General features: G+C 39.0%; 4 protein-coding genes, 3 long non-coding RNA genes and 5 pseudogenes across 64 annotated transcripts, besides 21 other annotated features; 9 read left to right on the top strand and 3 right to left on the bottom strand.

Annotated features, from left to right (window-relative positions):
• TUBB4BP1 (TUBB4B pseudogene 1) lies at positions 24,207–24,384 on the top strand (annotated as a pseudogene).
• Positions 28,962–29,671, top strand: FAM133GP (family with sequence similarity 133 member G, pseudogene; annotated as a pseudogene).
• On the top strand, positions 55,765–56,149 carry RPL39P27 (ribosomal protein L39 pseudogene 27; annotated as a pseudogene).
• On the top strand, positions 60,831–60,974 carry RNU4-67P (RNA, U4 small nuclear 67, pseudogene; annotated as a pseudogene).
• Positions 78,898–79,767: an enhancer, noted in NCBI's record as "NANOG-H3K27ac-H3K4me1 hESC enhancer chr12:25538426-25539295 (GRCh37/hg19 assembly coordinates)". NCBI's record gives its function as "activates a minimal SCP1, AML or CMV promoter by ChIP-STARR-seq in primed H9 embryonic stem cells {active_cell/tissue: H9 hESC(primed)}" and the evidence as "EXISTENCE:reporter gene assay evidence [ECO:0000049][PMID:30033119]".
• Positions 79,369–79,518: an enhancer, noted in NCBI's record as "active region_6117". NCBI's record gives its function as "activates an Ori minimal core promoter by ATAC-STARR-seq in GM12878 lymphoblastoid cells {active_cell/tissue: GM12878}" and the evidence as "EXISTENCE:reporter gene assay evidence [ECO:0000049][PMID:35858748]".
• Positions 95,146–95,646: an enhancer, noted in NCBI's record as "H3K4me1 hESC enhancer chr12:25522547-25523047 (GRCh37/hg19 assembly coordinates)". NCBI's record gives its function as "activates a minimal SCP1, AML or CMV promoter by ChIP-STARR-seq in naive and primed H9 embryonic stem cells {active_cell/tissue: H9 hESC(naive and primed)}" and the evidence as "EXISTENCE:reporter gene assay evidence [ECO:0000049][PMID:30033119]".
• Positions 95,647–96,147: an enhancer, noted in NCBI's record as "H3K4me1 hESC enhancer chr12:25522046-25522546 (GRCh37/hg19 assembly coordinates)". NCBI's record gives its function as "activates a minimal SCP1, AML or CMV promoter by ChIP-STARR-seq in naive and primed H9 embryonic stem cells {active_cell/tissue: H9 hESC(naive and primed)}" and the evidence as "EXISTENCE:reporter gene assay evidence [ECO:0000049][PMID:30033119]".
• Positions 99,647–100,242: an enhancer, noted in NCBI's record as "NANOG-H3K27ac hESC enhancer chr12:25517951-25518546 (GRCh37/hg19 assembly coordinates)". NCBI's record gives its function as "activates a minimal SCP1, AML or CMV promoter by ChIP-STARR-seq in primed H9 embryonic stem cells {active_cell/tissue: H9 hESC(primed)}" and the evidence as "EXISTENCE:reporter gene assay evidence [ECO:0000049][PMID:30033119]".
• Positions 107,317–122,655, top strand: LOC105369701 (uncharacterized). Of its 2 annotated transcripts, none has more exons than XR_931444.2 (4): positions 107,317–107,359; positions 107,929–108,076; positions 122,327–122,475; positions 122,565–122,655. It is a non-coding gene; the product is annotated as an uncharacterized LOC105369701 (long non-coding RNA). The 2 variants fall into 2 exon arrangements; XR_931445.2 differs by having other exon boundaries at positions 107,330–107,359; positions 108,001–108,076.
• Positions 188,818–188,962: an enhancer, noted in NCBI's record as "145 bp enhancer 301/302 fragment used in the MPRA reporter construct; PK_construct_3400". NCBI's record gives its function as "activates an SV40 promoter by MPRA in HepG2 cells {active_cell/tissue: HepG2}" and the evidence as "EXISTENCE:reporter gene assay evidence [ECO:0000049][PMID:23512712]".
• Positions 188,885–188,895: a transcriptional cis regulatory region, noted in NCBI's record as "NFE2L2 motif; enhancer activity is reduced when this motif is scrambled". NCBI's record gives its function as "necessary for full MPRA enhancer 301/302 activity {active_cell/tissue: HepG2}" and the evidence as "EXISTENCE:site-directed mutagenesis evidence [ECO:0005528][PMID:23512712]".
• Positions 201,290–201,369: an enhancer, noted in NCBI's record as "active region_6116". NCBI's record gives its function as "activates an Ori minimal core promoter by ATAC-STARR-seq in GM12878 lymphoblastoid cells {active_cell/tissue: GM12878}" and the evidence as "EXISTENCE:reporter gene assay evidence [ECO:0000049][PMID:35858748]".
• Positions 213,770–214,619: a silencer, noted in NCBI's record as "silent region_4294". NCBI's record gives its function as "represses an Ori minimal core promoter by ATAC-STARR-seq in GM12878 lymphoblastoid cells {active_cell/tissue: GM12878}" and the evidence as "EXISTENCE:reporter gene assay evidence [ECO:0000049][PMID:35858748]".
• Positions 214,330–260,013, top strand: KRAS (KRAS proto-oncogene, GTPase). 5 transcript variants are annotated; one of them, XM_047428826.1, is made up of 7 exons: positions 214,330–214,495; positions 219,864–219,985; positions 237,847–238,025; positions 239,486–239,645; positions 249,699–249,814; position 253,081; positions 255,348–260,013. In XM_047428826.1, the coding sequence occupies exons 2-7, from the start codon at positions 219,875–219,877 to the stop codon at positions 255,462–255,464; spliced, it is 684 nt and encodes a 227-aa protein (XP_047284782.1). In that variant the 5' UTR covers positions 214,330–214,495; positions 219,864–219,874; the 3' UTR covers positions 255,465–260,013. The 5 variants fall into 5 exon arrangements, with proteins under 5 accessions (XP_047284782.1, NP_001356715.1, NP_203524.1 ...); NM_001369786.1 differs by lacking the exon at position 253,081 and having other exon boundaries at positions 249,699–249,822; NM_033360.4 differs by lacking the exon at position 253,081 and having other exon boundaries at positions 214,330–214,508; positions 249,699–249,822.
• Positions 214,680–214,729: a silencer, noted in NCBI's record as "silent region_4293". NCBI's record gives its function as "represses an Ori minimal core promoter by ATAC-STARR-seq in GM12878 lymphoblastoid cells {active_cell/tissue: GM12878}" and the evidence as "EXISTENCE:reporter gene assay evidence [ECO:0000049][PMID:35858748]".
• Positions 221,077–221,246: an enhancer, noted in NCBI's record as "experimental_26705 CRE fragment used in MPRA reporter constructs". NCBI's record gives its function as "activates a minimal promoter by MPRAs in K562 erythroleukemia cells, with activity observed for the introgressed 12:25397032 variant allele {active_cell/tissue: K562}" and the evidence as "EXISTENCE:reporter gene assay evidence [ECO:0000049][PMID:34662402]".
• On the bottom strand, positions 245,385–249,708 carry LOC124902899 (uncharacterized). The gene is made up of 2 exons (XR_007063246.1): positions 249,199–249,708; positions 245,385–246,833 (listed from the first exon to the last, which is right to left on the bottom strand). It is a non-coding gene; the product is annotated as an uncharacterized LOC124902899 (long non-coding RNA).
• On the bottom strand, positions 260,116–270,022 carry ETFRF1 (electron transfer flavoprotein regulatory factor 1). 4 transcript variants are annotated; one of them, XM_005253320.5, is made up of 4 exons: positions 269,922–270,022; positions 261,427–261,534; positions 261,252–261,339; positions 260,116–261,168 (listed from the first exon to the last, which is right to left on the bottom strand). In XM_005253320.5, the coding sequence occupies exons 3-4, from the start codon at positions 261,300–261,302 to the stop codon at positions 260,947–260,949; spliced, it is 273 nt and encodes a 90-aa protein (XP_005253377.1). In that variant the 5' UTR covers positions 261,303–261,339; positions 261,427–261,534; positions 269,922–270,022; the 3' UTR covers positions 260,116–260,946. The 4 variants fall into 4 exon arrangements, with proteins under 4 accessions (XP_005253377.1, XP_005253376.1, NP_001001660.2 ...); XM_005253319.5 differs by lacking the exon at positions 261,427–261,534 and having other exon boundaries at positions 269,918–270,022; NM_001001660.3 differs by lacking the exon at positions 261,427–261,534.
• Positions 269,662–269,781: an enhancer, noted in NCBI's record as "active region_6115". NCBI's record gives its function as "activates an Ori minimal core promoter by ATAC-STARR-seq in GM12878 lymphoblastoid cells {active_cell/tissue: GM12878}" and the evidence as "EXISTENCE:reporter gene assay evidence [ECO:0000049][PMID:35858748]".
• A 76-nt stretch (positions 270,023–270,098) lies between the features above and the next one.
• Positions 270,099–358,212, top strand: DNAI7 (dynein axonemal intermediate chain 7). Of its 30 annotated transcripts, none has more exons than XM_011520723.2 (17): positions 270,099–270,373; positions 274,628–274,645; positions 304,062–304,146; positions 306,696–306,787; positions 309,847–309,948; positions 310,803–310,940; positions 315,485–315,631; positions 318,155–318,258; positions 320,582–320,894; positions 341,973–342,048; positions 343,346–343,506; positions 345,958–346,114; positions 350,389–350,603; positions 353,320–353,487; positions 355,019–355,132; positions 356,436–356,732; positions 357,627–358,212. In XM_011520723.2, exons 1-16 carry the CDS (start codon positions 270,197–270,199, stop codon positions 356,709–356,711), a joined length of 2,343 nt encoding a protein of 780 aa, XP_011519025.1. In that variant the 5' UTR covers positions 270,099–270,196; the 3' UTR covers positions 356,712–356,732; positions 357,627–358,212. The 30 variants fall into 30 exon arrangements, 27 of the variants coding, with proteins under 27 accessions (XP_011519025.1, XP_047285030.1, NP_001191031.2 ...); XM_047429074.1 differs by lacking the exon at positions 357,627–358,212 and adding an exon at positions 281,533–281,642 and having other exon boundaries at positions 270,099–270,183; positions 356,436–356,970; NM_001204102.3 differs by lacking the exon at positions 357,627–358,212 and adding an exon at positions 279,473–279,510 and having other exon boundaries at positions 270,099–270,183; positions 356,436–356,970.
• Positions 294,852–294,998: a silencer, noted in NCBI's record as "fragment chr12:25323195-25323341 (GRCh37/hg19 assembly coordinates)". NCBI's record gives its function as "represses an EF-1alpha promoter that drives an FKBP-Casp9 reporter gene in an ReSE screen in HepG2 liver carcinoma cells {active_cell/tissue: HepG2}" and the evidence as "EXISTENCE:reporter gene assay evidence [ECO:0000049][PMID:32094911]".
• Positions 295,677–296,310: an enhancer, noted in NCBI's record as "OCT4-NANOG hESC enhancer chr12:25321883-25322516 (GRCh37/hg19 assembly coordinates)". NCBI's record gives its function as "activates a minimal SCP1, AML or CMV promoter by ChIP-STARR-seq in naive H9 embryonic stem cells {active_cell/tissue: H9 hESC(naive)}" and the evidence as "EXISTENCE:reporter gene assay evidence [ECO:0000049][PMID:30033119]".
• Positions 329,045–329,544: an enhancer, noted in NCBI's record as "H3K4me1 hESC enhancer chr12:25288649-25289148 (GRCh37/hg19 assembly coordinates)". NCBI's record gives its function as "activates a minimal SCP1, AML or CMV promoter by ChIP-STARR-seq in naive H9 embryonic stem cells {active_cell/tissue: H9 hESC(naive)}" and the evidence as "EXISTENCE:reporter gene assay evidence [ECO:0000049][PMID:30033119]".
• Positions 345,812–345,981: an enhancer, noted in NCBI's record as "experimental_26664 CRE fragment used in MPRA reporter constructs". NCBI's record gives its function as "activates a minimal promoter by MPRAs in K562 erythroleukemia cells, with activity observed for both the introgressed and non-introgressed 12:25272297 variant alleles {active_cell/tissue: K562}" and the evidence as "EXISTENCE:reporter gene assay evidence [ECO:0000049][PMID:34662402]".
• On the bottom strand, positions 356,924–467,684 carry IRAG2 (inositol 1,4,5-triphosphate receptor associated 2). 21 transcript variants are annotated; one of them, NM_001394803.1, is made up of 40 exons: positions 467,641–467,684; positions 460,344–460,951; positions 459,905–460,018; positions 453,708–453,888; positions 449,998–450,077; positions 449,831–449,909; positions 447,967–448,125; positions 444,352–444,469; positions 441,338–441,388; positions 438,393–438,470; positions 434,925–434,981; positions 433,058–433,117; positions 432,890–432,954; positions 431,312–431,411; positions 429,472–429,606; positions 428,573–428,674; positions 427,122–427,285; positions 412,910–413,024; positions 412,303–412,465; positions 403,606–403,667; positions 402,359–402,439; positions 401,443–401,539; positions 398,747–398,894; positions 395,828–395,909; positions 385,969–386,015; positions 385,797–385,861; positions 385,496–385,603; positions 381,766–381,836; positions 377,102–377,159; positions 375,582–375,645; positions 375,469–375,496; positions 375,062–375,202; positions 368,215–368,349; positions 363,934–364,081; positions 363,018–363,061; positions 361,360–361,422; positions 361,201–361,250; positions 360,797–360,898; positions 358,209–358,316; positions 356,924–357,442 (listed from the first exon to the last, which is right to left on the bottom strand). In NM_001394803.1, exons 2-40 carry the CDS (start codon positions 460,915–460,917, stop codon positions 357,199–357,201), a joined length of 4,341 nt encoding a protein of 1,446 aa, NP_001381732.1. In that variant the 5' UTR covers positions 460,918–460,951; positions 467,641–467,684; the 3' UTR covers positions 356,924–357,198. The 21 variants fall into 21 exon arrangements, 17 of the variants coding, with proteins under 17 accessions (NP_001381732.1, NP_001353476.1, NP_001353478.1 ...); NM_001366547.2 differs by lacking the exons at positions 412,910–413,024; positions 427,122–427,285; positions 428,573–428,674; ... (13 more) ...; positions 460,344–460,951; positions 467,641–467,684 and adding an exon at positions 397,011–397,103 and having other exon boundaries at positions 412,303–412,553; NM_001366549.2 differs by lacking the exons at positions 412,910–413,024; positions 427,122–427,285; positions 428,573–428,674; ... (13 more) ...; positions 460,344–460,951; positions 467,641–467,684 and adding an exon at positions 388,619–388,736 and having other exon boundaries at positions 412,303–412,553.
• CENPUP2 (centromere protein U pseudogene 2) lies at positions 371,382–372,677 on the top strand (annotated as a pseudogene).
• Positions 372,081–372,250: an enhancer, noted in NCBI's record as "experimental_26648 CRE fragment used in MPRA reporter constructs". NCBI's record gives its function as "activates a minimal promoter by MPRAs in K562 erythroleukemia cells, with activity observed for both the introgressed and non-introgressed 12:25246028 variant alleles {active_cell/tissue: K562}" and the evidence as "EXISTENCE:reporter gene assay evidence [ECO:0000049][PMID:34662402]".
• Positions 412,679–413,048: an enhancer, noted in NCBI's record as "active region_6114". NCBI's record gives its function as "activates an Ori minimal core promoter by ATAC-STARR-seq in GM12878 lymphoblastoid cells {active_cell/tissue: GM12878}" and the evidence as "EXISTENCE:reporter gene assay evidence [ECO:0000049][PMID:35858748]".
• Positions 413,089–413,198: an enhancer, noted in NCBI's record as "active region_6113". NCBI's record gives its function as "activates an Ori minimal core promoter by ATAC-STARR-seq in GM12878 lymphoblastoid cells {active_cell/tissue: GM12878}" and the evidence as "EXISTENCE:reporter gene assay evidence [ECO:0000049][PMID:35858748]".
• Positions 466,746–466,855: an enhancer, noted in NCBI's record as "active region_6112". NCBI's record gives its function as "activates an Ori minimal core promoter by ATAC-STARR-seq in GM12878 lymphoblastoid cells {active_cell/tissue: GM12878}" and the evidence as "EXISTENCE:reporter gene assay evidence [ECO:0000049][PMID:35858748]".
• Positions 467,106–467,235: an enhancer, noted in NCBI's record as "active region_6111". NCBI's record gives its function as "activates an Ori minimal core promoter by ATAC-STARR-seq in GM12878 lymphoblastoid cells {active_cell/tissue: GM12878}" and the evidence as "EXISTENCE:reporter gene assay evidence [ECO:0000049][PMID:35858748]".
• Positions 467,685–467,793: 109 nt separating the features above from the next.
• LINC02909 (long intergenic non-protein coding RNA 2909) lies at positions 467,794–471,835 on the top strand. The gene is made up of 4 exons (NR_171024.1): positions 467,794–468,027; positions 468,920–469,062; positions 469,192–469,452; positions 470,932–471,835. It is a non-coding gene; the product is annotated as a long intergenic non-protein coding RNA 2909 (long non-coding RNA).
• The last annotated feature ends 7,591 nt before the right edge of the window (positions 471,836–479,426 follow it).

Raw genomic sequence — 479,426 nt, 5'->3', positions numbered from 1 at the left:
CAACAGCAAAGACTTGGAACCAACCCAAATGTCCAACAATGATACACTGGATTAAGAAAATGTGGCACATATACACCATGGAATACTATGCAGCCATAAAAAATGATGAGTTCATGTCCTTTGTTGGGACATGGGTGAAGCTGGAAACCATCATTCTCAGCAAACTATCGCAAGGACAAAAAACCAAACACCGCATGTTCTCACTCATAGGTGGGAATTGAACAATGAGAACACATGGACACAGGAAGGGGAACATCACACACCGGGCCTGTTGTGGGGTGGGGGAAGGGGGGAGGGATAGCATTAGGAGATATACCTAATGTTAAATGACAAGTTAATGGGTGCAGCACACCAACATGGCACATGTATACATATGTAACTAACCTGCACATTGCTCACGTGTACCCTAAAACTTAAAGTATAATAAAAAAAAAGAAAAAAATCGCATCACAAGCCATACTATTTTTAAAATTAAAAAAAAAAAAGAAGAAAGAAAGAAAGTATAGACATTCACTTCTGACCATGACAGAGAAACACGACTGGGTTTACCCTCCCAGCTTAAATAACAAAAAAGAAATGAACGAAATGCATGTTCATTAACATGTTCATAAAACAATGAGTTCTAGACATTGGACAACAGGTAGTAGAGAACAGTGATCCCTTAGAGAAGAGAAACAGACAAGGTGAGCCCTGGGGGTGCCTTACTCACTGTCTGGTTTCCAGTCCTCAGCATAGGGAAGGAGAACACACACAAAGCCCAGCAGTCTCCCTGATTTGAGGAGCTAGAGTTGAGCATCAGGGGAGGTCAATCCATCTAGAGGTTGGAGAAGGAGAGTACCAGACAAGAGAGAAAGAAGCTGCACAGAGAGAAATTTCTGGAGATTTCCTGAGTTCCCCTTGAGTCTTGATACCTGAGACTAAGGAAAGAACCACCTGAAACAGGTAGGACAATCCCTTGGACTTACAAAGGGCTGGGAGCAGGTTGTGTTCCCACCAGTCAAAATGGGAAAACCTCATAATACACAGGGCATAAGATGGAGAACACAGAAGAGGATTGCCTCAGTGCTGGAACCACAGTCTGCTCTAGCTGTGTCTGACAAGGCTTAAAAGCAAGACTCAAGAGGGTCAGACTATTTCCAAGTAATTTAATTGCCAACCAAAAAAAAAAAAAAAAAAAAGGCCTAAGAATATTTAAAGGAATATTCTTCCAATATGTAACAAAGTAAAATTCATCATGTCTGGCATCCAATCAAAAATTACTAGGTATGCCAAAAGGCAGGAAAATACAGCCTCTTATGAGGAGTAAAATAAATCATTCAAGAGAAACAATCACAGAAATGACACACAGTGTAGAATTGGTAGACACGGACATTAAAACAATTCTGATAAATATATTCCATATGCCCAAGAAAGTGGAGAAAATATTGAGCTTGTTAAAAAAAGACATGGATAATATTTGGTTTTTTGTTTGTTTTTGAGACAGTCTCGCTCTGTCAACCAAGCTGGAGTGCACTTGTGTGACCTTGCCTCACTGCAACCTCCACCTCTCGGGCTCAAGCAATTCTCTTGCCTCAGCCTTCCGCGTAGCTAGGATTACAGGCCCGCACCATCACGCCAGCTAATTTTTTTATTTTTAGTACAGATGGGGTTTCAGCATGTTGGCCAGGCTGGTCTCGAACTCCTGATCTCAAGTGATCTGCCTGCCTCAGCCTCCCAAAGTGCTGGGATTACAGGCCTGAGCCATCACGCCCAGCTGGATGATATTTTAAAACACTCAAATTAAACTTCTAGGCATTAAAAATTCAATGGATGGTGCTTTGGATGTCTCATAACTACCACCCACACATTTAGGACTCACTAGAAGGGCTCATAGGGCTCAGAGGCAAGATGATCCCAGCTATGGTTTATCAAGCATAAGATATACAGCCAGCCTCGCAAGGGAAAAAGACAAACCAGGTGAAGCCTGGAGGAATTTAGGCACTGGCTTCCAAAGTTCTCCCTCTGGGGCTGAAGAGAGACGGGGTGGCCACATAGAACACACTCTTTTAGCCAACAAAATGCAGTGTTTCTGATTAAGTCTCAAAGTTCAGAGTTTTCACTGGGGGCTGATTATTTTGGCAGTCTCTGCCTCCGATAAGCCACAGCTACCAAATTTAGACATCTGGTAGAAAGGCTGGCATTCACCATTAATTACATTGTTTGCACAAATAATCTAGGCAAGCTGGTATATAAGAGTTCGGTGTCTCAGGTCAGCAAATCATCCTTATCAGTGTAGGGAACATTCCAAAGCCAAGTTCCCAGATGATAGTCTAGGGCAAGCCCCCCAAGCAGATCATTCTAAAGGTAGCAACATCAAGCCTGCTATATTATGTCTTTTCTACACAGATGGAATTAACAGCAAATTAGATATTGCCAAAGAAAAGATTAGTGAACATGAAGAAATAGGAATAGAAGTAATCTAAAATGAAAGAAAACTGATATAAAGACTCAAGTTTCTGCCTTGGATAGTGGTGCTATTATGAACATAAAAAGAACAGACATTCTATTAAAACTTTTTAAAACATAATTATTGAGCAAGCAAGCACTAAATTGACCCATTGTACAGTTTTGTATGGTTACCAAAGACTAGCAAGGACTTCATTTGTATGTTAATTTCTGAAATATCTATAACTAAAACTTGATAATATTTCCATATAAACAAGAAACAAAAAACTTTTAAGCTATTAAAGATTTTAGTAAATGGATTCTATGAGAAGTAATCAAAGGAAAAACAATATGCAAGGATACAATCTGTTGGTGCATATGAGACAGTAAAGGAGAGAACATTTGTCTTTTGTATGCAAAGGACTTCATACACAATTACCTAACTTAATTTCACAACAATTTAAGAAGTAAGAATTATTTTCTCATTTTACAGATGAGAACATTGAGGGTAAGAAAGGTCAAGTAACTATCCTAGAAGAACACACAGTTAATTTGATGGAACCAGAAAAAGGAAGCCCATATGTCTATGTCTCCAAACTCTTTGTGTTTTCATTGTTCTTTGCTTTTGTATCTACCAAGGACAGACAGAATGCAACAGGCTCCTTTTAAAAACAATTGTAAAAATGGAGGTCCTGAAATGCATATGGAGTCATTTGCACTGACAGAGGTAGCACAGGCTAAAATAGCACAAACCTCTGCCCCCTCATCTCCCTCCTGCAAAAATAATAAATACATAAACCCTATTCCACCTACACTTTTTTTAATCTCTAGAGTTTTATCTTTTTGAACTTAAATAATTCTAGGGTAACTAAAATTATAGGGCAAAAATGGCAAATATACAATCACTCTCCTCTTTCAAACAAGGGAATATTATTCATATATCATGGCCCTTTTCCCCTCTAAGCTCAGATACAGCATCAGAATCATTCTGAACGTATTGTTCCAGGCAGCCATTTCCAGTGATTGAAATTAGAATTCAGAATGAAACCTCTTTGCATCTTTCTTTTAGGAGTCATCCATTAGAGCATAGTAATTAGAATTCAGATTCTGGAACTTGATTGTCTAGGCTCACATTCTAGTTCTACCACTTACTAACTGTATGAATTTAAATAAGTAAGTTAATCTCTCTGTGTTTTCAGCTCTAATTTGGGGATAGTTATGGGTATCTACTTCAGAAGGCTTTGCAAGAATTAAATGCGTTGAAATACATGTAATACTTAGACTAGAACCCGGAACATGGTAAGCATTATATGCCTAGCTGTTATTACTGTTATTACTATACAGATGAAGTTTTGACAATCATTTTTTGCAAGAAACAAAGCGATAGGAGGCTGAAGGTATTGGGCACCTAAACAGAAAGAACAAAAGAAAATGGAATTTAATGTCCTGCTTATAGACATGATTAAAGGATAGTACTGGAGGAGTAAACTAGACCATCTTTAGAAGATTTCTTTTGTCCCTCTGAATTCTACATTTCTGAAAAGAAAAAAGTAAAGGTATATAGGGACTCTTAACCAAGCATCTCAAATATCCAACAACAGTATTTGGTTAAGTATAAACTCTGACCTACCCATACCGTGAAATACTGAATATCCCCATTAAAATGCATGTCTTAGAACACCTGGTAACTTAGGAAATATCTCATAATATATTAAGTTAAACAATAAAACTTTAAATCATATATATAATATATTCAGGTTTTATAAATTACATACAAATATTAACATAGCACATGTGAAAAATATTCTACATATATGCATGGTACATATATTACCCTATTATATCCATTAATGTAAAATATATAAGTAAATCTGTAGATATGTAAAATATATCCATTCTATTCATAGAAAACATGGGCAAACATCTACCAAAATGTTAACGTGGCTGTATTTGGATGATAAGATTATAGGTGGTTGTTAATTTTCATACATTCATTTATTTATTTCATACATTCATTTATTTATCAAACTTCTAAATAAGCATATGTTACTTTTATTTGGATTTATTTTATTTTAACTATATAGTGGTCAAAATACAAAATATTTGTTCGATAAAGCTACCATTTTTTACTTGGACATAACAGATTGTTAATTCAAAAGATATAACACTATTAGTGAAGACACACAATACAATTTTTAAAAACAAGGTATTTAAACATTCACAACATCCTGCTCTGCAAAAAATCCTAAGTTAATTCTTTTCTATGTAATTTAAATAAAATTTATTTTCCAGAATAATTATGTCTAGCCTACATTTTCTTGTATCAAACAAAGAAAAATTTTTAAATTTCAACTTTTATTTTAGATACAGGGGTACATGTGCAGGTTTGTTACATGGGCATACTGCATGATGCTGAGGTTTGGGGTACAGATCCCATCACCCAGATAGGGAGCATAGTATCCTTCCCAAAGCCTATCAGTCATGTGCTTGAACTTCAAACAGTGCTTCCCAATTTTCAACCTAAAGTCTATTTATAACATCAGATATTAACGTTTCTAAAACCTGGATATCTCACTATGCCTTAACCCTGGGCCCCTAGAAGACGAAGCCTAATGAAAGTTAACCTGCTACTGCTGACTCTTGGCTCCCAGGACAGCAAGACTGAGAGCAAAATGGGAAGGGAGCAGCGAAGGAGAGAAAGCAAAGACAAGGCAGTGCATTACAGAGCAGCTGTAGCTTCACGAGAAGACCTAGTCTGCTGCCTGGTCAACGGACATCTCTGCAAAGGCTATGTGGAAGCAGTGGGCCTCAGAAGACGTGTTCGAGGGAGGATGAGAGAGAGGTTGATGCTCTGGCTCTTTTCCATTTCCTGTCAAGCCTGCGGCACAGAGCATGACCTCCCTGGTGCTTCCAGATTGTGTCCCCAGTCCCTTGGGGCCGCTGCAGGGGAAGCCAGATCGCCTGTCCCGCGGCAAGTCCTTCCTCTGAACCCAGACATGGCGGCAGGAGCCAAAGCCTTTGTGAGATGCTCCATCAGATGCGGATGACTGAGGAGGTCTTCACCCAGGACAGGCTGAGATGGCAGGTGGGGGCAGCGAGCAAGTCGCCCAGGCCTGAGGGGCAATGGGGCGAAGCGAGCCTGGGGAGAAGAATCCGTGACTATGTAATACACCACTAGGCCTAGTCCTCTGGTTTCACTGCAACTTCCTCGTTTCCTACAGTGCTTCCTGTTAAGAATGAAACTACTGCTTCTTGTATGAGGGTGTCAAGGAAACTGCTTTGAACGAAGCTGACTTTGCCTGCTTGCTCCAGGCGTGACTTGGAGAGTCATCTTCTCTGGGATTTCTCCCTGGAATTTCAGTTTATTAGTCGCCAATAAATTTTTCTTTATTAAATTCCTCTTCAAATATTCAGAGTGATGTTGCCACTGAAACCAATGAAATAATGCAAGAAAAAATAATAATAATAACACCTCCCACTGTAGTGAACTTCCATACCATAACTGATATTTACAGCCTGATCAACAGGTATATGTTTTGTAAGCAAGGAGAAAGATGTGAAAGGAAGAAGTGTAAGCTGTATAAGCCTTCTACTATTTTCTTCTTATTCACAAGGAATCACTACAAAATTACTTTACAATTTGGTTTTCTTAACTATACATCATAGACTTCTCTTCAGGCAAAAAGGTATAGCTCTGCCTCATTCAAAAATAGCTTTCAGGTTAATCCTGAGACACTGTCTTTTGGTGATGGCAATTTTTATTTTTCTATGTAAAATTATTTATCCTGTCCATTAAAATTGTCTTTAGATTCTTTTCTTAAGGAAAAAAATAGATGCCATATAGCACATTGCTTAAGTATGTAGCTTCAGATGTCAGACTGCTTGAGTACAATTCCTAACTCCACCACCAAGTAGCTGTGTGACTTAGGACAAGTTACTTTAACTCTCTGTGCTTCAGTTTTCTTATCTCTGAAGAGGATTGTAGTACTTACCTCCTGTATAATGTTGGGAGAGTTAAATGAGTTAATACACTGAAGGCACTCCAGACAGTGCCTAGTATGTAAGAAGCACTCAGTAAATGTTAACTATTACTGTTCTTATAATTGTTAGTATTTCATAATGCCCACATAAATAGAAACACATCCACTTAACAAAGAAACAAAAATGAATTGAGCCCTGTTATATGTCATTTACTAAGTACATAGGGACAACTAAGACAGGGTTTTTATTCCAGAGAATGGGAGAAAAGATCAACACAGGAACAGGTAAATTGCAATATCACTTGATAGATGGTTTAATAACATGAGAAACCAGCAGCTATGGGCTCAGTGATGGGAGTGAGTAATTGTGCCTCAGGAAATGCTTCCGGTCTGAGATGGGTCCTGAGTAACAGGAATTTGCCAATCAGAGGTGGTGGCATTAGAGTGGGTGTTCCAAGTCTAGGGAGCAGTATGTGCAAGAATGAAAATATTCCTCTAGGCAACTGACAAACATCTTCCATGAAGAGATACTAAGATATGACGATTTTCTTCCCATTTTCTAAAATGTCACATCTCGGTAGCTCAAGCTAGAGCATTTGGTCGTCTGCCAAACGCTTTGCAAAATGTTTTGATTCCTGTGACTCATCATCACCAAAAGCTAATTGACTACTATGACTCATTTTCATCCCTATTGGAATTGTATCTCTGCATCAACTCATGTTTCTGTACAAAGCATGCCATCGAGTGGATTGACTAAATACTCTTGTTAAGGACAATACCAGACAGTCACTAAGGATAATTGTCACATTTTAGATACTGTGCTCCAACATCGATTTCTGTACTGCCAGGGAAATCGTCAGGGAGTAATAAACTGGGATTGAGCATAAGCAAAAAGTATAGATAAACAAAGTCCAAATGAGGCAAAGAGCTTCATGCAGCTACTTTTTTATATAAACCCAAGAAGGTACTATAAGAGCAAATACACAATGATGCACTTTAAAAGCTGAGGGTCCACAATTAATTAGTAACACTGATAATTCCTTTCTGTCTTCATGACTTCATAGAATCAAAAGGAATGGAGTTTGAAAAAAAAAAAGCCTTTTTATCTAAACTGTCTCTTTTGTTTGATCATTTAAAAAACTATTTTCAGTTTTTAGGTAAAAGACCATGTCACTGTTAAGCAAAAGTCTTATAAGAAAAAAACAAGGGGTGAGAAGATACTTTTTAAAATATATGTATTATCTTAGCTTCCCTAAAACGTAAGTCTCAAACAGCATTGAAAACAACAGAAGCTCATTATACTGTTGTTTTAATGACAGCATAAAAATTGTAAACTACCTAAATGCCATCAATAGGGGATCACATTAATGAAATGTGGAATAGTCATCAGGAAACGCAATGAAGCAGTTGAAACAAAGCTAAATCCACTTATATTAACATGGATCCAAAATTTGATGTTGAAGGGAAAATGCAAGATAGAAAATACGTGCACATGATATTACTTTTAAAAATATAAAATATTACTACCTATTACTTATACATAAAAATGGATTGGAAGAATATAAACGAACTCATCTTAGTGATTACTCTGGGGAAGGGAGAAGGGAATGAGAGATGACAGTGTAGGGGGTGTGGTGAAGATTAAAGTAGACTTAGCTTATATTTATGGTTAGAAAAAGACAAAGCAAAATATTGAGTTATGACTTTGCTGTTCTTTTTGTATTTAAAGTAAAAATGGGATTCTTTTTTTCTGCTTCATAACTTGCTTTGTGTCTTCCCATTTTCTTTATCATCAGAGATTTAAACTGGTCTTCCCATTTCAACTTAAGACAGAGACACTCTATTAACAATTTTTTTCTTTTGTTTTGTTTAATTTCAACTTTTATTTTAGATTCAGAGCATGTGCAGGTTTATTACATGTTGCATGATGCTGAGGTTTGAGGTATGACTGATCCTATCACCCAGGTAGTGAGCATAGTACCTAACAGGTAGTTTTTCAGTCCTTGTTCTCCTCCCTTCCTCCCCACTTTTGTAGTCCCCAGTGTCTATTATTCCCATCTTTGTGTCCACGTGTACACAAGGTTTAGTTCCCACTTATAGATGAGAATATGCAGTATTTGGTTGTCTGTTCCCACGTTAGTTCACTTAGGAGAATGGCTTCCAGCTACATACATGTTGCTGCAAAGAACATGATTTCATTTTTTAGGGCTGCATAGTATTCCATGATGTATATGCACCACATTTTCTTTGTCCAATCCACCATGGATGGGCACCGAGGTTGATTTCATGTCTTTGATATTGTGAATAGTCCTGCGATGAACATATGTGTACATGTGTGTATTTGGTAGAATGATTTATTTTCCTTTGGGTTTAAACCCAGTAATGGGATTGCTGGATTGAATGATTAGTTCTGTATTAAGTTATCTGAGATATTTCCAAACGGTTCTCCACAGTGACTGAACTAATTACCTTTCCAACAGAGTATAAGCATTCCTTTTCTCCACAGCCTCACCGGCATCTACTCTTTTTTGATTTTTTAATAATAGACATTCTGAGAGGTGTAAGATGGTATTTCACTGAAGTTTCAATTTGCATTTATCTGATGATTAGTGACATTGAGCATTATTTCATGTTTGTTGGCTGCTTGTGTGTCTTCTTTTGAGAAGTGTCTGCTCATGTCATTTGCCCACTTTTTAATGGGATGGTTTTTATTTGTTGATTTGTTTAAGTTCCTTATAGATTCTGGATGTTAGCCCTTTGTTGGATGAATAGTTTGTGAATATTTTCTCCTATTCTGTAGGGTGTCTTTTTATTCTGTGATAGTTTCTTTTGCTGTGCAGAAGCTTTTTAGTTTAATTAGGTCTGACTTGTCAATTTTTGTTTTCAGCGTGATTGCTTTTAAGGTCTTAGTCATAAATTCTTTGCCAAAGCAGATGTCCAGAATGGCATTTCTTATGTTTTCTTCCAGGATTTTTATAGTTTGAGGTCTTAACATTTAAAACGTTGATTCATCATCCTGAATTAATTTTTGTGTATGGTGAAAGGTAGGGGTCTACTTTCATTCTTCTGCATATGACTAAGCCAGTTATCCCAGCATCATTTATTGAACCAGGAGTCCTTTCCTCATTGTTTAGTTTTGTCAATATTGTCAAAGATTAAATGGTTGTAGGTGTGTGGTTTTATTTCTGGGTTCTCTATTCTGTTCCATTGATCTATGTGTCTGTTTTTGTACAAGTACCATGCTGTTTTTGTTACTGTAGCCTTATGGTATAGTTTGAAATCCAGTAATCTGATACCTCCAGCTTTCTTCCATTTGCTTAAGATTGCTTTCACTATTTAGGCTCTTTTTTAGTTTCATATGAATTTTAAAATTGTTTTTCTAATTCTGTGAAAAATGTCATTTGTAGTCTGATAGGAATAGCATTGAATCTGTAGATTGCTTTGGGCAATATGACCATTTTAACAATATTGATTCTTCTAATCCACGAGCATGGAATGTTTTTCCATTTGTTTGTGTCATCTATGATTTCTTTCAGCAGTGTTTTGTAATTTCCCTTGTAGAAATCTTTCATCTCCTTGGTTCAATGTATTCCCAAGTAGTTTATTTTATTTTTGTGGCTACTGTAAATGAGATTGTGTTCTTGATTTGGCACTCAGCTTGAACATTATTGCTGTATAGAAATGCTATTGATTTTGCACATTGATTTTGTATCCTGAACTTTACTGATGGCATTTATCAGTTTTAGGCTTTTGGTGAAGTCTTTAGGGTTTTCTAGGTATAGAATCATATCATCAGTGAAAAGAGATAATTTGACCTCTTCTTTTCTAATTTTGGATGCCTTTTCTTTCTTTCTCTTGCCTGATTGCCCTGGCTAGAACTTCTAGAACAATGTTGAATAGGAGTGGTGAAAGTGGGCGTCCTTGTCTTGTTTCAGGTCTTAAGGGGAATGATTCCAGCTTTTTCCTATTCAGAATGATGTTGGCTGTGGGTTTGTCATAGATGGCTTTTATTATTTTCAGGTATGTTCCTTATATGCTGAGTTTGTTGAGGGTTTTTATTATGAAGGGATGTTGGATTTTATTGAAAACTTCTTCTGTTATCTATTGAGATAATCATATGGTTTTTGTTTTTAGTTCTGTTTATGTGGTGAATCACATTTATTGACTTAGGTATGTTGAACCAACCTTGCATCCCAGGAATAAAGCCTACTTGATCATAGTGAATTAACTTTTTGATATGCTGCTGAATTCAATTTGCTAGTATTTTTCGAGGATTTTTGCATCTATGTTCATCAAAAATATTGGCCTGGCTTGGCGTGGTGGCACATGCCTGTAATTCCAGCACTTTGGGAGGCTGCAGATCACCTGAGGTCAGGAGTTCGAGACCAGCCTGACCAATATGGTGAAACCCTGTCTCTACTAAAAACATAAAAATTAGCTGGGGCTAGTGGTAGGCACCTGTAGTCCCAGCTACTCGGGAAGCTGAGACAGGAGAATTGCTTGAAACTGGGAGGCGGAGGTTGCAGTGAGCCGAGATCGTGCCTGGGCAACAAAGTGAGACTCCATCTCAAAAAAATAAATAAATAAAATTGGCCTATAGTTTTCTTTTTTGTTGTATCTTTGCCAGATTTTAGTATCAGGGTGATAAATGGCTTTGTAGAATAAGTTAGAGAGAAGTTCCTCTTCCTCAGCTTTTTGGAAGAGTTTCAGTAGAATTGGTACCAACTCTTTGCTGTGCACACAAACTACAAAATCTAGAGGAAATGGATAAATTTCTTGACACTTGCAACCTCCCAAGATTGAACTAGGAAGAAATTGAAACCCTTAACAGACCAAAATTGAGTTCTAAAATTGAATCAGTAATAAAAAACCTACCAAAAAAAAAAAAAAAAAAAAAAAAAAGCCTGGGACCAGACAGATTCACTGATGAATTCTACCTACCAGACATACAAGGTACACCACCACCTCATCCTAGATAGACAGGAATTTGAACTGCTGCCCTATCACATCTCTGTTCCAGAGCTCATGACTCCTAGATCAGATGTACACTGTAGCCTTTTTCTGAACCACAATGTAGTTGAGAGCCTCAGGGGTTGCTTCATTTGTGACTCTCCGTGGCAGTGGTTTTGGGGCAGAACTTCATCACTCAGCCTAATTAATACAGATGGCATTGTGGCTCACCATTCTCCAATGTGATAGCACTGCATCTTCATGTAAAAGGGGTTAGGGGGCCTCCGCCTTTGGGCCTGTGCAGGTTGTGGTGATATTGGCTGGGTGGGTGGGTCCAATCTCAGGCCCTGGGAGAAATGGTCAGGTGTCAGCAGAATTGGAATGGGGTTCTCCAACTCCCCAGCCCCTAAATGGCCAGCTGGACAGCGTGTATGAGTCTTGATGGGGCTGGATCGGGTGGAGCCTGAGTTGCTGGTTGTGATAGGGAGGGCCAGGCTGGTCCCTGAGTTACCAGCTGAACTCTCACATAGGGTCAGGTGGTGGGATCTCGAGGGAAGATCACAGGCCTGTGAAGATAAGGTTTTCACGGCTGCAATGTTCATACATGGGCGATGTTGGTGCATTGGAAGTCAGAAAGCAGCAAGCCCTGTTGGGAAGGTGCAGTGGGGTCATGGCCTCTCTGCAGGGCAGCTGCTGGCTTGCTGGAGACTCCCCAAAGCACTCAGGCTTTTTGTTCCCTCCCCAGCCTGGGGGCAGCAGCAGGAGGGCACTGCAATGGCAGCCAGTGGCAGAGGGCCTGTTAGTTGTCTCTGGGAGCTCCACCACAGAGAAATGCAGAGCCCTGGCCATAGGACTGACTGCACTTCCAAGCCCAGGGGCCTTGCCTGGAAATGCGCAGAGTGGGCAGGAGCTTGCAGGAAAGACAGTCTGACCTCCTCTCTGTTGGGTGGCTGCGGTGTGCTGGAGGTGCCTGTGAAAGCAATCAGGCTCCATGTTCCTCCTCCCTAGTCTGGGGGCAACAGAAGGTACCACAGAGTGGCAGAGGGGCTGTTGGTTACCTCTGGGAGCTACACTGCAAAGAAATGCAGAGCCCTAATGGGGGACCAGAGTGCTCAGGTGGGGTGAGGTGGCTGCGTTGGGAGCCTAGGCCAGGGGGCCTTTGCTGGGGAGGAGCAGTGGAGACAGGGCCTGCAGTCTCACTCCTTATCAACACTTATCCTGGGAGCATGTGAAGGAGCCTGCCCTTCTTTTTTGGTGGAGGTAGGGCAGCTGGCTACAGGGTGCTCAAGGATCCAAGGTCTGTGGGGCTCCATGTGGGCTTCAGCAGTGGCTCTGCCCAGAATCCAGGCAGCTCTCTGTGTCAGTCTGGAGGCCCAGGGTGGGAGGTTAACAGGGGCGGGGCGAGCGCTTAGGGGGAATCTCTCATGCCCAGGATTGCAAAGGAGCATGGGGGAAGTGTGGGTCCCGGGGGAATCTTGCTCACTCACCCTTTCCCCTTGGTGGGGAGTCTCCCCAGCTCCACACCCATCCCAGGCGGTCAGCGACCCTGCTTTACTCTTCTCTGTTCTCCGTGGGTCCTGTTGCTTCCTTGATGAATCTCAGCGTGGCCTCCTGGATAATCCACTTGAAGAGCTAGGATTTACTCTCCACTCTCCTCTCTGTGAGAGCCGTGTGCATCAGCTGCTTCCAGTCAGCCATCTTGAATTCTCCCCTACAACGTTTTTAATCAGTCAGAGTTCAACCAGAAGAGTAGAAACTGCTTTCAAAACTGTATTTCAAACAGAAAACCATTAGCACCGTAAACCCCATCTCTACTAAAAATACAAAAAATTAGCCGGGCGTGGTGGCGGGTGCCTATAGTCCCAGCTACTCGGGAGGCTGAGGCAGGAGAATGGCATGAACCCGGGAGCTTGCAGTGAGCCGAGATCGCACCACTGCCCTCCAGCCTGGGCGACAGAGCAAGACTCCGTCTCAAAAAAAAAAGAAAAAAAGAAAAAAAGAAAGAAATTACTGAAAAACTAATTGGCCGCCTTTAAGGAATGTTAGAGTGTCAATTTATTATGCTGAAAACTAAAATATAAAGAGAAAAATCAAGTCTTCCTGTACAAATTGTTTTTCATGGAAACCAAATAGTTGAATAGGTAAAGTTCTTTATGAAAGAATTGCAAGTCATAAATGCCTAAAAATAACAAAATTAAAATATCACCATTTTTTAAATTTAACTTTTATTTTAAGTTCAAGGGCATATGTGCAAGTTCGTTATATAGATAAGCTTTTGTCATGGGGATTTGTCGTACAGATTATTTCATCACCCAGGTATTAAGCTTGGTACTCATTATTTATTTTTCCTGATCTTCTCCCTCCTGCAATCTCCACCCTCTGATAGGCCCCAGTGTGTGTTGTTCCCTCTATGTGTTCATATGTTCTCATCATTTAGCTCCCATATAAGTGAGAACTGCGGTATTTGGTTTCCCCTTCCCGCGTTAGTTTGCTAAGGATAACAGCCTGCAGCTCTATCCATGTCATTCTTTTTATGATGGCTGCATAGTATTCTATGGTGTATATGTACCACATTTTCTTTATCCAGTCTACCATTGGTGAGCATTTAGGTTGATTCCATGTTTTACTATTGTGAATAGTGCTGCAATGAACATATGTGAGTTTGTGTCTTTATAATAGAATGATTTATATTCCTCTGGGTATATACCCAGTAACACAATTGCTGAGTTAAATGGTATTTCTGTTTTTTAGGTCTTTGTGGAATTGCCACACTGTCTTCCACAATGGTTGAACTAATTTACACTCCCAGCAGCAGTGTATAAGTGTTTCTTTTTCTCTGCAACCTCGCCAGCATCTATTATTTTTTGACCTTTTAATAGTAGCCATTCTGACTGGTGTGAGATGATGCCTCATTATGGTTTTGATTTGCATTTCTTTAATGATCAGTCATGTTGAGCTTTTTCCATATGCTGGTTGGCCACATGTATGTCTTCTTTTGAAAAGTGTCTGATTATGTCCTTTTCCCATATGCTGGTTGGCCACATGTATGTCTTCTTTTGAAAAGTGTCTGATTATGTCCTTTTCCCACTTTTTAATGGGGGTGTTTGTTTTTTGTTTTTGTTTTTGTTTTTTTTCTTGTAAATTTAAGTTACTCATAGATGCTGGATATATTAGACCTTTTTCAGATGTGTAATGTATTAGTCCGTTTACATGCTGCTGATAAAGACATACCTGAGACTGAGAAGAAAAAGAAGTTTAATTGGACTTAAAGTTTCACATGGCTGGGGAGGCCTCAGAATCATGACGGGAGGTGAAAGGCACTTCTTACATGGCAGCAACAAGAGAAAAATGAGGAAAATGCAAAAGCAGAAACTCCTGATAAAACCATCCTATCTCATGAGACTTATTCACTACAGTGAGACCAGTATGGGGGAAACCGCCCCATGATTCAAATTATCTCCCACCAGGTCCCTCACACAATATGTGGGAATTGTGGGAGTACAATTTAAGATGAGATTTGGGTGGGGACATACAGCCAAACCATATCATTCCACCCCTGGCCCCTCCAAGTCTTATGTCTTCACATTTCAAAACAAATCATACCTTCCCAACAGTCCTCCAAAGTCTTAACTCACTTCAGCATTAACCCAAAAGTCCACAGTCCAAAGTTTCATCTGAGACAAGGCAAGTCCCTTCCACCTGTGAGTCCGTAAAAACAAAAGCAAGCTAGTTAGTTTCTAGATACAATCGGGGTGCAGGTATTAGGTAAATATAGCCATTCCAAATGGGAGAAATTGGCCAAAACAAAGGGGTTACAGGGCCCGTGCAAGTCCAAAATCCAGCAGGGCGGAAATCCTTACAGATATGTGGACATAAGCATATGTTTCCCTGCTCTGTCAGCTGAGAAGTCCTTGAAGCAGTGATATCCCAGCAGCAATGAGCATACCTAGAGGAGCCCAGATCATAGTTTCTAGTATCATTTTCCAATAAAGGACCCAGAAATGACTGATTCCAGAACTGGGTGAGAAGTAATATATAAGATGAGCCTGAATCACAGTTAAGGAAATGCTCAAAAGATGAACAAATAAACAAAAACTCCCAATGATGGCAGTATGTCAAAAGGACACAGGAATCAACTGCAGGTGCTCCTAATGGCCAAAGAAGGAACAATTTAAGCAACAGAATAAATAAGTATTTATAATCCAAGATATAAGATAACTATCCATGAGTACATACTGATATAAATAAATGATTGAATAAATAAGCAGATAAATGCAGGAGAATAGACAAATTTCTTGGCAGAAGAATTCTAAATAATTTATCTTGAGAGTTCACCTTAAAGAAGGTGGGGCTTTATTTCTCACTCTTTTAGTGTGGACTGCACATAATGATTTCCTTCCAAAGAGTACTGTATGGAAATAGGGTGGAAAGGACAGCTTTGCAGTGAAGAAACTGACAAGCGATCAAGGTTAACATCAACAGTGACAAGTCATGCTGATAGTTATGTACCATTGATATGATGTGAGGGGAATGGCACTTTACCTCTGTAATCTTCCTTTCCAAACCCCCAAGCCTCAATCTGAACATGGGAAAATATCAGAAAAGTTCCAATTAAGGGATATTTTACAAAAATACCTGACCACTGTTCCTCAAAACTGTCAAGATTATAAAAAACAGAGAAAGTCTGAAAAAACCCACAGCCAAGATGAGTTTAAGGATACATGACAACTAGATAGAATGTGGTATCCTGGATCTGTTCCCAGGACAAAACATGGATATTAGATTTTTTTAAAACTAAGGAAATCTGTATAAATCATAGACTCTAATTATAATAATGTATTAACATTAACATTCATCAATTGTGGCAAATATACCACACTAATATAAAGTGTTAATCATAGGGGAAACTGGCTGTGGGGTATATGGGAAGTCTCTATGCGCTTTTTGTAATTTTTCTGTAAACCTAAAGTGCTTCCAAAATAAAAGGTTTATTAAACAAGAAAGCGATGTATAGGTAACAAAAAGGTGGTTTTTTTTTTTTTTTTGAGACGTAGTCTGGCTCTGTCGCCCAGACTGGAGTGCAGTGCCACAATCTTGGCTCACTGCAAGCTCTGCCCTCCCAGGTTCACACCATTCTCCTGCCTCAGCCTCCCGAGTAGCTGGGACTACAGGCGCCCACCCCTACACCAGGCTAATTTTTTGTATTTTTAGTAGAGATGGGGTTTCACCATGTTAGCCAGGACGGTCTCCATCTCCTGACCTCGTGAACCGCCCACCTCAGCCTTCCAAAGTGCTGGGATTACAGGCATGAGCCACCGCTCCTGGCCAACAAAAAGTTTTTAGGGAATCATTCTGAATCCATTTCGGGTGGAAGGGCTAGGGCTGATGGAAAGTGGAAAGAGGTATGGATGAAACAAGATTGATAAAGACTTGACGAGTGATTAAACTGAGATTATGGGTATGTGAGAGATGACTATATTTTTCTAAGGTAGAAGTTGTGTTTTTATATTCCCTATAATGGGCACCATTTAACAGCATTTACAGATTTAACACAGGGGAGATAAATGTAATGAGTCTTCTTAGTCAAGGACAGTCACACGTTCCTCAGCAAACATCTGGTATTTGGGATCAGGGAGTATGTCACCATGTTATGGGACATAGCAATTGCTTGGTACATCTGTGTTCAATACACTGAACTTTACCACTAAGCAGATTATAGCCATGATGACTTCAAATCACACAAAAGACTCCTTCTGCCTCAAAGAAGATCATGGATCTTCATTTACTTTAAAATTTAGTCGAAATTCCAGTGGAGTCCAGCTTAATTGTTAGTTCATAAGAAACTTCACTCCATGAGTCTTAACCAAATGAACATATTCTAACACATTTCCTGCAAAATAAATATTTTACAGGTTTTACTTTAACCTTGATAGTCAAATCCAGGTAAAAACTTCAGGGCAAGCTAGTGATATCTAATGCATCTACCCTATGGTGAAAATATTTCTGTTTTTATGACTTCTGTATGAACAGTTATAAATTTCTCCATTCCTGACCTTCCTTGCCATTTTGATATGAAAATACTTTTAAAATAGCATTTTTACATGCAACAAAATGATTCATTACTGATATGGGTAGAGCAACTCATTTCATAATTTAGGTAAGAGAATATGTTTGAAATAAGGATGAACCTTATTATGCTAACTGTTTATTCTCTCTTACATTTACTATTTTCTTTTTTTTTTAAAGTCATGGCTTAACATATATTTATTTTAAATATTCAGTTAAATTGTGTGTTTCTTCCATAGGGAATGGTAAAATTAATAAAATTTAGCACTGAAGTTTTTGTCAAATGCCTTGGTGAATTATTATTATTAAATAATGCAGACATGACCTTTTAGAATATTATAACCAGTAGTATCTGGGAGGCAGAATAATGTAGTGTAGTGCTGCATTTTTACAAAATGTACTCCACGTAACTCTAGTTCTGTGGACTGTTAATAGGTTTTATTTGCTGAGGTTGGGGGAAGTCCTGAGGTCAAATAAGTTTAGAAAGTATTCTATTAAAGTTGTTTACCGTAGGACTTTTAACATGCTGATGGATATTGTGAATCTTAAGGAGGGGAAATAGCCTACAACATTTCTTAGATTGATTTGACCACAAAGTACCTCATATTTTCTGAATCACCTTGCAGCACCACACTTAACAATAGAAAGAGTAAAGGGGGCAGGGTGGGGAAAAGAGGTGTGTATACATTCTAGAGGCATAGAGAGTTCAACCTGCACTGAAATTCTCACTCTGTTGCTAACAAGTAGGATGTTGTTAGGCAAGTGGCCCTCGGTAAGATTAATTTTAATCTGTAAGTAAAGATGATAACCTCTAATTTGCATTGTTTTCATAAGGATTACAAATAATTTAGATGAGTTCTGTTATAGATTATGATATAAAAGAGTGTGGTAGACCATAGCTCTCACTGTAACAAGTAGTGGGGGTGAGGGGAGATGGATAAACTAAAAAAAAAAAAAAAAGAAAAAGGAAAAAGTTTAAGGATGTGAAGAAGTCTGAAAGTCTGGAAGACTTAAATTCCAGATACGGAAGAGCCTTTTCCTCTCTGGTGACATTTGCCGAGTTTGGGATGGGTAAACGAGAGGGTTTCTTCTTCCAAGACAAAGGAAAATCCAGCAGAGTTTCTAATAGCCAAATTAGCATGACTGATATATTGGAATCCAGAGGATCCCCCAAAAGCATATCCAGTCCTCCACACCAGTCAGCCTTTACCCAGAAGACTTTTGATGAATGCCGGGCTGTAGGTAAAGTTGGAGTACTCTTAGAAAGGTAGATAGAGATCTCCATAGTCTCTTAAGAATTATATCCCAAAGTCAAATAGAACAGCTGTAATGAAAAGCAAACCTATTTTATTATCAATATATTGGAAAATAGGTGAGAACTGAAACCACCTAAAACTGTAACCCACCCTCATCCCAACTCAATTTCTGATGAGACTGAAGCAGTTGGCCGTCAAACATACTGCCTGGTAGAGGGAAAAGTGTGTCCTTCCTAGAGGGAAATACATGTATTTCAGTATCTACACATCTTTTTACATAATGCGCAGCATAAAGTTAAAAAATAAAAAATAATCTATGCAAAGAAGCCAGTAAATGTGACTTGTAATCAAGAAAATTATAGAAGCAGACCTATAGATGACCCAGAGGTTGGAATTCACAGACATACTAAGATTGCTATTATAAATATGTTAAATAAAATAGAGGAAAAGATGAACAAAATGGATAAAGCTATGAAGAATTTAAGCAGATAAATGGAATTTCCCAAAAGAAGCAAATTAGCTTTCTAAAACTCTACAGTATATGAAATTAAGATATCATGGAATGAGCCAATGAATTTAAAGACAGCTCAAAGTAAACAATTTAAACTAAAGCACATAGAGAATTTTTTTAAAAAAGAAGAGAACAAGAGATGGAAGATACTGCCAAATGATCTAATATTAATATATGTGTAATTAGAGTTCTAGAAAAAGAGAAGAAAAAGAATGGGATAAAAGAAAGTCCTGGCAGAGCAATCAGGCAAATATAAATAAATAAATAAAGGGCATTCAAATTGGAAAAGAGGAAGTCAAACTATCTCTGTTTGCCAACAATATGGCCTTATATGTAAAAAACCCTAACGACTCCTTCAAAAGATTCTGAGATTTGATAAACGAATTCAGTAAAGTCTCAGGTTACAAAATCAATGAACAAAAATCAGTGTCAGTGCTATACACCAACGATGTCCAAGCTGAGAATCAAATCAAGAACTCAATCCCTTTGACAATAGCTACAAAAAAAAAATCAAGAATATATTATGCTGGTGCAAAAGTAATTGCAGTTTTTGCTATTGAATGTAATGGTGACACTTAACCTAAGGAGGTGAAAGATCTCTACAAACAGAACTATAAAACACTGCTGAAAGAAATCATAGATGACACAAACAAATGAAAATACATTCCATGTTCACAGATTAGAATAATCAATACCATGAGAACGACTATACTGACCAAAGAAATCTACAGACTCAGTGCAATTTTTTGTCAAAATACCAATGTCATTCTTCACAGAATGAGAAAAAGACAACCCTAAAATTCAGATAGAACCCAAGAAAGAGCCCAAATAGCCAAAGCAATCCTAAGAAAAAGAAACAAACCTGGAGGCATCACATTACCCAACTTTGAATATTACTACAAGGCTATAGGAACCAAAACAGTATGATACTGATATAGAAGTAGACACATAGACTAATGATACAGAATAGAGAACCCAGAAATAAAGCCAAATACTTATAACCAGCTGATCTTCAATAAAGCACACAAAAACATAAACAGGGGAAAGGACACCCTATTCAATAAATGGTGCTGGGAAAATTGGACAGCCACATGTAGAAGAATGAAACAGGATTCCTGTTTTACCATATACAGAAACTAACTTAAGATGTATTAAAGATTTCAATCTAAGAACTGAAGCCATAAAAATTCTGGAAGAAAATCTAGGAAAAACTGTTCTGGACATTGATGTACACAAAGAATTTATGATGAAGAACCCAAAAGCAAATGCAACAAAAACAAAAATAAATAAATGAGACCTAATTGAACTAAAAAGCTTCTGCACTCCAAAAGGAATAATCATCGGAGTAAACAGATAACCTACAGAATGGGAGAAAATATTTGTAAACCATGCAACCAGCAAGGAACTAATATCCAGAATCTACAAGGAACTCAAACAAATCAGCAAGAAAAAAACAAATCATCCCATTTTGAAAGTGGGCAAATGACATGAATAGACATTTCTCAAGAAAAGATATACAAAAGGCCAAAAAAAAAAGATAAAAATGCCAACATCACTAATCATCAGAAAGATGCAAATTAAAACCACAAGGAGATACCACCTTTACCCAGCCAGGATGGCCATTATTAAAAAGTCAAAAAACAATATATTTGGCATGGATGTGGTGAAAAGTGAACACTTACACACTGCTGGTGGAAATGTAAATGAGTACAACCTCTTTGGAAAACAGTACGGAGATTTCTGAAAGAACTAAAAGTAGATCTACCATTTGATCTAGTAATCCCACAACTGGATATCTACCCAAAGGAAAAAAAAATCGTTATATCAAATCATTATATCAAAAAGACATCTGCACATGTATGTTTATCACAGCACAATTCACAGTTGCAAAGATATGGAATCAACCTAAGTGCCCATCAACCAATGAATGGATAAAGAAAATGAGATATATATACCATGGAATACTTACTCAGCCATATGAAAGAATAAAATAATGTCTTTTGCAGCAACTTTTATGGAAATGGAGGCCATTATTCTAAGTGAAGTAACTCAGAAATGGAAAAGCACATACCACGTGTTCCCACATATAAGTGGGAGCTAAGCTATGGGTACACAAAGGCATGCAAAGTGATATAATGGACATTGGAGACTCAGAAGGGGGAAGGATGGGAGGGAGGTGACGGATGAAAAACTACTTATTGGGATACAATGTACCCTACCTCAGGTGACTAAAATCCCAGACTTTATCACTCTACAATTCATTCATGTAGCCAAAAACCACTTGTACCCCTAAAGCTACTGAAATTTAAAAAATTCAAAATAATAAAAAATAAAGTTCATCTTCCTTTAGTAAGGCATTGTTTCAATAAATCTTTTTTTGATAATAAAAAGGAGGAAAAAGCAATATTTGAAAAGATAATGTCTGTGAATTTTCCAAAACTGATGAAAGACATCACTCACATATTTAAGAAGCTCGGTGAACCCCAAATAGGACAATACAAGAAAAAATTCCTAAGAACATCATAGTTATCTACTTCAAACTAAAAATAAAATAAAATCTTTAAGGTGACGGGGGAAAAAAGATATACTCACAGAAATTATTATAAGAATGGTGGAAGTCAAAAGACAATTAAATGACATCTTTAAAGTGTGGAAAAAAAGATAAAACTGCCAACCTAGGACTTTTGAGCTAATGAAAATTTTTTTCATCAGAAGTGAAATAAAGACATTTTCAAACATACTGAAATTGAAGAAATTTATCACCAGCAGATATCCTCTATAAAAATTCTAAAAGAAGTTTTTTGGGCTAAAGGGAGATGTGGAATTTTAAAAAAATGAAAAGCTCCAGGAACAATAAATACATGGGCAAATTTAAAAGACTAATTCTTTTTAAACATTCCTTTTAAAACTAAAGTAATAAAAAATTTTGATTCATCCCAAAGACAGCAGGAAAGAAGAAGCAAAAATAGAAATAGATCAAAAAAAGTTTAATAAGTTTGTAGATTTATACCCAACCATATCAGTAATTGCTTTAAATGTAAACATACTAAATGCTTCAATTAGGAAGTCAGATATTATAAGACTGGATTTTTTTTTAAAAAGGCCCAATATAGACAGTCCCTCACTTACATTCCTTTGACTTACAGTTTTTTGACTTTACAATGGTGCAAAAGCAACATGCATTCTTTAGACTTACAATGGGCTTCCACTCAGATAAGCCCACTGTAAATTGACAATATTGTAAATCAAACATGTACTTTCAACTTACGATATTTTTAACTTACGTGGGTTTATCATGGTGTAACCCCATCAAGGAGATTTGTAAGTGCCATTTATAAGAGACCAAACTTTAAATATAAGGTCACAGAAATGTTGAAAGTAAAAGGATGGAATAAGTTCTGGAGATCTATTGTAACAGCATGGTGACTATAGTCAATAATAATATACTGTGTATTTGAAAATTGCCAACAGAGTAGGTCTTAAACATTCTCACTACACACAGAAAATGATAATTATGTGAGCTAATGGGTAAGTTAACTAGCTTGGTTGTGATAATCATTTCACAATTTATACATATATCAAGACATCATGTTGAACCTGTAAACACATACAATTTTTATTTATAATGTATATCAATAAAACTGATAAAAAATAAAGTATGGAGAAAATTGTAACGTGCACTATATTAGCTATAGGAGTGTGGTTCATTAATATCCAGGGAGACGATGAAGCCCTGAAGTAATAGAGGCCAGGTGGCTATACTTAACCCCCAGAAGCCAGGAGGCCACAACTAATATAAGAACTAGCAAGACCATGGGAACAGTCAAGGAGACTTTATGCTCAAGGAGTTGTGAAGATGGTTAATAGTACACACTGTCTCTGAGGGAAAACAGACGGGCGGTCAACAAGGATGTTGCTCAATATATATAATTTTTTTAAAAAAGCAAGAATGAAGGAGCAGGAATATGAGGGCAATCACCCCAATATAAGTCACAATTGTTTGCTCAGTTCCCAGAGCTGAGTCAAACTTGCATATTTAGGCCCATTGATTAAAGATGTATCCAGGTTCCTAGGAGAAAGGACCCTACAATACCATGAAAAATATATACCATAATGATTCCTCTGGCCCTTCTTCAAAGGGATATACAACCGCTTACTCAATCTCAATGGACTGTGCACTGTGGAAAGGATTATTAGACACAGGACCTGAGATGATGATGTTAATGCCTGGAGATGTCATCACAACTCCTCCCTGTTAGAATGAGGGCCTATAGGGGACAGGTAGCAAATGGAGTCCTATCTAAAATCAGATTCTCAATGGAGCCACTGAGTCTGCCCACTCACACTGCGGTCATTTCCCCACTCTACAAGTGCATAATTGGAATCGATAGATTTTCCACTTGGAAAAAGCCTCATATTGAAGAGTCATTGCTCTGTGGAGCAAGAGCTATCATAGTGGGGAAGGTAATATGGAAACCTCTGAAAATTCCCTCCATACCCCTGGCCAAGATAATGAATCAAAAATAATATTGTGTCCCAGGAGGAATGAGAGAGATTAGGATACTATTAAAGACCTAATGAATGCAAGGATAATGACCCCTTATTTCTCCACATAAGCAAGCAATCTCATTCCTTCAGAAGCCAGATAGATCCTTGAGACTGACTATAGCCTACTGTAGATTTAACCAAGAAGTACTTGAATTGTAGCTGTGGTGCTGGAAGAGGTAACATGACTGGATTAATTAAACCTCAGGTACGTGGTATGTGCTCACTGACTTGGCACATGTGCTTTTTTCCATCCCTAATAGAAAACAGGATAATAAATCTTTCACATTCACATGGGATAGAGGGTAATATTCTCCTATATTTTTGCCTTTATGTTACGTGAATTCTTCTGCCCTTGTTCACAATACAGTAGTCCCACCTTATCTGTGGTTTTGCTTTCCACAGTTTCGGTTATCCATGGTCAACCATGGTATGAACGTATTACGTGGAAAATTCAGGAAATAAACAATCCAAGCTGAGAGCTGTGACTGCCTACAGGGTTTCCAGATGGCTCACTCTTTGGATCGGGGGACTGGGTCTGGGATGGGTACTTTCCTCATCAGCAAGATGCAGGAAGAGTACCCAGACAGGATCAAGAACACGTTTAGTGTGGTGCCCTCGCCCAAAGTTTTAAACTGCATGCCATTCTGAGTAGCAGAATGAAATCTCAAGCTGTCCTGCTCTAGCCCACCCTGGACGTGAATCCTCCCTTTGTCCAGCATCTCTCCACTGTGTACACTACCCACCCATTAGTCACTTAGCAGCCATCTCTGTTATCAGATCGACTGTCACAGTATTACAGTGCTTCCTCAAATACCCCTTATTTCACTTAATAATGGCCTCAAAATGCAAGAGTAGTGATGCTGGCAATTCGATATGCCAAAGAAAAGCTGTAAATTGCTTCCTTTAAGTTGAAACTAAAAGTTCTCATATGCTGAGGTTGTTAAGACCTATGGTTAGAATGAATCTTCTATCTGTTAAATTGAGAAGGAAAAAGAAACTCATGCATAGTATGTATGGGGTTCACTACAATCCACAGTTTCACGCACACACTGAGAATCTTGGAACATATTTCCTACGGATAATAAGGAACTACTATATGGTCCTAAAAGGTCTGGACCACCTGGACATCACATAGAATATCACACTCATCTACTACATCATGACATCATATGCTTTGGACAGGTCAAGCAGGAGGTAGCTAGTATACTGGTGGCCTTGGTAAGACATTCTGTGCTGTTTTTACTTACAACACTTATGATATCAATGTGTAGGGTCTTTTCCTTAACCAAAAAAGTCTGCAACTCTCCAATCCTCTGACACCAATTGAGTGTCCTATGATTCAATCCAATTCTGGCACTAACTATGTGGGATTCGAGTTGGGCCCCACAGATTTAAGGACTCAGTCCCACAAGGATGCTCTTACTTTAGACTCCAGTTGTAAGTATTGGGTCTCCAGTGAACACATACTTCTGTCTGACGTGGCTACAAAATGGGGCTCCCACAATCCCCACCTCAGGTTTGTTAATTTGCTACAAGGCCTCACAGAACTTCGGAAAACAGTTTACTTACTGCTTTACTATAAAGGATACAATTTAGCAACAGCCAAATGGAAAAGATGCAAAGGGCAAGGTATGGGAGAAGGAATGTAGAGCTTCCATGCCCTCTCTGGGAGGACCACTATCCCAGCGCCTGGATGTGTTCGTCAATCCAGAAGCTCTCTGAATCCTATCATTTAGGGTTTATGATGGAGGTTCAACTATGTAGGCATGATTGATTAAACCATTGGTCATGATTAAACTCAATCTCTAGTTTCTTTCTCCTCCCTGGAGGTTCAGAGGTGAAGTTGAAAGTTTCAACCCACTAATTACAATGGTCGACTCCTCTGGCAAATAGCTCCCCTCCTGAAGCTATTTAGGGGCCCATCAAGAGTCACTCTGCTAGCATAAACTCAGGTATGGTTGAAAGATATTTGTTATGAATACCAAAAGATGATTCTATTACCCCTATCACTAAGGAAATTCCAAGAATTTTAGAAGACCTGTGTCAGAAACCAGGGACAAGGGGCAAATCTATATTTTTTATTATCACTGACATGTATTTCAAGAGATGAGAGATAAAACCTGTGAAGATTCATGACTAGCTACTTCAGTGAAGTTTTGGGGAGTCCAGTAGGTGAGTGGTGTGTAGGGTTAGCTCTTCCAAACTAAAGACAAATTGCTGCATCTTGCGTCTCCATCTCCTACCACAAAGAAAGGCCACCACTTGTCAGCTTCCTTGAGCTCTGGAGGTAATACATTTCATGCCTGGTAATATTTCTACAGCCCATGTATCAGGTGATATGGGAAGCTTCCAGCTTTGAGTGGGGCCTTGAGCAGGAAAAGGTGTCAAAGCAGGACCAGGCCACAGTGCAATCAGCCCTGTCACTTGGTCCATATGATTCAACAGGCCCCATGGTAAGAGGTGTCATGTGGTGGGAAAATATGTAGTAAAGAGTGTTTGGCAAGCTCAAGTGAAAGAATCACAACTCAGACCCCTGAGATTATGGAGCAAAACCATGCCATCAACATCAAATTATGTGCACTTTGAAAAACAGCTCTTATTTTTGGTGTGTTTGGGTCCTAGAAGTGATGGAACAATTGACCACGAGAGACCAAATGACCATCTGGAAATGCTTATTATGCACTGAATTCTGTAGGATCCACTAAACCATAAAGCCACATGATGCTTACTCATGCCTTCCAGTCCTGCTAGTAGCAGTCCATTGCAAGAGAGTGCTGATATATGTGGGATTAGACCTGAACAGGGCTGGAAGGCTTGAGTAAGTTTCATGAGTAGGAAACCAAGACCCCATATCACCAAGCACAGCTATACCAGTCAATGCCCCCAACTCTTGCACTTATGAACATATTTGGGTGGGAATGAGGGAGGGTGGGCCAGAGGGGTCCTGTATGACCAGATAAAAGAAAGAAAGAAGCCAAAGCTTGGTTTATGGATGGATTGGCTCAGTATATGGATGAAAACCAAAAAATAGACAGTGGCTTCATTACAACCACATTCAGGGAAAGAGAGTAAAGAGGAAATCTTCCCAATGGCAGATCTATGAGCAGTATAACTGGTCATCCACTTTGGATAGAAGGAGAAATGACCCAAGGTGAAAATATATATAAATTCCTAGGAAATGGCCAATGGCCTAGTTGTGCAGGCGGGGAACTGGAAGGAAAAGGACTGGAAGATCAGAGACAAGGAGTCTGAGGAAAAGCCATGTGGGTAGACAAATGGGTGAATGTATAAAGTGTCAAGACTTGTGTCTTACATGTGGATACCCACCAGAAAGCATCTACCATGGAAAAAGCACTGAACAACCAAGTAAAATGAGATGACTCAGCCTCTTGACATTAACTAGTCTTTGTCATTGGTCACCCAGAGCAGGCATGATGAACACATGAACAGGCTGGACATGGTGGCAGAAATGGAGGCTATGTGTGAGCCTGACAGCATGAACCTCACTTACCAATGCCTGTCTACCTACTGTTACCTCTGAACATCCGAAGAAATAAACATTGAATCTTCAATATGGCATATTCCTTGAGGGAATCAACCAGCCACTTAGTAGCAAGTTGACCACATGGAACCCTTCCATCCTGGAAAGACCAGTCAGCCGTTCATCCTCACAGGGACAGATACCTGTCCTAAGCGTGTGTTTTCCTTTCCTGCCTGCACAGCCTTAGCCAGCACCATTACCAAGGGCTTATGGAGTGCCTCATCCACAGACCTGGAAACCCACACAACAAAGCATCCAACCAAGAGACCTACTTCACCATGAAGGCAGTGTGAGAGTGGGCCTGTGACCCTGGGAACGACAGATCAAATCACATACTGCACCATCCCGAGGTGGCCAGCTTCATAGAATGCTGAAACAGCCTACTCCAGCTAGGTAACAAAAGTTATTTGTCATTTTTATCATTCAAATGGCATATTTCACCATGGGGATGCGAGAAGCAGAAAATCCTGATGTGCAGAGAGAAATGAATGAAGTAATTACATAGAAGGAAGCAGATGCAGCAGACTGAGAGAGATTGAGTACCGACAGATCTCAGGTGTCCAGTTACCCACAGCCCACAAGACACCTCTGTTTTCTTTTTCTTCTTCAAGTTCTGGGATACATGTGCAGAATGTGCAGGTTTTTTATGTAGGCATAATGTGCCATGGTGGTTTGCTGTACCCATCAACCCGTCATCTAGGTTTTAAGCCCCACATGCATTATTTGTCCTAATGCTCTCCCTCCCCTTGCCCCCCACCCCCCAAAAGGCCCCGGACACCTCTATTTTCTAATAATTAATCTACCCCCCTTTTTCATAAGCAAGCTTGATTTGGTTCCTGTTATCTGCAACTAAAAGATCTTATCTGATACAATACATTTCAAAGAGGCAAACTTCTGCCTTCACCTGATGAACTTTCCAATAAATAATACAGTTGTTCCAAAATGGAAAACGCTTCTCTTATCATTTTGAGGTTTAGACAGCCCTTCATCACTGTGTAGAAGAAATTCTGTCTATTATAAATAGTTGAACTAGATAAACTGAAGGTCCCTTGCTAGTTTGAGATCCTCTGACAAATATCAGGAAAGCCATGATATGGAAAATAGAATAGTTTCACTCTTTTGGGAAATAAAAAATAATGAGTCTCCAAGTGCTCGATAACATTCCAAGAAAGGATGTGTGAGAGTGTATTACATTGCAGGGGGAAAACTGACAGATTCTAGATTTAGCGTTTGTTGGAAAACTGGAACCAAAGTTTACAATGATTTCTCTTTTATTAAATTAATACACACAAAAAGCCTAGAAGCTCAGTATTTGGGATGCATAAAATATAAAAATAAAATATTAAATGAAGTAGCTTTTAAATGTATGTTTTTATTTACTGGCTGAAATGAAAATTGAAAAAGATTGCACAAAATTTTTTGGCAAAATGCTGTAGTATGCTTTCTCTTGATATCACTGCCAACAATGCCCTCTAGTGGTAAACCAAGTAGGCACTGACTAATGGGGGGAAAATGAAACAAGCAAGCCTGCTAAACACATTGGTAAGATTTTCATGAAAATACGAACTTTTAGTGCAGAAGGACCTGCGGCAGGCCTACTTCAGCTGCCTCCCGAGCCAGGTTTCCCTTGGTGGGTGACCGTGTCCCTTGATGAGTGACTGTGCGCTCACTCGGGCACCAAGGAGAAGCAGGACCATCGGGTAGCCTATGTGAATCCAACAGCAATGGCCAGATCAAGGGGTCCAATCCAGTCTTAAGGGCCAACAATCCAGGATTCTCTCCGTCAACCAAGGCCTATCTGGGAAGAAGTGCAAGAGCAACTAGAAAAGAAAAAGAAAAAGGCGCCAAGGCTTTGTATGAATTTGAAGAAAAAACTAGAAAAACACAGGAAGAAATTGTTAAGTGAAAGTAAGAGCTTATCCAAAAAAAGAGAAAAAAAAAGAAAAAGAATAAATCTGGTAGGTATTCATCGTCTTCATCATGCTCTGATTCTTCCAGCAGTTCTTCTGATTCTGAGGATGAGGATAAGAAACATGGAAAAGGGAGAAAGAAAAAGAACCATTCACATAAATCTTCTGAAAGCTCCATGTCAGAAACTGAATCAGACAGTAAGGATAGAAAGACAATAAGGAAGAAAGACTTCTTTTTAAAGAAAAAGAAGGACCCAACTGAGAAAGAAAAAGGCTATTAAACGACTCAGCAAAAAGAAACCCATATTCTGAAGATAAATCTTTATCACCTGAGTCCTTGTCAGAATCAGAGTATATTGAGGAGATAAGAGCAAAAAAGAAGAAAAGCAGTGAAGAATGAGAAAAAACAACACAAAAAAAGGAAAAAGGAGCATGAGAAAAACAGTAAGAAGAGAAAGAAGGCTGCTAGTTCAAGTCCTGACTCATCATAATATTAAGAAAAATCAGGATTCCCTTATAGAGAAAGTACAATGTCTAAGGAAATTTCAACTGTGAAAATTACAACATATTTACTATAATGCATGAATTTTCTTGTTTTTAGAATTATCCTTGGACTGGCCAGACGCAGTGGCTCACGCCTGTAATCCCAGCACTTTGGGAGGCCAAGGCGTGTGAATCACCTGAAGTCAAGAGTTTGAGACCAGCCTGACCAACAGGGTGAAACCCCGTCTCTACTAAAAATACAAAAATTAGCTGGGCCTGGTGGCTGGTGCCTGTAATCCCAGCTAGTTGGAAGGCTGAGGCAGGAGAATCACTTGAACCCGGGAGGCAGAGGTTGCAGTGAACTGAGATGGTGCCACTGCACTCCAGACTGGGCAAAAGAGCAAGACTCCATCTCAAAAAAAAAAAAAGAATTATCCCCAGACTACCCAGTAGCTATTCAAATGCCGCTGTGTGCAAGGGCCGTAAATGTTGCCTGCTGCTTATCTATTCTTTTCTCTTCCAGTGCTTGATAACTCTGGGAGATAATACATTGCAGTAGCACTAGTGGTTACAATATTTGGGAATAAAATTAATATTTTTGACTAGAAGTGTACAATGATAAATCAACAGAAATCCAACTTGAATACATCTTTAAGGTGGAATCAGAAACGGCCAGATGTTAAAAATTTTAAAGTAGTTAAAATTTTTGAAGTAAGGATTACATTGACATTTCAAAATCCGTACTCTGTAGATCAGTGTATTTTAATTTTTTCCCCGTGTAGACTTTTATTTACCTGGGAAAGGTGCTTTTTAGGATGCAGGGAGGAGGTGCTTTGCTGTCTCTTTAAGCTAGGAGAACAACATGCCTTTGATCCTCACACTTCCTGTATTTGAGGAAAGAGTAGCCAGGCTTTATGGAGAGGTCAGAGCTGGGTGCCAGGAGTCTTGCCTTTTACTGAGCTTAGGGACATCCTTGGATTTTGTCATACGCTTCTTTGAATGAACCAGAGAAACAGCCCTTTTGCAGCATGAGAAAGCCCCAAAACCCCTGGGATTTACCTCCACTTCAATAATACTGAATATTTTTTAGCATTAGAATATGCTGGGTCATTTGAATTAATTTTGATGACACTTTGGCTTTGGAGAGAAATGGTTTCAAATAGACACTGGTACACTGGTACTTTTTGAACTTGAAAACTAAATATTCTAAAGTGCATGTTTCATACCATAAAGTTTTAATTAGTCAGGAAAATTCCATGTAACCAGTGATAGTTCCTTTATTTTTTGTATGAAGTTTGTTTAGGCTGCAATGTTTAGCTTTTGTTAACTCCTTTCTCTTGCTGTCTTAAGTTCACTGCTGTGTTTAATGGCACACTTGCCAAGATATTGAGCATATAAAAAGCAGGGTTTTGATTTTTAAAAAAAATACAGCTTCATATTGAGGCTGAGACTTACCATAAACAAGTTGAGTAGCAAGCCTGGTATGCTGTGTCTTGTTACATAAAGCTATCGCCAGAATCTTAGTAAATATAATGTCTTAAAAGTTAAAAAAAAAAAAACAGAAAAAAGAAAATATGAACTTTTACACTTCCAGTTGGTAACTGAATGTTATATTTGGCAATAAAATGAACCTTTACAAGGTACTGCAGCATATACCTTAAAGCACAAGCATGTCAAAGCCAATTTTCCCCTGTGGTTTTCATGAACATATGCCAAACAGCACAGGAAAATAGCCATCTGTAAGGTCTCATTGGGGCATTTCTGGGTCACAACTTCCACTGGTATCTTAAAAGAAATTAAAATCTGCTTTTATGGAGGATGACATCATTCACCAAAAAAACTGCTTTTAAACCCGATTACCTTCGAGAATTATAGCCATCAGGCACCAACAATGACTCATTCCCACTTTCAAGGCTTTATCTGAATTCTGAACTCATCAACCAGGTAAAGTCTCTTTGCTTGAGAATTCTTCAAACTATAGCTCTCAACTGGTGGGGCAAGCTGGTCAAAACAAGTTACAGTTATAGGAATAAAATTTCTCTAATCCTGGCTCAGCAAAGAGCTTCCCAAAGGAACTGCAGGTGAAGTAAAAGAAAGAAGGCAACTTACACAGCTTATTCCCCTCTAATTCAAACCAGCTCTAGTACTCTTATCTAAATCTGGCTTAAAATTTCTTTGTCTTTGCAAATTGTTCTCCTTTCTCTCCACTCCAAGCCTCCTTCCTTCATACTTTCTAATCATTCTCTCTTCCCTTCAGTAGCTGACTGAATATGTGTATGGTATTAAGAGGCACTTGGAGCCTCTTATGACAACTATATTTGTATGAGAATATTTGCTCTGGATGACTTTGTGTAAAGTATTAACCTACTGGCCTGTTTCAGGAATTCTTTTATTTAAACAGAAAGAAACACATCCTCAGAGAACTATGCTGTGAGTTGACAAGGACTGTTAATATTAATTCCTTTAGGAAGACTGAATGGCCACATTCTGTGAATGCTAAATGTTTCCTAGTTTTGCATTGGTAAAAAGGAATTCACAGACTAAATAATAACTCTAGCCTGTATCAACCTTAAACAAAGGCTCATGAGGTAAACTAAGCTTCAATATCATTTTCTCCATTGCCATTTCTGCTGTACCAGAAACAGTCTTTGGAGTCACGTGGCTGGCCTAGGTGTAAATCCCACCATTGCCAGACTTGGCTGTGCTGTTGAGCAAGTCATTTACACAAGCTAATTAAGGAGCTGTTTGGAGACTCACAGAGCAATTGTCTGACAATTTTACCTGCACCTAGCACTAGGCCAAGTGAAAACACAAAGATGTGTAGATGCCAAGATGGCAGGAAATAGTACTGTGTTTCCCAAGTATGGTATATAGAATGATCCCTAACTTATTTGACCCTGGAGACCTTTTTTCTCAGAGCAGGGTAAAAAAACAACAACAGCAATAACAACAACAACAAAAACTCTTTAGGAAATGCTAATACATGATGTTCTCTGGAAGTTTTCAAATTCAAATTATATCCCTTACATTTCTTCAGTCCCACTAGCCTCATTTATTTTATCTTTTATTTCATTTTATTTTATTTTGAGACAGGATCTCATTGTGTTGCCCAGGCTGAAGTGCAGTGGCACAGTCACAGCTCACTGTAACCTCGACCTCCCAGGCTGAAGTGATCCTCCCACCTCAGCCTCCTGAGCAGCTGGGACTACAGACGCATGACACCATGCTTGGTTCATTTTTTATTATTTTTTGTAAAGACAGGGTCTTGCTATGTTGCCCAGACTGGTCTTGAACTCCTGGCCTCAAGCGATCCTCCTACCTTGGCTTCCCAAAGTGCTGAACCACCGCACTCAGATACACTAGCCTCATTTCAAATGCTCAGTAGCCACATGTGGCAATGGCTACCATATTGAACAGTGCCAAAATGAACGTCCCATCATGGCAAAGAGTTCTACTGGACAGCACTAGTCTAAAGTTTTCCTCATAACAAAGTAATTATATTCAAACTCTAGTCCTTAAGAAACTCACAAAAATAGTAACTTTAGAGTAGAAAAAACTGCAAAGCAGCAGCTTAGCCAAGTATCAAAGATAACATTTCTAGTAATGGGACAAACAGACATCATGTACCTCCTGTTATGCTATCCTAGGAAGAATACAACATCTCATGTGTGATATTTCTGCCAAAAACACATAACCTGAACCTAATCATTAGAAAACATCAAACACAGGTGGAAAGGTATTCTACAAAATAACTGACCTGTACTCTTTAAAATGTCAAGATCGCCAGGCACTGTGGCTCATGCCTGTAATCCCAGCACTTTGGGAGGCCAAGGCGGGCAGATCACCTGAGCTCAGGAGTTCGAGACCAGCCTGGCCAACATGGTGAAATCCCGTCTCTACTAAAAATACAAAAATCAGGCGGACCTGGTGGTGTGTGCCTGTAATCCCAGCTACTTTGGAGGGTGAGACAGGAGAATCGCTTGAACCCAGGAGACGGAGGTTGCAGTGAGCTGAGATGGTGCCACTGCACTCCAGCCTGGGCAACAGAGCAAGAATCCCTCTCAAAATAAATAAATAAATAAATAAATAAAAAATAAAATGTCAAGATGATAAAAGACAAAGAAAGGCTAAGAAACTGTACCAGATTAAAGGAGACTAACGAGACATGGTAACTCAATGTAATTCACGATCCTTAATTAGATCTTGACCAGGGAAAGAATAACCATAAAGGAAATCACTGGAATGATTGATCAAATGGACTGTGGGTTATATAATAGTATTATTAAAATGTTAAGTTTCTTGATTTTGATCATTGTGGTGTGGTCATGTAAGAGAAAGTCCTTCATCTTAGGAAATATACATTGAAGTATTTAAAAGTAAAGGAGCACTCATTTCTGTCTGTCCTCTCACCACTTGGTCCCTGAGGCAGACACAGTTGTGGAAAGTGTATAACAGACCAAGGAAACTAAGGCAGTGGCCATCTAGTCAGAATACCGAATACCAGGAAGATGTTACCTGGAAGCAAGAAGGATCTCCCTGGGGGAAATTATGGAAAGAAAGAAGCTCTAGAAAGTGATATGGGATCCAAGATGTATGAATCACTGGGCCCATCTTTGAGCTGTGCATTTAGGTCTGACCCTAAACAGCATGCAAAAGATATTGAGAACTGATCTACAGGGTGGACCACTGCACAAGTCCCAGAATAGCCACTGAGCGTCACGCACACACACAGGATGGATATAAGTAGCACTGCAAAGCCTTTGAAAATTGAACTGAAGTTGGAACCAGAGCCAACAGAAGGTGGGATAGGAATTTACAACCTAAACTTAAATGTGTCAATTTCCTGCTAAAACAAGCAAAATGCCCTATAGGATTTAACAAAACCCAGAGTCCCATAATATCATATTCAAAATGTCCAGAATCAAATCCATAATTATTCAACATATGAAGAACCAGGAAAATCTTCACATCTCTTAAGGAAAAAGATAATCAACAGCCATGAACACAGATGTTAAAATTAGACAAAGGCTTCCCAGCTATTAAAATCATTCTCGAATAAGTGTGAACACTCTTGAAACAAATGGAAAGACAGAAATTCTCAGAAGAGAAATAGAAAATATAAAAAAGAAGCAGAAGAAAATTTTAGAACTGAAAAAAATATAATAGCTGAAATTGAAAATTTACTGGATTGGGTGACTAAATGAACTTGAAGATAGATCAATAAAATTACCCAGTCTGCACAATAGAGATTTAAAAAAGATTTTTAAAACATGAGCAGAGCCTAATACATCTGTGTGACAATACCAAAAGGTTTAACATTTGTTTTATGGGAATTTCAAAAGATAAAGAGATTCATGCAGAAAGATACTTGAAGAAATAAAGGACTAAAATATTCCCCAATTTGGTAAAAGACATAAACTTGCAGATTAAAAAGGTTTAGTAAACCCCAAACGGAACAAATTTGAAGAAATACACACCCAAATAATATAATCAAACTACTGAAAACTAAAGACAAAAGAAAATACCTTGAAAACAGCCAGAGAAAAATGATATGGTGTTTTTGGTTTTGGTTTTGATTTCGGTTTTGTTTTTTTGAGACGGAGTCTCACTCTGTGGCCAGGCTGGAGTGCAGTGGCACAATCTTGGCTCACTGCAACCTCCGCCTCCCGGGTTCAAGCGATTCTCCTGCCTCAGCCTCCCTAGTAGCTGGGACTACAGGCATGTGCCACCACACCCAGCTAATTTTTTGTATTTTTAGTAGAGATGGGGTTTCAGCATGTTGGCCAGGATGGCCTCAATCTCTTGACCTTGTGATCTGCCCTCCTCGGCCTCTCACAGTGCTGAGATTACAGGTGTGAGCCAACGCGCCTGGGTGGCAATGATGATTTTTACATGACTTTATATTTCTCATCAGAAACCATGAAAACAAGTAAGCAGTGAAGCATTTTTTAAATGCTGAAATAAAATAGCTTTTAACCCAGAATTCTATATCCAGTTAAAATATCCTTCAGGAAAGTAGGCAAAATGAAGACATTCTCAGAAAAAGGAAGACTGAGAGAATACATCATTAGCAGATCTGCTCTTTAAAAAAATGCCAAATAAAGTTTTTCAGACAGAAAAGAAATAATAAGAGTGGAAACGCTTATGAATAAATCAAAGAAGACCTAAATAAATGGAGTGGCAAACTATGTTCATGGACTGGAAGATTCTGTATAATTACCTTGTCATTTCTCTTCAAATTTATCTGTAGATTTAATGCAATTCCAGTTAAATCCTGGAATAATTTTTTTGTAGATATAAACAAGCTGATTCTAAAATTTACATAGAAAAGCAAAGGAGCTAGAATAGTCAGAAAAATTTTTTAAGCAAGAATAAAGTTAGAGGATTCACAGTAGACAATTTTAACACTTATTATAAAGCTACAATAGTAAATGCAGTCTAGTATTGCCAAAGTGATAGACACACAGATCAATGGAAAAGCATTTTAAAATCCAAAAATAGATTCAAACAAATATGGCCAATTGATTTTGAACAAAAGTAGAACAGCAATTCAATGGAGAAAGGGTAGCTTTTTTGGCAAGTGGTTTTAAAACAATTGAACGTTCAGATGCAAAAAAAAAAAAAGTATCTCAACCTAAACCTTGCACTTTATGTAAAAATTACTCAAAACAGCTCATAGGCCCAAAGTTGAAACATAAAATTATCAAACTTTTAGAAGACAAATAAAACCTTCATGAACTTGCATAAAGCAAAGCATTCTTAAATATGACACCATAAGAACAATATATAAAAGAAAAAATCAATAAATTGGACTTCATTAATAACTTAAACTATGATACAATATTTGTAAATCACACAGCTAACAAAGGACCTCAATATTGAAAAAAAAAACCTCTTGATAATCAACAATGAGAAAATGAACAGCCCAATTTAAAAATAAGTAAAAGATTTGAATGAATGCTTTATTACATATGATAGACAGATGGTAAACAAACACATGAAAAGATGCTTAACATCACTAACCATTGAGAAAATATTAATTAAATCCACAATGTGATACCACTACACATTTATTAGAATGGCTAAAAAAAATTTTAAACTGAAAATATCAAAAAAGATAAAACCTGAAATGAAAAAGAAGACATTACAATTGATACCACAGAAATTCAAAGGAGCATTAGAGACTATTATGAGTAACTATATGCCAATAAATTGGAAAACTTACAAGGAATGGATAATTCCTAGACATATACAACCTACTAACATTGAACTATGAAGAAATCCAAATAGATCAATAACAAGCAACAAAATATAAGCCATATATCAATAACAAGCAACAAAATATAATCTAAATAGATCAATAACAAGCAACAAAATATAAGCCATAATAAAATTCTCCAATTAAAGAAAACTCCAAGACCTGATTACTTCACTGTTGAATTCAAACAATCATTTAAAGAACTAATACCGATCCTACTCAAAGCATTCCAAACAAATGAGGTGGGAATACTTGCAAAAACCAGCAATATCAAGTGCTGACAAGAATGCAGAGCACCTGGAGCTTCCATACATTGCTGGTGGTAGTGCAAAAGAGTAAAGCTGCTTTGCAAAATAGTTTGGTAGTTTCTTATAAATTTAAATACACACTTAGCATATGACCCAGCAACCCCATTCATAGGTATTTACACTAGAAAAATGCAAATTTATGTTCACATAAAAACCTGTACATGAATGTTTATAGCAACTCTATTCATAATTCCTTGAAAATTGAAATGGTAATTTGAATGTTTACCAGTGAGTGAATAAGCAAACCTATGACACATCCATATAATGCAATATTGCTCAGCAGCAATATAAACAATGAATGATTTATACACAGAACATGAATAAATCTCAAAAGCATGATACTGAGTGAAAGAAGACAATCTTAAAAGTTTACATTCTGCATGATTGTATTTCTATGATATTCTGGAAAAGACAAAACTATGGAGAAGGATAAGAGATCAGTGATGACCAGGGTTTAAGAGCAGGGGTAGGGTTTGACTATAGAAGGGCAGCATGAGGAAGGGTTTTATGGTAATGGAACTGTTTGGTATCCTGGCTGTGGTGATGGTTACATGGCTCTATCTGTGTGCTAAAAATACACCAAAAACAGACGGTCAATTTTACACTAGGTAAATTTTTTAAAATTTAATAACAATAATGCTTTAAGTAAAAGAGTAAAGGAGTGTGATGACTACAGTTTTCTCTTGAATGGTTTAGAAAAACATGTATGTAGGTAGGTAGATAGGTAGATGTAGGTAGGTAGGTAGGTAGATAGATGGATATAGTGGATAGCTAGAATGAAATAGCAAATGGAGAAAATGTATACAATTGGTGAACCTAGGTAAAGGGTGTAAAGGAATTCCTTGTACCATTGTTATAACTTTTCTGAAAGTTTGAAAGTATATCAAAACAAAAAGTTACCACAGAAGTGCATTTGTTTGTTTGTTTGACAGAGTCTCACTCTGTTGCCCAGGCTAGAGTGCCCCAGGCTAGAGTGCAATAGCGCGATCTTGGCTCACTGCAACCTCTGCCTCCTGGGTTCAAGCCATTCTCCTGTCTCAGCCTTCGGAGTAGCTAGGATTACAGGCACGTGCCACCACGCCCAGCTAATTTTTGTATTTTTAGTAGAAATGGGGTTTCACCATGTTGGTCAGGCTGGTCTCCAACTCCTAACCTCAAATGATCCACCCTCCTCAGCCTCCCAAAGTGCTGGGATTACAAGCGTGGGCCACCGGGCCCAGCCAGAAGTGCTTTTTTTTTTTTTTTTAGACGGAGTTTCGTTCTTGTTGCCCAAGCTGGAGTGCAATGGCGTGATCTCGGCTCACTGCAACCTCCGCCTCCTGGGTTCAAGTGATTCTCCTGCCTCAGCCTCCCGAGCAGCTGGGATTACAGGCATGCGCCACCATGCCCGGCTAATTTTGTATTTTTAGTAGAGACGGGGTTTCTCCATGTTGGTCATGCTGGTCTTGAACTCCCGACCTCAGGCAATCCGCCCGCCTCGGCCTCCCAAAGTGCTGGCATTACAGGCTTGAGCCACAGCGCCCATCTGGAAATGCACGTCGCCGTGGCTCAAGCCTGTAATCCCAGCACTTTGAGAGGATCTCTTGATCCTGGAAGTTCCAAACCAGCCTGGGCAACATGATAAGACCTCGTCTCTACAAAAAAATACAAAAATTAGCCGAGCGTGATGAAGCTCACCTGTAATCCCAGCTATTCAGGAGACTGAGGTGGGTGGATCACTCGGGCCCAGGAGTCGAGGCTGCAGCGAACCGTGATCGTGCCACTGCACTGCAGCCTGGGCAACAGAACAAGACCCAGTCTCTAAAAATAAAAATAAAAAAGTGGCTGGGTGCAGTGGCTCACGCCTGTAATCCCAGCACTTTGGGAGGCCGAGGTGGGCGGTTCACGAGGTCAGGAGATCGAGACCATCCTGGCTAACATGGTGAATCCCCGTCTCTACTAAAAATACAAAAAATTAGCTGGGCGTGGTGGCAGGCGCCTGTAGTCCCAGCTACTCGGGAGGCTGAGGCAGGAGAATGGCATGAACCCGGGAGGCGGAGCTTGCAGTGAGCCGAGATCGCGCCACTGCACTCCAGCCTGGGCAACAGAGCGAGACTCCGTCTCAAAGAAGTAAAAAATAAACAAGTGCATCTCCAATAAAATATGTTTAAAAAATATCTTCAAGAATATCATAACACATATGCTGTGTCAGCCTTTTTCTTATTCTTCACATCTAGTGTGATCTCTCTCCTGTGTCTGAGCTTGAGAAGTCCCACACAATAACCCTAGAATAGTAGTAGTCCTCAATGTATCCTTTGTGGGAACCAGGAGTACTGAGTTGAGGAGGACTCCCAGGCCAAGTCCAGGCTTACTGGGGAAGAGTTCTATTATTGATTAGTGATGCTTCTCATAGGTGCAGGCTAGGTTTCTGGCAGGATGTATGCCAAGAATATCCTAATGCAGCTTATATCATCCTGTTACTGTTTACCAGGTTTCTTCTTCAAATCGCTACTTAAAGCTCTAACACCCAATGAAATTTGTATTTATTGGGGACTTCTCAGTAAAGAAGTGTGGGACTTCTCAAGCTCAGAAGTAGGACAGAAATCAAACTGAGAGTGAAGAATAACAAAAAATTAACACAACATACATCTTATGATATTCTAGAAGATATTTTTAAAATAAAATATACATGTTCTTTATCTCATCAACATAGTTCTAAATATTAATAGCCTTATTAGAGATGGCTTACCTTGTTGCTTTTAGTTAAAATCTCGTATCACTAATTATTTATCTTTTCATGTTCTCCTTTCTTACTTTTTTATCCAAATATAAATGTATATTTTATTTTGCCTAAACAATTGAAATAGTCTCAGCTCTTTCCTCGCCTCATCTTTCCATACTTTCATCCTATGCATGGTGATTTTCTAAAGTACAGATTAGATCAGATTTATTGATCTGGTGCTGCTACGAACCAGAGTCTATGCTAAGCATGGGAGACAGATGCTATGATGATTCAATCCCTACTTTCACCAGTTCAGATCCAGAGGAAAAGACCAATATGCAAATATATTGTTACAATACACTGAAAAACTCCTACTACAATTTTCTTTTTGTTTTTGTTTTTGAGATGGAGTCTCACTCTGTCGCTTAGGTTGGAGTGCAGTGGCACAATCTTGGCTCACTGCAACCTCCTCCTTCCGGGTTCAAACAATTCTCCTGTCTCAGCCTCCCTAGAAGCTGGGATTACAGGTGCACACCCCACGCCCAGCTAATTTTTATATTTTTAGTAGAGATGGGGTTTCACCATGTTGGCGAGGATGGTCTTGAACTCCTGACCTCATGTGATCCGCCGCCTGCCTTGGCCTCCCAAAGTGCTGGAATTAATTACTGACGTGAGCCACTGCGCCCGGCCCTACAATTTTCTTACATGTGAAATAAGAGCAAGAATGGTACATGCTTCCCAGAGGATGCAGAGTTACAGCTTGTAAAGTGCTTGGCATATGATTTGACACATAGTAATCATACATACTCACTAGCCATTAATATAATTACACCCAAGTGCCAAGTACAGTGTTATAAATTATCATTATTCTATCTTGCAGGATAGTGGATTTAAATCATTTTTTCAAGCCACCCAATGAGTCAGGGAATTTTGAACAGAGCCAAAATTTTGAAGTCTGTTATCCCAAATCTCCCACAAGGGAATACTATTTTCCAAATAAAATAAACTGTGTCCTTTTAATGTTGTCATCTGTTTCTAATATGCTTTTGAGAATCTTTCCACGATGAATTTCAGCAGAAGATGATCCCCATCTTTTTCTCAATCATGAGGTTTACAGTCAATGACATTATCCCCACATTCTATTTAACTGTACTGTCCTCTATAATTCTCGCCAGCCCTCACAGCTCAGGTATGTTCCTCCCAACACTCATACATATTTATTGACATTAAATAAAATCTCCTCTTCAACAAAATGAATTATGAATATTATATATCAAAAAATAATAGCTACAATGAAAGGTCAGACTAGGAAATAAGACCCAAAACTTCTAGCACTCTGAGGATTTGAAAAATAAAATGACATGGTGCTTTCCTAAATCCCAAAGATAATCTCTTAAGTGTCCCAAAGAAAGCCTGGAGCACAAGGATAAGAATCAAAAACTATCGTACATTTCCAAACATGTCCAAAAAATATGTTTTCTCCCAGCTTCCAGGATAAATCCAAAACAGAGCTTTTATTTTTTTCTTATATTATGGCTTTTTAGATGTGTCCCAGAATATTTTTTAATAGGCTGCTCTTATAAACAGGAGTGTATAAGATTCTTGCAGTGCAGTGGTGCAGAAATAAGAGAATGGAAAGATCTGTGCTCTGAACTGAGCCCCACCACGTAACTGCTGGCATGATTCTGTGCCAGAAACTTAATCATTTTGGACTTTGGTTCTGAAGCTATAAACCTTAGAGATAAGAATATCTGGCTGGGCGCAGTGGCTCACGCCTATAATCTCAGCACTTTGGGAGGCCGAGGTGGGTGGATCGCCTGAGGTCAGGAGTTCAAGACCAGCCTGGCCTAAGTGGTGAAACCCTATCTCTACTGAAACTACAAACATAAGCCGGGCACAGTGGTGGACGCCTGTGATCCCAGCTACTCGGAAGGCTGAGACAGCAAAATCGCTTGAACCCGGGAGGCTGAGGTTGCAGTGAGCCGAGATCACACCACTGCACTCCAGCCTGGGCGACATATCTATTCTTATCTATCTCAATAAGTTGTTATTGAGAACAACAACTAGCATTTGTGTGGCAATGTAAAAACTAACTTTTTCCTCATAAGCAGTATTTTATTTAGTTACTATTACTGTTGAACTGAGTATTATTATTATTACAGTCATTATATTCTTCCAACAAATAAGGAAGCTGAGGCTCAAAGGATTTTAAACTAACCTGCCTAAGATCAGAGAAAGTGGTAAATTACATCTCCTAACTACAGCTTTGCTTGCCCCGCTGGGTGGCAAATGCTTTGACTACAGGGATTTCCTTTTAACGTCATAGTCTTTAGGCTGAGTATCAGCCCTGTGCATAGTAGGCACTCGGTAAATATCTGATGAGCTGGGGAGAACCAAAGTGGCAGAGTGGGAGTCTGGTTCACCAAGAGTCAACAAGAAGAGACATTAAATTTTATAGGATATGAGGAAAAGCTCTCAACAGAAAATATATATACTACTTAAATTTAAAATAAAAACCGTACTGCAGGGTTATTTATCCTTTGAACACATTTAGGCCTTATATTTTAGGGCACATTTAATTGGGTGCAAGCGATAAAAACCTACTTGGTGAGGGAAAGAGACAAATCTTCCTTACAGAAGAATTCCACATAATATCTAGAGATACTTCCTTCTTCAAGAGGTAGAGCTTAATCCTCCAGCCCCTACTTTGGCAGTGAGTGTGATGATTAATTTTATGTGTCGACTGGGCCACAGGTTGCCCAGATATTTGCTAAAACATTATTTTGGGTGTTTCTGTGAAATGTTTTTGGAGGATATTAACATTAAATCAGTTGACTGAGCAAAGCAGATTGTTTTCCCTAATGTGGGTGGGCCTCATTCAATCAGTTGAGGGCCTGAATAGAACAAAAAGGCTGACCCTCCCTTGAATAAGAGGGAACTCCTCCTGTCTGACTGCCTTTGAGCTGGGACTTTGGTGTTTTCCTGCCTTCAGACTCAAAATAAAATGTTGGCTCTTCCTGGGTCTTGAGCCTACCAGCCTTCAGATTGGAACTACACCATGGGTTCTCCAGCATCTCCTGCTTGATGACTCACTCTGCAGATATTGGGACTTGTCAGCCACCATAATTATGTGAGCCAATTACGTAAAATAAATCTCTTTTACACAGATATATATGGGTGTACTATATATATAGTACACACACACAAGTACATATACATATATGTGTATATATACACATATTTATATGTGTGCGTATATATGTATGGTTATATACAGATATACATACACCATATATATGTACACACCATATATATACACACACACACACACACACATATATATAGGGTTTGTGTATATTTACAAACCTATTGGTTTGGCTTCTCTGGAGAACTATGAATAATACATTGAACTGATGACTCACAAAGAATAGAGCAGGAAAAGAGAAAAATAGTAACACTGAATTAGAAAAATCTGGCAAACACCATTTAATCCAAGTGATGAAGGTTAACCTCACCAGTGATGTCATGTGGATATCAGGTACCCCTGACGTGCTGTAATGTAATGAGGAGGGTACTTTGCTTCTGTGGCATTCTTTTCCAAAACCCATAACCCACATCTAATCATGAGAGAACAGACAAACCTAGATTGGGGATATTCTACAAAATACTGTCAAGGTCATGAAAAACAAGAAAAGTCTGAGAGACTGTCACTGACTAAAAGAGATTAAGGAGACATAGCAACTAGACATGGTGTCTGGAGTGGTCCTGAAGCAGAAGGAAGACATTAATGGAAAAACTGGTGAAACCCAAATAAAGGCTGGAATTGTATCAATAGTAATGGCATGATGTTGGTTTCCTAGTTTTGACAAACATCCAGTGGAAATGTAATATGTTAACCATGGAAAAATTGGATGAGAAATATACAGGAATTATCTGTACTATTTTCGCCACTTTTCTGCAAAGTTAAAATTATTTCAAAATTAAAAGTTTATTTTTTTAAACCAAATCAAATGTAAGTCTCAAGTGTACTGAATAATGCATACATCCATAGGAAGGAATTACTTTCGGCTTTCACATGAGGCTTGGAGCTGGATAAACAAGCTCTGAAGCTCCTCCTCTGTTTCCCTCTCTGGACTCTCATTGATGCTCATCTCAGTTTTTTTTCTTTACCACTGCCACATTTTTCTCTCTGAAGACTGACTTCCTTTGCCAAATTATTTAGTTACATTTGCCCACAAAAGAAACCTGCAAGTGGCTCTGTCTTGTCTTGTGTCAACCCTAATCCTAGCTCTACATGACCTTGAATTTGCAGTTCCCTACACCATCTAACCATACTTCTCTGCCTTTGGGTGTAAATTATTGAGGAAGGGAACTAAGTTTGTTCAACCCAGTCAATGGCCTGGTTACCCTTGAGTTTGATGACCATTCCTGTTTTAATCAAGCGGAGTCTCTTGGTAGAAATATGACTCAATAGTCCCACCATAGTATCTGATTTTCGAAGGCTGAGAATAAGGAATAATTCTAAAAATACGGTCACCCCAGGGTATGTCTGATATATTATCTCTGCTCAACAGCATCTAAATCAGCACTGTAAATCCAAATTATTTTTAAAGACTTTCATGATTATGATAATAAATACTTGGACCTGAATGAAGGAGAGAAAAAAAATCTTTTTTTTATTATCTCTGTCAAAAGGATTGGGGAAAAAAATCCTCTTTGGGATAAATAGGTTGTTTGGAAGAAAAAAGTTTATATTATTTGAATTACAAATGACAGATGCCCTCTAAGATGAAAGAATAGAATCATAAAGGATTTTTTATTAACTTACTGAAGAATTAATATATTTTGGCCCCTGACTCTGAGTTGCTCTTATTGTCAAGAGAACATATTTTGCAAGAATATAATGAGATACTATGATTCTGTAAAATTCTAAAGATCATAAATTCTTGGGCCTACCTTCCTATCAGTGCAAGAGTACTTTCCACAGCATTCTTTACAAAGGAATCACCCCACCCGCCGCTGAAGCATTCTTAGTGAGAGAAAGCTCACTGCCTCATCTAGGAGTCTACTCTCGTCCTAATCAGTTTGCATTGTTACAATTTTCTTCATATATTCAGCCGTGATCTGTTTTCCTGATATAGAGGACTGGTGCTAGTTATACCCTCTAGATGTATTAAAAGAAAGTGTACATGATCATCCCACCTTCTCAGATACCTAAAACATGTGTACAAGAATGTATATTGTGACATTATTTGCAATAAGAAAAGATTGAAAACAGCCTAGATATTCATCAACTGTTTAAATAAAGTTTGTTTTGTCTAAAATAAAAGTTTGTATTAGAGACTGTTAGAGAGCCCCAAATAGCCCATGCCTACTCCCACTTCCAAAATCCAAATCCTTTCATGGTAAAAACATACGAAAAAAAGCAAGGAAAGAAGGAAGGAAGGAGGAAGGGAGGTAGGGAGGGAGAGAGAGAGGGAGGGAATGGAGGGAGAGAAGAAAGAAAGAAAGAACGAAAGAAAGAGAGAAAGAAAGAAGGAAAGAAAGGAAGGAAGGAAAGAAGGAAGGAAGGAAAGCACTCAACAAATCAGGACTAGTTTGGGGAAATTTTGTTAACATGATAAAGGGAATCAATGGAAAACCCACAGCTAATATCATACTTAATGTTGAAAGGTTGGAAACTTTAGCTCTAAAATGATGAACAATTAAGAAGAAAAGTATTTCTGCTCTTTCTACTTTTATTCAACATTACACTGAGGTTTTAACAAGGACAATTAGTTAGGAAAAGTAAATAAAGCACGTCCAGATTGGTAGGAAGTAAAACAATCTCTATTTGCAGATGACATAATCTTGTATACAGAAAATCCTAAGTAATGCACTAAAATGCTATGCAACCTAATAAGCAAATCCAAAAAATTTGCAGGATACAAAATTAATATACAAAAAACAATGAATTTCTGTACAATATGAATAAGCAGTCGTAATAAAATTAAAAAACCAATTCCATTTACAATCGTGTCAAAATACTTAGGAATAAATTTAACAGCGAGGCATGGTGGCTTGTGCCTGTAATCCCAGCATTTTGAGAGGCCGAGGCGGTTGGATTGCTTGAGCCCAGGAATTTGAGACCTGAGCCCAAGAGTTTGAGATAAGCCTGGCCAACATGGCAAAACCCCAAAATACAAACATTAGCCAGGTGTGGTGGTGCATGCCTGTAATCCCAGCTACTCAGGAGGCTGAGGCACAAGAATCACTTGAACCTGAGAGGCAGGGGTTGCAGTGAGCTAACACTGGGCCACTGTACTCCAGCCTGGGTGACAGAGTGAGACTGTCTCAAAATAAAATAAAATAAAATAATTAAAAGAAATACAAGACTTGTACACTGCATAGTTGACAGACATTGAAGAAGACCTAAGTAAATGCAGACATTTCATGGTCATGCATTTGAAGACTTAATATTGTTAGGATGAAAATACATCCCAAATTGATCTACAAATTCAATAGAATTATTATCAAAATTCCAGTGGGCTTTTTTGAAGCATTTAAGCAGCTGATCCTAAAATTCATATGGAAATGCAAACGACTCTGATTAACCTAACAACCTTGAAAAATAAGAGCAAAATTTAAGAATTCATACTTCCTGTTCTCAAAACTTGCTACAAAGCTACAGTAATCAAGCAAGACTGTGCGGTACTAGTATAAGAGTAGACATGTAGATCAATGAAACAGACGTTTACCGGAAGTAAACCCATACATTTATGGACAATTAATTTTTGAAACAGGTGCCAAGTCAATTCAATAGGGAAATTATAGTCTTCTCAACAAATGATCTGGGACTAGATATTCACAGTTAGAAGAATGAAGTTAGACTCCTCTTTTGCATTATATCAAAAATTCACTGAAAATGGATCAAAGACCTAAGCAATTAGTTTAGCACTTTACAAGTCCTAAAACTAAAACTCCTAGAAGAAAACATAAGTGTAAATCATGTTTGTGACCTTGGATTAGGCAATGGTTTCTTAGGTATGATACCCAAAGCACAAACAACCAAAGAAAAAATAGATAATTTGAACCTCATGAAAACTAAACACTTTTGTCCTGCAAATGATACCATCAAGAAAGTTGTTAAAACCTGCAGAATTAAAGAAAACACTTTCAAATTACATATTTCATCAGGGAGTTTATTCAGAATATATTCTTTAAACCCTTATAACTCAATAATGAAAAAATAAATAACCCAATATTGTTGGGCATTTATGCAAAAGAAATAAAAACGTATGTTCACACAACAACCTGTATATGAATGTTCATAGCAGCTTTATAAATAGTCAAAAACTAGGAACAACTCAAATATCTTTTAATGGGTGAATGTGAAAACTGTGATACATCTATCATGCTATAGAATACTACACAGAAATAAAAAGGAATAGATTATTTGTAGACACAACTTGAGTAAATCTCGAAGGAATGATGCTGAGTGAAAAAGCCAGTCTCAAAATGTTACATACTATATGATTCTACTTATTAATATATAAAATTCTCAAAATGACAAAACTCTAGAGATAGAGATTAGAGTTTGCTAGAGGACAGGAAAAAGGATAGCGTGAGGTATATGAATATAAAGTAATGAAGGAGTTCTTTTGTGATGATAGAACAGCTCTGTATCTTGATGTGGTTATACAAATTTGTACATGAGATAAAATTGCATAGAACTATACAACACACACACAAATGAATGCAGATTTTATCAAAGGTGAAACTGAATAAACTTTATTATAGTAATACTGATATAAATTTGCTGGTTTTGATACTCTACTACAACTATTTAACATGTCACCATTGGGAAGCAAGGTGACGGATTCGTAGCACTCTGTACTATTTTTGTAATTTACCGTGAACCTATAATTATTTCAAAATGAAAAGGTGTTATAAAAAATTAACAAAATAAGTGAAATAAGTCAGCCACAGAAAGATAAATACCACATGTTCTCAGTCACATGTAACAGCTAAAAAAAAATTGAGCTCATAGAAGTGGACATTAGCAGCTGGGAAGGATAGTGGGGAGGGAAAGACAGGAAGTGGTTGATTAATGGATGCAAAGTTACAGCTAGATGGGAGAAGTAAGTCCTAATGTTCTACAGCACTGTAGGGTAAATATAGTTTAAAAGGATTTCATGTATATTTTCAAAAAGCTAGAATAGAGTATTCTGAATGTTCACAACACAAAGAAATGATAAATGCCCAAGGTGATAGGTATGCTAATTATCCTGATTTGATTCTTATATATTGTATACATGTATGGAAATATCACTCTGCATCTCATAAATATGTACAATTATTATGTGTCAACTAAAAAGGAAAAAATTAACAAAGGATTTGAACAGACACTTCTCCAAATACTACATACAAATAGCAAATAAGCACCTCTCAAAATGCTCAGCATCATTAGTTATCAGGAAAATGCAAATTAAGCCACAATGCGGTATCACTATACTTGCACTAGGATGGCTAAAATTTAAAAAAATAACAATACCAGGCGTTGACAAGAATGTGGAAGCAACTTGGCTCTCTCACACGTTGCTGGAGGTACAGCCACTTTGGAAAATAATTTGGCAATTTCCCATAAAATTAAGCAAATCCACTCTTACCATGTGACTCAGCAATCCAACTCCTAAGATTTACTCAAGAAAAATAAAAACATACGTCCAATCAAAGACTTACTTGCAGGTGAGAAGTTCATTGCAGCTTTGTTCCCAAAAGCCAAAAACTAGAAATAGTTTAAAACTCCATTGGGCCAGGCAAGGTGGCTCACGCCTATAATCCCAGCACTTTGGGAGGCCCAGGCAGGTAGATCATGAAGTCAGGAGATGGAGGCCATCCTGGCTCATATGCTGAAACCCCGTCTCTACTAAAAATACAAAAAATTAGCCGGGTGTGGTGGCGGGCGCCTATTAGTCCCAGCTACTGGGGAGGCTGAGTCAGGAGAACGGTGTGAACCTGGGAGGCGGAGCTTGCAGTGAGCCAAGATCTCGCCACTGCACTCCAGCCTGGGTGACAGAGCGAGACTCCATCTCCAAAAAAAAAAAAAAAACCTCCATTAACAGTAGACTGAATTAACAAATTATGGTATATCCATACAATGGAGTAACTGCAATAAAATGGGTCAATCTCAAAAACATTATACTGAACTAAAGAATCCAGACACACAAAAAAATGCATACTCTATAGTTCCATCTATACAAGACTAAGCAAAAGCAAAATCAATCTACAGTGATAAAAGGAAGATTGGTGTTTGCCTCGAACCAGGGGTTGTGAGAGCAGCAGATAGATTGGGAAGAAGCACAGAGGAACTTCTTGGGTGATGGATATGTTCTACATCTGGATTGTGTGGATGGTTACCGGGTATGTGCATATTCACAACTCATTGTACTGTACATATGAAATGTATGCACTTTAGTTTTCTAAATTATGCTTCAATGAAGTTGAATTTTTAAAAATATAAACCTTAAGATTTTTCTGGGTTTGCAGGGATGACAGTGAGAGGTTAAGTTAAAGAATATAATGGTTTTAAGTCTACGTGGTTAGTAGAATGATACTGCCATTAACGGACATGTGTCTCTCACCAATCCCAAACTCATTACGGTCACAACTCAACTAAAGATCTCCTTTCAGCCGGGCATGTTGGCTCACCCCTGTAATCCGAGCACTTTGGGAGGCCGAGGCAGGCAGATCACCTGAGGTCAGGAGTTCAAGACCAGCCTGGCCAACATGGTGAAACCCCGTCTCTACTAAAAATACAAAAATTAGCTGGGTGTGGTAGTGGGCATCTGTAATCCCAGCTACTCAGGAGGCTGAGGCAGGGAGAATGGCTTGAACCCAGGAGGCGGAGGTTGCAGTGAGCTAAGATCATGCCATTGTACTCCAGCCTGGGCGACAAAGCAAGACTCCGTCTCAAAAAAAAGAAAAAAAAAATCTCCTTTCATCACCACCCCGAAAACTACTCTTTCTTGGGTGTTTTCTGTCTCAGTGAATGGCATCCTTAGATATGCAACCCAGAAAACTAGCAGATGTTTTTGACACCATTACTGTCATTCCTCTTCACTCGCAAATCTAATCAGGCCTGCCGATTTGTATCTCCTAAATAGATTTCAAATGTGTTGGCTTCTCTCCATTTCCATCATAACCACACTAGTTCAAGCCATCATCTCTCACCTATGCCTCTCTAATAACCTACCAAATTGTTCCCCCTGCATCTATTCTTACCCCCAGCACTGATCTGGACTTTTGGTTGCAAATGACAGAAATTCTTTTCAAACAGATTAATGTTTTTAAAATAAGGAAATATATTTATATAACCAAGAAGAAGTGAACTAGTCATGACTAGATCTATGGATTTGCCTAATTAATTCAGAGCTCAATTTTTCTGTTTATTTCATTTTAGAGACAGGGTCTCTAGGCTGGAGTGCAGTGATGTAATGTCAGCTCACTGCAACCTCCGCCTCCTGGGCTCAAACAATCCTCCCACCTCAGACTCCCGAGTAGCTGAGACTACAGGCATGCACCACTACACCTGGCTAATTTTTTTTTTATTTTTGTGTAGAGATGGGGTTTTGCCATGTCGCCCACGCTGGTCTCAAACCCCTGGACTCAAGTGATCCGCCTGCCTCAGCTTCCCAAAGTGCTGGGATTACAGAGTGAGCCACCCAGCCTTGCCTATTTTTCTCTTAACTCTTAATTATACTTCCCCCTGTGTTGGTTTTATTCTCAGATGGCTCTCTGCAAATGATGTAAAAAATTGTTGATCTTTTCCTTACTGATCTGACCCGGTCCTTACAGGTAGCAATCCAGAGGAACAAGGATTACCTCTTCCCTGAGAGTTTGAGCAAAAATTAGAGAGGGCATTGGTTAGTCTAACCCAGGTCATGTGCCCAATCCTGAACCAAACACTAAGGCCAGGAGAATAGGGAACTGTGATTGGTTAGAACTGGATTATATCCTCATTCCTGTGCTGGGCAATGAGGGAGAGTCAATTCCACCCAAGTCCTATGGAAAGGGCTCCCCACAGCAGAGGGGTTCTGTCCACCAGTACTGGGGGGAAAGGGAAACTACATGAACAAAAATTGTAACTACTAGAGTCTGTTTCCATTCTGCTCATAGAAACCAGAATTATTTTATTTCATCCTTTTGAAGTTAAATCTGATGGTATATCATTCTCCTGCTTCAAATCATTTAATGGCTTTCTATTGCTTTTAGGATAATATTCAAACTCTCTCAGATGGCTCAAAGTCCTTTATGCTCCAAGCCTTGCCTACATCCCCAAATAAATTTTGTTGCTCTCTCCTCATTCTCTATTCCAGCCACCCAGCCTTTTCCAATTTCTTTCACATGTCATGTTTCTTCACAGTTCAGGTCCTTTTCACAAGCTGTTTCCCTGAACACACTCCACAGTCCCCCGTCAGAAAATATCTAGTCGTTTTAGGGTACAGCTCAGACACTACTTCCTCAATGCAATTTTCATGTATCTCCAGGTTAGGTCACACCCCCTCACGTAAACACATTCATTGTCCATGTACATCTCTTCTATCACATTTCTCTCAATTGTAAGTATACGATCATTAAGGTAATGAAGGTTTAATATCTGATCCTACCAGTTAGAATGTAAGCTCCATAAGGGCTGGGATGATATCTGCTCCATTCACCTCTGTCCTGACGTAGCCCTGTCCCTGGTACAAATAACACATGCAGTTTTTCCCCCAATAAATTAATAAATTTGGTGAGTGACCAGGAAAAGAGGAATGATAAATTTGATTTTAGATAGGTTGAATCTAAAATAATGACAAGGCAGCATGTTAGAATATTTAAAATAGACATTTGGAAATATGGGACCATCAAGGTGAATACAGTCTAATATTCCATGGGACTATCGTCTTTCAAAACGAAGACCAAATATCAAAAATATTTTACTTCCCCAAATGACAAGTGATTTCCACTTAGGGGTTGAGAGTTGATGAAATTAGGGGCCCATTCAGGAAGTCTTTCCTGTCTGGACACCTGGTGTTTTACTAACAAACTTGACCCAAACTGGAGTGCCAACCGTGGGCCAAAAAAAAGGGGGGGGGGAGGGGAATGTTGCATACAGAAACCTGAAGTAATTTTAGTTTTATTTACACAGGTTGTTCCGCTTAGAAAGCTGAAGTCAAATTTAGAGATTCAAACAACTCGTATAATGGGTACATTTTCTACCATCCTTTTCCTTGGTAAACAGCATTTAGAGACAGTGAAAACAGCATGTCTTTCTAAGAAGAGCCCAATGTTCCATGTCTTTTGCAACATTCTCTCTACTCCACACCCACTCTCTGCTCAACATAAAGGTTTTGCTTGTTTGGGGTTATTCTGAGCTTAAGGAGCACTTCTCAAGAGAGTAGTCTAAAGGGCGTTTTTGTATTTTCCTTCCTGAGGTGTGTGCAGGAGGCAAGAAAAAAATAACGACCACAGCTATCCTATTCAAAACAGTCCATGAATCATTTTTCTTCTTAGTATTTTTCTTCTTAATATTTAACAGAACCATGAGTGGCTAAAGTCCTAGAAACTTCAGGTACTTCAGTTCTTTAATAAAAATAAATGAGACTCTTGTTTTCAAAACACAATGTTCATTGTAAAATATAGATATTTGGCTAATGTTTAAAAATATCATAGGTTCCAACTTAAAGGAAGAAATGATGGAGAGGAGGAAAAGGTTGTGCTTGAGCTTTATTCCAAAGTTCAATCAAACCCTTACTAAATCAGTAGTTTACGTTGTCAGCAGCAAAAGAAGAAACCTCAGGACAAGCAGAGAAAAGCAAGTGAGAAACACCCAGAAGAGAATAGTTGAGCTGAGAGGACAAGAAAGGGACGATGTGAGGCCTTCCTTGAAGATGAGTTTGGACTTCAACATTGTTTCATAGCTTATTCTTCAAGAATTTTTTCCATTCACAGGATACATGTGTTGCCTACTGCATTTCAAGGGTCATCAGGAGAATAAAGACTTAACCGAGTCGAGAAATAGGCGAGTTGCTCCGTCACTTGTCTACTTGCTGAAACTCCTTCTTTCTTCCCCTTTCCTGACATTTTTGCTGGGCAAGGAAAAGGAAGAGTTCCCAGGTAGCTGAAGATTGGACTATCACCCTAAATACATCATGGATATGCACAGCCTAAAGGTTTAGAAATAGAAGGAAGGTAGGAAATACCATGCTAACCAGGCCCATATAGGACAAGGGATCCTCTGCAGTCGGATGATTTTTTTTTTTTTTTTGAGACGGAATCTCGCTCTGTTGCCCACGCTGGAGTGCAATGGCGCGATCTCGGCTCACTGCAACCTCCACCTCCTGGGTTCAAGCCAGTCTCCTGCCTCAGCCTCCCAAGTAGCTGGGATTACAGGTGCCCACCACCACACTGGGCTAATTTTTTGTATTTTTAGTAGAGACAGGGTTTCACTATTTTGGCCATGCTAGTCTCGAACCCCTGACCTCGTGATCCGCCTCCCAAAGTGCTGGGATTACAGGCAGGAGCCACAGCGCCCAGCCAGTCTGATGATTTCTTTTTTCTTCTTTTTTTTTTCTTGAGACAGAGTCTCACTCTGTCACCCAGGTTGGAGTGCAGTGGAGTGATCTTGGCTCACTGCAACCTCTGCCTCCTGGATTCATGCGATTCTCTGCGTCTCAGCCACACAAGTAGCTGGGATTACAAGCGTGTGCCACAATGCCCGACTAATTTTTGTATTTTTGGTAGAGATAGGGTTTTGCCATGTTGTCCATGCTGGTCTTGAACTCCTGGCCTCAAGTGATCTGCCTGCCTTGGCCTCCCAAAGCGCTGGGATTACAAGCTGAGCCACCGCGCCAGCCTGCAGTCTGATTTTTTAGTGCATTAGGATTGGTGCTTCATTTTTCTATACACTCCCCTAGTCTGCTCATTAATGTGTAAAATTTCAGGCTTATAAAGCAAATTTTGTAAAAGAAAATGCATATTTGGCTAAATATGTAAAGTTCTATAAATGATTGTTCCTATAGTTTTTTTTTTGTTTTGTTGTTTTTTTTTTGTTTTTTTTTTTTTTTTTTTTCAGAAAATAAATTTAGCAAATTTATGAGGACGGAGGAAAAAGGAGTGAAGGGAGATTTATGAAGGGCCTAGAGAAAGAGCCTAGAAAAGTCAGTCTAGGAGCACAGAAGACCAACCCAAACTTTGACTGAAATTAGACTTAAGGCTGGCTCTGAAGTATTTGTTAAATCCTCTGTTTTTTGTCTCTGCTATTGAATCCAAAGATGGGTAGTACAAAAATGTGACTATTCTCTAAGAATAAGTCAGTGTTAACTGGTAAGCAATAATACCTTATTTACACATAACTGAGATTACAATGTCTAGCTAGGCAGTACGGTAACTACCATACGGGGAAGTGGCCTTCAATGGAACCTGCAACTCCAGCCCTAGTCCCCATAACAGATAAAATTTCTCCAGGTCTCACACATTAAAATAATGCTCAAGGGTAATTTGGGAGTATATCGTGTATCATATGCATACTCACATGTATCATATACATACAGTATGATTCGTAAATTGCACACATCCTACAGAAATTATATGAGCATGTAAAGCTATGTATATAAGAATTTTTCATTGCAGTAGTTCATAAGAGTAAAAATTCGGAACATCATTGTATTCATTTCCTGGAGCTGCTTCTGTAACAAAGTACCACAAACTGGGTGACTTTAAGCCACAGAAATGTATGGTCTCAGAGTTCTGGAAGCTAGATGTCCAAAATCAAGGTGTCTGCAGGGCCATGCTTCCTCTGAAAGCTGAAGGAGAAGCCTTCCTTGCCTCTTCCTAGTTTCTGTGGTTGCCAGCAATCAATCTTTGTGTTCCTTGGCTTGTAGATGCATCACTCCAATCTTCATAGTCTTCCCTGTGTGCATGTCTGTCTCTGTGTCTTTACAGGTCATTAGTCATATTGGATTAGGTCCCACCCTAACGATCTTATTTTAACTTGATCACTTTATAAAGTTCCTATTTCCAAACAAGATCACATTCCTTGGTAGAGGGGATTATGACTTCAACATAGCTTTTTGTGAAGGACACAATTCAACTCATAACAAACGTGGAAGCCTATCAATAGGGAAAACAAATTCTATATTTCTGCAACAGACCACTCTGTAGTCATTAAAAAAAGAGAGAGAGAGAGAGAGAAGTACTAGGTGCACTGACCTACAAAGCTGTCTTGGACATATTATTACTGCATATTATCTAATGCATAAAATATGTGCGGATATAGTCTATTTATGTGTTAATTGACTGTTCATGTTATTGGTAAGGCTTCCTGTCAATAGTAGGTGATTAGTGTTAAGTTTCGTGGTAGTCAGAAGTTATATGCAGGTTTTCAACTGTCTCCTAACCCTTGCATTATTCATGGGTCATCCACATAGAAACAGAACAGATTAGTAATTGTTAGGAGATGGTGAGAAGTGGATGTGGCTGTAAAGGGGCAGTATGAGGAATTTTTGTGGTCTTGGAAATGTTCTTGACTATATCAGTGTCAACACCCTGGTTGTGATTTTGTGCTATAATTTTGTAAGATGCTACTAGTGGAGAAACCTGGTTAAGGGTACATGGGATCTCTATGTATTATTTTTTACAACTGGATGTGAATCGACGTTTAACTCCAAATAAAATGTAATTTTTTAAAAAGTGTGTGCACCAAAATCTCAGAAATCACCACTAAAGAACTTATCTGTGTAACCAAAAACCACTTGTACCCAAAAAACTATTGCAATAAAAATAAAAATTAAAAAAAAATTAGCTCTCTTTTTTTCTCTGACATGATGGTTTGTGCTTGACTCCACTTATCACCATGTCTTCTCACAAGACTTTCAGGATTAAGCATTTCCTGGCCAAGAAACAAAAGCAAAATCGTCCCATTCCCCAGTGGATTCGGATGAAAACTGGTAATACAATCAGGTACAACTCCAAAAGGAGACAATGGAGAAGAACCAAGCTGGGGCTGTAAGGAATTGCACGTGAGATAGCGTCAAGGTCACAACCATCTTACCATATCAAGCTGAAAATGTCACCACTATCTGGACAGTTGTACATGTTTTATTGGGACTATTTTTTTTCTCTGTGTATTTGCTGCATCTGTAGTGGTAGGTTAGATTCAGTAATGAATATGTGAGACCTTTCCTTTCAAAAACAAAAAAAAAAATTTAAGTGAAATTAAAACATAAGCGGACCCGTGTGGTTCAAATCCGTGTTGTTCAAGTGTCAACTGTAATTTGTCATTTCAAGAATGTTATATAAATGGAACCATATGGTATTTAACCTTTTGAAATTTCCTTTTTTCACTCACATAATTCTCTGGAGATTCACCCACGGTGTTGCATGTGTCAGTAGTTCATTGCTTTTGATTGCTGAGTAGTATTCCATGGTATGGATATATCACAGTATATTTAACTAATCACCTGTGAAAGGGCCACCTAAGAGTTGCTTCCAGTTTTTGCTATTACAAATAAAACTACCATAAACATTCATGTGTAGGTTTTTGTGTGAACATAAGCCTTGTTCATAAGAAATGGCTAAACATAAGCAATGACTGGGTTGTATGACAGTTATTTAATTTTTAAGAAACTCCCATACAGGTTTCCAGAGTAACCATACTATTTTACATTCAAAATAGAAATATGTGAATAATCCAGTTACTCTGCATTTTCTCCAGCATTTGGTGTTGTCTATTTTAATTCTAGCCATTCTGATAATTATGTAATGGTATCACATTGTCGTTTTAATTTGCATTTAATTTGCAAATATTTCTCACACTCTGAAACTTTCCATCTTATCCTCTTATTAGGAACTTTTGCAAAACAAAAATGTTTAATTTTGATGTGATCTAATTTATCAATTTTCTTTTTATGGATCATGCTTTTGGTGTCAAGTCTAAGAACTATTTGCCTAGCTCTAGATCCCAAATATTTTCTCCTATAATTTTTTTTCTAAAAGTGTTATAGCTTTACATTTTACATTTAATTCCATGATCCATTTTGTGTTAATTTTTGCATAAGGTAGGACTTAGGCCGGCCAGGCACGGTGGCTCATGCCTGTAATCCCAGCACTTTGAGAGGCCGAGGCCGGTGGATCACAAGGTCAGGAGATCAGGACCATCCTGGCTAACACGGTGAAACCCCATCTCTACTAAAAATAAAAAATAAATAAAAAAAATAAAAAATTAGCCGGGCGTAGTGGCGGGAGCCCGTAGTCCCAGCTACTCAGGAGGCTGAGGCAGGAGAATGGCGTGAACCCGGGAGGCAGAGTTTGCAGTGAGTGGAGATCGTGCCACTGCGCTCCGGCCTGGGCGACAGAGCGAGACTCCCTCCATCTCAAAAAAAAAAAAAAAAGACTTAGGCCAAAGGTATTTTTTCTTTTTTTTTTTTATCCTTTCTTTTCGTGGTTTTTTTTTTTTTTTTCCATAGATGTCCAATTGCTCCAGCACCACTTGTTGAAAAGACTATTTTTTCTTTATTGAATTGATTTTGCACCTTTATCAAGTCAGTTGGGTGTATTTGTAAGGGGCAATTTCTGGGTTCTCTATTCTGTTCCTGAGGTCTGTCTGTTTCTCCCTTCGACAACACCATGCATTCTTGATTACTATAGCTATAAAATCAGTCTTGAAATTAAGCAGACTGATTTCTCTTTTTCGAATTCATTTTAATCCATTCTTATGTATTTGCCTCTTCATAAAAATTTTGAAATAATCTTATACATATCTGCAAAAATCCTTCTAGGAATTCTTACAGAGACTGACCTGCAGCTGGGCATGGTGGCTTGCACCTGTAATCCCAGAACTTTGGGAGGCCAAGGGGGTGGATCACTTGAGGCCAGGAGTTCGAGACCAGCCTGACCAACATGGAGAAACCCCTTCTCTACTAAAAATACAAAAATTAACCAGGTATGGTGGCACATGCCTCTAATCCCAGCTACTCAGGAGGCTGAGGCAGGAGAAGCACTTGAAGCCAGGGGGCAGAGGTTGCAGTAAACTGAGATTGTGCCATTGCACTCCAGCCTGGGTGACAAAGCAAGACTCTGTCTCAAAAAAAAAAAAAATGTTTTTTAAAAAAAGAGATTGACCTGTATATCAATTGGAGAGAACTGGCTGGGCACAGTGGCTCACACCTGTAATCCCAACACTTGGGGAGGCTGAGATGGGACAATCGCTTAAGGTCAAGAGATCAAGACCAGCCTGGTCAACACAGCAAGGCCCCATCTCTATTTAAAATGTTTATATAAAATTTAAACAAATAAAAAAGAAAGAAAAGAAAAATATTGGAAAGAATTGGTATATCCTCTATATTGAATCTTCCAATCCATGATCATGGTATGTCTCTCCATTTATGTATATCTTCTTCAGTTGCTCTCATCAGCACTGTGCAGTCTTCAGCATACAAGGCCTGTACATGTTTTCTTAGATTTACACCTAAGTATTTCATTTTTTTTAGTCATTGAAAATGGTATTGTATTTTGAATTTCAATGTCCAGGAATTCACTGCTGGTATAGAAATACAATTGATTTTTTTATGTTTATTTCACATCCTGTGACCTTGCTGAACTCACTTATTAGTTTTAGGAGATTGTTTTTGTAGATTCCCTAAGACTTTATATGTGGACAATCATATCATTTGCAAATAGGGACAATTTTATTTCTTTCTTTCCAGTTTATGTACTTACTTCCTTTTCATACCTTATTGTACTATGTTGAATAAGAGTGATAAGGTTGGACATACTTGCCTTTTTCCCCATCATAAAAGCAAAGCATTTAGTTTTTTACCCATTAAGTATAATGTTAGCTATAGGTTTCATATACATATTCCTTATAAAGTTGAGGAAGTTTCTCTCTATACCTATTTTTCTGAGAGTTTTTATCATGAATGTGTCAAATTTTGATAAATGCTTCTTCTACAATAATTGATATAATAATGTAACTTTTCTTTTTTAGTCTGTTAACATGATAGATTACACTGATTGATTTTTAAATATTGAACCAGCCTAGCATCCCTGGAATAAATATTAGCTAAATTCTATTAGCTAATATTTTGTTAAGGATGTTTGCAGCTATATTCATGAGGGATATTGGTCCACAGTTTTCGTTTTTGTGTTGTGTATTGTTATTGTCTGGTTTTGGTATTAGGATAATAGTAGTTTTATAAAATGAATTTGTAAACATCCCCTCTTCTTCTATTTTTTGGCAAAGATTATGTAGAATTGGTGTTAATTCTTCTTCAAATATTTCATAAAATTTCCCACTGAAATCATCAGGGCCTGGACATTTCTTTTTTGGGAGTTTTTAAATTATGAGTCTGATTTTCTTGAAAATGTCAGAGATATTCAAATTATCTATTTTATTTGGAGTGAGTTACAGTAGTTTGTGTTTTTTGAGGAATTGTTCTAGTTTTCCTAAGTTTTCAAACTTATGTGTGAAAACTGTTTATAGTATTTCCTCATCCTTTTGACAGGTGCAGAATCTGTAGTGATATCCCCCATTTTATTCCTGATATTGGTAATTTGTGTCTTCTCTTTTTCTTCGTTAGTCTTGCTAGAAGTTTGTCAAATTTACTGACCTTTACAAAAAACAAACAAACAAAAAAACCAGCTCTTTGTTTCATTGATTTTCTCTATTGCTTTCTGTTTTCAATTTCACAGATTTCTGCTCTTTATTATTTCCTTCCTTCTGCTTGCTTTGGGTTTATTTTGCTCTTTTTTTTTCCCCAGGCTCTTGAGGTGGGAACATAGGTTACTAATTTGAAACTTTTTCTCTTTTCTAATGTAAGCATTTCATGCTAAAATTTCTCCCCCAGCACTTCTTTAGCCGTGTCCTACAAATTTTGATAAATTGTATTTTCAAGAGTGGGGCAGCAGTGGGAGTTCCAGCTCTCCATGGTGGGGTGGTCTCATTACTACTGGGTAATGGTGAAAATCCTGACTCCAATAGGCCTGCTTTGACACCAACCCAGTGGGAAGGGGTATGTAGCCCCTTTGCTGCCTGGTGGAGGTTGATGTCCAGACTCTCCATGTGGTCTTCAGCGACACAGCAGGGGGCGTGCCTTGTTACCTACCACAGGAATAAATGTGACAGCCTCTTGAGGCAGGAAGGCTAGGCTCTGTCACGTGGCCTCCGCTGGCACAAGTGAGGGTGGGGACACAGTTTTTTCTGTGGTGTTTGGCTATAGTAGGGTAAATATTGTCTTAAAGATTTCTGTTTTGGTAGGTTGCCTCTTTCCTACTTCTTTGGCTAGAGAGAGCAGGCTTTTATTGGGATTGTTTGTTTGTTTGTTTGCTTTGTCGATGCCAGTTAATGTTTCTGGGTAGCCAGGTTTTGAAGCTCCAGGGCTGGGATATATAAGCCAAAAACAAAACCCCGGGAAACTCACCAGTATGTTGATCCTCAGGTTCCTAGGTCCCTGGCCAGTCTGCTTTCCTCTCTCCCAGCGTCAGTCTTCTCTTATGTTTGTTTTGTATATAATATTCAGGGTTTTCAGTTGTTCTTAGTGAGAAGAACAGGGAAAAGAATATCTACTCCATCTTCCTGGAAGTGGGAATTGTACTTTTACTTTTTACTTTGTATAATAAATTATTCTTTTTAAACGGTGGGAGTATGAATGGTAACTTTTAACATTTTTCTTTTGTGTTTTTTACTGCCAAATATGCTAAACAATGAATCTAAGTGGTAAAGCTATGTGGTCTTCCAGCTATAAAATGCATATTTACATGAAAAATCTCAGATAACAGGAGGCAAAGATTCTTGTTCAGATTATTTATTTCATGCAACTGAAAATGTTTCTTCTTATAGTCTCTCATAATCCACATTTAAAGTATTACATATAAGCTTTGCACAGTGGCAGTATCATAGCCAATGAGGTTTATCCGAGGCACAATTATTGCTAATTGAAAACATTTCCCAATATCCTGCCATGAAGACTTGTAATATAGTTGGCATTAGCAATTTTTGACAGTCTCTACGGAGACTGAATATAATATTGTGTATATATATATTACATATAGCCTTGTAATAATTAAAGACATAGTAAATACAGCTTCTTTAAACTTCTATTCTCTCTTCTCTCTTAATCATACTCAAATAAGAGTAAAGAGTTCAAAAAGTAAAATATTACAAGGAAAAAATGGTAGTGGAGACAGATGCATAGAAATTTTTTAATGAAAGAAAGCAATTGCATATATGGTAACTGACTTAAGAAACCTGAGGAAGAGGAAATCTAAACCAGGCAGTGAGGGAATGCCAACAAAAAGCAAACCCTAGGACCCTGGAAAAGTTCAGAACTTGGAAGTACATGGTAACTTTCATGGAGGTGAGGGTGTGACCAAGAATAGTAGAATTGGTTGAAAGTCTATAGGAAGCCACGTGACCTCCATGTCTCCTCCTGTACCCTAGACAGCCAAATGATTTCTTTGCCCTCTAAGCTGTATGATGAGAAACTTATTCTCTGGTGAAGTTGAACCAGAGAGACAGTCTCTGAATTTGAGCCTTCCACTTTCAGTTGATGCATGGTTGAGTGTTCACATATTGAATGGTGAAATTTCACAGCCATTTTCTTTTATTGGGCCCTCAAAACACTAGCAGCCTGGCATTTCACTCCCAGAGAATTCCTATTTTGGGAAACTGATCACCCCAAGGAAAATGACCTACAAGTACTGACAGGCATATGACTAAGAGTAGTCCCAGAAAGAGAAAACTAAATTTAAAAGATTATTTTTCAGAAATTGAAGACAATTTCCTACATCTAAAGAATATCTTTCCACATTAAGAGGACCTGTCAAATACCCATTTAATAGATGGGAAAATGCATAATTTCTGAAATTTCATATCACTAGGACAAAGAGAATACCCTAAAGCTTTCAGTACAGAAAACAATACAAGTCAAATATACAGCATCAGAAATTAGAATGTCACTGGTCTCTCAACAGCAGCTTTAAGGCTCAAACATAGTAAGCAGCGGCCAGGTGTGGTGGCTCACGCCTGTAATCCCAGCACTTTGGGAGGCTGAGGCAGGCAGATCACAAGGTCAGGAGATCAAGACCATCCTGGCTAACATGGTGAAACCCGTCTCTACTAAAAAATATACAAAAAAAATTAGCCGAGCGTGGTGGCGGGCACCTGTAGTCACAGCTACTTGAGAGGCTGAGGCAGGAGAATGATGTGAACCCAGGAGGCAGAGCTTGCAGTGAGCCAAGATTGCGCCACTGCACTCCAGCCTAGGCAACAGAGCCATACTCCATCTCAAAAAAAAAAAAAAAAATTGTAAGCAGCTTTCACAGTACTGAGGAAAAATTATTTCAAACCCAGCATTCTATACCTCGCCAAATTATCAAGTAAATGCAATGATAGAATAAGAAATTCTCAAACTTGTGAGGTCTCAAAAGATTTAATTATCATTTACTTTTTCCAAGAAGATACTACAGGAAGTGGTCCCGCCAATACCAGCAAGCCAATAAACTGTAAGGAAAAGCAAACAGAATACTCAGTATGAAAGTGAAGGAAGATCCCAGGATAAGAACTGTACAACAGGAAGACTGGGCGCAGTGGCTCATGCCTGTAATATCAACACTTTGGGGGGCTGAGGAGAGCAGATCACAAGGTCAGGAGTTTGAGACCAGCCTGGGCAACATGATGAAACCCCATCTCTACTAAAAATACAAAACTTACCGGATGTGGTGGCAGGCGCCTGTAATGCCAGCTACTTGGGAGGCTGAGGCAGGAGATTTGCTTGAACCCAGGAGGCAGAGGTTGTAGTGAGCCGAGATTGTGCCACTGCACTCCAGCCTGGGTGACAGAGTAAGACTCTGTCTTGAAAAAAGAAAACTATACAGCAGGCTGGTTGAGAGAGCAACCAGTCCAGATTGAAGTAAGAGAGAGCACCAGGAGTGCTGACAGAGAGAGAAAGAGAAGGAAAAAAAGAAGAAAAGAGAGAAAGAGAAAGAAAGAAAGAGAGAAAGAGAGAAAAGGAAGGAGGGAAGGAGAGGAGAAAAGAGAAGGAAATATAGCAATTGTTATATCACTTTATGGTGTGACACTTCTAGCAGAGAGGTTTAGGATTAATGATATAAAACTAAGCAAAGAGAGACAGTTATGAATTCCAAGGAAAACCAAAAGTTGCTCAATGCAGGAAATGGAATCATAATCCCCTTCTATGGCTTAATTACAAGTAACTTTCACATACTCCTAGTATTATAAACACTGAATATTATCTTACCAAGAATTATGGTAAAATCACAATAATGTGTTAGGAAAGGGGAAATGGAAGGAGGGTATGTAACTATAGGTAAGCTAAATCCTCACCTCCCATAGTAAAAAGTCAATAGCTAATATTAAACACCTTTGTTTAAAAATCAAGAAATAACAGTGTATATTAGTCCATTTTCACACTGCTAATAAAGACATACTGGAAACTGAGCAATTTATAAAAGAGGTTTATTGGACTTATACAGTTCCACGTGGCTGAGGAGGCCTCACAATCATGGAGGCAGGCAAGGAGGAGCAAGTCACATCTTACAAGGATGGCAGCAGGCAAAGACAGAGAGCTTGTGTAGGAAAACTCCCATTTTTAAAACCATCAGATCTCGTGAGACCCATTCACTATTAAGAGAACAGCATGGGAAAGACCCACCTCTATAACTCAATTACCTCCCACCAGGTTCCTCCCACAACACGTGGAAATTATGGGAGTTACAATTCAAGATGAGATTTGGGTGGGGACACAGCCAAACATATCATTCTGCCCCAGGCCCCCCACAAATCTCACGTGCTTTTTACATTTCAAAACCAATCATGCCGTCCTAATAGTCCCTCAAAGTCTCAACTCATTTCAGCATTAACTCAAAAGTCCACAATCCAAAGTCTCATCTGAGACAAGGCAAGTCCTTTTTGCCTATGAGCCTGTAAAATCAAAAGCAAGTAGTTACTTCCCAGACACAATGGGGGTATGGACATTGGGTAAATACAGCCATTCCGAATGGGAGGAACTGGCCAAAACAAAGGGTCTACAGGCCCCATACAAGTCTGAAATCCAGCAAGGCAGTCAAATCTTAAAGCTCTAAAATGATCTCCTTGTCTCACATCCAGGTCATGCTGATGCAAGAGGTGGGTTCCCCTGGTCTTGGACAGCTCCACCCCTGTGACTTTGCAGGGTACAGCCTCCCTCCAAACTGCTTTCATGGGCTGGTGTTGAGTGTCTGCAGCTTTTCCAGGAGCATGGTGCAAATTGTCAGTGGATCTACCATTCTGGGATCTGAAAGATGGTGGCCATCTTCTCACAGCTCCACTAGGCAATGCCCCAGTAGTGACTCTGTGTGGGGGCTCCAACCCCACATTTCCCTTCTGCACTGCCCTAGCAGAGGTTCTCCATGAGGGCCCTGCCCCTACAGCAAGCTTCTGCCTGGACATCCAGGTGTTTCCATACATCTTCTGAAATCCAGGCATAGGTTCCCAAACCTCAGTTCTTGACTTCTGTGCACCCACAGCCTTAACACCATGTGGAAGCTGCCAAGGCTTGGGGCTTGCACCCTGTGAAGCCATGGCCCAAGCTGTACATTGGGCTTTTTTAGTCACAACTGGAGCAGCTGGGAAACAGGGCACCAACTCCCTAGACTGCACACAGCAGAAGGATCCTGGGCCCAGCCCATGAAACCACTTTTTCCTCCTCAGCCTCTGGGTCTGTAATGGGAGGGGCTACTGCAAAGTTCTCTGACATGCCCTGGACATATTTTCCCCATATTCTTGGGGATGAACATTTGGCTCCTCGTTATTTATGCAAATTTCTGCAGCCAGCTTGAATTTTTCCTCAGAAAATGGGTTTTTCTTTTCTATCCCATTGTCAGGCTGCAAATTTTCTGAACTTTTATGCTCTGTTTCCCTTTTAAAGATGAATTTTTTTTTTTTGCACCCAAGTCACCTCTTGAAAGCTTTGCTGCTTATAAATTTCTTCCACCAGATACCCTAAATCATCTCTCTGAAGTTCAAAGCTCCACAAATCGCTAGGGCAGGGGCAAAATGCCACCAGTCTCTTTGCTAAAACATAGCAAGAGTCACCTTTGCTCCAGTTCCCATCAAGTTCCTCATCTCCATCTGAAACCAACTCAGCCTGAATTTCATTTTTCATATCACTATCAGCATTGTGTTCAAAGCCATTCAACAAGACTCCAGGAAGTTCCAAACTTTCCCACATTTTCCTGTCTTCTTCTGAGCCCTCCAAACTATTCCAACCTATGCCTGTTGCCCAGTTCCAAAGTCACTTCCACATTTTCAGGTATCTTTTCAGCAGCACCCCACTCTCCGGGTACCAATTTATTGGATTAGTCCATTTTCATGCTGCTAACAAAGAGATACCTGAGATTGTGCAATTTACAAGAGGAAGAGGTTTAATTGGAATTACAGTTCCACCTGGCTGGGGAGGCCTCACAATCATGGCAGAAGACAAGGAGGTGCAAGTCATATCTTACGTGAATGGCAGCAGGCAAAGAGAGAAAGCTTGTGCATGGAAACTCGTTTTTAAAACCATCAGATCTCTTGAGACTTATTCACTATCATGAGAACAGCACAGGAAAGACCCGCCCCCATGATTCAATTACCTCCCACTGGGTTCCTCCCAGGACACATGGGAATTGTGGAAGTTACAATTCAAGATGAGATTTGGGTGGGGACACAGCCAAACCATATCACAGTGTAAGGGCATTTGGATATATAGAAGTAAATATTATAAGAGCTAAAAAGAGCTGAAGATGTTTGCCTCTGGGGAATTGGAATCAAATATGGACAGGGTACAGAATTAAAATCTCTTTTAAAAGGATTATCACTTATTAAATCTTTAGCTTTAGTTTTTTTTAATTCTTGTTTTTATTATAAAAAATCAAAATTCAAAGACAACTTATTTTAAACTCTCTTTTTATTGGAGGCAATTATTAAGTATTCACATATCTAATGCTTGGGTCTGTTTAGCCTTCTGATCCTTAGTCATTTTGGGCAACGTTACACTATTATCTATGCCAATAAAAATGTAATTCAGATAATGTGCCATTTTCCATGCTCACTCAAATTTAACGTCTATTCAGAAGGTATTCAACAACAATTTAATTGACAAATTCTTATCCTAACTAGCTTAAAATTGTTGTCATCATTATAGTTATTCATGTTATCATTATTTATCTGTAGTAAATGATCATTGGATTGGTCCCCAAAATAATGACATAATATTTTCAAAGTATATTCCACCACCATTTTTGCCTGCACCACAGCACCCTTATTAAAAAACACTCAAATAATCTGATTGAAGGTTTAATTAACCACTTGGTTTCTTAAATGAGTTTTGGAGACATGCCATGCTCTTAAGTTGGTACTTCAGAGTGAGCTATCATTTGCTTTTAAAGACTGTTCCAGCATATTTCCAGCACTTGAAGACTTACGAAAGAAACAATCAATCTAATATTCTAGTATCAAACAAATTTAAATTTTTGATTCCTTTGTCAAAAATCATATGACTGTATTTGTAAATATTCTGAAAATCCAATAGTTCTTCAAATTAAAAAAAAGGAGGAGAGGGGGAATGTAGTTTTGCTATCTTTAAAATAGGAATAACAGGCCAGGTACAGTAGCTCATGCCTATAATACCAGCACTTTGGGAGGCCAAGGCAGAAGTATTGCTTGAGTGCAGAAGTTCAAGACCAGCCCATGCAGCATAGCAAGAGCCCCTGCCTCTACCAAAATAAACAAACAAACAAACAAACAAACAAACAAACAAATAAATAAATAAATTAGCAGAGCATGGTGGTACACGCCTATAGTCCTAGCTAGTTGGAAGGCTGAGTTAGGAGGAACGCTTGAGCCCAGGAGTTCAAGGCTACAATGAGCTATGATGGTGCAACTACACTCCAATCTGGGAAACAGGAGTAAGACTCTGTTTCTAAGACACATTAACATCATGGGTCCCCTAAAATTTTATACAGAGAAAGATACATTCCTCCAGCATATTCTTGCTAAAAACGCAGTTCTGTCTAATCTTGAGAAAACATCAGACAAATCCAAATTGAGAGGCTTTCTACAAAATAACTGATTCATCAGAGGTGTCAGGGTCACTGAAGACAAGGAAAGAATGAGGAACTGTCACAGACTGGAGAAGACTAGTGAGACACAACTAAATTCAGTGTGGGATATTGGAGCCAGAAAACAAACAAAAAAACGGACTTTACGGAGAAAACTGGTGAAATGAATAAGTTTAGTTAATAGTGTTGTAACAATGATAGCTTCCTGGTTTTGATCATTGTATTATGCTTATATAAGTTATTAACATTAGGGGAAGCCAGGTAAACAGTATGCAGGAACTCTCTATTTTAGATTTGCAACTTTTCAATAAGTCTAAAATTATTTCTAAACAAAAAGTTTAAAAAGAATCATCAAAGAGACTAGGTGTGGTGGCTCACACCTGTAATCCTAGCACTTTGGGAGGCTGACACAGGAGGATCGCTTGAGGCCAGGAATTCAAGACTAGCCTGGGCAACATAGTGAGACCATATCTCTCTTGTTTTTTAAATTAAAAAACTTAAAAAAAAAAAAAGCAGCATCAAAAAGCAAATTCTTAATTTTTTTTACAATAAAGGAGAGAATGAGAATCTATAAATCAGTGATGTACATTAAAATGCCTTTCATTAGTTTTAGTTCAAAGCTAAAATAATGTACTATTTATGTCAGTTGTTTCCCAAGGTACTGCTGTTTATTAGATGTAGTTTTGTTCCTATTAAGTAATGGAGACTTATTTGGCTCTAAATTATCACCCTTACATTTGGCCTTGCTAGATATTAGGTTATTTTTCTCAGTTTGCCCCCAGATCCGTTCTCCACCCTGCTCTGCACCTTAGCGGGGATGACCCTGGGGTGGGAGTCTCCCCACTCTCATTGTCCTCGGGCTTCTGGTTGGAGCATTTTCTCCCACTGAGGCTTCATCCAGCTGACTGTTCTGACAGTAGCTAGGTCCTTTGACAGCCATGGCTCTTGTTGGAGGCCTCCTCCAAGGTCACGACTCTCACTGGTTCGGATAATACCATTTCCTCTCCTGCCCTTCGGATGTGTAAGGTAATGGCTTCCCACTGTTACTAATCCCCGGATGCCTCAACATCCCTTGTTGGGTCTCTTAATCCCTTAATCCACCTGCAACTCTGTAAATAATCCTTTTAATAAACACATCTTTTTTAAAAATCCCAGCTGGGTGTGCTATCCCTTTCCTATCAGGACCCTGACTGATACAGACATGTGACTGAGAATCACTGGGGCTCTTTAATAGGCTGTTTGCTTTTCTTTCTTTTTTTTTTGTAAAGAGTCACTAGTATTCTTTTTTTTAAAATCTCCTACAGGAAGGATTTTATATATATATACACACACACACACATTTTATTGTTTATTTATTTATTTACTTATTTTGAGACAGGGTCTCACTGCCGTTGCCCCCCAGGCTGGAGTGCAGTAGCGTGATCTCCCTTCACTGCAGCCTTGACTTCCCAGGCTCTAGTGATTCTCCCATCTCAAAAAGTAAAGCTAATGTCCTTATTTTTCTTTCTGATTGGGAGATTACATTACCCATATGGCATGAATATGGGAGTATGTGTGTTCACTTTGGGCAAAAACATGAAGTCCAAACTTGCTAAACATGGGTCTTCTTTCTATATTGACACATGACCTGAGTTTTGTGTATGTTGTCTATTGAAGAGCTCAGAAATTCTGGTTAAAATTCAAAACAACTTTTGTTTTTATAAAAATGAAATTACAACAAAATTCAGTTAGCTTTTATTTTTTACAATTACTCCTTCAAACTTATGCTTCCTCATTCAAACATACCTTCTTTTAAGTAATTCTGTTCTATAAATCCGATAGCCTGAAGAACATTATGAGTAGAATAATTACCATTTAATGATGTTAGCACACTCAGAGACCATAGCAAGGCCTCCTGCAGTCCTTACGGTAATCTTCTAAGTAAAGTACTATTGCCATCTGCAGTTTTCAAATGAGATAATTGATCCTTAGAGAGGTTGTATAACTCACTCAAAGTTAGTTTCAGAGCTAGATTTCAAATCTAAGTCCATTCGACTCCAGGTCTAGCCCTTAAAGAACAGAGAATAATATTACAAATATATACAATTGGAATAAAAGCCATAGGCCTAAAACCAGCCACTTTATATGGGTAATCTAGAGCAATGCTTCTCAAATTACCTATCAGCAAATGTTGGCTGGGCGTGGTGCCTCACACCTGTAATCCCAGAACTTTGGGAGACTGAGGCGGCCGGATCACTTGAGGTCAGGAGTTTGAGACCAGCCTGGCCAACATGGTGAAACCCCATCTCTATTAAAAAAAAAAATACAAAAATTAGCCGGGCATGGTGGTGGGTGCCTGTAGTCCCAGTTACTCAGGAGGGCGAAGCAGAAAAATTGCTTAAACTTGGGAGGCGGAGGTTGCAGTGAGCCGAGTTCATGCCACTGCACTGCAGCCTGGGTGACAGAGGGAGACTCCATCTCAATAATAATAATAATAATAATAATAATAATAATAATAATAATAATGTTAGTTCCATCTGATATGTTTAAGTAGCATACAGAAAGTTTCCATGATCAAATAAATTTTGGAAATAGTGGGTTGAACAATATTTTTAAACTGTGGAAGTGTATAACATTAATGGGAGCCATTCATACTGGTAATCATTGCAGATTTATATAGTTATTACAACAATTTTCTAGGAGATGGCAAAAAAGTGTCTTGAGTAGGGGAATTTTCTGTTTTGCACAATGGTGACATTTGGGCTATCAATGGGGCTAGAGATGAGAGTAGATGAAAATAATATGAAACTCCTAACATACCTGAATGCTGTCCTGTTCATGAAGACTGATTGCCAACATCATCAGTTTCTAGTGTTTTCGAGTTGATAGTTGTTTGTACCAAGTAGATTTAAAAAATAGCTAATTATTTTTAGGGTTTTTCAATGCCTTGCACAATTACTTATATACCTAAAAGATATGCTTGGAAAGCTGAAAGATTTTATTACTAGTAAGAGACTTTCCAAATCTAGTATAAGGACATTGGAATAATAAAATGTAAGATTATTTTTTAAACGAACTAAGAATAGGCAGTTGATTCAAGGAAAAATAGTTGAAATGTGCATGCATGTGCAAATACATATGCATAAATAGATTAAACTTCTTGAGGGTAGAGGTTTTATTTTTGTCTCTTTATTCTTGCCAAATGCTTGGCTGCAGTAGGCATTCATGAATTTTATTTATTTATTTATTTATTTATTTATTTATTTACTGAGACAGAGTCTCCCTCTGTTGCCCAGGCTGGAGTGCGATGGTGCGATCTTGGCTTACTGCAACCTCCACCTCCTGGGTTCAAGTGATTCTCCTGCCTCAGTCTCCCAAGTAGCTGGGATTACAGGCGTGCACCACCACACCCAGCTAATTTTGTATTTTTAGTAGAGATGGGGTTTCACCATGTTGGTCAGGCTGGTCTCAAACTCCTGACCTCAGGTGATCTGCCCGCCTCGGTCTTTCAAAGTGCTGTGATTACAGGCGTGAGCCACCACGCCTGGCCTCTCATGCATTTATGTAATGTTTATTGAGTTCCTTCTATGTATCAGACATGATTCCGGTCCAGGCACTAGAGTTAAGAGTGAAAAAGTAGACTTTTGTCTTCGTGGAGCTTACATTTTACTGGGTAGAGATACAGAGTAAAGTTAAAAAAAAGGCGGTGAGGGCGGGGGCAGAAATGAAGCCATTCATTAGGTAATGGATATTGAAAAAGTTGTAGAGTCAATAAGTAGGAGTTCCAAGGGTAAATGCACTGGCGGGAGAGGAAAGGCTTGAAACAATCAATGTTTTAGAAGGTAATCTAATTATTGGTAACAGGAAGGTGAAGTCATGACTGGAAGGAGGAGGATGAAATGGAGGAAGATAAAAAGATCATTAGAAAGAAGGAGATCCGGAAACTGTGAACGTGTGATGTTGAATGGGACAGCACATGGATGTCGCAGTTGCTGAAAATGGTGACCAAAGCGGAGTGAAGAAGGAGACAGTGAGCCACGTGCTGCAATCTTCAACGAAGGACATGAAGTAATTTAAGAGATCATAGATGACAGCACATAAAACGGTAGGCTCCCATAAAGCTGGATAGAATAACTTCGTAGGAGCTGGAGTTTTTGAGGGCTGAAAAAGAAGAAATGGTTTGCAAATGGCACTTTATATAAGTTCAGGTCAAAGGAAAAAGGAAGTGAGAAGACAGCCAGCGAAGTGTGTCCTCAGGAATAACTTTCTATGAGGCCAAAAATGTGATGGAAACACCTTTTTTTACTGAATGAATGAATGTTGAATCCTCACTTAGAGTCATTTAGAATAATTTCAAACTTAATTAGCCTTTTGAATTAAGTTTAAAGTAATGCATTCCAATTTCTTTTGTTCACACACTTTCATATTTATTTTAATATACTCATAAGGATAAAAGTTGGAAGTAGAGAGATTTCTGAGTTTAAAAGTATGTGTTGCAAGGGCAACCATCATCTTTTACTTTAGACGCCTCAGTATTTTTGAGTTTATTACAAGTACATACTCCTTTGATAATAAAGGGGAAAGAAAGTATGTATCTTTACCAAAAATACCTGAAAATCAAGCCACTGAAAAATTAAAATGGGCATCCTGAACAGCTTCCCTTTTATTCCTGGACTATGGTAACTTCAGAAAAGGAAAGAAAGCAATATGTTTTTTGTTTTGTTTTGAGACAGAGTCTGGCTCTGTCACCCAGGCTGGAGTGCAGTGGCATGATCTCGGCTCACTGCAACCTCTGCCACAAGGGTTGAAGCAATTCTCCTGCCTCAGCCTCCTGAGTGGCTGGGATTACAGGCACCTGCCACCACACTCGGCTAATTTTTGTATTTTTAGTAGACCACCATGTTGGTCAGGCTGGTCTCGAACTCCTGCCTTGTGATCCGCCCACCTAGGCCTCCCAAAGTGTTGGGATTACAGGCCTGAGCCACCACGCCCGGCCAGCAATACCTTTTTTTTAGATTGTTCTGCCATCTCCATCCCGTCCACACAGGAGTTGGGGTTAGATTTTATCCTAACTACTGAGCAGTGGCCTCTTTCTCTGTGGAGCAAGAGGCTGTGAGGACTTCCCAGGTCACACCCAGGCTCTAGCGGATAAATATCCACTAGATAGCCCTTCCAAGGGTTATCTTCCAAGGGTTATCCTTCCAAGGAAAACCCTTTCATAGAAGGGTTCTGAGGAAAAAACCTAGTTTTCCCTTTTTTCCATTTTCCAAGTAATTGACTCACTTATACGTAATGTCAATGGGCTCTACTAAATCTTTGGGCAAACAATTCAATAATACTTTAGGCTAAGTAGTGCTTCCTCTTGGGTCATACCTTATATAGATTAAAATAGAGCTATTTAATAAAAATAAAATCAACAAAAATGAGCACTCACTCTGTGTAAGACACTGTGTTCAGAGCTAAACTTAGAATATCTTATTTAATCCTCTTAACACCTGTTTGAGATAGACGTTATTCTAATCTAATTTACAGTTGAGGAAACCAAGACACAGAGAGAATAAATATGCTGAGATCATGCAACTATTGTGTCCAGGAACTGAGATAGGAACCCAAGTCTGCCACACCTCAGGGCATGTGCTGTTGTGTCTGGAATTGGTGGGTTCTTGGTCTCACTGACTTCAAGAATGAAGCCGCGGACCCTCGCGGTGAGTGTTACAGCTCTTAAGGTGGCGCGTCCGGAGTTTGTTCCTTCTGATGTTCGGATGTGTTCAAAGTTTCTTCCTTCTGGTGGGTTTCTGGTCTCGCTGGCTCAGGAGTGAAGCTGCACACCTTCACGGTGAGCGTTACAGCTCATAAAGGCAGTGTGGACCCAAAGAGTGAGCAGTAGCAAGATTTATTGCAAAGAGTGAAAGAACAAAGCTTCCACAGTGTGGAAGGGGACCCGAGTGGGTTCCCACTGCTGGCTCCGGCAGCCTGCTTTTATTCTCTTATCTGGCCCCACCCACGTCCTGCTGATTGGTAGAGCCCAGTGGTCTGTTTTGACAGAGGGCTGATTGGTGCGTTTACAATCCCTGAGCTAGACACAAAGGTTCTCCACGTCCCCACCAGATTAGTTAGATACAGAGTATGGACACAAAGGTTCTCCAAGGCCCCACCAGAGTAGCTAGATACAGAGTGTCCATTGGTGCATTCACAAACCCTGAGCTAGACACAGGGTGCTGATTGGTGTGTTTACAAACCTTGAGCTAGATAGAGTGCCAATTGGTGTATTTACAATCCCTGAGCTAGACATAAAGGTTCTCCACGTCCCCACCAGACTCAGGAGCCCAGCTGGAGCCCAGCTGGCTTCACCCAGTGAATCCTGCACCAGGGCTGCAGATGGAGCTGCCTACCAGTCCTGTGGCATGCGCTCGCACTCCTCAGCCCTTGGGTGGTCAATGGGACTGGGCGCTGTGGAGCAGGGGGTGGCACTCGTCACGGAGGCTCGGGCCGCATAGGAGCCCATGGAGGGGGTGGGAGGCTCAGGCATAGTGGGCTGCAGGTCCCGAGCCCTGCCCTGCGGGAAGGCAGCTAAGGCCCTGTGAGAAATCAAGCGCAGCGCCGGCGGGCTGGCACTGCTGGGGGACCCAGTACACCCTCCGCAGCCGCTGGCTCGGGTGCTAAGCCCCTCATTGCCTGGGGCCGGCAGGGCTGGCCAGCTACTCGGAGTGCGGGGCCCCCCAAGCCCACGGCCACCCGGAACTCCAGCTGGCCCGCAAGCACCGCGCGCAGCCCCGGTTCCCGCTCGTGCCTCTCCCTCCACACCTCCCTGCAAGCTGAGGGAGTGGGCTCCTGCCTTGGCCAGCCCAGAAAGGGGCTCCCACAGTGCAGCGGCGGGCTGAAGGGCTCCTCAAGTGACGCCAAAGTGGGAGCCCAAGCAGAGGAGGCGCCGAGAGTGAGCGAGGGCTGTGAGGACTGCCAGCACGCTGTCACCTCTCACTGTGAACCATAGATTATACTGCCTCTCTGTTTCGGTGATTCAGGAGATGTTTTCATTTTTGCTGTGTCTTGGGGCTGATTGCCACCCGTACTGGATATTTATTCTTTTGTGTTTTTTTGTTTGTTTGTTTGAGACTGAGTCTCGCTTTGTCGCCCAGGCTGGAGTGCAGTGGCACCATCTTGACTCACTGCAAGCTCTGCCTCCCAGGTTCAAGCAATTCTCCTACCTCAGCCTCCTGAGTTGCTGGGACTACAGGCACCTGCCACCACACCTGGCTAATTTTTTGTATTTTTAGTGGAGACGGGGTTTCACCGTGTGAGCCAAGATGGTCTTGATCTCCTGACCTCGTGATCCACCCGCCTTGGCCTCCCAAAGTGCTGGGATTACAGGCATGAGCCACCGCGCCCGGCTGGTACTGGATATTTGGATATTTATTCTATAGGGCTTTAGGGAAATGTCTTCAGGATAAGAGAAGCTTCAAAGTCCCATAAAGATCATCTCAAAATCATTATATGGTTATAAAATAAACTATATTGCTTTAGAGTAGGGCAAGCTTGTCCAACTTGCAGCCCAGGACGACTTTGAATGTGGCCCAACACAAATTCGTAAACTTTCTTAAGACATTATGAGTTTTTTTGGCCAATTTTTTTTGAAGTTCTTCGTTAGTGTCAGTGTATTTTATGTGTGGCCCAAGATAAGTCTTCTTCTTCCAGTGTGGCCCAGGGAAGCCAAAAGACTGGACACACCTGGAGTAGAGTAAGTGCAATTAATGATGTTATTTTATACCATCTGAATCCAGAAGTGTTAAGAATACTTGTGACACTTAGCTGAGTGCAATGGCTCATGCCTGTAATCCTAGCACTTTGGGAGGCTGAGGTAGGAGGATTGCTTGAGCCCAGAAGTTAGAGACCAGCCTGGGCAACATGGCAAAACCCTGTTTCTACTAAAAATACAAAAAAAAAAAATGTAGCCAAGTGTGGTGGTGTACACCTGTAGTCCCAGCTATTTGGGAGGCTGAACTTTTCTTATAGTTTCTTACAGTTCAGAGGCTATCCCTCAGCTGGTAGATCTGAGAAGCCAGCATTGCAGTCTACTACAGATTAATTAACTGTCTAATCATTCCCTGACCTCAGGTACTTGCAGCCCTAACTTCATGGAAGCTGGGCCAATTCATAAGGCTTTTGTCACACAGCCAATCTACCCCCAAGCCTTGAAATATTTTTATCTACTGTGCATGCACAATAGAAATGTGAACTTCTATAGATACGACAACTTTTTTAATTACCACTAAAAAGGCAAACATGTTGCCAGGCATATTCTGATGGCACCAACATCCAATATCCATTTTCTAACCTTAGAACTGGCTTGAGGTGTGGTGAACTCATGACTACACATATGAAAAAGATGTGGTTCCTGGACTATTAACTGGGAAAATGGGCCTGTGTTAGTTTGTTAGAGCTGCCATAACAAAGCACCACAGACTCAGTGGCTTAAACCACAGAAATTGATCTTTTCATAGTTCTGGAGGCTAGAAGTCCAAGATCAGGGTGTCAGCAGGTTTACTTTCTTTTGAGGCCTCTCTTTTTGGCTTGCAGGTGCCTTCCTTTTCTCTGTGTCTGCACATGGTCTTTCCTCTATGCAAGCACCTGTCTCTATCCCAAGCTCTTCATTTTTAAAAAATTATTTATTTATTTATTTATTTGAGACGAAGTCTTGCTCTGTTGCCCAGGCTGGAATGTGGTGGCACGATCTCGGCTCACTGCAACCTCCGCCTCCCGGGTGCAAGCGATTCTCCTGCCTCAGCTTCCTGAGTAGTTGGGATTACAGGCGCGTGCCACCACGCCTGGCTAATTTTTGTATTTTTAGTAGAGATGGGGTTTCACCATGTTGGCCAGGCTGGTCTGGAACTCCTGACCTCAGGGAATCCACCTGCCTCAGTCTCCCAAATTTCTGGGATTACAGATGTGAGCCACCGCGCCCAGCTAAGCTCTTCTTCTTCTTCTTTCTTTTTTTTTGTTTTTTTGGAGATGGAGTCTCACTCTGTCACCCAGTGGCACAATCTTAGCTCACTGCAACCTCTGCCTCCCGGGTTCAAGCAATTCTCCTTCCTCAGCCTCCCAAGTAGCTGGGATTACAGGTGCACGCCGCCATGCCTGGCTAATTTTTTGTATTTTTTAGTAGAGATGGGGTTTCACTGTGTTGCTCAGGCTGGTCTCAAACTGCTGAGCTCAGGCAATCTACCCGCCTCAGCCTCCCAAAGTTCTGGGATTACAAGCGTGAGCCACCGTGCCCTACCCAAGCTCTTCTTCTTATGAGGACACCAGCCATACTGAATTAGGGCCTACACGAATGCCCTCATTTAACCTTAATTATCTCTTTAAAGACCGTGTCTCCAAATATAGTCTCTGGGAATTAGAACTTCAACAGACAAATTTGGGGGACTGGGGAGTTAGGATTTCAACATACCAATTTGGGGGGACACAATTCAGCCCATAACAGGACCCAGTTCATAGAGCAGCAGGAGTACTTCTCACTTCTATGAGAGTGCTGGCCTGTTTACCCCTGGCTAACAAAAGAACAGAGTCTCTTCCCAGCCCTGTAGAATACCAAAGCGTTTTCTAAATACATGTTCCTGCATAAAGACCAACTCTTATTTCCATTGCTGCCTCTGCAACTGAGAGAGCACGGAGAACCACAGAATAATTGGTGATCATTATCTGAATGCTTCTATAAAGTGTGGTAAAGTGCTTATTGTGAAAAATGCAGCTGAATTGCCCACATTAGCATTTATGGTAGAGACACACCTCCTTTATCGCTTCATTCGTGGTTTACCAGTTATCCTCTTACCTCCTAGTGACTCAAAGCTGTACCAGCAGCCGACCTCTGAAGGTAGCTGTTTCCTCCTCAAGATGAACAGTTCTGAAAACCAATGGAAGCTAACAGCCAAGATGTGCAGTTTTCAACTTACACAGTTACTTGGGACTTTTTAAAAATATGTTTTCATCTTGGCATATTAATAAGGACGACAAAGAAACAAATTAGTAAAAAGGAATGTCACATTTAAAACACTTAAGGAAAAAGAAAAATAAGACTATTACCAAGAAGGCAGTGGTTATAAGCGTACTTATTCTTGGTCTGGAATACTAGAAACAGTAATGAAGGCACAGGGAAACAAGCTGAGAAGGGAAAGACTGGTGTAAGACTGGTGTAAGTAGTGTGCATTCACATCAGTTCATCTTGATGATTCAACCTGTACAGTACTAAAATTGTTGGGAAAACTATTTTGATGACTAAAACTTTTTTTGTTACATTGGTGTATATTAACGCAGAGAATAATGACTGTGAAACAAATCCATGTTTTACTTTAATATCATCAAGATTGGTTTTAAACCGGTTTCGATTGCTATGGATATGAGAAAGATATTTCAGGTAGTATTCCCTACTGAATGATCACACTTGCTTGTCAATAAATGATTAAAAGTAACTTTAAGAGATGAGTCTCAGTGAAAACTATCTTGAAGGTCAGCTTTCCAGCTTTGCAGTGGGCCCATGCCAGGTGTTCTAGACGTTCCAGGCGCGTTGCCCATAAACCATTTGACAGCAGGGGGAGCTCTTCTGTTAAAATCCGCAGTTCTTTTTAAAAAGCTGTTAGGACAGCATATTCGCTACACATCCAACCTTCAGCAGTAGTTGAAAGTATTGTCTTCAAATAACAAGAGTCCGTCTGAGCTTTAAGTTTTATTCGGGGCGGTGGGGGGGATGTCAAAGTAGAACAATTATGAAATATAATTTAATAAGGTCTTTGTTATTAGTACATGCTTAGTTAACTCTTCTGAATAAATGTTTATGTCTGATTCATTCCACTAATATTTGCTGAGGACCCACTGTGTAAGACACCAACATATATACTTAAGCAGTCATCCCCGTATCGCTACAGGAAGGCTTAGAACTTTAGAATATGACACGAGCATTTTAAGGGAAGAACATTGTAAAGCAAAGCGAAGGCATTAAAAGTCACTGTATTTAATCCCACTCAAAAGTAAAGAGTTCACTATAATATAGCGGTGTTTGGAGCAAATAGCAGAAACAGCTACTATTCTCAGTTTGCATCCTGAAGACACAGACGATTTTGTAACAACCTAATATTAATATATAATAGTATCTACGTATTTATACAGGGCAATCACTGGCACCCCCTGCAACAGAATCCTCGGTGCCTCTACACCCACAACACTGGGTTGCTTCCCTAATTCCAAAGCGTGGTCTTTTTTCCCCTCTCTCTGACCTTCGCCACCCACCCGCTCCCTGGAGAGAATCCACTCGGGTCTGGATCAAGGAGCTGAACATTTTCCATTGCTACAAGAGATTCTCTACCCCCAGAGCCGCAATGGGGGAAAGTCTCCATGTCGCTGTTTCATATTGGCTCATTGGTGCATTTTTTAAAAACTAGGTTTAAACCACAAGGCATTACACATCTTGCGTTTTCGAACCCTCCCTGTTTCGTTTTCAAGATAACGAGGTCTTATTAGAGATCATGCGAAAAGCCCTTTTTGAACACCCCAAGTCGCAAGTCATTGGACAGGACTCTCGCCGCGGCCAGGTCTCACGTGGTTTAAACTCAGCCTCTGCGAGCCACCCAGAGCGTTTGCTGGGGTGTCACTCTGAAAACTATCCTTTTCTGTAGAAATAAAAAAGACCCAGTTTAAACGGTAAGCCCTTGGCTGGCCAAAACTGAGCCTTCTGAGAGGCACTGGCGTCCCGGAGGACCGCCGCCTGACTCAGGACTTGAAAGGTTCCCGAGTTCAAGGGACTCTGGACGCCGCAATCGCCACCCCGCTGTCCCGCCCGCGGCCCCGCGTGCCCGCAGAAGTGGGGAAGGCGTGGCACGAGCACCGGGCTGAGGTCGCCGCCCGGTTGTGCAATCGGCCTATGCAAATAAGCGAGGTTACGCCGCCCAATCGGGAGCCGGATGTGTCGTGACGCACGCGCCGAGCGCCTGTAGTATTTATAGCTCGTATTTAAAGAGCCCTTGGGAGTCTCCCCGGGCTCGGCAGGGCGGCGGCGACGGCGGTGGCTGCGGAGCTGCAGTTAGCGCTGCGCGCGTGAGGTGGCGGGGCGGCAGCCGCGCATCCCGGCCCTGTGGCGTGTTGGGCGTGGGGGAGCGTCCTTACACGTTCCAGGGTGGCTTTTCCCCCACGTCCTCGCTCGGTTTCTGGAAAGGGGGAGGAAACGCTGCAGCTTCTACAGTACTTTTGCTTAAGACAAAGCCAGGGATCAGGAATCTCAAAAGAGCGGGGGGCAGAAGGTTTGAGCCGACCCCACCCCGGCTCTCCATCGGAGCCCCGAGCGGCGCCGTTTCCTGATGCTGGCTGTGCGTAGAGGCGGCCTTCCTGGGGGGAGGGGAGAACAATGCTTCCTGAAAAGCCAAAAGTCGTGGAATTTGGGGGCGGGGCTCGGGCCAATTAAAGTGTATTCGTGGAAAATAAATCGCAAGATAGTGGCAGTGATGATCTTGGCGTTCAATCGATTGATCTGACTTCCCAGCAGCGAACTGCACACTGCAGCGCGAAAGCAGGAAACTGGCATTACGTCAGAAGACAGAAGAGACCCAAATTGCAACGGTTGCATCTGCAGGGCTGGCTGGCTGGCTTCCTCTCCTAAACCTAAACCTTTCCCTCTCCCCACCCCCTTTTGTGTGTGTGTGTGTGTGTGTGTGTGTGTGTGTGTGTGTGTGTGTGTGTGTTTCCAGGGAGCAGCTTCGCTGGGCCGCAGGCTCTGGCACTGGGTGCTTTGTCAGCGAGGCATCGCAGGATTTTAGGCAAAGGCCAAAGGGGCGAGCACTGGCGTGACTCGGGAACTCTTGGCCTCAGTGCCCTGGGCCCCCGTCCCGTGTCACTCTACGCTCTCCTCGGCAAGCTAGTTAGGAGCCACAACTCATTCCTTTTAAAGATAGCGCCGAGCTTGGATAGCTTTCCAAAATTCCTGGAGGGCGTAGGGAACCGCGCTGAATGCTCGGCTGGTGTCCTTAGTTTAGCGCGAGCTCACGTCCACCCCAGGAATACAAGTGGTGAGTGGTTAGAGATCCTAGCAGCATGCAGGACTGGACGATTTCTTAACACGTTGTGAAGGGTCTCATTTCTCGGTATTTAAGGATGTGATCACAAGATTGTTCCCTATCAGGGACCCTTCTCTTGAGGTTTTGTCGCTGCTGTTAAAAATCCCTTAGGGACAAACGTGAAACAGAATGTTGTGATTTAGTACCAATGACCTCTTGGAACACGTTCAAGAGTTTGACACTAGCTTCACCTGCTCCGTCGTTCCCTCACTCCTACATTCAGGGTCATTAGAAGGTAACCTTAGTAACCAGTTCTAGGGTCCTGCCCCACTCCACCCCTAGGCAAAGCTTAACACACACGAAGGTGACGATAATAGCTAATGATTATGGACTGTTACGCTCTAGGCAGCATGCTGCCTGCTTTGTCAGTCATTATCACATTTAATTCTCATAGTAGCTGGTTGAAGCCAGTACTGTTACCCCACTTTACAGATAAGCAAACAGACTCTGAGGATCCGTGTGTCCACCAGCTGAGAGAAGGTGAGCCCAGGCAGTCTGACTCCAAAGCCTCTTAACTTCTCGCATTATCACAGTGGGGAGAGGTCTGGGTGGGGACCTTCCAGGCTCACCTCATACCAGGAAGGCAAAGACTTTCATTCAATCCTGCTATCCTGTCAACTTCGATAAACCTAGTCCCGGTTAAACACGGAAGGTGTCAGGTGACATGTTTTTTTGTGTGTCCTCATGTAAGAGATACTTTTTAGGAAAACCCAAGATACTTAAGCTCATTTTCTCATTGCCTCGTGTTTGCAACAGTATCCTATAATAAAGTCGCTTAATGATTAATCTTTGTATAAGCACTTTACTCCTAGTTCAGGCCATTGGGTAATGGCAGATTCTTTTCTCCTCATTAAACCTACAGGGAAACTAAAGAACTGAGTGATTTGGCCGGGTGTGGTGGCTCACGCCTGTAATCCCAGAGCTTTGGGAGGCCAACGCGGGTGGATCATCTTAGCCCAGGAATTCCAGACCAGCGCGGGAAACCTAACAAAACTACGTCTCTATAAAAAATACAAAAATGAGCCAGGTGTGGTGGTGCGTGCCTGTAGTCCCAGCTCCTTGGGGGGCTTAGGAGGGAGAATCACTTCAGCCCTGGAGGTTGAGGCTACAGTAAGCCAAGATGGCACCCCTGCACTCCAGTCGGGACAACAAAGTGAGACCTTGTCTCAAACTAAATAAATGAAAATAAGAACTGAGTGATTTATCATGTAAATTAGGAGTGAGGTTATGTTCAGAATTAGCTGATAACCTAAATCAAGGCCAGATAAATCTCTTTGCTTTCCCCTTTGGTTGCCTTATCCTCTGATCATTAGCATCTAGACAAGAAAGAGCCAGGGAAGGGAAACTGCCAGTGGTTTGGAAGTATTGCCTGTGAGTAATGTCCGGGAAGGGAAATTCAAATGAGGAAACGTTTAAGGGGAGGGGGCTGTACCTGTTTGTGCAACGACAATTGTCTATAATAAAAATGATTGATTTGGAAGCTAAGTACCTGATACTAGCTCTGCCCCATCCCAGCTGGATGGCCTTAGATAAGCTATGGAGTCTGAGACCCAGTTCCTCCTCTGTAAGGTGGAAGTTAACCTGCCACCCATCTGCTGTTAGCCTTACTCCTGACATTTTCCTCTGCTGCCTTGTGGCCCAGGCTGGAGTGCAGCGGTGCAATCATGGCTTACTGCAGCCTTGATCTCCCAAGCTCAGGCAATCCTCCCAACTCAGCCTCCCAAATAGCTGATGCTACAGATGCACACCCCTATGCCTGGATAATTTTTGTATTTTTTGTGAAAATGGGGACTTGCTATGTTGCCCAAGCTGGTCACTCAAGTGATCCTCCTTTCTCAGCCTCCCAAAGTGCTGGGATTACAGGAGTGAGCCACTGTGCCTGGCCTCCTCTAGTCCCTTAAATGCTAGTGTTTCTCAGTGTTCCCCCCTAAATCCAGTCTCTTATCACTCAACACACTCTCCTTGAGTGATTTTGCCCGTTCATGCCCCTGTAACCACTTGCAGCTTCTCTTTCTTGCTCACGCCTCTTTCCTGAGCTCTAGACCTCTGTATCTGACTGTATATAGAACATTCCCTCTTGGATACCTCAAACTTAAATGTTTCAAGCTGAAATGCTCATTATCTGTCTCCCAGCTATCTCTGATAAGAATCTACCCCACCTATTTATGTCCCCACCCAGCTGTTCAAGTAAAAGCCTGGCTATCACTCCTCTTTGCCTTACCCAGCCCATGAAATTAACGGCCAACTGCTAAACACGGGTTGGGCCGTCAGCTGCCTTCTGTCTACTAAAATCCCAGCAGCTGTATCTCCTCTATCTTTCCCCTTCAGTGGCTCTCATTGCCCTCAGAATGAAGCTTGGCATGGGTTACAAAGCTCCTCAAAATTGGGCCATACCTGAGTCTCCCACTGCTCATCTTGCTTGCATGCCACGCTTCAGCCTCTCTTAATGCTTTCAGTTCTCTAAAGATGCCAAATCCTGCTGTTGTTTCTCTGAGCTTTAGCATAGGCTAGTCCTACAATGAATGCTGTCATCCCATCTCATCCCGTCCTCATGCCCCTTCTTCTCTGACTAAACAGCTGCAACTACTCTTTCATTTCTTACTCTATGTCACTTCCTCCAGAAAGCTGTCCCTGACCCCACCCAGCTCCACTGGAGGTGCTCCTACAGCTTGGTCAAAACACTTCCCGTCACAGCACCTGTGCACTGTGTTCTAAGCGTCTTTTAACTTTTCTGAATCTGTGTCCTTATTCCTATGGAAGGGGGATACAGCAGAGTCATTGGGGATACTTTGTCAATCTGCACCCAAAACCTCATCCACTCCTCCCCATTCCCAGTCTGCCATGAGTGTGTACTGAGCACAGGGTGCCCCTGGTTCTCATCCTGTGCTGCACCCCTCCAGTGTGTCACGGTGGGAGAAAGGCTGAGAGCCACTGCCCTAGACTGGCAGCTCCACAGGAAAGACATTGCAGCTGTCCTGTCACCACCATTTCCCCCATGCCTGGCACAGGGCAAGGTGTATGGTTGTAGGCACTCAGGAAGAACCTGTTTGATTGATTGGGGTTGAGAGAATTAGAAAAAAATGTGCACATTGAGTTCTCAGGACGTAAAAGACATTGGGTAAATCTGGATTGTCTTTCCCACCACTTGCTAAAATGGAGCTTAGGAGTTACCATTTGATGCTTTGTGCCTGTCATCCTTGTCACCCTTCATCCTCCAAGTGAAAGGGAAAGATGTTTAGAGTGGGTTCCTAGACATGCCGCATCATTATCGCTTATTGTTTTAAGACATCTTATGAAACCTAGGCCTAAGTTTTTATTGCCACTCTGTTGTTAGTAAGCAAACTGCCTCCATTTATTTTCTCTGTTGATCTGCTTATTGGTTGTGTTTTGTTTGTTTTTGTTTTTTGTTGTTTTTTGTTTTTGAGACAGGGTCTCACTCTGTCACCCAGGCTGGAGTGCAGTGCTGCTATCTTGGCTCACTGCAACCTCCGCCTCCCGGACTCAGGTGATCCTCCCACCTCAGCCTCCCGAATAGCTGGGACCGTAGGCATACACCACCATGCCCTGCTGATTTTTTGGCGGGGCTCTTTTGTAGAGACAGGATTTCGCCACATTGCCCAGGCTGGTCACAAACACCTGGACTCAAGTGATCCATCTGCCTCAGCCTCCCAAAGTGCTGGGATTACAGCTGTGAGCCACTGCACCCAGCCTGGTTGTTTTTTAAGGAGGAACATGGCTCCCAAAATTCTTTTTTGAGGGAAGCTACCTTCAGAAAAGAAACTTTATTCATAATGTCTTTGAAGAAGTAGGACTGAAACTCGGGAGAGTCAAGGCTGGGGATATAAAGGTGTATATTGGGACCTAATGAGACCCATGGCACTTCTGAGTCTTGGCAGGGCTCCACTGGTAAGTGGGTGACTGCAAGGCAGGCATTCGTGGCCTAGGATAGTCCTGCCCAAAAGAAAACAAGATACAGCCAGATTTGGAGTCAGGGCTAGATTTGAGTTTAGCAGTGTGGCCTCGACCAATAGCACAGCCTCTCTGGGTCCTTCCTTGGCTTCATTCTTGGTAAACTGGAATTTGTTTTGTCCTACCTACCTACAATATACCCCATGGATTATCACAATAAAAACAGTTTGTAAGATATAAAGTAGTGTATAAATATTGAGTATTATTAATATGCAATGTAACTGTAAAGTGGTCAGTTATGTACTGAAAGTCAACACACATTTATTGAGCATCATATGGTTAGGTGATAGGACACAAAAGATGAATGAAGATGAAAAGAAATGTATATTTATTGATCCTGCCGACTTGTGTTCCAAGTGCTTTACAGTCTTTATCTCTTTTAATGTTGCCCAGACTGCCTTCAAGAGGCTGATGCTCAGAAGGATGACACAGGTACCTATTAAAATTCATATAAAGCCAACTATGATAAATGCCAAAATTGTCAAGGCTTAACGAGTCCTTAATAAGTCCTGATTATTTTACCTCGGAAATTTCTCTGATTTGACCCTTCTCTCTTACCCTGTAGCCACTGCCCTAATCTTCTGTGTTTTTAAGCTTTCTTCGACCATGAGGCATGGTAAGAAATACATTTTACATTGTGACACAAGAAATGCATTTTGCAGTTCAAATTTTAATAAAGTCACTTTTATATGCGATGTGAACAATTCGCAAAATGCAACTAAGAGAGGGAATCTACTCAAGATTTAAATACAACAATTAACTCTCCATTTTTTTTTGTCATTTATTTTCCAGGTAATAAACCCTACATTGCACTTTATGGTTTCAACCCTGTCGTACTTTGTGTCCAACATGATGGTACCTATGTTGAATGAGGGAGCAATTAATCTGCGAGACTCTCAGAGGTGAGGGTGAAGGTGGAGAAGGTATAAAGAAATAATGCCATTGATACTTGGCTATGGAAGAATAAAGTAGGATTAACAGACCTATCCGGAGGGGAAGGGCATGTCAAGTGGAGGGAACAGCAGTGGTGAAAAGATGGAGATAGGAGAGTTAGCAAGTGGGGGGAAAGTTCATGGAAGTGAGGTGTAGTGGAGAGTGAGGGCACTGGGTAGAGATAAGGGTGAAATATTACAGTGGGGCTGGTTGTGGAGGACCCTAGATATCATGCTATGAAATATGGATTTTGGCCAGGCGTGATGGCTCACACATGTAATCCCAGCACTTTGGGAGGCCGAGGCGGGTGGATCACTTGAGGTCAAGAGTTGAAGACCAGCCTAGCCAACATGGCGAAACCCCATCTCTACTAAAAATACAAAAAATTAGTCGGGTATGGTGGCACATGCCTGTAGTCCCAGCTACTTAGGAGGCTGTGGCAGGAGAATCACTTGAACCTGGGACGTGGAGTTTGCAGTGAGCCGAGATTGCACTACTGAACTCCAGCCTGGGCAACAGAGTGAGACTCTGTCTCAAAAAAAAAAAAAAAAAAAAAGAAAAGAAAAGAAAAAAGAAAGAAAGAAAAGAAATATGGATTTTACTTTACAGGTAATAATGAGTCAGGCTCCAAGGACATTTTTTTTTTCTAAGAAAAAAGTGACAGGGTTAGAGCTGTCTTTTTTCAGAAAGGTAGCTGCACAGAAGCCAGACTGGAGACAAAGAGACAAGATGGGAAGTAACTGTAACTTAGACAAGTGATCACGAGAGCCTAGAACAGGGGTTTTTCAAACTGTGGTTCACAACCCGTTAGTGAATCCTGAAATGATTTTAGTGGGTCACAACCAAAAAATGTTGTTTCATCCATCTCCCATTTTATGTATTCATAATTACAGGTTATGCATAAACTTTCTGGGCAGTTTAAATTTTTAATAAACTCTCCTCTATGATAGATTTAACTATTTAAAATGAAGAAAGTGAGCTTACTTAAAATTTAGCATGTTTAACTACAGAAACGTTAACTTTCAACATAGACACTGTCATTTTGGATAAAAAGTATGACAAGATTGAAACCATGAAGTATAATGTTAAAATGAGGAAAACATGGATAGTTAATTGTTGGATTTAAATCTTGAGTAGATTCCCTCTTGGCTACATTTTACAAAATTGTGTTTTATATAAAAGTGACTTTATTAAAAATCTGAACTTCAGAATTATGAACCCCGAAAATTTGAGACAGGTCTCAAATAATTTAGAAAGTTTATTTTGGCAAGGTTGAAGACGCACCCATGACACAGCCTCAGGAGGTCCTGACAACATGTACCCAAGGTGGTCAGGGCACAGCTTGGTTTGATGCATTTTAGGAAGACATGAGACATCAATCAATGTATGTAAGAAGTACATTGGGTCAGTCTGGAAAGGCAGGACAACTTGAAGCAAAGGCAGGAGGACTGGAAGTGGGGAGAGAGCTTCCAGGTCACAGATAGGTGATACACAAACAGTTACATTCTTTTGAGGTTCTGATTAGCCTTCCCAAAGGAGGCAATTAGATATGCATCTATCTCAGTGAGCAAAGGGGTGACTTTGAATAGAATGAGAGGCAGGTTTGCCCTAAGTAGTTTCCAGCTTGAGTTCTCCATAGTGATTTTGGAGGCCTAAGATATTTTGCTTTCACAGAATCCTCCCCTCCCCTCCTACCCTACCCTACACTTCCCTTCCCTTCCCTTCTCTCTTTTTTGTCTCGCTCTGTTGCCCAGGCTGGGAGTGCAGTGGCGCCATCTCGGCTTACTACTACCTCTGCCTCCCGGGTTCAAGCAATTCTCGTGCCTCAGCCTCCCAAGTACCTGGGATTACAGGTGCCAGCCACCACGCCTGTCTAATTTTTGTATTTTTAGTAGAGACTGGGTTTTGCCATGTTGGCCAGGCTGGTCTTGGACTACTGACCTCAAGTGATCCGCCCGCCTCGCCTCCCAACGTGCTGGAATTAGAGGCGTGAGCCACCACATCCAGCCCAGAATGCATTTCTTGTGTCACAATGCAAAATGTATTTCTTACCGTGGGTCATGGTTGAAGAAAGCTTAAAAACACAGACTTAGAAGATTAGGGTAGTGGCTATGGAGTGAGAGAGAAAGGGTCAAGATATCAGAGAAATTTCTGAGGTAAAATAGTGAGGACTTATTGACAATTGGATGTGGGGGTAAAGGAGAAGGAAATTAAGGATGACTCACTGGTTTCTAATTTGGGCTGCCAGGGCACATGGGGATATGGCTCAGTTCATTTCCACCAGTATCTCTTGATAGAAAGTATGGAAGCATAGACAAATGAGGAGGGCATTTTTGGAGCTCTTGAGGCACTCCACATAAGTGAAAAAGACTTGTAAACAGGGTATCTTAATAAAACATGGTAACTGCAGTCATAGAAGTATGCATGAGCCCAGAGGCAGCCCAGCGTGGGTGTTCAGAGAAGCTTTCCAGAGAAGACATTCTTTCTGAGATGCGTTTTGAAGGAGAGTTAAAGTCAGCCAGAAGTAGATAGGTAAGAAGGAAACTGACAAGACCAGCGAGAAGGAAGAGCAGGATGTTTATATGAGTCGCTGTGTGTATGCACATAATGTGAGTGGGTGTGTGAGCCAGTGTTGTAAGCAATGTGCTGTTACTAGAACCTTGAGAAGCAAGAGAGGAAGCTGGCTAGGGTAGAGATGGGTTGTAAAAAGCCTTGTCCTTCATGCTAAGGAGCTTAGCTCTTGTGTAAGATATAAAGAGTTACGGGGGTGAGGGGGTGCAGGGAAGGGGAGGGTTATTTGGGGGGGGTTTTGTGGGGTTTGCTTTTTTTGGTTTTTTTTTTTGAGACAGAGTCTTGTTCTGTCGCCCAGGCTGGAGTGCAGTGGTGTGATCTCAGCTCACTGCAACCTCTTTCTCCTAAGCTCAAGCAATCCTCCCATCTCAGCCTCCCAGCTAGCTGGGACTACATGTGCACACCACCCCGCCTGGCTAATTTTTGTATTTTTTGTAGAGACAGGTTTTTGCCATGTTGCTCAGGCTGGTCTCCAACTCCTGGGCTCAAGCAGTTTGCCCGCCTAGTCCTCCCACAGTACTGAGATTACAGGCGTGAGCAACCACACCAAGCCTGGAGGGGTTTTCAATGAGGTTAATAGTGACAAGGGCAAAATAAGGTGACTATTTTTCTTTTTTTCATGTTATAGTCCTCTTTTAAAAAATTATTATTTTAGATTCAGATGGTACATGTGCAGGTTTGTTACATGGGTATATTGTGTGATGCTGAAGTTTGGGCTTCTAATTATCCCATCACCCAAGTAGTGAACATAGTATCCGATAGGTAGTTTTTCAATCCTTGCCCCTTTCCCTCCCTTCCCTCTTTGGAATCTCCAATGTTTATTGCTCCCATCTTTGTGTCCATGTGTACCCAATGTTTAGCTCCCACTTATAAGTGAGAACATGCAGTGTTTGGTTTTCTGTTCCTGTGTCAATTCATTTAGGATAATGGTGACCAGCTGCATCCGTGTTGCTGCAAAGGACATGATTTCCTTTTTTTTTTTTTTTTTTTTTTTTTGTGGTTGCATGGAGTAAGTCTTTAAGGGGAATTAGACTGAAGGTCAAAAGATTGGAAATGGAGAAGTTAGTCTAGGTATGAGTTGCTGGACTGTACTAGGGCAGCAAAAAAAGGTGAAGAGAAATATAGAGAGCTACAGATTGACAAGGCTTGGTTACTAACTGAATATGGAGAACTCTTATCAGTCAGTGTCTGCTCAGGAAAACAGAACCCATGCCAGCAAGTTTAATAGTAAAAAGTTAATTATGGAGAACTTGTTTGAAAAGACATTAGAAAAACTGAAAAGGCGGATAGAAAACAGGAAACTTATAAGGAATAAGGCAGAGCAGGGCTACTACCCCAAAGCTGGAGGGACCAAAGGGACAGGTGGTATTACCGGAGTCCAGGAGCTATGGCTGCCTGGAGGCAGCTGGACCAGAAAAGAGAGGCAGTCACTATGGGAGAAGCACCCTGAAACAAAGAAAGGGAAGATACAGGCTGGTTTTCCTCCTCCTGCTGTCCCGTTATCTTCAGTTGCCCAAATCTAACTAGAAGCCAGTTGGGAAGGGAGCCTGGGAAATGTGACTTTTTGCAAAAAGAGCAAAGCAAGGGAAGGTGAGAAAATAGAAATGAGCATAAATAGGCAAATAAATACGGAATGAGGATAAAGAGGTAGATTAATTCCTCCCTGAAATTTGCTTAGATCAAGGTTGGAGGATAGTGTCAGAACCTGGGATTAGGAAATCAGGAAGAGGATGGGAAGACAGATAAGAAAAACATATAATCTGAATTACTGACTTTTTAAAGTCCCCCTTATTGTAGCATTGTTACGTATATACTTAAGATTATAGGTAGGCCGGGCGCAGATGCTCACGCCTGTAATCCTACCACTTTGGAAGCCTGAGCGGGTGGATTACCTGAGGTCAGGAGTTTAGACCAGCCTGGCCAACATGATGAAACCCTGTCTCTACTAAAAATACAAAAATTAGCTGGAAATCACTTGAACCCAGGACACGGAGGTTGTTGTAGTGAGTCAAGCTCGTGCCACTGCACTCCAGCCTGGGCAACAGAGCAAGACTCCATCTCAAAAAAAAAAAAATTTTTTTTTAAATTTTAAAAGAATAATTTTAATAAATATTTAGAATGGTTTTGTAGAGTCTGTTAACATGGTGGGAGAGGAAATTCAATGTTTTGAAATGCACAGTTCTTCCCCTGCAAAATTTATCCTCCCCCTAGGACTTGTTTGTAACGTTCATGTTTGCAATCTGTAGAAAAACTGGAGGAATTTGCAGGGCGTGGTGGCTCATGCCTGTAATCCCAGCTCTCAGGGAGGCAAGAGGCGGGAGGATAGCTTGAGCCCAGGAGTTCGAGACCTGCCTGGGCAATATAGCGAGACCCCGTTCTCCAGAAAAAGGAAAAAAAAAAAACAAAAACAAGAAAAACAGGAGGAATTTATTGAATCTTTACTAAGTGCCACCCACTGTATCATTAAACAGCCTTTGTAACAACAGATGACACACACTATCTCATTTAATCCATATAATAGTTTTATGAGGTAGGGACTATTTCCCGTTACTATGTTACAGATGAGGAAACTGATACCTAGTGAGGTTTAGTGTCCCTCTTCCCCTTCCCACCTAAACCTTACAGCAGTTAAATGTTGGCTAGTGCCAGAGCATTCGGCTGTCTGATTCAATGCCCAGGCCCTTCTCCCCTGTACTGTAAATGTCTTACAAACTCCAAAGTGTGTCAATCCAAATAATTAAAACGGTGATACTGTAATTGTACCTATATACATCAGTTTCCTATGAACTAGTGAATGTTTTAGTGAATGTTCTCACTTCTTGTTCACCGTAGAGTTTAATAATTGTGCTTTTGTTTCCCAATCTGCAAAATGGGAGTGCAGCAGTCAAGAACTCCTATGGTGGCAAGGGACCAGAAAGCTAAGTCAACATGGCTTATGCATCAAAAGAAGCTTATTGCTGGGCGCAGTGACTCAGGCCTGTAATCCCAACACTTTGGGAGGACGAGGTGGGAGGATTGCTTTGAGCTCAGGAGTTCCAGACCAGCTTGGGCAATATGGCCAGGTATTGTATTTTTTTCTCTACAAATAATACAAAAAAAATTACCCGGGCGTGGTGGCACACACCTGTAATCCCAGATATTCAGGTGGCTGAGGTATGAGAATTGCTTGAACCTGGGAGGCAGAGGTTGCAGTGAGCCAAGATTGCGCCACTGCACTCCAGCCAGGGTGACAGAGTGAGACACTGTCTCAAAACAAACAAACAAACAACGACAACAACAACAAAACCCAGCAGCTTATTGACTCACTTAAGCTAAAAACTCCAAGTGTTGGTTAGTCTTTCACCATTGTTAGATATGGCTCAAGTGACACTATCGGGATTATTTTTCACTCTCCGTGTATTAGCTCTGCTCTGCCTCGGCCTCATTCTCTTGCAGGCTCTCTCCTGGTGGCCAAAAAATAAAGATAAAAGGTGGCCTTCCAAGTTTACATGTCCTTGTTATCTGGTGGCCTCAGAAAGAGAGATGCCATCTATTTCCCAGCATCCCTGTCAACCTCCAAGGTCCAGTTTGGTTGCATGGCCCCCTCCAGACTAACCACTGTGTCGAGGAAATGGGACTCTCTTGATGTTCAGGCCTGTACTGGGGAAGGCAGAGCTGTTTGGTTGACAGTTCTATTAGAACCCCATGATGCTGGGGAGGGAAGCAGTTGCCCAGAGCAAGGCTTAAAGGGCAGTAACCAAGTCACAGATTTCCACACTACAGGGAATATCTGAAACTCATTCTTCTGCTTATCCAAACAGAATTCTGGAAGTGTTCAAGACCACTGCATAATTGTGCATTCTACTCTTCATTTGACTAAGAAGACATTTCCTTGCACTTCTTTTTTTAATAGCGCTTCTACTTGGAATTCTATGCCTCTTTCTTCAGGAGGCAAAGTTAAAGCATCAGAGTAACATATACTTTCGGAAAACATTCAGAGCCTCTCTAGCAACACCACATTTGTACTCCCTCCTGTCTTCCCTCCAAACTCCTCCCACACCTTCCCTCAAGAAATCTGAATTGTGATTCTGTAGAAAACCACTGGGTCTCATTTCTGATATATGTGGTCAGCAGGGTGTCCCAAGATCTAAGGTGTTGTTCTGACAATCAGTCATTCTATTTTTTTTTCTTTTGGCAACTGAAGACCCTCATTTAATTATTGAAATATTTTAGGAGGTTTTCAAAAGAATCAGTGAGTGCCATTTGAAAACTGCCTTCTGCTCTTTTGCCCTCTCTAATCCCATGCTAGCCTGGTTTATTTTAGAAGCCAGCCTGATGACCAAGATTATTCTTTAAAACACTGAGACTGGCAAGGCAGATGCTTCACAGAAAGTGGACAAGGACTCAGCCGGGGCCAGTTGTTTGTTTGTTTCCCGTTGGCATGCAGTCCAGCTTTAAAGAGTGTTACTACTGGAGTTTTAAATCTGCCAGTACATGTTAAGTATATCCTATACAATTTTTCATGAAACTTGCTTCAACTTGCCAGTACAGCTAGCTGGATGCCTATGCAAATGACCTATTCTGCTTCTGAAAATGTCTGCAATTAGTACAGCATGCTGGTCTTCCATGAATTGTTTTCTGTGTTATTAATAATAAGGGGACTATTCCTTCCTATATTGAAATATGTTAATATTTGTTCAGCAATCCACAAATACAATGTTTCTATCATTCAGCTGGAGTCCTATTTTTCTGGTGTTTTCACATTGTGGAGATTCTCTCTGCTGGTCTGGCTAGCTATTTTGGAAACAAAAGGTAGATCCAATTCTTACTTAAGTGTTGTTACAAGCCTTATGCTCCTATTTATTTAATTCTGTGCTGTTACTGTCTGGGTGGTTAGGACTTCTACGTGTAATTTTTTTTTTTTTTTTTTTTTTGAGACAGAGTCTTGCTCTGTCACCCAGGCTGGAGTGCAATGGCGCCATCTCAGCTCACTGCAACCTCCACCTCCCAGGTTCAAACTGTTGTCCTGCCTCAGCCTCCCAAGTACCTGGAACTACAGGTGTGCACCACCATGCCCAGATAATTTTTGTATTTTTAGTAGAGACGAGGTTTTGCCATGTTGGCCAGGCTGGTCTCGAACTCGTGACCTCAGTTGATCCACTTGCCTTGGCCTCCCAAAGTGCTAGGATTACAAGCCTGAGGCACCGTGCCTGGCCTTCTAAGTGTAATTTGCCTATTTTATTTTTATAGCCAAGAACACTGTTACATATTAAAACCATTTAGCTTAGCCTTCTTAGGGCTAAGTAAAACTAGTTCCCATACCCATTTCATGCCCAGTGTTCTTTCATCATTCTTTGTGCTATGTTCTGTATCCTTTCTAGTTTCTCCACATTCTTTTAAAAATATGAAACCTCAGACTGGATGTGAGTTTCTAATATGGGCTTGACCAACCTTACATATACTGGGAAAATTACTTCATGGTTTTTGTGTGTCATATTTCAGTTAATATACTGGAGCACCATGTCAGCTCTTTTTAAATAGCAGTTCTACATTGCTGACACATTCATGATGACTTAAGCTGGGCACCTAGATGATACTATAAAGCTGGCTTTCAACTATTTTAAGTTAAAGCATTATGAAAGTTGTTATGGTGGCTATAACTACCATTCCAGGAAAATCTCCTTCAAATAGATCATTGTCCTCATATTTTACATTTTGGTTATTTTTTTCCTTCTGAAAGTTCAAAGTCCTTAGCAGTAAGTTGTCTAGCCCCAATTAATTATATGGTTTCAAAATAAAATTTTACACTTATATCCTGTAATTTTAGACTGCCAAGCAAAACTTCTCAGGGAGGGCTCTCCTTTTAATCCAGTATTCTCAAACACTTTTCCCACTTCTTTTAGGGGCTCCTGCTTTTTAATTCTTGGACACCTAAGAACAAGCACCGCAGGCTTTACTTAAGACTTCTCATAACTAAATAAAATTAGTAGGTTTTCATATAATTAGCATATCTTAAAGTTTCTATTCAAAAATGCTATTTTTCATGTGTTTAATCACGTATTTCCTTCCCTCCCACTTCTATTTAATCATACCTAATATTATATAGTTTTAAAATGTTTTTGAGATGGGGTCTGGTTCTGTTGCCCAGGCTGGAGTTCAGTGGCACAGTCTTGGCTCACTGCAACCTCCGCCTCAGGGACTCAAGGGATTCTCCCACCTCAGCCTCCTGAGTAGCTGGGACTACAGGTGCCCACCACCATACCGGACTAATATTTTTTTAGTTTTCATAGAGATGGGATTTCACCATGTTTCTCAGGCTAGCCTCGAACTCCTGAGCTCAAGTGATCCGCCTGCCTCAGCCTCCCAAAGTGCTGGGATTACAGGTGTGAGCCACTGCACCCAGCCTAATATCTTTTTTTTTTTTTTTTTGAGACGGAGTCTTGCTCTGTCACCCAGGCTGAAGTGCAGTGGCATGATCTTAATTTACTGAAACCTCTGCCTCCCAGATTCAAGCAATTCTCCTGCCTCAGTCTCTTGAGTAGCCGAGATTACAGGCGCCCTCCACCACCCCTGGCTGATTCTTCTATTTTTAGTAGAGACGGGTTTTACCATATTGGCCAGGCTGGTCTTGAACTCCTGACCTCAAGTGATCCACCTGCCTTGGCCTCCCAAAGTGCTGGGATTACAGGTGTGAGCCACCATGCCCAGCCCTATCATATTTAAATAGTACTATTTAATCGGCTGGGCACAGTGGCTCACGCCTCTAATTCCAGAATTTTGGAAGGCCAAGGCGGGCGGATCACAAGGTCAGGAGTTCGAGACCAGTCTGGCCAACATAGTGGAACCCTGTTTCTACTAAAAATACAAAAATTAGCCGGGTGTGATGGTATGCGCCTGTAATCCCAGCTACTCAGGAGGCTGTGGCAGGAGAATCACGTGAACCCAGGAGGCGGAGTTTGTAGTGAGCCAAGATCATGCCATTGTACTCTAGCCTGGGTGACAACGCGAGACTCCGTCTCAAAAAAAAAAAAAAAAAAAAAAGTACTATTTAATTATACCTCCTATCACTTTTATTTATTTATTTGGTAAACACAGAGTTTCCACAGCTCACTATATTGCCCAGGCTGGTCACAAACTCCTGGTCTCAAGTGATCCTCCTGTGTCCGGAATTGGTGGGTTCTTGGTCTCACTGACTTCAAGAATGAAGCCACGGACCCTTGCGGTGAGTGTTACAGTTCTTAAAGGTGGCGTGTCCGGAGTTTGTTCCTTCTGATGTTCGGATGTGTTCGGAGTTTCTTCTGGTGGGTTCGTGGTCTTGCCGGCTCAGGAGTGAACCTGCAGACCTTTGCGGTGAGTGTTACAGCTCATAAAGGCAGTGTGGACCCATAGAGTGAACAGCAGCAAGATTTATTGCGATGAGCGAAAGAACAAAGCTTCCACAGTCTGGAAGGGGACCAGAGCGGGTTGCTACTGCTGGCTGGGGCAGCCTGCTTTTATTCTCTTATCTGGCCCCACCCACATCCTGCTGATTGGTAGAGCCCAGAGGTCTGTTTTGACAGGGTGCTGATTGGTGTGTTTACAATCCCTGAGCCAGACACAAAGGTTCTCCACGTCCCCACCAGATTAGCTAGATACAGAGTGTCAACACAAAGGTTCTCCAAGGCCCCACCAGAGTAGCTAGATACAGAGTGTCAATTGGTGCATTCACAAACCCTGAGCTAGACCACAGGGTGCTGATTGGTGTGTTTACAAACCTTGAGCTAGATACAGAGTGCCGATTGGTGTATTTACAATCCCTGAGCTAGACATAAAGGTTCTCCACCTCCCCACCAGACTCAGGAGCCCAGCTGGAGCCCAGCTGGCTTCACCCAGTGGATCCCGCACAGGGGCTGCAGGTGGAGCTGCCTGCCAGTCTTGTGCCGTGCGCCCACACTCCTCAGGCGTTGTGTGGTCGATGGGACTGGGCGCCGTGGAGCAGGGGGCGGCGCTCATCGCGTAGGCTCAGACCGCACAGTAGCCCACGGAGGGGGTGGGAGGCTCAGGCATGGTGGGCTGCAGGTCCCAAGCCCTGCCCTGCAGGAAGGCAGCTAAGGCCCAGAGAGAAATGAGTGCAGTGCCGGTAGGCTGGCACTGCTGGGGGACCCAGTACACCCCCCGCAGCCGCTGGCCCGGGTGCTAAGCCCCTCATTGCCCGGGGCCAGCAGGGCCGGCCGCCTGCTCCGAGTGCGGGGCCCGCCAAGCCCACGCCAACCCGGAACTCCAGCTGGCCCGCAAGCGCCGCGTGCAGCTCCGGTTCCTGCTCTCCGTTCACACTTCCCTGCAAGCTGAGGGAGCCGGCTCCGGCCTTGGCCAGCCCAGAAAGGGGCTCCCACAGTGCAGCGGTGGGCTGAAGGGCTCCTCAAGTGCCGCCAAAGTGGGAGCCCAGGCAGAGGAGGCACCGAGAGCGAGCGAGGGCTGTGAGGACTGCCAGCACGCTGTCACCTCTACTCCTACCTCAGCCTTCCAAAGCACTGGGATTGTAAGCATGAGCCGCTATGCCCAGCCATACCGCACATTACTATTAAATAATAGTGCTAAATTTATGAAGATATCATAAATTTATAAGTCCTGGTCAATATGGTAATATTCTATCTGCATGTAGTATTTGACCTTCTCTTTGGAGTTCATTAGATTACAAATAGACAGAGAGTGTCCATCTAAATTTACAATGTAAATCCATTTTTTTTAGCTAGGCTCATGAGTCATTTTGATTACTGTATTGATTGACAGTATTGTGCCTCCATCCATTTAATTTTTCTTTAGAGAGGCCTGTAATCCATTTCATTTCTGAAATGGTCAGGGTTCATTTGCAAAGAATAAAATCTACTGAAGCTAGTTTAAGCAGGAAAGGATTTATTATGGGGTATTAACTGGCTTAAGAACCATTGAAATACTGAGGAAACAGACTGGAGGTGGAGCTTTAAGGACAACTCACAAAGCTATGCCACAGAACTGGACCACCAAGGTAGCTATTGCCTCTTCTCCAGTCAGGAAGCTGCAGGTTCTAGAATTACATTACCACTGCCACCATACCTACTGCCATACCTACTGGCTTCAGAACTGCTTCATACTTATCATAATCCATACCAGCAAAACCCATGCCCTACCTCTTGCCGTTTTTAACCATGAAGCTAATGACTAGACAGTGAGGGTGCTCTACTAATGCTGTCACAGAAAGCCCAACACCTCCACAACTGTGCTTGACAGACAAGGTAACAGAAGCAAGGTTTGCTCTCACATGAATGTTTCACACTGGCTGAATCCAAATAAATTTTGAGACCCAGCTGCAAGGAGTCTGGGAGACCTTCCAGTTTCTGCAGAATAGGCAGGCACATTGGAAAGATGATGGAAAGGGTATTAAACACCAGTCTACAAAAATCATCACAACCACAATCAAATGTTATCTTAAATTCATTGGAATTTAAATGAGTATGCCTCCAAGCCTTGTAGTGATAAATGGAAATACTTTTACTTTTGTCATCTTTGTTTCATTTTTTTAAAAATAAAATTACTATCTCTTTCAATGGCAAGTTATAAATCAATTTTGTTATTAATTAGGGTTGAATCCCTTCCTTACAACTCTTAATGCAAATATACCTCCAATGATATTTTTATATAGGATTAAATATTACAACAGCTCTCTGTGATGAGCATTAATGAATCAATTATGTTCTCATATAATAATATATGAGCATCTGCTACACATATTACATCTAAGTAGACACAGTAGAGATTGAAAAAAATAGACACATAGCACATTGCTATTTTCCTCAAGCAACTCACATTAAAATGGGAAACAAATACACATGGAAAGATGTGCCTTCTAATTCAAAAAAATCTGGGTTCAAATCTCTCCTACTTTATCTATGAGGTGTGTAACATTGCCATATATATGTGTATATGCCAGATATGCACATATATCAGTATAGATATAGAGAAAAAACTTGGTAGCTAGAATAGCGAGAACTTAGTAGGCCTTGAATAAACTATAGCTACTATGGAGTTATAATGATAAAAGCAATACAGAAATTACAAGAGGATACAGTAAATGATTGTCATCAAGTGAGTGATGAAAGTAAGTATCTTATAAAGCATTCAATCATTTGTATTGCAGAAGCTAATTTTAGCATGAAGTGTTAACATTTTTATCTAGACTGATCCATGGAAGTTTGCTGGTCAGCGTGAGCTCTGTTAGGGTCATTGCAGTTTTTTCTTGGCTTTTGCCCTCTTGCACTCTACCAGTGGCTTATTTCCCTGCCTTGTAATCCAGGTTCTTTCTCACCAGATTCCCCCATCAAATGGACAGTCCAATGAGGGACAGATGGGGTTGTGCAAGAACAGGCTGTTGGGCCAGTATGGGGCAGGTTGGGGGTGTCTTTGGCAAGACCGAAGCCCAACAGATGTCAGAAACAACAGAAACTGATTTGCCTGCCTTTAAGGCGGGGACTACTATATGTCTTCTCTGGATAGGTGTTCAATATTTTGACAATAAAAACAAGGCCACCTTGCCCATGTGTGTTTGTTTACCATGGCATTGTCCCCACTGCATATGATTTTTAAAATGTATTTGAGTCCCGTTTCCTTGATGCAGATGCCTCTTTATTGTTTGTTGAGGTAGCAGACCACCCACATTATAATTTTCCCTAATGTAAAAACTGATAATAGCTAATATTTATCCAATGCTTACTATGTGTCAGTCACTTTTACATACTTTGTTTACTTTATCTCATTTCATTTTAATTCAATGAAGTGAATGAATCTTGATTTTTACACATGAGGAAATAGATGATGAAAAAGCCCATCTTGGAAAAATATTTATTGAAATGAGCTGTTTCACTCATGCATATATGTATGTATGTGTGTGTGTGTATCTGTTTTATGTGTGTGTGTGCAAAAAAATCTTCGCAAAAACCACATAAGAATTATACACACGGGTGACATATAAAAAAACAAAGATGCACTCAAAAACAACCCAAAAATGTTTTATCTGGGTAGTGAGATTTTTGTTTTAGAACCTTTTTCTCCTCAAGTTTTCTACAACAAAGATTTTAAAAACTTTTGGTAGCTATAAAACTTTCAATAAATGCAGACAATTTTTGCTTGATGGCACAGTATACTTTCAGCATCATATAGTTAACTCAAACAGCATACTCTTTGACTAGTTAAATCTAGTATTCATAATTATATATTTACATCAGATTTTGAAGCATAATTTATTTACATTAAAATTCATCCCCTTCTAATGTACAGTTCAATGAGCTTTGACACATGTCCAAAATCATATAGTGACAACCACAATCAAGATAAAGAACATCTCCATTCCCCAGAAAGTTCCCGCGCCTTTATAGGCAGCCCTTGGCAAGCACTGATCTGTTTTCTGTCCCTGGAGTTTTGCCTTTTCCAGAATATGATATAAACGGAATCATGCAGTCTTTTGTTTCTGGCTTCTTTCATTATAAATATAATATTTGATTACCTTTCATTACAATATGAAGCTGGGATATTTAATAATAATAGGTTTCTTTTATTCATTTGAACTGTATAAAGTTGTAATTGGGGTGCCTTTAATTATCTTTAGTCTTTTACTTAAAAACGTACCTTTTTTTCCCCAAAAAAACTTTTATATTACAGACAGCCAATACATTCTAGCTCATAGATTCAGGTTTATTTGCTAGATTGCCAGAAGTGAAAAACTGAACAAAACAAAATGAAACTTATATCAACTGTTGTACATTTAAGGTAATCTATAGGAAAACAATTTATTTGTAATCCTTTGAAAGAATTAAAATGCAAAATGTCTGATCTACTTCACTGTGGTTACAGAAATGTCTAAGAAAAGCATGTCTTTCCACTTGTAAGAATTTCAGTTTTCCATTGTAGATTTGTCTTGATAGGAACTGCAAATGACTGTTATTAGCCGTTCAGTTCTGACAGCAAGTTCAAAATCTATCAAATTTATTGTCTGAGCACATGGTGAAGCAAACCTTCAAGCTCAAAAAAAGCCTCTTAGTTGTATATCTTGTTAGAGAGTTTTTTAAACATACCGTTGGGGTGTCTTAAAATTTGATGTGAACTTTAGCTCTGCACATGTAACTGCTTCGATGTGGGAGGAAAGCATTTGAAACAGAACCATTCTTTTGGTGACTTTGCACATTGCTAATCCTTTAGCTGAATATTTTCAAGGTCATCAATTACAATTTTTAAAAACAGCTTCATTGAGATGTAATTAAATTATCACAGATTTTATCCATTTAAAATGTACAAGTCAACAGTTTTTAGCATATTTACAGAACAGTGCAGCCATTATCATAATCCAGTTTTAGAACATTTTCATCATCCCAAAAGGAAACTTTCAACCCATTAACAGTCATTCTCCTCCCTCCCACCCCCAGCCCCAGGCAACCACTAATCTACTTTCTAGATGACAATGGTTTTTAACTTGAAGTGTTTTGGTTTCTGTTGCTGTTTTTTTTTTTAAGCCCTGTAGCTAAAGGGAGGGCGTATTTCCATATTTACTTGATGTTAATTTTTTTTTTTTAATTTTAGACACTAAGGGCAATTCATCGTTACCTTTGCAAGAATGCCTAGATGAAGTTAAATTTTTCTAAAAATGGTTCTTTTTAAAAATAGATCTTTCCCTTTCTTCCCCCTTTACAATTTTTAACACTCTTTTCTTTTCAATCCTTTGAACGTGTAGCTAACGGACAGTTGGTGCTCAGGAAAGCAAATATTAGCATGAGTGGTTCCAAAAACCCCTTCCTTTAGCAATTAACAGAGAGTTTACATTGCTAAAAATATTTCAATAACACACATTTTCTCAACAAGTTACTTAGCACAAATAAACCACAAAAGTTTTTAAATATATGAACAGCAGCACTTTTGTTGCATGTGTTTTTTTTAAGGTCTTGGTCTGTTTAGCATTTAAAGGAAAACTCAGTTGGGTGCGGGTGGAGAGGTACTGCTCCTCTGCTACTTTGTATTATTTTGCTAGTGACCTCAGCTCTTGCCTGAGTTTGTACTACTGGTGAAGAAAAAGTGTTTCTAGTCCTCCCTGCAACAAAGATCTCACTGGCTGAAGGCAAATGCCTGCAATCCCAGCACTTTGGGAGGCTGAGGCGGGCGGATCACGAGATCAGGAGATGGAGACCATCCTGGCTAACACGGTGAAACCCCCTCTCTGCTAAAAAATACAAAAAATTAGCCGGGCATGGTGGCGGGCGCCTGCAGTCCCAGCTACGCGGGAGGCTGAGGCAGGAGAATGGCGTGAACCCAGGAGGCGGAGCTTGCAGCTTGCAGTGAGCCGAGATCGCGCCACTGCACTCCAGCCTGGGCGACAGAGCGAGACTCCGTCTCAAAAAAAAAAAAAAAAAAAAAAAGGAAAAAGAAATAGAGTGCCTTAGAGATGCGTACTTCTTAAAATAGCAGACTCAATAGGAAAAAGGAACCAGAAAATATATTCCATTTGTAGTAATGTGGTCTAATTTGGCTTCTTAAGGTTGACTTCGCATTTCAGAAGAAAAGGTTGCTGTTAAGTTTACTCAGAAATATTTGTTAGATTTATTTTTCTTGTTAGTTTATATGTTAGTTCTGTATTTCTGTGTAACAAATAATCCCAGAATTTAGTGACTTAAAATAATGGCATGTATTATTTCTCACTGTAACAATGGGCCAGAAGAATTAGGGAATGGCTTGGCTGGACAGTTCAGGCTTGGTCTTATCATGAGGTTTGCTCAAATGTCTACTGAGATTGACATGTAAAAGCTTTATCCAGGTACAGATGGCCCACTCACATGGTTGGAAAGTTGGTGGTGACTATAGGTAGGAACTTAGTTTCTCTCCACGTATGCCACTCTGTAGATTTATTTCAATATCCATAACATGGCATCTGACTTCATTTAGAGTAAATAATACAAGAGGACAAGGTACAGCTGCAAAGTCACCTAGCTTCAGAAACCATCTGTTTGTTTTACTGGTCCCACACAGCAGCACTGGCTTCATGTGGGAAAAGACTTTACAAGGGCACGAACACCAAGGGAGGTGAGAATCGGGGCCAGGGGGTGGGGGCGGCCCTCAGAGGCTGGCTACCATAGCTTACACTATAAAACCTTATAGATAATTCTTATTTTATTTTTTAATAAAGATGGAGTCTCACTGTGTTGCCAAAGCTGGTATCAAACTCTTGGGTGTAAACAATCCTCCTGCCTCCCCAGCAGCTAGGATTACAAGTGTGTACCACCACACCCAGCAGCTAATTTTTTTTTTTTTGACAGAGTTTCGCTCTTGTTGCCCAGGCTGGAGTGCAGTGGTGTGATTTCGGCTCACTGCAAACTCCGCCTCCTGGGTTCAAGTGATTCTCCTGCCTCAGCCACCAAGTAGCTGGGACTACAGGCATGTGCCACCATGCCCAACTAATTTTGTATTTTTAATTGAGACGGGGTTTCACCACGTTGGTCAGGCTGGTCTTGAACTCCTGACCTCAGATGATCCTCCCACCTCGGCCTCCCAAAGCACTGGGATTACAGGTGTGAGCCACTGCGACCAGCCCAAATTTTTAAACATTAGCAAAATGCAAAGGTATTAATTTCTTTTCAAATATAAAAATCTTTTTAGGTATATATTTTTATTTTTAAAATATAAAAATCCCTAGTGAACAGCAAAAACCTAATGAAAACGCGTACCTATTTCAGATTCCAAGGCAAATAATCATCTATTCATTGAGAATATGCTGTATCCTCAGAACTGCTGGGAACATATCTTATGGGATGTGACAGAGGCATCTCGGAATTTTATCTGAAGGAAATCTTTGTAACATCTTTTCAGAATCACGTTCTCTGCCAAAAGTTAGGCATGGAATTCAACCCTAATCCCCCAGGATATACCTGTACCTCCAGCTTTCTTTGGTGAATTGGTTTTCTCTTGGTCCTAAAAGAAAGTAGAATGCCACCTATTAGAGAAGGGCCAGGCATAGTGGTTCATGCCTGTAATCCTAACACTTTGGGAGGCCGAGGCGAGAGGATCGCTTGAGCCCAGGAGTTCAGGATCAACCTGGGCAACATAGGGAGACCCTGTCTCTATGAAAAAAAAATTAGCCAGGCATAGTGGTACACATTTATAGTCCAAGCTACTTGGGAGGCTGAGGTGGGAGAATCACTTGAGCCCATGAGGTTGAGGCTGCAAGTGAGCTGTAATCATACCACTGCACTCCAGCCTGGGTGACAGCGTGAGACCCTGTCTCAAAAAAAAAAAAAAAAAAAAAAAAGAGAGAAGTCTGGATTCTAGCCATGCTTTTTTTTTTTTTTTTGAGACACAGTCTCCCAAGTAACTGGGATTAGAGGTGTGCATCACCACGCCTGGCTAATTTTTTTTTTTTTTTTTTTTTTTTTTTTTTTTTTTTTAGTAGAGACAGGGTTTCACCATGTTGGCCAGGCTGGTCTCAAACTCCTGACCTCAAGTGATCTGCCTGCCTCAGCCTCCCAAAGTGCTAGGATTACATGCATGAGCCACTACGCCCGGCCCCATGCTTTGTTTTGATTATTGGTATACATCCAGCATTCACTGGGATTTTCTTACATTTCTAAGTTTGCTCACAATTGAAAAAAAAAAAGTCTGGAAGGAAATGCACCAAACTATTAACAAAGGGAATTGTGAACATTTATTGGTATTTGTTTCACACCTTTCTCTCGGACAGCAGCCCTCTGTATCTGAAAAACTGTTCCTCTTTCTACTCTTGTCAATTGGTCCAAATGGGGATGGCCATCTTTCTTTCAATTCTATTCCTCTGGCTGCAGCAGTCAGCCAATTGTGCCACCCGAGAACTCCTGGTCATAGTGATTAGTCTAGAGATTAGCGTGTGACCCAAGCCAGACTAATCAGAGTGCTTTCTGAGGGTTCTGCCAATTTACTTCCTCTAAGGAGAGCAAGATTTCTTCCCTCTATAGTCACCAAGATGATTCTTGAGCTGCTGGTGGCCCTTCTCATTCCCAGTGGAAGAGAACCAGTCTGAGATAACAAAGCTAACATGCAGAGATAAGTGGAGATGAGACAGAGCCAGTCATGAGGCCCTGCTTCCCAGGGAACCAGGTCCCACTCTTACCTCTCTGAAGTCTTGGTTATGTAAGCAAATAATTTTCCCTATTTGTTCAAGATGGATCAGACTAGGCTCTTGTTACTAGTATCCTTAAACTCTGATTAGTACATTTTGAGAAGTGGTTGGGAAAATTTCACTTTCAACTTTAGACATTAATTGTACTAATCAGAAATTTTTGGCTACAAATGAAAGGAATGCTATTTGAGCTAGCAAAAGCAAGTGGGAATTTATTAGGTCATGTACCCAAATGTAGGAAGGGCATAGGTGAAGCTGTCCTGAGGCATCTCTAAAACCAAGGATCTAAATGCCATCAAGACTCACTGCTATTTTTCTTTCTAGCTTTCAGCTTTATTCCTCCTTAACTGTGGACTTGCTTTCTTCACCCAGTGGAGACATGGCCACTGCTGGCAGGTTCTAGGCTCACATCTTAACAGCATTTGAGAAGAAAATTCTTCCTCCCCATGTTGAGTCAGTAAAAATCTCAGGAAAGGATTGTGATTGACCTGGCTTGGGCCACAGGTCCATTTCTGCCCCCAATTACCGTGACCAAGAATGTAAGTACTCTCATTGCCCAGATTGATTCGCATGCCCTCTCCTTGATCTTTCCCTGTGGCTGGGGATGTGGGGTCATGTAAAAACAGGGCGGTTCCGACCTAGAAGCAAAATTGAAAGGGAAATAAATGGTTCTTCAGAAAAGGGAGCAAGAAACTGGCTCTGACATGGTCACCGAGAAAAATCTGTATGAAGTAGAGCATCTACCCTAATTTTTGTGTTCACCACATTTTATATTGTTCATATATTTTATAACAAATAGGTAGCATTTGATAAGATATTAAAACTGGGCCGGGCATAGTGGCTCACGCCTGTAATCCCAGCACTTTGGGAGGCCAAGGAGGGCAGATCACGAGGTCAGGAGATTGAGACCATCCTGGCTAACACGGTGAAAACCCCTCTCTACTAAACCCCTGGGCAAAAAGTTAGCTGGGCATGGTGGCGGGCACCTGTAGTCCCAGCTACTCGGGAGGCTGAGGCAGGAGAATGGTGTGAACATGGGAGGCGGAGCTTGCAGTGAGCCGAGATTGTGCCACTGCACTCCAGCCTGGCAACAGAGCGAGACTCTGTCTCAAAAAAAAAAAAAGATATTAAAACTGAGTAAATCTATATTATATATTACCAAATAAATCTTTGTTATATATTTAATATATGTTATATACTACATAATATAGATATAATTACATATATATCATGTATTGTATTATATAGTACTAAACGCTTTCCCCCTGAAGTTATGTCAAGTTTATAAGAAACCTCAGAAATCATGTGGTTTGCAGCCTGGCTAACATGGTGAAATCCTGTCTCTACTAAAAACACAAAAATAAGCTGGGCGTGGTGGTGGGCGCCTGTAATCCCAGCTACCCAGGAGGCTGAGACAGGAGAATTGCTTGAACTCAGGAGGCAAATGTTGCAGCGAGTGGAGATCACGCCACTGCACTTGGGCCTGGGCAACAGAGCGAGACTCCATCTCAAAAAGAAAAAAAGAGAAAGAAATCATGTGGTTTGGCAACTACTAATGCAAAATACCCTCTCATGTCCTGGATCAGGAACGTGAATACCTTCCTATCTTCAGTGATGATGTGAAGAATGATGAACATAGATTTCTCTGGGAAACAAAGAGTTGAGAAATAACAGCAGAGCTGACTAAACCAAGAGCTGTTAATTGATCTGTAATCTTCATATCACCTTGGAAAAATTGCTCTCTCTCTGATTTCCTTTTCTTATTAAAAAATTAGAGTAGGCCAGGTGCGATGGCTCACATCTATAATCCTAGCACTTTGGGAGGCTGAGGCAGGAGGATCTCTTAGTTCAGGAGTTCAAGACCAACCTGGGCAACATAGTAAGATCTCATCTCTACATTTTTTTTTTTTTAATTAGCCAAACATGGTGGCACACACATAGTTTCAGGTACTCGGGTGGCTGAACTGGGAGGATTGCTTGAGCCCAGCAGGTCGAGGCTACAGTGAGCAGTGATCACACTACTGCACTCTAACCTGGGTGACAGAGTAAGACCTGGTCTAAAAAATAAAAAGAGAGAATAATAATAGTAATACTACTGATATTTTAAATATACCACTGGAAGTGGGGTTGGTGGGGGAGTAAGGCTGCAATATCTTACAAACACAATCTATAAGTGGCAGCTTTAATCATTTTCTTTGTATTGTTATTGAGATGAAATCCGACTGGGCACAGTGGCTAACACCTGTGTTAGGTGGGCAGATCACTTGAGGCCAGGAGTTCCAGAACAACCTAAGCAACATGGTGAAACCCCGTCTCTACAAAAAATTAGTTGGTGTGGTGGCGCACACCTGTAGTCCCAGCTCCTCAGGAGGTTGAGGTGAGAGAATTACCTGGGCCGGAGAGGTCGAGGCTGCAGTGAGCCAAGATTGTGCCACTGCACTCCAGCCCGGGTGACAGACTGAGACGCTGTCTCAGAAAAATAATAATAATTTTAAAATAAAATATAATTCATTCAGCTAAGCTATAAAATTAGCCTAAAATGCTGAATGGTAATTTAAGTTCAATTGGTGTATTATTTAGTGTTTATTAAACACCAGCTTCTTCCAGAACCTTTACAGGTTACAAAGTGTGGTCTGTGTTCTCCAGGACTTCTGAGTTTTTCAGCAAGAGTTATGTTTGGTATTCTGGGACACTGCAGTCTTTTGTCAGTGAAGCGCTTTCCCCTAAAGTAAACTGAAATGTTAAAAATGTGAGTGGTATTTTGAATTGTGAGCATTTGAAAGGATATAGATCGACTATATTTGTCATAAGTGTTTAGAATAATATGACATAAAGTATAAAAGTACTAAAAAGGTAAAAATCAATAAGAAAGTAAAACTCACAGCAATTTATGCAAAATTGTGTTTTTCCTGCTTAGTAAGGCAAATGATCATGATGATAATGATAATGATGATGCTAATAATAAATGCCCATCTCTGTGGGTAAGAACCGTTTCATTCCTGCATTTCCAGAGAGACACACCCTTAGGTGTGTCTTAGAAAATGGCCTGGGTCTGAGGTAACAGGGGCACTAGTTGGCTAGGTATTTACCTGAGTGTGCTCTTCTATCATGGTAGAGTGGTAAAGAACATTGAAAACATAAATTCCAGTCCTGGTCTTCCACCTATATGCTGTGTGACTATTGACCTGTGTTATTTCACTTTCGTAGACCTTAGTTTTCTCTTATAAATTTAAATATAGCCAGATGCGGTGGCTCACGCCTGTAATCCCAACATTTTGGAAGGCCAAGACGGGAGGATCATTTGAGCCTCAGGAGTTTGAGACCAGCCTGGGCAACAAAAAGGAGATCCTGTCTCTATTTAAAATAAATAAATAAAATGAATTTAAGTATATATTTATGATATTAAATATATATATATATTTTGTAACAACAACAACTAACCCATCTGCAGACTTGTGCAGATTACAGGAGATGATTAAGTGACATATAGTGCCTGGAATGTCGTGGATGTTCAGCAGGTATTGGTTGAATTGTATGTGTATTATTTTGTCACAAGACAGCCTCACAATTGAGTGATAGTATGGTTTAAAGAGCAAACCATGGGGTTGTGAAGATGGTGAGACAGGGAAAACTGATGGTTAGTGGAACATTCCTGGAGGAAGGCTCTCAGGCAGTGGTGGTAGATATTCCTCCCCTTGGGTGGAGAAAAGTGAGAGTTTAGACTCCCTTTGGTCTGTTTGCCTGGGGCATTCTATGTTGCCTAGTGATCTCTGACATTTCTAAAGTCTTTTGGTCTGCAATGTGGAAAACCAGTGCTTCATCTGAATGGAGTCTGTCCTCAGCGCCCCCACCCCTCACCCCAGACCTTTAGGTCTCCGTCTAGCTTTAGCCCTATCCAGCCAGCTTTGACAAGGGAGGGGGCAGAGGCATTAGGAGATACTGCTTAGCACATTGTTGATGTGATGCTTTAGTTGCTACTGGTTTGTATTTTGAAATAACATTAAAACCAATAGGATGTGAAACTTGGGTTGTAAAATTAATTATGGCTGATGAGCAGAAGGATGCATTTTATAATTATTATAATCTGAGGGTTACAAGAGAGAACTCTCATTTAGGGATGGTTTGTGGGGTACAGCTCCTTTAATCTAGCAACACCTTGTTATAAGATTTCTATGTTAAACAGAGCGATAAATTCTTCATTTAAAGTGAGAAATGTAGCTGACAAATGGAGCAGAATCTCTAATTCATTTGCTCGGTGCATCCTCTCCCTTTGAGCAGCCAGTTGCAGAAGTGAGGACAAGAAACCCAGCAAAGAAGGAAGTCAGTCTTGAGGGAAGCTTCCATCCAGGCCCAGGTGAGGCCGATGAAACACACCTGTCCCTCATAGAAGCACCAAGTCTTTCGTAACTAAGGTGCCGTGTTATTGCTCTTCAGACACCTCTTTCCAAGTCCCCACCTGCTTTTGTGAAAAAGTCTTTATTCACTGTATATACACAGTTGTCCATTTTGTCTTTCATAATTATAATCACATCCATTCATAGGCTTCTTAAATAATACTGTAAACACCCTGACGGGTAGGTTTGTGCATTTTTCCCCCAATACTCCTTTTTTTTTTTGAGATGGAGTCTTGCTCCCAGGCTGGAGTGAAGTGGCGCGATCTTGGCTCACTGCAACCCCCGCCTCCCAGGTTCAAGCAATTCTCCTGCCTCAGCCTATCCCGAGTAGCAGGGATTACAGGTGTTTCACCACCACGCCCAGCTAATTTTTGTATTTTTAGTAGAGACAGGGTTTCACCATGTTGGCCAGGCTGGTCTCGAACTCCTGACCTCAGGATCTGCCTTCCTTAGCCTCCCAAAGTTCTGGGATTACAGGCACGAGCTACCGCGCTCAGCCCCTTCCCGCAAAACTCTTTATTCAGTAATGTCAGCACTCTCTTAGCTCTCTTGGATTCCTTTTTTTTTTTTTTTTTTTTGAGACAGAGTCTTGCTCTGTCACCCAGGCTGGAGTGCAGCGGCACGATCTAGGCTCACTGCAACCTCCACCTCCTGGGTTCAAGCGATTCTCCTGCCTCAGCCTCCCAAGTAGCTGGGACTACAGGCGCGTACCACCACGCCCGACTAATTTTTTTGTATTTTTAGCAGAGATGGGTTTTCACCGTGTTAGCCAGGATGGTCTCAATCTCCTGACCTCATGATCCGCCCACCTCAGCTCCCAAAATGGGATTACAGGCATAAGCCACCGTGCCTGGCCCTTTTTTTTTTTTTTTTTTAAATACAGGGTCTCTGTTGCCCAGGCTCAAGTGTAGTGGCACAATTATAGCTCGCTGCAGTCTGGAATGCCTGAGCTCAAGCCACTCTCCCACCTCAGTCTCCCAAGTAGTTGGAACTACAGGCAGATGCCACTATGCCTGGCTAATTTTTAAAATTCTTTTTAGAAACGGGGTCTCACTATGTTGCCAAGGTTGGTGTCAAACTCCTGGTTTTAAGTGATCCTCCCATGTAGCTGGGATTTCAGGCATGAGCCACCGTGCTCTGCTCTCTCTTGGGTTACTCTTATTCATCACTAATATCATCCATTCTTTAGAGTAATAAATCTTATTTTTCTAGTTTCTAAGTTTTTAGAGGAACACCTTACTTTCCTCAATCTATCAACATTAGTAATAAGCCATGTTAATGCTTGTTCAATCTTCAAGGCTCTAAAAGCCATATTTTCCTATTTCTAGGTCTATAAATTAGTGTGAAATCAAAGTTTGCCTTACGGATTCACGTTTTACCTTATAGATTTGCCGTGTAACAGCAGGATTACCATTCAGGTGGCTAGAGTCACTGTTGTAAGCAAACTTCCAGACAATTTTAAAAATGCATTTTAATGACTTAGTACCAGAGGCTTTCACCACTTGTGACTATATAAAGAGGAAGATTTTTAAATTCTATCGATGATGATTACAATCACATAAAATTGTCTTCAAACTATAGATCCAGTGACCTCAGTATCAAAACGACCTCAATTCCAGGGGCGGTTCTTAGGTGCTCAGCTGAAATTACCCTCTTACCAAAATATCTATATTTTTAAAAATAATTTTATCAAAACTAGGAATTTTTAAACGTTAGATTAGCAACTAAGAAAGAAACTCTTGTAGTCAGGTGTGGTGACTCACACCTATAATCCCAGCACTTTGGGAGGCCAAGGCGGGTGGATCACCTGAGGTCAGGAGTTCAAAACCAGCCTGGCCAACATGGTAAAACCCCGTCTCTACTAAAACTACAAAATTAGCCGGACGTGGTGGCTGGCGCCTGTAATCCCAGTTACTCCATAGGCTGAGGCAGGAGAATCGCTGGAACCCAGGAGGCGGAGGTTGCAGTGAGCTGAGAACATGCCATTGTTACTCCAGCCTGGACAACAGAGTGAGACTCCATCTCAAAAGAAAAAAAGAAAGAAATAAACTTGCTTTACAAATTGTGATAAACTTTAGGAACTAATATAATATGTGCCCTATAGTAAAGTAAGCCAACGTCTAGAGGTAACATTGTTGTGACATAACAATGCAATAAGTATGCATTCTACTGCTGCTATTTATTATTCCTCATTTCCCAATCTTGCTTTTGTCCTTTTTTTATACGAATACATCATTTTGCCTAATTACATAAATAAATATCTTCATTTGTAAAATTGGAGATCTAATAAAATCCCACAGATCTCTTCCAGGTCTAACATCCTGTGGTTTCTTAGTCTTTTCCTCAGATCACTCAGTATCTCTTCTTCACAGCAAGATACCCAGCTTGAATTCAGAGAATCTTTAAGTGGTACAGGATACTATGCAAATGCAAAAAAGTCACTGTTTGACAGAGGAGAAATGAAATGCTAATAATAAGTGGGCATAATTCATGACAACCATTATGATTCTAATGAGCGAATCATGATGGCAAAACCAACAACTTAAACCTATATGGGAACTATGTTTGTGTTCTAGTTTTGATAGACGATAGAGCCACATTCTGTTTTTTGGAACACAGTCTGTATAAATCAGTGATACCAAGTGATAAACTCAGTAGCTCTTTGAGGCACCTTTACTTTTAAAAAAATTGTATCTAACTTTTTAATATGTAACTTTGATTTTTAAATAATTTTAAATTCACAGAAAGGTAGCAAGAATAAAACAAGGGAACTCATATATGCTTTACAGATTCACCAACTTTTAAAAATTTGCTATGTATTATTCTTTAACCATTTGAGAGTAGGTGGCGTGCATCTTCTCCATTTATCCCTTTATACTTCAATGTGTATTTTTTTTTTTTTTTTGAGACAGAGTCTCACTCTGTCGCCTAGGCTGGAGTGCAGTGGCACGATCTCGGGTTCAACCTCTGCCTTCCAGGTTCAAGCAATTCTCTGTCTCAGCCTCCCGAGTAGCTGGGATTACAGGCGCCCTTCACCACGCCCGGCTAATTTTTGTATTTTTAGTAGAGACGGGGCTTCACCATCTTGGCCAGGCTGGTCTTGAACTCCTGACCTCAGGTGATCCACCTGCCTCGGTCTCCCAAAGTGCTGGGATTACAGGCGTGAGACACTGCACCCGGACCAATGTGTATGTTTTAAGAACAAGGATATTCTTTATGTAGTCACAGTACAGTTAACAAGTTGAGAAAATTCAATAGTGCCAGAATATTTCTACTGGAGAGTGTGTGTTCCAATTTTGTCCATTTATTTAACAATGAAATTTATAGCATTTTCCTTCTTCAGTATAGAATTCATTCTAGGTTCATGTATTGCATTTAGTTGCCATTACGGCTAATTCTCCTTTAATCTGAAACAGTCCCTCAGTCTTTGTTTTTCCTGATCTTGACATTTTTCTTACAGATGGTTGCTACATGGAATATCCCTCCACGTGGGCTTGTTTGATGGTTCCTCATGATTAGATTCAGGCTACGCATCACCATATAATGATGTTATCTCCTTCTCAAGGTGTTTCTTCTATAAGCACATGATGTTAATCATCTCACTGGCAATTTCTTTTTTCTTTTTTTCTTTTCTAATTTTTATTTTTATTTATTTTTAATTTTTTAACTTTTATTGTAGGTTTGGGGGTACATATACAGGTTTGTTACATGGGTAAATTGCATGTTGCTGAGGTTTAGTGCACAAATGATTTCATCACCCACGTAGTGAGCACAGTACCCAATAGGTAGCTTATAGACGTTCATCCTCCTCCCACCCTCTACCCTCGAGTAGACCTGAGTCTATTTTTCTCCTCTTTGTGTCCATGTGTACTCAATGTTCAGCTCCCACTTGTAAGTGATAACACATGGCATTTGGTTTTCTGTTCCTACATCAATTTACTTAGAATAATGGCCTCCAGCTGCATCCATGTTGCAGCAAAGACATTATTTTGTTCTTTTTTATGGCTGTGTAGTATTCCATGGTGCATATGTACCACATTTTCTTTCTCCAGTCCACCATTGATGGGCATCTAGGTTGATTCCATGTCTTTGCTATTGTGAATAGTGCTGCAACGAACATAAGAGTGTGTGTGTCTGTGATGGTTAATATTGTCAACTTGGTTGGATTGAAGGATGCAAAGTATTGTTTCTGGGTGTCTGTGAGGGTGTTGCCAAAGGAGATTAACATTTGAGTCAGTGGACTGGAAGAGGCAGACCCACCCTCAGTCAGGGTGGGCAGCATCTAATCAGCTGCCAGCACGGTTAGAATAAAGCAGGCAGTAGGTGGAAAGAGATTTGCTGAGTCTCCCAGCCTTCATCTTTCTCCCGTGCTGGGTGCTTCCTGCCCTCGAACATTGGACTCCAAATTCTTCAGCTTTTGGACTCTTGGACCTACACTAGTGGTTTGCCAGGGGTTCTTAGACCTTTGGCCACAGACTGAAGGCTGCACTGTCAGCTTCCCTACTTTTGAAGTTTTGGGACTTGGACTGGCTTCCTTACTCCTCAGCTTGCAGATGGCCTGTTGTGGGACTTCACCTTGTGATGGTGTGAGTCAATACTAGTTAATAAACTCCCCTTCAGATATAATTCTATCCTATTAGTTCTGTCCTTCTAGAGAACCCTGACTAATACAGTGTCTTTTTGGTAGAATAATTTATATTCCTTTGGGTGCATACCCAGTAATGGGATTGCTGTGTCAAATGGTAGCTGTGTTTTTTGAGAAATCTCCAAACTGCTCTCCACAGTGGCTGAACATTCCCACCAGCACTGTATAAGCATTCCCTTTGCTTTACCACCTCACTAGAATGTTATTTTTGACTTTTTAATAATAGCCGTTCTGACTGGTATGAGATAGTATCTCCTTGTGGTTTTGATTTGCATTTCTCTAATGATAAGTGAGGTTGAGCATTTTTTTTTTATGCTTGTTGGCTGCAAGTATGTCTTTTGAGGAGTGTCTGTTCATATACTTTGCCTATTTTTTAATGGAGTTTGTTTTTGCTTGTTGATTTGTTTAGGTTCCTTATAGATTCTGGATATTAGACCTTTGTTGGATGCATAGTTTGCAAACATTTTCTCCCGTTCTGTAGGTTGTCTATTTACTCTGTTGATAGTTTCTTTTGCTATGCAGAGGCTCTTTAGTTTAATTAAGTCCCACTTTTCTTTTCTTTCTTTTTTTTTTTTTTTTTGAGATGGAGTTATGGGTCTGTCTCCCAGGCTGGAGTTCAGAGGCATGATCTCAGCTCACTGCAACCTCTGCCTCCCAAGGCCAAGCGATTCTCGTGCCTCAGCCTCCCGAGTAGCTGGGACTACAGGCGCCCGCCATCACGCCCAGCTAATTTTTATATTTTTAGTAGAGACAGGGTTTTGCCATGTTGGCCAGGCTGGTCTCGAACTCCTGACCTCAGGTGATCTGCCCACCTCAGCCTCCCAAAGTGCTGGGATTACAGGTGTGAGCCACCGGGCCCAGCCTGAGCCACTGTGCCTGGCTGAGTCCCACTTTTCTGTTTTTGGTTTTGTTGCAATTACTTTTGGAGACTTCATCATGCAATATTTGCCAAGGCCTATGTCCATAATGGTATTTTCTAGATTTTCTTCTAAGGATTTTATAGTTTTAGGTCTTACACTTAAATCTTTATTCCATCTTGGATTGATTTTTATATATGGTGCAAGGAAGGGGTCCAGTTTCAATCTTCTCCATATGGCTAGCTAGTTATTCCTGCACCATTTATTGAATAGGGAATCCTTTCCCCATTGCTTGTTTTTGTTGGCTTTGTCAAAGATCAGGTGGTTGTAGGTATGCAGCTTTATTTCTGGGTTCTCTATTCTGTTCTATTGGTCTATGTGTCTGTTTTTGTGCCAGTACCATGCTGTTTTGATTACTGTAGCCTTGTAATATGGGTTGATGTAGGGTAGGGTGATGCATCCAGCTTTGTTCTTTCTGCTTAGGATTGCTTTGGCTATTAAGTCTCTTTTTTGGTTTCATATTAGTTTGAAAACAGTTTTTTCCAGTTTGATAGGAATAGCATTGAATCTGTAGATTGCTTTGGGCAGTATGGCCATTTTAACAATATTGATTCTTCCAGTCCATAAGGATGGAATGTTTTTCTTTTTGTTTGTGTCATCTCTGATTTCTTTGAGCATTGTTTTGTAGTTCTCCTTGTAGAGATCTTTCACTTCCATGGTTAGCTGTATTCCTAGGTATTTTATTCTTTTTGTGGCTATTGTGAATGGGATTGCATTGTTAATTTGGCTCTCAGCTTGGATATTATTGGTGTATAGAAATGCTACTGATTTTTGTGCCTTGACTTTGTATCCTGAAGCTTTACTGAAGTTATTTATCACTGTGAGTCTTTCGGCAGAGCCTGTGGGATTTTCTAGATGTAGACTCATATCTGTGAAGAGAGATAGTTTGGCTTGCTCTCTTCCTGTTTGGATGCCTTTTATTTCTTTCTCTTGCCTACTTGCTCTGGCTAGAACTTCCCTCACTGGCGATTTCTTTCTGGTCACCTGGTTATGGTGTGGTCTTGTTTCTTTTACTGTTTACCCATTTATGACTAATAAGCCATTTATGGGGTCACATCTATTTCTTATACTAGCGTTTGCCCCAAATTTGTAAAATTAGAAGTCTAATAAAATGGCAGGATCATCATCATAGATTTTTTTATTTTTGAGACAGTCTCACTCTGTCGCCCAGGCTGGAGTGCAGTGGCACGATCTCAGCTCACTGCAACCTCCACTTCTTAGGTTCAAGCAATTCTCCTGCCTCAGCCTCCCGAGTGGCACCCGCCGCCACACCCAGCTAATTTTTGTATTTTAGTAGAGACCGGGTTTCACAATGTTGGCCAGGCTGATCTCAAACTCCTGACCTCGTGATCCACCTGCCTTAGCCTCCTAAAGTGCTGGGATTACAGGCGTGAGCCACCGCGCCTGGCCAATAAAAAAAAAAATTTTTTTTAAATGTCTCTGTCACCCAGGCTGGAGCGCAGTGGCACAATGTCAGCTCATTGCAACCTCCACCTCCCAGGTTCAAGCGATTCTCCTGCTTCAGCCTCCCGAGTGGCACCTGCCACCATGCCCGGCTAATTTTTGTATTTTGAGTAGAAGTGGAGTTCCACCATGTTGTCCAGGCTGGTCTCGAACTCCTGACCTCAAGTGATCTGCCTACCTCAGTCTCCCAAAGTGCTAGGATTACAGTCATGAGCCACCACACCCGGCCAGAATTCTTTTAAAAAATATTTTCTAAGTATGTGATTGAGACTATAAACTCTAAAGTCAAATGCCTTAGGTTTAAATCCAATTCCACCACTTTTTGCTGGAAAACACGATAAGTGACCTTACTTCCCTTTGCTTCAATTCCGTCATCTATAAAAATTTAGGAGATGAAAATAATGCCCCAGTTCATGGTGTTGTTACAGAATTAAATGAGTTTATAATACATATCTGGCACATAAAACACACAATAAATCTTGGATTTTATATGTAATATATTTATATTTTATACATAATATATACTTTTTAGGGCACTCTTAACAATATAGGATAGTAAATAAAAATCCAAATAATGAAGTAATTATTTTTTTTATTGTCCCCCAAATTTTATTAATATAAACAATGTGTAAGTGGACATATTTGAGCCAAATCATTCAAATATAATGATCATTTAAATATGAATCACAACCTATGATTAATTCCACAGGGTAAACACCAAGAAGTTAAAAAAATGGGTTAAAATATATGTATACATTTAAGATTCTCAAAGCGTACTACAAACCCCCAATTTTTTTGTATACTTTCCTCAGCAACAAACACAATTATCAGTCTCTTGATACTTATTTCAATTTTAGATATTATCTTTTTTACATATGTGTTTTAAATTTTTTTCCATAGGTTATTAAGGTACAGGTGGCATTTGATTACATGAGTAAGTTCTTCAGTGGTGCTTTGTGGGATTTTGGTGCACACATCACCTGAGCAGTACACACTGCACCCTATTTGTAGTCTTTTATTCCTCGCCCTCCTCCCACCCTGAAGTAATTATTTTAGACGCAGCTGTTATTCTTCTACCACTAGATCTAAAACATAAATTTAGACAGATCTATTTTTATAAATTACTTGCAAGTGTTTTGATGTTTTTTGTCATTCATTTCTTGAACAAATTTGCACCAAGCTCTTATAATGTGCCAGGCACGGATGTAGGCACTGGGTATACAGTGGTGAACTAGATGGCTCATGTGGAGATTTTATTCTACTGGAGAATATAGTTAAGAAGTAAATATATAAGTTAGATAATTCCAGGTAGTACCAATTGTTCTGAAAAAAAAAAAAAAAAAAAAAAAAAAAAAAAAAACAGGGCGATGTGATAGACAGAGCCTGGGGTGTCAATATCAGATGACTCAGTCAGGGAAAACATTTTGGTGACCTACATATTTAATGTCTCTTCACTGCTTATCTAACAAAATTTTTCATAGAATTATGATTTGAATTGAAACAACATGGAACAAATCCTTCCTAGTACATTAAGCTATATAAATAAGATATTATCACAGTTGTGTAATGTTTTTACTATTGCAGAACATGTATCAGTTAAACTGATCTTTCATAGTGCTGCTCTTAATTGAAAATCTGCCCCCCTTTATCATCATCCCTTCCTAATTAAGCTGCTGATGTCATTGATTGCATACTTCCATTTGAAAACTAGCTGCATGAATACTTCTTCCTTCCCTCTGCTGTATTTTCTATCCTAGCTGTTCTGGATGTAAGATGTCCTTTCAAATATGTTTCATTGTATAAAAACCACATTGAAACTTACCTCATAGCCTCATCATTCCTTAATTTTTCCATAGTCTCATTTGCCCAACCCAGTGCTGCATTGGCCTCAGAGATGGTGTAACACTCAAGGATTATCTTTTGTGTCTTTTGAGATCTTACTCAAGGTTTCTTGTGTAACCCTCCTTGGACTTGAGGTATTTGGGGCTTGAAAGTCAAACAGACTTTCCTTTGAAGTTTTCATTTGCCATTTAGCAGCTGTGTGACTTTGGGAGGGTTGCTTAACCTCCCTAGTCTCGTCTCTAACGTGTAGAGTAATTGTGAGGTTTAGATAAGGTGAAGTGAAATTATATACATGAAAGGCTAGCATAGCATCTTGCCTGGGGCTCAAGCTGATCATCAACTATGGTGTACTCTTCCTCCACTCTTACCCCTGGTGAACTCGGTGGAGCTAATGGAGCTAAGGAATCTCTCCAAGGAGTTCCTGAAACTGGCCAACTCCCTTCAAGGCAGAATTTCGTATCCTCAGAGGACAACAAATACCTAGATGATGAGGTAGTTTCCAAAACTACCTCAACAGGCTAGTCCAGGATTTCTTAACCTGGGAACCATAGACCCTAAAGCAGAGGAACTTGGGGTGTGCCAAGAGACAGCCAGGAGATGGAAAGGCCTTAAAAGCAAGCTTTGCGCATTCTGATTTGTGTGATTTGTGTCCCCAGTGACCAGAACAGACATACTTGCCTTTCTAGTTCTGCTCCATAGGAGTTCTGCTCTAGTTCTTGATCAAGTATTTATATAGCATTGCCATTTCATTTCTAATAAATTAGAATGTAATGGCTTCTCATAGTCCAGAACAGTATTTCTCAAAAATGTGATGTGCTTCAGAATCTGCTGGTTGCTTGTTAACTATGCAGCTTTATGAACCCTCCAAAAGTACTAAATCAAAATCCCTGAGGGTGGAACCCAGAATCTACATTTAATAAATGTCACAAGTGACTCTTAAGGCAAATGGAAGTTATATACCTGGACTTTTACCATATATTTAACATGTATCTTAACCTTCTACTACTAATTTTTTTTCATTCAAATACAGAAAAGCATATGAGATTCTGAAAATGTCTGATTTGTAAAATGATTTGTAAATTTCTGTAAAACAATTTTGCAAGTTTCTCATGAATTAATGCTTTGCCCAGATAATCTTTCTACAATAGGGTGAGTATAAAGTATAAGAAAAATACTGATCAGCCCTGTGCAATGGCTCACGCCTGTAATCCCAAAACTTTGGGTGGCCAAGGCAGGCAGACCACTTGAGCTCAGGAGTTCCAGACCAGCCTGGGCAACATAGAGAAACTCCATTGCTACAAAAAATACAAAAATTGGCCAGGTGTAGTGGTGAGCACCTGTGGCCCCAGCTACTTGGGAGGCTGAGGTGGACAATTGTTTAAGCCCAGGAGGTTGAGGCTGCAGTGAGCTGTGATTGTGCCACTGCACTCCAGCCTGGAAGCCTGGGTGACAGAGTGAGACCCTGTAAAAAAAAAAAGGTAGGGAGTGGGAGGTGAGAGGAGGGGAGGGGAACGGAGGGAGGGGAAGGGAAGGGTAAAGGGAAGGCTGATCAATTTGGAAATTAGGTATCAATTTCTGTAAATTCACGAGTGAACCCTGCCTCCATCTACTCAGGAAAACAGTGATCTGAAAGGGATGCTCAGTGAGATTGCTTGTCTTAGCTCTTTTGCTTGGCTTTAGTTTCCATATACAAGGTGTACGGCTAACGTGCACATATGCAGTCCTCATATTTGGGAAGCTGGGGCAGACTTGATGCTCTCCACCCCAGCCTGAGGTATATGATTTCTACAACCACAGACCCCCTAGTGTTGCTTTTGGGTCCTATGGCTTTAAAAGAGGGGTGGCAACCAGGTGGAGATTCTGCACATACACAGTAGCCAGGATTATACCTATAGGTATTTCTTTGTCTCTGTGGATTTTGAAGACACCATGTATTATACAAGTATGATCAGGATTCTTCTGACCAGAAATGGTTGGCTAAGTCTGAAGTTTTTATTTTTTTTTTAATCTTCTAAACAGAGTTGCATAAAGGTAAGAAATTTAAAAATGGGCTCTGGGGTCCAAAAAATCTGACTTCAATTCTGACCCTACCATCGCAAACTACGTGACCTTAGGTCTCAGTGAGGATTAAATGTCTTAATATATATAAAGTATATGGCATGTAGTAGTCTTAACAAAAGGCTGTTATCAGGAATATTCTTTCATGTAAAATGTAAACACCTATTCAAATACAAACCTGAGAAGGGAGGAAGGATGGGATGTACCTAACACTGACAAGGTGGTTTTGCTTTTGGAAGGAGACTGGGAGTCAGTGTGAAGGTGCTTGTCTTTTGGTTAGATTTGGGAGGCCACACCTAGGTCCAGGCTCTGCAGCAGCTAAGGAAAGACTTCCCCGAACTTTCTAGACTTTACCAAAGGATACTTAATGGTGGAAGAGATGGAGGGAGAGGAAATATGTGAGGATCTAGGGAAGAGCCCTAAGCAATTGTGCCAAACATAAAATTTCACTCTCTGCAACATATACACATTTACTTTTGTATAAAAATGATGCTTTGCCCCTGCCCCCCACAAATCGTTATGGTAAATTGATAGTCTAGAAAGTTGCACTCTGTGTATCCTAAAACCTAAAATGCCCATGGGTGAGTACATACGCAGCAGTTTGAGAAACAGGCATTGAAAGTCGAAAGGATAAGCCCACATCCCTTCATAGGGCCCTTCACAGTCTGAGTGCCAGTTACCTACTCTGCTCTCTGTCCCTTCCAAATGCCTCCCCACTTCCCAGACACAGAAGGCCCTTTAGCTGCCTGAGGCCTTTATTTCGGTGCTTCCAGCCTGCCTGAAGTGAAGGGCCTTCCTTCCAACTCTCCTTTAGGAATTTGGGCTGCTATAATGACATACTACAGACTTAGTGGCTTATTAACAACCACCATTTATTTCTTGCAGTTCTGGAAGCTGGGCAGTTCAAAGTCAAGGTGCCGGCAGATCCAGTGTCTGGTGAGGGCCAGTGGTCTCCCGGTCTCTGATGGTGCCTTCTTGCTGCATCCTCACCGGGAGGAAAGGCTGAGGTAGCTCCCTGGGCCTTTCACAAGGGCACGAATCCCATTCATGAGGGCTCTACCCTCGCGACCTAATCACCTCCCAAAAGCCCCGTCTCTTAATACTATCACTTTGGGGGTTAGGATTTCAACATATGAATTTGCAGGGGACACAAACATTCAGGCCACAGCATCCTTCTTCCCTACTTCCCCCCCACAATCTAATTCCCCCTCCCAGATCCAGCTGAAAAACACTTTGGTGAAGCCTCCCCAGCTTCTCTAGGCAGGCAACAAGGCTCCCTCAGCACCCTTCTGGTACATTCCAGTAATTCCTCTCCTGTTCACTATGGAGATGAACCTAGTCTTATTCACCTTCATATCCCCTAGTGCAGGGGATATTTAGCAAGCATTCAATAAATTAGTATAGACAACTAATTAATGAAAGAAAGGTAACTGGAAATAGAGCTGTTTTAAAAAGATTTTTCCTTACACCCAAGATTGTCCTTTGGGCATGGAGGATAAGATGAGTCCAGCATTTTAAAGAGAAACATCCTGAATGATGTTAGCCCATATGCATTAATGTGGATCTGGTATATGCAAAAGGGCTTTGCATTAAGTATATGACTTTATTATACTTCCTCTTCACGTTATATATTTCTACGGAAAGATGATTTTTAAGTGAAAATTTTTAAATTTTGCAGATGGATTTGTTTGGAAAGTGAGGTAAGAGATGGTTTACCAAGACTGGTTCATTTTTTATTTCATATTTTTAGTTCGTCAGAGCAGGCTAAATTCAGTCCTCCTGTGATTTTTCTCAGAAGTTTTCCCCTTTAAATAGATAAGTAATTATGTGAAAAACACACACACACAACACATACACACACACACTCACACACAGACACACAGCCGTTAAGAGGAAATCAATTATGCCATTATAGGAATCCAGTATTCTGGGAACCTTGCTATATTTGGCTTTAGATACACAATAAGCACTGAAAATTGTTAGATGCAGCAGTTCGGTTTATTGAATTGCAGATACTAGAAATAACAACAACTAAGAAAAGATCCAAAAAAAATTTACTTATGAAATATGCTGCTGCCCTGGAGGCCTGCATTAACTTCTACCTATTAGTATGTTAGTAATCCCACATACAATAGTGCTAGGGCATATCAATATCTTAAAGAAATATAGGATCAGGGTTATAAGTTTATTTTTAATCTTCATTTCTACTCTTATTTATCCATACTATAATTGCCTGTAGGGCCTGTTTGAGAGTCAGTTCAAGAATTATTTATTACGCTTCCACTATCTGTCAGGTCTACACATACTTAATGCTTTGACTGTAACAATGAATAGGACATGGTCCCTGATCGTCAGGAACTCATAATCAAAGAGAGATGTAAAGAAATACATACAATACAGCTCTTTTATTAAGCCCAGGGACCTAATGTCTCCCTTCATGAATTGACCTAATTAGCATATGCTTTACCTTATTAACAAAATTGTAAGCATACATCCTTCTCTGGAAATCTCGAATTCACTTCAAAATGTGTATCAGTTTAAGCAGTCATGAGCAGCCACACACCAGCATGTGTGCTGAAGACACTGATAACTACAAAGGCAACAAGAGCATGCAAATTTGAATGCTAAAGTTGTATTTTTTTAACTGGGAAATAAAAATGATGAATTATTACTTGCACTATAAGCTTAGCTTTAAAATAAATACTGCTTTATTTTAGGCAAATACAGTAAGAATTCTTTCCTGTTTAAATGGAAATTATATTTCTAACTTTACTTTTTAAAAAACATTAATATTGGGCCAGGCACAGTGGCTCATGCCTATATATTTCCTGCACTTTGGGAGGCCGAGGCAGGAAGATGGCTTGAGCTTAAGACCAGCCTGGGCAACATGGCAAAACTTCATCTCCATAAAAAAATACAAAAATGAGCCAGGTGCGGTGGCATGTGCCTATGTTTACAGCTACTTGGGGGCTGAGACTGGAGGATCACTTGAGCCCAGGAGGAAGAGGCTGCAGAGAGCCACTGCACACTAGCCTGGGTGACAAAGTGAGACTCTGTCTCAAAAAACAAACAAAAAGAGTATCCTTCTGCAAATTTTGCCCCTAATTCAACCTTATTAAATTAATTAATGTCTTCCAAACTGTAAACTGTCAGCCTTTTCTGGGATGTTTTCTGAGGTTACTCCTTAATGAATAACCAAGGAATTTTGAAGACAATTGCTTCCAACTAAGTATTGCTCATTTCTAAGTGGTTCCAACTGAATTTTAATTACGTGTTTTCTTTAGATGTAGCATCAGTTGGTAAACCTCCAAGAACAAAGATCACAGAGATGTCTATGGTTGAAAATGGATCAAAGAGAATTCACAATGTCCAGAAAGAGAGGAGTGAGGCAACAAGGTGATCATTATCAAGTTCCTCACCTCCGAGAACCCAGGTATGTAAACACTCAATAAATGTTGAGGGAAGCTGGTGATCTACCTGGAAACTTAAGAGAAAATTAACCACCGTGAAATGGTTTCACAGGTTATCACACACAGGAACCATTGTGTCCGGAATTGGTTCCTTCCGGTGGGTTCTTGGTCTTGCTGACTTCAAGAATGAAGCCTCAGACCCTCGTGGTGAGTTGTTACAGTTCTTAAAGATGGTGTGTCTGGAGTTTGTTCCTTCCGATGTGTCCAGAGTTTCTTCCTTCTGGTGGGTTCGTGGTCTTCCTGACTTTAGGAGTGAAGCCGCAGACCTTCACAGTGAGTGTTACAGCTTTTAAAGGCGACATGTCCAGAGTTTTTGTTCCTCCCGGTGGGTTCGTGGTCTTGCTGACTTCAGGAATAAAGCTGCAGACCTTCATGGTGAGTGTTACAGCTCCTAAAGTTAGTACACACCCAAAGAGTGAGAAGCAGCAAGATTTATCGTGAAGAGCAAAAGAACAAAGCTCCAACAGCATGGAAAAGGACCCAAGCGGGTTGCTGCTGCTGGCTCGGGTGGCCAGCTTTTATTCCCTTATTTGGCCCCACCCACATCCTGCTGATTGGTCCATTTTACAGAGAGCTGATTGGTCCATTTTACAGAGAGCTGATTGGTCCATTTTACAGGGTGCTGATTGGTGCGTTTACAATATGTTAGCTAGACACAGAGCACTGATTGGTGCATTTTTACAGAGTGTTGATTGGTGTGTTTACAATCCTTTAACTAGACACAGAGTGCTGATTGGTGTGTTTTTACAGAGTGCTGATTGGTGCGTTTACAATCCTCTAGCTAGACACAGAGCGCTGATTGGTGTGTTTTTACAGAGTGCTGATTGGTGTGTTTACAATCCTCTAGCTAGACAGAAAAGTTCTCCAAGTCCCCACTTGACCCAGGAAGTCCAGCTGGCTTCACCTCTCACTATGTCTGGTTGGAGATTTTGCTTCCAGGAGCCATTGAATATAAATACTCCAGGAAGAAAATAAAAATGCTTTTACCCCATTGATATGATTTGGCTGTGTCCCCAGCCATATCTCATCTTGAATTCCCACATGTTGTGGGAGGGACCTGGTGGGAGGTAATTGAATCATGGGGGCAGGTCTCTCCCGTGCTGTTCTCATGATAGTGAGTAGGTCTTCAGCAGCATGAAAACCGACTAATACAGTAAATTGGTACCAGTAGAGTGGGGTGTTGCTGAATAGATACCCGAAAATGTGGAAGCAACTTTGGAACTGGGTAACAGGCAGAGGTTGGAACAGTTTGGAGGGCTCAGAAGAAGACAAGAAAGTGTGAGAAAGTTTGGAACTTCCTAGAAACTTGTTGAATGGCTTTGACAGAAATGCTGATAGTGATATAAACAATAAAGTCCAGGCTGAGGTGGTCTCAGATGTAGATGAGAAACTTGTTGGGAACTGGAGCAAAGGTGACTCTTGTTCTGTTTTAGCAAAGAGACTGGTGGCATTTTCTCCCTGCCCTAGAGATTTGTGGAACTTTGAATTTGAAAGAGATGATTTGGGGTATCTGGCAGAAGAAATGTCTAAGCAGCAAAACATTCAAGAGGTGACTTGGGTGCTGTTAAAGGCATTCTGTTTTATAAGGGAAGCAGAGCATAAAAGTTCAGAAAATTTGCAGCCTGACCACGTGATAGAAAAGAAAAACCCATTTTATGAGGAGAAATTCAAGCTGGCTGCAAAAATTTGCATAAGTAACAGGGAGTCGAATGTTAATCCCCAAGATAATGGGGAAAATGTTTCCAGGGCATGTCAGAGGTCTTTACAGCAGCCTCTCCCATCACAGGCCCGGAGGTCTAGGAGAAAATGGTTTTGTGGGCTAGGCCCAGGGTCCCTCTACTGTGTGCAGTCTAGGGACTTGGTGCCCTGCATCCTAGCCACTTCAGCCATGACTAAAAGAGGACAAGGTACAGCTTGGCTGTTGCTTCAGAGGGTGGAAACCCCAAGCCTTGGCAGCTTCCATGTGGTGTTGAGCTTGCAGGTGCACAGAAGTCAAGAATTGAGGTTTGAGAACCTCCATCTAGATTTCAGAAGATGTATGGAAACACCTGGATGCCCAGGCAAAAGTTTGCTGTGGGGCGTTTGGGGGGGCCTTTGTGTGGGGGGCCCTCATGGAGAACTTCTGCTAGAGCAGTGCAGAAGGGAAATGTGGGGTCAGAGGCCCCACATAGAGTTCCTGCTGGGGCACTGCCTAGTGGAGCTGTGAGAAGAGGGCCACTGTCCTCCAGACCCCAGAATGGTAGATCCACTGATAGATTGCACCGTGTGCCTGGAAAAGCTGCAGACACTTAACTCCAGCCTGTGAAAGCAGCCTGGAAAGGGGCTATACCCTGCAAAGCCACAGGGGCAGAGCTGTCCAAGACTGTGAGAACCCACCTCTTGCATCAGTGTGTCCTGGATGTGAGATATGGAGTCAAAAGGGATCATTTTAGAGCTTTAAGATTTGACTGCCCTGCTGGATTTCAGACTTGCATGGGGCCTGTAGCCCCTTTGTTTTGGCCAATGTCTCCCATTTGGAATGACTGTATTTATCCAACGCCTGTACCCCTGTTGTATCTAGGAAGTAACTAACTTGCTTTTGATTTTACAGGCTCATAGGTGGAAGGGACTTGCCTTGTCTGGGATATGACTTTGGACTGTGGACTTTTTATTTAATGCTGAAATGAAATAAGACTTTGGGGGACTGTTGGGAAGGCATGATTGGCTTCGAAATATGAGGACATGAGATTTGGAAGGGGCCAGGGGTGAATGATATGGTTTGGCTGTGTCCCCACCCAAATCTCTTCTTGAATTCCCTTGTGTTGTGGGGGGGACCCGGTGGGAGGTAATTGAATCATGGGGACAGGTCTTTCCCATGCTATTCTCGTGATAGTGAGTAGGTCCCATGAGATCTGATGGTTATGATAAGGGGTAGTTTTTCTGCACAAGCTCTCTTTGATTGCTGCTATTCATGTAATAAGTGACTTGTTCCTCCTTGCCTTCACCATGATTGTGAGGCTTCCCTCACAATCCACATGGAACTGTAAGTCCAATTAAACCTCTTTCTTTTGTAAATTGCCCAGTCTTGGGTATCTTTACCCAAATGTCTTTATCAGCAGCCTGAAAACGGACTAATACATTCATTTGATTTCCCTGGAGGAAAATAAGGCTGGTGTTCTATTTTTTTTTTTTTTTTTTAAACGGAGTCTCACACTATTACCAGGCTTGAGTGCAGTGGCACGATCTTGGCTCACTGCAACCTGCACCTCCTGAGTTCAAGCGATTTTCCTGCCTCAGCCTCCTCAGTAGCTGGGACGATAGGCATGCGCTACCACACCCAGCTAATTTTTTGTATTATTAGTAGAGACGGGATTTCAGCATATTGGGCAGGACGGTCTCCATTTCTTGACCTCGTGATCCTCCTGCCTCGGCCTCCCAAAGTGCTGGGATTACAGACGTGAGTCACCACATCCGGCCAGTTGGCTGGTGTTCTTAAGCAGAACATGTATACTCTCACACCTTTACAAAAAGATCTATTGAGAGATAATTTACTCATTGACACTGTGATTCAGGCTTGACTGACAAAATGACTGTAATACCTGTTCTTATTGTAGCCGGCCATGCTTGGGTTAGGATCAGGCATTCATATTCACACTTCCGACTGTAGAAAGGAAAAATTCTGACTATAGAAAGGAGAAAGGAAACTGTAATGATACGAATGAAGTATTTGATTTCAAAGGTATGTTTGAAATCATCTGCCACTCACAGAGTGGAATTGTAACATCAGAATCTAGACCCCCATCCAAAATTAAATTGCCAGTAAGTTATGGCACATTTTAGGAAAACTCGTGGTGCTCTCGTTCTCACGTAGTGCTCAACTTAGTCCTCTCGACAAATTTGCCATATTTCACTCTATTCTTCAGTCTCGCTATACATTATCTTTTTGAGGGCACAGATGGTGTCTTACTCACCAGCAGATTTCCAGTAGCTAGTACACTACTGGGTACACGTTAAATCCTTTAAAAACAGTTGTTAAAGAAGTACAAGGACATCCATTAAAACGCCTAGATTTTTATTACCAATCTGCAAAATTAACATAAATGGCTAATCATATTATTGATATAACTGAGGCTATGTATAAGACCTGTTGCAATGATGCAAAGCAGCACAGGAGTTCCTTATACATTACCAAGGAGGAGATTTTGCATTTAAATCTTTTCATATGATTCCAAGATAATCTTGAAAATCTTTGAACATACTTTCTTTTATAACTGCAGGCGCCATTGGCTAATTTTCTGGAACACACCTTTATACTCTGGTCCAACGGATTTTTTAAGATGTCTTCAAGACCATATCTGGAAAAAGAAATAAGCAAATGAACATTTATGGATGTTACACTATGCCCCCACATGCTGCACTAAATGCTTTCTTTATTTCCTTTGAAATGGTCATCACAGTTATCTTGTGACGTAGCCATTAAACTCTCATTTTATGAGTAAGGAAATCAGTGTCTTTATTTGTAACCTCTGAAGGAATGGAAAATAGATGGAATAGAAGCCATCCAGAGAAAAACTGTGCTCAGTCCTAAGATATGCCAGTACTGGAAGATATCCAGAGCAGATGAAATAGACAAAACACTGCTCCTCAAGGAATAACCACATGTCACAGCATCCTCTGTAATAAACACACAGTGTTGTTGAGTATATTCCCACGGGGCCTTTTAAAGTAATTGGATGAATCTAGAATTTAGCCTTGTGCATACAGTTGCTAGTGAATGGGTAAGTCAGTTGTCTTTGAGGCCAAGTTGGCCTATGTGGGTCACAATAAAATGCTGGAGTCCTCCCTCGGGCTCTGTCCTTAGAATTATTTATGTACACCACAACCATGTCCATAATTTGGCTATATAGAGCCTAGATGTACATCTCCAACTTGGACCTCTGTTGAATTTCAGCCTCAGATAAACTGACTCCCAGACATCTCTAAAACGTGTCTTATGTTGGGCCCTTGATATTTTCTCATCAAATCAGCTTCTTCTCCATCAATGACAAATCAATTGTTAACGCTCTTCATGATCCGGCACTTCCTTACCTCCCTGACTTCATCTCCTACTGCTCTCCTCTTTGCTCACTCTACCACAGGCACGTGGCCTTCATTGCTGCTTTCTAAGCATACTTGGCAAGCACCTGCCTCAGGACCTCTGCACTTGCAGTTCTCTTCTTGGGATACCTTTCCCCTAGATATTCACATGGCTTCCTCCTTCACCACCCTCAGGTCGTGCACAAACGGCACCTTCTCAATGAGGCCTTCCCATCTAAAATTATAACTCCCTTCCCACCCGCCCCTCCAAGTCACAAGCACTTTCTATCCCCTTCCCCCTCTTGCTTTACTTTTCTTAAAATTAATTTATTCTCACTCATTTTGGCAGTGAAAGTTGCTTTATTTTTCTCTTTTGCACTTAACACTATCTAACCATCTACTTATTTTTCTTATTATCAGTAAGAAACACTTGATGAAATCTTAGATGTCTTTGATAATAAGATGCAACATTATTTTTGTATCACAAGAAAAGAAAAACAGCTGCCAATTACAAATGTAAGATGGTACTAAGTCAGATTACAATTTCAGAGATTTTGAAGTGTGAAAAATTGTCCATCTTACATTTGATGAAATAAAGTATTTTCTTTATTGTTTTTCTCTCTCACTAAAATGCAAATTTCCATATGGATGTGGATTTTTTTTTTTTTGAAATGGGGTCTCGCTGTGTTGGCCGGGGTGGTCTCAAACCCCTGGTGTCAAGCAATCCTCCCGCCTTGACCTCCCAAAATGTTGGGGTTACAGGTGTGAACCACTGCACCCAGCCTAGATATGGATTTTTATGTTTGGTTCACTGCTGTATTATCTGGCGCGTGGTAGATGTTTAATAAATATTTGTTGAATAAATGTTCAAGAACTAATAAAAAAAGAATAAATAATAGACTCCTATATGAGCAGAGTATATCTGTTCTAATTGCCTTAGAAGATTGAAATCTAAGAAGAAAAAGATCATAGAGGATGTCAAAGCTTGATCTGAATTTCCTAGAGTTTTCTGAAACCTCTAGAGAAGATGAGAGACCAATATTAATTCCATAAGTGCTACTGATGTTCTCAGGTTGAATGCATGCAAAGGCCATCCAACCTCAGTTAAAGATTTTCCTAGAATATTCTCTGCCTCCAAAGCTTAACCTAACAAGCTCCATCTTACTCAGATTCTCAGCTCAAGCATCACCTTCTCAGAAAGGAGTTCCGAGACTGCACGATCTAGAAAAAGTAGCCACCAGCACCACCTATCCCAGCTCTACCCATTCATCTCTATCTCATCACCTTGTTGTCTTTTATTCGTAGTACTTTTCACTATATGAAGTTATAGCATGTGCTTAGAACTGTGTCTGAAACAGAAAGTGCTTAATAATTAGCTGTTGAACCAATGTACATGGAGTGTTTGGATCCCTCAAAACTCTTCTCCCTCCCATCCTGACCTAAAAAAGTTCTAGAGAGTTCTATTGTTAAAGTCATTCCTTTTAGTAAAGTTATAAATATTCAAGAAATCTGATTATAAAGCAAATGTGATATTTGGACAAAGATAACATTAGCCGAGGGGTACCCATTAACACCTTGATAAATGCCACTTTTCCTGATGAGCGATTTTTATCTAATTAGAAAAAACAAAGCCCTGAGTGATGGGGAGAAGTTGGCTAGATGGCTTAGAGTAAGACTGGTGGAGTTCAGAGCAGCGACTGTGAAAGTGAGAATCCCAAGAAGCTAGTTTCCTGGACCTGAATGTGAGAAGGGGCAGGGGCATTAAATGGCTGAGTTTGACCTCTCTAACCTTTTGTCTAGGATTTGACCAAGCCCAGTGGCTACTTATCCTCCCTTCTCTTCCCTGTGCCTTCACCCTGTGATTTTCTCATCACCTTTTACATTCATCTACTAAGAAAGAATGCTTTCTATGCATTTTAGTTTCTTTTTCCTTCCAAAAAGGATCATCCAGTATATTATTTGTATAATGCAATCTTAGATCTACAAATTTTTCTAATGTCGACCTACAATTTTCTTGCTGTAGCTCATTCTGCCTTTGCACTATCTGTAAAGGAAAGAAAATGTCTGTTTAGTATATACTTCATAGAATATCTCTTCCTATATTTAAAGATCCTTAAATTCTACACTTCATAGGTCAGCTGAAGAATTTTTAAAATAAGCTTTATTTGCTTTATAAGGGGGCCAGTTATTGGAAGAACTTCAACCAGTATTTAAAAGCCAACTTTAGTCAAACCACTTTGTCTAGACACTTCACCTCAGTTTTCTGCAGTTTAAATATCCCACATCTTTAAGCCTTTCCCTATGGGGCCTCTTTCACAGAACTTTAATTAGTTTTGTGGTTCTTTCATAAAGTCATCTCAATTCTTTTTTCCCCCTCTGGTAATGAAAGCTTTTTTCCTCTAATATAAAAGCTTTCCAACCAATGGATTTCGTTTGAATCTCTGGATATCCAAAGCATGCATTTATATCCTCACTGAAGAAAATTATATAACTTTCTATTTTTCTTCTATGTACCTTTAAGTGATTTATTTTTTCGCCTATAATTTTATTATGCTAATCAGCTCATAAACATGGTCAGAGTGTGTGCCCTAGACCTAGACTATTCAAAATTCAGTAAGAAGAGAAAAGAGAGAGAGAGAGACAGAGACAGAGAGATTAGAAAGAAATATTTAAAATGTGTTGTTAGGATAACTTTGTGATTACTCAGGGATAGAGAATTTAAAATTTCAAATATAGACAGCCTAATAGGTACTAAAAGCCTAGAATTGTGCATTTATATTAATTCTAAGTGAGTATTTTTTTTGGCGTCTTTGAAAGAGAATTTTCTGTGTAAAAATGATTATTTTGAACTTTTAAATTAAAATGACAAGTTCTAAACAGTAGCTCTTCATTAAGGTGTTAAATTCAAAGAATTATTCAAAAGTCCAGTAATTAATAACAATTATATTTAGGGGCCATCAATTATGTTTAATCTCATTTAAAGATAAAGGGGCTCCTTCGAATACCTTAAACTCTATAGATTTAAACATTCATTTTCTTTTCAACACTGTAATTGTCTGTTCTAACAAACAAACTTTCCTGGTACCAAATAAACCATGACTCTAATAAGCTTATAAATACAATGAGCTTTAGGATCTTTTCACTATTTTAATACATAGATCAGCTCAATAAAATTTCAACTTAAATCAAAAGTCTAAATCCATTACGTATAACATACATGTTTAAAATAGAAACTAAGAACTGATCTGTTAACTGTAATAGGCTAAATTATAAACATTGAAAGTACACATGGTGAAACCCTGTCTCTACTAAAAAATACAAAAATTAGCTGGGCATGGTGGTGGACTCTTGTAATCCCAGCCACTCGGGAAGCTGAGGCATGAGAATCACTTGAACCTGGGAGGTGGAGACTGCAGTGAGCTGAGATTGTGCCACTGCACTCCAGCCTGGGCGACAGAGTGAGACTGTCTCAAAAAAAAAAAAAAAAAGGAAGAAAAAGAAAGAACCAAAAATACTAAGCATACATAGATTTCCTAACACAAAATATGTTAATACCATGAAAAACTTTCTAAATCTTCGTAGAGTTGGAAGAGGCTTAGTCATCAAGGAAGTGATGATGTCATCCTTCACAGTTTGGAGGATTACCTCCCTGTGTAATTTATGGATTGACTTGCTGAAGCTTTGTGGGTGCCAGGTGATACAGGCTGAGACGACACTCGATCGGTGTTTATGACACTGAAAGGGCATACTGGCGTATTGAGCCCTATTTATAGCCTGAAACAGAGATTTCATCATTTGAAACAAAAGTCCTTAGATGTGAGTCATCTTATTACCTAATTTTCAAATCATATTGGGATCTGTAACACTCACTTTTGAAGCTTTCTCATTTGAGTGGATTGGATTTTATATTTCTTTGGCTTCTGAGATGTTCAAATGGCTTTTTTTTTTTTTTTTTTTTTTTTGAGACTGAGTTTTGTTCTTGTTGCCCAGGCTGAAGTGCAATGGCATGATCTTGGCTCACTGCAGCCTCCACCTCCCAGGTTCAAGTGATCTCCTGCCTCAGCCTCCCAAGTAGCTGGGATTACAGGAATGTGCCATCATGCCTGGCTAATTTTGTATTTTTAGTAGAGATGGGGCTTCACCATGTTGGCCAGGCCAGGCTTGAACTCCTAACCTCAGGTGATCTGCCCACCTTGGCCTCCCAAAGTGTTGGGATTACAGGCGTGAGCCACAGCACCCAGCCATTTAAATGTCTTTTTAGTCAAACTCCTGAATTCTTTACATGTACTTTTAAGTTTTAGAACAACGCAACTACTATAGATAATAAATTAATAATCCATTAAATTCTGGCTATGTCTTCTGATTTGTCTGATTATTTTACAAGTTCTAAGATCATCAAGCTGACACCTTGCACATCTCCTTCTAAAAATAAATCCTAAGGAAATATTCAGAGATGTGCAAAAGAATTCAACCACAGGGATTTCATCACAGTATTATTTTTAGTAGAAAATGACCTAAATGTCAAGCAAAATCTTTTGTTATTTTAAAATTCCATAAAGCTGGGAACCACAGTTTGTTCATTTTTGTTTCTTGTTTTGTCTAGGATTTACCTTATGGCATTGCACATAGAAGGTGCTCAATAAATGCTTATTAACGGAATAGGTAACTAAATAGTCTTGTGGACACCCCTCTGTAGCAACTGAGGCACTAGGAGTGTAGCTTGGGAGGGTTTTGTCTTTCAAAATCTCTCTGTGAGCCCTTCTTCAAAACGAATAGTTGATGTTTTTCAGGTCTTATGTCACATGCTTTACAAACTCACAGCTTTAATCCTCTCTTTGTAACAAGACATGACTTCTAAGCCCCTCTATGTAGAATTCTAGATCTGACACACCTCTGTAAGATGCAGTCTTGAAAAGAGGGAAGGAAAAGAAACTTCTTGATACCCTTTGTCACATTTGTTCTCTCACAGGAGAAAATGATGTGGAAAGGAGAATGGACCCCAAGCCAGCTAAGAGATAAATGCCTCTGCTCTGTTAACAATCATGTCAAATTCTTACATTTTCCAAAGTTTGTGCAATAGACATGTATTCCTTTTGGAATAAAGAAACATAGTGCTTTAAAAACTATGCTTAACTAATTCTATAATCTGCTTTCAATTTTTACTTATTCAATTTATTTATTTTCTGCCAGTGATCTAAAAGCTTTCGTTGTGCATTGTTCAATGGACACCTTAATACAGTTGCACACCTGGGCAGAGTGCTGAAACTCACTGTCATTGCAAACTTGACTTATACCATACTAAGAGTGAAACTGCTAACTCAAGAGTAAAAGACAGAAAATAGTCCAGAAGACAGCCCAAAGCTTCAATGACAGGGCTGGTCTGATTCTTGCAGGCTCTGCTCCCGTCCTCAGAGTGGAAAAATTCACAGGTTTGCAAATTCAAGGTCTTTCCCAAGGCTTCTAGTAAACAATTACAAAGTTCTTTTTTTTTTTTTTTTTTTTTTGAGATGGAGTCTGGTTCTCTCGCCCAGGCTGGAGTGCAGTGGCATGATCTTGGCTGACTGCAACCTCTGCCTCCTGGGTTCAAGTGATTTTCCTGCCTCAGCCTCCCAAGCAGTTGGGACTACAGGTCCATGCCACCACCCCTAGCTAATTTTTTTGTATTTTTAGTAGAGATGGGGTTTCACCATGCTGGCCAGGCTGGTCTCAAACACCTGATCTCAGGTAATCTGCCCACCTCGGCTTCACAAAGTGCTGGGATTACAGGCGTGAGCCACCATACCCTGCCTAATTAGGAGGTTCTGATTTCCAAAGTGAGGCAGATAACCAGATAACACTGGACTATAAAGGGGGTGTAGAGAATGTTGTTAACATTGAATTCAAGGAAAGGGTTTACTGTGAATAAAAAGAAAGGTGAGTAGATGCACAGAGTGACAGGTGAGAGTGAATCCCAGGAGGTTACTACTGTCCACCCTTGGGGGCTGCTGGGAGTAGTGACAGACACCCTTACCTGCAGTCCTGGAAGGCTTGCTGGAGAAGATGGTTTTCAGTAGCTGCTTTCTCAGACACACGTATCAAAGACATTGGTGTCACATCAAGTTATGCTAAAAAAGAATTGGGACATCTAGCAAGTAAAAGAGAAAACAGGAAATAGGGTTTCAGCGTTTCTGGGGTCTCACTGGGAGCCCCAAGGTGGTAAATTAATAGTCCTTGGACAATTATCTTAGAGTTTGGTTGCCTGATGGTCTGTGGTCTCCTCCCTGCCCAGTCCCCATTGCAATCCCATGGTTTATGTGCCATATATACCCCCATCTCCATCGCAAGAGCACCTGTCTCACTCCACACTTCTATCCCCTCACCCTCAATGCTCTCTCTCTCAGTTACCTACGAAATTTACGAATAGCAGCAGAAAACCACTGTGATATGTGATATGCAGGAGCTGTGTAACATGGTGTAGTTACAGGCGAATAAAACCCAGGCTCTGATGCTGGCCCTACTGGGCTCTTTAAGCCTTGTTCCTCATACTTACAATGAGGATAGAATGCACACTTTCCAACTATGCTGTCAGGGTGGAATGAGATAATGTCTGTGAAAACACCAAGTCTAATGCTCAACTTTCTGTGTGCTTGGAAGATAAACCAGTGTATTTTTCAAAATATGAAAATATGGCCAATAACAGATGAGTTTTGATACAGTCTGATTATTTTCCTTCTTTAGTCTTGCAATAGGTCTCCTCTTACCTAAATAAATTTCAGTAATAATAACTATATCCAACTTAAAATTTGCATAAGAATATGCCACACTATTGAGTATGAACATGCAGGTTTTGGATTTATAATCCTGCCATGTGGCTTTAGCATCTAGGGGCTTCAGTTCCTAAGTAAGGTCAAAGAAAGGCCCTCTTCTAAGCCAAGCTTTGGCTGGTAATAGTTACTCTTCCCTTTGGCTCGCATCAATTGTCTGTAATCTACTCTCACTCAGGTCTCACCTCCGCAAGGACAAGACCCTTCCAGCTACTCTAAACAACCCAAATTTTCCCTTGTTGGGTATTACTACTAGTACTTAATGGCTGTGAAGCTCCAATGGAGATTTAGTCATGAAAATAATATTCATTACATATAGTCCCCATTTATAGAACACATTGTATTTATCTAATTTTTACAACAACCCTGCAAGGTAGCTATAATTATCCCTATTTTGCAAATGAAGGCATTAAAGCTAAAAAAGTCTAGGTAACAATCAATAGTAGCACTTAGATTCAAAGCATGAGGTTTTCACTCCACTAATCTACCTTCCAAATCTGTTTATTATTCATTCATTTTGGTTTTTTAAATTTGTAGGCTAATTAACTTGTGTCTGTTCCGTAAGCTACTAATCATGGTATCTCTGAGCAAAAGACTTACATTACACTGCTGATTACTTTTGTTTCATCTGCATTTCTAAGTTACAATCACCTGTTAGACAAAGATAATGCCCTCCAATTCTTAGGTGTTGTCATTGTATATTTTCAATACAAGGCTAAGAATGCTAAACACTCTCTATACATACTTTTTAAACTAACTGAATTAATGAAAAAGAGAGATCATAATGAGAACTCCAGATCTCCAGATCATTACTACCCATCAAAATTTGAGCCCAAGATCACCTGAGGTCACGACTTTGAGACCAGCATGGCCAACATGGTGAAAACCCATTTCTACTACAAATACAAAAATTAGCCGGGCGTGGTGGTGCACACCTCTATTCCCAGCTACTCGGGAGGCTGAGGTGGGATAATCGCTTGAACTCAGGAGGCGGAGGCTGCAGTGAACCGAGATTGCACCACTGCACTCCAGCTTGGGGGACAGAGCAAGACTCCGTCTCAAAAACCAAACCAAACAAACAAACAAAAATTGAGCCCAAAAACGAAAGTCAGTATGTATTGACTTATGTCAACACTACAGAGGCAACGGAAATACCTAGTATGCAAAGATGTCAGATCCTCAGAAAGTCTAGCTCAGTGTCACCAGTTTTCCAAATGAAGGATTTGAGTTCTTTGTTTTTCATGACGAGGGGAGCCAATGCAGAGCTAACCCAAATCCTTGCCTCTCAAATGTTTTTTAAAAAATAAATTTTAAAGCTGATATTTACTTATAGCAAAACACATTCAAAAAGTGGCAATAACAACCAATGTTTTTGTCACCCAGTTTTTTAAAATAGCTTACCTATGTGTTACTCTTTTAGACATTCAGATATTACTAAATATATTCTCTTACTGAAATGTTAACTGCCAAGATTCAACCCACAGGCATATTTTTATAGGCAAGTTACATATCCCTGAGAAATTATAGAAATACACAATAACGCCTACATCCCCAGGGCCAAAATCCACAAGCAGCTTCTACAGACCTCGTGCTACAGGAGGCAGCAGTTTTTCCCAACTAAAAAGGACTCATAAAAATCTCAAAGGAGGTGAAAATACCTTTTTAAAATATGAAGCATCAAACCATCCAGTCCCATAAAAAGGGAAAGGCACTAGCTAAAAATATATCCCATGTTCTTTTCAATCTTGTTTATTGTATTCATAAATAAAAATGTCCTACCATATATTTTATTCATGCATATACCATGAATATTTATTCAACAACAACAAGGCTAGAGGTTCCCAACAGTACTCTGGCTTTATCATTTGTGTCCATTTGCTTCAGTCTCCAAGGACGTGGTTATTATGAACAAAAATCATGCCTGTGAATTACAATTAGGGCTTGGATAAATTGCATCATCAGTCAAATATTAAACATTTGGTGAGTGTTTATGACATGTAAGACAATGCACTAGGCATTGTGCATATTCAAACTAAAAATACAATTCCTCTTTTTAAGATGAGAGTTAAATTGAATACAGATATTACTATGTGTGCTTAATATCGTACAAACAGACATCCGATTTCTGTAGACCTTTGAAGACTGAGCTGTGGAAAAAAAGAAAAACAAATTTTAGAAAATCTGAGCTGAAAGCAATTTGCCAGTCAACATTTTGAGATGATTTGTCTCTGAAGTTATGTGGTTCTCTCTAGATGTATTGATTCTAGTACCTAGTGTATTGTTGTTTACATTGGCATTCGCCAAAATACATTCTAGTTTGAACTGAGCAAAACAAAGTTAACTGGAATTTCTCAAAGCCTTTAATATGGTAATGGGTTTCCTGGACATATTCAACAATGGAAGTTTTTAAATTTTGTTTTGTTTACAGCACGTCTACTAATATCTAAGAGAACCTATGTTTGTTTCCATGTTTGTCTTCTCAGGAGTACAGAAGTCCAAAGATAATTGTTTTTTAATTTTGTGCATTTTTATTGTTGTTGTTTTTAATCTAAAACAATTAAGATAAGCATGCTGTGAATCATCAGAATAACTATCTTATAGCTGAGTAGTGTCACGTGGTTTTGGTGTCCTCGTTTGCATTTCTGCTTCTGAGCAGGTTAATAGCAAGCCAAATGACATCATGCTTTGTTGCACAAGCAAGCAAAGGTTCCCAGCGATTTGAATAGAGGAAAGTGGTAGGAAAATGGAATCATTACATTGAGCATGATTTACTGGCTTGTTGAACTCAAGAGAAAATGTGCTGTAGTGGACAACTCTATGCTAGAGCAGGAGTCTGGAGTGTACATATTATGTTTTATACAGTCCCTCTCATGGCAGTTCATTAACATTAGCATAGTTACAATTTTAAAACTTTAAAAAACTATTCTCTTTTTCTTTAATACATTTATTTATTTATTTATTTATTTATTTATTTATTTATTTATTTGGAGACAGGGTCTCACTCTGTCACCGAGGCTGGAGTGCAGTGGCACGATCTTGGCTCACTGCAACCTCTGCTTCCTGGGATCAAACGATCCTCCCACCTCAGTCTCCCGAGTAGCTGGGACTACAGGTGCGAGCCACCACACCTGGCTAATTTTTGTATTTTTTTGTAGAGATGAGGTTTCACCATGTTCCCCAGGCTGGTCTTGAACTCCTGAGCTTAAGCAATCCACCCACCTAGGCCTCTCAAAATGCTAAGATTACAGGTGTGAGGCTCTGTGCCTGGCCAAAAAACTATTCTCATGTACTCTATTTTGCAGGAAACTATTAAAATTGTTGGCAGAACAAGATAATAAATGATAAACATTAAAAAGAATTTCAAATGCCCAGACAATGGCAGTGAGTCAAGGGATTCCTCGTGTGAGAAAGCAAAGGAATCATGTAGACAAAAACACAAACACATTGTTCTACTATTTAATTCGACGTTGACAGCTTAGTTTCCGCAGAACATCAGTCATCAGATTAATGTTGTAGAGGTATATTGTAATTTGGTTCTGATTTGTTAATTTTCTTTGATTTTATTGTCATATGAAAGCCACAATAATTAAGGAGTTTTCCCTCACCTAATATTTGTATGTGATTTTAAATAATATAATAAAATAATTTAAGTCAATATTTAGAGTCTTCATGGCTCTCTCCCTCTTTACTCAATTTTGAAAAACACTTGATACAGTGAAAATAACCTTCAAATTGAAGTTAAAAAAAGGCTTGAGTTCTAAGTTAACATTTAAATCTGAGTCTCAATTTACTCATCTGTACAACTGGAATAACACCAAAACCACTTTTTCACTGTTGTTGAAGGTACCTTGATCAATGTGTGACGCCTAATAGGTGTTCAATAAATAGTAGTTAATTTTCATTAGTAACATACTGTCAAAATCTGTAACTGTACAGTTTTGTAGCCCAAATCTGAAAATTAGACGTTTTCCACTGGACTACTTAAGACAGTTGTTGGGCAGCAAGATAACCAACCTAAGAACAGAGGAATGGTTTAGCCAGTAAGTGCATCATGATTCTGTATATAAAATAAAGATAAATATATATAAATTGCCGTATATGTAGTACCAAATATACATTTTGGCCAAGTGGCCATGTGTTAAAATCAATATTCAGCAAAGCTGAATGTTATTATCACCATTAGAGAGTCAACTTCTGGGATACAAAAATAAATCAGAAGTGTTATTTTTTAAAACTGTATTATGATTACAATTATATTATTAAAAATTAGACAAATTTTCAGTTTGATATGACAGTTCAGGAACAGTCATTTCTTAGCAAAGTTGGCTAAGATGGTTTTAGCGCCTGCATTTGTGTTACTGGAGAGACGCCCCCTTTCAAGTGGCACATATAATAGCAACACTCACCTTTTCTGTGCAAAGCAGAAAATAATTTTCAGTAACATGTTTTCTGGAAGAAATGTTGTACCTAGGACTCACAGCTTGGGTAAGTCTAAAATATCCTTTATCTTTACATGGTTACAATCTGTAACAATCATTTTAACAAGCTTTTAAAATATTTTTTGAATCCATAGATTCAAAATCCTAAGAAAGTATCTTAAAGCACTCTTATAAAGGCTATTGCTTTGGAGTTTTGAGTAGTGAGTACAAGGTATGTTTTGAGTGACTTCTCTTTCTCTAAGATTCTGTTCTTTCCATCATGTGCTTTATCTTTTTTTTTCTTTTTAGTTTTTCTTTGGCTATCATATGCTTTATCTTTATCATGAGTGTTATTATACATAATTTTAGAGCTTTTCATTTTTGTGAAATTTATAGATGGTAACACTGAATTATTTTAGTTCATTCTGCAAGGTTTAAAGTAATCCCAAATAGGGTCTTTTTTTTCCTGAAAAATGGTCTATGTGGAATTAAATGACTACAGTTAAATGCAATCCTAAAAGTTTATTTTTGTTTAATGTTAAAAATTTCACATCACAAAACAACTCTTAAGATTGGCATTATGATGTAATTTTAACAGTATCTCGATATTTCTGTCTTATGTTATTATTTTTATGCTTATGAACATTTATTTATAAATAATTTGTTATTTTTCCTAACGTTGTCTAGGAATGCCTCCCTTAAAATGTCCACAATCCTTTATGTCCAATTTAAACATCCAAAGCTCTGAGAAATGGAAATATTTTCATAACTCATTTGGCCACAGAATCTGTGTGATCTGATGTGAGGCTTAGTGGGAATGGTCACACATTTTACCACATAGTAATGTGCTACATCGACTTGTTTCCTAACCCCCCGACCCCTGGAAAGGTTGATAAATATAGTACATGCAATCTACTACCTCCCTAAAATCTGAATAGTTCTTCATTTCAAAGGACATATGATCCCAAGGAATTCAGATAAGGGATTATAAATCTATTTTCATAGTAACTGTCAATCCTGTTCTACTTAACTATTTGAAAGCTGTTAATAATTGAGGAACTTTTTTGGTAGATAAAATTAGTAACTTTATAATCATTAATTATTATAGCATTTTACTCTCAGAATAGTAAAAATGCATTTATACTTCAACTGTCAAAACTGGAACAAAGCGCACAAGTGAATTTTTACTCAAAGTACTATCTGGAATACTTACATGATGAGCATTATAATAGAAATCTTATGTATTCATATTATACTATATATAATATTATAATCACTTATATTTGAAAGTGAATATTCAGATATTAATGTTAATCAGAATAACAAACCTTGTTTGTGTTCCTGACATTATATTATAGAGTAGGCATTCAACCATTCTGCCTTTCGAAAGTCAAGGTCAAGTCTGAAACTGAAACCAAACAGTAAATTTTGTCTGAATTCGGAGGCTGAAGCCAGACTTCAGTGTATCCTAAATTATGTATGTATGTGTATTTTCCAATTTTGCTCAAAGACCATTATTACATTTTTAAAAGTGGTTTAGAGTCTCATAAAAATTTAACAGAGTGAACATTGGTAACATTGGAACTTACCTTTCAGAAGTCAAATCTTAGAGCTCTCTTCTTCAGGACTTTTTAAGCCTAAAATTTAGAATTATTATTATTATTGTTTTTTGAGATGGAGTCTCACTCTGTCACCTAGGCTGGAGTGCAGTGGCACAATTTCAGCTCACTGCAACCTCCGCCTCCTGGGTTCAAGTGATTCTCCTGCCTCAGCCTCCCAAGTAGCTGGGATTATAGGTGCACACCACCATGCCCTGCTAATTTTTGTATTTTTAGTAGAAACGGGGTTTCACTATGTTGGCCAGGCTGGTCACGAACTCCTGACCTCAAGTGATCCTCCCACCTCGGCCTCCCAAAATGCTGGGATTACAGGCTTCAGCCACCCTGCCCTGGAATTATTATTATTTTTTTAATCAAGAGAAAAAATAAGACTATCTCTGGGTGGAGGGCTATAGTATATGTGTGGGTAGGGGTAGGGGAAGTCCATGGATAAGCTTCCTTTGGTGGAGCATGGGCTTTGTATCCACACAATCTGTATTCAAATTTCAGTTTCTCTGTTTTCTAGCTGAATGGTCTTGGGAAATTGGCTTATTTTCTAGACAGTTGGTGTCTCCACTTCCAAAACTGAGGCAACAAAATATACCTTTCAGGGTTGTTGATAATATTAAATGGGTTAATTTATGTAACTGTCTAACATAGAGTTACACTATGCATATTACAGAATTTACTGTCACCTAGTAAACAGTAAAACAGTGCATGGCTCTTCCTCAAGGGAAAAAGTTTTGAAGAGGGAAAATGCAAGTGTGTGATTAAACCTCTGCCTTTACTAAACAAACTAAATACATCACTGAGTGCCTCTTCCGTCTTTTCTTTAATCTTGTGCTAGTTACTATGCCCATCCACATATAGAATTATCTGGAGGCCAAAAATATCTGAGCTCCTCAAGATGAAAAGTGTTGTTCTAACCAGTTCTTTCAGCCACATCAAAAATGGGCCACACATGAAAGTTTGATCTCACCATCCCCCTCTCACTTTTTCCCCTTAGCTTTCAGCTAAGACAGCTGCTGGATTCAGCCCTTTTCTGTGTCCCTCAGAGAGCTATGAGAACTGAACCAGAGCAGCTACACACCAGCCATTTCTCCATGACCAGGAAAATCCCTGAGCATGCCCACGACACTAAGCATATCTCTGGAAAATAGATGAGTAGGGAAGCATTTTGCAGTGGGTGGGCTGGAATTCATCCCATTCTGCATGAATTTCAGAGTCTTTCCTTTGAAGTTCAGTCCCTGACCTACAATTTGGAAGAACTGGGAATGTTTCTATTACCGTTATCATCAGTAGTGGTTTTATTGTTACTCACATTATGAAAGATATTTCTTCTTATCTTGAAATAGGGCAAATGAAGTATGAGGAACAATGCTTGAAAGTAAAAATATGCTTCTCATTTTTCTGGGATAATGCTTAGAAAATGTGATGGCCATCTAAGACAAAGCTTACTTAAGTGATTTAACTATCATTTTAAGGAATTCATTTTTTAAAAATCTCATTTATGGTTCATCACTTCAGTATTTTTATGCTGAGTTGCCATATCTTATTTAATTAACTTGCTTATTGTTTTGTGACAATCGTATCCTCTTTTGGTATTCTCACTTTTTACATGAAATAGTAAATATATTTCCTAAGTTCCAGGAAAAAATGAGAACACTTTAAAGAGCTGGAAGTATACTATATCTCACGCTTGATGCCAGTAAAAACAACCCACAAGCCAATAAAGGGAAGACAAAGGAAATGCAGTGTCTGCAATGAGTCATTTAACAATATGGTAGTAAAAGGTAAAAAAGAAAGCCCTGGATTGTTTACACTCTTCTTCTGCCCCTCAAATACCCCATCGAAGCCCTTCAACTTTAGCAGATCATTATTTGCATCTACTTTTTTAAGGAAAGAGAGAGCAGGCAACATGTCCTTTACTGCCTCTACCCTGAATTTCTTCAGATGGCTAAAGAGGAAGAGACTAACCCCCTCTCCAGGGAAAACTCCTCATCTATGCCCTGTTCTCATTCTCTCCAGCCTTCTCCACGGCCTTGCCCTCCATCAGTCATCCTTCTACAAAGTGTCAATCACTCTTGATTCTTCTTGATTTCTCCTTGACCTATTAATGGAAACATGCTGGGTGTTTCCCATCCCCATTTTAATGTCCCCTCTGCTTTTCTACCTTCATTACAAAATGGTCACTTTAAATCTAGGTCTCCCACTCTACAAAAATGGTTCTCCTAAATGTCCCCAGTGGCCTCCCTAAACACAAATTCATTGGACTTTTCTCTATTCTTACCCTCTCTGATCTCGGCAGCATCTGACACTGCTGACACCTACTTCCTGTTGAATTCTCTTCCTTGAAGTCTTAGACTCCCCTCTCTGAACCTTTAACCTCACTGTACCTCACAGATTTTCCTTCACTTCTACTCATTAAATGAAATACTACAAAGAGTCTTTCTTGACCCTCTTTTTATCTTACTCTCTTTGGTGATCTTTTTTGGAAAGCTTATTTACTCAACTTTTTCAACTTTCTGCAAATGACTCCAAAATACGTGTTTCCAGTCCTGACTTCTCTCCTAATTCAGCATCTGAATTTCCAGTTGCCTGCTAAACTGCCATATCTCCAAAACAATTAAAATTTTAAATTTCAAAGCCAAATGAAGCATCTCATCTTTGAAATGTTCTCATCTAAACTAATACATTTTCAGCCTCCAAGAGCATTTGGGAGCACATTCAGCCTCTCCCTTTCTCTCATACCCTACATGAATTTAAACGGTGAAAAAAAAGATGAAACTTTGAAACCAGACTGACTTGGGTTGAATCCCTGTTGTGCCACTTTCCAGAACTGTGACCTCAGGTTAATTGCGTGATCTCCCTGAGTTTCTTCATCTGAATTAATCAGGTACCCATATTTACTCAGCCCAGGTATTGCACCAGTTAAATGAAACAATGTTCACAAAGCACCTTCTATGTGCCTGACGTATCACAGCCAGGCAAATAATTTTTATACATTTTTAGTTTTGCTTACAAATAGTCTCTTTTATTGTAACATTTTCTCTTTTGATATTACTGACATTGTCACCACCTTAGTTTTGCGTCTCATTACCACTTGCCTGATGATTGCAACTTTTCTAAAAATATTTTCTTGCTTATCTCCCAGCCTCCTGTCCATCCTCGTTACTACTGCTAGAACTCCTTCTAGAGCACTATTATCTTGCAATGCTACATGGCTTACAGAATAGATGACAAGCTCCCCATCTTAGTATTTAAGTTTCTCCACAACCTGTTCCTTGTCAACCTTTTAAAATCACGGCTGCATATGCAGTCCCCTGAGCCCAGTGCTTTAGCCAGACTGGACCCTTAATTCGACATTCTTTACTTTCCTAGCTCCTTACTTTTGATCACTCATGCTCTTTGCCAACTGGTGGTGTCTGGTTAGGCCATGTGGCCATGGGGCCAATTGTCTGCATTTATTAAAATGGTACCAAGAGGAAACCACAGGAAATAGCCTTTACTTGACATAAAAACTATGTGCCAGAAACATTTCTAAGTGCTTTGGAGATATTAACTCATTTAATCCTTATAACAACCTTATGAGTTAAGCACTATTAGGATCGTAATTCAGAAGATTAAGAAACTGAAGCATACACAAAAAGTTATGCCAGGTTTCCAAAATCATTATAAATAGCACAGCCAAGCTTCAAATACATATAGCGCAGATAGTTGAAATCGTCAAGAGTCTGTGCTTCACTTATCACTATGCTGACTTTCCTAAAAGTTTGTCCGGAGCAGCACCAACGTAAGTAGTTTTAACTGAGGTTGCCAGTCTCCGTGAAGCTAGACACCAACGATTAGGACCAAAAAGGTCAGGAATGAGATGCATTGATGTGTGAGGAAGTTCAAGGTTGACAGTTGCAAGATGAGCAGATGGGAATTTCCTGAGCCCAAGTTCAGGGGCTCATGACACCTTTAAACACAGTACCCATGACCTCTGTGATGGCCAAGTTGGGAGAGCTAAGGGATCTGACACAAGCAAGTCTGTCTGGTTAACAGTCATCTGTCTCACCCTGTCCCCATGAGGTGAGAGCTTCCTGGGAGGAGGAATTATGCATTCCTAACCTTTGTGGCCTCCTAGTATCTGACATAGCACTCTTATTTAGTCAATACACATCAGGTGCCTATGTGTGTTAGGAACGGTATGGGGTTTGGGACATTTCATGGTTTCTTCCCCCAGAGTTGCTACGGTACTTTTTCTCTGATTTGATCTGTAAATTGTATTTGTACAAGACATGTGATTGCCAAGAGCTTTCTCCACAGTCTTTGCAGAAGCAATATAAATCACCTTAAAACCACAGGGCTTTCTGGAAATGAATTAGGGCTGAGACTTAAAGAACCGACTCTGGGGAATTTTAATTAGAACTGCAAATTCATCACACAGATTCTTTGCCATTTGGTGAATCAAACCTATCCCAATAAAACTGCTGTGCTTGGCTCAATTACAAGTGCTATGCCGTCTCCTCTGTATTCCTTCTGGTATCCTGCATAGTGTCTAAATATAGTAGGTTTGCTATACATGCTAGATGAATGCATGTCTGATGATAAGAAATGCTAGTGAAACTTTCACATCTGAGCACTTCTCGTTTTTGTCTCTGAAGTTTAAAGTTGTTTTCCTCAGGGGGAAAGTTGGCTGGTACAATGGAGAAGTGTCTGGGCTATTGATCACAAGTCTCTAACTCTAGAATTTAGCAAACAACAAAAAAAGTTTGAGATAAATGTCTCTATTTTAAAAGCTTACACAAAGTAAAGTTCATTCTGTACACTATTGACCACCAACCTAGACATTCAATGTTTTCTTCCACTTGGGATAAAAAAAGAGGTTTTCACTGCATTTTCTCCTAAATCATATAATTATAGGGGTTTTGAAATTACTGGACCTAGTCTTTGCCCTTCAGGCAGAAAGTATGTTTAAAATTTTCCCTAAGTAAAAATCATTACAGTTGTGTCTTGAATTTTGTATGTAGCATTAGTTCATAAAGACATAGAGGGAATAGGTACTGGCTTGCTTTATTTGCAGTGTCATGAAGAAGTCAGATGTAGCTAAACCTTTTCTTTTGTGTAGTCCTTGAAGTGGTATAAAAAAGGAATTGATGTGGTTTCATCAGTCCTAAACCAGAATCTGTCCCCAACACTGACCTACTAAGAAAATAAGAAATAAGTCAGCTTGGTTGCTTCTTGTCCATTTATAACCTGAACACTTTTTTAACGGTTAGGGACAACTTTTGATGAAGTAAAGACAAATTTCAGTATCAGCAGAGACTATATTAACACATGCTTTATAGTAATTAAAATAAATTAATGGCAATGATACAATAAAACTCCACTGTTCTTTAAAAAAAAAATTTCCCTGAGCAGATTAGTTTGTCTTGTTTTTAAGATACGTTTAGAGATTGCACAACCACCACCAATAGCCAGTTTAGTGTTTAATAGCCCAAGTCTTCTTTCTTTCTTTCTTTCTTTTTTTTTTGAGATGGAATTTCGCTCTTGTTGCCCAAGCTGGAGTGCGATGGCGTGATCTCGGCTCACTGCAACCTCTGCCTCCTGGGTTCAAGTGATTCTCCTGCCTCAGTCTCCCGAGTACCTGGGATTACTGGCGAGCGCCACCGCGCCCAGCTAATTTTTTTGTATTCTTAGTAGAAATGGGTTTCACCATGTTAGCCAGGCTGATCTCAAACTTCTGACCTCAGGTGATCTGCCCACCTCTACCTCCCAAAGTGCTGGGATTACGGGCATGAGCCACCGCACCTGGCCTCAAGTCTTATTTCTAACCGAAACTTTCCAACCTTTCTTTCTTGTCTCTTCAGTGGAGCTGGAGAACAACTAGGTAACTTTGTGTAATTACTTTATGAAGTCATTTCTTTTTCTCAAGAAAAGACATTTAAAAATTTAGAAAGTATAGTTAGTGAATTATAAACCCCTGCATTACAGTGCCTTCCTGTACATAAAAATGCTTATATTAATATAGAGACAAATAACATGGATATATGTTGTAACTAAACAAATATTTGAGATTGAGTCTTGGTTCTAACTCTTACTAGCTGTATGGTTTTAAAGGAATGTAATATCATCTTTATGAAATTCTGTTTCTTTATGTAATATAATCTTTATGAAATTCTGTTTCTTTATCTAAATTAATGTGCAAAATGAAATCACAATAACTTAACAGAGAGGTTTTCTTATACCATGAAACAATGTTGATTTGGGGATGGGAGCATGCCAGCTTAGCAATAATCCAATACTACTCAATTATCACAGCAGAATAGGAAATTAGACTCGTATGCCTACTTTGTTCATGAGGCTGTAAATTCTTCAGGACAGGGATTCTGCCTTATTAATCTTCATAGCCTCTATTACCTGTGCAATGTACAACATAGGTATTTAGCAAATATGTATGGGATTTAAAAATTGTCTGATTGAAATATTCGTAATACTTTAAATATTAGCTGGGCTGTGCAAAGTGTCTCATACCTATAATCTCAGCACTTTGGGAGGCCAAGGCGGGAGGATCACTTGAGCCCAGGAGTTTGAGGTCAGTCTTGGCAACATAATGAGACAACGTCTCTACAAAAAACTGAAAAATAAAAAATTATCTGGGTGTGGTAGCACGTGCCTGTAGTCCTAGCAACTCAGGAGGCTGAGGTGGGATGATTGCTTGAGCCTGGGAGGTTGAAGCTGCAGTAAGCTGTAATCATACCGCTGCACTCCAGCCTGGGCCAACTAAATAAATAAATGTATGTTAGCTGGTTACCTGAAGGGAGACTTGATATACCAAAATAATTCCTTCTCATCTTCAAGGTGTAGAAAGACATTTTCCTTCTTGTACTTCATATATATCAGCATGAAGATTTTAAATTTATCAACAAACTAAACCCAAATTGAGTAATATAACATGTTCTAAATCCTGGAAACGCTTCTTTGCCCTGAAACTATATGTTCATTCTAAAAGGAGAAAAAAAATAGATCATATAGAGCAACAAGATTAAATATTAGACAAAGAAGGAAGTAAGACATTTGAAAACTGACATGACTGAAGGAAGCAACGCACATTTAAATGGCAAATATTTTACTCCAGGGACTTGGCTAAAGCATTTGAAAATCTAGGGGCCAATTATGTGAACTCTGAAGACTGTCGGGAGGGTAGTTACGACTATGTGGGTGCTGGAAAAGAATATGTCTTTTCTTTGCACAGGCTTCCAGAACTAGTTCTCATGAATGCCTAAAATATTTGTTGTGGTGTTTTATAAAGTCATGTCAGGAGCTTTTTTTTTTCCCCCCTTGCTTTTAGAGAAACTATTGTCCTCTTGAGCTTCTTTTCATAGTGTATATTTTTGGATATTTGTAGCAACTTCATAAATTCTTTTAACTTTTTAGCTTAGCCATGTGATATAAAACTTTTCCATTTAAAATGCAAGTTTACCAAAAGAGAAGGTGTTAATAAGAAAATTTCAGTTTTTCCTCTTTCTTCTGGTTGACCTTGTCAAACAAAAGAACTACTTGAGTTTACCTTCCAAGGTCTTGATTAGGGAATGAATAGACTTTAGACACACACACACATACACACACACACACACACGCACACCCTCTCGCACTCTTTAAACACACAGATATATAGAAAAAGAATTTTTTTTTTTTTTGAGATGGAGTCTCACTCTGTTGCCCAGGCTGGAGTGCAGTAGCGCAATCTCAGCTCACTGTAAGCTCCGCCTCCCGGGTTCACGCCATTCTTCTGCCTCAGCCTACCCAGTAGCTGGGACTACAGGCGCCCGCCACCACGCCAGGCTAATTTTTTTTGTATTTTTAGTAGAGATAGGGTTTCACCATGTTAGCCAGGATGGTCTCGATCTCCTCACCTCGTGATCCGCCCACCTTGGCCTCCCAAAGTGCTGGGATTACAGGCATGAGCCACTACACCCAAGCCATAAAAAATATTTTCCAAAAGGGCTTTTTCTTCTAAAACTCCCTGGGATTGGGTATCTTGCGCCTTTGTTCCAGATGGGCTAATGATCAAAGAACCTGAGGCGATACCAGAACCCACCAACTAGACAATGCTTTTAGGGTGAGCACAATCTATTCGTGACACTTGGGCTACACAAGGCCATTCAGACTCAGCTGCAGGAATTTCTGTCCAATCGTAGAGATTCTTTGTTACTCATCATGAATGCCATCTATCACTCCTCACGGTATAGCACTCCAGGCAGGAAAGCCTCTTGCCATCTCGGGTGCAGAGAATACTGACACAAAGTATGTGAACTACAGATTCAGATGACAGGTATTTTGCAGAGGAAAATACATTATGAGAGATACTTTTCACAGCAAGGGGGATCCTTTGATTGGGGCTTGTCCTCTGGAACCTTCAAACCCTTTTGCAAGTTCTAGATGCCATTTGTATACTTAGCGCAAACCAGGGAGATACAGCCAGAGTTAAATCTGTGAGTGGAAATTAACTTGGAATCACTTTTTGTTTGTTTGTTTCAATAGGTTTTGGGGGAACAGGTGGTATTTGGTTACATGAATAAGTTCTTTGGTGGTGATTTCTGAGACTTTGATACACCCATCATGCAAGCAGTATACACCATACCCAAAGTGATCTTTTATTCCTAACTCCCTTTCCACCCTTTGCCATGAGTCCCCAAAGCCCATTGTATCATTCTTTTTTGTTTTGTTTGTTTGTTTTTTTGTTTTTTATTGAGACAAGCTCTTGCTCTGTCACCCAGGCTGGAGTGCAATGGTGCAATCTCTAGTCACTGAAACTTCTGTATCATTTTTTTTTTTTTGAGACAGAGCCTCTCTCTGTCGCCCAGTCATGATCTCGGCTCACTGCAACCTCTGCCTCTGGGTTCGAGCAATTCTCTTGCCTCAGCCTCCTCAGTAGCTGGGATTACAGGCCTGCTCAACCATGCTGGGTAATTTTTGTATTTTTAATAGAGACAGGGTTTTGCCATGTTGGGCAGCCTCGTCTCGAACTCCTGACCTCAAGTGATCCTCCCACCGCGGCTTCCCAAAGTGCTGAGATTGCAGGCCTGAGCCACTGTGCCTGGCCAAAAACTTGTATCATTCTTATGCTTTTGTGCCTTCATAGCTTAGCTCCCCCTTATGAGTGAGAACATATGATGTTTGGCTTTCCATTCCTCAGTTAATTCACTCAGAATAATGGTCACCAATTCAATCCAGATTGCTGCAAATGCTATTATTTTGTTCCTTTTTATGGCTGAGAAATATTTCATGGTATATACATATATACCACATTTTGTTTATCCACTTGTTAATTGATGAGCATTTGGGCTGATTCCATATTTTTGCAATTGTGAATTGTTCTGCTATAAACATGCATGTGCAAGTATCTTTTTCATATAATGACCTCTTTTCCTCTGGGTAGGTACCCAGTAGGGGGACTGCTGGATCAAATGGTAGTTCTACTTTTAGTTCTTTAAGGAATCTCCACACTGTTTTCCATAGTGGTTGTACTAGTTTACTTTCCCACCAACAGTATAAAAGTGTTCCTTTTTCACCACATCCACGCCAACATCTATTATTATTTTTTGATTTTTTGATTATGGATATTCTTTAAGGAGTAAGGTGGTATCACATTGTGGTATTGATTTCCATTTCCCTGATAAATAGTGATGTTGAGCATTTTTTCATACGTTTGTTGGCCATTTGTATATCTTGTTTTGAGAATTGTGTATTCATGTCCTTAGCCCACTTTTTGATGGGATTGTTTGTTTTGTTCTTGCTGATTTGAGTTCCTTGTAGATTCTGGATATTAGTCCTTTGTTGGATATATAGATTGAGGAGATTTTCTCTCACTCTATGGGTAGTCTGTCTGCTCTACTGATTATTTCTTTTGCTGTGCAGAAAGCTTTTTAGTTTAATTAGGTCCCATCTATTTATCTTTGTTTTTGTTGCATTTGCTTTTTGGTTCTTACTCATTAAGTCTTTGCCTAAGCCAATATCTAGAAGGGATTTTTCCAATGCTATCTTCTAGAAATTTTATGGTTTCAGGTCTTAGATTTAAGTTTTTGATCCATCTTGAGTTGATTTTTGTATAGGATGAGAGATGAGGATCCAGTTTCATTCTTCTATATGTGGCTTGCCAATTATCTAAGCACCATTTGTTGAATAGGATGTCCTTTCCCCACTTTATGTTTTTGCTTGCTTTGACAAAGATCAGTTTACTGTAGATATTTGGCTTTATTTCTGGATTCTCTATACTATTCCATTGGTCTATGTGCCTATTTTTACACCAGCACCATCCAGTTTTGGTGACTATGGCCTTACAGTATAGTTTGAAGTTGGGTAATGTAATGCCTCCAGATTTGTTCTTTCTGCTTAGTCTTGCTTTGGCTATGTGGGCTCTTTTTTGATTTCATATGAATTTTAGGATTTTTTTCTAGTTCTGTGAAGAATGATGATGATATTTTGATGGGAATTGCATCGAATTTGTAGATTGCTTTTGACAGTGTGGTCATTTTCACCATATTGATTCTACCCATCCATGAGCATGGGATGTGTTTCCATTTGTTTACATCATCTATGATTTCTTTCAGTGGTGTTTTGTAGATTTCCTTGTAGAGGTCTTTCACCTCCTTGCCTCCTTGGTTAAGTATATTCCGAAGTTTTTTTTTTGGTTTTTTTTTTTTTTTGCAGCTATTGTAAAAGGGGTTCAGTTTCTTATTTGATTCTCAGCTTGCTCACTGTTCTAACAGAGCTATAGCAGAGCTGCTGATTTGTGTACATTAATTTTGTATCCTGAAACTTTGATGGATTCATTTACCAGCTCTAGGAGCTTTTTGGATGAGTCTTCAGGGTTTTCTAGGTATATGATCATGTCATCAGCAGACAACAACAGTTTGATTTCCTCATTACCAATTTGGATGCCCTTTATTTCTTTCTGTTGTCTAATTATTCTGGCTAGGACTTCCAGTGTTATGTTGGATAGAAGTGGTAAAAGTGGGCATCCTTGTTGTATTAGTCAGGGTTCTCTAGAGGGACAGAACAAACAGGACAAATGTACATATGAAGGGGAGTTTATTAAGGAGTACTGACTCATATGATCACAAGGTGAAGTCCCACAATAGGCCATCTGTGAACTGAGGAGCAAGAAAGCCAGTCTGAGTCCCAAAACCTCAGAAGCAGGGAAGCCAACAGGGCAGCCTTCAGTCTGTAGTCAAAGGCCTGAGAGCCCCCTGGCAAATCACTGGTGTAAGTCCGAGAGTCCAAAAGCTGAAGAACCTGGAGTCTGATGTTCGAGGGCAGGAAGCGTCCAGCACAGGAGAAAGATGAAGACTGAAAGACACAGCAAGTCTAGTCCTTCCAACTTTTTCTGCCTGCTTTATTCTAGCTGTACTGGCAGCTGATTAGATGGTGCCCACCCAGATTGAGGGTGGGTCTGTCTCTCCCAGTCTACTGACTCAAATGTTAATCTCCTTTGGAAACACCCTCACAGACACACCCAGGAACAACTCTTTGCATCCTTTGATCCAATCAAGTTGATACTCGATATTAACCATCTCAAGTCCACCCCTTGTCAACTTGAACCCATACACATCTCCTGCAATCATACATAATTTTCAAATAAAGACAATAATAAGGTCATAGTTATGCCTAACATAATAGGGCTATCCTTCATACAATCAGAATTACACTAATCCTTAATCTAAATGCTATTACATAAAGTTAACAATACTTAAATACTGATATGAAGTCAAGAAATCTTATGTCACATGATAAAGGAAAAAGAAAGAAAATAAAATGAAGATATTTTCTTAGTACAAGTGTATACATGCACAAACATGTTCCTAACAAAATAAGGAGGAAATCCGTATGACAATTACAGTCCTCTTTTCTGCAACTGGTCATGTGGTTGTAGCTAGTATTGATGACTACCTTCTTCTACCACCCATTCTGTATTCCTTTTGCCTTCAGGAAGCACCTCAGTGGGTCACAGTTTTTTACCTGATGGAGTGGCCCAAACCTTCATTCCTAAATGGTCTGGGCCATTTGTAGTCCTGCCTGATTTGGGTTGTTGTAGTTTCCCATTGACCTTAATCACAGGGCATGGTAATACTAAGAGACACCCTAAGGGATCTCTTGTATTCCACACATACTCTTCCCTACCTCCATCATGGACTCCCTTACCTCCATAGTAGACCGACTTCATAGTGGTAATCTGGGCCAATCACCACAGCCAATACTGTAACTCCCTTCTTAGCCTGTTGACTTAGGGATAGGAGGAGCCCAAAGTGTCCAGGTGGCAATCTTAACTTCCAGTTTAATGGAATCATTGTGTCTCCTGGTAGTTGCATTCCTCCTTCTGGAACTAAGACCTCTAGACTAGCAGAACACAATGTTGCAGGAACAGGAAGCAAAAATTTTGCTAGTGGGTCACTAGGGGTGATGGTAAGTGATGCCATTTCCACTTCCACCCCCTGATTCCTGGACCCATGAATCCTGGCTGGCTATGGGAGAAACAGTACCACATATTGGATGCTGATTCAGGGCATACATAGCCTTCTGGAGAACTTAAACCTAGCCCTGCAAAGTACTGTCACCTAGTTGGCGTTGTAATTGTGACTTCAAAAGGCCATTCCACCATTCTATCAATCCAGCTGCTTCAGGATGATGGGGAACATGGTAAGACCAGTGAATTCCATGAGCATGAGCCCACTTCCTTAGCTGTAAAGTGAGTGCCTTGGTCAGAGGCAATGCTGTGTGGAATACAATGATAGTGCATAAGGCATTCCATGGGTCCACAGATGGTAGTCTTGGCAGAAGCATTACATACAGGGTAGGCAAACCCATATCTGGAGTATGTATCTATTCTGGTGAAGACAAACCTCTGCCCTTTCCATGATGGAAGAAGTCCACGTAGCTGGCTGATTACCTTGAGGAATGGTACTATATTGAGGGCTCAGTGTTGGTCTCTGCTGCTGGCAAATTGGGCACTCAGCGGTGGCCATAGCAAGGTCAGCCTTGGTGAGTGGAAGTTCATGTTGCTGATCCCATGTGTAACCTCCATCCCTGCCACCATGGCCACTTTGTTCATGGGTCCATTGAGGGATGACACGGTGGCTGGGGAAAGAGGCTGAGTGGTGTCTACAGAATGAGTCACCCTATCCACTTGATTATTTAAATCCTCCTCTGCTGAGGTCACCCTTTGGTGAGCATTCACATGAGATACAAATATCTTCACAGTTTTTGCCCACTAGGGAAGTTCATCCACATACCTCTTCCCCAAATTTCTCTGTCACTAATTTTCCAATCATGCCTCTTCCAAGTCCCCGACCATCCAGCCAAACCATCAGCTACAGCTCATGCATCAGTATATAATCGCATATATGGCCATTTCTCCTTCCAAGCAAAGTGCTCAACCAGCTGCACTGCTCAAAGTTCTGCCCTCTGGGAAGATATACCTTTGCCACTGTCCATCACGGATGTCCTAAAAAGGGGCTATATGATGCAGCTGTCCACTTTCAGGTGGTGCCTGCATATCGTGCAGACCCATCTGTAAACCAGGTCCTAGTTTTCTCTTCCTCTGTCAGCTGATCATAGGGAACTCCCCATAAGGCCATCAGTGCAGGCTGGGGGTGAGAAGGCAGGGTGGCAGGAGTGGAGACCATGGGCATTTGAGCCACTTCCTCATGTAAACTTGTGCCCTCAGGACCTGCTTGAGCCCAGTCATGTATATACCACTTCCATTTGATGATGGAATGCAGCTTTGCATGGCCCACTTTATGGCTATGTGGCTCAGAAAAGACCCAGTTGATGATAGACAGTTCAGGTCGCATGGTGACTTGATGATCCATAGTCAGACGTTCAGTTTCTACCAAAGCTCAGCAACAGGCCAAGAGCTGTCTCTCAAAAGGAGGGTAGTTATCTGCAGAAGACGGCAGGGCCTTGCTCCAAAATCCTAGAGGCCTCCACTGTGATTCACCTATGGGGGCCTGTCAAAGGCTCCACACAGCACCTCTATCTGCCACTGACACCTCGAGCACCATTGGATCTGCTAGGTCATATGGCCCAAGTGAAAGAGAAGATTGCACAGCAGACTGGACCTGTTGCAGAGCCGTCTGTTCTGGGCCCCACTCAAAACTGTCAGCCTTTCAGGTCACTTGATAAATGAACCAGAGTAACACACCCAAATGAGGAATGTGTTGCCTCCAAAAACCAAATAGATCCGCTAGATGTTGTGCCTCTTTCTTGGTTGTAGGAGGGGCCAAATGCAACAATTTATCCTTCACCTTAGAAGGAATATCTTGACAGGCCCCACACCACTGAACCACTAGAAATTTTTCTGAGGTAGAAGATCCCTGAATTTTAGTCAGATTGTTTTCCCATCCTTTGGCATGCAAATGTCTCACCAATAAGTCCAGTGTGTTTGCTACTTTCTCGCTCACTGGATCCAATCAGTATAATATCATCAATGTAATGGACCAGTGTGATATGTGGAAAGGAAAAGTGATCAAGATCTCTGAGAACAAGATTATGACACAAAGCTGGAGAGTTGATACACCCCTGCGGTAGGACAGTAAAGGTATATTGCTGGCCTTGCCAGCTGAAGGCAAATTGCTTCTGGTGGGCTTTATGGATAGGAATAGAGACAAAGGCATTTGCCAAGTCAATGGCTGCATAACCCATACCAGAAGATGTATTAATTTGTTTCAAGCTATGAACACATCTGGTACAGCAGCTGCAACTGGAGTCACCACTTGGTTAAGCTTACAATAATCTGCTGTCATCCTCTGAGATCCATCTGTCTTTTGCACAGACCAAATAGGCGAGTTGAACAGGGATGTGGTGGGAATCACCATCCCTGCATCTTTCAAGTTCTTGATGGTGGCACTAATCTCCACAATCCCTCCAGGGATGAGATATTGTTTTTCATTTAGTATTTTTCTAGGTAGAGGCAGCTCTAATGGCTTCCATTTGGCTTTTCTCACCATAGTAGCCCTTCACCCTACAAGTCAGGGAGCCAATATGGGGGTTCTGCCAGCTGCTAAGTATGTCTATCCCAATTATGCATTCTGGCACTGGGGAAATGACCAAAGGATGAGTCCAGGGACCCACTGGACACACTATAAGTCAGACCCGAGCTAAAACTCTACTAATTACCTAACCTCCATAAGCCTCTACTTTAACTGGAGGACCACAATGACATTTGGGTCCCCTGGAATCAACATCAGCTCAGAGCCAGTGTCCAGTAGTCCCCAAAAGGTCTGATCATTCCTCTTTCCCCAGTGCACAGTTACTCTGGTAAAAGGCTGGAGGTTTCCTTGGGGGAGGATGGGAGAAAGATTAACAGCATAAATTGTTGGTAGTTTAGTGTGGTCGTTCCTCAAGGGGAGTCTGGCCTCCCCTTCATTCAAGGGATTCTGGGTCTGTAAATTTGTTCATGTCTGGAATTTGATTGAGGGGACATAATTCTTTATTTTTATAATTAAAATTAGTTTTTGTCCACTCGGCCTAGAAGCTTTTGCTTATACAAATTACTATAGTGAGAATGCAGTGGGCTTCTTATCAATTTCACTTCTAGGAACATCATGATTAGCCAGTGCCACAGCTCTACATGAGTCAGACTATTCTGATTGCTGCTTTGCCTCTGCTATCTCTTACGGTAACTACACCTTGCCTTTGAAGGTTGAATGCCATCACTTGGCCCCTGCCACCTTGACTTTCAGTTATTCCCATTGCATTTAAATTTTCTTACTAAGTGACTGTAGTTCCCACTGTAAGACCTGGCCTACAGAGAAGGGCAATCACAGACCTCTTTAAGGATGCAGGTGCTGCCCTCACAAATCTATTTCGCCAAGTATTGGTGAAGGGTATGTCTTCTGTACACTCCAGCTGGGATGAGTAGGTCTAAAGTGACTAATCCACTCTAGCATTCCAATCTTCCCAAGGCTTTGGATTCCTTCCTCTACATTAAACCAAGGGAGATCAGGCATTTCATTTCCAGCTTGCTCACAGTGGGCCATCTTTTGATCCATATTTCAGCTAACCAAGCAAATGAACTATTAAAACTGTTTTTAACTCCCTGAGCTGCAACATTAAATGCAGGATCCCTGCTTGGTGGACCCATGTCAATACATTCAGTCTGATGTAACTTCATGTTTCTTCCACCATTATCCCACACCCTTAATATCCATTCCCATGCATGTTCTCCAGATTTCTGCTTATATCAATTAGAAAACTCAAGCAGTTCTTTTGGAGCGTAGCACACCTCCTTGTGGGTCACACTCTAAACCTTACCTCTAAGGGGCCTGTTAGGACTTGAGTCTAGTTATAGGTCTAGAAGCAAACAGGGGTGTTGGGGGTGGGTCCTGAGGAGAATAAGTATTTTTTTGCCTGGCAACTTCACTGTTGCTTCAGGCAGTGCAGGGTTATCTCCTCAGACAGAGGTAGAAAGGCTGATGGCAGTGTGGGTGGGGGAGGGGATGTTGCCACTGCTGGGTATCGGGAAGCTATTCCTTCTGGCAAAAAAGGTTCATCAGAGTTTATGAGCTGTGTCTGTGGCTTCATCAGGGTCCTCTCACGTGACCCCATTCCAAGTTGCAGGGTCCCATTCATTTCTAATCAATGTCCTCACCTTAACAGTAGACACCTGGCAAGACTGTGCATGCACCTTTCATTGCAGGTCAGCCACTCTCATGATAAGAGCTTGTGTCTCATTTTCTGCAATTTCAGACCTTTGTCTAGAGGAGATAAGACACTCACTAAGGGAAATCTCAGAAGACTTGAGGCTCAGTCTGTGCTTCTGGAGCCAGGAGTTAGAATTCCTGAGCTCATCCTTTTCTTTCATCACTTTTCCAGCAAGCTTATGAGCAACCAACCATCTTCATTATATTCCTTGGTTCTCCACATATGGTCAAAAGTATTATGTATAGAGTCACTAAATTCCTTGCCTCTCACGAGTGGTGGATCAGGAGTATCAAATGCATTTATTTTGCATAACTCTTTAAACAGTGAATGGCAAGGACTATCAGTGTTCTTCATACTATTAGAAGTAGAGTGCTTAGCATTTTGGGTTTAATCAGATTAAACAGCCAACTCCAGAAACCTCCAAACCAACTAAAGAAATCCATTCTTAAAATTCTGTTCCTCTAGAGCCACTCCTGGTACCAAAATCTGCATTAGTCAGGGTTCTCTCTAGAAGAACAGAACTAATAGGATAAATGTATATATGAAAGGGAGTTTATTAAGGAGAATTGACTCACATGATCACAAGGTAAAGTCCCCCCATAGGCCATCTGCAAGCCGAGGAGCAAGAAAGCCAGTCTGAGTCCCAAAACCTCAAAAGTAGGGAAGCTGACCGTGCAGCCTTCAGTCTGTAGTCAAAGGCCTGAGAGCCCCCTGACAAATCACTGGTGTAAGTCCAAGGGTCCAAAAGCTTAAGAACTTGGAGTCTGATTTTCGAGGGCAGGAAGCATCCAGCACAGGAGAATGATGAAGACTGAAAGACACAGCAAGTCTAGTCCTTCCAACTTTTTCTACCTGCTTTATTCTAGCTTGCTGGCAGCTGATTAAATGGTGCCCATCCAGATTGAGGGTGGGTCTGTCTCTCTCAGTTCACTGACTCAAATGTTAATCTCCTTTGGAAACACCCTCACAGACACACCCAGGAACAACTTTGCATTCTTCAATCCGATCAAGTTGACACTCAATATTATCACACCTGTCTTGTTCCAGTTCTCAGGGGGGATGCTTTCAACTTTTCCAAGTTCAGTGTAATGTTGGCTGTGGGTTTTTCATATATAGCCTATATTACATTAAGGTATGTCTCTTCTATGCTGATTTTGCTGAGGGTTTTAATCATAAAGGGATGCTGGATTTCGTCAGATGCTTTTTCTGCATCTATGGAAATGATCATGTGATTTTTGTTTTTAATTCTGTTTATATGGTGTATCACAATTATTGATTTGAGGATGTTTAAACCATCCCTGCATCCCTGGTATGTAACCCATTTGATCATGGTGGATTATCTTTTGATATGCTGTTGGACTCAATAAGCTACTATTTTGTTGAGGATTTTTGCATCTATGTTCATCAAGGATATTGGCTGTTGTTGTTGTTGTTGTTATATTCTTTCCTGGTTTTGGTATTAGGGTGATGCTGGCTTCATAGAATGATTTAGGAAAGATTTCCTTCTTATTTTTTGGAATAGTGTCGATAGGACTGGTACCAATTCTTCTTTGAATGTTTGATAGAATTCAGCTGTGAATCCATCTGGTCCTGGATGTTTTTTTGTTTGTAACTTTTAAATTACCATTTCAATCTCACTGCTTGTTATTGGTCTGTTCAGAGTTTCTATTTCTTCCTGGTTTAGTCTAGAAGAGTTGTATATTTTGTATATTTCCAGGAATTTACCCATCTCCTCTAGGTTTTCTAGTTTATGCACATAAAGGTGTTCATAGTAGCCTTGAATAATCTTTTGTATTTCTGTGGTATCTGTTGTAATATCTCCTGTTTCATTTCTAGTTGAGCTTATTTGGATCTTCTCTCTTCTTGGTTAATCTTGCTAATAGTCTATCAATTTTATTTATCTTTTAACAAAACCAACTTTTTGTTTTATTTATCTTTTGTGTTTTGTTTGTTTCAATTTCATTTAGTTCTTCTCTGATCTTGCCATTTATTTTCTTCTACTGGATTTGGGTTTGATTTGTTCTTGCTTCTCTAGTTCCTTGAGGTGTGTCCTTAGATTGTCTATTTGCGCTCTTTCAGACTTTTTGATGTAGGCATTTAATGCTATGAACTTTCCTCTTAGCACTGCTTTTGCCATATCCCAGGGCTTATGATAGGTTGTGCCATTATTATCATTCAGTTCAAAGACTTTCCATCTTGATTTCATTGTTGACCCACTGATTATTCAGGAGCAGGTTATTTAATTTCCACATATTTGCATGGTTTTGAGGGTTCCTTTTGGAGTTGATTTCCAATTTTATTACACTGCGGTCTGAGAGAGTAACTGTATTACTTATAAGAGTGCTTATATAATTTATATAATTTTGGTTTTCTTAAATTTGTTGAGACTTGTTTTGTCACCTATCATACGGTCTTCTTGGAGAATGCTCCATGTGCTGATGAATAATAGAATGTATATTCTGCAGTTGTTGGGTAGAATGTTCTGTAAATATCTGTTAAGTCCATTTGTTCTAGTGTATAGTTTAAGTCCATTGTTTCTTTGTTGACTTTCTGTCTTGATGACCTGTCTAGTGCTGTCAGTGGAGTGTTGAAGTCTCCCACTATTATTGTGTTGCCATCTATCTCATTTCTTAGGTCTAGTAGTAATTGTTTTATAAATTTGGGAGCTCCAGTCTTAGGTGCATATATATTTAGGATTGTGATATTTTCCTCTTGGACTAGTCCTTTTATCATTATATAATGTCCCTCTGTGTTTGATTAACTGCTGTTGCTTTAAAGTTTGTTTTGTCTGATACAGGAATAGCTACTCCTGCTCGCTTTTGGTGTCCATTTGCATGGAATATCTTTTCCTACCCCTTTACCTTAAGTTTATATGAGTCCTTATGTGTCAGGTGAGTCTCTTGAAGACAGCGGAGACTTGGTTGGTGAGTTCTTATCCATTCTGCCATTATGTATCTTTTAAGTGGAGCATTTAGGCCATTTACATTCAACATTAGTGTTGAGATGTGAGGTACTATTCTCTTCATCATGTTATTTGTTGCCTGAATACCTTGTTTTTGTTCATTGTGTTATTGTTTTATAGATCCTGTGAGAATTACACTTTAAGAAGATTCTATTTTGGTGTATTTTGAGGATTTGCTTCAAGATTTATAACTCCTTTTAGCAGTTCTTGTTGTACTGGCTTGGTAGTGCCTAATTCTCTCAGCATTTGTTTGTCTGAAAAAGACGGTATTTTTCCTTCATTTATGAAGCTTAGTTTCACTGGATACAAACTTCTTGGCTGATAATTATTTTGTTTAAGGAGGCTAAAGATAGGACCCCAATCCCTTCTAGCTTGTAAGGTTTCTGCCGAGAAATCTGCTGTTAACTTGATAGGTTTTCCTTTGTAGGTTACCTGATGCTTTTGCCTCACAGCTCTTAAGATCCTTTCCTTCATCTTGACTTTAGATAAACTGATGACTATGTCCCTAGGTGATAATCTTTTTGTGATGAATTTCCCAGGTGTTCTTTGATCTTCTTGTATTTGAATGTCTAAATCCCTATCAAGGCCAGGAAAGTTTTCCTCAATTATTCCCACAAATATGTTTTCCAAACTTGTAGATTTCTCTTCTTTCTCAGGAACACCAATTATTCTTGGATTTGGTCATTTAACATAATCCCAAACTTCTTGGAGGCTTCGTTCATTTTTTAAGATGCTTTTTTCTTTGTCTTTGTTGGATTTGGTTAACTCGAAAGGCTTGTCTTCAAGCCCTGAAGTTGAAGTTCTTTCTTCTGCTTGTTTGATTCTATCGCTGAGACTTTCCAGTGCATTTTGCATTTCCCTAAGTGTGTCCTTGATTTCCAGAAGCTGTGATTGTTTTTTATTTATACTATCTATTTCATTAGATTTTTCCATTCATATCCGGGTTTTTGTTTTCTTTAAATTGGACTTCACCTTTCTCTGGTGCCTCCTTGATTGGCTTAATAATTGACCTTCTGAATTCTTTTTCTGGCAATTCAGAGATTTCTTCTTGGTTTGGATCAATTGCTGGTGAGCCACTGTGATCTTTTGGGGGTATTAAAGAACCTTGTTTTGTCGTATTACCTGAATAGTTTTTCTGGTTCCTCCTCATTTGGGCAGACTATTTCAGAGGGAAGATCTGGGACTCAAGGGCTGCTGTTTCAATTCTTTTGTCCCATGGCATGCTTCCTTGATGTGGTGCTCTCCCCGCTTCCCCTAGGGATGGGGCTTCCTGAGAGCCAAACTACAGTGATTGTTATTTCTCTTCTGTATCTAGCCACCCAGCGGAGCTACTAGGCTCTGGGCTGATAATGGGGACTGTCTGCCAAGAGTCATGTGATGTGATTCATCTTCAGGTCTCCCGGTCATGGATACCAGCACCTAATCTGGTGGAGGTAGCTGGGGAGTGATGTGGACTCCGTGAGGGGCCTCAGTTGTGTTTTTGTTAAGTGCACTGGTTTTGTGTTGGTTGGCCTCCAGCCAGGAGGTGACACTTTCAAGAGAGCATCAGCTTGTGATAGTATAGGGAGGATCATGTGGTAGGTGGGACCATAGAGGTCCCAAGAGATTACCTCCTTTGTCTTTGGCTACCAGGGCAGGTAGAGAAAGACCATCAGGTGGGAGCAGGGTTAGGCGCGTCTGAGCTAAGACTCTGGGTGGGGCTTGCTACAGCTGCAGTGGGGGATCGGGATGTGGTTCCCAGGCCAATGGAGTTATGTTCCCAGGGGAATTATGGCTGCCTGTGCTTCCTCACACAAGTCACCAGGGAAGTGGGAGAACCCCGGCAGTCACAGGCTTCACCCAGCTCCCACACAGCCAGCAGCGTGAAGGCCGGACTCACTCTCACCGTGCCCCACAACAGTACTGAGTTACATATTCAGGCAGCCGGTGAGCAGGGCTGAGAACTTGACCCAGGCTGCAAGCCTCCCGGCTGAGAAAGCAAATGGACTCACAGTTCCTTGGCTGTCCCGCAGAGCCTGCAGTGGCAAGCCACCTCCTTTAAAGGATCTGTGAATTCTCTCGGCTTTCCTGGTATGTTCCTGTGGCAGTTCTTGGAGCAAAAGTTTATGATGTGGGTCTCTACATGCTCTGTTCATCTGAGTGGGACCTGCAAGCTAGTCCGGCCTCCTGTCTGCCATTTTTCCCCATCTTTCTACCCTTCACTTTTGAAAGGATGTCATATTCAATTTAATGCCAATCCTAGCAGGAGAAACTAAATAAAATATATCTGTCGAAGTATTTGTTGTAGCTATTTTCTGATTAACTCTGGGAATTAACCTTTCGGTATAGATTGGATTGACCTGAAATCACATGAAGAAATTAAAATAATTAAACATGGTCATAGTTTAAGAAAACAACTTCCAGTTTCTGTATCACTTATGTGAATATTGGGTTACTGCACTTGTTGAGAAATGGTTATCAGGTTAAATCTGACCAGGGCAGAGCCACCATTCTTTGGGTTTGGAAGTAGTGTTTCCCCTTAAGGGCAGACAGGTCTTTCCTGGTATATTCATGAGAAGAGGCAATTCCTAAAGCAGAAAAACTGAGTGACCTCTAGGTAGATAAGAGAAAAAAGCTCTGCCTCCCTTCTTGCTAAACTGTAAAGAATGTAGGTGTCCAGGAAAGTGAGCCCTACAGCCTGGGTTTTAACAATATCCTTTTTCAGGTGGATGCAGGGAGATAGCCAGCAAGGACAGGCCAGCATTCAAAGTGCCATATAGGATGAAAGTCTCTAAACTACTTCGTTTGCTAGATTTTCTAAATTTGTTTTACTCTTTTGTTAGGTTTCTTTGTAATTGTCTAGCCTTGCAGTAAAATCTTGTTTGACTATTCCAGATTTGTCAGCCCTATTAAAGATTATAAAGAGAAGGAATAAGTGAGAGTGTTGGAGATGATGTCAGAAAGCTCTAACAGCAGAGCGGTGTTTACCCAAGTCAAGTTTTCAGAGGCTGAAGTCTTGGCTGTTTTTCTTTTTCTTTTTCTTTTTTTAAATAGAGACAGGGTTCACCATATTGCCCAGACTGGTCTTGAACTCCTGGACTCAAGTCCACCTGCGTCAGCCTCCCAAAGTGCTGGGATTCCAGGCATGAGCCACCATGCCTAGCCAATCCTGGCTGTTATTGTGACGGTGCCTCATGCAAGACCCTGAGCCATACCATCCAGCTAGATCACTTCAGATTCCTGACCCTTAGAAACTGTGAGGTAACAAATGTTTGTTGTTTCAAGCTGCTAAATGATGGAATCTTTGTTGCACAATAATAGATAATGAAGGCATAACAGTATAGAGCTAAGAAGTCCAGGAAAAATGTGAACAAGAAGAGGGAGACTCGGATCTTACCAACATCCCAGCTCCTTGCCACCACATCTTTCCTTTGGGGACTTTTGGTTGGACTCTAGTTGAGGGATGAGATGGTGGATTCACTTTTGTCCTCATCAGATTGAGGGAAGAAAATGCCCACTCTAGACCATAGAAACACAACTGGAAAGAGCCAAGTGGAGTCAGGGTCTAGGCTGAGAGAAGCTCCAGGGAATTTATTCAGGAGTAGAAGGAAGTACCTACCAATGCGAAGGGGGAATGGATTAGTGGAGAAACTTGCTTTCCGTAAATCCTCCACTTGAAAAGGGAAAGAAAAATGACCATTCGGGACAAGAAGGTCCTCAACTTGTTAAAGAGTCAGAGACCTTTTGGGGAGGCCTGAGAGCCAGGCATGCATGGTGAGCCTCACCAAACAATCTTTCTGCATTCTGGGAAAAAGAAGTGCTGAACAGCTTCTCATATGAACAGCCTCTTCATATCAGGAAGGGGTTTGAAAGCCCGATTTGAAGGGATCATTCTCTTTTTTTGATTAACCACTAATAACTTTCAAATTTCCATATGGGTGAGATGGACAAAACAGTGAATTGGTATATATGTCTTGCTCGAGGATCCCTACCCAGCTAGATAGAAGACTTCGTGGAAATACTGAAAGCAAAATTCAAATTTATGGCCGAGCACAGTGGCCCAGGCCTGAATTTGCAGCACTTTGGAAAGCCATAGTGGGAGGATTGCTTGACACCAGGAGTTTGAAACCATCCTGGGCAACATAGCAAGATCCTATCTGTACTGGAAAAAAAAAAAAAAGAAAAGAAAAATTACCTGGGTGTGGTGGTGTGGCACCTGCAGTCCTACCTACTTGGGAGGCTGAGGTGGGAGAATCATTTGAGCCCAGGAGATTGAGGCTACAGTGAGCTGTGATTGCATCACTGCACTCCAGCCTGGGTGACAGAATGAGACCCTGTCTCAAAAAATAAAATAAAATAAAATAAATTAACATTAGATTACAAAAATCAACCCAAGCAGAAGCACGTGGGATGAAACGCTTGGAAAACTAACACAACTCTGATCAAGTAGGAGCTGGTTGAGGGCAGGTTGGCTACTGATTGGATTCTGAGATATCCAACAGGTCCCAGGGAAATAGAGGTGGTGGTCATGGTAGTAAGGCTGTCTCTGAGATCGCAATTAAAAGATGATAGTTTAGGAAAGTCTCCCACAATGCTGAGAGAGGAGCAGACTCCTTCCAAAGGCTTCCCTCCTGAGGAGGGTGATAAAGCGGGAGGAGTTGAACTGGGGAGAAGAGGGTGGGGGGAAGGCATTGAAGACTGAGCTACAGGGCAGATTATTCTGCCTGCTCCATTCCCAGCCAGAAGCTACCTCAGCAGACCAGCAAGGCATTGGGGAAACTGAGGAATGAGTACTAAATAATAATCTATGGCTATTCTGAGAGGAAAAAGATGAATAACACAAAAGAGTTGAAACAAGTTTCCTTTCAGCATCAAAATGTGAATTCTAGATTTTTTTTATTAGAGAGAGTGGCATTGCATTACAGGTTTCCTTGTCTATTTTTCACATTTGTCAGTCATGCTTAGGCTTTAAACAAAGTAATTAATTAATTATATTGTAGAAAAATATGAATTACACACTGTTAAGTGGGAAATAAAAAGTAGGTTACCAATAGTATATGCAGTACAATTCTACTTTTGCTTTTAAAATGTATGTATATTACATTAAAAGATGCTCAATATCATTAGCAATCAAGGAAATGCAAACTAAAACCATAAATGAGATACCACTATATTCTTATTACATTTTTGAATTTTTTTTATGTGAAAATACCAAGTGCTGACAATAACTTAGAACTAGAACTCTCATTCATTGTTGGTGGGAATGGAATTGAAAACAGTTTGGCAGTTTTAATTAATAAAGTTTTTTTAACTTTATAAAGTTAAGAATTTTAAAAATACTTTGTAAAGCATAAAGTTTTACTTTATAAAGTTAAACACACTTACTATATGATCTAGTAAACTCACTCCTACGTATTTACTGAAGAACAATAACAACACTGGTCATATATGTTTATAGTAACTTTTTTCATAATTGACAAAACCTAAATGTTCTTCAACTGGTGAATGAGTGAACTGTAGCACATACAATAGAATATTACTCAGCAATAAAAAGGAACGAACTACCAATATATGCAATAAAATGGAGGAAGCTCAATGCATAACATTAAGAAGGTTAAACACTGTATGATCCAGTTTATTAGACATTCTGGAAAAGGCAAAACTACAGGGGCAGAAAATAGATCAGTGGTTTCCAAGGGCTAGGATGAAGGACAGGTTGGCCTTAAGGGGAAACAAGGCAATTTTTGTTGATGCTGAAAATATACCATATCTTAATTGTTTGGTGTACATATTAGTAGTTGTCTATAATTCAGTTTTAACTTTTTTCTTTTTTCCTTATTATAATGTTTACGTATTTTATTTTATATATACCATGGAGTAAAAGAAAAAAATAAATTATCTTTATTTTAGCGTACAGTTCTATAACCTGTTTTGACAAAGGCGTATGGTTGTGTAACCACTACCTTATCTAGCTTTCTAAATGCCATTCTCCACTAAATAGAACAAGAGACCTACAAAAAAAGCATTGATTCCAATGCTTGAGCAGAGAGATATAATATGAATCTGGAATATCTCACTGCACCAGAAAGTTAGGATTCACCCAAAGAATGGAGGGACTGTATTGAAAGGACACAGGAGACAGCTGGAAAGGGTTCCCCACTGACCAAATGCAGGACAATTTAAACATCAAAATACAAAAATAATTACAGCAATGGATTATAACCTACTGAGTAAAATAAAAATCTGTGAGCTCATACTGACATACATGCATACATGCAGGAAAGCTCTTCCTTACAATAGAAAGTCAACTAATAAATATAAAGAAATAAGAGTTTTTGGCCAGGCGTGGTGGCTCACACCTGTAATCCCAGCACTTTGGGAGGCCGAGGCAGGCGGATCACGAGGTCAGGAGATCGAGACCGTACTGGCTAACACGGTGAAACCCCGTCTCTACTAAAAAATACAAAAAAAATTAGCCGGGCGTGGAGGCGGGTGCCTGTAGTCCCAGCTACTCGGGAGGCTGAGGCAGGAGAATGGTGTGAACCTGGGAGGCAGAGCTTGCAGTGAGTCCGGTGGGGTGGGGGGGAACAAGAGTTTCTGAATGTTCAATGGATGCTAAACCAAGAACACCAAACTTTGATAAGGAACAGGATATTTGCATGGTTTCACAGTGGAGGAACCTAGAGAGCACCACCCTATCCAAGTGATCATAGTCGATATTACCAATACTATGTGCCACTTGCTATGATTGCTACAAAACGAAGGCCAAACCATGACATCCATGGTTTTCCTGGCAAAATGCATAATCAAAATCTAAACATGAGGAAACATCAGACAAACACAAGCTGAGGGACAGTCTCCAAAGTAATGGCTGTATTCTTCAAAAATAACAAGGTAAAAACAAAAACAAAAACAAAACAAAACAAAAAACAGAAAAGCTGAGGAACTATTCCAAATTGGAGAAGACCAAAGAGATATTACAACTAAGCACAATGCCTACCATTGGAATCCTAGGTTAGGAAAAATAATAGCAATGATGTATATTAGAGAACCATTGATCCCATTTGAATACGGACTATGGATTTGCCAGTAGTGTTACAGCTATGTTAAATATCCTGATTTTGATTACAGGAAATGCACAGTGAAGTATTTAGGAAGAAAGGAACATGAGGTCTCCAACTCATTACTACATTTCAGAAAAAAATACATGCATGAGTTGATACAATGGTAAAGCCAACAGGGCAATATGTAAAGAAAAAAAAAAAAAAGATTGGGTGAATCTGGATAAAGGATATATTGGAGACCCATCTACTATTGCAACATTTTCAAGTTTAAAAATATGTCAAAATAGTTAAGTTTAAAAAAAAAATAATATTAGAGATATGCTGGAGTTGTTTTGTACCAATCATCTGCTCCCTGTGAGCAAGCAGAGATGCAACTGGAGTTTTTAGAACTGTTTAAGGGGAAGTTACCAGAATATTTACAGAAGCTCCGAATGCTTCTCAAATCTGGTGGAATCCTTATTCAGCAAAGGTGGTATTGTATGTTGGTGGAAACTTCGGGAGGCCCATATTCAATTAGAAACATGCGGGATTACTGCTGTACTTATATATCCTTCTTCGTAACTTTCCATATCTTTTGCTATTTTTAAGACAAAGCCTTAAAATGATGATGTATTGGTTAGCATATATACTATCTACAAATTTAAGTCCTCTGCTGCTATCATATTTTGCCTGGCCTCAAGTGTTTAGGACAAAAATTAGGCCAGAGGAGGTGTGGGAATATTAATCAGCAGAGAAAAGGCTGCATGAGCAGCAAAGTTGGGAATATTTGCAAAATATCCTTCTACCTCTGGCTGAGGGCATGAGGCACGTGTGGGAGCTTTGTGAACTTTTCTTATCCCTAAGTACCATCACCTGCTTCTCCATACTCTTAAAGCTTTGTATTACATCAAGTGATGAGGAAAGGTCAGTGACCAAAATAAATAAAAATAATTTTTTATAAAAAATTGACATTAGCATGGTGTAATGGAAATAATGCAGACTTTGGTGTCAAAATACCTGGATTCAAGTTTAGCAAACCACTCCATCTCTCTCTGTCTTCATTTTTTCATCTGTAAAAAAACATGGCTTCCTGTTTTTGGGGGCAAAGAGTTCTTATACAACAAAAAATGTTAGTCATAAAGGAAAAGATTCATAAATTGGACTACATTAGAATTAAGAACTGTTCAAAGAAGACACTATGATGAAAGTAAAAAAAAAACAAGCTGTTAGCCTAGAAAAAAATATCTGTAATATAACTGAATTACAAAGGAATATATCCAAGATATACAAAGAAACTCTCTAAGTCAATAAAGATAAGGACAGATAATAGAAAAATGGGCGTGGGATTTCAACACACACATCACACACACACAAATATCCAAATGGCCAATAAGCAGATGAAAAGAGGCTGGATCCCAGTGATAGTAATCAAGGAAATGGAAATTAAAATTACAATATGATAGTACTACATACCCACCAGAAAGGATAAAATTAAAGACCAGCAACAGCAATATGCTAGTGAGTGGCCAGAATGAGAGCAACTCTCATATGCTATTGAAGGGAGTGTGAATTGGTACAACTGAATGAAAACAATATGACATTGCCTAGTAAGTGCATAATTTATGACTCAATAATTTCACCACTCCATATCCACCCTAACTTGTGCACATGTGCACCCCAAGACACATGCACAAGAAAGTTCATAAAAGCATTTTTTATATTTGCCAACTCTGAAGCAATCCAAATTTCCATCATTAGTAAATGGAATCTAGGCACAGTGGCACATGCCTGTAGTCTCAGCTACTTGGGAGCCTGAGATGGGAGGATCACTGGAGCCCAGGAGTTCAAGACCAGCCTTGGCAACACGGCAAGACTGTGGGGAAAAAAAATTAAATGGATAAATAAATTATGACATATTCCTTTAATGAAAATACTCCATAGCAATGAAAATGGATGAACTATAGCTGAAAACAATATTGATAAATATAAAAAAAAATTATCTTGGGTCAGAGAGGCCAGGTGCGAAATAATACATATAGTACAATTCTGTTTAAATCAAGTTAAAAAGACAAACAAAAACTACAGTGTTTAGGGATGTATCTATGGGTGGCAGCACTGTAAAGAAAAGCAAGGAAGTGATGGCCATAGGTGTCAGGCGATAAACATACCTACCTGTGGTGTAGAGGTTGGGATAATTGTTGAAAAGGGCACAAGAGGCACTTTTGGGACCTGACAATGGTCCTTGATCTGGAGGTGGTTACCCAGGTTATTTTCTTAAGTCCTTGAGCTGTACATGTTTTGTGTACCTTATTGCAAGTATATTATATTTTATAATGAAGGGGTTAAATTTCATTTTAAAAGACGTAATTCTATCAGCCTTATCTATGTCAAATACTTGTTATGAGTCAAATAAGAAATGTAAAGGCACTTTAAGCCTGTAACATGCCATACATTTATACTGCTGTTTTTTTCTATTAATAACAAAATAAATAACTATAAAGGACCAAAGAGACATCTCCACAATGAAAATACTAGAGCAGCGTATCCTAAATTGAAATATCACATTTCTAAGGGCAAAATGGCTACCAGCCTAAAAACTCTGCTGAAATGAATTCATCCTGTCTAGACCAACTCAGCATCAAAAGTGAAAACAGATGACTTAGCTATTTCCTTTTCTTTTTAAATTTGACTAGTAATGCTCATTGATATGACTTTGGGCCTATGTGAAGATTAAATCAGAAAACTCAAGGTAAGAGTTGAAAACCAAGAAAGAAAATTCTAACTGAAGACTTACAAGCACAACTTATATTGTCACGTTTCCTCTAGCTTCTTGTGTACAGCTGATTTTTTTTTTAATTTGCTATTTATTATCAATATCATCTATAAGAGTAATAGTAATAAATAATAATTATATATGCTGAATTTAAGAGACTGTTTTATTTAAAATTATTCACTTTGTGAGCTAGGTGGAAATCTTTTCTTCAATGTACCCTACCATGTCTAGGATTCTGTTATCTACTACTATTAATAAATTAGCAATTCATTCATGAATTAATTCCACAATACTATTCTTTCTTCAGTAATTTAGTGATATACATAAAGACAGGAGTTTTATGGAAGAAATCATTTGTAGATCTCCTTGGACTTTATACTACCTGCATAAACCTAGGAATAATCCTTAACTTCCCCTTTTCTGTCTCCATAACCAACCTGGTCCCCTAATTGTGCTTTCATTCTATTTTTAATTGTCTCCAGATTCTGTATTTTCCTCCTTCCCCCTGGAAATGGTTTTACTTCAGAAAGCCACTATTCCCTCTGAGGAGCTATTAAAATGACCTCCTAACTGACTCCTCCTCTCTCCTCTGCTTCTAATTCATTCTCCCTCCACTAATTCATTCTTCACATGATATACGATTTAATCATGCCAGTTCCTCTCTTTGAAATCCTAATGGCTCATTCCAGCTTCTAGTTTCATCTCTTTCCACCAATCCCTCCTCTCCACCCACCACCCTACCTCCCCATGGACTCCAGAGATACCTTACATTACAATTATACTGAGCCTTTGAGCATTCTCCCAACTCGGCCTTCCTCTGCCTGTATAAGCTTCCCATTTCTTCCTCGCCAGTCAGATGCCTACCATGGGCACATTAGTAGTCATTTAATAAATATTCATTGACCGCAAAGCTGTTACACCTTAATGGAAATGCACCTGGCTCTCCCAGGCAATTAATTGCTTTCTGTTTTGGGAATCCCACAGTGACTTGTTCCTGTCATGATTATTGTTTTGTAACTCTTTATTCTTCAAGAACAGCAGCCCTGGTTTATTGATTGTTGTATTCAAATAGTACCTAGCATATAGTCAGTGCTCAATAAAATGTAATTGTTTCTTATTATTATTTTTCTAATTTTTGTAAATGGCAAAAACCACAAGGGCAAATGAATAAAGAAACTCTTTTGGGGGTCGTGGGAATGGCTACTGTTAAAGGAAAATTGACCCTTTCATTTCAGCCTTTCAACTGCATGGATATCCAGTAAATAACTATTGTATACATCCTCTGTACCAGTAACTAGGGTAGGTATTGGGCACAATAATTCATAATTGCTTTCTCATGGTGCTTTATATCTGGTGGAATAATAGAGCTACCATGAGTGGATCTGAGAAAGGTGTTTTCCCATTTGCCTTCACTCATAGGAAATGCCTGGAATGTCCTATACAGAAAGGATCAGCTTTTATTTTTTTGTCTTAGCCTTTAAAATAGCTCCTTTCATCATAAGTGCTCATAAAAGCATTTCTCTGCTTCTCTGTCACTTGACCTGAGGTTTTCAAAGTATCCCCCAAAGAATATGATTTGAAAGAAGAAATCTTTAGTCATGATGATGTGAAATTGATCCTCAGTCACATGCTCTCCTTACTCAGACAGCAATATTAACCACCATCCTATTAAGTGGCGCCAATTATGATTGAAAGCCCATCATGTGATCATGGTGTTGGCTAGCCCCTATTTCAATGTAGTCCTTTAGGTTTTCAAGCCTCGTAGAAAGTAAATAATCACAGACTGTCAAACAAGCTTTACTGTTAGCAATTAGTTCTTTGTGGGGTACACAAGACACCATACTATTCATTTTGGTTAGGAAAATAATTTTCCTTCCTTTCTAATATAACTGTATTTCATATATTTTTAACCCTAATAAAAAAGACTTTAGGGAGGGGTTTTATGTTAATTATTTAACACACACACATTAAATTCTTATCTTCCAGACCAGGTTGAAAATAAAATTTAAAGATTCCAGTTAATTATATTCCTATATCTGCCATTCACACATGGTCAACTGTCCAAGATTTAGAGTTGATAAAATCCACGTAACATTATTTATATACTTTTAGCAGTGTATTAGTCCATTTTCATGCTGCTCATAAACATATACCCGAAACTGGGAAGAAAAAGAGATTTAATTGGACTTACAGCTCTACATTGTTGGGGATGCCTCAGAATCACGGCGGGAGGTTAAAGGCACTTCTTACAGGGTGGTGGGAAGAGAAAATGAGGAAGAAGGAAAAGTGGAAACCCCTGATAAACCCATCAGACCTCATGAGACTTATTCACTATGACAAGAATAGCATAGGAAAAACCGGCCCCCATGATTCAATTACCTCCCCCTGGGTCCCTCCCACAACACATGGGAATTCTGGGAGATACAATTCAAACTGAGATTTGGGTGGGAACACAGCCAAACCACATCAAGCAACAAGTAACAGAAACTTCGGTTAAAATAGGGTTACACAGAAGTAAGGCAGGTTACAAACGCATAGAGTCTAGGTCCACTTCTCTATAATCTCTTGCCTTTGCCTTCTCTGTATGCTGGCTTTATCTTCAGCTTTGCAGCAGGGAGACTGTAACAATTCCAGGTGTCAACTTCAGATGCAACACAACAATATCCAGAAGAGGATGGCATTGTCTTTCTTTGTGTCACAAAGGATGGCTAAACCCGTCCCCAAAGCCCCCAGCAAGCTTTCTTCTCATAAGAGTTATGTCACAAAGAGGCACCTAAGCCAATCTCTGGTCAGGGACTAAGAATGTCGTGATTGCCTCAAGACCCAACAAGAATTTAGCTCCTAGTGCTAAATTAGTGGAGCCAATATCCCTTGAAGCCCCTAGCCCAGTGGAGGAGAATGGATACCTAAACAAAACTAGAGTTCTGTTAGTAGAGAAGAAGCAAAAAAGTTGGTTGTTGATTAGGAATCAGCATCTGCTACAAGCCTGGAGGATACATTATTCTGTGAAGTGGAGGAGAGCTGGGAAGACACTCTAAATACAAAATTTATAAGCTTCAAATTTTTGCCTGGGGCTCAACTCTGGTTTTAAATTCATTGTTAATTAATATCTATTATTGTTGTACATCAGTCTCAGAAACACGTGTCAATAGAGATTTTCTAGTTACCAAATACATGCTAATAGAAACAGTCTATTAATAGAATTATTGAGTATACTAAGTCATCATGCTTTCCATTACGGAGTAACTAAGGCATCCATCATGCTTTCCATTTCCCACCAAAGCTAGTATAAAACAACTAATTTTTTTTTTTTTTTTTTTTTTGAGACGGAGTCTCGCTCTGTCGCCCAGGCTAGAGTGCAGTTGCGCGATCTCAGCTCACTGCAAGCTCCGCCTCCCGGGTTCACACCATTCTCCTGCCTCAGCCTCCTGAATAGCTGGGACTACAGGCGCCTGCCACCGCGCCCGGCTCATTTTTTGTGTGTTTTTAGTAGAGACGGGGTTTCACCGTGTTAGCCAGGATGGTCTCGATCTCCTGACCTCGTGATCCGCCCGCCTCGGCCTCCCAAAGTGCTGGGATTACAGGCTTGAGCCACCGCGCCCGGCTAAAACAACTAATTTTTGTGTTAATGATTTTGTAGACAAAATACAACGTGTATCCTGTAATTTACTGAAGGGTTATTTGATAACATGCATGGGTGTCTAATGCTTTGTGATTTAGTTCTAAGAGGGGAGTATATGTTAGCTTAATATTTAGATTTATAACCATTAGTTGTATCGTCTAGTACTTGGGTAGTCTGGCTGTTGTTTACTCATTAATTTATTTATTCAAATTATATTTGTTTTCTAGATATATTTCATGTCAGGCACTAGGCAAAACTCTGGGAATATAAAATTTAATAAAAATGGACTAGATTCTCTTGAACAGATAGATGTTTTACTCAGTAGATTTGGAAAAGTAAATCTCCTGAGGGATACCCATACTTTAAAAATCACCCAAATCAGAAAAGATGCTACAAGAAGAAAGAAAGAAAAATAAAAAAATAAAATAAATGGAAAGCCAAATTTTTTTTAAAGGGAGAAATGGTCTGGAACATAATTAATACTGTGTTTTAAGAATTATTTTCTTAAAAGCTTCTTGCGGAAGTCAGTTTGCAGTTTGGAGGGAACTGTTGGGAAATAGAAGGCTTGCTCAGTCCTTTTGCTTTATCTCCATAGATGGTAAACACTTAATGTGGCCAAACCTATGATATCATCTACCATTACACCTTTGCAAATAGTTATCTCATTATCAAATGGGAATAGAAAAATGAGAGGAGGGAAACCCACAGAATCTAGCAAATACATGTCTTTACAGCTAACAAAGCATAAATTTCAAAGAATTCTATTTGTGTTTCATAAAATGTAGGTATTTTGACTGTCAAAACCTTGGAGGCAAGGGTTATCATTTATAATTAGGTACTTTCTGCAACCCCCTAGTGTTTTTACAGTCTTTTGTATTCAACATTTGCTTAAATATTTTATACTGAGAAACATAAAGTGAATTCATTGCTCATTGCCTATTTGTAAAACTTACATGTGAAGTCTGCTCCTTGTTTATTTGGGGATACATTCAAAGTAAGGCCCTAAGGCCTAGAAACAAAGATGCAATTTGGAAGCTACCCTCCATTGGAAATGCATTCAAACAGTAATTTCTATTTACATGCAAAAAAATCTCAAAGTTGCCTGACATTAAAGCAGGAAAAATTATGTAAACTCACAGGAAATATAAGTGCATCCTTTGTATCTTATTCAGTTCAATCCAATTTGATAAAATAAATACATTGTAAAAGCCCAGATGAAGGTTAATGAGGGTATGACTGAAGATGGTAACAATGAGAGTAGAAAGAGTTGAGCAATATTGCTGCACAGGATAAAATATAAATTCCTAAGCATGACATGAAACGCCCTTCACAATCAGAGTTCTGATTGCCTTTCCCACTTCATCTTTTGCCAAACTACCTCATGTTCCAGCCACTGAACACCACCTGAGATTCCCCACATCCTTCACGTCTCCATGCTATTTTCCCCAACATTTTATTTTGAATATTTTCAAACAATGTTTTAAATAATGTTACAGTGAGCATCCAAGTGTCCACTACCTAGATTTTTTTATTTTACTGTATTTACTTTATCATATATCTACCCTTCTATCTATTCTTCTATCAAAGTAAATTGCAGTCACCAATGGTCTTTCCCCTAAACACTTCAGCATGCATATATTTAACTAGAGATCAATATCTATTTATGGCCTTTTATCTTCTTTTTTGTAGTAAAAATTTACATACAGTAAAATGCATAAATCCTAAGTGTACCATTCACTGAATTTTGACAAATATACACAGCTGTGTGATTAAAACTCGTGTTGAGATACAGAACTTTACCATACTTCCACGATTTTCTTCATAGCCTTTCCCAGTCAAACCCAGTCTGTCTTCCAGAGGTAACCACTGTTCAAATTTTTTTCCCAGAGATGAGATTAGTCTCACGTAAAAGGAATCACACAGCATGCACTCTTCTCTCACCTAGCATAGTGTTTTTGAGTACAGTTGAGTGTATCAGTTCATTCCTTTCTAATTGCTGAGTTGTATTCCTTTGTATGAATATATCACAGTTTGATTATCCATTCTCCTGTTGACGGATACTTAAGCTGTTCCCAGTGTTTGGCTATCACAAATAAAGCTATTGTGAACATTCTTGTACACATCTTTATTTGGACATATGTTTTCATTCTCTTGGGGTAAATACTAGTGAAATTGCTGGGTCATATGATAGGTTTATGTTTAACTTTCTAAGTAATAACCAAACCTCTTCTCAAAGTGGTTGTACTATTTTACACTTCTCTACCAATGTATGAGAGTTCCAGTTGCTCCACATACCCTTCAACATTCGATGTTGTTAGTCTTTTTAATTTTAGCCATTCTGATAGGTATGTGGGGGCCTCTCGTTTTTTAATTTGCATTTCCCTGGAAACTGACAATGTTGAGCTTTTTCTCATATACATTTATTATGTATTTGTATACTTCCTTTCATGATGTGTCTGTTCGAATATTTGCCTTTTTATTATTGAGTTGTAGGATTTCTTTATAATCCTGGTTACCAGTCCTTTGTCAAAGAATTTTAAAAACATTTTCCCCAGTCTGTGACTTGCCTACTTATTTTCCTAATGATGATTTTTTTTAATAATTGAAGGTTTTTAACTTCATAAAGTCTAGTTTATCCAATTTTTATTTTTGGGTTATTGCTTTCCATATCATGTCTAAGAAAGCTGTTTCTAAGGCACAAAGATATTCTCCTGTTTTCCTTTGAAAGCTTTATGGTTTTTGCTTTCATGTTTAGAACTATAACCCAACTTAATTTAGTTTTTGTGTACAGTGTGAGGTAGAGGTTGAGATTCATTTTTGCTATATTGATAGTTATTTCAAAAGTTGGTTGAGAAAAATGTATTCCCATAGTATTGCTTTGGTCATTTTTTAAAATGATTCTCTATACGTAGATCTATTTCTGGGCTTTCAATTTCATCCCATTGATCTATTTGTTCATATTTATGCCAGGACCATAATTTATTGATTATTGTAGCTTTATAGTAAGTCTCGAAATCATGCAGTATAAATGCTTCAATTTATTTTTCAAGTTTACTCTGCTTCAAGATCTTTTGTATTTTCATATAATTTCATATAATTTTAGAATCAGCTTGTCAATTTCTACCAAAGAAAAAAAACCCTGCTGGGATTATGATTTAGATGGCATTGATCTATAGACACCTATGTTCTTTTTTAAAAAAAATATTTTTTTCTCCATGCTTTTTTGAATGCTAGTTCAACTGCCTGAAATTCACTTTTCCTATCTCTATTAAAAGGCAGCTCTTGCTCGTTTTTCAGGACTCAGTTCATATAGCACTTCTGTTAAATCTTTCAGTCAACCTTCTCGGGGGGTACAATGAATTATTTATTCCTTCCTCTGAGATCCATAACTAGTTGCATAGTGTATATTTCAATATCATTTATCATTTTATATTATGATTGTTTTGGGTTGCAATATCTTTTTTTGTTGGAATACCTTTCTTCTCAACTAGTCTGAAAGGTCATGAGTAGGGGCTAATACCTTATTCAGTGTTATTTCCTATCATGTAGCACAGTAACTGATACGTCGTAAATTTTCTTTAGATTTTATCCATGAAACCCTTTATCATGTGTCTACATATACCAGAGATTAAATCTTACCTGGGGAACACAGAAACAAAACTATGTAGATAAATGAATAAAATAATTGCAGATAATGCTAAGTGACATAAAGATAATAAAACGAGGGAAAGGGGTAGAGGACATTGGAGGATATGTTGCAACTACTTCACCTCAGGTGGTCATAGAAGGACTCTGAGAAAGTGACATCTGAGTTGAGAAAAATAATGAAAATGGAGCATTCGTAAGAATTTGTGAGGGGTCAAGAGCCTTTCAGGCAAAAGGAACAGAAAATGAAAAAGCCCTGAGGTGAAATCAAGTTTAGACCAATGAAGAACAATTATTGAGCAACTGAGTGTGTCTAGCAAGAAGGGTTTATGAGAAAGCTTCACAGAGTTCAGACTTGAGAAAATAAGTAGATGTTATTCTGTCAGTGAAGCCAGAGGGAAAATATTCTAGGCAGAGGCAACTATATATGGAAAGGAGAAATATGCAGTCCAAGGAAAGAGTGGTAAGAAATGCAATTACAGACGTAGGCAGGAGCCTAATACTATAGGTCTCATGGACCATGGAAAGGAGCTTGGATTTTATTCTAATTGCAAAGAAAGTTAGTAAAATCACAAGATGATATAATAAGACTTATCATATATACTATAGGTGATATAGTGCATGCTTTGTAAAGACCACCATGGGTCCTAAGTGGAAAATAGACATGGGTAGGTGGGGCAAGAAAGGGAGCCCTGAGACCAGTTGGGAGACTGTTGCAGTGGTCTGAGTGGGAGAGAAGAGAGACTTGGTCCAGAGTTCCTCGGTGGAATGGATAAATGGTGGTAATCTATGGGCTATATTGGAGGTAGCATAGACAGGTCTTGTTTATGGATTGAATAAGATATATGAGGAGAACAAGATCAAAGGTGGTTACCACTTTTTCTGGACTGGGTGCATGATGGGGCCATTTACTGAGATAAGAAGGAGGAGCACATTTGGGCAGAGGGAGTGGGAAGGAAGAGAGGCCAAGGATCAGGAGTTCCATTTTGGAAATGTTAAGTTTGAGGTGTCTGTTAAATATTCAAGATGAGATGTTGACTAGATAATTGGATATATGAGTCTGGAATTCAGGACAAAGGTCAGAACTGGATGTACCTGGGAGTCATAAGCATATGGCAAGTATCCAAAACCATGGGCATGGATGAGATCACTAAAGAAGAAAAGAGGACTGAGGAACAAAGGAGACTGGAAAAAAGAAACTATTATGATAGGATAAAGCCAGGAGCCTATGATATGAAGGAAGCCTAGAGAAGAAAAAGAAAATGTTTCAACAAAGAAAGACTAGGTAAGAGATCAAATCAAATGATGGGTGGAAAGTTGACCTGCAGAAGTTTTCCAAGATGGAATTATCTAGTGACCTAATAAAAGCCATTTCAGTAGAGTGGTATTCACAAAAGTCTGATCATAGTGGATACAGGAGTGATTACAAGGTGCAAAAGGAGACAGGTAACATAAATAAGTTCAAAAATTTTGTCCTGAATCTGCAGAGAAAGATTGAATCAAAGGATTTGTTTTATTCATTAATTTTAACTTGGGATGATATTAAGGCATATTTGTATGCAGATGGAAATAAACTAGCCATGAGGGAGAAAGTGAAAGAAAAACGAAATAATTTATGAAATAAGATCCTTGTTAAAAATGACAGGTTGAAATCAAGAGCACAGAAGGCAGGCTTGGCCTCAGGAGCGGGAATCTGGTTGCAAGAGGAAGGGAAGCAGAGCACATGGGTACTAGTGTATTTCACTATTACGTGGGTAGAACTACATTAGTACCATGTCCAATGTTAACACTATAAGATGGCGGATTTGCTGGAGGGAAAACATAAATAAAATATATAAAACGATGAAAAACTTGTGAGAGACTCCTTAGGATATAAAGATTGATTGGATTTAATAAAAAAGTGAAAAGCACTCAAACATTTTCAACATTATAGGTAAATGTAGTAGGGAGGGGTGTCGCTGACAACACTTTTAATCAATTCATTCATTCATTCACTCATTCAACAAAAGGCAGCATGGACAGAACTGATGCCATCTCTGTCCTCAAGAAACTTGCAGTTGAGTTTACATAATAGTTTTTGAGGACCCCATTGTTGTATGAGACACTAGAAGAAAGTGGATGGCTAAAACATTGCTCCGTGGTCATGGATAAAAACAGGGGCTATTTGTTGTTCCTGAGATACATTCTTCAGGTAGAATATCTAGAGATACTCTTTTTTAATTATTAGATTGCTTTTTATCATGGCTGTACTACAAAATTTGAAGTCCATTGGCCCCAAATGTTTGCCCCTATACAATTATAGGGTGGGCACAGTTGCTCTGTCCTTTTGAAAGGACGACTTTACACACATAAAGTTGTGCACATATTGGTGGTTACAATCCTTCTTTAGATATGCTGATATAAGCATTCAAGTTATTGCAATGTGCTACAGTAGAGATTCATAATTGAGAGTATGGACTCTGGTACCAAATTGCCCAGATTTAAAGAATATCTTCACCATGGACAAATTCAGTGACCCTTATTTCTAAGCCTTTCTAAGCCCCAGTTTCATCTTCTGTAAAATGGAAATAATATATAGAGCTAGATATATGTACAGAAATAAGTGCATGTATAAAAGGTGAAGTCTGAATAAGCTCTGTGGGTTGCACCAATATTAATATCTTGGTTTTGGTATTATATAATAGTTGTGTAAATGTTAACATTGAATGGGGAGAAGTGTGCTTGGGACTTCACTGTATATTTCCTTGCAACTTTGCTTGAATTTATAATTATTCAAAATAAAAAGTTAGAAAAATGGTCCAGCGTGGTGGCTGACGCCTGTAATCCCAGCTGGGAGGCCAAGGCAGGTGGATGGCTTGAGGTCAGGAGTTTGAGACCAGACTGACCAACATGGTGAAACCCCGTCTCTACTAAAAATACAAAAATTAGCCAGGTGTGGTGGCGGGCACCTGTAATCCAAGCTACTCGGGAGGCTGAGGCAGGAGAATCGCTTAAACATGGGAGGCAGTGGTTGTAGTGAGCCGAGATCGTGCCACTGCACTCCAGCCTGGGCAACAAAGCAAGATTTCATCTCAAAAAAAAAAATTCAGAAAAATGTGAATGATAACAGTACCTAGCTCATAGGATTTCAGAAAAATTAAATGATTTGATATATATGTGTAAATTTTTTAGAATAGTGCCTGATATACATTAAGCATTATATAAATGTTAGCCATCATTTAAAGGTAATTTTTATTGTATCTGCTGTCATTTATTTTTATAGTTTAACTCTCTGGGGACAACCATTTTTTTTTTTATTTAATAGTCCTTGGGTGAGCTATGTGTAATATGAAGATTACATATGCCATACACATATGTATAATATATACACATTTACAATTTAGTATAATGTCAGGCACCCAATAGGCTTTCTACAAATGTTCATTTTACTTTCTCCTCATGTTAACATCTTACATAACCATAGTACATTTGTCAAAACTATTAACTACAGACATTATTCTGTTTCACCAGTTTTTCCACTAATATTCTTTCTCTGTTACAGGATCAAGTCCAGGATCCCACATGACATTTAATCATTGTGTCTTCTTAGTCTCCTCTTATCTGCCTCAGTCTTTCCACGTCTTTTTTGTTTTCTTTTTTTGAGACGGAGTCTCACTCAGTTACCCCGGCTGGAATGCAGTGGTGCGATCTTGGCTCACTGCAACCTCCGCCTCCTAGGTTCAAGGGATTCTCCTGCTTCAGCCTCCTGAGTAGCTGGGACTACAGGTGCATGCCACCACTCCCAGCTAATTTTTGTGTTTTTAGTAGAGATGAGGTTTCACCATGTTGGCCAGGCTGTTCTTGGACTCCTGACCTCAGGTAATCCACCCACTTCACCTTAGCCTCCCAAAGTGCTGGGATTATAGGTGTGAGCTGCCACGCCCAGTCTCCATGTCTTTCGAAGAGTATTAGTCAGGTAGTTTGTAGAATGTTTCTCAATTTAGGTGTGTCTGATGTCTTCTCATAATTAGTTTAAGATTGTGGATTTGGGGAAGAATTCCACAGAGGTGAAGTTCCATTTTCATTATGTCATATGACAGCATGCATAATATTAACACGACGTATCACTAATAAAACTGACCTTGATGACTTGATTAAGGTGGTGTCTTCCAGGTTTCTCCACTGTAAAGTTGCTATTTTTTTTCTTTTCATACTTATTTTCCTTTCCATACTTTGAAAGCAAGTCACTAAGCCCCTACTGAAGGGGAGAGGAACTAAGCTCTACATCCTGGAGCAGGAGTGTCTGTCTATATACTATTTGCAATTTCGTAGAAGAAAGATTTGTCTCTTACACCCGATTTACTTATTCAGTCATGTATTTATATCAGTATGGACTCGTAAATATTTATTTTTTTCTTTGAATTATAACCCAATACTATTGTTTATTTTGGAAGCTTTTTTGGGGTAACTCCTCTGTCTTTTTAACATACTCCCATCCTTTTTCATTTTTAACTATTCTTTTAAAGCATAATAAATGACAACACACACAAAAATGTATACACATTGAGCACACTGGCAATCTTCAAAACTGTGTTGGCAGGGACCTTTAATTACGGCATTCTGGCAATAGATGCCTTCTGATACCACTACATAGATTTAAACTCTTGTTTTAAAACATGAAATTCCTTGAAAATTTTCACATATTGTTCCACTACAAAAAAAGAACTTGAAAACAACTGATAAAACATTGAGTATTTCCTGTACTTTTTCACTTCCTGCTTCTCACTCTTCTGGAAAGTGAGAAATCTGTGAAAAGAATTATTTCAATTTTTTCCTATTAAAAAAAAAATACGGTAAATAGATCTGCCTGGTTGAGAAGTGTGACATAGCGAGGAAGGCCTCCTGATCCCAGTATCTAGTTGCTTTAGAAATTCTGGAATAGCACTGCCAAGTGTTCTCCTAATGCCTTTCTAAATATTTATCTGAGGTGTTCTAGCAGAGGCTTTTCTGAGCCATCAGGCATTCATGAACATGACTATACTGGCAGTCAGGCAATTTTCTGGGGAGAGATGCAAATGTGATGAAGATATTTGTATCATCTACCGGTAGTTCTGAAACAAGCCAGAAAGCTGAGCTAGAGGAGGAACAAACAAGTTTATTTAGAAACTCATGGAGTTTAGTGGATTTTAATATACTTAAAAAAATTCTAACAATATGAAGTGCTTACTTGTACAAGGCATTAGAATAGTCACTTTCACCTTTGATTCTTATAACCTTAGAGGTTAAATCTTTACTCAAGGTCATTATATTAGAGTGCTTGCTATAAGTGACAGAAGATCCAACATTACGGTGGCACAGATAGAAGTTTACTTCTCCTGTGTAAAAGTCTGTGAGCTGATATGGTGTTTTGAGGCATGCATGGCCTTGACTTTCTGGTCCAAGGTGGTAGCATCTATGTTCCAAGCAGAAAGAAGAAAGAAGTAAAACAGGACACATATGCTGCTCTTTAGGAAGGCTCCCAGAAGCTTCCCCATGACACTTCTGCTCACATCCTATTGGCCAGAACTTAGGCATGTGAACATATCTAGCTGCAAATTAGGCTGACAGTGTAGTCATTCTTTTTCTAAGTGGTTTTGTGCCAAGTTTTCTATGACTACAGAAGGGGAGGACAGATATTAGGAACAACTAGAAGTCTCTGCAGTAGTCATAAGTAATAAAGATGGGATTTGAACTCAGATATGTCTTGCCCTCATGCTCTTTCTAAGCCAGATTTGTTTATGAAGAAAGGTCTAGAAAATATGTTGAATTGGCCCCTTTAGCATTATGAAGTTGACCAAAAGGAAGGAACATGTATGTGACATGGGATGGAAAGGAGCTGAGAAATCAGAAACTGGGCTTCATAAGGAATCACAGCTTTGCCCCTTTACATGGGCAAGAACAATCTTGCTAAGTCTTCAGGTCATCCTGAAAAAGAAAAACAATATTTTGAGGACCTCTTATCTGTGACCTTAGACTCCAGCTATGCTGTCCAGTACGGTAGCCACTAGCCATTTGCGGCTACTGAGCCCTTGAAATGTTACTAGTTAGAATTGAGATGTACCAAGTTTAAAACACACACTGAATTTCGAAGACTTAGTACCAACAAAAAATAAAATGTATCTCAATAATGTTTTATATTGGTTACATTTGAGATGATAATATTTTAATATATCAGAAATAAGCAAAATTGAATTAATTGTACTTATTTCTTTTAACCTTTTAAAATTTGGCCACTAGACTTCAAATTACATATGCAGCTTGCCTTTGTGGACTGCATAATATTTCTATTGGAAACTGATTTGTCTAGGAGACAAAAGATTGTCCTATGGCTTCCCTGTCATGAAAATGGTTTTCTAAAAGGCTCATGGGATGTATAAGAAAGTTATCTCTCTAAGGGTTTCCTAAAAGAGGGGTGTGGCAAGTCTAGCTCAAATAAATGACCCCAGGTTCTGAGGTCCCTTTCCCATCTTCTGTGAAATGTGGATGATGTTGACTATCCCCTGGGCAACTTGTATGGACTGACTCCAGCACTTGGATTGTACTGAACCTCTCTCTAGGTCTCACTTCTGAGGCATACAGCCCTTGTTCTTACTAGATGGATGAGGTGATTTACTGCTTTACCTTTTGAAAGCACTCTGGTTTATTCACATCCATAGTAGGAAATATTTCTGGGTTTGACTCAGGAATAACAGTTGGGCAGCATAACCTACTTGAAAAACCTCATGATTTCTAAAAGATTACTGAAATCGAGTTTTCAAGCACATTTGCAAGGTATGTAGTAACTTTGTCTCAGCCAGAAGTATTGAATTGATTAAAGCAATTAGATGCTTTCTTATTATTCTCTTATCTGTCTTTGGCTTCAGGTTTCTTTTTTCTTTTTTTGGACAGAGTCTCGCTCTGGCACCCAGGCTGGAGCGCAGTAACGCAATCCCAACTCACTGTAACCTCCGCCTCCTGGGTTCAAGCAATTCTCATGCCTCGGCCACCCTAATAGCTAGACTTACAGGCACATGCCACCACGCCCAGCTAATTTTTGTATTTTTTAGTAGAGATGGGGTTTTGCCATTTTGGCCAGGCTAGTCTCAAACTCCTGACCTCAAGTGATCCCCCTGCCTTGGCTTTCCAAAGTATTGGGGTTACAGGCGTAAGCCACTGCGCCCAGCCAGCTTCAGGTTCTTTTTAGCAACGATTGATCTACATTTTCCAGTTGACAGTTCAGTGTTCTCTATGTAGAAGAAAGAAGGAGGATTTGAGGAGTTCTGTTTTTTTTAGACCATTAATATTTCACCATATAGTGTCAGCAGTGAGTATATCTCTTCCTTGTTTGTCTGTTCTGAATACACTGTAGGATTATATGTGTACACACACACATATATGTAAACATACATGCATGTACACCCATATGTAAACATATGTGTATACAGCACATAAATATGTATGTATTTGTAAAAACATATTTAAGTATATAGATATATGTTAGTGGGTATACATGTGATATCTTCTTACATCAAATATTATAAATATGTAGATAGAGAACCAATTTTGATGTCCTTAGCATTTTCTTCAAATCTCATCTTCTTCCAGATTTCAAATGTTCTGTTTGTTGCTTTTACCATTATAATTATCTTTTGTTAACGTCAAATTAGTCAGCACCTGCACTGTTCATTTGAAACATTTGCAAATCACACTGATATCAAATTAAACTAATGTATAATCTATAGCTTTTAAAACAAACCTTTGAAATAGAATTTAAAAGGCTTTTTTGTTTAAAAAAGATTGTACCTGATAAAGAAAAAACAGTATATTCATGGTAAAATTTAGTAACAGGAAATTGTGGCAGGGAGGAGAGGTATTTGTTGCCTGCTCACAGCAGAGTAGTGAAAAAATAAAGGTGCCAAAGTGCTCAGTTTTTATGTAACTGATGATATTTAATTTTCATAGACCACTATTATTAATTGTCTCCCAATCCTTCCCTTCTTCTGGGAATAGCACTACTTACTTTAGGAAACTTCTCTGCCTTGAAGTCTAATTAGATGATTCTGGGGGAACAGACAGCATAGTACCCAAACCAATGACCACTGGAGAGATCACATGAGCAGGTTGGGCCAATGAGAGTTTTTCTCCAGGACTTTTCTAACTGGAATTCATGGAAAAGAGTCAGTTCTTCTCTGAAGGCAAAAGTGAAAAGGATAGACCCCACCATAAGATGGCCACGTGGAAGCAGGCAGTTTGAGAGCATACCACTGACATGCAAAGAGTAGTATATGCATGGAATGGACAGAGAGTTCTCAGGGCATCTAGTTTCATTAATATCCAAGGCATACATACATGTCACCTCTAATGACAATTTAGTTATGTGAGCCAATAAGTTCTCCTTTGTCTAAGTAAGTTTGAGTTGTGCTTCTGTCATTTAAGAACCAAAAAGAGCCCTGGCTAATACATTGTCTTTTTGATAGCCAGGCTATAAGATAGCAGCCAATGGTCCTCAACTCTGGTAGTTATATCCTTGTGTAGAACCCTGATTGACTAAATGCAAATGTGGAAATGACGGTGTGTGACTACTGAAGCTAGTCTCAGAGAGTACTGAGGCTTCATCTTGGTCTCTTGGATTGCTTGCAGATGAGAAAGCTGGCTGCCATGTTGTAGAGACACTCAGGTAATCTCATGAAGTGACCCACATGGAAAGGAACTAAGGCCAAGTGCTAACAGCCAGTGTCAACAAGCCACCATGTGAGTGAGCACCTTGGAAGCAGACTTTCTAACTCTAGTGAACTCTTTGAATGATCCTAATCTCATGAGACACCAATTCAGGATCAATTGCCAAGCCACCCTCACAGTCCCTTCCCACAGAAACTGTAGGAAATAATAAATGTTTATTGTTTATTTTAAGCCACTAGATTTGGGGGTCATGTTTTGCCCCAAGAATATTTTTTACCTATATAACAATAAGTCATACAACCTTGTAGGAATATTACAAAAGAGAAAAAGTAGAGTGAGAATCCTAATACAATAAAATGGTTATTTCCCAGAGAGATGGTAGTGACTAAGTGGGCAGCCAGGGCTACCCGGTACTCCAATTTCCTATCTGCTTTAAACACTTACCTGGTTATACATATTAGCATTAACCATCATAGAAACTAATGTCTTACAATAGATGAAAAATAGCCAATTGATTCATTCAAATTGCATTTCATGACAAAGAATAATCTGACAAAGAATAATCTGTTAGTTTAATTAAGATTCTATATTGACACTTACTTAAACATATTAAATCTCAGTCACTGTTACTCATAGAAAAATAAATATTAACTTCTTGTAGAAATTTAAACACATTTTCCCACTGGTTAATATAATGAAGGCAAGACTTTCTCTAAACTAATGAGTGAGGATTTCTGCTATTATCGTCTAAAGAGGACTCTAATCATTGAATTTTTTAATTGGCTTCTCTACTAGAAGATTGGATTTTTACCTTGATGCAGAATATTACACAAATACAGTACAATTTTTTTAAAGTTTTCATGTGGTGTTTTAGGCTCGTTAAATAGCATTAATTTTTTTCTTTCTTTCTTTCTTTTTTTTTTTTTACTTTTATCCTTCAAGTTTTCTAGTTTTGATAATTGGTTCATACTTTCTTTTAGGGTCCATCCAATTTCACGTTCAAATGCTTACTCAGCAAATGATGCAGGTGGCTGTTCCACTGGTCTTGATGTGAGGCAGAGCGCTAAGAACCAGCAGATCGATGATGGGTCATGGCCCTAGCCTGAGTGGTGGTGTACCATCATGTAACTTCTTGGCACTTGATTTCCCTTATCTATCAAATAAGCGCCTTGAACAACTACATCCTAAAATTCTCCGAAATTGAGAAAGTCACTGAATTTTGAATATTCAAGTGACACATCTTCTAAACCAGTAAAACAGAAACACATACACTTGTTGTATGTGTAAAGCAATATATTTTTAGTCATGTTTGCGTTCTTGACACTTGAAGTTATACTTTGCATGGTAATTTCACTGCTGGAAAGATTTCAAAAAGGAAGCATTATCAATAAGGTAAAATTAATGTCTTAAAATGCTGTTAAGAAAAAGTGCATAGAAACCAGGAGTGAGCCAGAGTTATAAAACAGATAATACCTTATATTTGAAAAACAATCTTTTTCAAGGAATTATGATTTAAATTACAACTAAATTATATTTTAGTTAAGGAATTGAATAATCGAATAAGGTAATGTCTCTTCCTTATGTTCTTCCTAATTATTTGATCCTATAATGAAAAATTTCCAAAACACTGGATTTTTACAATAAAAGTGTATTTAAATAGCTATAACATAAATATTTCTACAGCAAACACCATATGTAAATCTCAGCCAGCATTTTATTTAATGCTGCTGAAAATTCCTCTAAATCAGCAATGAAAGATTAAGTCATGACCAGTAAAATTTTACTGTTTAGTATTTATTTATTTATTTATTTATTTATTTTTTGAGATGGAGTCTCACTCTGTTGCCCAGGCTAGAGTGCAGTGGCACGATCTCAGCTCACTGCAAGCTCCACCTCCCAGGTTCACGCCATTCTCCTGCCTCAGCCTCACGCCCGGCTAATTTTTTTGTATTTTTAGTAGAGACAGGGTTTCACTGTGTTAGCCAGGATGGTCTCGATCTCCTGATCTCGTGATCCGCCCGCCTCAGCCTCCCAAAGTGCTGGGATTACAGGCATGAGCCACTGCGCCTGGCCCTGTTTAGTATTTAGTGTAGACTGGAGCTAACATTTACCTAGGTACAATAATCCCCATGCATTGTATGCTATATTTCTTTAGATCCACACATCAAACCTATGAAGGAGTTACCATTATGTCCATTTTTTAAACAAAGAAGGACTGGCAAAAGAAAGTAATTAACTTAGGCATTTTGACATGGCAAGAAAGAGGGGCACCTGGGATTTGAACACGTATCTCTAACAAGAGTTTTCAAACTTTTTGTTAAGCTATGGAATCTTTTCCAATAGGAAAACCTTCTGTTCATATGAAAAGTATAAAACAGATAAACTCCTGGATGTTCTGCTTGTGTGGCTGGCTTTGCTGCTTCACTTCCCTCTCTGTCTCTGCCTCCCTCTGCCCTGCAATACCCCCCCATTTGAAAATGACTGCGTTTTGCCTTCATGCCGTCTTGTCCTAGTTTTTCTAAAATCAACAATCCTCATTTAGTGTACCAAACCATTCTCTATAAACAAGAATACTTGACAAACCAGAGTGACACATTTTTGTAAGATAACGTTTGTGAGGCTGTAGATATTATATAAGGTAGATATGGCTGTGGTGATGACAATGATAATGATGGTACAGTTTACTCTATGTAAACACTGCACATTTGTTTAGTTTCAAAGTTAAATAACAAACTATGTGCAGGCCTTTATGGCTCCTAGCCAGCTTCATTGCTCTCTTCTGAAACTGAAAAGCATCAGAGTGGTTTTTTGAGAGAGGTTCCCCGTTGTTGTTGTTGTTGTTGTTGTTTGCCCTGTCACCCTACTAATTAAACATGACCTGATGACCAATGGCCTATGATGAAGCCTGGCGCAAGAGGAGAGCCCTTTCTTCTGTCTTATAGGGTCTGAGTAGGAAACATCCAAGGAGGGGTCAGCATTGGGTAAATGCAGAAGTGGAGAGAGGGAAGACAGCCATGTAGCAAAGCCATGAGGCAGAGAGAAAGTGAGTGAGTACAGTCAGTAGCAATGGTTGGAAAAATAAGCAGGTACAGAGAAATGGAGACAGAAGAGCTGAGTCATGTGCATGGCAAGGAGCCAAGAGTTTGTGTGAGGTCACCAGGGGATAAGTTATACTACTAGATCAGAGCTATTACTCAGTTGTGGCTTAGTGACTATAGCGCAATTCTAGTCCTGTTAATGAGACCTTTATATATTTTTTTACTTCTCCACATTATATTCTTTATTTTATTTTATTTTATTTTTTTGAGATGGAGTTTCGCTCTTGTTGCCCAGGCTGGAGCGCAATGGTGTGATCTCGGCTCACTGCAACCTCCGCCTCCTGGGTTCAAACAATTCTCCTGCCTTAGCCTCCCAAGTAGCTGGGATTACAGGCATGCGCCAGCACGCCTAGCTAATTTTGTATTTTTAGTAGAGACGGGGTTTCTCCATGTTGGTCAGGCTGGACTCGAACTCCTGACCTCAGGTGACCTCAGGCCCGCCTTGGCCTCCCAAAGTGCTGGGATTACAGGCGTGAACTACCACGCCCGGTCATTATATCCTTCTTAATAAACCTGCATTAATTGAGCCAAGTGGTCATTTCTCTGTTCTTTGCACTCTGAAAGAATCAAATTAACACAATATTGAAAGAAGCTTGCACGGCACCTGGAACATAATGGGAGCTCCACAGAGTGTGCTTATCAGGATTTTAAAAGAGCTTCTATGAGCAAAAGCAGAAATTGCAGACTAACTCTCAAATCCAAGAGTCACAGTTGGTTTGGATTTTCAGTTTGGTAGCTTTTTCCCCTCTTGCTTTAAAGGTTTTTTAATTCTAAGAGAAAGCCCAAATTGGATAAATTTAGGTGTGGAAATAAAACACATGTTCTCATAATTTGGGAGAGATGGATGAATCTCTTGGGATATGGGGCTTCACAAAATATTTCAAATTATTTTTTAAATATTACGGGCTTGGCAAAAACAAAATGATTTTCTAAAAGAACTTGTCTTCTTAACATTCAAAAGGTCTCAAGGGAAATGTAATGTACATATTTCTGACTCATTTTACATAACTCAATATTGTTTAATAGGAATTGATTGATGTTTAAAAATTCAATAAATGTTTGAACTAAGAAGTATTGTTGGATGGTAAAACTGTCTTCTGAGAAAAAGGTTGAATTAGATGTTTTCTTAAAAGGGTCTCAGTGCTTGGCCTCAAACTTTACCAAGTATTTTTTCTTCCTTTGTATAAGAGAAAAAAGTAATTCTGAATAATCTCCCTTTTTTCCCAGTTACAAACAAAAAGACAGAAATTTGAATTCCAGAATATTAATATATTATTGAGCAACAGGGAAGAAACCAAACATATAATTAATTGGGGCATAAAAAGAGAAGAGAAAAGGAGAAACAGAGAGAGAGGGAAGAGAAAGAACTACTGAGATGTTAAAGGATTATATGTTGCTGAACTAAATGACATATAATCAACAACCCAAATTTCTCTGTGGAATGCAGTAAGTTTCAGAGCAACTTAGAGACCTCAGCTGGTATAAAATTCTACTTTCACTCTACTCTCCTAACACCCTGTTCTTCTCCCATTGTAATACTTATCAAACTTCATTGAAATTACTTCCTAATTGTCTGTCTGCCCTCTGCATTGTAAACTGTGTGAAGGTAGGGTTTGTGTCTGTCTTGTTCTCCACTATTCCCAGAGCCAGCTAACACCTAGCAGAATTGTTACCACCAATTCCTAGCTCAGAAGTATTTGTTGAATCAAACTTTATAACACAATCATGTGTAGAGGTTAAAAGCACAGGCTCTGAAATCAAACTCAGTATCAGCGTTGACATCTGTTTAGTGGATATGGTAACAGCACCTACCTCCTTGAGCTGTAGCGAGAATTATATGAGGAAATACGTGTACAGCACTAGGCATGGTGTTGGCATATTGTTGGCATACTGTTCCAAAACATGTTGCTCATAAAAATAATAATGAGGGCCAGGTACGGTAGCTCACGCCTGTAATCCCAGCACTTTGGGAGGCCGAGGCAGGTGGATCACCTGAGGTTGGGAATTCAAGACCAGCCTGACCAACGTGGAGAAACCCCGTCTCTACTAAAAATACAAAATTAGCCGGACGTGGTGGTACATGCCTGTAATCCCAGCTGCTTGGGAGGCTGAGGCAGGAGGATCACTTGAACCCAGGAGGCGGAGGTTGCAGTGAGCTGAGATGGTGCCATTGCACTCCAGCCTGGGCAACAAGAGTGAAACTCCATCGCAAAAAAAAAAAAATAAATAAAATAATAATAATAATAACAATAAGTATTTTCCCTGAACAATGAATCCAAGCATTTTTCTCTCAGCAAAATAAAGTTTTTACAAAAGTAAAATAAAAATTGATTTTTTTAACACACACATTGTGATTTAGTCATGCACATTTTATCAACATAGCCTGAAACATTACAGGTAATACTCTTAAAAATCTTTTTTAGGCCGGGCGCAGTGGCTCACACCTATAATCCTAGGACTTTGGGAGGCCAAGGTGGGCAGATCACGAGGTCAGGAGATCAAGACTATCCTGGCCAACATGGTGAAAACCCATCTCTACTAAAAACACAAAAATTAGCTGGGCATGGTGGTGCAAGTGTAGTCCCACTACTCAGGAGGCTGAGGCAGGAGAATTGCTTGAATCCGGGAGGTGGAGGTTGCAGCGAGCCGAGATTGTGCCACTGCACTCCAGCCTGGCCACAGAGCGAGACTCTGTCTCAAAAAAAAAAAAACAAAAAAAACTCTGTGTTTTCCCCCCAGCCGGCTCATTGGCCATTCTCCCCATTTGATCTTACTCATTTCTGGATGAATTCAGCTGGCTGTGGAGCAGCATGCTGGAGAATATGAAGGTTTGTGATTCTACATTCTTTCTGCCTAATAAGTACGTCAGTCATTTAAAAGAATGACTGTGATTTAACGGTTACATAGTCATTAATTCCTAGAGTAGGATTTTTCTTTTTTTAACACTGGCATGACTCTGATCCTAAACAGAGTATAATCAGGTCACTAAATGTGGCCACTGCCCAAGTGTCCCTTGGGCAGATGACACAGAGATTGAAAGTCCATAAATGACTGACCTGTACATCCAGGAATGACAACAGGCTTTAGCAGAACCCAGCAATACGGCTGGAGGGCAATAGGGAAGAGCTAACATTGACTGAACACTTACCCAATACAGATGTTTTATATATAGTATTTCTAATTCTGAAAACAAAACCTATGAAAACAAATCTATATTTCCCATTTCACAGATAAGAAAACTGAGGCTTAAATAGGTTGAGTCTTCTCTCAAAAGTTCACATAACTAAAATCACAGGACAGTATTGTTTTCACAATTTTTATGTAAATGTAAAACTGCTGTAAAATATAAAGCTTATTTTAAAAATAAAAATGTTTTCTTTGTAAATGGAAATTCTTAGAAGAAAAATTTGGTTAAAAAATGAATTTCTAAGGAGGCTGAGGCAGGAGAATCGCTTAAAACCCGGGAGGCGGAGGTTGCAGTGAGCCAAGATCACGCCATTGCACTCCAGTCTGCGCAACAGAGGGAGACTCTGTCTCAAAAAAAATAAATAAATAAAATAAAATAAATTTCTAAAACATAGAATCTGAAAAAAAAATCATTGGGCCTGAAATAAACCCAGTTCTTTTAAAAAATTTTAAAAATTTTAAATGGGGTCTTGGTCTATCACCAAGCCTGGAGTGCAGTGGCAAGATCTTGGGTCAATGCAGCCTCTAGCTCCTGGGCTCAATCAATCCTCCCACCTCAGCCTCCCAAGTAGCTCTGCGTACAGGCACATACCCATCATGCCCAGACAATTTTTGTAATTTTTTTTTTTTATAGAGATGAGGTCTCCCTATGTTAGCCCGGCTGGCCTCAAACTCTTGGGCTCAAGCAATTCTCCTGCCTAAGCCTCCAAAAATGTTGGGATTACAAGCATAAGCCACTGTGTCCAGCCCCCAGTTCTGTCTTAATCTTAATGCAAAGAGCCTATGCTTTGCTGCCTTTCTAGTGGGTGTAATGGGATTTATAAAAAGACAGAAACCATTACGCAGATGGGGTCTTTTATTTTGCTGGTAGGTTGCATACTTTTTAAGACCAGGGGTGTTGCCTATTTTGTTCACTGTTCTGTCTTTGCCACTCAACCCAATGCCTACCATAAAATAGTGCACAATAAATGTGTATTGAATGAATAAGTAAATGCCTCTTTCTCCTTGGATGCCCCTGGGAAATAGAATGGTAGGTATCATTAATTAATCAAATGTATTGTCAGGCATTGTCTTCATAAAGATCTTCAATCAGCACATAGTACAGAGGTTTACTGCTCTAGGGGCAGGACTGACCTTGTGATGGGCGAGTCATTGAGGAATGCTGCTGCGAGTGAGCCCCTGCATCTCACCCCCATGGCCCTTACACACACACACACACACACACACACACACACACATTAAAAATCTCCCATTCACTAGCCATTATCATCTAACTTGCATCACTTTAAAAATTGCTCTCAGTGAGTAGATGCTCATTTAAAGAAGGTAATAAGGAGAAACTCTCTTACTGGATAGTTAGGCTTAGAGGGAAGAAGAACTTGAATAAAAGGAGTTGTGACAGCTAAAAAAATCCCCAAAAACAACCTCCTGGTGCCCAGACAAGAAAAGCCAAGGAGTATCATGCTAGAAAGTAGGTCAGAGGAGTTTATGCACCAGTGGATGTCATGAGGCCTCAACCACAGCAACTGAGTTCTTCACTTGGTGGCTTCCTAGGCAAAACAGCTATACCCACTTCTGCCTGATTCCAAAGCTGGGCCGTGTGCAGCTCCATTATGGGATAGATGGTGGCAAACCGCTTGATGGTTCTACTCTTAGGCTCCCAATTCAGTAAGAGGAGGTACTTGTGTGCTCTGAGCATTTAACATGGTACCTGCACCAAGTAGGTGCTCAGTAAATATGTGTAGCTTGACTAAGTAAGACGTATTTTGTGTTAAGGATTTCATTCCTAATCGCTTTGAGGAAAAAAAATGGATACATGTAAGGGAACCCCCAAAATTGGCTGCTATAAAGATTACAAAGCCCTTTAAGAGTAATTCTTATTTCCCATTTCCTTTGCTTTTTCTTTCCATTTTTATAAGCCATGCGTTGTTTTATTATTTGAAAAGTAACAAACTTATTGTTAAAATTTTTTAATAATTAAAAACTTCATTTCACCACCCACCAAATTCATCATATTCATCCTTAGTAGTTTAATAAATAGCCTTCTAAACTTTTTCCATACACATGTGTAAATATTTCTCATTATAAAAATAGGATCATACAATTTTATAATCTATTATTTTCACTTAACAATATATTGAAAACACTTATAATAAATATACTTTTATATCACCATTCTCAATGGTCATATGGCATTCTTAGATGGCTATATACCATATTTTATACTAAAAATCCCTGGTGTCCTTTTTTGTTTGTTTGTTTGTTTGTTTTGCTAGTACGACTATGTTAAATATGTATCTTACTTGTTTTTAAACATTCAACAAGGCTTTACGGACAGCTGATTTTTTTTTCTTTCTTTTTCCGAGACGGAGTCTCACTCTGTCGTCCAGGCTAGAGTGCAGTGGTGTGATCTCAGCTCATGGCAACCTCTGCTTGAAGAGTTCAAGGGATTCTCCTGCCTCAGCCTCCCAAGTAGCTGGGACTGCAAGCATGTGCCACCACACCCAGCTAATTTTTGTATTTTTAGTAGAGACGGTGTTTCATCATGTTGGCCAGGCTGGTCTCGAACTTTTGACCTCAGGTCATCCACCCGCCTTGGCCTCCCAAAGTGCAGGGATTACAGCTGAATTTAACAGCAGAGAATAACGGTACAGAAAGCTTAAAACTGGATGCTGGAGCTGGTAACTCTCAGAGTCTACAGACCCAAGGCCCTATACATGGGTCCCCCAAGGGCCTAAAAGCCATTTCTCACCTTAGTCATAGCCTTCTGCCCCATTGCGGAGTTCCCTCATCCCCATCCCTGTTTTATTTATCTTTAGAATAGCCCTCTACTCTTTATTTTTTAGGAGAGCCTCACGGTCTATTGCTTAGCTCTGCCACCCTCTTCCCTTTACCTCCATTCCCAGCCAGAAGATGTAATCCTGGCAGGATAAGAGATTTTCCATTACTTTAAGACAAACATTTGCGTCTCTTAGAGTGGCCTACCTATTTACAACCAGCTCATTGACCTCTGCCTACCTCTTTTCAGCTTACACATTTAGGCAGTGCTATGGTTTGGATGTGGTTTGTCTGTTCCTGTGAAATCTCATATTAAAATATGATCCCCAGTGTGGCAATGTTGGGAGATGAAGCTTAGTGGGAGGTTTTTGAATCATGGGGGTGGACCCTCATGAACGGCTTGGTGCTGTTCTTAGGGTAGTGAGTGAGTGCTCACTCTCTTGAGATCAAACTGGTTCTCTGGGGGAATAGATTAGTTCTGCAAGAATGTGTTGCTATAAAGCCAGGACAACCCTCAGGTTTGGTCCCACTGACTCATGCCCACTTCCCCTTTTACCTTCTCTGTCATGCTTTGACCCAACACAAAAACCCTCAACAGAAGACAAGCAGATACTGGCATGCTTCTCGTATAGCCTACAGAACCATGAGCTAAACCTCTTTTCTTGATAAATTACCCAGCTTCAGGTCTTCCTTTCCAGTAACATCCAATGGACTAAGACAGGCAGTGAAAGGGAGTTTCCTGGTACTTCTCAAATTCCTCTTCTATGCCACCAGCCCCATCTCTGCTCAGTGAAGACACTGAGCCCATCTTGGACAGGCACAGGCCATGTCACCATGACCCTATGCCACTCCTTCTGCTTGCCACACCTAAGTCACCCCCAAAAGTCATTCTCTCTTTTCAGGTCCCACATTACCTATGAATGGGTCCCACAACAGTGTATTGTTATCTTTCTAACTCAAGGAATATTATAGACCACATCTCCATTGAATGCAGAGAAACAGTTATTCAATTCAACACATAGTTATTGACCACCAGGCACTAAGTAAGACTGGATTGGAACAGGGTCAGGGAGTAAAAACCTTGAGGGCACAAGAGCCATCAAAGCAAGGAAAACACCTGATCAAGAAGGTCTGAGAAAGGGAACACAACACTGAGCCTCTTACACTGCATGAAGGCAGGGACTTGTGTATGTGTGTTTGCTGTTATACTCCCAATACCTGATACAGTGACTGGTACCTAGTAGACATTCACTTAATATTTTATAAATGAATGAATGAACAAGATACAACTCTTGTCCTACAGAAGTGTATATTCTAGTAAAGTAAAGACAAAGGCAGTGCTCCCATAGGGATAAGCAAAATGGGAGCAAAGGTACCAGATCCAGCTTGAGGTGGTTTGAGAGGGCGGGGGACTGCAAAATTTGGTCTCCCCAGTTTGCCATAGGCTGCAGGAAGACTGGGAGGATGATAAATGAGAAATCAATGGTTCTACCTCCTAGCCAAATGTGTTGAGCTGAGTCAAACTTTTTATTCTCAGTCAGTTTGCTGCTAGTATATATCTAAGACCTTAGTTTTTCTTCACGACTAGCTTTTAATGTCTGTTTCCATTTTATTAGATATCATGGAGACCAAATACAAATTTCAACAAATAATTTTAGCATTAACCTCCCTTTTTATCATGGATGTAGACATTGTCCTTTCTGGTCGAATATTACAGTGAGGCAGAGAAAGAAAAGAGAAAAAAAAGCAGTGTGGGTCCTTAGGAACAACAAAACCAGAGGTAGGGAGTCTGTGGGTTCCTGAGTTACTAGGAGGACCAAATTTCTGAAAACTGCTGAGTACTAAGAGGGAAACCTTCCCTTCAGAGAACAAAATAGAAAGAAAAAGTAAGGGTGTCCAATTCTTTCACCACATCTTTCTACTCTAAATATAAGTGAGAAAGCTGAAGGCCAGGCTCAGTTACTACCTGTGCTTCTACTTTAGGCTGTTATAAAATAACTTGTGTTCTACATTTAAAGTCACTTGGCTTGGAGCCTGAAAAGAAAAAAGATTATTTTTTGGCCAGCCACGGTGGCTCATACCTGTAATCCCAGCACTTTGACTTGAGGTCAGGAGTTTGAGACTGGCCTGCGCAACGCGGTGAAACACCATTATCTACTACACATTCAAAAATTAGCTGGGAGATGTGGCACGTGCCTATAGTCCCAGCTACTCCAGAGGCTGAGGCAGAAGAATCCCTTGAACGTGGGAGGCGAGGTTGCAGCGAGCCGAGATTGTACTGCTGCACTCCATCCTGGGCGACAGAGCGAGCCACCATCTTAAACAAAAAAAAAATAGGAAAGAAAATTATTGCCTAAAATGAAAGCAAATGATGCTGTTGAACATCACAAGTCCTTGTTCCCAAATAAACACAGAAAATGATTTTTTAAAGAGAGATTTTCAACCACAAGGGTAGTTCTTACTCTAAAATATATTGTTAGCTCCTACAGAATCCTGCAGGAGCAATGCACAGATGGTGTGTGATACTGAGATTTGTTAAGGGCTCTCTGTATGTTGATGATATTAGTTGATGCACATGATCAGTGTTGCTTAAACGGCAAATAATAGACGAGAAGAACATTTAGTGATAAAATAGAATGCCATTTGGGCTATTAATGTTTTCATTATGGAAAATTCAGGGTAGTATGTAAAGCTTTGGGTAAATATGTTTATCTCTGTTAACTGTATGGATGCTTTGTGACAAAGACTTGCTGAATAGAAATCAAGACTAGTGGTGGTGATACATTATGTATAACATTGGAGAGCTATGTCACAGGAACCTGAATTTCTTGGGTAACAAAACATTTAATATGGAAACTATGTATATAATTTATCAAGTCAACAGAAGAGGTTAAAACTGATGGATCATATACTGAAATAGAACTGTCTGAAGAATTCATCCTGATTTATTTTTCCAGTAGAAAGGCAAAATATTCATTTATTTAATTTGTTAATGTTTTACACTAGAATTATTCTAATTTAAACATAAGTTAATGCTGTTTCAAAAATTCTTACTGGGCATGTAACATTCATTCTTCTCATTCTTTCAGTTCAAGCAGCAATGTTTCTAATGAAAAAATTTCAAACTAAATGTCTAACAAAATGATTTTGTGTTTCTCTTTTCACATACTGAGGTAATCATGCAGGAAAAGCAAATAAATCATTTTCTTTGGGGTGAAAGCATTCATATTTGATAAGTGTTTTGAAAGTAAAATGAGATTTTACATAAACATTTTACATTTTTTATGGACTTATCTTTATTGGTATTCTTTTCAGGAAAGAATCATTACTAAAAGAAATATGCACATATAAAAATATGTATGACAAAGTACAGTTATGAATAATTTGTGCTAGAGAAATAAAGAAATCTTGTAGAGTATAAACTCGGAACTTAATGGAAGAAGAATATGAGAAAGAACCTAATGATAAAAATATTCCAGGAGAATAGTATTAAAGACAATAAAAACAAAAATGTTTTGTTTTATATGAAGATAGGAATGCTACCTGGAAATACAATCCAGAAGACATAAAAAAAGAGGAAACAACAAATTACTGAGAGAGAAAAACATAAAACAGAAAATATGTTAGTAAATCTCTGTTTTAAAAAATGTCATCTACATCTTAATGTGGCCCCTCTGGATGGCTGCCAAGTCAGAGTTAGACTAGAAATATGCTTAGGAGACCTAAGATAGAAACTTTGCTTCACATTCTTGCTCCACCCTGAAATTTTTTTTCCTACATTTAAAACATCACTTGGTAATTACTTCAGCATTTCTTATGTATGCAGGGGCACTAGGCTCTGGTGAAATCTTATAAAACTGTTTACAACATATTTTATAGTGGATAAAAAAAGCAAATGACAAACTACCCCCACCTCCACCCTACCTTTGGTTGCAGCTTTGTACCCTTCTGGCTAGAATTATATATGAAATAGTGAAACTCTATTTTAACGTAACTGTTACTGATAACAGGGGTAATAAATAACCACCATGAAGAATAACCAATGCCAGATTATACTTCACATTATTTTGTTGGGAGGGATCGGGGTTATATTCAGGGTATAATCTGGGCACATGTTAATATATTTTTATTGAGCATATACTCTGTGCCAGATACTAAGCTACTGTCTATGGAGGATGCAAAGACAAATGGAACACGATTGTGTCTTTAAGGGGCTTACAATCAAGTAGGGGTTATAAAACAATACATACAGCTATAATAAAGGTCTGCCCTGACAAGCAATGCTCTGATTGTCTAATATATTCATAGCCACCTGCTATGGTTTGACTGTGTTAATCAGGTTTGTGTGTCAGAAACTTAAGAGAGCATATCAAAAACCCACTCCTGAGATAATGGCATTCATTATCTCAGGAGTGGGTTTTTGATAAAAGTACGCATTTGACCCCTTTCTTCTATTGCTCTCTCTTGCTCTCTTACCTTTCTGTCTTCCACAATGAATGACACAGCAAGAAGGCCCTTGAAAGATGCTGGCACTGTGATAGTGGACTTCCCAGCCTTCAGGACTGTGAGAAATTCCTTGCTTTTTATTATAAAATTTCCAATCTGTGTTATTCTATTATCACAGCATAAAATGGAGTAAGATAAAAAAAAATTGCTATCAAGAAGTGGGGCTGTTGCCATAACAAATACCTGAAAATGTGGAAACAGTTTTGGAACTGGGTAATGGGTAGAGGCAGGAATAATTTAGAGGAGCAGGCTAGAAAAAGTCTAAATTTCTGTGAGTGGAGCATTAAGGACAATTTTGGTGAGGGCTCAAAAGACAAGAGAAGTTGTAGGGAAAGTCTGGAACTTCTTAGAGATTACTTAAGTGGCCATGATCAAAATGTTAGTGGAAATATGGACAGTAAAGGCCATTCTGATAAAGTCTCAGATGGAAATCAGAGATAACTTATTGAAAACTGGAATAAAGGCCATTTTTGTTATAAACTGGCAAAGAACTTGACCAAATTGTGTCCATGCTCCGGGGCTTTATGGAAGGTGGAATTTAAATGCAATGAGCTACCACATCTGGTGGAAAAAAATTTCTAAGCAAAATATTGAAGAAGCTGTGTGACTACTTTTAACAGCATACAGTAAGATGCAAAGGAAGACATGACTTAAAGACAGAATTTATAATTAAAAGAGATGCAGAATGAAAAGATTTTGAGTTTTAAGCCTGGCCATGTAGAGAATAAAAAAGTATATTCAGGAGAGCAAGTCGAGGGTGTGGCCAAGTGACTGTTTTCTAAGGAGATTAATACAGATAGAAGGGAGCCAGGTGCTATTCATCAAAACAATAGGAGACTGTGCCCAAAGGCATTTCAGAGCTCCTAGAGGCTGCCCCTCCTATCACAGGCCCAGATTCTAGAAGGGCAAAATGCTTTGAGGGAACAGGCCTAGGTCAGTTTTCATGGACCCACTGCCCAGAGCCACATTGAGTCTCTGTGGATTCTGGTGCAATGCTCCTTGGTCACCCCAGCCATGGCTCAAGTGGGTTCAGGTGCAACTTGACCTGCCACTGTGGAAAGTACAAACCAAAAACCTTCTGGTGTCCTTGTGATGCTAATTCTGCAGGCATGTAAAATGCAAAAGCTATGGGGGCATGCCTTACTTCACCTAGATTTTTTTTAAAAAGTTAGAATTATTTTGTGTATACATTATGCATCTTAATGCTTAGAAGATTGGATCTGAGATGAACAACCTGTTTCCAGAGCTGGTCTGGGGCATGAACTCTGCCCAATACAGGAGTTCAATGCTGATAAGTCACTCACTGGCTAGCTCATTCAAAATCACCCTCCAGAAATTTGAATGAGACATGCAGAGAGAGTAAATGTGTTGATAATGTTGCTGCAGTTGAGAAGCAGAGATGGAAGGTTGCTAAGGCATGGTGATAGTGGAAAACTAGAACAAGGGGTAACTGATGTTGTGTTGCTTGAGTTGAAGGGATGAGGATGGCCAGCTGAGGCAGATAGCTAGTGCTTCTGAGCCTGGAGGGTCCCAAGCACAGCTGTGTCCTGGGAAAGGTTCTTTTCTCAATTGATGTGGCTATTGAGACACTTTCTTGTTCTTTCTTTCACTTCCCTGCAGAGCTTCACAATATATTCCTATTGATTAGGAGTAGCCTGGGTGTGCCTGTTTGTGGCACACTGAAAAGACCCTTCCAAACACGACACACACATAAGAGGGTTAAATGCTTAGCAGCAGGATGCTTCTTACTCTTGCAGTTTCAGCACCAGACACTCAGAGGCCACACAGATGTTTGAATGAATAGGAGAAACAGATAAAGTATAATGAGAGTCAAGAAGAGTGGAAATTATGTCTTTTTTTTTTTCCTGTAAACTCTGCAAAGAAGTAGAAAATCATTTCTTACTGAGAGAATCAGAGATGAGGCTTTATGATGACAGTGTCATCTGAGAAGAGCCTTGAAGTAAGAGGGTGCCAAGTTGGGTGTGAAGGGGGGGATTGCTTCCCCCAGACATATTCTCTAAAAATGAGACTTTTACGGTGTTTTGAAGGTATTATGTTGTCATGAAAGTTTTTGAGGCTATGATAAAAATACATCAGAGAGAATATTGTAAAAATAGTGGTCAAATATTTGCACTTTTGGAGAGTTTTCACTTCCCCATAAAACCAAGGAGTAGGTATAACACACAGGTCTAGAACCGTCTCCCCATTAGAATCTGCTTTGCTAACGCTTAAAAATCATGGAGGATTCTGACATGAAACAAGAATTCCAGGCAGCGGGCAAAATCACAGTGGCAGGACAAGTAGAGGAGTGAAGAAGTTTAGCTTCAGTAAGGCACCTTAAGGGAAAGGGTAGTGGCAAATATGGTTGAAACAGCAGACTCAGGTTTGAATTTTATTCCATAGGTATTAATGCTGTAGGCACTTATGATTTCTGAAGAAGGGAGGGATGTCAGCAGTGTACTTCAAGAGGATTAATCTGAAAATAGTATATGAAGTGGATTTGAAGAAAGAAAAATCATAATTGAGGGGACCAGTTAGGAACCCAGTGCAAAAGCCTAGGTGAAAGATTATGTGTATTATCATTATAAAACTACATATACTTTTCAGTGGTAGTATTGAGTATGTGTGTCAGTGTCTTGCATTTATACACATCATTATTTATTTATTACAGCTGTCTATAGTAAGCTAGTGTCACAGCGATACTACACATCTTTCTTTAATTTATAGCAATGGAATCACATACAAGATGCGGTTCCATAACAGCTTGTTTCTTTAACAGCACATAAGGAAAAATAATAACTACTCTACACATTGTTTACTTTTTTGTGTAGAGATGTTACTGGAAGCCTAATCAGCCCCAAGTTCTCTTACAAAGTAATGCTTTTTGTTTTTTTCAGATGCTCTGAGAAATCTTAGATTTGAAAGAAAACCAAAAGTGATCTACCTTTGGATGTTGAGTTTCATATATTAATGAGTCAATGCATAACACTGCACCATTTGGAAATTTTGAAACTCCCATTTCACCCTGTGAACCTACATGCATTACAGCAGCTTGCTTCTAACCATCTGAAACCATGGTCATGATGAATGGCTATCTAGTGTTTCACTCTAAAATTATTAGAAAATGATGGCCCAACAGCTTATTAATAATGATATCAAAGCTTTGCTTGCTTTCTTCTTTATTTTGTAGGGTTTCTAATTTTCCTTGGAAAATGAATCAGACCAATAATTCTCAATGTTTTCTCTCTGAGACACAAATGATTGAGGATAATCACATTCATAATATACTCCCATGGGAACTCACTGCAACTCCCACTCAAGAAAGCCATATGATAATTCAAGCCAGCTTGAGAAGCATTGTGCTAGGGGTAACCTTGAGCATGAATTAAAAATTTTAAAGCCAACTGAAGTGTGAAGTACTTTAACATTAGTTACAAATGACTTGTAGATATCCTCGCAGTTAAATACATCTCAACAGTTTGCTAGTTCAGAGCTGATAGACTTGATGCTATCACCACCAGGCATTATTGAGGGTTGATAAGGTCTACACACACAATATATTCCCCCACCATCCACACACATGTGCACATTCCCAGTATTAATTAGACTCTGTCTTAGTCCATTTTGTCTTGCTATGGAAAAATATGTGGAACTGGGCTATTTATTTATTTATTTTTTTAGATGAAGTCTTGTTCTGTCACCAGGCTGGAGTGCAGTGGCATGATCTTGGCTCACTGCAACCTCCGCCTCCCAGGTGCAAGCAATTCTCCTGCCTCAGCTCCCGAGTAGCTGGGATTATAGGTGCCTGCCACAATGCCCGGCTAATTTTTTTATATTTTTAGTAGAAATGGGGTTTCACCCATATTGGCTAGGCTGGTCTCAAACTCCTGACCTCAGGTGATCTTCTCACCTCGGCCTCCCAAAGTGCTGGGATTACAGGCGTGAGCCACTGTGCCCAGCGGAACTGGGTAGTTTATAATAAACAGAAATTTATTATCTCATGGCTCTGGAGGCTGGGAAGTCCAAGATCAGGGGGCTGGCTTCTGGCAAGGGCCTTCTTGCTGCACCATGCCATGGTGGAAGGGCAAAGAGAGAGGAAGAGAAAGAGACAAAAGGGAGCCACATTTGTTCCTTTATAAGAAACCCACCCCCTAGATAATTATATTACTACATTCATGAGGGCAGAGCCCTCATGGCTTAATCACTTTTTAAAGGTCCTACTTTTTAATATTGTTACACTGGGGATTAAGTTTCCAACACATGCTTTCTGGTGGACACATTCAAACCACAGCAGACTCAGTTTTTCATTCGTACCTCTATTTTCTGAATTTGATTCTTCAAATTCTATCAAAAATTATATACAATTGCCTAGTATGTGCTCTTTGATTTTTATAATACATAAATATCTTTACTCATAACACATTTTCACTTAGAAAATTAGATTGGTTATTGAGGGTTTATTTTGTTTGTTTTGATAAAACTGATCTTAGGCCAGTAGCTTTCTTAAACCATAAAGATAAAATAAGAAATGTATAAGAATAAGTTCAAAGGTAGTTAAGTGCCTTCTCTCATATAAAATTTTGAGGAGAATTTACACTCAGCTCACAAATTTATCTATTAACAGAATTCATTTTGGTAGTCCTGCCATTCACTTAAAAAAAAAAAAACAATATAAGCTGTATAATATTCTGAAGCCAGTAGAAAAAGTTGAATGGAATATCCGTTTATCCTTGATTGTTGATGAAATAGCGACTTCAGGATGATTTTCTGGAAATACCTATTTATTACACTTAAGCATGTTTTCTTAGTTGGCTACATTCTTATTCATTCTGACACATGTCAAAGTGCATTTTACGATTTATTTTTTTCATTTAACAAATATTTTTTGAGTGTCTATTATGTATTCTAGTGATGGGAAATCCATAGTGAATAAAACAGACACAAATCCTAGCTCTTGTATAGCCTAATTTCTAATTGGGGGAAGACAGACTATGAACAAATAAATAAGTGAAACATATTGTGTGACAGATGGTGATAAGTTATATGGGAAAATATGCAGATAAAGAAAAGAGAGTTCTGGGATGGAAGTTTCATTTTTTAAGAATAAGGTGGTCAGGAAAGACCTCAATGAGAAAGTGGCATTTCAGCACAGAGCTGAAGGAGGTGAGGGAGCAGACCATGAGTTATCTCAGGAAAGAGCCTTCCAGGCAGGGAGAACAGCAGGTGCAAAGGCCCTGAGGTAGGTGTCTGCCTGGTATGTTCAAGGAAAAAGAGGAGGTCACTGTGACAGTAAAAGATCAAACCAGGAGGAAAGGAGTAGGACATGGAATTGGAAAGGTAAGAGGCCCTTTGTAGGTCATCTGAGGGTTTTACCTTTGAATGAGATGGGAAGCTATTGGAAGTTTTGAACAGAGGAGTGACAAGATTTTATTGTGACTTGAACATCAGTGGATGAGATACAGTGAGTTTGAGGTCACTTAAGTGATGACTTCTAGATAGCTGGATGTTTCATGGAGGTGGGTTAAGATTTCATGATTAAATTAAGTTTCGAGGAATTTTATAGTTTTGGCATTTTTTTCTGAAAAATATTAAGGAAGGAAGGATGGAAGGAGACAGGAGGGTGGCAAGGAGGGAAGAAGGGAGAGAACAAGACAGGAAAGAAAAAGGCGTAAAAAACAAAATGAAAGATAAAATATTGTCAAGACATTGAGAGCAGTAACTTTCATTATAACAACATAGTCCATTCTCCTGACAAACATGGTAAATTAAAACAGTCTAGGCCGGGTGCGGTGGCTCACGCCTGTAATCACAGCACTTTGGGAGGCTGAAGCGGGTGGATCACCTGAGGTCAGGAGTTCGAGACCAGCCTGGCCAACCTGGTGAAACCCCATCTCTACTACAAATGCAAAAATTAGCTGGGCGTGGTGGCGGGTGCCTGTAATCCTAGCTATGTGGGAGGCTGAGGGAGGAGAATCACTTGGACCTGGGAGGTGGAGGTTGCAGTAAGCTGACATTGCGCCATTTCACTCTAGCTTGGGCGACAAGAGGGAAACTCTGTCTCAAAAAAAAAAAAAAGTCTGGAGACAATATAGTGTGTTTATAGTCACAATAAATACACAATAATTCTTTGGTTTTGCTCACAGCTTTCCTTCAAGCTAGGACAAGCCCTGTTACCCTGTCAAACTGTTTACAAAGTGCACAAAATTTGTATTTGGAAACATTTTATTGGCATCTTGGGAAGTTCAATTAATTAAAATTTGTAAAGTACTTCAAGATGCTGAAGAACACAAGACTGACCTAAAAACAAGAAATTTCAGTTATTGCAAAAAAGTGCATCATTTCGGGCATCTGTTTTACTTTGTATATTATCTTAACAATAATTTATCCTGGTTACCATTATCAATAGATACTGTCTAAGAGGGAATCAGATAACCTGTTCTGAGGAGTAAAACAATAGTTTTGGAAAAGCTAATTATTGCATTGGTCTTTATTCAATTTGGCCCTGTTTCATTAGCAAAAAAAAAAAAAATTGATAAAAAATTCTTTAGAACAGCAGTTCTCAGTGTTCTACAGGCACCCTTGTTCAGAGGTGGGGGGTTCCAAGACCTTTTCAGGAGGTCTGGAAGGTCAAATCTCTAATCATAATAATACTGAGATGTGAGATGTTATTTTCCTTTTTCATTTTCATTTCTCTCATGAGTGTACAGTGGAGTTTTCCAGAGGTTATATGTGATATAACAGAGAGAATACAGGAGCAGATTTGAGAATCTAGCCTCTTCTATTAAACAAGGCATTAAGGATTTGCAAATATGTTAAAACGATGCCACTCTTCTCATTACATATTTTTAAAAATATAATTATTTTCATAATGTTATTTATGTTAATATGTGATGGGTTTATTATTATTTTAAACAAATAACTTCTAAATATGTGAAATGATCCTGACATCAAAAAGTCTGAGGAGCACTGCCTTAGAATGTGACTTCCAAGATAGCAGAGATATGTGTCTGTTTGGTATACCAATGCATCCCAAATATCAAAGATGATACCGGGCATATAGTAAGGGCTCAGTAAAGAAATACCTATTGACTGACTGAATGAATAAAATGTTATTAACATATTAGATTAGCTAATATTGAATATTGGCTTCTTTTTTTTTTTTTTAGAGTCTTGCCCTGTCGCCCAGGCTGGAGTGTAGTGGCACAATCTTGGCTCATAGCAACCTTCACCTCCTGGATTCAAGCAATTCTCCTGCCTCAGCCTCCCTAGTAGCTGGGATTACAAGCGTCCACCACCACGCCCAGCTAATTTTTGTATTTTTAGTAGAGACGGGGTTTCACCATGTAGCCAGGCTGGTCTTGAACTTCTTACCTCAAGGATCCGCCGGCCTCGGCCTTTCAAAGTGCTGGGATTACAGGTGTGAGCTACCGTGCCTAGCCTGCTAATATTGGCTTCTTAAGGGCCTGTAACAAATGGTAATGTTTGAGTTTGTTGAGGTTTTCATACATTAAGATAGAATTAATTTATGCAGGCATTACAACTATTTATGAAAATAATTCAGATTAAAGTGAAATAATCATTTATACTTCCATTTACCACCTCTCTACATTTATAGACTTCTAATATAAAAAATTATTGACAAGGCAGAACAATCTTCCAAAAAGAATTTACCTCAAAGGTGACTTGCCTTATTCAACTGAGGACATGTGGATCCTAAATGAGATGTCTGGGCCCAAAGGGTTAATGCCCCTAGACTCCATAATGTTAAACTGATGTGCACAAATAAAGCTCTATTTGAATACATATCACCATGAATGAACTAGAAGCACCTGACAACATATCCAACAACTGTGATTAGAGAGAAGAGACAGAAAGTAGGAAAATCAGGCTTGTAATCAGCAGGGAGTCCAATTAGCACATGCTTGGGGAATTAGAAGGAAATGATTTTTAAAAATACTTCTGATTTCTGATATCCTTAAAAACAAAACCAAGCACTAAAGCACTTTTTTTTTTTTTTCAAACTAGGTCTCATTCATCGCCCAGGCTGGAATGCAGTAGCGTGATCTCAGCTCACTTTAGCCTTGACCTCCTGGGCTCAAGCAATCCCCCCTCCCCCAAAGCTGGGACTACAGGCGCATGCTACCATGCCTGGTTAATTTTTGTATTTTTTGTAGAGATGGCGTTTTGCCATGTTACCACATTGCCAGGTTGGTCTCAAACTCCTGGACTCCAGCGATTCTCTTGCCTTGGCCTCCCAAAGTGCTGGGATTATAGGCATGAGCCACCATGCCTGGCCTAAATGAAGTACTATTGTATTATGTAGATAGAAGCAAAGCCAAGAGATCTAAATTGACTTGCAGAGACCTCACTTAGAGTGGATTATTCGTCCTATTATTTTCTTTATGGCAACTTATCAACAAATCTTTATTAAGTGACTACTATGTGCCAGGCTCTTTCTGGACGTTGAGGATTCAGTGGTCCCTGGCTCATGAAATTTATATTTCAGGGGAGGAAACAGGCAAGCAGTCAATAAATGATCAAGATAACTTCAGATATGATAAGCGCTAAATAAAAGAATAACACAGGCCACTATGTGAAAGAGAGATTCACTGAAGGATTGAAGTTAGGGAATAAGGTGAGGATTGCTGATTTAGACCTGGTGTTGGGGAGTCTCTCACTGAAGCAATGTCTCTCAGCTGACACCTGAAAGACAGAAAACCTGGCTAGCAGGGGCATGCCTGACTGAGAAAAGAGCAGTCACAGGCCTAAGGAGGAAAAGAGCTCGCTGTGTACTGGGAAGAAAAAGGTGGCTGGTGAAGTTGAAGCCTAGTGAGGATAAGGGTCTTGCATGGTGCAATCAGAAGTAGGCAAAAACTAGATCATGAAACGGCTTGAAGGAGTGTGAATTTTATTGTGAGTGCAACAGAAGCCAGTGGAGAGCTTGATCTGGTCACATGACCCATTTTGCATTTTTAAAAGAACCAGTCTGGCTGCTCTGTGGAGAATAGATTGTAGAGGAACAAGAGCAGACGCAAGGAGGCCTGTTAGCTGCTATCTGCCTGCCTAGGGGAGGGAAAGCAATGGCTTGGACTACACTGGGAGCAGCGAAGAAGTTGAGAAGTGGACAAATGTGGGATAGATTTGTTTAAAATAATGTAAATCTGCCCTGGTATGGCAGCTCACACCTGTAATCCAGCACTTCGGGAGGCCAAGGACTGCAGATCTCCTGAGGTCTGGAGTTCGAGACCAGCCCGGCCAACATGGTGAAACCCCATCTCTACTAAAAATACAAAAATTAGCTGAGCATGGTGGCAGTTGCCTGTAATCCCAACTACTCGGGAAGCTGAGGCAGGAAAATTGCTTGAACCCGGGAGGCGGAAGTTGCAGTGAGCCAAGATTGCGCCACTGCACTCTAGCCGGGGCGACAAGAGCAAAACTCCATCTCAAATAAATAAGATAAAATAAAATAAAATAGTGTAAATCTTGTCTGGCTCATAGGAGGAGTTTTAAAAATGGTAGCAGTTATTGCATTACTCCATTCGTAAACATGAATCTTGAAGGGATTCACGGATTTGTTCTAGCTCACAGGACTAGTAAATTAAGCCAGCGCACCATTCCCACCGCTACTAGGTACTGTTATGCTATCCACAAAATACTTTACCTGAGGTCTTTTTTCCTTCCAATCTTTTCTGCATGTAGCTGCCATTCTAATCTTCCTCAAACATTGCTTTCATCATGTTTACCTTGCTGATAAGCACATTATGTGTATTCATGTGGTTATTGAGTAATTGCAATGAACTAGGCTCTACAGGTGAGTGGGGTTCACACACCTGAGATACGGCTCTTGCCTCTAGGATTTTAGAATTTACTTGGGGAGACATGATTAACCCACATAAAACAATAGAGAAGGAGATAAAAAAGAGGCAGCATAATCAACAAAGCATTCATGGAGAAAATAGGTCTTATTCTAAATCTTGAATGAGAGAGAATTGTAGCAAACAGAAAGACAAAAAGGTGCTGGGTGAGAAAAGGAGCAGAGACATAAATAAAATATCCAATTTTAAGGGTATAGAGAGGGGATTCACTCAAGGAGGGGAGACCATCTATCTGCTTTGAGAAGCTGGGAAACAAAGTCATAGGGTCAGGATGGTGCCTGACTATGGATGCTCTCAAAAGCTAGGCACCAAGGATTTGGACTGGATTCAGCTGGATATAAGAAGTTATTACAGACTTGGAAGCAAGATTAAGTCTCCGGGAAGGGGAGACTTAACTGGGACCAGAGATCATTTTCCCCTATAATTTTAAAGGTACTTATCATCTTTAGGTACTCATTAGGTACTTAGCTTGTAACTCTTTCCACTGTTCAAATATATACCCAGTATGCATGTAGCCTATATGGAGCAGGCACAGAGTAAATGTTTGATGATGATAAAAGACATGCGGAAGAAAGGTTAATTTGGCAACATCATAAAACTGAATTGAGACAAAGAAAGCCAGGAGGTAGGAAAGTCAATGAAGAAGTTATTCCAGAAATGTAGCTGAGAAGGAAGGAATACAGAAGAGGCAGATATGGGAAAATACTCAGGAAGTATAATTAAAAGGAGCTGTGACTAATTTTAATAAGGACTGGGTTAAAAATTAAGTTTTCATGTCTAAATGTTCTGGAGGACCATGATGTCACTCAGGTAAGATGGAGGAATTGAGAGAGGGAATTCGTTAGAGGGAATAACATGGGGAATTTGGCTTTGGACAGGCATTTGCCATGATAACAGAATATTCATTTAGAAATGGTCCAGGAAATTGGTTTGATGAGAATGAAGTGCCTGTGAAGAGAGAGGACTGAAGCTTGTTATAATTTCATTCACTTCAGGAATATTTACAGAGGACCCAAATGTGCTAAGAACTATGAAAACATAGAATTAAAAGAAATGGGCCTGGAATAATTTACAACCTAGTAAAGCAGTTATGGGAAAACATATTTGCAAAAAAGGTATACAAAGTATAATGAAATAAGTGTCCAGTAAGGATAAAGTGCAGAGTAAGTGAATTAAGCAGCACCCATTCATGTGTTCAAATTCCTGCCAGAGTCAAAAGGTTGTGCTGAAGTAGAGTCCATGAAAGCATCGTAGATGGCTCCTCCTGCTCAAGTTCCCCTGCTCTGCGTCCTGCTACTCTGGCCACAACCGTCTGGACCCAGGGTTGACACACAAACAAACACAATAATCTTTTAGCCAGACATAAAGAAGGCCAGCCACCAATCAGGAAAATTGTGTCCCATAAAGGCCCTTCCTATTGAACAGTGAATGACAGACATGGCCAGATCTTCTCTCTTGGAATGCTTTGAATGTTAGTCACAGAGAGTGACCACTAGAAGCACAGATAGCAGTAGAAGCTAAGACTACATGAAAAAGCAGTGGACAGATGGTGATTTATGAGAATGGCAAAATTACTAGAGTCATAGGCAATGGATACTTGTTAATGAAGGGATGAGCAGGGCCCCACAGCCTGTTGCTGGCTCACAAGTGCAGTTGATTGCTGGACTGAACAGCAGCTCTCCGCCTGATGATAGGGTTTTTTAAAGTGTCCTTATTGCCTTAAAGTAAATCCTCAGCATTTGCAGTGCTCTGAGGGTGTCCTAGCATTTTATACCTTTTTTCTAAGAGCCCAGGTAACATAAGGGTACTCCTGTTGTTCTGGCTTTAATTCTATCTGCAGAAGAGGGTTTCTTGTGAAAGAAAGGGTCAGTATGGTCTTTTATCTGTACAGCAGATAAAAAGGGTATGTACGTGCACACCTTTGTACGTGGCTGCCTTCCCAGGACAGTCTGACAGTAGAGGGTAGAAACTTCAGTTGTAGCTGAGAGCAGGCCTGGAATCCCCATGCTTATACTTTTTATTTCCTCCCCCCTTTCCCATTGTGATCACAGGCTACTTCAGTGTGCTTGTCCTTGGAGAGAGCAAGGGAAGGGAGAGCCAGGGAGACTGTTCAAGGGAGCCACCAGGCTCGAGAAAGAGGAACCCCTGAAGACAGTAGAAAGTGCAGGTGCCAAGAATTTGAATATCTACATCAGAGTTTCTCAATGTGCACACAGTGAACTACCAGTTTAGGATCATTTGATTTGCTAAAAATGAAGATTACTGGTCTACCTTAGACCAACTGAATAAAATATCTGGGTGAGGGGCCTAGGAACTTGCATTTTTGGTAGGCATGGCAGGTGATTCCTAAAGCATTTACCCTTGAGACCTCTATGTTAAGGAAAGAAAGGTAATGTTGCAAGGAGGTGGTGCCGGCTTCTAAGAAAGTACCCAGGACTGAACGGCAGAAAGACCTGACATACCATATGTATAAATTGCTGTGGAAGTGAAAAGGAAAGAGAAAGTGTCTGAGGTAAAACTGGAGTGTGGGGTGCGTGGAACAAATGGTTGGATGCAGATTTGCTTTACGAATCATGAGCCTAGATGATAACTGAGACCATGTGGATGGATTAGGTTTCTGCTAATGCCAGAATTTTTATAATCAGCATAAAAGTGCTATATAAAGCTTTCCCCTCTTCTATATTATAGTCCTTTTAAGATGTATGGAACATCAACTATAGGAAGAACATCATATTCACAGCTGTAAGAGGAAACAAGAACTTATCATGCACTTGATGTTGTACAAAATAAATCTGTGATTTATGCTTGAGTGACCACAAAGTAGCATACACATAAGCGCAAATTCATTCATTTAAGAATTCCTTGTGTCTATTATGTACGAGATAAGTATCTCTGAGCTGCACGGAATGTGGCTTATCAGAAGGTGACCTAAGTTTCAAAGCAGATTTTGTTAAGATGAAGACAGAGATTGACAGGAGGTTTAAGACACTCTGTCTAAAGTAAAGATTTAGAGTCACAGAGTTCATGGATTAGGATTTAGAATCCACAGAGGGTCCACAGATTCACTCATTCAACATTCCATAAATATTTATTGAATGCCTTTTTGTGTCAGAGACTGTCTTAGGTGCTGGAAATTTAGCAGTAAATGAAACAGACCAAAACCCATGCCCTCATGGAGCTTACATTCTGATGGTAGAGAGACAAGAAAACAAAATAGATAGTGTATTATTGAAGGTGATGAGAGCTCTGGAGAAAAAGTAGGAAAAGAGACAGATCTGGGACAAGGGCGAAATTACAGTATCAAAGATGATCTTTTTAGGGAAGATCTCCTTTTAAAAACACTTTGGAACAAAGATTTAAATGAGGTGCCAGAGGGGTAGCAAGTGCATATTCCCTGAGGAAGACGCCTGCCTGGCATTTTCAAGGAACAGCCAGTAACCAATGTTTATCTACGTAAGTAAGGAAGGGAGAACAGTAGGATGAGAGTTCAGAGAAGAGGGTAGGGGATATCAAATAATTTAAGGCCATGTAGGATTTTTGAGAAGAATTTTGCTTTTATGTCAAGTGGAATGAGGGCCACTGATGATCTGGGAGTAGAGTGACTATGATCCGACATGAAGTATACTCCATTTTTTAACTATGTGAACTTGTGCCAACGTTTTAACCTCTAAATCTGTTTCGTCATTTGTAAAACGGTAAAAAGTATTTTACCTCATAAGGTTGTCGTGATGATTAAATAAGATGATACGATAAGTGCAAAAGATTTAGCTTGTACTTAACATAGAGTAGGCACATTTTCTCCCCTTCCCTGTCTTTCACTTTTCTCTTCTGCCCCTTCCACCTGGCGCTAGGAGGGGGAGACTGGAATAAACCTTGCAGATTACAGCCCGTGTAAGAGTAGAAAGGAAAGGATGACAGTTGATGTAAAGCCTTGGTTAACAGACATAATAGCTGGGATTTAAATTCAGCTTTATTGGTGGTTTATGATGTGGACTAGAGGAATGGAACTGAAAGTCTCGGAGGAGGGGCGATCCTATCAGGTACAGGCGCTGCTTTTCCAGCCCTCAATCCTCAAGACTCTCCCAAGATACATTTCTAGGTAGTTTATCAACACAGACTCCGGGTATGCTAGCATGTTTAATTGCCCCATTGTTTAATGTCTTAACTCCACGAACTTTAACTGATTAATCTGTCTTCTAATTAATGTTTGAATGACTCTCCTCAGGTCTAAACTACCAAGGCCATCTCTACTTAAAAACAGTTGTCTTTTGTTTGTGATTTCAGGGGCCCTGGGTATAAGCGAAGTCCCTGTTTAGAGACCTTGTGATGGGTTCAAAATATCAAGAAAGATAGCAAAATATCACAAGCCTCCTGACCCGAGAAGATTAGCGTTGAAAGGGTCTGTCGTGTTTGTTTGGGCCTGGGGCTAAATTCCCAGCCCAAGTGCTGAGGCTGATAATAATCGGGGCGGCGATCAGACAGCCCCGGTGTGGGAAATCGTCCGCCCGGTCTCCCTAAGTCCCCGAAGTCGCCTCCCACTTTTGGTGACTGCTTGTTTATTTACATGCAGTCAATGATAGTAAATGGATGCGCGCCAGTATAGGCCGACCCTGAGGGTGGCGGGGTGCTCTTCGCAGCTTCTCTGTGGAGACCGGTCAGCGGGGCGGCGTGGCCGCTCGCGGCGTCTCCCTGGTGGCATCCGCACAGCCCGCCGCGGTCCGGTCCCGCTCCGGGTCAGAATTGGCGGCTGCGGGGACAGCCTTGCGGCTAGGCAGGGGGCGGGCCGCCGCGTGGGTCCGGCAGTCCCTCCTCCCGCCAAGGCGCCGCCCAGACCCGCTCTCCAGCCGGCCCGGCTCGCCACCCTAGACCGCCCCAGCCACCCCTTCCTCCGCCGGCCCGGCCCCCGCTCCTCCCCCGCCGGCCCGGCCCGGCCCCCTCCTTCTCCCCGCCGGCGCTCGCTGCCTCCCCCTCTTCCCTCTTCCCACACCGCCCTCAGCCGCTCCCTCTCGTACGCCCGTCTGAAGAAGAATCGAGCGCGGAACGCATCGATAGCTCTGCCCTCTGCGGCCGCCCGGCCCCGAACTCATCGGTGTGCTCGGAGCTCGATTTTCCTAGGCGGCGGCCGCGGCGGCGGAGGCAGCAGCGGCGGCGGCAGTGGCGGCGGCGAAGGTGGCGGCGGCTCGGCCAGTACTCCCGGCCCCCGCCATTTCGGACTGGGAGCGAGCGCGGCGCAGGCACTGAAGGCGGCGGCGGGGCCAGAGGCTCAGCGGCTCCCAGGTGCGGGAGAGAGGTACGGAGCGGACCACCCCTCCTGGGCCCCTGCCCGGGTCCCGACCCTCTTTGCCGGCGCCGGGCGGGGCCGGCGGCGAGTGAATGAATTAGGGGTCCCCGGAGGGGCGGGTGGGGGGCGCGGGCGCGGGGTCGGGGCGGGCTGGGTGAGAGGGGTCTGCAGGGGGGAGGCGCGCGGACGCGGCGGCGCGGGGAGTGAGGAATGGGCGGTGCGGGGCTGAGGAGGGTGAGGCTGGAGGCGGTCGCCGCTGGTGCTGCTTCCTGGACGGGGAACCCCTTCCTTCCTCCTCCCCGAGAGCCGCGGCTGGAGGCTTCTGGGGAGAAACTCGGGCCGGGCCGGCTGCCCCTCGGAGCGGTGGGGTGCGGTGGAGGTTACTCCCGCGGCGCCCCGGCCTCCCCTCCCCCTCTCCCCGCTCCCGCACCTCTTGCCTCCCTTTCCAGCACTCGGCTGCCTCGGTCCAGCCTTCCCTGCTGCATTTGGCATCTCTAGGACGAAGGTATAAACTTCTCCCTCGAGCGCAGGCTGGACGGATAGTGGTCCTTTTCCGTGTGTAGGGGATGTGTGAGTAAGAGGGGAGGTCACGTTTTGGAAGAGCATAGGAAAGTGCTTAGAGACCACTGTTTGAGGTTATTGTGTTTGGAAAAAAATGCATCTGCCTCCGAGTTCCTGAATGCTCCCCTCCCCCATGTATGGGCTGTGACATTGCTGTGGCCACAAAGGAGGAGGTGGAGGTAGAGATGGTGGAAGAACAGGTGGCCAACACCCTACACGTAGAGCCTGTGACCTACAGTGAAAAGGAAAAAGTTAATCCCAGATGGTCTGTTTTGCTTGGTCAAGTTAAACCCGAAGAAAACCCGCAGAGCAGAAGCAAGGCTTTTTCCTTGCTAGTTGAGTGTAGACAGCAATAGCAAAAATAGTACTTGAAGTTTAATTTACCTGTTCTTGTCCTTTCCCCTATTTCTTATGTATTACCCTCATCCCCTCGTCTCTTTTATACTACCCTCATTTTGCAGATGTGTTCTACATCTCAAGAGTTATTACAGTACTCCAAAACAGCACTTACATGATTTTTTAAACTTACAGAGGAATTGTAGCAATCCACCAGCTAACCGCCTGAAATAGACTTAAACATGTGCATCTCCTTTTTTTTTTTTTTTTTGAGACACAGTCTCGCTCTGTTGCCCAGGCTGGAGTGCAATGGCGCGGTATCGGCTCACTGAAACCTCCGCCTCCTGGGTTCAAGCAATTCTCCTGCCTCAGCCTCCCGAGTAGCTGGGACTAGTAGGTGCACGCCACCATGCCCAGCTAATTTTTGTATTTTTAGTAGAGACAGAGTTTCATCATGTTGGTCAGGATGGTCTCCATCTGCTCTGTTGCCCAGGCTGGAGTGCAGTGGCGCCGTCTCGGCTCACTGCAACCTCTGCCTCCTGCATTCAAGCAATTCTCCTGCCTCAGCCTCCCGAATAACTGGGATTACAGGTGTCTGCTGCCATGCCCGGCTAATTTTTTGTATTTTTAGTAGAGACGGGGGTTTCACCATGTTGGTCAGGCTGGTCTAGAACTCCTGACCTCGTGATCTGCCCGCCTCGGCCTCCCACAGTGGCATGTGCATCTTATAGCTGAAGTCTAAGCCTTCTTAAATCTTGAGATCCATCAAAACAGACAGGTTTTCTAATTGTTATACAATGTATATGTTATGTTTATAATAGAAATCATTTTACAAATAAGTTATAAATGGGAAAGGTCTATTTGTAATTATCAGCTCAGAATTAACCATAAAACTGGTGTCACTGAAGTGACTGAGGTCCAAAATGCTGACTCTGCATGTTATAGACTACAGATATCAAATATGGTTGCTAACAATAGTTTACTTTGAGACTGTAGCCATCCACAGTATATTTGCTTTTAAGAGATGGTAGATGGTAATTCAGTTTTATGAAAAATAAAAATGAATTTTCTTCCATTACAAAATTGTTGGATTCGAGTCCAGTCCACTCCTTACTAGCTTTTCTAACTCTCGGTGAGGGATCCCCTCCCAGCCCATGATCTTCATTTGGTAAGACTCCTTTGGAACCCAGTTCTCTCTAGTGGATTTAAATGTGATTTGGTTTTAAAAATCTCATTCAAGGAATTTTTTTTTTTTCTGGAAACAACCACCGCATAAACAAGTAAACCGGAAGATACATGTGGCTCTGAATTCATATATATACACAAACTCTAATCCAATGTCTGTCCACAGTATTTCCTAGGCTAGTAAACTTTTTGGCCTTAACGACCCCTCTACCCTCTTTGTTTTTTTGAGAGAGAGAGTCTCACTCTGTCACCCAGGCCGGAATGCAGTGGCGCGATCTCGGCCCGCTACTACCTCCGACTCTCAGGCTCAAGCGATTCTCCCGCCTCAGCTTCCCGAGTAGCCGGGATTACAGGCTCCCGCCACCGGGCTAATTGTATTTTTAGATACGGGATTTCACCATGTTGGCCAGGCTGGTCTCGACCTCCTGACCTCAGGTGATCCGCCCGCCTAAGCCTCCCAAAGTGCTGGGATTACAGGCCACCACACCCGGCCTACACTCTTAAAAATTATCGAAGGGGCCGGGCACATTGGCTCTTATCTGTAATCCCAGCACTTTGGGAGACTGAGGCGGGAGGATCGCTTGAGGCCAGGAGTTGGAGACCAGCGTACTCAACATAGTGAGACCTTGTTATAAAGAAAAAAAAAATCCAGGATTAAAAAAAATCTTTGATTTGTTTGGGATTTATTAATATTTACCGTATTGGAAATTAAAACAATTTTTTAAAATGTATTCATTTAAAAATAATAAGCCCATTACTTGGTAACATGAATAAAATATTTTATGAAAAATAACTATTTTCCAAAACAAAACCAAAACTTAGAAAAGTGGTATTGTTTCACACTTCAGTAAATCTCTTTAATGATGTGGCTTAATAGAAGATATGGATTCTTATATCTGCATCTGCATTCAATCTATTATGATCACACATCTGGAAAACTTGTGAAAGAATGGGAGTTAAAAGGGTAAAGGACATCTTAATGTTATTATGAAAACAGTTTTGACCTCTTGCACACCAGAAAAGTCTTAGTAACCTGAGGGGTTCCTAGACCACATTTTGAGAACTGTTTTAGGCTATGCAAACTGGTTGGGGGGAGGTTGGGGTAGGCAGAGAGCTAGAAGATACATTTTAGTGTAATTCTCCTCATCTATTCCTAATTGCTTTGGCCTACATTTGAAATAAAGCGTGGAGGCAAACGGGATAAGATACATGTTTGTAGTGGTTGTTAACTTCACCCTAGACAAGCAGCCAATAAGTCTAGGTAGAGCAGAGTAAGGCGGGGAACTATGCCGTGACCGTGTGTGATACAATTTTTCTAGCCTGTGGTGCTTTTTGCGGCAGGGCTTAGGAGTAAGGTTAGTATGTTATCATTTGGGAAACCAAATTATTATTTTGGGTCTTCAGTCAATTATGATGCTGTGTATATTTAGTGTTTATCTACAATATATGCACATTCATTAATTTGGAGCTACTCATCCTATAATAAATAGTTGTGCATTTACTCCCATTTTTTTCTGCATTTCTCTCCTTATTTATAATTATGTGTTACATGAGGGAAAGGAGGTGAAATTAAACATTCATATTATTTCAAAAAATTTGAAACAACTAACTAAAAAATATGTTTTATTTTCTGTATGGTGTTTGTTATACAATCTGTCAATATTCATGCACCTCTTGGGAGACAGTGTATGAAAAGCAAAGAGTAACAGTCACATGGATTACTGATTACTGAGATATATTCACTTGCATCTTTTTTTTTTTTTGAGACGGAGTGGCTCTGTCGCCCAGGCTGGAGTGCAGTGGCGTGATCTCGGCTCACTGCAAGCTCCGCCTCCTGGGTTCACGCCATTCTTCTGCCTCAGCCTCCCAAGTAGCTGGGACTACAGGCGCCCGCCACCACGCCCGGCTAATTTTTTTATATTTTTAGTAGAGACGGGGTTTCACCGGGTTAGCCAGGATGGTCTTGATCTCCTGACCTCGTGATCCACCCTCCTCGGCCTCCCAAAGTGCTAGGATTATAGGCGTGAGCCACCGTGCCCGGCTCACTTGCATCTCTTAACAGCTGTTTTCTTACTAAAAACAGTGTTTATCTCTAATCTTTTTGTTTGTTTGTTTGTTTTGAGATGGAGTCTTACTCCGTCACCCAATCTGGAGTGCAGTGGCGTGATCTGGGCTCACTGCAACCTCTGCCTCCCGGGTTCAAGTGATTCTCCTTCCTCAGCCTCCCCAGTAGCTAGGACTACAGGAGAGCGCCACCACGCCTGATTAATTTTTGTATTTTTAGTAGAGAGAGGGTTTCACCATATTGGCCAGGCTGGTCTTGAACTCCTGGCCTCAGGTGATCCACCCGCCTTGGCCTCTGAAAGTGCTGGGATTACAGGCATGAGCCGCCGCACCCGGCTTTCTAATCTTTATCTTTTTTTGTGCAGCGGTGATACAGGATTATGTATTGTACTGAACAGTTAATTCGGAGTTCTCTTGGTTTTTAGCTTTATTTTCCCCAGAGATTTTTTTTTTTTTTTTTTTTTTTGAGACGGAGTCTTGCTCTATCGCCAGGCTGGAGTGCAGTGGCGCCATCTCGGCTCATTGCAACCTCGGACTCCTATTTTCCCCAGAGATATTTCACACATTAAAATGTCGTCAAATATTGTTCTTCTTTGCCTCAGTGTTTAAATTTTTATTTCCCCATGACACAATCCAGCTTTATTTGACACTCATTCTCTCAACTCTCATCTGATTCTTACTGTTAATATTTATCCAAGAGAACTACTGCCATGATGCTTTAAAAGTTTTTCTGTAGCTGTTGCATATTGACTTCTAACACTTAGAGGTGGGGGTCCACTAGGAAAACTGTAACAATAAGAGTGGAGATAGCTGTCAGCAACTTTTGTGAGGGTGTGCTACAGGGTGTAGAGCACTGTGAAGTCTCTACATGAGTGAAGTCATGATATGATCCTTTGAGAGCCTTTAGCCGCCGCAGAACAGCAGTCTGGCTATTTAGATAGAACAACTTGATTTTAAGATAAAAGAACTGTCTATGTAGCATTTATGCATTTTTCTTAAGCGTCGATGGAGGAGTTTGTAAATGAAGTACAGTTCATTACGATACACGTCTGCAGTCAACTGGAATTTTCATGATTGAATTTTGTAAGGTATTTTGAAATAATTTTTCATATAAAGGTGAGTTTGTATTAAAAGGTACTGGTGGAGTATTTGATAGTGTATTAACCTTATGTGTGACATGTTCTAATATAGTCACATTTTCATTATTTTTATTATAAGGCCTGCTGAAAATGACTGAATATAAACTTGTGGTAGTTGGAGCTGGTGGCGTAGGCAAGAGTGCCTTGACGATACAGCTAATTCAGAATCATTTTGTGGACGAATATGATCCAACAATAGAGGTAAATCTTGTTTTAATATGCATATTACTGGTGCAGGACCATTCTTTGATACAGATAAAGGTTTCTCTGACCATTTTCATGAGTACTTATTACAAGATAATTATGCTGAAAGTTAAGTTATCTGAAATGTACCTTGGGTTTCAAGTTATATGTAACCATTAATATGGGAACTTTACTTTCCTTGGGAGTATGTCAGGGTCCATGATGTTCACTCTCTGTGCATTTTGATTGGAAGTGTATTTCAGAGTTTCGTGAGAGGGTAGAAATTTGTATCCTATCTGGACCTAAAAGACAATCTTTTTATTGTAACTTTTATTTTTATGGGTTTCTTGGTATTGTGACATCATATGTAAAGGTTAGATTTAATTGTACTAGTGAAATATAATTGTTTGATGGTTGATTTTTTTAAACTTCATCAGCAGTATTTTCCTATCTTCTTCTCAACATTAGAGAACCTACAACTACCGGATAAATTTTACAAAATGAATTATTTGCCTAAGGTGTGGTTTATATAAAGGTACTATTACCAACTTTACCTTTGCTTTGTTGTCATTTTTAAATTTACTCAAGGAAATACTAGGATTTAAAAAAAAATTCCTTGAGTAAATTTAAATTGTTATCATGTTTTTGAGGATTATTTTCAGATTTTTTTAGTTTAATGAAAATTTACCAAAGTAAAGACCAGCAGCAGAATGATAAGTAAAGACCTGTAAGACACCTTGAAGGTCATGGAGTAGAACTTCCATCCCAAGCAGATGAGGATTTATTTAATCTCAAAGACCTCCAGGAGGGGACATTCCCCAACTGTCCTTGTTAACTCATTTTCAGAACATATTTATTAGCATATTTTACATGTAATTTGGATCTTCATGTTAAATTTAACATCAGTGGAGATGGAAAATAAGCATATCGCCTTGTCTTTGAAATAGCCCTATATTGTTAGATTGTTTCTTAGGCTTCTTTACCCTGGGTTAAGCAGTCCTAATACTTTAGCATTTATTCTACATCTAGTGTACTAATTTAAAAAAATCAGTTCTGAAAAATTTCTAAGAACTTTCTTCAAGTTCCAAGCTGTGAAATCTAGAACAGGTCAAAGTGCCTTATTAACGTACTGTACTGTGTAGTGTCTTGAAGAGACACTTTGCGCTGAGGCAAGTTCTGAGGGCATTGGGTGGCCTTGGGAAGATATTTATGCAGTTTAGAACCTGGAGAATTGATTAGATAACTAATCATAAGGAAACGTCACATATTTTTGGTACTATAAAAAAGTGGAGAAATAATGCCTATTTGCAAAGATTTGATTTAAACATAGAAACAACTTTATTTGGCTTCCAATTTTAAGAATTTACAGCAGTAAAGGGGAACAGTCTAATTGAAGTAGACTGCCTATGCAATAGTCTCTGTATATTTACTTTTGACAAGTTAATTCAATGTGTACTATAGTTTTGTTTCTTTGAAGAGGTTTGAATAGTGCACCCATTTTAATCTGTATTGCAAATTCAGGGTTACTTGGCAGACTCTACTATTTAAATCAGATGTAAAAGGAAGTTTTAATATAATTCACTTTATGCCTGAAAGTTTTCCTGGGATTTTGGAAGGTGATTTTACTGGAAATGCTGTCTGTCTTCCCTGAAAATCTGAGAAATTCCATTACACTTTGTTTCCAATCAGAGGTCATGAGTGCTATATGAGTATATACAGCATGACGTCATGAATGTGATAAAGTGGGTTAGGAAACCTTTTGCTAATGATTGTTAAAATGCAATATAAATGTTGAAGAAATAAAGCTAACAGTTAAGCCTTTATTTGGGCGGAAGGCTGAAAAAGTTTATAAACTTAAACCTATAACTCTGCTTATGATTTCTGCCAAACCAGAAGACTTGACTCTGGGAAGCATTGGTTACCTGTGAACTTTGAAACTGACGGTCCCTGACGTAGTTTAGTCACCTGGGAAAAGGTATCTGAGATTATCTCTTATCTCCCAAGTTACAGTGAGTCTCTGAGGGAACTGACACATTACATTAAGTTCTTGGTGTAGTTAAACTGTAAGAAAGGCAGGAGAACTTAGTAGTTAAATAGTTGGTTAAATGGAAATGCTGACTCCATGTTATTGTAAAAAGTTAAAAATTTAGGAGGATATGGGGATTTCACTGCCATTGCAGGTTTTGATTGGTATTTACCAATCCGTGTGGGTCAGAGAGAAAATTAGAAAGGATATGACTGCACATTTTGGAATTATTAGCAGTTTTTCTACATTTAAAATGGAAATAAATTTTTTAAAAATTTAAATCAAGTAATACTGTATTTTTTGGTGATTTAGATTTTTCAAAATTTACACTAAGAGATAGTAAGGAGGGTGGCTATTGTTTCTTTCAATAATGTCTCTGAGAGGTTGTAACTCATCTAAGGATACGTAGCTAATAAGTGGTAGGATTTCAATTTAAATTCTCTGAGACCAAGTTAAGTAGAATTTGCACTGTACTCTTGTATAACTTTTTAAAACTGAAAATTAGCTATCTTTCAAATTAAGAAAATATTTACTAATGGAGACTAATTCAGATTTGTAAGTATACCAAAATTTGAACTTAGCCTGCTATCTAATGGCAACTTAGTGGCAGAGGTATGATGTAAAATCATTCAGGTATGACACATAGATGGAGTATGTTTGTATTCGAGGCTGTGCACATAATCACCTTTACTTGTATTGTGAAGTATATATTGTTATCTTTTATGAAGCCCACTAAAGAGATAATGAAATACCTCGTTATTAGGGCAAGATTATTGAAAACTCAAAATAGCCCCCAAACACAATACTTGGCTAGAAATATATACCTTTATAGTTCAGAGATCATTTATTATCAAAACCCTGAAGTTTTTTTTCTAAGGTAAAATTTGGTGGAAGAGGAAAAGTCTCGTTTTAAAAAAATGTAGGTAGTTACAGAGATCAGAATGATTAGTTGATCACTTACCAAATATATATTAAGTATCTACTGTATATAATATGCTAGTAAGAATAAATATAGCAGGAAGTATTTTTTCCCAGGCTCTAATTGTTTGACATCAGCATGCTTTTATTGTGGCACTTATAATTCAGTTCAAGTATTATGCCCCTCTTTGATGGAACAGTTTCCTATTCAGTAAGGAAGACCAGATTAATCATTGGATTGGTTTGTTTCATCTTTAGTGTTCTGAGCTGTAGAGTATTTATTTACCAAGGTTTATTTTAATTTTTATTTTATTTTTATTTTTCCATGTTCATTGTAGAATTCATTTTACCTACGAATGAAGTATGTAGATTATAGAGAGAAAATTTGTAAAATTAAACTGATACTGAAGACTGGTATAAGAAAAGCCTTATGTAATTTGTAAGCTGCTATTCTTCTGAGTTTATACATATATCTTTAGTAATCAATGAGGGATGGTTGGGTGACTGCCCTCCAGGGGACATTTGGCAACATCTGGAGATGTTTTTGGTTGCCACAACTTGGGGAGAGAGTACTGCTACTGGCATCTATTGAGTAGATGCTATTACTTTAAATGGCAAAGCTGCAGTTACCTTTGCACCAACCTAATATTAAACTTCCTGCAGTGCACGGGAAAGCCCCCACAACAGGGTTATCTGACCCCAAACCTCAATGGTGTTAAGATCCAAACCTTGATATGTTAACCTGTAGCTTTAAACATCCTTTAAATTGTCAAATTCATGTCCCTGACATAAGGTTTATGTTAGATTTTCAAGTATAACAAAGATTTAAACTTTAACTTTTGTACGTTAATGATATGTTAGCTTACTCCAGTCTTCTATTAAAACATTCTGTTTTTAAAATCAGAGACACACAGCAATTTTATAAATCATTTCTCTTCAAGGCTGTGAAGCTCTCCCCACTTTTGTGAGTGCCCTCTACTGGTCAAATTATTTGCTTTATAACAAGTAACAGTGAAATCCTAAGTTTGTGTAGTTTCGCTGTTTAAATTATGGGTGGCATCAATTTATAAATATATTCGTTTTATTTAAAAGTCTTATATGATTGATTTCGTATCATTTTTGCTCTCTGCTAATATTAATATAAAGATTACTGTCTGTATTAGTTAGGCCTAACTAAGTAGGTGAGTATAGTGAACTAAGAAAGGAAACGAGGCAGTATATAAGAAAATAGGGTGGTTCAGTTGTTAACACTTACTGAGCTTACTTTGTTGAAGGGACTAAAAGGCAGCAGTGTGGCTCTCTGAGCTTCTTTGCATGCACTCAGGAGCTGCTTAATGGAGTCCAAGGCTTGGTGGTGTGTTACAGGGGATGATAGGAGGGTCCTATTCAGAAGTGGCAAATTGTGAAAGTGCACATTTTGTAGAGTTTTATAGGACTGTAGAATAGTTGTGAGCACCTGATTTTTAGAATAAACAGAAAACTCAGGTACTGTATTTAGGTCAAATTAAGAATAAGTATTTATTAAGACCTGAATATAAAACTTTACTGGTCATGGTTTTTTTCTACCTTGGGTTTTTATAAATCCAAAGATTTAAAAACATACAAATGGAAGTTGGTAATGGAATTAAGTGAAAGGAAAAAATGATTTTATGGTTTGGAATCTCCTAAGATTCTGGTTTTAACAATACAACTAATTCCTTAATCCTAGAAATGTTCTTCACTGCCCACTTTGTACCATGCAGTCTTCCTGTGGGCTAGAGATACACTGAGGCGCAAAACAGACCAGATTCCTGCCTTCATGGAGCTTATTAGTTTTAGGTATCTCTAGATTTCTTGTAATACCTATTACAATGCCTGCACATCAGTTCATTCATGTGGGTTCAACGTAGTACTCAGTACATGGCAAATTCAAGTTTTACTTTTCGGAACTTCATGGATTTTTTTCCTCAGAATATCTTTTATCCATAATTGGTTGAATCTGTAGATGCAGTACCCATGGATATGGATGGCCCACTTTATTTTGAAGAGCAGTGTTTCTAGGCAATCATGCTAATTATATATGACTTAATTTAGAGGCTTTATACTTAAGAGCATTACATTTCTGGCGTCTCTTAACCATTATTATTTCATAATGTGTAGGTTATGGAACAGTTAAATTATTGGGATCTTAATATAGAAATTAGTAGAAATAAGCCAGATATGGTGGCTCATGCCTGTAATCTTAGCACTTTGGGAGGCTGAGGCTATTCGCTGTACTATTTTTTACTACTTTTCTATAGGTTTGAAATTTTTTCAAAATAAAACATTGAAAAAAGTAAGGTAGGTAGTGTGTCCCTCCTTAATCCTTTCAAATATTTTATTTTCACTATTTCTATTAATTTTTTTTTTTGTTTTTGAGATGGAGTCTCGCTCTGTTGCCCAGGCTGGAGTGCAGTGGCGCGATCTTGGCTCACTGCAGCCTCCACCTCCTGGGTTCCAGCCATTCTCCTGCCTCAGCCTCCTGGGTAGCTGGTATTACAGGCATGCACCACCACACCCAATTACTTTTTGTATTTTTAGTAGAGACGGGGTTTCACCATGTTGGCCAGGCTAGTCTCGAACTCCTGACCTCGTGATCTGCCCGCCTCAGCAGTGTCACTGCTTCTAGACCGTTTTCAAGGCACAGAGCTTAGAAATGCATGTTACTAAGAAATCAAGAGTTAACTATTTTTCACCTTCTTTCTCCCGCAGTGAGAACCCTGGTTCTACCCTGTTTCTCCTTGTGTAAATTTTAATGCTAAACTATACACTTGTGAAATAAAAATGATAATGTCATTCTTAAATTATGGATCTTGCAGTGTTATCTAAGTAACATAGATTGAGTGATTTAACTTTAGGTTTCCTTATTTGTGGAATTTGGATAAATATTTTTCACCCTTGAGAAAAGTGAGACTCCTTTCTCATCATCAGAGTATCCTTAAACCATTAAGGCAAACATTTGGGAAAAAACTGAGCTATCTGGCTGCATAAAAATTAAGTTTTCTTTAACAAAGATAGAAGACAAATGAAAACCTAGAAAAACCATTTGGTTCAAGTAACAGGAAGCTATCTTATATATGAATTAGAGAAAAGCAAACACACAAATAGAAAAAAAGGGATGGGGGGTACTAAAGATATAAATAGCTTGTCTACCAAAAAAGAAATAAAATAAATAACATGAACATATAAAAAGACACTTACTTCATGAATGTGATGCAAGTTCAAACAATAAATAACATTTCTGTACTTTCATATTGGCTAAGGTTAAAATGATAACTGCTAGGAAGGGTATGGAGAAGTGTGCGCCTTGCACTGTAGTGGGAGTATAGACCCTCAGACTTTATGGAGGTCAGTCTGGAAATATGTTTCAAAATGTAAACTACATGTCCTTTGACCAGGTAATTCAACTTCTTGAAATTTATCCAAGGATTTAATTGGATAAATGTTTAAGATGTATATATAAGAATGTTTACTGCAGTGTTGTTTATGATTTTAAAAAAATGGAAATCATCTTCATGTCTACCAATAGAGAATGGGTGAATAAATTATGGTATGTCCATATATACAAATTACATAGTTGTTGGAAATATTAGGTAGATTTAGATATACTGATGTTCAAAAATGTCCATTATGTAAGTGAAGCTGGGTCACAGCACCTTGTGTTGAGTATGATTTCATCTAGAAACAAAATTACTCCCTCATCCTTTGTTGTGTTTTAGTTTTTTAAAATAAGCTTATACCATTGGGCTGGGGGAAAAGTAAATACTCGTTTTGGAGAGAGAAAAGGGCACTAAAGTTTCAGATACCGTTAGATTATTTCATGCTTATTTTTCAAGCCTCAATAAATTACATAATTCACATGTAGTCTTGGATTAAGGAAATTGCTATTAAGGCTAAATAAATAATATGAGAGGTATATAATATAAAATATGAACATTATATTGGCATTAAGATTGGATCCACGGTCATTCCAGCCTCTCATTCTTACCTGGACTTCAAGTGATCACTTGTGGGCAAATGCCATCTGACTTGAACAGGTTACACATGTATGCTCATTATATCGTTATTTTCAAAATTTGTCATATAAATTTTCCTTGAGTTCATTCAGATTTTTGAACTAGTTTTTTCTCTTGGGAGTAGTACACACTTAATTCTCTCTAGTACTAAGCTAATGTTCACCATTCTTATAATTTTAAGTATCCAGCATTTAGTAAAGAAGTCTTTGTTTTCTTTATCCTTACTTTTAGTGAATGTCTTAGTTTTTAATTGAAAATTCTGCCATGAAAATAAGCTCTTTAACATCTTCACTCCCTAATCAAAACAGAAATCCTTCATAGCCTTCAGTTGTAGCTATCCTTCCCTGTGATTTGTCCAGCTCCATTATATTTATTTTGAAATATGGTGACCAGTTTTGCAAAATTATTTCAACTGTAGGTGCCCAGTGATTTTGTAAGGAGAAGATACTGTTTCTGAACAGTTCTCAGTAGCCAGTGGCCTGCCCCTACTTTTTGGCCTGCGTGTAGTATATAAAATAATGCAGTTAACTTTTTATAGCACTTTTCATTTTATAAAGAGATTTTCATGGTCTTTAATATTAATCTATGTATAAAGTCCTGTATGCAGTTTTACCTACTTTCACAGCTGAAGGAACAATAGCTTAGAGAAGATGTGAGATAAAGTAGTTTGCCCAAGCCCATAGCACAAATAAGTGAAGTTCTTCGGCTGTCCATGGATCGAAGACTCCCAAGTCTATCTCTAGCCTGGACTTCTGTCCTGAGCACCAGACATGTATGTATATCAAGATGCCTGCAGGTCATATCCACCAGGACAACCCATGAGTACAGGGAATTCAACATGCCCAATATCACTCATCTTTTCCTTCGCCCTCCCCTTTGTACTCATCCCCTGTCGGTAAGCTCTGTTATTTTAAAAAATTGAAATGTATTCACATAGCATACAATTTACACTTTTCAAGTGTACATGGTTTTTAGTATATTCACAAGGGTTGTGCAGTCATTACTACTAATTCCAGAATGTTATTATCACCCCAAAAGTCCCACATCCATTAGCAGCCACTCCCCAATCCCTTCTCCCACCAGCCTCTAAAAACTGCTAATTTTTCCATCTCTGTGGATTTGTCCACTCTGATTATTTCATATAAAGAGAATCGTACAGACGTGGCCTTTTGTGTCTGGCATCCTCCACACAGGATGATATTTTCAGAGTTCGTCTATGTTTTTGCTTGTTGATCATTCCTTCATTCCTTTTTCTGGCTGAATAATACTCTGTTATATGGATATACCTTATTTTGTTTATCTGTTCATTTGATGGGCATTTGAGTGATTTCCTCTTTTTGGCAATTTTGAATAATGCCACTATAAACATTTATGTACACGTTTTTGTGTGACCATATGTTTTCACTTCTCTCGGGTGTATATCTAAGGTACAGTTGCTGGGTTATATGGTAGCTCTGTCTTTGACTTTTTGAGGAACTGCCAAGTGGTTTTGGTAGTGATTGTACTGTTTACATTCCTACCAACAATTTTACCTAAGTATTTCTCAAATCTATTTAATCTTTTCGGTCCATACTGCTGTTGCTGCCTTAGTTCAGATTTTGTCATTTCTTGTAATAATTCGTAGCTCATCTCCCAGTCTCTGCTCCCCTCTCTCCCTCCCTCCCCCTTCTTCTCTCTCTTATTTCCACCCATTTTTAACATTTATAGAAGTCAAAAGTCTAGTTCAGAAAGCAGAAACCATACTAGATATTTCAGCACAGAGAACTAATTAGGTGTTGGAAGACTGAAAGGCAAAAAAACACTGAAGTAACACAGTAACATCAAGAATGGGCACTACTCCTAAGATTCAGGGAATGCTGGGAAGATTTGGGGTTTATCAGAACTGGAAGCTCAGAGGAGGGGCCCCTTGTCGCTGAGGCTTAATCCCTGCAGAGGTGCCTTTGGCTGCTACTGGTGAATCTGAGTGGGTATGATGAGTCAGTGTCTGGGAAGGGCCAAAACATTTTGTCCCTTTCTATAATTTGTCATGATAATGCTAGTAATGAATCTGATCTCCCTTCCTATTTTAAAAACCTTTTAGTGATTTTGTATAGGATGAAGTTTAAAACTCCTTACTTAATATACACATGACCCTCCGTAAGCTGGCCCCTGCTTGATTGTCCAGTTTCACTTCTTGGTGCTTATTCTAAGGCCTCTAAGCCTTAGAGATCCTCTAAGCCTTTGAGATCCCCAAACCCTGGACTGCGGACTGGTACCCACCTGTGTGGCCTGTGAGGAACTGGGCTGCACAGCCGGAAGGAGGTGAGCATTACTTGCCTTAGCTCCTGTCAGATCGGCAGCATTAGATTCTAATAGGAGCGTGAACCGTGTTGTGAACTGCCCATGCAAGGATCTAGGTTGCATACTCCTTAGGAGAATCTAACTAATGCTTGATGGTCTGAGGTGAAACAGTTTCATCCTGAAATCACCCCCAACTCGGTCCTTGGAAAAATTGTCTTCCACGAAACTGGTCCCTGATGCCGGAAAAGTTGGGGACCGCTGTTCTAAGCTAAAGTTATATGGAGCTCCTTGGTTCTGTGTCCTCAACATGCTGTTCTATGTTTTTTACATTCTGTTTGCTCCTTCCTGCTTGGAATGTCCTTCCCCTCCCCGTCTTTCTTAATGCATACAAAGTTGATCTCTCCTGTGTGCCACCATTGTACTTCGTCTTGCATATGGTGTTACATTCATTTTATTTTAATTATTTATTTACGTTCATGTCTCTTCCACTCACCTTAGTTGCTTGAGGTCAGAAACTATATAATGTGTGACACGGAATGTGACACCTAGATTTTCAATAAGTGTTTCTATGATACAAGGGAGACTGATGTGGGTAGATGGGAATGAACTCATCAACCTCTGTTTACATACCCTAAATTCCCTGTTTCTTCCCTATTATAATTCTGACAGTCTACAACCGTCTTTGATGGCTTATAAACGGAAAGTGCGGAACACATCATTCTACAGTGAATTTAAATAACCTTTCGGAAGAGTAACGTAAAGTACTTGAGCATTAATTGAGTAAAAGTTTCTCATCTTTTCCTACAGGTGTTATTAAGCAGTATGTAAAAAGTCCTTACAATACTTAATACATTAAGAAAACATACAATTTCAAGAGGAAATCCCCGAGTAATACATTATTGACATTTTCAGCAGTTCTAGTTATATTGAGAAGAGCATCTCATGGAATTGGCAGAATGAAGATGGAGATTAAATGAGATGATGTTTGTAATATGCTTATGACAGTATCTGGCATATAAGTAAGGGCTCAGTAAATGTTGACTGCTGTAATTACTATTAATAGTAATATGATTACCTTTAGTAAAAGTTATTAGTTTCTTTAGGTTTTTTGTTTACTACAATATAGTAAACAAAATCTATACTTGGAATGTATATATTGTTTTGTTTTGATACATGGAATATGTCTCTGTGTCAGAGTCACTGCCTGAGTTGGAAAACCCATACTCGAGTATGTTAAAAGGTGAACACACTGAATAATTTAGTTATTAATTATAATGGAAAAATGACAAACTTGATGTTCTGGTTAATGAGGTTATCTTATCTTGAATGAGTTAGCTTTTAAATTCCTCAAAATAAAGGCATTTAATAAACCAGGAAACACTTCATTAAAAAAATTATGCAAGTCAGTGTAAAAGAAGATTAAAATTCCACATGGGCAAAGGACACACGTTGGCGATAAATATGCAGATAAGAAAAAAAACCTATATAACATTATTACTCCTCAAAGAAATTGGTATGAAAACAATAAAAATGTGTAGCTTATCAAACCAACAAAAATTTAAAAATATGAAATCCATTTTAAGTAATGATAAAATGGGTGCACTCTTAGTGCTTTATAGAATAGTAGTATAATGAACCTCATGTGTGTACCAACCAGCTCTTTCATATCTTAACATTTAGCAACATTTGATTTAGCTCTTTCTTTTTTCCAAGATAGAAAAGTTAATATTGTTGAAGACTCCTGCATTCTTTTCCCTAGTCTTATTTTCTTCCCTCCCATAAATGTGTTAAAATCTCTGTGTGTATTGTTTTGGTTGTATTTTTACATAAAACTTTACATATTATATAAAATTTAATTGAAGGTAAAATTTATTAAATTATTCTTAATATATATTGTAATTTAAAAATTAACAGCTTCATTGTCTTGATAAAATTTATGGTATCTTAAACATGTGCTTGTTTTTCTAAGAGAACATTGAAACATAGATTTTAAAACAAATTGTTGAAAGATTAAAAAATCTGCCTTTGCACACTGTTACATTGAAAGTGGGGCATTTGTCGTGAACATTCATTTCAAATATGTAGTATCTTCAGAATATTTGAGAAGGATTTGTATTATATAATTGAAAAATCTGTTAAATTGTATTTATGTTAACTGCTTAATTCTAATAAAATTTCCATTCATTTTTTAGTATCTGCATATATTTACATCAAATGGATTCATTCACTTATTTAAGAGGCAGTACTAATTACCTATAGCGTTCAAGACTGTTAGGTAGAGGGTGTGTAGTGGTGAGTACAACAGGCGTGAGCCCTACCAACACGGAGTTTAAAGCCTAGTAGAGGATATAGACTTAAACAATTTCACAAGTAAATACATAATTACAAATTATAATACATGCTATGAAGGAAACATAGGAGGTACCAGAGAAGGAAGAGTGCTTTGCATTTTTATTTTTAAGACCGAAGAGTGCTATTGGAGGACTTTGAGCAAGTGAATGACATGATCTAACCTACCTTCGTTCATTCATTCATTCATTCATTTTCTTCCTTCCTGGCTCAAGCAGTCCTCCCACCTGAGCTCCCCAAATAGCTGGGACTACAGGTACACACTACCACACCTAATTTTTTTTTGTATTTTTTGTATTTTTGATGGGATTTTACCATGTTGGCCAGGCTGGTCTTGAACTCTTGACCTCAGGTGATCCACCTGTCTCGGCCTCCCAAGGTGTTGGGATTATAGGTGCCTAGCCCATGGTGCCTAGCCCTAACCTACATTTATAAACTATCACTTGCTGCTGTGTGGAGACTATATTGTGAGATTAACAGCAGGGATACCTGCTAGGAAGCAATTGCTGCAGATTGCCTGAGACAAAATAGTTATCATGGACTAGGGGGATGGTGGTGGTGGTGGTGGTAGGTGGTTGGATGTAGGATATATTTTGAAGATAGGTAAATGGTGCAAGATTATGGGTCAGTTTTAAATGCTTAAGTAAATTTTCTTTGTAAGACATTTTAGGATGCCATGTTAAGAATCTCTTTATAACTGTCATTTAAAAAAAAACCACATATTTTCTTAGCATAATTTCCCATAGTAACATTACTATGTCAAAGGCTATGAACATTTGAATGACTTTAGATAAATACTGTAATTGCTTTCCAAAAATATTGTGCTTATTATGTCACCAGAAATGTTTGAATTCTGTCTACAATTCAGTCTTGCCAGTATAGTACATTTCATTTAGAAAAATTTTTTACTATGTAGATGGAAAAAATAATATTTTAGCTGGGAGTGGGGGGACTATGGGGAATAACTTTCCTTCATTTAATATTTTATTGTGAGTTAGTTTAAGTTACTTTATTTTATCGTAGTTTCCTAAGGCTACAAATTAGTAACCTTGGTAACTTATGTACCTAATTTAAAAGTTTACTTTTTTGAAAGGCTGGAAATACTAATTAAAAACGTAACACCTTCATCCTTGTCTTTGCTCCATTATTAACTAGTTTCATTACAGAATCTCTGTGTTTTAAAATCAGATGGGTTTTCATAACCAGTACTTTCTCAGAGTGGTAAATTTAAAAAAATATATAAAGAGAATAAATAATATTTGTTGAGAATACTTCAAATAATGTGAAGAGTTATTAACTTACAGCAGGAGTTGGCAAACTTTTCTATAAAGGGCCATATGGGTCTTTGTCACAAAGTCTTGGGTTTTTGTTTTTGTTTTTTTAAACAGCTATTTAACTATTCCTAGCTAATGGGCAATACAAAAACAGTGGGCAAGATTTGGCCTGTGGGCAGTAGCTTGCTGAAACCTTATTTAGACTCTAAATTTTTTGAAAGAGTCTACATTGATGCATATTTTTTTTTCTTCCTCCAAATACAGTTGACCCTTGAACAACATGCGTTTGAGTGACCATGGGTCCACTTGTGATACACGTTTTTTTCCCAACCAAATGCAGATATGGAGGGCTGACTTTTCATATACCTGGATGTTCCTGGGCCAACTGTAGGACTAGAGGCTGGGGGGGTCTTGGAACCAATGCCGTGTGTATACCAGGGATGACTGTTTCTTATGGCCTGACCTGAAGTTGGAACAGAATCTTTATTAATATATAATTTTTGTTGCGTTTGTTTTCTCTTTATATTTATCCATTCTTTTTAGATCGTATTTCATTTAACACTTTTTCTTCTTTAGTTTTTACCAAGTTGCACTGAAAATAGCTCAGTGACTAATTGCACTTCTAAGAGTGAGGACCCTAGTTAAAATTAACTCTAAAAATACTGAATTTTTAACCTAAACCTTTTATTTCTAATCAACAGTATTATTTATGAGTAGGTTATAGATTACTTTGAAACGGAATGTGTCTCAGAACTTTGCTATCGATATTTTTAAGGTCTGGTAGGGAAAAGATAATAGGAATGAGATTTATCAGTGAATAGGGGACTGCTTTCCCAGTTTCTCGGTCGCACTGGTGTATTCACCATGGAAGCATCTTATGAAATATGTACATAAACTACTAATATCCCACATTACAGGTTGACTATTCTTTATCTGAAATGCTTAGGACCTAGAAGTATTTTTGGATTTTGGTTTTTCAGAGTAGGGATACTCAGCCTACATTGGTAAGTAAAGAATGTGAGGTGACAGGCTGGGCGCGATGGTTGACGCCTGTAATCCCAGCACTTTGGGAGGCCGAGGCGGATCACCTGAGGTCAGGAGTTGAAGACCAGCCTGGCCAATCTGTACTAAAAATACAAAAATTAGCTGGACACAGTGGCACGTGCCAGTAGTCCCAGCTACTCAGGAGGCTGAGGTAGGAGAATCGCTTGAACCTGGGAGGCGGAGGTTGCAGTGACTCGAGATCGTGTCACTGCCCTCCAGCCTAGGCAACAGAGCAAGACTCCATCTCAAAAAAAAAAAAAAAAAAAAAAAAAAAGAATGTGAGGTGGCAGCAATAGGTAGGAAGAGTCTTTGGTCAGCTTTACATGCTCTGTAGCCATGCCTGGGTAATGGGTTGACTCTAAGACTCTGTGCTTTGCTCCCACCTCCTGCTTTTTCATTACTCTTTAGAATGGTTTTTAATTTGTGATCTATAGGAGTTCTTTCAAGTATTTAATAAGAGAATAGGCTAAATTAAGTAAATGTCAACTGAATGCTCAAATCTCTACTAAAGAGCCTCTTATTTAGAAAATAAATATCCATCTTTTTTTTCTGACTGGTGAGATAATTAATTTTTATTACAGATGGTTTGGAAAATACCATATGCTTTAAAAGATAAGCACAAAATTATAGTCTAATATGTAGGTTTTCATACTTTAAAAAATTGAAAACCAAAGAAAAACATTTAACATAGCATCTAGTACAAAGAAAAGAGATAAGCAAGAGATAAATGTCTTTTTTGGGACAGAGTTTTGCTGTTGTTGCCCAGGCTGGAGTGCAATGGCACAATCTCAGCTCACCGTAACCTCCACCTCCCGGGTTCAAGTGATTCTCCTGCCTCAGCCTCCCGAGTAGCTGGGATTACAGTCATGCACCACCAGGCCCAGGTAATTTTGTATGTTTAGTAGAGATGGGGTTTCTCCGTGTTGGTCAGGCTGATCTCAAACTCCCGACCTCAGGTGATCTGCCCACCTTGGCCTCCCAAAGTGCTGGGATTACAGACATGAGCCATCGCACCCGGCCAAGATAAATGTCTTTTAAATTATCTCCATTAAAGACATAACCTTTATAACATTTTGATGTATATATTACCAGTTTTTAAACACATAGTAGATTTGTATAAATACATAAACACATATTATTGTGATCATGCTGCACTTAGACATCTTTATATTCTCCTTATACTGTAAACATTTTGAAATACTTTACTAACAACATTTGTAATGACCATTCTTTCTCTCTTTCTCCCTCTGATAGAATGGTCTACAGAGTAATTCATAAACTAAACATACTTTAGAGGCTGGGCGCAGTGGCTCATGCCTGTAATCCCAGCACTTTGAGAGGCTGAGGCGTGCAGATCACGAGGTCAGGAGTTAGAGACCAGCCTGACTAACATGGTGAAACCCCATCTCTACTAAAAAAACAGTACAAAAATTAGCCGGGCGTGGTGGCGTGCACCTAGAATCCCAGCTACTCAAGAGGCTGAGGCAGGAGAATCACTCGAGCCCAGGAGGCAGAGGTTGTAGTGAGCCGAGATTGCACCACAGCACTCCAGCCTGGGCGACAGAGCGAGACTCCATCTCAAAAAAAAAAAAAAAAGATACATTAATACTATAGCCTACATGTGGAACATTAAGAAAATAATTGCTTTTATGTTTATGCTTTATACCTGTTGTTAGCCCTGCTTCTTATTTCATGATTTCATGGCTTCACATTGTAACATCCCTTTACCATATTTTTTGAGGACTGTTTTGGCAGAATGTGTGAAATCTTGAGCAGAAGTATTACCCAAAAGTCAGAAGAAAATCAGATTTTTATTTCAAGATTCTGTTAAAGTTACCCACTCCCTTCTTTTACTTAATCTTATAGTTGCAGTTCTCTCTCTTTTTAGAAAAGAAAAAAGAGGCCCCTCAGGATTTGCAGATGAAACAATATTGCTCTTTAGAGATATCCATCTGGCTGTTAGATTATTTTTCCACAGTTTTCAGAAGTGGATGAGGCCATTAGAATCTTGAGTATTGCCCATTTCCTTATGTGTGCCTTTGACTATAGATAAAATAGATGCATGACAATTATTTATAAGTTGATTGATTTTTCTTGTCATTTAAATCATCTTGAATAATAGAGTTGGTAGAGCTATCCCATTTTTGAAATTATTTTGTTTTGTCAATAACTTTTTGTTACCAGCATGTACACTTGCATTGTTGACTCTCCATATAATACCTTTAAAAAATTTTTTTTTGTGGTAAAATATGCATAACATAAAGTTTACCATGGTAGTTTTCTTTCATTTGTTTTGTTTTTGTTTTTTTGAGACGGAGCCTTGCTCTGTTGCCAGGCTGGAGTGCAGTGGAGCGATCTTGGCTCACTGCAACCTCCGCCTCCCGGGTTCAAGCAATTCCCCTGCCTCAGCCTCCTGAGTAGCTGGGACTACAGGCGCCCGCCACCACGCCCGGCTAATATTTTGTATTTTAATAGAGATGGGGTTTCACCATGTTGGCCAGGATGTTCTTGATCTCCTGACCTCATGATCCGCCCACCTCGGCCTCCCAAAGTGTTGGGATTGCAAGTGTGAGCCACCGCGCCTAGACCATGGTAGTTAATTTTAAGTGTTCAATTCAGTGACCTTAAGTGTGTTCATAATGTTGTGCAACCATCACCATGTTGTCTAACCATTAGCACTATCTGTTTTGAGAACTTTTTTTTATCATCCCAAATTAGAATTCTGTACCTGTCAAATAGTCCCCAGTAATCCTCCCTCCCCCAGCCCCTGGTAATCTGTAGTCTACTTTTCGTCTTTTTGAATTTGCCTATTTTAGGTTCCTCATATAAGTGGAATTATGTGGTATTTGTCCTTTTGTGTTGGCTTACTTCATTTAGCATAATGTTTTCAAGGTTCATCTGTGTTGTAGCATGTATATACAGGTTGAAGCATCCGTTATCCAAAATGGTTGTGACCAGAAGTGGTTTGGATTTCAGATTTTTTTTTTGGATTTTGGAATATTCATAGATACTTAACTGGTTCAGCATCCCTCGTCCAAAAATCCAAAATCAGATGGAGCTCAGTGGCTCATGCTTGTAATCCCAACACGTTGGGTGGCCAAGGCAGGAGGATCGCTTGAGCCCAGGAGTTCAACCAGCCTGAGCAACACAAGACCCTATCTCTCCAAAAAAAAAAAAAAAAAAAAAAAGATGAAAGAAAAAAAAATCCAAAATCAAATGCTCCAGTGAGCATTTCCTTTTAGCATCATGTCAGGCTCTAAAAGTTACAGGTTTTGGAGCATTTTGGATTTCAGATTTTTGGATTAACCTGCATTAATGCTCAACCTATATGAAATTTTATTCCTTTTTATGGCTGAATAATGTTCCACTGTATGTATATACTACATTTTGTTTATCCATTCATCTGTTAACAGACACTTAAGTTATTTCCACATTTTGGGTATTATAAATAGTGCTGCTGCGAACATTGGTGTACATGTATCTGTTTGAGTCCCTGTTTTTAGTTATTTTGGTTATATACCTAGGAATGGAATTGCTGATCATATGGTAATTCTGTGTTTAACTTTTTGAGGAACTACCACTGTTTTCCACAATGGCATCACCATTTTACATTCCCACCAGCAATGCACAAAGATTTCAGTGTCTGTATCCTTGCTAACACTTATTTTCCATTTTTTGAGTTTTTTTGTTTTGTTTTTTTAATAATAGCCAATCCTAATGGGTATGTGGTAGCATCTCATGGTTTTGATTTTATTTTCCTGACTATTGATGATGTTGAGCATCTTTTCAGGTGCTTAGTGGCCATTTGTCCGTCATCTTTGGAGCAGGAACAATGTCTTTTCAAGTCCTTTGCCCATTTTTAAATTGAATTTTTTGTTGTTGAGTTGTATATAACACCTTTTTTGAAGTAAAAGGTGCACTGTAATAATCCAGACTGTGTTTCTCCCTTCTCAGGATTCCTACAGGAAGCAAGTAGTAATTGATGGAGAAACCTGTCTCTTGGATATTCTCGACACAGCAGGTCAAGAGGAGTACAGTGCAATGAGGGACCAGTACATGAGGACTGGGGAGGGCTTTCTTTGTGTATTTGCCATAAATAATACTAAATCATTTGAAGATATTCACCATTATAGGTGGGTTTAAATTGAATATAATAAGCTGACATTAAGGAGTAATTATAGTTTTTATTTTTTGAGTCTTTGCTAATGCCATGCATATAATATTTAATAAAAATTTTTAAATAATGTTTATGAGGTAGGTAATATCCCTGTTTTATAAATGAAGTTCTTGGGGGATTAGAGCAGTGGAGTAACTTGCTCCAGACTGCATCGGTAGTGGTGGTGCTGGGATTGAAACCTAGGCCTGTTTGACTCCACAGCCTTCTGTACTCTTGACTATTCTACAAAAGCAAGACTTTAAACTTTTTAGATACATCATTAAAAAAGAAAACCATAAAAAAGAATATGAAAAGATGATTTGAGATGGTGTCACTTTAACAGTCTTAAAAGCAATCGTGTGTATAGCATAGAATTGCTTGGATTGGATAAACAGTGGCATTATATATTTTAAAAAATAAAAGTTTTGAAAGATTGAAGAATTTGGGCATTACAGTTCTCTTAAATCTGACAAAGCTGCATAAAACTATTAAAATAATCATTATTATACTATTTTATATTCTATTTCTTTGAGGGTTTAGTTTTCCAAAAACTACATATTAAGCAAATGAATCACTCAGTGGCTATGTCATATAATAACGAGTTAGCCTAGTTATAAGAAGTTTAACATTTTATTTAAGAACATTGTTACAGCATGTTTACTGTATAGTCTAGTAATAGAGGAAAAGACATTTGGGTGGGTGGTAGTGGTAGTATTTTTATAGAGGAGTTACCAAATTTCAGCTCTATTATCCAAGTTTACCCAGCTAATGGTGTTCGGAACCGGGAATTTGAGCCAATTCTGACTCTGTTGTCTGCTCTGCTCCTTCTTTTGTGCTGTGTCTTTGAAAGTCACCTAAAATTGTGAGGGAATGTAATTTCACCCCAAATTTAGAGTTTATGCACTTGTTATATTGAAAATGATTAACATGTAGAAGGGCTTTTAATGGAATAAGTGGTGTAGTAACTTCAGTGTTGCCTACCTAGAAATCAAAATCTTTCTAGTTGTCCACTTTGTTTTTTGAAAAAGTAATATGAAAATTATGTTAATGCTTTAATTCAGGTTTTTGTAAAATATTTTTTATCTTTACACATTTAACATACGTTTCTAAAATTATAGTCTGTTATATAGCACTTTGGGTCTAGAATTTTTCAGTAGTTTCTGTTTTACTATTATGATCTACCTGCATATTAACCTATTAGGTTATAGTTTTACTATACTTCTAGGTATTTGATCTTTTGAGAGAGATACAAGGTTTCTGTTTAAAAAGGTAAAGAAACAAAATAACTAGTAGAAGAAGGAAGGAAAATTTGGTGTAGTGGAAACTAGGAATTACATTGTTTTCTTTCAGCCAAATTTTATGACAAAAGTTGTGGACAGGTTTTGAAAGATATTTGTGTTACTAATGACTGTGCTATAACTTTTTTTTCTTTCCCAGAGAACAAATTAAAAGAGTTAAGGACTCTGAAGATGTACCTATGGTCCTAGTAGGAAATAAATGTGATTTGCCTTCTAGAACAGTAGACACAAAACAGGCTCAGGACTTAGCAAGAAGTTATGGAATTCCTTTTATTGAAACATCAGCAAAGACAAGACAGGTAAGTAACACTGAAATAAATACAGATCTGTTTTCTGCAAAATCATAACTGTTATGTCATTTAATATATCAGTTTTTCTCTCAATTATGCTATACTAGGAAATAAAACAATATTTAGTAAATGTTTTTGTCTCTTGAGAGGGCATTGCTTCTTAATCCAGTGTCCATGGTACTGCTTTTGGCTTTGGTTTCTTTCTACATTGAAAATTTCTCTTCAATTCTGAGCACATGTTAACATTTAGAATTCAAGAGGTGGGGATTTTTTTTTCCCATGGTTACATATATATATATATATATATATATATATATATATATATATATATATATAAAGAACAGGGCAACAAATTTTTGCGTTTTCTATTTCGGTAGTACTTTTAAACCATTATGTCATGTTTCTAGGTTAAACGTTGTTGTATTTGAAGAATTTTACTTTGGCAGAATTTTTTTGAGGATGTGTTTATTTCTGGAGAAAGGTCTCATTAAAGAAAGACAATACCCAGAAAGCCAACAGAAATTCTGTTACTCATTTAATGCATTTTTCTGACAAAAATTATTGCCAGAGAGAACCTGAATTTTGTTTCAAAAATCATCTTTGTTTTAAAAATGACTTTTTCTTCAGGTAAAATAAAATAATTTCAGTTGCTATTATTTAACCTGTTTGTATGAAGAGTTTAACATATAGGAAATGAATACATAAAGATAGGAAGGAATTAATTGTTATATGTAGTCATATGTCTCTTAATGACAGGGATACTTTCTAAGAAATACATTGTTAGGTGATTTTGTCATTGTGCAAACATCATAGAATATACTTACACAAACCTTGGTAGTATAACCTACTATACACCTGGGATATGTAGTATAGTCTCTTGCCCCAGGGATACAAACCTGTACAGTATGTAACTGTACTAATGACTATAAGGCAATTGTTAACACAATGGTAAGTTTTGTGTGTCTAAACCTACACTTGGGCTACCCTAAGTTTATATATTTTTTTAAATTTCTGTTCAATAATAAATTAACCTTACTTTACTGTAACTTTTTAAACTTTTTAATTTTTCCTAACATTTTGACTTTTGTAATACAGCTTAAAACACACATTATACAGCTATACAAATTTTTCTTTCCTTATATCTTTATTCTGTAAGCTTTTTTCCATATTTAAAATTTTTTGTTTGTTTTTACTTATTAAACTTTTTTGTTAAAAACTAAGACATGCATGCACATTAACCTAGGCCTACACAGGGTCAGGACCATCAATATCATTGTCTTCCACTTCCACATCTTGTCCCACTGGAAGATCTTCAGGGGCAGTAACACACGTGGAGCTGTCATCTCCTATAATAACATTGCCTTCTTTTGGAATACCTCCTGAAGGACCTATCCAAGGCTGTTTATAGTTAACTTTTTTTTTTTTTTTTTTTTTTTTTTAGTAAATAGGAGGAGTACACTATAAAATAACAATATAGGTGCTATACCATTATACAACTGACAGTGCAGTAGGTTTGTTTACACCAGCATCACCACAAACACGTGAGCAATGTGTCGTACTACAGTGTTAGGATGGCTATAACATCACTAAGCAATAGGAACTTTTAAACTCCATTATAATCTTATGGGACCACTATCACATATGCAATCTCCTGTGGACCAAAATGTCATTATGTGGTACATGACTGTACTAAGAAATTGATCCATCTATATTCCATCAATTTGTTTAGGGCTTTTTCTGGTTACATTTACCTGTGAGCCCAGAAAACCAGTTTTGTAGAAATTAACTTCTGTAATGCTAGGAGTTAAAAAAAATTGCTGAACAACTTTTACATTGTTAAACATTTAAAAACAAGCGTTCTAGAAGTTTATCAAATTTCATAAAGGTGCAAAAATGTAAATGTAAATCATTATCCAGCTAATATATATGTTGTATTTCCCTAGTAGGAGAGCATATGTACCTCTTCCTAGTTATACAAATTTGATATATAGTAAAGAAACAGTAAATTCTACTTCAAGTCATTTTGGGAGGATTAAAAACTGAATTTCTCTAGTTTGACCATTGTACAGATTTATCTGGCAATTTTACTAAAACCTGATTTATAGGTTAAACTTGGTGTATATCATATATCACTTTACTTTAGAGGAATTAAGATTTCACATAAATCCATTTCCAGGTTCCAAAGACCAGGAAGAGGCTTGGTTTTTGTTTTTCTTTTTACTGTCTTTACAGTCTCCTTGACTTTTCTTAGGAGAGAAGGTACTGAGAAAACATGATTCTAATATTTATTATTTTTTCTTCCAACATTTTCTTATGAAACATTTTCAAATACAAAATTGAGTTTTATTTAAAACATTTGCAAATATACTACCTAGATTCTACCATTGTTGTTTTATATTTGCTTTACTTACAACTTTTAAAAGATGCTTTTTATACCACTGAACATTTTAGCTTACATTTCACAAAGAAAAGAAAAAATTTAAGAGACTTTGCATAATGTTTTAAGGGGTTGCAGTAAAGAAGTGCTTCTTATATTTTCTTATGCATACAAATCAGCTGGGCTTATTAAAATCCAGATTCTAATTCAGAAGGTTTAGGTGGGGACCGAGTCTGCATTTCTAACAAACTCCTAGGTGGTATTTTTCTTGGTACTTGGACCATACTTTGAGTAGAAAAGCAGTAGAGGACATAAAAAGAGTCTTGTTAGTCCCACTTTGTTGCTGTCCACTTCTCATTTGATAATATCCTAAAATAGCTGTGTCTCCTTTTTGGTGGTTGTATGATTACTACCTCAGAAGTACTAATTGATTCTTGCTATTTGACCTTAATACTTTAATATAACACAGCATTCATATTTGATCAGAAAACTATCTGGCTTCCTTTTATAAGAGATTTTTAGGTTTTATACAGTTTTGTGGCCTTGGGTTTTTTTGTTTGATTTGTTTTTTTGAAGGTATATAATATGTAAGTAGATAAACAAATTTGATTTGTAGACATTTTTATGTGGATCATCTAATTAAAAATGGAGGGATACAGTATGAAAGAATACTTGTACTTCTTAACAGAGCACTCAACCTTTCTTTTACATCCTGTTTCACTGATGTTATTATGTAATTTATGTTGCTAAACTATAAATTAGATATTTAATTTCTGTTCTTTGATTTCCTTTTATTATTAAATGGACTTGTTGATTTGCCTAGAAATTAATTTGCCTTTCAAAAGTCTTATTAATCTTCCTCCGTTGAAATTAATTTGATATTTGCATGCTTCTGGAAGACTTTAAAGAGCTATTCCGAGTAACTGTAGAGATTATAAAATGAAATATGGGAATTTTAATAAATTTTACATCTCCAGTTACTGGTGAAAATGTCAAGTCCTCCTTTCTGCAGAGTATTTTGTTACTCATCTGTTATTCAGCTTATTTATTTATTTATTTATTTATTTATTTTTCTTTCTTTCTTGTTTTTTTTTTTTGAGACGGAGTCTTGCTTTGTCGCCCAGGCTGGAGTACAGTGGTGGGATCTTGGCTCACTGCAGGCTCCGCCTCCCGGGTTCACACCATTCTTCTGCCTCAGCCTCCCAAGTAGCTGGGACTACAGGCACCCGCCACCATGCCTTGCTAAATTTTTGTATTTTTAGTAGAGACGGGTTTCACTGTGTTAGCCAGGATGGTCTCGATCTCTTGACCTCGTGATCCACCTGCCTCGGCCTCCCAAAGTGCTGGGATTACAGGCATGAGCCACCGCGCCTGGCCCTTATTTGTTTTTTAAACAAAATTAGTGTGCATATCCTTGTTGTATTTTATCGGCAAGTTGTTTTATGCCCTAACTTTTGGGGTCTTGATCATGAGCCTAAAACACGTAAACACCCAAAAAGAATTATATTCCGGTTAAAGGAACAAAACATTCATTTAGAAGTTCTCATCCATGTAAATCAGAGGCTGGCAAATATTTTCTGTAAAGGGCCAAGATAGTAAATGTTTTAGGCTTTGAGGGCCACAAGTGGTATCTGTTGCATTTTTTTTTAATTATGACCCTTTAAAATGCAAAAATCGTTGTTAGCTTGTGCATAGTATAAAAATAGGCTGGCCGCATGCTGTGGCTCATGCCTGTAATCCCAGAAATGAGGTGGGAAGCCGAGGTGGGCACACCACCTGAGGTCAGGAGTTCGAGGCCAGCCTGGCCAACGTGGTTGAAACCCCGTCTCTACTAAAAATACAAAACTTAGCCAGGCGTGGTGGCGGGTGCCTGTTATCCTGGCTACTCAAGGGGCTGAGGCAGTAGAATTGCTTGAACCTGAGAGGCAGAGGCTGTAGTGAGCCCAGATCAAGCCAGTGCACACCAGCCTGGACGACCGAGCGAGACTCTGTCTCAAAAAAAAAAAAAAAAGGCTGTGGCTGCATTTGGTCCATTGGCTGTAATATGCTGATTCCTAATTCTCTGGGTAACTTTAGTGTTTGATTAGCTACTAGAAGTTAGGTTAAACTTTTGTATTTTACAGGCTAACTTTAATAATCTTAAAGTAAAACTTAACATAGTTCATGGAAAGGAAATAGAAATTTTACCCTAGTACTCTTTTTTTTTTTTTTTTTTTTTTTTGAGGCAGAGTCTCCCTCTGTCACCCAGGCTGGAGTGCAGTGGTGGGATCTTGGCTGATTGCAACCTCCTCCTCCTGGGTTCAAGCAATTCTTGTGCCTCAGCCTCCCGAGCAGCTGGGACTACAGGCACGCACCACCACACCTGACTGATTTTTGTATTTTTAGTAGAGACAGGGTTTCGCCATGTTGGCCAGGCTGGTCTTGAACTCCTGGCATCAAGTGATCCTCCCATCTGAGCCTCCCAGTGTGCTGGGATTACAGACGTGAGTCACTGTGCCTGGTCTCTAGTATTTTTTTTTTTTTTGAGACGGTCTCACTGTTGCCAGGCTGGAGTGCAGTGGCGCGATCCTGGCTCACTGCAACCTCCGCTTCCCGGATTCAAGCGATTTTCCTGCCTCAGCCTCCTGAGTAGCTGGGACTATGGGTGCACACCACCACGCCCAGCTAATTTTTGTATTTTTAGTAGAGACGGGGTTTCACCATGTTGGCCAATATGGTCTCAATCTCTTGACCTCGTGATCTGCCCGTCTCGGCCTCCCAAAGTGCTGGGATTACAGGCGTGAGCCACTGTGCCCAGCTGTACTTTTTAAGATAAGAATTGCAGGGTATATATTTTTACCAACTTAATAACTTATAATTTTAAAAAGCTAATTACTTGGCTAGAATATAATGCGTTACATATTCTTTACACTCAGTTCAGTCCATATCTGAAAGGCAAATAGAATTATTTTCTGCTAGTACATTGTGTAGTCCCTATGTTCCTAGTGTATAAGGACTGTTACCTAGTTCACATTTATCTGGGTTGTTGACAGATTTTCCTGGTCCCTTTGGACAGTGCATGGCCATGTTGGCAAAAGCTGTCAAAATTGAAACATTGACACCATGAGAATTGTGTGTTTTCCAGTCTGCTAAAATCAAAAGTGGGAGGGTTCAGTAAGGTGAATAACAGAAGCAGAGTTTTCGGGGTATCTGTTACTCCTCATTCGGCTTTTCTGCTCTCTGGGGGTCTCAATTTAAATATAATGTGAAAATTAGTTTTACGAACCTAAAAATGTTGAGTGATTCATTTCCTGGTTTTGTTGTTAATTTCTAGATATTTAAATTAATTGTTAGAAGAACCCCGTTAAAGAATGCTTTGCAAAACAACCTCCTTATGTGCTATGTCTCTGTTTAATAGTAGTTGAGTTTGTGTACATGAGATCAATATTTTGAACTATAGCTTTTTATGAGTTAAAAATTGACGGAACAGTTACTGTGCACTTGCTGTGCACCATGGTAGTCTCCCAAGTAGTGGTTTTTCTGCATTTCAATAGTACATGAGATAGGCTGTGGGTGGCAAGGTTTCTTGAGAAAGTGAGGGATGCACAGTTGGGTTTTAGAATACATCTTGTTCCTCCATGCCCTTCCCCACCAAAAGGCTGGTAGTCTTGCATTTGTATATAGTTAGGGTATTTGATGTGTTGCTTCCTTGACAGAGTTTTGCAAGAATTTGCAGATTTAACAGGAACAAAAACTTACTTAAAACAAAATCTCTTAGTAAAAGCATAGTCTAGCAAGATTTAGAATGATACTTTGGCTAACAGTACTTTCTCTATATGGAGTGCTTTGTTTCCATAGCCTCACAAGTATGTTTTCAGATAATAGTTGAGTTGAAAATGTTGTCAATCTCTTGATTTTAAAAAATTTACATATTTAAAGTTGTATACTTTTGTTCCTACGTATTTTCAGTTGTTCTTAAAGTTTAATAAGTGACATTTGAAAATGAGTATATGTGTATAAAAACAAAAGTAGGCTAGGCACGGTGGCTCATGCCTATAATCCTAGCACTTTGGGAGGCTGAGGCAGGCGGATCACAAGGTCAGGAGTTTGAGACCAGCCTGGGCAATATGGTGAAACCCCCCTCTACTAAAAATACAAAAATTAGCTGGGTGTGGTGGTGCATGCCTGTAGTCCCAGCTACTCAGGAGGCTGAGGCAGGAGAATCGCTTGAACCCGGAGGTGGCGGTTGCAGTGAGCCGAGATTGCACCACTGCAGTCCAGCCTGGGCGGCAGAGCGAGACTCCATCTCAAAAAAAAAAAACAAAAAAAGAAAAAGTTAAAAAAAAACAAAAAACCCCCACAAAATGAGTATATGTGGCAACAAGTCCTATTCTCAAAAAAATTATTGTGTGCTAGTTAAGAGCTTAATGAGTAGCCAGTCGGTATTAAATATCTGTTTCAGCTATATTTTATCTTTAAAAATTATCTACAGATTTTGGAATGTGAAAAACTAGTGTTTTGTTTCATAGGTATATACTGTAGGCATTTTAAAAATAAGAGCCAGTGCCAGTGGTTTACAGTGTACACAAGGATAATGTTCTCATGTTCTCTTGATGTCAGTATGACTTTAAAGCATATTATCAAGAAATAACTAAGTCTGAAAAACTGTGGTAAATAACTGGTACTCTAAAACCTAAGTTTCTTATTACTAAAAATAAGAAATGGTAAAAGTCACCCTGTGCTGTTAATTATATGAGCCACTGAGGTCCTGACACTGAATTCTTGGTGGTGGATAATAATCTCTTCTTTTTAATTATTGGCTTCCAATTCTCTCTGCATTGCTGGAAACAAAAATCATATATTTCACTATTGGTGGTGGGGATGCTGTCACTGAAAAAGTAGACACATTCATATTGATTTTAGAAATAAGTTAAAATCAAAATTTGCTTCTGCTAAATTAGTAGAGGACCAATACTGTTTTTCTCCTTCATAGTATGTTTTGGTACTTCTACATTGACATTATAACTTTTTTTTTTTTAAACAGAAATAGAAGTTTACATTCTTAGAAAATTTATGAAAATATGAGCTTTTACCTGGTTTGTGTGTGTGCGTATATATATACACATATTTTTAAATTTCTTACATTGATTTTCAAATTGAAAGAGAACCATTTGTGAAAGTATCTTAACAGAGCTCATGCTTTACATTTTACATGCTACAAAGTTATTTTAGTGCCTTAAATTATTTATGTTGCTTATTAATGAAAATTTTGGATACATAATTTTTTCAAGACAAAGGTAAAAATAATAAACCCTTTCCTTCTGAGGATTAATGATAAATATAAACTTTAAAACGATTAAAAAAATTTTTTTAGAGACAGGGTCTTGCTCTGTTGCCCAGACTGAAGTGCAGTGGTGCAGTCATAGCTCAATGAAGCCTCAAACTCCTGGGCCCAGGCAACCCTCCTGCCTCAGCCTTTTGAGTAGCTGGGACTTCAGGCTCATGCCAACATGCCTAATTTATCTTATTTTTAGTAGAGATGAGGTCTCAAACTCCTGGCATCTCTTGCCCTCTCAAAGTGCTGGTACTACAGGCATTAGTCACCACACCTGACACTTAAAATCTTTTATATACAGGTGTAAGTGGGTATCTAACTTAAAGTGCCAACGAATGTAGTTGAAAGTTTGTAGTTGGCTTAGCTAACTAGTTAACTAAATTGATTCCATTAAAAATAAGATAAGACTGCTCTTAGAATATAATGATTTTTGTTATTCGTTAAATATAAATATATCACTGGATAGTATATGTTAATGACTTGAGATACGCATTTTAACATATAATCACGTTACTTAAATGCCTGCCTTTGAACTGAAACTTAACATTATGAATTTAAATTAAAGTTTGACTTTAGAGGTAAATTTCTGTACTTTACTAAAGCAGTTCTTAATATAATTCTGAGATTTCTAAAAATTAGTGTGCCCTAAAGAATTGAGGTGTGTTTTTCTTAACTACTGTAGGCAGTAGATGTACAGATGACTTCTGCATGCAAAAATTAAGCCCTAGCCATTGGTTTACTTCAACTAATACTTAGTTGCCAATTCTCTGTGTGTGATTGAATTTAAAACTGCAAATGGTACTGGTGATACATTAACTTTTTAGGTGCTAGGTCCACTTTGTTACATTTGGTTCAGTAGAAACATTGATGTTACCAATCTCAGAAAGCTAAAATATGTATGCCAATCCCCAAATTAGGTAATTTATTCTTAATTTTAAGATAAAAGAATAGAATTCCCTTAAAATTAAATGTGGAGTAAAATATACCAGCTTTAAAAAATATTCACCTTTCTGTTAGAAGAATGAACATAATATTACATCTTTTAATTTGCACTATATATAGATTAATATTTCTGTGTATTTCTCTGTGCCCCTACTTTGATGGTATGCTTTTCTGAACAAACTAGCAGCACAGTTAACTAAGCACTTTGCCCCGTTTGATGACTGCCTAATTTTCTAGATTGGAAAATATTAAAAACTTTTATCTCCATATGGCCAATATATGATTGTACCTGTTGTCATAGCTCTCTTATGTTTAAGCAAGAAAAACCCTATTAAGAGTATTTAAATTAGAATGGAAGGCACACAGCCAGTATGATTGAACACTGTTCTAAAAATTATTTTTAAGACTTGTAGTAAGGCCAGGTTTGGTGGCTCATGGCTGTAATCCCAGCCCTTAGGAGGCCAAGGTGGGCGGATCACTTGTGCTCAGGAGTTTGAGACCAGCCCGGGCAACATGGCAAAACCCTGTCTCTACGAAAAATACAAAAATCAGTCAGGTGTGGTGGTGCTTGCCTGTAGTCCCAGCTATTTGAGAGGCTGAGGCAGGGGGATCACCTAGCCTGGGAGGTCGAGGCTGCAGTCATGATCGTGCCATTGCACTCCATCCTGGGCAACCCAGTGAGACCCTGTCTCTAAAACAAAAAAATAAAAAAAGAACTTGTAGTAAGGATACAAAATGCTCCTATTTTGTGTGTGTCCTTTAATTCATGATGTTTTTATATTATGGTAAGCAGCTCTCATTTAAGATTTTAATAATGTAATTAAACATGTACAGAAGACCCAGTCTCAGCTTCACTTGTATACCCTGGAAATAGACTGAAAGGTGTTAAAATTTAAGATAAAACTCAAGGTTCCAGTTTCTTGACTCACCTTTGAGATTCTTTTATGTTTTTGTTGTTTTTTAACAAAGGTTTCACGTCCATATTTTACCATTTTTCTTCTCATTCTCCCCTGGAGGAGGGTGTGGGAATCGATAGTATATAAATCACTTTTTTCCTAAGTCAAAGAAGTAATTTAAAGCTAACTTCAGTTTAGGCTTTAATTCCAGGACTAGCAAACTAAAATGGTTGCATTAATTGACAAACAGATGCTAATACCTGTGTTTAGGCTTGTCATAATCTCTCCTAATTCCTAATTTAAAAATTTTAAAATTTAATTCCATTAGAAAACAAAACTGACTTTTAAGAACAAACCAGGATTCTAGCCCATATTTTAAAACTGCATCCTCAGTTTTATTCAAACAGTCTGATGTCTGTTTAAAAAAAAAAAAATCTCAAGCTCATAATCTCAAACTTCTTGCACATGGCTTTCCCAGTAAATTACTCTTACCAATGCAACAGACTTTAAAGAAGTTGTGTTTTACAATGCAGAGAGTGGAGGATGCTTTTTATACATTGGTGAGAGAGATCCGACAATACAGATTGAAAAAAATCAGCAAAGAAGAAAAGACTCCTGGCTGTGTGAAAATTAAAAAATGCATTATAATGTAATCTGGTAAGTTTAAGTTCAGCACATTAATTTTGGCAGAAAGCAGATGTCTTTTAAAGGTAACAAGGTGGCAACCACTTTAGAACTACTTAGGTGTAGTATTCTAACTTGAAGTATTAAAAGATAAGAAACTTGTTTCCATAATTAGTACATTTATTTTTAATCTAGTGGGAATTAATTATAATTGAGACAATTTTGATGGCTGTAGTAGACTAATCTATATTTGGCATAAAGTCTAATGATTTAATGAGTCTTAAGTAAACTAAATATTTGGAAACTGATATTTACCTTTATTTTTAAGGGAAAAGTTTTGAGATAATCAGCAGCTTTTTTTTTTTTTTTTTTTTTTTTAGTAGGGAGAAAAAGATATGAGCTATAGTAGACAGCAGTAATATTGAATGGCCCAGAAGGTGGGAAAAAGCCACTCTTAAATGTATTTTTTCTTTTGGATATTTTACAAGCAAATAATAACTTCTGCCTAAGTTCGCCATCTCAGTGGCATCAGCAGCACAGCACTTTCTTATCCCAGTGAGAAACCTGGGAATTTTAGGATGACTCCTACCGCCCTCTTTTCCCCCTGGTTTGGAAGTATCCACAAATTCCTGTGACGTTACATTCTGTGTCTTTTATGTCATCATTAGTTCAGGCCCCTATCATTTCTTGTTGGACTGTTAGAACCTCCTATTTGGTTTACCAGTTGCTGCCATCATTCATTGTGAAACCGGAGAGATACACTTTAAAGAAATGTCATTTTTGGCCGGGCGCGGTGGCTCACGCCTGTAATCCCAGCACTTTGGGAGGCCTAGGCGGGTGATCACCTGAGGTCAGGAGTTCAAGACCAGCCTGGCTAACATGGTGAAACCCTATTTCTACTAAAAATACAAAAAATTAGCCGGGCGTGGTGGCACGTGCCTGTAATCCCAGCTACTTGGGAGGCTGAGGCAGGAGAATTGCTTGAACCTGGGAGGCAGAGGTTGCAGTGAGCTGAGAATGCACCATTGCACTCCAGCTTGAGCAACAAGAGCGAAACTCTGTCTCAAAAAAAAAAAAAAAAAGTCATTTTAGCTATAGAATAAAATCTCATGTTCCACATGTGTTGCAGATAGTCCTTACTACCTTCCCACCACTCCAGCTCTTTTTTGGTCTTATATCTAAAAACGTCATCTTGCCTGAATTTCTTTTGTTCTTCTATAAATAAATACCATGTTATTTCCTACCTTCCCTTGAGTCTTGGCTCTTGTTTGGAATGCCAGTATTTTTATCCCTAGTCTTACTAATTAGCTAACACTCTCATGATTCCCCAGTCTCCTACTCTCTAAAAACCTTTCTTTAAACCCTTAGACTAGGCATGGAGCCCTTCCTGTGTATTCCCAGAATACTATTCTTAACTATTATATGCTTCCCATGTTATGTTGAAATAACTAACCTCTTCTGTTTCATTCCTATATTACTTGACAGCAAAATCTTAGCCAGAATTACATATTTTTAATCTTTGCACACCCATTGCCTAGTAAGGTTCCTGGGACATAGTAACTACCCAGTAAATATTTATTGCGTGGAATTCTCATTTTCGTTTCTAAACCCGTATTAAACTCTGTCTTGCTCAGAAAATACTTCACTAGGTATCATAAAGTTCATGGCAGAGCTTAAGCTTTGGATGCATATTGTTTGTAATATATCATGTTCTTAAGAATAGGCAATAAAATTACAGTTTTCAAAAACTACTACATTTATTATATTTATTACAAGTTGGTGTTCTTTATTACATGAATTTTAGGTATTTCCCAAAAGTATAAAATATACATTTGAATAGTAGACTCAATCCCAAAAGATACTACGTGGTGTACTAATCTACTAAACTCAGAAACAAAGCATGACTGGCATTAATTTTTGTTGAAATTTATGAACTCTGAATGTTTTTGAATATCATTCTGTAAAGCAATATTTTGCAATTAAAGCAATTTTGCATGTTAAATTTTACCACAACCTCTAAAATATTGCAAATTTAACAATACAGTTTGAAAAGTTACACATTTTAAATAACAGTACCATGACCAGATTTAGGTGGTGGTTTTAATTTTTTATTTTCTCCTCCTATTGTCTCACCATTAGATGATTTTAAAAATAGAATTGTTTAGAGTAAAATAAGTGTTATGCTCTAATTTATATTTAAAATGAAGGTTTAAGCACGTACTATTCTAAAATTTCTAATTTGTGCAAATTATGTTTTATACAGTGACTGTAGGTGAATGTCACAATTGTTTGATGTGACGAATCCTTGTTTTTCAGTACACGTGGAAGTAATTCATATAAAAGAGAAGTATACTTGGTAATTAAAAATTTAAAATTAAATACAATTTAAAAAAAAATTTATTTGACAAGCTGGCTGTGGTGTGTGTGCCTGTAGTATCAGCTGCTTGGGAGCCTGAGGCAGGAGGATTGCCTGACCCCAGGAGTTTGAGGTTGAAGGGAGCTATGATGGTGCCATGGCACTGTAGCCTAGGCAACAGAAAGAGACTCCATCTCTTAAAAAAAGTAAAAATAAAAAAATTTTGGCACAGGGACAGTGGCTCACACTTATAATGCCAGAACTTTAGGAGTCCACAGCGCGAGGACTGCTTGAGGCCAGGAGTTTAAGACCAGACTGGGCAACGTAATGAGACCCCACCTTTAGGAAATAAATACATAAATAAAAATTTGACAATGATAAACATATATAAATTAGCTTTTCTTAGTCCTGAAAAAGATAATGTTATGTGTATGTGTGAGAATGATTAGTTCTCATATGAGAAAAAAAGAATTCATTGCTCTGTGTAGGTTGTGACATTTCCTTCACGATTGAAATTAATTAATTTTTTTTTATTACTTATTTATTTTTAAAATAGAGACAGGTTCTTGCTGTGTTGCCCAGGCTGGTCTCAAACTCCTGGCCTCAAGCAGTTCTCCTGCCTCAGCCTCCCAAATTGCTGTGACTGTAGGTGTGAGCCACTGCACTGGGCCAAAATTACTTAATTTTAACAAGATGATGTAGAGAGGAGAGTTCATTGCAACATAAGCCTAGAATCTTTGTCAGAATCTTAGGAAGTAATGTTTTCAAATTCTGTGTTTTCACCATAAAATGTGTCTTCTCTGTGTCCATCACATGGTTTTTCATTGTTTTCTGCTTTACCATTTTAGTACCATTGGCATTTTTCTTCATTGTAAAAGTAGTAGAAATGGAGTAGATTACATAAGGATGTGATCAGAGGGAATTTATTCATTCAGGGTAAGGGAGTTAGATCCTCTTTTAAGATTCTATCACATTCTAAGGGTTTATGATTCTAAACTGTCAAGTAAATTGTCAAGTGCTGGCAAGCTACAGAATAATTTTTATTGTATCATTGGAAATTTTCCCCTCTATATGTGTTAAAGAGTTTAGCCTGAAGGGATACATACACATACATATATGTAATCAAACCTTGATGGTATTGTATTGCTGATAAATTATTTCTTACCACTTTTCCTTTCTCCTGTGGGAGAAACAAAAGCATATGTTTGTGTAGTATCAGTAATGATATTAGAGAGTGGGAAACATCAGTGAGTGCAGTTTGGGGACTTTATTGGAGACTTTCACTAGTGCTCAAATAAATAATGCTGGTTTTTATCCTACTGTTTGCTTAATGTGGACTAGCCTCTTATTCCCATTCTATGTTTACCTCTCTTAAAATATTGGTCACGCTTTCTTGAATTATAGATCTATTAGGAAAATTCATGAACTGTAGCTAATTTTCATTGTTCATGCTCCAGATTTATTTTGAAATATCGTTAATCTTAGTAGTACAGTAAAGGAGAAATACCACTTAACATTTTTTGTTTTTTTTTCTTTGAGACAGAGTCATGCTCTGTCACCCAGTCTGGAGTGCAGTGGTGCTATCTCGGCTCACTGCAATGCACTTCGCCTCTCCGGGTTCAGCAATTCTCCTGCCTCAGCCTCCTGAGTAGCTGGGATTACAGGCACCTGCTACCACACCCAGCTAATTTTTGTATTTTTAGTAGAGACAGGGTTTCACCATGTTGGCCAGGCTGGTCTGAAACTCCTCACCTCAAGTGATCCACCCGTCTTGGCCTCCCAAAGTGCTGGGATTACAGGCTTGAGCCACCGCACCCCGCCCACTTAACATTTTAAATTAATTTCAAGATAATATCACTTGAATATTTTTACACATATAATTTTTTTAATACATTTATTTACACAGTTTATAATATCCTACAAAGTGATTACAATGAGTAAAAACCCAGTTTTCATTGTTCCTAAAGTGGCTTGATTTATACAACTTAATGTGTTGGGTATTTGTTTCTAAGACTCCCTCTGCTGTCTAGGTTTGGAAGTATTGTGAGGTTAACAGATTTTCTTTTTATAGTTACTACTCAGTTGAACAGGCTTTAAAATACAGAGAGAATCATATTTTTTCTTCATTTTTTGCTTTTATTTATATTTTTCTTTTAATTGGAGACATGACAAGAATTGACTTGTGTATGGATCTTGCATAATTTAAGTACTGCAGGTTTAAAATCTACTACCAGTTTGAGAGTGCCATTTTTCACACTGTAGATTATTAGGTTGAAAAGTATTATGGCTTAAAATCGCTTTTAGCCATTAAATTTAAATAACCTTGCTTTAATCATAAATAGATGGTGGTCACAATGACTAACTGTTAAACTCTTTGAAGACAGGATATTTGGCTTTATATGGCAAGCTTTTGAATACAACAGAAATTAAAACTTTATGGGATAGAAAGAATCTCCTCCAAATTGGTAAACTATAAGACCTTTCAAATGATTTAGCTAATTTCTCCACAAATCTGAGGTATTAGTGTTTTTTTTAAAGTGGTATTCTCCTGTGTTGGGGTCACTTTAAACCTTTTTCTTAATGATAAATATATGAATTGAAACTAATCCCTTAATATATATCATTTGAAAACTGAAATAATATGTTTAGATACTGTTTACTTGTTGATAAATTATTGGAATAGGATGTTCGAATACTGTTTACTTCTTGGTAAATTTTTAAATCCAATGGATTTTACGTAAGTATAGAACTGGAGCTCAAATACTGTTACTGTGTGTGAAGATATATGAACATAGTTTACAGTTGCATGGCTTATATCTAAAGTCCAGAAACATAAGGACAATTAAGTGTACACACACACACATGCATTTGGATTTTGATGACTTAGGTTTGCCAATGTGGAAAAAATAGTAGCAAATTAAGTTCTCCTGTGAAAAAGTCGTTACCTTATTTAAAATTCTGTGCCATTGGTTATCCTTGTCTTTTGTGAAAATTAGTGTTCCTGTTTATAATATTGACAAAACACCTATGCGGATGACATTTAAGAATTCTAAAAGTCCTAATATATGTAATATATATTCAGTTGCCTGAAGAGAAACATAAAGAATCCTTTCTTAATATTTTTTCCATTAATGAAATTTGTTACCTGTACACATGAAGCCATCGTATATATTCACATTTTAATACTTTTTATGTATTTCAGGGTGTTGATGATGCCTTCTATACATTAGTTCGAGAAATTCGAAAACATAAAGAAAAGATGAGCAAAGATGGTAAAAAGAAGAAAAAGAAGTCAAAGACAAAGTGTGTAATTATGTAAATACAATTTGTACTTTTTTCTTAAGGCATACTAGTACAAGTGGTAATTTTTGTACATTACACTAAATTATTAGCATTTGTTTTAGCATTACCTAATTTTTTTCCTGCTCCATGCAGACTGTTAGCTTTTACCTTAAATGCTTATTTTAAAATGACAGTGGAAGTTTTTTTTTCCTCTAAGTGCCAGTATTCCCAGAGTTTTGGTTTTTGAACTAGCAATGCCTGTGAAAAAGAAACTGAATACCTAAGATTTCTGTCTTGGGGCTTTTGGTGCATGCAGTTGATTACTTCTTATTTTTCTTACCAATTGTGAATGTTGGTGTGAAACAAATTAATGAAGCTTTTGAATCATCCCTATTCTGTGTTTTATCTAGTCACATAAATGGATTAATTACTAATTTCAGTTGAGACCTTCTAATTGGTTTTTACTGAAACATTGAGGGAACACAAATTTATGGGCTTCCTGATGATGATTCTTCTAGGCATCATGTCCTATAGTTTGTCATCCCTGATGAATGTAAAGTTACACTGTTCACAAAGGTTTTGTCTCCTTTCCACTGCTATTAGTCATGGTCACTCTCCCCAAAATATTATATTTTTTCTATAAAAAGAAAAAAATGGAAAAAAATTACAAGGCAATGGAAACTATTATAAGGCCATTTCCTTTTCACATTAGATAAATTACTATAAAGACTCCTAATAGCTTTTCCTGTTAAGGCAGACCCAGTATGAAATGGGGATTATTATAGCAACCATTTTGGGGCTATATTTACATGCTACTAAATTTTTATAATAATTGAAAAGATTTTAACAAGTATAAAAAATTCTCATAGGAATTAAATGTAGTCTCCCTGTGTCAGACTGCTCTTTCATAGTATAACTTTAAATCTTTTCTTCAACTTGAGTCTTTGAAGATAGTTTTAATTCTGCTTGTGACATTAAAAGATTATTTGGGCCAGTTATAGCTTATTAGGTGTTGAAGAGACCAAGGTTGCAAGGCCAGGCCCTGTGTGAACCTTTGAGCTTTCATAGAGAGTTTCACAGCATGGACTGTGTCCCCACGGTCATCCAGTGTTGTCATGCATTGGTTAGTCAAAATGGGGAGGGACTAGGGCAGTTTGGATAGCTCAACAAGATACAATCTCACTCTGTGGTGGTCCTGCTGACAAATCAAGAGCATTGCTTTTGTTTCTTAAGAAAACAAACTCTTTTTTAAAAATTACTTTTAAATATTAACTCAAAAGTTGAGATTTTGGGGTGGTGGTGTGCCAAGACATTAATTTTTTTTTTAAACAATGAAGTGAAAAAGTTTTACAATCTCTAGGTTTGGCTAGTTCTCTTAACACTGGTTAAATTAACATTGCATAAACACTTTTCAAGTCTGATCCATATTTAATAATGCTTTAAAATAAAAATAAAAACAATCCTTTTGATAAATTTAAAATGTTACTTATTTTAAAATAAATGAAGTGAGATGGCATGGTGAGGTGAAAGTATCACTGGACTAGGAAGAAGGTGACTTAGGTTCTAGATAGGTGTCTTTTAGGACTCTGATTTTGAGGACATCACTTACTATCCATTTCTTCATGTTAAAAGAAGTCATCTCAAACTCTTAGTTTTTTTTTTTTACAACTATGTAATTTATATTCCATTTACATAAGGATACACTTATTTGTCAAGCTCAGCACAATCTGTAAATTTTTAACCTATGTTACACCATCTTCAGTGCCAGTCTTGGGCAAAATTGTGCAAGAGGTGAAGTTTATATTTGAATATCCATTCTCGTTTTAGGACTCTTCTTCCATATTAGTGTCATCTTGCCTCCCTACCTTCCACATGCCCCATGACTTGATGCAGTTTTAATACTTGTAATTCCCCTAACCATAAGATTTACTGCTGCTGTGGATATCTCCATGAAGTTTTCCCACTGAGTCACATCAGAAATGCCCTACATCTTATTTCCTCAGGGCTCAAGAGAATCTGACAGATACCATAAAGGGATTTGACCTAATCACTAATTTTCAGGTGGTGGCTGATGCTTTGAACATCTCTTTGCTGCCCAATCCATTAGCGACAGTAGGATTTTTCAAACCTGGTATGAATAGACAGAACCCTATCCAGTGGAAGGAGAATTTAATAAAGATAGTGCTGAAAGAATTCCTTAGGTAATCTATAACTAGGACTACTCCTGGTAACAGTAATACATTCCATTGTTTTAGTAACCAGAAATCTTCATGCAATGAAAAATACTTTAATTCATGAAGCTTACTTTTTTTTTTTGGTGTCAGAGTCTCGCTCTTGTCACCCAGGCTGGAATGCAGTGGCGCCATCTCAGCTCACTGCAACCTCCATCTCCCAGGTTCAAGCGATTCTCGTGCCTCGGCCTCCTGAGTAGCTGGGATTACAGGCGTGTGCCACTACACTCAACTAATTTTTGTATTTTTAGGAGAGACGGGGTTTCACCCTGTTGGCCAGGCTGGTCTCGAACTCCTGACCTCAAGTGATTCACCCACCTTGGCCTCATAAACCTGTTTTGCAGAACTCATTTATTCAGCAAATATTTATTGAGTGCCTACCAGATGCCAGTCACCACACAAGGCACTGGGTATATGGTATCCCCAAACAAGAGACATAATCCCGGTCCTTAGGTAGTGCTAGTGTGGTCTGTAATATCTTACTAAGGCCTTTGGTATACGACCCAGAGATAACACGATGCGTATTTTAGTTTTGCAAAGAAGGGGTTTGGTCTCTGTGCCAGCTCTATAATTGTTTTGCTACGATTCCACTGAAACTCTTCGATCAAGCTACTTTATGTAAATCACTTCATTGTTTTAAAGGAATAAACTTGATTATATTGTTTTTTTATTTGGCATAACTGTGATTCTTTTAGGACAATTACTGTACACATTAAGGTGTATGTCAGATATTCATATTGACCCAAATGTGTAATATTCCAGTTTTCTCTGCATAAGTAATTAAAATATACTTAAAAATTAATAGTTTTATCTGGGTACAAATAAACAGGTGCCTGAACTAGTTCACAGACAAGGAAACTTCTATGTAAAAATCACTATGATTTCTGAATTGCTATGTGAAACTACAGATCTTTGGAACACTGTTTAGGTAGGGTGTTAAGACTTACACAGTACCTCGTTTCTACACAGAGAAAGAAATGGCCATACTTCAGGAACTGCAGTGCTTATGAGGGGATATTTAGGCCTCTTGAATTTTTGATGTAGATGGGCATTTTTTTAAGGTAGTGGTTAATTACCTTTATGTGAACTTTGAATGGTTTAACAAAAGATTTGTTTTTGTAGAGATTTTAAAGGGGGAGAATTCTAGAAATAAATGTTACCTAATTATTACAGCCTTAAAGACAAAAATCCTTGTTGAAGTTTTTTTAAAAAAAGCTAAATTACATAGACTTAGGCATTAACATGTTTGTGGAAGAATATAGCAGACGTATATTGTATCATTTGAGTGAATGTTCCCAAGTAGGCATTCTAGGCTCTATTTAACTGAGTCACACTGCATAGGAATTTAGAACCTAACTTTTATAGGTTATCAAAACTGTTGTCACCATTGCACAATTTTGTCCTAATATATACATAGAAACTTTGTGGGGCATGTTAAGTTACAGTTTGCACAAGTTCATCTCATTTGTATTCCATTGATTTTTTTTTTCTTCTAAACATTTTTTCTTCAAACAGTATATAACTTTTTTTAGGGGATTTTTTTTTAGACAGCAAAAACTATCTGAAGATTTCCATTTGTCAAAAAGTAATGATTTCTTGATAATTGTGTAGTAATGTTTTTTAGAACCCAGCAGTTACCTTAAAGCTGAATTTATATTTAGTAACTTCTGTGTTAATACTGGATAGCATGAATTCTGCATTGAGAAACTGAATAGCTGTCATAAAATGAAACTTTCTTTCTAAAGAAAGATACTCACATGAGTTCTTGAAGAATAGTCATAACTAGATTAAGATCTGTGTTTTAGTTTAATAGTTTGAAGTGCCTGTTTGGGATAATGATAGGTAATTTAGATGAATTTAGGGGAAAAAAAAGTTATCTGCAGATATGTTGAGGGCCCATCTCTCCCCCCACACCCCCACAGAGCTAACTGGGTTACAGTGTTTTATCCGAAAGTTTCCAATTCCACTGTCTTGTGTTTTCATGTTGAAAATACTTTTGCATTTTTCCTTTGAGTGCCAATTTCTTACTAGTACTATTTCTTAATGTAACATGTTTACCTGGAATGTATTTTAACTATTTTTGTATAGTGTAAACTGAAACATGCACATTTTGTACATTGTGCTTTCTTTTGTGGGACATATGCAGTGTGATCCAGTTGTTTTCCATCATTTGGTTGCGCTGACCTAGGAATGTTGGTCATATCAAACATTAAAAATGACCACTCTTTTAATTGAAATTAACTTTTAAATGTTTATAGGAGTATGTGCTGTGAAGTGATCTAAAATTTGTAATATTTTTGTCATGAACTGTACTACTCCTAATTATTGTAATGTAATAAAAATAGTTACAGTGACTATGAGTGTGTATTTATTCATGAAATTTGAACTGTTTGCCCCGAAATGGATATGGAATACTTTATAAGCCATAGACACTATAGTATACCAGTGAATCTTTTATGCAGCTTGTTAGAAGTATCCTTTATTTCTAAAAGGTGCTGTGGATATTATGTAAAGGCGTGTTTGCTTAAACTTAAAACCATATTTAGAAGTAGATGCAAAACAAATCTGCCTTTATGACAAAAAAATAGGATAACATTATTTATTTATTTCCTTTTATCAAAGAAGGTAATTGATACACAACAGGTGACTTGGTTTTAGGCCCAAAGGTAGCAGCAGCAACATTAATAATGGAAATAATTGAATAGTTAGTTATGTATGTTAATGCCAGTCACCAGCAGGCTATTTCAAGGTCAGAAGTAATGACTCCATACATATTATTTATTTCTATAACTACATTTAAATCATTACCAGGAACTGTTTGTTTTGTAGTGAACCTTGAGTATGTGCTGTTAATATACCAAATTGGGTGAAAAAATAAGGGATTCCTTTCAAAAGTTAAGAGAAGTAAGTGTGTAAGAAATTATTTTGCTTATTAAATGTTCGGTAAATGGCATTCTCTTGTCAGTAAAATGGAGAAATAAGCTAAAAATAATTGGCTAAGTCCTATTAAGTTAGAGGATTAAGTGTATTATATTTTCATTCAAAATTGGGTGCTCATTAATTTATGATCGGTAGTATAGCTAAATTGCTATGTTTGTATCAAAATTGAGCATAAAGTTGCTGATACTTTCTCCGTATGAACAGAAGTTGAAACCTATTTAGTTCAGTAGGGCAGCTCAGGGATTTTTTACACAACATGTATATCTTCCCATTTTAAGTTAGAATTATTTTACAACATCTGGTATACATAAACAGCTGGCACTGATAGCTAAATTAAAGTAGTAATGATCAATTAGTTTTGTTGGTATCTGAATAATAGCGTTGTTTCATAGCTCTGTATTTCCTAAGGAAGTACAAAGCTTCTAGCTCTTTCATTACAAATTCGCCCTGTGCAATAAGTTCTTTGATCTTCTCTGGATTCTTCACATCTTTGTTTTTAAGGAAAATGTTCTTCAAACGCTTTTTAAAATAGTCTGCTCCTTTTGGATAGTCTCGTCCAAGATACAGCAGCTTCAAAAAGAAAGATTATATATTTCTAAACAATCCATGTCATATAATAACATTTTTATAAAATTGGCAACATAATTACTTACATTTTTATAAAGTTTTAGTACTTCTCCTCTTAAAGAATTGGCCATTTTCATTTATCATGTAAATTATCCACTTTTATGCATAACATACCTAAAGAAAGGAAAATTTTTTTGCAATTAGCTGCATTGTAGTCTTAAAAAAATAAAAAAAGGTTATACACATTGAGAAAATGGTAACCTTTTTTACATTCAATAAATATTTCTTGATAACTTTTTCGTTCCACGTACTGGGATATAGTTATAAACACTTCCGATAAAATTACCTGCTGTCATAATTGACGTTTTCCTATGGGAGACATAAGCAAAGACAATTGTGATTGTGAGAAGTCACATGAAGGAAATGAGAAAGTGGATTGTCATCACAGATAGGTACGTGTACCTCCTTTTATGCCACAGTGGAATGAGTTAAACTAGATTTAAATTCCAGTTGCATAATGTACAGATTAATTAACCTTGCTGAGCCTGAGTTTTCCTTATCAACAAACAAGAGATTATCTTTACCCTGCTCTCAAGGCAAGGCCAGAGCCACTTGAAGGACATTGAGCAGAAGCCTGATCAAATGCTGATGGGTGCTTATCCAAAGGGAGGCTGAAAACTAGCAGAAACTGGGTGAGTTAAGCAGGTTGGAATAGTAGATGGGCAGTAAGATTGGTGGTGAAGAGGCCAAATGAACAACCTGTAAGAGGGTGTCCCTGAGGAACAGGCAAAATCATGCTTCTTTATGTGTAATGTGTTAACTCTACTTTGTAGAGGAGGCTCCAAACTTAAAGGCATCATGACAGTCTAAACCTAGAAAATAATTCCCACTACCTGTTAGAGTTGAATAGTAAGCTCTTAACATTGCATCCTATCAGGTGGATGCAACTGCAATTTGTTCCATTGTGATTGATAACTTTGATTACCCAATTAATGTATTTGCTAAGATTGTCCATTGTAAAATTATTTCTCCAAGGAACCTAGTCCTTTTAATGGAGAATAGCATTTAGAAACTATAATCTGGATGGAATGCTTTAGAAACCAAGGTCTGGGTGCTAAAAATGCTAATCACCATGGGACTGTCACTGTTCCCAGGTCCTCTAAGTGACAAAGCTGCAAGTGTATATACATACGGATTTAGGTGTTGTATGTGTGTATGACTTTTATATTAATCTCCATATAATCTGCTACCTAACATTCAATTCCAATACTACAGGGTTTATTTTCATTTCCCCTCTTTACATGGGTTTAATACTCTTGCTGAACAGTGAGAAGTCTGGTTCCCACTTGTCCTTAATAAATTTACTTTTTATAATCATCACCCCTTCTCTCACTATGTAATCAAAATCCTCTTGCTGTCACCATTCGGCGCACACACTCTACTCTCTGAGCTCTGCCACCTAATGCCAGAGTGCCACTGCCACCATCCCACATGCATGGTCTTCTCTTCCCCCTTTCCCCCAACCTACCCTTCTTGGGCTCAAGCAACTTACACTGCACCATTTCCTCCCTCCTGGGTAAGGCTCACCTTTTGTTCCCATTCCAAAAACCTGTGCCACCATTTCCTTCACCCTAATAGGATGCCCTCCTCATCCCCTGCTAGGCTGCTGCTGTGCACAAGTCCCTACCCCCAGAGGCCCTCCTCACTGCATTTGGGCTCCAGTATCCCCTGCTGGGCTACTACCTTGCCAGCCTTTCTCTCGCCCCCACCTTCCCCAGATGCCTGCCTTGCTCAGCCCCACGTAATGACTTTTGGACTGAATTACTCTGATAGGCAAGCAGGAAGCAACTTTTTTTTTTTTGAGATGGATTCTTGCTCTGTCCCCAAGCTGGAGTGCAGTGGTGCCATCTCAGCTCACTGCAACCTCCACCTCCCTGGTTCAAGCAATTCCCCTGCCTCAGTCTCCCCAGTAAGCTGGGACTACGTGTGCGCGCCACCACGCCTGGCTAATTTTTTTTTTTTTTTTTTTTGTATTTCAGTAGAGACGGGGTTTCACCATGTTGGCCGGGATGGTCTTGATCTCCTCACCTTGTGATCCACCCACCTTGGCCTCCCAAAGTGCTGGGATTACAGGCGTGAGCCACCGTGCCCGGCCGCAACTTATATTTTTAAAATAGGCTTTTAGATCAGTTTTAAGGGTTATTTTATAGTTAACTAGCAGAAAATGTGGATTAAAATTACAGTACCATACTCAATTAAAAATCATGCGCTACATAATTTAAGTTCTCCTGTTAACTTCTGTTTGGGTTGAACCCCGAAGTACAATAGTGTAGATTCTCATTGTGACCTCACCTGCCCCTTTAGGCATTTTGCAAAATTTACACCTTTTACAATTTGAAAGGCAGGGTGCCAGTGCCTTCATGTATTTCATTTAATCTGAAATTTTTATACGTATTAGACATAGAAACTGCATAAAATATGAATGTACAAATTAAAGTAAAATATACATCTGGGTACCCATCATTCAAGTTATGAAACAAAAGTCTTAGAAGCCCCCATGTGCCCCTCTCCAATTGCTTCTCCTTCCCCATCTCTACCAAGATAGCCTCTAATGACTTCCTGCTTATTCTCTTTAGTTTTCCCAGCACTCATGAACATTGCCCTAAATATTTAATTTTGGCAATTTGAGCAGCAAGCACGAATCTAGCAAGGAAAAGGGCAACAATGCTGCTGTTAATTAAAGCCAAACAGCCCTAGTCTGGCTTTACCTTCTCCAGGCTTTCTGGATCCCTTCTAGAGAAGTTAATTTGCAATGTCATGAGTGAATACTGGGCTCCTCACAACTGAAGCATGTGGAAAGATCAAAGTGTAGAATTGATACCTGATTTCTGGCCAATACATAGCAAAAATGGGAAGGAGGAAGGCTATTTTCTGCTTTAAGCTCACCAACGCCCAACATCAGCTTTCAGGAATAGGTTGAAAAAGAAGGGTAAAAATGAGTGTCCTCAGTTGGTCCAGTCAGCACAGCACAGAAGAGAGCAGGAATTTCATCACCACATGGTCAAGACAAGGCAAATACCGGTAAGAATCTGAGCCAGGCTTGCCTGGGCATAATGTCCTCAGATTAAAAAGATGATACAATGGCAGCAGGGATCTTAGTGATAATAGCCATCAATGTGAGTCATGCTGCTTGATTCTGGACTGACTGCTCTCTACATCAAGAAGCACAACTGTGGTGCTGGAATCCTACTTGACCATGCTCCCAGAAATTCCTCTTGCCTATCCTCTATGTTGATTATCCCATTTTCTACATTCCAAAGTGTTCCATTTCCTGGTTTTATTTTTGTTTCTGTGGAGCACATCCTAACTTCTTGAAAAGGGTACATGGAAGGTAAATGAGACCCTGGATGTCTAAAAATGGCTGGCTCCCTCTATCTGTTTGATAGCTTGTCTGAGTATAGAATTGAAAGCTGGAAATAATTTTCTTTTCAACATTTTGAAGTAGTTGCTCGTCTGTTTGCTTTTACCATTGCTATTAAGTTCAAAGCAGTCCTGGTAAGTGATCCTCTGTATGTGATGTATTTTTTCTCTCTCTCCCCAGAAACTTACAGAATCTTCTCCATGAAGATTTTGAAATGTTAGTGATGTGTTGATAATGGATTTATTTTTATCCATTGTACTGGACACTCAGTTGGCCCTTGCAATCTGGACACTTGTTTCCTTCAATTTGGGAAAAAATTTTAAATGATTTCATTCATGATTTCCTCCCTCCTCCATTTTCTTTTTTCTCCCTTCCTGGAACTTTTATTATTTGGATGTTTGAACTTCTAAACATGTTCTCTTCCTTTTTTCTGTACTATTTTCCATTTGTCTTTTTTTTTTAAGCATGGAGTTTCGCTCTTATCACCCACGCTGGAGAGCAATGGCCTGATCTCAACTCATTGCAACCTCCGCCTCCTGGGTTCAAGTGATTCTCCTGCCTCAGCCTCCCAAGTAGCTGGAATTACAGGTGCCTGCCACTAAGCATGGCTAATTTATGTATTTTTAGTAGAGATGGCTTTTCACCATGTTGGCCAGGCTGGTCTCGAACTCCTGACCTGAGGTGATCCACTCTCCTTGGTTTCCCAAAGTGCTGGGATAACAGGTGTGTGCCTCTGCGCCCAGCCTTTTATTTAGTTGTATGGGGGATTTTCTCATTTTCTTCTTCCAAGTGTTCTACTGAGTTGTTCATTTCTGCTCTTCCTGGACAGTTAATTTTGACCACTCAGATTGCTCTCAGCATAGCTGGAGACTACTATAGAGATGTTAAAAATACTCAAAAATTATAATAGAGTAGCCTGGGAATGGGAGTAGGGGCTGGAGACCAGGAAGGAATCAAAGATGCACAAGGCAACCTTTGTGGATAGTGGATATATTTATTGTCTTGATTGTGGTGATGGCTTCATTGTGTGTGTGTGTGTGTGTGTGTGTGTGTATGTATACATATATGTATATATACAAATCTATATAATTAGTATAGATACTATATAGTATATAGTATGTAGTTTTCCCACCACTTAGCCCTGTTCTTAGACTTTTGCTGGCATTTCTATTACTTGCAAAAATATATTAAAATATATATTGACAAACAGAGGTAGCCAGCCATTTTTAGTATATAGTATACTATGGTATATATATCTACCATATACTACATAGTATGTACTATGTAGTACATATATAGTTATGTACTATATATATTACTATATACTACATAGTACAGTATGTACTATATGTACTATATGTACTATGTAGTACATACTACGTAGTATATAGTAGATATATATAGTATATAGTACATAGTAATTCCTTTTATTTTTGTTTCTATGGAAACAAAAATATGTATACTATATATTATACTATATGTAGTATATATTATAGCACATATATATCTATAAATATGCATATATAGATGTGTATATATATGAACCAAATTTATCGAATTATACTTTGTAAGTGTAATTCAGTGTCAATTCTACTTCAGCAAAACTTAAAAAAATAATAGAAATGCCAGCCAAAGTCTAAGAACAGAGCTAAGAGATGCTGAAATAACACATGGAAGTAGAAATCCATCTAAACCACAAGGCTGCCAATTCGTGGGTAGGATAGGTGACTCTACCTGTCCTCAGTCGATGGCTACACAGAACTTGGGGTATGCCTCTCTGGGGAAGGAACCCTGGAATATACACTTGAATCAATGAAAAAATCTGAAAGACACTTGCCGCCAGCATAGCAGTGAAGCCATGACCTTTTCTTAACTGAAGGTCATACATTTACTGCTTTTCTGGCTCCTCTTTCCTAGGGAAAAAAATACTTCTACATTAATACTTGTTAAATTGTACTTACTACTAGTTAATGAGCTAATTCACATAACAAGCATATTATGTAGGCATTTTTTCTTTCCAAGTTCACTGATTCTTGCTTTCTTGAAATTTTCTGTTGTTTTACTTCAAATTGCTTTTCTGCTTGCTTTTGTCTCTTATCACTTCTGAGCTGTTTTACTTCAAATTGCTTTTCTGCTTGCTTCTGTCTCTATCACTTCTGAGCTTTCTTCCAAAGTCTGGTCATTCTTTTCTGTCTACTCTTATGAATGAAAAGACAAAAAAGCTTTTTAGATCTGTATACGTGGGTGAAGCATATAGACTCTGGGCTTCACTTAGGGTGCTCTGGGTGGGCCTTTACTGGGGAACCTCTGATGTCACTATCTTGGATTGCTCCTCCTGGGCTGGTCAGTTCCTCAGAGTTGAGTCTTCCAGTCTTCTAAGGATAAGAGGAATGCGGGCCCTGCATCCAGCATTATGTATTCCTAAATTCACTTAACTTTGTTTCCAGTGTGCTTCTCTAGAATGCCTGAGGATGCCCCAGTCCAGGGACTAGTATTACTTTGTCCAGAAATAAACCTCTAGTCTTCTATGGGAGTAAGGGGGTAGAGTTACTTAGAGGTGTTTCTCAAATAGCTTTCATGTAGTCCACTTCCAATTTCAGGGTGCGTGTTTCAGTGCCTTTTGAGAATTCTGCAGAGTGAATTGGGTTTTTCTGGTGTGCTAAGTCACATTCATTCACCTGTTTTCCAGCTTCTGAGTTTTATTGCTGTTACCTCCTGTCCCCATTTTTCCAATTTATTTTTATATCATTTTACTGTAGATTTAGTAGTTTTGGAAGGGAGTAAAATTAGATGAGGGTATTTAACCCACTATATTAACTACTTCATTCTTTAAACTTCCTTTTTTTTCTTTTGGCAGAGAGCCATTAGCAGCGTGAAATAATCTTACTAAGAATGATTCTTAGGCTGGGCATGGTGGCTTGTACCTGTAATCTCAGCACTTTGGGAGGCCAGGGCTGGAGGATGGCTTGAGCTCAGGAGTTTGAGACCAGCCTGGGCAACATAGTGAGTGAGACCTTGTCTCTACTAAAAGTAAAAAAATATTAGCCAGGCATGGTGGCGTGTGCCTGTAGTCTCAGCTATTTGAGAGGCTGAGGTGGGAGGATCGCTTGAGCCCAGGAGGTTGAGGCTGTAGTGAGCCGTGATTGTTCCACCACTCCAACCTGGGCAAAATTCATTTTGAGACCCTGTCTCAAAACAAAACAAACAAAAAACACCTCTTCGGAACCATGTTCTTTTCACATAATTTAAAATTAAATATACATAGATGTAATTTCGAATTGCAAACTATAACCTGTTTAATGCCTAACAGCACAGCTTCATTTAATTCACAATTTGTAACTTGTGAAAGCTTTCAGGGACCTGGCTTAAGTTGTCCTTTTTAGTTGTTGGTCTTTTTACAAATTATGTATCATAAAACACTTGCCCAGCAAAAATGTAACTAGTGTGGCTATGGCAAATTTGTTCTTCTTTGATATGTTAACTTATATGAATTAATGCAGTTTATCTTTTTTTTTTTTTGAGACGGAGTCTTGCTCTGTTGACCCGGCTGGAGTGTAGTGGTGCGATCTTGGCTCACTGCAACCTCCCTCTCCCGGGTTCAAGCGATTCCCGTCTCAGCCTCCAGAGCAGCTGGGATTACAGGTGCTGATCACCACGCCCGGCTAATTTTTTGTATTATTTTAGTAGAGACGGGGTTTCACTGTGTTATCCAGGATGGTCTCCATCTCCAGACCTCGTGATCCACCCACTTTGGCCTCTCAAAATGCTGGGATTACAGGCGTGAGCCACCACACCAGGCAATGCAGTTTATCTTTATGCAGTTGACCTTGAAGCATTTAGGTTTACTTTAGCCACTAAGAGAAATAGGTCTCCTTGGGTTCACAATGTAGTGAATAAACAATTTTGAGTTCAGCAGGGCCCTGAGGCTGCTCCTGAACTCTGCATGAAGTCATGGAGGTTACTGTTTTAAGTAAAGAGCCAAGAGTTAAGGACTAAGAGAAGCCCCCTATTATTCTGAAAACTTGGATGTGTGCGCTGGATGAGACAGCGGTTGCAGTCCCCATTGATAGTTTTTTCCCCCTGTCATTCTAGGCTAAGGAGTTAGGACTTAACCAGTTCCAGTTCCAGGCTAATGGAAAATTGTCATTTTACTGGGGGTTATGTGGTGGCCAAAGTTGTTAATCATTGTTCCCCATGGGGTAGATACAGTGAGAGCTTCAGTAAAGCCTTTCCTCTAAAAGCCCACTATTTTAAGGTAACTTGGGATTACTGAACTATCTCCTTACCCCGATGAATCCTAACTTGAGTTGACTGAGGTGTTTTATCATTAAACATTAGTTTTACTGAAACTAATTTAAAAGGAAGCCTTAACTTTCATATCAAACAGCTATGGTAAACTGAGTAAGAACTCTGTACGAAGTCGCTATTAAAATGTTTTTATCTTGCTACCAGGATATGGATGTAAAATGCTAATAACTATTACACAACCTATAATAGTTACAGGTTACAATAGGGATAATAACACTTTAACCCACAAAGACTAGCTTAGTCCTACTACTTATCTATGAATAATGCATGTAGTCAATAACACTGGAAGGGATAGAGCATTATAAACTTATAATTCAGAGATGAGAAATGGTGCCAGTAATTTAAAAGTATTTCAGGTCTCATAATGCTAAAACAGGGTGTAGGTATGCCCTACAATTACAGAGAACTCAGTCGGGCTTGAGGAGAACAGCCTCACTTAATTGTAGTTTTCCTGTCGGTGTAAGGTGCCGGCGTTTCTTCATGTGGGAGGAGACTGAAATTCTAAAGGTTGTGTGGTTAGTAAAATTAGTCTGTGACCTCGGGAAACTAATGAGTCTTTGGGGCCTCAGCGATCTTCATGTTAAGGAATATTTTAGCCAGGAATTGCTTCATTTTCAATTCTTGTTTAGGGCGCTCTTAGGAAAAAGGACGCGTACGCTGCACAGAAAGTAAACAATAGAGCAGAAAGAAGAATCCGAAGGTCATTAATCTTAAAATAACCAACCCTCTGGAGCCAACTTATTTCTCTCTTTAAATTGCGGAATGAGCCCCATCCCCCTGCTGGATTAAACCGCAGAGGCCCAGGCCTCCCACCGGGTGTCCGCTGCATGAACCAGTCGCATGCCTGTTTCCTTCTCGAAACCCTCACAGAAAGACCCAACACACTCTAGGAAATAAACCGTCAACGTCAGGAGACGCTCAGAACCCTCTTCCCACACCCGGTGGTCCTCGCCCAGAGCATATTTCGCCTCCAGACCCCAGGATCCGGGAAATGGAACAAAACTCCCCGGCGGCGGCACTCACGCACTTTCCGGCACGCCGGAGCCGCAAAAGCCTCGACCGCTACGACTCCTCTGTCCGTCTACTGCGAAGCGGGGTGGCGTTGGGGGAGGTGGGCAACCTGTCAGTAAAGGGGGCGGGGCGCCGGCCGGAAGAGCCTCCGCGCGGCTGCGCTCTTTTCCTGGAGCTCAAGTGGGCGGGGCCTGTCGTCCGGGCAACCCGGGAGCGTTTGTCCACACAATTTCTGCTCCGACTCTGCGGACTACTGCAGTGGAGCTTGACTCTTAATGGTGAGCAAGGCAAATGAGGCAGACAGGTGGAGGGGCGACCACTGATTCTGCTTCACCAGTGTTAAATAATGTAATCAAGAGCCAGTCATATTTTACAGCGAAGCGGGTCGGTTTGGGAAATAACTCATACCTTGGGGTGGGTCGGCCCTCTTCTCAGCAATGGCTTTCCTTACCTGGACCAGGCGGACAGGTAGGAGTCCCAAACCAGTTTCTGCAAACGGGAGATGGTCAAAGCTGTCACACGGTATCCTGATCTCGAATGTTGCTAAGCTTGAAAATTGGTCCCAACCTAGTAACTTTCAGTAGTGATAGACGTTCCCACTAAATTTTCTTATTGCAACTTGGCGGAAATGTTTTAGTACTTCTCCAGCAGTTAATTAAAAGCTAATGCAATTTACTCTGCTTTGAAAAAATATTTTATGTCGTCTTTTGTGGGAATATGAATTGTTTTGTGATTCAAGGTTCTCATCCTGCATTAGTTAAATATGATAAGGCTTCTCATTTTGTTTTTCTGCACTCCTCAACTGCCATGTTTTCAGCAAGGAGACAGGCCAACATGTAGCTATGAGAGTATCTCTGATTTTCTTAAATGTGGTTTCCATCAAGACATTTTCTATAATTAAAACCAGAGGAAGTGGAGAATGTAATTACTTATTTAATTCATTAATTAAGGGAAAAATGTGGAGTGCATTCTTTGTACTTGGCACTGGGCTAGAAGCCAAGAATACCAAGAAGAACATGACGACAACTCTGCTTATAGGATACAGATTAAACAAATTAATTACAATACAGCTTTACAACTGTAACAATTGAAGCATCTAAAATGGGGTAACACACAGTTGGAAATGATGAAATTTCAGTGAGGGGAAACAAGGGAAGGAGAGTGGTGCTTTTCAACCTGTTTTAAAGTATAAATACGAGTTTTCCACATATGGTGGGAAGAAATAGGGAGTGGAGGCCTGGCGCGGTGGCTCACCCCTGTAATCCCAGCACTTTGGGAGGCCGAGGCGGGCAGATCACGATGTCAGGAGTTCGAGACCAGCCTGGTCAACATGGTGAAACCCAGTCTCTACTAAAAATACAAAAATTAGCCGGGCGTGTTGGCGCGCACCTGTAATTCCAGCTACTCAGGGGGCTGAAGCAAGAGAATCGCTTGAACCTGGGAGGCGGAGGTTGCAGTGAGCCGAGATTGTGCCACTGCACTCCAGCCTGGGTGACAGAGCGAGACTCCGTCTCAAAAAAAAAAGAGAAAAAAAGAAATAGGGAGTGGAGAGCATTCCTGGCGGAATGCAAATGGACCTTAAGTCAATTTATAATTGCTAATAAATTGGGGGAACAGTAAGCACTTACTTGTTACCTTCCAATTTGTTACCTGAGTTTCTTCTTCTTCTTAGATCCTTCTCCCAATGTTTCTCAAAGTGTGGCCCATGGAACATTTATTTCTAATGCACCCGGAGTACTTGTTAAAAATGCAGATTCCAGGAACCCACTCAACTCCAAATCTACTGTATTAGTTTCCTAAGTCTGCCAAGTAAGGAATTGCCACAAACTGAGTGGTTAAAGAAAAGAAATTTATTGTCTCGTAGTTCTGGAGACTAGAAGTCCAAGATCAAAGTGTCAGCAGGTCTGTGATACCTCTGAGGGCCTTAGGGAGAGATCTGTTCAGACCTTTCCTGGCTTCTAGTAGTTTCTTGGTTTGTGGCAACAAAACTTCATTCTTCACATGGCATTCTCCATCTGAGTATATTAAAATTATTATTATATAAGGACACAAATCATATTGGATTAGGGGCCCACCCTATTCAGTATGGCTTCATCTTAATTTAACTAATAAAATCAGCAGTGACCCTGTCTCCAATTAGATCAAATTCTGAAGTACTGGGGATCAGAATTTCAACGTATGAATTTTTTTTCTTTTTTTTTTTTCTTTTTGAGACTGTCTCGCTTTGTCACCTAGGCTGCAATGCAGTGTCACCATCATGGCTTATCGAAGTCTCAGCCTCCCTGGTTCAAGCAATCTTCCCAACTCAGCCTCCTGAATAGCTGGGAGTACAAGGCACGTGCCACCACACCCAGCTAATTTTTAAATTTTTTTAGACAGGGTCTTGCTTTGTTGCCCAGGCTGCCCTCAAACTCCTGGGCTCAAGTGATTCTCCCACTTTGACCTCCCAAAATGCTGGGATTACAGGAGTAAGCCAGTGCACCCAGCCAACATATGATTTTTTTTTTTTTTTTTTTTTTTGAGGCAGAGTTTCGCTCTGTTGCCCAGGCTGGAATGCAATGGCGCGATCTCGGCTTACTGAAACCTCTGCCTCCCGGGTTCAAGCGATTCTCCTTCAAGCGATTCTCCTGCCTCAGCCTCCCGAGTAGCTGGGATTACAGGTGCATGCCACCACGCCCAGCTAATTTTTGTATTTTTAGTAGAAACGAGGTGTCACCATGTTGGCCAGGCTGGTCTTGACCTCAGGTGATCCCCCTGCCTCGGCCTCCCAAAGTGCTGGGATTACAGCTGTGAGCCACCGCACCCGGACAACATGTAATTTTTTGAGCAATACAATTCAGCCCATAACATCTACTAAACCACAGTGTAGGAAGAGAAGTGAGCATACACACGTTTAGTCCATAAATATGCATTTCTAACAAGCTTCCCATATGATTCTTATGCCCTCTGAACTTTGAGAACTACTTCACTACATAGTGGCTATTATGACATATAGGAGAAATGAGGATATGTACTTACCCCAAACCTGATTTACATTAAAAGCACAAGTGAGAAGTGACAATTTGCCCCTCTTTAAAATATGGCTAATTGAGAACTGGAGCAATGCTATTTACATATTCAGCTGTTTAGTACTTATTTCACGATGGAAGTATGTTAACTATTAATTGATAGAAGCTATGATAAAAATAGAATCTATTTGTAAAAATTATATGGCAGCAAAGTCTCTACTTTTCTATCTCCAGTGCCTCAGATTGCCTTGTGTGTAAATCATTAATTAATATCTGCCGAGTGAATTAGTGTAATATATGCACTCTTCAAGAAGATGGAATCTACTGATATGTGTTAAACTTCAGTTTTACACAGTATAATCTTATGGGTTGAACTAATATTTCCCATGTATAACTCTTCAAATATGTAAAGTGTCTTATGTTCACATGATCTCCTATAAATTCCTTACCAGAAATCTGATAAACACATGAGCCTAATCAGGAAAGTATAAGTGATATTATTGTAACTGTGAGTCTTTTTTGAAATCCTGTGCTTTCCAAAATAATTTCCAGAAAAGAATAGATCTGCCTTAAAACACATTGCTGAATAGAATCTTCATTTTATCATAGCTTTACCTGCTTTATTTATTTATTTATTTGTTTATTTTTTGAGTCTTGCTCTGTCACCCAGACTGGAGTGCAGTGGTGCGATGTTGGCTTACTGCAGCTCCGCCTCCCAGGTTCAAGCGACTCTCCTGCCTCAGCCTCCCAAGTAGCTGGGACTACAGACACATGCCACCATGCCCGGCCAATTTTCTGTATTTTTAGTAGAGACGGGGTTTCACCGTGTTAGCCAGGATGGCCTCCATCTCCTGACCCCGTGATCCACCTTCCTCAGCCGCCCAAAGTCCTGGGATTACAGGTGTGAGCCACCACACCCAGCCGCCTGTTTTATTTATTTATTCATTTTTTGGAAATGCGGTCTCGCTTGGCTGCCCAGGCTGAGTGTCATGGCTCGCTGCAGCCTTGACCTCCCGGGCTCAAGTGATCTTCCCACCTCAGCCTCCCAAGTAGCTGGGACCACACGCATGTGCTTGGCTAATTTTTAAAATTTTTTGTAGAGACGGGGTCTTCCTGTGTTGCCCGGGCTGATCTTGAACTCTTGGGTTCAGGTGATCCTCCCGCCTTGGCCTCCGCGAATGCTATTACAGGAGTGAGCCACCGTGTGAGGCTACTTTGCGTGCTTTAAATAACTGATTCCCTTTCTATAAAAATCATCAATCTAACTTTACGGAAAGGTTATTTCTTTATGAGATCATTCCCACACTTGCAAATTTGACATTAGTGCCAATAATTGGTCAATGATTTATTGTCCTTTGAACCCTTTAAACTAGTGCCTTCTTGACTAGTACTCTGTTTAGTAACAGGGCATTTCATTAAACATGGATCATTGATTGTCCTAAGAAACAGTGTAAAATCTACATACAAAAAAATGGTTCAGTAGGTGAACTTAGTTTTTCTATACTTATTTGTAGTTTTGTCTGAACTCTTTTTAAAAAAGCATTTTATTTTGGGATAATTTTAGATTTGCAAGGAAAGTTACAAAGATGGTACAGAGAGTTCCCTTATGCCCTTTACCAAGCTTCTTCTAATTTTAACATCTTACATAATCATGATACTTTTGTATCAGAATTGTCTTTAAAATTGATCAATTCTTTTGTTTTCCAACTTTTAGGGTCCCAAAGCAAAAAAGGTATGTAGAATTTTTTTCAAAATAGATAGTTGTATAATCACTTACAGTGTATGAACAGAATATTTACAGAATTATAAAATATTTTTATAGTTTTAGTTTGTAGAGTTTACTAAGCTTACTTTTTAGACATTAATGCAGTTTAAATCATGGAATAATCCTTTACAACAGTAGGACGCATTTCAAATTTGACATAAGAGAGTTCTAATTTCACAAATACTCTTAAAAATAGCTTTTAATTTTTACTTATGTCTAGATTTGGGGCTTTTTGTTAATTCTGCTCTAGAAAATGTTGGATTAGGAACCCCTTTTTCTTCACTCTAGATACATATATAAAATTTTAATTATAAAATGTGCTATGGCTTTAAAGTGAAATCTGAGGTAATACAACTTTAAATGGGTTGCATGGTAACACATACTTGGTGGGTTTTTTTGTACTGTTTAGAAATTTGAGTTCAATAAACAATGTACCATTCTATATGCCTTTTTCCAGAATGCCTTTTTCTCTCTTTACTTTGTAGATTTATACTTTAAATTAGAGTTTATAATCCATTGGCTGGCAGTCCAAATTTACCCTACAGACATATTTTGTTTGACCTTAGAAGTGCTTTTTTTTTTTTTTTTTTTAAATCAGTTGCCAACCTATTTTTATGCAACAATCTGATTTCCATCTATTCTTAAGAAATTGGAAACCTGATAACATTGGGCCTAAATAGTCCTGTAAGGCAACAATTGGCTGGGCTGAATAACAGCTACCCCTTTTAGGAATGCATAAAATCTTTGATTTGCCATAGTCTTGACCATAACCAAACCTCTTAGTTTATTTACCTGCTTGGTCCCAACAGGGATTTGGGTCTGGAATGCCTGCTTTAAGGCATATCTCAAATGTCACTTCTCTGTAAATTTTCCCATTGTTCCCTTTTACAGATCAATTATACTCTGTATTTTCTTGGTTTTGTTTTGTTTTGTATTTTAGAGACAGGGTCTCACTCTGACACCCAGGCTGGAGTGCAGTGGCATGGTCTTGGCTTACTGCAACTTCCACCTTCCGGGTTCAAGCAATTCTCCCACCTCAGCCTCTTGATTAGCTGGGATTACAGGCACGCGCCACCATGCCTGTCTAATTTTTGTATTTTTTGGTAGAGACAGGGTTTCACTTTGTTGGCCAGGCTGGTCTCGAACTCTTGACCTCAAGTGATCTGCCGGCCTCAGCCTCCCAGAGTGCTAGGATTACAGGCATGAGTCACTGCGCCTGGCTTATACTCTGTGTTTTCATAGCACATGCATTCGTGCATACCTCAATTATAACCCTTTATCATTTTATTGTAATTATTTATAATGGTGAGCTTTTCATGGTCAGGAGCGTGTCATATTTTTACATCCATAATGTTTAGCACAGTGCCTGGCACATAGTAGAAATTCATTCAATATTTGTTGAATGAATATGCGAAACCCCATTTAATCTACCACCCTTAAAAACACTTGGGCTCTTTCCAGGAAATGTTTATATACAGTGTATTCAGTATTTATACAGTTAAACATTTCTTCAAGAAATACCATTGAGTGCCTTCTTTGTTTGCTTCTGTCAGTCACTTGGACCCATGACCAACCTGATATTCTTTTAGAAACTGTGGATATAACTGAACAAAATTTATGAAGGCTCTGGAAGCATTCAAGCATTCTGGAGGGCCTGTGTGTCTCTGTAATCATTCATTGATTTGTGTGGACATTCATTTTGTGCTTTAGACTATGAAATCTTAGAGGCATCATTTTAAATCCGAAAACTCATTGTTTTAAATTACCTTGGTACTTCATGATATACATGGGTGGGCTATTACGTTGATAGTATTGTTTCTCTGAAAGAATGGTGAGATTCTTCCTATGAAATTTGAAACCAAACCCAGAGAAGAAATCGCTTACTTTTTTTTTTTTTTTTTTTTTTTGAGACAGAGTCTTGCTCTGTTGCCAAGGCTGGAGTGCAGTGGCACAATCTTGGCTTACTGCAACCTTCGCCTCCCGGGTTCAAGTAAAGAAATCACTTACTTTTTAATTATTTCACTTTTAAATATTGCAGTTTGGAGATGAGGTGTTCTGTAAAGGGAATTTACAGTGTAGGTAGGAAAACATTGAAGGATATATTTTATACTTTCTGGTTTTTTAAAGTTTTCTTAAGGGAAAATTAATGAACACACATGGTACAAAATTAAAATAGCATTAAAAAATTGAAACTTTTCTTCAACCCAAGACATTTGATCTGCCTTCCTAGAACCACTGTACATCTTTTCATAAATTTTCTAAACATTAAAGGGCGCACATATGTACACACACAGAGACCCCTTTTCTCCCTGCCTATGGGAGCATTCTGCACCTTCTGTTTTTCACTTAACAATATTTTATTAATTATAGGATACTAATCTTTTTACATTTTAACATTACTGAAATTGAGATGTGTCTTATAATAGTATCTTACAATCATTGTAGTCCTGGATTGACATCCACTTCTTCAACAGAAGATGTTTGCTTCTATCTGTCAGTTGGGCTTATTACCAGTCTGGTACTACTTAAATTCTATGCTTGAGGGTTTTGGACCACACCAATGGTATGAGTCAGACTGCAAATCCACATGAACCGGCTTGTGGTTTAAATTCTCAGGAATTTTTTTTCTTCCTTCTACCAGTGTCAGAGTTGACATATGCAAGCCTTCTTTTTTTTTTGCTCTGCATTACTGTGTTGTGGGATTGTTTGTCTTTCCCTATATCCAGTTTTATACAGGTATCGCCTTTAACTGCCATCTTAGGCATTATTTCCTTTTTTGGGACATAATAAATACATCTTACATCTGATGACATCTTAGGTTCAATGGAGTAAGTATACCTTGGGGACCTTTTTGTTTTGGCGTATTGAAATTACCTCACTCTTTTTCATGGCTGCATCATATCTCATTGAAAGTATGCTACATGATTTTTATGTTGGCCCTATTTTTTGCTATCACAATCAAGGCAGGAATGAAGATCCTTATATATAAGTTCTTGCAAACATGGAAGAATATTTATTTCATTGATTTAGCAGTGTTCAAGGCATTAAGTGAACAGCAGCAAGACCAAGTTCCTGCCTTCATGAAGCTTACATTCAACTTGAGGGTGGGAAGTGAGACAGGAATATAAATAATATAATTTCAGGTAGCTTTTAATACATAGAAACTAAGAGGTCATGAAAAAATGTGGGGTAGGGCTGATGATGATGCTATTTCATATAATATGATTAAGGAAGTAAAATTTAAGAAGAGACCTGGATGAAGCAAGGGAGTAGGTTAGTAATTACCTGGGGGAATGAGTATATTAAGCAGGAGAAACAGACATAGTTTAGAATGACCTTGGTGAAATGCCAGTGTGGTTAGAACAGACAGTGAGGTAGAAAGTGAAAGATAAAAACACGGCATGGAGACCGTGGTTAATCAGGAGCCGGTTTGTAGTTCATGGCCAAGTAAGCCATGGTAAAGTATTTGGGTTTTATTGTGAGTGTGATGGGCAGCCTGGGAAAGTTGTAAACAGAAAAGTGGCATGATCTGATTTACATTTTTAAAAGATCACTTTGATTGCCATGTGGAAAATTCACTGTAGGGGGACACAAGGGTAAAAGTAGGGGTACCCTTTAGGAATCCATCACAGCAGTGTAGGTTAGAAGTCTTCAAACTGAGAAGTAAATCATACTCTGACAGGTGTACAAAGGTTTTCTAAGGATACAAGGACACAGTCTTATGGAAATCAATCTTCAGATGATTGACTTCCATATTTACCTTTTCCTGAGAAAATGTAGTCATACATTAAAAAAAAAACCCTGCCTTTTTACCATTGCATCCTCCTCTGTCACAATCACCCTTCTTACAAAGTAAAGCTTATCTGTTATCTACTCCCATTCTGTGATTCTTTGCCCTTGGGACTGGGATGTGAAACCTTTAGACAATTCGAAACATTGATGTTGGCAAAGCTAACATCAGACACTAAGGACTTCCTGTTTTTGTCTGCCTTACCTGTCTTTTTGGAAGTGGTGAAATGTGTCATTAGAAGTACTGAGATATTGTGAATTTATACACATGGTAGTGTGAAGTGGTGATCATTTTTGTTTAGTTACATTGCCCATGAGATTATTATCAAATTATGGTACCAAAGAGTGTATCAAGTTACATTGTGAGAGATTTTTTTGGTACTATCATTTGATAATAATGTTTTGGTACCAGACTACAAAGATAATGTAATTAATTTTTTAATGAAGAAAGATTAGTGTATTAGTAAAAATGTGAGTGTAATATTTTTACGCAGATTTCAAAGTTGCCTTTTGAAACTTCACGTAATTTAAATTAATATTGTTCATTGCAAAAGTTAGAAAATTGCGTAAGACTATAGAAAAGGTTATGATACCTGATGTACTGTTAAAAAACCCATCACTACATTTATATTAATATATTTTTATCAGAAACCACTGTACTTCACAGAATACATGAAATACAGAAAACAGTGATTAGACTATGAGAAGAATTGCCTTACAAATTGATGAATATATAGATGATTCCAGTTAGTCTCAGTTAATAATTTATGACTTTTCTTCCAATGAAGAAAATGGCATTATTAATACAAATTTGATGTTCAAATTACTGTTTAGGAATACAACTGTGAAGAGATTTTACAAAACTTTTAATACTTTATTTGAATTGATTGTATTTTATTTGATTGAAATCATGCTCAACTACCCCCAGGAATGGGACTGTAATGAATGGGCAAAAGGGGGGTGCTTATTGCTATAGTCTGTACTTTAAATTCTATTTTCATTTAGGAACACTGTCATCACAAACAGGCTTCAGTGGCCAAAGAGTGAGTCCTGGTTTTCATGGAACATTCAGTGCTGACACTAAAATATAAATGGTATTGAGTTCAGGACATTAAAATTGCATCTTTTAAAAACAATATATGAGGGAATTAAATCAATTTACATCTGGCTTATAATGAAAAATGAGATAGGTTGCCATGAACATGCATATCAACATATTTATTTGTACCAAAAAATGAAGTCAGACTGTCTGATAGAAAGTAAGTCTAATATGGCCATTTAGTTTAAGTTCGAAAACAGTTTTGCCAATTAGGTAAATGGTAGACATTTTTTATACTTCAAATGAGCTAAATCTGCAGCTTTAAGATTTTGGTGAAAGTGATATGATAAAAAAATTATCAGAAATAATATTTTGATCTTTCTGATTTCATTAATTTGAGGCTTAAGATTTTTGGGACTGCCATTTCTGCTAAAAACAATAAATAGTGCTCACTACAATGTATACAGATAGATCAAAGCTATCATCTTAAAAACATTTAAGAGGCAATAATACAGGAAGAAATTATCAGGAAAAAACCTGAGTGAAGACATAAACCAAAGAAGTAATGGAAGCACTACAACTGTTTTTGTTTTTTGTTTATTTTATTTTATTTTAGAGACAGGATCTTGCTGTGTCACCCAGGCTGGAGTACAGTGGTGTAATTACAGCTAACTGTAGCCTCAACCTCCCAGGCTCAAGTGATCCTCCCACCTCAGCCTCCTGAGACTACAACCATGTGCTACCATGCCTGGGAATTTCTTTTTCTTTCTTTTTTTTTTTTTTTTTATAGAGATGGGATCCCACTGTGTTGTCCAGGGTGGTCTCAAACTCCTGGGCTCAAGCAATTCTGCTTTGACCTCCCGAAGTGCTGGAATTGCAGGCATGAGTCACCATGCCCAGTCCAAAGCAATTTTTATCATGAGGGTATTTGCAGAGCTGGGCAGAACTTGAGCTTTGGTCTTCATAGCAAAAATGAAAGCCAGACAGTGGAATGATGTCTTCAATGTGCTGAAAGAAAATAGCTGCCAACTTAGAATTCTGTACCAGCTAAAATAAGTTTTCAAAAATAAAGGTGGAATAAAAACATTTTCTTACAAACCAAAACTGAGTTTGCCACCTGCAAAACAGATTATGTCTGTACAGTATAAAACAAAAACCATAATAAAAAACATGTGGGTTTAACAGTAATTAAACTAAGATACATGACAACAAACAACCCAGATGTTCATCAGTTGATTAATCAATAAACAAAATTTGGTATATCTATGCATTGGAATATTATTTGGGCATAAGAAGGAAGTACTGATGCATGATATAGCATGGATGAACCTCGAAAGCATGCTAAATGGAAGAAGCCAGTCACAAAAGACCACATTTTACATGATTACAGTTATATGAAGTGTCCAGAAGAGGCAAATCTACAGAGACAGAAAGTAGATTCATAGTTTCCATGAGCTAGGTATTTGGAAGAAGTGGAGAGTAACTACTAATGAGTATAAGATTTCTATTTCGGGGTGATGAAAAATGTTCTAAAATTGATTGTGGTGATGGTTACACAACTCTGTGAATATACTAAAAACCATTAAATTGTGCACTTTATATGGGTGAATTACATGGTATGTGAATTATATCTCAATAAAACTATTGTTAAAAACATGCATGATAATACTAATCCATAATTTGGTAGGGGAAGGACAGATTGAGTTAAGACATTCTAAAGTCCTTGGGAAAGAGGATACAGGTCTGGATATAGAAGGCATATTTGTTGACTTTCTGTAGTAGCCATTAAAATTACACAGTATATAACTTCTCAACTGGTAGAGAGAACATAGTGGAATAATAAAAAAAAATCAGTTGAAAAGTTACCAAGAAATAATACAGAATAACACTCAAAAGTAAGATAGTATATTTAAGCCCAAATATATCAGTAAATACATGGAATATAAATGGATCTATTACTCTTGTTAAAAGTGAAAGATTGTCAATAATAAAGAATAAAATCCAACAGTAATCTTCTTACAAACAGCCACCTTAAGAATAAAGATTCCAGCAATATGGGAGACTGAGGCAGAAGGATCGCTTGAGTCCATGGGTTTGAGACCAGCCTGGACAACATAGACCCCATCTCTACAAAAAGTAAAAAATTAAAAAAAAAAATTTAAATACAGAAAAGTTGGAAGTGAAATGATGGAAAAAGTCATACTATACAAATTACTAGAAAAACAAAAGCTTATATAGCTGTATTAATATTAGACACAATAGACTTTAAGACAAAAAGCACTTCTAGAAATAAAGAGGGACATTTTGTGGTGATCAGGATTTTTGTTTATTTGTTTTGTTTTGAGCATTGGTTTCAGCAGAAGCCCAAATCCCAGCATTACCCAATATACCCACGTACAGGTTTGTTACATGGGGATATTGGATGATGCTGGGATTTTGGCTTCTGGTGAAACCATTGCTCAAATAGTGAACTTAGTCCCAATACGTAGTTTTTCAACCCTTGTCCCCGCTCCCTCCCCTCTTTTAGAGTCCCCAGTGTCTATTGTTTCTACCCTTATGACCATGTGTACCCATTGTACTTATAAGTGAGAACATTTAGTATTTGATTTTCTGTTTCTGCTTTAATTCACTTAGGGTAATGGCCTCCAACTGTATCCATGTTGCTGCAAAGGACATAATTTCATTCTTTTTATGGCTGTGTAGTATGCTATGATGTATATGTACCTCATTTTCCTTCTTTCCTTCCTTTCTTTCTTTCTCTCCTTCTCTCCTTCCCTTCCTCCCTTCCTCCCTTCCTCCCTTCCTCCCTTCCTTTCATTCCTTTCTTTCCTTTCTTCTTTTCACTTCATTTCCTGGGCTGAAGTGCAGTGGCATGATCTTGGCTTACAGCGGGCTTGACTTCCTGAGCTCAAGCGATCCTCCCACCTCAGCCTCTCAGGTAGCTGGGACCACAGACGTGTGCCACCACATCTAGCTAATTAAAAAAATTTTTTTTAGAGATGAGATCATTCTATGTTGCCCAGGCTGGTCTTAAACTTTGGGGCTCAGGTGATCCTCTTACCAGGGCCTCCGAAAGCACTGAGATTACAGGCATGAGAGCCACCACATCTGGCTTGTGTGTGTGTGTGTGTGTGTGTGTGTGTGTGTAGACAGTCTCACTCTATCACTCTGGCTGCAGTGCTGTGGCACGATCACAGCTCACTGCAGCCTCGACCTCCCAGGCTCAAGCAATCCTCCCACCTCAGCCTGAGTAGCTGGGACTATAGGTGTGTGCTACCACACCCTACATTTTCTTTATCCAATCCACTGTTGATTAGGTTAATTAGGTTGATTCCATGATTTTGTTGTTGTGACTAGTACTACAATAAAATACTAGTACAGGTGTCTTTTTTTTTTTTTTTTTTTGAGATGAAGTTTCGCTCTTGTTGCCCAGGCTGGAGTGCAATGGTGCGATCTCGGCTCACTGCAACCTCCGCCCCCCAGGTTCAAGTGATTCTCCTGCCTCAGCCTCCCGAGTAGCTGGGATTACAGGCATGTACCACCATGCCCGGCTAATGTTGTATTTTTAGTAGAGATGGGGTTTCTCCGTGTTGGTCAGGCTGATCTCAACCTCCCAACCTCAGGTGATCTGCCCGCCTCGGCCTCCCAAAGTGCTGGAATTACAGGCGTGAGCCACCGCGCCCAGCCTACAGGTGTCTCTTTGAAAAAAAAAAAAAAAATTTCTTTTCTTTTCAGCAGATACCCAGTAGTGGGATTGCTGGGTTGAATGGTAGGTTTATTTTAAATTCTTTAATAAATCTTCATATTGTTTTCAATAGGGGTTGAACTAATTTACATTCATACCAACAGTTCCCTTTTTTCTGCATCCTCACCAACATGTCCCTTTTTTTAATTTTTTAATAGTAGACATTCTGACTAGTGTGAGATGATATCTCACTGTGGTTTTAATTGAAATTTATCTGATTAGTGATCTTGAGCATTTGTTCATGTGTGTTGCCACTTATATGTCCTCTTTTGAGAAGTATCTGTTCATGTCCTTTCCCCACTTTTTAATGGGGCTTTTTTTTTCTTATTAAGTTCCTTATCGATTCTGGGTATTTGTCCTTTGTCAGATGCATAGTTTGAAAATATTTTCTCCTGTTTTGTAGGTTGTCTGTTGACTGTGTTGTTTCTTTTGCTATGCAGAAGCTCTTTAGTTTAATTAAGTCCCATTCATCAATTTTTGTTTTTGTTGCAATTGCTTTTAAGGTCTTAGTTATAAATTATTTGCCTAGGCCAATGCCCAGAAGAGTTTTTCCTGGTTTTCTTTTAGGGTTTTTATAGTTTGAGGTCTTGGCTGGATGCAATAGTGCACACCTGTAATCCCAACACTTTGGGAGGCTGAAGCAGAAGGATTGCTTGAGGCCGGGAGTTCAAGACCAACCTGGGAAACATAGTGAGACCCCCCCACCTCTGCAAAAAATGAAAATAAAAAATTAGCCAGATGCAGTGGCATGCATCTGTAATTCTAGCTACTCCTGAGGCTGAGGTGGGAGAATTGCGTGAGCCCAGGAGTTTGAGATTACAGTAAGCTATGATTGCACCACTGCACTCCCATTCTTTCCTGAATGACAAAGCGAGACTCTGTCTCTTAAAAAAAATTATAGGCCGGGCACGATGGCTCATGCCTATAGTCCCAGCACTTTGGGAGGCCAAGGCAGGCGGATCATCTGAGGTCAGGAGTTCGAGATCAGCCTGCCCAACATGGCGAAACCCCGTGTCTACTAAAAATACAAAAAATTAGCCGATCGTGGTGGCAGGCGCCTGTAATCCCAGCTACTCAGGAGGCTGAAGCAGGAGAATCTCTTGAACCCGGGAGGCAGAGGTTGCAGTGAGCCGAGATTGCACCACACACTCCAGCCTGGGCGACAAGAGTGAAAAAAAAAATTATAGTTTGAGGTCTTATATTTAAGTCTTTAATCCATCTTGAGTTAATTTTTATATATGTTAAGAGTTAGGGGTCCAGTTTCATTCTTCTGCAAGTGGCTAGCCAGTTTTCCTAGCATCATTTATTGAACCCAGTGTCCTTTCCCCATTGTTTGTTTATTTTTGCTAACTTTGTTGAAGATCAGTTGGTTGTAGGTGTATGGCTTTATTTCTGGGTTCTCTATTGTGTTCCATTGATCTATTTTTATACCAATACCATGTTATTTTGGTTGCTACAGCCTGTAGTATAGTTTTGAAGTTTGGTAACGTGATGGCTCCAGCTTTCTTCTTTTTGCTTAGGATTGCCTTGGCTGTGTGGGCTCTTTTTTGGTTTCATATACATTTTAGAATTGTTTTTTCTAGTTCTGTGAAAAATAACGTTGGTAATTTGATAGGAATTGCATTGAATCTGTAGATTGCTTTGGGCAGTGTGATCATTTTAGTGATACTGATTCTTCTAATCCGTGAGCATGGATTATTTTTCCATTTGTTTGTGCCATCTGTGATTTCTTTCAGCAGTGTTTTGTAGTTCTCTTTGTAGAGATATTTCACCTCCTTGGTTAAATATATTTCTAGATATTTTATTTTTGTGTGCATGACTGTTGTAAATGGGATTGAGTTCTTGATTTGCTTCTCAGCTTAAACGTTGTTGGTGTGTAGAAATGCTACTTGTTTTTGCATGTTGTATCCTGAAACTTTACTGAAGTCGTTTATCAGGTCCAGGAGGTATTTGGAGGAATCTTTACCGTTTTCTAGGCATAGGATCATGTTGTCAGTGAACAAAGATAATTTGACTTTCTCTTTTCCTATTTGGATGCCTTTTATTGCTTTCTCTTGACTGATTGGTATGGCTAGGATTTCCAGTACTATTGAATAGGAATGATGAGAGTGGACACCCTTTTCATGTTCCAGTTCTTAGGGGGAATGCTTTCAGCTTTTGCCTATTCAGTATGATGTTGGCTGTGGGTTTGTCATACATAGATGGTTCTTACTAGTTTGAGATATGTTCATTTGATACCTAGTTTTTTGAGGGTTTTTTTTTTTAATCATGAAAGGATATTGGATTTTATCAAAAGGGTTTTCTGTGTCTATTGGGATGATCATATGGTTTTTGTTTTTAATTCTGCTTATGTGGTAAATCACATTTATTGATTTGTGTATGTTGAACCATCCTTGCATGATGATAAAGACTTGATTAGCCAAGGAAATCTAATTTTAAATTTGTGTATACCTACTTACAAAGCCTTGAAATATACAATGCACAAATTCAGGGAACTACAAGGAGAAATAGACACATCCACAAATAGACACATCCACAATCATAGTGGAAGATTTTCTCTTTCAATAATTAATAGAATAATGTTTAAAAAATCAGTAAGGATTTAGAAGATTGGAGCAACATGATAAACAAACCTAATGAATTAAACATATTTAGAACACCACACCAAACAAGTAGAGGATTCTAAGCACGCAAACATTTTCCCCCAAAATTGCTAGTATACTATGATACAAAACTATTCTCAAAGTTCAGTGCATGAAAACAATTCAGAGAATGTATCATAATGAATATTATATTGAAGGTAAAAATAATTCAGTAGCAAACAGGAAGGTACAATATGCTTGGAATTTTTAAAACATTCTAAAATGGGTCAAGAAGTAATATAATGGAAATTAGAAAATATTTTAAACTTATTGTTAAGGAAAATACTTAAAAATTTGTGGAATGTATGTAAAGCAATACTTAGAGGGAAATATGTAGACCTAAATATTTATATTAGAAGAAGAAAAAAGGCTAAAAATTAATGATCCTAGGTATCCTTCTCAAGAATTCAGAAAAAGAATAAAACCCAAAGGAGAAGGAAGGAAATAATAAGAACAAATATAGAAGGAAGGAGAAGAAAGGAAATAATAAGAACAAATATGGACATTAATAGAAAACACAGAATAGAGTGGGTCAGTAACCTCATATCCTTCAAGTCTTCACTTAAATGCCGCCTTCTCCATGAGGCCAATCCAAACCACTGTATTTAGAATTGTGATTTCGTCCCTTTCACAACTACACCAGCCATCTGGAGTCCCCCTACTTTCTTCCATATCACTTATCACTCCTTAAAATATTGTATAATTTATTTTAAATTTTAGTATATTGTTTTTGCCTTCCTGTTTACATTTGAATTGTAAGTGCAAGGATTTTTGTTTACTTTTATATCTCAAATAAGAGGCACATGTTAGCCTCTCAGTATTTATTAAATAAATGAACAAGTCACAGTAGATTTCTTTGAAAACTGATAAAATTGACAATTATCTGATATGTCAAGAAGAACAAAAGGCATAAATGATAAATATTAAGAATGAAAAGGGAGACATGACTTTAACAATAAATGACATTATTTGAGCAACTTTTTATGCCAATATATTAGAAAACTTAGATGAATTAGACAAATAGCCAGAAAAAAATTAAACTGTTTTCATGAAGAAGTAGAAAACCTGAATAGTCCTATAATCATTTAAGAAATTAAATCAGTGGTTATAAATATTCCCAGAAAGAAAATTCTAGGTCCATAAGTCTTTATATGCTAGTTTTTCATTCAGAGGTAAAGAAATAATTTCACACTTAATACAGATTCTTCTAGAGCATGACAAAAGGGGGAACACTCCTTAAGTCATTTTGAGTTAAATGGATAATCTGAAGATATTATGAGAAAGGAAAATGGAAGTGCATTCATGACACAAATACAAAAATCCTAAACAAAATGTTACCAGGCTCAATCTGGAAGATGATAATAAATCATGACACAATTCAGTTTATCCCAGGAAGGGAGAGTTGGTTTAATATGAGAAATTAAATAAATACAATTAGATTGAATTAGAAATGCATTTAATGCACTTTACCATTTGATAGGTTACAGCGCACTTTCTTAGTCTGATAAAGATGTCTGTATTTTTTAACACCTTTTAGATGAGCAAAAGTGCTGAAATTAGCAAATATTGACTTGGATAATAATTGTGGGAGTGTAAATTTGAAATAATGATTGTGGAGGTGTAAATTAGAATAACTACTTTGGACAGTTCATCTTTAGTAAAGTTGAAAATGTACGTACCCATCAGTTTTATTTCTAGGGACATACAACAGAAAACCCCTTGCAGACGGACACCAGGATAGATATATTCAAAGGTTTATAGCAGCATTAATGATAGTAAGAAACCAGAAACAATCCAATGTCTAGCAATAGAAAAAGGATAAATAAATCAATGGATTACTATTCAGCAGTGAAAATATACAGCCATAGCAATGTCCATCAACATGAATGAATTTTGCAAACCATAATGTATATCTAAAGAAGTAAATCACAAATGAGGGCAAATATTGTATTTTTCCACTTAGATATCTAGAGTAGTCAAACTCATATAGACAAAGTAGAATGGTGAGTGACAGGGCTAGGGGCAATGGGGAGCTATTGTTTAATGGTATACAGGGTTTCAGTTTGGGATGCTGAAAAAGTTCTGGAGGTGGATTGTGATGATTGTACATCAGTGTGCATGTGTTTAAAGCCACTGAATTGCACACTTGAAAATGGTTAAAATGACTGGGCAAGGTGGGTCACACCTGTAATCCCAGAACTTTGGGAGGCCAAGGCAGGTGAATCACTTGAGGTCAGGAGTTCAATACCAGCCTGGCCAACATGGAGAAACCCCACCTCTACTAAAAATACAAAAATTAGCCAGGCAGGGTGGTGGGCACCTGTAATCCCAGCTACTCAGGAGGTTGAGGCAGGAGAATTGCTTGAACCTGGGAGGTGGAGGTTGTAGTGAGCCGAGATCGCACCACTGCACTCCAACCTGGGTGACAGAGTGAGACTCCATCTCAAAAAAAAAAAAAAAAAAAGAAAATGGTTAAAATGGTAAATTTTATGTTATGTATACTTTGTCACAATTAAAAAAAGCAAATCACAATAATATACATAAAGTCATTAAATTTATGGAAAGTTCAAAAATCTATATTTTTCATATATATACGTTAGAAAACTATAAAGAAAAACAAGGAAATGATCACAAAAGTCAGAGATTATCTGTAGGGGTAATTTTTATTGTAAATCAGCATATAATTTTTGGCATAGGAGGTGAAGGAATTCAAAGAATTGCATGATGTTACTATAACCTATTCTGATTGATTTTTAAATATAAACCAGGTTTCTCTCTCACATATTTATAAAAATTAAAAAATAAAAATAGAATTAATCTGAATTTCTGTTTCATTCAGCACTAGCTAGCATTTATCCATGGATTATGAGCTAACCAGAAAAAAGAAAAAGCCCAACATTTCATCAAGAGATGTACATCCAGGAAAATTTTAGTTTTTATGTTTAACATTTAGTTATCAAAATTTATAATATGTTACTTTATTCAGTTGTGTACTGAAAATAAGATTAACTCAATCTAGAACAGAATTTTTAATACTTAGAGACAAAGGAAATAAATTTTTTAATTTAAATTTTTATTCATATTTTTATAACAAATATAAAAGGATCAACAAAAGTTTTTCAAGTATATTACATTAGGATAAGATTCTGTGAGGGAAGTGGCGTGGAAATATGAACTCAAATAGAAAACAGATTAACATTTTTATTTTAAAAAAGCTTGTTTATATTTTAAATTGGTCATTAAATCTCTGTGGTATGTAGATTCTATTGGATATATCCCTTTTTCTGAGATGGAGTCTCGCTCTGTCATCTAGGCTGGAGTGCAGTGGCATGATCTCGGCTCCCTGCAATCTCCACCTCCCAGGTTCAAGCAGTTCTCCTACCTCAGCCTCCCGAGTAGCTGGGATTATAGGTGCCTGCCACCATACCCGGCTAATTTTTTATATTTTTTAGTAGAGATGGGGTTTCACCATGTTGGCCAGGCTGGTCTCAAACTCCTGACCTCGTGATCTGCCCACCTCAGCCTCCCAAAGTGCTGGGATTACAGGTGTGAGCCACCACACCCAGCCTTCTATTGGATATATCTTAAGCAGTGATGGATATACTTCAAAGAGTACTGTGAAAGTTTTATTTTAAGGATCATATACTTGAAAGGACAATATTCACAGCTATTTAAACTCATGATAAAAAGTTTTCAGTGACACCTTAAAAATGTGTAGAGCCGGGCGCAGTGGCTCATGCCTGTAATCCCAGCACTTTGGGAAGCCAAGGTGGGTGGATCACTTGAGGTCAGGAGTTTGAGACCAGCCTGGCCAACATGGTAAAACCTCATCTCTACTAAAAATACAAAAAATTAGCCTGGAGTGGCGGCAGGCACCTGTAATCCTGCTGAGGCAGGAGAATCCCTTGAACCTGGGAGGCGGAGGTTTCACTGAGCCAAGATTGTGCCAGCCTGGCATGACAGAGCGAGAGTCCGTCTCAAAAAAAAGAAAAGTTTAAAAGCAAAACATATAGTTCATCCACTGCAATGGGAAGGAAGGCAGACAAAAATATAGATAGGCTCAAAGATTTGGTGTGTAAAGATTTTTCTCTTCTGAAAACTTCTATTTTTTCAGTGACATAAGAGGTAAAGTCAGCAGCTGAGAGTAGAGTGGAAGAGAGGATTTTGGAGGTTTGAAGTGAGAATGAAATAGTTGTGGGAATTCTGGACAGTGCTTAGAGTCTATTTTTTTAATTTATTTTTTAAATTTTATTTTTTCATAACTTATTGAGGTACAGGTGGTATTTGGTTACCTGAGTAAGTTCTTTAGTGGTGATTTGTGAGATTTTGGTTCACCCATCACCCGAGCAGTATACACTGCACCGTATTTGTAGTCTTCTATCCCTTGCCCTCCTTCCACTCTTCCCCACAAGTCCCCAAAGTTCATTGTGTCATTCTTATGCCTTTGTGTCCTCATAGCTTAGCTCCCACACATCAGTGAGAACATACAATATTTGGTTTTCCATTCCTGAGTTACATCACTTAGAATAATAGTCTCTAGTCTCATCCAGGTCACTGCAAATGCTGTTAATTCATTCCTTTTTATGGCCGTGTAGTATTCCATCATATATATATATGATATATATATTCCATATATATATGATATATATATTCCATATGTATGATATCTATATTCCATATATATATGATATATATATTCCATATATATGATATCTATATTCCATATATATGATATATATCCCATATATATGATATATATATCATATATATATCCCATATATATGATATATATCCCATATATATGATATATATATCATATATATATCCCATATATATGATATATATGATATATATATCCCATATATATGGGATATATGATATATATATCCCATATATATGATATATATGATATATATATCCCATATATATGATATATATGATATATATATCCCATATATCCCATATATATGATATATCCCATATATATGATATAACATATATATGGGATATATATATCATATATATATCATATATGATACAAATGCAAATGCAATAAAAACAAAGATAAATAGCTGGGACCTAATTAAAGAAATTTTGCATGGCAAAAGAAACAGTCAGCAGCGTAAACAGACAACCCACAACGTGAGAGAAAATCTTCACAATGTATACATCTGACAAAGGACTAATATCCAGAATCTGCAACAAACTCAAGCACATCAGTAAGAAAAAAACAAACCCATCAAAAAGTGGGCTAAGGACATGAATACACAATTCTCAAAAGAAGATATACAAATGGCCAATATATGATATATATATGATATATATATTCCATAAATATATGAGATATGTATTCCATGTATATGATATATGTATTCCATGTATATGATATATGTATTCCATATATATGATATATGTATTCCATATATATGATTATATATGATATATATATTCCATATATATGATGTGGTATATATATGAATGATGTGTATATATATATGATGTGGTATACATATGATGTATATATATATGATGTGGTATATATATGATGTATATATATGATGTGTGTGTATATATATGATGTGTGTATATATATGATTTGTGTGTGCATGTGTGTGTGTATATATATATATCACAGTTTATCTACTTGTTGATTGATGGGCATTTGGGTTGGTTCCACGATTTTGCAATTGTGAATTGTGCTGCTATAAACATGTGTGTGCAAGTGTCTTTTTTGAATAATACCTTCTTTTCCTCTGGTTAGATACCCAGTAGTGGGATTGCTGGATCAAATGATAGTTCTACTTTTATTTATTTAAGGAATCTCTACACTGTTTTCCATAGTGGCTGTACTAGTTTGCATTCCCACCTGCCTTCTGGAAGTTTTTCCTGTTCACCATATCCATGCCAACATTTAGTGTTTCTTTTTATTTTTTGATTATGGCCATTCTTGCAGGAGTAAAGTAGTATCACACTGTGGTTTTGATTTGCATTTCCCAGATCATTAGTGATACTGAGCATTTTTTCATATGTTTATTGGCCATTTGTATATCTTCTTTTGAGAATTGTGTATTCATGTCCTTAGCCCACTTTTTGATGGGTTTGTTTGTTTTTTTCTTACTGATGTGCTTGAGTTCGTTGCAGATTCTGGATATTAGTCCTTTGTCAGATGTATACATTGTGAAGATTTTCTCTCACGTTGTGGGTTGTCTGTTTACTCTGCTGACTGTTTCTTTTGCCATGCAAAAGGTCTTTAATTAGGTCCCAGCTATTTATCTTTGTTTTTATTGCATTTGCTTTTGTGTTCTTGGTCATGAAATCCTTGCCTAAGCCAATGTCTAGAACAGTTTTTCTAGTGTTATCATCTAGAATTTTTATAGTTTCAGGTCTTAGGTCTAAGCCCTTAATCCATCTTGTGTTGATTTTTGTATAAGGTGAGAGATGAGGATCCAGTTTCATTCTCCTACATGTAGCTAGCCAATTATCCCAGCACCATTTGTTGAAAAGGATGTCCTTTCCCCACTTTATGTTTTTGTTTGCTTTGTCGAAGATCAGTTAGTTGTAAGTATTTGGGTTTATTTCTGGGTTCTCTATTCTGTTCCATTGATCTATGAGCCTATTTTTATACCAGTACCACACTGTTTTGGTGACTATGGTCTTATAGTATAGTTTGAAATCAGCTAGTGTAATGCCTCCAGATTTGTTCTTTTTGCTTAGTCTTGCTTTGGCTATGTGGACTCTTTTTTGGTTCTGTATGAATTTTAGAATTGTTTTTTCTAATTCTGGGAAGAATGATGTTGGTATTCTGATGGGGATTGTATTGAATTTGTAGATTGCTTTTGGCAGTATGGTTATTTTCACAATATTGATTCTACCCATCCATGAACATGAGATGTGTTTCCATTTGTTTGTGTTGTCTGTGATTTCATTCAGCAGTGTTTTGTAGTTTTCCTTATAGAGGTCTGTCACCTCCTTGGTTAGGTATATTCCTAAGTATTTTATTTTATTTTTGCAGCTATTGTAAAAGGAGTTGAGCTCTTGATTTGATTCTCTGCTTGGTTGCTTTTGGTGTATAGAAGAACTACTGAGTTGTGTACATTAATCTTGTATCCTGAAACTGCTAAGTTCTTTTATCAATTCTAGGAGCTTTCTAGGGTTTTCAGGGTAAACTATCATATTGCCAGCAAACAGTGACAGTTCGAGTTCCTCTTTACCAATTTGGATGCCCTTTATTTCTTTCTCTTGTCTGATTGCTCTGCCTAGCACTTCCAGTACCATGTTGAAGAGGAGTGGTGAGAGTGGGCATCCTTGTCTTGTTCCAGTTCTCAGAGGGAATGCTTTCAACGTTTCTTTATTCAGTATTATGTTGGCTGTGGGTTTGTCATAGATGGCTGTTATTACATTAAGATATGTCCCTTTTATGCTGATTTTGCTGAGAGTTTTAATCATAAAGGGATGCTGGATTTTGTCAAATCTTTTTTCTGCATGTATTCAGATGATCATGTGATTTTTGTTTTTAATTCTGTTTATGTGTTGTATCACGTTTGCATATGTTAAACCATCCCTGCATCCCTGGTATGAAACCCAGCTGGTCATGGTGAATTATCTTTTTGATGTGTTGTTGAATTTGGTTAGCTAGTATTTTGTTAAGGATTTTAGCATCTATGTTCATCAAGGATATTGGTCTGTAGTTTTATTTTTTGGTTATGTCCTTTCCTGATTTTGGTATTAGGGTGATGCTGGCTTCATAGAATGAATTAGGGAGGGTTCCTTCTTTCTCTATCTTGTGGAATAGTGTCAATAGAATTGGTACCAATTCTTCTTTGAATGTCTTGTAGAATTCTGCTGTGAATCTGTGTGGTCCTGGACTTTTTTTTCTGGTAATTTTTAAATTACCATTTCAATCTCATTGCTTGTTATTGGTCTGTTTGGAGATCTAATTCTTGCTGATTTAAGGTAGGAGGGTTGTATTTTTCCAGGAGTTTATCCATCTCTTCTAGGTTTTCTAGTTTATGCGCATAAAGGTGTTCATAGTAGCCTTGAATGTCTTTTGTATTTCAGTGGCGTCAGTTGTAATATCTCCCATTTCATTTCTTAGTGAGATTATTTGGATTTTCTATCTTCTTTTCTTGGTTAATCTTATTAATGATCTATCAATTTTATTTATCTTTTCAAAGAACCAGCTTTTTGTTTCATTTATCTTTTGCATTTTTTTGATTCAATTTCATTTAATTCTGTTCTGATCTTGGTTATTTCCTTCCTTCTGCTGGGTTTGGGTTTGGTTTGCTCTTGTTTTTCTAGTTACTTGAGGTGTGACCTTAGATTGCCTGTTTGTGCTCTTTCAGATTTTTTGATGTAGGCATTTAGGGCTATGAACTTTCCCGTTAGCACCATCTTTGCTGTATCCCAGAGGTTTTGATAGGAAATTTCATTACTGTCATTCAGTTGGAAGAATTTTTCAATTTTCATCTTGATTTCGTTTTTGACCCAATGCTCATTCAGCAGGTTACTTAATTTCCATGTACTTGCATGGTTTTGAAGATTTCTTTTGGAGTTGATTTCCAGTTTTATTCCACTTTGGTGTGAGAGAGTGCTGGATAAAATTTCAATTTTCTTAAATGTATTGAGGCTCATTTTATGGCCTATCATATGATCTATCTTGGAGAAAGTTCCATGTGCTGTTGAATAGAATGTGTATTCTGCAGTTGTTGGATGGAATGTTCTGTATATACCTGTTAAGTCCATTTCTTCCAAGGTATAGTTTAAATCCATTGTTTCTTTGTTGACTTTCTGTCTTGGTGACCTGTCTAGTGCTGTCAATGGAGTATTGAAGTCCTCCATTATTGTTGTGTTACTGTCTGTCTTGTTTCTTAGATCTATTAGTAATTGTTTTTATAAATTTGGGAGCTCCAGTGTTAGGTGCATGTATGTTTAGGATTGTGATATTTTCCTGTTGGACGAGGCTTTTTTTTTTTTTTGAGACGGAGTCTCGCTCTGTTGCCCAAGCTGGAGTGCAGTGGCGCAATCTCGGCTCACTGCAACCTCTGCCTCCTGGGTTCAAGTGATTCTCCTGTCTCAGCCTCCCGAGAAGCTGGGATTACAGGCACCCACCACCACACCAGGGTAATTGTTGTATTTTTAGTAGAGACAGAGTTTCACCATGTTGGTCAGGCTGGTCTTGAACTCCTGACCTCAGGTGATTCACCCCCCTCAGCCTCCCAAAATGCTGGGATTACAGGTGTGAGCTACTGGGCCTGGCTGGGACAAGGCCTTTAACCATTATACACTATCCCTCTTTGTCTCTTTTAACCACTGTTGCTTTAAAGTTTATTTTGTCTGATGTGAGAATAGCTACCCCTGCTCGCTTTTGGTATCCATTTGCATGAAATGCTTTTCCACCCCTTTACTTTATGTGAGTCCTTATGTGTTAGATGAATCCCCTGAAGGCAGCAGATAGTTGATTGGGGAGTTCTTATCCATCTGTGGTTCTGTATCTTTTTTTTCTTTTTTTTTTTTTTTTTGAGACAGAGTCTTGCTCTGTCACCCAGGCTGGAGTACAGTGGTGTGATTTCAGCTCACTGCACCCTCCACCTCTAGGTTTCAAGTGATTCTCTTGCCTCACCCTCCCAAGTTGCTGGGATCACGGGTGCATGCCACCACATCCAGCTGATTTTTGTATTTTTAGTAGAGACAGAGTTTCACCATGTTGGCCAGGCTGGTCTTGAACTCCTGACCTCAGGTGATCCCCCTGCCTTGGCCTCCCAAAGTGCTGGGATTACAGGAATGAGCTATCGCTCCTGGCCTCTGTGTCTTTTAAGTGGAGCATTTAGGCCATTTATATTCAATGTTAGTTTCACTCTCGTCCGTGTGAAGAGACCACCAAACAGGCTTTGTGTGAGCAATAAAGCTTTTTAATCACCTGGATGCAGGTAGGCTGAGTCCGAAAAGAGAGTCAGCGAAGGGAGATGGGGTAGGGCCGTTTTATAAGATTTGGGTAGGTAAAGGAAAATTACAGTCAAAGGGGGGTTGTTCTCTAGTGGGCAGGAGTGGGGGTCACAAGGTGCTCAGTAGGGGAGCTTTTGAGCCAGGATGAGCCAGGAGAAGGAATTTCACAAGATAATGTCATCAGTTAAGGCAGGAACAGGCCATTTTCACTTCTTTTGTGGTGGAATGTCATCAGTTAAGGCAGGAACCAGCCATCTGGATGTGTACGTGCACCTCACAGGGGATATGATGGCTTAGCTTGGGCTCAGAGGCCTGACATTCCTGTCTTCTTATATTAATAAGAAAAATAAAATGAAATAGTGGTAAAGTTTTGGGACAGCGAAATTTTTGGGGGTGGTATGGAGAGATAATGGGCGATGTTTCTCAGGGCTGCTTCAAGCGGGATTAGGGGCAGCATGGGAACCTAGAGTGGGAGAGATTAAGCTGAAGGAAGATTTTATGGTAAGGGGTGATATTGTGGGGTTGTTAGAAGAAACATTTTGTCGTGTAGAATTATTGGTGATGGCCTGGATATGGTTTTGTATGAATTGAAAAACTAAACAGAATAAGAGAAGGAGAAAAACAGGTATTAAAGGACTAAGAATTGGGAGGACCTAGGACATCTAATTAGAGAGTGCCCCAGGGGGTGCAGCGTAATTACTTGCTTGGTTGGCAAGTTTTTGGGCTCTATCCTTGAGTTTTTTATGTTGTCATACACTAGGCCAGATTGATTTAGGTAAAAACAACACTCTTCATTTAAGAATATACGGAGTCCTCCTTTTTCAGCAGTGAGTAAGTCAAGGCCTCGGCGGTTTTGGAGGACAACTGCAGCTAAAGAGTCAACTTGGGCCTGGAGGACTGATAAAGTTTGTGGGATGTCTGTGATGCTAGCAGAGAAGTCATTAGAGAGGCTATGGAAGGTCGTGACAGAGGTTGAAATGCCTGCTATTCCAATACTGAGAGCAATAGTGGAGGCAGAAAGTCTTAAACTGACAAGCACGGGAATTAGTGGAATAACTCTTTTTTGTCGTGTCGGTGTCAGAGGGGAACAGGGAGCTCTTCGGTCCTATTTGCAAATTGAATTTTGGGAGTAAGGAAAACTAGTGTGCATGTACCTGCCCAATTAGCAGGTAGACACATGTAGGTAGAGGATCCACAGAGGAAGAAGAGACCTTGTGCGAGGCAAAACTGGAGATGCAAACTAAAAAGATGAGAAGGAGTGCTGAAAAAGGTGTCTTGTACCTAGACTCCTAGGGATCCAGCTAGGGCGGCAGCCGTCAGAGGTTGTAACGGGAACTGATGAGGTAACTGTGTAGAGGGGGAGGTTCGATTTTCATGGTGTGTGAGAAAACGTCGAGTGTCTACGACCAACCTTTCACTGTTATTTTCGGGGCTGGGTATAAGTAAACAAGAAGAGGGCTTTGGAGATGAAGAGTAAAGGAACATCGAGAAGGTGAAAGGTTACCCAGGGGAATTCCAATGGGTCTTTGACGAGAGATACATAAAGGAGCAGCCACAGGAATAGTAGTTTGTGTTGTGAGGGGTCCAAATATGTGGGGAGTAGAGTTGATATAAGGAGAAAGGTGTTTTAAGTAAGTGCGGAGGAGGGTGGCAGCTTGCTGATGTCAAATGTCTGGGGAGGTCTTGCTGGACCTGTCTAGAAAGTAAATGAGTTCTTCAGGAGGGTAAAGGTGAGGGCTGTTAAAGGAAGTTCGGAGGTATAGGGAGACAGGAGATGTTGCCTAGTCTGCATGTAAGGCGGGGACAGCTGTGTAGGCACTGGAAGAAAGGGAAATGCAAAGCCAGCGGTTGTTCGCTAAGGAGGGATTAGAAACGGCTAGGAGAGAATGAGTAAAGTTGATAGTATGGTGGAGATAGCTGGGGAGAGGTAGAGGGTGGCATAAGAATGGGAATGATAATAAGAGTGAGTATAAAACTAAACAATAGAACTTCATCAGGGTGGAAGTATTGGAGGGTCCCCTGCCAGCAGAGATCATCTATCCACTCTAAGAGGGAGTTAAGAGTTGCCAGTCCTGGGCGGGGGCAAATTCTCGAGCTTGATGTGTAGGGAAGGGAGGGGGACTGAATAATCCCTGAGGAGTAGTAGAATAGCAGATGGAACACTGAGAAGTTATTTCCTTGAGGATAGATTTCCACAATGGAAAGGAAATGAGAGGTTCTAAGAGGTGGGCTGGTGGCTTGTACTATAGCATAGCCTGCCTTTGGTGGTGTGTGGCGATTAGGCCTGGTGAAACTGCCATCAATAGACCAAATGTGTTCAGGGTGAGGAACAGGAAAGGAAATATGGGGAAATGGGGTGAATGTCAGGTGGATCAGAGAGATACAGTCATGGGGGTCAGGTGTGGTATCTGGAATACTGTGGGAGGCTGGATTGAAGTCTGGGCCAGGAACAATGGTAATTGTGGGAGACTCAACAAGAAGTGAGTACAGCTGAAGGAGCCAGGGAGCAGAAAGTATATGCATCAGGTGGGAGAAAGAAAATAGATTTTGGAAGTTATGAGAACTGTAGAGAGTGAATTGAGCATAGTTTGTGATTTTTAGGGCCTCTAAAAGTATTAAAGCAGCGGCAGCCGCTGCATGCAGACATGAGGGCTAGGCTAAAACAGTAAGGTCAAGTTGGACAGAAAGGCTACAGGGTGTGGTCCCGGCTCTTGTGTAAGAATTCTGACCACACTAACCATGCCTAGGAAGGAAAGGAGTTGTTGTTTTGTAGAAGGGATTGGGGTTTGGGAGATTAGCCGGACACGATCAGCAGGGAGAGCACGTGTCTTTATGAGAATTATGCCGAGATAGGTAACAGATGAGGAAGAAATTTGGGCTTGACTGAAGTAATGGGGGCTGTCTGTGAAGCTTTGCGGCAGTATAGCCCAGGTAATTTGCTGAACCTGATGGGTGTCAGGGTCAGTCCAAGTGAAAGCGAAGAGAGGCTGGGATGAAGGGTGCAAAGGAATAGTAAAGAAAGCATGTTTGAGATCCAGAACAGAATAATGGGTTGTGGAGGGAGGTATTGAGGATAGGAGAGTGTATGGGTTTGGCACCATGGGGTGGATAGGCAAAACAATTTGGTTGATAAGGCGCAGATCCTGAACTAACCTGTAAACCTTGTCTGGTTTTAGGACAGGTAAAATTGGGGAATTGTAAGGAGAGTTTATAGGCTTTAAAAGGCCATGCTGTAGCAGGCGAGTGATAACAGACTTTAATCCTTTTAAAGCATGCCATGGGATGGGATATTGGCATTGAGCGGGGTAAGAGTGATTAGGTTTTAATGGGATGGTAAGGGGTGCATGATCAGTTGCTAAGGAGGGAGTAGAGGTGTCCTATACTTGTGGGTTAAGATGGGGAGATACAAAGGGAGGATGTGAAGGAGGCTCTGAACTGGGGGAAAAGGCGGCATTGAGGTGTGGCTGTAGCCCAGGAATAGGCAGGGAAGCAGATAATTTAGTTTAAGTGTCTCGGCCTAATAAGTGAACTGGGCGGGTGGGGATAACTAAAAAGGAGTGCTTAAAAGAGTACTGTCTAAATTAGCACCAGAGTTGGGGAGTTTTAAGAGGTTTAGAAGCCTGGCCGTCAATACCTCCAACGGTTATGGGGGCAAGGGAAACAGGCCCTTGAAAAGAAGGTAATGTGGAATGGGTAGGCTCCGTATTGATTAAGAGGGGGACAGACTTACTCTCCACTGTGAGAGTTACCCAGAGCATCTGTGATGGTCCCGTAGGCTTCCGAGGCAATTGGGCAGTGTCAGTCTTCAGCCGCTAAGCTGAGAAGATCTGGGAAGGAGTCAGTCAGAGAGCCTTGGGCCAGAGTTCCAGGGGCTCTGAAAGTGGCTGCCAGGTCAGTTGAACAGTCCAATTTTCAGTGGGGTCCTGCACAGATGGGACACAGCTTAGGAGGAATCCTGGGCTGTAGGCATTCCTTGGCCCAGTGGCCAGATTTCTGGCACTTGTAGCAAGCTCCTGGGGGAGGAGGTTCTAGAGTAACCCCAGCAGCTGCAGTTCAGGCGTTTGGAGTTCTTGTGTGCTGGAGATATGGCTGGGGTTTGTCTCACAGTGGAGGCAAGGAATTGCAACTCAGAAATACATTGCTACTTGGCTGCCTCTACTTTATTATTGTACACCTTGAAGGCGAGGTTAATTAAGTCCTGTTGTGGGGTTTGAGGGCTGGAATTTAATTTTTGAAGTTTTATTTAATGTCCGGAGCGGATTGGGTAATAAAATGTATATTGAGTGTAAGACGGCCTTTTGACCTTTTAGGGTCTAGGGCTGTAAAGCATCCCAGGGTTGCTGCCAAATGAGCCATGAACTGGGCTGCGTTTTTTATTTGATGAAAAAAGCCTAAACACTATCTGATTTGGGATAAAGAAAAAGGAGCATTAACCTTGACTATGCCTTTAGCTCCAGCCACCTTTTTAAGAGGAAATTGCTGGGCAGGTGGGGGAGGGCTAGTCGCGGAACGAAACTAAGCCGGACCGGGTGTGAGGAGGGGAGGTGATAAAATGATTATAGGGTGGAGGAGTGGAGGCTGAGGAAGAATTGTGACCTAGCTCGGCCTGGTGAGGAGGGGAGAAGTCAGATGGGTCTGTAGAAAAGAAAGATTAGGAAGACTCAGCGACGCGTGGGGTTGGGACTGAGGGGACAGGCGGGAGGGAAAGAAGGAAGACTTGGGATGAGTTGCACTGGGAACAGAGACTAGGGAGGGACTGATGTGTAAAAGAATGCCTGGACGTCAGGCACCTCAGACCGTTTGCCTATTTTGTGACAAGAATTATTTAGGTCTTGTAGGATGGAAAAATTGAAACTGCCATTTTTTGGCTATTTGGAACTACTGTCAAGTTTGTATTGGGGTCAAGCAGGATTGCAGAAGAAAAGGCATTTAGGTTTTAGGTCAGGTGTGAGTTGAAGAGGTTTTAGGTTTTTAAGAACACAGGCTAAGGGAGAAGAAGGGAATGGAGGGCGGGAGCTTGCCCATAGTGAAGGAGGCAAGCCCAGAGAAAAGAGAGAGTAGAGACACAGAGAGAAGGGGTGGGGGGTTCTTGCGCCCCAGAAAAGTGGAGAAGGGGTAGAGACACGGAGAGAAGGGTTGGGGGATTCTTGCCCTCTAGAAAAGTGGTACTTGCTGCTAAGGGTGAAGGAGAAGGGGCTGGGGGTTTCTTGCCCCGCAGAAAAGTGGAGAAGGGGTAGACATGGAGAGAAGGGTCGGGGGATTCTTGCCTCCCAGAAAAGCGGAGAAGGGGTAGAGACACGGAGAGAAGGGGTTGGGGGTTTCTTGCCCTCCAGAAAAGCGGTACTTGCCGCTAAGGGTGAAGGACCAAGGCAGGCGTCCTTGCATGGTCAGACACCTCTGAAACATGGGTGAATAATCAGGCAGCCATCCCCACGTGATTAAACACCAAGGGAAGACTGTCTTCCCAAGTCAGTGACCAGCACCGGAGTTTTGGGTCAATGGATAAAACGCGTCTCCTTTGTCTCTACTAGAAAAGAAAAGGAACTGAAATTAAGAGAAGGGAGAGATTGAAGTGTGGCACCAAGATTGAAAGGAGAAAGAGGTTGAGGGATAGTGAGAGAGGTTGGAGAAGAGAGTAAAAAGAGGCCGCTTACCAGATTTAAAATTGGTGAGATGTTCCTTGGGCTGGTTGGTCTGAGGACCAGAGGTCGTAGGTGAATCTTTCTCATGGAACAAAAAGCAGGACAGGGGATTGATCTCCCAAGGGAGGTCCCCTGATCCAAGTCACGGCACCAGATTTCACTCTCGTCCATATGAAGAGACCACCAAACAGGCTTTGTGTGAGCAATAAAGCTCTTTAATCACCTGGGTGCAGGTGGGCTGAGTCCGAAAAGAGAGTCAGCGAAGGGAGATAGGGGTAGGGCCGTTTTATAAGATTTGCGTAGGTAAAGGAAAATCACCGTCAAAGAGGGGTTGTTCTCTGGCAGGCAGGAGTGGGGGGTCACAAGGTGCTCAGTAGGAGAGCTTTTAAGCCAGGATGAGCCAGGAGAAGGAATTTCACAAGATAATGTCATCAGTTAAGGCAGGAACAGGCCATTTTCACTTTTTTTGTGGCGGAATGTCATCAGTTAAGGCAGGAACCGGCCATCTAGATGTGTACGTGCAGGTCACAGGGGATATGATGGCTTAGCTTGGGCTCAGAGGCCTGACAGTTAGTATTGAAATGTGAGGTACCATTGCTTTCATCATGCTCTTTGTTGCCTGTATACTTTGGTTTTGTTTTTTGTTTTTGCTTTTAAACTTGCATTTTTGTTTTATAGGTCTTGTTTCTGAAAGGAGTGTCTCCCTTTCCCGCTTGCGCAATTGGGGCACTCACCGTATTTGGGGTGTCTCCCAGGTCGTACAGGAGCAGATCGCTCCCTTCACAGGGTCTGTGGGTCCTCTTGGGATTGCTGGTTTGTTCTTGTAGTCAATCTGGAGCTAAAATTCACAATCTGGAGTCTATTTTAAAATTATGTTGATAAATTTGAGCCCATGTGTGTTTTTCTCTGATAAGGTTCAGCTGCTCGTATTGCTAGCACAGAATAAATGGAAAGTTGAGTTTCACTGGAACTATGATTTAGCCAGCTGAGCTTTTTAGAGGAAGAGGAGGATAGAGGAAGTGGAGGTATATAAGTTAGTGATAAGGGCGATGAACTGTGAAATCTAACCTGGGAAAGGAAGAAATGAAGGTGGGAGGAGGTGGATGAACAGTGAAAAAGTGGTAGAGGCAATGGATTAGAGATTCCAGTGGAGCTAATGGAGTCTATGAGCATCTTAGAGAAGGTGAACCAAAAAGAGAAGATCCAAGAGTCTATACATCCCAAGAATTAACCACTCTTTCTATGAATTCTTCTTAAATGTAGATGGTGCTCTTCTTTTTAGCTTTCCCCTGTGAAAATGGAGGAGAGGTCGTTATCACAGAAATTGCTTTCGTATCTGCTTATGTAGCACTGACCTTTGCTAAACCTCAGTTCTACAATTCTAGTGCCTGCAAGAATTGCCTGAATGATCTACCAGCATTTTGTACTAATTATATGTAAATTATTTTTAACAATTCTTCATTCAAATTCACCTGTTCTGGACTGCCATTCTCCCTCTGTGAGACTCTCTCCTCTTTCCTCTCCTTGCCTCCAATTTTAATCATTACTAAGTAAGTTAGCTTATAAAATATTTATTGGATCTTCTCTACATTTCCAGGGCCCACTGACCTTGTTGGCCCATCCAGTGCCCATTCAGCTCCCTATCTTGCACCTTCATTTCCTTCTTTTTGGGATATCTTCCCTTGAATGTTAAAATCCTTTGGCCACAAATTTAGATGCCATCTATTCTATAAACACTCTGCCAGGACTTCAATTTATTGAATTGTGTTAATTGTTGCCAAAATGGTATCCTCTTTATGTTTTTTTCTCCGATACCAGGTTAATTTTCAAAATTATATTCTTTATAGCCACAGCCCTTCTCAAAAACTTTTAGGAGTTTTCCATTTCTCCTAGAATGATGTCCAAACTCTTTAGCATAGGCTCTAGCCTTCTTTCACATTCTCATTTTCTTCACCACCTCTTCTTGGAGTCTTTCCAGGGCCCACTGAACTTGTTGTCCATCCAATGCTCTTTCAATCCCCTATCTTGTACCTGCATTTCCCTCTTCTTGGAATATCTTCTCTGAATGGTAAAAATCATTTGAGCACAGATTTAAATACCACCTACTCTATAAATATTTTACTTGCTCCTCACTGTTGAAAGTAATCTCTCCTTCTTCCAAGCTTGCAAAATAACTCTCTGTATACCTGTTAGTCATAAGAATACTTTTCAATTTTATAAGTGTAGTTTTCAAACTGCTTTTACATATGTTTTACTTTATTCTCTACAACAAGATGAGGTTTTCTTTAGCACCATTTTAAAGATATGGAAACTGGGAATGAGAATTATTTAAATTGCATGTACTTGCCACTGTCACCCTTGCCTTTGAATAATTTATATTCTTATTTTTCTTGTTCCCAGACTTTGTCCTTCAGTGCACTGAGTCAAAGCTTTACACTAAGAGGCAGTCTTATTTGTTGAATGAATGCATGAAAGGCTGGTTTTATGAAAGCAAAAATGTTTTTCATAATTAGTATTTGAAAAGATGTGTTTTTCAAGTAACTTGCATGTTAATAGCCTTTTTTATGATGTGGCCTTTGTTAAGTCTGGCAGTAAGAAAAAGAAAGTCACCAAAGCTGAACGATTGAAGCTGCTACAAGAGGAGGAGGAGAGACGACTGAAAGAGGAAGGTACAAAATAAATAGTGATACTATTTACCTATACAGGTAATAGTCACGATAGGTTGGTCTTTTGTAGTAAAGTCAATATTTTTTCAAAGTTCTTTAATTTTAAAATTTAATCTGTTTTATAATAGGTATCTATCTTTTAGAAAGTATCCAGAAAGATGTTAGTACATGCCAGTCTCTTTCAGATATATATTGAATTAGGGTTGCCAGAGATAAAATACAAGAGCCCAGTTAAATTTAACTTTCAGATAATCACATGGATAATTTGGGATAATTTGTCCCATGCAATACTTGGGACATACTTAACTTAAAAAAAAAATTGTTTTAAATAAAGTTTTGGTGCCGCAAAAGAAATAGCACTCGAATATAAAATTTTCTTTTTATTTCTCAGCAAGGCAAGGTACTTCTATAGAAGGGTGCTCTCTCACCAATGGAGCAATGGTGGGTGCACACTTGGACAAGGGAGGGGAAGGGGTTCTTATCCCTGGCGCCTGTGGCCCCTGCTACTGTGTCATTCCCCTATTGGCTAGGGTTAGACCACACAGGATAAACTAATTCCGATTGGCTAATTTAAAGAGAATGACGGGGTGAGCGCTTTGGCCGGATTCAGGGCAGAGCAGGTAGCAGGTAATCGGAATGAGTTAGGGTGGAGCAGGTGATCAGAATGAGTTAGTGTGGAGTAGGTGATCAGAATGAGTCAGGGTGGAGTCAGTAATCGAAAAAGGTTGCTTTACGAAGAAGTTAAGTTTAAAAGTAGAAGGCAAAGAATTGAACATACTGACATATTAATTCTTTGAAGAGAAATTTAGAATTCATATTCAACAAATGTTTATTGTTCATCTAAAATTCAAATTCAACTGAGCATCCCATGTTTTAATCTGCTAATTCTGGTAACCCTATCTTGAAGTGTTTATATTTACTGATGAAATTAGGAGCATTGGAATTTTAAAAGACCATGTATATTTTTATTCTTTTATAAAAATAAAAGAATAAATAAAACAAAACAAAAAAAGAAATTAGGAGCATTGGTGCTGTTTGTTCAGTAAAAATTCTGAAACTCAAATTCATTAAATGTGGGAAATATAAACTAGCAAGAAATACATAGAGCAGCCTAAATTTTTACAGTTTTATAATATTTATTTGCCAAATTTAAAATACTAATTTTATTTGTTAAAAAACTGATTAAACATTGATAAAAGTGTTTATTAATTAAAGTACCAAAAAGTGATTTTTAAAATCTGAGTATTTAGATAGAGGTTTTTAAAAGACTGTTCTCAGGTTCCATATTGACTTTTTATGTATAATTTTATACATCCTTTTTTTTCGGTGACTCCTGATACAAATACAATATCAGGATCTATATCTTGGGGCATGTTTTATTTATATTGGATTAAACTTATACTCTTCAATATGTACTTCACATTTTGTTTTTAATAGTGAGAGCAGGAGAAGATTAAGGTAATTGCATCTGAGATGTAGATGTCACAAGATTATGGAAGTCTTCTGAAGGCTTGACTTCCTCTTCATTGCCATGATAGGTCTGCCATACCTTATTGGTTAAAATCACTATTGGATTGCTATAAACCTTTTGGAGAAGAAAAATATTATTGTGGCTTATTTTTTATTTTTTTATTTTTGACCACAAAGTTTGAATCATGTTACTTTCTTTCTTTTTTTTTTTCTTTTTTTTTGGGAAATGGGAATTTGTCTCAACCTTTATTTTGACACATTCAGCAGGAGATGATGGATGTTTTAAATTACTCTTGATAAGAAGCTATCAGTAGGAGTTATTTTGTTTCACAGACCCTGGCAGGTCAAAAACATACTCAAATCGAATAAATATTCTCAAATTAAGTAGGGGAATAATAAGGCCGAGTAGCTCCTGCTGCAGAGAGGAAGCACATCTAAAGCTACAGTGAGTGCTCAAGGGAGCCACTCCTACATCATTTCCACAAGAAGCAAAGAAGAGACAATGGCTGGGAGTCATGTGTCTTTATAGTAGCATGATTTATAATCCTTTGGGTATATACCCAGTAATGGGATCGCTGGGTCAAATGGTATTTCTAGTTCTAGATCCTTGAGGAATTGCCACACTGTCTTCCACATTGGTTGAACTGGTTTTCAGTCTCATCAACATTAGTGTTCCTATTTCTCCACATCCTCTCCAGCACCTGTTGTTTCCTGACTTTTTAATGATCGCCATTCTAACTGGTGTGAGATGGTATCTCATTGTGGTTTTGATTTGCATTTCTCTGATGACCAGTGGTGATGAACATTTTTTCATGTGTCTGTTGGCTGCATAAATGTCTTCTTTTGAGAAGTGTCTGTTCATATCCTTTGCCCACTTTTTGATGGGGTTGTTTGATTTTTTCTTGTAGTTACTGTCTTGAAGAAAGGAGAACTGACACTTTTCTCATATCTACCATGTAATAAAGACTGTGACTTCTATAAAAGATTCCACCACTACATCTTGAAAATATTAGGAGTAATTTTAAGGGCTTAAAAATACAGTGATCTATTCACTGAGAAAAAAATTATTTTTGGTTCTTTAGAGGAAGCCCGTTTGAAATATGAGAAAGAAGAAATGGAAAGGCTTGAAATACAGCGAATTGAGAAAGAAAAATGGCATCGACTTGAAGCAAAAGTAAATAAACATTAATAATGTTCTTAATGAATACTTAAACTATGGCTATCAGATTTATTGTCATTTAATGTCCTTCTCAGCCCATAGCTACCAGTAATATTTAGGCCTACATGAACTTAATCGTACCATAGAATAAGTGACATTGTTATCCAGATTTCACAGATGAGGAAATTGAGGCATAGAGAAATTAAGCATCTAATCAGTGGCATAGCAAAGACTTGGATCTTCTTTTTTTTTTTTCTTGAGATGGAGTCTCGCTCTGTTGCCCAGGCTGGAGTGCAGTGGTGTGATCTTGGCTCACTGCAAGCTCCGCCTCCTGGGTTCACGCCATTCTCCTGCCTCAGCCTTCCGAGTAGCTGGGACTACAGGTGCCTGCCACCACACCCGGCTAATTTTTTGTACTTTTAGTAGAGATAGGGTTTCACCTTGTTAGCCAGGATGGTCTCCATCTCCTGACCTTGTGATCCGCCCCCCTCAGCCTCCCAAAGGGCTGGGATTACAGGCGTGAGCCACCATGCCTGGCTGCCAAGACTTAGATCTAAGCAAGTCTTGCTGCAGAGCCTATGCTTGTAACCTTTAAGCATACATGAATCTGTTGTATAGACAAGATAACAGGAACAAAAAAAAAAAAAAATTCAAAATATTCAAATTCTACCTCTCCTTTTTTAGTTTCACTTCTCTGTTTCACTAGAATCTTTTAGATCAGTAATTCTGAAATATTCTGGTCTCAGGACAAAACTCCATTACTATTAAAAACTGAAGACCCTCCAAGGAGCTTATGTTTATGTGGATTACATCTATCAATATTTACCATATTAGAAATTAAAACTAAAAAATTTTAAACTGCTTACATTAACAGACATTACATGTTGATAAAAATAAATTTTATTAAACATAAGTAAATACATGGATATTTTTAAAGAAACAACTTTTTTTTAAAATTAAGGAAATGATGGCATTGTTTATATTTTAAAAATTTATTTGATATCTGACTTAACAGAAGACAGCTGGATTCTCATATCTATTTCAGTATTCCATCTGTTGCAATATGTTGTTTTGTATGAAGCATATAAGGAAAATCTGGCCTTATACAGATATGCAATTGAAAAAAAGTAATATTTTAATAGCCTTTCTGATAATTGTGGATATTCTTCTTTGATACTGTATCAAAACTTTTTTTTTTTTTTTTTTTTTGAGACGGAGTCTCTCTCTGTCGCCCAGGCTGGAGTGCAGTGGCACAATCTCTGCTCTCTGCAAGCTCCGCCTCCCGGGTTCACGCCATTCTCCTGCCTCAGCCTCCCGAGTAGCTGGGACTACAGGCACCCGCCACTGCGCCTGGCTAATGTTTTTTGTATTTTTAGTAGAGACGGGCTTTCACCGTGGTCTCAATCACCTGACCTCGTGATCCACCCGCCTCGGCCTCCCAAAGTGCTGGGATTACAGGTGTGAGCCACTGCGCCCGGCCAAGTTGTAGTTTCTTAATGTGGAATATGAAACCATATCAGTCAACTATTCATACTCTGTTATTTTAAAACATTGATCTATCTTACCCTCTGAACAGATCTTGTTTTCATACATGATTTGGCATTATCATGTGTTGCTTGCTTGAAAAGTTTTGGTTTACTGAATTATTTGCTTCCAAATGTTGATGTAATTGATTATTCATTATCAAAAATCACATACATTAGTATAATCACCAACCAAATCAGAAGATTTTTTCATTTTTTTTTTGAGACAGAGTCTTGTTCTGTCACCCAGGCTAGAGTGCAATGGCATAATCTCGGCTCACTGCAACCTCCACGTCCCAGGTTCAGGCGATTCTCCTGCCTTAGCCTCCCGAGTAGCAGAGATTACAGGCACCCGCCACCGCGCCCGGCTAATTTTCGTATTTTTAATAGAGATGGGGCCAGGCTGATCTCGAACTCTCCTGACCTTGTGATCCATGCACCTCTGTCTCCCAAAGTGCTGAGATTACAGATGTGAGCCACCACGCCAGGCCCAAATCAGAAGTTTTTAAAGATCGGAATACTTTCAAGCTTACAGTGATAGATACAAGTTTTCTAAAATTTGAATTTTTGCCTGACAGCTTGAATTTTGTCATTGGCAACAGATATTTTGAGTTGTATCCTTGAAGTGACACACTCCATTCATTCATTTTTGAGAGAATGTCTACCAAATTAGTCAAATAATTGCACAAGTGATATTTCTCAAGACAGTATTGTCATTCGATATGCAGCAGAAGAGCTTTATGCTGACTTCCCATTTTATCCAACAGGCTATTAAAAAGACATGTACTTAGGGTTCAGATTTAATACAATTAATAATTTTCACCTCTTCATCAGGGCATTCTTTTTTTTTTTTGTAACGTGATTTAGAGTCTTGCCCTGTCATCCAGGCTGGAGTGCGGTTGCGCGATCTTGGGTTAGTGGAACCTCTGCCTCCAGGGTCAAGCAGTTCTCCCCCTTCAGCCTCCTGAGTAGCTGGGATTACAGGCACACGCCACCATACCCGGCTAATTTTTGTATTTTTGGTCGAGATGGTGTTTCACCATGTTGGCTGGTCTCGAACTCCTGACCTCAAGTGATCCGCCTGCCTCAGCCTCCCAAAGTGCTGGGATTACAGGCGTGAGCCACTGCACCCATCCATCCGGGCATTCTTTTGTGAAGCTGGCTCCTTCCCTTCACCTCTCCCCCTAGAAGTAGTACAGTTTGGGGTCACTGTCTGATCTGTGCTAAGACATCAGCACTTTCACACCATCTTGCACAATCAGTGCAAATAGATACACGATGAAAAAGTCAAATAATGTTAGTATTATTATGGAAATAGATTTGACCTCACAGATCCCAGGTTTTAGGTACCCATCAAGAGTCTGTAGATCACACTTTGTAAGCCACTGTTTCAGATGAAACCTTTTGGAGATATCAGTTATATTCAAACTAATTTTAATATTCATTTTGAAACTGCAGTTATATATTTAGCCACGTCAGTTTTAGATGCTACTTGTGAAACATAAAGTTAAAATTAAAGAGCTGATCAATGTATCTGTCCTTGTGCAACAGGATCTAGAAAGGAGAAATGAAGAACTTGAAGAACTTTATTTATTAGAGAGGTGTTTTCCTGAAGCAGAGAAATTGAAACAGGAAACTAAATTGCTTTCTCAGGTAGGACTGATTTCTCTTTTTTAGCTAATACCTTTGTCACCACAAGAGGGAGGTGTAGTCCAATTTTGATGCCAAGAAAAGAAACTAAATTTTTCTGTTTTAAAAAACCCTCTCATCTGACAAATTGATTGCTTATGGCAAAGTAAACTAACATAACTTTGTAGAAAGCTATTTGTCAGTAATAATGTCCTTGAAATGTTTATATTCTTTGACTCTGACTCAATTGCTGGGAATGTATACTTAGGGAAATTATGCTAAATTAAAACGTAAAAGCTTTGTGCTTAAGGCAATCTAGTCTTGCTCAAAACTGCATAACTTTGGAAATAATATAGGTGAATATCAGGAGAAAAATGAAAAACTATTATAATATGGCTAAAGATTGTGGTATAATCAAGTGAAAAATTCTAAGTACAGTACAATATGATTACAAATGTGAAATTTGCATAAACTACAAAATGAATGGAAGGCCTTCTACTAAAATGCCAGTGGCAACTAGACATTAGTAATAACTTGGGAAGTAGAAATTAGCCTAAGTGTTGGCCTTTGCAAATAAGCAGCTCTATGATTAGAGAGGAAAACTAAGCAAAACAAAACTACTTATAAATAATGCTTTAAAAATAAAAATGTGAAAGTATTTTAGTGCTTCTATGTATCTGAATATTAAGGATTAGAAGTTACTTGGATAAAGAAGAACTTGGTTATTTTAGAGCTCTCTCAAGTTACTGGTTAAAGCCATCATGTTTTTATCTAAGTTGGTTAAACTAGGTTATAAAAATTCACCTTCAAAAAAGAAGTCATTTAATCTTTGGTTGAATCTTCATCAATGTGAACCTTTAAACATTTTTATTCCACAGTGGAAGCACTACATTCAATGTGATGGGAGTCCTGATCCTTCAGTAGCCCAAGAAATGAACACGTTTATTAGTTTGTGGAAAGAGAAAACAAATGAGACTTTTGAGGAAGTGATTGAGAAGAGTAAAGTAGTGCTAAATGTAGGTATTTATGCATTTTCCTATAAACTGGCTATTACAAATAGTCTGATATTAACTCAAAATAAAAATTAATATATCATTTGCCAAGTAATAACACTACTGCTTTTGAACCCTTAGCAAAAGAAGTAATTGGTAATCTTTTCATTTTCTTTTTTCTTTTTTACAAGTCCTAAGAATTCCTTGCCATATTAGCTAAGGTCAGCATATCATAAAACATTGATTATTTGTCTGTCTAATCAAGAAAAAAAAATCAAGTTGCATGCATTCATGTAGATAACTCGGGTGGGGGTAGTGGGTAATTTTATCCTCAGTTGGAATATCCACTGTTCAGTAATTTAGTACCCATGATTTTTCATGTTTACTAGGTGCCAGGTATACACTCTGTTAGACAGTGGGGGTACAAAGACAAATCAGAATATTCTAACTTTTGTTCCTGCAAATAGGATGGTTAGACTAGCCTGAGAAGCTGCCACTTTACAATGCACTTAAAAATACTGGGGGAAAAAAAACTAATTTATTAAAAAAAATTTAAATTCATTGCTTTAATCAAAAAAAGTAAGGTAAAACCTTAGAGGCCATAAAACAATCCAGAAAGTAAGAAGGTCTTGAAGCCATGGCTTCATAGCTAACTAGTTAGTGGCTTAGCTAGCTAACTGCTATGGCTTAGCATTGGTTCAAAGGGCCATCAGGAGGCAAAGCCTAGAGTACATACAAGGTGGTAAGTTGAACCAGAGACTCCTGTATGGCTGGGAGCCTCAAAAGACATTATGGATAACAGGAAAAATTTATTGTGCAAAAGGAGATAAGATGCGTTTGGCTTATCTTTAGCTTAGTGAATAAGAAACAAAAATGTCTCCACTAAGAATTTTTATTTATTTATTTATTTAATTAATTTTTTGAGACGGCATCTCGCTCTGTCACCCAGGCTGGAGTGCAGTGGCGTGATCTCGGCTTACCGCAACCTCTACCTCCCGGATTCAACCAATTCTCATGCCTCAGCCTCCCAATAGCTGGAATTACAGTCATGTGCCACCACACCTGGCTAATTTTTGTATTTTTAGTAGAAATGAGGTTTCACCATGTTGGCCAGGATGGTCTCAAACTGCTGACCTCAAATGATCCAGCAGCCTCAGCTTCCCAAAGTGCTAGGATTACCACTGCACCTAGCCAAGAATTTTTAATGAGGAGTGAATCAAAAGTTGGATTGGAAAATTTACCAGAAGACAGCACAGAGACAAAGAGATAGAAAATATGAAAGAGCAGTTGACAGGCATGTATTATAGAGTAACAAGGGCTAAAAAAGAAAAGAAGGGATACAGAAGAATGGAAGAGAGACAATATTCAAAGAGATAATGGCTGAAAATTTTCCAGAATTGATGAAAGATGTGAATCCTCACATTCAGGAAGCTCAAGAAATTCTAAGTAAAACGAAAAACTAGCGTTTATACTTTTAACACTTCTGACACCAAATGTATGTGGGGTTTTCTCACACCAACCAATTATCCAACTCTCCAGATTCCTACTGAAGTGTCCTTCGATCCAGTGCTGGTACTGAGTACTTAGAGCTAGTGCAGACCCCCGTCCCACAAAACTGCCCTTTCCTTCACTTCCAATCACAAGTCCCAGCTTGTCACCTGTACTTCTGATCAGCCTGTTATAAATCAGCCACAAGCCATTGGTCAGGTTATTTGCTGTAATGGCTCACAAAACTCAGAGAAACATTTACTCGCCTTTACTGGTTTATTATAAAGGATATTACAAAAGATACAAGTGAAAAACTAGATGAAGAAATACAAGGGGTGAGGTCCGTAGGGAGGAGTGTAGAGCTTCCGTGCCCTCTTGGGGCACACCACCCTTCCAGCACCTCAATGTGTTCACCAACCGGAAAGTTCTCTGAACCTCGTTGTTTGAGTTTTTTATGGAAACCTCATTTATGTAGGCATGCTTGATTAAATCATTTGCCGTTGGCATTTAAGTTCATCTTCATCCCCTCTCCCCATCCTGGAGGCTAGGGAGTGGGGCTGCAAGTTTCAGCCCTCTAATCACATGGTTGGTCCCTCTGGCAATCAGCCGCCATCCTCTGAGACTCATCATATTAGCATAAACTCAGGTGAGGTTGAAAAGGGCTTATTATAAATAACAAAAGCTGTTTCTGTCATTCCTATCCCTCAAGAAATTCTAAGAAGCTTGTGCCAGGAACAGGGGGCAGAGACCAAATATTTATTTCTTTTTATGTCACGTCAAGTTAGGATAAATACATTCACACTTAAACACACTTATATGATAATAGAAACTAGAAGGAATTCACTACTCTTATTCCTATTATTATCCTTTAATGCTTTTTTGGTCCACTTCCTCACAGTTTTATGCTTCCTGTCATTGCTGCTATAGTTTAACTTCTTCATGTTGTCATAAGAGGGTAGAACTGTAGACTCTTTTAAGCTCATACCATGCATTGCGAGATTTAATCTAAACAACAAGATTATAAGAGTCATTTAACAAATAAACATAGATTGTGATTTGCTTGCAGTCCACTGTGAGACCTTAGATGGACCTTACTCTGACTTTCCGTAGGCCCAAGGAGTCTCCCGTGCAGTCTGAGCTATTTAAATGCCTGTGGATTAATCATACAGTGTTCTTGCTACTACACATCCTGTCTACCAGAGAGGCTGCCATGGCATGACGTCAGCTTAGGAATCTGGTACTTTGCAGTTAGCAGGGAGGCAGTGGGAAGTAGTACTAGAGTTCACCAGTGATGAGCTGCAAGGGACATCTTCCTGTTACAAGAATGAGGAGTCAGAAGTAGAAGTAATAGCAAAAACGATGAGAAAAGGATAAGTTCAATAACACAGGAGACAGAAGAGGGGAGTAATCACAACAATAGGAAAGGAAGAAAGCAGAAAGCTGCAGAAAAGTGGAGTTGGATAGCAGTAACAGAAGGAAATGGCCCTGTAGTAAACACCAATTTCCAAATTTTCAAATTTATTTAATAAACTCTTATATAGTGCTTAATCTATGCCAAGCTTTGGAAATATTGGCTTTCTGAGTTCTCATAATAACACTAGGAGATAGGTACTAAAAACCCCATTTTTCCAATGAGGAAATTGAGGCAATAACTTGCCCAAGACCCCACTGCTAGTTGAGAGGTGGCCAGGATTGAAGCCCTGCATTCTTGTTTGAGTCCATACTACCCTACGCTACGATGCTGCCTGTCTTAATTCAGAAAATTTCTATGTATTATCTGTGTTAGTGTTCAAAATTTAATTCTGCCACTTACTAGTTGTTCCTTCATCACACTGTGCCTCAGTTTCATTATCTGTAAAATATGCACAGTAACAATATCTACCTCATAGAGTTATAATGAAGAATGAATGCATTAAAACATATACAGCATTTAGAACAGTTCCTGGTGCATTGTAAGCATTCAGTAAAAATATTAGTAGTTCTCTTCCATCTCCTTCTCCTGATTGTTGTTATATTTTGTTGTTTTTTCTATTATCTCTCAGTCTTAGGTAATGACAAGTTGCCACTCGTTTATTAACTTGCTAATGAAAGCTGTCACACATAGTTAACTGGTAGATCCGAGGGTTTAATTAGATTCAGAGCCACCATTTTCAGCAAGAAGGCATCATAGGTTATGTTGTGTTCTTCATACTGCATCCTATCAGAAGCCATATGATGTTCCATTATTAATTTTTTTTTTTTTTTTTTTTTTTTGAGACAGAGTCTCACTGTCTCCCAGGCTGGAGTGCAGTGGTGCAATCTCGGCTCACTGCAAGCTCCGCCTCCCGGGTTCACACCATCCTCCTGACTCAGCCTCCCGAGTTGCTGGGCCTACAGGCGCCCGCCACCACACCTGGCTAATTTTTTGTATTTTTAGTAGAGATGGGGTTTCACTGTGTTAGCCAGGATAGTCTTGATCTCCTGACCTCGTGATCTGCCCGCCTTGGCCTCCCAAAGTGCTGGGATTGCAGGCATGAGCCACTGCGCCCGGCCTCCATTATTAATTTAATGATGCGAATTTGATCACATGGTTAAGGTGTTTGCCATCAAATCTCCACATTGCAAAGTACATTTTCCCCAATCAGAGGTCAAATACTTTGGCACTGGGACAATTATGTGTTCCTCAACAGCTTTTCACCTAATCATTTAGGTAGCCATTGAGGATCTTTATCTGAAGCAGTTATTACACTGGGGATTGAAAAATGGTGATTTGCTAAGTGATCATTGCATCTACATTAGACAGATGGCACTCTTCTGTAAAGAACTGGTCTTTCTTCACCCCACCTTCCCCCTTCATTTCTGAACGTCTAACACTATAGACTCATGGATTTTTATTTATTCAGTGTGTTATAATTAATTTTAAGGGAGTTTGGGAGGAAATTTTTGTTTATGATCTTAAATTACAGAATAAATACAGGAAAGGTTTCTATATGTTTTGCTAAGGATGTGTTCCTCAATTCAAAAGGGATAAAACATTCCCTTTTTCACTTGTCCTTGACTATTTCTCTGAGAATTAATGCAAATATTCTTTTACTTTACAGTTAATTGAGAAATTGAAATTTATTTTACTGGAAACTCCACCATGTGATTTGCAAGATAAAAATATAATACAGTACCAAGAATCAATACTACAACTGCAGGAGCTCCTTCATCTTAAATTCGGTGTAGCCACAGAAATACTTCTCAAAGTAAGTGTGATATTTTGCTTATATATTAAGTTTTATAAGAGCTAACATTTTATGTTATAAAATAATCCAGTATTTTTTAAATTGAAAAATGAAGAGATTATGGAAAAGTTAGCAGAATAATTTAGAGTACATATATTTATCCAGATTTAATAACTGATAATATTTTATTTTTAAACATAATTTATTTTGTTTTGTTTTGTTTTTTAGAGATAGTAAAGATGGGATCTGCCTGTGTTACCCAGGCTGGTCTCAAACTTCTGGACACAAACAGTCTTTCTTCCTTGGCCTCCCAAAGTACTGGGATTACATGTGTGAGCCACTGCTCCCCGCCAAATATTTTATTTTTAAAGAAATAGAATACTATTTCTATTTGCTATTAAAAGTAATGGCAAAAACCGCAATTACTTTTGCACCAACCTTATTATTCTTAGGATAATAATATGTAAGGATAGGATAGGAGACCTCATCCTAATATATATATTAGCCAAGCATGGTTTGCCTGTTGTCCCAGCTACTTGGGAGCTTGAGGTGGGAGCATCGCTTGAGTCCAGGATGTCAGTGCTGCAGTGAACCACTGCACTTCAACCTGGGCAACAGAGGCAGACTCTGTCTCAAAAAAATAAAAGTAAGAATAGAAGAAGAAGGAGAAGAAGAAGAAACTATAATGTTATATCTGAAATGGAAATATCAGCATGAACCAGATTTCTTTTTATTCTATAAATAGGATGTGGGATTTCAGTTCTGGGGCAGGAAAAGTGAAAGATGAGGCTGGATTATCTTACTGTGCTAGAAGGCAAGCAAACACTCAGAGACTAATGACATTGTATGAAAGGGATGCCGTTAGCTAAGAGGCTAGCTTAGAAGTCCCACTGATCAAATTTGGAATAATTTGAATATCAGAATAATGATTATAATCAATTATAACAAATTGAATAAATAAAAATTTATGAGTTTATAGTGATACTTCAGAAACAAAGGGGGAAGGTGGAGTGAAGAAAGAACAGTTCTTTACAGTAGAATGCCATCTATCTAATGTGGATGCAGTGATCAGTTAGGAAATCACCATTTTTCAATCCCCAGTGTAATAACTGTTTCAAATAAGGATCCTCAGTGGCTACCTAAATGATTAGGTGAAAAGCTGTTGAGGAATACATAATTCTTCTAGTGCCAAAGTATTTGACCTCAGATTGGGGAAAATGTACTTTGCAGTGGGGAGATTTGGTGGTCAGCACCTTAAGCAAGCGATCAAGTTCATATCATTAATAGTGGAACATCATATGTCTTCGATAGAATGCAGTATGAAGAATACAGCATAACCTATGATGCCTCCTTGCTGAAGATGGTGGATCTGAATCCAGTTAAACCCCTAGACCTTCCAGTGTACAAAAATAAAGAGGATAGAGGAGCCAGTTAAACAATGCCATGAGGAAACAATAATAGAAATCCACAATATGGGACAGTTCTACAAGACAATTGTCCTGAACACTTCAAAAAGTTAGTTTCAGAAAATAAAAAGTGTGCAGGAATAATCACACTTAAAAAAATTAATAATAAATATAATCTTCAACATTTTAAAGTTTTTACATTCTAGCAACCACATATTTACTTATTCAAACCCTTTATGACAGCTGATTCCTTGAGCAATAGGCATCAAACTGTGTTAGTTTTTATTTTAAAATTCTTAACATACTTGAATTTTATGGTTAATATTGGATATTAAATATTAGACTAGTGAAAACATGACTTATCTGGATTTTATAAGCTAGATATTTTGCTTTCTAAACTTGGTGTGTTCGGAGATAGGTTAACTTTTGCAGTAGAATAGTCTACAGTATAATAAGATACAGATAAAGCAGCATGTGTATAGTTAAAATGAAAAGTCATGATTCTGATGTTATGACTGAGAAAGGTAACATATTAATCCACAGGTGCTACCCAGAAATGTAGAAGCAACTTTATTTTTCACTTTTCTGAGACCCAGTCTTGCTCTGTCACCCCGGCTAGAGTGCATGGTGCAATCATGGCTCACTGCAGCCTCAACCTCCCAGACTCAAGCAATACTTCCACCTAGGATCCTCCCAGCTGCCAGGTAGCTGGGACTACAGTTGCACACCACCACACCCAGCTAATTTTTTGTAGAGATGGGGGTGGTCTCATTATGTTGCCCAGGCTTTTCTTGAACTCCTGGACTCAAATGATCCTTACGACTTGGCCTACCAAAGTGCTCAGATTACAGGTATGAGCCACCTCACCCAACCTAAGAGCAACTTTAATTCTTAGACACCTTAGGAGAAACTGAATGGAAAAAGGAGATGCATATTTAAGTAAGTAAATATGTTTGCATTTTTAGAGAATTTTTTTAAACAATTCTTTGTCATGTTGATTGAACCTTATTTTTACCCAAGTTACTCTCTTAGGTGATTAATAAAGGGAATCCAACACATAAGTGATAAAGTAACTTATCTAATTTGTATAATTTATGAGGCCTGTGGCCCTTTATAATGTTTTCTTTTTCTCTTACAGCAAGCTAGTACTTTGGCAGATCTGGACAGTGGAAATATGGAAAAAGTCATTAAAGATGAAAATGTTACTCTGTATGTGTGGGCAAACCTCAAGAAGAATCCAAGGTACCCTTGTGGGCAATACTTTCCCTGTAGGTGGAAAGAAAGACATTGAGCCACATCATGATTGCCAGATAGATGCCTATTGCATAGCAGCATGGTGTGTTTGGAAAAGCCCATTTCAGGAAGTTAGCCCACTAAGGGTTGAATCAGAAACCCGCCATTTTCTTACACAAGTTACTTTGTTGAGCTTCAGTATATCATCAGTAAAATGATGATTGTGTCACTTAATAGGATTGGATTGAAGATTAAACATTAGTGCATGTGTTATAGCATAGTTATAGCATAGTGTTTATTACAAATATACACTCATTAAATACCAGGTCTTCCTCTTCTCTTTACCCACTTAACTCCTCTGCCCTCCAAAAAAGTAGAAGTGGTAGGTGCTTTCTTTTTCTTTTTTTTTTGAGACACAGTCTTGCTCTGTCGTCCAGGCTGGAGTGCAGTGGTGTGATCTCGGCTCACTACAGCCTTTGCCTCCTAGGTTCAAGCGATTCTTTGTGCCTCAGCCTCCTGAGTAGCTGGGATTACAGGTGCACGCCACCACACCTGGCTAATTTTTTTGTATTTTTAGTAGAGACGGGGTTTCACCATGTTGGTCAGGTTAGTTTCAAACTCCTGACCTCAAGTGATCAGCCTGCCTCGGCCTTCCAAAGTGCTGGGATTACAGGCGTGAGCCACTGCGCCCAGCTAATAGGTACTTTCTATATGGCAATCTGGATTTTTTTTTTTTAATGTATCTTTGTGACTTAAAAATAATAGGTTTTCTTTTCTTTTTTTTTTTGAGACAGAGTTTGGCTCTTGTTGCCCAGGCTGGAGTGCAAGGGCGCAATCTCGGCTCACTGCAACCTCTGCCTCCTGTGTTCAAGCGATTCTCCTGCCTCAGCCTCCTGAGTAGCTGGGATTACAGGCATGTGCCACCATGCTTGGCTAATTTTGTATTTTTAGTAGAGACGTGGTTTCTCCATGTTAGTCAGGCTGGTCTCAAACTCCCGACCTCAGGTGATCCGCACATCTCGGCCTCCCAAAGTGCTGGGATTACAGGCGTGAGCCACTGCGCCCGGCAAACATAATAGGTTTTCATATGTGTATTTCTTGGACATTTTAGTGCTATTTCCCCAATAGTTTTCAACAAAGAAACATCTTTCTGAGGAATGACAGTGACGATGGCAAATTCATGAGTGCTTGGTTGCTGCTTGATCTTTAAACATTTTAAGTTACTTGCATTAGTATAGCAGTGAGTTTTAGAGAAAAATTACCAGAATAAAAATTAGGAGGCCTAGGTTCTGGTCCTACCTCTGAAAAGACTAGCTATGTGACATTTAAAAAAAACTAGACTTTATTTTTGATAGTTAGTAAAAGGGAAGAAAAAAATATTTCCTAAGTTCCTTCCATTTGCTATGAAAAACAAAAAAACCAACTTTTTGGTTTACATCTAATCAGAGACAATATAGTAACCTTTCTCATTGTAAAATATGTCAAGTACAGAAAAGTTAAGGAAATAACTCTTTATAGTTTTAAAAGAATAAAAATAAAATGAATAGCTCTGTACTCACTACCCAGGTTTAAGAAGAGAATTAGGTGGTGTCTTTTACGAGATAAGGAATAGTGCAGGCAGAACAAGTTTCACTTTGATGGTGATTGGGGTGGGGGTTGTAAGGATGATGAGTTCTGTGCTCAACTGGCTGAGTTTGAAGTACTTACAAGATATCAAAGTGCAACTGGCTGAAGGCACTGAGAGAAATCTGAGGTGTAGTATATTTTGAGGAGTCATCAACATATAGACCAATGGTTCTTCACTTTTTGGGAGTCATAGATTCTTCCGAATGTCAAGTAATTACAGATGCTTGCACTTGTGGAAGGGCATTTTTAGACCGCTTAAAGTCCATTCAGAGATGCATCATACTCCTACCCAAACCTAGGAAAAATAAAGCTCATATTACAAACCTCTGATAGTATAGATAGTAATTCAGGCCACAGAAGTAAAAATATCCAGAGAGTGTATGTTGAGGGAGAGGAGAAAAAGGGCTTAGGATGGAGCACTGAGTAATATCAACATTGAAGGGATGGTTAGGAAGAAGGCCATATAGAGGAGACAGAAGGAACTTCCAGAGATGGAGAAGACTGTGGGGTTATGGATCCCAATAAACTGTTTTGAGAAGGATAGCATCAGCAACTGGGTCCAAATGCTGCAAAGAAAGCACATATGATCAGAGTCAAAATTGGAGCAAAATTAAAGTGAAGAGAAATACTGCTTAGGTATAAATTTGACACAGATCTAGAGTTTCCTAGGGTCTCATCTTTTTTTGTTGTAATTAATTATTAACAGGCACAGAAGTGTTAGATTCTCTGAAACACAAATTGGATTTGAGATTCCAAGGATATTAGCAACAAGTGACATTGCTGTACGACTCCTGCATACCCACTATGATCATGTTTCTGCACTGCACCCTGTTTCAACACCATCAAAAGAATACACTTCTGCAGTAACTGAGCTTGTCAAAGATGATGTTAAGAATGTAGAAAAAGCAATCAGCAAGGAGGTCGAAGAAGAGTCCAAACAACAAGAAAGAGGGTCTCACTTAATTCAGGAGGAAGAAATAAAAGTTGAGGAGGAACAAGGTGATATTGAAGTGAAAATGGTAGGACACATTTAAATATACACATTTTTTTATTCATGCAGCATGCGTTATTAGATTCCCTTAAAGTGTTCTCAAGATTTTTCCTAAACAACTGGAAATTGTCTGGGAGCCACTTTCTTGCCAGTGCCTCAATTTTTAATATGTATCTTTTTCTTGCCTTCCATTAATAGTCAATTAATAGTTGAGCCACTAGCTTCAACATCCTAAAGTTCAGCACAGGAATTGCTTATTTTTATATTAGGTGCACAACCGGGCAGCTTTGATGCCATTTAATTTTTGTATATTTATTATATATTTCAAATTCAAGGGAACTTGCCATTAAATGGAAACTTACAGTAAATAATCTTATATTACCCTGTTACTTCCTCAGTTTTTGGTTTTGTAAGAAATAATTTTATAAAGTAAAAATTAATTTTCTTAAAATATTACACTCTTCTCTGAAAATCTGACATCTTTAGAGATAGCTTTTGACCAATTTAATAATCATATTCCTTTAGTTAGCTTCTTCTCTTTTTTCTGTTGGCAAGATTGTCAAGCTACTTATTTATGTTAGAAAAAATGTCTCTTAAGAATTTAGTAATACTTTCTCAGAGCTAAGCAGATTCTTTGTTTAATAGCCTATTTGCATGTTATGAGGGACCAAAATATCTCAAGTTTTCTGACAAGTGCTTAAGACATGAAATGTATTGGTTTATTGATTTATTTTCTTTAAACACAGGAAAGGATTAAGGATTAGATTGAATACAAATTTAAAATCAGAATAGGAATTATTAGATACTCTAAGAACACGTGATTTATTAAGAATTCAATTTAAAATATTACACTGGTATCAAAAATTATAGGCCGGGCGTGGTGGCTCACGCCTGTAATCCCAGCACTTTGAGGTCAGGAGTTCGAGACCAGCCTGGCCAACATGGTGAAACCCTGTCTCTGCTAAAAATACAGAAAATTAGCCGGGCGTGGTGGTGTATACCTGTAATCCCAGCTACTTGGGAGGCTGAGACAAGATAATTGCTTCAACCCAGGAGGCGGATGTTGCAGTGAGCCGAGATCATGCCATTGCACTTCAGCCTGGGTGACAGAGTGAGACTTTGTCTCAAAAAAAAAAAAAAAAAAAATTATGAAGACTCTGTAGCAATGTAGAAAAATGGATATGACATAATGCTAAGTATAAAAAAATTGTATTTAGACTCTAATGACAAGCACGTGAAAATTTTAAAGGCATAAGGAAATGAGAACCCAGAAATCTGTGCATAGCTCATATTTTAGAGAGGAGGGAAATGATTTATTCTTCTTTAAAAATTTGTCATTTTTGTTTAAATGTTTTTTGGGCAATAAGATAGTTTTTAAAATAAAAATTTCATGTGAACTCTCAGATAGTTTAGAAGCTTTACTAGAGACAATAGTATTTCCAGTTCTCTTCCCTTTCCTGGAATATGGAAGGATTATACTCCTTTCCATGTTGCAGCTAGGCATGACCATGTGACTTAGCTAATAAGATGTGATTAGACATGACAAACTCATTTCCAAGGGGGAAAAAAATAGAATGGGTAAATAGGTCTTGGACTTAACATTGTTTCAATATGGAGTAAAATACAAAATTAAACCCCATTAACCTAAAATAAAGTTAGGGAGGATTTGTGATTTTATATTCCTGAAAACAAAGAACCTATCAGTATTTTACATAAGAATTTCACATTATTGATTTTAAAATTGTGAAATAATAATTTGGAACCATAAAATTTGAACTATTACTTGCATTTACATGGCTAAAGCATTTTTTTCTTATGCATCTATCTCAAAGTGGCCTCATGTAGTAATAATTAATTATAGTTCTGTTAATTTTGGCAGTAGTTTTGTTTTTTTTTTATTTCAAAAGGTTTTTGGGGAACAGGTGGCATTTGGTTACATGGATAAGTTCTTTAGTGGTGATTTCTAAGATTTTGGTGCACCCATTACCCGAGCAGTGGACACTACCCATTGTGTAGTCTTTTATCCCTCATCCCCCTCCCACCCTTCCCTTGAGTCCCCAAAGTCCATTGTATCATTCTTATGCATTTGCATCCTCATAGCTTAGCTCCCACTTATAAGTGAGAATATGTGATGTTTGGTTTTCTATTCCTGGGTTACTTCACTTACAATAATGGTCTCCAGTTCCATCCAGGTTGCTGCAAATGCCATTATTTCATTCTCTTTTATGGCTGAGTGGTATTCCATGGTACACATATACCTCATTTTCTTTATCCACTTGTTGATTGCTGGGCATTTGGGCTGGTTCCATGTTTTTGCAATTGCAAATTGTCCTGCTATAAACATGCATGTGCAAGTGTCCTTTTCATATGACTTATTTTCCTCTGGGCAGATACCCAGTACTGGGATTGCTGGATCAAATGGTAGATCTACCTTTAGTTTTTTCAGGAATGTGTTAGTTTACATTCCCACCATCAGTGTAAAAGTGTTCTCTTTTCACCCCATCCACTCAAACATCTATTATTTTTTGATTTTTAAATTATGGCCTTTTTTTTTTCTTTTTTTGAGACAGAGTCTCACTCTGTCACTCAGGCTGGAGAGCAGTGGCATGATCTCAGCTCACTGCAACCTCCACCTCCCAGGTTCAAGCAATTCTCTTGCCTGAGACTCCTGAGTAGCTGGGATTGCCGGCACGTGCCACCACGCCTGGCTAATTTTTTGTATTTTTAGTAGATACAGGGTTTCACCATGTTAGCCAGGATGGTCTCAATCTCCTGACCTCATGGTCCACCTGCCTTGGCCTCCCAAAGTGCTGGGATAACAGGCATGAGCCACTGCACCGTGCCAATTATGGCCATTTTTGCAGGAGTGAGGTAGTATCACATTGTGGTTTTGATTTGGATGTCCTTAATAATTAGTAATGTTGAGCATTTTTTCTTATGTTTCTTGGCGATTTGTATATCTTCTTTTGAGAATTGTCTATTCAGGTCCTTAGCCCACTTTTTGATGGGATTATTATTTTCTTGCTGATTTGTTTGAGTTCCTTATAGATTGTGGATATTCTGCATCTAATAATCTTTGTTAGGTGCATAGTTTGTGAAGATTTTCTCCCACTCTGTGGGTTGTCTGTTTACTCTGCTGATTATTTCTTTTGCTATGCAGAAGCTTTTTAGTTTAGGTATCATCTATTTATCATTGTTGTTGTTGCATTTGCTTTTGGGCTCTTTTTCATGAAGTCTTTGCCTAAGCCAATGTCTAGAAGGGTTGTTCCAATGTTATTTTCTATAATTTTTATGGTTTCAGGTCTTAGATTTAAGTCTTTGATTCATTTTGAGTTGATTTTTGTATAAGGTGAGAGATGAGGATTCAGTTTCATTCTTCTATACATGGCTTGCCCATTATTCCAGCACCATTTGTTGAATCGGGTGTCCTTTCCCCCACTTTATGTTTTTGTTTGCTTTGTCAAAGATCAGTTGACTGTAAGTATTTGCCTTTATTTCCAGGTTCTCTATTCTGTTCCATTGGTCTATATGCCTATTTTTATACCAGTACCATGCTGTTTTGGTGACTATAGCTTAATAGTATAGTTTGAAGTCAGGTAATGCAATGCCTCCAGATTTGTTCTTTTTGCTTAGCTTGGTTTGGCTATGTGGGCTCTTTTTTGGTTTCATATGAATTTTAGGATTTTTTTTTCTAGTTCCATGAAGAATGATGATGGTATTTTGATGGGAATTGCATTGAATTTGTAGATTGCTTTTGGCAGTATGGTCATTTTCACAATATGATTCTACCCATCCATGAGCATGGGATGTATTTCCATTTGTTTGTGACATCTGTGATTTCTTTCAGCAGTGTTTTGCAGTTTTCCTTGTAGAGGTCTTTCAGCTCCTTGGTTAGGTGTATTCCTAAGTATTTTATTTATTTATTTATTTATTTATTTTTGCAACTACTGTAAAAGGGGCTGAGTTCTTGATTTGATTCTCAGCTTGGTCACTGTTGGTATATAGCAGTGCTACTGATTTGTGTACATTGATTTTGTATGCTGAAACTTTACTGAATTCATTTATCATATCTAGGAGCTTTTAGGATGAGTCTTTAGGGTTTTCTAGGTGTACAGTCATATCATCAGCAAACAATGAGAGTTTGACTTCTTCTTTACTGATTTGGATGCCCTTCGTTTTTTTATCTTGTCTGATTGCTCTGGCTAGGACTTCCAGTACTATGTTGAATAGAAGTTGTGAAAGGGGGCATCCTTGTCTTGTTCCAGTTCTCAGGGGTAATGCTTTCAATGTTTCCCTATTCAGTATAATGTTGGCTGTGAGTTTGTCATAGATGGCTTTTATTAACTTAAGGCATTTCCCTTCTATGCCGATTTTGCTGAGAGTTGTAATCATAAAGAGATGCTGGATTTTGTCAGATGCTTTGTTTTTAATTCTATGTGGTATATCACATTTATTGACTTCCACATGTTAAACCATTCCTGCATCCATGGTATGAAACCCACTTGATCATGGTGAATTATCTTTTTTAAAAAATGTATTTATTATTATATACTTTAAGTTCTGGGATACCTGTGCAGAACGTGCAGGTTTGTTGCATAGGTATACATGTGCCATGGTGGTTTGCTGCACCCATCAACCTGTCATCTACATTAGGTATTTCTCCTAATGCTATCCTTCCCCTATCACCCCATCCCCCGACAGGCCCCAGTGTGTGATGTTCCCCTCCCTGTGTCCATGGCTTCTCATTGTTCAACTCACACTTATGAGTGAGAACATGCAGTGTTTGGTTTTCTGTTCTTGTGTTAGTTTGCTGAGAATGATGGTTTCCAGCTTCATCCATGTCCCCTGCAAAGGATAGGAACTCATCCTTTTTTATGGCTGCATGAATTATCTTTTTGATATGCTGTTGGATTCGGTTAGCTAATATTTTGTTGAGGATTTTTACATCTATGTTCATCAGGGATATTGGTCTGTAGTTTCCTTTCTTGTTATACCCTTTCCTGGTTTTGGTATTAGGGTGATACTGGCTCCGTGGAACGATTTAGGAAGGATTCCCTCTTTCTCTACCTTTTGGAATAGTGTCAATAGGATTGGTATCAATTTTTCTTTGAATGCCTGATAGAATTCAGCTGTGAATCCATCTGGTTCTGGACTTTTTTTTTATTGGTAATTTTTTTTTAATTACCATTTCAGTCTTGCTGCTTGCCATTGATCTGTTCAGAGCTTCTATTTATTTCTGTTTTAATCTGGGAGAGGTGTATATTTCCAGGAATCTATTCATCTCCTTTAAGTTTTCTGGTTTGTGTGCATAAAGGTGTTCATAGTAGCCTTGAATGATCTTTTGTATTTCTGTGCTATCAGTTGTAGTATCTCTCATTTTGTTTCTAATTGAGTTTATTTGAATCTTCTCTCTTCTTTTCTTGGTTAATCTCGCTAATGGTCTGTCAATTTTGTTTGTCTTTTCAAAAAACCAGATTTTTATTTCATTTATCTTTTGTATTTTTTTTTTTGTTTCAATTTCATTTAGTTCTGCTCTGATCTTAGCTATTTCTTTTCTTCTGCTTTGTTTGGGTTTGGTTTGTTCTTTTTTCTCTAGTTCCTTGAGGTGTGTCTTCAGATTTTCTATTTGTGCTCTTTCAGAGTTTTTGATTTAGGTATTTAATACCATGAATTTTCCTCTTAGCATCACTTTTGCTGTATCCCAGAGGTTTTGATAGGTTTTGTCACTATTATTGTTCAGTTCAAAGAATTTTTAAATTTCCATCTTGATTTTATTGTTGACCCAATGATTGTTTAGGAGCAGATTATTTAATTTTCATTTATTTGCATGGTTTTGAGGGTTCCTTTTAAAGTTGATTTCCAATTTTATTCCCTGTGGTCTGAGAGAATACTGAATATAATTTTGATTTTCTTAAATTTATTTATTCATTTGAGACCGAGTCTTACTCTGTTGCCAGGCTGGAGTGTAGTGGTGTGATCTCAGCTCACTGCAGCCTCTGCCTCCTGGGTTCCAGTGATTCTCCTGCTTCAGCCTCCTGGATAGCTGGAATTACGGGCAAATGCCACCATGCCCAGCTATTTTTTGTATTTTTAGTAGAGACAGAGTTTCACCATTTGGCCCGGCTGGTCTCCACCTCCTGATCTAAGGTGATCCACCCGTCTTGGCCTCCAAAACTGCTGGGATTACAGGTATGAGCCACTGTGCCTGGCCCAATTTTCTTAAATTTATTGAGACTTGTTTTGTGTCCTCTCATATGGTATATCTTGGATAATGTTCCTTGAGCTGATGAATAATAGAATGTATATTCTGCAGTGGTTGAGTAGAGTGTTGTGTAAATATCTGTTAAGTCCATTTGTTCTAGGGTATAGTTTTGTTTTGTTTTTTTTTTTCCATTTTCTGTCTTGATGACCTGTCTAGTGCTGTCAGTGTTGAAGTATTGGAGTCCCACACTATTATTGTGTTGCCATCTATCTCATTTCTTAGGTCTAGTAGTAATTGTTTTATAAATTTGGGAACTCCAGTGTTAAGTGCATATATATTTAGGAATGTAATATTTTCCTGTTGGACTAGACCTTTTATCATTATGTAGTGTCCCTCTTTGTCTTTTTAAACTACTGTTGTTTATAGTCTGTTTTATCTGATATAAGAATAGCTACTCCTGCTTGCTTTTGGTGTCCATTTGCATGGAATGTCTTTTTCCACCTCTTTACTTTAAGTTTATGTGACTCTATGTGTTAGATGAGTCTCTTGGAGACAACAGGTTCTTGGTTGGTGAATTCTTATCCATTCTGTGGTTCTGTATCTTTTAAGTGGAGCATTTAGGCCATTTACATCCAATGTTAGTATTGAGATGTGAGGTACTATTCTATTCATTGTGCTAGTTGTTGCCTAAATATATTATTTTTTTGTTTTGTTTTTATGTTGTGTTATTGTTTTATAGGCCCTGTGAGATTTATGATTTAGGGGGGTTCTGTTTTGGTATATTTTGAGGTTTTGTTTCAAGATTTATAACTCCTTTTAGCAATTCTTGTAGTGCTGACTTAGTGGTAAATTCTCTTAGCATTTGTTTGTCTGAAAAAGACTTTATCTTTCCTTCATTTATGAAGCTTAGTTTTGCTGGATACAAAATTCTTGGCTGATAATTATTTTGTTTAAGGAGGCTAAAGATAGGACCCCAATCCCTTCTAGCATGTAAGGTTTCTGCTGAGAAATCTGCTTTTAATCTTTTGCCTCACATTTCTTAAGACTTTTTCCTTTGTCTTGAATTTAGATAACCTGATGACTGTGTGCCTAGGTGATTATCTTTTTACGATAAATTTCCCAGGCATTATTTGAGCTTCTTGTGTTTGGATATCTAGATTTCTGGCAAAAACCAGGGAAGTTTTCCTTGATTATTCTTTCAAATATATTTTCTGAGCTTTTAGATTTCTCTTCTTCCTTGGGAACACCAGTTATTCTTTGATTTGGTTGTTTACATAATCCCAGACTTCTTGGAGGCTTTGTTCATTTTTTAAAATTCTTTTTTCTTTTTCTTTGTTGGGTTGGGTTAATTCAAAAGCCTTGTCTTCAAGCTTTGAAGTTCTTTCTTCTATTTGTTTAGGTCCATTGTTGAAAACTTCCCAGTGTATTTTGCATTTCTCTAAGTGTGTCTTTCTTTTCCAGAAGTTGTGATTGTTTTTTATTTATGCTATCTATTTCTCTGGAGATTTTTTTATCCATCGCCTGTATCATTTTTACAATTTCTTTAAGTTGGTTTTCACCTTTCTCTGATGACTCCTTGAGTAGCCTAATAATCGGCCTTCTGAATTCTTTTTGTGGCAATTCAGAGATTTTTTTCATGGTTTGGATCTACTGCTGATGAGCTAGTGTGATCTTTTGGGGGTGTTAAAGAACCTTGTCTTTTCATATTACCAGAATTGTTTTTCTGGTTCCTACTCACTTGGGTAAACTATATGAGAGGAAAGATCTGGGGCTCAAGGGCTGCTTTTCAGATTCATTTGTCCCACAGGGTGATCCCTTGATGGGCTCTCCCCCTTCCCCTACAGATGAGGCTTCCTGAGAGCCAGAATGCAGTTATTATTATTACTTTTCTGGGTCTATCCACCCAGTGGAGCTACTGCGCTCCAGGTTGGTACTGCGGAGTGTCTGCAAAGAGTCGTGTGATGTAATTCATCTTCAGGGCTCTCAACTGTGGATACCAGAACCTGCTCTAGTGGAGGTAGCAGGGGAATGAAGTGGACTCTGTGAGGGTTCTTGGTTGTAGTTTTGTTTAGGGCACTGGTTTTCTCAAATGCTGGCTGTTTGTTGGCCTTCAGCCAGGAGGTGGCGCTTTCAAGAGGGCATCAGCTGCGGTAGTGTGGGAGGATACAAGCTTGCCCTAAGGTAACCTGGATAAGTATTCAGGTTTCTCAGGTGATGGATGGGGCCATAGAGCTCCCAAGAGATTATGTCTTTTGCCTTTGGCTATCAGGGTAGGTAAAGAAAGACCATCAGGTGGAGGCAGGTATAGGCATGTCTGGGCTCTGACTCTCCTTGGGCGGGGGTTGCTGCGGCTGCTCTAGGGGATGGGGGTATGCTTCTCAGGCCAGTGGAATTATGCTCCCAGGGGGATTATGGCTGCCTCTGCTGTGTCATACAGGCCGCCAGAGAGGTGGGGGAAAGTCAGCAGTGATGGGCCTCACCCAGCTCCTACACATCCATCAAGGCCAGTCTCACTCCCACCATGCATCACCAACAGCACTGAGTTTATATCCAGGCAACCAGTGAGTAGGGCTGAGATCTTGCCCCAGGCTACCAGCCTCCCTGCTAAGAAAGTAAACAGGGCTTTTGCTGCCCTGCCCTCCCCGCTGCCCTCTGTGGCTTCTGTGCTTGTGTCTGTACTTCCCATTTCCCACCGCCCCCCATCCCCTGTTCCCGGATCCTGCCCAGGAAAATTTGTGTTTGGTGGAAATTATTGCAAAGTTCAGCTAGAAGTTTCCTTCTCCCTGTGGTCCTTCCCCAATTCCACTGGCAGCTCTCCCCAAGGACCCCTGTGAGATAAAAGTCAGAAATGGCTTCCCTGGAGACCAGGAGCGCCTACAGGGCTCTTCCCACTGCTTCTTCTACTTTTATATTTCATTCGGCTTTCTAAATCCATTTCAGTTCTAGGTAAGGTTAAATCCTTCTCCCATGATCTGGATTTTCAGGTTCTCCAGTGAGGATGTGTGTTTGGAGGCAGATTATCCCCCCTCACACTTTGGACACTCACAGTATTTTGGCTGTCTCATGGAGTTTGCAGTGGCAAGTGCTTCTTTCAGAGTCTGTGAATTATTTCCGTTTTCCTGGTGTGTTCCTGCAGTAGTTCTTGGAGCAAAAGTTCATGATGTGAGTCTCCATACACTCACTGTTCTGTCTGTCCAAGTGGGAGCTTCAAGTTAGTCCTGCCTCATATCTGCCATTTTTCCTAAATGGCAATACTTTTATACTAAATATATAAGCATATGAATCCACTACAATACTGACTGCATAGTGAATTTATATCTTCTTCTCAATATTTGTCATCAATTAGTGTAGACAGCTAGTGGGCCTGAAAGTACCGAGCTAAGCTTTTCTTAGTTTGAATGGCCCTTACCAATGAGTTTAACTACATCCAGTTTTTGTTATTATGTAATGTTACATTGAACCATTTTAGGTTATAATGATGAATAAAGATATGCAAATGATGATGTTGAAAGTGCCACAAAAGTACACCAAGGAGGCCAGGTGCAGTGGCTCATGACTATAATCCCAGCACTTTGGGAGGCTGAGGCAGGTGGGTCACCTGAGGTCAGGAGTTTGAGATCAGCCGGGCCAACATGGTGAAACCCTGTCTCTATTAAAAATACAAAAATTAGCTGGGCATGGTGGCATGTGCCTGTAATCCCAACTGCTCGGGAGGCTGAGGCACGAGAATCACTTGAACCTGGGAGGCAGAGGTTGCAATGAGCCGAGATTGTGCCGCTGCACTCTAGCCTGGGCGACAGAGTGAGACTCTGTCTCAAAAAAAAAAAAAAAAAAAAAAGTACGCCAAGGAAAACCATTATAATGAATGGCAAGATGCACATTTTATCAAATTTGAGGCTATGTTCAAATACATAGTCTAGGCTGGGTGCAGTGGCTCAAGGCCTAAACAAGAGGATCCCTTGGGCTCAGGAGTTCAAGACCAGCCTGAGCAACATATCAAGACCTCGTCTGTACTAAAAATCAAAAAAAGTAGCCGGATGTGGTGGCATGTGCCTATAGTTCAAGTTACTAGGAACCCTGAGGTGAGAGGATTGCCTGAGCCCAGGAGGTCGAGGCTGCAGTGAGCAGTGGTCATGCCACTGCACTCAAGCCTAGGCAAGAGAGCGGGACCCTGTCTTAAAAACAAAAATAAAAACAAAACAAATACATAGTCCAAGAAACCTCAAATAAAGATCAGCAGGCAATTAGTGATATGGCAGAAATAATTTTACTTTATAAAAGGCAATGAAAACTTGTCCAAAGTCTGTGAATGGTAAGAATTGTGTGAATGGTAGATACAGGAACCTGGCTGGAGGATTTATATCCATGGGATTTAGAAAGGGACAGGTGATTGCCTAGAAAGTGAGAGTAACATTAACTCAGCACCCTCATTTCCAGGAACATATCTCACCACCACCCAACAGACACATGTGTAGACGCTTATGCTTATGTATCTGTGCTCTATCCTTCTGCTGAAAACCCCACAACATTCTGAAAATGCTAATATGAATAATGCTGAAGTATGTATGATTTCCACAGAAGCCGAAGAACCCCATAGTATTGGTGAGGTGTGCCAGGGCAGGAGGGGGAAGCCATCTTCTGTGCTGAAGGGGGAAGGGTGGTGGGTGACTGCTTAGAGCGAAGAATCCCCCAACACAAAACTACTTGTCAGATGGGCCTATACTTGCCACAGATTCTGAACAGTGTAAACCGCCTTTCGTAGGTGTGAGTAGACTGCAGGGAGCAAAAATCACTAGATTTATAAAGACAATCAGCAGCTCAAAAGAGGAAGACAGAGATAATTTAATGGGATTTGTTAGGGGAAAAGAATGAGAGATGATGGATAGAAATAGGAGTGTAATATCTATATAAAAGAAACTCGAAGTCGAGAATGGACAGGATGAGTTTGATATAACAATTGGTGCTGGGGCAGTTGACTAAGATTTAAAAGAAATTTCGATTCTCACTTTACCCTAAAGACTAAAAAAAAAAAAAAATCACAGTTTTAAATATAAAAACAAACTGAACTATTCAAAAATTATAAAAATAATGAAAGTATTTGAACAGAATATAGGAAACTTATTTTATTATCTTTACTAAGAAGACCTTTCGTACTTACCAGTGCATCAAAACCAAAAGCATGAACGAAAAAGAGATTGGATTCAAATATTTGTGTAGCCCCATAAACCTCATTATAAAACAAAGCTGAAAGGCAAATAACAGACTAAGAAAAATATTTCAACGTACATGACAAGGGGTTATACCCCAATATAAAGAATTTGTACACATCAGTGAGAAGACAATTTCTTAATATAAAATTAAGCAAAGGACATGAGCAGGCAGCTGAGAAAAGAAATACAACTAGCCAAAAATGTACTGAACCAAATAAGTAATCAAATTAGAAAAAAGATGTCATTTGTTTTCCTATCAGATTGAGCAGGCAGGCGTCTTCACATACCGTTATTAGAAGTGTAAATCTGTACAGTCCTTATTTGGTACCATGTAAACATGCCTATGATTAGTGATTTAACTTATAGTAATTTATTATTAGAAAATAATAGAACAAAATAAATAAAAATGATTGTGCCAAGATTTTCATTGAAGTTTTTTATAGTAGCAAAAACAGTCCACAAATTAAAATAATTGTAAAGTATCCAAACAACACTAGTTTGTTTGGATATTTGGATATTTTATCATTTAAAATGACACAGATTTATATACTTTTCTATAGAAAGATCCCTAAGCTGTATTGTTAAATTTTTTTTAAAGTTAAAACTCTATTATCAATATGATTCTGTTTTTATGAATGCACAGAAAAAATCTAGAGGCCTCTTTACCAAAGAGTGGCTATCTTTTGGTGGTGGGGGAAAGAACGTGAGAAGGATGGGATGGTGGTATATTATCAGTGATTTTTTTACTGTCTATACTCTATTGTGTTATTTGAATTTTCAATAAGTAAGTACTGAACACGCAATACTTTCCTCATAGGAAATGAAACGATGTATTTCCCATTTTGGCTTTAAAGGGGGAACGTTCATGATAAGCCTCTGTGCTGAGGTGAAATTCCCTTCCTCCCATCACACGAATAATCCCTGTACCTAACTTCTACTTGTCTTCATTCAAGACTTACCTTAAATTTTACCTCCAGAGAATCCTCCGTCTCCTCAGATTAAATCAGATGTCCCTCCACTATGCTCTTGTCATTCTGTTTAATTATTATAATTGTTGCCTTAAACACTAAATTATGATCTTGAGGGCAAGAATTTCTTGAGAGACTTCATATTTAAGCAGAGAGCATAGAGCTCATGATAAGGGCTCAATGAATGTTTATTGAATGAAGGAAGGAAGAAGTGAATGAATGGATGTTTAAATGATGAAAAGCAGGCCCTGACTTGGGTCTGATTTGTTGTGAGCAGCCTACATAAATTGGGCAATCCAACCACTATGCTCCTCAAAGTTATCCTGTCTTTTGAGAGATACTTAAGATCCTCTTCATTACAGTTGGGTGTGCTGGAGATCACTTCTGCTACCTTTACGGATTCTGCAAGCTGGTTACTGGGGATTCTTGGGACTCTCTCCTCTGCAGTTCTGATCCTCCACCCCTTTAGTGATCCGGCATAGTATGTGGTAATAGGAAGACTCTTGCTGTCACTACTTCAGCCTTAGGAAAGGTGTGCTCCTCCCATTCCAGTTGGAACTCAGTGTGTGTGTGAAGCAATATTTACAGACAGTGTAAAGTTATGTTTGTATTCCTATATAATCACAGCTACAGGAGAACTAACATAACCCTAAATTTCATTCATAACACAATTTGTGTGTGTGACAAAATGTATTCTAAATGTTTTAAACTGCCATATAAATTCATGATACTCAACTTTTTTGTCTATGTGTATAAATTAGGGACTACATGTAAGATCAGTAGGCAAACTTAACTATGTTTTGGATTTAGAGAAAAAAGTTCTCTATTTTTCCAGCTTTTTTTTTTTGGTTGGGGGTAAACTGCTTACCTCACAATTTTAGGTTGGCATATTTTATTATAAATCTTACATCATTATATCTTTATAATGACTTTAGAGACTGATGCAAGGCAAGTATGATATAATAATGCAGGCAATTATGGCCCAGAACATATGAGTTATGTTTGATATGTTAGGTAATCACAAATAACAAGTATTTAGTATTTTGGTCATTTAAAAAATTAAATCTCTTACATTAGATGATGTACACATTTTCTTTTTCATGAGTACAGCAAGAAGTTTGCCACTAGAGGGCTCTTAATACCACATTTTAGTTCATTTAAATGTGTAATACTAATAATATTATAGGTATTGGGTAATACTGTCTTCCCAATTACTATATCATGCAAACTTTTTAGAAAAGCCTAATTTAAGTGTAGCACATTTGTGAGAAATTTTTTTTCTAATGAGAATTACCTTCAGAACTACATTAGTGATCTAAGGGGCATGCATTATAGTATGTGGGTCTTTGAACTTTTAAAAGTTAAAGTAGTCTCTGGCTTTAAGATAGTTTAAGCAAACATATACAGGATTTAACATAAATATTTTATTTTATTTTATTTTATTTTATTTTATTTTATTTTATTTTATTTTATTTTGAGAGGGAGTCTCGCTCTTTCGCCCAGGCCGGAGTGCAGTGGCGCTATCTCGGCTCACTGCAAGCTCTGCCTCCCAGGTTTATGCCATTCTTCTGCCTCAGCCTCCCAAGTAGCTGGGACTACAGGCACCCGCCCCCGCGCCCGGCTAATTTTTTGTATTTTTAGTACAGACGGGGTTTCACCGTGTTAGTCAGGATGGTCTCGATCTCCTGACCTTGTGCTCTGCCTGCCTTGGCCTCCCAAAGTGCTGGGATTACAGGCGTGAGCCACCGCGCCCGGCCCATATAAATATTTTATATATGTAATGTATATGTTATTGGCAAACATTTACCAAATACCTGCTATTGATAAGGGATTCAACACGCTCTTGTTTTTAATGAGCTAACAATCTTGTGGATTAGAAGAGTAACAGTTACCATATCTTCTAATATATGCAATGAGAGAGATTCTACATGGGGGTTAAGAGATCAAAATAGGCTGGGCGTGGTGTCTCATGCCTATAATCCCAGCACTTTGGGAGGCCGAGGCAGGGGGATCACCTGAGATCGGGAGTTTGAGACCAGCCTGACCAACATGGAGAAACCCCATCTCTACTAAAAATACAAAATTAGCCAGGTATGGTGGCAGGTACCTGTAATCCCAGCCACTCAAGAGGCTGAGGCAGGAGAATCACTTGAACCTGGGAGGCAGAGGTTGCGGTGAGCTGAGATCATGCCATTACACTCCAGCCTGGGCAGTAAGAGTGAAACTCCATGTCAAAAAAAAAAAATAAAAATAAAATAAAAATAAACCCAAAATAAAAACAAATGAACAGATTGGAAGTCTTCTCTCATGAGGTAACATGAGCTGAATCTTTTGGTGTAGCATGGAGAAGTTTAGATAGGAAGGAAAGGAAGTTATTCTGGTCAGAGGGAAAAGTATGGAGACATGAAATAGCCTTAGTAATTTGGGATGTTTTGTGATCATCGTGGATAAATTAAAAATCCATGGGAATAAGTTATATAAAAAACCTAGCATCAGAGCTCCTTAACATTCAACAACCTTTAATGTGCCACAAATGTATGTTTTCAGTGCATTTCCAGGTCATACCCTGGGAGTTGTTCTCATTTCCTTACTCACTTACTGAATATTTATCATACGCCTACCTCTATGTGGTAGGCACCATTCTGGCCCTCGGGAGGATGGCTAAAGAACAAATAAGGCTCCTTCTCTCATAATTTACATACAAGTTAGGAGAAATCAACAATAAATAAGAAAAAGTAGAAAATACCATATAGTAATCATTCATGCACCAAATTAAACAGGATTAAACTGGGAGTGACTTTACATTGGGTAGTTAGGGAGGGCCTGTTTGATGGGGTATTATTTAGCCGAGACCCAGATGACAAGAAGGAATCAGCTATTTAAAATGAAGGTAAAAATAGTCTTCAGGCACAATTATTGCAGAAGTCATAAAACAGAAGTGAGAAGGAAGGCCAGCGACTGATGTATGATGGGCAAGAAGCAAAGTGGTATGTAATAAAGTTGGAAAGGGAGGCAGAAGCCAGATAAAGTCAGGCTTTGCAGGCCAGAGTGAGAATTTAGGCTTTTATTGTAAATGTAGTGGGGAGCCATTAGAGGGTGGTAAGTAGGAGTGTGACATGATGTGATGTATGGCCCTGAAAGGTTATTCTGGCTACTGTATGGAGAACAAATTGTGAGGGGCCAGAATAAAAGCACAGTGTCTAGTTAAATAGTACTGGTAAGTAATAAGTCATGGTGGTTTGGACAGAGGTTGCAGTAAGAGTTATAGAAAGATGAATATGTTTGGGAGATGTTTTGGAGGTAAAATATATCTTACTGAGTTTTTATTTTGAGAAATGAGGCATATGGTGATACAGTTTACAGAGATGAACAAAAATAGAGTGAAACAGTTGAGAGTGGCTGTGAAACAAAGAGTTCTGTTTGGGTAAGTTTGGGGGATGCAAGTGGAAATGACAGGTAGGCAAATGTGAACCTGGAGTTCAGAGGAAAGTCAGACACAGCTGCTACGTACATGTTCACGTGCAGGTTATGTTCTGAACTTCTGGAATCAAGCGGTACAATGTGTGTGACCTACAGAGCATCACTAGCTTATATTTGGGGACCATTGGTCTATAGATAGTATTTAAAGCCACTGGAATGAATGAGACCAGTAGACCCAGGATAATTATTCTTAATTAATGCTGTATTTTCAAAATTCATTTTCAATTCCTTATCAAGAATCAGTTCCAACAATTTATTTTGAGTTATAGTAAAATTTAAATTATCTTTTGATGAAAAAGTATATTTCAGATCAATGAATTTCTTTTGCATAGATCTTCTGTTGATGGATAATAAAATTCAAGACATTCTGTCAAACTTGTAAAGTGTTCAGTGCTGACATTTTGCAGATATTATCAAGATCATTTACTTCATTAATAATTGTTGGCATCAGTTTCATATATTCTTTTCCAATACTTTCATGGTTTTTGTAGCTTTTGATTGGTTTAGTTTTGTTTTTACATTTAAATCTTATATCCATCTGGAATTTATTTTAGTGTAAAGTGAGAAGAATGAATCTAAATTTATTTTATTGCAAATCTTAGCCAGCTGTCTCAAAACACATACCATATAAACCTAGGCGTTTTCCATTGATCTGAAATGCCATATGCTAAATTTTCAAGTGGATCCTATTCTCTATTTCTGGAATCTATATTCTGTTTTTATTGATCCACCTATTAATGATAGGTTATGTTTTTATATCAAATTCAAATTGCACATATACTAAGGAATTTCTATGTTATACTATCTGTGCATTTATCAAGTTGCAATGAAAATTATTTGCTAGTGTCCCATGACATTCTTTCATGGTATAAGCCAGTTCTCGTATACATTGAGACAAGATATCATTGAAAAGTTATACTTTAGCTACCTTCTCTGATTCATATTCTGTCAACATTTCCAAGCAAACATCTTTTAGAAATTGTTATTTACTTTAAATCTATTGTGTCTATAAATTTAATACAATTGAAGTAAAAATTCCAGTTGTCAGTTTTTGAGACTTGACAAAATACTATTAAAGTTTACCTAGAAGAAAAAAATACTTGGAAAACACCCAATTTTGTAAAAGAATTATGATGAAAGAGGACCATCATTACCAGATATAAAACATGATGAAAATAGGAATAAAGAAGTATTTTTTTGGCTTCATTGCCAACAAACACAAGGAGTTTATTATTATTATTATATATAAAGCTTATACATTATACCTGTATTGTCAGCAAATGAGATTTGAAGTTTTTGTGCGGGAGCACGTTCTGATGACACTGTTGCAATTACAGGAACCCATTCTAGACTAGTTATCAAAATTAAGGAGCTTGTGCTAGAATGTAAGTTGACTCACTGCATCCTTCTAGAAGTCTAACTTCAAAAAAGAGTCAATTGAGCTAAAGAGTAGTACAATTTTTTTAAAAATTGACTTATGTAAAGGCAATGTGTTATATGCAAGAATATCCTCTTTATGATGTGGTACTATAGAAACTGATAAATTCCTGTTGTTGCATGCTGAGGTGAAGTACTCGTGTTTATCAAGGGAAAAGTTCTGTTGAGAAAGTCTGAATTCCTAGTGTTCCTGCAAGATAAGAAGCCAGTTTGGTCTAAACTCTTTGAAGAGTTCTCAACTTTTTAAAGATATGAATTAGACTGACTTACCTATTGGTCTGATATCTTTGGTATTTTTATTGATCATAATCCTCCCTGAAAGAAATAAATGCAACTTGGTTTTTAAAGGTAAATAATGCCAAAGGCCACCTGGCTATCCCACAGGCACCTCAAATTCAACATTCCACAATCAAATTCATTACTTTTCCCCCAAACCTGTCCTTCCTCTTCCTTTTCTTTTTTCTTTTTTTTGGTGCTAATTGTTATCACTCTCTACCTTAATTACCTAAATCCAACACCTGAACATCAGCCGTAGCCTCTCCCTTGCTTTACTTTTATATCCAGTCCCTCCTCAAGTTAGATTGCTTTTAATTCCTTATCATCTCTCCTATAAGCTCCTTCTAGTGGCCCTGGTTGCTTCTGCCTTGGGTAGGTCCTGATCTTGTCTACACTGGACTTCTAGCACTTCACTGAGCAGCCCATTCATCAGGTGGCTGCCAGAATACTCTTTCCAAATGCAAATTTCTTCACATTAGGTTCCTACTGAAGGCCTTTTATGAGCTCTCCTTTACCCATAGGAGACATTTTAAAGTCTTCAGAGTGGCATTCAGAGCTGTCCACAATCTGGCCCCTGCATCTCTCCAGCCTCAGATCTTTACACCCTCCTAGCATGCCTCACTCCAGCTATACCTGACCACTTGGAGTGCTTGGAATCCTGTTTTGCTTCATGCCTTTCACTTTCACTCACATTAGAATTCTCTCCCACCCTTTTTGGGGGAGGATCTATTAATAATTATCTTTCAATATTTAGTTCAACAAACCTGGAAGCATCACATTACCTGACTTCAAAGTATACTACAGGGCTACAATAACCAAAACAGCGTGGTACTGGTACAGAAACAGGCACATAGACCAATGGAACAGATAAGAGAGACCAGAAATAAGGCCACACATCTGCAAACATCTCATCTTCAACAAAGCTGACAAAAACAAACAATGGGGAAAAGACTCCCTATTCAATTAAAATGGTTCTGGGATAACTGGCTAGCCATATGCAGAAGATTGAAACTGTACCTCTTTCTTATACTGTTTACAAAAATCAACCCAATATGGATGAAAGACTTAAATGTAAAACCCAAAATTATAAAAACCCTGAAAGACAACCCAGGCAATACAATCCTGGACATAGGATGGGCAAAGATTTCATGAAAAAGGCACCAAACGCAATTGCAACAAAAGCAAAAATTGATTAAGTGGCATCTAATTAAACTTAAGAGTTTCTGCACAGCAAAAGAAACTATCAACAGAGTAAACAGCCTGCAGAATGGTGGAAAATATTTGCAAACTATGCATCTGGCAAAGGTCTAATATCCAGCATCTATAAGGAACTTAAATTTACAGGAGAGAAACAACCCTATTAAAAAGTGGGCAAAGGACATGAATAGACACTTTTCAAAAGAAGACATACGTGTGGCCTAGAAGCATATGAAAAGAAGCCCAATATCGCTGATCATTAGAGAAATGTAAATCAAAACCACAATGAGATATCATCTCACACCAGTCAGAATGGCTACTACTAAAAAGTCAAAAAATAAAAGTTGCTGGTGAGGTTGCGGGGAATAGGGAACACTTATACACTGTTGGTGGGAGTGTAAATTAGTTCAACCATTGTGGAAAGCAATATGGTGATTCCTCAAAGAGCTAAAAGCAGAATTACCATTTCACCCAGCAATCCCATTACTGGGTATATACTCAGAGGAATATAAATCATTCTACCATAAAGTCACATGAACGTGAATGTTCATTGTAGCACTCTTCACAATAGCAGAGACATGGAATCAACCTAAATGCCCATCAGTGACAGATTGGATAAAGAAAATGTACATACCCACCATGGAATACTATGCAGCCATAAGAAAGAATGAGATCGTGTCTTTTGCAGGAACGTGGGTGGAGCTGAAGGCTATTATCCTTAGCAAACTAATGCAGGAACATAAAACCAAATGCTACATATTCTCACTTGTAAGTGGGAGCTAAATGATGAGAACTGATGAACACAAAGAAGAGAATGGCAGACACTGGGGCCTACTTAGGAGTAGAGGGTGGGAGGAGAGCAAGGAGCAGAAAAATAACTATTGGGTACTAGGCTTCATACCTAGGTGATGAGATAATCTGTACAACAAACCCCTGTGACCTGAGTTTGCCTGTACAACAAGCCTTCACATGCACCCTCAAACCTAAAATAAAAGTTAAAAAAAAATTTAGTTCAAACTTACTACCTTTAGGTAAGAGAGGTGTTGCCTGTCTTCACCCACACATTTTCCCACAGAATTAACTCCTCTTCCTTGTACTCCTATTGTGGCTCCTTTACTTTATACTACAACACTTACAAAAATATACCCATTTGTTTACTTGCTTCCCTAATAGTCTGGAAGTTCCTTATGTCAGGGACCTTGTTTTTTATTGCCAGTGTCTAGCAATGCCACTACTATTTAGGAGCTCTGTAATTTTTTTTTTGAATGAATAAATAAGGGAGAAGGTTCAGAGGCATGATGGAAAGGGTTTGCAGAGAATGTAATAGTGTTAAAGCTGGTCAGGGGGAAGACACATAGGGCAATATGGTGATGAGAGATGGGAAAGGCTAGTCTACTAAGGGGGACTTGTCTGTGTATGATGGGTAAGAGTCATGGGAATAACTAGCTTTAAATTTCTGACTAGAACTCTGGTATAAGGTTATTCTATTGCTGCAGAAGTACAGGTGCTACCTGAAGTCAAGTGAAGTTTGCTGGATGTCATTCAATTTGCAAGTATTAGCACACACACACACACACACACACACACACAATTTTTATACTAGCAACACTGCATTTATCTAGTGCTTTACATTACCCAAAGTTCTTTTATTTCCATTATCTTATTTGACCCTTAAAACAGTTATCTCCCTCAGCTTCAGTTTCCTTATTTCTTCGGATTGTTTGCAAGATGTGTTATATGTCTGATACACAGTTAAATACCAAATGTGTTATTGTTACATCAGGAATTTGAGGCTCATAATAGTTAAATGACTTGCTCAAGGTCAGAAAGGTAAGTTAGTGGCAGATTTAGACATAAAGTCTAGATTATTTTTACTGCACTAGAGTACAATGGGATACTATCTTCTACATTACTTGAGCTGCAACATCTTTAATTTCCTTGAGAGACTTACCCAAAAGCAGGCTTTGGGATGACTCTACCAGAGCTGATTATCAAATTTAAGCAAAATCTACCTCCTGGATAAACCAAAATGCAAATATAAATAATATTTTTTATAGCTTGCATTGCTTCCTAATCTCCATCTTTTACACTTGAGGATTTTCAGCAGAGAATCTGAGCAGGGTAACCTCTTGCCCTTGTGAAGTTTTGTAGATATTTTAATTGCTTGTTAAAATATTGCTTTTGAGTCCAGTTTTATGGTAGAGCAAGTATCAGTTTGGGGTTTTCAGCCTAGAATTAAGGTAGCAGGCATCTGAAGTGAGGACTGGAACACAAAGACAATGACTGTACTATGTAGACACTGACAATCACACCCATATGTCTGTGGTTTTTTATAGAGTTCTGCTGAGGAAGAATCTGAAGCCATAAAATGTGAACGAGAGATGAAAGTATTAAGTGAAACTGTTTCAGCAGGTATTCTAAATTACATTTTAAGAATTTAACTTTATTGAGATTTTCTTCTTACAGAAGAAATACAGGATCATTGTTAAAAAAATTCAGACATTGCAAAAATATATTTAAAGTGAAAATTCTTCATAGTCCCTTTTCTGAGATACCAGTGTTAACAGATTTCTTTGCTCAATTTATCCCTGTCTCTCTTAATTTCTAATAAAACCATGGGATTATATTATACAAATGTTTTTGTTGAGAATTACTTTTTTCCCACCTAACAACGTGTTACATACATAGAACACAATATATATTTCATGTAAATGAATATTCAACATTATTCTAAGAATACATTGGTAACCTCACTTTTTGAAGTAGTTGTATAATTCCATCCAATAATGGAACACTTTTTAAATCCCTATTGATAGGCAGGTTGTTTCTAATTTTGTATTACTACAATATTGTAATGAACTTTCACAAGTACACATACACAACTGAAAATCTCGCAACACTTCTGGGTATTAACAAGTGTTTGCATTCAGTCTTGTCCTGGCAAATAGCAGTTGGATATAGTTTAGAAGTGTCAAGGCAATAGCGATGTCTAATTTGTCAATCTTTTAGTTTGAGATTTATATACATCTTTTCTGTTAACTTTATGCTTCTTTCCCCATAACTTCTAGGAATCTATTTTCTATATATTTCTTAGCATATTTTTTCATAACAGGCCTTAAACTTCACTTTTTCTTTCTTCTTCTTCTTCTCCTTCTTTTTTTTTTTTTTTTTTTTGAGATGAGATCTTGCTCTATTGCCCAGTAGTGGTGCAGATTATGGCTCACTGCAGCCTCAACTGCCCAGGCTCCAGTAATTCTCCTACCTCAGCCTGCTGAGTAGCTGGGACCACAGGCATGCACCACCAGGCTAGCTAATTTTTAAATTATTTATAGAGATGGGGTCTTGCTATGTTGCCCAGACTCGTTTTAAACTCCTAGGCTCAAGCGATTCTCCCACCTCAGCCTCGCAAAGTAGTGGGCATGAATCACTGCCCCCAGCCTGTTTTCATTTTAATAATAACACATGCTTATTGTATGGTTTCATAGATGAAATAAAAATTATGTCCTCCCCTATACCCCACCATTACTCATGCCTGTTTCCACTTCCAAGGTCAGCTCTATGAATCATTTTGAGTTAACTGCTTTTTGAAAAGTTTTAGTAGCTGGTTGAATAGAAACTTCCTTTACCAGTATGAGAATTTTTAAATTTCTTTCCTAAGAACATACTAAACTGTAATCTATTTGAAAACTGTTAATCTGATTAATTTTAGCACAGTTGTTGCTGGTAGAGAATTCTTCTGAAAAGCCAGATTTCTTTGAAGACAATGTGGTGGATTTATGCCAGTTCACAACTCTGGGTGGAGTATACCACTTGGATATTTTGGAGCTTCCTCCACAGTGTAAACCAGTGAAGGGATGGATGATTGTGGAAGTAGGTTGATTCTTGAATCAAAACTTATAAGTAAAATAATTGCTCACGCTTTTACTTTATTTCATATTATCTAACATCTAATAAGCTTTAACCTTATTAAACACAAAGGAAAAAATGTAATTTTAAACTGTCTTAAATGTATTGGTATTGAAAATTTGAATCAGATGCTAAAAGAATCTAAAATAATATGACGTTTGTACTAGAATTCAGATATGTTAACTTCATTGTAAATTTACATCATTATGTTTTGTTAGTGCCAATTTGGTCTTAATAATAATATTCTAGATCAGAGGTTGGCAAACTTTTTCTGTAACAGGCCAGATGGTAAATATTTTCACCTTCGCGGTCCCTACTAGCTCTGATGCAGCTACTCAACTCAGCCATTGCAGCACTAAAACTGCTGTGTATAAACGAATGGGCACAGCTATGTTCCAATAAAACTTTATTTACAAAAATTGGTGGTGAGTGGGATTTCCCAGGGACCGTAGTTTATGGACTCCAGTCTAAATCAGTGGTTGTTAATATGTGTTCCCTCGAGCAGAGGCATCAGCATCCTCTGGCATCATCTGGGAATTTGCTAGAAATGCAAATTAATGAGCCCCACCTCAAACTTACTGAATCCGAAACCCTGGAGGTAAGGCTCAACAATCTGTTTTGGAAAAATACACCCTAAAGTTTGGAAATCACTAGTCTGAATCCTTGACATACAAAATATGGTCCTAAATCAACAGCATTGAACCAGCAGCATTAGTGTCAGTTGGGAACATGCAAGAAATGCATAATTTTGGGCTGCACCTCAGAGCTACGGAATCTGCAGTGGAACAAGATCCCCAGGTAACTCCTATGCATATTGAAGTTTGAAAATCACCAGTCCACATGATGCCAATGCTGCTGATGCCCTGACCACACTTTGGTGATAATAGTTGTTAGATCATCTTTCAAGGAGTTTCTCACCCCTGTTTTATAAGTAGTAACACTTGCGCTATTATTGACTTGGTTTATTTATTTTTTTTATTTTTATTTTTTTTGAGACGGAGTCTCGCTCTTTCGCCCAGGCTGGAGTGCAGTGGCGCTGTCTTGGCTCACTGCAAGCTCCGCCTCCCGGGTTCACGCCATTCTCCTGCCTCAGCCTCCCGGTAGCTGGGACTACAGGCGCCCGCTACCACGCCCGGCTAATTTTTTTTTTGTATTTTTAGTAGAGACGGGGTTTCACCGTGTTAGCCAGGATGGTCTCGATTTCCTGACCTCGTGATCCGCCCGCCTCGGCCTCCCAAAGTGCTGGGATTACAGGCGTGAGCCACCGCGCCCGGCCGACTTGGTTTATTTTTAACTTAACCTCGTGGTGGCTTGCTTCCCATAGAATACTACCATATATACCCAGTTATGTTGTCATAGGCTGCCCCTTCCTTCCTCTCTCTCTCTCTCTCTCTCTCTCCCTCTTCCTGCCTCTCTCTCTCTTCTCACCCTCTCTCCCCTAACACACCTGTACACAGATTGCTGGGTACTTCTCACCCACAGTCCTATCCATTAAGGACCTTGGTGCATTCTTGTTTTTGAGAAGTATTTCCCAACCTTTTCTCCCCCGTTATTTTCCTAATCACCTGCCACTCCAACAAAATTTTAATATTCTCTTTATCCATAAGGTCCCAGCCTGAGCTGGGGTTTTCAAGAATCCATCTAAAGATCTGTTGTTATTGACTTTTGTCACAGTGTCCTGAGACCACTTCATGCTCTCCCCTTGAACCCAAAGAGTCCTCCTTCACAGCTGTTTTTCTCTCCTGCAACAAAGAGGCTTTCCTCATTTTCAAGGCTTTTTCAATAACTTTCCACCTCTTCTAGAATCTTGCCCTAATTTTTCCTCTATTTTCTAATATTTTTAAATCTTTCTTCCTTCCCTAGATCCTTGTCTGCTGCATTCAGATAATGCACAAATCTTCCTTATCCCAGAAAAATCTGCTGTCTGGTTAATTCACTTTCATTCATTCATTTCCTTTCTTCTCAATAGGTTGTCTATATGTTTCTTTTTCTCTTTACCTACACACCCTTAGCATGGTATTAGAGCATGTGATTTAGGGTCCCATACACCGGTTTTTGAGTTCTGGTGCCACTTTGAAGTCATTTTGTAATCTTTGTCAAATTACTTGATTTTTCTAAGTCTTAGTTATCATTTCTGTTAAATATAGGCCTTTAGGATTGCTTAGAGGAATAAAATGTTGAGGAAGCCCCACCACACAATCTGGCCCATAGGAAGTTCTGTACATTCATATTTAGTAACTTTTTTTCTCAATCATGTATCTTTTAAATTTTGTTGTGACATTTTGTTAATCTATATATAAATAGGATCAAACTGCAGTGCTTATTAAAAATAACTATATAACTTATTCAGTACTATTTACATTTTTCACTGCTACCAGTCAACTAACTTGATGTTGTTTTGGTCATTTTAAAAAGATACTCAAAGAAGGATTACAGAAATACACATATCCTCCGGAAACTACAGAAGAGTTTGAGACAGAAAATGCTTTCCCACCTATAGAGGTCACACTTGAGGTTCATGAGAATGTAATCTTTTTTGAGGATCCTGTGGTTGTAAGGTGGGATGCTGAAGGTACAGCTTTTATAATTATGTAATAAAAGGAGGGATAATCATAAAAACCCTTAAGTTGAAACAGAAAGTGTAGTGTATTAACTGAGCTTACTATCTTACATATTTCTATGCCAATTCAAGGGTCTTGTTTTGTTTGTTCTTAATGGAAATGAATAAGTGTTGGAGTTTAAAATTTGCTGAGTGTTGTAACTATTAACTCCTAAAGTATCTGTATCTGCCATTGTCTATGAACAATTACTTTATGGTTATATCATTATGTTTCTAAAAAACGAGTGAAACACTGGGCACGATGGCTCATGCCTGTAAATCCCAGCACTTTGGGAGGCTGAGGTGGGCAGATCACCTGAGCTCAGGAGTTTAAGACCAGCCTGGGCAACATGGTGAAACCCCACCTCTCTACTAAAACATTACAAAAATTAGCTGGGCGTGATGGTGTGCACCTGTAATCCCAGCTACTTGGGAGTCTGAGGCATGAGAATCGCCTGAACCCGGGAGGTGGAGGTTGCCATGAACTGAAATGGTGCCACTGCACTCCATCCTGGGCGACAGAGTGAGACTCTGTCTGTCTCAAAAAAACAAACAGGCCAGGCGTGGTGGCTCATGCCTGCAATCTCAGCACTTTGGGAGGCCGAGGCAGATGGATCACCTGAGGTCAGGAGTTTGACATTAGCCTGGCCAACATGGTGAAATCTCATCTCTACTAAAAATAGAAAATGAGCGGGGCGTGGTGGCACACACCTGTAATCCCAGCTACTCCGCAGGCTGAGGCAGGAGAATAGCTTGATCCCAGGAGGCAGAGGTTGCAGTGAGCCAAGATGGCGCCACTGTACTCCAGTCTGGGCCACAGAGCAAGACTGTGTCTCAAAACAAAACAAAACAAACAGGCAAAAATGAATGAAAATATTAAAATCAGGCCAGGCGCTGTGGCTCACGCCTGTAATCCCAGCACTTTGGAGTGCCAAGGCGGGCGTATCACCTGAGGTCAGGAGTTCGAGAGAGCCTGGCCAACATAGTGAAACCCCATCTCTACTAAAAATACAAAAACTAATGGGGCATGGTGGCACATGCCTGTAGTCCCAGCTACTTGGGAGGCTGAGGCAGGAGAATTGCTTGAACCTGGGAGGTGGAGGTTGCAGTGAGCCGAGATTGCGCCACTGCACTCCAGGCAGAGCGAGACTCCCTCCGTCTCAAAAAAAAAAAAAAAAAGAAAAAGAAAATATCAAAATAGTTTAGCAAATCAAAAACAGATAAAAAGTCTACTCTTCTGAAATAACCAAATAGTTTGGATTTGGATAATTAGTATTTGATTACTTTAATGTTAATCGTTTATAAATTGTACACAAGTATTGGGGATGAGGAATGGGCAAATGGGAAACCTGAGAAAGGGAAAACTAGCCACTTGTATACCTTTTTATACCTTTTTATTTTTGAGCCATGGGACATTATTGCTTATTCAAAACTTAAATATTAATAAAATTATAAGTATCTACAGTGATACAAGCTAATGATTTGTTAATCATTAACAAATACCTCTTTTGGAGTAGGCTTGCTGAATTTTGAAAAATCTTGGTCTGGTGAGTTAATGTATGCCATTTTAAGGATCCTAGATGAGAGGAGTACACCTTTGTTTTTAAGGTTGTTTTATATCCATCTGTTGGTGAAGGGATTTATATACTTGGTGATAGGCTGGGAACAAATATCACTAAGGCACAGAGCTTTTACATAATCTACTTATTTAGTTATGGAAAATTTAGGAACAGAGAATTTAGGAATTTATACCAAGAAGTTTAAATATTTTGTATTTTAAATTTTTTAATGAATGCCCTGGTGCTCTACATTTTTGTTTGTATAGACAGACCTACAAGATGTATTATTTATATTCTAGAAATAGTCTATGTATTAAAAACAGTAGGCCGGTCGCAGTGGCTCATGCCTGTAATCCCAGCACTTTGGGAGGCTGAGGTGGGTGGATTACTTGAGCTCAGGAGTTCAAGACCAGCCTGGGCAACATGGAGAAACACCATCTCCACAAAAAGTACAAAAATTAGCCAGGCGTGGTGGCATATGCCTGTAGTCCCAGCTACCCCAGAAGCTGAGGTGGGAGCATTGTTTGAGCCCAGCAGGTTGAGGCTGCAGTGAGCTGTGATCATGCCCCAGCACTCAGGGTGGGTGACAGAGTGAGACCCTGTCTCAAAAAATAAAAAATAAGTTAAAAAACCTAGTAAATTCTTACATATTAAACTATAAAATACATCAACATGAACAACTGTATCTCTTTTGATATTGTTTCAGAGGTGTCACTTTAATGGTAATATTCCTAAGTATTTATCACATTAAAAATTATTAACACAGCTGGGCATGGTAGCTCATGTTTGTAATCCTAGCGCTTTGGGAGGCTGAGGCAGGCGGAACACCTGAGGTCAGGAGTTCGAGACCAGCCTGGCCAACATGGCGAAACCCTGTCTCTACTTAAAAAAATTAGCCAGGCGTGGTGTCACGTGCCTGTAATGCTAGCTATTCAGGAGGCCGAGGCAGGAAAATTGCTTGAACCTGGGAGGCGGAGGGTGTAGCGAGCTGAGATCGCACCATTTTACTCCAGCCTGGGTGACAAGAGTGAAACTCTGAAAAAAAAAATTATTCACATGAAATTAGAATTAGACAAGGTAAATTATTCCACACAATTCAGGGGAATAATTTCACTCTACAACTTCAGTAATTAGAAAGCAGTAATTTACAATTCTAGTAATTTTTAAACCATGGGGAAACATTTTGCCCGGAACTACTAGAAATTTGGAGAATTTATTTATAGGTAATAACTTTTTACCTTATAAATTAAAATTATTTGTTAATGTAGCGACAAAAAGAGGAATTAAAAATAAGTTTGTGAATGTAATTTTATTTATTATATGAAATTTAAGAGTAAAAACTTGTCAACAGAACCCTCCAATCGAGAGCAGGAAAGAGAGCTAAGTAGAAATGGAGAGCACGTCTGGGAAGAAAATGGTTCATTTATTTGTCCTATAAAGATGACCCCTCCCCCCAACCAAAAAAAAAAAAAAAGAAAGAAATACAGAGATAAATGAGGCATAGTTTCTTCCTCTTGGAGTTTCAAAAGTTGTAGGAGGGGCAGATGGGTAAACACCACATTGTGATACAACATAGTAGGGTGCTAGCATAGATGTAAAGTGCTATAGAGCACGACACAGATGGCTCAATCTTTAGAGTATTGGAAGGCTTCTCACAGGTTGGAATGTTGAACAGGTCCCTCAAAGATGAAGAGAATGTTTGCATGCAAGTCTCTGTGTGGACATGTTTTCAGTTCAGTATGTACCTAAGAGTGGAATTGCTGGGTTGAGTGCTGAGTTTATATTTAACTTTCAAAGAAACTGCCAAATTGTTTTTCAAAGTAGCCGTACCATTTTACATGTCTGCCAGCACTATATGAGGTTTTCTGTTTGTTCATAACATTTGTTATTTATCTTTTTGATGATAGCCATTCTAGTGGGTGTGAAGTAGTATTCCATTGTAGTTTTAATTTATTTCCCTAATTACTAATAATGTTGATCATCTTTTTAAGTACTTATTAGCCTTTCATATCTCTTTGGTGAAATGTTTATTCAAATCATTTACCCACTTTTAAATTAGGTTGTGTTTTATTATTGAGTTGTAAGAGATACAAAAGACCACCTACAGGAAGTACATTAATCGTTGCCTGGGGCTGGAGGTGGGAATGGGAATTAACTGTAAATGGACATAAGGATCTTACTGAGGGGATAAAAATGTTCTAAAACTGGATTGTGGTGATGGTTGCACAACTGGGTAAATTAAAGATAATTGAATTGTATACAAAAAATACATGAATTTTGAAGTCATTTTAAAGCAAAGCTGAAGAGAGTTTCTCTGAAAGATTAGGGAACAGTATTGTAGGAGGAAAGAACTGTATGTGCTGAGGCCCAGAGGTATACATACAGTGTTGTTAGGGAAAGAAAAAAGTGGGGCTGAAAAGAGAAAAACTTTTTCCCTTGAGGAGTGGCAAGGGATGGAGCCAAGAAAGTGAGTCAAAGCTTCATTCTGAAGGTCTTACCATGCTGAGGAGGTGGGACTTGATCCTGTAGTCAGGGGAAATCTCTCAGCGAAGCTGGCCTTCTTTTGAGTTTCTATTCTAAATATGAAAGATCAATTTATACACAAAGCAATTTTTTTGGTGCTTTCATTTATCTTTTTTTAATAGGGAAAAAATGAAACTAGTGTCACTTTCTTCATCAATTATAAAGGTAAACATTGGAGAACTGATGGCATCAGCAATGTATCCTACAAACCAAAAGAAAGACTTGTAACATTCAGCCTGGACACCTTTGGCCCTGTTACCTTGATTCAAGATGCTCATATTAACATGCCGTACCAGTCATGGGAACTAAGACCACTTGATGTAAATAAAGTACTTTTAACTGTGACTACAGTATTTACTGAGATTCAAATACAAATTAAGGTGAGTTACTCTTGTAGCTGTTATGTACTATCGTATCAGAGGTAAACCATTTTGATGGAATACTAGTTTGTCAAAAGCAATCAGTGGCTGCTGATTTATATATTGAAATATAAGTGTCTTATAATGACCTTAAAAATGTACCTTGAGCTATATTTCTAAATGAAATATTAGTTGAATAATTAAATAGGCAATAACATGTAAATAGCAAGGCTCAAACTTAAATTTGTACCCTAAAGTTACTAGGGATAGATCAACTGATGAACCAACAACCCTCATTGCAGTATGAATTTCAGAGTTTTTGATCCACCCTAAAGGGGCTACGTGATGTTTATCATCCAGCCATTTGAAATCCTTTTTGAGGTTGGTTTCTCTCTGAATGATCCCCTATTGCTCATCAGTCAGAAATTACATAGCCTGGGCCGAGCGCAGTGGCTCACGCCTGGAATCCCAGCACTTTGGGAGGCCAAGGCGGGCAATCACCTGAGGTCAGCAGTTCGAGACCAGCCTGGCCAACATGGTGAAGCCCTACTAAAAATACAAAAATTAGCCAGGCGTGGTGGCACACACCTGTAATCCCAGCTACTCAGGAGGCTGAGGCAAAAGAATCGCTTGAACCTGGGAAGGGGAGGTTGCCATGAGCCGAGATCGTACCACTGCACTCCAGCCTGGGCAACAGAGTGAAACTCTGTCTCAAAAAAAAAAAAAAAAAAAAAAAAACCCAGAAAGAAAGAAAGAAATTACATAGCCTGTAATGTTTGGAGACAAAAGTAGATTAGTGGTTGCCTGGGGCTGAGAGTGGGTGGGGATTAACTGTAAATGAGCATGAGGAATCTTATTGGGAGGGATGAAAATGATCTAAAATGGATTTATGGGGATAGTTGTACCAGTCTGTAAAGTTACTAAAAATCATTGAATTATACACTTGAAATAGGTGAATTTTATGATATGTAAAATATATCTTAAAAAGTTGTTTTTAAAAACAGAGATAGCCTGGAATTCATCATGAGTACAGAAAGCCTAGAATATTATTAAACTTTGCTTTTAAAACTAGATGAGGGCTGGGAGCGGTGGCTCACGCCTGTAATCCTAGCACTTTGGGAGGCTGAAGTGGGTGGATCGTGAGGTCAGGAGTTTGAGACCAGCCTGGCCAATATGGTGAAACCCCATCTCTACTAATAATACAAAAATTAGCCAGGCATGGTGGCACACGCCTGTAGTCTTAGCTACTCAGGAGGCCGAGGCGGAAGAATCGCTTGAACCCGGGAGGCGGAGGTTGCAGTGAGCCAAGATTGTGCCACTGCACTCCAGCCTGGGCGACAGAGCAAGACTCCATCTCAAAAACAACAACAACAACAACAACAACAACAACAACAACAGCAACAACAACAAACTAGGTGAGATGGGAGATGGAGTGCCGTAGAATTATTAGTGTGCAAGTGCCCTTAAAATGCTTCTGGTCTACCCTCCTGTTGTATATAGAGAGAAACTAAGGCCCATAGAGGTTAGGAGGTTATGTGACCTTTCTGAGATTGTGTAAGGGGATTGTATTGCTGGAGCCTCCTTTCAGGCTTCCCTGCACCATTCCAGCAGCCCTGACGACCCTTGTGCAGAGATTCTTCCTCTAGACTCATGGAAAAATACAAGCATCTTCACAAAGTTCACTTATTAATATGACGATTGAAACACCCAAGACTGTTCAGTGTGCGTTTTCAGGTTAGTAGATCTGTGCTGTCTAATGTGGTAGCTACCAGCCGTATATAGCTACTGCATGTGACTAGTCCAAATTAGCACATGCTCTAACTGTAAAATTAACACAAATTTTGAGTTCTTGGTATGAAGAAAAAAATGTAAACTCTCAATAATTTCTATACTGATTACATATTGAAATATTTTAGATATATTGGGTTAAATGAAATATATTATTAACATTAAAAAAAAAACAGATGTGTAGGCTAGGTGTGGTGGCTCACGCCTGTAATCCCAGCGCTTTAGGAGGCCGAGGTGGGCAGATCACAAGGTCAGGAGATCGAGACCATCCTGGCTAACACGGTGAAACCCTGTCTCTACTAAAAATACAAAAAATTAGCCGGGTGTGGTGGTGGGCGCCTGTAGTCCCAGCTACTAGGGAGGCTGAAGCAGGAGAATGGTGTGAACCTGGGAGGCAGAGCTTGCAGTGAGCCAAGATCACACCACTGCACTCCAGCCTGGGCGACAGAGGGAGACTCCGTCTCAAAAAAAAAAAAAAAAAAAAAAAAACCAGATGTGAATTCTATACACCTTCAAACTGTCACTTCGCGCAAGACTTTAAAACTGGATAATAATATTGCCTCATTATGTTAACTTTTACGGATGTGAAAAGAATGATCCCTAAAAGTATAATCATAATTGTTATCTAATAACTATTTTAATTCAGTGTGAACATATGCATATTCTTATATTACAATTTCTAAAATAGGAGGCTTGAGAGATGCTATAGTCCATTCTTTGAATGTTCTGATGAAGCCCAAAAAGAGTTAGTAAACTGCTTAACATAACATGGGGACTTTGTGTCAGAGCATTCAGATGAGGCTTAAGATATACTTGCCCTGCATTCTTTCTAATATAGAGTGATAGATGACTTTTAAAAATGTATAAAGCATCTAAAGGCTGCACCTGGAGTGATACTGAAGTAATGATTTAACTTACATAAAAGCTTCTTTTTTCTTATTTAAACTAGGAAAACCTCTGCATGTTATCTTCAATCAAACTAAAAGACAAGAAACACATCTCTATTTTGGAAGGAACCTGGATGACTCCTATTCCTTTCATTATTGCTTTGAAAGAAGCTGGACTGAATATCTTTCCTACTAGACACTCTCATTTTTATGTTATTATAAACAATAAGGCAAGAATGAATCTTTCCAAATTTAATGTGGCGTGCATTTAAAATGTTAGCAATTATTAAATGTTATATAATTTAATATTATATACACTGTATTTTATATATTCATTTATACAGTATTATAAAGAAATAAGTGAAAAGACCAGAAATCCAGGGTTCTCTTAATTTTCCCTAAGAAAGTAAGCCTGTAGTGCGATCTTCATATTGACAAATGGAGCATATCCACAGACGGTCAGTTTAGTGCAAAGGTAGTTTAAGCAATTCTCATTTTATATACTTTCTTTTTGCATTACTGGATATTATATGAGATTTCCTAAAAGAGTAAATAACTGCACTTTCCCAAACATGGTAAGTTAGGCAGAATTAAAAATACAAGGACCACCAATGTACAAAACCCACTTCCTTTAGTTTCTTGGCAAAGCCTCCATGTCTGTGTACTGTTTCATGTTCGTCATAAGGCTTTAGTTCAGTAAGATCCTTCCAGGTTAAACTGTGAGCTTCTTGAGGATGGGGGTCATTTCTTAATGAACATTGATTCTTCTAGCATCTAGCATAGTCCTAGAATATAGTAGATGCTTAGTAAACATTTGTGATATATGAAGACACAAAGTAACTTCTAATCATGAAAAGTGAATTTGTAGGCAGAAGAGTTCTGTACTCAAGAATATTTATGAATGTATCAGAAAATGACAATATAAGTAGATATTTATATAATATTTAGAAATAAGTGTATGTACATATATGCATAGGAAAAAAACCCTTGGTTTTAGTAACTCAAATTGCCTGTTACTCTACATTGTTGAATGTAGTGTTCTGCTCATGCTTTCAGAATATTCTACTCCAGGAAATATTTTTTTCTGAACACTGTGTGCTAGGCACTATTTTAGATGATTAGGATATAGCAATGAATGAAACAAAGGTCCTTACCTTTGTTTTCTTTCACAGTCGAAGGAAAACATTTAAAAAAATAAATGATTAGTATGTTAAAAAGGTGAAAAGTGCTATGGAAAAAAAGAAAAGGTAGATCCGGAATAGTGAGGCTGAGGCCATATGACACCCATATTAAATAGGGTGTCAGGGAGGGCAGCTTAATGAGAGATAACACTTGAGTGAAACTCAAAGGTGGGGACTTTAGCCATGTGCACATCTGGGGAAGCAGCTTCCTGGTAAACAACTGGAGCAAGAGCCCCGAGGGAGTGGCTTGGTGTGCTGGAGGATTGGAGGGACACCATGGAAACCATGGGGCCTGGAACTGAGAGAGCAAAGGGAGAAGAAAAAGAGGTCGGCAGGTAATGGGGTATATGTGGAGTCGGGAGTAGGGATGTCAGAGGGCCGTGCAAGTCGTTTGTTAACTATGGACTCTATTCTCAGAGAAAGGAAAGCCATTGCCCAGTGTTGAGAGAGGAGTCATGTACTCTGACTTACAATTTTAAGTGGATCCGTCTGTGTTGAAAATAGACTGAAGGAGGCCAAAGATGGAGGAAGACTTGTTGGGAGGCTCAAAGATCAATTCTATTTGTTTTTATATTGACAGGTTCCTTTGGTAGAAGTGAAAGCTTATCGACAGATGGCCCTACTAAGTTCTGCTTTTGCATTTGGTTGGAGCAAGTGGAACCTACTATGTAATTCTACAAAAGTCGTATTTAAGGTATGATATGTAGAAACCCATAAAACTACTTTGTCCTCCAAAAGAAGATAAAGTACTCAAAGACTAAATGAATGTAGACCATGGCTTCCCCTCTTAGAAAAGTTAAAAAAATTAACATTCAATACGGAATTTTAAAATTTCAAATTTTGGGCCAAGCACGGTGGCTCATTCCTGTAATCCCAGCACTATGGGAGGCTGAGGTGGGCAGATCACCTGAGGTCAGGAGTTCGAGACCAGCCTGACCAATATGGTGAAACCCCGTTTCTACCAAAAATACAAAATTAGCCAAGTGTGGTGGCGCATGCCTGTAATCCCAGCTACTCAGGAAGCTGAGGCAGGAGAATCGCTTGAACCTGAGAGGTGGAGGTTGTGGTGAGCCAAAATCATGCCATTGCACTCCAGCCTGGGCAACAAGAGCAAAATTCCATCTCAAAAAAAAAAATTCAAATTTTTTGTCAAAAATATAAATCTAAATTATATAAAGTTTATGCCTTTGTTGTCCAAGCTCTTGACTTCAAGCCAGGCCAGAGTCCTTGTATCTGTTTACAAATTGACTCAAGAACAAATGGAAGCCTTGCCGGGTGCAGTGGCTCCCACCTGTAATCCCAGCCACTTGGGAGGCTGAGGTGGAAGGATCGCTTGAGCCCAGGAATTTGAGGCTGAAGTGAGCTATGATCACACCACTGCACCCGAGCCTGAACAGCAGAGTGAGACCCCCATCTCTTAAAAAAAACAACAAATGGAGGCTTTTAACATTAATATATCTGTGACTTACAGCCCCTCTCCTCTGAGAGGGTTAGTCCTCCAACTTAACTTCCTGATACCTTCTTGTTATCAGGTGGTAGTAACCATATCAAATTCTAAAAGCTGATGAATATTTTGGCCTAAACAAGCCACTGTATTTATTGCTCTTGTTTATTGTGTGTTTCCCCCACTCAAATATAAGCCCCTTGAGGGCAGGGCTTTGTTGTTGCAGTTGTTATTTATATATGTTGTATGTCTATATTTCTTCTGTGTTTTCTTTCTCTGTTATATCCCCAGCACTTAGAACAGTACCTCACACATGATAGGCACTCAATAAATATTTGTTGCATGAATTAATACATGTGGATAAGCTCCATAATCACCAAAATATAAACAGTGTGATGGTTTTTCAAAACCCAGTAATGGAACACATAGACTGTTTCTTTTAACCTTTGCAATTTTGGGGGATAAATTGAGCCCTTCAAATAATAATCTGCTACCAAAATACTGAATAGAAGAGGAATTATTAACAACTTGCTTGAATTTTTTTTTTTTTTAGGTGAGGGAACACCTTACTGAAGCATGTACTGAGAATCCTAATTGGGCCCTTTTAATGTTTAGTGGTGACAGAGCACAAAGACTGAAGATCAAGGAAGAGAGTGAGGCATTTTCTGAAGCACTTAAAGAAGAAACTGAGTTTCATTCTACTTTATATCACATGGTGAAGGATTTTGCTTCTGAGGAAGCAATGGAGAAAGTCAGGAGTTCCAACTGTCAGTTTGTCAACTCTGTGTGCCACATGCTGCTCTCTACCAGATTGCTCAGCTACTCCTAACCTCCACTTACAAACTGTATTGTAAGTATGAAGAACCAAGCATGGTGAAAGACAGGTATTTCTGCAACACAATGTAATGAGTGAATGAATACATTTCAAATCAACTATTAAAAATTTTCTAATCTGCATTTTCTACTCAAGTTTTATTTTAAAAACAGTATTTTTTTTTCCTTTGAATACTTGGCCTGTTAAGAATTTCAGCTTTCACTCTATGAAGATTTAAATGATTCTTTATTTCAATAAACTTTAACAAACAATATATAATATTTCTTCCTTAAAAAGCTCATTCAAAGATCATAGGCAGACTTCTTCCCCATTGTATTTTAGTTGGGGAGATAAAGGCAAAAAGAGGAAATGTAAGCTATCTTACAGTCATTCTGAGAACCTCTGGTTTCATGCTATACTTTCCCAGCTAAAAGTTACTAATTTACGAAGTTCAGATACTGAAACTTAAAAATCAAGATCCATATATTAGGATGTCCTGCTGTCACACTGGTGGTGGCCCATTGTGTCGGAGTCTGGTAAATGGCCACAAGATATGTTCTAGAGACGTCCATGAGTCCTCTTGCTGTGTGGGAGCGGCATCCACAGACTTCTGGAATAATTGGCCTGTGAGGAAGCTCATCAAAGCTGCAAACAGTACAATGAATGCAATAGAGAGCCAGAGGGCCTTATTAGCCTTTCTGATGGAGGACTTGAGATTTGTTGCCCAGGAAGCTATTGTGTCATAACTATAAGGAAAACACAAATAGAATTTGGTAATCGGTAATTTGTCATTAGAAACATTCCTTTTGCTAACACCACCAGTCAGGTGATCTGCCCTTCATACCCCCAAAACTGCCTTTTAATCTACATATTATGATTTATCATTTTGGTTTTGGAAACAATCTGCCTCCCACCCTTTGTACCTATTAGGATTAAAGAAATGATGTGCTACGATGAGAATCTGAAAATTACGTGATGTAGGCAGTATCTTCTAATAAGTACATACAAGTATCTCATTCTTTCAGTAAGGTAAGGCAACATATTCCTACAGTGGAAACAAAAATGTTATTTGCTGGGTAGAGTGGATGTCTGTGTATGTACTTATGTGTGTGTACAGTAGTCCCCCTTTATTCTTGTGGGATATGCTCCAAGACCTCCAGTGGATGCCTGAAGCTGAAAATAGTACTAAACCCAGTATATACTGTTTTTTTCCTATGGATACATGCCTATAACAAAATTGAATTTATAAATTAGGCATAGTAAAAGATGAACAATAACTAACATAAAATAGAATATAACATATATTACAGTAAAAGTTATGTGAATGTAGTCTGTCTCTCAAAATAGATAACATAGGTTCAAGGATAACCTGACATACAAAGTTTGTTATTCATCTTAAATACAACAATTTGGCATGTCTTTTAGTAATTTGATTAGGATTAATACTGTCAGCCCTGCCTCACCCTTTCCCATTCCACTAAAATGGTAGAATTTATCAAGTAGATAACTTACACTGAAGAGACATCCCACTTTGATGGATTATTTTTCTTTTCAGAAAGACTTGGCTTCCTTGTCCTTTCTACTGTTTCTTCTCCAGATGGCTCTGAGTCATCTTTAGTTCTGTAAATAAATGTTGTTTTTAATATTTGAAACTAAGGATAATATGCTATAATTATTCATAAAATATTGCTGAATCTTACTGTAACTCAAGAGGCTCACAAATATTTGTTCTGTTTTAGGGAAAGTCGATAAATATCTAACTCTAAAAATCAAATCACCAGATTTATAATTTAAACCTTTTATAGAAATTTAATTAAAAATAAGTTCTTCTATTTAGAAAAATAATAAATGTGTAGAAAGTTAGTTAGAATATTAGCCAAGTATATACAATAGAATATTAGCCAAGTATATACAAAAAGGGAAAATTTAAAAAGAACTTTCAGAAGTTAGTCTCATCATTAACCAATGTTATTACTATGAATTCTTTCTCTGCATATATATATGCAGAGAAACTCTGCCTAGGCTGGAGAAGAAACTCTGTTGCCTAGGCTGGAGTGCAGTATATATAAATATATACTATATATACACATATTTATATATAATATATACACACATATCTACATATAATATATGCATATTAATATATGCTTATACAAAGTTTATAATATATACACACATATTCCATAATATATATATTTATATATATAAAAATATGTATGTATATGTTGTATATATGTTTTGTATATGGATGTGTACATATACCTGTGTGTGCGTGTGTGTATGTGTATATATAAAACAAATGTGGGCACCATATCTCTTCCTTTTAAATTTTATTTAACATTAGTAAAAATCTTTTCTCATTATTATTGATTTTATTCCTTTCTCTGTATGATTTCCAATCAGTGCTAACTTGGAGTAACATCAGAGTTTTTCTCTGAAAATCTTAATAATTTAAAACGTGTTTTTGAAAATATTCTCAGTATAAAACTGGTTAAAATAAATTAGTATTCAGTGAACTGGGAAATAGCAATTGATTGACTGCATTTTAAATCAAATCATATTATTTAAAGAGGTGTTCTTCCACCTAAGCAAAACATAATTGTTCCACTATATTTGCTGATGAGTTCCTAGTTGGATTTGAATTTTGAAATCTCAAGCTCATAATACCCTCAGAATTGCCAAAGGGAAATGTGTCTCAAAGACTTTTTTTTCATTCAAACATCTATGGGAAATAAATATGATAGACTTTAGTTTTTAAAGAAAACAAGACCCAAAAGCCAGAATAAATTGCATTGCATTTCTGTAAGATTCTCAAGGTTTCAGTCTTGTTTACAAAGACTTCTCAGTAGAAATCATACCATACTAACAAAAAGCAAAAACTAGATAATCTTTTGAAGGAGACTCTTGAACTGATTTTTTTTTCCAACCAGCTCAAATTCATTATGTTAACTCTAAATCTGAAAAGAGTTTGTAACACATGCAGTAGGCTCCCAGGACTTTAAAAAAAAGAAAAAAACCAAAACAGATTATTTGAGGATTGCACCATGTCATGCTCATCTTTATATTCCTTAGAATTGAGCAGAGTGTCCATCCCATGGTAGGCACTCACGAAAATGTATAAAATAAAATAAATAAACATAAAATCATCTCCTTAAGATCCTTCACTTTAACAGATATGAAAACTGAAGGCCGGGCGCAGTGGCTCAAGCCTGTAATCCCAGCACTTTGGGAGGCCGAGGCGGGCGGATCACGAGGTCAGGAGATCGAGACCATCCTGGCTAACACAGTGAAACCCCGTCTCTACTAAAAATATTAAAAATTAGCCGGGCGTGGTGGCGGGCGCCTGTAGTCCCAGCTACTTGGGAGGCTGAGCCAGGAGAATGGCGTGAACCCAGGAGGTGGAGGTTGCAGTGAGCTAAGATCGCGCCACTGCACTCCAGCCTGGGTGACAGAGCAAGACTCCGTCTCAAAAAAAAAAAAAAAAAAAAAAACTGAGACCAAGTAAGGTTAGGCACTTTTTCTAATGTCACCCAAGGACTCAGAGGTAGCATTTCTGCATATCCCTCCTTCTTGCCCTCTACCTTTCACTGTAGAAGTATATTTGTTTAGTTTACTAGATACAGAGATAGCAATTCAGAATTTCATGTTTCCTCTACTCTTCACTTACATAAATGGAAGATAGATAGATGTACATACATGTTACATATGTGCCTATATGTTATATAATACGTACGTTATATATCTCATGTTTTTAAAAATATATAAATAGATGGACATTTTACTTCTGTGGCTCTTTATTGACCTTTCCCCATTGTAGACAGACACCTGGACAGGAAAAAAATTATCTTCACAAATATGGCAAACTCCAGGGTCTTTTCTAACTTAAGACCTCAAACTTTGCCATTCTGAGAGCTATGAGAGTGAATGTATTAATATTCACAAATAACACTTATATTGTGCTTTACAGTTTATAAAAGTGTTTTACAATGAATTATCTTTTTAATTATACAGCATTATTTCATCTCCATGGAATAAAAGTGATTCCCATTGTTTATGCCCCAGTTCATGTCAGGTTAATAAACACACTGAGCTTCACCTACTTTAGTTCACATTTTTCTTCTTCAGCATCTGCCCAGGAATAGGTGCTAATAAATCGAGGTAATGAGGGACGGTGTTCACTCTGCTTTGACCCCAAAATACGCCTAAATAAAGATGATTATAGCCACTTGTCAAATCAAATACATCTGTAGCCATTATCAATTTATTTCCTACTGCTTAAGTAAATACAAAATTATATGTCCTAATTATTTTTTTCTTGGCACATTCACAGATCTCCTACTTTATGATAAAAAACTTCATAATTAGATACCAATTTATATAATTATTCTGTTTACACTTTGTACAAATCAAACATTACTATATCACTTAATTTGAGCACTCATTTAGGTTAGCCCAAGTATAAAATAGTAAGGTTCCCAAAGAGGAACCATAAAATTACACTTACCAACTGCTTGACCTTCTACTGAATCGATCATTATTTTCCATCCCAGCCACCTTTAGTAGAAGTTCAAATGTTAAAAGAAATGATAAAATATACGTTTATATTTTCTGTCATATGAAAATGAATTTACCTTTGACTAAGAACACTTAGGAATTGTCTTACCATTCCTGCATTTCCAATATTTCTGGGTAAAGAGGCAATAGTCACTCTTCGTAGAGAAGATGGCTACCAGAAGGAGGAAAATGTACATTTAGAAAACTCTCAATAATTTATCATTATATGCAACACCAATAAATATCCTTGTACATGCATATCCGTGTACTTGACCACAGCTGAGTTAAACAGACATATCTTAAAGGATCCTCTTGTGGCCAAATTGTCTTCCAGAAATATTTTACCAATTTATATTCCACCTAACTCAATGTTGGATTATTATAATTTATGCCAATCTAACAAATATACAATTTGTTTAGGTTTGTAATTATTTGTCTTCTAGAAACATTGAACATTTCTTTTTATGTTAAATAATCATGTATTTATCTTCTCTGAGAACCACCTGTTTACCACCTTTGTCTATATTAATTTTGTTTATATTGAATTTTGTCTAAATTGAATTTTCATATTTCTGGCAGAAATTTTTTGTTGTTAATCCAGCCAAATCTATTCTTCTCTTTTGCTACCATTGCTTCTGTGCTTAGAAAGATTTCTCCCAACTCAGGAGGAGATAAATATGCACCTACATGTATAGCTTTTTTGTTCATGGTTTCATTTTTTTCCATTTAACACATTTAAGGATTTTCATGATGTTTTAATGAATGAAAGTGTTTCTTGAGATTTGTACAGAAAAGCATTATATAGTATTATGTGGTTCTTAAGGTTTAAATAAGTACATCAGGATAAATTTTTAAAATATGTAATAAATAAACTAATTTAAGGGGGTTCCATGTGAATCGTTTTCTTAAACCATCATCCCTAATTTAATTTCATAGGTTAGTTGAGCATCAAGAATATGAAACTGCGGCCCAAGAAACTTGGTTTCTAATCATGCTTCTACCAATACATGATCATAACTGATCACTTAACTTCTGTGTTTCTCTTCCCTCATCTGAAAAAGAGGGATTTGTATGGAATGATTTTAAAGTCACTTATTCAAAAATTCTGTATATCTATGAAATCCTGATTTTTACACTGTGGCAAAACCTGCCAGTTGACCTTCAGTATCACATTCTTCCTTCTTAGTTAGTAATAAGCCTCCTGATTTTTAGCTAGGCATACAGCCTCCCAAATACACGCTGTATTTTCCAGTCTCATTCGTAACAAAGAATGGAAAGAGAAATGTTACTTTGGACTTCTAGGGGGTGTCTTTACAGGGAGAGGGAATACTTGTCATTGCTTCTTTTTTTTTCTTGGAATGAGATGATGTAATGATGAGGGCTTGGTGCCTGGATCTAAAGTAGCCATCTTAGACTCTGAGGCAGAAGCCAAGGGCTGAGGGTAGTGAGGCAGCACGAAAGGAGGAGGCTGATCCCTCAGGATCTTGTGAAGCTGCTGTGCCATTGTCGGGTTACCCACTTCCAACTTCAGTTTTACACAACAGAGAGAAACCATTGTTGTACTGACTTTCTTCATGCTGCCAGGCACACTTAATTGATACAAAAATATAGCAGAGAGTATAAAAGCATACTTAGATAAACAAATACATCTATATGAATTAAAATCACTATTTTGTTATTTACATATAAAGGCCTGAAACTTCAAATAACATTTTAAAACCGTCTTATAGTATTTGCTAGACATTTGTTAAGTGAATTAGTAATTACCTTGGAGTTTAGAGAAGCTGAACGTTTTTTAATTTGGCAGTCATCTGAAAGGAAAAACACATTGACACATTTTAGCTATTACACATGCCATTTATGTTAAAGCAACGTCTTAATTCTTTAAAGGTAAAGCAAAATTCAGAAGATATTAAGACTTTAGAGACTACCGAGCAATATAAATATCTGTTTATCATTCATTTCATTCTTCATAACAATTACCATCTTAACCAATGGAATACAGTCCTCTGTGTCACTGTGATGTCCATAATGCCTAGCTAGCACAGGGTAGGCACTACATGTGTGTCTGCTGGAGAAAGGAATCCAAAAGTACAGTTCAGAAGAGTATCAAATATGGTTACTGTTCTAGAACAGGGAACAGATTCTTGAAATAAGAATTCTGCTCAGAAAAGTTCATATTGTTTATTTTAAATAAAACTATTGTAAGATTTATAGAAACGATATGTTACTCCCCGTGGCCTCATATGTTTCTCTATTTTCCAGTTCATCAATCAGCTTACTGTGCCAGGGTCATTCCTTCCGTGAGGAATCAAAACCGTTGCTGATGGCAGCGCCCATTTAAATTATTTATCCTTACTTTTTACGTGTGGAGAAATTCTAATGTATCCTAAGTAGGGGAACACTAAGGTCAACTTCATGAGTTGGATTAAATATATTCTGTCATCTCAGTAATCTAAATTGAGTTAATAAATTTTTGGTGTCATTACTAAAGAATCCTTCATGTGTCCCAACCTGTTTTCTGACACCTCACTTTTAGCTATATAAATAACAGGAATGAATTATTTTTCTAATATAAAGTTAACCTAAGAGTTTTATTATACTGAAGTAATAATAAGACTTAGCAAAAAAGAGGAGAATGTAGAAAAACACAACTAATACTATTATCATAAACTTTTATTACCATCATCTTCAAGAGGATTGAAAGACCTTTCATTCTGCAGAAGAACCTGTTTCAGTTCTTCTAATTCAGCGTGCTCTTTGGCATACATCCTCTTCAAGTTTTCTACGTGCTGAATCATCACTTCAACTGCTTTACTAACCCGGCTTTCCTAGCAAGAGAAAAAACGAGCACATTTACATTGAAAATACTACTCTCAATTAAAAGATGGTGATTAAACACATTTACCTTCACTCCATTCCTAAATCCCACTAAAGTGGCAATAAATGTTTTTTTTTTAAAAAGACATGCATCTACAGGGGCAAACAGAAGAGAATATGACAACAAGACTTTGAAAGCTGGATAGAAGGACTAGTGGCAAATGACTAAGACCTGGAAAAGCTGAACCCTAAAAAAGGCAGTAAGAAAAGCCTAGAAGCAACCTACACTGCACCTCAGTAAGGTTGATGGTGGGTATGTGAACAGAAGAAATGGTTGAAAGTCTGTGTAAAAAAAAAAAAAAAGATTAGGTCCAGAGACTCCTTCCTTACTGTGGCCAGCACAGCAATTTTCCCTCCACTATTTTGGTGAAAGACTACATACAGTTGGATATCTAGAGAGAGTTAACTTGAGGTTCTGTGGATTGGGAAAGAACAGATAGTTGATGATGGATCTATCATGCTGAAAACAACAGATTTAAGCAACAACTTATATGCATATTGAATATTGAGATCCAGCCTTATTCCTCCTTCCAGCCTCCAAACACTGGCAGCCAGAGTTACACCCTCAAGGCAGGCAGTTGGAAGGTTTTTCTCTGGGGATTCTAATATTCTAAGATAAAAGTCCTATAACTAATGACATTAGGAGTACCCCAGTGAAACATCTGGAATGTTCATAGTCCTATGAATATTTGTGTACAAGTATCTGAGTGCCTGTTTTCAATTCTTCTGGGTATACATCTAGGAATGAAATTGCTGAGTCATATGGTAATTCTATGTTTAACTTTTAAGGATCCACCAAACTGTTTTCCACGGTGGCTGGACCATTTCACATCTCCCAGCAACGTACAGTGTTTGCAATCTCCCCACATCCTCACCAACACTATTCCTTCTTTGCTTCCTCCCTCCCTCCTTCCTTCCTTTCCAACTTCCTTACTTCCTTTCTTCTTTCACCATAGCCATCCTCGTGGGTGTGAAGTGGTATCTCATTGTGGTTTTGATTTGTATTTCCCTAATACATTTAAGGATGTTAAATATCTTTTTACCTGCTTATTGACCATTTGTGTATCTTCTTTGAAGAAATGTCTATTGAAGTCTTTTGCCCATTTTTTTTTTTTTTTTTTTTTTTTTCAGATGGAGTCTCACTCTTGTTGCCCAGGCTGGAGTGCAATGGCACGATCTCGGCTCATTGCAACCTCTGCCTCCCGGGTTCAAGTGAGTCTCCTGCCTCAGTCTCCCGAGTAGCTGGGATTATAGGCACGTGCCACCACACCTGGCTAATTTTTGTATTTTTAGTAGAGACGGGGTTTTACCACGTTGGCCAGGCTGGTCTCAAACTCCTGACCTCATGATCTGCCCATCTTGGCCTCCCAAGGTGCTAGGATTACAGGCGTGAGTCACCGCGCCCGGCCACACATCCTTTCAAACCACAGTAAGACATTGGGTTTTACCCCAAGTAAACTGAGGAGCTTTAGGACGCTGAACCAAAAAGTAACACAATCTAATTTTAAAAGGATTACTCTGGCTCCTTTATTAAGAACAGACTATGTTGGGAGGAGGGATTGGAATTGGATGGAAGCAGGGAGACCATATAGGAACCTATTGCATTAATCTGGACAAAACAGAATGGAGGCTTAGATCAAGATGGTAACAGTAGAAAGGGAAATAAATGGTTGAATTCTGAATATATTCTGACAATTCAGCCAATAGGATTTTCTGTAGGATTTAATGTGAAGTGAGAGAGAAAGGTGTTGAGAATTACCCCAGCTCCCTCTGCCCCTATTTTGGCCTGAGCAACTAAAAGGACAGAGCTGCCCTTGAGTGAAGTAAGGAGCTTATGCATGGGGTAGGTTTGGTGGGGGGACCATGAACAGTCAGTTTTGAATGGTAGGTTTGAGTTTATCAAACATCCAAGTGGAACTGTTGAGTCAGCAGTAGCATACTCTGCTCTGGAGCTCAGGGGAGTGGGTTAGGCTAAACATATGAATTTGAGAGTCCTCAGGTGACTGCAAGGGATCACAGGGGGATTGCGTGCACATGGAGATCAGATGTGCACGAGTGGAGTCCTGGGGCTCTTCAATATTCAGAGGTCCAGGAGAAGGGGTAGAACTGCAGGAAGCCTAGAAGGAGCAGCCCGTGATGTAGAGAAAAGCTAGAGGACATGGTGCCTGGAAGCTAAGTGAGGAAAGCATTTCCAGGAAGAGGAAGACATCAGCCATGCCAGATGAGGACTGAGAAACTGAATTTGGTAATGTGGAGGTCACTAGTGACCTTGGAAAAATCTGCTTTGTGGAAGCAAAAGGCTGATACAGAGTGGGTTGGAGAGAACGTGGGAGGAGGGAGACTGAACACAGTGAGTACCATTCTGTCGAGGTTTGCTGTAAATGGGAGCAGAGAAACAGGGTGGTGGCCAGAAAAGAAAGGATAAAAAGTTATTTTGTTTGTGTTTGTTTTGTGTTATTATTCCCATCTAGAAAACAACATATTATTTGTGTGCTGATAGAAATGGTTCAGTAGAGTGGAGAAAATGTAAATGGAGAAAAGTCAGGAGAATTTGGTCCCATGACTCTGAGTAAATTAGTCGGGAAGGCTCCCATCTACAGTGGGGAAGGCTGGCCTTGGATAGGGTTAGAGACAACGCATCTTTAGGAACAAGAGCAAGGGAGTGTGTAAGGATTCACACGCTGGGAGGCTTTGTGGCAGTTTCCTTTGATTGTCCCAGTTTCCTCAGTGAGGTTGGAAGCAGTCATTACCTGTGTTTGAGAGAGAATATGGGGAAAGACATGACAGTGGTTTGAGGAGAAAGGAAAGGGTGGGAAATTGATATTTAAAAGAGAAGGAGGGTGATTGAGGGGAAGCCCCAAGGACCCGCTTGAGGTTTGTGATAATGAATTCAAAGAGAAACAGGTCAGCATGGGAATGTGACATTTTCCAGCTATGCAGGCATGAGAGGTGGAGAAGCGGATTTACTTGTAGATTCGCCAAATGAGTAAGACAAAGCAAGAAAGGGGTAAGTGATGAGGGGACATGCAAGGTAGTGAAAACTATGTTTAACTGTGGAGTATAAGCTTGGCCAGGAAAGCAGGATGGCCAACAGTAGCTTGAGGGACAGTGAAAAGGTGTGATGGGCCAGAGATTGATAAAAGAACTAAATATTTGTCTTCGTAGTGGAAGAGCAACAGATAATACCTAAAACTGAAAATAAATCACTAAATGGCAGCATGAGCATGTTATTGAAAAATGTGAATGCAAATACAAAACAAATAAGACAAAAAGTTGAAAGTTGTTTCTCTGGATCACGGGAAATTAGTAAGGCTTATAGAGCTGATTGACCTTTTAAAAAACTATGTGCATATATAACTTTAGTAAAAATGAAACAAAGAATAACAGTATTCTCTAGTGAGGGGTTAAAAAGGAACTAAGGTGTGAAAGTATATAACAAATGATCAAACTAAAATTACTACCACAATTAAATTTCTCCTTAAGAAAATATATTTTAACAAGTCTGCTTAGGTATAGATTTAAAAAATTCATATCTCCCCAGGTTTGCCCACAAAGAAATTTTGGAATTCTACTTCTCTAAGGACAAATACACACAGATGCATATACAAGGATATTTACTGGAGCATTGTTTATAACAGAAAAATACCAAAAACATCCTGAAATGATTGAATACAAGGAATTGGTTAAATAATTTATATCTACTCAACCAGTAGAATACCATAAAATGGTGACATGTGAGTATATAATTATATCACACAGAAAGTTACCTATGTTGTATGATGAATAAAAAGCAGATTATAACACTATATAAGGGATTATAAACACTATATTATAACACTATACATCTTGAAGAATATATCACAAAAATTTTATGATTGTCACTGGATCGTATTATATTTTTTTAACATTTTTTATTTGTATATTCCATTTTTTCTGTATTAAACACATATGTATTAAACGCATATGTCTTATACAACAAAAGTATTTTTTAAAACTTATTCCTAGAAGTGAGAAATCCATAGTCTCAGGAAAAGTGAATCTTTTTTGTAATTTCATTCTAACTAGAGAAATGAAGACAGGTTACCTGATTGATGGCTCCCAACATCTCAGCCCTACTGGCCACTCGTGCTGCACACTGGCTAAGAAACTTTATACTCTTCTCCAGCTTCTTAATGATTTCCTGTGCCTGGTTGTCATCTTCACACAGAGGTGTTAAAGACTGTATAGAAAACAGCATATTAAAAGATATCTAACACAAGCATTCAGCGAGTGATTCTAACACTGACTAAGTTGCAAATGTGGATGACATTCTAATCTCAATTATTTCGGTGGAAGATGAAAAGAAGCAGCAAAGATCAATAATGAATGATACTGATATATTATTATCTTTTTTGGGTACTGGGTAGATATACGCAGGTGATCACAAATCTTTTATGTCTATTCTTGATCCCTTTTTTCTTTACTTCCCAAATTTGCCACATCTTTCTTCTACAGCTAATAGGATGGGCTGCAATTAATTGGTAATGGTAAAGAGATTATGCTTACAAAAGAGGTGAATGTATCATATAAGGAGCATAGGTTGGAATTTTAAGAAACGTAACCAAACATATTGGAATTAAAAATGTCTCTGACGGTATGACTGGGCTGGCTAGGTGAATATACATTCATTGCCTTATGAATTTTCCTCTCAATCCTGTGCCCTTTACACAATATGATGCCCTTCCTGATGAACATCCTTCTCACCAGAGTACAGACAGGATTAAGTGAATAACAGATTTGGAAGCAGACATGACACTGCTCATTACCTGTGTGATTGTGAGCAAATTTCTAAAACTTTCCCAAATCTAAAGCAACATGAATTATAAGAGATACAACGATTTTGTATATCATTAAGAAAGAAAAGGCTGTCAATAAAACCATTAGGCACCACCGACTGTAAATTGCATCATAATTTTAGAAATGTTCAAAAAAAATCAACCTTTCTGATTTGCTGTTCCTTATCTGTCCAGTGGGGACAATCACGTATCCTCTCCAGAAATACTGTCATATGATAGGTAAGAGATGCCAACTGCCTGTTGCACATTTGGTGCTCAATGAAGGATAACCACTTTTGAAACAGACAGATATGTGTAAGTTGTAGTTAGAGAGTTGCTAACCAACTAGGATGGCAATTGTCAGACATGCAGTTTCTTACAGTGGTTTAAACCACCACCTCCAGTTGGGAAGGAAAGAGCAGATGTTAATTGTTAGCAAAACAGAGTATGGTCAACCAGGATTAAGCCATGAAGAAACAGAGAATCTGAACAGACCTATAACTAGTAAGAAGATTGAATCAGTAATCAAAAATCACCCAATAAAGAAAAATCCATGACTGAATGGCTTCACTGGGGAATTCTACCATTTAAAGAATTAATGCCAATCTTCATAAAACTCTTCCCAAAAATTGAAGAGGAATACTTCCAAGCTCATTCTATGAAGTCCACATTACCTTAATGCCAAAGCCAGAAAAAGACATTAAAGAAAAAAAACTACAGACCAATATCTCTGATAAATATTAATGTAAACATTCTCAACAAAATACTACTAGACTGAATTCAACAGTACATAAAAAGGATTATACATCATGTACAAGTAGGATTTATTTCTATAATGTTAGGGTGGTTTAACATATGAAAACCAATCAATATAATATACCACATTAACAAAAAGGAGGACAAAAACCATATAGTCATTTCAACTGATGCAGAAGAAGCATGTGATAAGATTGAACACACTTTTATGATTAAAAAACACAAAAACTAGGAATACTAACAAAAAGATGCAAAAAACCACACATTATTTTTACTATGTCACTGAAGTGCTAATTTAAAAAAATAGAAATAGGAGAAAATTACCTTAACCTAATAAAAGTTATATATGAAAACCCTACTACGATTATACTCAGTGGTGAAAGACTGAAAGCTTATTCCTTTAAGGTCAGGAACAAGGCAAAGATGCCCACTCTCACCAATATTATTCAACATAATACTGGAAGTTCTAGCCAGAACAATTAGGCAAGGAAAATAATGAAAAGTTATCCAAATCAGAAAGGAAGAAGTCAAATCATTTCTGTTTGTAGATGATATGATCTCATACATAGTAAACACTAAAAATTCCACCAAAAAAACCTGTTAGAACTAATATACACATTCAACAAAATTGTAGGGTACAAAATTAACACAAAAAATTAGTTGTCTTTCTACACACTAACAATTTCCAAAAAAGAAATTAAGAAAACCATTCCCTTTACAATAGCATCAAAATGAATAAAATACTGAGGAATAAACCTAACAAAGGAGATAAAAGAGATGTACACCGAAAACCACAAAACATTTCTGAAAAAAATTAAAGAAGACAAGACACAAATAAATGGAAAGACACCCTGTGTTCATGGGTTGGTAGACCTGATTTTGTTAAGCTCTCTATAGTACCCAAAGTGATACACAGATTCAAGGGCATCTCTATCAAAATCCCAATGGCATTTTTTCTTTGCAGAAATAGAAAAATTTATCCCAAAATTCATATGGAATCTAAAGGGACCCTAATAGCCAAAACACTTTTGAAAAAGTAGGAGGACTCATACTTCCTAATTTTAAAACATATTACAATGCTACAATAATTAAAACAGTGTGGTACTGACATAAAAACAGACATATAGACCAATGGAATAGAATTAAAAGCCCAGAAATAAATGTATATGAAATGATCTTCAACCAGGGTGCCAAGAATCCACAATGAGGAAAGGATGGTCTCTTCAACAAAATATTGCTGAGAAAACTCGATATCCACATGCAAAAGAATGAAATTGGACCCTTACCTTACATCATATATGAAAATTAACTCAAAATGGATTAAATACCTAAAAGTAAGACCCCAAACTAGAAAACTCCTAGAAGAAAACATAAGGGAAAAGCTTCAGGACATGGGTTTTGGCAATGGTTTCTTGGATATAACACCGAGAGCACAGACAACAAAAGTGAAAATAGACAAATGGAACTACATCAGACTTAAAAGTCTTTATACATCAAAGGACCCAGTCAACAGAAAAGGCAACCTATAGAATGGGAGAAAATCTTTTCAAACCATACGACTGATAAGGGGTTAATATCCACACTATATAAAGAACTCCTGCAACTCAACAATTAAAAATCCAAATAACTCAATTAAAAAATGGAAAGAGAGTGGCCTGATGGCCCTGCCACATTGAGTGCAGCCTCCCGGGCATGCAGGTCCATGATATTCAAAGAACATTTTATGAAGAATACATCCTGTGAAAGATAAAGCTGGTCAAAAGTGCAAGCCTACCAATGTGTTTGATTTTCCTAATAATTCTGCCGTCTCAAGAATTGGCAGGCTTGGTGAAAATGAGAAAGATGAAGAACCTTATGAAACCTTTGATCCTCCTTTACACAGCTCATCTATGTATGCCAATGAAGAATTCTCCAAATATTGTGGATTATCTACCACTTCAACTCCTGCAGGAAAAGAAGCAAAAAGAAGCTCGAGCACTTCTGAAAATGAAGGAAGTGAAAACGAATCTGCAAAAATGAGTGCAAAAAGCCAGGAAGAAAACTCAAACTCAGCGATGAGTCTGAAAGCACTGAAGAAAGTGATGTGAGAAGAAAAGTTAAGTCAGTGGAGAAAATAAAGACCCAACAACACGAGGCTATTCCAACTACAGCATCTTCAGCCCTTTCAGAGAAACCAGCCGACTCAGTCACTTCCAAAACCATAGGACCCATTAATGCCCAGCCATCTGTTGAAAAAGACACACTGACAACAGAAAGTCAAGCAAAACCCAGAAAAAAGGGAATATATCTTATGGCAAAAGGAAGAAATCAAGAAGTGAAGCAATAGACTCAGATATTTCCAACATTGTGCATATTTGGTGTCTGGAAGGAAGGAAAACCAACGACATCATGGAATTGAATATTGTTTTGCCTGCATTTGAGAAAAACCTCGTCCAGTATAAACATTGAATAGAATCTAAAATTTGTAAGAAACACATCAATAAATTTTATTGTACTAGTAAAGAAGAACTCAACAAAATGCTTAAAAAGTCCAGATATTGAAAAATCTGAAAAAGAAGAATGCTAAGGTAATTTCAGATATCAAAAAGAAATGACAGCGTTTGACTGAAGTCCAGGATGAGCTGCTTTGGTTAGAGCCACCAACTGAAACAACTACAAACAAAATATTATGAACTTAAGGAGAGAACAGTCTTCCCTTAGGAATGCAGCTATTTCTTATCTAATTCAAAACAACTCCATCGGAAGTATTCAGATGTTCAGGAGAAAGAACCAAACGTAAAGGAAACATAAGATTCATCCAGCCTTCCAGGTGTTATTTAAAGTAGGAACACTTTTGGGAGCTGAAAATCTTCTGTAAAATATCAGCCATCAATGAGAGAAGCTCCTCCACCAGGAATGAGAGACTAGTCTACTAAAATATGCCTATAGAAAGATTACTCTTATGCTACTATGTTACCTTCTGAAACTGTCCTTTTTTTTTTTTTTTTTTTTTTTGAGATAGAGTCTTGCTCTGTCACCCAGGCTGGAGTGCAATGGCATGATTTCGCCTCACTGCTCCCTCCACCTCCTGAGTTCAAGCGATTCTCCTGCCTCAGCCTCCCAAGTAGCTGAGATTACAGGTGTGTCCCACTATGCCCAGTTAATTTTTTTTTTTTTTTGAGATGGAGTTTCACTCTTGTTGCCCAGGCTGGAGTGCAGTGGTGTGATCTTGGCTGACTGCAACCTCTGCCTCCCGGGTTCAAGCGATTCTCCTGCCTCAGCCTCCCAAGTAGCTGGGACTACAGGCGCCCACCACCACACCTGGCTAATTTTTGTATTTTTAGTAGAGATGGTGTTTCACCATGTTGGCCAGGCTGGTCTCAAACTCCTGACTTTAGGTGATCTGCCTGCCTCAGCCTCCCAAGTAGCTGGGACTACAGACGCCCGCTACCACACCTGGCTAATTTTTGTATTTGTAGTAGAGATGGTGTTTCGCCATGTTGGCCAGCTGGTCTCAAACTCCTGACCTCAGGTATCTGCCTGCCTCAGCCTTCCAAAGTGTTGGGATTACAGGAGTGAGCCACTGTGCCCAGCCCTGAAACTGTACTTTTATAAATAAAATTTTTTTCTGCAAAGAAAATAGAAAGGGACTTTAATAGACATTTTTCCAAAGATGATGTACAAATGGCCAGCAAGCACATGAAAAGATGCACAATATCATTATCCATTAGAGAAATACAAACCAAACCACAATAAGATACCACCTCACATCCATTAGGGTGGCTATCATAAAATCAAACAGAAAATAACAAGTGTTGGTGAAGATTTGGAGAAATTGGAACCTTTGTGCACCGTTGGTAACAATCTAAAATGATATAGCTGCTATGAAAAACAGTACAGTGGTTTCTAAAAAATTAAAAATATAATTACTATATGACCTAGCAAGCCCACTCCTGAGTCTAGATATAATCAAAAGAACTGTAAGCAAGGTCTCCAAGGGTCTCCAAGAGATATTTATACACCTACGTTTCTAACAGCACTATTCACAATAGCCAAGAAGTGGATGCAACCCAAATGCCCATCGATGTATGAATAGATAAGCAAAAATTGATAGCTACAAGAGAATTTTATTGAGCCTTAAAAAGAAGGCAATCCGCTCACATGCTATAATATGGATAAGCCTTGAAGACATTATGCTAAGTGAAATAAGCCAGTTACAAAAGACAAGTACTGTATGAATCCACTTATGCAAAGTCCCTAAAGTTGTCAAATTCATAGAGTCAGTAGGATAATGGTTACCAGGGGATGGGGTAAGGAGGAAAAGGGAAATTAACAGGTACAGAGTTTCAAGATCTGTTTTGCAACAATGTAAATAAACTTACATTGAACTGTGCACTTGAAGATGTTCAAGATGATAAATTTTATGTTACATATTTTATCACGGTAAAAAATAACGTGATTCTTTTCCATGGTTTCTCAATTTTAATGTCCTTCATCCAAAACTAAGCCTACTAATTTTCCAGCTCATCTCTAAATGTATGGTAACTTCACCATATGGAAGGATAATAGTAGTTGTTACACTCCTCTGCACCCCCATTCTTCTCTCAGTACCCTACAGCAGGCTTGCCCATCATCTGCAAGACTGAATCAGTTACCATTCTCTTTCCTCAGTTAATCATAAATGGAAATAGACTCGATTCTCTTCTTTGAAGCTTAAAATTGATATTTCCTATTGCTCAGTTTTCTGTATGATTCCTTTTCTGCCTGAAATTTGAAAATCCAGAGAAAAGGCAGATGACTCATGCAACCTACTTTAAAAAGACATTTTTCATTTTATAGCTGATACTCTCCTATTAGTGAAACTTTTATTTCAGCCTGATCCTGCATTCTTACTTTCTATGATTCACATTTGGGTCAGGCAGAGCTTGGCACCTGGTACTGGTTTGGGTCATACAAGTAATTTCATATGTAATTATGAAAGTGTTATTGAAAATATGACCAAATGTTTTCTGTGGGTGTTTTTTGTTTTGTTTTTGAGACAGGGTCTCACTCTGTCACCCAAGCTGGTATGCAATGGTGTGATTATAGCTCCCTGCAATCTCCAACTCCTGGGCTCAAATGATCCTCCTGCCTCAGCCTCCCAAGTAGCTGGGACTACAGGCACACATCATCACACCTGGCTGATTTTTTTTTTTTTTTTGGTAGAGATGGGGTCCCACTATGTTGCCCAGGATGATCTTGAACTCCGGGCCTCAAGTGATCCTCCTGCCTTGGTCTCCCATGATCCTCCTGCCTTGGCCTCCCAAAGTGCAGGGATTATAGGTGTGAGCCACTGTGCCTGGCTAGACCAAATGTTTATATCCCAAATGTTCTGATTCTCACCTCTAATAGTTTTAAACAGTTAGTGATTTCTTTCTTCAAATTTTCTTCTGCCAAGTCACGGGACCTCTCTTCAAGCTTCACTCTCTTCTCCAAGGTAAACCAGTCACACTTAAATCCCAAAGATAATCTGAGAAATTCTGCCTGTTGTCAAAATAATGTGAGGGTGAGGAAGAGGAGAGAAAACCGGATGTGGTCAGATGTTTCAGTTTAATACTGTTTTATACTGAGGCATTTCTTTCTCCCCCCAGCAACATAATGCTGACATGCACAGGGTTCACCTGCACTGAGTCACAGCCAAGCCAAACAGACACCGAGCATATGAGAGCTTGTGCCAAAACATGAAGTGACTGTAGCAGGTGAGTCTGGAACACTTTTTTAAAAGGAAAAAAAATTTGCTTTAAACTCACCTCCACCTCCTTCTCATTAGCAGAAGTGCTGTAGGATAAGACAAAAAACATATTTAAACATAATCCAACAGAAAAATAAAACATGTTAACATGCTACATGAAGAAGCACTTACTTCTCACTTTGTCTAAGGTTAACCGATTTCACAGTGGTTACAGGAAGAGGGGAAACCACAGAGTCTATTAAAATATAATAAAATATTATTTGGTTAAAAAGGCTTGACCTGTAAAAGCACATTTGATCTAATGTTATATCTCCACTAAACAAAAGTATTTCATTTAAATATGTCTGAGATGATCGCCAGCTAATAATGTATGCACTTAAATTATAATGTTATGCTAAGCTATTGGGATCACAATGCCATTACAATCATTTGTTTATACCTCAGCATGTGAATAGTCTTTCATACTTAAAGATGTCTCAGAATCAAGCAACAGCCCAATTTGTTCTCTTTGCATTTGCATGTTTGCTATACTTGATCCCATGGCTAAAAGCCTAAACCTCCTACTGGTATCCTGGTTCTTCTTTGGATCAAGGCTTTATTAGCAGTAGCAGGAACAGTAGTAGTAATAATAATAGTAGTAATAATAATACTGGTAACAATAACAGTGACAATAAACATGGCATCAACCATGGCTTTATTATATTGCCAATCACAGAGCAAAGCATTTTACACATATGATTTTATGACAACTTTACCAAGGACTATGTATTAGTTATTAAGAGCATTGGATTTAAAGTCAAACAAACTTGGTTTAAGTCTGAGCTTTGTTTGAATCTTACAGTTATGTGAGCTTGAACAAGTCACAAAGTCATTAAGCCATCTAAGATAAGATTGATAAGATAAAGATATCTTATCATCTAAGATAAGATTGATTTTTTTATAATAGTAACTAACTTTTATGAGAACTTTGGTGCCACTTTTCTAAGTGCTTCATACATATTAATTTATTCAATCCTCACAGCAAACCTTCTGTTGTAGATACTTTTATTGTCCACATTTTATAGGCTAGGCAACTGAATCACAATTTACCACCTCACATAGTATTTGGAGGACTAAATAAAACTATGCACATGAAATTAGCCTAGTTCTCAGCATAGAATATATTCTCAATTAAGTGTACTTTTCTTCTTTTCATTTTCCTCTTGCAAATGAGAAAATTGAGACTTAAGGTTAAGTAACTTTCCAAGATCAATAGCTAGTCAGAGATTGATCCCATGTAGAGTCTCTATGACTCCAAAGCCTGAACTCTATCCACTATTCCATCCCAATGGAGGTAGGCTAAGGGGAAAAGCATATTAGCACTTATTCTGTAAATAGGGGCTTTACTTTTAGATGGGATACTAAAAAAGAACTAACAGTAGAGCATAGCATTTGCTACCAACATTCGCTTGGTTCTTAGTTCACAATAGAGCACCAGTTATTACAGGTTTTCTGGGATCGCACAGTCAACACAATGCAAATGTGGCTTTTTGAAAATGACACAAATGGAATCAATAATCGGTCCTATTGACTGACCTTATCCAGAGATGCAGAATTTGTAAGTGACATAGCTTTATTCAGACAGATTTCACCCACAAAAATATCAGCAGAGAACAAAAGTTCACATGGGGATTGAAAGAAACATTCCTTACCTCCTGAAGCATGTTCTTTTTTATGTTCTTCTATTGTTTCTGGTTCCTCTTTGGCTTCCTAAAATCATAAGATTTTACCACTGTACATAGAGTGGAAATACTTCATAACCAGTCATTTTCCTACTTCCTGTCCTCTCCTAAGCCTACTCTGACAAAAACACTCTATAACAGCAGTCCCCAACCTTTTTGGTACCAGGGACCAGTTTCCTGGAAGACAGTTTTTCCACGGGGGTGAGGTGAGGGGGAAACAGTTTCTGAAGGAACCTGTTCCACCTCAGATCATCAGGCGTTATTCTCCTAAGGAACATGCAATCTAGATGGCTCGCTTGCACAGTTCACAATAGGGTTCGTGGGAATCTAATGCCACCACTGATTTGACAGGAGGCAGAGGTCAGGTGGTCATGTTCCCTGGCCTGCCGCTCACCTCCTGCTGTGCGGCGCAATTCCTAACAGCCTCGAATGGGTTCTGATCCCTGGCTCAGCAGCGACTGGGGACCCCTGCTCTACAGTTTTTAATGCTGTTAAGAAGGAAATAAAATTGGCTGCAAGGGCGCTTCCAATCTAGTTGAAGCAAAAAGGGCGTAAATACATGAAAAGATGCAAACATGATGTGAATTACAACAATGCAAACTAGGATTAATTGCCAAATAAATGAGATAGATAAACAAGTGCTCTTAATAGGAAGGAAATGGCAGGGCGCTGTGGCTCACGCCTGTAATCTCAACACTTTGGGAGGCTGAGGTGGGTGGATCACCTGAGGTCAGGAGTTCAAGACCAGCCTGGCCAACATGGCAAAACCCCGTCTCTACTAAAAATACAAAAATTAGCCAGGGGTGGTGGTGCAGGCCTATAATCCAAGCTACTCTGAAGGCTGAGGCAGGAGAATCACTTGAACTGGGGAGGCAGAGGTTGCAGTGAACCGAGATCATGCCACTGCACTCCAAGCTAGGCAGCAGTGCAAGGCTCTGTCTCAACAAAAAAAAAAAAAAAAAAAAAAAAAAAAAGGAAGGAGAGTGGCACCATGACACCATGACTTGAGTAGCATGGAATTTCTGCAGACAAGAAACATGCTGAAGTTTGATGAAGAGGTAGGACTGGATAGATGAAAAGGTAAGGTGTGGGTGATATAGGGCTATCACATGGAGTTTTCTAGATAGGTTTTTGGAGAAATTGTGACAAAGATGGCTGCTAAGACAGTGTTATGTTAGGCTTTTACCGCATATAGATATGTTTTAAGGTCACATAAGGAGTTGTGTGTGGCTGCTGTTTCTAGCTCTTCCTCTCCCATTCGTGATCAATTAACTACTCTACCCCTTTACACAGCACTCCAAGAAAAGTGTTCTCACCAGCTATCAACTCCCTATTGCCAAATCCAGTGGATAATTTTCAGTCTTTATCTTACTTGACCTTACTATAGCATCTAAAATTATCTATACATCCTTTCCTCTTGAAGATTTTTTCCCCTTGATTTCCCTGTTCTGATGCCCCAGCCCCGCGTCACAGCCCGTTCTCAGTCTCCTCTGCCTTCTCTAGTAGATATTGTTAGCCAGGATTCCATTATCCTCAATGCTCCCTTCCTTCCTGCCACAGTCCTTGGGAAATCTCATCCACACACTTGGATTTTTGCTGATAATTCACAAATATATGTCAGCTTTCAAAAACCGCACAGGTGAGTTTATGAATATGGGTATGCAGCCGTATATAAAATCTCCTTACCGACTATCAATGTCTCAGATCAGCCTGAAATTTGACTTGTCTCAAACTGATCTTATTTTACCCCACAAATTCTACTCTCCTTCCTCCTTCCCTACTGTCATGTTATTCTATTCATTCGGTAGGTTAAGCCATAAGCCTGGGTATCTACCGTTTCCCATACCCGTGACATGTCATCATCCTCTGTGAATTCTACCCCTAAATATTTCTCAAATTTATCTCCTTTTCTCCACCTTCACTAAATTCATACTACCTTCATCTCATCTGAATTATTGCCATAGTATCCTAACCAGTCCCACAACTTCCAATGGCAAATTGATCCATTATTTTAAAAAGTGTCTTTATGTCTATATTTTTTTTGAGATGAGAAGGAATTTTATTCTCTCAGAAGATTCTACTATGAAAGAGTAAAGGACTTGAGTTTTCTTCTGTTCATTTTTTACTAGGAGCAACCATTTTCAGCATATGTGCTAGCCAACACTATATCCTACCTATACAGCTGGCCCTCTGTATTTGTGGGTTTGCATCTATGGATTTAACTAAAAAAAATGTAGTTAGGCCTACAATGGTTGTATCTGTACTGAACACACGCAGATTTCCTTTCTTGTCATTATAACTATTTACATAGCATTTATACTGTATTAGGTATCATAAGCAGTCTAGAGATGATTTAAAGTATATAAGAGGATGTGTTAGTGATATGGGAGGTGGGCAGGGAAGTGCTGGATAGAGAAAGGCGGGGTCCCCAGTGAGGGCTCCACCCTCAGGCCTGTGCCTGCAGACCTAAGTGAGAACAGGCACTCCTGTTTTTGTGTCTGAATGTTGTATTTTCCAAGACCACTCTGGCCTACCATGCCCCTCATCCTGTGCCAACATAAACCCGAGACCTTAGTGGGCACACAACACAAGCAGCTGAAGTGAGCACACAACACTGGCAGACCAGCAGACTGGCAGACTGACAATAGTGGAATGACATGGCAGAGAAAGAGAGAAGAGGGGGGATGTCTGGATGCCAAGGGGAGTTTAGCCTGGGGCAGTTGGAGAAGAGTATGGCCTCTGGGCAGCCTGACTCCAGGGGAATACCCCCTTCCCATTCCATACCACCTTCCCACTCCATCCCCCCTTCTGGCTCCGCATCCATCTTACTGAGAGCCACCTCCACCACTCAGTAAAACCTTGCACTCATCCTTCCAGCTCACGTGTGATCTGATTCTTTTGGGACACTGAGCGACAGCTCAGGATACAGAAAGCTGTCACACTGGCCCTCTGCCCTTGTGATAAGGCTGAGGGTCCATTGAGCTAATTAACACACAAGCTGTCTGCAGATGGCAAATCTGAAAGAGCTTTGTAACACACACTCACTTGGACTTTGGGAATCACAGACACTGACCCCTAGATGCTGCCAGGGGGCAGAGCCCAAAAGCGCTTGCCCTGGCCTCTGCAGCTGCTGGTCTGCATGTTCCCCCTAGGGGCTTGAACTATGGGGTGACTAAGCAGGTGAGACACACCACTGCTGCATGTCCTGCAAGGGGAATCAGGGAACTCTCCCGTTTCATTAGGTTATATGCAAATACTATGCAATTTTTATATAAGAGACTTGAGCATTCTCTGATTTTGGTATCTGTGGGGTTCTTGGAATCAATCGCCTCTGGATAACAAAGGAAACGAATGACATCATGTCATTGTTCCAAATCACAAATCCAATCATTTCACTATCTTTAGAATGAAATGCTGAAAAATTTTCATCTACTTTTTTGCCCCAAGTCTGTGCCATGGCCTCCTCTTAACTTGAGTTAGCTTGCATGGGTCTCTGTTTCTTGCAACCAAATGCTTAACTAGAACAATGCTTGTATATTGAGAAGAAAAAAACAATAATACACACACACACACACACACACACACACCCCTCCATGCATACAACATAGCAAGACATAAGCAAGACATAAGCAAGACCCTTGAAGAATCATGAAATTAGACCTGTAGTTACTCTTTAATGATTATTAATTCATAGAAGTGGAAATGAGTCTTCTCTCTCTCTCTCTTTTTTTTCTTTTTGAGACAGGGTCTTGCTCTGTTGCTCAGGTTGGAGTGCAGTGGCATGCTCATTGCTCACTGCAGCCTCAAACTCCTGGGCTCAAGTGATCTGTCTGCCTTGCCCTCCTATATAACTGAGACAACAGTCAAGCACCACCATACCCGGCAGATTTGTTTTTATATTTTGTAGAAACAGGGTCTCCCTATGTTATCCAGGCTGGCCTTAAACTCTTAGGCTCAAGCAATCCTTCCACCTCGATCTCTCAAAGTGCTGGGATTACAGGCATGAGCCACCACTCTGGGCCTAATGAATTTTCTCTTTAAGGAAGGAATTTAACTCTTTTCTCTAATCATTTCCAGCTCTCCTTATGTTTATAGAGCTTTACCATGCAACTGTAAAACTTTCAATGCCATTAACATGGTACTTCCTCCGTGACATGTTTTCTGGCCTGCCATCTCAAGCATTTTTTCTTTCAAAGCACTAAGCACACTCTAATTATTCAGTGATTATCTGTTTCTTCACCTGATTAGAACATATCGTTAGGATAGATACCACCGTTTTATTCAACTTCATTTATTAATGCATTCATTTATTTAAGCAGTCCTCTACTGAGAAATATTTAGCTTGTTTCCAATTGACTTTTGATGAATAAATGAGTGAGCAAATGAATGAATGAACAATAAATTAAGGTGGAGCTAGGAGATCCTAGTTCTGATCCTGTTGTGTGACTTTAGACAAGTCACAAAAACACTTTGGCCTCAACTACTTTGCCTATAAAATATTAATTAAATTATATGAACGTCATAATATTTTGAAAGGATAAATGAGATAATACTTTTAAGACTACTTTTTAGAGGGATAGTTCTACCATTGTAAGATACCACCACCTTTGTTGTGAACATACGTATTTCCTTACCAGATTTAATATGGTTTTATCCTTACTCGTAGAGTCTTGGAATGCAATATTATCATGAGCTGGACTTGTGCCTGTGAGAAACAGGAAACACACAAAGCAGTTAGGGGGGCAGGAGCAAGTAAAAGAGGAGGAAACAGTGAGAGTGGCAATATGGGCTGACCAGTAACTGACAAAGGTCTTAACATATGAGACAAATTATGAACTACAAAAAATGTATACGTGCCCATTGACTCAGAATTAGGATGGAGCAGCTAAGGCCGTAAAAGATTTCTTAAAAGAAGTGAACATCTGTACAAATGGCCTTCTAATAGGATTTTTTAAAAATCATTTTTTAGGCTGCTGCTGCTTTTTTTAATGGAACACATGACTGGTACAATAATAGAAAGTGGAGGGCGGAAGGATGAACAATTGGTAACTTAGTAGCTTTTTTAATAGCTTAACAAATTTTCTTTCAATATTGTATTTGCAAGGCTGATAACAAAAAATATGATATCCTTCTAAAACATGGTAGCTTTCTAAATTAAATGTCATGAAACCAAGAGGAAAAGATGCATTTTTAACTTGTGCCATTCCTTTTGGTAATTTCTGTTTATTTTTATGTACTTTATTTGTACTGAAATGTACCGGATAATTATTCTCCTGTTTACTCAGTCCATTGTCCTACATTTAGTTCAGTGCAGGCACAAAGGTCAGCAGATACAGGCAGGTTTTGTTTCTTCCTTTTTAAGAGAAAAATATTTAAAGCGTGTATTATATTTGTAAAATTTATATGGAAATAAGAACAAAATGGTAAGCAATTTCTTCACAGCTATACAATTTTTTCCTTATGAAAATTTTATTTTAGGTTTTTTGTTTTGTTTTGTTTTGTTTGTTTTTGTTTTTTGTTTTTTTTTTGAGACAGGGTCTCACTCTGCCACCCAGGCTGGAGGGCAGTGGCGCAGTCTCAGCTCACTGCAACCTCCGCCTCCCAGGCTCAAGTGATCCTACCCCCTCAGCCTCCCAAGTGTCTGGGACTGCAGGCATGCACCACCATGCCCAGCTAATTTTTGTATTTTTTTGCAGAGACGGGGTTTCACTATGTTGCCCAGGCTGGTCTTGAACTCTTGAGTTCAAGCAATCCTGCTGCCTCAGCCTCCCAAAGTGCTGGAATTATAGGCATGTGCACCGTGCCTAGCCCTTACTTTAGTTTTTAAAAAATTTTAGGACAAGTAGTAGATTCATATGGTTCATAAATCAAAAAGCGTAAAAATGTTTTACAGTGAAAATTTTTCCTCCCATCCATGACTTCCAGAAATCCAGTTTATCTCCCTAGACACAATGTTATTAAATTTTGTCTAGCTTTCCAGGGATATTTCATGCATACATAAAAACTTTTTCTTTGAGACCAGCCTAGGAAACATAGTGAGACCCCATCTTCACAATTTTTTTTTAATTAGTCAAATGTGGTGGCTTGCACCCGTAGTCCCAACTACTGAGGAACCTGGGACAGGAGGATCATGTGAGCCCAGGAGTTTGAGGCTGCAGTGAGCTATGATTGTAACACTGCACTCCAGCCTGGGCAACAGAGTAAGACCGTCCCCATGTGCACCAAAAACCAACTTTTTCTGTCCTTTTTTTCACAAAATTGTGTACACTATACTTAACATTCTGTACTTTTTTCCCCCAAGAAACAGTAGTCCTTTTATGTTATTGTAAGAAAAAAGTCTCCTTATTTATGTTTTATGCCTGCATATTAGTATTCTATTACATGGATATGCCAAAATCTAATATTTTGTTATTACAGACAATGCTGCAATATATAAGCATTTGCATATGTTATTTGGGATGTGTGTGCATATTATCTATAGGATAAATTCCTAGAAAATGAATAGTTGTATCAGAGGATATATACATTCAACATTTTGATAGATATTAGAACATTTCTCTCCACATTATAGTAGCCCTCCCTTATCCAAGGTTTCACTTTCCATGGTTTCAGTTACCTGCTGTCAACCATGGTCTGAAAATATTACATACAATTGTATATATTTGAGACGGAGTCTTGCTCTGTTGCCCAGGCTGGAGTGCAGTGGTGCAATCTCAGCTCACTGCAAGCTCCGCCTCCCGGGTTCACGCCATTCTCCTGCCTCAGCCTCCCGAGTAGCTGGGACTACAGGTGCCCGCCACCACGCCTGGCTAATTTTTTGTATTTTTAGTAGAGACGGGGTTCCACCGTGTTAGTCAGGATGGTCCCTCGATCTTCTGACCTCGTGATCTGCCTGCCTCAGCCTCCCAAAGTGCTGGGATTACAGGCGTGAGCCACCACGCCCAGCCACAATAATATATTTTGAGAGAGAGAGAGACCACATTCACATAAGTTTTATTACAATATGTTGTCAAAATTGTTCTATTTTATTACTAGTTATTGCTGTAAATATCTAATTAATAAATTAAACTTATCGTAGGTATGTCTATATAGCCAAAAACATAGTGTGTATAGGATTTGGCACTATCAGTTTTGGGAATCCACTGGCGGTCTTGGAATGTAGCCCCAGTGAATAAAAGGGGACTACTATATTTACAAAAAGTTAGATTCCCTACAGCACTTTTCTTTTGTTCTTACAACTTTACCAACAGAGTGTAATCAAATTTGTGCCTCTTTGTCTATATGATAGGTAACAAATGGAACCTTGGTGTATTTTTAATTAAAAGATTTACTTATTAGACATAAGGTGGAGTATAAAGACATTCTGTAATTAACCCATGAAATGGATTCCATTTCTGCAATTTTGTGGCTATTCTATTTTAGCACCTCTATCTCAAACTTAAACGTCGAGTTAAAACGATAGAATGTATTTTCCTTGGCCAGGCGCGGTGGCTCACACCTGTAATCCCAACATTTTGGGAGGCCAAGGAGGGTGGATCACGAGGTCAGGAGATCGAGACCATCCTGGCTAACACGGTGAAACTCCGTCTCTACTAAAAATACAAAAAAATTAGATGGGCGTGGTGGCGGGCACCTGTAGTCCCAGCTACTCGGGAGGCTGAGGCAGGAGAATGGTGTGAACCCGGGAGGCGGAGCTTGTAGTGAGCTGAGATCATGCCACTGCACTGCAGCCTGGGCGACACAACGAGACTCCGTCTCAAAAAAAAAAAAAAGATAAAAGAAAAAGAATGAATTTTCCTTGATTGATTTTTTTTTATGGGAATTAGAGCCTATTCCTCCCATGAATGTCAACTAAAGTGGTGTCTCACTGGGAATGGTCGAGAATAACTACATTGTTTTCAGAGTCAAGTAGCAGAAAAGGACCTAACAAACCAACTGGTTAGTTCTGTTGCCTCTGGGTGGACCATTGCTAATTGCTCCATCGTTCTAACCTGATAAATTCGAACTAGGATTCCAAGAATTTCCTAAGCAGATGATGTCACTTCTGTGCTACAGTTGAAACCCAGTAAATTCCAGTCAATCTTTGCCATAGGAAATATTTGTCCCATTACAATATATCATAATTTTTGTTCTGGCTACAAAATCGAAAAAAATTGATACCATCCTTATGTGTGAAAGGCCATGGTTAGTTACCACTTGGATTTCTTTTCTGCAGACTATATCTTCAAAATTGTTTTATAAGAATTATTTTACAAAAAAAATTAAATAACATTATTGAGCTAGTGTGGATAGTTACTTCACTAGCTTATAGACTTGCTTCGTGTTTTAGAATTAAAATCATGCTTACACCTGTCAACATTTTACCTTGGGCCTCTATCGTGGGAGAAGCTGATCTTGTATCCTCCTCTTTCTTACAGAGCGAGTTTCTGTCAAGGTCACAAGAAGCCATATTCAGAATTTCTAATCCAGGATCTGTCAACAGGAGAAACAAATGGTGCGAATACTATGCACATAATATTATATATAGTGTATTTAACTATACTATGCAAAAGGAGTATTTGCCTATGTTCTTCTCATTTGCTCACACCCCAGCAGGTCACAGAACATCAGGCTGAAAGCTGTAATACTAACAGTCTATTTTAATATTATTTCCAAATCCACTTACCACTTGAAGTTATAGTACCGTCTGTCGATGAAGTGTGTCTGGGTAATGGTAGTGAGGAATATTCCCTGCCAAAAAGATAGCAAACATGTTTTGGAATGTCAGGTCCAAATAATTCTCTTAAAACCAACTAAATATGCATACAAATTCACACACACAACACAAACAAGCAAACCTGGACTGCAGCAGGCTCTCAGGACACACGCGTTCAACACCATTCTCCTTAAGGAAAAAGAAAGGAGACATAAGTTCAACAATTTGACATTTTCCATTCCAAAGAGGTTGTTTTAAGCAAACATTTTCATACAATTCTAAATGAACCCATATTTACTCAGCTCTTTTGGAAAGGATATGGGAATGGGATGGTATAGGGCAGATGGATATACACACTTCCTCAAAGCTGCACTTACCCAAAAATCCAATATTAAGTATATTTACAAGTCTGATATTTAAAAAAATCTGATAAAAATTTTGGGCAAAACAAATTCTAAACTCAAATGGCAGATAGGGTTTATTTCATACGCTTAAGTCAAGTTTTCTTTAAACAGAAAATTCTACAAGGGCATGAAACAACATTTCTATGTGTGGGAATAGCACTCAACCTAAAATTTCTGACCTGGTAATTTTAAAATTGCTCTTAGTTTTCTAGCTAGAAAAATCATGCATTTCAAACTTAATCCATATCTGAGAGATCTGAAGGATTACATCTAAGTTAGCACCTATTACTTGATTCTCAAAAAGAGCTTAACAAAATTATAGTCCCAGCCTGCCAGGGCAAGTGTTTGAAAGTTTCTATGAACCTCTTAATTTCTACAAGGAATTCCTATTTTGGGGGTAACTTTAGGGCATTAAAGTTGTACAACTTTCTTTTTCAAAAAATACAGTGAGAACATAGTTTCATTTCTAATAACAAGCTTTTCTAGTATATTATTTTAATTATTTGATTTAGTTTAGAAAAATAAATTAAAATTCAATAAAACTGAAATCATTCAGACATATGGAAAACCTACACAAAGTAAAAAGAAGGCATTTAGTTATTCCATAATCAGAACTTACTAACTGTCACAACCAACAATAGGTTCCCATGGGGGAATATTGTATATCAAACACAGTATTTAGAATCAGTCCCAGAAAGTATCTCCCATAGTCACAGACAAGTAAAGTACAGGTTTACTAAGGGTTTGCTGAATTTGTATTTATCCAGTACAATGATAGTAGCTTATATATGTTTAGTACATTAAAATTTACAAGAGCCCTTTAATATATCATCTCATTTAATTCTCCCAACAACCTTAGCAGATTTTAGCAAGAAAAGATTTACTTATTACAGGTAATGAAATGAAGGCCAGTTAATAAGGTAATTTCCCAAGACCAGTCAGAATGGTGGAGTCAGCTTTCAAACACATATCGAACTAAATACAGTGTCTTCTCCACTGTAAACAAAACCAACTTGGGCATACCCTAACCTAGGCTATTGGAGAGGAAAAGACTTCCCAATTATTGTCTTAGACTGGTTGATGATTTTTAATGTAGACTTGTAAGATGTTCACCTCAAATGTTTAGAAAAATCTACAATCGAACTTGCAAAGCGAGGATTTATACCTACTTCTGCATCAATGATGTTGGTCAACTTTTTCTCTTTTTTACTTCATTTTGTTTCTGCCTTAAGTGACTTTGGGTCAGTTCATACATGACTGAAACCCCTCATGACACCAGTTTAATTTAATTCAACAAACTTTCATCCAAAGCCCACTTTGTGCTAGGAACAGGGACAAGGGCTAAAGATTATATATAAACACACAGTTCTTATCCTGAAGAAGCCCGTAGGCCAAGCATGGAGAGAAATATATAATACAAATCCTACTCTACAATTTATAAGCAGCATGCCACAGAGGAAAGTAATATGCACAGGGCAGAATTAACAGCGTGGGGATATCTGAATTCAATTTTAAAGAGAAACTGTACCTTAAATTGTAGTTACGTGATAATGGCCCTATTTTAAAATATTTAAATAAATTATATTAGTAATTTTTATGTTTATTTAACTATACTATTATGTGTATATATATTTCATATATATATCATATATATATTTCATATATATCATATATATCATATATATATTTCATATATATATCATATATATATCATATATATCATATATATTTCATATATATATCATATATATTTCATATATATTTCATATATATATCATATATATATTTCATATATATATCATATATATTTCATATATATCATATATATATTTCATATATATATCATATATATATGAAATGAACAAGGCACGGTGGCACACGCCTGCAATCTCAACACTTTGGAAGGCTGCAGTGGAAGGACTGTTTGTGGCCAGGAGTTTGAGACCAACATGAGCAACATGACAATACCCCATCTCTACTAAAAAATGAGCAGGGCACAGTGGTGTACACCTGCGATTGCAGCTACTTGGGAGGGTGAGATGGGAGGATTGCTTGAGCCCAGGTGGTTAAGGTTGCAGTGAGCTGTGATCATACCACTGCACCCCAGCCTGGGTGACAGGGCAAGACCCTGCTTTAAAAAAAATGAAAAGAAAGAAAGAAAACAAAAGAAAGGAAGCTATAAAAAAAGGAGAAAATTAAATATCCTTCAGTTTTATTGAGTGTAACCCTTCATAAAAATCAATAAGAATTGATTTCTTAATAATAATAAAGTATAATATCCTAACACATATAAACACATTGTTACTATCTGTAGCATGAAATAACATTTATTATTGCACTATAACTAAAAAACACTACACACTTGTCAGAAAAGCCTTCATTTTGTACCTGTCAAGATCATGGGTATTCATATTTAAGAAATATGAAAGAGAATGCAGTTCTTATTTTCTATTCCATTATGCCAGTTTCCAGTTTGGGGAAAAGAGAGTACATCATTTCTGCAAACCTTTTCAAAAAAAGGTCTAATTAGTATTTAAAGCCAAAGTAATAAATACAGTAAAAATACAGTTTGCCTCCATTATGTTACATATCAGTCTCATTTGCCCTAATGCTCTGTGTAAGGCCTTCTTTTGCCCTATACGTTAGATATGAAACATTGTAGTTAGAAGTCTTTCAATAAATACAAAATATTTATTGATTAAACAAATAATTATGTGATTTTGGAGAAATTGCCTATGTTTAGTAGCCATTTAATACTACCTTGTTGTGGAACAGTAGCAAGGTAAGCAACTGGATGTTATTCTCAAAGCACTCATCTTTGTAAAAGTCAGTAATCAGAAAACAACCCAATATACAACATATCCCAATCCTAAGTTTTCACAAGTTTGGTCTAATGACAATTTTTTTTTCTTCTTGTGAGACTAACTAGAGTAAAGAAGATTTTTTTTTTGATCTGGTTTCAAATTTAGGACAACAGTTCATGAAAGCTGGAGATGAAACCCTCAAGGGGTTGGGGCAAAAACTTTCCACATTTGGGCTCTTTTCTTCTAGCTTCTAAAGCCACCTCTATTTAAACCAGCAAACCAGGCCCACAGCAGAACATAACCAGCACGCACCAACTGTGACACCTGGACAGATCATGAGAAAGATAATCTACTAGATATAATTTAAAATCAAGGAAAATAAAGAATAAGAAAAAGAAAGTTCAGATGAGAGATTCACTTACATGTAGAAGATTGGCTCAAGTCAATGAATCTAACACATGCCGATAGCACAGAGCAGGGAGAATGCTCTTTCTGTCCAAGCCATTCAAATATTAACCTGCATAACATTTACATGAAAAATCCATGGTCCAGCCCATTTGCTTTTGACAGCAAGAGTCTAATGTAGGGTGGGGTAGCAAAAGTACTCATGGAAAAAATGAAACAGATTCTCCCATGGGCTGGGTCAGCAAACACAGGAGACACACATACACACACACACACACACACACACACACACACACACGCATACACACACACAGCAATATTATTTCAATATTTAGATTGAACAACATGAACAATAAAAAATAACTTTTAAGATTAATTGGCCTAATATCCCAGGATTATTTTATTTTTGCTCTTTTATATGAAATACTAAACTACAGATTTTGTGATCAGAAACCTTCTACTAATAAATATTTATGGTTCCAATGTAATGTTTACTATTTGACCCATTTTAGATAACTGATACTTAAATAAACGTGATTTTCTGAGAACAAAAAAATAACTTAACAAAGAGTCTATTAGACTTACTTCTGACTTGACTCAGCGTCTGTTTAAATGTTCCAAAAAGAGGAACAATGCTAAGTTGAATTTTAAAAGATTAGAACTACTGGAACCTAAACAAAGCTAAATTTGCTTATAGGTTTGCATTTATTTTTTCTCTTTCTAACTAAAGGTATACCACACCCTCAGATCTACAGGTTACACCCACCACTTTCAGGTTCATTTATAATATAGTTATCAGTCAACTTCTACATGTTCCAATTTTGCAACTGGCAATGTTATTTATTCTCCAAGGTTATTAATGCTGCACCCACATACAACTTGGAAGAACAGGACAGACAATAGCCAGAAAATCTTCTGAGATATTTTTAAATTGATCCTGTTCTTGGCCTTAATAAATCACCGCCTCCCAGTGATAGTACATCTTAGACAAAAGCATGTAATAACATGAAGGATAACGCAAAGAGAGACAAGACACTTAATATTTGGTATATGTAATTTTTTTAACAGCCAAAAGAAAAACAGAGAAATTCATCTCCAAATCATTGGCTTGTTTCAAGATATACTCTGGCCTTCATGCTGCTGATAATTCTGATTCTGGGAAATATGACCAGCTAATTTTCTTTTTGAGGTTTTACTATGATTCAGGTATTTTGCGTATGTTACAGAGTATCTTGGTGGGGTCAGAGTTGAGACTGAAGTAAGATAGAAGGAAGAATCAACTTTGTTGTCATAGGACAGTGTGGACAACAAACCAAAAGAACTGCAGAGACATGAGTCGTGAAACCAACTTCTTGGCCCCACAATTTCTCGAGAGGTTAAAAGTCTGCATGGAAGCCACTAGTCGGTGAGGCCTGAAGAACATGGGGATATATTTGGTATTCACCTCTGGAACTCACTGGAAATGTTGGGAAATGACTCCATGAAAGGAAAGGCCTTCTTAGTCATCAGCAAGTGGGGAAACAAGGCATTGAGAGGCAGTGTCTTGCCTCTACATATGACCTAGTTGGTTTGTTTCCATGGACAGGTTAGGCCAGAACTCAGTGATACAGATATGTGGAAATATATGTATATATGTAAAGTATTTGTGTGTGTTTATTTGAATCCTCAAAAGAACTATGAAAATCAATGTCTATTTCACAGGGGACACAGCAAATTCAGACAGGTTAGGTCATGTGTCCAAGTTCACACAGCTAATAAGTAATAAAGCCAGTCTTCAATCTAGATGTGCTTCATTCTACAGCCTATGCTATGTGGCTAAAGATTCTAGAGCATTACTAGGAAAAATTTCAGATAAATACAAAAGTAGACAAAACAAAGAATCTAATGAATCCTGGTATATCCGTCATGCAGATTCAACAATTACCAACCTATGGCCAATCTTGTTTCAAACTCTCACCCTCTAAACCTTGTTTTGAAGCAAATGGCAGACATCATAACATTTTTATCCGTAAATATTTCAGAATGAATCTCCAAAAGATAAGGACTGGAAATAATTTGTTTCCTTCTTTCCTAACTACACCAGAATATCCCAAATAAACTAATTTATTGGGTGAATAAAGAAGTTCTTTCTTCCTCAAGAATGTCCCAAACAGGGCTCCAAATTATTTTACTTTGAGATGTTCTTTTTGAGACATTAACCTTGTTAGCGTTCTTTGCTCTCCCAAAGACCTGCTTATGAATAATGATGTTCACTTTTATATTGCACTGTGCCTTCTGGGAAAGATATTAGAAGACAGCTTCCTCTGTGAATATGGGGAAGGAACAGAAAGTAAATCTCAAGTTCTTAGGAGCACCAGCCCAAGAAATGAGTCAGAAAGCAGTAAGCTAATTGAGTGCTCACTCTCAGTGTTTTAAACAGACGTTGTAGTGAGTACAACCTAAATAAATAGGCATTCAACAAATATTATTGGGCAGCTACTGTATATAATCCTATGCAGGGTGCTACATGCGCATTGGTTAATGGCCAAATAAAGGTACTGTCCAGCAATTTTATCACCTAATACACAAATAAATATAAGAAAATAAATAACTACAATGCAAACCAGCATACAGATGACAAGAAATGTGGGGCACAGAGAATTACAAGGGTCTTAAAGAAGGAAGTGAGCTTAGTTTTTTTCTGAGTTGGATCATTGAGAAATGAGGAAACAGGCCTGAAAACACGACTTTCCCAGACTCACACAGAGGCCAACCCACAGAAAAACCTCATCTCCCCACTCTTAATCCATTATGATTTCCACCTCAAGAAGGACTGGAGATGCTTGAATGTCAACATTTTATGCTACCACAAAAAAAGTTTTTATTGGTTTTTGAAATGGGGCTTGACAGTCTAATAGAATTTTGATAAATGGAAAAGCATACATTGTTCTGGGCAAAGAAAACAGCACAAACACGTTTGCGTGATATATTCTGACAATATAGGCTACCTGGTTTGGCTGACGTACAGGCACAACCATACACAACAATGGGGAAATAAAGGTAAAAAGGTAGACTGCAACCAGTTTAGAGAGGGACTCCAATACCAGGTCAAGTTGTTTGTTATAAGGCTGTAGAGATTGACAGAATCCATCATTTAGAGACAAGGAGTTAAGAAAACACCCATCGTCTGGGGTGTCCACTGGGATGATAAACATATATTATGTTTTTAAAATAATTTATATCTTATATTTTACTCTAATTCCCTGTAATTATTACCAATGACAATGCTTAGAAAAGCGTTTTCTAAGGAGAGCTTTCTATTTTCTTAAGAGATAATGTGAGTATAAAATGATGGTAGGTGGGGAGTTGCTCAAGGGACAAGGGTCAGAGGCAGAGAGTACAGTTACCAGGCTGTTGAGATTCTCCAGTGGAGCAGAAACCTGGAATGGGAAGGTTGAGAATTGGTGGGATCAGTCAGAAGGTGCAGCCAACAGACTAATTCCTGGGCTGTTGCAAACTACAGAAGACACAAGAAAATCTTCAGGGAACTTACAGGAGCATGTGACTGGAGGCTCGATTGTGATGTCTGTTAGCACCTATTTCTTTTTTTTCTTTTTCTTTCTTTTTTTTTCTTTTGAGATGGAGTTTCGCTCTTGTCGCCCAAGCTGGAGAACAATGGCACGATCTCGGCTCACTCAACCTCCTCCTTCCGGATTCAAGTGATTCTCCTGCCTCAGCCTCCCAAGGAGCTGGTTTTACAGGCGCCTGCCACCATGCCTGGCTAATTTTTGTATTTTTTAGTAGAAATTGGGTTTCACTACATTGGCCAGGCTGGTCTCAAACTCCTGACCTCAGGTGATCCACCTGCCTCGGTCTCCCAAAGTGCTGGGATTACAGGCGTGTGCCACTGCGCCCAGCCCAGCTCCTATTTCTTAATGGGTGTGAAGCACAGACAAAACCACGCAGTCACATATCCTAATAAGAGTCAATATGGAGGTCCTTTTAGATATAAAAGGCAGTACATTTCTTAGCCAAAAAAAAAAAAAAATACTTTCAAGGTAATGCTAAGTAATTATGATTAAAATGTCTAAATTCAGTGTACTAAGAGTAGCCATGACAAAGGCCTGTATCCTTTGAAGCTGGACAAATCTGAATTTTAATCCCAGGTTTGTTATTTATTAATTGAGTGATCATGGGCAAGTTATTTAACTCCCTCAACTTCAGTTGCCTCCTTTGTAAAAAGCAGAGAAGTGTGGAGCAGATTAATCACATGGCATGTGGGAATGCTTTTGTACAAAGTTCCTGGCACACAACTGATATTTGTTTCTTCCTTCTTCTTGGTAAACTCGGTGCCAGATAAAAGGGAAATTACTAATAACCAAACATCCTGTAAGCTTCCAAGTTCAACTTCCTTTACTAAAACTTTATAAGAATTGCTAGGTAAGAGCAAGATATATTTTTAAAAATTTTCAATTTATTTTTATTTTTATTTTTTGAGATGGAGTCTTTTCCTGTTACCCAGGCTGGAGTGCAGTGGCGCAATCTCGGCTCACTGCAACCTCTGCCTCCTGGGCTCAAGCAATTCTCCTGCCTCAGCCTTCCAAGTAGCTGGGAGTATAGGTGCCCGCCACCTAATTTTTGTATTTTTAGTAAAGATGGGGTTTCACCATATTGGCCAGGTTGTTCTTGAGCTCCTGACCTCAAGTGATCCGCCCACCTTGGCCTCTAGGTAAGAGCAAAATAGATTCATTTCCTTTTTCTTAGCTGCTCAGACAGGTATTTATGAACAAAAACAATGCCATATACCCACTCAACAGGAAGAATAACAACAACTTGTACAATTCAATAGTGAAAAGAAATATAATCCCATCTTTAAAATGAGCAAAGGATCTGAGTAGACTTGTCTCCAAAGAAGTTATACAAATGGCCAACAAACACATGAAAAGATGTTCATTATTAATCATGAGAGAAATGCAAATCAAAAATACAGTGAGGTATCACTTTGCACCCACAAAGATGGCTTTAATAAAAAATAGGCAAATATTTAATGAGGATACAGAGAAACCGGAATCTTCATACATTGCTGTTGGAAATGTAAAAGGATATAGCCACCCTCGAAGTCTGTTTTGCAGTTCCTCAAAAACATTAAACATAGAGTTACCATATGATGCAGTAACTCTGCCACAGGAATACACCCAAAAGAATTAAAAACATGTTTACACAAAAACCAATACACTGATGCTCATAATAGCATCACTTGCAATAGCCAAAAAGTAAAAACAACTCAAATGCCCATCAGCTGATGAATGGAAAAACAAAATGTGGTGTGTATCTATACAGTGGAATATTATTGAGCCATAAAAATGAATGAAGTACTGATATCATGCTATGACATGGATGAATCTTGAGAACCTTATGCTGAGAACCTTGAGAACCTTAACTGAAAGAAGCTGGGCACAGAAGGCCATATATTGTATGAATCCATTTATATGAGATGTCCAGAATAGGCAAATCTATAGGACAGAAAGTAGATTAGTGGTTGCCTCCAGCTGGGGGTTGGGGACAGGAGGAAATAGGGAGAGACTACCAATGGGTACGCAGTTTATTTCTGGGGTGATCAAAGTATTCTAAGACCGATTGTGGTGATGGTTGTACAACTCTGTGAATATACTGAAAGTCATTTAAGTGAATAATTTAAATTAATGAATTGTCTGGTGGGTGAATTATATCTCAATTAAAATGTAAAAGAAAGAAGAATGATGGACTGCCAGATCCTGAAACAGAACTGCCTGCTCTGTTTGATTGAGAAGATCACGAGGCTCAGGGTGCAGACTGTGGAAGGCATTCCAACCACATCTCAATGATAGAGACAGTGACCTAAGTGACCTTCTCAGGTCATTTAGCATTATTCTCTTCTTGGGTAGAAAAGTGGCATTAGCACCTAACTTTGCCAATTAATACCTTACTACTCTCCATGGGCATGGCCGTGCTTTGTGGTCTTTGACAAAGGGTACCAGCCCCTCAAAGATTATCCAGCCTCGACCTCAATTCTTGGAGAATCAATGGGATCTGAGGCTTCTTACAGTCATTCGTGAATTTAAGTCCCAAACCAGCCTGCCTCTCAAACAAAAAGTTTAGCTCACTTCATTGAAATCTCTTTTTGGTTCTATAACCCACAGTGCATACTAAACACAGGGTAGAAAGCCCTCATATTAAATAATTTTAATTTCTTGACTTCAAAGGTTGCTATTTCTCATGCATCTGAGTTTTGGAATAGCAGACTCAGACTTGCTACAAGAATATCCATAATACTTAAAAAATAAAAAAGACAGGGAAAAAGAATACCCATAGAAGAAGAACAGGATATGGTAATACTGAAAATGAAACCAAAATCCAGTCCAACACTCACTTCCATACTTGGGTCATCATTCATCCTGATGCAGCCTGAGAGATTCGTTCCTGGGCTGGGGCCACTTGTGGGGCCTGGGCACCTGGCAGTAGGAAGTAGAGTTATTTACTACAGGTGAAAAAACTGCAAATCTTAGCAGATACTAAACTATAACATGGTTCTCACTCCCCTACGCCCAGTCCTAATTTTATCAAATTTCTAATTAAGTTCATGGTTTAAGTAACACATAATGAAAGAGAGTTCCCACCTCCATCAGAGAGAGGTTACAAACAACAGAGAATCCAGTCAAAAATGAAAATGAAGCATTTGCAATTCAAAGCCATCCTTCCTCACCCTCAATATAGAAGGGAAATTTTATTGAGGTAGATTAGGCCCTCACAAAATGCACTGACATTTTTTAATGTTTCCTAAGGAAGATGAGTCTGTATACTTAAAAAGGCAGGTGCAAATGAGCACCGAAGGAGGATGAGGGCAGGGACAGGTATAGGTTCCCAAAGGCTTGTTAACCTTGAGTGTGAAAGAAACAGAAATAGGATCAAAACCTGTCTAAGTTAACTTAGGAGGATGTCGTTGATATTGTGATCAATGCCCCCAGTTCCTGAGACAGACCTCCTAAAATCCTTGTAGACAGAGGTGCTAGGGGAATCTTTACTCTAATATTTGGTCTCTGATCCTGGTTCCTGATACGGAGTGTCTAAGACCTTGTAATTTCCCGAGTGATAGGAGTGTTTGACGCGAAGCTCCTGAATCTCTTGAAATTTCCTGAGTATTACGAGCATCTTCTGTTCTAACGCGGTATCTCTTGGTGGGCTTCTGGATAGCCTCAGGATGAGGGGCTGGTTGCCAGGGGAACCAATCTGTGGTTTGAGCGTTGGAACTTTCAACTCCACCCTGCCAAGCTCCTGGGAGGGGAGGGGGCTGAGGTGATCACCAATGGCCAATGATTTAATCAATCGTGCCTAGTAAAGCCTCCATAAAAACCTGAAAGGACAGCACTTGGAAAGCTTCTGATTTGGTGAACTAAAACATAGCCATGTGCTGGGAAGATGGCACACCCCAACTCCACAAAGACAGACCCTCCTGTGCTCGAGACATTTCCAAACCTTTCCGATGTATCTCTTCATCTGGCTGTTCATTTGTATCCTTTAAAATAGACTTTGTCACCTGGCACAGTGGCTCACACCTGTAATCCCAGCATGTTGGGCGGCTGAGATGGGAGGATCACTTGAGTCCAGGAGTTCAAGACCAGCCTGGGCAACATGGAGAAACCTTGTCTCTGTGAAAAATACAAGGTCAAGTGCTGTGGCTCACACCTGTAATCCCAGCACTTTGGGAGGCTGAGGTGGGTGGATCACCTGAGGTCAGGAGTTCAAGACCAGCCTGGCAAACATGGCGAAACCTTGTCTCTACTAAAAATTCAAAAATCAGCTGGGCATGGTGGCAAGGGCCTGTAATCCCAGCTACTTGGGAGACTGAGGCAGGAGGATTGCTTGAACCCGGGAGGCAGAGGTTGCAGTGAGCCGAGATCATGCCACTGCACTCCAGCCTGGGCAACAGAGTGAGACTCTGTCTCAAAAAACAAACAAAAAAACAAAAATTAGCGGGGTGTGGTGGCAGGCACCTGTGGTCTCAGCTACTCAGAAGGCTGAGGTGAGACAATCACCTGAGCCCAGGAAGTCAAGGTTTCAGTGAGCCCAAATTACTATTGTACTCTAGCCTGGGTGACAGAGTGAGATCCTGCCTCCAAAAAAATAAATTTAAATAAATAAATAAATGAATAAAATAAACTTTGTAGTAAGTGGATAAATGTAAGGAAAGTGTTTCCCCGAGTTCTGTGAGCTACTCTAGCAAATTATTTGAACCCAAGAAGGGGATCTTGGCAACCCCCAATTTATAGAGAGTTGGTCAGAAGCACAGGTCACAGTCTGGAACCTGCAAGGGGCATCTCAAGCAGGGACCAGCCTTGTGGAACTGAGCCCTTAACCTGTGGAATCGGATGCTATTTCCAGGTAGATAACGTTGGAATTGAACTGAATTACTGGACGCCCATTTCATGTCGGCTGGAGAAGTGATTGGTGTGTGGAAAATTGCTTGGAGTGTGGGGAAAAAAACCCCCACACATCTGGTATCAGAAGTGTGGTATTGAGACTACAGTAGGAAAAAACACTCCATTGGTGAGTGTGTTTTTCCTTTAGATTAGAAGATTAGTCTGTGTACTTAAAGAGGAAGAGGGTAGGGTGCAGGGACAAGGACAGGTTCCCAAAGATGTGTTAACTTTGAATGTGAAAGAAAGAGAATTATGATCAAAATCTACCTATGTTAACTTAGCAGTCTACGGTATAGTCCTAAAAAGTGGAAACATTTTAGGTAGTCTAATTTGTCTTTTAAGCTTTAGAGTGGTATTATGAAATTCAAGAAAAGCAAGAAAACTACACTTCAAGAAAACTACAGCAATAACTTTATCTCAAAATTGTAAATTTTCGGCTGGGCGTGGTGGCTCACACCTGTAATCCCAGCACTTTGGGAGGCCGAGGAGGGCAGATCACTTGAGGCCAAGAGTTCGAGACCAGCCTGGCCAACGTGGCAAAACCCCATCTCTACTAAAAATACAAAAACTAGCTGGGCATGGTGGCATGCGTCTGTAGTCCCAGCTACTTGGAAGGCTGAGGCATGAGAATTGCTTGACCTCGGGAGGCAGCCGAGATCACATCACTGCACTCCAGTGTGGGCAAGAGAGCGAGATTCCATCTCAAAAAAAAAAAAAAAGAAAGAAAGAAATTGTAAATTTTCAGGAAGTTAGAGAAGTTCGACAATAAAGATGTGATCTCACGTTATGAAAATCTGACCAATTAAAATGTTAGGCAATGGGAATGGGCCACCCATGAGGAGTAGAGTAAGTAAATTTTGCTCTTAACCTACTTGTGTTGTCTTTTTACATCCAAAGCACCATCCTTTACTTCTCCATATGTGGGCCTTTCACACAGAGTGTGGATTTGGTTGGCTACACCTGAGAAAGGTGTTGATTCCAGGGTTGGAACTGCTGTAAAACTATCCAGAGATAAGGCATCTGCAGTAGAACAGAAAAAAATAAAAATAGAGACCAATTTCTGGTTCAAACTATATTGAAGCATAAAGTCTTTCCTTCTTGAGAGACTGAAAAAGTGAAAGTTAACCCGCTTCTATTCACATTTTAACATAAACTCCCTTGATGCCTAATCACAGAGGGTAAAAACGTCAAATGCTTAATTTTAACAAAGCATTTGGGAATGATAGTAATATTAATATATATAAAATAATTTTAGTTCTAATAATAATATTTACAAAATAATAATTTCAAAAAAGTTTTTTTAAGTGTGGGAGAGGTCAGAAAACCCCTGCCCACTAAGCAACTAGAGAGGTTAACAATCTACAGCCAGCGGGTGAAAATCCAGCCAGCTGCCTGTTTTTGTAAAGTTTCACTGTAGCCAGATGTGGTGGCTCACGCCTGTAATCCCAGCACTTTAGGAGTCCGAGGCAGGTTGATTGCTTGAGCTCAGGAGTTTGAGACCAGCCTGGGCAACATGGCAAACCCCCATCTCTACAAAAATGACAAAAATTAACTGGGTGTGATGGCATGTGCCTGTAGTCCCAGCTACTTGGGGGGCTAAGGCAGGAGAATCATTTGAGCCCAAGAGGTTGAGGCTGCAGTGAGCCGTGTTCGTGCCACTAAATGACAAAGTGAGACCCTGTCTCAAAAAATAAATAAAGTTTTACTGGAACACGGCTGCACCCATTTGTTCACACATTGTCCATGGCTGTTTGTGTGATGCAACAGTAAAGTTGAGTAGTTACAGCAGAAACTAAAATATTTACTATCGGGTCTTTTACAGAACAATTTTGCAGCCTCCAGAAGAGAAAAGCATTAGACATGGTAATTAGAACCCATCAAAGAATGGTAGGGGAAATAGGTTGAGATCACAAATCATTTATTAGGGAAAACCATCTTGTTATGTGTGTTTCTGAGTATAGGAAGCAGCAGAGTTTAATAGAAAAAACATAGGGTTTAGGGTCAATCAGAAATTTTTGGTTCAGATCCTGGCTCTGCCACATACCAGTTGTGTGATCTTGAATAAATAACTAAGCCACTCTGAGCCTCAGTTTGCTTATGTATAAAGTGACAGATGACCTTGGGCAAATTATTAACTCAATGTTCCTCTGTTTCCTTATCTTTTGAATGGTAATTATATTAACATCTACCTCACAGGGATGTGTTGAGGATTAAATGAGTTAATAGATATGTTAAGAGCATAGAACTGTGTCTGGCACATAGCAAGCATTCTTTCTCTCTCTCTTTTTTTTTTTTGAGACTGAGTCTCACTGCGACACCCAGGCTGGAATGTGATGGTACAATCTCGGCTCACTGCAACCTCCAATTCCTGGGTTCAAGTGACTCTCCTGCCTCAGCCTCCTGAGTAGCTGGGACTACAGGTGTGCACCACCATGCCCAGCTAATTTTTGTATTTTTAGTAGAGACGAGGTTTCACCATATTGGCCAGGCTGGTCTCCAACTCCTGACCTCAAGCAATCCGCCCACCTCGGCCTCCCAAAGTGCAGGAATTACAGGCTTGAGCCACTGCACCTGGCCAGCAAGCACTGTTTAAGTACTCCCACTGTTGGTGGTGGTTATTGTTACTGAGTTATTGCAAGTAATCTCTAAAAAGCACTAATTTATACTGCCTGACACAAAATAGACACTCCATTAGTATTAGTAGTTTTTCCTTCTCAAATTTAAATGATCCACAAATCACTCTACTTTTTCTCTTTATTCCTTCTTAAATTTACTTTGATAATCATTTCTTTTTGTCATTTCAGAACTAGACGTTAATTTTAGCTTTTAACTGCATCCATGTTATCCTGAGAGGTGTCACTACTTTGACCACTTCTTGGAATAAAGCTCTTTCTCTTGGCATTGAGTATAAATTTGACCCACAACCCAATTTTCCTTCTCCAAATGTCTCTTCTACTGTATCTCAACCCAAAACCTTTCATTTTCAAAATGACTTGCCTACCTTTGGCTCTTTTTCAAACACTTAAGGCTTTTGATTCTTACTTCTCTTCTTATTTTTTTTGTTTTGTTTGCTCATGTTACTCTCACCCATTAGAATACTTTTTTGATGTTTTTTGCTTTTCCAAAGCCAACTAATCTTTCAAGGCCAGTTCAACTCTAACCTCTTCCATGGAATCATCTTTGACTTCTCTGAGTCCAGGTCTTGTCTCCTTGCTAGTCTGTGAGCTACTTTAGGACTTATTCTTTTTTGTTTGTTTGTTTTAGAGATGTTGCCCGGGCTGGTCTCGAATTCCTGGGCTCAAGCAACCCACCTGCTGTGGCCTCCCAAGGTGCTGGGATTATAGGCATGAGCCCCCGTGCCTGGCCAGGACTTATTCTTTATCATGCATAATATGTTGCCTTGCACAGAGCAGGTACTCAAATATATATTGATTGACTGAATTCAGGGGTAAATATACACGTATTCAACAATTCTTCCTATACAAATGTAATAATAACTAGTTATTTTCCCTTTCAAATAGAACTCTACCCCTACTTGTGTCTGAGCAGGTATAGAAGGGGGGCTTACCCAGCAGAGGTGTGTACCAGCACGTATGTTTCAAGGTCAGGGGTGTCTGATGTATTCTTGCTTCTTGACCACCATATAGTTTGTGGCAACACTGCTTCTGAACAGAAAACCAAGTAGTATTAGCCATCTAAAGGAATGTAACATATATTTCATAATCTACTACCTCCATTTCAAAGGTGGAAAGAATATCACTAGTCTCAAGTGACCCTGTGAGAGAGATCAAGAAGAAAATAAATTCTGTCAAGTAAAAAAGCTTTCAAGTGTTTGATCAAAAGGTATACATATGAGTAACTTATGATTCTTATTTAAAAGTCACAATTTAGTAATCTAGGAGAATGCTAACATCATCAACTCCAAATAATTGACACTTTGATGTAAACAAAGGCTTTGAGGAAAGAGGTATAGGTGAGGAATAAACTTAGTTACATAATTCTTCGTGATACTGCAATTAAAAAAAGTAAAACAGGCCGGGTGCGGTGGTTCATGCCTGTAATCCCAGCACTTTGGGAGGCCAAGGTAGGTGGATCACTTCAGGTCACCAGCCTGGCCAACATGGGGAAACCCCATCTCTACTAAAAATACAAAAATTAGCCGGGCGTGGTGGTGTATGACTGTAATCCCAGCTACTCCGGAGGCTGAGGCAGGAGAATCTCTTGAACCCAGGAGGCGGAGGTTGCAGTGAGCTGAGATTGCACCACTGCACTCCAGCCTGGGCGACAAAGGACCAACTAGGTTTGTGTGTGTGTATGTGTACATTTACAAAAACACGTATCTGTTGCCTCACTTGATAATCTCTTGATAAAAGCAATATATGCAGTTCTAAGACTACTGATACATACTGGATTTAGCTTTCTATTACAGGATAGTTGTTGATTCACAATTACTACCTAAATAATTTCAAAAAGCTCGCAATTACCAATTTTTCTTGAAGAGGTTGTTGAATTGCATCTGCGCAGGACAGGGAATCATAGTGAGGAAATTCCTCATCTAAAAAGCTCTGTCAAGAGAAAATGGTAGAGTGTATTCAAAGACAGAATGATGAAAGAGTCAAAGATCCCAAACACATTAGACTTAATAGAAGATATGACACTACCCAAAGTGGGTGAAATTGACAAGTTCTTTTTGTATTCTACTCCAAGGGAACACATTTGTAATTTTAAACCTCCCATTGTATTTGCCCCATTACTTGATCTAGGAATGAAATCTGAAGATCGGGAACAAGAAACTGAATGGCTTTGTCACTGAAATCTGTAGGCAGAGGCTAAAGAAGCTTGTTAGAGATGCAACTCAGAGTAGTGAAAATGGTGTCTGTGAAAATTTGATAGCTATAAAATTATTGCCTTAATCCAAGAGGTAGATTCACATCTATCATAGTTATATTATAATAGAAAATGTTGTTGGTGTTCTTGAGATGATTAAAGCATCTTTAGATATGGAGGTTTTTCCAGCTCAACTTATTGCAGAGGGCTTTTCAGGCACTCTGCCTAGCTTAATCTTCCACATGGTTTTTTTTTTCCTGCTTTAACAGATGTGTCTGCATGATGCCCTAGAAACAGATACATGCAAATATCACCCTTCTTTCTTTCCTCCTCCATCATCTTCCTCCAGTGCCAACCTTGCTGCCTTGCTGTTCCCTTATGTTCTTCATTTCTGAACAAAAAGGAGATTCACCAAGTATCACAAGGGAAGGAAATACACTTTACCAGGGATATCTTGAGATGACCCATACAGAAAGAAATAGAAAGTTTAATTCAAATATGAGAAAGAAAAAAGAGACAGTAACCATCAAAGCCTATTCAAGAATACTCAAAATTTCAGCATATTATAAATTGAATGATATGCCCTTACTATCAGAAAGGAGGTCCCCAAGACTGAAAAACTGGCTGTTCGCTAATAGATATAGTGGTGGGGCAAAGAAAATTCTGAAATGCTTCCTCTCTAGAAGATATTATCAGTAGCCACTCACTAATGTAAGATCTCCTTTCTTATTTTGCTAAATACTTTAAGTGCAGAAGAGAACAAAGTCCACCAAAACATTTTCTTCTAAACTGGTTATTTAATTTAATGATTAAAGTCATTGTCTGTTATAAATTAGCTTCAAAACCTTACATGAATTGAACAACTTCCTCCACAGTAACTGAACACATATCAGAGATATTTTACCTGAAACAGCAAGCCATGGTGTTCCCCTTCAATGAACTCCTTTTGAAGTGACTCAATTGTTGCTACAAAGAGAATTTATAACCAGCTCAATATGACCATTTTAATTTAATTAATTAATGAATTTATTTCAAGACAGGATTTGGTTCTATTGCCCAGATTGGAGTGCAGTGGCATGATCTCACCTCACTGCAAACTCTGCCTCCTGGGCTGAAGCCATCCTCCTGTTTCAACCTCCCAAGTAGCTGGAATTACAGGCACATGCCACCCACACTCAGCTAGTTTTGGTATTTTTTGTAGAGATGGGTTTCACCATGTTGTCTAGACTGGTCTCAAACTCCTGAGTTCAGGTGATCCACCCACCCCGGCCTCCCACAGTGCTGGGATTACAGGCATGAGCCACTATGCCCAGTATGAGCATATTTAACCTTGTCTCCTTTAATTCATTTCATTGCTTCAAAAACTTTTAATGGCTTTAAATTTGGGGCCTCAAGAAAAGGAAAGGGAAAATAATGATTTCTGAGAATGGCACTCTCAACTTATGACTCGGGAAAAATGGAAAACCAGGCTAGAACAGATAAGCCATTATCTCCCTTGGGTATTTAAATTTTACTTTGATAGATACATGTGAATTGTCTTCTAGAAGTGAGTCACAGAATTGTCTAATCTTAAGCTAAGAATACATCTTAGGCCTGGTGCAGTGGCTCACACCTCTAATTTCAGCTCTTTGAGAGACCAAGGTGGGTGGATCATTTTAGGCCAGTACTTTGGGACTAGCCTGGCCAACAGGACAAAACCCCATCTCTACTAAAAAAAAAAAATACAAAAATTAGCTGGGTGTGGTGGCGCATGCCTGTAATCCTAGCTACTTGGGAGGCTGAGGCAGGAGAATCACTTGAACCTGGGAGGTGAAGGTTGCAGTGAGCCAAGATCATGCCACTGCACTCCAGGGCGAGACTCCCTCTCAAAAAAAAAAAAAAAAAAAAAAGAAAATACATTTTAGAGGTCATTCAGTCTGACCTCCTACTGATAAAGAAATCCTATCTCCAATAAGCCTCTGCTTGAGCCCTCAAATTACAGCCCTAGGATCCCAGAATCCTACAAGTAGATCTCAGATCATGAGAACACTGATGTGCAGACGATTGAAAAGGTAACTGGTAAATCATGGAGCTGAGATTAGACTCATGGAACAGAGCTTAACTCAGGGTATCATTCTGTGAAACTAAAAATATTTGTTTTTCTGCTTAAGTAAAATCTCTAAAGGTCTTATGCCTGGAATAATGGAAATGGGGGAAAAGTACCTAATATTTAACTAGCTCTTTGATGTACATAATAACATATTATTTATTTGACAAATCCTACTCTCTGAAACATAGCCAAAACCAGAAAATAAACCCAAATCTTTTGAACAACTAGAATAGATACTGATATTTATGCCCTTTATTCACGTGGCAAACCTCACACTTCAACTCAAGCAGTGGGCTCTGGGTATATACATAATTTTCACCAGTTTGACTGCCTTCTCAGCCCAAAGAAGATTAAAAGCAAAACTTAAACAAGGATATAAGGAGCTCTGCTAGATGGAAGCATATTAATAGCTACCACTTTTTTTTAAAATCACTAACAGCCAGGAAAATTATTAACAGCAGATACTCTGGCATCCAAAATACATAGAAATCTGGTGCTTCTTATTTTATAAACCAACAGTTTTATATCTTAATAGCCTGGAGAAATTCTGAGTCATGAGCATAATGCTAATGAAAAGAAGTACATAATCTAATTTTTAATTTTTTTCAGGAAAAAGGCTCTAAAAGCTTCAATTATGTAGAAAATTACCTATGTAAATTTTTTATTTTATAGGACTTTTTTTTGGTAAAAATAACTTACTTCTCAATCAAGCTTGACATAGTGTTACTAGGCCCACTAGGAGCAAAACAGATGTTTGTTTTTCAAACATCTCCCTCACATAGGAAGAAAAGCATATTTTTAAAAGAGTATTTCTAGGCTGGGTGCGGTGGCTCATGCCTGTAATCCCAGCATTTTGGGAGACCGAGGCAGATGGGTCACCTGAGGTCGGGAGTTCGAGACCAGCCTGAACAACATGGTGAAACCTTGTCTCTACTAAAAATACAAAAAAATTAGCCAGGCATGGTAGCACACACCTGTAGTCCCACCTACTCAGGAGGCTGAGGCAGGAGAATTGCTTGAACCCGGGAGGCGGAGGTTGCAGTGAGCCGAGATCAAGCCATTGCACTCCAGCTCTGGGTGACAGAGCAAGACTCTGTCTCAGGGGAAAAAAAAATAAGTATTTCTAACCTACAAAAGTAATTTAAAATTTATTTCTTATTAATACTTAGGACCCTGGTAAAGATGAAATTTTTAAAAAATTCTGTCTTAACTGTATTAAGAAGGAAGGCCCTGTGCTCCTTCTGATCTACATCTAAACAATAGCAACCAAAGCAATAAGAAGTGGCCATCGTGTGTTTCTGAAGGTCGTGTATCTCCAAAATACAAATTCAGAATACTATCTTACAATTGCCAATGAAGCCGTGTTTCAGAAGCGATGATGAGCTAGTATAAGATTGTCTAAATTGCCCATCTGCTTGCTCACCAGGCAATCTTGGGTTTTAGAAACAGTCTATCTTGAAGCATTCAAATTGAAAGCCTTATTTCAACAGATGTTTTGTGCAATGCATAGCAACTATTTCCATATTTTCCACATGGCAAAACAAGTTGGCTTATGACCACAATTTGCATTCACCTTTGCATTCTGCTTTACATGTTTGGAGTTGGACCTGTAATGCCTCTAGAACAAATATATGCTTCATATAGAAGGAAGTAAAACAATGGCTACTGTATCCCCTGCTGTTGCCATCTGCCATGTAGGATGGGACCAGGTGTCTTGGATACATTGCCTCTGAAGAAAGTTGAGATAAAGCAACTTTCTAAATGACTAAGCAATGAGGTCTCAGGCAAAGGCCCCACAATTAATTGCCTGTTGAAAATGAAAATTATAACATTATTAGAGCCGTTATCATGTTAGCTATCAATGATGGATGACATTTATAGAGTACGGGGCTTGTATAATACTATCTATACTGGAAAAAACCTCATGTTCTGTAAAATTGTATATTAAAAATATCAGGGTTCATTAAAGAACCCCAGACTAAGATCAACTATTCATAGCACATATCTGTCAAAGGACTTATATCCAAGAATAAAAGGACAGAAAACTTAATTTTAAAATGGGTGAAAGACTTAGACACTTCACAAAGAAGATATACAATGGCCAATCAGCACAAGAAAAAGGTCCCAACATCATTACATCTGAAAAATATATATTAAAATCACAATGAAATACCCATTTAGTAGAGTGGCTAAAATGACAAAGATTAACACTACCAAATACTGAAGATGTGGAACACTAAAACCACCCACACTGCTGGTGGGAGCGTGAAATGCTATAAAAACTACCGAAAACCATTTGACAGTTTCTTAAAAAGTGACAGTCACAGCTATGCTATGTCCTAACAGTTCTACTCCTAGATATTTATTCTAGGTGAAATAAAAACATATGTGCACACAAAGACTTGTACACAGACGTTCATAGCAGCTTTGTCCGTCGTAACCCCAAACTGCATATACTGCAGATATCCAATAACAGCAGGAAAAACAATCAAATTTTGGAATATTCATACAAGGAAATACAACTCAATAATAAAAAACTACTACTAAGAAACACAACATAATCCCATCATGCTGACAGAAAAAAGACAAACACACAAAAAAGTACATACTGTGTAACTGAGTTCTAGAACAGGCTAAGCTAACCTATCAGACCAGTGGTTGTTCCTTAGGGTGCTAGAGGTGGAGGCGGGGCATTGACTGGGAAGTTGCACAAGGGAAGTTTCTGGGGTGATAGAAATTCCGTGTTTTGATGTGTATTTATCTACCTGGTTGAATAGTATACTCGAGATCTGAACATTTTATGACATGTTAAATACATTAATAAAAAAGAAGTTAAAAGTATAAGAACAAAATAATGCAGGGATTATGAGAGAAATAGGGTTAAGAAGAAACCACTAAAAAAATACATGCAGCTGGGCAGAGTGGCTCATGCCTGTAATCCCAAAACTTTGGGAGGCTGAGGCAGGAGGATTGCTTGAGCCCAGGAGTTTGAGACCAGCCTAGGCAACACTGCAAGATCCTACCTCTACAAAAAATTTAAAAATTAGCCAGGCATAGTGGTGCTCGCCTATAGTCCTAGCTACTCAGGAGGCTGAGGCAGGAGGATCACTTGAGCCCAGGAGGTTGAGGCTACAGTGAGCCATGATCCCACCACCATAGTCCAGCCTGGGTGACAGAATGAGATCCTGTCTCAAAAAAAAAAAAAAAAAAAAAAAATCTGTCTACCTGTCTACCTACCTACCTACCTATCTGTATGTATGTGCAACACTGTAACCAGAGTACTAACAAACACACTTATTATTAGTACTAAGAAGATCACATGCATCACTCAGACATGCAACTTTAAATGCCTCACAGGATATTAGAAATACACAAAAACAAGAGAGTGGAAATGCTGGTGATGCTTTCACTAGAACAGTGGTGGTGGGGTGAAAGGCAAATGTAGATAGAGGCAGCGAGGCTAACAAGGTGAACACAGGAGGGAGTATGATTGGACACAGACCAGGGCTCTACAAGGCTGGGGTAGAGCCCTATAAAGTCCAGAGCCCTGTAGAACCCAGAGTGACTCTGGGGAGGGAGGCCCAGGTGCAGACACTTATTTTAATTTTCTCAAAATAAAGCTGAAAGGGTTCCTGTTGCCTGTTCAGCAGCCAAGCTAAGGACTTTTTCCTTTCCTGAGGAAGGTGAGAGTTCTATTCCTACCAATCCAGATCCAAGTGCCAAGAAAATCGTGAATGAAACAACATAATTTCTATACTATATAACCACAGCATTTCCCCATTTACAAATCACAAATGAGATGATTCATGTTATAGAAACGTATTCTAGCAGAACACAAATATCAACTGTGGCCAAGCATTAGCTACTATTTTGCATTTATTATGTTATTTATGTAATTCACAACAACTGCATTTAACCAAAGAGGATACTGAAGCTCAGAGAGGCAATGTGATTTGCTCAACTTTACCCAGCCACTCTTCTGTGGACTTTGAGTGAGAACACAGGTTTGTTAATTTCAAATCCCATGTTCTTAATCATTATACTATACTTCCCAGATTACTTCTCCATATCTGCATTTTTCATTTGGGAAAACTTGGGTCCCTATCCTATCAGAGTTGTTGAGCAAGCTGTATTTGGCTTTGGTTTTCTCCTTGGCCGTCACCCCAAAACCTTCTATCTTTAAGTATCTCAATCACCTGGATCCCTTCACCCGCCTTCTTTGGCTCATTTCCCTCCTGTTTACTGACTGCTTAGGACACGGCTTTCATCTTGAATCCATGCTCCAAGCCCTAAGGGTTTTACCTCTGCCATACCTCCCGCCCTCCATGCTAAGAATAGCAAGCTAAAAGAGTGTTTGCAGTGATATTATCTAGGTGAAAGTCTCCTCTAAACTAGGAAGTTCATGTGCAGATACTACGTTCAAATAAGAAATTATGCTATATCAGAGTTTCCCAGGATCTCTTTTCAAGGAAAAATTTGTGATTCTTAAAGGTAATTCTCTCATTGTCTATGAGAAGACTGACTCCATGAAGATTTCACGTCAGATGGGAACAAGAGATGGTGAATAGTAAGGGGGTGATAGTTTTGGATTGTATCAATTAGTCCATGATTTCTGTACATAAGATTCACCCTAATATGTTATATACACATCCTATAAGCTTTTAAAAATTTCCTTTTTAGATGAGTTCATGTCCTTTGTAGCGACATGGATGAAGCTGGAAACCATCATTCTGAGCAAACTATCGCAAGGACAGAAAACCAAACTCTGCATATTCTCACTCACAGGTGGGAATTGAACAATGAGAACACTTGGACACAGGACGGGGAACATCACACACTGGGGCCTGTCATGGGGTGGGGATAGGAGAGGTGTAGCATTAGGAGAAATACCTAATGTAAATGACGAGTTAATGGGTGCAGCACACCAACATGGTACATGTATACATATATAACAAACCTGCACGTTGTACACATGTACCCTAGAACATAAGTATAATAAAAAAAATTTCCTTTTTAAAGCAAACACTAATTATAATCCAGTCATGTGTCTATTAACAAGATACTTGGATATAAACAAAGTTTAGATGCAGAAGAAATAAAATATATAAGTAACCATTCAAGCAATTGAACAGTTTTCATGGCACATTTCTTGAAGAATATCATGCACATGAATTGCCTCATAAATCAGCCCAGTCCTGAAGGCAATTGAAAACTTGAACAATATCATTTATTCAAGATAAAGTTCAGGATTTCTGATCAAACATCACATATAAATTTCCAGTTGTAGTGTGAACATTATGCACATTGATCTGAACATTTGGACAAACCAGCTGCATCCCCACACAATGTGCTGATGCAACTTAGATGGATCAGAAAACAATTGTCTGAAATACTTTGTGAATTTATTAAACTAGCCAGAGAGTTTCAGAAAAGCTAAATAGATATAAATATGTTTTGTTTTCTGACTCAGAATCAGATGTCTGACTCAGAAATCAAACAGCATGGGGTGGCAGTGGTCATGGCGGGATGTGCGTGGACGTGTTTGTGTGATAACTGCAGTCATTGACATTTGTTTGCAGTCTATCTGGAACATCTGCTATATAGAACATTTTGAAAATACGTGCTATCTAAATTTCCCTCTTCTCTCAAAGATTGAATTTAAAGGGCATTGTTAGAAAGATCGTAAGTACATGGTCATATAAGCAAAATCCTGATTTGTATGGGTTTTTTGGGCAGCAAAAGATACAAGTAACAAGTAAGGGATTTCATAAATCTGGACAGGTTATGCATAACTCAAGACAGAAAGGAAGTGTCCACTCTACGTTATCCAGGCAGAAAAAAATACACGTATCAACCCAGGGCAGCTTTCATATTCTGCTTTTAAGTGTATTTGAATCTATTGGGCCGTGAAGATAAACTGGGAAGACAACAATAGCAAGTTCATAATATCAAGAACGTGCACTTTGGGGTAAGTTATTAAAGTTGACTCTTCTAAGAAAATACTGCAAGAAAATCACAGTGAGGAAGGGGAACAAATTCTTAGTAGTTTATAAAACTCAGGTATAATATTGATTTAATCAAAAGGCAAAACTGGAGCAAAAGAATAGTCCTGGGCACAGTGTCTAAAGCAGACACACCTTAAACCAACTTTGGAATGCCTTATGATTCATGTCTCAACATGAACAGTTCTAATCACAAGGGAACCTTCTCCAATGCCCTCTGAGCAGTAGTAAAATAACACACAGACTGTGTAATTTAAAGACTGCCTTACTAGCTTAACAGAGTGAATCAGAATATTGAAAACTGGCAAATTCAATAAAGGTTTAAAAATTATGACAATAATATGTTGAATAACCACTGCTATTTTAATGTTTTATTTATTTATTTGTTTGTAATTTTTGTAGAGACAGGGTTTCACCATGTTGTCCAGGCTGGTCTCAAACTCCTGGGCTCAAGCAATCTGCCCACCTCGGCCTCCCAAAATGCTGGGATTACAGGGGTGAGCCACTGTGTCCGGCAAACCATTGCTATTTTAAAACTAGACTATTTCTTAAACTCCTAAATAGCTTTCTCAGATAATAGTAGAAAGGGTACAATAAATCCAAAACAAACACAAGTCTGAAATTTTTCATCTCTAGCCTACCTTAAGCTTATATATTAAATATATAATTATTTATAATTATATAACAATTAACAAATAAACAATGTTTATTTCTCAAACCAAGTAACTTTCTATAAAAAGAATATTTATACTGCTAGAACAAGAAACTGGCTGAACAAAAGCAATTGTCTGATAAATGGCTAAATAAGTAAGGTTTATTTTTACCATATTAGGTTTCTAGAATGAAACAATTTTATAGCTAATCTGACATCTGTAATGTGACAACTGTCTTCTCACATAAATCTCTGGTAACTGTTTATATACTTTTGGGTAATACAGAAAAATGACAAATATTCCAATTTTTAAAATGCAAAATATGTATGTAGATGTATGTAGAGAATGCATTAAAACTTTAAAAGAATTTTCACACATTTGATATTTTGATATACACTGAATTCATAATTATTTTGCCCAACCCCCTAAAATTTCCAAAGAAAATAGACGAGCAAGGCCTTTTCTACCATATGAGAGGAAAAAAACTAGCTAATAAAATCAGAGTATAATATATAACAACTTGCAAGTTCAAATATACCATGCATACTAGATTTTTCTCCTTGTTTACTTTTAGAAATTTTGAGAAGTTTTAATTAATTTTAAAAGAAAAAAACAGCCACAGACAAAACCAGCTTATAATAAAAAGGCAAAAAGGGAAGTTAATGGTTAAACCCATGCATGCACCTAGCCACTCAGCAAACCTCTCTGAAAGCCCCACAATATTGCCTTCTCAAACCATTTCATTGTCATAAACTCAGGAATAATATCCTAGCTGTAATCTAGAAAAATGTCTGTAGTCCTATGCCCCGCCTGAGGGTGGACAAAAACTGGGTCATAAATGAATATTTGCTACTCACTCTTCAGTTTCCTTGTCTTCTGCTGAAGTGCCTGGCAAGTGTTCGATAATTCAGTATTTATAGTTTGAAGGTTCCGTTGTTCCGAAATTGCTTCCTCTAATTTATGCAGTAAAGACGTAGCTTTTTCACTGGCAGTGTGGGCTTCTCGATCTCGATCCTTACCCTGGACATGGATAGTTAGTGCTGGATTGTAGCAGTGTGGCCAGGAAAGAAAGCAATGGAGTGCTCACTCTTATGATGCAGGCAAAACTGAAAATGTGTTTTTCTTCTCAGGGAAGTGATAAGCCTCTCCTGAACTTCTGCAATTCTGTGTTTGCATGGGCTTGGTATGCCTGAGCTATTTCTACAGCGGTTAAAGTCCTGATATGTCAAGTTGCCTCTTTCTGCAGAGTCGCCTCTTTCATCAGCAGGCTGTTGATACCGCCTCTCTTACAACTCCCCCTTTACTTCCTCTGCTCACTGTTAGTCGCTAGGGACTGAACTTGCAGTTCCTCTTTGCTTTTTTTTTTTGTTTGTTGTTGTTGTTCCTCCTCCATTTTTATTTCATGGTTTGCAGGGCATCTGAGGAGATGTCCCCTGAATCTAATGTAGCCATGAGCCACCCTACCTGCTCCTCCACATCCTCCAGCCGTTGGCTGGTTTCTTGGAGCCTCTTCCTAAGGATGCCTTCCTGGTTGACAGCATCTTCCTGTAGTTGTTTAATGGCTTCTAGTTGTTTCTGACTGGAGTTAAAAAAAAAAAAAAAAAAAAAAGTCCAAACCGCAAGCTGTCAGTGACATTTCAACTAAGAGTCACCCTGTGAAATTATGACAAACTCAAACTTAACACCACTTCCTTAGAGATCAGAGGAAAAAGTGAAAGTATTTACATATAAATGCTTCACAAATATAAAATCTTAAGCAAAGCTTATTGGTCGCTTAGCCTGACACCCTCACTTTACAGATAAGGACTTCTAGTTTCATCTTTTACACTGGTGTGTTCAGTTCCCACCAGCTGCATTCATAGCACTTAGCATCAGTTGCCAGTTGCCAGTTACTCAGAAGATGGCTCTACAATGAGGTCAGGGTGACAGGTGCAACATTTACACATCACAGCTAGCTTTTACAGAAAAAGAAAGGAATGGGGTAAAGGTAGGGGGAGGGAAAAGAAAAGGAAAGAGAGCTTTGTTTCATGACCTTAGCCTTTCTCCTTAAGGGTTGTCAATCATAGTATAAACACGTGCCACGAGCACAGGAAGGACCGCCCCCAGGCACAGATGAAAGCTGGCGGTTGATATTTCTACTTTAGTCCTCTTTTTGCTGAAGCTTTTCTCCCCATCACCCTTCCCCACCACAGATCTCATGGTGCCATTACGTTACACCTCATTTGGATCCAATTCTAATCTCTAAAACATGTAAAAATGCACTTACTCTCTGTTAGCAGATGAGATTATTTAATGTGTGTTACATGCCAGTACCTCAATGATTATCTGGAAACAATCTGACTTGAATATGGACCTTAACTCAAAGTGGTGATAAATGTCGGGAGTTGCAAAACAGCAAGGAAGACATTGTCAGCCGTAGGCCTTGTGCATGCCTCTCAAACGTTAACATTTAGTCAGAATGCCACTGCACACTGGCACAAATCCAGCCCTGGTTACACGAAGGACCACATGAGAGGCAAGAATGGTCTCACAGAATGCTTACCATACTGGTAAACAAGCAAACAAAATCCTAAGCAAAAATAAAAACTGCCTACATCACCACACTTTCCACTGAGCGTCCTTCAATAGCTTATCGTTGTCTCTCTCACTCTCTTTTTCTCTCTTTTTCTTTAACTGTGGCAGGAACATTTAACAGGAGATTTACCCACTTAACAAATTTTTAAGTGTACAATACAGTATTATTAACTACAGGCATAATGTTGTACAGCAGATCTCTAGAACATCTTCATCTTGCATAACTGAAACTTTATACCTATTGAGTAGCAACTCCTCATTTCCCCTCCCCTAGCTCCTGGCAACCACTATTCTCTCTCTTTCTATTAGTTTAACTATTTTAGATACCTCAGAGAAGTGGGATCGTGCAGTATTTGTTGTTCTGTGACTCACTTATTTTACTTGGGATAGTGTCCTCCAGGTTTATCTATGTTGTCATATGTGGCAGAATTTCCTTCTTTTTAAAGGTTGGATAATATTCCCTTGTATTTATATACCAAATTTTCTTTATCCAATCATCCGTGGACATTCAGGTTGTTTCCAAATCTTGGCTATTGAGAATAATGCCGCAGTGAATATGGGAATGCAAATAGCTCTTCCAGGTGCTGATTTTAATTATTTTGGATAAATACCCAGAAGTGGGGTTCCTAGATCAGATGGTAGTTTAATTTTTAATATTTTGAGAAAACTCTGTAACTGTTTTTTTTTGTTTGTTTGTTTGTTTGTTTTTTTTGAGACGGAGTCTCGCTCTGTCTCCAGGCTGGAGTGCACTGGCGCGATCTCAGCTCACTGCAACCTTTGGCTCCCGGGTTGAAGCGATTCCCCTGCCTCAGCCTCCCGGGTAGCTGGGACTACAGGCACGCACCACCATGCCCGGCTAATTTTTTGTATTTTAGTAGAGACGGGGTTTCACCATGTTGGCCAGGATGGTCTCGATTTCCTGACCTCGAGATCCGCCTGTCTCGGCCTCCGAAAGTGCTGGGATTACAGGCATGAGCCACCGCACCCGGCCCTCCATAACATTTTCTATAGTGCCTGCACCACTTTCCATTCCCCCAACTGTGCACTAGGACTCCAATATCTCTACATCCTCACCAACACTTTTTTTTATTTGTTTTTTGTTTTTGTTTTTTTGAGACGGAGTCTCACTCTGTCACCCAGGCTGGATGGAGTGCAGTGGCGCAATCTCGGCTCACTGCAAGCTCCACCTCCCAAGCTAACGCCATTCTCCTGCCTCGGCCTCCCGAGTAGCTTTTTTTTTTTTTTTTTTTTTTTTTTGAGACACAGTTTCGCTGTGTTGCCCAGGTTGGAGTGCAGTGGCACAATCTTGGCTCACTGCAAGCTCCGCCTCCCGGGTTCCCACCATTCTCCTGCCTCAGCCTCCCGGGTAGCTAGGACTACAGGCGCCTGCCACTATGCCTGGCTAATTTTTTTGTATTTTTAGTAGAGACAGGGTTTCACCTTGTTAGCCAGGATGGTCTCGATCTCCTGACCTCGTGATCCGCCTCAGCCTCCCAAAGTGCTGGGATTACAGGCGTGAGCCACCGCATCCGGCCGTCTTTTAAAATAATAGCCATCCTAACAGGTATGATACAATATCTAATTATAGTCTTAACTTGCATTTTCCTAATGATTAGTTATGTTGAGTATGTTTGTACACCTGTTTGACCATTTATCGTCTTCTTTTGAGAAATGCCTATTCAAGTCTTTTGTCTATTTTTAAATCTAGTTATTTGTGTTTTTTTATTGTTGTTCTGGAGTTGTAGGGGTTTCTTATATTTTCTAAATATTAACCCCATAAGTGAAGGACCTCTTCAAGGAGAACTACAAACCACTGCTTAAGGAAATCAGAGAGGACACAAACAAATGGAAAAACATTCCATGCTCATGGATAGGAAGAATCAATATCATGAAAATAGCCATACTGCCCAAAGTAATTTATAGATTCAATGCTATTCCCATTAAACTGCCATTGGCATTCTTCACAGAATTAGAATAAACTATTTAAAAATTCATATGGAATCAAAAAAGAACCCAAATAGCCAAGACAATCCTAAGAAAAGAGAACAAAACTGGAGGCATCACGCTACCCGACTTTAAACTATACTACAAGGCTACAGTAGCCAAATAGCATGGTACTGGTACAAAAACAGATACATAGACCAATGGAACAGAATAGAGAACTCAGAAATAGGACTGTACACCAGCAACCATCTGATCTTTGACAAACCTGACAAAAACAAGCAATGGGAATAAATGGTGCTGGGAGAACTGGCTAGCTACATGCAGAAAATTGAAACTGGTCCCCTTCCTCAATCCTTATACAAAAATTAACTCAATATAGATTAAAGACTAAGTGTAAAACCCAAAACTATAAAAACCCTGGAAGAAAATCCAGGCAGTAAAATTGAGGACATAGGCACAGGCAAAGATTTCACAACAAAAGCACCAGAAGCAATTGCAACAAAAGCAAAAATTGACAAGTAGGATCTAATTAAACTAAAGAGTTTCTGCACAGCAAAATAAACTATCATCAGAGTCAACAGACAACCTAGAGAATGGGAGAACATTTTTGCAATCTATCCATTGGACAAAGGTTTAATATCCAGAGTCTGCAAGGAACTTTAACAAATTTACAAGAAAAAAAATATTACAAAGTGGTCAAGCCAGGCTCAGTGGCTCACACCTGTAATCCCAGCACTTTGGGAGGCTGAGGCGGGTGGATTGCTTGAGGTCAGGAGTTTGAGACCAGCCTGGCCAACGTGGTGAAAGCCCATCTCTACTAAAAATACAAAAATTAGCTGGGTGTGGTGGTGTGTGCCTGTAGTCCCAGCTACTCGGGAGGCTGAGGCAGAGGAATCGCTTGAACCTGGGAGGTGGAGGTTGCAGTGAGCCGAGATCGAGACCCCGCCATTGCACTCCAGCCTGAGCAACAGAGAGAGACTGTCTCAAAAAAATAAAAAAATAAAAAGTGGGCAAAGGACAGGAACAGACACTTCTCAAAATAAGACATTCACATGGCCAACAAACATGAAAAAAAGCTCAACATCACTGATCATTAGAGAAATGCAAAATCACAATAAGATACCACCTCATGCCAGCCAGAATGGCAATTATTAAAAATCCCAGAAACAACAGATGCTGGTGAGGTTGCAGAGAAAAAGGTATGCTTTTATACTGTTGGTGGGGTATAAATTAGTTCCTCCATTGTGGAAGGCAGTGTGGTAATTCCTCAAAGATCTAAATAGAGGTAGAAATACCATTTGACCCAGCAATCCCATTACTGAGTATATACCCAAGGAATATAAATCATTCTATTATAAAGATACATGCAAGCGTATGTTCATTGCAGCACTATTCATAATAGCAAAGACATGGAGTCAACCAAAATGCCCATCAGTGATAGACTGGATAACGAAAATGTGATACATGTACACCATGGAATACTACGCAGTCATAAAAAGGAACAAGGTCACGTCCTTTGCAGGGACATGGATGGAGCTGGAAGCTGTTATCCTCAGCAAACTAACACAGGAACAGAAAACCAAACGTCACATGTTCTCACTTATGAGTGGTAGCTGAATGATGAGAACACATGGACACATTGCGGGGAACACCACACACTGGAAGCCTGTCAAGCAGGTGAGGAGGGAGAGCATCAGGAAGAATAGCAAATGGATGCTGGGCTTAATACCCAGGTGATGGGTTGATCTGTGCAGCAAACCACTATGGCACACATTTACCTATGCAATAAACCTGCACATCCTGCACATGTACCCTGGAACTTAAAAGTTAAAGGAAAAAACAAAAACAAAAAAACAACAAAAAATTAACCCCTTATCAGTTTTTTAGTTTACAAATATTTTCTCCCATTCCATAGGTTGTCTTTTCATTGCATTGTATTCTTTGCTGTGCAGAAGCTTTTCAGACTGATGCAGTCCAACATGCCTATTTTGCTTTTGTTGCCTGTGCTTTTGGTGTCATATCCAAGAAATCTTGCCAAGACCAATGTTATGAAGCTTTCCCCCATGTTTTCTTCTAGGTGTTTTCAGTTTTAGGTCTTAAATTTACATCTTTAATCCATTTTTAATTGATTTTTGTTTATGGTATAAGAGTCCAATTTCATTCTTTTGTCTGTGGATGTCCAGTTATCCCTGCACCATTTGTTGAAGAGATTATCCTTTCCCTATTACATATTCTTAGTATCTATGTTGAAGATCAATTGACCATCTATGCATTGGTTTATTTCTAGGCTCTCTCTTCTGTTTCATTGGTCTATATATCTGTCTTTATGCTAATACCATACTGGTTTAATTACTGTAGCTTTGTAATATATTTTGAAATCAGGAACGGTAATGTCTCCATCTTTGTTCTTTCTTCTCAAGATTGTTTTCAGCTATTCAGGGTCCCTCATGGTTCCATAAGTTTTAGGATTTTCTTTCTATTCCTGTAAAAAAATGCGATTGGAATTTTTGTTAGGGATTGCATTGAATCTATAGATTGCTTTGGGTAGTATGGACATTTAAACAACATGATCTCTTCCAATCTATGAACGTAGGATGCCTTTTCATTTATTTGTGTCTTCTTTAATTTCTCTCATCAATATTTTGTAGTTTTTATTATATGTTTTTTACCTCTTTAAATTTATTTCAAAGTATTCTTTTTGATGCTATTGTAAATGAGATTGTTAATTTCTTTTTCAGATGGTTCAATGTTGCTCATATATAAACGAAATTTATTATGGTATGTTGATTTTGTGTCATGCAACTTTACTAAATTTTATTCTAACAGGTTTTTTTGTGAAATCATTAGAGTTTTCTATAAATAAGATCATGTTATCTGCAGAGATCATTTTACTTCTTCCTTTTATATTTATATGCCTTTTATTTTTTTTTCTTGCCTAAATGCTCTGGCTAGTACTACACTGAACAGAAGTGGTGAGAGTGAGCATCCTTGCTTTGTTGCTGATCTTAGAGGAAAAACTTTGTGTTTTACCATTGAGTGATGTTCACTGAGTTTTTCATACATTACTTTTATTATGTTGAGATAATTTTCTTCTATTCCTAGTTTCTTAAGAGTTTTTACACAAAATACTGTTAAATTTTATCAAATGTTTTTTCTGCACCTATAGAGATGATCACAAAATATTTATGCTCCATTCTGTTAATGTGGTATATCAAGATAATCAATTTGCATATATTGAACCATCCTTGCATCCCAGAAATAAATCCCACTTGGTCATAGTGTATAAGCCTTTCAATGTGCTTTTGTATTTGACTGGCTTATATTTTCTTGAGGATTTTGCATCATCAGGGGTACTGGCCTAGCTTTGGTATCAGGATAATGCTGGCCTCATGAAATGAATTTGTAAGTGTACCTTCCTTTTCCTTTCCTTTTTTTTTTTTTTTTTTTATCTTTTATTTGGTAAAGAATTTCAGAAGGATTAGCGTTAATCTTCTTTAAATGTTTGGTAGAATTCACCAGTGAAGCCATCTCATACTGGGCTTTTCTTTTTTGGGAGGTGTTTAATTACTGAGACAATCTCCTTACTGGTTGTAGATCTTTTCAGATTTTCAATTTCTTCATGATTCATAAAGAAATATGATGGGGTGTATGTTTCTGGGAATTTTTCCATTTCTTCTAGGTTATCTAATTTGTTGGCATAAAATTGTTTATACTAGTCTTTTATAATCCTTTGTATTTCTGCAGTTCTAGTTGTAATATCTCCTTCATTTCTGATTTTGAGTCTTCTTCTCAGTCTAGCTAAAGGTTTGTTTGTCTTGTTTATCTTTTCAAAAATCCATCTCTTAGTTTTGCTGCTTTTTAATTGCTTTTCTATTTTAAACAACTTTTTGCTCTAATTTTTATTATTTCCTTTCTCTTGGGAAGGAACTTTGGGCTTAAGTTGTTCTTTTTCTAGTTCATTGAAGTGTAAAAAGTTAGGTTTATCTGAAATTTATTTTCTTTTTTAGTATAAGTGTTTATCACTATAAAATGCCCTCTTAGGAGTACTGCTTTTTCTACATCCCAAAGATTTTGGTATGTGCTTTTGTTTTCATTTGTCTCAAGTCTAATTTTCTTTATTTCTTCATTGACCTATTTGTTGTTCAGGAGTCTGTTGTTTAATTCTCACATATTTGTGAATATTTCCGTTTTCCTTCTGCTATACATTTCTAGTTTTATTCCATTATGGTAGGAAAAAGATAATTAGTATGATTTCAATAATCTTAAATTTGTTACTCTTTGTTTTGTGACCTAATGTGTGGTCTATCCTGAAGAATGTTCTATGTGCATTTAAGAAAGATGTATATTCTACTGCAGTTGGGCAGAATGTTCTGTGTTAGGTCCATTTACTCTCTAGTGCCATTCAAGCCTGCTGTTTCCTTATTGATTTTCTGTCTAAATGTTCTATCCATTATTGAACATGAAATACTACAGTCTTTTATTATTTTATTGCTGTCTATGTCTTCTATTTCCCCCTTCAGTTCTGTCAGTGTTTGCTTTATATATTTAGGTTCTCTAATGTTGGGTGTGTAGATATCGTATTTTCTTGGTGAGTTGATCCTTTTATTATATAATGTCCTTCTTTGTCTCTTATGACAGTTTTTGACTTAAAGTCTATTTTGTCTGATATAGTTACCCATACTCTCTTTTGGCTACCATTTGCTTGGAATATCTTTTTTCATCTCTTCACCTTCAGTTTATGTATGTACTTAAATCTAAAGTGAGACTCTTGAGACAGCATATAGTTGAATCTGGGCTTTTTAAAATTTAATATGTTCAGCCCTCTATGTCTTTTGATTGGTAAGTTTAATCCATTTATATTTGAAGTAATTATTGATAGGGAAGGACTTACTACTGCCATTTTATTATTTTTCTGTCTGTCTTGTAGTTATTTTTTCCCTCTTTTCCTCTCTGCTTGCCTTCCTTTGAGTTTTGTTGACTTCTCTGTATTAATATTCTTTGATTCCTTTCTTTGTGTGTGTGTCTGCTCTATAGGTATGTTCTTTGGCATTACCATGGAGCGTACATAAAACATCTTATAATAGTCTATTTTAAGCTAACAACCTAAATTCCATCACATATAAAAACTCTATTCTATTACTCTCTCCTTCAAACACTTTATTATTGATATCATAATTTACATATTTTTAGTTATGTATCATAAACATTTTTATAGTTATTTTTACTTATAATACTTTTAACTTTTATATAAGAATTAAAAGTGATTTAACCACAACCATTACAGTGTTACAGTGTTCTGTGTTTGTATTTTCTTTTTGTTAAAATTCTTACTTTGCACAGGCATTTTCTTCTGACCACGAGCATTTTTATGGGATTCTCTGTCAGGTAAGTTCTTTACCTGTTTCATTAGGGTCCGTTTCTGGAGCTTTATTTTGTTCCTTTGTTTGCAACATATTTTCCTACTTCTTTATTGTCCTTGACTCTTTTTAACTATGCATTAGAAAAAATAGCCAACTCTCCCAGTCTTCACATACTGGTCTCATACCGGAGAAATCCCTTAATCAATCCAGGAAGAGATTCTGGAGGCCAGGGGTGGTCTCAAACACTCACACTAATCCAAACCACCATTTTTGTTTCTAGCAGCCCCCAGGCATCTAGAGCATGATGCATCTCATAGTACTCCGAGACAGGTAAGACAGAAGCCAATTCTTTGGGCAGCATCCAGAAAAATTGAAACATTGGATACATAATCCAGCTCTTCCATCCTTTCATCCCTGGAAAGAAGCTGAGACCTAGGGCTTTTCACTGAGCTGGGAGTAGGGGCTCCAGCAAGCGCATGCATGCTAGTTCAAACTACCTTCTTCGTTTTCAGTGGTATCCAGGCATCTAGAGTATGCCAGGTCCCATTAGCACTATAAGACAAGTGAAACAGAAGCCAGTATCTTAGGCAGCCCCCAGGAAAGCTGAAATGTTGGACATGTGGTTTGATTCTCCTCCCCACCCCACCATGCTAGGGAGAAGCTGAGAGCTGGAGGTTTCTTTCCATTGGCGTGGCGCTAAGCTAGGGATAAGGATTATGGTGAGGATTCCTCAGATTTTCCTACCAGCCTTGATGAAGCTGGATTCACTCTCACTCAGGATTCAGGAGCCTCTCAACTAGTTTCTGGGTTCTTCACAATAGGAATTTGTTCATGTATTGTTGTTGAATTCATGTGCTCCTGGAGAGAAGGAGGGTCCAGAGCTTCCTATTCCACCATCTTGCAGGAATCATTCCTCTTCTTTTTTTTTTTTTTAATTTCAAAGACATCACTTTTATCTACTTTTCTCTCTTACAGGAATAGTCTATATTTTCAAGAGTGTCCATTATCTTCCAAGAGAAAGCAAAAGGACTTTAAGGACCATCATAAATCCTTATTTATTAATACTCACACTTTCAATTACTTATATGTATTTTCACCAATATAACAACGTGTTTTATGAACTTTATGAATCATAAGTCTTAGAAATAGCTTTTTAAAAATACTAGATGGGGGCCAGGCGCGGTGGTTCATGCCTATAATCCCAGCACTTTGGGAGGCCGAGGCAGGTGGATCACGAGGTCAAGAGATCGAGACCATCCTGGCCAACATGGTGAAACCCCATCTCCACTACAAGTACAAAAAATTAGCTGGGCATGGTGGCACGTGCCTGTAGTCCCAGCTACTCAGGAGGCTGAAGCAGGAGAATCACTTGAACCTGGGAGGCAGAGGCTGCAGTGAGCCAAGATAGCACCACTGCACTCCACCCTGGCGACAGAGCGAGACTCTGTCTCATAAAAAAAAAATTAGATGGTACCATCTGTTAAAGATATTCAACAGATGATAAACCTTTGAAGATTTTTCTCCCACAGAAATTTTATCATCATGTAAAGAGGTATATATTAGCTTGTGTTTGTGTTTAAATCCAACAATTCTCCCTGCCAACATGTTCGAATGATAAATCTTGATTTCTATTCCAGTCTGCATCTTTCTCAGACTTTGCTGTCTAAATAGCACACCATTTACCTGGTTTTCAGATCAAAAGCCTCTAAGTCAAGGATGACTCCTCTCTTTCTCCACACATATAACTTGCCAGCATGTTTGATCAGATCCACCCTCAAAAATACACTTCAAATTTAATAATTTCTTATCACTTCCATGACTATTACCCTGACCCACACTACATCCCTCACCTGGACTGCAGCAATAGTTCCTAAGTCTATAACTTTTTAATCATGAAATATTTTATATTTCAACTCAGTATACAAACAAACACACATACACATACACACACACACACACACACACACACACACACACACAGCTGAAACAAAAATTCAATTCAGCACTGCTTATTCTTACTATATGTAATGCACTCTATTATTTTATGTCTTTTTTTTAAATGGGTCACAAACCAGTAAGTTGATATCAGAATATCTAAATGGTTATCTGTTGTTGAAAACCTCTTCTCTGGCTTGGTGCTGTGGCTCATACCTGTAATCCCAGCACTTTGGGAGGCCTAGGTGGGCAGATCACTTGAGACCAGGAGTTTGAGACCAGCCTGGCCAACACAGCAAAACCCCATCTCTACTGAAAAAAAAAAAAACAAAAAAAAACAAAACTTAGCGGAGCATAGCGGCATACAGCTACTTGGGAGTCTGAGGCAAGAGAATCACTTGAACTCGGGAGGTGGAGGTTGAACCCGGGAGGTGGAGGTTCCAGTGAGCTGAAATCGTGCCACTGCTCTCCAGTCTGGGTGATGAAGTGAGACTCTGTCTTGAAAAAAAAGAAAACAAAAGAAAAGAAAACTCTCCTTACTCATCTCACTGCTTTCACTTTTGCCCTCTATAAATAATTCTTCATCCAGCAGATCTTTCAAAACACAAATCACAAAGAAAGAAGAAAAAGATAAAAACAAACAAAAACAAAACACAAATCACATTTTTTCTCTGCTCCTAACCCTCTGATGGCTTCTCACCATACTCAATGAAATCCCAACTCCTAAACATGGACTGCAAAGGCTGTGTGTGGCCTGGCCCCTGTCTATCCTTCTGGCCCCACATCCTACCACTGCTTACCCCCCACCCTGCCCCAGCCATGGCGGCTTCTTGCTGCTGCTCAAAAACAACAAGCTCACTACAACCTCAGGCTCCTGGCACCGGCTCCTTGCTCTGCCTGGAACACACCCGGATCATCACATAGCTCACTCCCTCGCCCCACTCAGCTCTCTACTCAATTCATCACTCCTCAGGCAGGACTTTCCTGGCTATTCTCTCTAAAATGCTCCCAGTCATTCTCTGTCTTCTTATCCTGATTTAATTTTCTTTATAACACTCTCTGACATTATATGTTTATTTGTTTGTTATTTGCATCCTTTACTAGATGTTAGTTTCATAGAGGCAGAGATTTCTGTCTTATTTCCTATAATTGCTTATCATCTGGGGTTGGGGAAGGGGTGGAAGCCAGGCAAAGAGCGGACATCCTGACGGATGTCGTACGAATCAAGACTTGTTTCCTCACCAAGGCTTCTGAGAGAACTTTCCTGTCCATGCCTCTCTTTGGCCCACTCAATTATTTCCATTCTTCAGCATTAGAGCCTATTTGTCCCACAGCAGAATGGGAACCTTCTCTTCCTCAGTAAATAGCCCCTAAAAATTTACCTTTAATAAACATTTCCTACCTCATCTAAACAGAATTCTCTCTCATCCTCACAAAATACTCCATTTATTTTCTTTTTCTTTTCTTTTCTCTCTCTCTCTCTCTTTTTTTTTAAGAGGCAGTGTCTTGCTCTGTCTCACAGGCTGCTAGAGTGCACTGGCACAATTATAGCTCACTGTAGCCTCAAACTCCTGGGCTCAATCCTTCCACCTCAACCTCCCAAGTAGCTGAGACTACAGGCATGCATCACCATGCCCAGCTCATTTAAAATTTTTTTTAGAGACAGGGTCTCGCTATGTTGCCCAGGCAGGTCTGAACTCCCAGGCTCAAACTATCCTCCTGTCTTGGCTTCCCAAAGTGCTGGGATTACAGGCATGAGCCGGGGCACCCAGCTATTTACTTATTCATAGCTAAAATCCACAGTCAAATTATTTTGTGTGTAGCCTTTATGTGGCTTTGTCAGTTTTAAATTGTGTCCAAAAGCCAGAGGTTATAACCATCTTATGCTGATAAGGAGTATTTTGCCCAATGCCAGGTTCCCAGAATATTTTTAAAGAATCTTGTATCAGATTTAACAAGTCGATGGTGGGAGATCAACCATCGAAAGGACACAGGTTCTGAAGTCAGACAGAACTAGGTCTGAATCCCAGCTGTCACTTAATCCCAGCTGGGTAACCTTGGGCAAATTATGCAACCTCTCTGGATATAAATATATGTCAGATTCTTAGCACTACATCTGACACAGTAGCCTCTAGACAAATGACACCTACTGTTATTTAACCGGGCTGCTTGTATGTCTAAGTAGGACAATACAGAAGATTCACTCATTTCGAGATGACATTAGTGCAGACCTCTCTCCAAATAGTTCTTTGTTGCTAAATAGAAGAATGTTGCCGGGTGTGGTGGCTCACGCCTGTAATCCCAGCACTTTGGGAGGCCGAGGGGGGCGGATCACGAGGTCAGGAGATCGAGACCATCCTGGTTAACATGGTGAAACCCCGTCTCTACTAAAAATACAAAAAATTAGCTGGGCGTGGTGGCGGGCGCCTGTAGTCCCAGCTACTCGGGAGGCTGAGGCAGGAGAATGGCCTGAACCCGGGAGGCAGAGCTTGCAGTGAGCAGAGATCACGCCACTGCACTCCAGCCTGGGTGACAGAGCGAGACTTCGTCTCAAAAAAAAGAAGAATGTTGACGCTGCCTTTTGTGGAGACGGTATCTGTGTAAGGAAGCTGCGTGTCCACTTAGCCCCCATCTTTTACCACTATGGGGAAGTGTGGGTTCTCTGCTTCTTAGGGAAAGCAGAAGATCATTTTCTTGAGAGTTCCTCTGGTATTCTCTCTCTGGTATCTAGTTTCCTTATATTTGGGGGGAATAAAATAGTTTCTTCTGGCTATTTGCTTCAAGCTTACCTCAGTCTCTAATTACATTTTAAAATTTTGTTCAAGTGAAATATATACCTGTGTTCATTTGCTCATTTGCTCAAAAAGCATTTCTTAAGTAAGTGCTAAGTATGGTCCTAGCAGCTATATAAATGGTAGTTAACAAAAGATATAATCACTGTGCTTATGGTTTCCAGGGTGTAAAAATTTCAAGAATTTCCCCATTATCATAAGAATTGAGGGTAGAGAAAGGATAAGAGGGTAAGTTATTTTATATTTGTTACCATCTATTCCCTATGACTCCATTTAACTGACATTTAGTTGCCCAGTGCCCAACATGATACACTGAGGTCAAACATAAAACCCAGTGGGGAGGAGCCAACAGACCTGGCTTCAAGTTCTAGAGCTTCCATTAGTAACTCTCAGGTCTTAGTCAATTCACTTTATCTCTTCATGCCTTAGTCCTCTGAAAAATTATGAGGTTACTAGAGGCTCTCTAAGGCTTCTTCTGGTAAAAGATTATATTTTGTAATTCCAAATTCCTTCTCTAGGGAAAAAATAACTCAGTATACTGGTTTCCACAGATTTTTTTTTTTTTTTTGAAATGGAGTCTCACTCTGTCACCCAGGCTGGAGTGCAGTAGTGCAATCTCAGCTCACTGAATCTCTGCCTCCCGGGTTCAAGCAATTCTCCTGCATCAGCCTCCCAAGTAGCTGGGATTACAGGCATTACCACCACACCCAGCTAATTTTTGTATTTTTAGTAGAGACAGGGTTTCACCATGTTGGCCAGGTTGGTCTCAAACTCCTGACCTCAGGTGATTCGCCCACCTTAGCCTCCCAAAGTGCTGGGATTACAGGCGTGAGCCACCGCGCTTGGCTGGTTTCCACAGATTTTATAGTTCGTCATTTGCAATTTTGAACATGTAAGTCAATTTCATACTATTTTACAATTCAGAATTATCAAACAGAATATCTTCTCTGAAAAAAGTATCATCTGAAATCAATGTATACAACTTGCAGAAAGTAAACTGAATGCAGTGGCATGATCATAAACATGTCATGTATATAAAGCATGGATTTCTTATATATAAATGATCATCACCTGGCAAGAAATTCTTTTCTGAAATAAAAATATTCCTGCCTGAATCTCTTCAAAATCTCTATTAATTTGGCAAATTCTTTATCAAGAGACTCTTTGTGGTTTCCCAAGATGTTCAGCATTAATATGCAAAGATCTAGCTTCTCTTCCATGATATTGTTGAATTCCTACAAGAAAAGTCACAAAACAAACCCCAGTACTCCAATGTTAAACACGGACAAATGACAGAGGCAATCTAAAAAGCTGTGGACATTCCATCTCAATGGCATACTGGATGCCAAAACTGTATGTCAATGAGTACCAATTCTCAATTGTATGTTAATTAATACCAATTTCCAATTGCCCAGAGATTGACTATCCTATTGGTTATGTCAATGTAACAAGTATGTATAAAGTGCCTATTATGTCCCTAAAACTGAGCTTTGCTTTCTTTTTCTTAAGTTTCCCCTGACAACTTCAGTAGTCATCACAATTGCTTTAGAACAGGATGGGACAAGATAATGCAATAATATCAGTATTTACAGATTATCATATTCACATGTAATCTTAAAAAAATTAGATTGACTGTAATCCCAGCACTTTGGGGGGCTGAGGTGGGTGGATCACCTGAAGTCAGGAGTTTGAGATCAGCCTGGCCAAAATGGTGAAACCCTGTCTCTACTAAAAATACAAAAATTAGCCGGGCGTGGTAGTGCATGCATGTAATCCCAGCTACTTGGGAGTCTGAGGCAGGAGAATCACTTGGACCCAGGAGGCAGAGTTTGCAGTGAGCTAAGATCACGCCACTGCCCTCCAGCTTGGGCAACAGTGAGATTCCTTTTTAAAAAACAAAAACAAAAAAAAATTAGATTGGCAAAGGAGTTGAAATCATATTCCAGAGTTTACTTTTTTCTTTAGCTTAACTTAAGGGGCTGATGGATGCTAGAAAGTGGCTGGCAGTCAAGAAGTAGAGGTAAATAGGTGAGGGACAGATGAAAGAGATACCTTCTCATATGCTTCCTTTCTAATAAAGCTGGGAATAGCTACCTAAGAAGTTCCTGTTTTTCCAATGTTCTGCAAGTTCCTGAGATAGTAAAACCGTCAAAGTCTCAGGAATAAGATTCTGTTACACAGTAATCATTCTTTCAAAGTTAGGCAATTTTAATAGGCTAAGGAAAAATCTTAATTTAGACTAGCCAATTCTTACAAGGAGATAAATGCATTTTTTTCATTAAATCATCTTATTTATTATTTTCTCTCCATCACATCTCACATATCTGCACACTCACTCTCTCTCACATACTTTCCTCACCCTCACACTCATATACACCCCTGGACACACAGTCTATACTCATGATCAGACTAAGATAGCAGAAGACTACAATAAAGTCTTAGAAATGGTACTGTATATACTATTACCTGGCTTAACAAAGTAGAAGAAAAACCAGGAAAATCATAAAATATAAAACACTTACAGTAAGCTGCTCCTCCCACTTTTCTTTCACAGTAATTTCTGGATTAGTTACCCACCGTCGAGAGTTTTCAATGAGGGTTGCAATTTTAGAAATTTCTTCGTGCTGAAAAAAGAGTTCCACATCTTCAACTAGGAAGACATATGCTATTATATAATCAGAATCCATTGAGACCAAAATTCTACTATATAGGTAACTCAGGAAAATACCAGAATACGTTCCTTTGCATCTAATGCCCCCAGTGACTTTCTTTTATTCCAGGATGTTGCCATGTGTATATGCTATATCATCAGGTGCTCTATACATGTTGAATATATACAGAGAGAATCATTTTCCAGAACAAACCCCATCTTTTTAAATAGAAGAAAACAACCATTTTCACTTATTTTTACCGTTCTAAAATGTACCAAAATGTACAAAATGTAAAATGTACCAAAATGTACCAAACTAAATGCTACCTACTATATGCTAGGCACTATGAAAGGGACTGGCAATACCAGTATGAAAATATTGTTCTCTGATTTCTCCAATCATCCAGAGTTTCCAGTGAAAAGTCAAAATGGAGAAAGGAATACCAGCCATTAACCAGAAGAAAATTTAAAGAAGGAAACTGTTCAATAGATACCATGTCTTCAGCCCTTTGATACTAAAGATTAGCTCACAGGAAAAAATAACCTCAAGCAATCCGTATCTAATGGTCAATCTGTTAGCCCTGATTGACCCAGAACTAAAAGGCCAGCTTCAGAAAGGTTTGAGAAAAACCTTCGCTTTTCAGAGTGTATTAATTTGGGTCTCAGCAGCACACAGATACATTTGGACTCAGCAAACAGGTTGCAGGTCAGTTATCTGCAGATATTGCCAGCCAAAACGGAACACCATGATAAAGGTATGTTATACGATACCAGCTTCTGAAGCGTGGCTGTGAATTCCACTGCCTTCTGTGCGGGCTCTCTTAGTAATAGCAGCATTTCCTGATCCATCATGGCGTCCAGAGATGACAAGTTGATTACATTGTGCTGCCTTTCTGTTTCAGTGTTCTGAAACAAGGATCGAAATGCCCACAATTGACATCTGAATAAAGAACATTCATTACTTTCACTTAACAAAAATGATGCTCATGAGTTAATGTCATTGTCCTTGTCATTTGGTTCTCAATAGTCTTGTGAAATTCTCCTACATCCTAAAAAAGCTGTTGATATTTTCTCTCTGGGATGGCTCCAATTGAACATTTATTCTGTCTTAAGGAAAACTCATTATCAATAGATGACATTTACATGCTGATGATATAAACGGTTATGGCTCTAATTTTAACATAAAAATAGGTAAAGAAATACCCAGGGGGAAAAAATTGATGGAGAAGGGCTGCTCCATCAATCCCACTGAAAACAGGTTGGCTTCTTTTGTCTCCCTTCCATTCATAAAAGACCATATGATGTTTCACAAAGTACATTCCCTATACTTCTCTCAAAATCTCTGCCTCCTGTCATATTTTAAATATATGACCCAAGTCTTCTTTTTGCTGCCTGTTGAAAAGGTTACAGGACTCTTACTTTGAGATTCTAGTTAGAAGACAAACTTCCCAACTCATCAGTGGGTAAACCTCAGAGCCAGAACTTTGCCGGCTGATAACCTTCCTGTTTAGAACTATAGAACTTTCTGGGCTGGCATCTTGACATCATTATTATCTCAGAGGACTGAGGATAAAAACACACTGCTGTGGCAGATTTGCCACAGTTTCATTCAGTCTGGCAGTTTGGCTTGGTTTCAAAAACACAGTGAAATGATGAGTATTTGAAACAGAATGTCAGGAAAGCACAGCCCTCAGCAGAATGTCCAGGGCTGCCGGAGATGGCTTCAGATGAAGGCAGCATATGTTGTCCCTGCATCCTTGGCAGAAGCAATTCAAATAGCGTTTGCCCAAAGGCATTCTTTCTCTCCTTTCAAGGTGGCATCACAGCTGTCAACAGGAGAACATTCTGACATATCTATCGTCCACAGATAGGAAGAGACCATCAAATGGTGAAAAGAAAGCATTTTTCTAAATAAAGCATTTCTGAGCATAACAAGCACAAAACTGGAGAATACAAAGGAATGAAAATATAGCATAAGGGAGTCAGAACATCTTTATCCCCGAGAAGGTTTTTAAAATATTTCTTCCCATGTTATAAAGTACTGGGTCTACCAAACAAATGGAAATTGTTTAAACTAATAAATTCATTTTGCCACTTTAAAATTAACCAAAACACATGTAAGAAAATGCTAGTTTCTGTTCAGAATGTAATAATCAATGTCATTAATTTGGGCTGATACAATTATAATCTAAAGCAAATAAATTTGGTATTGTTTCTGGGCATCTTTATTTTTTGATAAATATATTTACTTTCAGGGTTTGGAAAATTCTAAAAAATAACTCATGGATATCTACTGCTACCTTTGGGATCCCAGGCTGGGGAATCAGGGCAGGTAGTCTGTCCTGTCAAGAAAACAAAGATTTCTAAAGTCCCAAAGTCCCTGAATGCACACTTCCACAAACCTTCAACCTTGCTGTAGCTTTCGGCCGTAACTTGAAAATGGTCCTTTCTCCCCAAGCTAAGAAACTTTAGACTTGGACTCTAAGAACTATCAGCACATTCTCTCAGTGTCACTGGTAGTTTTTGGCAAGCTGTGAACCTTCATTAAATCATAAGCTATCACATGGGGTAGTTATCTTTCAAAGCTTTCCATCTTCTTATAATGACCTACCTCTGCAGACTGAGCAAGAGTGAGTTCGTAATGTAAAGACTTTTCTCCTTCAGAGATGATACTGTTACACTCTCCATTAACATTCAACTGGATCCCATTTCTTGAGAAAAACAAAAACAATAGTCTAGTTAGGTGTGCCTCCAACATTACGTTTGAAGTCAACAGAATATAGGGTCCATTTATCACGAAACAATCAGTGCCATGTGCCAAGGATTGTATAATGTGCTTGGGAATAGGGAGAGTGATCAGAAATTGTCTCTGTCCTCCAGGAGCTGCACAGACTGGTGAGTCTAGGAGGTCATACACCAGGCCACAGTTTTTAAAAGAATTGGTACCAACAGTTAAAAATCAGAAAATGTCACTTAAAAATCTGGATTTCTGGCTTTTCTTCCAAAATCAGAAGATGTGGCCAGATTAGGTCCATACCGTTTTGATGTCACAATTAGTTGGAGCTAAACAGAGTAACCCCTTTGCCTTTATATCGGTAATGCACTTATCTCCTTTTCCATTTGCATAATGTAGATGCGTGCATATTCCATTAGCTTTACTCATTTTTGTTATCTGAGTGGCTCCTGTGGATCCTGGACTAGCATATTACTCACATTCAGAAACAAATAATTATCATACAGGATGATGTGTGTTAGGAAAGAGGTGAGAACAAGGTGCCATGCTTACATTCAAAACAATTACTTAGGCCAGGCTGGGTGGCTCACACCTGTAATCCCAGCACTTTGAGAGGCCGAGGCAGGCAGATCATGAAGTCAGGAGTTCGAGACCAGCCTGGCCAACATGGTGAAACCCCATCTCTACTAAAAATACAAAAATTAGCCAGGCATGGTGGCATATGCCTGTAGTCCCAGCTTACTGGGGGACTGAGACAGAAGAATTGCTTGAACTCAGGAGGTGGAGGTTGCAGCGGGCCGAGATCACGCCACTGCACTCCAGCCTGGGTGACAGAGCAAGACTCCACCTCCAAAAAAAAAAAAAAAGAAAGAAAGAGTTACTTAGTTCCAGGGTAAGGGAAAAGCAAGCAAGGGAAAGTCAACACAATGGACTGAATGTTTGTTTGCCCCCCATTATTTCATATATTGAATTCCTAACCCCAATGCGATGGTATTTGGAAATGGAACACTTGGAAGGTAATTAAGTTATGAGGTTGGAGCCCTCATGAATGGGATTAGTGTCCTTATAAGAAGAAGCCAAAGAGTTAGCTAACTGCTTTTCCTCCATGCTTGTACAAGGATAAGTCGGCAATCTGCAACTTAGTACAGGGCCCTCACTAGAACTCAACCCTGCTGGCATCCTGATCTTGGAGTTCCAGCCTCCAAAACTGTAAGAAATAAATGAGTATTATTGAAGCCACACAGTCTATGGTATTTTGTCATAGCATCCTGAGCTGTCTAAGACAATCAGGGGTCATAGAAAACTCACAAAGAAGTTCTCATGGAGAAAAATAGAGAAAATATCACATACAAACGTATAGAAGAAAAGAATGTGGCACATACAAAGCTCAATTGGGCCAATAATGTAGGGTAGAGGAACAAGAGAGGAGGCTGGCAAGGGTTGCCCTCTACTTACGTGATGAGTGCCTGTTGCAAGTGCTGTAACTCATGAGCCAGTTTACTTTTTTCCCCTCGTAAATTCTGGAATCGCACACAACATTAGGCTGTACATGTTACTCTAGTGGGGAATTTACATTTAACAAGCCCACCTTGCAAGGTGTGAGATTAATAATAACAGGTATACCTCTATAATGCTTCCATATTCTATGATGGTTGATTTAAGTTCTTCTATATATAAGCCTTTCTGAAAAGTAGAAGAGAGAAATAATAGCAAAAAAGTAATGGGTCCACCAAATCATATATATTAGACTATTAATGTGAGCCACAGAAAAATTGTAAATGCCCAATCGTCATGCGATTCTACCAGTCTCACTATTTGAAAACTGAACCAGTCGGTGTTTTGCGATTAAAAACACACAAGGACGGCTGGGCGTGGTGGCTCACGACTGTAATCCCAACACTTTGGGAGGCCGAGGAGGGCGGATCACCTGAGGTCGGGAGGTCCAGACCAGCCTGACCAACATGGGGAAACCCTGTCTCTACTAAAAACGCAAAATTAGCCGGGTGTGGTGGCGCATGCCTGTAATCCCAGCTACTCAGGAGGCTGAGGCAGGAGAATCACTTGAATCCAGGAGGTGGAGGTTGTGGTGAGCCAAGATCACGCCATTGCACTCCCGCCTGGGCAACAAGAGTGAAACAAAACAAAAAAACAAAACAAAAACAAACACACACACACACACGGACAAAAAGGGAGCAATATGTAACTGGTGTCAATATAATCTGTGTTTGTCTGACCCAGTGGAATCAAACTCTAAAAGGTGATTCTTAAGCCCAAAACAAAATTATATTTATCATCATGATGTGTTAAAGAAAAAAATCAGTCTTGCAAGTGACCAATGAAATAAAGGCATCTGATTTTTTTCAGTACTAATGATACCTCCTTAAAATCATTGTTTTCTTCTACAAGACCAAAAGGTACAGGTAGTGAGTACCTGATCTCTAATTTTATCCTGTGGCTAGCGTGGTGGCTGGCACATGGGAGATGATCAATCAATACCTGATGAACCCTGAGCAGGAGTGCAGAACGGTGAGAAGACCAGAGTTAGGGAGGAACTGAGTAGCCACTACTATCGCAATATCATTACATAGAGAACACCCGCAATGAAGACATCAAGTTAGGACAATACGCAGTATCCCAGTCAAAGTCCACAGCTATGCATGTTTCTTTTGAAACTTCAAAATGTGCATGGAAAAGAGGAGTGGCAAATATCATTCTTTCTTCACTTCTCTGTTTTGGACTGTGGAAGATTATTGACTGAGGCTGTGTTCCTTCCTGTGTCTCTTAAAGTTACCGTAACCAGCACCTTTGTAGCCGGTATCCTTGGCTACAATCACAGGATACAAGAATAGAATGATATCTATCTATGTATCTATCTAATCAATCAATCAAATTGGGTTTCAAATAATTTGGGTATATATTCTTCTTCCACCCTAAAATGAATGGCTGCAGACTCATTTATGTTGTTAGAAATTAAAACGACATCACCAGTATCTAGCCAGTGACTGGTAGATTGGCACACTAATATTTGTCACGTGTGGATGAACACCACCAGAATTTAGAGAAGATATGTTCAAACTTATTTTTATAAAGTGCTATAAAGGAAAGTCTCATGACATCATATTAGAATCAGATTTTTTAGGCTGGGTGCGGTGGCTCACGCCTGTAATCCCAGCACTTCAGGAGGCTGAGGCAGGTGGATCACCTGAGGTTAGGAGTTCAAGACCAGTCTGGCCAACATGAGGAAACCCCGTCTCTACTAAAAATACAAAAATTAGCTGGCTTGGTGGCAAAACACCTGTAATCCCAGCTACTCAGGAGGCTGAGGCAGGAGAATTGCTTGAATCTGGGAGGTGGAGGTTGCAGTGAGCTGAGATCATGCCATTGCACTCCAGCCTGGGCAACAGAGCAAGACTCCGTCAAAAAAAAAAGAATCAGATTTGGAGAGAGCTAGCCAATTCCATGGGACTTTGTGGTAAGGAACAATACCAACCTTCTGCAAACTTGTATCTTTATTAAGCAAAGTGTTCTCATATGTGTGTAACTGCATCTGAAAAGAGACGAATTTAGGGAAGGCCGTTGGGACATTGCTTTGGTAAAAGGACAGTGCCATAAAATCATTCCAGTAAGATGTTTCTGAAGCACCTTTAACATGCATGTACTTTTCACTTTACAAAGTACTTTCCCTTCCAACTCTAGAGGCAGGCATCATTGCTCTCATGTTACCAGTGAGGAAACCAAACTCCACACTACCCAGAGACTCACCCACCCAATGTCGCACACTGTCAATGGCAGAGCTGAGCCTGGAATGCAAGTCTACAGCTCCAGCCAAGTGCCCTTCCCACCATTCCACACTTAACATAATAAGGGAATGTTCAGAATCTTCACTTTTTTGGTGAAAATAAAAAGTCTAGATACAATATGAACATAGAGATTCCATGAGGACACATAGAAGACTCTTCCCCTTTTAAAAACATAGTTTAGCCTGGCATGGCGGCACATGCCTGTAGTCTCAGGCACTCGGGAGGCTGAGGCTGGAGGATGGTTTGAGCCCCAGAGTTCGAAGGTGCAGTGAGCTACGATCACACCATTGCACTTCAGCCCAGGTGACAGCGCAAGACTCTCATCTCTAAAACTAAAATTTAAATAAAAAAAAAAAACATATTGTAACAATGCTTAAGATTTCTTTTAGCTAAGTGAACATAAAGGATATATCAATTTATTCAAATCAAAAGCAAGCTTGTTGGCATATGCTGCTGCATATTATAGAATGAATAAATATGTATATTGACTGAATTGAGAACCTGGAAAAATAATCATCATGGTCAGAAGCAGAATCATCACCATAATCTTATACACTGGATATAATCACATCATCATCTGAATTTATAGCAAGCTTGTGGGATAGGTACAAACATCACATCCATTTAGTAGATGTGAAAATTTAGACTTAGAGCTTGCCTGAGGTTATAAAATTTTTCAGTAGAAAAGACAGGATCTGAACCCGTGTCTTCTGGCTCTTTCCACTGGTTTATCACAGTTGTGTTTTGCAAAGACAGCCACTCCTAGTGTAGAATTAATTTTAATGTCTAAGAAGGCTGGGCATGGTGGCTTACAGCTGTAATCCCATGCTTTAGGAGGCCAAAGTAGGAGGATCACTTGAGGGAAGGAGTTCAAGATCAGCTTGGGCAACATAGCAAGACTTCATCTATACAAAAAATTTAAAAATAAATTAACTGGGCATGGTGGTGTGCCTCTGTACTCCCAGCTACTTGGAGTTTGAGATGGGTACATGTGCACAACGTGCAGGTTTGTGATGGGAAGATCACTTGAACCCAGGAGTTCAAGGCTGCAGTGAACTATGATAATGCCACTGCACTACTGCGCAGGTAACAGAGTGAGATCCCATCTTTAAATTCACAAATTAACTGATTATTTGTTAGTTAATTTTTAAAAAATTGATGTTTAAATTATAACTGTTGTTTTACATATATATGTAAACACACACATGAAATGTTAGTTTCTGCTAGGAAACTGGAAAACTCTACATCAGAATGTAGAAATTTAAGTATATCATCATTTCAGACACATACAACAACAAAATATTTCTCAAATAAGCCATTAGAGATGACAATAAGCATGACACAAATTCATGAATTTACTAGTCGTTGTCATCTGTTTCCTGATGAGAATGTGTGACAGATAACAAAAATATGTATGAAATATAGACTTTTTAGACACTATCTAGACAAAAAATATTTTTGTAAGGTATAATTTCTTAATATAATTAGGGATAAATTTTTCCCATCTCTCCTCATTTTTAGCATTAAGAAGGTACATTATCTCAGGTTGAGGTTGGTAAACTACAAAAAAATAAAAATAAAATTTAAAGAAGGTACAATATCTGAAATATTTCCTGATTTAGAAATAAATAAAATCAGACACAATTAAATTAAAAATTGCCATATAATATAAAAAGATAACAAATCTGGGCAAGAATGTAGAGAAATTTGAGCCCTCATGCACTGCTGGTGGAATGTAAAATGGTGCAGCCACTTTGAACACAGCCTGGCAGTTCCTTAAAAGGTTAAACGTAGAAACAAGGCCAGGCGTGGTGGTTCACCCCTGTAATCCCAACACTTTGGGAGGCTGAGGCGGGCAGATCACTTGAGGTCAGGAGTTTGAGAACAGCCTGGCCAACATGGTGAAATCCCATCTTTACCACAAATACAAAAATTAGCTAAGCATGGTGGCGCACGCCTGTAATCCCAGCTACTCAGGAGGCTGAGGCAGGAGGATCCCTTGAACCTGGAGGCAGAGGTTGCAGTGAGCCAAAATCATACCACTGCACTCCAGCCTGGGCAACAAGAGCAAAACTCTGTTTCAATAAATAAATAAATAAACAAACAAACATAGAAACATCAAGTGACCCAGTAATTTCACTCCTAGGTATATACCCAAGAGAAATCAAGACATATGTACACATAGAAATTTGTATACAAATGTTCATAGCAGACGATTCATAATAGCCAGAAAGTGAAAACAGCCTGAACACCCATCACCTGATGAGTGAACAAACAAAATTTGATATATCCATATAGAATATTATCCAGCCATAAAAAGAGGTGTAGTACAGCCGGGTGCAGTGGCTCATGCCCGTGATCCCAGCACTTTGGGAGGCCGAGGTGGGCAGATCACAAGGTCAGGAGATTGAGACCATCCTGGCTAACATGGTGAAACCCGGTCTCTACTAAAAATACAAAAAATTAGCTGGGTGTGGTGGCGGGTGCCTGTAGGCCCAGCTACTCGGGAGGCTGAGGCAGGAGAATGGCGTGAACACGGAAGGCAGAGCTTGCAGTGAGCCAAGATTGCACCACTGCACTCCAGCCTGGGCAAAAGAGCGAGATTCTGTCTCAAAAAAAAAAAAAAGAAAAAAAAAGAGGTAGTAATACATGCTATATCATGGATGAACCTTAAAAACATTATGCTAAGTGAAATCAGCCACACACAAAAGGCAACATATTATATGATTTAATTTATATGAAATGTCCAGAATAGACAAATCTATAGAGACAGACAATAGATTAGTGGCTGCTTAGGGTTGGGGAGAGGACGGTGGGTGGGGGATGGTAAAAGGGATTTCTTTCAGGGTGATGAGAATGTTTTAAACTTGATTTTGGAGATGGTTGTACAACTCTGTGAACGTACTAAAACACACTGACTTGTATACTTTAAGTTGATGAAATTTAAGGCATGTGAATTACATATCAGTAAAGCAGTTGCCAAAAAAAAAAAAGAAGGAAAAGGAAACTAGCTTTTATATAACTCAAATATTTTGTAGACTAAAAGTTTCAGAATTTATAACCAAAGTTTAGTTTGTCAATGAGGCATAGACATTTTCATAAAATAATACTGGTTTGACAGAAAAAAAATATTTTACCAGTATTTGGGAAGTGCTTACTTGGTGCTCTGTCTCAGTTTTAGACAAGTCTTCAATCTTCTTTTCCAGTCTGTCTATATCCATGATGTTCTTGAAATTCTAATGTAAAAGATAGTATTCTTGGATTTAGCACCAAGAAAAATAAAAGATGAGGACAAACAAAGTCTCTTTTAGGAGGTGGTATTTCATCACTCTCAGTATTGCCTTTTTATCTTCCATTCAACCTCAGCCACTACTCCCATAGTCATAAATTCAAACTTGTTATTACCAGTCACTGCAGCCCCTCCATTACCTTAACTGCAAGCATCCCACCGTTCAACAACCACCTCTTGGCTTTCCAGATTACTTCCTCTATACCCACAAACCTTCAATCCCCCCTGGAACCCGCAATCCATTGATCCGACCACCTTTTCATTATCCTTCAACCTTCCCATGAACTCAGACCCCTCTTTATTTAGCTTCAGTTCTTCCCTGGGCAATCATTATAATCATTCCCTTCCAAATGCCTCCATTCCCTGCCTAACTCCTGCTTCTTAGCATTTACCTAGATTAGCTTACCACCCACTCCACACCAGCACCCTTTCAGATGAACATGCTTAAAGAAAGCATGAACAGATAGGTCACAGGTTTAATTCATGGCCTTTAACCTCAGTGTTTACTGGTGATCATATCATATCATCCTGGTATATTTATACTGCCTTTTACCTAAATCAGGGGGTGGCAAACTATGCCCAGCCCCCTCACTCCACCCCTAAAGACCAAATCTAGCTGACCACCTGTTTTTGTAAATAAGGTTTTATTAGAGCACAGCTGTGCCCATTCAGGTACATACTGTCTATGACTGCTTTCACAATACAAAGGCAGAGGTAAGTAGTTGACACAAAGGTCATTTTTGTGGCTAGCAAAGCCTAAAAATATTTACAATCAGGCCCTTTACAAAAAATTTTCGAACCCCTAGCTCATTTCATTCCTTCTCTTTCCTCAAATTTCCAATAACCCCTCCAACATCCTCACTCTCAGCTGATGACTTTGCTTTGTATTTCACTGAGACACTAGAAACAACCAGAAGAAAATTTCCTTCTTACCTGAAAACATAACAAATATCTTTGGATATATTACAAAGCATTTCCTGATCCAAACACTTCTGTCCACCTCCACTGCAACTACTCAGTCCAAGCCCCCATCAGCTTTTGACTGGATCATTGCAAAGACCTCTTAATTGGTCTTCCTGCTTTTTCTCTTGCCCCGCTACAATGGATTCTAAACCCAGCAGCCAGAGTTGTCTTGTTAAAACGGAATTAGATCATATTACTCCTTTGCTCAAAACACTTCAATGGCTCCCATCTCACTCAAGTGTTTTTTTTGTTTTGTTTTGTTTTGTTTTAAAAAAAGACAGAGTCCTTAGGATGCGTGTGTAAGCCCCTTGTGTCTGGACCCTCCAGCTCTTGGCCTGCATCTCTTGCTACTTGTTCACTTTGCTCCAGACACTCTGGCCTTGCTGTCCCTCCAAAATAGCAGGCAGGCTGCAGCCTCACGATTTTCAGCTATTTCTTCTGCCTGGAAGGCTCTTTCACAGATAAACCTCCTTTCCCAGTTTTGAATCAAAGGATTAGCTTCATAAGGCTGCTTTTCCTAACCACCCTAGTTTAAATTGCACTCCTCTCTGCCTCAGTTCTGTTTTCTGCTTTTCTTTTCTCTATAGCTCTTTTTACCGTCTAACATACTAGTTCCACATGAGCTATTTTGCTAAGCTCATATAGTCAGCACTTAGAATAGCTCTAAGATCTTCCAATGAATACGTGTTGAATGAACAAAATGAATGAATGAATAAAAGTGAATCACTACCCAAACCATTGTGATGTTACTCTTCACAATGCATCAGATTTTTACCTCCCAAAGGAATCTTAGCTAGTGACAACACTTATATTCGTTTTCTAATGTAAGTCAATAATTGCAATGCTATTTCATGATGAAGGGCTTTCAATCTTCCTTCTATCTCAATTCTGAACTGGTTTGGTACAATTCTTTGATACGTGTCACTCATCTAAATAAGAGGAGAAAAATATCTTACATTAGTAGTTTAATTGTAAATCACTAGTTTCACAAAAGCCTGGCCTTGTGGCTATACCAGCTCTGAATCTAATATAGGCTTTCTTTCCAAACTTTAATTGTTCCTTTCCAATCCACTATGAAATTTTAAAATACCCACTTGGCCCACATTTTGAATAACTCTCCAGATTGTGCTGCATAGCTTCATAAATACTTCTGATAGCCTCACATAAAAGCAAAATTTAAAAACTGGCATACTACTTGATATTCAAATGGTGTCTATTATAAAAGGAATTTTCCCAGCAAAATAGTAACTTGCTAGTAGCTTGTTCCCTGTTCTTCCAATGCTTCAATTTTGTTGCTTTAAAAAAATTATATTCTTTTTCTTTGAGATTATACTAATATTTCCTAACATTTATAAGCTACATTGTGGTTTACCAAATGGCTTCACGTGAATTATCTTAGTTAATCTCGAAAATAACTCCATGGCATAGGTACTATTAGCCCAGAAAAGATAAATGGTTTTTCCAAGGTCCTTTTTTCAGTGAATTTAAGATCTGAATCGTAGACTCAAGACTCTTGCCACTTTGTTCAATGGAATTAAATGGAAAATGATTAGATAACATCCATACTTTCCTTCTTGATTTGGATATTTTTTAGATGGGTTCATTGTATTTCATCTTAAATTTGAATTTCTTAAATCCCATTTCTTCCAAGGATAATTGCAAAAGTAACAGTTTCTCTGTTCAGACATGAAAATCCCATCCATTCCTCCTCACTTGTAATTTGACAAGTCAACCTGCTCTCTGGCCTATAGGAGGCTATATTTACATGATTTTTATTTAACCCACAGCCATAAACCACGATGATATGATTTGCATGTTTGTCTATGCCAGTGTTTAACGATTCTGACATACCTCTTCCTGTAGAATCCGAATCTTAAGAATCAGAGCCCGGTTTTCTGTCTCCTAATTCATTGTGAGAAAAATAATTAAAATATATTTAAGATGTTTATGAAAATACCACATATTTACCTCCAAGGCTGACATTCTCTACCAACTTTGAATGTAGCATTCACCTATCACAAATGAGCCTACTCTGAAAATATTTTCAATGTGGGGTTAAGCCTTGGCCTACAGGTACTTGGGGATCTAAGTGAAGTCATTCTCCTCCTGGACTCAATGTAACTATGGTTGTTAGGGAGGAAAAGACAAAAGAAACAAAAAAGTAACAACCTGGCTTCTTTCCCTGCTACTTCATTTATGACAGGTAGTTGTAAACTCAGCTATTTAAATAGCACCTTGAAATCACAGAGCTCTAGAGTTCTATTTGAAGCTGTGGATATTCTCAGATGCAACATCATCACAACATATGAGCATCAAAAACTGTTTTACAATTAACAGCCTCAAATTCAGAACCATCAGAAAAAAAAAATCAATATATTTCAGGACAGGCTATTTGCCAAAATGTTAACAGTAAATTTCAAGGGTAGGTTAAGAATTTTGCAAAACTTTTTATTTGTTAATATGCATTTCTTTATTTTTATAAAGTAAATAGGTATTACCTTTATAATATAAAAATGAAAGAAAAAATATCTCAAGCTAGGATTTCATTGACACAATAATAAACACCTGCTCCCCATCCATGTACTTAAAATCTGAATACCTGAGTTCAATTCTGGCCCTACTTTTTCTTTTTTTTTTTTTTTTTTTGAGACGAAGTCTCGCTCTTGTTGCCCAGGCTGGGGTACAATAGTGCGATCTCGGTTCACTGCAACCTCCACCTCCCGGGTTCAAGTGATTCTCCTGCCTCAGCCTCCCGAGTAGCCAGACTTACAGGCACTTGCCACCACACCTGGCTACTTTTTGTATTTTTAGTAGAGACAGGGTTTCACCATGTTGGCCAGGCTGGCCTCGAACTCCTGACCCCAGGTGATCTGCCCACCTCAGCCTCCCAAAGTACTGGGATTACAGGCGTGAGCCACCACGCCCGGTGGCCCTACCATTTTTTAAAAAATTGACAGATAAATAACATCATGTGCTTTTACCATGTATAACATGATGTTCTAAAGTACATATATACCATAGAATGGTTAATTTAGCTCTATCATTTATTAGACAATTGACTTTGAACAATTAAAAACTTCCTCTGGACTTTATTGCTCTATTACATTTTTTAGTACACAAAAATATAGCAACTTCTGTTTCTACCTTACAGATTTTCTGTTATTACCTATGAGATGAAGTATCAACTAAATCTTTTAAAATTATAAAACACTACAAAATGCAAATGATTAGGATTCCGTATCTAGGACTCTGAACTTTATTTTTATTTATTTATTTATTTTTTGAGACCAAGTCTCAGACACCCAGGCTGGAATGCAGTGGTGCAATCTTGGCTCACTGCAGCCTCCACCTCCTAGGTTCAAGCAATCCTCCCACCTCAGCCTCCCAAGTAGCTGGGATTACAAGTGTGTGTCACCACGCCTGGCTAATTTCTATATTTTTAGTTGAGATGGGGTTTCACCATGTTGGCCAAGCTTGTCTTGAACTCCTGACCTCAAGTGACCCACCCGCCTCAGCCTCCCAAAGTGCAGGCCAAAATTCTGCACTTTAATCAATAGCAATTTAACATTACCAATTCCTAACAGGAAAGAAAGGACATTGAATGCTTTACATGCGCTAGCTCATTTATCCCTCCCAGCCCTAGGGTAAGTAGTATTGTTATCTCCATTTTATCTAGGAGGACCCACGGGCTTAGAGTGACTATGTGGCAGGGCTAAAGTCACACAGCCCTTGGAGCCGGAGCTTGAAGGAAGGCAGTCTGACTCCCAAGCGTGGGCTCTTGACCAGTTCTCTCCATTGCCTTCAGTTAGAAGCTCCTTAGTGGTCCCAGATTGAGTCTTTCCTATAATGCATCCATATAGACTTGCAGGGTCACAAAAGACCTGGCATTCAATGATCTAGTCCCCATATTTTACTACTGAGGCAAGAGCTAAGCTAAACAAAGTTATTTTGTTTGTGGGAGGTCATAAGGGACTGCCACAGGGCTGGAACCAAGTCTCTCCAAGATTTAGAGACTCTAAAAACAGTTTTGCAACTGATACCTGAAACAAATTAGTCGGAATGACTTTCAGCCACTCCTTACCATAGTTAATGATACTAGAGTACTGCTGGCATCTATCAGGATTTTGAAGACTATTACTAATTCTTTATACAACAGTTGAACCTTCTCAATAAAAATGATCACTTCTCTGGCATCTGACTTAAAGTTTAGTCTAAATGACTCTTTTGCTCTGAAATTATAAGCCTGTGCTTATTTAGCATAAGGAATGATTTATGGAGCTTCTCAGTAACCTGCAAGTACTGAGATAACTGTTTTTTTTTAAATCTGAGAAAAAAGGTGAAAGTTTCACAGATTTTTTTTAATTCAAGTGGTTTTTAGTATCAGATATTTTTGAATTCTCCTATCGACTTTAGGAGGCATTCCAGATATTTTCTGGGTTTTCAGAAACTATTGTGAATGTGACTGAGAAATATGTAAAAAATTTAAATCTTGATTGAAAAGGAGGCCAAGCACAGTGGCTCATGCCTATAATCCCAACACTTTGGGAAGCTGAAGTGAGAGGATCGCTTGAGCCTGGGAGGTCGAGGCTGGAGTGAGCCACGATCCTGCCACTGCACTCCAGCCTGGGCAACAAAGCAAGATCCTGTCTCAAAAAAAAAGAAAAAAAGAAAAAAAAAAAAAGAAAAGAAAGAAAGAAAAGGAAAACACAGATTTAAAAAAATCCTACCTGCCTTTACTTTTCTAAAGTGTTACCAATTCATTCATCAGGATATTGACTTCTGATGTTCCACCGGATAAGTCCTCTTGTATATTTCAGTTATGTAAATTATACGCCAAATTCAAAGTACTATAATAGATGACTTACTAATTGTTTGCTCTGGGCTACAATCATGCTCTTCTGCTCTTCTGAAGCATTCATACTAAGTTTCAGTTCCTCCAGTTCTTCTTTTAACAGATTTGTTCTCATAATAGCCTGGTGGGCACTGTGGGGGTGGGGGGAGAAGGCCATGAGCAAAACCTCAAATATAACCGTCAAAGACACTAAGAACAGCCAAGGACTATTTTGGACCCAAGTTGAAAACCACTAAAGGCTTAAACCAGATGCCCGCATAGTAAAAATATACCCATGATCTTTCAGTCCTTGGAAAAGGAAGGAATTTGGAGAAAATGGGGAGTGGGGAATGGAGACTATGGGGAAAACAGACAAATGTATTCCTGAAGCTAAAGATTTAGAGGATCCCTTTGAAAATCATCACTGGCTGAATTACCTGGTTCTTTCCCCCTACTAAGAAGATGTAATGTTAGTTAATGCAGTTCCACAAATATTAATTGAATAATACCATGTTCTAGGTGCTCTACAATGCAGGCTACAATGGTGAACAAAAGGGACATGGTCCTTGGCCTTATAGAGCTTACATACTATGGAGGGAGATGACAACTAAACAAATAAATAATTACCAAGTCTCTATATGACATATTCTATAAAGAAGTTTATCATACTGTTGATTATAACAAAGCATTGGAAAAAAAACCTAAACATCCACCAACAGGAAACTGATTAAATGAATTATGGTAATCCATATCATGAAGTTACCTACCTGTAGCTCCCGTTAGATTATAGACTGTTCCCTTAGGAACAAAGCCTTCAAAGGAGATACAATTTTTTTCCTAAGAAATTACATTGATCATTTAACAAATACTAATTGAGTGCTGAACCTGTCCCAGGCACTGTGCTAGGCATTGAAGAAGGGAAGAATGACTGAATCCGGAGAATTCTACTCATCTGGAGTTTATAGCCTAGTGGGGTAAACAGACAATCATACTGACAATACAGTATGATAAGAATCAAAAGAAATAAGGGTTTCTGGCTTTTAGGTAACTAGAAGGAAAGTAGTGCTGTTCTACAGTAGGTATTCTACTAAGCACTAGGCTAAACAGGATGAATATGACATAGTTCCTCCCATCAAGGAGGTCACAGTGATATAAACAGGAGGCAGGGAAACACTAGGTAGAAAAGGGCAGGGTTCCTGGCAAGGGTTCCACCCTCAAACCTGGACCCATGGCCTTAAATGAGAACTTCGCATCCCTGATTTCCCACCTGAATGCTGCCTTTTGACCCACCATGCCCCCTATCCTGTACCCACAAAAACTCCAAGCTCCACTGGCAGAGGAGCAGAGCAGTGTGGAAGAGAAGGAGAGAAGAGAAGAAGCTCTGAACATCAAGAGGAGAAGAGGCAGCTGGACATCAGAGACTAAGGTCAGAGAGAAGTTTGGCCAGGGACTGTCAGAGAGGAGTTTGGCTGGGACAGCTAAACTCCAGGGGAAGATTATCTTTCCACACCATCCCCTTTCCAGCTCCCCATCCTGCTGAGAGCCACTTCCACCACTCGATACAATCTCCACATTCACCATCCTTCAAGTTTGTGTGACCTGATTCTTCCTGGATGTTGGACAAGAACCTGGGTACCAAGAGGGTAGGGTGTAAAAGGCTGTCACCCTGATCCTCCACTGAGCTAGTTTAACTCTTAGCTGTCCATAGATGGCAAATGCTAAAAGAGTATTGCTTGTAACACATGCCCTCTGGGGCTCCAGAGGTTGTGGGCAACCCCTAGATGCTGCCACAGGCTGGTATGGGGTTTGTTCCTCCTGGCACCTAAAGGCACTCACCCCAGCTCCTACACCTGCTCACCTGCATGCTCCCCCTCCTGCAAGGGGTTTGAGCATGGCAGCTGAGCCAACAAGCCATCCCGGTTGCAAGTCCCACGAGGCAGTCAAGGGAACCCTCCCACCTCAATGGTTAATACAGAAAACAAATTACACTATGATGGGACAATTGGACAATATCAAAACTAGGTTGCGGGAACCCAAAGGAAACAGACAGTCTTCAGAAAGGATTAGGGGAAGGAGAAAAGAGAAAGACACGTGGCTTAATTTTGTAGACAGTGGCATTCTGATTGCCCATCTGGATTCTCCAGCCTTTCTGTCCATTATGTGAGTTACTTAATTCCTTTCTGATATATTTCTTGACTGCTTATTAAACCAGAGTTAGATTCCAGTGCTTGCAACCAAAAATCCTGACCAACATATTCATCCAAAGCAGTTTTGTTAAAGAAACTTTGAATTTTTATATTTCAGTTAAATAATAAATAAGCCAATTGTGAAATGAAGAGGACTTGAGGTAAGCAATTTTTTTAAAGATTAGTTTGGAGACTGGACTGGACAAGGTCAAAGATTTTGAGGATGAGAATGCTTTAGTGAAACATATGACTGGGCACAGTGGCTCCCCCTCCTGTAATCCCAGCACTTTGGGAGGATGAGGTGAGCAGATTGCTTGAGACCAGGCATTGTAGACCAACCTGGGCAACATGGCAAGACCTTGTCTCTACAAAAACACAAAAATTAGTCAGGCATGGTGGCATGCACCAGTAGTCCCAGCTACTTGAGGGGTGGGGGGTGAGGCCAGAAGATCACTTGAGCCTAGGAGACGGAGGTTGCATGCAGTGAGCTGAGATCGTGCCGCTGCACTACAGCCTGGGTGTCAAAGTGACACCCTGTCTCCAAAAAAAAAAAAAAAAAAAAGAAGAAAGAAAGAAACATTTCCACTCAAAAACTCCTGCACAAATGTTCATGGCAGCATTATTCCTAATAGCCAAAGAGTGGAAACACTCCAAATGTCCATCATCTGAAGAATGGATAAACAAAATCTGATATATCTATGCAACTGAATATTATTCAGCCAAAAAGAAATGAGGTAGAAATACACGCTACAACATGGATGAACCTTAAAAACATTATGCTAAGTGAAATAAGCTACACACCAAAGTTCACATATTGTATGATTCCATTTATATGTAATGCCCAGAATAGGCTAATCTACAGAGACAGAAAGTAGAATAGAGGTTTCCAGGGTCTAAGAAGAGAGGAAATGGAGCATGCCTGCTGGTAAGTATGGAGTTTCTTTTTGGAGTGGTGAAAATATCCTGGAATTGGATAATGGTGATAATTGCACAACCTTGAGAATATACTCAAGTTTTTTTTTTGTTGGTTTTTTTTTTGAGACAGAGTCTTGCTCTATCACCTAAGCTGGAATGCAGTGGCACGATCTTGGCTTACTGCAACTTCTGCCTCCCAGATTCAAGCGATTTTCTTGCCTCAGCCTGCAGAATAGCTGGAATTACAGGCTCGTGCCACCATGCCCAGCTAATGTTTGTATTTTCAGTAGGGATGGAGTTTCACCATGTTGGCCAGGCTGGTCTCAAACTTTTGATCTCAAGTGATTCACTTGCCTTGGTCTCCCAAAGTGCTGGGATTACAGGCATGAGTCACCATGCCCAGCCAGAGAATATACTCTAAAAACACTGAATTGTATACTTTAAGAGAATGAATTTTATGCTGTGTGACTCTCAATATTTAAAAGGTTTTTTAAAAAAAGAAAAAAGAAATGAAAGTTCCCCGCACACTGGACCCCACTGTGGCTCACCTTTTTACCTGAAGGCGCAATTCGGTACAGTCCTCTGATAACTGGCTGTTAGTTTCTTCCAGGGTTTCTAAAGCCAACTTAAACTTATTATTTTCTTCCTCAAGTTTTCTTTTGTTGAAATGAAGGTCTGCTACGTAGGCAATCAAATCAGACACCTCTCTGCAAGTAAAAGAATAGATGAGAATAACCTTCACATCACTAATTCCTTCTAATAAAATAAGGTATACGGTTAAACAAACCAAACTTTGATATTCTGGTGAGTTTTTTTTTTTTTAACTTTACCCTCATCTGTCATCATAAACATAATTAATGTATATAATAAATAGCTATTCAGATTTTATTACAATAGCATCAAAGATGTTTCCCAAAATTTCCAAGTAGCCATCATTTGCCAGATGTAAAATCAACTTCTACAGTTTTTGTTGATTCTTTTCCCCTTCACTCTCAACATTTGTCTTCTAAACGAAGAGTTCCTATTTCTGCCTGGAATATGAGAGATCCTGAAATAAATGGACACAATATTCTTTTTTTTTTTTTCATTTTTTGAGACAGAGTCTTGCTCTGTCGCCCAAGATGGAGTGCAGTGGCACGATCCTCCGCCTCCCAAATTCAAGCAATTCTCCTGCCTCAGCCTCCAGAGTAGCTGGGACTACAGGCATGCACCACCATGCCCAGCTAATTTTTGTACTTTTAGTAGAGATGGGGTTTCACCATGTTGGCCAGGCTGGTCTTGAACTCCTGATCTCAAGTGATCTGCCCGCTTCAGCCTCCCAAAGTGCTGGGATTACAGGCATGAGCCTCTGTGCCCAGCCTATATTCTTTCAGCGAAGGGATCTCGGCAGGTTTACCTAGGAAACAGTTCCTAGAGTCTTATCATTGTAGTCTGAAGCTCACAATTCAGTACTCATCTTTCCTAATGTTTTGTATAACTTGTCAATGTTTATGAGCATCATTTGCCATGATATCAGTTCACAAATCCTTTAAGATTCTGGACTGTGTGTTTCATGGAGCCCCAGGTCTCTTTTTCTTTTTTGCTATCTTATCCCGGGGCTCAGGTTGAGAACATAGTTCCCACTCCACTTTTCTTTTTTTTTTTTGAGATGGAGTCTCGCTCTGTCGCCCAGGCTAGAGCACAATGGCACGATATCAGCTCACTGCAATCTCCACCTTCCGGGTTCAAGCCATTCTCGTGTCTCAGCCTCCCAAGTAGCTGGGATTATGGGCACGTGCCACCATGCCCGGCTAATTTTTGTATTTTTGGTAGAGACAGCATTTCACCATGTGGGCCAGGCTGGTCTCAAACTTCTGACTTCAAGTGATCCATCCGCCTCGGCCTCCCCAAGTGCTGGGATTACAGGCGTGAGGCACCGCGCCCAGCCCACACCACTTTTCTTTACGGATAAACCTGAAGTGGCAAAGATAAAATAAAGCAGAGGCAGAATCACTCTCCTTAATACCCAAAACTTACACATGTCGTGGAAAACAGCTTTTCTCATTCATGCCTAAAAGATTCTACTAAAGAAGTGCTTTAAAATAATTTCCAAAAGAGTGTAAGGTCAATATCATAACCCTACTTCAGGTGGAACTTTTCCCTACAGAAAGCACAGGAAATTAATGAGGGAGAAGGGTTTCATGAGAGAGCAAGTGATTTTGGATTACTAGTCATACGAGAATTTGTGTTCCTAGTGAAACTGTTTCTAATGCAGGCATTATTAGAATCAGTGAAGAATTTAAAATCAGTTATGCTAGCTCTACTGCAAAAAAAGAGCAAAGTGACTTCATTGTAACTGAAATACGTAGATTTATGAAATAAACAAGAAAAATGAAGTTGAAACACTTGCGAAAGCAGAGTAAGAAGGCTTACAAGACTCCTTTAGATGTTTCTCCTCCCAAAGCCTCGAAGCTCCCCAATGTAGAATCTGTTATATCTGTGCTCATCTTCACTGAAACACATACAAGAGTTTTATGAAAAAAAATCATTTTCTACAAACCGTAAGAAAACAGAACAATCCTGAAGAAACACATACATACTTGTTCCATCTGATTTTATGCCATCCTGTTCACAAACAGAATCATCGATGATGCTGCTTAATCTATGATTCACTCCTTCCCTGTAGCCAAAAAAAAAAAAAAAAAACAAAACCAGTGAGCTAGGATTCTTTGCCTGACCAAGTTTTGTCTTTTTTTTTTTTTTTTTTTTTTTTCAGATTTATGCTCTGTACTTTCCTTTTTAGGTAATTCCTTCTGAGTTAAAAAAATATATATTCATTCAACAACTATTTGGAGCTCAATACTATGCTAGGTACTTAGAGTGATAGAAAATAGTCTGTGTTCCTAGTGAAACTGTTTCTAATGTAGGTGGTACATTAGGCATTACCTCCACCATCCATACACTTTTACCTAATATGAAAAAGAAAACTCACAGGCAGCGTATGATTAGGAGATGTGGGGTCTCGGTGGATTAGGAAATAGACATAGGTTGGACTGGTAAGTGGAGACTTGTGGAGGTTGCAAGATCATGGGGCTTAAGAGATTGAGAAGGAAATACACGAACAATGAATACTTTGGGATACATTGACAGGGATACATTTTCCCTTTCTCATGGAGAATCAAATAGAACCTCGACTAATTTTACTTTGGGCATTTTACTTCTGGAATCTGGGAAACCCTCTGTACAGGCTGTGTAGCACACACACTCTAGCTTGAACTGCAAAATAAACATATTAACATTTCAACCATTTCCTTTCAGAGTCCTATATTATAATTTAAGTTTTGTTACTTAACCTAAGCACCAAATCCTCAAGCTTCTCTCTGGAATAGCCACAAAATTCAACAAATATATGTTTACATCTCATTGTTTGTCATTGTGAGATGTCTGTCACAAGTTGGGGGAATGAAAGAACTCACACAGAGTTCTGACTATTCTCGTGTTCACACCTATCCCCATTTCTGAGTTTCTGCTCTTATCTTCTGTATTTCTAGCGCCCATGATTTTTCCTTTACACTTGTTATAAAAATGTTTTTTCTTTTGTCTTCATGCTGTTTTATAATTATTAATATTTTTATTATACAAACATATATTTTGGAAATATTAAATTCTTAAGAAAACAAAAAATTAGGCCGGGCCTGGTGGCTCACGCCTGTAATCCCAGCACTTTGGGAGGCAGAGGAGGGCAGATCACGAGGTCAGGAGATCGAGACCATCCTGGCTAACACGGTGAAACCCCGTCTCTACTAAAAAATATAAAAAATTAGCTGGGCATGGTGGCAGGAGCCTGTAGTCCCAGCTACTCGGGAGGCTGAGGCAGGAGAATGGCATGAACCCTGGAGGCGGAGCTTGCAGTGAGCCGAGATTGCGCCACTGCACTCCAGCCTGGGCAACAGAGCGAGACTCTGTCTCAAAAAAAAAAAAAAAAAAAAAAAAAAGAAAAAGAAAACAAAAAATTAAAACCATTATGCAAAAATAATCGTTTTGGCATAAATTCTTTCTAATATTTTCCTATGCATATTTTTATTTCTTCCAAAAATGGGATTATACTACATGAATAGATCTATGACCTATTTATTTGAAGTAATTACATATTAATTTCTCTTATCAAATATTATTACTTTAAATGACTAGTATTTTAGTGTATGGAAGCACTATAATTTGTCCAATTGTCTCTTTTTAAATATCTAGATTGCTTGTATTTATCACTGTCATAAACTACCTTCTACCTTCTATATTAGCATTTACAATTAATTATCTTTCTTATCTTTCTTAAAGTTACATTACTTCTCAAAGAGCCTGCCTTTTGTCTTTTGTTTTTGTTTTGGAGACAGGGCCTTGCTCTCTTGCCCAGGCTGAAGTGTAGTGGCTCTGTCACAGCTTACTGCAGCCTCAAACTCCTGGGCTCAAGCAATCCTCCTGCTTCAGCCTCACAAGTAGCCTGGACTACAGGCGCATGCCACCACTCCTGGCTAATTTTAAAATTTTTTTGTAGAGACAGAATCTTGCTAAGTTGCCCAGACTGGTCTCAAACTCCTGGCCTCAGGTGATGCTCCCGCCTTGGCCTTCCAAAGTGCTGGGATTACAGGCACGAGCCACCACCCCCGGCCAAGACTGCATATTTTTAAGGGCCTGATACACATTCCTAAATTGCTCTTAAAAAAGCTATGCTAACTTGCACTACTACCAATAATATATGGGAGGGCTTATTTCTCCACCCTTTTCACAGTCCACCACATGGGCTAGAGTCATTTTTTAAAAATCTTTGTTAAACTCATGGGTAGAAATGTTATATCTGTATTTGCAGTTTTTGATTACACTAACATTACTTATTTCTATATATTTATCTTGACTTCATGAATAACCTGTGTATGGCATGCAACATTTCAGTCATATTTTCTTAAGTTATCTATACATCCTAATCCTACCAGAAATCTGGTAAGTTTTTCCGTTCCTTGGGCTTGACATTTTCTCTCTTTTTGAGACGGAGTCTCTGTTGCCTAGGCTAGAGTGCTATGGCACGATCTCGGCTCACTTCAACCTCCACCTCCCAGGTTCAAGCAATTCTCCCGCCTCAGCTTCCCACGTGATTGGGATCACAGGCGTGAACCACCACGCCCAGCTAATTTTTGTATTTTTAGTAGAGACAGGGTTTCACCACGTTGGCCTGGCTGGTCTCCAACTGCCAACCTCAGCTGTTCCACCTGCCTCAGCCTCCCAAAATGCTGGGATTACAGGTGTGAGCCATCGCGCCCTGTCAACATTTTCTTTAAGCAAATCCTAGCATGCATCAGCAGATAGCTGAAGATTGGTGGCTGAATAGGAGGCATAGGAATTAGGTTTCTTGGCTAGGTGCAGTGGGTGGCTCACACCTGTAATCCCAGCACTTTGGGAGGCCGAGGTGGGCAGATCAGCTGAGATCAGGAGTTCGAGACCAGCCTGGACAACATGGTGAAACCCCTTCTCTACTAAAAATACAAGCATTAGCCGGGCATGGTGGCACACACCTGTGATTCCAGCTACTCTGGAGGGTGTGGCGGGAGAATTGCTTGAACCCGGGAGGCAGCGGTTGCAGTGAGCAGAGATTGCATCACTGTATTCCAGCCTGGGCAACAGAGTGAAACTCCGTCTCAGAAAAAAAAAAAAAAAAAAAAAAAAAAGGGAATTCGCTTTCTGTGGAAGAAGACACACATCTCCAGCATCTGCCAAGGGCACCTGAGATCATGGGGTGCCCTTCTCCTCCTTTACCTTTTTCTTTTTCCTATTCTACTATTCTTTCTTGTTCCCCTTAGCCTCCCTATATTCTAGGATTCCAAATTACATTCACTGACTAGCCCCACTGCCCTTAAAAGGGAGTCTATTATTGAATTTAAATACATTTGGAGATTTGATAGTATCAATAATTCACCTGACTCGTATGTCAGCTCAATTCTCTGTGAGAGTATCACATGTGCTCCCCACTAATCACAAGAAATGAATGACAGCAGTGGTTCCCAAAGCATGTCCAGCCCACTCCCAGCATCAATATCATCGGAAACTTGTTAGAATGTAAATTATCAGGCTTCACCCCAGATCTGCTGAATCATGATGGTGGGACCCCAGCAATCAGGTTTAACATCATTCAGGTGATTCTAATGCATGCTAAAGCACTGGACAATAGTATTTCCATCAACACAGGAAACAGTGATTAGCATAATTATAATCAGTTGTTAAAATAGAACCTTAAACTGCATCCCACTAGGACTCTGATTACCATGTGTTTCCACAGTAAGCCATCCAGTCTTTCATCATGGCCTGGAAAGTTTCCAGGTCCACATGTGGGTCTCTCTTCTCAGGATCAAGCATGTTCCACAACTGCTCAAGGCCACTGTCTTCAGAATTTTGGCTAGTTGTTTGTCTCAGGAAATTGATTATTTTGGCCACTCCGACTGAGCCTTTGGAAAAAGAAGAGCAGATCAGTTCTGAAAGACAGAAAAGTTATATTTTTCACAAGTGAAGCACCTATCTCTTTAATGTTTCCTGATCCTAGAAACATGATATATAACCCTGGCAGTCCTGCGGAGCTGGCATGGTATATTGTAAAGAACACTGGCCTTGGGCTAAAGTCTAATGGACCTAGTGTCAAATCTTGGCTCTGAAGATTACCAGCTGTGTAGCTTTGGGAATATTAACCTCTCTGAACCTGTTTCTTTATCTGAGATGGGGACGATGATACCTATCACACAGAGTTGCGAGGTTTAAATATTGATGATATATGTAATCAATAATTTCTCATGGGAGGTGACCAAAATGACATTACATTTTTTCCTTTCAGTTCCTTGAAAAGCCTTCAATGAAGGAAGTTTTTTTCTCTACTTTAGTTAAAATTTCAATCTCAAGTGAAAATTTCTACTTTTTAGGGGGTGGAGGAGGCATTTTTAGACAGTCATCCCTACTATCACATTCAGAAAAGAAAATCATCCAAACTATGTTAGTCATTGACACACCAATCTTTTTTAAACATAAGACTTTTCTTTTACTCCCATCAAAGGCCTGCCTTGGGCTGGCTACTTGCAAAGGAGAGGGAAAAATTAAGTAGAAGTTTGAGAGGGCAGATGCCACAGAGAAGGTTCTTCCCTTAAGGAAATAAGGATAGACCATGACATCAGAAAAAAAAAAGTCTCTTAATTAGAAGGAGGAGATACTCATAAAGGAGGCTGAATAACTTCAAAGTTTTTAATAACTTTAACATTATTTAAACTTAACATGTCATTTAGATGTGACACTATTAGAAAGAGAAATAAAATGACTAATACAGTTATTTAGAGAGAGAACTGTTTTTTTTTTTTGTTTGTTTTTTGACACAGGGTCTTGCTATGTTGCTCAGCTGGAATGCTCCTGGTTCACTGCAACCTCAATCTCTTGGGCTTAAGCAATCCTCCCACCTCAGCCTCCCTAGTAGCTGGGACTACAGGCATGTGCCACCACACCCAGCTAATTTTTGTATTTTTTGTACAGATGGGATTCCACCATGTTGCCCAGGCTGGTCTTGAACTTCTGGACTTAAGGGATCCACCTGCCTGGGCCTCCCAAAGTGCTGAGATTACAGGTGTGAGTCACTGTACCCAGCAGAGAATTGCATTATTTTATTTGTAGAAGAACTGGAAAGCAAGCTGGAAAGCCAGCAATAATCATTTATCATATTTTCCTCCACTGAAACTCTAAGCCCTCTGTCATATCAAAACTAGAAAGGCCTCCTGTAATGGTTAATTTCATGTATCAATGGGTACCTACATATTTGGTTATACATTATTTTGGGTCTCTCTCTGAGGGTATTTTTGGATGATATTAACATTTAAATCTATAGACCAAGTAAAGCAGATTGTCCATCTAGTGCAGGTGGGCCTCATCCAACCAGTTGAAGGCCTGAATAGAACAAACAAGCTGACCTTCTCCCAGGTAACAGAGAATCTCTCCTGCCTGCCTTCCTTCCAACTGGGACATTGATTTTTTTTTTTTTCCTGCTTCTAGACTTGAATTGAAATGTTGGCTCTTCCTTGCTTCAAGCCTGCTGGCTTTTGGATGGGAACTGCACCAGCAGCTCTCCTGGTTCTTAGGCCTGTGGACTTGGAATGGGACCAAACTGTTGGATCTACTGAATCCCTGGCTTGCTGACATCCTGCAGATCTTGGGACTTGCCCGCCTCCATGATCGCATGACCCAATTCCTTATAATAAGTCTCTTTAGCTAGCTAGATTAAATTGACAGATACAAATATAAATATCTCTTCCCACCAGAGAGCCCTGGCTAATACACATCCCATTTCCCATCAGTGAAGCTTTCTTATTTTCTTCAGAGAATTACTTTCTTAAATCCTGTCCAAGCAGAGAAGCTCTCTGGGAACAAATAAGCCCCACTCATCCTAAGGAAATAAATAAGGGTACATGCAAATATTTTGCTACAAGTGTTCAATACAGTGATTTTATATGTAAAATATTTATTATAGTTTTGGGATTTTTTGAGACAGAGTCTCACTCTGTTGCCCAGGCTAGAATGCATTGGCATGATCATAGCTCATTGCAGCCTCAGCCTCCTTGGCTCAAGGCATCCTCCCACCTCAGCCTCCTGAGTAGCTGGGATTACAGGCGTGTGCCACCATGCCTAGCTAATTTTTAAAATATTTTTTGTAGAGACAGGGTCTTGCTAGGTTGTCCAGGCTGGTCTTGAACTCCTGGCCTCAAGTGATCTTCCCACCTTGGTTTCCAAAATTGCTGGGATTACAGGCATGAGCTACCATGTCTGGCATATTATAATTTTTAAAGCAGAAAAAATTAATATCCAATTGACATGGATTGGTTAAACATGTTACATCAAAAATGGTATAGCATATGAAGAAAATTTTTTGATGCAGACAGGTACTCAAATTATTAAATGAGAAAAAGCAGATTATAAAACAAGTTTGAAAACATTCTCACACATACTAGAGAATACATTAGTATATCACTTTTTTAAAAAAAAGGATGACCAAGAAAACACCTTACACTATCTTTAGCAATTATGTTGCTCAGCTAATTTTTCTTTTATTTTGAGATGGAGTTTCGCTTTGTCTCCCAGGCTGGAGTGCAGTGGCACCATCTCAGCTTACTGCAGCCTCCAACTCCTGAGTTCAAACGCTTCTTGTGCCTCAGCCTCCCTAGTAGCTGGGATTACAAGTGTGTGCCACCACGCCTGGGTAATTTTTATATTTTTAGTAGAGGTGGGGTTTCACCATGTTGGCTAGGCTGGTCTCAAATTCCTGGCTTCAAGTGATCTGCCCACCTCAGCCTCCCAAAGTGCTGGGATTACAGGCTTGAAGCACTGCACTCCGCCTAAATTTTTCTATTTTTAGTGGAGACATGGTTTCACTATGTTTCCCAGGGTAGTCTCAAACTCCTGGGCTCAAGCAGAGCCTCCACCTTGGCCTCCTAAAGTGCTGGGATTACAGGTATGAGCCACCCCACCCAGCCCCAATTTAGTATTTTCAAAACTGGTAGGTAAAGAGAATCAATCAAGCTTTTATCCTGCCTCTCTCCTTCAGGACACCAGTATAGCAAAATAGTTCATAACGCGGAATAGAGTTTCTCATTATAGATGTATTTCAGGTGATACATTAGGAAGGAATGATAGAATATTACCATTTGCAACATCTAATGAAAATATAGGTCTAGGCCTTCATCATCAATAGTTGCCTTCTGTTGAAAACACATAACACCATCTATGTATTTAGGTTGATGCAAAAGTAGTTGTGGTTTTTGCCATTACTCTCAATGGTTAAAAACTGCAGTCACATTTGTACCAACCTATTAGAATTCTTGCCCCCATAAAATAAAAAAAAATAAAATAAAAACCCTCAAACTTTTATCTGATCATATTTCTAAACATAGGAGACAGAGAAACAGCTTGTGTTCCTACAGATACACAATCACCAAATTTCAGATTGTGGTAAACTGTGAAATAAAAGAATGGGCTGGGTGCAGTGGCTCACACCTGTAATCCCAACACTTTGGGAAGCCGAGGTGAGTGGATCACCTGAGGTCAGGAGTTCGAGACTAGCCTGGCCAACATGGTGAAACCCCATTTCTACTAAAAATACAAAAATTAGCTGGGTGTAGTGGTGGGCGCCTGTAATCCCAGCTACTTGAGAGGCTGAGGCAGGAGAATCACTTGAACCCGGGTGGCAGAGGTTGCAGTGAGCCAAGATCACACCACTGCACTCCGGCCTAGGTGACAAGAGTGAGACTCTGTCTCAATCAATCAATGGATGGGTTTCTTTAACAGACAACAAAATGCAAAAAACAGATGGAAAGCGAAACACAGAGATAAGACAGACAACAAACTGCAATGAATAAACATTTCTTGGATATTGGCTTGAACAGTAAAACTGTTTAAGAAAAAAAGGATATGTATCTATCACACAAATGAGAAATTTTGACTACTAACAAGACATTTGATAATATTAGAAAAGTATATTACTTTTAAAATCATGATAATGGCATTGTAGTTGTGTTTTAAATTAGTCAATTATCTTTTAGAAATATGTACTGAAATATTTGTGGATGAAATACTATGATCTCTGCGATTTGCCTCAAAATAATCCAGAGTAGAGGAGAGGAAAATGAGCAGGGTTAGAAATGAGACATAATTGGTTATGACAAATACATAAGGATTCATCATAGAATTCTACCTCTGTATATGTTTGAAATGTTCTATAACAAACAATTATGAATTCAAATAAAACAAAACCATATTGACAGGAATTGTGGAAAGATATACAACAAGTCACTAACAATGGTTACTCAGGGAAACAGGATTACCAATTTTTTTTCCTTCTTTTCGCTTGTCAGTATATTATTAATTTTATTACAAATGAGCATGAATCATTTATATACTTAAAATTACTTGTGGAATTTTTTTTTCTCTCAACTTTTAGGTTCAGGGGGTGTATGTGCAGGTTTGCTACATGAGTAAATTGCGTGTTGCTGAGGTTTAGTGTACAAATGATCCCATCACCCACGTACTGAGCATAATATGTGACTGGTAGTTTTTCAGCCCATGCCTCCCTGCTCAAGTAGTCCCCATACCTATTGTTCCCATCTTTGTTTCCATGTATATACAATGTCTAACTCCCACTTAAAATTGAGAACATGCAGTGTTTGGTTTTCTGTTCCTGCATTAGTTCGCTTAGGATAATAGCCTCCAGCTGCATCCATGTTGCAGCAAAGGACATGATCTTGTTTGTTTTTTTGGCTGCATAGTATTCCATGGTGTGTAGGTACCACATTTTATTTATCCAGTCTTCTGTTCATGGTCATTTGGGTTGATTCCATGTCTTTTCTACTGTGAACAGTGCTGTGATGAACATATAAGTGCATATGTCTTTCAGGTAGAATGATTTACATTCCTTTGGGTACATACCCAGTGGACAGATTGCTGGCTCAAATGGTAGCTCTAAATTCTTTGAGGAATCTCCACACTGCTGTCCACAGTGGCTGAACTAATTTATATTCCCACCAGCAATGTGTAAGTGTTCTCTTTTCTCGATAACCTCACCGACATCTGTTGGTTTTTGACTTTTTAATAGTACCCATTCTGACTGGTGTGAGATGGTATCTCATTGCAGTTTTGATTTGCATTTCTCTAATAATTAGTAATGATGAGTATTTTTTCATATATTTGTTGGCTGCATGTATGTCTTCTTTTGAGAAGTGTCTGTTCATGTCCTTTGCCCACTTTTTAATGAGGTTATTTTTTGTTTGTTGAATTGTTTAAGTTTCTTACAGAGTCTGGATGTTAGACTTTTGTCACATGCATGGTTGTGAATATCTTCTACCTCTCTGTAGATTGTTTATTTACTCTATTGACAGTTTCTTTTGCTGTGCAGAGGTTAATTAGGTCCCGCTTGTCAATTTTTGTTTTGTTGCAATTGCTTTTGGGAACTTATTAATAAATTATTTGCCAAGGCCAATGTCCAGAATGGTATTTCCTAGGGTTTTTGTAGTTTTAGGTCTGGAAATTTTTTAAAAAACACATCTCAAAAATAAAAATTAAAGAAAAACAGAAGTGAAAGCCCAAAATTAACTAAAATTTTGTATAGTGGTTTTACATATTTGAAAAGCATATTTCCTGTGGGGCGCCACCTACGACATGTAAGTAGTTTCAATAAATAAAGATGGTAAGTCAGCTGATAAGCTCAAAAAGAATCATTCAAGTCACTGTTAAAATATGCTGATGCAAAACAGGTACAGGGAAATTATAACGAAATAACCAAGCCCTACAGAGCAAACCTTATTCCCAAATTAGGTGGCATCCATCACATATGTAGACGCAGACAATGAGACCCACACACAAATCATTTCCCTTTCTCTCACAATAGAAAGTTCAGATGACTTGGACAGTCCTACCAAATGTTTAAACAGATAATTTTTAGCTTACCTTTCCGTTTGATGTCACATGCATTAAAAATACTTGTGAGTGCCTCTTCTTTACAGGCCCTGTTGATGCTGTATATTACATCTTCTTTACCATCATCAGCTTCTTGTTTCCATCCTATTAGAAGAAAAAGTTTGTAAATCCTGATGCTTTCTGTGCTATAATGATTAATTTTCCTTTTTTTTTTTTGGTTTAACAAAGAAAACCTATCATAATAAACAGCCTTCCCCTTAGATATAGGGAAATATTCCCCTATATCTAAGTATTCCCATCATGACGTTCTGTTTTGTTCTGGAAACAAACATAGTTAAAACAGAAAGGGAAAGATGGATGATTCCATCCAAACTTTAATAATGTAGATTTTTTTTTAGTTCAGGTATTCTAAAAGTAGATATGTTTATTGCTCTATTGGAAGGACAAACATTAAAAGATGAATATTTACCATCTTCATTCAGAGATAATTTTTTTACCACTGAATCCTGAGGATCAAAACACTTCAAGCTTTGAACAAAGGTGGAATCAAAGTCAAGTGTTAAGGTACTAAAATTATTTTCACTACAATAGTTATTCAAATCCTTGTTAGAGAAAAACTCTGCTTTTCTGATCTGTGACATCAAAGATGTATAATTCTTGTTGCTCTGTGACTTCGGCTTTGAGACGTTTTCAGAACTTGTGAGAATAACAGAGTATGTTGCAGTCTCAGGGGAGCTGAGGTGAGAGGTGGATGGGGTTCTTGGAGATATTATTTGAGGCGATGAAATGAAGGCATCGACTTCCTCAGAACTTGACCAATGAGAGCCGGGCGTAGGAACACAAGCAGCAGTCATTTTCCTCAGTACCTCTTCAAAATATTTCTTGGTGTTCGTCTGTGGGCTATCAAAACTGCTAGATTGGTATTTGATAATCTGCTGAATTGGATTTGAAATTGCTTCTCTCTTGTGGATGGCTCTGATCTTTCTACAGATGCTTTCCACTGGGTTATGCCGCTTCTCAGTTACCTTCCTTGGAGAGGCCATTGTTGACTTTCCTCCTAGTATACAGATGAAGTGGCTAAAGTATAGGCAAAAGTAGATACATGTTTAAAAGTCAGTATTTTCCTAACAATAATTTAGCAATAGGCAATTTATTCCCAAATCAACTTTGGCGGGATCATGACAAGATGCTCAGTTTCTCTAAGCAAATTTTCCATGCATTTAACTTTGGCCCTCAAATTTCAGGAAAATAACAGCTAACATGTATAAAGTATTTATCAAGTGCCAGGCATGGTACTAAGCTCTTCACACCCATCAACTCATTTCATCCTTAAAACAACTCTTTGAGATAAACGTTACTGCTTTCTCCATTCTCTGACAGAAAGAGAATAAGCAACACACCCCAATAAATGCCACAGCTCAGATTCTAACGCAGGCAGTCCAGCTCCAGAGGCTAGATAACCACATTGCTTTTTATTTATAATAGGGCAGGTGACAATGATGCTAACATCTCTCATTTGAATACCTACCATTGGTATTGTACTGGTTGCCCTCTATTCAGAACTTAACTAAATATGCCCCATATTAGGTGTTTTATGTGTATTATGTCTAAATTTCACATAAACCCTATCAGCTGTGTGGAAATATCCTCCTTTTATAGATAAGGAAACTAAGAATCAAAGAGGCCAAGTAATTTGCTAATGGTCCCATCTCTAAGATTTGAGTCAAAGAATGTCTGACTCCAGCATAGTTTTATTGCGTAGCAAGATATATGACCTTTAAAAAAAAAGGCATAATCTCACTTCTTATAGTAATTCAGAAATTTGGAAATACATTCAAAATTTTACCTAAACTAGTAAGATTTAAAATAATCTAGGCTGGGTGTGGTGGTGCGTGCCTGTAGTTCCAGCTACTCAGGAGGTGGGGGTGGGAGGGTCACTTGAGTATGGGAGGGCTTCAGTGAGCCATGAAGGTGTCACCACAGGTACTCCAGCCTGGGCAACAGAGGGATGGATGGACAGATTAGATTAGATTAGATTAGACAGATATTTTTTAAATACTCTAGGCAAAAGGTTAAAATAGTTTCAATAGTTACAACAAATAGTTGAATAGTTATGGAATTACTGATTTCAAAAACTATGATTTTTTAGGACATTAACAGAAATTTCCATGAATCTTTTTTTTAATCCCCTAATAGAGAATGAACAATAATACAGAAATTTTAAATGTACTATAATTGGAAGGGGTATCTAGAATTACTGGGAAGAAGAAAATACTCAAAATCCTCTGAATCTTACTTGATCTTCAATATGAGGACCACCAGTTCTAGCCAGTGCAGTTTCCACCAACAGAATCCTTTACCACTTAAGGTAATGACCATCTCTCAACCTTTACATTGTTTCCTGACAATACCCTTCTTTCCCTCTATTCAAGAATGATCTCTTGGCTGGGCATGGTGGCTCACGCCTGTAATCCCAACACTTTGGGAGGCTAAGGTGAGTGAATCACCTGAGGTCAGGAGTTCCAGACCAGCTTGGCCAACATGGTGAAACCCTATCTCTACTAAAAATACAAAAATTAGCTGGGCATGGTGGCAGGCGACTGTAATCCCAGCTACTTGGGAGGCTGAGGCAGGAGAATCGCTTCAACATTGGAGGCAGAGGTTGCAGTGAGCTGAGATCATGCTACGGCACTCTAGCCGGGGGGACAGAGCAAGACTCTGTCCAAAAAAAAAAAGAAAAGAAGAAGAAGAAGAAGAATGATCTCTCAACGTGAAGTCTAAAATACACTCCTCTCTTGAAATTCTAGAATCAGTTTTTAATCATGGGACTCCATTCTTTCTGATCTCTCCTAGGATTTATAATTGTAACACACATTTTGTCATTTAATTCAATGTTGTCTTCTATTCTTGGATTGTTTCCAATGTGTGTGCATGCCTTCTCCTCAAAAATACTTTTTAATTCTTGTACTCAAAACTATGATGTGATTTTTTCTAGATACTCAATACATTATTGTTGGCACAACTGATAATCTACAATTATATATAAAGTATATAATTAGTGGGCTTATGGACTTATCCCCCAGCTGCTGTGATTGTTGGCTCCCAACTACTTTTCAGGATCACCTTTTCTGGAGAAATTCCCACCTTGAATAAATAAGAGCTGCTCAGTTGCTCCAGGGGGAAGGTAGAAGTGCAGTAGCAGTAATGACAGAAGAGGCTTCACCCTTGAACACAAAGCATTCCAAATCTACAGTTGACTGACTTGGCAGGAACACATCTGACTTCCCTATGTCGAGCAAAGAGCCTTATAAAACAGTAGTTAAGGCCGGGCACGATGGCCTGTAATCCCAGCACTTTGGGGGCTGAGGCGGGTGGATCACGAGGTCAGGAGTTCGAGACCAGCCTGACCAACATGATGAAACCCCGTCTCTACTAAAAATACAAAAATTAGCAGGGCATGGTTGGTACATGCCTGTAATCCCAGCTACTCAGGAGGCTGAGGCAGGAGAATTGCTTGAACCCAGGAGGCAGAGGTTGCAGTGAGCTGAGATCGTGCCACTGTACTCCAGCCTGGGTGACAGAGCGAGACTCTGTCTCAAAAAAAAAAAAAAAAACCAAAAGAGTAGTTAAGTATCTGTCATTGTTCTCAATGTGAGTTGACCGTTTCTCCCTTATAGAACCAGAGAATTTAGGCACAGGTTGGACATGAGGCTAAAAGAGACCCCAGAACTGGAAACTCATGCTCCCAAATCCTGTCCCCTCCTGTCACTGAATGATGATGTGGTAGGCTGTTCAAGCCATAACAAACAGTCTCACTTTGTAGGCATTTGTAACTGACCTAGATTAATGTTCCTAGCACATAAGGCACATGTTTCTACTTGCATTTCCAAGGCATTTTTTTTCCTTTAACCATCTGTTTTCATTTGTTTATTTATTTTCGAGACAGGGTCTTGGTCTGTTACCCAGGCTGGAGTGCAGTGGTGCACTCATGGCTCATTGCAACCTCCAACTCCCCAGGCTCAAGCAATCCTCCTACCTAAGCCTCTCAAGTAGCTGGGACCACAGGCGTGCACCATCACACTTAGCATTTTTTTTTAATTTTTTTTGTACTTTTAGTAGAGACAGGGTTTCACCATGTTTCCCAGGCTTTCTTCTACTGTCTTCTAAACTTTCCTGACTTACCTAAGTGAGCCCTGCTTTGTGGTTGATAAGCTAAACCTTATAAAGAGTGCACTGAAAACAATGGCTCTTCATGAGCTACCAAAGCTGCATAAGATTAACTTGTTTTGCTTTTTCTAATATAGAGCAGAACATGGGTGGGAGTTTAATAAATAAGATGGGGTGATAAAGATTTCAAAATTTGTGTCATCTTCTCCATATGCAGCTTGGAAATATCTCCTGTCTCTTCTGTCTAAACCTCTTAACGTCTTTTTTAATTTTCGATCCTGGTAGAAAGGATTAGCTGCAATCTGCCAGAATACTTAAAAATACAAGCCCAACTTGCTTTGTACAGTAACTGCCTTTGAAAAGGCATTAAGTGAAAATTAAGAACTGAAAGTGAATTGTACTAGGAGAATCAGTTGCTTGGAGTCTATCTCTTTTAAAAGGAATTTCCCTCTTAGCGATCTTAGTTGATTATTTACTACATAAAGATGGTACACTTGTAGATAACCCAATGGCAAGAACTGCTTCTTTTGCTTTCAAGTTCTATGAACCTCAGTTGCATTTTCCATGGTTTTTAAAATTATTTTTAATTTTGTAGAGACTGGGTCTCTGTTACCCAGGCTGTAGAGCCGTGGCTATTCACAGGTGTGATCATAGCACATTGCGGCCTCAAACTCCTAGGTTCAAGTGATCCTCCTGCCTCAGCCTCCCAAGTAGCTGGGATTACCACACCTGGCTCAGTTTGTATACTTTTAATTAAAATACATTTTTTTTTGATATGGTGCCCCCTCTGTCACCCAGGCTGGAGTGCAGTGGCACAATCTCGGCTCACTGGAACCTCCACCTCCCAGGCTCAGGTGATCCTCCCACCTCAGCTTCCTCAATAGCTAGGATCACAGGCACATGCCACTATGCCCAGCTAATCTTTTGTATTTTTGGTAGAGATGGGGTTTCCCCATGTTGCCCAGGCTGGTCACAAACTCCTGAGCTAAAGTAATCCACCCAACACAGCCTCCCAAAGTGCTGGAATTACTGGTGTGAGCCAATGTATCTAATATATTAAAGTAGTTTTAATATCCATCCCTTTAGACAGCCAACCAATATTTATTGAATTTCTGCTAAGTGCTAAGCCCTGTGCAAATACTGGGGATACAATGATGAAGAAAACAATATCCTGAAACTCGTAGTCTGTGGAAGATACAGCTATGAACAAGTAAGCCACTAGAGCTATTAGGTTAAATTTAGGAAGCCCAATAAAATTTTAATCTCAGATAAACAATGACTAATTTTTTAGTGTAAGTATGCCCCCAAATGTTGCACAGGACATAGTTATACTGGAAAATTATTTGTTGTTTATTTGAAATTCAAATTTCACTGGCTGTCTTGTATTTTTTTTTTTTTTAGCTAAATCTGACAACCTGAAAAATGTCAAATAAATAATTACATAGTCAGGAGCCATGAGAACCTATAATAGGAAATTATCCCAGCTTGGGAGTGAGGCTAGGAAAAATTTAGGAGCATCTATTATGTGGCTATTATATGCACTGCACAGAATGTTATACATATTGTTTGCTATTTCTAGGGTTATAAACAGAAAATTAAGAAGTGGAACTATAAATCTGTTAGAGGAATTTCCACTTGGATTCATGTGAGCTAAATGTAATGTAAAATGATGTTAGAGATTATCGATACTGCTTATGTTGCTAATCTTTTTTATTCCTCCTATTGATTGAACTATGCTTCATTGCTCTGGCTTATAGATTCTGAGTCCCATTATTATTATTGCCTCAATTATCTTGTTCCATACAGTCAAAGCTCTTGAATCAACACTTTTCAACCATCTGCCCGATCCAAAACTATAAAGCAACAAGTAAAATCCTCTAACACATGGCAACATCTGTAAAACAAGTCCGATTTGATTCTTACCTAAAGTTATTCGTTATATATTTGATTTTCACCACCAGTGTAACTGCAGACTTCAACATCAACCTCTAAGACATCCATACTCTTTGGGACTTATAGAAATCTACATTTGTTCTGACTTCAATGAGTTAATCTACTACGTATGTACAATGTAGACAATATTTCTTATTCTTTAGGAATGTATATGTAAACAACATGACATAATTTGTGTTTATCAACATCTATATTATTCAATCACTAAGAAAGTTGCATTTTATTGCAAAGAATGGCATATGATGTATACAGAGGTACAAAAGCAGCATCCTGGAAAAAGCTGGCAGATTTCAGGGTGATTCAAAAGGCTCTGTAGAAATCTTTCTGAATCAAATTCTAACTCCAAACAGATTAACAATGTAATTATCTTTCCTGTTTTTTTCCTTTAAAATGTTTTCCTCCCTTTACTAAAGTTATTTATTGAGCATTGAACTTCCAAACCTTAGATCAGGCAGGCTGATTTTTAAAATCATTCAAAACTTGATTAGGAAAGCCAGTCAATCATTCATGATTCATCTATGTGAGATCCTATTGGTAATTAATGCAAAATCCTTAATATACGTAAAAAAAAAAATTTAAGTATGTGTGTAGATAGACAAGAGATTCCTTTTGCCAAAACAACCCTTCACTAATGATTAGATGCCACTAAACTCTTCATCAAAACCTAAGAAGAAACATCTGTTCACTGAGACATTCCCAGGAAACCCATCTTTAGTGAGCTCAGTGGGAGGGCAGAGCATGGTTTTCTGCTTAACCAGTGAATTTTATATCTGCCAAATTAAACTGTTTTCATTCTCTTTGTGACTACTATTTTATGTGATAAAATAATAACACTTCTTCCTGCCGTTTCTAGGATAGATGATAGCAGCTGTTAATCACATGATTTGCAAACCACAAGTACCAGATTTAGTAAATGCTCAGCAAGTCTGTCATCCGCAACCTTTCTGATTATTAATAAATGCAAGCTGGTATAGGCTAGAAACTTTCCTCCCACAATTCAGTTAACCTTGTTATATTAAGCTTCTTGGCTGGGTCACACCAAGCTTACTATAAACATCTCTTATTGGAACAATTCCTAAAATAGCAGAGTGACACATGCTTCTGAAAACTGTTCTTCTGTCTCACTTCTTGTTATATGAAGTCTGGTTTTCTTCTCAGAGAACAAGAGAAGACCTACAATAAATCTCTAGCTTCAAGAATTCAGGTGCCTCCAAGGTTCTTACAGTCTATAAAACTACATCACTGCGTTTCACTAACACACATTCCAAACGACCAAGCCTGAAAATGGCAGGATTAATTTAAATTTCCAAAAGCTCCATTGAAAACAATTTGAGATTTGCCTGTGGTGACAGCAACATATCTGGGGAATCTCACTTTATCACTCTCAGCTACCCATCTTTTTTCCCTATTTGTAGAGTGTTTTTCTTTTCAGATTTGTTTCAAGTTTTCAATGAACTCTGTTGAACCTCTAATATAGACTTATTGGAGGTTTGTCCCTTTTGCCACAAGCATTTTGAGGTTGAGACACAACAGAACAGCCTACATCTGATATTGCTTTTCCCTGGTTAGGGCGGTACTTTCTCGGCCTTCGATGACTAAAGGCCAGCATCAGCCAAAATTTAATTATTTCGTTGGGGAAAACTCACCACCTTATTTTCGCTTGACTTCGCCAGTGCTCCAAGAACCATCTGAGAACTGGGAAGAAAGAGTGGAGACCTACAGGTCAGATGACATGGGTGGAGCCCATTTCTACAGAGTGGCTTGGGCTGAGGTAAAAGAAGCTAGAGAAGAGAGCCGCTGATGCACTGCACCTGCCTAGGCTGGAGTTAAGGTACTAATCACAGCAGCAGTGCTGGGAAAGATGCCTAGGAAGGATGAGGATGACAGGCACTATTTTGGTGTGCTCCCCACCACAGCAATAACAGAAAGATAGTCCAGGTGCAGTGTCTTTCACCTGTAATCCCAGCACTTTGGGAGGCTGAGGTGGGAGGATCGCTTGAGCCCAGGAGTTCAAGACCAGCCTGGGCAACATGGTGAGACCCCCCCCCACCCCCGGTCCCCGCCCGGCTCTACAAAAAACAACACACTAAAGCTCATCCTGATTATACTTTCTAATCAGATGAAGGAAAATTATTTTTAAGTTAAATCTCATACTTTTTCTTTTGTTTTTTGGAAATGGAGTGTTGCTTTGTTGCCCAAGCTTGAGTGCAGTGGCACGATCTCAGCTCACTTCAATCTCTGCCTACTGGGCTCAAGCCACTCCCCCACCTCAGCCTGCCAAGTAACTGAAATGACAGGGGCATGCCACCACAGCCAGCTAATTTTTGTATCTTTTGTAGAGATGGGGTTTTGTTGTGTTGCCCAGGCTGGTCTCAAACTCCTGAGCTCAAGCGATCTACCTGCCTCAGTCTCCCAAGGTGCTGGGATTACAGGTGTGAGCCATTGCGCTCAGCCTGGTCATTATCATTTCTATCACCAGGTGAGAGCAAAGGGGAGTCAAATACTGGGGAATAAGAACTGGGGCTCTGAGTTTAAATAACCTGAGTTCAAACCCCAGTTCTGCTGCTTACTAGCTTTGTGATCTTGGACAAATTATTTAACCATATGTGCTTCAGTTTCTTCATCTGTAAAATTGCATCAATATCATGCAATGACCTCCGGGTGTGCTGCAGGGATTAAATGAGGTTAATACGCAGATGGCCCTCAGAACCATGTAGCACATTCTGAGCTCTCAGTAATGTTGTTATGATGCACTTTCTGAAACTCCTTTAACTTATCCAATACTAGAGGTCCTCTTAAAGCACCAAATAGCACCTAGAAAGAAATGACCAAGTAACCCGCTCCTCTCATTAGATTTGCTGTTTAATTTCCCATGAAATAACCTATTATAACATCCATGCTTGCGATCTGCTTATCAATCCACAGATACCGAAACTGGCAACACCCAGAGACATTTCCCTCCTAGTCATAAAGGAAGCCAGCAGCAGAGCCAGAAATAATATTCAAATTCTGGATCCACTAGACCATATTGCCCGTCTGACAAATTATACGCTTACATCCTGCTTCAGGTGAGTCTAGTATACCTGATGTTTCTCAGAGCAGTGAAAGGAATAACCTGAACAATAAATTCCAACGAACCTGTAATGAATTGCATTAACATGTTATTTCATTATTTATGTAATATTACCTCCTGACAGTTCTAATAAGGTACCCACAATGCCGGGTTCTCTACCCACTGGGAGCAAACAAGGGAACGTGCAGACGCTGGACAGCATACGATGGATGCCTGCAACTCCTGTACCTGCCCCCGAATGCCACCAGAAATATGCCATCTCTACTGAAACAGCTTTTCCAACCCTGAGCACGTTTATGAACACGGAAAAGAGTGTAAAGGGGTCAAATGCAGACTTTACAAAAAGAAACCCAAGATGGAGATTCCTGTTCGGGATATACTGCAGGTGGGGTTCATAACAACATAGTCCTTTACTTGCCAAGTAATCTGAAAGCAACTAATTAGAGAACCTGTAAGGGATGCCAATCCCAGTTTTCAAAATGGCATTTCAAGGAAATTAAATCTTATCATGTAAATAGGTCAAGAAATCCGTTTAAATAACGTATCTGCTTCTCTCTAGGTAATCTACAATGTTGTTAGACTATCAAGCCAGTAGTTTTAAATATGTGTTGGAGCTCCAGGATTAATCCCTGGTTGATCTGAGGGAGTCACTTTGTCTAACCAAATACAAATGAGGTGGGAGGTGTATGGTTGAGAGGCACTATTAGAAGAAAGGGGCCAGGTGCAGTGGCTCATGCCTGTAATCCCAGGACTTTGAGAGGCCCAGGCAGGTGGATTGTTTGATCCCATGAGTTTGAGACCAACCTGGGCAACATAGAGAAACCCTATCTCTACCAAAAATACAAAATTAGCCAGGCAGGGTGGCGCATGCCTATAAACTCAGCTACTCAGGAGGCTGAGGCAGGAGAATCACTTGAATCCAGAAGGTGGAGGTTGCAGTGAGCCAAGCCATTGCACACCAGTCTGGGCAAAGAGTGAAACTCTGTCTCAAATAAAATAAAATAAAATAAAATAAAATAGTAAATCTGCTGACCTTCCCTCCACTATTGTCCTGTGACCCTGCCAAATCCCCCTCTGCGAGAAACACCCAAGAATGATCAATAAAAAATAAAAATAAAAAATAAATAAATAAATAAAATAAAATAGTAAAAAATAAATTAGCCAGGCATGGTGGCACGCACCTGTAGTCCCGCTGCTTGGGAGGCTGAAGTGGGAGGATCAAGCTTGAGTCTGGGAAGTCGAGGCTGCAGTTAGCCAGTAGAGATTGCACCACTGCACTCCAGCCTGGGTGACAGAGCAACACCCTGTCTCAAAAACAACAATAATAAAAACAAACAAAGGAAAGAAAAGAAGAAAACCAGATAATGGACTCCTTCTCCAGTACATGCATGGCCAAACATAACTTTTATTTTTCAAAACCCACTCTATGTAAAATGCACTATTTATTTCTCATAATATACTCTTTAATGTGCTTATATTCTAGGTATCATTGCCTTTAAGTTGCTTTTTTAAATGAAGTATCATTATTATTATTATTTGAGACAGATTCTGGCTCTGTTGCTCAAGCTGGAGTGCAGTGGTGTGATCTTGGCTCACTGCAACCTCTGCCTCCCTGGTTCAGGCAATTCTCATGCCTCAGCCTCCCAAGTAAGTGGGACTACAGGCGTGCGCCAACATGCCCAGCTAATTTTTGTATTTTTAGTAGAGACAGAATTTCACTATGTTGTCCAGGCTGGTCTCTAACTCCTCAAGTGATCTGCCTGCCTCGGCCTCCCAAAGTGCCTGTGCCCAGCCTTTTAATTGGACTTTAATGTGCAAATGCAGTCTCTTCAGAAAGCCTTTTTTTCTTCTTTTTTTAAATCAGCCTACATCATGCTATGACAATTTTCATATAAAGATGCTGTCTCGGAAAGAAAAGGATTGGGAGTTTGAATGATCTATGGCTTCCATTCCAAAAAGGATTACTACAGAAGTAATTACTTTGAAAGAAAAGTGATAATATGTTTTTGGAGAAAGGTGGAAATGAAGCAAGGCCCTGAATATATTACCAAGATGCATATTACACTGAATGAAATCATCCGTTGCCCTTCCGGATCTATCCCGTGGATGCAGAGCAAGAGCAACCCATCTTTGTTCAGCATCCCAGGAGACAGGCCTCTATTGACAGCATCAGTCTGGCTCCTTTGCCCTCTGATTTCCCATTGAATGTGGCCAGTGGGAGGGCCCAGCAGATGGAGGGCCAGGAGGAGGAAGAGTCTGCAGCATTTGTTCTCCTGGCTCCCACCCTGCCAGGTCTCTGTCTGACAGTGGCTCACGCTTTTCCACAGCCCCTGTCAGGTGGCCTCTCCCAAAGTGACAGTGTTCACTTGGTTCTGTAAGTGTTTTCTCCATTGCCTCTTGCCAGGGAGGGTAATGGCTTCCTAGAGCCAGATGCCAGCACCTGAGGTTGCCCACCACCCCATGCTGTTTCCCTTAACCCTGCCTACACTTTCAAGAATTGAAACTCTTTGCAGCCTCCTTTTTTTTTTTTTTAAAAAAAGGTACTATCGATTTCCTAAAGGACCGTGAGTGATATACACTCAGAGATTCTTTTGTCATGTTACTTTCCGTAGCTCAATATGGCTGTTATCCACATTATACAAAGAACATAATACCTACCTTAAATTTTTAATATTTTGTCTTTATTCTTCAACTCTGTGTAGCATTTCCTTCTGGTTAAGAACATGCAGATAATCCAAATAAACAGATTTGACTAAAAGAAAAAAAAACTCTACTAACTTTCATATAAATTTTTTTTTTGAGAGAGAGAGAAAGGAAGTCTCACTCTGTCACCCAGGCTATAGGGCAGTGGTGCAATCACAGCTCACTGCAGCCTTGACCTCCTGGGTTCAAGCCCGATCCTCCCACCTCAGCCTCCCGAGTAGCTGGAACTACAGCCATGCTACACCTAGCTAATTTTTGTATTTTTAGTAGAGACAGGGTTTCACCCTGTTGCCCAGGCTGGTCTCAAACTCCTAAGCTCAAGAGTCTACCTGCCTTGGCCTCCCAAAATGTTGAGATTACAGTTGTGAGCCACTAAACCTGGCTAGTTTTAAAAGTTTGCTAGCTGATGCCAAATTGGTTTCCATAGAGGTTGTACCAATTTACAGTCTCACCAACAATCTGTGAGCCTGCTTGTTTCCCCACACCCTCACGAACACAATATGTTGGTCTTTGCCAATCTGATAGGTGAAATATAGCATCTCATTATTTTAATATGCATTTCTCAAGAGGCATGGTGACTCACACCTGTAATCCCAGCATTTAGGGAGGCAGAGGCAGGAGGATAGCTTGAGTTCAAGACCTGCCTGGGTGATATAGTGAGACCCCCCCCCCATTCTCCACAAAAAGGAAAAAAAAAAAGACCAAAAAACAGTGTAATTTGTGATTTCTTTCCTTATGAATATGGTTTCATGTGTTTAAAGCCATTTGTATTTCCATTTCTATGTTTTATTTGTATGCTTTGGTCATTTTTGAATGGGGCTTGATTTTATCAATACACAAAAGCTCTTTACATATTACAAGATTTAGTTCTTTGTAGGATGTGTTACAAATACATTTTCACCAGGTGTTATTTGTGTTTTTTGTTTATGGTGTTTTTGCCACACAGATTTTTAAAAATGTGCAGTCAAATTTCAATCTTCTTTCTTATACCTTCTGAGTTCGTGTTAGCCTTAGAAAGCTTTCGTGACTCAAAAATCATAAAGACATTCTCCTCTGTTTTTCTCTAGTGTCTTTGATTTAATATATTTGGAATTTATCTTTGTATAGAGAGATGAAACTATACCTTCATTATTTTTCAGATGGCTACCCAATTTTCCCTAAGAAATTACCCTACAAATATACTTGCACATATTTACAAAGATAAATGTAAAAATACACTAATTTACTAATGTTTGGAAAGGCAAAATATTTAAAATAACCTTACCATCTATCAACAGAGGACTGGTTACATAAATTTCTGTTTATTTACACACTGGAATAAAATATAGCTGTTTAAAAGAAAGATGTTCTATAAGTACTGATATGGAATCCCAAAATTATGGGCTTGTTTATAAATCAACCCTAAGCTGAAGAATAGCACTTATAGCATTTCTGATTTAAAATACAAAACAAAACAAAAAACACATACAATACAAACACAAAACATAACAGACATACACATAAATACAGAAGAAACTGGAGACAATGATAACCTTGGAAGAGAAAATTGAGGAACTAGAGGACTGGGATAGAAGAAAGAGTTAATTATTTCTGTACATTTTTGTACCATATTCATGTACAGTATCATCTATTTAAATTCACAAATAAAGGCAAGAAAAATATAGATTTTTAAAACTGAAGGTATTATGTTTATGTTTGGGTGGCTGATTCATTATCACATAATACAGATTTGTAAGATAATGTCATTTACAGTATTGAAGCCTGCCTGTTAGTTCAGCGAAACACGCTTTATACGTGTGAAAATATGGATAAGTAGCACCCTCTGCTGGTAAGTAGTTGGAAGTCATTAATAAACCTACCTATGATTTATCTTATTCTCAATGTTGTGATTACTGGTTCGTGAGCTCAAATTGTGTATCATAAGAAAGATTTTTTTTTTTTTAAAAGAAGTCCGGGCACAGTGGCTCATGGCTGTAATCCCAGCACTTTTGGAAAGCTGAGGCAGGTGGATCGCTTGAGCTCAGGAGTTCGAGACCAGTCTGTGCAACATGGCGAAACCCCCACCTCTACTTAGAAATATAAAAATTAGCCAGGCATGGTGGGTGCATGCCTGTAGTCTCAGCTACTCAGGAGGCTGAGGTGGGAGGATTGCTTGAGCCAGAGGAGGTCAAGGCTGCAGTCAGCTGTGATTGTGTCACTGCACTTGAGCCTGGGTAACAGAGCGAGACCCTGTCTCAAAAAAAAAAAAAAAAAAAAAAAAGAATGATAATATTTGGTAGCATAATATTTAAAATATCACTGTGGGGACTTTTTTAAGTTACAAAAATCACACATTTTGGTAGCAGTCCTCAATTCTAGTGCCTTAACTCTTGTCTGGGTGCAGAACTCTATTTTGATGATGTAGGAACATTGAGGATAAAATAACTTTTTAACAATAGTTGCAACTGACAATTGTCACCAATGTGTATAAAAGTAAGCATTATTGTATATGTTTGCCTTGTCTGTCTGCCTATTTTCATCATGCCCATCACCATTATAATTCATTCATTCAACAAATACTGAGTACTTGGTAGGATCAGGCATGTTGTAGTGCTAAGGATAAACAGTGAACAAAACAGACAAACTTCCTGCTCTCATACAGCTTACTTTTCACAGGGGGAGACAGAAAATTAACATAATAGGCCAAAAAATATAGCATGTTATGGGCTGATAAATGCCAAAGGAAAATATAAAAATACAAAGAATGAGTTTGGTGGGAGGTTTGCAGTTGTAGACAGGGTAGCCCAGGAAGGGCTCTCCAGGAGGCATATTTGAGTAAAGACCTGAGGAAGTGAAGGAACTGGGGAGAGGACACTTGAGGAAATGTATTCAGGCAGAAGGAAGGGCAGATGCAAAGGACCTGAGGTGCAAGTGTGCCTGACATGGCCAAGAAACAGCAAGGAGGTCAGCGGGGCTGGAGTGACCTGAATACAGGGGAGAGTGGCAGGAAATGAGGGCGGAGCACTAATGCCAGGGGAAAATTATACAGGATCTTAGGGTTATAGGACATTGGCCTTTGCTCTAAGGGAGATGGGACGCCTCTGGAGAATTTTAAACGGAGCAGAATTGTGCTCTGAATAAATGAATAAATTGAAGAGAGTCTGAAGAGAGTTAACGGCAGAAATAGTGAGACAAGTTAGACGTTTACAGCAATAATCCAGGGCCAGGCACAGTGGTTCATGCCTGTAATCCCAACACTTTGGAGGCCAAGGTAGGAGGATCATTTGAGCCCAGGAGTTTGAGACCAGCCTGGGCAACACAGTGAGACCCCATCTCTACAAAAAATAAAAGTTAAAAAATCAGCTGGGCATGGTGGCATGCACCTGTAGTCCCAGCTACTCAGGAGGCTAAAGAGGGAGGATCGCCTGAGTCTGGGAGGTCGAGGCTGCAATGAGCCATGATTGTGTCACTGCATTCCAACCTGGTTGACAGAGCAAGACCCTATCTCAAACAAGCAAACAAACAAACCCAAAAAACTCCACAATATTTCTAGAGGAGAAATGATGACAGTAAATTGTAGATAGATAGATAGAGAGAGAGAGAGATAGAGAGAGAGAGAGGGAGATAGACTGTTAGATGAGACAGAATATGTTAGCAGACCAAATGTGGGTATGAGAATAAGAGAGTAATAAAGAATGACTTCAAGATTTTGACCTCAGCAACGGGAAAAATGTAGCTGCCATTGATTGAGATGGTTTCGAGAACAGGAGGAATACCAGGAGCTGTTTTAGAATGTGAAGTCTGAGATGCTATTAAGGCCAGGCATGGTGGCTCAAGCCTATAATCCTAGTACCTTGGGAGGTCAAAGTGGGAGGATCACTTGACCTCAGGTTCAAGACCAGACACAGTGAGACTTTGCCTCTATTAACTTAAAAAAAAAAGAGGCTATTAAATATTCAGGTGAATGAAAAGCCCCTTAGGGTTGCTTTTCACCCAGTTCACTCAGAGTAATTTGTTTTTCTTTGTTTGTTTTAATTGAGAAGTCAAAATTGCATGCATTTATGGTGTACACCATGCGGTTTTGATATATGTACATATTGTGAAATGACTATATCAAGCATTTAACATATGCTTTATTCCACATGCTTATCATTTGTGTGTGTGTGACTAGAACACCTAAACTCTACTGTCTTAAGCAATTTTCAAGCATACAATATATTGTTGTTAACTATAGTCACCATGATATACAATAGATCTTTCGAACTTATTTCTTCTGAAATCTTATGCCCTTTGACCAATATCTCCCCAATCCTCCCACCAAACCCAGAATAGTTCTTTATTGTCCTATTTTATGTATTAATCTTGTACATAAAATGCATTTGTAGGCCAGGCACGGTGACTCACACCTGTAATCTCAGTACTTCGGGAGGCTGAAGTGGGAGGATTGCTTGAGCTCAGGAGTTTGAGACCAGCCTGGACAATATAGCGAGACCTCATCTCTAAAAAATAATAAAATAAAATAAAATAAAAATAAAATGCGTTTGTATAAAGTACAAAGTCAAAAAAATGAAGTGGAAATGTCAAATAGGAATTTGGATATACGTCTGGATTCAAGGGAGAGGTTTTGGGTCGAAGATAAAAATCTGGGAGTCCTGAGCCTACAGGTGGCACTTCGAGCTGCGAGAGCTCTTGAGATCACCCAGGGTGTGAAGGCAGACAGAGAAGGGAAGTCCAGGGCTGAGCCCTACTGCACATCAGCACTCACCAGTCTGAATGATGACATGAGGAGGAACTAGCAAGAGACTGAAAAGGAACAGCAGAAAGGTAGGTGGAAAATCAGGTGAGTGCAGTGTCCTGGAAGCCAAGTGGACAAAGCATTTTACGGAGAAGAAAGTAATGGGCTGCTGATAGGACAAGTAAAATGAGGACTATGAAACGATCTTGGATTAGTAGTGAAGGAGGAGGTAATTGGTGATCTTGATGAAAGCAATTTCATTATAACTTGTTCAAAAGTGAATGGGGGAGAGAAATGAGAAACTGCCAAGATGGATACTGCTTTTTAAGAGTTTGCTGTGGGCCAGGCGCGGTGGCTCACGCCTGTAATCCCAGCACTTTGGGAGGCTGAGGTGGGCGAATCACCTGAAGTCAGGAGTTCAAGACCAGCCTGGACAACATGGTGAAACCCCGTCTCTACTACAAATACAAAATTAGCTGGGCGTGGTGGCTCATGACTGCAATTCCAGCTACTTGGGAGGCTGAGGCAGGAGCATCGCTTGAACCCGGGAGGCAGAGGTTGCAGTGAGTGAAAATTTTGCCATTACACTCCAGCCTGGGCAACAAGGGAGAAACTCTGTCTCAAAAAAAAAAAAAAAAAAAAAAATTGCTGTAAAAGGAAGGAAAGAAATGGATACTAGCAGACAGAGAAGTGGAGTTAATGGAGTTTTTGTTTTAGTTGGGAGAAATAACTGCATGTTTGCATGTTTATGGGAATTATCATCAGGAGGGGGAGACTGAGGATGCAGAAGAGAGAGATGAGAATGGCAGAACCTGTCCTTGAGCATGAGTCAGGGGTGACTCTAAGTGCACAGGTGGTGGGACTTCACCAGCAGCAGAGACAGGTGATTCCTAAGAAGAAGGGAAGGTTGGAGTGTGGGCACAGGTGCAGATGGGCAGTTATAGGGGAGGGAGGTGGGGATGATTTCTTCTGATTGCTTCAACTATCTCAGCAAAGCTGTAGGGAGGAAGTGTTAAATAAGGGAGAGGAGAAAGTATAAAATAATCTAGGGGAGAATGTGAGAGAGAAGGGATTAGGGAAACACTGTATGACTGCTGGGCAGCATGAAAGACTGCATGAAAATTCATGGTCCCAAATTTAATAGGAGAGCAGCTAGCACAGTTTTATGTCTTTTAACTGCATGGCTGCAGGCACGGAGCAGGTGGGGAGTTGCAGTTAACTAGGGGTGTGATCTATCCAAGCAAGTATGATGTGAGAAGTAAGAAGGACTTAGTAGAGTTGAATGTATGCAAAGTAGTGACTCTACTGATGACCATAGGATGTAAACTAGGTAGGGAGAAAACAAATGACACAAGTGTGGGGATGAGGGACATTATAATAGTAATAAAGTCAGTGGATTAAAGATTCTGGTAAGATAGAAGGTTGGTGAATTTGAGATACTACAAGGAGTGAGCTGGAAAGTTAGCAGGTGTTTGTCAAAGTGTGGAATACAGCACTTGAGATAGGACAGGGCTGCAGCTATTGTTAATAAGGTCAAGGGTATGGCAGTATCCATGTGGTGCTAATTCTGTAGGCATGCAGAAAGCAAGAGTTGCAGAGGCTGTGGAGTGAGTGGCTGTATGCACTCTCTACTTATCTCTGCTGGTTTCCATTTCTTTCCTTTCTTTCACAGCAAACTCTTTTTTTGAGAGAGAGGGAAAGAGTCTCACTCTATCGCCCAGGCTGGAGTGCAGTGGCGCGATCTTGGCTCGCTGCAAACTCTGCCTCCTGAATTCAAGCGATTCTCCTGTCTCAGCTTCCAGAGTAGCTGGGATTACAGGGGTGCACCACCACGCCTAGCTAACTTTTGTATTTTTAGTACAGACAGTGTTTTACCATGTTGGCAAGGCTGATCTCGAACTCCTGACCTCAAGTGATCGGCCTGCCTTGTCCTCTCAAAGTGCTGGGATTATAGGCATGAGCCACTGTGCCCGGCCCAGCGAACTCTTAAAAAGCAGTGTCTGTACTCACAGTCTCTAATTTCTCTCCACCCATTCACTTTAGAACATATTATAGTGAAATTGCTATCATCAAGATCACCAATTGCCACCTCATTTATTATTATATAAATCCAAGGTCATTTCACAGTCCTCATTTTACTTGTACCCGTAGTTTATATTCTGCCTCCAAGAGGAGGCCTCATAGGGCATCTAGTGACTGAATTATATGATTTAGGTGCACTGTTTATACATCTGTGTTGGGTGTACTTTTGAAAATAGTCACTTGGGTGGTTCATGTGTCCATATTATATACTAGAACACCAAATAGAATGCATACTAGTATTTTTTAAATGAAAGAGGTATTTCATTCCTCCCAAATGTGCAATCATAAGTGCTTGAACTAGAGCCCTATTTAGTTTGTAGGACAAACATGTTTTTATTTTTCCAGCCTGGTAGGTAACAATTAGTGTTACACAAGTATTGCATTTACTTTCTTATTTTTACAATGTGCAAAATGGAATTACTTATTCACCATGACTTTTTCCCCATAAAACTACTCAGAGTAACTAGCACACAGAGTTGTATAATAAATCAAGCACCCTACATAAAATCTAGGTATTTTCTACATACCAAAATTAACAGACTTACCTTTGTCATTTTTATGGAAGAGAGGAAATTTGTCAGAGAAGAACTTCTAGTCCTGAATATATGGATTTGTAAATCAGAAGCCCAGGGTGAAGTTTTTATAATGGAAGGATGATCCTACTATTGTAATATATATTAGCACCATGTAGGTTATGAGAGGAAGACAGCACTGCTTATACCTGCATTAAAATTCTTTCTTCCAATTTGCATGTACATTGTCTACAATATATTACTAGGACAACTTTGCTGGGTGTCATTCCCTGACAGTCAACAAGACATTTTTATCAGCAATAACCAAAGGATGCTGGGGACTTTTTT

Source organism: Homo sapiens, chromosome 12, assembly GCF_000001405.40.
Source record: "Homo sapiens chromosome 12, GRCh38.p14 Primary Assembly".
Taxonomy (NCBI): Eukaryota; Metazoa; Chordata; class Mammalia; order Primates; family Hominidae; genus Homo; species Homo sapiens.
The sequence above is the reverse complement of the archived record's forward strand: the minus strand, read 5'-3'. Positions and strand labels throughout refer to the sequence as shown.

Bases quoted from the DNA above. Each gene is read 5' to 3' on its own strand.
- KRAS (XM_047428826.1), top strand. From the start codon at position 219,875: ATGACTGAATATAAACTTGTGGTAGTTGGAGCTGGTGGCGTAGGCAAG. The intron at 219,986-237,846 runs GTAAATCTTGTT...CTCCCTTCTCAG, and splicing joins AATATGATCCAACAATAGAG to GATTCCTACAGGAAGCAAGT. The intron at 238,026-239,485 runs GTGGGTTTAAAT...TTTCTTTCCCAG, and splicing joins GAAGATATTCACCATTATAG to AGAACAAATTAAAAGAGTTA.
- ETFRF1 (XM_005253319.5), bottom strand. From the start codon at position 261,302: ATGAAAATGGCCAATTCTTTAAGAGGAGAAGTACTAAAACTTTATAAA. The intron at 261,169-261,251 runs GTAAGTAATTAT...TTCTTTTTGAAG, and splicing joins TACTAAAACTTTATAAAAAT to CTGCTGTATCTTGGACGAGA.
- DNAI7 (XM_011520723.2), top strand. From the start codon at position 270,197: ATGAGGCAGACAGGTGGAGGGGCGACCACTGATTCTGCTTCACCAGTG. The intron at 304,147-306,695 runs GTACAAAATAAA...TTGGTTCTTTAG, and splicing joins GAGACGACTGAAAGAGGAAG to AGGAAGCCCGTTTGAAATAT. The intron at 350,604-353,319 runs GTGAGTTACTCT...TATTTAAACTAG, and splicing joins AGATTCAAATACAAATTAAG to GAAAACCTCTGCATGTTATC.
- IRAG2 (NM_001394803.1), bottom strand. From the start codon at position 460,917: ATGGCCTCTCCAAGGAAGGTAACTGAGAAGCGGCATAACCCAGTGGAA. The intron at 363,062-363,933 runs GTAATAAAAGTT...TTTTCCTTTCAG, and splicing joins CAATCCTCTTGAAGATGATG to ATGACTGCCAAATTAAAAAA. The intron at 357,443-358,208 runs GTAAGTTATCTA...TTTTCCTTATAG, and splicing joins AAGTGGGATGTCTCTTCAGT to TTATGACACAATAGCTTCCT.